The 468,158-nt window shown below is 47.0% G+C and overlaps 1 protein-coding gene across 1 annotated transcript; it reads left to right on the top strand.

Annotated features, from left to right (window-relative positions):
* The first annotated feature begins 8,148 nt into the window (after window positions 1-8,148).
* On the top strand, window positions 8,149-456,699 carry PIWIL2 (piwi like RNA-mediated gene silencing 2). The gene is given in 24 exon segments (XM_029603804.1): window positions 8,149-8,428; window positions 98,555-98,717; window positions 98,815-98,896; window positions 99,201-99,345; window positions 109,660-109,815; window positions 111,074-111,144; window positions 111,147-111,183; window positions 126,868-126,985; window positions 127,238-127,362; window positions 163,392-163,472; window positions 207,893-208,006; window positions 275,401-275,589; window positions 310,833-310,917; window positions 311,022-311,111; window positions 312,449-312,589; window positions 314,980-315,093; window positions 315,185-315,373; window positions 332,945-333,046; window positions 426,138-426,254; window positions 426,392-426,480; window positions 426,744-426,849; window positions 427,403-427,656; window positions 428,310-428,417; window positions 455,841-456,699. Coding segments are annotated over 24 exon segments (2,976 nt in total). The 5' UTR covers window positions 8,149-8,285; the 3' UTR covers window positions 455,998-456,699.
* The last annotated feature ends 11,459 nt before the right edge of the window (window positions 456,700-468,158 follow it).

The following is a 468,158-nucleotide window of genomic DNA, read 5'->3' as shown; positions in this document are numbered from 1 at the left end:
ACCTGTTGTATATGCTCCTGGGCCCACTTAAAGGATTCATCCTCCCTCTGAGCCTGCCTAAAGTTTCTTGGATCACCCCATGGTTCCCACTCCAAGACGCCAGGTAGGACATTCTGGGTGGGTGGTTGTTCTCCTTCTGACTCCAAACCCTCCTCCCTCGTTGCCTCTAGATTAGCAGCACTGGATTTCCTGAGGGCCTCCTAGGGTGTGCACACACACGCCACCCACATCTTTATCCATGTCATGGCGGGAATTTGTCCTGTCAGTGTTGCCTCGGGGACTTAGGAATCAGAGTCTATATGGAAAGGATCAGGGTCATCCAATGGAAAGGGTTCTGGAAACTCTAATTCTTCCTGATTTTAGCTGGATGGACCATTTGTAAGCTGGTTCCAGGGACCCTTGAACTTTGGATAGTCCTGTCCAATGCTCATGGGGTAGGGTAGCCAAAGGAGTATTCCCACTTCAACTGTATCTTGGCTAGCGGGGGTCTTCAGTCGTACCCAGCTTGTGGGATATTGTTGATGGTCCCCATGAATGCATGCCAGAGTCACTACTTGTTGCGTCCGTCCGTCTCAGACGGCTTCGACCTCTGTGCCTCACCTTTCTTCCTTCTCTCTCCTCAAGCCTTGGGAAGATGGCTGCGGCCGTGTCTTCATGCCGCTCTCTCCGGCGTCCCCGGATCGGCAACAGCGACTGTGTTCGCCATGGATTTCCTGAGGGCCTCCTAGGGTGCGCACGCACACGCCACCCACGTCTTTATCCACTTCATGGTGGAAACCTCAGGGGCGTCCCCTCTGAGTGACGTCACAACATCTGGGTATTTAGCCTGCCCTTCGTTTGCTAACAAACTGAGTTAGCAAGGATTGGACTGCCTCCAGTCTAAGCTGCTCTAGGAAGCCTTCTCTCTGCCCTTTGGGGCCATTCACCTCTAACCTGGGTACCCACTCCTCGGGGGCCCTTATGCTCTCTTACAGGTACCAATCTGGGATATCGGGTACTGGCTCCTTGAGGGCCTGCTCTGGTGCCTTACTGATCTACTTCTGCCTGCCAGGATCTTCATCAATACAGCTATCTACTTCTGTGATTAACTAATCTTATCAGTCTGTCTCACCTCCAGCTTCAGCGCTCAGATTCTGCATCCAGGACTTTCCTCTACTACCCTGCGCTGCCTACCATCTACTCGAGTGTGGGACTGGTCTCCTCTGCTGAGTACCCCTGAACTGCTTCTACTAAGTTACCTCACTGCTGCCCCTCCTGGGCAATACCACCGAGCTGTATAATAAATACAAATTCTCTGTGTTTGCTTATATAAGAGTCTAGCCTAGTACTTGCGGCTCCTTACGGGGCTCCTCCCCATGGGCGTGTCCATCACCGCAGTACCCAAGAATCCACTCCAACACCTCAAAACCATAACACTACTTTGTTGTAATCAATTTGAACACGCTTCAGCAAGTCTCTCCGAACGAGCGTTTTACATTTCGAGTCCACTAATGCTTGTATTGGAACATCATCTAGCTTGACTGAGGTCACAAATGTAGAAACTCCCTGGCTGGAGACATCCACAAAGTTACAAAAATGTGGGGTCACAGCATAAATGTCCATCACCTCATCTTCCCTGCGGGGACAGTCCCTGGCGCAATGGCCCCTTTCTTCACAACTGAAGCTTGGCGGGTCGACTGAGGATTGCAGTTGAGGTAAAAAGTTTGTCCAGACCTGCGCTGCTGACAGTTGAGACCTTTGAGTCTTAGGACTCCACTGTCCTCTGTCTGAGTTGAGGTTTTTCTCAGAAATGTGATTCAGACATGGTCTGGGTGTGATGTTAGGCCTCTCCTATTTATAGGTTTACCATCACCCAAGCCATAAGGCTTGGGTGATGGTAAACCCACTGCCACATGGGTGGGTCAAGGCTGTACTAGAACTGTTCCAGCAGAACCACTTTGGCTACCTATACTCCAGTTTTTCCTTCCAGGTGTAGCCATTTCCAGGTAGCATCTTTAAGCCTATGGAATAGGTTCCTAGGGTTTTCTCCAGCCTATAGAATTCCCTGCCAAAATCACTGGCAGTAGGCTTTTAGGGTGAGCCCTGCTCTCCCTAGAATGGCTACCTATAAACATCTGGGTAGGTGGCCCTTTGATAGTATCTTGACTAGCCCCAGTGAGTAAATTCCTCAAATAGTTAGCCCACCTGTCCTCTTGCCACCCTGCCAGTTGTGCTGTGCGCTCAAAGTTTTTCAAAAGCCATCTATTTTTTCTCCCGGGTTCATCGTAAGGAGTGTTGGTGACAGTGAAGGTGGACTGGTTACGGCTATTTGCACAACTTGGACTATTTGCATTAGAATTGTATGCTGCTGCATCACTTGCTCTTGCAATGCCTGTTGGTTAATTGGCGTTGGCAGGGCATCTTGTAATTTGCTTCTGGCTGGTAGCAAGGACCTGGATCATCTGCTTACTGAGCTACCTCCAAGTACCTTCCAGGGATAGGAGAGCAGGGAAAAATAAATCTTGCTGGCTTATCCAACCCTTCCTACTTGACCCCTGACCATACAGGTGGGAATAGCCCCCTTGTCCTGTGTGCAAAGGTGGGGAAATGGAAGTGGAATGCCCCAGGAAAAGAAAAAAAGGCAGTAGAGGGTCCCCCCCCCCTTCTCTAACTGCTGCGGTGGGCTCTTGTTTATGTTTCATGCTTTAGGCAAGAAATCCCACTGCTGCTACCATATGTGGTAACTCGAGCATAGCAGCTTGGAAACGGCCAGAGGATAAAGGAGGCAGACTGGCTGTTCCTTCAGTGCACTTATTTATAATGGAAAATAAAGACAGAAACAAAAACAGCAGCACAACTTAACCTCAAGTCTCAAAACATTTAGTAGAGTTCACCTTAACTTCAGCTCGCTAGTGCAGCTCCCCTTTAGACATAACAGGTGCTGGTGTATAGTATGTCTCTCGCTGCTTCCCAAGGCCTGTCTAAGCCTTCCAAGCCCTTAGTTCTTAACCTCTGGTGTGGGACTCCTCCTTTCACCCAGGATTCTACATGTGTCTCTATCTTAAGAAGGACTGGGTGAGACTGGTGTGCCCAGTCTCTTAAGGTGGTCTGAGGGAGTTTTTTTTATAAACTCCCTTCCAGTTTGTCTGTTCTGCATGAGTGACTGGGGTGAGGTATTCTGCTATGCTAGTGTAGTTTCTGTATAGGGATCTAGAGCAGATTGACTTCTATTTTCCTAATAGGAGGTGGTGCTTAGGGCCTGGTATAATATTTGCTGCATTGCTTTTCATAGTTAGGTTTTGTACTGTTTGATTGCTTGCACTTTGTGCTTTTAGTATGGGGGGTTTACTATATTGAAATTGTAATTCAGTTTACTCTGGGCTCTCTGGGGGCAAAGCCCACATCCAACATTCATTCCAATAGGCCTAATACCATAAACATTCAAGTTAAGATTTTTGTAGGGTTGTGATATTTTTACCACAGAAGACTATACATTCAATGTCCTTTTTCGTGTTAAAATGGTTATTGTAAATACAGAAATTTTAATTGTGTGTGGTGAGGGCAGGGTGGCAAGGGTACAATATTGCATCATCCCAGAGTGAACATGCCACATAAAGATCCCTATGTATTTTATTATTTATAATTATCAAGATGGTATTTTAAAGTTATAATTAACTGTTTTAATTTGTTTTGATATTATGTTTGAGTTCTTGTCAACAATTATGAATGCTTTAGATGTAAAATGCTGTGAGTGGTGGAACAGTGCTAGATACAAACATTAACTAAATAACATCCTTACCATTCACCTATAACATAATGCCATACTGGGCCAGAGCAAGGGCCCATCAAACCCAATATCCTGTTTCCAACAGTGGCCAATCCAAGTCACCTGGCAAGTACCCAACAGTAAGATAGATTACAATCTACTATTGCTTACTAATTACCATAATAGCAGCTTATGGATTTAACCTCTAGGAACTTATCCAAACCTTTTTTAAACCCAGTAACACTAACTGCTGAAACCACATCCCCTGGCAATGAATGCCAGAGTTTAAATGTACCCTAAATGAAAAATAATTTTCTTCAATTTGTTTTAAATGAGCTACTTACTAACTTCATGGAATGCTCCCTGTACTTCTATTATCTGAGAGAGTAAATAACCAAATTTACAATAACTTGTTCAAGTCCTTTCATGATGTTGAGACTTCTATGATATCCCCTCTTAGTCATCTTTTCTCCAAACTTTTTTAGCTTTTCCTCATAGGGCAGCTATTCCATGTCCATTATCATATCTTCTACTTCTCCAAGGAAAATGCTAAGTAAAAGGGAGGCAGGTCTTAAATGTTCCTGGGAGTGTGGCAGGGTTGTCAGCTCCCTTGAATCATTACAATTGACACTCTGCCGCTTTGCGCACGCTTTCTCCCTTCCACAGGATTTAAAACCAAAAGGGTCAGGCTACAGCCTCACTCTCTTGATAATTTGACCTGGGTCATGCCGCGGGGGGGGGGGGGAGTGCCATCTCATTCCTGGCGTCAGGCACCAGATGATCTTAAACTGCCCCTGGTCCCCGTTCTCCCTCTTCCTAGGAAGTTGGGATACGGTACGGGGCAGCAGCCAGTCCTTATATCGCAGTCTCGGCTGCTCCGTGGAAGCTATAGTATAGATGTGTTGGGCAGGCAAGCTGATACCACGAATTTATGTAAATGGATGAGAAACTGTATCGTGTAAGTGGGCAAACAACTGCTACTTATTTCTACAGAGCTACTAAGAGGGAGTGATGTAGTCCAGCTGCACTTTGCGACCGTTGCAACTTTACAGGCCTAGGAACCATCAGTATGAGCAGGGTAACGTAAACTGCAGCTACCCGGAAACGTACACATACAACACTAGGCAAAAAGTGGTCAGTACCTTCAGAAACGGATTGAACTAGGAGACAATGCTGCAGCCAGGCACCTGAGAGAACATCAATTCAAAACATCCCTCCCGCTCCAACCCAAGTCTCCGCGCGAGCTTTATTGCAAGCATAAGGCTCGACCACGCAGGGCCGGTGCAAGGGGATTTGGCGCCCTAGGCGAGCCTTCTCCCTTGCGCCCCCCCCGTTGCGCCGCCACCCCCCGGTCTCGGCCCCGATTCCTACCTCATTCTCGATCACGCCCGTTGACTGTGTGGTTTTCCGGTCACAAGCAGATTGGGCACTGCTTGAGGCCCGCCAAATCTCCACTCCTCTTTGCCGCCGCTTGCGGCCCCATATGACTCGCACCCAGTGGCGCACCAAGGGTCTCCGGCACCCAGGGGCCAATGCATTTGTGTGCATCCCCCCCGTAATCCTTCTTATACTAATGCTTAAGGTCACAGAAAATCAGTGGTGGCGCTAGACAGAAGAATTTTGGGGGGGAGCCAAAATGACATTTCTTCATCACATCCACCTCTATAGCATGGATCGTGCTTTCAAATTGGTTATTAAAAAAAAGTGTTAATAAAAAAGTCCAAAGGTTCTTCTGGGTAATTTAAAAAAGCTGGCCAGTTTCACACTATAAAATTATTTGATAGCCTCATTCAACTAATTCTGTATGGCTTTGAGAGTGAAGTCTGGAATATATAGGAAGGGACAGAATGTCAATATAAATCCTGCACCTCCAGTTCTCTAACTCTGTGCATCCACTGAAATTCCCCCCAAACAATGGAGCTTGGATGTTTCCCTTACAGCTCATCATACTAAAAGATATTTTCAAATTCTGGTGTCACCTCACAGTAACAGCAGCACAAACACTTTCCACTACCAGGCACATTGTGAACTAACACAAAACCCCGCAAAAAAGACACTCAAAATCTATACTGCCAATCCCATTGTAACATAACAGTAATAACACCAAGGACTCAAACAACAATTACCCTACCTTTGAAAAAGCAAGGGTAAATATTACACTGGGTCCTAGAATACCAATACACCACCTACTGAGGAAACAAAACAAACCCGATTGCTAATGATCCCTATACAAACACTATATGCAAGCAGAATCTCTCATCATGGTCACACATACAGAGCAGAGACAGACCTGTCATCAAATACAGAATAAAGCCACATAAAGTATAAACAGAAATGTGCAGACAAAAACTGAACTGTAAAACGCATCACGCCAGACTCTATACAGTGTAACAATGGAAAAACAAAAATTTCACCATTCCTTGTGAAACAAATCAATAATATAAAGATATATAAATCATTAATCATAATTATAAAACCATACAAATAAGATAATTTCAAAACAGCTGATGAATAGACTATCCAATAATTAAAGATTAATGCAAATTTTGAAAGCTTTACCAAACACCAATAAAATATTTCAAACAGCAGACACATCACATACTACCCAATAATTAAAATGGTAGTCAATCAAGAAAAATGAACTTAAAAAGCCATCTTTACTTACCCTCTCCAGCAGTTCTCCTACTCCTTTCCCTTGCAGGCATACCAGAAGGAGCAGTAGCTGCTGAAGCTGTCCTCACAGTCCTCTTCCTTAGGGACCACAACCAGTCTATTCTCTCTCTCTCTCACACACACACACAAGTCACACCCTCAGGACCAGTTTCTGTCTCTCTCACATCACTCATCTCCCCAACCAGTCTCTCTCTCTCTCACACACACATACCAGTCACCTCTCTGGCCAGTCTCTCTCAATCACACAATGCTCTCGCTCTCTCTTACTAACACATAGCCTTTCAATCACACACATGCTCTCTCTATTTCACTTACACACAAGCTCTCAATCACACACGTTCTATCTCACTTACAAACAGGCTCAATCACACACATGTCCTCTCTCACAGCCACAAGCCAGCCAAAAACATGCTCCATCTCTCTCGCACACACACACTGACACACACAAGCACCCTCCCTGACTCACATATACACCACACACATACAGAAGCATCCTCCCTGTCTCACATACACATTACACTCACAGAAGCACCTTGCTTTCAGACTTACAGCATTTTTCACTTTTACTAAAAGTGAAAGTGATGCTCCCAACCATTAAATAAGAAAACCACATTCCTATCAGAAGGCGAAATGACACCCTTCCTTCAGGTTCTGTCCTCCCAAGGGACAGCCACCTACACCTTCTCTTGTTTTATGCTTTCAGGCAATAAAGCAAGTGTGTTTCTTCAAACTATCAGTCCTATTATTATTCATGTGGGAGATATAGAACAGAAAGACAACCTTAGTCAGCTTCCCTTTTAAATGGGAAGACTCCAGTCTTAGTCATTTAAAAATATACATTTTCTAAAGGCTTAAAAAAAAAAAAAAAAAAAGCAAAACTGTTTCAGATTGGAACTATTCTAGTCTTCATGCTTAAATTATGCTTAAAAAAAACCAAAACAAACCCACCTGGCATCAGTATCTTAAATTTGTGATTTTGCTGAGATGAACATTTTAAATACTTTAGTTTTTTTTTTTTTTACTTTAGTATTTGTCTCTACCCACTTTGTTAAATTTTATTTTCCAGCAGAGGGATTCTTAAAATTCAGTAATTTCATCTTTCATCCAACTTTTCAACAGTCAGCACGAAAGTTGAGGTATATGTATTATCACACTTCATTTTTTTAAACTGGCAGATTCCTTTCTCACATACACATCACATACACACACACACACACAAAGAAGATCGGCGCAGCAGGTTTAGCTGATCAGGTGGCCGAAGAAAGGAAGATCGGTGCAGCCGGAGACCAGCAGCAGAGACTTAAGGGGCGCCGCGGCAGGCAGCCAGCCCCCGATTCTCCCTGCCCCCCCCCCCCCCCCCGGTGGTCCAGCGGAGGGCCCGGGAGAGATCTGCCGCTCCTGGGGCCTCGGCTGCCACTAAGCAAAATGGCGCCGGTGGCCTTCAGCCCCTGTCACATGGTAGGGGCTAAAGGTCACCGGCGCCATTTTGCTTAGTGGCAGCGGAGGCCCCGGGAACTGCAGATCGCTCCCGGGACCTCCGCTGGACCACTAGGGGGGTGTCGGGAGGTTGACACTGGCGGGGCGGCAGGGTGAGTCGGGAGCTGGCTGCCTGCCGTGGCGCCCCCTAAATCTCAACGCTTGGTCTCTAATCTAGGCGAGTCGAAGGCTGGCAGAATTTTGAAAGGGCACTTTTTGCCCTTTCAAAATTCTGCTGCCTGCCGCGGCGCCCCCTAAGTCTCGGCGCCCTAGGCATAGGCCTAGCTCGCCTAGTGGTTCCGCCTGCCCTGCGACCACGTGCACCCAGGCCACTGACCTCCCCCCCCCACCGCAGTTCGCTTCATGGCGGGGTCTTTCCTTCTTACAGCCAATGGTAAAGGGTTTTCCTGAGAGTGGCGGGCGGCTTCACCAATGGGTTCTCAGGCAGGTGGGGCAGGGCAGTGTACGCAGGGTGTGGTTTGTTGGTTGGGGCCTGCGGAGCGGAAGAGAACGGAGTGAGGTGCGTGCTGACGGGTGAGTTCCGCGCGTGGAAGGGATGGGAGGATGAAGATTAAAGGAAGAGTGAAATAAATGGAATGGAGGGGAGTGATAAAATGGTACTGGGGTGGGCAAGGGAAGGGGATAAATTAGTATTAATGGGGGGAAGGAAACAGAGGGGTGAGGAGGTGCTAATGGAAGGGTAACATGGTAACTTCTTTTGTTAATGCTTCCTTTGAATTCGTGGACAAATGGTCTGGCCATGACATTTTTTTTATTATTATTTAATCTCATGGAAGTGAGAAGATATGGAGAAAGGGGGAATGGGTGCAGTGGTGCTGATGAAGGGGGAGTGTGACTGAGAGAGTGGAGAGATATAGAAGGGAGAAGAGGAATGTTGAAGGAAAGTTGACCCAAGAGAAATAGACATGAGATAAAAATGGAAGAGAAAAATCGTTGAATAACAAAGATAGAATATTTTTAATTTTTACTTCAGATATTGAATGTGTGATTTTTATAAGGTGTGTTATATATTGGATGTGCTGTGTATTTCAACATATTAATGTGTAGGTCCAGATAGGTGGTCTAGAGGGGACACTGTGGGGATGAAAGGTGGGGGATTTTTGCTGTACTGGTGTTGCCTGTTTGGTCTACAGAGAGGGGTATGATGTATGAGAATATCATGAGAGGGGGTGGGAGTTGTGCATGGAGATGGTGCAAGATAGATTGTATATGGGCATTGGAGGGTGAGTTCAGATAATGGGTGGGGAGATGACAGGCAAAGGGGGATTGTATGTCAGAGCATGATGGCAGGATTTCAAGATCAATGCTGTTTATCATTCAGATAAATGGTTACTTTAGAGATGAATTATGAGCACTTGGGTTGTGTTGCTGAGCTATTAGATTAAAAAGTGGATTTATTTACTTTACGATAAGTAATTTTTACTAATATTGGAATAAAGTGAGGTTTTGAAGGTGATTAGTTTTGTGGAATTTAAAATTTAGTGAAAATATGGCTAAAGAGTAAATGATGTGAAACAAGTGCTCAGCCATATGATACTGCTTGAAGCCCACTGCAGGCAAGAGCCTGTGAATTATATTTTAGAGCACACTTTAATTTGATACTAATTCCCTTAGAATTAGTTTGTTTTCCTCAATTATTATTTTTGTATACTTTAGAGATGATAACATTGGAGGAGTATTGTGTAATAAATCCCTGGTATTGGGGGAGCCTTTTGGTATATCACATATCTGTGGAATTCCTGGTTTGTGTTATCTCTAGGGTGAAGGAGGGGACTTAGTATGTTATTTTTTTGAGGGAGGAGGGGGTCCCGGGTTAGTATATCCTATGTACATCTTGAAGGCTTATGACCAACCAGCTGCAGAAAATAGAATTAAGAGCCTTAAGATTTTAATTGCCTTTCCAAGTTACTGAGGGTGGGCATACACCAATACAAAAGATCATAGTAATAAATGGGCAAAAGAATTTCTGCTATACCTGGGTATCCAAAAAGCAGTGAACTGCACTAAACTACATTCCCTGTACGTAACTGGATCAGTCCAGACTCCTGGGTTTTGCCTCCCCTCCAGCAGATGGAGACAGAGAAGTTTTAACGGACTCCGTCCTATACCCCTGAGGTGCCACCTAGAGTCTGTCAGTATTTCTCTGTCTCCAGCAGATGATGGAGATGCAAAATCTTTAGTTTGTGTTTGGTGTTAAGTTTTTAGTTTTTTGGTATTCGTTCCTTCGGGAATCTTAAGACAAGGATTTAGTAAAAAAACCCCAAAAAACAGAGAGAAGATCTTTAAGCGTCCCAGGGGGTTGCTAGGTCCTGGTGGGTCCATCCCCCCTGGTAGCAGAGGCTCTGGAGCAGAGGGTAACTGCCCGCGGCTGAGGGTGATATTGGGTAGCCCGGTTCACTCACCCTCTGAAGATCTGCACACAGGAAAAAAAAACAAAAAACAACGCTGAGGTGATTTATTTAATCTCTGAGCTGGCCTAGCGGTCTCTTTCGGCCCTCCTTCCTTCCGACGCTGTTTTCGCCGTCCTTTTCAGTTCCTACGAGCTCATGGGGGTTTGTCTTGGTCGCGCTGGTTCTTTTTTCGGGCCCCAATCTTAATTTAACTCGGGGATCATGCCACATGGTGCGGCATGCGGGCTGGAGTTAATACTGGTTGCTTGTCGGGAGGGGAAGGCTCTTCAGGGAAGCCGATTCCGGCGAAATCACATCGCAGCAGCTCTAGAGCATGCAGGGACCCTGGGAGGGCAGAATTGCTGTGGTAGCCTCAGGACCCTTTTCCCTCAGCGCAGGTACTGAAGCCTTACTGCGAACGTTCAGGGAACAGGAGAAGGCTTCCCTGGGGGAGGGGAGCTTCCCGCCACCTCTTTCGCCATGTCCTGCTGCCCCTGGTGGGGGCGACTTGCAGGCAGCTCAGATCTCTTCCTCAGAGGAGGAACAGGGGAAAGACTCGAATGAGTCTTCTTCCTCCTTCTCCTCCAATTTTGTTTTGTTGCTGCATAAAGCTTTCAAAGCACTGAAAGCAGCAAAGAGCCAGGATACTAAGGTACCCTGTGAGGTCCCAGTGTCACTGGGGGCTGGGACAGGAGCCTCACTCCACAAGCGTACCAAGTCACACAGTGGCATAGAAGCCCCCAAGGCCAAACGCCCTTTCCGGTCCAGTGGATAGTTTAGATACGGACGGTGCGGATGAAGGGGGAGTCTCCTCCGCAAGCCCTTGGTGAGGGACCGGATGCGGATCAAGATTACCAGCTGTAGCCAGCCAAGCCAGTGGGCACGCCTGTAGTGGAGGGTGATGATCCCAAAGTGGTCCGCCTGTTCAGAAGGGATGAACTAGGTCCACTTATCCCGGCCATTCTGGAGGAGCTGGGCATTGAGGTTCCTCCAGAGGACTCATGGTTTGGGGCTATGGATCCGGTGATGGTGGGGCTCAGGGGTCCAGCTCGATCCTTTCCGTTTCATATGTCAGTTATGGATCTTTTGTTTAAGGAGTGGGACACTCCGGACTTTGGTTTAAAGGTAAGTCAGGTTATGGACAAGTTATACCCGCTTCAGGAGGAAGCGCTAGACCTCCTTAAGGTCCCTAAGGTGGATGCTGCGGTCTTGGCAGTGACCAAGAAAACCACCATCCCGGTAACAGGAGCCACTGCCCTGAAGGATTTGCAGGATCGCAAATTGGAGTTGTAACTTAAAAAATTTTTGAAGTTTCTGCCCTAGGGGTCCGGGCCGCTGTGTACAGCAGTTTCGCGCTATGAGCCAGTCTCTGCTGGGTGCAGGATTTGCAAGCAGCAGCATCCCTTTCTGCGAATGAGGCGGTGCAAGCGGGGCGCCTGGAAGCGGCAGTAGCTTACAGTGCTGACGCGCTTTATGATCTGTAACGGACTTCTGGCAGGACTATGGTCTCGGCTGTGTCCGCCCGCAGGCTCCTCTGGCTTAAACACTGGGCTGTGGATGTTTCGTCTAAGGCTCAACTGGGTTCCTTACTCTTCAAGGGAAAGCTGCTTTTCGGGCAACAATTGGAGGACATGATAACATCTCTGGGGGAGAATAAAGTCCATAGGTTGCTGGAGGATAGACCCAGGGTGAGAGGATCCTTTCCTCAATGGGCGAGATTTCGGGGAAATCGCCGGTTCGTCCTTTCAACAGGGTCCCGGCCGCTAATCTTCTTGGAATCAGTTCTTTCGAGGGTGCCGGCCTGCCAGAGATGGAGCCCCACAATCTCATGGGGGTCCCAAGTCAGTGCAATGAAGCGAGGCTGGTCCACTCTTCTGTCCCAAGAATAGGGGGGAGGTTATCCCTTTTTCTAGAAGAGTGGACCAACTTAACATCATCAGTAGGTCCTCAGTATAGTAGAACATGGTTACTCGTTAGATTTGGCTCGGCAGATCCACAAGCGGTACATGGTTTCCCCATGCGGGTACCACCAAAAACGCCGGGCGGTACAAGACACTCTGCGGCGGTTATAGGACTTAGGTGCAATAGTTCTGGTACCCGCAGGAGAGCTCAGGCGAGAGCGCTACTCCATCTATTTTTTGGTGCCGAAGAAGGAGGGCACCTTCCGTCCCATCCTAGACTTAGAGTCAATCGTACTCAAAAGGTGCCTCGTTTTCGGATGGAAACTCTTCGCTCGGTGATAGCGTCTGTACACAAAGGGGAATTTCTAGCATCTCTGGATCTGACAGAAGCTTACTTGCACATTCCTATACACCCGAATCATCAGAAATATTTGCGGTTTGTGATCCTGGGGCATCATTTTCAATTTTGCGCTCTACCATTCGGTCTGGTGATGACGTCCAGAGTCTTCACCAAGGTGATGGTGGTTGTGGCTGCGGCCCTGCGAAAGGAGGGGATTCTGGTACACCCCTACCTGTACGATTAGCTGATTCGAGCGAAGTCAGAACACCTTTGCAGAACAGCGGTGCAGAGGATGCTACAGATGTTGTGCTGTTGGGTTGGGTGGTCAACTCCGAGTCACCTGGCTTCCTCCCAGTCCTTGGAGTTTTTGGGTGCTTGGTTCGACACGATCTTGGGAAAGGTTTTTCTTACAGAGGAAAAATTGTCCAAGCTTCTCACTCAGGTGGAGTCCTTGCGATCCATGCCTCGTCCCAGAATCTGTGATTATTTGCAGGTCCTTGGTTTGATTGCTTCCATTTTCGAATTGGTGCCTTAGGCCTTTACGCATATGCATCCTCTTCAGTCAGCCTTGTTCTCCCGGTGGAATCCACTCTCCAGTTTCATATTCTCCTTCCACTGATGGATTCGGCATGTTCCAGTCTTCTTTGGTGGCTGTGTCCAGACAATTTACGGCGGGGGTGGATTTGGAAATTCCCTCCTGGATAGTGGTAACCATTGATGCCAGCCTCTCTGGGTGGGGAGCGGTTTGTCAGGGAACGGCAGTGTAAGGCCAGTGGACAAGAACGGAATCTTCCTGGTCGATCAATCATTTGGAAACCAAAGAGGTTCGGTTGGTGCTGCAGGCCCTCCTTCCTTTAGTAGAGGGGCGATCAGTGAGGGTACTCTCCGCCAAGGCGACGACGGTGGCTCACATCGATCGGGGGCAACCAGGAGTCGAAGGGTGGTGGCAGAAGCTCAGCTTTTAATCAACTGGGTGGAGCAACACCTCTACAAGATTGCGGCTTCTCACATTGCCGGTGTGGACAATGTGCAGGCTGATTTTCTCAGCCGCTACCAGTTGGATCCGGGGGAGTGGAAACTCTCTGAAGAGGCCTTTCATCTTCTGTGCACACGCTGGACCATGCCCTCCATGGATCTCATGGCAAAGTGCTGCAGTGCCAAGGCTCCTCGATTTTTCAGTTGGCGACAGGAACCAGGAGCAGAGGGGGTAGATGATCTAGTCCTTCCCTGGCCAAAGGACGTTCTGTTGTACGTCTTTCCGCTGTGGCCGTTGGTCGGAAACGTTCTGCGTGGCATCGAAGCTCATCCGGGCAAGTTGATACTCGTGGCTTCGGAGTGACCGAGGCTTCTGTGGTTTGCCGACCTTCTGAGTCTAGCAGTGGACGGTCCGCTGAGATTTTGGCCGTCTCCGAATGTCCTGCAACAAGGCCTCGTTTGTTTCGGAGAGGTAGATCGCTTTTGTCTAGTGGCATGGCTTTTGAAAGGCAGCGATTTAAGGAGTAAGGGTTACTCGAATGCAGTTATTGCCATGTTCTTACATTCTCGTACAACTTCTACCTCCATGGCGTACGTTAGAGTTTGGGGAGAGTTTGAATTCTGGTGTCTAGATCACGAAGTGCAACCGTCTAGGGCTTCAGTTCCGGATGTTCTGGATTTTTTACAGGCTGGATTAGCCAAGGGGGTGTTTAATTCCCTACGAGTTCAGGTGGCAGTCCTTGGTTATTTTCGTGGAAAGGTGCAGGGGATTGCGCTAGCATCTCATCCAGATGTGGCTAAGCATTTGTGTTGTCCTATCTGGAACCCCTGTCCTTCGTGGAAGCTCAGTCTGGTTCTCCGCACCCTTTGTAATGCTCCTTTTGAACCATTGAAATGAGCGACCCTGAAGAATCTGACATTGAAGGTCGTTTTTCTTGTGGCTATCATAAGACTAGGTATATGATAAATAACAAGGCTTTATTCAAGAGAAATATACTGTCTGTCTTGCCTGTTGCCTTGTGTTAAACTTTTTTATCGCACTGTCTCCTCAGCAAGGCGTGTTTCCGAGCTTCAGGCCTTATCTTGCAGGGAGCCCTTCTTACGGATTTCTGAAGCAGGAGTCTCCTTAAGAACAGTTTCCTCCTTTCTCCCGAAAGTGGTGTCCTTCTTTCATTTGAATCAATCAGTGGAGCTCCGTTCTTTCACAGGTCTGGATTCTTCTACCCCAGAGTCTAGGGATTTAAGGACGTTGGACATTACTTGGAGGTCACGAACAGTTTCCGTCTTTCGGACCATCTGTTCGTTCTGTGGAGTGGACCCAGGAGGGGTCATAAAGCTTCAAGGGCCACTATCGCATGCTGGCTAAAGGAAGCTATTTTGGCTTACCTTGTTCAGGGCCATCCGATTCCGGTTGGTCTTAAAGCTCATTCTACTCGATCGCAAGCGGCCTCGTGGGCGGAATGTCAACAGGTGTCGCCGCAGGAAATTTGTGGGGTGGCTACCTGGAAATCTACACGCACTTTTGCCAGGCATTATCGTCTAGATGTCTGGGCCCCTGAGCCCGGTTCCTTCAGGGCCAGTGTACTGCGAGCGGGACTCTTTCAGTCCCACCCTGGTTAAGGAAGCTTTGGTACATCCCAGGAGTCTGGACTGATCCGGGTATGTACAGGGAAAGGAAAATTGGTTCTTACCTGCTAATTTTCGTTCCTGTAGTACCACGGATCAGTCCAGAATCCTGCCCATGGGAAAGGCAAAACCCAGGAGTCTGGACTGATCCATGGTACTACAGGAACGAAAATTAGCAGGTAAGAACCAATTTTCCTTTCTTAATTACTCTCCCCAATATGTCCTCTGTCTTAGGAACTACAACATTGTTTGGTTATATAAATATTTTGTATGCTGCCTATAATGGAAAACCACTTCTAGGAGATTTACAAAATTGGTCAAGATTTAATTTCTTCTGGTTGAGGTGTATTACTAGCACCAAAATAAGTTTTTTGTTATTTGTTTCAAACTCTTTATCTGTTAACATTCCAGATTTTCAGTTTTATTTGGACATGAAGATTGCATTGGATAACAGGTGTTTTATATCAGGAAATACCTGATTTAAATTTTGTTTTCTGGTATCACAACTTCAGTTATTGTTTACTTGGCAGGCAAAAACTAAAGATGTGGATTTAAACTGAGCAGCAATTTTGGGTGAAGATGCCTATTAGTTAGGTATATGTGGCTCCCAAGAAAGATTTGAGTTCCTAAGGATCCCATTCATGTGCTTACTAACTACATCACAAGGCTTTTGGATTTGTTGCTATCTTAAGTCTCCTTAGTGGAAATTATTTTATGTTCTTTATAAGTTACAATAGATGGCCAATTCTAGCCCTCCAGAGCCAGGCAAGGCCTGGTTTTCAGGATTTCCACAATAAATATGCATGAGATAGGGAATAGCCACTGCTTTTAATCGCACCAGTAGCATGGGATCTTCTTGGTGTTTGGGTGCTTGCCAGGTTCTTGTGGCCTGGTTTGGTCTCTGTTGGGGAAACAGGATGCTGGGCTTGATGGACACTTGGTCTGACCCAGCATGGCAATTTCTTATGTTCTTATGTTTACATGCACTGCTTCTATTGTATGCAGATCTATCTCATGCATTTTCATTGTGGATAAGCTCGCTGGGCAGACTGGATGGGCCGTTTGGTCTTCTTCTGCCGTCATTTCTATGTTTCTATGATATCCTGAAAACCAGACCAGTTGCTAACATATACCCTACCTAAGTAAATTGCTTGAAAGAACTTTGTTTGTCATCGTAGAGTTACCTGGATGAGGGCGACTCTTTGACAGGTATCAGTCTTGCTTTAGTGCCGATCATGGGATACAGAAATTGTGCTTGTGCATTAGCTGATTAGATTTAGTTGCAGGTAAATGAGAGAAATAACATCTTTTTAGTTTTTCTGGATCTTAGTTTGACATTTGACACACTGGCTTACACTGTGTTTATTAACCCATTTAGAGGATGTGGGCATTTCAGGAGTGGTGCTTATTTGCCTCCTTTCTCAGTGATAGACGATGATGTTCCAGGGTGATTTTCAATCGGACCTCTGACCGATAGAGAGGGGAGTTCACTGGGGTTCAGTTATTTCCCTTTGTTGTTTGTCTGTGTCTATTGAAAAGTTTTAAGCAGATTATATCCGGTTGTGGGTTCCTAGAGAATTTATCAGCATGACTGCAGTGGATGATTGATTAGGGTAGAGGTAGTTATAATTGAATTCAGCTAAAACTGAATTGCTTTGTGTGAATTCCTAAGTACCTTTAGTTTGGGTACATTGATATTAAATGATGTTTCTCAAATTAAAAATCAAGTCAGAAATTTGAGATTTCTGATAGATGAGAGCTAGACAACATGGACGCAAATTAAACCACCATATGTGTCTGCTTCTTGCACTTGTGGTAAATTCAATGGCTGCATCATCTTATGGAAATGTTTGATAAAATTAATGTTGGCCTTTGCATCAAGAAGACTCAATTATTTATTTCACTCTTTCAACAAGTAATTTGCACTTAGTCGAGAACCATATAAAGACATGTTCAGGATGTTGCAATTTATGTGACTGTCTCTCGGCATGGTACCACAGACATTTAGTAGACTTAACGTCAGGAGAGAACCAAGGTGTTGTATGCACGCAAGCTCTTGAGCCAGGTTTTTTAACAGGAGCAGTAGCATCCAAGGCATTGGTCAAAACAGTCTGCAACAAATCTGGTAGAATGGGTAAGCTTCCTACTCTACAATCCGCACTGAACCATTTACAGACACAGAATATATTTCTTAAGGAGACTGATCAACAGCATATTACATTCTACTTTTCTTGTATTCAGTCTTCCATTAACTGTCCTAATGAACTGTTTAGAATGGTTAAATGTTTAACTGGAGAGAGTTCCACAGGTTGTTGATGTCCTCCAATCAGTTGTGATGTTTTTGTTTTTTTTTTTTCAAAAAACGATAGATATTAGTGATAGGTTTACATCAAATGTTGTTTTGGATACATATTTATTTTTTTATCGAGTTTTATATACCGTCCGGTTTCACCATCACAACGGTTTACAAAGTTTCGATGTTTAACAGAGTTTCCAAAGATTCATGTGATTGTCGACATAAATATTGTAGGCTTTATACACGTAGATCGTATTTCAAACTATGTGGTTTGTTATTTTTTGTATTACGTGCTTGCACTGGTACCACATGTTTATATAGGGCTAGTAGGAGTGAAGTAATATCTGAAAATCATTGGGTGTTTGGGTAGGCTTTGGTAAACAAAGTTTTTAGTTCTTTTTTGAAGGTTTTTAAATTTTGCTCTGTTCTAAATTCGGTTGGGAGGGTGTTCCAGAGTTTGGGACTTCCTAGGGATATGGCTCTCTTCCGAGTTGAGTTAAGTTGTTTGGAACGAGTAGGTGGAATCTGTAGTAGACCTTTGTTAGCTGAGTGGAGGTTTCTGTTTGGGGAGTGTAGTTTTATAGATGTACTTAGCCAGTTTGTTTGTTTTTCGTATATTATTTTGTGAAACATGGATAGTATTTTGTATTCTATCCTGAATTTTATTGGGGGCCAGTGTAGTGAAATAAGAGTAGGAGTAACGTGATCGTGTTTTTTTAGTTCCAGTGAGTATTCTGGCGGCTGTATTTGGAGTATTTGGAATGTTCGGATGGTGGTGAGAGGAAAGTTGAATAGCAGGGAGTTGCAGTAGTCTAGGTTGGAGAAGATGAATAGTTGAAGGACTGTTCTGAAGTCGGGGGATAGGAAAGGTTTTAGACGCGTAGGGTTAGGAGTTTGTGATATCCGTCTTTGATTTTATGTGTTTAAGTATTTTATTGTCTCAAACAGTAAAATGAGTACAGCAAATGAAAATGAATAATAAAGAAAATGTGTACATAAACCATCTGAGCATGTGTTTTCAACAAATAATGCATATAACTAGGTGCATAATGCAGGATACAAGATACAAAACATATTCCCCATCACCCCCCTCCCCCCTTGCAATGTAAATACAAAAAGTATGTGTGTTACCATGAGTCATCACAGCTGGCGTCAGGCACCCAAAAAGGTGACACCTGCGCCAAAAGGTGAGATTAGTCGAGGGTAGATGCACTTAAGGAAAGATAGTGAAGTACAAAGGTATAGGTCAAACGGTCATCACGTAAACAAGCTGCAGCATGATGTAAATCCCCTAACAAGGGCTAGTAGAGTCTAGGGTTCCCAACCACTGAATATAGGGGGCCCAAACTTCATGAAAGGCTCCCAAGCGGTCATGATGCACCGCTGTGAGGCGCCCCATCTGGAAATAAGTGTGTAGTCGTGCTTGCACTTGGGCAATACTAGGTGGTCTCTGCTGCTTCCAAAGCCTGGCAAGCTCTGAGCGCGCAGCTATACAGACCTGCTGGACTAATCGACTCTTGCCCTTATCCAAATCAGCAATTGGTAATGTTAATAGTGCATGCCAAGGTTCCAAATGAACGTCAATCTGGAAGGCATCTTTCATCCACGCTCTCAGTGATAACCAAAATCGAGTAACCTGAGGGCACTGCCACCAAATATGAAAGTAGGTACCCCGCATCCCACAGCCTCTCCAGCAAAGATCGGAGATAGAAGGGGCAAATCGATGTAACCGAACAGGGGGGTAATGCCATCTATAGATCATTTTGTGACAATTTTCCTGCAACCCTGTAGAGATAGAGCATTTGTAAGTATGCAAAAAGATGGAGTCCCAGTCCTCAGCCGACAATTCGCGGCCAAAATCAGCCGACCAGGCTTCCTGCTGTTTAAAGGGCCCTTCCCTGTATGTACCTGGATCAGTCCAGACAGTGGGTTATATCCCCCGACCTGCAGATGGAGTCAGAACAGAGTTTGAGAGCGTCAGCATATAGAGTAGTGCACCCTCTGCTGGAGCTCAGTATTCTTCTGACTCCAGCAGATGTGAGTGGGGGGATCCACTAGCTCCCCCAGATTGACAGGGTTTCTTCATTTTTGGTTATTTCTTTCTTTTTCTCCACGGTATTTCCCTGTCTTATGTTTCTCTTCATTTTGGATCCTTAAAATAAAAAAAAAAAAAAAGACTTTTCAATTTTTGAGGAGGCGTGTGTCTGTGGCTCTGCCTTCTCTGTTCTGTACTCCTTTCCTCTTCCGTTGGGATAAGTGGAAGTTTTTTGAGTTTCTTTCTCCACAGGTTTGCTTCTTTTTGGTGGTGCCCCATGGATGCCGGTGGTTCCGGCCGCTCCACGCGTCGTTTGTGGGTCCCACGGTTCGCAAGCTCCGCCCGCGGGTGTGTGCTCAACTGAAACGGGGGTTTCCCCCCGCAGTTCCTGGACCCCTTCGGCGGGTTGTTAGGGCCATTCCAGGCCCCCCCGCGGCACTAGCTCGTTTTTGGCCCCTTTCCCCCCGAGGCTTTTTTCCCGGTGCTGACATGCTGCGGTCCTCGAGGTGTGAGGCCTGCGGCGAACCGGGGAATCAATTTCTGAGGGAGGGGCTTTGTGAGCGGTGCTTCCCCGACGGGGAAGGCACCCTGCAGTCCTCCGGTGCGATTTCGGACCTGCCTCCTCAGCCCGGGCGGCGCGGGCCGGCCACGACGCCGCCTTTGGCGGGAACGGCGGCCATTTTAGGGGGACAGCGTGAGACGGACTCGCTCCCAGATGCAGACAGGATTGGTTGCACTGGCTCTCAACAGGCTTTGCCCCCGGCGGGGGTTTTGCCCGACCGGGGCTCCCAGGACGGTCCCCCCCCCAGGGATTCCAATCAGCGCCCCGTTTTTCTCACCTGATTTTATTCTGGCAATGCACATGGCTTATTTGCAGGGTATGGGAGCGCAGGCGCCGAATCCCCTGGGGGCCCCTCCCCCCAAGGTTCCTAAACTTGCTGTTGGTCTCACCGCCTCGCCCGTTACGCCTGGATCCCTGCCGGGTCCCTCTCCCGTGCCACCCCGGCGTACCACGGGGGCGGCTTCGCCGGTGAGAGACGACTCCCCGGAACCCCCGGAGGCGCATCCGGATGGACATACGGAGGGGGACGACCCTCGAGCCCTACGGATTTTTCAAAAAGAAGAGCTGGATGAACTCATCCACCATATTATTCAGGAGCTGGACCTCGACCCACCTCCAGATCCGCCGATCCCTGTGGCTCCTGCCGTCGCCACCTCTTCTCGCAAAGGGGATCCAGTACTTTCCGCCCTCCGTCCTAGGGCAAGGGCTTTCCCTATCCATGAGTCCTTCCTACAGCTTCTCACCAGGGAGTGGGACACTCCCGAGGCGTCCTTGAAAGTCACACGCGCCATGGAAAAGCTATACCCGCTCCCTGAGGATTTTTTGGATCTTATCAAGGTGCCCAAGGTGGATTCAGCGGTGTTGGCAGTGACCAAAAGGACAACCATCCCGGTCACGGGTGGAACAGCCCTGCGGGATACCCAGGACCGTAAACTAGAAACCTTCCTCAAGAGGGTCTTCGAAGTCTCCGCCCTAGGTATGCGGGCCGTAATGTGCAGTTCGCTCGCGCAAAGGGCCAGCTTACTCTGGGTACAGCAGCTTTTCACCTCTCAGGAGTTGCCCCCTGAAGAGGCCGCCCAGGCGAACCGTCTGGAATCTGCCATAGCATACGGGGCGGACGCCTTGTATGATCTCTTTCGCGTAATGGCGCGGTCCATGGTTTCGGTTGTAGCAGCCCGACGGCTCTTGTGGCTTCGCAACTGGGCGGCGGATGCTTCCTCCAAGTCGAGCCTTGGCTCCCTCCCCTTTTGGGGGAAGTTTTTATTTGGAGAGGACCTGGATCAGATCATCAAGTCACTGGGGGAAAATTCGGTGCATCGGTTGCCGGAGGATAGACAGCGTTCCTTCAGGTCATTTTCTTCCGGTAGAACCAGGGCCAGGGCACAGCAACGTTATAGGTCTTACCGGCAGTCCGGTTCCCGGATACAGCCGACAAGATCCCAGCCTTGGTCTCGTTCCTTTCGTGGGCGGAGGCCCGCGAGAGAGGGTCCAGGGCAGGGAAATCCGCCTACAAAGTCATCCCAATGATGCCAAAGGAGCCCACTTCTCACCTCCCCGGATCGGAGGCCGCCTCATGGACTTCTACGAGGAGTGGGCAGTTATCTCCACGGACCAGTGGGTGCTGGACACCATAAGAGATGGTTACGCCTTGGAGTTTGTCCGCCCCCCGAGGGACCGGTTCATCTTCTCCCCCTGCGGTTCGGATCTCAAGAGGATAGCGGTTCAACAAATACTAGACCGACTGCAGGAAATAGGGGCCATCGTTCCCGTCCCCTTCGAGGTGGGCTTGGGCCACTATTCCATTTACTTCATCGTTCCCAAAAAGGACGGTTCCTTTCGGCCCATCCTGGACTTGGAGGTAAACAAGGCCCTCAGGGTCAGCCGGTTCCGCATGGAGACTCTTCGATCAGTGATTGCCGCAGTGCGCAAGGGAGAATTCCTCGCTTCACTGGATCTCTCGGAAGCATACTTGCACATTCCCATCCTGCCGGCTCACCGGCGGTATCTTCGCTTCAAGATTCTCGGTCAACACTTTCAGTTCAAGGCGCTTCCCTTCGGTTTGGCGACTGCACCTCGGACCTTCACAAAGATCATGGTAGTGGTGGCGGCGGCCCTCCACAAGGAGGGTATCCTAGTACATCCGTACCTAGACGACTGGCTGATTCGAGCGAAGTCCTTCTCACATGGTCAGACCTCAGTGGCCAGAGTAGTACAATTCCTACGCTCTCTGGGCTGGGTGGTGAACCTTCCAAAGAGTTCCCTTGTGCCCTCGCAACACCTGGATTTCTTAGGAGCGAGCTTCGATACCCGGCGGGGTATGGTGTTCCTGCGCCAGGACAAGGCGCAAGCCCTGAGGGAGCATGTGTCTCGGTTTTCGGCTTTGGAAGAACCAACCGCCTGGAATTATCTGCAGCTCCTGGGAGTAATGGCCTCCACCATCGACATGGTACCCTGGGCGTTTGCACACCTGTGTCCACTGCAAGTGTCCCTGCTATCCCGTTGGAAACCAGTCTCCCAGGAGTATCAGGTGATCCTGCCGCTTCCACCATTAGCCAGGAAAAGCCTGGATTGGTGGCTTGTCCCCTCGCATCTGGCTCGGGGAGTCTCGCTCGAGGTTCCCAATTGGGTGGTGGTGACCACCGATGCCAGCCTTGCGGGATGGGGCACCGTCTGTGAAAGAAGCGCCATGCAGGGGACTTGGATGCCAGAGGAGGCAAAGTGGCCGATCAACCTCCTGGAAACGAGAGCCGTGCGTTTCGCTCTTCAGCGTTTTCTTCCCCTGGTGCGACACAGAGAGGTGAGGATCCTCTCGGACAACGCCACCACCGTGGCCTACATCAATCGTCAAGGGGGGACAAGAAGCAAGCATGTCTCCCTCGAGTCAACTCCCCTGATGGAGTGGGCGGAGAGCAATCTCGTCCGGATAGCGGCCTCTCACATCGCCGGGGTGGACAACGTTCAGGCGGACTTCCTGAGTCGTCAACAGCTAGACCCCGGCGAGTGGGCTCTCTCCGAGGCAATGCATCTCATCGTCCGTCGTTGGGGGACTCCACGCCTCGATCTCATGGCGACCTTTCTCAACACCAAGGCTCCACGCTTCTTCAGCCGCAGAAGAGAGCGCGGCGCGGAGGGGGTGGATGCCCTCGCCATTCCGTGGCCGTCGGATCAACTGCTCTATGTGTTTCCTCCTTGGCCTCTGGTCGGCAAGGTTCTCCGCAGGTTGGAACATCATCGAGGGACTGTAATTCTCGTAGCCCCGGAATGGCCCCGTCGGCCATGGTTCGCAGATCTACTTCAGATGACGGTGGACGGCCCACTTCGCCTGTCCCATCTTCCTCATCTTCTGCGTCAGGGGCCGGTATTTTTCGAGCAGGCAGAACTCTTCTGTCTTGCGGCCTGGCTTTTGAACGGCGCCGTCTCCGCCACAGAGGCTACCCGGAGACAGTGATCTCAACGATGCTTCATTCCCGCAAGCCTTCAACCTCCGTTGCTTACGTTCGAGTTTGGAAGGTCTTCGAAGCCTGGTGCTCCGACCGCGGGGTCCAAACCATGGAGGCGACTGTCCCGCTGATCCTTCATTTCCTACAGGATGGTCTGGATAAGGGTCTCGCCTATAATTCGCTCCGGGTTCAGGTGGCGGCCTTGAATGTCTTGGTACAGAAGGACTGCTCTCTACCCCTTCAGCCGGATATTGCACGTTTTCTGAAGGGTGCCAAACACCTACGGCCACCGGTCAGGGATCCTTTCCCTTCTTGGAGCCTCAACTTGGTGCTGCGAACGCTATCGGGCCCTCCTTTTGAACCCCTGAGGGGGTCCTCCCTCAAGGACATGACCCTCAAGACAGTTTTCCTGGTAGCCATCTTTTCTGCTCGCCGGATCTCAGAGCTCCAAGCCTTGTCCTGCCGGGACCCTTATCTGCGTTTCTCCGACTCCGGGGTTTCCCTTCGGAAGGTGCCATCCTTCCTACCAAAGGTGGTCTCGGCCTTCCACGTCAATCAAACGGTGGAGCTTCCAGCGTTCGCTCCAGAGGAACCCCGGTCTCTCCGGCTCCTGGACGTCAAGCGTGTGCTGCTCCGTTACCTGGAGGTTACCAATGACTTCCGGGTATCCGATCATTTGTTTGTCCTCTGGTCAGGACCGAGGAGAGGTTCTCAGGCATCCAAGACGACTATTGCGCGCTGGATAAAGGATGCCATCTCATCGGCTTACATTGCGGCGGGGCGGGTGCCGCCTCGCAGCGTGTCTGCTCATTCCACATGATCCCAAGCGGCGTCCTGGGCGGAATCTCGCTCCGTTTCCTCCCAGGAAATCTGCTGTGCGGCGACGTGGAAGTCGTTGCACACTTTTTCCAGACATTACAGACTACACCTGGCGCCTCAGTACACGGGTTCTTTTGGCGATCAAGTTCTCTGAGCAGGTCTCTCAGGACCCCACCCGGTTTAGGGAAGCTTGGGTACATCCCACTGTCTGGACTGATCCAGGTACGTACAGGGAAAAGAAAATTATTCCTTACCTGCTAATTTTTGTTCCTGTAGTACCATGGATCAGTCCAGACGCCTGCCACTAGGGGTTTCATTAGGTCCTGCTCGGATTCTTCCAGGTAACTTTCATTCTGTTTGTTTCTGATTATTGTTACTGTTCACAGCTCCTCACAAGTTGACTGTTGGTGGTCCCGTTGACCGTTTGTTTACTTATATCTTTCTCTGTTCCTTTTTGGGGACGGATCTGGATCCAAAATGTTGTTGTGTTTTGCTTTTGGGCTTTGCTATGCGTAATACTGAGCTCCAGCAGAGGGTGCACTACTCTATATGCTGACGCTCTCAAACTCTGTTCTGACTCCATCTGCAGGTCGGGGGATATAACCCACTGTCTGGACTGATCCATGGTACTACAGGAACGAAAATTAGCAGGTAAGGAATAATTTTCTTTTTTTGCCTGCTGTTTAATAGTGTATAAATTTTTGAAATAACCCCTTTCACAGAGGAAGGATTAAGGCAATAGGTCTCAAATAATGAACTAGTGAGTCGAGCTGTACCAGCCCTAAGCGCTCGCTGCACTAAATAAGAAAGCTTGGCCTACAGTAGAAAATCAACAACAGGTAATTGATATCGATTGCCCAGTTCCTCCGTCGTCAACAATTTGCCCTGGGATGTCACATGGTCTAATCTGATTATACCAGCCAAAAACCACCCCTGTGAAGCGGGAGACAAAGATGCAGCAGGGAACACGAAATCCGTGAACAGATGAGTAAGTAATGTGATATTACCCTTACCAACTAAGCAAGTTTTCCACTGGGACCACACTTTCATAGTGGTATGCAAGGCCATAGGGAAATAGTCAAGCAGTCCCCACGTGGAGCGAGGCTGCCAAGGCAGCGCTGAGATCGATAGCGATCCAATCAAGGCCTGCTCCAACAGGACCCACTGGGGTGGGGTTTGAGCCTTATGTAGTACTACTAGGGCCAGGAGTTGAGCCGCACAGAAATACCACAGCAGGTTAGGAACACTAAGACCTCCCCTATTCTTAGGGAGATAGAGAGTGGTGCTAGCCACACGTGGCGGCCTTTTTCTCCATATGAATCCAAAAATTAGTTGTTGCCAAGACGTAAGAATGGCATTTGAAATATATATGGGGATAGTAGTAAAGAAATATAGCAAACGAGGCAATACGTTCATTTTGATTATAGCTATACGCCCCAACCATGAGTGAGCGTCCCGTGACCAAGTATTTAAGTTATTTTTGATGGTCTGTAGGAGTGGCACTTAATTTAAATGAAATAACTGCTTAGAATGTGTCCCAATACATACTCCCAAATATTTAACAGCACTATCCGACCACCGAAAAGGATATTGAGACTGCAGCAACTGTACAGTAGGAGGTGCAAGATTTAGGTTAAGGATTTTGGATTTCTCATAATTAACCTTAAGCCCCGAAACACCTGTAAAAGCCTGTAATTCTCGCATAATCTCCGCTAGAGAGGAAAGAGGGATCAGTAAGGGTAAGCATGACATCATCCGCAAAGAGGGAAATTTTGAAATGATGCTCACCCCTCCTGATGCCAGTAATCTCCCGTGCCCCCCTGACACGCGTAGCAAATGGTTCTAAAAACAAAGCGAAGAGCAAAGGGGACAGCGGGCACCCCTGCCGTGTACCTCTACCGATTGCAAAGGGCTCCCCATATCCGCCATTGGCCTTTACTCGCGCTCGCGGGTGATGGTACAGTTTTGTAAGCCAATTAATAAAATGAGGACCGAAAGACATATGCACTAATGTCTTAAATAGGAAGGGCCAATGGACAAGATCGAACGCTTTTTCAGCGTCAAGCGACAAAAGAACTGCTGGCGTGCGGGTATGCTGGGCCAGGTCGACTATGTCCACAATGCGATGGACATTATCAGCCGCCAATCTCCCCGGCACGAATCCCACCTGGTCAGGGTGAACTAAAGAGGTCAGGACCCCATTAAGGCGTGCAGCAAGTACACGGGCAAAAATCTTTAAATCAATATTAATAAGTGATATAGGCCTATAAGACCCACATCTGGAGGGGTCCCTACTAGGCTTGGCAATAACCAATATCCCCGCTATATTGGCGTGGACATCAATCTGGTCAGCTTCTCGTAGTGAATTGAAAAAATCGGTAAGGGGGCCCACCAAATGAGTGGCAAAGCTACGATAGTATACACCCGTAAGGCCATCTAAGCCCGGAGCCTTACCCGGCTTATGCTGCCATAACCTCTACAGAGGAGATGGGCCGATCCAAAAATGTCTGTTGGTCCTTAGTCAAAGTGGGCGTGGGGGACGAAGCTAAATATGCCTGTATGTCCTCATCCTGTATTGCAGTAGCGCCAGTGTACAGGTGTGCATAGAACTCCGTGAAGGCTTGGCGAATTTCCTCAGAGGCCGTCACCAAAGAACCACTGCATGTGTGGACCTTGGCAATAAGCGTCCGGGAACGTGCCGCCTTAAGTTTATGTGCCAGATATTTCCCGGCTTTATTGCCGCCCTCAAAAAATTGTTGCTTTTAGTGCGCTATGTTGTGACTAATAGCCGCATCATCTAGGGAACGGAGGCGGTCCTTAGCTATTAACAATTTCTGATAAACAGCATCAGAGCCGTTGTGCATATGCTGTTTAGAGAGAAGGGCTATGGTAGACATCAGGGACACTCGCCCCTTATTACAATGGGCTGATCTTGCTATAAACAGACCTCGAATGAACGCTTTAGAGCATTCCCACACCGTAGAGGATGGGATACCCGCACCCTGATTATTTAAAAAATATTCCTGGAGTTGGTGGGAGATGTGGCTTTTAAACTCAGTATCTTTCAAAAGAGTGTCATTGAGTCGCCAGGGCCGGAACCCCTTATCCAGGTCGTCAAAGCGGGCTTCTAGCCATATGGGAGCATGATCAGACCAAGTCATGGGTTCGATATCTGTCCGTACGACTGCATTTTGAAAATGGGAGGTTACAAACAGATAATCTATGCGGGTATAGGAACTGTGCGGAGCTGAATAAAAAGTATAAGAGCGGGAGTGCGGGAATCTTTGCCTCCAAACATGCACCAAACACCACTTATCCAAAAACTGTTGCCAAGCATGGCGCATCCCTTGAGCTGTTACAATTTGTGATGAGCTGTCCAGCTTGGGGTCCCTGGTTGCATTAAAGTCCCCGCCCACAATAAGATCTCCCTCCCCATGAGAGGATAACAACCCATCAATTTCCGCCAAAAATTGAGTTTGGTTGGTATTAGGGAAATAGACATTCAGAAGGGTATAGACACTATTGCCCACCCTTAATTTGAGAAGTACATATCTACCAAAGGGGTCACATTTGCTATAGAGAAGGTCAAAAATAAAGGTATTAGAGATGAGGATACCCACCCCAGTGTAACGGGAGGACTTAGTACTCGCCGCCCAGTAAGCACGATCATATGAAGAATTCACTAAAAGGCGCGTATGGGGTCTACGAACGTGTGTCTCCTGTATAAAGGCAATGGCCACGTGTTGCGCATTCAACTCCCTTTTAAGGAGCTGCCTTTTACGGGGTGTGTTGAGACCTTTTACATTTAGGGATAAAATACGTGAAGTCATTGCTCAGGTCATATCAAAATAATAACAGCAAATAGACCATGACCCCATCTGCCCCCAGTACACATCCCCGACCAAAGAAATCAGGGAAGACCCAATGCTCATACAGAAGGAAACGTTGCATACCCCAAATTTCCATACATTTTCCGCCAAAAACCTGCGGAAGGCCCCTGCCTCAGGGGGCTCGCACATCCGAACCAAGGCAACTAGCATAGACGCATTATCTGCCGTCCCCTCCAAAAACACAGAAGGCATACAAAAAATGAGTAAACCACTTAAGAGTATTAGAATCATGGGTAGAGCGTGCAACAGCCTGCAGACAAACATAATGCACAGCAGAAGCATTCGTGTCCCAAGGTGTACAATCTTGTCTCAAAATGAATATGAAAAGCAAGCAAACTGCTAAACCAGACTGTCAATGGTTCCAAGCCCAGCCAAGGCTACTAAGTGTCTTTCAGCCCCTATCGAGGACTGTTTGCAGTGAGGTGGTCATCTGACGACGGAGTCTACGGCCCCCTTGAGCAGCACGTTGCCATCTCGGAGCTGTATCCATCTTCGCGGGAGCTGCTGCCATTTTAGGGGCTTGAAAGTGAGTGAGGAGTTGCGCTTGTTTGAAGGCCTCAGCAGCTTCCTCCAACGTCTTCACCCGGTGGGTCACCCCCTGATGCTGGAATTGTAGTCCAAAAGGGTATGTCCAGTGATAGCGTACAGAACAATCTCGGAGGTTGGATGTTACCTCACGAAACTCATAACGCTTCTTCAGCGTGAGAGGGGCTAAATCCTGAAAAATGGCAAGAGCATGATTTTCCCAGCTCACCTCCTTCGCTTGTCTCGCCGCTTCAAATACGCGTGTTTTCTGTTGGTAGCTGTGAAAACAGATAACTAGGTCTCTGGCCCGCTGTTCCTTACGGGGGCCCAATGCACGGTGTGCCCGTTCCAATTTTATCCCCTCCGGTAGGATAGTAGTATCACTGGAGCTGCCAGGTATATGATTAATAATGTGAGCACATATGCGCTGTGCTACCACAGTTGCATCCGAATACTCCTGCGTATCAGGGACTCCTCTAATGCGGAGATTGCAGCGGCGACTCAGATTTTCCAAGTCCTCCAATTTCTCAGATAGAGAGGCCAACTCTGTCGTGACATGTACATGCTGGGAGGATAGGTGGTTAAGAGTCTCACCATGCCCTTCGACTCTCACATCAATGTCATCTACTCGATTACCTAAAGAAGCAACCTCCTCTTTTAGTTCAGCAACCGCCGCCATCATTTCATTACGAAATTGCTTCATATCTGATCTTGAAGCTATAAACCAGGTACGAGCATCAGTTTTAGTGAGCAGCTCAGAAGCTGATTGCGATGTAAACGAGGTTTCGCCGCTATCTGCGTCATCCGGAGGCTCCGCAGGAGCTAAATCGATCTCGGTTTCCTCGCGGCCCTCTAGGCCCTGTGTTGACACCGTTTTGTCATAAGAAAATTGTTTTAGGTCTAATGTCTTTCGTTTCGCAGCCATTGCGAGGTATAGCGATCGTTGTAGATAATCTTCGCTAACAGTGAGTATAGTTTTGAGAGAAAAACGCTCAATTTAAAGTGGTTTACTTGCTATAGAGGACAGAGCTCTGCATTCACGCGTCTGCCTTCATTCGCTGCGCAACCCCGTCTTTGATTTTAGAAGAGATGTGGTTCTTGAAGGATAGATCATTGTCAATTATGACTCCTAGGTTGCGGGCATGAGTGACCTGTGAGATTGCATCTTTTTGGTTCATTAAGTTGAAGGGGTGGTAGTTGAGCGTTGTTCTTTCTGTCTAGTATGATTATTTCTGTCTTATCGAAGTTTAGGATGAGTTTCATGTTGGTTAATAGTAGTTTTATTTTGGTGAGGTAAGTGGCTGTTTTTTTATAGGTGTCTTCCAGACTGTTGTGTATTGGGATTAATATTTGGATGTCATCCGCATATATGAAGTGGGTCAGTTTAAGGTTTGAGAGGAAGTGGCATATCGGGAGCAGATAAATGTTGAAGAGTGTCACAGATAGGGCGGAGCCTTGGGGAACTCCGGTGTCAAGGTTTATTTTCTTTGAGAGGGTGCCGTTGATCGACACTTGGTAGGTTCTTTGTGATAGGATGAGAACCATTGTAGGGTTTTCTCTTTTGCACCAATTTCGGAGAGAGGGTCAATCATGATTGAGTGGTTTACCGTGCCGAAGGCTGCTGATAGGTCAGGTAGCTGTGACCTTTTTCAAAGCCTTTGAGCACGGTATCGTTTAAAGATAGGAGTAGTGACTCAGTGTTCAGGTGTTTCCTGAAGCCAAAATCAGGTAGCTGATAGGTCAGGTAGCTGTGACCTTTTTCAAAGCCTTTGAGCACGGTATCGTTTAAAGATAGGAGTAGTGACTCAGTTTTCAGGTGTTTCCTGAAGCCAAATTGTGTGGGGAGTAGGATATTGTTTTCTTCCAGGTGGTCGCTGAATTGGGAGTGGACGATTTTTTCGATAATTTTGGCAATGAATGGTAGGTTTGATATGGGTCGGTAGTTTAGTGGATTTTCTGGATCAAGGTTGTTCTTTTTCAGGATGGGTTTGATAATTGTTGATTTTAGGCAGTTGGGGTAGTTTCCTTCTGTGAGGCATAGGTTTACAATGTCGGTTAACGTTTTGGTTATTGATGGTTTGATGGCTTTGATCGTCGGTATGGGTATGCAATCGATGGGGTGTTTAGCTGGGTTCATTTTTTTTATGATCGTTTGGATTTTCAATGAAGATGCTGTATCAAAGTTGGGCCAGCTTGCTGTTTGATTTGTAATTTTGGGTCTTGCGTGTTGTTGAGGTTGTTATTTATGATGTTTTTGATTTTTTCATTGAAGAAATCTGCAAAATCGTTGCTTGTGATCTTGGAGGTTGATGATTTCTGCTCATTGGAGGATTTGGTTAGGCTTTGTACGATATTGAAGAGCATTCTTGGGTTATGTTGGTATTTGTTTATTTTGTTTGAGTAGAAGACTTTTTATTTTGTGGATAAGTTTTTTTGTAGTCAGCTAAGTGTGATCGGTAGGCGTTAAGTAGTGTTGATGTTTTGTTGTTCCTCCATGTTTTTTCTTTTTTCTGAGTTCGCGTTTGGCTGATCTGATGTTGTCGTTGTACCATTAGTTCTGGTGCTTTGGGTTTTTTATTGTTTTCTTTATCATGGGTTTTATCTTGTCTGCTATTGTTTTAGTGATGGTGAGCCAAGAGGAAGTGGCAGTTTCTGCGTTAAATAGATCTAAGTTTGATAGTTCTGATTGTAGATTATCTTAAAGTATCTCGATGTTAAAGGGTAGCCTGTGGATACTGATGTACAGGTGTGGAATCATTTTTCAACTGTATCCATTGAAGTGTCTCGCCTCATTTCTTTTCTAAACAGTTCAGTATGATGATCTGATGTATGTCCTGCAGCGGTAATGAAAGCTGTAAGATCTGATATTGTCCTTTTCTTTGTAATCTGATTAATACTGGTCTTTCTGAGGCATTCTACCTGATATTTTGAAACATATTTCAGTGGGACCGCAATTAATCACTGGATCCCTCTGATCCAGCTCATTATCGCCCAATCTCTTCATGACTTTTTTTTTTTTTAATAAAACGGTTTGAGAAATCCATCTTGAGGCAGCTCCAAGCTTTCCTTGATGATGATCACATACTGAATTGCTTTCAGTTCGGATTTCATAGTTCCAGAATCTTATTTCCACGCTGGATGTTTTCTGGTGCGCATATGACACAGGCGCTGCATATGTGCTGGTTTTTCTGGACATTCCATCTGCTTTTGACAACCATAGATTATAACCAGCTGTTTGTACCTTTGCCGAAACCTTTAAAACTGTTTCCATCTGTTTGTCTACCATTAGGCGCTGGTTTCATGATAATAATCTTGCTCTGAACATTGGTAAAACAGAGATGATGATTCTAGGCTGTGTTGACTCTGGTGAGGTGCCTAACGTTTTCTGCTTTGAAGGTCACCAGGTTAACATTTCTAAGCAGCTTCGTAACCTGAGGATTATTTTTGATTCATTTTTGTCACTACATCCTCAGGTTAAAAATGTATAAAACAGTCATTTTTTAAATTACGCCTCCTTAAGTGACTTAGGACTTTTTTTTTTTAAACAATTGAATACTTTCATGCTGTTTTACAAGCATTGATTTTACATCACTAGACTATTCTGATTCTGTCTAGGCTTGCCAAACACCACCATTCACATATTGCAAATTGTTCAAAATGCTGCTGCCAGAGTGTTAACTGGAGCCAAGTTGTATGATTATATTACACTGATCTTGGCCTCTCTCCAGTCCATATGCATGCACTATCTTAAAAATCTACAGACCTTCTGGCCCCTTGCATTCTGTAGGGAGGAACATATTAGATGTCTTCTCAGTAAAAGCAGTCCATTATGCTGAGACCTGTGATAGAGCTATTTCTGTTGCCGGTCCATGCCTGTGGCATTCTCTTCTGGAATCTGTGTTTAATGGGAAGCCAAAAGCAAGGGTAATCCCTTTTTGGATTCCTCATGCATTCATTTATTTTTTTAAAACATTTATAGTCTGCAATTTTGACAAATCTACATGGATAACAATGAGAACATTCATTAACAAACAATTAGATAGCAATTAAAACAAAAAAAGCACTACAAAGGTCTTAAAATCAATGCACTAAAGTTGAAATAGGCTGTTGCAATAATCTGTGTGTTAAAATTGTGCTGAAATCCAGGTGTTTTTAACGCCCGGTGCAGTAAGCTAGTGACATGCTGATGCATTGGGAGTTAAAATGTGTTTGAGTTAAATTGTGCATTTAGCACATTTTAACTCTGGAAGGGAGGGGGGAGTAAGGGAGCCACTACCAGAACAGTCAGGCCGATGACAGCCTCCACCACTTAGCTGGATAAGTATTGATTTTCCCATTGATAGCAGGGCTGAATTAGCCATGCTGTCAAGGGAACTGTCACTCAGGGCCTGGGAGGCAGAGCTTCCTAAGCAGAGGTTAGAGCTTTGCTCTCTGCGGCTGCGCGTGTGTTCCTGCGCAGGAAAACAGAATCTCCTCAGTCTGTTTTTTCCGTGTGCGGGAACGTACGTGGAGCTTCGTTCTCATCAGCGACTTTTGTTTTTGAAGAGAAAATATCCATAAAACAGATCAGACCATTGGGGTTTAAACTCTGCCGTTGCGGGAAAATCATGTCCATCACTGATGGACATGATAGGTGTTACCGCTGCCTGGGACCCGACCATAATCAAGGCGCATGTGAACATTGTGGCCACATGTCGCCAAGGGCCCAGAGACAGCGCACCCAAAAAATCGAGGGACTTGAGCGGCATTGGAGGGTCGCTTGCCCCTCCATCTGAAGTGCACTCTTCACCGGGGCCCTCCAAATAGCAGGCTCCAACAGTTAAGAGAGCCTCCTCGCTGGATCCCAAAATCTTCAGGCCTGGAGACGACGTGGGATCCACAGGTAAAAGAAAGAGCCGAGACCCTCACAGGTCTAAGCAGGCCCAGAGAGAAGCTTCGGTAACGGGGCAGGAATCGCACCCAAAACATGCACGCATAGCAGAGACCATACAACTGGTTCGCGGATGCTGACGCATTCAACAGAAAAGACGACGTGCCAAAGTCAAAGCACTCAACACCAAAACTGGTGCACCCGGTGCTGAAGCTGGTGCATTCGGCGCACAGCGCACTTGATGCATTCGACCTCAGAGGGGTCAACGCCAGCACATTCTCGACAGCCACCATCACCAGTGTCGCAGGGCACTGATAAGACACAAAAACATTGACAACTGTCACCGGAGGCTGGGACCAGCCGTCCGATGAATCACAGTGTAATGCCCCTGGGGAACGCCGACATGCCGGCCACAAAAGGCATAGGGATGAGGCTGGGGACAGAGACAGAAAGCTAGCTAGCCCACATCTCTCGCATCTCTCCAGTTCCTCACACGGTAAACGAACCCTGAGGGCCACTTCTTGTTCCGAGGAAGAGTGGGTGCACGTAACCTCTTCCTCCTCATCTTCACAGGGATTCTCTGAGAGATCATCGGCATCAAGACTGCGTCCCTTGGACTATGATCTATCAGAACACTTACCAAACAAGAGAGAGGTAATGGGGGATATCCTGCCAATGGGGAAGGGATCTGGGAACCCAGACTCTGACATATTAGGCTCAGCAGTGCCACCGCCGAGACAAAGTTGCCTGCAAATGCCTCCGCAAACACAACAGGCATTTTCTCAGTTGTCTGAAGCACTCTCCGGTTTCTTCGAAACTCTTCAAACGACATTCACTTTACCTCATGTGTCTTCCTCAAGTTCTTCAGGAGTACCACAGGCCACGAGAGAACCATCACCAGAACCCACGAGGTCACCTCATATGCTCCTGCCTGCATCACCGACTCCCAGGCCTCTTTCACCCCGGGACTCTGATTCCCCTCAATCCTCGCCAAGTTCCTCCACCGGGTATCCGTCAGACCTGCCAGAAGAGCCGCAGGAGCCATACTTGCCACCTGAGAATTTGTCCTAACCAAGGTTCTTGGACAAAATGGGAGCTATACTGCACTTGGATATCCAGAAACTCCCTGATCTAAGAGCTGAGACATTAGGTTTATTAAAGTTTTTCGATGTCCCCGGTGAGCCAACCTCCCTACCTCCTCATGAAGTACTGGACAAGGTACTTGAGAAATCCTGGGAAACTCCTTTCTCACTTCTGTCAGTCTACAGGAAAACTGATTTGAAGTTCAGAATGCGTAAATCGCCTTATTACTCTTTGCCACAGTTGCTGCACGCGTCCATAGTGGTAGAGTCTGCCATGCAGCGTGCTAAAAAATCTAAACTGCATGCCTCTAACCCACCTGGTCGTGATAATCGTTATTTGGACGAATTTGCAAAAAGAACATACCAGAACGCCATGCTAGCCGCTCCCATACAGCATTATCAATTCTACATGGTGCAATACCTGTATGAATGTATTCAGGCAACTAAGGGAATGCTCACCTCCACTGCAGACCCGATTCCACAACCACTCCAAGACAATGGAAGAGGGTACCAGACATCTGCTTTGCGCTATTTATGAGGGCTTTGAAATCTCTTCCAGGGCTTCAGCTGCGGCCATTGCAGCTCGAAGAATGGCGTGGCTCCAAGCAAGCGCAATAAGGGAAGACTTACATGATAAGCTGGCCAATCTGCCATGCACTGGCGATAATTTATTTGGAGACCGCTTTCAGGAGACTGTTACAAAATTAAAAGATCAAGCGGTGGCTGTACAATCCCTAACTACTCCGTCCAATTATTCGTCCTCTCAACGCTACTTCAGGTCCTCTCATCGTCAACAGTTTTCCCGCTGACCCTATAGGTCTTATCAACCTTGTAGACCTTCATCATACTAACCGTATCAACGACCACAACAACAGCACCAACCACAGAACAGGAGAGGCAAACCAAGAACCCAACGACAGCAAGGTTCAACAACCAGCAGCCTCAACAAAACCAACCCATTCATTTTAGAGAGAAGGCCACCACTACATCAAGCGCCCCCGGGAAGGATCACATCTCACTTTCCGGCATGGGAAGCAATAACATCCGTTCGCTGGATTCTAGACATTGTACAGAAGAGTTATTAGCTCCAGTTTATAACCAAACCCTCCCTTCCTCACCTCACTGTTCAGACAGCAAGGATGTCACATCCTCAACTCGGAGAAAAGGTATCATCACTCCAACATCAACGGGCAATCCGAACTATCCCATTGAATGCCCGGGACACAGGCTTCTATTCACCATATTTCCTCATTCCCAAGAAATCCGGTGGCCTTCGTCCAATTCTGGATCTCTGCGACTTGACCAAATGTCTCATCAAAGAGAAATTCAAAATGATGTCCCTCAAATCCATTCTACCACTCCTTCAACCCAATGACTGGATGTGCTTAATAGATCTGAAGGATGCCTATACCCACATTCCTATCCATCCATCCTCGTGGCGCTACCTGTGCTTCCGATACAAGGATCAACACTAATAATACAAAGTTTTTCCGTTTGGTCTATCGGCAGCTCCCAGAGTTTTCACCAAATGTATGGTGGTGATGGTGGCATATCTCCGGCAACGGGGCATGAGAATCTTTCCATTCCTGGATGATTGGCTTCTAGTAGCCTCGACTCCCACAACACTGATCAAGCATCTTCAACAGGTGATCGAATGCTTGGACAAGTTGGGACTCGTGATCAACTACCAGAAATCGACCTTGTACCCAACTCAAGTTCTACAGTTCATAGAAGCTCGATTAGATACCACACGGAGCAGAGCATTTCTGCCGGAGGACAGGAAATGGGAGATGCGGCTCCTATGCTCCCTCAAAATTACGCACAAGCCTTCAGCACGTCAAATCCTGACAGTCTTAGGTCACATGGCAGCAGCCATATTTACGGTGCCCAACACCAGATTGCATATGCGTCTATAGTGGGGATGGAAACGACAATGGAAACAACACTCACAACCGTTAACGACACGTCTAGTACTCCCGAAATGATGAAGGATATAGACTGGTTGCTCAGCAAGTCGACACTATCCAAAGCGGCATTGTTCAGTCTCCCCCAACACAATGCAGTGCTTACCACCGATGCCTCTCGCAAGGGATGGGGAGCATATTTGAATCTCTTAGAAACACAAGGACTATGGTCTTGAAAAGAACAAAACTTACAAATAAATTTGCTAGAACTCAGAGCAATTCGAAACGCCTTGCAAGTATTCCTACTTCATCTGCAGGGCCGCAGGGTCATGGTCTACACGGATAACCAAGTAGCAATGTTCTACATAAACAAACAAGGAGGGTCCGGTTCATGGTCCCTATGCAAGGAAGCGCTTCTAATCTTCGATCACGCACATCGGCATTCGATCCAACTACAAGCAACATACCTTCTGGGAGTTGTCAATGCCAGAGCGGACAGGTTAAGCCGAATATTCCATCCTCACAAATGGTCACTCAAACAACAAGTGGCTCAAGAAATATTCGTCCAATGGGGAGTTCCAATGATGGACCTCTTCGCTACAGAGACAAACGCACAAGTTGCTCGTTTCTGCTCAGTATGGCCCAGTCAGAAAAGGAACAGGGCAGGACGCCTTTCAAATTCCTTGGACGGAGGACCTAATGTACACCTTTCCACCCATACCTCTCATTACAAGGACAATACAGCAATGCATAGTGGATGCAGCTCAACTAATACTAATAGCTCCGGCTTGGTCCAGACAGCCTTGGTACAGCTACCTCTTACAACTCTCCACCTAGGAACCAATTCGATTGCCAAATCGACCGGATCTTCTAGTACAAGAAGGGGGAACCCTTCTCCACCCTCTCCACGCGTCCCTTCATTTAGCAGCGTGGAGATTGAGCGGTTCCTCCTGATGAAACAGGGCATCTCCATTGCAGCCCAAGATGTCATATTGGAACCTAGAAAGCCATCAACTAGATGGAATTACAGTTTAAAATGGAAGCGTTGCTCCACCTGGTGCACATCCAAAGGGATTCAACCAGTAGTCTGTTCACCGGAATCGCTTCTGGACTACCTCCATACGTTATATATGTCTGGCTTAGCAATGTCCTCAATCAGGGTTCACCTTAGCGCCATAGCAGCCTATCATAGACCGCATAGCGGTCAACTGATTTCCACTTACCCTTTGCTGTCTCGATTTCTCAGAGGTCTATCACACCTTCGACCACCAACCTCTAAGCTACCGGTTCCATGGAACCTGAACACCGTCTTGGAACAACTCATGCTCTTTCCATTCAAACCAATGGACTCAGCCCACATAAAATACCTCACGTGGAAAGTAGTCTTCCTCGTGGCAGTAACATCTGCTCGGAGAGTTAGCGAACTACAGGCCTTGGTTCATTATGCTCCATATTTGCAGTTTTACCATCACAAGGCAGTTCTCAGGACTCATCCTGCCTTTCTCCCAAAAGTAGTGTCGCAGTTCCACTTGAACCAATCAATAGAACTACCAACATTCTTCCCTAAACCACATCACAATGATAGGAAACGCTTGTTGCACACACTGGACTGCAAACGAGCATTGGCCTACTATAAGGAAAGGACACAATCTGACTCCCGTGCCTCTCAATTATTTATCTCGTTCAACCCAAAACCACCAGGACTACCGGTGACCAAGCGAACGATCTCAAGCTGGATTGCATAATGTATTCAATTCTGCTATGAAAAACAAAAGTTGCCTCTAACTTCCCATCCAAATGCTTATCAAGTCAGGGCAGTAGCTGCATCGATAGCGTATCTGAGACAGGTACAACCCGTGGACATTTGCAAAGCGGCTATATGGTCCTCTCTACACACATTCACCTCCCACTACTGCCTAGATCAGCAGACAGCTGACGATGCCAAACTCTGGCCAGCAGTTCTGCAGTCTCTTATCAACATAACTATGTCAACTACCACCATGACTAGATCACGCGGGGACAATAAACACTTATAACAATGCATGATCGGGAGCTTGGGACTCCCATGACAGCATGGCTAATTCAGCCCTGCTATCAACGGGGAAAAGCAAGTTTGTGTTGCGTCCGTCGGTCGCAGATGGCTGCGACTGCTCTGCCTCACCTTTTACCCTTTTCCTCCTCCATTGGAAAGATGGCTGCCTCCGCTGCTGTTTGCCGAAACCCTGGGCATCCCCGTCCGCCATGCTTCTTCCTGAGGCCTCCTAGGGCATGCACGTGTACGCTGCCTATGTTTTTGAATACATCATGGTGGGAACCTCAGGGGCGGTCCCACTGCATGACGTCAGTACCTCCGGGTATTTAAACCTCCGCTCTGCTCCAGTTCAACGAGTTAGCAAGGACTTCGGTTTTGCTACTCTGACCGCTTCTAAGCTGCTCGCTTGGATTCCTCACTACCGTCCGGGGTATCTCGCTCCTACGGAAGCTCTGGGTACCCGCTCCTCGGGGCCCTCTCGCTTCTACTCGCCCTCCGGGGTTAAACTGCCTAACCTTAAGGACACCTGCCCCTTGGGGGTCCTGTCTGCTTTCTTTCAGGAACCCTCGGCACTCCCAGGTACGCGCTCCTCAAGGGCCTATCCTGCACCTCGGACCTCGGGTCCCTCTCTTCATTCAACTACCGAAGGAAGTTATCAGCACTGCTACTCTGTGAGTATCACTACGCTCCAGCTCTCCTCATTCCACCCTTCAGGTTCACGGCCTATCCCGCGCTGCGGAACACTTCCGGACCTTTGCTACATCTGGGTGAGATCATCATCTACAGAGACTGTCTGAGCTTACTGTGATATCGTTGGACTACAGCACTGTCCGTTCCTTGGGCAAGATTCAAACTCATCAACTGTAGCATAATAAAGCTTTCTTTCCTCAGTGTCTGCTTACTAAGAGTCTAGCCAATCGTGGTTCCCCACGGGGCCCCTCCCCATGGGAGGAGTCATCGCCACGTCGACCAAGAGTCCACAATATGCCACAAACCCAACAGTTTGCTTACCGTAAATGGTGTTTCCGTAGCTAGCAGGATGAATTAGCCATGCTGACCCTCCCTCCTCCCTGGTTAATCGACCTTCTATTCTGGTTCACGTAAGCCTAATTACTGACTGAGGAGATTCAGTTTACCTGCGCGGGAACACACGGGCAGCCGCAGAGAGCAAAGCTCTAATCTCTGCTTAGGAAGCTCCACCTCCCAGGCCCTGAATGACAGTTCCCGTGACAACATGGCTAATTCATCCTGATATCTACGGAAACCGTAGTTTGCTTACCGTTTACGGTAAGCAAACTTGCTTTTCTCCGAGGACAAGAAGGATGTTAATCCTCACACATGAGTGACATCATTAGATGGAGCCCCGATGCGGAAAACTTATGCTAAAGCTTCTAAAACTTTGACTAGGCACACTGAGCATTCCCAGCATGCCCTTTACCATGCGTCCATGCAGGTCCCTCTTCAGTCTTTTTTTTCCACGGAGCTATGAGCCTCGTGGGTGTGATTGAGCTCAAAACTTTGGTTTTTTTTAACTCATGGAAAGCTTTTTTATTCACATTTTTTTGCACAGTTTTTTCACTTTGGTCCATTGCCAGGTCCCTCTTGGTGCCTTCCCATAGTGTCTGCAATCTGGGGTTTTGGCATTTCGGGTAAGTTTCCTTTCGCAGTCTATTCCCCTGTGGTGGTGGTGCCTCGGTGCCTGCTGCCATAATTTTTGACCAGCCCTTTTGCTTCGCCTGTCATGGCCAGGTCCGGTTTTCACTGATGCCCCCAGTGCCCAAGGACCATGTCTATCATTGATCATGAGATGTGCATCCTCTGCCTGGGTCATCGCATGATGTTCGGGGTTGCCGCTTGTGTGCCCAGAAGACCCCGAAGCGACGTCTGCTTCGACTGGACAAGATGGATCAGCTGTTCGGGTCGAGGAAGTCCAAGCCATCAGCATTGGCATTGAAGGACCTTGGAGCCGCACCAGTGAGCACCATACCATTGACATCGGTGGGACCAGCAATTCAGTTGAGGTCGCTGGTGGATAGGGGTGTCGGAGACAGACTGTTATCGATCTACTCCGGGCTGAGGATACCGGGTTCGTTGTCTTCAACCTCTGCACTGGGGAAAGACTGGACTGAGCATCAAGGGAAGCCTTAAGAAGCATCGGCACTGGTCCCCATTGATGCATGGTGCCGGGCACGGGGATGCACCAGCTTTTGCCATGATGCTGGCTTTTGCCGTGATGCCCATGGTGCGTGGTGCCCATCCTCTATCGATGCCTGGGTTCCGTGGCAATGTACACTGGTCCTGGTGTCGAGCACCAATACTCCTTGTGGATCCGAAGAATATCTGGCCACCCCTCCTTTCTCCCAGTCGGTGTGGGCATTGGCAATGTTCGAGGAGGAGCTAAAGCATCGAATCCAGCTGGCGGTGGAGCATCGAATCCAGCTGGCGGTGGAGCAGGCGCTGCAGGGTTTCGGTCCTGTGGCATTGATGGCACTGGAGCCAATGTCGCCCATTCTCGTACTGCTTCTGGAGAAGCTCAGTGCTCATCGGTACATTACTGACCCAGGTGGCATCTGTTTCCAGGGCAGCATAGGTACTCGGTGGGGCACCGAGGCCTCCCCCTACTGAAACGGTGGTTGTTGCCAGTTTCTCTGAGGCTGGCAGAGATGCTGAGGCCTGCAGCCCCCATCCAGTTTTACCGTTGCCTGCACCTCTGGATGTAGGCCAAGCACCTAGTGCCCCATCGCTTGTACCATACAAGGATGATGAGGGTCCCTGTGACCCCTGGGGGGAGGATCCAGTGGAGTCCTCTTCTGATGGTCTCCTGTCAGACCCATCTCCTCCAGATGAGCGAAGGAAGTCTCCACCTGAAGACTTAACCTTCTCAGGGTGAGGGTGATGGCGGAGGCCATCCCTTTTCAGCTTTTGACTGAGGAGGATCCCAGGCACAAAATACTTGATATCCTCCATTTCGTGGAGCCTCCTAAGGAAATCGTGGTGGTCCCAGTCCATGAGATCCTTAAGGAGTTCCTGCTGAGGATATGGGAACACCCCCTCACAGTGGCTCTCGTTAACAATTAGGTGGACGGGGTCTGCCTTATCCAAAAGGCTGCCGGATTTGATAAGCATCAGCTGCCTCCCCAAGAAGGCCAAGTGCTCTTGGGGAAGAACCACAAAGCAATGGATGCTCTTGGGAGGAAGGTGTTTCAAGGCACCATGCTTATTGCCTGTATCATGAGCCAGTACTTGTGGGACACCTGGAAGCAGGTGCAGGAGGTGACTGAGCAGCTGGCTCAATAGCAGCTCTTGTTGCTGGTGCACAAGGGTCTGTAGTGCAGAAAACACGAGTTTCGTGTGACCTACGATGTTTTTGAGATGGCATTGAAGTCTCTGCAGTGGGAATCGTGCCTGTAGAATGGCTTGGCTGCAGGCTTCAGATCTCCAACCAAAGGTGTTTCAAGGCACCATGCTTATTGCCTGTATCATGTTTCAAGGCACCATGCTTATTGCCTGTATCATGAGCCAGTACTTGCGGGACACCTGGAAGCAGGTGCAGGAGGTGACTGAGCAGCTGGCTCAATAGCAGCTCTTGTTGCTGGTGCACAAGGGTCTGTAGTGCAGAAAACACGAGTTTCGTGTGACCTACGATGTTTTTGAGATGGCATTGAAGTCTCTGCAGTGGGAATCGTGCCTGTAGAATGGCTTGGCTGCAGGCTTCAGATCTCCAACCAAAGGTACAGGAAAGACTCGCTGACCTGCCGTGTACTGAAGAGAATCTCTTCGGGGATAGGGTGAGGGATGCTGTGGCCCAGCTTCGGGACCATCATGAAGCCCTCCAACGACTCTCTGCTGGTACTCCGGACCTGTCCTCCTCATCCAGAAGGCCGTTGAGGCCGGGGCCCAGGAAGTCTTTCTTTTGCCAAAGAAAGTACTATCCTCCACCGCCTCAATCCTGTTAGCATCATCAGAGCTCCCGTGGCCGTTCCAGGCAGCAGAAAGCTCCCAAGCCCCAGCTGCCTTCTTAATCAAATCTGAGGATGGGGTTTTGATTGGGCCGCAGGGAGCATAATCCAGTTGCCTGTACCTGGGATGATGGACCTTCCGGATGGGGGCAGGCTGTAGTTCTTCGTCAGGGCTACCAATTTAATTTATTTGGTGTCCCGCCAAATTTCCCTTTGTACCCACATTGGGTACCGGTAACTTATCAGGTGGTACTACAAGCGGAGCTGTCCTCCCTCTTAACGACCAGAGCGGTTGAGCCCGTACCACCAGGGCAAAAAGGGTGGGGATTGTACTCCAGGTACTTCCTTATTCCAAAGAGAGCAGGAGGACTCCGTCCCATCCTAGACCTAAGGGCCATGAACAAGTTTCTAAAAAGAGAAAAGTTCAAGGTGGTTTCCCTGTGCACGTTGATTCCCCCCCCCCCCCCCCCTTTTTGCAAAAAAAGGGTTGGCTAAGATCCTTCGACCTGAAGAATGTATACACTCATATTTAGATCTTCCTAATCAAAGGAAGTAATTTGATTTGTAGTGGGAACACGGCACTTCCAGTACAGAGTGTTGCTGTTCAGGATGGAATCCGCCCCATGGCTGCGGCCCACCTCTGCAAACTGGGATTGCATATATCTTCCTGTGTCTGGATGATTGGCTGGTCAAAAACATGTCTCAGGCGAGGGCCAGCAGGTCCATGCGCTTGACCATTCGGGTGTTGGCGTTACTAGAGTTCGTTCTCAACTACCTAAAGTCCCATCTCAGCCCATCACCTCAATTGAACTTTATAGGGGCCCTGCTGGACACGGCTGAGGCCAAGACATTTCTGCCCTGACAGAGGGCCGTTGCTGTGGCGACCATAGCGGCAGACATTCAGCAGAACCAGCAGGTATCAGCCTGGCGTAAGTTGAGGCAACCAGCCATGTTACTTCCCTGGCAGGTTTACACATGTGAGGAGCCCAATGGACCCTGAGATCACAGTGGTGCCAGGCCATTCAGAACCTCCAGGATTGTATCCGAGTCAGCCCATCTTTCAGGGACTCTTTGTTCTGTTAGTGGGTACTTTCCAATCTAGAACAAGGGATCTCGTTTCAGAGTCCCCCACCTCCCCCCCCCCCCAAATTGTTCTAACCATGAATGCATCTACCTTGGGTTGGGGAACTCATATATATGTGTTTGGCACCAGGGTCTTTGGTCTGCTCAGGAACATACCTGTCAAATCAACTTCTTGGAGTTTCAGGCAATCAGGTACGCAACATGGGCTTTTAGAGGTCAGCTGTCCAACAAAGTTGTCCTGATCCAGACCGACAGCCAGGTAGTCATGTGGTATGTTAAGAAGCAGGGAGGCACGGGGTCATACCTCCATGTCAGGAAGTCGTCCAGATCTGTTTGTGGGCCTGTCCTATGGGGTGGTGCTCAGGGCCATGTACCTGGCCGGGATGGAGAACGTGGAAGCGGACAGGCTGAGTCAAGCCTTCAGACCCCACGAGTAGTCCCTTGACCAGGAGGTAGCGAATCGGATATTCTGCCTCTGGGGAAGCTCAGACGTAGATCTGTTTGCGTCCCCTTGCAAGAGGAAGGTGCCTCGGTTCTGCTCCCTGTACAGGTCAGACAGCAAACCAACCTCGGACACCCTTCCCTGTCATTGGGGCAAGGATCTTCAGAATGCATATCCTCCGATTCCCTTGGTGGCGAACACTCTCTTGAAGCTTTGCGAGGACAGGGGGACTCTCATTCTCATAGCCCCTCATTGGCTAAGACAGGTCTAGTTTCCATTCCTGCGGGAGTTGTCCATCCGGAAACCGATCAGTCTGGGGACTTCCCCAGATCTCATTACGCAAGATCAGGGCCGGCTGCAGCATCCCAACTTCCAGGCACTGTCGCTCACAGCCTGGATGTTGAGAGGATAATTCTGTAGCCGCTTAATCTTTCAGAGGATGTGTCTCTGGTCCTAGTGGCTTCTAGAAAGCCTTCCACTAGAAAGTCCTGTGGACTGAAGTGGAGGCGGTTTTTCGTATGGTGTGAGCAGAAGGCCCTAGATCCTTTTTCCTGCCCCATGCAAAAACTGCTTGATTACCTTCTACACTTATCGGAGGCTGGCTTGAACACAGACTCCATTAAAGTTCATCTGAGTGCAATTGGCACATACCACCAAGGTGTAGATGGTACATCCATCTCTGTACAGTCTATAGTTGTATGTTTCATGTGGGGCCTGATTCAGTTGACGCCTCCCCTAAGGCCTCCTACTGTGTCTTGGGACCTCAGCGTGATGTTAGCTCAGCTGAGGAAAGCTCCTTTTGAGCTGCTGCGCTGCTTTGACCTGAAGTACCTGACCTGGAAGGTCATTTTTAGTAGCGGTCACTTCAGCATGCAGGGTCAGTGAGCTCTAGGCCTTAGTGACTTATCCACCCTATACTAAGTTTTATCATGACAGGGTGGTCTGCCTAAGGTGGTGATGGATTTCCTTCTTAACCAGTTATTCGTCTTGCCAAAATTCTTTTCCAGGCCCTATTCGCACCAAGGTGAACAAGCATTGCACAATATGAACTGCAAGCGAGTCTTAGCCTTCTATCTGGAGTGGACAGAAGCCCATAGACTGTCTACTAAGCTTTTTATTTCTTTTGATAGAATAGGTTGGGCATTGTCGTTGCCAAACAGACAATATCCAGTTGGCTAGGGGATTGCATCTCCTCAGATTTATGCCCAGGTGGGACTTCATCTTGGGGATCATGTCAGGGCTCATTCTGTCAGAGCCATGGCAGCATCTGTGGCCCACTTGCAAGCAATTCCCGTGGAGAAGATCTGCAAGGTTGCGACGTGGAGTTCTCCCTACACATTCATAACCCATTACTGTCTGGATAGGGATGGCCAACGTGACAGTAGATTTAGCCAATCTGTCCTTCGGAACCTGTTTGAGGTATAGGATCTAACTCTCCCAACCTAGTGCCTGTTTTGGGTTTAGGCTGTCTCCCCCTGTGTTACCAACAGCACTGGTGGTGGTGTGCCTGTTGGCACCTGGTTAGGTGTCTGTTGGTCCCCTTTTGTGTTGGGGAGCAACATGTAGCTAGGAATTCACCCATGTGTGAGGACTACCATCCTGCTTGTCCTTGGAGAAAGCAAAGTTGCTTACCTGTAACTGGTATTCTACTAGGAGAGCAGGCTGTTAGTCCTCACAAAACCCGCCTGCCACCCCACAGAGTTGGGTTTCTCCTGTTTTATTTTATTTTAATCATAATTCTATGTTACGAGACTGAAGGGGGGACCCCGCGGGGACGTGTGGTATAGGGCATGCTGGGCACACTCATTGTGCCTAGTTAAAGTTGTAGAAACTGGTAACACAGGGGGAGACAGCCTGAACCCAAAACAGGGAGTAAGGATTGGCTTCATCATCCATGTCATTTCATTCATTTGTAACTAAGATTTAAGCTTGTTGGGGATCCTGAAAAATTTCATTTGAATTCTCCCATACCGGTGGTTACATGTAATTTAGATAGATTGATTTTCCAAAGTTTAGCGGCTGCCAGATGTGAGATTGTGGATGCCTGGAAGAAAACCTAATGCTCCTGATTTAGCAGATAGAAATAGACTGTTATGGAATGTGTGTCATAGAGGAAGCCATCTCTGCATAAAGATATATTTTTTTCAATTTTAATTTATGTGGAAACCTTTGATTCCTGAGATGGTGATAAGATCTACTACTGTGCAGAATATTAATGCAGGTTATGTGAGGGGCTGGGTTTTGGGACTGGGGTGAAAATATAGTGGGTTCACACTCAGCTGCTGTGCAGCTTGGCCTGCACTGCTGAATATACACATCTTGCCTAAAGTTAGCCACATAAGTATATCTGGACGACCAGACTCAGCTGAATAAGTTGTGCAGCTAACTCTGCTCCTCCCAGTTACTCCCCCAGAATGCCACTAACTTATCTCGCCAAATTTTAGCCGGTAAGTTATTCGGCTAGAATTTAGCTGGATAAGTGCCCAAATATTCATTTAGCTGGATAACTTCTGAGTTATCTGGCTAAGTGCTTCTGAATATGGACCTCATTAAATATAAGGACCTTTGTTTCTTATATTTTGTATTTATCTTTGTAATAGTTTTTATGTTCTGAGTTGATTTGATATGTACTGATTTGTATATAATGACAGTGATCAATACAAATGAATAAAAGCAGCAATATTAATACAATTCAAAAATAGCAAGAGCCATAAAACTAAAAATGAATAATAAAAGCTATCCAATTTAAAAGCAAAAATCTAAAAGCAAATAAATGCAAAAAGAGCAGTCTGACATGGCTGTAAAAATAACCACGTCTTCAATGATCTGATGAAAAACAACCTCTTGGAAGGGAGTTGCATAAACTGGGGACAATCCCAGAAAAGGCCCTGTTATGGATGCTCTTCATTCTCATAATTGACAGTGAAAAGAATCTTTTGTGAGTAGCTCTTAGTGGAAATATTGACCAGATAGGTGGTGTCTCTCTCTTTTGTTGGTTTTTTTTTTTTGTTTTGTTTTTTTTTTAATAAGTAGGGCCCAAGATTAAATGATTTCTTTGCTTTGGTGTTTACTGAAGAGGATGTTGGGGAGGTACCCATAATGGAGAAGATTTTCATGGGTAATGATTCAGATGGACTGAATCAAATCACGGTGAACCTAGAAGATGTGGTAGGCCTGATTGACAAACTGAAGAGTAGTAAATCACCTGGACCGGATGGTATACACCCCAGAGTTCTGAAGGAACTAAAAAATGAAATTTCAGACCTATTAGTAAAAATTTGTAACCTATCATTAAAATCATCCATTGTACCTGAAGAATGGAGGATAGCAAATGTAACCCCAATATTTAAAAAGGGCTCCAGGGGCGAGCCGGGAAACTACAGACCGGTTAGCCTGACTTCAGTGCCAGGAAAAATAGTGGAAAGTGTTCTAAATATCAAAATTACAGAACATATAGAAAGACATGGTTTAATGGAACAAAGTCAGCATGGCTTTACCCAGGGCAAGTCTTGCCTCACAAATCTGCTTCACTTTTTTGAAGGAGTTAATAAATATGTGGATAAAGGTGAACCAGTAGATGTAGTATACATGGATTTTCAGAAGGCGTTTGACAAAGTTCCTCATGAGAGGCTTCTAGGAAAAGTAAAAAGTCATGGGATAGGTGGCAGTGTCCTTTCGTGGATTGCAAACTGGCTAAAAGACAGGAAACAGAGAGTAGGACAATTTTCTCAGTGGAAGGGAGTGGACAGTGGAGTGCCTCGGGGATCTGTATTGGGACCCTTACTTTTCAATATATTTATAAATGATCTGGAAAGAAATACGACAAGTAAGGTAATCAAATTTGCAGATGACACAAAATTGTTCAGAGTAGTTAAATCACAAGCAGATTGTGATAAATTGCAGAAAGACCTTGTGAGACTGGAAAATTGGGCATCCAAATGGCAGATGAAATTTAATGTGGATAAGTGCAAGGTGATGCATATAGGGAAAAATCACCCATGCTATAATTACACAATGTTGGGTTCCATATTAGGTGCTACAACCCAAGAAAGATCTAGGCGTCATAGTGGATAACACATTGAAATCATCGGTTCAGTGTGCTGCGGCAGTCAAAAAAGCAAACAGAATGTTGGGAATTATTAGAAAGGGAATGGTGAATAAAATGGAAAATGTCATAATGCCTCTGTATCGCTTCATGGTGAGACCGCACCTTGAATACTGTGTACAATTCTGGTCACCGCATCTCAAAAAAGATACAATTGCGATGGAGAAGGTACAGAGAAGGGCTACCAAAATGATAAAGGGAATGGAACAGCTCCCCTATGAGGAAAGACTAAAGAGGTTAGGGCTGTTCAGCCTAGAGAAGAGACGGCTGAGGGGGGATATGATAGAGGTGTTTAAAATCATGAGAGGTCTAGAATGGGTAGATGTGAATCGGTTATTTACTCTTTCGGATAGTAGAAAGACTAGGGGGCACTCCATGAAGTTAGCATGGGGCACATTTAAAACTAATCGGAGAAAGTTTTTTTTTACTCAACACACAATTAACATCTGGAATTTGTTGCCAGAGGATGTGGTTAGTGCAGTTAGTATAGCTGTGTTTAAAAAAGGATTGGATAAGTTCTTGGAGGAGAAATCCATTACCTGCTATTAAGTTCACTTAGAGAATAGCCACTGCCATTAGCAATGGTAACATGGAATAGACTTAGTTTTTGGGTAATTGCCAGGTTCTTATGGCCTTGATTGGCCACTGTTGGAAACAGGATGCTGGGATGATGGACCCTTGGTCTGACCCAGTATGGCATTTTCTTATGTTCTTATGTAAGCCATTCATTGCCTTAAAAGCTGAAGATAATATTTTAAACTGAGCATGCTGTGGAATTGATGATCACTGTAGCTGTTTCAGTAACAGCTAAAACTCCTGTGGCAGAATTCTGAATCACCTGTAACTTCCTTAAATTCTTTCATGGAAATCTATTATATTCCATCGTCTGTTTGTTTTGTAATCAGCCTAGAATGGGCAGCATATAAATAATAAATTTAAATAGGTATAAGGAATTGCAATAATTGAGTCTCAAGGTTGTCAGAGCATGATTTAACTGCCCAAACTAGAACGATTCAAAAAAGGTTGACAACTTATGAGTTTGCCCTAGCTGCCACAAGTATTCTTTGAAACAGCAGCGATTTTTTTTTCCTTCCATATTTTGTGATGAATGCAAAATCACCCGTAAATTATTTACTTTAGATTGAAAGGGGGGTGAAAAACATCATCAAACTTCAGCTGCAGGTTAGTGTCCATTCAGAATTACTTGCATGCAGTTTCTCAGACTTTCATCAGTTTATTTAACCTAACGTCAGTCTCCAAACAATTTGATAGTTTCATCATTGCTTCGGGGGACCTTGAGGCTAGAGGAAGTACAGATGAGTATCATCAGTGTAAATAAAATATAACACCAAATGAGCAGATAATATCCCTATGGGTCTTAACATAAATGTTGCATAGGTGACAGGATTGTCCCTTGCATAAATCCATAGATGAGAGCCCATGTGGAGGATGAAGAGGCTTGAAAGGTCACAAACTGAGATTATCCTACCAGTAATAACCTTAGCCAGTCTAGTGCTGAACCATCTATACCCATCAGGGGGTGGTTCTAGAATGAGGCAGTGTGAGGCGGCCTCATGAGGCGGCAGGATTTTGAGGCTTCAAAGTATGCCCCTCCTACAGCATCCCATGGCATCTGTCTCACAAACTGGCTCACATAAAAAAAAAAACCAAGTGTGGCATCCCACATCACTGTGGTGCAGGCACTGCGGAAGCTGCTCTCTTCTGCTTCGGCGCCTGGCTAAGCAAGGTCCCTGCTAGTTGTAATCTTCGGCAGAGCTTGTGCAAAGCTGCCTTTTGTTTTGCAGTGTTTGCTTCCCATGCAGCCGCTTGCCTGCCTCTGCGGATCATCAGTCAAAAATAAAAGTATGTTAAAAAAAAAAAAAAAAAAAAAAGGCAGGGAAAGCTGAGCATGGACTCCCGTTCTGTGTCTCCTTTGCTACTTGGCCACTTGTCTTGGTGGCTTGTGGGATGGGAGGTGGCCAGGCAGGGGACTTGTAGAAAAAAAAAGCTGAGTCTGCCGAGAAAAGTCAGTGAGGGGACCACGGGATGGAACAGGACAGCTGTAGCCTGTAGCAGAACCGATTTCAAATCTGGGGCAAGGGAAGGCAAGATGGCTGGGAGCAGAGCACGGCAGGAGACCTGGAAGGCACTGAATAGGCAGGCTGCAGGCCTCATTCTTCAGTAGCAGCACTGCCTGCAGTGACACTCCTGCTGGAACCTACTGAATATGCAGTGGCTCCTTAACACTCCTGGAGAGAGATACTGGTTGTGGAGTAGGGAAAGACAGTTACTGAAAGAGACTGGTCTTGGAGGGAGTTCATAGTGACTGGTGAGAGAGAGGCTGCTTTGGGAGGGTGCAAGTGACTGGTAAGAGATGGAAGGCTGGTGGTGGGGGGGGAGTTGACAATGACTCATGTGAGAGAGAGAGACTGATCTTGGCTGGGAGGGGGTGACAGTGATGAGAAAGAGTGTGGTCTGGGGGGGTGACTGGTGAGACACTAGTCGGTGAGAAGGGTGACAGTGACTAGCGAGAGAGAGACTGGTCTGGGGGAGGGGGTGATAGCAACAACAAATTGACTGGTCTGAGGAGGGGTGACTGGTGAGACACTAGTCTGGGAGAAGGGTGACAGTGACTCGTGAGAGAGAGACTGGTCTCGGGGGAGGGGGTGACAGTGACTCATGAGAGAAACTGGTCAGGATGGAGTGAGAGGGTGCCTCTGTTTGTGTATAATAGGGTCAGTGTGTATGAGAGAGTGCCTGTGTGTGTGTGTATGAGAGAGTGAGTGCCTGTGTGTGACAATGACTGCGTGTATATGAGAAGGGTATCTGTGTGTGTGTGTGAGTTTATATGAAAGGGTGTCTGTGTGTGTAGGAGTGGGTGTCTGTGTGGGCCCCTGTATGTATAAACCAATATGTCTCCAAACCAATATGGTTTTCGAAAAGCTGCAAGCACAGAAACACTACTTCTTGCACTCTCAGACTTCCTCCTCGCTGGAATCGATAAAGGCAAAGCATTTTTACTAATCCTCCTCGACTTCTCGGCGGCCTTTGACACCGTCAACCATTACCTCCTTCTAAAACAACTGGCAAATATTGGAGTGACAGCTACTTCACTAACATGGTTCAAAACCTTCCTGGAAAACAGAGGATATAGGGTCAAAATTCACAATACAGAATCCCAATATCATCCCTCCACCAGAGGGGTGCCACAAGGTTCATCCCTTTCACCCACCCTATTTAATGTATACCTCCTACCACTTTGTCAACTACTCACAAAACTAAGCCTTAAACACTTCCTCTTCGCTGACGACGTACAGATTGTGATCCCTATAAAAGATTCAATCTCGTCAACAATGGAATATTGGGAGAGTTGCTTATTAGAAATCAAACACCTCCTCACCAGCCTAAACCTGATCCTTAATGCGTCGAAAACGGAATATCTCCTTATAGCACCTGAAAACATCACACTCTCAAAGCCACCGACCCTCCTACAAACCACCCATGTAAGAGATCTAGGAGCCATCTTAGATAACCGTCTTAACCTCAAACCATTCATTAACCGAACCACCAAAGACTGCTTCCATAAATTACATATTCTGAAAAGAATAAAGCCACTTTTCCACGCGCATGACTTTAGATCAATCCTGCAAGCAATAATCTTCTCCAAACTAGATTATTGCAATTCTCTACTACTAGGCCTCCCAGCCTCCTACACCAAGCCCTTACAAATGGTACAGAACACAGCAGCAAGAATACTTACAAATTCCAGGAAAATCGACCACATTTCCCCCATCCTCAAAGACCTTCATTGGTTACCGATCCACTTCAGAATCATGTACAAAACCATCATGATTATCTACAAGAACATCCATCAACACACTCAACTCGACCTACAAATCACTTTTAAAAAATACACATCCGCCAGACCCATCAGGGAACACTACAAAGAATCACTACAGGTTCCACATGCCAAAACCTACCAACATAAATCCTACAGTTCAAGAGCTCTTTCATCAGCAGGTCCAATCCTTTGGAACTCCATCCCACCAGACTTAAGACAAGAACCATGCTCCCCAACTTTTAGGAAAAAACTAAAAACTTGGCTTTTTAAAAAAGCTTTCCCAGAACTGGATTAAATTCCCCACCCATCAGCACAAACACAAAGTTAATGAACTATAATAAACCCACTAACTTCACACGCATTCACAGCAACATATTATTATACTTCACAACAGCATCATATTTGGTCATTTTTGCTACACATCTATATTTTTGTAACACTATACATATTTATTAATTGATACAGTTGGCTAAAATGTTAATATGCTTTCTTCAATTTCCTCCCCCTTTCAGATCCTAGTTATTTTTCCTTGTTTTTTGTAACTTTCTCACATCCTAAATATTGTTATTATATTTGTTAAGTTCATACTATATTTGATGTTAAATTGAGAAATGTTTTTACTCTGCCTTTACTCACATTGTTAATTGTAAACAGGGTTGATGTGATTCCTATCATGAAACTCGGTATAATAAAAATATTAATAAATAATAATAAATAAATAAAATGTATGTGTGTGTGTGCGTGTGTGTCTGTGAAGGGAGTACATGTGCCTGCCTGTGTGTGTGAGATTGTTTGTATATTTGTGTGTGAGAGGTTAATGTTTATGCACTTCCTCCAATCTACAGTAATCTCAGGAATGGTCCCAGGTATGGAGAGCGGGAGATCTTTTTAGCCTTGTTAGTTTTAATTATTGGATGTGATGTGTCTCCTGTTTTGAAATATTTTATTAGGTTTTGGTTTTTTAAAACATTTTATGTGCTTTTAATCATTGGATGTTGTTCTGTTCATCAGTTGATTTTGCGTTCTTTTGATTGTATGCCTATTGTTTTTATTTCTTGATTATATTTGCACTGCATACAAAGTTTGGCTTCTTGTGATTTCCAGTTCAGTTTTTGTCTGCACGTTTATTTGTACTTTATGGTATCTTCATTCTGTATTTGTCTGTGTTCTGCTTGTGTGATTGAGGCTTTAGGTATTCTGCTAGCGCGTAGTTCCTGTGTAGGGATTTACAATAACCTGGCTTTAATCTGTTTTCCTAATAGGAGGTGTATTGGTGTTTAGGGCTGGATGTAATATTTGCAGTATGGCTTTTTCATAGGTTGCGTGCTGGCAGTTATAATATGGAAGGCTTGCTATATTGGAATTGTAGTTCAGTTTATTCCTGGCTTTCTGTGGGCCAAGTCCACACCCAGTGCACTTTACCATAGGCCTAATACCATATGGGATCCGGCAAACCGCTTTGATTACTATGAGAAGTGTAGTTTATTAAGCCTGTTACACTATTATTATTGAAAGTGTCTTTTTTGCCATGCATATCAATATACAGTGGACCCTTGACTTACGAACTCAATTCGTTCGCAAGGGCTGGTTGTAACTCGTTAGTTGTAAGTCAAGACTATTTTTTCCATAAGAAATAATGAAAATACCCATAATGCGTTCCGAACCTCCCAAAGTACTCCTTACCTAACTTTTTCATAATAAAAAAAGTATTGTATAATGTGCGTAATTACCAGAAACATCTATAATTTTCCTAGTGTACTCACCTAAAAGTTATAAAATGTGCCTAGCCTACCAGAAACTATTCACCATTCAAGTTGACATCTTTGGCTTGCAGGAAGGGAGGATTCCCCCCTCCCCACCCCCTCAGAGCACATCTCTGGCCCCCGAACACTCATTTTCCCCTCCCAGCATACTCATTCCTCCCCTCCTGATACCTTGCTGTAGCCAGCTGAGTGCTATACTCCCTTTCTGCTGCTGCACAGAAGCTTCCTTGGTCACCAGTGATGCTGTTGCTTGCTGTAATGCCGTGCTGGGTCTGCCTATGTACTCTTGTGAACATTTGCAGCTCTGGGTGCGCCTGAGATGGACAGGCCTCATCGGCAGCAGCAGCCAATCAATGCAACAGCAGAGCAGAACTCCCAAACACCAAGCCCAAAAAAACGCAATTGACAGGAAAAAACGCCCAAATAGAAGCAACCGCATGCATGAGTGGATACACATGTCCTTGGCTGGCATTCAGGTTGTAACTCAGGTTTTTGGATTTTACGTTGCATCTCCCTTCTCCTATACAGTCTCCCTTTTTAGGTTGGGGAAGTGGTTAATACATTTTAAAATAGAAAAGAATACATAATTTTTAATTATGGGGAAGAGTGGGGAGAGAAGGGGGAATCAAAGGCTGTAAGGTTTGTCTAGGGCAGTGATGGCAAACGTCAGTTCTCAAGTGCCACAAACAGGCCTGGGTTTCAGGATATCCCCAATAAATATGCATGAGATAGATTTGCATGCACTATTGTATGCAAATCTTTCTCATGCATATTCATTGTGGATATCCTGTAGCACTCGAGAACTAACATGCACCATCACTGGTCTAGGGCATCTAATACCGTTGCCACACACAGAGACTTCCACCATTCATCGACCTCTCACATCTCCAGGGGGCAGATCCTGGGGAAGGGTGGGAGGCAGGCAGTAGGGAATAGAGGAGCAGCCTGGCAGCTAGAGCAGTGGGCTGTGAACCAGGGAACCCAGGGTTCAGATCCCACAGCTGCTCCTTGTGAACTTGGGCAAGTTGCTTCATCCTTCATTGTCTCAGGTACAAACTTAGATAGTGAGCCCTCTGAGGACAGGGAAACACCTGCGGGACCTGAATGGCTGAAAGATATTTTATATTATCACTGACCCTCTTTGCCAGCTTCCTAGAATGAGTGTCATGTTATCTGCCACTCTTTTGGCAACCCTGACTCCTACCCTCCTTTCCTAGCATTACAAATCGCCTGAGCGAGGGGGCGCCATGTTATCCCTCGCCTCAAGCAGCAGATTGCTTTGAGTCGCCCCTGATACCCATGTCCTATAGATGACTTAATTAAATGACACGATTGATCATGTCAAATGCAGCTGACATCTGATAAGATCAACAATGTTGCATATGTCATTGTTCTGGGCTAGGATATTCCAAGATTTCATATATCTCTGGAAGAGTGAGTCCATGTGCACTGTAGCTCATATATCTGGGGGTAATATTTTTGGGGTGTATTTTCAAAAGCATAGGCACCTTTTTTGCCATTAAAATTAGTTTTTCTTAATAATTTTCTTAGTCTGGTAGTTCTCTGTCTGTGACTGATCAGTGACCCACCAGGAGTGAGTCATTTGTATGTGTAATTTCTGTGAACTGTATGATACCTGGTTTTCCCTAGAAACTACGATGGCTTGTGGCACAGAGTACATGCCCAAAGGAAGCAGAGGCCTAGGTTGCAGGCAGGAAGTTGCCGGTGTAAGGACATATGTGCAGGTGTGCATGGCAGGACCCTTTAAGTGACTCATAATTAAGCGTAAGTGGGTGCTAGGGGTAGCGCTGAGGCCTTATGTGACGTCCAGTGAATATGTGCAAGATACATTTGGGAACCTGTATAGGCAGGTTTATCTTCTGCATATTCGTTGGAGACTGCTTGTAAAGATTACTGGCTGTAGGGGTCACCTGGATAAGTTTGGGAGCCCCTGCTGTTAATGGTAAAGGATTCTGTTACTGAACAGATCAGTCCTGTGAAACTGGGAACACTGGTACCAAACTCAGAATCAGAGTCTGGGGTGTGGAAACAGGACATTTAGCTTCTTGATTAGTCACTCCAGATGTGAGTTTTCAAGGTGAGGTTACTTATTAGTTCCACCTCAGTAAACATGAGCTTTGGAACCAGACGAGGTGAATGAAACTCAGAGATACAGCCCTCTTATTTCTTTCTTTCTCTGTGGAATAATTTTGCACGTCCTTTCTCCTGCCTCTCTCCTTTCCCTTTGGGGAAGAGGCTGTTTTGCATATGCCATTATTGGGGTAGTCGGGACAGAAATCACATAGTTCAGATAAATATCTACATAAAGCTCTCTGAATTTTTTTTTTTTAAATTTCTTCTGTTGTTCTATTTGGTGGGGGGAGGGGGTAAGGGGCGGTGAGCGTGCGATAATAACAGTGTGAGATCTTTTCAGACACATCAGCTCATTGTTTCTGTGCAAGTGTGCTTCAGGCTGTAATTACTTGCTGAAAGTGTGCTGCACGCAGGTGCTGGTGCCTCCTTTCTGTCTGGTTCCTGCTGCTCGGCTTAGAGACACTGGGTGGCAGTGAATCCATTCCTAGGCTTTCTGGTTGGGTCAGCTGCTGATCCTGGGAAATCACTTCTTTACCAGCCAGATTGTTTGGCATTTTTTTGTGTGTCTCTGCACTTTGCAATATTTTGGTGGGAAATTGTCTATTCTTTGACTCAGGATTTGGTTACATTCAGGCCGATGCAATACTGTGTGCTCAGGTTAGCGCACAGGTTAACCCGCAGTTGGATGTACGTTCATAACCGCTTATGTCCAAACCAGCACGTAGCTAATAGTGCTCGTCACATGTAAATGCCATGTTGATAAGACTATTAGCTAGTACCCCCTTATGTAAAAAATAAATGTGGGCCTGACGCGCACATTTTTACCCTCAAACATTAATGCCAGCCCCGGAGCTGGTGTTAATAAGTCTTGAGGAGCTCCAACAGTTTACAGAAAAGCAAAAAAATACTACTTTTCTGTGGTTCCTCGGACTTAATATGATGACGATATTATGTTGGAGGAGCCACACAAAGCAGCAACGTAAAAATAATTCTTTCCAGCAGTCAAGTTAGGAAAATGGGCGCTCAATGTATAAGTGCCCATTTTCCTAACCTGTGGCTGTGCACGGGTTGGGAAAACGGACACTCGTAAAATTGTCCCTTTCTCTACCCATCCCCTAGCATGTCCCTTAAATTCCCCCCCCCCCCCCCCCCATTGGAACAGTATTCCTCCTTACTACGGTAGTAGTGGCTCCAGGCTTCTCCTCTCTCCTTTGGCAGCACGCTTACTGAGGCTTCAGTGCTCTGCAGCCCTGCACTTCTGCTTTTGTGTGGGGCTAAAGGGCCTTCAGAAAGTGCTTCTGGTAGGCATGAATGCTGCATTGGTGGCACCAGGCAGTTTGGCTGCTCGGGGAGGGGGGAGGCAGGCGCTCGATCTTCATTGCCACTTTAGTGCCATCGGAGAGCAAACGCATTCACTGGTGCGGGGCGGGACTTGAAATACTGCAGGTGCTTTGGTCCACACTGGCTTCCAGCAGTTACTGGAGGCACTGCATCTGCCACACTAGAGCTGCTCTGTAATTAGCCTAAAATTAATTTGAAAATCAGTTCACTTTTGGAAAAATCCAGGAATTTATGGGTGACAATTGGTTAAAACTGAAAACAAAGGACCCTACCTAATAACATTCTGGAGCATTTGCTGTAAGGCTTTTAAGTTGTCTTTAAGAGTTTATAAAAAAAAAAAATGCAGTGAAAAGTGAAATACAAGACATAATCGGTGGCAGCAAATAATTTGGGTGTAATCAAATTTATCTGTCTGAGAACTTGGCAACTTATATTCATGCTACCAAAAAAAAAAGCCAGTTACATTACTGTTATACTCTATGCTGGGGTGACTAAAATGCAGCTGCATAGATTACACTTAATCTGAGATCACATCTCTTCCGTGTCAAAATCTTTACTCTGGTTGCCCGTGGCAAGCAGGATAGATTTTAAGATTCTTTTTAAATTTTTCATGAATTATCTTTTATGTTAAATCTTTTTTATTCAGTTTTGCAAAGAACAATATAACCGGTCAACATATGATATATAAGTTCTGTTACCATATAATTGTAAACTTTAATTTGCAGTTTTCCCCTAACAGTCAAACTACCCCCAACCTCTCCCCTCCTCATCCCTCCATCCCCCTCCCCATTACTAAGAAGGTTTACAGCCAGATATCTTCCTGGTTATCATTAACAATCAATAGACACTGATCAAGCACTCAGGCGATTGAGATTTTGACTCATGGGGCATGGGGCAGAGACATTATATAAGGCATCCAGACGGCGGTAAGCTTCTTCCGGGCTCCGGTTGACATATGTCTATTGGATAGAGTTTCCATTGTTAAGAGATGAAGAATAGAGGAATGCCATTGCTTGAGTAGCGGACCCCTCGGATTTCGACAGACCATTAAAATGGCCTTACAGGCTAGAAGAAATATTTTTGTAATGCACAAGATTTGTGTTTGTTTTCCACAAAATGATCGGGGAAATATTCCAAAAAGCGCAACAATAGGTGAGAACGGAATCGGAAGTGCTAATGTACCATTCACATATCTGTAAACTTTCTTACTGTACAACTCCAGAGGGAATGCCCCAAATGTGCTCCTTTAGATTTGCATTTGATACAGTCTTCTGAATCTGCGATCTTCGCCAGAAAGGCTTGTCGTTGTGAAATGTAATCCGGTAAATGATTTTATAACGTGTTTCTCTTAGGAGGACATTGCAGGTAATTTGCCGGGTACTCGTAAAAGAGGAGATAAATGCATCCGGATGGGGTTGAGAGTCCTTGTTGCCATTTGAGCCATACTTCATCCAAGGCCCATTTTTTAAGTGATGATTCTAGACTCCTGTAGTAGTATGAGAGAGAGTGTTTTTTTAGGTGCATCGGGGTTGTACCACTCCCGGAGAAATTGCCAGTTAGGGTTTGTAATATCCAGGTTGCCAAGTGAACCATTATAATGCCTAGCTTGATGGTAGTGAAGAAAGTCAGAAGGTGGTAAGTCGAAGTGGGTGCTCATCGCCCCAAAAGCGATAAGAGTTCCATCAGCTTGATAGAAATTTGATATGCAAGTTATGTGCTTCTGCTCCCATTCTCGGAATTTAGTAACTCCCATCCCAGGGGGGAATGCCTTGTTACCTCGGAGTGGGAGGTAAGGGGACACATCGGTAGGCAAGGCAGCCTTCTGTAATAGCCATTTCCACGTCTGTCGCAATGGTTTAAGTAGTAATCCCAAACAGATGGAACTGTTGATAGATGGACCCGGTACATGCAGGCTATAGCTGAGCGAGATGGGGGCCAGCAATTGAGCCTCCAGCGGGGTGTCAGAGAAAAAGGACGTGTTCAAGAGCCAGTCTCCAATGTGCCTCAGATTAATGGCTTAGTTGTATACTTTGAGATCAGGAAGACTGCGTCCACCCGCTGAAGCCGGCCACATTAAGAACTTCAGGGCCAGCCTAGGTCGTTTGCCTCGCCATAGAAATTGTGAAACCTTCCGTTGATATTTAAGAATGGTGGATGACTTCAAAAGAATAGGTAACACCCCTAGGACATATAACCACCTGGGCAACACTGTCATTTTTGGCAGATGAATACGGCCAATCAGTGAAAGAGGGAGGTGCATCAACGATGTTAATGATGATTCCATTTTCTCCTGTAGTTTGGGGATGTTTGCGTTGAAAGTTCTATGATAATGGCTGGTATCCAAATGCCGAGATATTTTATCTTATTTGCCCATTTTAGTGGGAACTCCCCTGGCCATCCTAGCTGGTGTCCGGATCCCGTCGTCATAGCCTCTGATTTATCGAGATTGAGTTTGAGTCCAGTGTGTATGCCTTACTCTTCAATTATCCTAATAGCTATAGGGAGAGAGCAGGTGGGATTTGTCAAGGGAAGCAGCAAATCATCTGCGAATGCCGCCGTCTTGAACGCTAGCTCCCCCATCTGGATCCCCTTGATCTGTGTCCTCTAAAATACATATTAAGGGGTCCAGGGATAGAACAAATAAGAGTGGGGACAGTGGGCAGCCCTGTCGCGTACCTCGAGAGAGTGTAAAATCTTGCGAAAGCTCCCCGTTGACCCAAATGTTGGCCTTTGGCCTCGTGTAGATGGTGGTTAAGAAGGAAATAAAGGGGCCATGAAAACCATAGCAACTAAGGGTTTCAAACAGAAACGTCCAGGTCATGCTATCAGATGCCTTTTCGGCGTCGAAGCTTACAAGAAGGGAGTTTAAACCTGCGTGTTTAGAAAAAGCTATTGAGGCCAGCACTCTACGGACATTGGTTACCGCTTAACGCCCTTTGACAAATCCCACCTGTGGAGCGTATATTAATTTATGTATAAAGGAGGACAGTTGGTCTGCCATAACCTTTGCCAGAAGCTTGAGGTTACAGTTAATGAGTGAAATGGGTCTGTATGAACCAGATAGCTCAAGGTTTCGTTCCAGTTTGGGGGCCTGCCATGTCTGAAAGGTTGGCGACGCCAATGTGTCATAAACTTTCTGTAATGGTGGGCAAATATGGTTCACGAGGATTTTAAATAGCTCATTAGTTATCCCATCAGGGCCAGGTGACTTTCCCAGAGTCATGGATTTGATTGCCATTTCAATCTCGATGTTGCCAATAGGGGCATTTAGGAAATTTAAGTCTCGTTCCTGCACTTTGGGGAGGTTTAGCTTAGCTAAGTATGCCTGTATGTCCGTACGATTGCAAGAGTCAGCTGTGTACAATTTTTGGTAATATTGCGCGAATAATTCCCCTATTTCCTTATTAGTTGTTCTTATCTGACCTGTGTCATCTTTAAGAAACTTATCTTAGGATTTCCCTTCCCAAGATTTCACCAAACTAGCCATAAGTTTTCCCGCTTTGTTTCCGAATTGGAAAAGGCGATGCTTATAATAGAGAAGACCTTTTTGTGTTTTTTGCTGTAGATGTTCATGCAGTATACTCTGAGTAGCATAAAACTGGGCTCTGGTGTCAGCATTGGGATTGGAACTATATTTTTGTTTGGCTTGTTGGAGCTGCTTTTCCAAGCATATTATGGTGGCTTCTTAGCAGTATAGGCGATTATTTCACCTCTTAGTACCACTTTAGTGGTGTCCTAGTAAAGTACAGGATCATCAACATGTTGGTTAAAGTAAGCAAATTCTTGCCATTTGTCTTGAATGAAGACTTTAAAGCCCTCATCATAGTAGAGATTTACAGGGAATCTCCAACGACTGTGACCCCCAGAAGAGGCGAGTCCGATAAGGTCTGCCCAGACAGGCGCATGGTCCGAAATGGCTAGGGAACCAATATCAGATCCCGTTACCTTAGAGAAATATCCCTGGCTAACCAAAATATAATCGAGACGGGATTGGGAACTATGTGCCCGGGATATATGCATGTAATTGTCTTCGTCAGGGTGGAGAATCCTCCAGACATCGATCAGGCCTAGTTGGTGACATATAAAAGGGAGGCCCCTGTTAGATTCAATGCAGGACGCTAGTTTGGCCGGCTTCCTATCCCTAGTCGGATCTAAGACTGTGTTAAAGTCTCCCTCAATTATAAGTGGCAGATGAGAGTGAGCATGCAGAATATGGACACCTTGTTATAAAAGTCTTGTGTGTACACATTAGGAGCATAGATATTCCCCAGGAGAATTTTCTTCCCAAAGAGAGAGATTTCCAAGAATAAATATCTCCCTTCAGGGTCGGCCTCCGAGCTATGTAACTAAAAAGGAATCATTTTATGTAGCAAAATGGCACTCCCGCTTTTCTCGTACTAGAGGAGGCATAGAAGACTTTACCCAGCCATTGCTTTTTTAATTTTTCGTGCTGTAAGTCAGTGAGTTTCGTCTCTTGTAGCATCCCAACCTGTACATTTTGTCTGCGCAGCGCCTGCAAGATCTTATATCTTTTAGTGACAGAGCCTATGCCGCATACATTCCACGTGCAGCAACGGACCTTCACCATAAGTAGAGGTTGTTAAATGAATCAAAATATCATGGTCGAGAGCACATTAAAAGAGAGGAGCGGGTCCCCCAGTCTAGACCCCCCCCCCCCCCCCCCCGAATATTACAATCTGACTCCTTGTCCGCCCTGCTGACTAAAGTTGCCTTGCCCTATGTCTCGATCTTTGATAGATTGCGCCCAGTGCAGTGTCCCTTAACATTCCCAGGAGCTGTGAAACAAGAAAAAACCCATACCCTTCTCAGTAATAATTCCCTTCTGTTACCCCGCTGTGGATGTATGGGGCCGCTAGGGAGAGCACGAAGCCGCCTCCCAGCTTCCTCCATAGCAGCCACTACTCGCAGTGGGATCCCTTGAGCTGTGAGGATCCCCCTCCATCAAACAAGTTTTAACAAGTAATACATCCCAACATTGATCTTCAGTGAAAGAAAACAACACCCTAATCTGCAATAGTGTAGTAGCCTCCTACCTAGGTTTAGATTTTGGCATACTTAACTATCTGGAATAGTTCATCCTGTTTTCAGTCCCTGTATGAAAGATGTCGCTGCCGCAGCTTCTGTGAAGACTCTGGTTTGGCCATTATAAACTATGCGGAGTTTCGCCGGGTAGAGCAGTGTGGATTGTATTTTTAAGTTGGCGAGCTGTGAGCACGCCAGAGCGAAGGCCTTCCGCTGTGCAGCGATCGAGGTGGAATAATCCTGAAATAAGAGAATTTTTGATCCCTCATAAGATAAAGTAGGTACTTTCCTGGAGGCTCTTAGAATTTGGATTTTGTGGGCGAAATTTAGGACCTACAAGATTACTCCACAAGGTCTCTGTGAGTTCAGAGGCCCCAAGGGCGGAGGGCCTAGCCTGTGGGCACATTCGATCAGTAGCATGCCATGTTGCTGGTCTATTTGGAGCGCCTGTGGTAGCCAGGTTTCTAAATGTGGTGGCCCAGATCAGATTCAGGAATGTTCTCCGGGAGACCGATTACCCACAAGTTGTTGCGGCGAGATCGGTTCTCCAAGTCTTCGATTTTTAATTGTATAGCTTTATAGGAGTCCTTTAGCGATTTCACCTCTTTTTCCTCCATCGCCATGTTGTCTTCCACGTTCAGCAGTCTGTGTTCTGCTACTTGCAGCTGTGTTTGTATGGCTGCGAGCTGTGTACTCACTCCGGTAATTTGCAAAGAAAGAAGAGTGAACCTGCCCTCTAAAGCAGCGGTAAAGGTGGTTGCTATATATGCGCCGGCAGGTTCAGCTGGTTCTGTTGTCGCGGAGGGGTCGGGAGCCTCGGCCATCTTGGGGTCTGGCCCCTTTATTTTCTCCTTATCCTTTTTCCCGGATTTCGTTGCCATTTTGAGTGCTTTAGTGCTGGGAGGCGAGCAAATCCCTGCTAGAACCATGGATATCCTTGCTTGTGTGCTTGAGAAGGGTGTTTTCAAAATATTGAGGCAGGTTTGTTGGAAGATGGTAGAAGGAGATCCTCAGAAAGACCAGGAACACGTCTGATTACTCGGACAGCATCACATGGTCCCCATGAATTATCTTTTAAATACTTAATGGATCGGTTGATGTGTGCTACTTTGATTAGGAACTTAAGGTCCTCCCAAAAGGTTAGACTACTGGTCCATTCAGGTGGAAACCTGAAAAAAATCTTTTTCATTTAGAGGGCCAGTTTTAGTGTATTTCATCGCAAATGAAATTTTAAATACTTCCGATTACTTAAGTTTTCAGAAAGAGTAAGGCTTGGCTTTTTAGATTAGCTTTTGAGTGATGGAGATAATGAGATTTATAGGAGTTTTATTAAGTTGCTGTAGATTTATTTTGGTATTGATTTTTTTATTTATAGTTTTGTTTATTGTGTATTATGTTGTATGTTTACTGTGTATTTTATTTATTGTTTTTGTAAACTAGCCTGGAGTCTTTATGAATGGGTAGTATATAAGTTGAAGATACAAATACATTTTTCAAAGGTAAATTTATTCAGGTAAAATGGCCTGACTGAAAACTGACGACCTCAAATGCAGCTAAAAGTACCTGCAGATTCCACGGCATGTGTGCTTTTAGTTGTGGTGGTGATGGTTCAGGGAGTTCTTGTGGATATGTTTGTTTGGGGGTGGAAAATGGCACACATAGTGGTTGATTTTAAAACCCGTGCGTGTGCGTCCATGTGTGCGCGATTCCTGGCTCGCGCACATGCATTAGTGCGCGCATGTTATAAAATACAATGCACACACATGCACGCTAGATTTTAATGTCTACAAGCACATGTGCGGGCGGGTGGCCTCTTCTGCGCACAATGGGGGGGGGTGTTTACAAAACGCGCAGCAACGGGAGTAGGATTTTCCCAGTTCCCTATCCACCTAACTACCCTTCCTACCTCTTCCCTTCTCCTCTTCTCCCCGACCCCTAACCCCTACCTTACTATTAGATTTTTTTTTGTTTGTTTTATAGCTTACCTGCTCCTTTGGAGCAGATGTAAGTTACGCATGCCGGCTGGCTGCTGGCGTGCGCTTCCCCGGGACAGGGCCTAATGGCTGCTGTTCCGACCAACCCCCACCCAGACCATGCCCCAGCCCGTCCTTTGAGACAGGCCGGCACTTCTGTGCATAGTAGGGGAATACATGCGTAGCCAGGCCATTTTTAAAATGCGCTTGGCCCGACCACACGCATATCCCCTGGTTTTAGTGTGCGCAGCTCTTTGAAAATTTGGGCGATGTCCATGGGCACCTCTAGTATCCATGCTTTACAGCCTCTAATTCTCAAAGAGAAAATACCGTGGGTAGTGCGCTTATTAAAACCATCTGTGCAGATTGCAACTAGGCAGGCTGTTTGAAAATTGCTTTCTCAAAGGAAAAACCTGACAAGTTCAAACATCCTCGGAGGTCTCTTTACATCCTGTTTTTGAAACTACAAGTCCCAAAAAAATAAAAACATTTTTTTTACTTTCAGGCTAGAAAGTTGGAATGTCAAACCACAGTCTGTACTGTGGGCACTGTGGATTTGGCAGTCTGCACTCAGCATCCAGGGCACTGCTGCTTTATAAAGAATGGGCAAAGTCCCAACGACCAAAAAACAAGAGGATGTTTGTTTGTAAAACATGGACAGCAGGACAAACAAACATACAACCGGGTGACATCATCCGACGCCACTGAGTCAGGTGCCGTTCTCTCCCAACTCAGGAAATTACTAGAACTTTTCCTGAGCATATACAGCGGTCCTCATGCCTTTGCTGCTGTGTGCTGTACCTCGGGCTTTTTCTTAGCTAACCTCAACTTATACGAGAGGTGGGTGGGTTTGTGTGGCTGTTTCTCCTGCTGTCCATGGAGAACAGCTGTTACAGATCAGCAATTTTGCATTCTCCATGGGCAAGCCGGATAATACAACCATACAAGTGGCTCCCTAGCTGAGGATTGTTAGGTGAATGTAGCAGCCTTATCGCTAAGAACATTTAAGAAAGTGCTAAAAACACATCTTTTTGATCAGGCCTTTCTAAACTGAGTGAGTCTTTTTGTTTGTTCTTATTTTGCTTTTCCGACTGTGCATTTTTGTATTAAATCTGTTTTTATGGTTATGAATGTGATATCATGTACACCCTGGAGGATATCATATCATGTACACCCTGGAGGAAAGGAGGAGCAGAGGTGATATGATACAGACTTTCAGATACTTGAAAGGTTTTAATGATCCAAAGGCAACAACAAACCTTTACCATAAGAAAAAAATCAGCAGAACCAGGGGTCACGATTTGAAGCTCCAGGGAGGAAGATTCAGAACCAATGTCAGGAAGTATTTCTTCACGGAGAGGGTGGTGGATGCCTGGAATGCCCTTCCGGAGGAAGTGGTGAAGACCAGAACTGTGAAGGACTTCAAAGGGGCGTGGGATAAACACTGTGGATCCATAAAGTCAAGAGGCCGCCAATGAAGAGTGGGTGACTCGCCAGAATGATGGCTACTGCCTGGAGACAATACCCTTATTCAATAAACATACACATGGTTACTGTGACTCCAACATCACTCTAAGCTTCAACAGCAAGAGGAAATGTGGAAAAAAGGATTTGCACTCACAAAGACGGGAGTAGCTGGCTTGTTACGGCGGTTACTACCCCAAACCAAATATCCAAATTACTACCTCCACCTCCTGATGCCTTTCAACTAGCTTGATCACTCCATTCTTATACTTCACTTTCAATGCATATCCAGCATAGTTCTCTGCTTCAACAGCAGGGGAAAAGAAAAACTGTTACTTCACACATCCAGCAGAGCTCTCTGCTTAAACGGCAGGGGAGAAGAAAAAAGGGTTCGCACTCACAAAGCGGGGAGTAGCTGGCTTGTTACGGCGGTTACTACCCCAAACCAAATGTACCTGATACTTCACTCTCGACGCATATCCAGCATGGCTCTCTGCTTCAACGGCATGGGAGAAAGACTGATACATCACGAATTTCCAGCATAGCTCTCTGCTTCAACGGCAGGGGAAAAGAAAACTGATACTTCACGCATATCCAGCATAACTTCAACGGCAGGGGAGAAGAAAAAAGGATTCACACTCACAAAGCGGGGAGTAGCTGGCTTGTTACGGCGGTTACTACCCCAAACCAAATGTGCCTGATACTTCACTTTCGATGCATATCCAGCATAGCTCTCTGCTTCAACGGCAGGGGAGAAGAAAAAAAACTGATACCTCACGCATATCCAGCATAGCTCCCTGCTTCAACGGCAGGGGAGAAGATAAACAACCAATAAGGGCTGTATAACATAATCTGGGTAAAAACAAATAAGCATGGGTGTAGCTTGCTTATTGCGGCGGTTACTACCCCTACTACCTCTAACTAATCAAGCTAGATATTTCACTTGGATGCAGCTCCATCACCGCTCTCTACATTAATGGTGGGGGTGGAAGGGAATTAGAACCAAGAGCTAAGAGAAACAGATAAGTATGGGAGAAGAAATGAGGGAAGCTTGCTGGGCAGACTGGATGGGCCATTTGGTCTTCTTCTGCCGTCATTTCTATGTTTCTATATGTTTCTATGTAAGCCGCTATGAATGTCTGTTTACAACTTGGGTTAAAAAAACTTTAAATAAATGTTATTGTTAATCTCCTACAACCCTTTTTCTTTTTTCTTTTTTTTTTAACACTGCTTGTCCAAAGCTGCTGTATGTGTTTTCTTCTCTATCTAAGCAGTAATACTTAAAAAATGTATGTAATATAATAATGGAAGGTTTTATTCACAGGCACAATATGTTAAAAAACAAAAAAACAAAATGTGCTTGAATAAATTACATGTCTAAATCATCTCAACACACAAAAACATAGAATACAAATACATAGTGTTAAAAATACTCCTACATTCCCAACTAAAGGCCTTAGTTTCGCCAGATTCTTCAGGGGACGACGCAACACTCATACTATAAAATCAAGGTCAATTGTATTTTCCTCGTGTGTAGACAGATGGACTCAGGACCAGTACCAGCAGATGGAGACGGAGCAAGCTGATGTCACAGTAAATATACTCCTGCAGTGGCCCCAGCCTGCCAGTATTCTCCTTCTCCAGCAGATGGTGGATGTGCATCTCCCTATGGGGATTGCTTTAGATTTTGGAAGGAGAATTTTAAATTGAATAAAGAAAGGCCCTGCTCTCCTGTGGTTTGTTTGTTTATTTTGTAAGGTTTATATACCGTCATTTGGATCAATTCCTTCACAACAGTTCACATGGCACAAAATATAAATTAATAAAATACAAACAAAATTAGTTCAAGTGCCAAACATCTAAACAAATACACTATTACACTGTGGTTGATAACAAGTGATTTTCGTGATCCCTCAGATGTGTGCCTTGGTCCTGTAGCTGGGTTTCCCGGCATGGACTTAGCTGATTGTACATCTTAAAGGCAGTGATGCAGGAGGTTGAGCTCAGCGGTGATGGCAGATGCCCTTCCCCCCCGCAGCTGGATACTGTCTCTGTACTCAGTCGGTAAGCGCTGAGCTCAGGTAAGTTTAAAAAAAAAAAAAGGAAGAAGTTGTTACCTTCTGAAATGGAGGCAGTTAGGTTTTAGGACTTCCTCTGGTTTCTGTGTTTGGTGCCCTGTTCCGACTTTCGTTCCTGCTCCTGTTGGAGTTAGGGGAACTGAGCAGCTGGTGGGTTGAGTGGCTCTTTGGGCTAAGCCCTGCACTTATGCTTTTTTGCCTGCGTGTTGCGTGGTAGGACGTGGCGGCGTTTTTCGCATGCTTCTGTGCTTGCTTTCCTGTCCTCTACAGGTCGTTAGTGTGCGCAGTGCGCTCAGTTTGGGTGCGCTTTTTGCATGCATAAGTTGTTTTTTTTAGCATGGTTATATGTTCAGCCTTGGTGCACAAGTTGTGTGTGTGTTTTGGTGGCGCCTGATTTTTTTGTGCACATAAATTATAATTTTCTAATTATTGTGCACGTAAATTTTTGAGCGCAAGCCGTTTGGACGCAAATTCCCCACTGCTGATTGGTGGCGGTGAGCAAGAAGCCTAAGCGTCTTTCTCTCTATGTTGCCTGTCATATTTGTCCTTCTCAGACTGACCTGTCCTTTAACATGTCAGCACTGTTTGGGCGCTCAGGGAGAATTATCTTCCTCTGGTTTCGCTAAGCCTGGATCCTCCCATCCTGATGATGTTTCTGTTACGGCTTTGTCCGGAGGGACGCCAGCATCCCCTTGACTCGTCTGCAGGAGATGGCAGTTTTGTGGGCCCCGGTCCAGTTCCTTCTGGGTTTGGACTGAATCTGGATGTCTTTTCTTGGGTGGAGTTTTTTCAAGGATTACAAGCCTTTCTTCAGGCGCTGCCCTCCACTTTGCCCAATCCTGTCAGGTCGGACCCTCAGCCGGTGGCTCCTCCCTCTTCCGGTCCTATGATTAAGCGCTGGGGCTCGCCTCAGTTTGCGGCCAGTATCCCTGACAGGAACCCTTATGGCACTGATGATGAGGCAAATCCTTATTCCCTGGAAGACGGGGAAATACCTTCAGGACTGGAACCATATTGGACCATATTACGGTTCTTTCATAGACATGAGTTGCCGGCCCTGATTTCCTAGACCTTGAAGAAGCTGGGTGTTCCTGGTATGGATGCTATGTAGGAGCCGACGAAAAATCCCATTTTGGTTTCCTTGCGTAAAGCCTCTTGTTTTTTTCCCTGTTATGGATACCATTCAGGAATTGATTGATCTTGAATGGGACGCTCTGGTGGAAAATTTCAAAGGGGGTTGGACGTTGGAAGGTCTGTACCCCCTAGATCCAGCTGTGAGAGAGCGTTTGCATTTTCCCAAAGTTGATGCACTGGTCTGTACCGTCTCTAAGGGAACAACTATCCCCCGTGGAGGGGAGAAGCGGTCTTGAAGGATGTGCATGATAGGAGGATTGAGGCTATCCTTAAGCAAGCCTTTGAGGCAGTGGCGATAATTTTGCTGATAGTTTCCTGTTGCGCCCTAGTGGCACAATCTGGTCTGCTGCTCTCTCAGGAGATTGATTCTGGAGTGAATTCCAGAGTGGATATGGAACTCGCTGCCTCCTTTTTAGCAGAGGCAGGCAGTGATTTGGTCCGTACCTTGGCCAGAAGAGTGGCTTCTGTGATAGCGGCCAGGAGTCAACTGTGGTTTCGAAATCGGTCAGTTGACGCAGCCTTCAAAGCTAATTTAACGAAAATGCCTTTTAAAGGCTCGCTGCTGTTTGGGAGCAAGTTGGAGAAACTGGCCAGTAAGTGGGGCAATCTCTGGTTCCTTGGTTGCCAGAGGATAAGAAGCAATTGCAGTGTCCCTTTGGTATGAGGGGTTCCAAGCAGTTTCGTCCCTACAGAGGGTCGACCTTTCAGAGGACTCAACCTTTTGGCAGGTCTCAGTCCTTTCGTCCCAGACAGCCCAAGAGAAGAGCGGGCTCGGGTGGCAGTTCTTCCTGAGCTTCCCAATGAAGGTTTGCCGACCCACCTTCAGGAACAAGAGATAAGGGGATGCCTCTTTCTCTTTTATCAGAGGTGGGTCGAGATCACATCGGATCAGTGGGTCCTGGAGATGATACGAGAAGGATATGCACTGGAATTTCGCAGTATTCCTCTGACATGTTCATGGTGTCTCCTTGCCACTCCCCGCAGAAGAAGTAGGCAGTGGAGTCTATGCTTCAAAGGCTCCTCAGGCTGAGGGCTGTGGTTCTGGTACCCACGTATCAAGAAAGTATGGGGTGATATTCCGTTTATTTTGTTGTGCCCAAAAGGAGGATTACTTTCATTCCATCCTGGATCTCAAAAGTGTCAACACTCATTTGAAGGTGATGCATTTTTGCATAGAAACCTTATGCTCTGTGATAATGGCTGTACACTCGGGGGAATTTTAGATCTCCCTGGATCTCTCTGAGGCCTATCTTAATATTCCCATCCATTTGGAACACCGTTTTCTATGATTTGCAGTGTTGGGGGCGCCATTATCAGTTTGAGATGTTGACCTTTTGATCTAGCCTCCAACCCAGAATGTTTTCCAAGGTTATGGTGGTGGTAGTGGCAGTGTTGAGTAGAGAAGGGATCCTGGTGCACCTGTACTAGGACGACTGGCTGATTCAAGCCAAGTGTCAGGAAGAGAGCCGCCTGGTGCCACACAAGGTGATTTCTTTGTTGCAGAAGCTCTGTTGAATGGTGAACCTGGCCAAGAGCAATCTTCAGCTATCTCAGTTGTTGTGGTATCTGGGGATTCGGTTCGACACTGGGGCAGGACAAAGTTTTCCTGCTGGAAGTGCGGATTCAGAAATTGATGTCTCAGGTGCATCAGTTGGTGACCACTATACTCCTGAGAGTGTTTTCCTGTCTACAGGTGCTCGGCTTGATGGCGGCAACCCTGGAAGTGATGCGTCCTCTTCAGTGCTCCCTACTATCTTGTTGGAATCCGTAGTCTCAGGACTATTTGGTTTGGCTCCACTTGCTGATGGAAATCTGCTCTCGCCTCCAGCAGTGGTTGCAGGAGGCTCATCTGACAGAGGGAGTTTCCTTGTCCTCCCTGGCCTGGTTTGTACTCAAGACAGATGTGAGTCTCCAGGGTTGGGAGGTTCAGTGTCAGGAACTGATGACCCAAGGATGTTGGAATGCCGAAGAGTCCCTCTGTTACATCAATAGCCTGGAAGCCCAGGCGGTCTCGTTGGCATGCTTGCAGTTCAGCCACAGGCTGCAGGGTCAAGCAGTCTTTGTGATGTTGGACAACGCGACAATGGTGGCCTACATCAGTCGCCAAGGAGGAAACAAGAGCCAGCAAGGGTCACAGGAAATAGACCAACTTATGGAATGGGCGGAAGACCATCTGCAGCTGATCTCGGCCTCTCACATTGCAGGAAAAGACAATGAAAGGGCGGACTTTCTCAGCAAGGAAAGTCTGAACCCAGGAGAATAGGGGGTGTTAGCCAAGGTGTTTCAGCTGATTGTGGATCACTTGGGCTTTTTGTTCCTAGACCTGATGGTGGCTTCTCGCAATGCAAAAGTTCCTCTATTCTTCAGTTGCAGGAGAGATCCTTGGTCCCTAGGCATACATGCTCTCGTACCTGTCTGGCTGGAAGACAGGTTACTTTATGCCTTTCCTCTGTGACGCTTGCTGGGCAGGATAATTTGTAAAATCAAAGGCCACAGGGGGCTAGTACTCCTGGTGGCGCTGGACTGGCCCAGACGTCCGTGGTATGCAGATCTGCAATGACTCCTGTTGGAGACCCCTCTTCATTTTCCGCCGCACATGGATCTGTTGCAGCAGGGAACCAGTTTTTCATGAGAATCCGACTGTTCTGTCTTACAGTTTGGCCCTTGAGAGGGCTTGCTTGTTGAAGCATGTATATTCTTCTGCAGTGATTGCCACCTTACTCTGTGCTCGAAAGTTCTCCACTTCCTTAGGCTATGTGTGGGTCTGGAGAGTCTTTGAGGCCTGGTGTGAGGAGTGTGGTGTTCTTCCTTGTTCAGTTAAGATCCCACTCATTCTGGACTTTTTGCAGGATGGGTTGAATAAAGGCTTGGCCCTTAATTCCTTGAAGGTGCAGGTTGCAGCTCTTGCCTGTTTCAGAGGCCTGGTCAATGGTGATTCCTCCTTGTCTCATCCTGATGTGGCCTATTTTTTTTGAAGGGAGTGAAGCATCTTAGGCCTCCCTTGAGTTACTGGTTCCATTGTGGAGTCTTAACTTGGTCCTGGATTTTTTGGTGGACCCTATGTTCCGACCATTGCGTAGCCTTTCCCTGCAGTTATTGACCTTGAAGACAGTGTTCCTGGTGGCTATATGCTCTGTGTGTCGAATTTCTGAACTGCAGGCCTTGTGCTGGGATCCGTTCCTTCAGGTGATTCTAGGGGTGTTGCAGCTGTGTACTGTTCCATCCTTCTTGCCTAAGGTGGTCTTGGAATTTCATTTAAATGTCCATTTCTTTGCCATTCTTGGATAAGGTCAGGGATGTGGAGGAGTTTCGCCTTTTGCGCTTCTTGGATGTTAAGTGTCTTGTCATATGGTATCTGGAGGTCTCTGAGTCTTTTGGAAAGATGGATTGCCTGTTTGTTCTCCATGCCGGAAGTAAGCAGGGCACTCCGGCTTCGTGGGCTACCATAGCTCATTGGATTAAGAAGGTGGTCATGGCTGCGTACATGGATGCTGGAGAGCTGTTGCCTGCTCAGGTTAGGGCTCATTCCACTAGGGCTAAGATAGTGTCCTGGGCGGAGGTTAGATTGTTGTCTTCCGTTGATATCTGCCGAGCTGCGACATGGTCCTCATTACATACTTTTTCCAGATTTTATCGTCTGGATGTGTAGGCCCGAGAGGATGCAGCCTTTGCATGTGCGGTTTTGACTGGACTGTGGGCAGCCTCCCACCCTGTTCGGTAGTAGCTTTGATACATCCCACTGGTTTTGAATTCATCTGTCAACATGCTAGAAAATGGAAAAATTACTTACCTGTTAATTTTGTTTTCCTAAGTGTAGACAGATGGACTCAGCTTCCCGCCCTCAGCTGCTGAAGTGTGTCAGTAGTCTTCCTGTGGAGCTCCAGGTGCAAAGGATTACTGGTAAGTGTTCATCTAGTTCCTAGCTTGGGGTACCTAGGTTCTTACATGAGTTCAGTGCTTCATGTTGGTTGAGTACAGTTTTGGTTACCTGTTTTTAATCAAGTATTTTACTAGTCTGTCCACAGTTGCTTTGGAAGAGAATACTGGTAGGCTGGAGTCACTGCAGGAGTATATATACTGTGATGTCAGCTTGCTCTGTCCCCATCTGCCTTCAGGGGAGCATAACCCACTGGTCCTTCAGGGGAGCATAACCCACTGTCTATATTAAGGAAAATGAAATTATCAGATAAATAATTTCTCCATTATACAATATGTTATGTAATAGCTGCAATGTATGACACTGTGTTAAAATGTAATGGGTTGCCAGAACAACAGATGAAAATTCTATATTATCACAAATGAGTTGTATATAAAGATATTATATTCCCCATACCGTCATACCAGTAAATCGCAAACCGTTGGTGCAAAACAAACTTCATACTGTCCAACTCTCAGCAATATGGTGGCAGCAGATGTTTGACTTTAACAGTAAGTTGCACACTGAGTGAACCATTTTGAAAGAGTTTACTTCTGTATTGTATTTCCCTTTTTATTGGTATTATATGATACAAATAAGTGCATTGCTTTCTGGTATGGTTTTGTTCTTTCTAAATAGAAGAAGAAGAGAGTTCTTCAGTCCAATGTGTGTAGAGCTTGCTTCTCTGGTTTTAAATGCAGTTTTGTCAGAATATTGGCAAAGTAATAGTCTGGTTAATATAAAATTGTGATTGTATCTTAAGTAGGAACTTTGGGTGCATTCTGAGTATTACTTTGTCATCAAATATTTGAGTAATTGACAAGTAGTTGACCAAGGCTAGTAGTTTACCCTCTCTCCTTGCTAAAGTTCTTGCCACTAGAAATAGTACCTTCCAAGTAACGTATTTCATGTCAACCATATTTAGTGGTTCAAATGGTGAATGCATTAATTGTGTTAAATTACATTTAAATCCTACTGTAGTATCTGCAGCTTTAATGGAGGCTTCAGGTTGTATAATGCCTTTCATGAATCTTTATGATAATGGATTCTGTGAGATTGTTTTTTTTTTTTTTCTTCATTTAGAAACATAGAAACATGACGGCAGAAAAAGACCATATGACCCATCCGTCCAATCAGTTTAGCATTATAGTTCTCATAACTTCCCTATTTATCCCACACGTTCTTGAATTCATATATTGTTTTTGTCTACACCACGAACACTGGGAGGCTGTACCACATATCCACCACCCTCTCTGTAAAGAAATATTTCCTTAGATTACTCCTTACTCTACCCCCTTTCAACCTTATCTCATGACCCCTCATTCTATAGAGCCTCCTTTCCATTAAAAAAGGCTCACCTCCTGTGCAGGGAAGTCTTTGAGATATTTGAATGTCTCTATTATATCCTCCCATCTTACTTTTCTCGAGGGTACACATGTTTAGATCTTTGTCTATCCCCATATCCTTTAGAACAAAGGCCATTGACCATTTTAGTATCCCCCCTCCAAACTAGTACCATCCTATTTGTCTTTTGAAGGTGTGGACTCCAGAATCATACGCAGTATTCCAAGTGAGGTCTCACCAGGGACCTATATGCAAGTAGTATCGCCTTCCTTTATCTGCTGACCATGCTCACAATGCAGCCAAGCATCTTTCAGGCTTTTATAGTCGCTTTGGTTCGGAGAAATGTATCCTTGAAGGATACTAATGAAACAGGGGAGTTAGGGCATCCCAACAGAGAAGTTCCAATAAAAGCAAATGTAGTCCATGTGCCTATATGTAAAAAATCACCTGAGCTAAAGATTTCCAAATTATCCCTAACAACTGAAAAGCAGGTTATTAATACAAATAAACAACCTTTTAAATGTATGTATGCCAATGCCATAAATCTAAGAAGTAAGATGGGAGAGTTAGAGTGTACAGCAGTAAATGATGAGATTGACATAATTGGCATCGCAGAGACCTGGTGGAAGGAGGATAACCAATGGGACAGTGCTATATCAGGGTACAAATTATATCGCAATGATAGGGAGGATCAACTTGGTGGGGGTGTGGCACTTTGTGTCCGGGAGGGAATAGAGTCCAACAGGATAAAGATCATACAAGAGACTAAATGCTCAGTAGAATCTATATGGGTAGAAATCCCATGTGTGTTGGGTAAGAGTACGGTGATAGGAGTATGCCACCGTCCACCTGGACAAAATGGTCAGACAGATGAAATGCTAAGAGAAATCAGGGAAGCTAACCAGTTTGGCACTGCAATAATAATGGGAGATTTCAATTACCCTAATATTGACTGGGTAAATGTAACATTTATTTATTTATTTATTTATAAACTTTTCTATACCGATATTCGTAGCGACATCATATCGGTTTACAGTAATACAGTAGGTGGAAATTACATTGAACAGGTAGGGGGGCTATATGGGATACATAGGAACAGTAAGCTTAACAAGGAAATGACACGATAAACCAGTCAAAGACATCAACTACTTAGTAATGATAAGGCATATAAATACTTATAGGAATAAGTATGGTTATAGTTCTAACAGAAAGTTGTAACAGAGATATGTACAGAGTTCATCAAAGAGCTGGCATGTTAAGTAGATAGGGAAGGTGGAGCTGGAATTATTGGGGGTATGCTTGTTTGAAGAGCCAGGTCTTCAGGACTTGCCAGAGACATAAAGTTCCTGGATGTAATAAATGACTGCTTCATGGAGCAATTGGTTCAGGAACCAACAAGAGAGGGAGCTATTTTAGATTTAATTTTTAGTGGAACGCAGGATTTGGTGAGAGAGGTAACGGTGGTGGGGCCACTTGGCAACAGTGATCATAACATGATCAAATTTAAACAAATAACTGGAAGGGGGACAATAAGTAAATCTACAGCTCTAACACTAAATTTTCAAAAGGAAAACTTTGATAAAATGAGGAAATTAGAAAAAATCTGAAAGGTGCAGCTGCAAAGGTTAAGTGTTCAACAGGCATGGACATTGTTTAAAAATACAATCCTAGACGCGCAGTCCAGATGTATTCCACGCATTAAGAAACGTGGAAGGAAGGCAAAATGATTACCGTCGTGGTTAAAAGGTGAGGTGAAAGAGGCTATTTTAGCCAAAAATACATCCTTCAAAAATTGGAAGAAGGATCCATCTGAAGAAAATAGGATAAGGCATAAGCATTGTCAGGTTAAGTGTAAAACATTGATAAGACAGGCGAAGAGAGAATTCGAAATGAAGTTGGCCGTTGTGGCAAAAACTCATAATAAAAACTTTTTAAAATATATCCGAAGTAAAAAACCTGTGAGGGAGTCGGTTGGGCCATTAGATGACCGAGGGGTTAAAGGGGCTCTTAGGGAAGATAAGGCCACTGCAGAAAGACTAAATTAATTCTTTGCTTCCTTGTTTACTAATGAGAATGTTGGGGAGATACCAGTTCCGGAGATGGTTTTCAAGGGTGATAAGTCAGACGAACTGAACCAAATCACTGTGAACCTGGAAGATGTGGTAGGCCAGATTGACAAACTAACTTATTTATTTATTTATTTAAAATCTTTTCTATACTGTCTTTTAGTCTTGCACCATCACAACGGTTTACAGAAAGGCACATATAGTAATGTTGAGATTGGGTAATACTTTCTAACAAAGTGCCAATAAAGTTTCGGTTACATATTTTAACATATATCAACTATATGATAACTGACATGGATCTTGTCCATTTTTATGATTAATAGCATAATCATACAAGTATATTACTTTCTACTATCTTTATCTAGTACTAGTAATTAATTATAAGTAAAATAATAAAAATACTCAAATACACTCATCAAATAGCATTTATTATGAATTCATGTAACCGAACCTTAATGGCACCTGTTTAGAATATACGATATATACATTTACCAGCATTAATATATGTGCCTGCATGTAAACCGTTGTGATGGTATATACTAAACGACGGCATAGAAAAATTTTAAATAAATAAATAAATACGCATCTAGGTGACTTTGTGCTGTTTGTTGATGTTCAGCTGCCTGTTAGTTCATTTTTCTTATTCTCCGTTCTCACTGAAAAATGCTTGTTTGAAAAGCCATGTTTTTAAACTTTTTTTGAAGAGTTTTAAATCTCTCTATAATCTGACTTCCAGGGGCATTGTGTTCCATAATATTGGTCCAGCTAAGGATAGTGCTCGCTCTCTAACTTGGGTCAGTCTAGCTGTCCTGACCGAAGGGATGGTTAGGAGGGCTTTATTGGCCGATCTAAGATTTCTCTGGGGGAAATGCAAACGTAGTGCTGTGTACAACTAGTTGGCTTTTTCTTCATTAATTAGTTTGTGAATTGTGCAAAATGTTTTGTATTGTACCCTTTGTTCTATTGGCAGACAGTGTAGTTCGGCAAGTGTATGGGTGATGTGATCTCTTTTACGTTTACCAGTAAGTATTCTGGTGGCAGAGTTTTGTAAAATTTGGAGTGGTCTTCTAGTTGAATAAGGTAATCCCAGAAATAGTGTGTTGCAGTAGTCTGTGCTAGCAAATATTAGTGCCTGTATAAATGTTCAAAAGTGTGTTTGGGTTAATAAGGGTTTTAGCCTCCTGAGGACCATAAGTTTGGCAAAGCCTTCTTTTACTTTTAGTGATATGTGTTACTTAAGGCTGAGTTCCGTGTCAATTATTACACTGAGGTTTCAAGCTTTCTCGGCTAGTTCCACTTTCTGATTATTTTAAATTATGATTGGGGTTTGAATCAACTCAATGTTTTTTCGCTCTAGGTGTATAAATTCTGGTTTTTCGATGTTAATCACTAGTAGCAAAGAGTAGCAGATCACTTGGACCAGATGGTATGCATCCTAGGATACTGAAGGAACCAAAAATTAAATTTCTGATCTATTAGTTAAAATTTGTAACCAATCATCCATTGTATCTGAAGACTGGAGGGTGGCCAATGTAACCCCAATATTTAAAAAGGGCTCCAGGGGCGATCCGGGAAACTATAGACCAGTGAGCCTGACTTCAGTGCCAGGAAAAATAGTGGAAACTATTCTAAAGATCAAAATCGTAGAGCACATAGAAAGATATGGTTTAATGGATCACAGTCAACATGGATTTACCCAAGGGAAGTCTTGCCTAACAAATCTTCATTTTTTTGAAGGGACAAAGGTGAACCGGTAGATGTAGTATATTTGGATTTTCAGAAGACGTTTGACAAAGTCCCTCATGAGTGGCTTCTACGAAAACTACAAAGTCATGGGATAGGAGGCGATGTCCTTTCATGGAATACAATCTGGTTAAAAGCCAGGAAACAGAGAGTAGGATTAAATGGTCAATTTTCTCAGTGGAAAAGGGTATACAGTGGAGTGCCTCAGGGATCTGTACTTGGACCGGTGCTTTTCAATATATATATAAATGATCTGGAAAGGAATACAACAAGTGAGGTTATCAAATTTGTGGATGATACAAAATTATTCAGAGTAGTTAAATCGCAAGCGGATTGTGATATATTACAGGAGGACGTTGTGAGACTGGAAGATTGGGCATCCAAATGGCAGATGAAATTTAATGTGGACAAGTGCAAGGTGTTGCATATAGGGAAAAATAACCCTTGCTGTAGTTACACGATGTTAGGTTCCATATTAGGAGCTACCACCCAGGAAAAAGATCTAGGCATCATAGTGGATAATACTTTAAAATCGTCGGCTCAGTGTGCTGCAGCAGTCAAAAAAGCAAATAGAATGTTAGGAATTATTAGGAAGGGAATGATTAATAGAACGGAAAATGTCATAATGCCTCTATGTCGCTCCATGGTGAGACCACACCTTGAATACTGCATCTCAAAAAAAGATATAGTTGCTGCATCTCAAAAAGATATAGTTGCGATGGAGAAGGTACAGGGAAGGGCAGCCCAAATAATAAAGGGAATGGCACAGCTCCCCTATGAGGAAAGGCTGAAGAGGTTAGGGCTGTTCAGCTTGGAGAAGAGACAGCTGAGGGGGGATATGATAGAGGTCTTTAAGATCATGAGAGGTCTTGAATGAGTAGATGTTACTCTGTTATTTACACTTTCGAATAATAGAAGGACTAGGGGGCATTCCATGAAGTTAGCAAGTAGCACATTTAAGACTTATCGGAGGAAATCTTTTTTCACTCAGCACACAATAAAGCTCTGGAATTTGTTGCCAGAAGATGTGGTTAGTGCAGTTAGTGTAGCTGGGTTCAAAAAAGGTTTGAATAAGTTCTTGGAGGAGAAGTCCATTAATGGCTAATAATCAAGTTTACTTAGGGAATAGCCATTGCTATTAATTGCATCAGTAGCATCGGATCTTCTTAGTGTTTGGGTAATTGCCAGGTTCTTGTGGCCTGGTTTGGCCTCTGTTGGAAACAGGATGCTGGGCTTGATGGACCCTTGGTCTGACCCAACATGGCAATTTCTTATGTTCTTACCTGTTTGGCCACCTTAAAGTCACTGGATACAATTACCCCCAGATCCTGCTATTCCTTTGTGCTTAGAATAATTTAATCTCCAAAACTGTACCTTTTCCTTGGATGTTTGTATCCTAAATGCAATTCTATGCATTTTTTCACATTAAATTTTAGCTGCCAGACCTTAGACTGTTCCTTGAGTTTTGCTAGCTCCCTCTTCATGTTTTTCACGCCTTCCTGGCTGTCCATCATGTTACAGATTTTGGTATCATTGGCAAAAGACAAATCTTTCCCAACAACCCTTCTGTTATGTCCCTCATAAAAACGTTGAAAAGAACCAGTCCAAGGACTGATCCCTGAGGCACACTGCTAGTGGCAATCCCTTCCTGAGAGAAAACTCAATTTCCCACTACACTTTGTTGCTGTCCACTCAGCCGATTTCTAACCTAGTAGGTCACTCTAGGATCCATACCAATGGCTCAAAATGTATGTAAAAACTGATGGTATGCGCATGTAGCACACAGATGTAGTCATAGGGAATTTATTTTTAAACTGGATTCTAATAAGTGTAGTAGGTAACGTAGAATACTTTCAGTGAAGCAGTTGAAAGGATTTACTTTGTGCACCAACTCAAAAATCTCTTCCATTTACAATTATATAATTTGCTGGGTGCCTTGATGCCAATAGAACCAGATTATTCATTATCTGTCTTTCACTCCCATGCTAATAAAGGATATCTAGTGCTTCTCTACAGTCCTCCACTCTACCAACTGAGCTATCGAAGGAGCTTAGCTGGTAGAGTGAATGGCAGATTGGTATGTGTTAGGGATCCTTGTTCTTGAGTTAGAACATTTGGAAACATTGGTAGATAAACTGGTGATGCTATTTCTAATCTGTTTAGCCATGGAGATGGCTAATGCAGCCAATGGGAGGCTATTAGAATCCTAGCTCCTTTCTCCAAGGACAAGCAGGATGGTAGTTCTCCCACATGGATGACATCATCAGATGGAGCCTGATGAAAAAACGTATGTCAAAGTTTCTAGAAACTTTGACTAGGCACACTGAGCATGCCCTATACCTCATGTCCACATGGAGCTGTGAGCCTTGTGGTTGGTTGAGCTCTTAAAAATGTTGGCTTTTTGTACTAGTGGAAAACTTCTTTTTCATGTTTTCGCAACTTTTTTCTTTCTGTTCCATTGCTGGGTCCCTCTGGGTGCCTTCCTGTAGTGTCCCCAGTCAGAGTTTTTGACATCTTTGGGCAAGTTTACTTTCGTGGTCAATTCCCTTGTGGTGGCGGTGCCTCTGTGCCCGCTGGTCATCAACGCCCACTGCCACCATTCCGTCCTTTAGCCCCTTTGTTTCGCTCCATCATAGCTACATCCGATTTTTGCCGATGCCCCCAATGCTCGTGGACCATGCTGATCACCGATCTGCATGAAGTCTCTGCATCCTCTGCCTGGGGGCTTTGCATGACATCTGAGGTTGCAGCTTGTGCAACCAGATGACCCTGAAGAGATGTCTGTTTCGACTTGACAAGATGGAGCACCTCTTTAGGGTGAATAAGTCCGATGCATTTACTGCGGCTTCTGCATCTAAGGACTTCGGAGCCATACTGATGGACACCTTGCCATCGACATCGGCGGAGCCATCAGTTCCGTCGAGGTTGCTGATGGATAGGGGCGCTGGAGACCAACCACTGTCTATCTCTGCTGAATCAAGGATGCCAGGTTCATCATCTTCAACCTTGGCACTGGGAAAGACCAGGACGAGTATCGTGGGAAAACCAAGAAGCACCTGTCCCCATCGATGCATGGTGCTGGGCTCGGGGATGCACTGGCTTTTGCCATGATGCCCCCAAAGTGACTCCGTGGCAAGGAGCATCAGTCCTCCATCGATGTCCAGGGTCTGTGACGGTCTCCACTAGTCCTGGTGCCAGTTGCCAATCCAAGGAAGATCTGAACACTCCTCCTTCCTCTGTCGGAATTGGCATCGGCAACATTCGAGGAGGAACTGGAGCGTCGAGTCCAGCTGGCGGTGGAGTGGGCACTGCAGGGCCATGGTCCTGTGGTACTGACGGAGCTGATACTGGTTCTGGAGAAGCTCAATGTGTGCATCGGTGGCTTAACGACCCAGCTGGCGTCTGTTCTTGGGCCGGCACTGTTGCCGCCTCCTATTGATACGGTGGTTGTCGCCGGTTCCTCTGAGGATTTGCTCCATCAAGGCCAGCAGAATTGCCAAGGCCTATAACCCCCCCTCTCCATTGGTGCCTGGACGTTTGCCAAGCACCTAGGGCCCCATCCCCTGAGACATAGTGAGAATGAGGGTCACTATGATCCCTGAGGGGATGATCAGACAGAGTCTTTCTCCGAGGACTCAGATGGTCTCCCATCAGACCCTTCTCCTCCAGATGAGCAAAGGAAGTCTCCATCTGAGCAAACTACAGACCGGTATCCAATCTACCTCTAATGGCTAAATTAATTGAAAAAACAGTACAAAAACAATTATCTGAGCACTTAGACACTAACAATATCCTTTACCCATCTCAACACGGGTTCCGTAAGCACTACAGCACCGAAACACTTTTACTTGCACTAACAGACAACATACTAAGAGGATTCGACAGCGGAAAACATTACATTCTGATATTACTGGATTTATCAGCAGCATTTGACACAGTGAATCACAAAATACTAATAAAAAGGCTTGAAGAAATTGGATTACATGGTAAAACAATCACATGGTTCAGGTCATACCTAAATAACAGAACATTTCAAGTTCAAATTAAAACACTATCTGAAAAAATTACCCTAAAAACAGGCGTTCCACAAGGGTCGGCACTCTCAGCTACTCTTTTTAACGTATATCTACTTCCACTATGCCATCTCCTTGCAGGACTAGGAATCTTACACTATGTTTACGCCGATGACTTTCAATTAATCCTACCGATAGAGGACACTATCGAAAAAACATTACGTTTAGCCATTATGTATCTAGACATTATAAAACTACTCAACCAAATGGAACTGATAATTAACATCGATAAAACTGAATTCATACACTTAGAAAGAAAGAGCATGAATATCACACAAACTTCAGTAATTCTTAACAGTAACCAAAAAATTGAATTAACCGACAAGGTACACAACCTAGGAGTAATAATAGACACAGAGCTAAAACACAAACACCACCTAACACTAAAGGTTAAAGGAGGGTATGCTAAACTCATGATACTCAGAAAACTTAAGCCATTACTCTCGCTACCAAACTTTCGCACAGTGCTCCAATCACTGATATTTGCAAGCACCGATTACTGTAATGCTTTACTACTTGGTTTACCCTACACTACGATAAGACCACTGCAAATAATTCAAAACTCCGCAGCTAGAATTCTCACTGGAAAAAGTAGAAAAGATCACATCACAGATACACTGGCTGACCTACATTGGCTACCCATAGAACAAAGAGTGAAGTTCAAAGCTCTCTGCACAATATATAAGCTAATCCATGATGAAAAAGCAGAATGGCTAAACACAGCACTTCGAGTACATGTCCACATAGAAATTTAAGATCGGCAAACAAAGCCCTATTAACCATTCCCTCTGTGAAAACAGCAAGACTAACCCAGGTTAGGGAACGCGCACTGTCACTGGCAGATCCCATATTATGGAACACAATGCCCCTTGATCTAAGACTTCAGAGAAATCATAAACTTTTCAAAATACACCTCAAAACCTGGCTTTTCACACAAGCCTTCAAGAAAGAGAACGACGCAAGCAAATAAATATGGATAGCGGACTTAGAGCACCCAGCTTATAACTTCCAGAGTCTGCCTGGAAATTTTCATCCCTCGTATAATTGTAGTTAAACCGATAGATTGAATAACAATAAAACTTACAATCACCCATGGGAATTTCATCAATGAATATTCCACATCATAAACCATAATTTACTTAATGTTGTATTGTTACCGAATAATAATGGCACCTTATATTTAAAGTATGATCTATATTTTCCGTGATCTATGTGCCCTATTGTAAACCGTTATGATGGTAAATAACTTAATGACTGTATATAAAAGCTTTTAAATAAATAAAATAAATCTGAGGACTTAACCTTCACAGGTTTTGTGAGGTTCATGGCGGAGGCCATCCTGTTCCATCCATTGATGGAGGAGGATGCTAGGCACAAGATGCTTGAGATCCTTCACTTTGTGGAGGCTCCTAAGGAGATTGTGGTGGTCCCGGTGCTCAAGATTCTTTTGGAGTTGTTGCTGAGGATTTGGGAACACCCCTAAAAGTGTCTCCTGTCAATAAGAAGGCAAACAGGGTTTACCTCATCCAAAACGCTGTCGGATTTGATAAGCATCAGCTGCCCCAACAGTCTGTGGTGGTTGAATCTGCCCTCAAAAGAGCCAAGTGCTCTCAGACCCACTCCTCGCCGCCCCTGGGGAAGGACCACAGAGCGATGGATGCTCTTAGGAAAAAGATGTTCCAAGGCGTCATGCTTATTGCCCATATCGCTACCTACCAGATCTTCATGAGCCAATATTTGCAGGACATGTGGAAGCAGGTGCAGGAGGTAGCTGAGCAGCTGCCTCAACAGCAGCAAGACACCCTCATGTCACTAGTGCGCAAGGGTTTGGAGTGTGGAAAACATAAGGCCCGTGCGGTCTCCGATGTTTTTCAGACAGCACCAAGAGACTCTGCAGTGGGAATTGGCACCCGCAGAATGTCATGGCTGTGGTCCTCAGATCTCTGAGTGGAGGCATGGGAATGACTCACTGACATGCCATGTACAGGAGAAAATTTATTTGGAGATATGGTGAGGGACACTGTAGCCCAACTTCAAAACCATCATGAGACCCTCCAACAACTCCTCCCCCCCCTCCCCGTGCTCCAGACCTGTCTGTTCACCAAAGAAAGTACTGTCCTCCGCCTCTTCGATCCTGTCCTCTTGCGGCCGACTTAGGCAGCAGAGAACTCTCAGGTCCCAGCCAGCTCCTCAGTCAAACCCAGGGATGGGGTTTTGACTGGGCTGCAGGGAGTATTAGCCAGTCACACATACCCAGGGCAATGGACCTTCCAGATAGGGGCAGGCTGCGATTCTTTGCGAACCAGTGACCCAGTGTAACCTCGGACAGTGGGTTCTGTCCATCGTCCATCAGGGGTACTGATTAAATATATTGAGTTTCCCACCAAATTGCCCTCCCTGCCCTTACTGGGGGCTGGTAGTGCATCAGGAAGTACTGCTAGCAGAGCTCCCTCTTCATGGCCAGAGCTTCGAGCCCGTTCCACCATGGCAAAGAGGGCGGGGATTTTACTCCAGGTACTTCCTGATTTCAAAGAGAACAGGAGGACTTTGTCCCATCCTAGAGCTGAAGGCCTTGAACAAATTTCTAAAAAAAGAAAAGTTCAAGATGGTTACTTTTTAAATGTTTTTATATGCAATTAAAAAATATATATATATAAATAATCTTGACATATCAAGGGTATACAGGAGCCAAATAAAAATGCAGCAAAAGGGAAACAAATATGTTCTTGGGTAATTTATCTCCATCTACTCCTAATCCTCAATACCAGATCCTATTACACAATCCCAAATAAACCATGGCATTAAACCACCTAAGAAATTAACAGCACATAATACATGCAAATCTATACATAAAGATCTAACATAGATCTTTGTGGGATCAGGCAGTTGGGAGACACTTTGGACCACCTTGTCACTCAAAAACGTAGATAATTGAGAAGACATAAAATATAGGAAAGACCCTTATACTTAATATAACCCTTGCAGGGACATTTTAAAGAAAAAAAGCCCCAATCTGGAGAACGCTAGGTTTAAGAAGCGAAAATTGTTTTCTCTTCTTTTGAGTCTGTCTTGATACATTTGGAAAGACCCTAACATTCAGATTTAAAAAAGTGTCAGAGCAATGCCTGAAAAACAATCTGAGAATTAAATCATGGTCTGGTTCCAAAGCAAGAGTCACAATCATTGTTGCAAGTTCGACCAAATCAGTCTCTGAGGTCTCCAACACTTTAGAAATATCCAGCCTAGTTGGTTCCAACAATTCCATGCCTTGATTTTCAGTTGGGACCTCCATGCCCTTCTTAAATGGGGGTAGATTAAATGACTTAGACAGTGGCGGGACCGCTTGTTCGGAAACTTTAAGAACCTCAACTAGATACCTTTTAAACATATCTTTAGCAGATATGTTTAAAAGGTATCTTACATATCTTTAGCAGATATGTAAGGCTCTTTAGGGAAATTTATAAAGTGTAGATTTTTACCCCGCACAAAATTTTCAAGGTTCTCTAATTTATTATTTATAACCTGATTTTCTTTAATAGAAAGTTCTTGTAAGTTTTTAATATGTCCAATTTCTTTTTTTTAACCCTAACCATCTGTTGTAAAATAGAAGCATTGGAGTATTCTAGCTCTTGTATCCTATTTTGATTATTATTATTTTTTTTGGATAGAATAGAGTTTACCTGCAAAGAAATCGAATCAATGAGACCTTCTGTTGCCTCCCCGATTGAGTTTAGGGTTATCCGAGGGGGGCCTTGCTGGCATAAACTGTCTTGCAGTAGTCAAGGCATCCACAGCCGGTGTCAAAATAGATGAAGATCTTCCTAGCTTAAAAGCTTGAGATCCCAAGAACGATGAATCAGCCAACATCCCAGGGGAAACAGTTCCCCTTCTACCTCTCTTCTCTGACTGATGCTCCCTGCAAAGGACTCACCGGCGATGGCATCATCAGCCTATGCCCAGTCCAGCTAAATTTCAGAGACCCGAATGGCTGCGGGGTTGACTGGAGCAGACCTCTCAATTGGGGAAAGTGAGATGGATGAGCCTCGGAGAGAGAGATGTACGACTTCCCCAGTCTCGAGCCCCAGCAGCTCTATTCCCAATCACTGTCCTATGCACACAACATTGGCATCCATTGGACAGATAGATGAGAGCTCTGAAGTAACTGCAGGGCCAGTCCTTTCTTTCACCCTTCGTTTATGACCAGTGTAAGGCATATCAGTAAGGAAAGTAAGCATGAAAAAGGATGCTCACGCTGCAAGTGTTGTTGTGGCCATCTTGGGCACTTTGATTCCCCATTTTGCAAAAAGGGGACTTGCTGTTCTCCCTCAACCTGTAGGATGCATACACCCACATCGAGATCTTCCATAGTCATAGGAAGTATCTCCGGTTTGTAGTGGGTGAACAGCACTTCTAGTACCGGGTGCTGCCTTTAGGGCTCACGTCCGCCCCACGGGTATTCACAAAATGTCTGGCTGTGGTAGCGTCGTACCTCCACAGAGTGGGAATGCATGTTTTTCCCTATCTGGACGATTGACTGGTCAAGAGCATAGGTCCATGTGCTTGACCATTTGGGTGTTGAAGTCAAATCCCCAAATTCCCATCTCAGTCCGTCACCTTAGTTGAACTTCATTGAAGCCCTGCTAGACACAGCTCAGGTCAAGGGCTTTCTGCCGCGCGCCCGAAGGCTGTCACAGTAGCGGCCATTGCGGCAGAAGTTCAACAGAGTCAGCAGGTATCAGCTTGGCACATGTTGAAGTTTTTGGGCCATATGGCCACGACTGTCCATGTTACTCTCTTGGCACGATTACACATGCGCAAAGCCCAATGGACCCTGAGGTCTCAGTGGTGGTAAGCCACATGGAGCCTCCAAGATCTCATCCAAGTCACCCCATCCCTCCGGGAATCCTTGTCCTGGTAGTAGGTACTTTCCAATCTGGAACAGGGAATCTCCTGTCAGTCTTTCACTCAATATGTGTTAACCACGGACGCATCTACCCTGGGGTTGGGAGCTCATGTGGATGGGCTCGGCACCCAGGGCTTATGGTCTACTCAGGAACGTTCATGTCAAATCAACTTCCTGGAGCTCTGGGCGATCAGGTATGTGCTGTGGGCTTTCAGAGATCGGCTGTCCAACAAAGTTGTCCTGATCCAGTCCAACAACCAAGTAGTAATGTGTATGTCAACAAGTAGGGAGGTATGGGATCATAACGCCTGTGTCAGGAAGTGGTCCAGATTTGGTTGTGGCCCTGTCCTACGGGATGGTACTCAGGGCCATGTACCTGGGCAGGACAGAGATCGTGGTAGTGGACAGGCTGAGTCGAGCCTTCAAACCCCACAAGTGATCCCTGGACCAGGAAATAGCGTATCACATATTCTGCCTCTGAGGGAGCCCAGACATAGATCTGTTCACGTTCCCCTGCAACAGGAAGGCACCTCAGTTCTGCTCCTTGCAGAGGACAGACGGCAAACCAGTCTCAGTTGCCCTTGCCTGCCATTGGGGTGTAGGTCTTCTTTATGCATATCCTTTGATTCCCTTAGTGGCGAAGACTCTCTTGAAGCTTCAAGAGGACAGAGAAACTATGATCCTCATAGTCCCTCATTGGCTGAGAGTGGCCTGGTTTCCATTCCTTTGGGAGTTGTCCATCCGGAGACTGGTCAGTCTGGAGATGTCTCCAGACCTCATTTTCTCAGGATCAGGGCAGGCTAGTTCAGCCCAACCTCCAGGCCCTGTCGATCACAGCTTGGATGTTGAGAGGTTAATTCTGCAGCCACTTGATCTTTTGGAAGATGTGTCTCGGGTCCTGGTAGGTTCTAGAAAGCCTTCCACTAGAAAGTCCTATGGACTGAAGTGAAGGAGGTTTTCCATGTGGTGTGAGCAGAAGGCCCTAGATCCGTTGTCTTGCCCCACATAAAAACTGCTTGATTGCCTTCTACGCCATCAGAGGCTGGCTTAAAGACCGCCTCCATTAGGGTCCATCTTAGTGCGATTGGCGCTTACTACCATGGTGTAGATGGTACACCCATCTTTAAACAGCTCATAGTTGTATATTTTATGTGGCTTCTCTTCAGTTGAAGCCTCCTATGAGACCTCCCGCTGTGTCTTGGGACCTCAATGTGGTTTTGCTTGGCTGATGAAAGCTCCTTTTAAGCCACTGTGCACCTGTGACCTGAATTACCTGACCTGGAAGGTCATATTTTTGGTGGTGGTCACTTCAGCGTGCAGGGTCAGTGAGCTCCAGGCATTAGTGACTTATCCACCTTATACTAAATTCTATCATCACAGGGTGGTCTTGAGTATGCACCCTAAGTTCCTGCCTAAGGTGGTGACGATTTCTATCTTAACCAGTCAATCATCCTGCCAATATTCTTTCCCAGGCCCCATTTACACCAAGGTGAACGAGCCTTGCACAGTTTGAACTGCAAGTGAACCTTAGCCTTGTATCTGGAGCAGGCAGAAGCCTATAGACAGTCCACCCAACTTTTTGTTTGTTTTGATAAGAATAGGTTGGGTGTTGCTGTTGCTAAACATACACTATCCAGTTGGCTAGCAGATTGCATCTCCTTTTATTCTGCCCAGGTAGTACTGCATCTTGACGGTCATGTCAAGGTTCATTCTATCAGAGCCATGGCAGTGTCGGTGGCCCACTTGCAAGCAGTTTCCTTGGAGAAGATCAGCAAGGCTGCAACGTGGAGTTCTCTCCTCACATTTACATCCCATTACTGTCTGGATAGGGATGGCCTGCTGCGACGGTATGTTCGGCCAGTATGTCCTCAGGAACTTGTTCATGGTGTAGAATCCAACTTTCCCAACTTAGAGCCCGTTGTTTGGGTTAATTCTGTCTCCCACTCTGTTACCAACAGTTCCGGTGGTATTGTGTCTGTTGGCACCTGGTTAGGTGTCTCTTGGTCGACTTTTGTGTGTGTTCATTTGTTTATTTAGGCATTTTATGTACTTTCACCCCAAATCAAGATCGCAGTGGTTTACAGAAGTAATATTTATAATTTTAAAACAAAAATTAACACATCGAATGAAATGCTCCAATATGTATTAAAACCGCTTACTAAAAACATAAAACAATTAGTACAAGAAAATAATATAACAACTAGCAGCCTGTAGCTAGGGATTCACCCATGTGTGAGGACAACCATCCTGCTTGTTCTTGAGGAAAGCAGAGTTGCTTACCTGTAACAGGTGTTCTCCAAGGACAGCAGGATGTTAGTCCTCATGAAACCTGCCTCCACCCCTCGGAGTTGGATTTCTCCTGTTTTTGTTTTGTCGTAATTCTATATTACGACACTGAAGAGGGACCCCACGTGGATGAGTGGTATAGGGTATGCTGGGCATGCTCAGTGTGCCTAGTCAAAGTTTCTAGAAACTTTGATATAAATTTTCCGCATCAGGCTCCATCTGATGATATCACCCATGTGTGAGGATTATCCTGTTGTCCTTGGAGAAGACCTGTTATATGTAAGCAATTCTGCTTTCTCTCTTCTCAGTTTGAGGATTGTTTTCAGGATTAATGGAACTGGGAGAAACATATACAGAGGTGAAAGGAAGGTTAATCAACTACCGGTATGGTTAAAAAGTAAGGTAAGAGAGGTTATAATATCTAAATGACATTTTTCAAGAAATGAAAAAGGGATCCATATTAAGAAAACAAGAAGCAGCAAAAGCACTGGAAAGTTAGATGCAAAGAGAGAATTTGAAAAGCTTGCCATAGAAGCAAAAACTCATAATAAAAACTTTTTCAGATATTTGAAGTAGAAAGCCTGCGAGGGAGTCACTTGGACCAATAGATGATCAAGGGGTAAAAGGGTCACAAGGATGACAAAGCCATAGCATAGAAACTAAACAAATTCTTTGGTTTACCAGAAATGATATTCAAAGGTGATGATTCAGCAGAATTGAAACAAATTTCATTGTACCTGGAAGATGTAATAGGGCAAATAGATGAACTAAAGAGTAGCAAATCACCTGGACCAGATGGTATACATCCCAGAGTGCTGAGCACTGAAAGGAGAGGATCATCTTCTGGTGACTGAAAAGAATCAGTAAGTACTGCTTGGGGAAATTTTTAAAACTTAAAAGAATTGGGGAGAAGTAAGCTATTGGGGTATATTATTTAGTGTGTTCATGTATGTTGTTTTAAATAGGTAGTCAGAAAGGCAGGCAACAAACAGAAATTTGTGTGTTTGTATTTCCCAACTCTCTCAACCACTCCTAGCTAATTCTAAAAAAATAAATAAATAAAAATCTGCCTTTTAACTTAACTTCAGAAATTCCCCACACCTTATCAAGAGTTTGATCATTCCCTTGTAGGTCACTACCAGATATATAGTAAATATACTAATACATTTAAAGGACCCTAATTGTACACATTCCTACTCCCATAGCAACCTAAAACTTAACTAAGATCTGAAAAAAATTAAGATGAAGGCAGCAGTCAAGCAGCAAGAGAGGGGCCTTCCAGTTTTTTGCTTCGTGTCGCATGTATGATTTTTTTACCTGCTGGTGAGAAATTGTACGAGTGCATCCAATGGAAAGAGTTCCTGTCTCTCAGAGAACGAGTTTGTTCTCTGGAGGCTTGAGTGGCAGACCTGGAGGAGCTGAGGCAGACACAGAGGTATATAGATAGACCTTCTGGGACTTAGTAACCAAGTCCCAACTCCAGTCTGCAGCCCTGGTGCTGCCTTGGATGAGGAAGGTCTCATGTTCGGAGAGCATCAACCTGATGCAACAGGAAATGATCCTGTAGTGAGGGCTTGCTCTCCAGGTGGTGCTTCGTCCTTTCGCACTGAGGATGTCTTTCCTAGGGCTTCTGACAAGGAGAGAAGGGTTAGGTTGGCCATCAAAGTTGGTGATTCGATTATTAGGAATGTAGATAGCTGGGAGGCTGGTGGACGTGAGGATTGCCTGTAACATGCCTACCTGGTGCGAAGGTGGCAGACCTCACGGGTCACTTAGATAGGATTTTAGACAGTGCTGGGAAGGAGCCGGCTCTTGTGGTACATGTGGGCATCAACGACATAGGAAAATGTGGGAGGTTCTGGAAGCCAAATTTAGGCTCTTAGGTAGAAAGCTGAAATCGAGAACCTCCAGGGTAGCATTCTCTGAAATGCTCCCTGTTCCACACGCAGGTCCCCAGAGGCAGGCAGAACTCTAGAGTCTCAATGCATGGTTGAGACGATGGTGCAAGGAAGAGGGATTCAGTTTTGTTAGGAACTGGGGAACCTTTTGGGGAACCTTTTGGGGAAGGGGGAGTCTCTTCTGAAGGGATGGGCTCCACCTTAACCAGGGTGGAACCAGACTGCTGGCGCTAACCTTTAAAAAGGAGATAGAGCAGCTTTTAAACTAGAACAAAGGGGAAAGCCAACAGTCGCTCAGCAGCGCATGATTCGGAGAGAGGTATCTTCAAATGATACTAATGAAGCATTAGAGTTAAGGCATCCCAACAGAGAGGTTCCAATATTAAGAAAAGTAGTCCAAGTGCCTATAATTAAAAACTCACCTGAGCTAAAAGATTCCAATTTATCCCTGTCAACTAAAAAGCAGAATGTAAATATAAACAAAAAACACACTTTGAAATGTTTGTTTGTTTGCTAATGCCAGAAGTCTAAGTAGTAAGATGGGAGAATTAGAGTGTATAGCAGTGAATGATGACATAGACTTAATTTGCATCTCAGAAAGGATAACCAATGGGATAGTGCTATACTGGGGTACAAATTATATCGCAGTGACAGAGGAGCATCTTGGTGGCGGGTGGCCTTTATGTCCTGCATGAGATTAAATGCACAATCAAATGTTTATGGGTAGAAATCCTTTGTGTGTTGTGGAAGAGTATAGTCATAGGAGTATACTACCATCCACCTGGCCAAGATGGTGAGATGTACAGTGAAATGCTAAGAGAAATTAGGGAAACTAACCAAATTGGTAGTGCAGTAATAATAGGAGATTTCAGTTACCCCAGTATTGACTGGGTAAGTGAAACATCAGAGCATGCTAGAGAGAGAAAGTTCCTGGATGGAATAAATGACAGTTTTATGGAGCAATCGGTTCAGGAACAGACAAGAGAGGGAGCAATTTTAGAACTAATTTTCAGTGGAACACAGGATTTATTTATTTTATTATGCTTTTTATATACATAAGAACATAAGAAATTGCCATGTTGGGTCAGACCAAGGGTCCATCAAGCCCAACATCCTGTTTCCAACAGAGGCCAAACCAGGCCACAAGAACCTGGCAATTACCCAAACACTAAAAAGATCCCATGCCACTGATGCAATTAATAGCAATGGCTATTCCCTAAGAGGTAGATTTTAAAAGGGTGCGCGTAACCCTTTCAAAACCCCCCTGTGCGCGCCGAGCCACGGGACGCGCGTAAGTCCTGGGGCTTTGCTAGGGGGCATGTCGGGGGCGTGTCGGGGGGGGGCAGCGCGATGTTCGGGGCGTTCCTGGGGGGGGGGGGGTGCTGGCCCGGGGGCGTGGCCGAGGCCTCTGAAATTGCTCCCGGGCCGGGGAATCGCGCGGTGGCAGCCGATCGGCGCGCGCGAGTTATGCCTGCCTGGAGCAGGCGTAACTTTCGTGATAAAGGTAGGGGGGTGTAGATAGGGCTGGGGGGGGTGGGTTAGGTAGGGGAAGGTGGGGGGAGGCCAAACGAAAGTTCCCTCGGAGGCTGCTCCGATTTCGGAGCGGCCTCGGAGGGAACGGGCAGCGCGCGCTGAGCTCGGCGCGCGCAAGGTGCACAAATGTGCACCCCCTTGCGTGCGCCGACCCCGGATTTTATAAGATATGCTCGGCTACGCGCGTAACTTATAAAATCCGGCGTATTTTTGTTTGCACCTGGTGCGCGAACAAAAGTACGTGTGGGCAAACATTTATAAAATCTACCCTTAAGTAAATTTGATTAATAGCCATTAATGGACTTCTCCTCCAAGAACTTATCCAAACCTTTTTTGAACCCAGCTACACTAACTGCAGTAACCACATCCTCTGGCAACAAATTCCAGAGCTTTATTGTGCGTTGAGTGAAAAATAATTTTCTCCGATTTAGTCTTAAATGTGCTACTTGCTAACTTCATGGAATGCCCCCTAGTCCTTCTATTATTCGAAAGTGTAAATAACCGATTCACATCTATCCGTTCAAGACCTCTCATGATCTTAAAGACCTCTATCACATCCACCCCCTCAGCCATCTCTTCTCCAAGCTGAACAGCCTTTCCTCATAGGGGAGCTGTTCCATCCCCTTTATCATTTTGGTTGCCCTCCTCTGTACCTTCTCCATCGCAACTATATCTTTTTTGAGATGCGGCGACCAGAATTGTAGACAGTATTCCAGGTGCGGTCTCACCATGGAACGATATAGAGGCATTATGACATTTTCCGTTTTATTAACCATTCCCTTCCTAATAATTCCTGATATTCTGTTTGCTTTTTTTGACTGCTGCAGCACACTGAGCCGACTATTTTAAAGTATTATCCACTATGAAGCCTAGATCTTTTTCCTGGGTGGTAGCTCCTAATATGGAACCTAACATCGTGTAACTACAGCAAGGGTTATTTTTCCCTATATGCAACACCTTACACTTGTCCACATTAAATTTCATCTGCCATTTGGATGCCCAATCTTCCAGTCTTGCAAGGTCTTCCTGTAATGTATCACAATCCACTTGGATTTAACTACTCTGAATAATTTTGTATTATCCGCAAATTTGATTACCTCACTCATCGTATTCCTTTCCAGATCATTTATATATATATTGAAAAGCACCAGACCAAGTACAGATCCCTGAGGCACTCCACTGTTTACCCTTTTCCACTGAGAAAATTGACCATTTAATCCTACTCTCTGTTTCCTGTCTTTTAACCAGTTTGTAATCCACAAAAGGACATCGCCTCCTATCCCATGACTTTTTATTTTTCTTCGAAGCCTCTCATGAGGGACTTTGTCAAACGCCTTCTGAAAATCCAAATACAGTACATCTACCGGTTCACCTTTATCTACAAGTTTATTAACCCCTTCAAAAAAATGAAGCAGATTTGTTAGGCAAGACTTCCCTTGGGTAAATCCATGTTGATTGTGTTCCATTAAACCATGTCTTTCTATATGCGCTACGATTTTGATCTTGAGAATAGTTTTCACTATTTTTCCCGGCACTGAAGTCATGCTCACTGGTCTATAGTTACCCGGATTGCCCCTGGAGCCTTTTTTAAATATTGGGGTTACATTGGCCACCTTCCAGTCTTCAGGTACAATGGATGATTTTAATGATAGGTTACAAATTTTAACTAATAGATCAGAAATTTCATGTTTGAGTTCCTTTAGTACCCTAGGATGCATACCATCCTGTCCAAGTGATTTGCTACTCTTTAGTTTGTCAATCTGGCTGACGACTACTTCCAGGTTCTCAGTGATTTCGTTCAGTTCATCTGACTCATCACCCATGAAAACCATCTCTGGAACTGGTATCTCCCCAACATCCTCATTAGTAAACACCGAAGCAAAGAATTCATTTAGTCTTTCTGCAATGGCCTTATCTTCCCTAAGAGCCCCTTTAATCCCTCTGTCATCTAATGGTCCAACCGACTCCCTCGCAGGTTTCTTGCTTCAGATATATTTTAAAAAGTTTTTATTATGAGTTTTTGCCTCTATGGCCAACTTCAATTCAAATTCTCTCTTCGCCTGTCTTATCAATGTTTTACACTTAACCTGACAATGCTTATGTTTTATCCTATTTTCTTCAAATGGATCCTTCTTCCAATTTTTGAAGGAAGTTTTTTTGGCTAAAATAGCCTCTTTCACCTCACCTTTTAACCATGACGGTAATCGTTTTGCCTTCCTTCCACCTTTCTTAATGTGTGGAATACATATGGACTACGCCTCTAGAATTGTATTTTTAAACAATGTCCATGCCTGTTGAACACTTTTAACCTTTGCAGCTGCACCTTTCAGGTTTTTTTTCTAATTATTTTCCTCATTTTATCAAAGTTTCCCTTTTGAAAGTTTAGTGTTTGAGCTGCAGATTTACTTATTGTCCCCCTTCCAGTTATAACATGATCAAATTTAAACTAATGATCACTGTTGCCAAGTGGCCCCACCACCATTATCTCTCTCATCAAATCCTGCGTTCCACTAAGAATTAAATCTAAAATAGCTCCCTCTCTTGTTGGTTCCTGAACCAATTGCTCCATGAAGCAGTCATTTATTACATCCAGGAACTTTGTCTCTAGCAAGTCCTGATGTTACATTTACCCAGTCAATATTGGGGTAATTGAAATCTCCCATTATTATTGCACTGCCAAATTGGTTAGCTTCCCTGATTTCTCTAAGCATTTCATCATCTGTCTGACCATTTTGTCCAGGTGGATGGTAGTATACTCCTATCATTATACTCTTACCTAACACACATGGGATTTCTACCTATATAGATTCTACTGAGCATTTACTCTTGTATGATCTTTATCCTGTTGGACTCTATACCCTCCCGGACATAAAGTTGGACTGTATACCCTATACCCTCCCGGACATAAAGTTGAACTCTATACCCTCCCGGACATAAAGTGCCACACCCCCACCAAGTTGATCCTCCCTATCATTGCATATATAGCATTGAAATACATTGTGAAAAGATGATAATTTCAAAATGCATTAATATAAAATGTGAATGAAAGGTATAAAGGATAAAATAGTTAGAAAATGTTTCAACAATGGAAGGTAATTCTAAGGAAATTATTAAATAGAGGATTAAAGAAAATTACAGTAATAGGAAATTAAAATTAAGAACAGTCTTTAGACTAGATTTGCATAGATTTGTTTTTATGGTTGCAATGTAAACCGGAGTGATAATTAACTCTATTTGAACTTCGGTATAGAAAAGTTATAAATAAATAAATAAATAGATTTGAATAATTTCAGGAGAGTTCATAGGCTTTTTTAAAGAGCCATGTTTTGATATCTTGTTTGAATTTCTTTGTTTCAGTTGATAGTCTTAGTGAACTAGGTAAGGAGTTGCAAAGTTTGGGACCAGCAATAGAGAACATACTTCTCTGATTTATGTTAGATGAGTAGTATTGTTGGATGGGATTGAAAGAATGCCTTAGATCTTAGACATCTTGTTGGATTATAGAGTTGTATTGAAATTCCAGGAGGAGATGAGTCAAAGTTATTGATGATCTTGAAAATAATAGCTAAGACTTTGAATTGGATCCTGAAGAATCCTGGAAGCCAATGAAGATCTATCAGAGTGGGAGTGATATGATCACATTTTCTAGTTCCGATGAGAAGTCCGACAGAGGCATTTTGGAGTAGTTGAAGAGGTTTAATTAAGTTAGCACTGAGGCCTAGGAATAAGGAGTTGCAGTATTCTTGATTAGAGAAAATTAGAGTTTGTAGCACTGTGCGAAAATCCTGGAAGGTTAGCAAAGGTTTCCAGATGGTGAAGCATTCTGAGTTTGGCGTAAACAGATTTGATTATCTTCGAAATGTGTTTTTTCATGTTGAGGCTTTCATCAATTTGGATTCCTAGATCACGAACTTCATCAGCAGTTGATATTTTGGCTATTTCTATATTTAGGATGGGTGGGTTTGGAGAAGTATTTTCTTTTCTTAGCTTCCTGTTCGATTATAATCAAGTGGGTTTGTCTACAAGGAGATAATAAAGGGGCCATGCATTATCTAAATTAGGGGTCGTGTTGTCAAGGAGGCACTGGGGTCGCGTTGTCAAGGAGGCACTAGGGTCGCTTGCGCGTCCCTACTGCTTCCTTGACAACAGGAGCCCGCAAGTGGACAGCCGTCCGCTGGTTAGGAAACAGATGCCAAATTTATCGGCGTCTGCTTTCCTAATCAGCGCACAGCCAGGGGTTCAGGAAATGGATGCTTGTTAACTGAGCGTCCATTTCCTGAATCTGACCGCTGGCACTTTTTTTTTCAACTTTTTTTTTCTTAAGTTTTTTAAAGATTTGTTCCTTCTACTTAATATCGCAACGAAATTAAGTAGGAGGATGTACAGAAAAGCATTTTTTTCAGCTTTTCTGTACATCTGTTGAGCGCACTGTTTTGCATCGACCCCCAAAATGCTGTAATCACAATCCCTTACCGACAGCTGGGGTTGGGGGAACGGTGGAAGAGAGACAAGAAGTTACAGCAGCAGCCAATCAGAGGTTACAGGAACAGCAGGGCACAGGTCCTACCTATCAAGCCCCAAAAAAAGTGAATTAAAAAAAAAAAAGCCCAACCTCCATTTTAAAACAACAAAAAAAAAAGCAAATCACTAAAAAAAAAAAAAAAAAAGCCCAAATTCATGGTAAATAAACAAGGTTGGCAACAATGGTTACTGAGCTCTTCCTATGCAATATATCTTGTGCTTCTAAGTCAAATTAGTACAAAACAGACCTTTTGGTGATGTGCACTTCAGTTAGCTTGAGTAACTCACTACTAATCTGATAAACAAATATTGGCATCTTCTCCAATCACACTACTCTAACACCTTTTCAAGGTGAGTAACTGACCTTTTTCAATGTTTTTACTTAGGTATGCACAACTATTTCCTACCTTTTGGCTATCTTTTTATAACAAACACACACCTCTAAGAATATTTAGGAAATTTAAAAGTCATAGGATGGGGCAGTGTCATGTTGTGGATTGGGAACTAGTTAAAGGATAGAAAAAAGAGTAGGGCTAAATGGTAAGTTTTCTCAGTGAAGAAAGGTGAATAGTGAGTGCCCCAAGGATCTGTTCTGGGACCACTGCTTTTTAATATATTTATAAACAACCTGGTAATGGGGACAGGTGAGGTGATAAAATTTGCCTGTGACACAAAATTATTCAAAGTTGTTAAATCACACGAGAATTGTGAGAAATTGCAAGAGGACCTTGCAAAACTGGGAGATTCATTTGCTATTTGCATGCCCAAATTTAATGTGGACAAGTGCAAAGTGATGCACTTAGGGAAGAGTAGCCCAAATTATAGCTACTTATTGCAATTTTCACATTAGGAGTCACCACTCAGGAAAAGGATCTAGGCATCATCATTGATAATACATTGAAATCTTCTGCTCAGTGTGCAGCAGCAGCAGCCATGAAAGCAAATAGAATGCTAGGGATTATTAGGAAAGGGATGGAGAATAAAACAGAGATTATCATAATGCTTCTGTATCGCTCCATGGTGTGACCTCAACTTGGGTACTGTGTGCAGATCTGGTCACCACAACTCAAAAAAGATAAAGCAGAATTAGAAAAGTACAGAGAAGGGTGACTAGAATGATAATAGGGGATGGAACGATTCCCCTATGAGGAAAGACTAAAGAAATTAAGTCTCTTCAGCTTGGAGAAGAGACAGTTGATATATGATATGATAGAGGTCTATAAAATGAGTGGAATGGATTGTTAATCACTTGTTTACTTAGATATCAGATGACGTCACCCAGCTGTGTGGCTATATTGTCCGGCTTGTCCATGGAGAATGTACACATTGTAACTTGTTTTATTTCCTAGACGAATTGCAATGGATCCTTCAAGACCCCCCAGGAGGGGTTCATCCTTCCATATGCCTTTTGGGGTCCGCATGCCAGGATCTGTGCATAGCGCTGGAGAGATGCTGCGTGGCAGGACAGCTGTGCTAGATGAAACAACTCGACAAGAAAAGCTTGGGCAGCAGGTAAACACCAGGTGGAGGCTGGAGTGTAGTGTTTCCTTTTGCAGAAGGGCTTGCATGATGTTGATAAGATTCATGTTAATTCTGTATTTTTCTGCAGGAATCCCTGCCAGCCATGTTCCGAGGCCTGGGCTTTGAACCACTACCCACCCGCTCCCTGGGACGAGGGATTCAGCCATTGGGTAAGATAGAGCTATATAATATTGCTCGTAGTCCTGGAAACTGCTAGGATGCTCCCCTTGTTCTTTGCGGTCTCTGCTTGTCCTCTGAGGAGGTGCCAACTTTAGGCAGGAATCTTTTGAAAGTGGATACCATTTATCATATTTCCTAAAGTTACTGACCAAAGGATTTTCACATCAGGAATGGGCAGACTAGATGGAATTTGTGGTCTTTATTTTCTGTCACTTTCTGTGTTTCCATATTAAATACAAAGCACTCTATGTCAGCCTGACTTCTCGAGTACTTGTTGAATTCTTTTCTGCTCAGGTAGAGGTGCTATAGGCAGGGGTATGTATTGGGATACGGAAGCCAAACCCACACAACCAGCCCCCAGTCAGCCATTGTTTCCTGCACCTGAAGCACTGCCAAGTGGGGACGCAAGCTTTACTGGGACTCAAAAGATGTATGGCAGGTGAGTAAGAACCTTTTTTGAAAAGAGAACTGGTATGTTAGAGAGCATTATACCAGAAATAGTCTTTGTATAGCAGAGGGAACTTACTGAGGACACTTATAGTTCACTTACCTTTATAACAGAAAACATTTGGGAGAGGGCAGCTTCATTGCCCTATTCCTTAGCTTCTTGCTAGACAAGTCAATATGTATGGAATTTCCCCTCTGCAGTTGGAGACAGAGGGCACATCTCTTCTATGATCCTCACTCGGGTACCTCCCAGAAATGAGAGAGCTTGGATTGGTGGACCCAGCCATCCAACCTATTGAAAGCAGTAGTGCTCGGTCCCCTACACTCTCCATCTGGATTTTGGTCACTATGAATGTGAGCCTGGAAGGCTGGGGTACCTAGTGCCAAGGGCAGGTAGTACAAGGGTGATGGAGAAAAGAAGAGTGTCTGTGGTTGATAAACAGGCTAAAGAACAAGAGCCATCAGGCTAGTGCTTCAGCACTTTCTCCCATTACTCAAAGGGAGAGCAATCAGAGTAATGTCAGACAATACCACAGCAGTGGCATATAAGAACTGTTATGGTTATTGATAGGGATGTGAATCGTTTTTTGACGATTTAAAACAATCGTCAGATATATTTTAAATTGTCAAATCGTTAGAGCCGTGATACAATAACAATTCCCCCGATTAATCGTCAAAAAATCGTAAATCGGGGGGGGGGAGGGCGGGAAAACCCCTTTAAAACAAATCCCCCACCCTCCCGAACCCCCCCAAAATGTTTTAAATTACCTGGGGTCCAGTGGGGGGGTCCCAGCGCGATCTCCCGCTCTCGGGCCACGGCTGCGTTAATAGAAATGGCGCCGGTGGCCCTTTGCCCTTACCATATGACAGGGCAAAGGTAGCGCCGGCGCCATTTTGGTTCCTGTTACCCGACGTCACGAGTGCAGGAGATCGCTCCTGGACCCCTGCTGGACCCCCAGGGACTTTTGGCCAGCTACTACTACAGCTTTTGCCCATGTTGAGACATTCCCTCATCCTATGGTGTCTCTGGAGGGGGAGTGGCATGGTTGGTTCTCCTCCTTCCTTGTTCCCGAGGGCAGAAGCTTCTCCATTAGAGAAGTTGGAGAGAGCAAGGTTGGGCCTGTAGACTCCGGTATAGATTCATTCTCCTTCTCCTGGGTGGAATGTTTCTAGGGCCTGCAGACCTTTCTGTATGGGCGCCCAGCAAAAGCGAAGCAACTAGTATGTCGGGATCAAGTGCTCAGGCCTCCCATTTGTCAATCACGGCAGGTAAATGCTGCAGGGAGGCTGTCCCTGGTAATGTTTAAGGGGAGGTGGATTATGAGACATCGGAGGATTCCGATGGGGAATTGGCTTTCTTACCTCTAGAAGAGGGAGAAATTGCATATGACTGAGAGTCGCTTCGGACTCTGCTCATGTTTTTTTCTTTTTTCAAGAGAGGTCTTGCTGAGTTTGTTGACTTAGACCCTGAACACGCTTAGTGTGACCAGAGGTCAATTTTAAGTTAAGCATCCTGTTTCTTCCCCCCCTGTATCCAATTCAAGAGATATTGGATTTAAAGAAGGTAAATGTGGCTCTCAAGGTTCCCAGTTTTCTCATGGAAACTCTGAGGTCCAACTTTGAGATCATCTAGCGGCGGTACACAAGGTAGAGGTCTTGGCATCGCTTGCCTTGACAGAGGCGTATTTGCACATAGCCATCAGGCTGGAGCACCAGAGATTCCTAAGGTTCATAGTCCTAAGGGAACATTTTTGGTTTCAAGCCCTTCCCTTCGGCTAGCGACTTCTCCATGTGTCTTCACCAAGGTGATGGTGGTGGGGGTGGCTGCATTGCAAAAGGAGGGTGTGTTGGTGCATCCACGTCTGGACAACTGGCTCATTCGTGCGAAATCAGAGGAACTCTTTTGACAATCAGTATAAAAGATACCGATGCGCTTGAATTCTCTAGGATAGGTTGCAAACATAGCAACAAAGCATTCAGACCTCTTTCAAGCTGGAGTATCTGGGAGATCAGTTCAACATTCTGGCGGAGAGTGTGTTTCCCACAGAGAAAGATATTGCGGAAATTGTAGAGTCAGATTAGGCTTCTGCTGGAGCTTTCGGTTCCCAGGGTCTGGGAATATTTACAGGTCCTGGGCTCTATGGCATCGACATTGAAATTAATGCATTGGTCGTTCGCACCTATGTGGCCTCTGCAGGGTGCTCTTCTCTCCTGCTGGAATCTGTATTGGAAGAGTTTCATCTTCTCTTCCATTAGAGGAGGAAGTCAGAGACAGTCTTTCTTAGTGGCTTACTCGCACCAATCTCGAGCATTGGTGCAGAATTGGAGGTTCCGAATTGAGTAATAGCTACCACAGATGCATGCTTCTCTGGATGGAGGGCGGTGTGGCAAGATCAGTCTGTGCAGGGCCAGTGGTCTAAACAGGAGGCTTCGTGGTCTGTCAGTCTGTTAGAGATGAGAGTGGTGCATTTCGCATTGCTTGTCTTTCTGCTAAGGTTATGAGGCCATCCAGAACAGATCCTATCAGAAAGTGTGACAGTGGCGGCCTACATGAACCATCTAGGCGGAACTAAGATTCTCTGGGCAGAGCAGCATTTGGAGCAGTTGGCAGTGTTCACTGGAGTGAACAACGTTCAGGCAGGTTTTCTCAGATGGAGAAAGTTAGACCCTGGGGAATGGGAGCTGTCGGAGGCAGTGACGTGTCTCATTCATGGAAGATGGGGGTGTCCCAACCAAAGAGAACACCAAGGCATTGTGGTTTTACAGCCGCTGAACAGAACACAGTACGTTAGGAATCAGAGCTCTGGTGCTGCCATGGACTCAAGGGATTCTTCTTTGTCTTCCCTCCATGGCCTCTGGTTGACAAGGAATTACAGCATATAGAGAAACATCCAGGCAACATGATCCTGGAAGCTCTAGAGTGGCCACATCGACCATGCTTCCCAGATCTGATCAAAATGGCCATAGCTGGTCCCCTGAGGTTCGGACATCAGCCAACTATTTTCTACCAGGGCGCAATATTTTCGAGTCAGGCGGCTCACTTCTGTCTCATGGCTTCACTTCTGAGCAGAGACGACTGAGATGGAGGGGATATTCCGAAGTGGATATTTCCACTTTATTTCAGGCTAAGTGACCTTCTACATCCTTGACTTATGTGCGAATGGAGGATCTTTGTCCTGATCTGCTGTTGATGGCATTCAGGCTATGGTGTGACATATTTTGGCTTTTCCTCAGAAAGGTTCTGGTCAAGGGATTGGCCTTTAACACTGAGAGTCCAGGTAGCGACATTTGATTCGCTCTGGGATAAGGTGCCAAGGGTATTCTCTGTCCACCCATCCGGATGAAATATGGTTCCTTCGGGGAGCTAAGAACTTGGGTCCTCAGGTGTGGAACATTTGTTCGTCTTGGAATCTGAATCTAGTCCTTAGCGGATTGTGTGAGATTCGGTTTGAACCACTAAAGAGAGCTACAGTTAAGGACTTGAATCTTAAAGTGGTTTTCTTGGTGTTTATTTGTTCAGCCAGGAGAATTTCGCAGCTCTGGGCATTGTTGTGTTCAGATCCCTTCCTACAGGTGTCTGATTTGGGGGTATCTTTATGCATGGTGCCTTCTTTTCTGCCTGAGGTAGTATCGGCATTCCATCTTAGACAGTGGAGCTTCTGACTTTTCTGGATTTGAATTCCTCTACACCTCACGAGGGGGAGCTTAGGCTCTTAGGAGGTGTTCATTATTGAGGTATCTAATGGTCACTTATGATTTCTGTAGATCGGATTACCTCTTTGTACTATGGACTGTTCCAAAGAAGGGAAATAAGGCATCTAAGGCTATAATTGTGTGGTAGCTGAAGGAAGCGATTGAGTCGACATACATTTCTAAGGGGCACCTGCTACCAGGGGGTTTAGGGGCTCACTCAATGTGTTCTCGGATGACCTTTTGGGCTGAGTCACAACAAGTTGTCTCCACATGAAATTTTCAGGGTGGCTACTGGGCAGTTGTTGTACACTTTTGCTAGACATTATCACTTGGATGACTGTGCTCCGGCTTCCATGTGCTTTGGTGAGAGTGTTCTACGAGCGGAACTCTCCAGGTCCCACCCAAGTTATGGGGAGCTTAGGTACATAACTTAATAATAGAGAGTCAGTACTAGTTACCCAGAAAATGTCAACTATGGTAATAAAGGGCACCAAATAATAATTTTAATTTAAACCCACCTGCATGAAGGTGTCAGCAAGCATGACACTGTGTACCCCAACAGACACCAATCGGTCTTTTAATCATTCACCTTCATATATTAATTTTATTCAAAAAAACTTTTTTCTTTTTGAATTTTTATAAAATGCCAATGTCCCCGATCCTCAGAGCAATTGGAAAATAGACTTAGATATTTTTTGTAAAAAAAAAAAAGCCCATGTTTCGCAAAATGCTTCATCAGGGGCATGCGAACAACAGTATCAAGAGAGTCTTAACCATTTCAAACATGGATGCTGCAAAGAGATTGCTGAGACGCCGTGTCCATGTTTGAAATGGTTAAGACTCCCTTGATACTGTTGTTCGCATGCCCCTGATGAAGCGCTTTGCGAAACACAGGCTTTTGTTTTTACAAAAAATATCTAAGAGTCTATTTTCCAATTATTCTGAGGATCGGGGACATTGACATTTTATAAATATACAAAAAGAAAAAAGTTTTTTTGAATAAAATTAATGTATGAAGGTGAATGATTAAAAGACCGATTGGTGTCTGTTGAGATACACAATGTCAGGCTTGCTGACACCTTCATGCAGGTGGGTTTAAATTAAAAATATTATTTGGTGCCCTTTATTACCATAGAGAGCTTAGGTACATCCCAGGAATTTGGACTAATCTGCATACGAACAGAGAAAGGAAAATTTGGTTCTTACCTGCTAATTTTCGTTCCTGTAGTAGCACAGATGAGTCCAGAGACTCACCCATTTACTGGGGGGGGGGAGGAAGAGTCTGCCACTCATACTGTTGCTTTGTATTTAGTGCGGAGTTGTTGGAAGTTTTCATTACTGATCCCTTATGTTAAATTTGGGAAATTAGTTTTCCATTGTCTGGGCAACTTTTCTTTCTTCCAGCTCATTGGAGGGGAAGGGAGTTTTGCTTAGAAATTTATGAACATAAGAAATTGCTATGCTGTGTCAGACCAAGGGTCCATCAAGCCCAGTATCCTGTTTCCAACAGAGGCCAAACCAGGCCACAAGAACCTGGCAATTACCCAAACACTAAGAAGATCCCATGCTACTGATGCAATTAATAGCAGTGGCTATTCCCAAAGTAAACTTGACTGTCTATGGGGGGAGAAAATGGCACCACTCCAAACTGTGTGCAAGTTGGTGCTGCCATGGCCTGCCACATGGAGTGCCCATCGAGCTTGAAGCGGGGCCTAGCCCATCAGGGGCCACTCAACCCACTCAGAAACCCCTTTCCCTTGCCCTAATGGGATCAGGAATGTCATCGGTACAGTGCGCCAATCAAGGAAACCAGAGGAAAGACTTACCGAATCTGTGAGTCCTTTTACTTACCTGGGCTTAGCGCTTACTGTCCGAGTACAGAGACTGTCTCCGGCTGCAGGGGGAGAGGGTTTTGGCAGTTCTCCACCACACTATGCTTCCTGCACCTGCTGCCTTTCAGCTGCTTCAACAGCTGAGTCCACGCTGGGAACCGGATACTAGACCAAGCCTCTGAGGGATCTCGGAAATCGCCTCAGGAATTCTCAACTGGGGGAGGGACCTTTTAGGTATCACCCCAGGAGAGCGGGGCTCAATCATTTTCCAAATTAAAGGTAAATTTTTACTTCTGGGTGCTGTAATCTCACAAAGGCAATGCTGGTGTAAGGATAGCACATCCACATCTGCTAGGAGATGGAGAGATACTGAAGGGCTGTTGCTGTCACCTTGACTTGGCTACAAGGCAATACTGAGGGACTACAGGTGGCACACTGGATTACTTACAGTGTCAGTAAAACTTTCTCAGTCTCCATCTGCTGGTAGTTAGGCAAAACCCAGGAGTCTGGACTGATTTATGGTATTACAGGAACAAAAATTAGCAGTAAGAACCAGTTTTCCTATGAAATCTGCAGGGCTGACTCTGGTCTTCTCTGCACACACATTAATGAAGCACTACAGGTTGGATGTGCAGGCCAGGGCTGATGTGCCCTTTGGAGAGTGAATATTGAGGACAGCCTTATCTCCCTGCTGCCCCGGCGAGGGGAAGTATTTTTGTAATTCCCATATGTATTGACTGGTCTAGTAGGAAAATAAGGAAAGTTAAATTGTTCTTACCTGGTAATTTTCTTTCCTTGTGTCCTGCTAGACCAGTCCAGATCCCACTAGGGAATGGCTAGGATCACGAAGCTGGGGTACGTCACATGAAGTAGGCCTGATAACACCTTTCTCATTCTGTCTATCCACTCCTCTTGTTTGACTAACCTCTGATCTCAGAGCAGTCTCCAGTTCCACATAATAGTGGATTTTAAAATTGGGATTGGAGGGATTCTTGTTAGTCATAGTGCTTTGGAAGAAGGCTTCTTGGATTGATCCAGGGCTACCAAACCAGTAGTAGACAATTTGGCACCTATGGCCAAGTGAAAAACTCTGCCCTCACCCATTACCCATCACACAACACATGACACCACGAGTTGGGAGACTCTGTTCAATGTTTGTACAGCAATGCCCATGGCCAGTGCAAGGGTATTAGGTGCCCTAAGAAATCTTTACAGCCTTGCACCCCCCACCCTATCACACCCTCCTCACACACAATTAAAAATTATTCATTTATAATAACAGATTTCACATGACAAAGAGCATTCAAAGTACTGTCTTCTGATGTAAAAATGTCGCTTACAATATGTATATTATATTTACATGCACTCCTGAGGTGCCAACCAGAAACCCCTGCAAAAAAAGCATGAGATACTTGTGACCTATATGGTATTAGGCCTACTCTATTGCATCTTGGGCATGGGCATGATCCTCAGAGAGCCACTCAAACAGCAACAACCCTACCTATGAAAATTAATACTATAAATATTATACCAGGCCTAAAATAGTAATAAACCCCCTATTAGGAAAACAGAACAATCCAAGCTGCTATAGATCCCTACATAGAAACTACACACTAACAGAATAACTGACTTCAATTACACATGCAAAACACAGATAGACCCTCAAATACAGAATAAAGAGACCCTACAGACCAGTGGCATAGCCAGAATTGATTTTTTGGGTGGGCACAAGGTTAACATGGGTGGGCTCTAGGCATGCAGGTCTGAAACTTACTAGTTTTTTTTCTTATTGATAAATAATGCCATATACTGCACTCTAGAATGGCTTTCTAACAGGCCGATACAGTACAGTGTGCTCCGATGGAGCGCACTGTTAAGCCCGCATTTGGACGTGCATTTTCGAAGCGCTAGCTTTACCCCTTATTCAGTAAGGGGTAATAGCGCATCCAAAACGCGCGTCCAACCCCCCCCCCCGAACCTAATAGCGCTTGCAACATGCAAATGCATGTTGATGACCATATTAGGTATTCCCGCACAATTCAGTAAGTAAAATGTGCAGCCAAGCCGCACATTTTACTTTCAGAAATTAGCGCCTACCCAAAGGTAGGTGCTAATTTCTCCGGGCACCGGGAAAGTGCACAGAAAAGCAGTAAAAACTGCTTTTCTGTGCACCCTCCGACTTAATATCATGGCGATATTAAGTCGGAGGTCCCGAAAGTTTAAAGTAAAAAAAAAAAAATTTGAAATAAGCTCGCGGCTTGAAAACCGGACACTCAATTTTGCTGGCATCCGGTTTCCGAACCCGTGGCTGTCAGCGGGCTTGAAAACCGATGCCGGCAAAATTGAGCGTCGGCTGTCAAGCCCGCTGACAGCCGCCGCTCCTGTCCAAAAAGAGGCGCTAGGGACGCGCTAGTGTCCCTAGTGCCTCTTTTTACTGCCGGGCCTAATTTAAATACATTTATTTACTGTATTGGCCTGTAAGTAATTTGCAACAGCTATTATGCATCATGCGTGAAACTTTAAAACATTTTACCTCAATTATTTCAAGCACTTACCAGCATTAAACATTCCTTATTAATCAGAATTTATTTTATATTTATTGCAGTTTATAAATGCACAAGTATAGAAAGCAATCAGATCAAATCATGTAATAAAACAAAAATTAATGTATTCTTTCATGAACCATCTTTTCAGAAAACCAGAAATCTTCATAAATACAATAACAAATCATCAGAACAGGTGTAGCGCAGAGCTAGGGCAATTCACATTACAACTAACATGAAAAAAAAATTTCAAATTCTGGTGTCACCTCAGCAAAAAATAACGCTCCACTGCTATTTTGTGAAGTAACACAAACTCTTGCAAAGAAAGAGGCATCTAGAACCTTGCCATACAGCCACAGCACTGACTCTCAGGATTCAAATAACAGCAACCTTATGAAAAAGCAGCAATGCAAATACTACACCAGGCCCTAGAACATTAATACATCACCTACTGGAATAACAGAGCAAGTTGGACTACTACAGAGAAACTACATGCGAGCAGAATTCAGTCACACACACACACACACACACACACACACAGGCAAAACAGAGACTGACCTTTATCTAATATAGAAATAAGAGTCTACAAATTAGAAACAGAAACATGCAAACAAAACCAAAATAGAAAGCCTGAGAAACTAGACTCTGAACAGTGGAATACTGAAGAGCAAGCAAAATACAAACATTTAAGAAATGCACATTCCCAAAGATGGCATATCTAACATCCTAAAATAAATTATTTTTTTTTTACCTTTGTCTGATCTTTGTATTTTTCTAATCAGTTGGTCCTGTCTCTTTTTTCCTATTTTTTTCCCTTGTCGCTCATTTCCTAATTCCTTTTCAGTGTCTTTCTTCTATTACTGTCTTCTTTCCCTCCACACACACGCTTTCTCTCACAGTCTCCCTCACACACTCAAGCTCTCACTCTCATATCCTCCCCCCCACTCACACAAACTCACATTCTTTGCAGACACATACAAGCTCTCACTTTCTCACCCCTCCCCAGGCTTACATTCTTATGCACACACAGACGCACATCCAGACTCCCATTCTCACCCACAAACCGATGCTCCTATTCTCACCCACACATACACACATTCAAGCACCCATTCTTACCCACATATTCAAGCTTCCATTCTCACCCATAAACAAACCCAGGCTCCCATTCTCACCCCCACACAAACCCAGACTCTCATTCTCACCCATATATACACACATCCAAGCTCCCATTCTTACACAGACACAAACCCAGGCTCCCATTCTCACCTACATATTCAAGCTTCCATTCTCACACACACACACACCCAGGCTCCCATTCTCACACACACATACACATTCAAGCCCACGCACAGCTTACGCTTCCTCCCAAGCAGGAAGATCAGTTGGCCTCTCCTGCTGCCATCGACCTCCTGCTATCTTTGGGCCGTACAGCCCACCGATCTTCCTGCTTGGGGGGGGGAGGGGGAGGAAGCGGAAGCTGTGTGTGGCACTTCTACAGCCCCCCTCTCCAAAATAGGAAGATCGGTGGGCCATACGGCCGCAGGATTGCTTCCCCTTGTGAGCTGTGCAAATGCACGGAATGGCACGCCGGCCCTGGGTCGTCCTCTTTGCTGTGTGGAGATGGGATCCTGCGACAGCCTTGCAGGTCCGGTGTTCCATTTCCGGTTCCAGTTGGGTGGGCAGCTGCCCACCCAGGCCCACCCGTGGCTACGCCACGGGTACAGGCAAAAACTGGACTGGAAACCGCAACAAGCTGCTTTTTCTTTTGGTGAGGACCCACTGGCCGCACTGCTCTCTTTGGTGCCTTTTGGTAGCAGCACCTATGGCCATGGCCATGTTGGCCATAGGCACGCTTCGGCTCTGAGGGTCACACCTCCCTTATAAGCCTGGAGTGAGGTCATAAGAGATGTGCCCTCTATTTCTGTCAGCTGTGGAGGAGGGGAAATCCCTTACGTATTAACTAGTCTAGCATAACTCAAGAAAAGAAAATTATCAGGTAAGAATAATTTAACCTTTAATTTCATGACATGATAGGAGAGCCTAGATAGTAAAGAATTCACCCTATATTTGGGATAGTACTGAAATGTAGCTGGTACTGAGAGGTGTGGTAACAGCAGCTGGGGGAGATCAAGGGTCTTGGCTTACCTAGTTGTAGAATGCAGTAATAGCAGTGTTTTTCATTCAGAGAACTCATGTCTATTCTTTACATTTTTTTTCTAAATCCATCTCTGCATTCAGATCTCTTGGTCGTGGTGTCGAGGACTTCCCATCTATCTCCCCTGGAAAAGCGTTGGTAGGACTGGGTAGGGCTTCAGCATTTCTTAAACCATCTGCAGGGCCCCCACCCAAGCCAGAGACACCCCCAGTAATCCTCATGGAGCAGCCTGAGAAAACGTAAGTGGGTATACTTAAATGTTAAAGTCTGGGAGCCAGAAGACAAGCGTTCAAATCCTGCTTCTGCCATTGATGCATGACCTTGAGAAAATCACTTTATCTTCTGTTGTGGCAGTTATCTTTTTAGATTGTAAACTCTCTGGGGAAGGGACTTACCGTACCTATATGTAATTTTGTTGAATGTTACCCTGGTTTGGTGTACTATATAAGTGCTAGAGTAGTAGTAATAACGCCACGTGAAGAAAGATTGTTAAACTAGAAGACTCTATTCAGCGGTCTCTTCTATTTGAAAATCTGTTGCTTTTCAGCTTCTGTGTGATCTTGTTTAAGCTCTCCACCTGCAAGAAATGCTTGTAGGTATAGAAAGGAGACTCTGTTTACCTATCAACTGGGCAGTGCCTTAGAAGCATATTTAATACTGAGCTGTTGATTCCTCATTTACAGTTTAGGGTGACTTGTTTAATGTTATTTAAAAATTATTTATATACTCCTAAATAAAGAACTAGGCAGTTTACAAATTAAAACATACATAAAAATACATCAAATAGCATAAATTAAAACCATTAAAAAAACAACATAATACTAAAATAGATATAAATGTACGTTAATTTAACTTTCTGACCAGTCAAAATATATAAAATCTGTTAGCGTAGACATCATGGTTCAACATCTCATTGAGGCTGTGGGAAATTTGCCCCAGGATCATAAGGGTTTGTCTGCAAGCAGTCTGACCGGCAGCTTGAAGCCACTTATGCCACAATCTGAGCACGGGCTACAACTGTAGGGATGGGATAAGAACCAGCAATTGCTGGATTGGAAGAATATGAACAGTAAACTAGCCACAGTATATAGCTCTTGCACAGTACGCCCTGCTAGTGCTAGTTTAGCATGTGTTTATCATATAGAACAAAATCCCCTGACTGTCTCCTAGTGGAAGAGCCTCTGCTCTGTCATGGTTGCAATGTGCGGCAGTGACTGGCAGCTTCTCTCTGCATCCAGGGCCTGATTCTTCTGGCATCTGGGAAAAAGCCTTATTTGGTTCCAGTATCTTTTGTTGTAAAACTTTGAGATGAGAGCCGGCCAGCCACAGGTCAGGTCTGATGGACATGTAAAGAGACACCTTTGCATGGTATCAGGTAGTCCCAAGTTTCCTGCTGGGAATGTGTAATAATCTACGCTTTTTACTGGGCAAACTTAGGAATGCATGAGAGAAAAATTAAAGACTTCTTTATCTCTGCTTCCTAATTTTTTCTTCTAGAGAGCCGTTGTTGAAGCAGGGATCTAAAGGCAAACCTGTTGCATTAGGGCTGAACATCATCAAGATACACTGTCAAATGATGCTGTCTACCAGTACCATGTGACCTTCAGGTAACACGTCACGCTACTACCATCCTCCTCATCAGTCCTGGTAACCCTCACAATCAGCTGGGTTTTCAGGTTATTTTTAATAAACATGCATGATGTAAATTTACATACATTCGTAACCCAGCATATGCACATTTATCTTGTGCATATTCAGTGTGGATACCCTGAAAACCCAACTGGGTGTAGGGTTAAAAGGACAGCTTTTGGAAGCCCCAGTCTATAAAAGTCAGCATTGTGCCCAATTGCCATAACTAGACTATTGGAGCAGATCCTGACTGTAGCCCTTGGATAGTCAGGGCATCAGTTTACACTCGGAACTTTTGGAACAACCACTGGATGATGTAATCAAGTTGTAAATTGGGGTTCCCTGTATGTACCCGGATCAGTCCAGACTCCTGGGCTTTGCCTTCCCTCCAGCAGATGGAGACAGAGAAAGCTTTGACTGACTCTGCCCTATATCCTGAGGTGCCACCTGCAGTCCGTCAGTATTTCTCTGTCTCCAACAGATGGTAGAGGTGCAAAATCCTGCAGTCTGTGGTAGTTTGCCTTGGAAAAAAAAAGTAGGCTGTTAGTGTTAGTCTAGGGCTGATAGGTCAGGACTGGCTCTTTAAAAAAAAAAAAAAAAAGGTAAAAGCGAGGCTAAAAGCTTCAGCCGCTATTTCACTGCCTCCCAGGGGGTTGTTAGGTTCTGAGGGGACCATCCCCCCTGGTTCTCGAGGCCGCTGGAGTTGGAGACGTTGAGGACCCTGCATCCACTCCTGGCTGGGGTGATACCGGGGAGCCCGGCTCACTCACCTTATTCGGCAAAGGACCCGCGGAGCAGCTAAGTATAAGAAAAAAAAAAAAGTTAAGTTTCACATGGCACTTTGCCGCAAAGGCAGTGTTCAACTGGAGCTGGCATTACCTCTGTGGGGGGGGGAGGGACTGGGAGATTTTCAGCCAGTGAGGCAGACATTTCTTTCTTTCCCTTGCCGCGCCATTTTGCTGATGCCGCGTGGTGCGGCCTGCTGCACGTGTGGGGACGCGCACGCGCGGGTGTCCCAAGATGGTCTTTGCTCTGCGTGCCTCCCTAGAGAAGAGGGCACTTCAAACGGTGCCGTGAAGGTGGTGATTCGGCCGGCCCGCGCCTCAGGAAGGAATCTGCACCTCAGCTCTTCTCCTCTGGACCCGTTCCTGCTAAGCGCAGGAACGGAAGCCATCTTAGGTACTTTTCACGCCGTGACGCAGCTGGCGATGCAGGGAGGGTCAGATCCCCCTCCCTTGTCTCCGCAGCAGGCAGCCCCTGGGGGGGGGGGGGGGGGGCGGGCAGCGTGCCGTGGGTAGAAATGGCTGACATCGGGGAGGACAGCCTCGAGGAGGCCTCAGACTCCTCCTCCTCCTCCTCCTCCTCATCATCCTTTTCAGCGGATTTTATTAGATTCCTACATAAGGCCTATAAATCGCAGAAGGTGCATAAGAGACGCCCGTGGGGAATTTCCGCCCTGGGGCCCATGTATCCAAGCGTTTGAGGCAAGACTCCGGCCCGCGAGTAAAGCGTCCCCTGCGGTCTGGGGCGGTCCACTCTCAGGAGGATACTACCTTGGAGGACTCCGATCAGAACGAGCGTGGTCCCCGGGACAAGCCCTCTCCAGGGGCAGATCTCGGGGGTGATCCCGGTCAGGAAGGCTGTCCTACTCTTCACGTGGCGGACGGGGATGATCCCAAGGTGGTTCGTCTTTTTCGGAGGGATGAGCTTAGTCCTCTTATTCCAGCGATTTTGGTGGAATTGGGCATTAAAGCCCCACAGAAGGACTCCTGGATGGGAGATATAGATCCCGTGATGGTGGGTCTCAGGGGTCCGAATACGTCTTTTCCCTTCTATCTTTCTGTCACCGACCTCCTGTTCCATGAATGGGACACCCCGGATTTGGGCCTGAAGGTCAGTAAAGCGATGGACAAGCTGTACCGTTGCCAGAAGAAGCTTTGGAGGTCTTGAAGCTCCCAAAGGTAGATGCCACTGTGTCTGCGGTAACAAAGATGACTACTATTCTAGTGACAGGAGCCACGGCCCTTAAGGATCTTCAGGACCGCAATTTGGAAGTGCAGCTTAAACTGATCTTTGAGGTGTCCGCCCTGGGAGCGCAGGCTGCCATGTGCAGCAGCTTTGCCCTGTGAGCAGGTCTTCGTTGGGTACAGTCCTTACAAAGCAATCTGGCACTCTCGGAGGAAGAGGTGGTGTAGGCAGAACACTTAGAGGCTGCAGTGACCTACAGCACAGATGCTTTGCATGACCTCCTGTGGACTTCGGCTCGATCCATGGTGTCGGCGGTTTCGGCCCGTAGACTCCTTTGGTTGAGAAACTGGTCGGCTGATGTATCCTCTAAGGCAGTGGTTCTCAACCTTTTTTCTGTCGGGACACACCTGACAGATGGTTCTCACATGCGTGACACACTGACCCATGATCGTCACAGGGCTAGATGTAAAAGTACAGTTTGCATCCACGGGAAACCCCCATGACCCACAATAATGGATGTAAAGCAAAATTATGACATTCCCCATACAACTCACACTACAAAAAAGATATTCTGGTTCTGGTGTCATCTCAGTAACAGCAACTCAAACTCCTTCTACTTCCAGGCTCAATAGCCCTACTTATGAAAAGACAGCAGTTTACCACCAATGCATGTCCTCTTGAGAAAACACAACAAATAAGACTGATAAAACGCTTACATGCTAGTAAAATATCTCGGTAACAGACACAGAACCGACCTAACATACTCCCAGGATCTGTAGTAATGCACATAAACTAATCCACACACAGTTACACCTGTATTATGGAATACACTCAAAACAGGAGCAACCCTATCTATGAAAAGGCAACACTACAAATATTAAATCAGGCCCTAAAAACCAATACACCTCTTATTAGGAAAACAGAACTAGCAAGCAGCTATAGATCCCCACACAGAAATAATTGTAAAATTATACTAATAAGCAGAATAAATGTTTCACAACAACTATGAACAGAATAACATCCAACAATTAAAAACTCATAAAAACTATTAAAAATTCTCCAAACACCAATAAAATATTTAAAAAAAAGCAGACACATCACATAATATTAAATAATTAAAATGGCAGTCAATCAAGAAAAATAAACTTAAAAAGCCACCTTTACTTACCCCCTCCAGCAGCTCTCCTACTCCTCTTCCATGCAGGCTGTAGCTCACACCAGAAGCAGCAGTAGTGGCTAAGCTCTATACTCATGGTCCTCTTCCTTAGGGCCCATGTCTCTCACACACACACACCATACCAGTCATGCCCCCATGACCAGTTTCTGTATCTCACATACCAATCATCTCCCAAACAGTCTTTGACAAACACACCAGTCACCTTCCTGAACAGTTTCTCTCATGCCATACACACACACAGGCTTCCCACTCTCGTGTTCCACTTACATATATGGGCTTCTCACTCTCATAATCACTTTCTCTTTCTCACACACACTCACCAGTCTCTCACTCCCATGCTTGTTCTCTCCATGTGCACGGGCTTCTCATTCCCTGAATCACATTCTCTCTCTCTCACATTCACATACACACCAGTCACACCGTCACCTTACCAAATAGTCTCTCTCTCATACATGCACACACACACACAGGCTTCCCACTCCCATGCTCTCTCTCATATAATCAGGCTTCTCACTCCCATGCTTTCTTTCACATATACCCCTACAACACCAGGTTTCTTACTCCCATGCTTTCTCACATACCCAGATTTCTCACTTCCATGCTTTTCTCTCTTTCTCTCACACACACACACACACACACACACACACACACACACATCAGTCACATCCCTGACTGTCTCACACTCTCACATACACATCAGTCATCTCCTTGAGCAGTCACTTTCATTGTCTCTCACATATACACATACATCAGCTCTCTGACCAGTTTCTCTCAATCACACACATGCTCTCGATCAATACATTCTCTCACTTACACACTGGCTGGCTCGCTGGCTGCTTCTCTCTCTCTCACTCTCTTCCTCTCCCCCCCTCCAGCACATATGGTAGCTGCAGCAGCCTCCTGCTCCCGCCCCCGCAGGCCAAGAAAGAAGAATCCTATCGGCCGCGGGAGGCTCAAGCTGCTGTCTCCTTTCCCGATTACCGGCTGCTTCGATTGCTCGGAGGCTGATGCTGCTGCCGCTGCTGCTACTTTATCACGCGGCACGGCTCTTTCTCCTTCCCGCGCACCGCACTGTGTATCACTTCCTGTTCCGGGTCACGGGGCGGGGGGCAGGCGCGGGAAGAAGAAAAGGCCAGCCACAGGTGCCACAGCTTCTTTTAGCACTGCTGCCATTCCCACTGGGCTTGAACGTGCTGATAGCCCGGCGGCAACGGCAGCAGGGAAGAAAGAGCAGTGGGAGAGACCGGGAGCACGCGACACATGAGCTGGTGCTTGGCGACACACTGGTGTGTCGCGACACACCGGTTGAGAACCGCTGCTCTAAGGCACAGCTTGGGTCTCTGCCCTTTAAAGGGTAAGCTACTATTTGGAAAGGACTTGGAAGATATGAAACAGTCCTTAAGAGAGAACAAAGTACATAAGCTACCGGAGGATTGACCCAGAGCTCGTAGCTCATTTTCCTCACGTGCCCGCTTTCAATCAAATCGAAGAATGCGCTCTTCTCGGCCCTCTGGCCCTCCTGCAAGGCAATCTTCGGGCTGGCAGCAGTCTTGGTCTCAGTCCTTTCGTGGACGTCGTTTTGGAAGACTGGGGAGCCCCCAAGCAGCAGGGGGAGTTAAATCTGCCCAATGAAACGAGACCGGTCCATTTCCCGATTCTGGTGGTAGGAGACAGGCTGTCTCTGTTCTACGGGGAATGGACCAAGTGGACGTCAGACCAGTGGGTCCTTCAGGTGATAAGTCAAGGTTACGCATTAGATTTTGTTCATCGATTATGAGATCAGTTTTTCTTCTCTCCGTGTTCCTTCTAAGAAAAGCGTCACGCAGTACGGGACATGCTGCAGTGTCTGAGCGATCTCGGGGCCATCATACCAGTTCCTCGACCAGAACAGCAAAGGGGTCGTTACTCAATTTACTTCGTTGTGCCAAAAAAGGAGGGGACGTTGCGGCCCATTCTAGACCTCAAAAGTCAACCGCTGTCTCCGAATCCCCAAGTTTCGCATGGAGACCCTCAGGTCTGTCATTGCCTCGGTGCACAAGGGGGAGTTTCTTACATCCCTGGACTTGACCAAGGCATACTTTCACATTGGCATCCACCCCGATCACCAGATGTTCCTGAGATTCTGCATCCTGGGATGCCAATTTCAGTTTCGAGCTCTCCCAGTCGTGGTAGCAGAGCAACTCAGGAAGGAAGGTCTTTTAGTCCATCCGTATCTGGTCGACTGGCTGATTCGGGCGAAGACTGAGTCTCTTTACCGCTCAATGGATCACAGAGTCCTCTCTCTCTCTTGCAGTCCCTAGGTTAGGTGATCAACTTCAACAAGAGCCACCTGGCTCCCACCCAGTCGTTGGAGTTCCTAGGAGCCCTGTTTGACACCCGTCAGGGGAGGGTATTTCTTCCCGAACACCTCCTTCTCAAGCTTCAAGGACAAGTTCAAGATTTGTTGTCCAATCATACTCCGAGTATGGGATTATTTGCAGGTCCTCTGCTCGATGACATCCACTCTGGAGTTGGTTCCATGGGCCTTTGTTCATATGAGACCACTACAGTCCGCATTGCTTTCCCGCTGGAACCCGGTTTCCAAACAGTTTCATCTTCCCCTTCCCCTTACGGATGCGGCTCGGTCCAGTCTGGATTGGTGGTTACTGGTGGACAATTTGCGACGTGGAGTACCTCTGGAAGTCCCCAATTGTACGGTGGTCACCACGGATGCCAGTCTTTCAGGCTGGGGAGCAGTTTGTCAGAAGACATCGGTCCAAGGGCAATGGTCCAGGCAAGAGGCCCAGTGGTCGATCAATCGACTGGAGACCAGGGCTATACAATTGGCGTTGCTGGCTCTTCAGCCCCTCCTACAGGGAAAGTCGGTACAAGTTCTCTCTGACAATGCGACCATGGTGGCTTATATCAAAAACCAGGGAGGAACCAAGAGTCAGCCAGTGGCCCAGGAGGCACAGCAGCTGATAATCTGGGCAGAGCAACATCTAGTCAACATAGCAGCCTCTCACATCGCCGGGGTCGACAATGTTCAAGCCGACTTTCTCAGTTGTCATTGCCTTGACCCCGGAGAGTGGGAGTTTTGCGAAGAGGCCTTTCAGCAGATATGCAACAGGTGGTCCAGCCCGGCGGTGGACCTTATTGCAACCTGTCAAAATTCCAAGGCCCCCTCGGTTTTTCAGTCGAAGGCAAGAAGGGGAGCGGAAGGAGTGGATGCCCTAGCGGTTCTCTGGCCGAAGGACGTTCTTCGCTACGTGTTTCCGCCCTAGCATCTCATTTATTTATTTATTTATTTGATGAGTTTTATATACCATCATTCGGTAAAGCCATCATAACTGTTTACAAAAGCTCAGAATGCAGGATTTTTAACAATTGAGCAAAAAGGGGTAATAGGAAGTATATTAAACAAAGGAGAGATATTCAATTGCAAAGAAATTAACTGGCATTTGCACTACAGGTTGCACTAAGGGGTGCACAAAGGTGGTGGGTGGGCTGCCAGTTCGAGGCAAAGTACTGAGGTGGATAGAGGCTCACCAGGTGGAAGCTGTTCTAGTGCTGCAGGAGTGGCCACGACGTCCGTGGTTTGCGGATTTGGTCAGTCTGGTGGTGGACGGCCCCTTACGGTTTCGGGATCTGCCATACCTTCTCTGTCAGGGTCCTGTTTGTTTAGAAGAGGTGGAGCGATTTTATCTAGTGGCATGGCTTTTGAGAGGCTCTGGCTAAAGAACAAGAGTTTTTCAAATGCGGTAGTGGCTATTCTTCTGCGTTCGCATAAGCCCTCCACGTCCCTGGCGTATGTCAGGGTGTGGAGTGTTTTTGGGTCTTGGTGTGTTAACCACCAGTTAGATCCTATGCGGGCTTCGGTGTCCAATATTTTGTCTTTTTTTGCAAGCCAGCTTGGCTAAAGGATTGTCCTGCAGTTCCTTAGGGGTGCAGGTAGCAGCTCTTGGTTGTTTTTGGGGTAAGTTGCATGGCGTGTCATTAGCGGCACATCTGGATGTAGCGTGATTTCTCCGGGGAGCAAAGGATTTGCTTCCTCCATTCAGGAACCCTTGTCCTTCTTGAAGTTTGAACTTGGTGCTCAAGGCCCTGTGCGTCGCGCCCTTTGAACCTCTCAAGAGGGTGACTTTGAAGGATCTTACGTTGAAAGCGATCTTTCTCATAGCTATTTTTTCTGCATGCAGAATAGCAGAGCTTCAGGCCTTATCCTGCAGGGAACCCTTTCTAAGGATTACTGATGCAGGAGTTACCTTGAGAACTGTGCCTTCCTTTCTACCAAAGGTGGTTTCCTCTCCATTTGAATCAGTCAGTGAAGCTTCCGGCTTTTTCTGGTTTGGACCGTTCAGAGCTCTCTTCTAGGGACCTCAGAAAGTTAGATGTGTGTCGCGTTATGTTGCGTTATCTGTAGGTCACCAACAGTTTCCATATGTCAGATCATTTGTTTGTACTATGGAGTGGTCCCAGAAGATGGCATAAGGCGTCCCGAGCCACGATTGCTCGGTGGTTGAAAGAGGCCACTGGGTCAGCCTATCTTCTCGCTGGTCGGGCGCTCCCGGTCGGCTTGAGGGCTCATTCTACTTGTTCGCAAGCGACGACGTGGGCTGAGTGTCAACATATTTCTCCACAGGAGATTTGTAGTGCTGCGACTTGGAAGACGTTACATACTTTTGCTCGTCATTACCGATTGGATGTCCATGCTCGGCTGCCTTTGGAGAAGGTGTTCTCCGAGCGGGAATCTCAGGGTCCCACCCTGAGTAAAACAGCTCTGTTACATCCCAGGAGTCTGGACTGATCTGGGTACATACAGGGAAAGGAAAATAGGTTCTTACCTGCTAATTTTCGTTCCTGTAGTACCACGGATCAGTCCAGAGTCCTGCCCATTTCTGCTTAGAGGTTACAGAGACTCCGCTCATTTACTGTGTTTGGTGTGCAATCTGCAGATAAGTGCTTACTGTTTCCAATGTTTTTCTTACGTTTTCAGATGTACTCATGGGTTCTGCTTCCACTTGGGGTTCGTGAGTTGGAAGGATTCATTCCTAACACAGGTGGACTGTGGTCCCAATGAAGTTTGGTTAGCTAGTTCAGTTTGTTTCTGGCGTTCTGCTTTGATATTGATTAATACTGACAGACTGCAGGTGGCACTTCAGGATATAGAGCAGAGTCAGTCAAAGCTTTCTCTGTCTCCATCTGCTGGAGGGGAGGCAAAACCCCAGAGTCTGGACTGATCCGTGGTACTACAGGAACAAAAATTAGCAGGTAAGAACCAATTTTCATTTTGGCACAGTGATTGAGAGAGCCTCACTGGGTTTTACCTCCCTGCCAGCAGATGGAGACAGAGAAAGTTTCACTGATACTGTACATAACCCAGTGTGCCATCTGCAGTCCCCCAGTATTTCTCTGATTCCAGCAGATGGTAGATGGTGTAAAACCTGCAATCTGAAAAGAGAGAGAGAAAAAAAGATTAAAAGTCAAGAAAATTTCTGGATCCTTCCAGGTGGTTGTGAAGGTGGTTCTGAGAGCTTGGTCCGGAGGTCCGTGGGATGGACATCTGGTGGTCCAGATCCCTCATTCCCCACAAGACAGTGGTGGAGCTTTCTGGCAGTTCTGCACTGCAAGCCCAGTGGAACAGGGTCGTATCCCTTTTATATGGTTTATCCTGGGCTTGGTTGCTAAAGTTTGGCGAAAGGAGACTGATATAACCAGTGGTCTGGCTCTTTTTTGATCTGCTATGCAACCTGTGCTCCTGGAATAGCAACCTCTGCACTGAAGGAAAGTATTGGTTTCAATGTATCTTTATTTGTTCTCAGAGAGTTTAAAAAAATAAGGAACTTGTTAGAGGAATCTGTGCAGCATTGGGCTTCCAGGAGAGGGGGATCTACTTTAGTAGCTTGGGGAGCTCAGTGATGGGGTTTTTCAGCAGCTTCTCTGCCTGTGGGAGGAGACTGGGTGTTGACTCCGTGGCACTGAGGCACTGTTCCCCTGCTTCCCATTGAAGTGCTGGTGGTGCCATGGGTGCGGGGAAGAACAGCGTCCGTGTGCGGCATGGCATTCAGGGGTCTGCATTGAACATGACTGCACTGGGTAGAACAAGCCTCACGGGTGACGCGGTCTAGTATTGAGGCTTTCCCCATCTGCGTGGAAATGGTGGCCATTTTCGATTCCCTAGCAGCATCGGTGGGAGAGACAGGGGAATTCTCTCCTCAGCTATCGCCAGCGGTTCCCTGTCCTGCAAAGGTGCAGAGAGGCACTTGCACTGAGGAGTCGTCTCTGGTTCTGATAGAGGTCTTCTGCCAGTTTTAATTTGCTTATGCATAAAGCTTGTTTAGCAGAACAAGCAACGGGGGATGCTGGCTGTGTGCCTCCATCTCCATGGATTCTTGGCCAGTCTCAGGAGGCCTGAACTGGTGAGAAGCTCTTCAGGCATTTGATGATTTTCGGTGCCAGATTTTGAATGGATCCGGGCCTAACACACTGAATGTGCAGGCAGGCTTTACTTAGCTGCGGGTTAGGCCGTGGCAGCGATTCTTTTCCCATGTGCTTAGGCATGTGCATGCACTCACAGTATGGCTGTTGCATGCGTGACCACCTGTGCGCATAAGGCTGCGGCCTAGATTTGAGCATGTATGTCTGCGACCTGGAGCACGTATTTGTGCAAGTACTTGAGCACATATTTGCGTAGGTAATTGCGTGTGTAAGGCCATGACCTAAATTGGAGCGTGTATTTGCACAGGTGCTTGGGCACATACGACCATGACCTATATGAGTGCGTATTTGCACATGTACTTGTGCATGTATGATCACGACCTAGTCTTGCACTCATCCTAGAAGGGTGTACAAGTACGCCTGAGTGGCATTGTTGTGCGTGCAGGAGGCCGCCTACAGCCGAAGTTCAGGAGAGCTAGGCACTGGGGACAAACAGGTCCATGTACCTTGCTATCGGAGAGACTTGCTATCTGATAGCAATTCAATCCTCACTCTCTCTCTGTTTGTGTCAGTGCTATTTAGATACTCAAAACAATTTTTATTTTTTTATAATTTAATGTTTATTGGATGAAGTCCACAGCATACAACAATAACATGTCATCAATTCTATAACAACCAATGTATTGAAAACGTTATTGCATAAACATGTAATCTAACAATAAACTGTCTACATATGACAACTATATGGTATGTTGAATTATTTTCTCCCCTCCCATGATCCCTAGTCCCACTCCCTGCCCACTACTACAGCTCAGCTCATTGAATGCCAAGTAGAATTATACAATTCAAAGAAAAACTGTGGTTGCAAATATATCCACAATCATACAGCTAGGGCTGGTTGGGTAAGTGAAGAATGAAGGGATATGAAATTAGAATATCAGAACTTAAGCAGAACTAACATGTAGCCATGCAGCCTCTTGGCAAGACCGAAAGAAGAAACAAATAATAAGAGACAAATATAAATTCAAATTCAGATCACAATTAGATTTGCTCCCTCTAGATCCCCTCAACCTAGATTGAGTAAAGCAAAGTGAGAGAAGTATAACGTAGACCCTTTAGACTTGCACTGTAAGTATCAAAGCAATTTGACCACTACATCTTTTTCTCATGTTGGGAAATCCCCTCGGCCTATGGTGTGTCTGGAAGGGAGTGGAGTGGGAGGAGAGGCAACGGTCAGTTCTCCTACTTCCTTGTTCCTAAGGGCAGAAGCTTCCCTGAGAGAGAGAGAGGTCGGAGAGAGCAAGGTTGAGACTCTGGGCTCTGATATTGATCCATCTTTCTTCTCCTGGATGGAATGTTTCCAGGGCCTGCAGACCTTTTTGCAGCAGCACCCAGTGGAGGCGAATGACCCTACTATGTAGGGATTGTGTGCTCAGCCTCCCATTTGTCAGTCACGCCAGGCAAATGCCGAAGGGAGGCTGTTCCTGGTAATGTTCAAGGGGATGTGGATTATGAGACATCAGAGGATTCCGATGGGGGATTGGCTTTCTCATCTCTAGAAGAAGGAGAAATTGCATATAATTGAGTGCCGCTTCGGACTTTGCTCAGATTTTTTCTTTTTTTCAGAGAGATGTCTGTTGGCTCAGACCTTGAACACGGTTAGTGTGGCCAGGGGTCAATTTTAAGTTAATTTTCCCCCTATATCCAATTCAAGAGATATTGGATTTAAAGAAGGTAAATGCGGCTCTCAAGGTTCCCCATTTCCGCACGGAAACTCTGATGTCCAACTCGGAAGTCTGTCATAAGGCGGAACGTAAGAACATATGAAATTGCCATGCGGGGTCAGACCAAGGGTCCATCAAGCCCAGCATCCTGTTTCCAACAGAGGCCAAACCAGGTCACAAGAACCTGGCAAGTACCCAAGTACAGGTGTATCAGGATCCCATCCTCTCAACTCTGCTGCCACCACCACCATAACCTTGGAAAAGGTTCTGGGCATGATGGCCAAACCAAAAGATAGTGCTTGAAACTTGACGCCCCAAAACTGCAAAATGCAGAAACCATTGATACTCTATCTGGATGGGAATATGCAAGTATGTCTCGGATAAAATCAGAGACACATCAAACTCCCGACTGTACTGCCATTATCACTGAGCACAAGGTTTCCATGCGAAAATGAGTCACATGCACATGACAGTTGAACCCTTTGAGATCCAGGATGGGGCGAAAAAAGCCCTCCTTCTTGGACTCAATGAAATAAATGGAATCTGTATTTTCTTGAGACGTGGGCACTGGAACCACAGCCCACAGACTAAGGAGTCTCGAGTATCTTCTGCGGAGAGTTGCAGGGACACACCATGAGCACTGCAAAACTCCAGCGCATAGCCATCTCAAATCACCTCCAGAACCCACTGGATAAAAGAAACAACCCCCATCTCCTGTTCTCAGGGGTGGGCAGCTCCACTGCCTGAACCTGTGCCTCATCTGGGCTGCCTGGGACAAAAGGATAGAGACCTAATCAAAGGTTCGAGCCCTCTGAAAGACCGCTCCTCTGTAGGGTTGAAACTATTTGGATCCCCTAGTACAACCTCTAATGCTGAAAGACGAGGGTTTGTTTTTTTTTTAATCCTCTGGCAACTGAGGAACCTGGGACTCACCTCACTTTGGCTCTCTCACTTTCACAGAGGCGTATCTGCACATAGCCATCAGATTGGAGTACCAGAGATTCTTGAGATTCATGGTCCTTAGGGAACATTTTCAGTTTTCAGCCTTTCCCTTCAGCTGGCAACAACTTCACGTTCCTTCACCAAGGTGATGGTGGGGACGGCCGCATAGCAAAAGGTGAGGGTGTGTTGGTGCATCCATGTTTGGATGACTGGCTCATTCATGCAAAATCAGAGGACCTCTGTCGACAATCAGTACAAAAAGTACTGATGCACTTGAAGTCTCTAGGATGGGTGGTGAACCTAGCAATCAGCCATTTAGTCCTCTTTCAAACTCTGGAGTATCTGGGATCTGAGTTCGACACAATGGTGAGAGAGTGTTTCTCATGGAGGAAGATTGCTGAAATTGCAGAGTCAGATTAAGCTTCTGCTAGAGCTTTTGATGCCTAGGCTCTGAGGCTATTTGCAGGTCTGGGTTCTGTAGTATCAACATTGGAATAAATTGGGCATTCAGACATATATGGCCTCTGCAGGGTGCTCTTCTCTCCCGATGGAATCCAATATTGGAAGAATTTCATCTTCTCTTCCGTTAGAGGAGGAAGTCACGGTCAGTCTTTCTTGGTGGCTTACTCGCACCATTCTGGAGTGTGGTGCAGAATTTGATGTTCCAAATTGGGTAATAGTCACCACCAAGGCAAAGTGGATGGAGGGCGGTTTGGCAAGATTAGTTGGTGCAGGGCTAGTGGTCAAAACAGGAGGCCTTATGCCAGTCTCTGTCAGTCGGTTAGAGACAAGAACTGTTCATTTCTCATTCTTGCCTATCTGACAAGGTTACATGGCCATCCAGTATGGATCCTATAAGACAATGCAATGACTGCGGCCTACATCAATTGTCAAGGCAGAACCAAAAATCAGGCAGTGGCTTGAGAGGCCTGGGAATTGATTCTGTGGGCAGAGCAGAACTTGGAGCGGCTGGCAGCATCTCACATTGCCGGAGTGAACAACATTCAGGCAGATTTTCTCAGCTGGAGAAAGTTAGACCCCAGGGAATGGGAGCTGTCAGAGGCAGCGATGTGTCTCACTCATAGAAGATGGGGGTGTCCCGACTAAAGGAACACCAAGGCATTGCGGTTTTACAGCCGCTGAACAGAGCATGGTACAGAAGGAACCTGAGCTCTGGTGCTGCCATAAACTTGAAGGATTCTTCTTTGTCTTCCTTCGTTGGCCTCTGGTGGACAAGGGATTACGGTGAATAGAGAAATATCCGGGTAATGTGATCCTGGTAGATCGAGTGGCCACATTGACAATGCTTCCCAGATCTGATCAACATGACCATAGATGGCTCCCTGAGGTTTGGACAACAGTTGACTCTTTTTTTTTTTTCCCACCAGGGCCCAATATTTTTAGGTCAGTGGCTCACTTCTGTCTCACAGCTTCGCTTCTGAGAGGAAACGACTGAAATGGAGGAGAGATATTCCGAATCGGTTATTTTCACCTTATTGCAGGCTAGGTGACCTTTTACATCCTTAATGTATGTGCAATTTTGGAGGATCTTCGAGTCCTGATCTGCTGTTGACGGAGTGCAGCCTCAGCCTGTTCAGGCTAAGGTGTCTTGTATTTTGGCTTTTCCTCAGTAATATTCTGGTGAAGGGACTGGCCTTTAACTCTCTGAGAGTCCAGGTAGCGACATTGGGTTGTCTTTGGGGTAAGTTGCAAGGGTATCCTCTGTCTACACATCCGGATGTCATACGGTTCCTTTGGGGAACTAAGAATTTGCATCCTCAGATGCAGAACATTTGTCTGTTTTGGAATCTGAATCTAGTCCTTAAGAGGATTGTGTGAGGCTCTGTTTGAACCACTAAAAAGAGCTACAGTTAAGTGGGTTTTTTTTATGGCTATTTGATCAGCCAGAAGAATTTTGGAGCTTCAGGTGCTGTCAAGTCGAGATCCCTTCCTACACATATTTTATGTATGGTACCTTCTTTTCTGCCTGAGGAAGTCTCTGCATTCCATCTTACAGTGGATTTTCCAGCTTTTGTAGATTTGGATTCCTCTATGCCTCATGCGGGGGAGCCTAGGCTCTTAGATGGGAGGCGTGCATTATTGAGGTATCTAAAGGTCACTTTTGATTTCTGTAGATCGGATCACCTCTTTGTAGATCAGATCACCTCTTTGTACTGTGGAGTTGTTCAAAGAAGAGGCAAGCAAGGCACCTAAGTCTACAATTGTGTGGTGGCTGAAGAAAAATCGAGTCTGCTTTTGTTTCTAAAGGGTGCCTGCTGCCGGGGAGTGTAGGGGTGCACTCAACACATTCTCAGGTGACTTCTTGGGCTATGTCACAACAGGTGTCTCCACATGAAGTTTGCTGGGTGGCTACTCGGAAGTCATTGTACACATTTTCTAGTCATTGCTTGGATGTCAGGGCTCCGGCTTCCATGTGCTTTGGAGAGATTGTGCTATGAGCAGAACTCTCCAGGTCCCACCTGAGTTATGGGGAGCTTAGGTACATCTCAGGAGCCTGGACTGATCTGGGTACATACAGGGAAAGGAATATTGGTTCTTACCTGCTAATTTTTGTTCCTATAGTACCACAGATCAGTCCTGAGACCCACCCATTTACTTGTTTGGGGGGGGGGGCCGGAGGAGAGTCCGCCGCTCATAGTGTTGCTTTGTATATAGTGCGGAGTTGTTTGAGGTTTTCAATGCTGATCGCTTATGTTAAATTTGGGAAATGAGTTTTCCATTCTCTTTTTGGGCAACTTCGCTTTCTTCCGGCTCGTTGGGAAGAAGGGAGTTTGCTTAGAAGTTTGCTTAGAAATTTATGGTTGTTGCTGTCATCTTGGCTTTATTTATTTATTTGTTTAAAATTTCTATACCGCATATCGAAAATTTCTATATGGCTTGGGTACAGTTCCGTACTGAGGAACTGCAGGTGGCACACTGGGTTATGTACAGTGTGAGTGAAACTTTCTCTGTCTCCATCTGCTGATAGGGAGGCAAAACCCAGGTGTCCAGACTGATCTGTGATATTTCAGCAACAAAAATTAGGTAAGAACTAATTTTCCTTTCCCAGCTTCCTCCTTGAATGAGAAGCAGATGAGCACAGATAAAAACTAGATGGTTCAAAATAGCTTGAATTCAGTAACTACAGTAAAATTCTGGCCCCTATAGGTTTTGCTTCTTAAAAGACCTTAACCTGCCTGAAGAATTACTCTTCTCTCAGGATATACAGTACTGCATCCTAAGATGGAGAACTGTGTTGTCTTCTCAACACCAGATAGCAGCATGTACTTAAAATAATGGAGGTTAGACTTGTTTTCCCTAAGTGCCCATGCTGAGTTTTGTTTTGTGATGGATTCACAGCTCATAGTGTAACAGTGCAGTGTTGGAGGGGAAATTGACAATTCTGATTCTCATTGCACTTTTTTGTCCTGCAGCCCTAATGTGGAATGCAAGAGCATGAGGTTTGGAATGGTGAAAGAACACAGGTCTGTGACTGGTGATGTCACTGCCTTTGATGGATCGATCCTCTACCTCCCAATCAAGCTAGAGCAGGTAAATCCCTCCATCTCCCCTCTCCAGTCTTCTTCCACAAAATAGCATTAGTATAATGCAGTGCCTGCAGTCTTTCCTGTCCTTATAGCAGGCAAGAGTGCCTCCCTTCCCTAAGTAGAAGGGTAATATAGTTGGGGGTCTTTCCTTGTCAGTACTGCCGATAAGTGTACTCCAGGATGAAGCAGGAGAATGTAGTGCCAGGGATATCTCCTGTGAGACTGTCTAGCTGATCTTCTTTTCCTTATCTTCCAGGTTGTTAATTTGAAGAGTCAACGAAGGACTGATGGGGCTGACATCAGTATTAAGATTCAGATGACCAAGGTCCTAGAGCCCAGCTCTGACCTGTGCATTCCCTTCTATAATGTTGTGTTAAGGAGGTAATGAGACACAAGGCTTTGCTGTCCTCTGATCTGTGTATTTCCCCCTTTGTCTTAGTGTGATAAGGTAACATTGATGCTCTTTTATAACATGTAGTAAGGTAATATTAGATTCCAGTGCTAATCTCTGCATCTCATTCAGTGTTATATCAAGGAATAACTTAATCCAGTTTTAATCTAGGGTGTGCATATCAATTATTTTATACTTTTTGGGGTTGCATTTTAGTTGATAATGATGTTGAGTGTTTTCCGCCTCATCCTGTTACACCAGTCTAGATGCGTAGGTTTATGCCACTCTGTCAGCAGATGGAAAGAACAACTTTTCCAGTGATGAAATAATCAGTATTAGTGCTGGTACAGCACAGTGAGTTGCCAGTATTCTTTGTTTCCAGCAGATGATGCAGAATGGTTGGTGCAGCAGGATATCAGGCTCCCAAGGTTAGCTCAGCCCTTCTTAGGTTGAGACAGGTCTAATGACGCTCCCAGGGCTTGTCAGATTTCAGACCAATACATCCAAAAATCCTCCTCCCACACTCCCTCAGTGCCAAAGGTACCAACCAGAATTCACCTCCCCCCGTCCCACAGACTCAAAAGCTATCCCTCTCATCAGCCCACTGAACACCAGCAGCCGTTGAGAGATCTCAGTCCCCAGAACCTGCCGAAACACCACTGCAATAAGCCAAAAACAAAGAAGCTGCCTGTTTCCTGTATGTACCGGATCAGTCCAGACTCCTGGGTTTTGCCTCTGCACCAGCAGATGGAGACAGAGCCAAACTTTTCAGACTCCGCATATATACCAGGGTGCCACCCACAGCCTGCCAGTATAACTCTGTCTCCAGCAGACGGCGGGGTTCTTAACCCACAGTCTATACTTATCCAAATTGGGTGTTAGTGTATGGGGAGTAAGGGCTAGGGGGAGTAAGGGCTATGGGGAGTAAGCTAGGCTTTGTCTCTTACCTTTTCTCTTTATAGTAAAGTTATATTAAAAAAAAAAAAAAAAAGGTCAATTTATTCTTTTAGCAGGTTGTCAGTGGATCGGGCCTGAGCCTCCCGGGGGGGGGGGTTGCTAGGTCCCGAGGGGGCCATTCCCCCCTGGTTGTTAGGCTGCTGTGGCCTAGGGTCGAGGACTCTGCAGGTGAGAACCGGCCCAGCCAGGGTGATACCGGGGAGCCCGGTTCACTCACCCCAACCAGGCCGCTTCAGCACTCGCCGGGGGACAGCGTCGTTTGTAAGTCTTGCTCTGTGTCTCACGGCGGCGCTCTGGCGGCTTTGTTTTTCTTTCCCTCCGGTCCTGTTTCTTCACCCTCCAAGGACTGCTTTTTTCTTTTTGTAGGCAACAGCCGGCAGCGCGGTCTGACCCGCGATGCCACGTGGCGCGGCCTGCGGGTCGGCACGCACACGGCTGTCTAAGGATGGGCTGTGCTCATCCTGCATCCCTGGTGACGAAGGGACATTGGGAGTCGCGCGCGCGGGGGGGGGGTGGTGGTCGTCAGGCGGAGCGCTATGATGGTCGCGGTCGGAGCCCTCCCAGCGCATCTGCCCAAACGGCTTCAGTCAGGTGCGGCAAAAGCTGCCATTTTGGCGCCGGCTTCTCCGGCAGCCCTGATCACTTCGCTGCCGTCGAGGGGGAGCAGGAACGCGCTGCCCTCCCTCTCTCCACAACGGCCGGTCCCAGGGCCGGCTTCCCCCGCAGGCCCCTCGGGGGATGGAGCAGGGGACGTCACGGGAACAGAGTCGGATGTCTCCTGCTCCTCCTTCTCATCAGAATTTATATCGGCCATGCATAGGGCTTTTAAGGCCCGCAAGCGCCCCTCAGCGTCGCAAGGGAAACAGAGGGGTCACACCCTGCGGATGCGGGACACTCTCGACGGGGGCCATGGCAGGACCTCCACGAGCGAAGAGGTCTCTGAGGGCCCTTCCCCCACAGGAGGATTTGGATTCATCGGAGAACACGTCGGACCATGAGGATTTGGAGGGCCCGTCCCCACCCCCGAAGGGGGTAGAGGGAGACTGGACCACGTCACCAGGGATGAAGAGGCAGAGTCTGACTTCGGAGGGCGATGATCCCAGGGTAATCCGTCTCTTCCGTAGAGACGAACTGGGACCCTCTCATTCCCGCAATCCTGGAGGAGTTAGGGATCACCACTCCTCCAGAAGAGTCTAGACTCGGTTCCATGGATCCGGTGTTGTTGGGCCTGAGTGGTCCCCCTACCACTTTTCCCTTCCATTTCTCAGCTATGAATTTGCTGTTTCGGGAATGAGACACCCCGGACTTGGGGTTGAAAGTCACGAAGGCTATGGATAAGCTTTACCGATTGCCGGAGGACGCCTTGGAAGTTCTGCGGGTCCCTAAGGTGGACGCAACAGTTTCCGCGGTCACGAAGCGAACTACCACTCCGGTCACAGGCACCATGGCTTTGAAGGATCTCCAGGATCGGAAGTTAGAGATTCAGTTGAAGAAGATCTTCGAGGTCTCAGCCCTAGGGGCCTGGGCGGCAATTTGTAGTAATTTCGCGCTCAGAGCCGGTCTACGCTGGGTTCAACTGCTCCTGGCCAATGAGGGCCTTTCGGAAGAGGAAGCTCGACAGGCCGGACGCCTGGAGGCAGTAGTGGCCTATAGTGAGGATGCCTTGTATGACCTTCTTCGAACTTCTGCGCGCTCCATGATTTCGGCCGTCTCGGCGAGGCGGCTTCTGTGGTTGCGGAACTGGTCTGCGGACGGAGCATCCAAGTCCCGGCTGGGCTCCTTACCCTTTTAAGGGTAAACTGTTATTTGGGAAGTAGTTGAACGATATGATTCAGCTACTGGGGGAGAATAAGGGGTATCGACTTCCAGAGAGGACAGAGCACGCCCTAGGTGCTCCTCTAGGTCTCATTTCCGAGGAAATCGGAGGGCCCGTACCTCGCGCCCGAGTACTCCTTCCTCCTCCTCCTCTTCCTTTTGTTCGGGGGGGACGGGACGTCAGCAGACTCAGTCCTTTCGGGGCAGGCGTTTTGGCAGGCCTGGTTCCTCCCAGTCCTCTGCCGGTATTAAGTCCACACAATGATGTCCGGCCGGACCATTCCTCGGTACCCAGGGTAGGGGGCAGATTGTCTCTCTTCTACGAGGAATGGACCAGGATCACGTCGGATCAATGGGTACTCTCGGTAATAAAACACGGCTACGCCTTAGATTTTGCACCCCAGCCCCCTCCACGATTTTTCCCGTCGCCTTGCGGAAACGCAGACATGCGCCGAGCGGTCCAACAGACCTTGGAACGGTTGCTCGACCTGGGAGCAATTGTGCCGGTCCCACATCAGGAACAACGAGGAGGACATTACTCCATTTATTTTGTCGTTCCAAAGAAGGAAGGGGCCTTCCGGCCCATTCTAGATCTCCAGTGCGTCAACAGATGTCTGTGGATTCCTCGCTTTCGCATGGAGGCGTTGCGGTCCGTCATAGCGTCAGTGCGTCCGGGGGAATTCCTGGCGTCTCTCGATCTCACGGAAGCATATCTTCACATTGGGATCAGGGAGAATCTCCAGAGGCATCTCTGGTTCTACATCTTGGGGAAGCACGATCAGTTCCAAGCCCTGCCCTTCGGTCTGGCTACAGCTCCCAGAACCTTCACCAAAATCATGGTGGTCGTGGCGGCGCAGCTTCGGCAGGAAGGATTGCTGGTACACCCGTACTTGGACAACTGGTTGAGTCGGTCAGCGATCACTCAGGTACTTCAGCTGTTGCGTTCCCTAGGCTGGGTGGTGAACATCATGAAGAGTCATCTCATTCCCTCTCAGTCACTAGTGTTTTTGGGAGCGTTGTTAGACACTCGCCGAGGGGCAGTCTTCCTCTCGTTGGAGCGTTGCCGCAAATTGAAGGGACAGGTTCGGTCCTTACTCCTGAAACAACCGCCGACTGTTTGGGATTATCTACAGATGATAGGTTCCATAGCGTCAACGCTGGACCTGGTGCCCTGGTCTTTCACGCACATGCGACCCTTGCAGTCCGCATTTCCTGGCGTGTAGCCAGATGGACTCAGAACGAATGGGTATAGTATCCGCGTGCTAGCAGTTGGAGACGGATCTGACGTCAGCACGGGTGTATATATACCCCCACAGGAAGCGTAGCAACTTAGTAATTTCCGTCTCCAAAGCAGTTTGGAGAGCCTGCACGCTCGCTGAGCGTGTTTTCCAAATCTACTTTCTATTTTCTACTTTCTACTTCTTTCAACTTCTACAACATCGAGCCCCGCACTCCTGCGGTGATACCTTAAGGTCCCTCCCCCAGTAGAGTTTCCCGGGGTGATTTCTGTGATCCCCGGAGGTTTAAGTCCTCGGTCCGGTGGCCGAATCGCGGCAGGGACATAGCCCCCGGGCGAGGTTCAGGTGAGGCATACGAGGCGCCTCGGTCCCGGCGTGGACGAGGCAGCGGGTGCATATCCTCAAACGCGGCGGTGAAGGTACTTGTCCTCTCCCCCCGCAGCCGGAGACCGCCCGGGTTCCAACCGGGAAGCGCCGACGATCAGGTAAGGCGTACATCTCTTATTTCTGGTCTCCGAGGAACAGAGGATCGGCGGCGTGGTACGCCGTGGAGGGCGCCATTTTGTGGGCCTGGTTCAGGTATTGAGCGCCCGTAATAGGCGCAGGTCTATGACTAAGCACATATTATATTCCATTGGCCTTATTGCTGAGAGCATATTGAATACCATTAAGCGTGTATTGCTAACCGCATATTGCTGAGAGCCTGTTGAATGCCACTGAGCGTGTATTGCTAACCGCTTATTGCTGAGAGCCTGTGGAATGCCACTGAGCGTGTATTGCTAACCGCTTATTGCTGAGAGCCTGTGGAATGCCACTGAGCGTGTATTGCTAACCGCTTATTGCTGAGAGCCTATTGAATGCCATTGAGCGTGTATTGCTAACCGCATATTGCTGAGAGCCTATTGCATACCATTGAGCGTGTTTTGCTAACCGCATATTGCTGAGCGCATATGGCATACCATTGAGCGGGTATTGCTAACCGCATATTGCTGAGAACATATTGCATACAATTGAGCTGTATTCAGGGCCGCCTATTGCTGAGAATATATTGCATATTATTGTTAAGCGCCTGTTCTATTAAGCGTATATAACTGCCGCATATTCTTATTATTGTGCGCCTGTTGTATTAAGCGTATCTTGCTGCCGCATATTATTATGCGCCTGTTATATTAAGCGTATATTGCTGCCGCATATTATTGTGCGCCTGTTCTACTAAGCGTATATTGCTGCCGCATATTATTGTGCGCCTGTTCTATTAAGCGTATATTGCTGCCGCAGATTATTGTGCGCCTGTTGTATTAAGCTCATATTGCTGCCGCATAGCATTAAGCGCATACTTTTCAATGGAACAGAACGCCTCAGCGGGGGCGCCTCCTGCCTCCAGCATTAAAGCCCTCGGCCTCTGCTCTGCATGCCAGCTTCGAGCCACGCACAGTGATGAGCCAGACTCCCTATATGCCCAATGTGAGGAGGCCGTGGGACCCTCGGGCCAGGACCAGTCTCAGCCACGATTTACTGACAGTTCCCCAGGGGCTACCCCGGATTTAGTGGGCAGTCTCGACCAATCGGGAATCCCGGGGGATCTTGTACCCCGGCGATTAGAGGCTGCTTCAATCTCCTGGGTGGATCTCTTTAAGGGGATTCATGCCTTTGTACAGATGCAAACGGCTTCCCGTCCAGGCCCTGCGGTTCCGGCTGTTCCTGTTGTTCCTGCGGTTTCTGCGGTTCCTGCGGTGGCGGCGGCTGCTGCGGTGGCGGCTCCTGCGGAACCTGTTCCTGGACCCTCACGCCCTTATCGTGAGCGGGACCTCCCGCCGCTGGACAGCCCAGATCAGTCAGACCAGGAGTTTTCACCGGATGAGTCCGAACTCCCAGACGAGGGGGAACTTCCCCCAGGGATTGAGCCATACAGAACCATGAGGCGGTTCTTCCCTAAGGAGGATCTCTCCAACCTGGTGTCTCAGTGTCTGGCGGAGTTGGATATTACGGGTCCTAGCGCTACGGTACCCTCTGCGCAGAACCCCCTGCTGGAAGGCCTTCGTCCTACAGCCCGCCATTTTCCATTCTTGCAAGCAGCACAACAACTGATAGATTTAGAATGGGCGGCACCAGCGGCTGCCTTCAAAGGGGGCCGGGCCCTGATGGGCATGTACCCATTGGCTATCCAGGACCTGCTGGCGTGCCCTCAGGTGGACGCCTTGATTAGCGCTGTGGTCAAGCGCACTACCATTCCAGTTGAAGGGGGGACGGCCCTCAAGGAGCCTCATGACCGGCGACTGGACGCCATTCTGAAACAGACCTTTGAGGTGGCAGCTCTCTCTTTGCGGATTGCAACCTGCTGCACAGTGGTGACGCGTGCCTGTTTGTCACAGGTCAGGAACATGGAGTCCGCTCTCTCGTTCCTCATGGATGCTGCATCGGATCTAGTCTGGACAACAGCCAAGGGGATCTCATCCTCCGTAGCCGCCAGGAGGCAGCTCTGGATCCGGAAATGGTCAGCTGATGCGCCTTCAAAGACACGCCTCACCAGATTGCCCTTTAAGGGCTCTTTCCTATTTGGCAGCGACCTGGATAAACTGGCCAGTACATGGGGCGCCTCTCCAGTGCCTAGACTGCCGGAAGATCGGTTCCGGAGGAGCCAGCGCGCCTTTCCAAGGCCTCCAGGGGCAGGAGTTCACAACGCTTCATTCCTTACAGGAGTCGCTATCAGGCACCGTGTCCTCAGGCCAGGAATCAGTCCTTTCGGACCAAGCAGCGCAAGAGGGGAGCAGGCCCGGGCTCAGGGTCCCGGTCGCGCCTCACAATGAGAATCCGCCGATTCATTTGGGGGAGGGAGCCATAGGGGGCAGGTTAACCCTCTTCTACCCCAGATGGGTCGAGATTACGTCGGACCAGTGGGTCCTCGCCATCATCCGAGAGGGGTATTATCTGGACTTTCATCATCTCCCTCCGGACAAGTTTGTGGAATCTTCATGTCCCATACACAAGAAAGCAGCATTGGAAGCTACCTTGGCGAGGCTCCTGTCCTTGAAAGCCATCATCCCAGTACCTGCCTGGGAAGTGAATTCTGGATACTATTCCATTTATTTCATGGTACCCAAGAAAGGGGGCACCTTTCGGCCTGTGCTGGACCTCAGGTCAGTCAATCAATACTTACGGGTCCCGAGGTTTCGCATGGAAACGCTGCGCTCCATCAAGACCGCAGTACAGCCAGGAGAATTCCTCACGGCATTAGACTTGTCTGAAGCCTACCTGCATATCCCGATCCATCCGGATCATCAGCGCTACCTACGCTTCAAGGTTCTGGGGCACCACTTCCAATTCCGGGCTCTGCCCTTTGGATTGGCCACGTCACCGCGGACCTTCACCAAGGTGGTTGTCGTGGTAGCAGCGGCTCTCAGAAGGGAAGGAATTCTGGTCCATCCCTACCTAGACGATTGGCTGATCAGGGCGAAATCACGAGAGGAGAGCCATCGGACAACCGACAGAGTGATCACCCTTCTGGAAAGCTTGGGCTGGGTGATCAACCTCAGCAAGAGTTGCCTTCAGCTTTCCCAGTCACTGGAATACCTGGGAGTACAGTTCGACACCCAGGCAGACACAGTCAGTCTCACTACCAAGAGAAGGTTAAAACTTCAGACGCGTATCCAGTACTTGATGGGCACCAGTCGGCCCATAGCTTGGGATTATCTGCAGGTTCTCGGTCTCATGGCATCCACCCTGGAAGTGGTACCTTGGGCAAGGGCCCATATGAGGCCTCTACAACACTCCCTGCTCTCTCGCTGGAGCCCTCGTCTACGGAACTATTCCACGCACCTACCGCTGCCTGCCAGAGTCCGGACGCAGTTACAGTGATGGCTGCAGTCAGACCACATGAGCATGGGGTCGAGGATGTCCTCCCCCACGTGGACTCTGCTCACCACAGATGCCAGCCTGAGCGGCTGGGGAGCACACTGCGAGGGACTCACCGCACAAGGGCGGTGGCACGGAGAAGAGTCAGTGTGGAACATCAACAGTCTGGAGGCTCGGGCAGTCCGATTGGCATGCCTTCGATTTGCTCACAAACTGAAGAACAGAGCAGTCAGAGTGATGTCCGACCACGCCACCACGGTGGCATACATCAACCGTCAGGGCGGAACTAGAAGCCGACAAGTATCTCTGGAGATTGCCCCACTAATGGTTTGGGCAGAGGCGAATCTTCAGGAAATCTCCGCCGTCCACATTGCCGGGAAGGACAACACCACGGCAGACTTCCTCAGCAGAGAACGTCTAAATCCGGGAGAGTGGCAGCTGTCACCCACAGCCTTCCAGATGATTGTAGATCACTGGGGGATTCCGGACATGGATTTACTGGCGGACAAGTCCAATGCTCAAGTACCCAGATACTTCAGCCGCAAGCGTGATCCGTTCTCCCACGGAATCGATGCCCTGGTGCAGCCATGGCCTCCAGGGACTCTGCTATACGCCTTTCCTCCGTCGCCTCTGCTGGGCGCCATCATCCACAAGATTCAGAAACACCAGGGCCTAGTTCTTCTAGTGGCACCGGACTGGCCAAGAAGACCCTGGTACGCGGACATGAGAAGACTACTGGCAGGGGAGCCCCTTCCCCTGCCTCCTCTCCGGGACCTTCTACGTCAAGGTCCCATCCTCCACAAGGATCCAGCTCAATTCTCTCTTACGGTCTGGCCATTGAGAGGGCTAGACTGAAGAAAAGAGGTTACTCTGAGCCCGTGATAGATACACTCCTCCGAACTCGCAAGTTTTCCACATCCCTCACCTATGTAAGGATCTGGAGAGTATTTGAAGCATGGTGCGATACTCATGGCACCAATCCACATGCGACCACAATTCCTGTTGTTCTGGATTTCCTGCAGGATGGGCTTCAGAAGGGTCTCTCCCTCAGCTCCATCAAAGTGCAGGTGGCTGCACTGTCTTGCTATGGTCCCAGGAGGGATGGCAAGACCATGGCCAAACATCCAGATGTTTCTCGCTTCCTGAAAGGAGTCAAGCACATTCGTCCGCCACTGAAGTGGCCAGTGCCTTTGTGGAACCTCAACTTTGTTTTGGATTTCCTCGCGGGATCCACCTTCAGACCCCTTCAGGGTCTGTCTCTTCGTTCTCTAACCTTGAAGATGGTGTTCCTATTGGCGGTGTGTTCAGCACGCCGCTTCTCAGAGCTACAAGCACTGTCCTGCCGGGATCCCCTTTTGAGAATCACTCCAGAGGCTATCCATCTTCGCACGGTTCCCTCCTTTTTACCTAAAGTGGTCTCACAATTTCACCTTAACCAAACTATATCCTTGCCTACCACGGCGGGTTTGATGAAATCTGAAGAAGGGCGTTTGCTACGCCATCTCGACATAGGCAGACTGCTGCCCAGATATCTGGAAATGACACAAGAAGTACGAAAGACAGACCATCTGTTCGTCCTATACAGCGGGAAACGACAAGGGGAAGCGGCCTCTCGGCCCACCATCGCCCGCTGGATTAAAGAAGTTATCAGAGCAGCTTACGTGGAGGCCGGGAAGTCTCCGCCTCTACAAGTCAAGGCTCATTCTACCAGAGCACAAGCGGCATCCTGGGCGGAATCCAGGATGCTGTCACCTGCAGAAATCTGTAAAGCGGCGACGTGGTCCTCCTTCCATACCTTCTCCAGGTTCTACCGTCTGGATGTCCAGGCCAGGGAGGACTCCGCATTTGCGAGGGCGGTACTACATGGTCCTCAGGCAGCCTCCCGCCCAGGCTGGGAGTAAAGCTTTTGTACATCCCATTCGTTCTGAGTCCATCTGGCTACACGCCAGGAAATGTTGAGATTACTACCTGATAATCTCCTTTTCCTTAGTGTAGACAGATGGACTCAGCATCCCGCCCAGCTGCCTGTGTACATGGGTTTCACCGATTCAAGGTAAGCCATGTCATCTGTTTCCATAAGAGCGTACACTCTACCAGGTGTCAACGCCTTCCGGTTGGGAATGCTGGCGGTCTCCAGCTACTATCAGTCGGTCAGGGAAATCCTGTTTCACTTTTCACTGAGCGTCAGTACACACATTCATAACAGCTTTTGCAAGGAAGATTACTAAGTTGCTACGCTTCCTGTGGGGGTATATATACACCCGTGCTGACGTCAGATCCGTCTCCAACTGCTAGCACGCGGATACTATACCCATTCGTTCTGAGTCCATCTGTCTACACTAAGGAAAAGGAGATTATCAGGTAAGTAATCTCAACATTGCTTTCCTGATGGAGTCCAGTGTCCGAACAATTTTATCTTCCGTTACCATTGACGAAGCAGGCTCGTCACAGCCTCGGATGGTGGCTGTGCTCGACCAACCTTCTCCGGGGAGTGCCCTTCATGACACCGGAATGGACGTTGGTCACCATGGATGTGAGTCTCCTCGGCTAGGGAGCGGTGTGTCTACGAAAGTCGGTTCAGGGGTGCTGGTCTTTGACAGAGTCGCGTTGGTCTATCAATCGGCTGGAGACCAAGGCGGTACGATTGGCGTTGCAGGCGTTTCTTCCCCTGATTCAGGGAAAGTCGGTGAGGGTTCTCTCCGACAATGCGACAACAGTGGCCTACATCAATCGCCAAGGGGGGAACCAGAAGTCAGCCAGTGGCCTTCAAGGCTCGCCTTCTGATTCAGTGGGCAGAGCGTCACCTGACCAGCATAGCGGCGTCCCATATAGCAGGGGTCGACAATGTGCTTGCGGACTTCTTGAGCCAGCATCAACTCGTCCCAGGAGAGTGGGAACTGGTGGACAGGGCCTTTCAACTCATCTGCGACAGATGGGGCACGCCGGCCATGGATCTGATGGCGACTTTCTAGAATGCCAAGGCCCCATGGTTCTTTGCCCGCCAAAGAGACACGGGGGCAGAAGGAGTGGACGCCTTGGCGTTGCCTTGGCCCACAACGGTTCTTCTGTATGTCTTCCCTCCTTGGCCTCTGATCGGCAGAATCCTTCGGTGCATAGAGGCCCATCCATTTGAGGTCATTCTGGTGGCTTTCGAATGGCCACGGCGGCCCTGGTTTGCAGATCTCGTCAATCTAGCAGTGGAGGGGCCGCTGACGTTTCCGTACCTTCCGGATCTCCTCCATCAGGGACCCGTTTTTTTCGATCAGGTAGATCGCTTTTGTCTGGTGGCGTTGCTTTTGAAAGGCGTTGGCTAAAGAACAAAGGATATTCGGACGAGGTGGTTTTGACTTTGTTGAGATTGCATAAGAAATCGACTTCCTTTGGCATACGTGCGAGTGTGGAAGGTCTTCGAATCTTGGTGAGCGTTCAATCCCCGTTACCCGGACATCCGTTTCAGCCATCTTGTCTTTTCTACAGGACGTTTTAGCTAAGGCCCTATCCTGTGGTTCTCTGAGAGTGCAGGTAGCGGCTCTTGGTTGTTTCCGGGGGTTTCTCAGAGGGAGACCCCTGGCGGTGCATCCTGATGTGACCCGGTTTTTGAAGCGGGCGAATCAGTTGCGTCCGCTTTTGAAAGTTCCGTGACCATCCTGAAACTTGAACGTGGTCCTCAAGGCTCTGGGTGCCCCTCCTTTCGAACCTCTGAAACGGGCAACCCTTAAGGACCTTACCTTGAAGACAGTATTTCTGGTGGCGATCGCGTCTGCTGGATGAGTGTCAGAGCTTCAGGCCTTGTCTTGTAGGGAGCCTTTCTTACGGATCTCGGAAGCGGGAGTTACGCTGCGCACGGTTCCCTCGTTCATCCCGAAAGTGGTTTCTTCATTTCATTTGAATCAGTCAGTGGATCTTCCTTCTTTTGCAGATATCCCTGGGGGGAAACCAGGTTCGAGGGATCTGAAGAAGTTGGATGTGCATAGAACTCTGCTACAATACTTGGAGGTGACTAATGACTTTTGGGTATCAGATCACCTCTTTGTGCTTTGTCAGGGTCCAAGAAGGGGCAATATGACCTCCAAGGCCACCATTTCTTGCTGGTTGAAGGAGGCCATAGGATCCTCATATCTCCTCAGTGGTAGACCGGTCCCGCAGGCTCTCAAGGCTCATTCGACGCGTTCTCAGGCGGCCTCCTGGGCGGAGTGTATGCAGATTTCTCCGCAGGAGATCTGCAGGGCCGCAACTTGGAAATCTTTGCATACTGTTGCACATCATTATCGTCTGGATGTCCAGGGCTCAAGGGAAGGCAACTTCGGAGCAGGCGTTTTAAGAGCGGGCCTCTCCGGATCCCATCCCAAGTAGTAATCAGCTCTGGTACATCCCAGGAGTCTGGACTGATCCGGTACGTACAGGGAAAAGAAAATTAGGTCTTACCTTCGATAATTTTCGTTCCTGTAGTACCAAGGATCAGTCCAGAGTCCCACCCTCAATATTTTTCTCAGTATCGGAGAGGCCGCTGTGTTTCCTTTTTCGCGAGGATTTGGGGGACTTTTCTTGCAGTTCAGTTACTATATGTTTGGTTCTATTTCTGGGGCAGGTCTCTTGTTGGGGACAGTGAGCCCAGGGTTCTCCGGTTAATCTTCCGGCATTTAGTTAATTTTCAGTTTCAGGGCTTTCTGCTTTGTCATTACGTTATACTGGCAGGCTGTGGGTGGCACCTTGGTGTATATGCGGAGCCTGACAAGTTTGGCTCTGTCTCCATCTGCTGGTGCGGAGGCAAAACCCAGGAGTCTGGACTGATCCTTGGTACTATAGGAACAAAAATTATCGAAGGTAAGACCTAATTTTCTTTTTGTATTGTTTAAGCAAAGACTCTGGTTGCTTCATACTTACCTCCAGAGAATACGGCCCAGGTTTACATGGGTGGGGGCAAAATGTAGAGGTCTTAAGAGTAACATCTGGTAGACCAAGATCTAAGAAATTACAATAGTCAAGACCTGAAATGACTAAAGTCTGAAAAACTGACCAGTGATTAGCAGATGGAAACAGAGAACTACTTTGATGTCATCCTATGTAGACCATGTACTGACATCAGCCTGCCAGTATTCTTTCTCCAGCAGATGGTAGGCAAGCATACCCAGTCAGCTACTTGATACCCCACGGTTAGGATCCACCTTACAAGTTTTCACTCCTCAGCGAACTTTACGATTGGCTAATAAAGGACTACTAGAGGTCCCCACAATCCAGCAGGCACATTTGGATGAAGTAAGAGAACATGGCTTTTTTCATTGCTGGACCCATAATGGAAAATGTGATACCAGAGTATCTGAGAACCACTGTAGATGGAAATTTTTAAAAACACCCTTAAAACCTGGGAATTTGAAGACGTTCTGCCAAGGCAACTGTTAAAAATCTTTCTTCTTGATTAACCAAGTCATATTTCTTCCATCATTTCAGCAATACTTTAAGAAAGCCTAATGAAGGGCAAGGTTATGGTAGTGCTTTTCTTTTATATTTGTATTTTCTGTTTTTATATTTCAAAATATTATTTTTTTATCTTTGTAAACCGCTGTGACACTTATGAAGAAAGCAGGAAGATTCTAGCTGGCTGCTGGAGAGATGGGCCTGTGGGTAATTCCTCCCCAGTAGAACATAGATTGGATGGCAATTCAATGAGGCTTTCACAGTCTAGGGGCTGCTGGTCCAGGGTCCAATTGTGCTCGAAGATCCATCTCCATTTTGTCTTGCGGCTTGACTCTTGAAAGGGCGTGCTTAATCAGCAAAGGTTCCCTGTACGTACCTGAATCAGTCCAGACTGCGGGTTTTTACTCCTTTCCAGCAGACGGAGACAGAGAAAGTTTCTCAGGCACTGCCTCTTAACTTGGTGTGCCACCTGCTGCTCCTCAGTATTTATCTGTCTCCAGCAGATGGAGGTGGTGCAAAACCTGTGGTTCCTGAACATACCCAGATCAGTCCAGACAAGCGGGTTTTATTCATTCCTAACAGCAGATGGAGGCAGAGAACAAAACTTTGGGCACTGCTACTTAACCGAGAGTGCCACCTGCAGTCCCTCATTATTTCTCTGCCTCCAGCAGATGGTGGGCGTGTTACCTGCAGTCTTGACAGATCTTCGGTTTGGAGATTTTCCCTTTTTTCTGCTCCCCGAGGTGTCAGGTTCCTGTCGAGGGCAATCCCTCGGGTTTAGCCAGGCAAACGGGGGGTTGGATACCCCTGACTGGTTTTAGCCTGCAACCCCGGGACCACTGAAAACCAGGGGACTGGTTCCCTCAGTGGGGGCCTGAAGCCTCCCCTCCAATCCTTGGGACTCAGGAAAGTATCCCCTTTTGGGTGCTATTTTATTTACTCCCTGGGTGATTTAGGCTGCTTGGAGCTTCCCCTTTAAAAAAAAATAAAGAAAATAAAGAAAGAGGAGAAGCAGGAGCGGCGGTGGCTCAGACAGTGGGTCAGCCCGGGATCATCGGGGGTCAGCCCGGTAGGAGTCAGACTTGGTAAGGGAGGAAAAGCGGCTCGGCAACGGAGGGGAGAGTGCCTCTGGGTGGGGGAAATCGGCCTCCCCGTCGCCCTTTTCAGCGCAAGCGTTTCCTGCAGTGTCAGCACTTTTTCTTTTGCTCCGGTGGGAACTTCTGTGACGCTGTGCCCTTCTTTCCTGCTTCATTGGCCACAAGGTGAGCCCCTCCCCCTGCGATTTCGGCGTGCAGAGTTCTGTTTGCAGGCCCGATGACTGACAAGGCCGCTGATAGAGGCCTGTCGGGCCTGTGGAGCATGGTCTACTTGTCTCAATCCACTCTCCCTTTGCACAGGCTGTGCAGGAGGGTGAGGGGGGCTTCTGACAGGCCTTCAAGATCACGGAGGTCCCCTCAGTCGGCGGTGAAAGGGGGGGCCTCGTCCTGGTCCTCCCTCGGGGGAGGGGAACCAAGGGAGGGGAGGTTTCAGCCTCGGGGCTCCAGGGATTCCCCTCCTCCTCTGTCCTCTGTGGTTCAGCAGAGTGTGGAGGAGCAGTCTGGGTCAGGGCCATACAGCCCAGAGGGGCCCTTGGGGGACCCGAGGGGGGTTCTCTCCTGAATTTGTCCTCCTGTTGCATGAAGCTTTCCTGGCTAGGGAACCTGGGAAGAGGCGCTCAAGAGACTGTCCGACTGACTCAGCCAAGAGGCCGAGGGGGTTCTCGGCGAGGTCCACAGCTGCACGGGCGTAGCCTCTGGGGACTCACCCTATGCTCCTGGCTACAGACGCCAGAGACTCGGAGGATTCGGATGACCCTCAGGCTGAGGGTGGCTTGTCTGATCTGGAAGCGAACCTGGATGGGAGGGCACCCTCCAGATCCGAAGGACCTGAAGGATGATGTTGGGCCTTTGAAGGGCGCAAAGTAGATGGCGACAGCCCTTGGGTGGTTCACCTCTTCAAGAGGAAGGATTTGTACCCTCTTATTTCCCAGGTGCTGGAGGAATTGGGGGTTAAGCTATCCCTGGAGGAGTCTGATAATGAGGGGGTTAATCCGTTTTTAGATGACCTGCGGAGACTTTCTAGTGCCTTCCCCATTCCGAAGAAGATCCAGAAGCTGATCAACTGGGAATAGGTGGGGAGAGCGATGGCGAAGCTGTATCCGTTCCTATAGGATCATTTGGATTCCCTTAAGATTCCAAAAGTGGATGCTGCTGTGTCCGCAGTCACCATGAAAACTACCATCCCAGTGGCCGGAGTGGCGGCTCTGAGGGACCTTCAGGATTGTAAGTTGGAAGTACAGCTTAAGCAGGCTGTCCGCCTTGGGACTACAAGCTGCGGTCTGTGCCAGTTTGAAGCAACGCGCCTGTTTGTGTTGGATCCAGAAGCCCCAGGAACAGGACTCCTCTGGGACGTTGTCTCCGCTCCAGGCAGCCCGTCTGGAGGCGGGAGTTGCTTATGTGGCAGATGCCTTCTATGATCTCGTGTGCACCACAGCTCGCAGTATCGTTTTGGTGGTGGCAGCCAGATGGCTATTGTGGCTACGTGATTGGTTGGCAGACCCTTCATCCAAGTCGCAGCTGTGTAATCTCCCCTTTAAAGGCACGCTTCAGTTCTGGGAGGACCTCGACCGCTTTATGAAGGCTTTGGGGGAGACCAAAGGTAACAGGCTGTTAGAGGATCAGAAGATGGTGCGAAAGCCTTTCTCCTCTCGTCCCCGGTTCCAGGAGGCACAGCGTTTTCGTCCTCGACGACGCGCCAGTCCTCTGGTAGGCAGTAGTCCTTTCGGGGTTCCAACAAGTCTTCTAGAGCCGAGTTTGCCTCAGAGCAGGGGGCGTTAAATCTTCCGAATGAAGTCAGTCTGGTTCTCTCCTCGCCAGTGGCGATAGGGGGCAGGTTGTCCCTGTTTTATGAGGAGTGGACCAAGCTCACCTCCAACCAGTAGGTTCTGCAGGTCGTCAGGGAAGGTTGCACCTTAGAGTTTTCTCAGCCTCTCAGATCCGTCTTTCTGGAGTCGCGCTGTCTTTCCCGAAGCAAGCGGAGGGCCATCGAGGAGACGCTCCAAAGGTTATTAAGTCTGGATGCCATGATCCCGGTCCCGGTTTTGGAGTAGGGACAAGGGAGATATTCAATCTATTTCGTGGTCCCAAAGAAAAAAGGAACTTTTCGACCAATCCTATGCCTCCAAAAGGTCAACAGGAGTTTAAAGGTGCCACGATTCCGGATGGAGACAGTGCGGACTGTGATAACGGCGGTCTGGAAAGGGGAGTTCTTGGCGTCCCTGGATCTCACTGAGGCAGCACCATCAGAAGTTTCTTCACTTCAAGGTGCTGGGCCAGTATTTCCAGTTTTGGGCCCTTCCCTTTGGACTTGCCATGGCTCCTCGTACCTTCACAAAGGTGATGGTTGTCATCCTGGTACACCCATATCTGGATGACTGGCTCATCAGGGCGAAGTCACTGGAGGAATGCTCGCGGTCTGTGCTCTGTGTCCGGACTCTTTTGGGTCACTGGGTTGGATCATAAACTTGCCAAAGAGTCACTTGATACCTTCTCAGGTCCTGGAATACTTGGGAGCCCGTTTCGACATTCAGCAAGGAAGGGTGTTTATCACTGCCGACAGGGTGGCCAAGCTCCAAGCTCAGGTGGGTCAGTTACTTTGCCTTCTTGTTCCCAAAGTCTGGGACTATTTGCAGGTCCTGGGGTCGATGGTCTCGATGTTGGAACTGATTCCTTGGGTGTTTGCACATATGTGTCCCCTGCAAAAGGCTTTGTTATCCCGATGGAGTCTGCTTTCGGTGCAGTATTTTCTTCCTCTGCCCCTTCCAATGGAAGCCAGGTCCAGTCTGATGTGGTGGATGACACGGAACAATCTGGAGAAGGGAGTGCCCCTCGAAGGTCCCGGATTGGGTGGTGGTGACCACGGATGCCAGTCTCCGGGGCTGGGGGGTGGTATGCCTGGGCAGATCAGCGCAAGGCCTCTGGTCGGTCTTGGAGCAGTCGTGTGCATCAACCGGTTGGAGACGCGAGCAGTGCACAGAGCCCTTCAGGAGTTTCTTCTGTTGGTCCACGGTCGAATGGTGAGAGTGTTTTCGGACAATGTGATGGCTGTGGCCTATATCAACTGTCAGGGGGGAACCAGGAGCCCCGCCGTGGCTCGGGAGGCTCAGCTATTGTTCAAGTGGGCAGAACTCCATCTCGAGGGTATTGCTGCATCTCACGTTGTAGGCGTGGACAATATCCAAGCAGACTATCTCAGCGACAGCAGTTGGCCCCGGGGGAGTGGGAACTGTCCTTGGAAGCCTGGGATCTCATCTGTGCTCACTGGAGGACTCCTCAGCTGGACCTTATGGCAACAAGAGCCAACGCCAAGATGGAAAGGTTCTTCAGTCGACGGAAGGAGACCAGGACAGTGGGCCTTGATGCTCTGGTGTGCCCATGGCCATCCGGAATCTTTCTTTGTTTTTCCTCCATGGCCTCTCATAGCGAGGGTCCTCAGGTGGATAGAGGCTCATTCAGGTGCGGTGGTGCTGGTGGCGCCAGAGTGGCCGCAGCGCCTGTGGTTCGCAGATCTGGTTAGTCTAGCGGTGGACAGGCCACTACATCTAGTCCAATTGCAGGGGTTTCTTTGTCAGGGCCCCATATTTTCGGATCTGGCGGATCGCTTCTGTCTCATGGCCTGGCTTTTGAGAGGTGGCGATTGTGTCTGAAGGGGTATTCGGACCCGGTTATTGCTACACTGCTTCAAGCTCTGCGACCGGCTACCTCCCTTGCTTATTCCAGAGTATGGAAGGTTTTTGAGTCTTGGTGCGGGCAACAGGGTCTGGATCCACTTAAAGTTTCTGTTCCGCACGTTTTGTCCTTCTTGCAGTAGGGCTTGGCCAAAGGATTGGCTCATAGCTCGCTTAGAGTCCAGGTAATGGCCTTGGGTTGTCTCAGGGGGAAAGTACAGGGCAAGCTCTTGGCTTCCCATCCTGACGTGGTGCATTTCCTGAGGGGTGTTAATCATTTCCGTCCCCCTCTTTGGAACATGTGTCCAGAATGGAATATCAATTTGGTGTTGAGGGTTCTCTGCGAGGATCCTTTTGAACCATTAAGTCGAGCGTCATTGAAGGTCCTTACCTTGAAGATGGTCTTCTTGGTGGCTATTTGCTCAGCTAGATGGATCTCAGATTTGCAAGCTCTTTCTTGCCGTGATCCCTTTCTGCGAATTGCGCCCAACAAGGTTACTTTGCAGACAGTGCCTTCGTTTCTGCCTTTCATGTAAATCAGATGGTGGAGTTACCAGGATTTCCAGATGGGTCTCGTGAACACTCTATGGGCAGGAATCTCCATCTTTTGGATGTGCAGTGGGTCCTGTTGCGTTATCTGAAGGTTACTAACTCTTTCTGGTGCTCTGATCATTTATTTGTGCTGTTCGGGAGGTCCTAAAGAGGGGGAGAAAGCTTCTAAGGCTTCTTTAGCTCGCTGGTTGAACGAGATTACTTTCTCCTCCTATGTGTCCACAGGCCGTTTGGTGCCAGTGGGACTTAAGGCTCACTCTACTCGCGCTCAGGCGGCATCTTGGGCCGAGTGTCAGCTGGTGTCCCCCCAGGAGATATGTCAGGCAGCGGTCTGGTCTTCGCTTCATACTTTCACCAGGCGTTACCATTTGGACATGGGCGCTTCAGAGGTGACTCCTTTTGGTGAGAGTGTTCTGAGAGCGGGCCTTTCCGGTACCCGCCCGGTATAGGGGGGGTTTGGTACTTCCCGCTTGTCTGGACTGATCTGGGTATATTCAGGAAAGGAAAATTGGTTTTTACCTGCTAATTTTCGTTCCTGTAATACCACAGATCAGTCCAGAGGCCCACCCTTGGGGATCTTTGCTAAAAGACTGCTTGTTCTGCTGCTAAGCCTTTTTGGGGTTCATATGAAGATGATTTTCAACGATATGTTGCGATTGTTAACATGTTCTAGAATTTCAGTGTTTTCTTTGCTTGGTGGCTATCCAGTTCAGGGGTATCCATCCCAGGGGGCTTGTTCGCCCGGTTGCTAAATTATCTTGGTTTGGGTACAGGTCAATACTGAGGGACTGCAGGTGGCACTCTCAGTTAAGTAGCAGTGCTCAGAGTTTTGTTCTCTGCCTCCATCTTCTGGTAAAAATGAATAAAACCCGCTTGTCTGGACTGATCTGTCTTATTACAGGAACAAAAATTAGCAGGTAAGAACCAAATTTCCTTTCTGATCCAAGCTATACAAAAAGAAAGAAAGAAGGTTCCCTGTACGTACCCAGATCAATCCAGAAAGCTGGGTTTTGCCTTCCTTCCAGCAGATGGAGACAGAGAACGTTTTGAAGGGCACCCCCTCTTAACCTGTTGTGCCACCTGCTGCTCCTCAGTATTTCTCTGTCTCCATCAGATGGTGGTGCAAAACTTGCGGTTCTGATCCCAAGCAAGGCATTGTTAAAAAAAAAAAAAAATTCAGATTTGGCCTCCCAGGGAATTGTTAGGTCCTGGTGGGTCCGTCCTCCCTGGTTGTAGGCATTGGACAAGCAGGGGTTAGGAACCCTAAATTTGCTCTTTGCCGGTGGGGTGACAGCTGGTGGTCCAGCTCCCTCCTCCCTCAGCTCCAGCCTCCTTCACCCTCTGCCAGCTCTTCAAGGAAGTATCCCTTCCTTTTTTCTTCTGCTGTTAAAGTTTTTTGAGTCTTTAAAAAAAAAAAAAAAAAAAGTTAGCTGCAGCTTCCTGGGAATCGGGTGGCAGTGTTAGTAGGCTGTGCAGCGGGGCTGGTTGCTGAACTTGAGCCTGGGAGACTTTGAGAGCGAGGTGGGTTATTTCTTCTTCCCTCCCGGTTATTCTTCCTCCCCCCCCCCCCCCCCCTCGCAGCTGCTGGCATCTACCCCGCAATTTCAGGTGCACCAGCATGCCGCGCACAAGCCAATGCTCACACTGTGGGGAGCGGCTGTTGAGCCTCATTTCTTCCAGCTGCTGTGATCGATGCTTCCCTGGTGGGGAGGGCCTTTAGGGCGCTTTTATGGGGGTGATTGTGCAGCAGTCGAGCACCGGGAGGCTGCTCGCTGCTCAAGAGCTGCTGGCTGATCCGTTCCCCCTGAGCGCAGGAATGGCGGCCATTTTGAGCACTTTTCGTGCCACGGAGGAGAGAGCTGTGGGGGGGGATCTTCCCCCATGGCTTTCTCCAGCCAGTGCCAGCCATATGGCAGCCCGAGGGGCAGTACAAGGTGAGGACCCCATGTCCCCGGATGGGAATTTCGGGGGGGCCCATGGTTTTTTCTCCTGAGTATTTTGTTAATGCACCAGGCATTTTTCACCAGCGGTGCTTGCAAGTGGGGTCTCCCCAACCCCCAGGTGCCTGTGGGTCCACCGGCTAAGAGCTCCAGGAAGGAGGATATGCTGTCGACGACCAGGATCCAAAGAGTTCAGACCCCCAGACCCTGGGGGGCCACTCGGGAGGTCGTTTCTGAAGATTCAAACCCGGGGGAGGAGCCGGCGGACCCCAGGCTGCCCCCTGATGCCCCGGACCTTGATACCGGGCCTGATTGCCTACCATCTGTGGAGGGGGATGACCCTAAGGTTGTGCGCCTATTTCAGCGAGATGACTTGGCACACCTAATTCCTCATATCCTGGCGGATCTAGGAATTGCGGCATCTCCCTTGGACCCAAGCCCAGACAGGGTGGACTCTGATCTCGTGGGCTTGCATGGGCCTGCTACAACCTTCCCTTTGCATGACATGCTCAGACAGATGATGCTTCGGGAGTGGGATATCCCTGAGACGGGCCTCAAAGTCAGCAGGGCAATGAACAAGCTTTACCCCTTGCCTAAGGAGGTCTTGGAGCTTCTCCGGCTTCCGAAAGTGGATGCCTCTGTTACGGCAGTTACCAAGCGCAACACCATCCCTGTGGCAGGTTCGGCGGCTCTGAAGGATCTCCAGGATAGCAAATTGGAGGGTTATCTCAAGAAGATATTTGAAGTTTTCTGCCCTGGGCATTTGTGCTGCGGTGTGTAGCCGTTATATGCTCCAGGCAGGCCTCTGCTGGGTACAGCAGTTGCAAAGCGCCAAGGACCTTGATCCCCCAGAGGCAAAACAGGCCGAATGCTTGGAGGCAGTGGTAGCTTATGGTGCGGATGTCCTCTGTGATTTGCTTCGCACTTCCTCATTTACCATGATCTCAGTGGTTTCTGCTTGTAGCCTGCTGTGGCTCCACAATTGGTCAGCAGATGTTTCCTCGAAAGCGCAGCTGGGAGCGCTCCCATTCAAGGGCAAGCTCCTGTCTGGGGAAGACCTGGAGCAGCTCATCAAGCACCTAGGCGAGAACAAAGTCCATAAGCTCCTGCAGGATAAGCCAAAAGGATAGTGACCCTTCTCCTCCTCCCGTTTTCGCGGCCAAAGGCGGTTTCGTCAGAGCAAGGCCCAGAACTCGGGCCAGAGACAAGCCTCGGGGAGATTCCAGGCTTGGACGCAGTCCTATCGCGGACGTCAAACAGCCCGGGGCAGTGCAGGACAAAGGTCCAGCGGGGCCAAGTCGGCACAATGAGTTGTGGCCAACTCACTCCGAGAGTCCCATCATAGAAGGTCGGCTGACCCTCTTTTTCAAGGAGTGGGTCAAGATTATGTCGTATCAGTGGGTCCTCACTGTGATAAAACACAGCTACACATTAGTTTGCTCGTCCACTGCGAGACCTGTTTCTGGTGTCCCCAAGCTGTCAAGGCCAATGCCTGGAGATTGGGATGGCACAGCATGCCCTGGTCCTGAGTTATCAGATTGGGTGCAGTCCCCAGGCTGATGGGAGTCCTTATCAACAGATCTTGGAGGAGAGGGAACCAGACTTGCCTTGGCCTGTATGGCGCCAGTAGAATCATGGTCCCCTGGTTCCATTGAAGCTTCAGGAGAGACCTCATTAAAAGCGGAATAGGAGGATACGCATAGAGGAGGCCTGCACCCCAAAGGAGGGCAAAGGCGTCAGAGGCTGGGCACTCATCTGTTCTGAAGAGGAAGCAGACGTTGCTCACCTTGCAATTGTAGGGAGAGGCGAAGAGATTTACATCTGGAGTTCCCCCCACAAGCGGAAAATCCGGGCTGCTACTGCCAGATTTAAGGACGACTCGTGCGGCTGGAAAGAATGGCTGAGATGGTCCGCCAGAATGCCCCAGCCAGGTAAATCGCTCGATGGGATACACCCTGCAATAGAGCCCAAGCCCAGATCTGTACTGCCTCCTGACAGAGGAGGTACGATCCTGTGCCTCCCTGCTTGTTGATATACCACATTGCTACCTGATTGTCTGTCCAAATCAGGAATCCTTTGTGGGACAGCCGATCTTGAAACGCCCAAAGAGCGTAGCGGATCACCCGAAGCTCCAGGAAGTTTATCTCGTACTGAGCTTCTTGAGCTGTCCAGTGCCCTTGTGTGTGGAGACCGCCCACATGTGCCCCCCTGCCGTGGGGGGAGGCATCGGTGGTAAGGACTACTTAAGGTAATGCAGGTTTTGGAAAGGAACCCCCTGTTCCAAATTGGAGAAATTCTCCCACCAGGGCAGGGAAATCTTCAGGGGCTGCCTGATGGAGACTCGAGCCCCGAGGTTCTGGGATGCCTGCCACCACAGCGACCGTAGAGTTGATTGCGCCCTGCGCATGCAGAGATGAGCCAAAGGAGTGACATGGAAAGAAGCTGCCATGTGGCCCAGCAATCGAAGCAGAAGACAAGCAGTTACCTGCTGACTGTTGCCCACCAAGGCCGCCAGCAAGGACAGGGTGAGAGCCCAATCATGGGCAAAAATGCCCTTGCCTGGGTCATGTCCAGCCTGGCTCCTATGAAGTTCAGCTGGGCGGACGGGCAGAGGTTGGACTTAGGGTAGTTGATGACATACCCCAGAAAGTGCAGCACCTAATTGGTAAGGGTCAAAGCGCTTAACTCTCCTTCTCGGGAGTTGCTTTTGACCAACCAGTCATCTAGGTAGGGGAACACATGCACCCCACGATGTCTGAGGTGCGCTGCAACCACTGCCAGGCACTTGGTGAAGACTCGAGTAGCTGACGCCAAGCCAAGCAGCAGTACTCTGTACTGATAGTGAGCAAGCTCCACCAAGAAGCAGAGGTACTTCTTGTGCCTCGGGAGGATGGCAATGTGAGCACAGGTGTCTTTGAGACTGAGGGAACAGAGCCAGTCTTCTCTCCTGAGGAGTGGTATCAGAGTGCCCAGAGAGACCATCTTGGACTTTTCCTTGTGGAGGAATTTGTTCAAGGCCCTGAGATCGAGAATGGGGCATAAGCCCCCAGTTCTCTTTGGTATCAGGAAATACATCAAGTAAAACCCCTGCCCTTGCTGATGATGGGGTTCTACCACTCCCACCTCTAGAAGTGTGGAGAGTTCCATTAGAAGTATATCCTGCGGGATGGACAAACCCCACAATGGACATGGGGGAAAGTCTTTCGGGACTTCTCTGAAGTTCAGACGTTACCCCTGGTGAATGATGGCGAGAACCCACCGATCTGACATGATGAGCAACCAGTGGTGAGCGAAGCCAAGAAGCCTTCTCTGCACCAGGAGTACGATGCACTGACTCATGCTCCCTTGACTCCAGTCAAAACCCTGTAGCTGGGGCCGGCTGAGTCCTGGGAGTTTGCTGTTGATGGAAGCGACCTCTAGAGCCAGCCCAGGATGTGAGAGCCCAGGTGGCTGGAGGATAATTCTTCTGCTGCCGATTAAAAGGATTTCCTAGAACTTGGTTGGGAAGATCTCCTGGCAGAGGAGTGTGGGTCAGAAGCACTAGTGGATAGCTATTGAAGGGTTTCATGGTGAACCTACAGCTGGGCTACCGCGTCCCTGACCTTATCGCCAAAAGATTTTCCCCTGACAAGAGAGGTCAGCCAACTTCTCTTAGACACCTGGACGAAGGTTGGAAGCATGGAGCCAGGCCATCCTACAAGCGCCGATACCCACGGTGGCCACCCGTGCTGCTGTTTCAAAAACATTGTAGGTGAATCTCACCTCGTGTTTTCCGGCTTCCAGGCCTTGTTGTACAGTGGCAGCGAATGACTCCTGTTGCTGCTGCAGCAGATGTTCTGCAAGCTCTTGGACCTGTTTTCACAGGTTCCGGTTGTACTGGGTCATGTATAACTGATAGGAGGCAATACTGGTGATAAGCATAGCGCCCTGAAAGACCCAACCCAGGGACTGCAGGCGACGTAAGATCACATCCACTGCTTGCGAGCATAGGTTCGCCGACTTCGCCTGAATGAGCCAATCGTCCAGATGGAAATGTACCAACACTCCCTCCATCCTCGGGGACGCTGCCACCACCACCATCACCTTGGTGAAGGTTTGCGGAGCTGTGGCAAGGCCGAATAGTAGAGCACAAAACTGGAAATGTTGCCAGAAGATCATAAATCTGACGAACACCTGGTGGTCCTGATGAATCCCAATGTGAAGATAGGCTTCCTTCAGGTCTAGGAACGTCAGGTATTCGCCCTTCCACACAGCTGCAATGACCGACTGGAGCGTCTCCATGTGGAAACGAGGCATCTTGAAGGCCACAATGACCTTCTTTAAATCCAGGATGGGTCGAAAAGTTCCTTCTTTCTTAAGAATGAAAAAGTAAATGGAATAACATCCCTTTTCCCGCTCTGCTTGAAGAACTGGTATGATGGCCCCCAGACTTTGGAGGCGACCCAGGGTCTGGTGAACGACCAGCTCCTTTGTTGGAGATCCGCAGGGGGACACAAGAAAAGGCTTTGGAGTGGGCAAGAAAATTCTAAATCGTAGCAGTGTTCTATCACACTGAGAACCCACCGGTCTGTGATTTTGACCCACTCCTGGAGAAAGAGAGACAGCTGTCCCCCTATAACAGGATCCATGGAGTGGGTTGGCCTCAATTCATTGGGCGGACTTGACCCTGGTGGTGCCATGTCCGGCCCAGTCATGGGTTGTTCGATGCCCACGATAGGCTGGAGAACAAGACCGGAACTTCGAAGCTTGTCTTTGTCCCGCATTCTGAGCCCTGCTCTGACGAAAACTCTGCTGACCCCGAAATCAAGAACGGGTGGAAAAGAAGGCTTTCTGCCATTTTGGCTTATCCTCCGGTAGCTTGTGGATTTTATCATCACCCAGATTCTTGATCAGCTGCTCCAGGTCTTCCCCAAACAGAAGCATGCCCTTAAAAGGGAGAGCTCCCAACTGAGCTTTAGAAGAAACATTTCTTTAGAATAAACAAGCTGACCAGTTCCGTAGCCACAGAAGCCTTCAGGTGGACATCGCCGACACCATAGTGCGCGATGAAGTGCGAAGTAGATCATAAAGCACATCTGTGCCATATGCCACTGCGGCCTCCAACCGCTTGGCTTGCTTTGCTTCCAAAGGATCTAGGTCTTTGGCAACTGTTGTACCCAGCGCAGGCTCGCCCTGAGCATATAACTGCTACAAACCGCAGCACAAATGCCCAGGGCAGATACTTCAAAAATCCTTTTAAGATAACCTTCCAATTTGCGATCTTGAAGATCCTTCAAAGCTGCTGCTCCTGGCACAGGGATGGTCGTCCGCTTGGTAACCGCGGAGATGGACGCGTCCATCTTAAGAAGCCTCAGCAGCTCCAACACATCCTCAGGCAACGGATACAACTTGTCCATTGCCTTGATGACCTTGAGGCCCATCTCCAGGGAATCCCACTCCCGGAGCATCATCTGCTTCAGCATAGCATGCAGGGGAAAAGTTCTAGCAGGTCCTCATAAGCCTGCAAGGACTGGATCCATCGTGTCTGGGCTTGGTTCCGAGGGGGAGTCCGCAAAGCCCAGCTCCGCGAGGACATGGGGAATCAAAGGCGCCAGTTCGTCCCTCTGGAATAAGCAGGTCATCTTAGGGTCATCTCCCTCCACTGGGGGAATCTGATCAGGCGTAGCGCCAATGCCCATGATGTCTAGGGGTGAAGTGGGGTCCACCAACCCCTCTCCCTGGTCCAAATCATCGGAAGAGGTCTCTCGGGCGGTCCCCCATAGCACAGGGGCTTGTGCCCGGTGAATCCAAGTAGCTGCCGGTGTCTCTTCCCTTCTGGGTACCTTACCTGGCGGACCTGAAGACCCCTGAAGATTAGGAGCCCCCCCCCTTTGCCAGAACTGCTGGCCAGGAAAGCCTGGTGCATCAGCAGTACAAACTGTGGGGAAAATAGTGCAGACCCCACAGATGTCCCCTCTAAAGGATCAGGGTCCGCATCAAGACACTCCCCAATGGCCTCTCGAGCCGCTACGGGGCTGGAATTGGCCGGGGAGAGAGCTGGAGGAAGATCTCCTCCCCCCAATGCTCTCCTCCGTGGCGCGAAAAGCACCCAAAATGGTCGCCGTTCTTGTGCTAAGTGGGAACGGGTCAGCCAAGGTCTGCGGAGCAGCCTCCCGGCGCTGCGCTGATGCAAATCTGCCGCTGCGGACTTGCCAGGAAAGCCCCCCCCCCCCCCAGGGAGGCACTGGCTGCAACACTCCGATGAGGTCTGGCTGGAGAGCTGATCGTCGCAGCGAGAGCACAGACTTGTGCGCAGCAAGGAAGACGCACGGGGCAGGTTCCGGCAGCCACGGGAGATGGGGGGAAGCCAAGAAATGAAAATAGAAATGTCCCTCGCGAGACTTCCCATGCTCAAGTCTCCTGCTTACCTCTCTGCCGTGCAGCCCTGTAGAAAAAAACAAAAAAATCCTCCACACGGTTCTTTTTTTTTTTTTTGTTAAACTTTACCAAGAGCCCCAGAGAAGGGAAAGGAAGAGAAGAGGATACTTCCCTGAAGACACTGGCCGAGGCTATAGGAGAGTTGTGCAGACGGGGGGAGGGAGCTGGACCACCAGCAGACTCAGGAGCAAAGATCAGGGTTCCCAACCCCTGTTCGTCCAAATGCCTATGAACAGGGAGGATGGTCCCACCAGGACCTCACTACCCCCTGGGAGACTCCAAAAAACTTGAAATAGGAAAATTGGTTCTTACCTGATAATTTTCGTTCCTGTAGTACCATGGATCAGTCACGACAGCTGGGTTTTGCCTCCCTTCCAGCAGATGGAGACAGAGAAAGTTTGAAGGGCACTGCCTCTTAACCTGGTGTGCCATTTGCTGCTCCTCATTATGTACTCTTACCCAAGCAGAACAATGGTAATAAATAACTGTGTAACTCAATTAACTTCTCTCCCGCCCCCCCCCCCCTTCAAACGAGCAGAGAATGAAGAACAGAACTTTGAAATATGAACAAGAAGCCTCCTTGAAACAATATAGTAGCCTATGCCATTCTTCAGAAAAGGCTAGAGATAATAGAACAGTTCGAGCGGGCTCTCCCCATGCAACCCAGGGTGGGTGTCTGGACTGATACATGGTATTACAGGAACAAAACTTAGCAGGTAAGAACCAATTTTCCTTTCCCTGTACGTACCCGGATCAGTCCAGACAGCTGGGATGTACTCAAGCTTTCCTAAGTAGGGCGGGATGGCGAGAGCCCCGCTCGAATGACACTGGCACCGAAATTGTCAGCATTTGAATCTTGGATGTCCAAACGGTAGTGTCTGGAAAAGGTGTGTAGAGACTTCCAGGTAGCCGCCCTGCAGATCTGCGGGGAAACAGCTGACATTCTGCCCATGAAGCCGCCTGCGCCCTGGTGGAGTGAGCTTTCAGCCCATCCGGGACTGGTCGACCATGGCATATATATATGCAGATGCAATAGCCTCCTTCAGCCAATGAGCGATAGCAGGTTTGGATGCCTTCTGGCCTCTCTTCGGACTGTTCCACAGCATAAACAGGTGATATGATAATCGGAAACCATTGGTAGCCTCCAGATAGAGCAACAAGGCCTGGCGAACATCCAGCTGCCTCAGCTCCTTCGAATGAGGATCCTTCAGTAGTGCGTCCGAAAAGGCTGGGAGCTCCACGGACTGGTTCAGATGAAAAGCTGTGACCACCTTACGTAAAAATGATGGAACTGTGCGTAGCGAAACTCTGGAATCAGAGATGCGGAGAAAAGGATCCCTGCAGGATAAGGCCTGAAACTCAGATACCCTCCTGGCGGAGCAAATAGCCACAAAAAAAAAAACAAACCACCTTCCGCGTGAGATCCTTCAAAGTAGCTTTCCTCAGTGGCTCAAAGGGGGCTTCGCGCAATGCCTGGAGCACCAAGTTTAGATTGCATGAGGGGGCAGAGACTGCGAGTTGGTGGGTGCACGTGTTTCACTCCCCTGGGAAAACACACCACATCAGGATGAGTCGCCAGAAGAACCCTGAATAGGGCTCCTCAAACATCCCAGAGCCGAAACCTGAGCCTTCAGGGCATTGTAAGACAGCTTTTGTTGAGTCCGTTCTGTAGAAAGGAAAGGATCAGAGTCACTGAAGCTAGTCGAGGATGTACCCCATGAGGTTGGCATCATGACTCGAAGACCCTCCAGACATGAACATATGCCAGAGATGTAGAGGTTTTTCTTGCTCGTAGCAGAGTAGATATAACTGCCTCTGGATAACCTTTCTTCCTCAACTGTTTCTTCTCAAAAGCCATGCCACAAGATAAAAGCAATCTGCCTGATCGAAAAATATAGGACCCTGGCACAGAAGATTTGGCAGATGACCCAGACGCAGAGGCCCATCCAAGGCCAGGATTCACCACGGCCTTCGCGGCCACTCAGGAGCCACGAGAATCACTCATCCCGGGTGAAGTTCTGTCTTCCTGCTTATCTTGCCCACCAGCAGCCAGGGAGGAAACACTTAGAGGAGAACGCCGACCGGCCAAGGGACCACCAGAGCATCAACTCCCTCTGCGCTATGATCCCTTCCGTGACTGAAGAAGCACAGAGCCTTGGCATTTGTACAAGTCGCCATCAGGTCCACATGAGTTTCCCCCCCCCCCTGTGACAGATCATGCACAGGGCAGTTTCAGACAGCTCCCATTCTCCTGGGTCCAGCTGCTGATGGCTGAGGAAGTCCGCTTGTACTTTGGTCGATCCCATTATGTGAGACGCAGCCAACGTCTCTAAATGTTGCTCCGCCCACGACAACAGCATTTCTGCTTCGAGAGCTACCAGACGACTCTTGGCTCCTCCTTGCCTTTTAATATAGGCTATGGTCGGCGCATTGTCCAAGACTCTGACTGCCTGATTGAGCAGCAGAGGAAGGAAGCTCTCCAGAGCCAGCCGAACAGCCCTTTTCTTTTTTTTTTTTTTTAATTTATACTTTATTAAATTTTTAATTACGATACAAGTAAATATTTCAATACACTCTCCATATTCCAGGAAAAATAACATTGATAATACAAAAGAAAATACCTCGCTTTGCAGCTATAGAAAATACATTATCCTGGTTAGGGGCACATTGCAAAATTTTTTAGGAAATAGAGAAGACCAAGATTATATTAAGCAGATCAAAGGCAATCAAGATATATTTGAAATTCAAAATACTGATGCTTGGGGTTAACCAATATCCTTATTATTCTTTCCAACCCCCCTGAATACATTTAGGTACAAGATGACCCATCTAAATAGCTACGTAATTGTGTTGGCTCAGTAAAAATATATTTAGCATTCCCATAATAAATGAAACAACGACACGGGAACCGTAACACAAATCGTGCCCCCCTTCCCACCACCTTGCCCCTCATTTCCAGAAATTTTTTACGTTTTAACTGAGACAATCTAGCAATGTCTGGAAAAATCTGAATGCACTGTCCAAAAAATTTTAATTTTTGAAACCTGAAATAGTGTTTTAATACACCATCTCTGTCCATTTTTGAGGAAAATTGAACCAATAACGTTGCTCTCAAATTTATCTCCATTTCGAAGGATTTTTCCAAAAAATCCGTTAGATCTAACGATTCTTCTTCTGCTTTTTCTTGAGTGATGTTATTATTCCCAATAGGATTTCGCTGAGTTAGATAGTAAGTAGATATAACTGGAATCTTTTCTGTCGAGTACTTCAAAATATTTATAAAGTAACTTTTCAATAAATCTACAGGAGATTGCAGTTTAATTTTGGGAAAGTTAAGAAATCTTAAGTTCGCTCTTTTAACCTGATTTTCAAAGAATTCTATTTTATTTTCCACCATTTTTTCAGATTTTATAAGATTTAATTGCACCTCTTCAATTTTCTTAACTTTCCCTTCCAAAGTTACCATTTTTTCTTCCACCGAAGTCAGCGTTTCCTCTACTTTCTGTGTCTTTAACATTGCCTCTTGCACAGTTAAGGTTAACGAAGTTATAGATTTCTGCATGGTAATTAAAATATTTTTAATCTCCTCCAACGAGGGAGCCAAAACTGAGGTGGTTAGTGGGGTTAGATTTCCCAGCTTGTTTCCTACCTCCAGGGGTCCTTCGCCATTTTTTTGATGTTCCGGGCGATGTTGTGCCGACTCCAAGTGGTTCCTGGAACCCGTCAATTGCAGGTTCTCCGAGGGTATTCCTCCTACCCCTCTCTGGATACCGCTCGGCATTGAGGAAAACTGCCCAGATGCCTCTGCACTCACTGAGCGTTTCCTCGGTGGCTCCGGTGGCGTTGGATATCCCGGGCTCAACGAGATCTCCGAGGTCAGGGGGCTCGGCAGCTGCTCTCTGTCTGCCCCAGCAACCATCACTTCCGGGTTTGATATCGGGGTCCTCGTGAAAGCTGCATCGATCCTCGGTTGAAGTAAATGCTCAGGAGTTGAAGTAATATCACGAACGCGAGCTTTCCTCTTTGAATGCGGCATTGTATTTCCGAAAAGGTAATTAATTATAGAGTCGCTCGTTTTAGAAATCTCCTTCTCCCGGGAGCGCAGTCCTCACGACCTCAAAGCTCAGCGGCCATCTTGGTCTCCCTTCTGCCGAACAGCCCTTTTCTGAGGTGATTGATCGACCAGGCCGCCGCCTCCAGCGACCACCAGCCCTGAACAGTTCGTGACTGACACACTGCCCCCCAGCTGGACAGGCTGGCATCCTTCGTCACCACCATCGACCGGGGTATCTCCAGATTAACCCTGTGCTCTAAGTGGCCGTGGACAACTCACCATGTAAGACTGGACCTGGACCTGGAGGTGTCTGTAAGTGGTAGTGGAAGGTGGAATTGTTCTGACAGTTCGGTTCCAACGGACCAGCAATGCCGCCTGCAGAGGTCTCATATGTGCAAAGGCCCACGGGACCAGATCTAAAGTAGATGCCATGGAACCAAGAACCTGCAAGTAATCCCAGACACTGGGCACTGAGGCTTGAAGCAAACGCCGGACTTGGCCTCGCAACTTGCGAAGCCCGTCCTTGGAGAGAAAGACCTTTCCCACACGGGTATTGAAGCGTGCTCCCAGAAATTCCACAACCTGGGATGGGACTAAACTTTGGATGTTGAGTACCTAGATCTTCAGCCCGTGAACCTGTCAGATGTGTCGCAGGTGCTGGTGGCCTCCAGAAAACCTTCCATCAGGAAGTCCTTACCAGTTGAAGTGGAAGAGGTTTTCAACCTGGTGTGGGGAACAGGACTTAGATCTGTTCACTTGCCCAGTGCCGAGATTTCTGGATTAACTGTGGCTCCTTTCCAAGGCTGGACTCAAAACCATCTCGGTCAGGATCCATTTGAGTGTGGTTAGTGCTTACCATAGTGGGGTAGCTGGCGCACTCATCTCTGTTCAGCCCATAGTAGGTCGCTTTATGTGGGGCCTGATTCAGCTAAAGCCCCCTCTGTGGCCCCCTGTTGTCTCTTGGGATCTCAACATTGTCTTGGCGCGGCTCATGTGTCCACCTTTTGAGCCTTTGCACGCCTGTTAGCTGAAATTCCTCACCTGGAAAGTCTTTTACCCTGGTGGTGGTTACTTCAGCTCTTAGGGTAAGCGAGCTTCAGGTCTTGGTTACGTACCCACCCTACACAAAACTCTTTCATGATCGTGTGGTCCTGCGTATGCATCCTAAGTTCCTGCTGAAGGTTATGACTGATTTTCACATCAATCAGTCCATTGTGTTGCCCACTTTTTTCCCGAGGCCTCATTCACACATAGGAGAACAGGCTCTGGCCTTCTGTTTAAAACGCTCATCAGGCCATGGACAGTCCACCCAACTGTTCATATCTTTTGACAAGACAGAATGGGGGTTGCAGTGGGCAAACAGACCTTATCCAAATGGCTAGCAGAATGCATGTCATTTTGCTATACACAATCAGGTCTGCATCTAGATGACAAAATTAAAGCTTACTCTGTGAGGGCTATGGCATTGTTTGTGGCCCACTTAGGGGTGGTTCCCATCGTCAAAATCTGCAGGGCTTCGACATGGAGCTTCCTACACACGTTCGCTGCCCGTTACCTCCTGGACAAGGATGGTCGACAAGACGGTAGAGTCTGCCAATCTGTCCTACGTAATCTCTTCGAGACTTAAACCCAGAGTCCTACCAGAGTCCCCTAGAAGATGAAACTAAGCTGTTTCCCCACTATCCAACTGTACCTCAGTTGTGTTTGTGCCTGTTGGTACCTTGTTCGGTACATGTTGGCCTGGGCTGTTGCTGGGAACATCCTGGAGCTTGGTATTCACCCATCTGTGAGGACTACCATCCTGCTGTCCTAGGAGAACACTTTTTACAGGTAAGCAACTGCACTTTCTCCTAGGACAAGCAGGATGGTAGTCCTCAGGAAACCCACCTGCCAACCCACGGAGTTGTTTTTCTCCTTCGTTTTTGTTATTTTATTTTTTTGTCCAGATTTTTTCTGTTACGAGACTGAAGGGGGGCCGCGCATGGACGCACAGATAGTGGCATGCTCAGTGTGCCAGTCAAAGCTTCTAGAAACTTTGACAAAAGTTTTCCATGCCGGGTTCCATCTGATGATGTCACCCATCTGTGAGGACTACCATCCTGCTTGTCCTGGGAGAAAATGTAATTGTATCCTCAAGTACTCCACCAATTCTTATAAGGTCCATGTATCACAGGACCTGGGCCAATCAGGCACCATAAATATCACCATCTGTGAGGACTAGTATCCTGCTGTCCTAGGAGAACAGCTGTTACAGGTAAGCAACTGCGCTTGTTTTTAATGAACACACAAACTATAGTCTCACTCTCCCACAAACTTTAAGTTCCAAAATTACGCAATAAAGTGATATTCACCAATCCTCTTCAGCCTCCAGTAATATGTTGTTCTCCTCTCAATGCTCCCTCAGGATTGAGGGTTAGCAAGCTCTTCCCCTGCTATGTATCTTTATCTTCAAAGGCAAATTACTGTTAACAAGCACTTCATTTGGTTTGCCAGAGTGTCACTGATGTGGTTCCTGTTTAATACCTAATTAACCCAAACACACTTCACTGACACCTTTTCAAACCAAGTTTACCTACCTTTTTTTTCTTTTTATCAGGCATACACAATTAAAATTACCTAACTTTACTTTTTAATGAAGCACACAAAGTAAAGATTAGTTTACTCCACAATCTCACTCTCCCCCAAATTTTAAAGTCCAAAAATTACCCAGTAAAGCGAAACTCTTCAGCCACCAGCAAAATCTTCTTCTCCTCTCAATGCTCCCTCAGGGGCATTAGTAGGTGCCCAGAGAAGTGAACCTGGTCATAACGTAGGCAGAAAAGCACTTATAAGTGCTCTCAGCAGCTCTCATAGGTGTTGTGGAGAATGTTCAAGCGGATTTCTTGTGCTGGCACACCTTGATCCCTATTTATAGAAAAATGGGAAGAACCAGTCATGGATCTCATGGCTCCCATTAGGAATATCAAATCAAAACATTTTCAGGTGCAGGAAAGAAATGGGCTTAGTCATTATGTTAATGAGTCCAGATCAGTGACCTTGTTGTGGTCTTATATGTCTTCTCTCCGTGGCCTCTCGTGGGTTGGGGCCTTCAGAAAATAAACATCGAAAACCGATGATATTGATGGTGCCTGATTGGCTCAGGTCCTATGATACATGAACCTTATAAGAATTGATAGGGTACTTGAGGATCCAATGACTTTTTCTCCCAGGACAAGCAGGATGGTAGTCCTCACAGATGGACAACATTATCAGATGGAGCCCTGTCACAGAACACTTTCTAGAACTTTGGCTTGCACACTGAGCATGCCTAGCATGCCACCAACCCCATGGCCACATGGGGTCCCCCTTCAGTCTTATTTCATAGCAGAAAAATACAAGCGAAAAATAAAACAACAAAACATAGGCAAACCCAGCTCTGCGGGGTGGCGGGCGGGTTTCGGGAGGACTAACATCCTGCTGTCCTGGGAGAACACCTGTTATAGGTAAGCAACTCTTCTTTCTCCCAGGATAAGCAGGATGGTAGTCCTCACAGATGGATGAATAGCAAGCTGCAGGCTGCTCCCAGAATACCCTGGACCAACAGTCACCCAATATGTGCAACAAGCACAACAAAAGGAGTGCTGTTGGCAACAACGGGGCAGCCTGAATATCACACTGAGCCCTAACATGTAGCACATTTAAACCTAATCAGAGAAAGTTCTTTTTCACTCAACACACAATTAAATTCTGGAATTTGTTGCCAGGGGATGTGGTTAGTGCAGTTAGTATAGCTGGGTTTAATAGAAGTCCATTACCTGCTATTAATCAAGTTGACTTAGAAAATAGCCACTGCTATTACTAGCATCAGTAGCTTGGGATATACTTAGTTTTGGGGTATTTGCCAGGTACTTGTAGCCTGGATTGGCTACTGTTGGAAACAGGATGCTGGGCTTGATGGACCCTTGGTCTGACCTGTTATGGCAATTTATGTTCTTAACATTCAAAATTAAAAAGGTCAACAATTAAGTTTTCTCAGTGCAGGTGTAATGTGGTCATATCTTGAATAACCAGTCAAAATTCTTGCTGTGGAGTTTTGCAATAGTTGAAATGGTCCTCTGTTCCTGTAGAGCCTTTCAAAGGGAGCATCAGTAAAAGATAACTTTTTGAAAACAGTTCTTTTAGTAACGATCTGCTTGACCAGGTGTATTTCTGAATTTTATTTATTTCCAAGCTTTTTTTGTACCTTTCTGGTCGTCTTCTGTAGGAAACCATTCTGAGGTTACAGAGGAGGCTGGGTTGGTCCCCACAGTTCCATCTTTTCTGCCCAGGGTAGTATTGTAATTCCATCTTGATCAGACTGTTTTTCTCCCATCCTTCAAGAAGGAATCCTTCTAAGAGGGCTCTAAGGAGCTATCCTGGTTGGCTGTTCACAAGATCTTCTTTTGAAGGTGACTAATCCCTTTAGAAGACAAAGCCATATTTTTCCTTTTCAGGGGTCAATGGGAAGGGTGAGGTGATCTCTAAAGCTTCAATAGCCCAGTGAATTAAGAAAGTGATTGGCTCAGCATATATTGCTATGGGTTTGCCACTTCCCAGAGGTCTGCTGTCACATTAATCTAGGGCATAGGTTTCATCATAGGCTCAACTTTGTTTGGTACCCCCAATGAAAATCTGCAAAGCAGCTATTAGGGTATCCGTATGTAGGGTGATGTCAGTAACCTAGTTGTTCTGTCTCCATCTGCTGGTGGGGTAGTATAGACTTAGATGTCTGAAATGGTCTGGCAAGACTCAAGGAAAAAATATTAGCAGTGGATTAGTCCATATACATGTTTTAAATAAAAAAGAAAATACATATCAGATTAGTGAGTAAAGCTAAAACTGATCTGGATCATTAGTTTCTGTCCATGAATTGTTGCAGCATATTGAGACTGTACAGCACATTTAATTGGTCTGTGTTTTGTCAGATATTCTTGCATAAATACTGATCCTTCCTCTCTCATTTTTTCTTCATTGCTCATCTGGGTCTTTATTTTAGGGTAATGAGAATTTTAGACCTGAAACTAGTGGGGAGAAATTTCTATGACCCCACAAGTGCCATAGTGCTACAACAACACAGGTAGATCTACTGCTTGACTTTGTACCCTTGATTCCTTGTCTTCCTTATTTATCAGTTGTTTATTTTGTCTATTATGTTCTTTAGATTTAAACCCTCAGAAAAATAGTGGGGTGTAATCAGCATGAGAAGATTCTGAACCTTCTGTGATCTCTCCATGTCTATACCTAGAATGCATGCCTCCAGCTTTAGGCTCGTGCCCAATGGGACTTCAGCAGCATTGTCTTATGGACTTATGGTTTGCCCTTGTTATTTCCTGAAACACCTGGAGCAAGTTGGAGGAGGTGTCAGGGTTGTTGTCTACCAGATCCCACTCTCCCATGGCCCTAATTTTATTTTGAGGAAAAAAATCTCCATATAGTGAAAACACTATAACTTATTTATTTATTTAACTGCTTTTATATACCGGCATTCGTCAGAAACATCATGCCGGTTCACATTTTAACAAAAGGTGTGGAAAATACAGTATAACAAGGGATAGGGGAACAGGATAACAATAACCAAAGACAGGCTATGAAGATACAGATCTAAAAACTGAGTTAAAGTAGCAAAATTCAACCATAGATTAAATGAAACGATTACATTAATCAACAAAGCTTACGACAGCTGTACATATAATCAAATTTGCAAGAAGCAACAGTATATAAAGCAACATTACATGGAGCGGGATAAACAGGAAGCAACATTATGTGAGGCAACATTACATAAAATAACAAAAGATGACAGGTAGCGTTAAATGACGAAGTTACATAGCTCAAATATTGGAAGTTCCAATTGACTTGAAGGATTAAGCTGAAAGGATTCAGGATGGATACAACGAGGGACCTTCCTCAAAGAGGTGTGTGGAAACAGAGAAAATCAAAGGGGGGGAAGGGGCTGGGAGAACAGGACCAAGAGGGTAGGGAAGAGGATGAAGAATAAGCTAATCTGGGTAGGCCTGGTGAAACAGCCAGGTTTTTAATTGCTTTCTAAATTTGTTTGGGCAAGATTCAATGCGGAGCTTCATGGGCATGGAATTCCAGCAAGTAGGGCCAGCAATGGACAGTGCTCGTTCCCTGGTAGCAGAAAGATGAGCAATTTTTAAGGAAGGAACGTGCAAAGTACCTTTGTGAATTGATCTAATAGGACGGTTCTGTTGGACAGCACTGAAGGGTATGTCCAACCAGAGGGAGTTGTTGGAGTAAATGGATTTGTGTATGGTAGTGAGAGTTTTATAAGTTATTCTTGATGGTATGAGTAGCCAGTGTAGGTCCTTCAGTATAGGGGTGATGTGGTCTGTTTTACGGGTGTTAGTAATGACTCTGGCAGTTGCATTTTGCAACATTTGGAGAGGTTTTATTGTAGCATATGGGAGTCCTAGTAAGAGAGAATTACAATAGTCAAGTTTGGATAAAAGGGAGGATTTAATCACTGTACGAAGGTCCTGAGTGTGAAGTAAGGGCTTAAGTTTTTTTTAGAACATTAAGTTTATAGAAACCATCTTTGAGAATGGAGCTCACATATTTTTTCATATTTAGTTGATTATCTAAGAGGACTCCGAGATCTCTTACATAGGATTGGTTAGTGGTTGAAAAGCAAGGTGAGACGGAAGATGCGGGGGGTTTAGACGTGTCAGAAGAAGGGGAGGGTTTGGGATGGGGATGAGGGGAAATGAGAAGGAGTTCAGTTTTGTTAGTGTTCAGGGCAAGATGGAGGTTTGTGAGGAGAGAGTTTATGGGAACAAGGCAGGATTCCCAGTACTGCAGCGCATTGGAAACATAATTTTGGATAGGGATTATGATTTGGATGTCGTCTGCGTAGAGATAGAACTTGAGTTTAAGCTCAGTTAAGAGGTGGCATAGGGGGGTAAGGTAAATATTAAAGAGTGTAGAGGAGAGGGAAGAGCCTTGAGGGACACCTTGTTGTAGGGGGTAGGGAGAGGAGATAGCATTACCGATTTTGACTGAGAAATTTCTATTGGATAAGTAAGACTTGAGCCATGTTATCGCCAGGCCTGAGTTCCCTGTACGTACCAGGATCATTCCAGACAGTGGGTTATGTCCCCCGTCCAGCAGATGGAGTCAGAACAAAAACTTCCAGGGGAGGACCTATATAACCACACCTCCCCTGCCTCAATTCTCAGTATCGTTCTGACTCCAGCAGATGTGAGCAGGGGACACTGGGGTCCCCAGCATTTTAGCTTAGGATTCTAGGCTCCTTTGTAGAGGGATCAAGTACTTTTCAATATATCTCTGAGTAATAGCTTTAGAGGCAGGGAGGTGCCTCTGCACTCCCTGGTAGGTCCGTGGCTTGCTGACAGGCTGTCTTCTTTTTTGCTGTCATTTCTTGCCTCCTTCTTCTTCCCTTCACAGGGCTGGGGGTAAGTTCTTGTTTTTTATTTGCTTGTAGCTCGCCGGTGAAAGACCTGTGTGACTGGCTGCGTTTCAGGACCGGGGGTGCACGTCGGTGGTGTCTATCTCTCCCCCCCTGCCGATTCTTTCTATCCCCACCCCTCCCTCGTGGAGTGAGAGGCCTCCCGACCCGCGGCCCTGCGAAGTGACATTCCCCGGGGCCGCCTGCCGTCGGGAAGTCACATTCCCCGACGGTCTCTTCGGGTCGGTGGGTGGGGAGTCGGGCCAGGCCCTAGTTTCTCCATTCCTGCATCGCTGCAGGTGTTTGCCGCGTGCGCGAGTCTGCCCCTCCCTTCGCCGATGCAGCGACCGACAAATTTTGGGGCCAACGGCAGACAGGGGGAATGCCTGTCCCGGGAAGGGCATCGCGTGAGTGTTTCATCTGAAGGGGAGGATAGCCCCCCTCCGGGGAGGAGCCGCACGACTTCAGGACCGTGTGGGGAGAAAGCGGCAGGCCCCGTTCCCGCTGAGCGCAGGAACGGCGGCCATTTTGTTTACTGACTCCAATGCCAGTCTGTCAGACGAAGAAGCAGAGGCCCCGATTTCGGCAACATTGCCGTTCCTAGGCTCCGGGGTGGCTTCGCAGCCTGACATTCAGATCGGGGAGCCCCCGAGGGCCCTTGTGTTTTCCCCGGAGTTCATAGTCCTGATGCATAGGGCTTTTTTGCACAGCAAAGACATGCTTCTGGGGCTAGGCTCGCCCGGCCCCCTCTCTGGGGGGTCTTTTTCTCCAGGGTAGCGCTCCACGTTCAGGGGGAGGACCGGGACCCTCTCGGGACACCTCTGTTACTCTGGCGGCGCCGCAGCCATCGGGGGGGGGGGGACACCCTCTCCTGGATCTGGTCGGCGAGGACCCCACCCTGGCGGCCCAGGTTGAGGGCGACGATCCCAGAGTGCTCCGAATTTTCCAAGCGGGGGAGTTAGATGAGCTCATTCCACACATTCTACAGGAGATGTATATCGACCCTCCTCCAGATCCGGTGGACCCAGATCCGAAGGTCAAGAAGGGGGATCCTCTCTTGGGCCTTCGACCACTGGCGAAGGCTTTTCCCACTCATCACACTATCCTGCAGCTGATTTCCAGGGAGTGGGATACGCCGGAGGCCAATCTTAGAGTTGGCAGAGCCATGGAAAAATTGTACCCTCTCCCGTCGGATTTCTTGGAGTTGCTCCGGGTACCCGCAGTGTATTCTGCGGTTACAGCGGTTACAAAACATACTACCATTCCCGTCACGGGTGGTACGGCGTTGAAGGATATGCAGGATAGGAAGCTGGAAGTGTACCTGAAACGGATCTTCGAGGTTTCAGCTCTGGGAATGCGGGCGGCTATTTGCAGTTCGCTAGCGCAGCGAGCGGGGCTCCGGTGGGTCCAACAGCTTCTCCCGTCGCAGACTACCAGAGGCAGAGGCCCAACAGGCGGACAGGTTGGAAGCCTAGTCCCCTACGGAGCGGATGCCTTGTACGATCTTCTAAGAGTACTAGCCCGTTCGATGGTAGCGGCGGTGTCCGCTCGTCGACTTCTCTGGTTGCGGAACTGGTCGGCTGATGCCTCCTCCAAGATCCGACTGGGGTCTCTTCCCTTTAAGGGCAAGTACCTTTTTGGGGAAAATCTGGACCAAATCATCAAGTCTCTTAACGAAAATGCGGTGCATAAGTTGCCGGAGGATCGACCGCGTTCTTCTAGATCTTTCAATGCTTCCAGAAGTCGGTACCGAAATCAGCGCCGGATGCGCTCTACGAGACAACAGCCACCCCGGGCGCCATCCTCTCGCTCGCACACCTGGAACCGGTCCTTTAGTGGACGCCGTCCCAGTAAGGACAGGCACGGCGTGGGCACCTCCCCGAAGTCTGCCCAATGATGCCAGGAGGACCCACGGGTCGATTCCCCGGCTGGGGGGTCGAATTGTGCTCTTCTACGAAGCATGGGTCCAAATCACTTCAGTTCAATGGGTTCTAGATATTCGAAGACACAGCTACGTGTTGGATTTTGTGCACGCGCCTCGAAACAGGTTCCTGTTCTCCCCTTGCGGGTCTCTTCTCAAGCGGAGGGCTGTTCGGCAGACCCTAGATCGCCTATCTTTGGGCGCGATAGTGCTGGTTGCGGCCTCCGAATTGGGTCGAGACCATTATTCCGTCTATTTTGTGGTTCCCAAAAAGGAAGGTACTTTCCAACCTATTCTGAATCTCAAGCCCGTCAACAAGTCCCTCAGGGTACCCCGTTTCCGCATGGAGATGCTCCGCTCGGTACTGACTGCGGTGCACCCGGGGGAATTTTTGGCCTCACTGGACCTTACGGAGGCGTATCTTCACATTCCGATCCATCAGGCCCATCAGTGTTACCTTCGGTTCAAGATCTTGGGACAACATTTTCAGTTCCGGGCCCTACTGTTTGGTCTGGCCACGGCTCCACGTGTATTTACAAAGGTCATGGTGGTAGTGGCAGCGGCTCTACGAAGGGAAGGAATCCTGGTGCATCCTTACCTGGACGACTGGCTCATCCGGGCAAAGTCGCGAACTCAGGGCGTTCAGGCAGTCGACAGGGTGGTTCAGCACCTCCATTCACTGGGGTGGATCGTCAATTTCCTGAAGAGCAGGCTGACGCCGTCCCAGTCGCTGGACTTCCTAGGAGCTCATTTCGACATGAGAGCAGCCATGGTGTTCCTACGTCCGGAGAGAGCGCAGGCTCTACGCGAGCAGGTTCACAGGTTCATAGTGCTCGAATCCCCAACGGCGTGGGATTACCTACAGGTGTTAGGAACCATGGCCTCCACCATCGATCTGGTTCCGTGGGCCTTCGCCCACCTGCGACCCCTTCAGAGGGCCTTGCTTTCCCGGTGGAAGCCAGTGTCGCGGGATTTCCAGGCGGTCCTGCCGATTCCAAGTTCAACGATGCGCAGCCTCCGCTGGTGGCTAGACCCTCATCGCTTGGCTCAGGGGGGTGTCCCTGGAGGCCCCGGACTGGGTGATATTCACCACGGATGCCAGTCTGACGGGCTGGGGAGCGGTTTGTCAAGACAGCTCGATCCAGGGCCGATGGTCGGCGGAGCAGTCGAGTTGGCCCATCAGCCGGCTGGAAGCCAGAGCGGTTCGTCTAGCCCTGCAGGGATTCTTGCCGTTGGTGCACCATCGGGCGGTCAGAGTGCTGTCGGACAACGCGACCACGGTGGCGTACATCAATCGGCAGGGGGGCACGAAGAGTCTTGTCTCGTTGGAGATCAACAAGCTGATGGAGTGGGCGGAGCTCCATCTACAGCGCCTGGTGGCTTCCCACATTGCGGGCGTCGACAACATACAGGCGGACTTCCTCAGCTGACAGCACTTGGACCCCGGGGAGTGGGAACTCTCGGGGGAGGCGATGGATCTGATAATCAAGCGCTGGGGGATTCCACGCATGGATCTCATGGCAACCGCCAGAAATGCAAAGGCCACGCGCTTCTTCAGTCGCAGAAGGGAACACGGCGCAGAAGGGGTCGATGCGCTGGTTCTTCCGTGGCCGTGTCAGTGTCTCCTGTACGTCTTTCCACCGTGGCCACTGGTGGGAAAGGTTATCAGAAGAATAGAGGCTCACCAGGGGCTGGTAATTCTCGTGGCGCCAGAGTGGCCCAGACGGCCGTGGTTCACGGATCTTCTTCACCTAGCAGTGGAGGACCCGCTTCGTCTCAGTCATCTGCCACGGCTCCTCCGTCAAGGCCCAATATTTTTCGAAGCGGCAGATCGCTTCTGTCTTGCGGCTTGGCTTTTGAGAGGCGCAAGTTGAGACATTGTGGTTACCCTGAGTCAGTCATATCGACTTTATTGCGGGTACATAAGACGTCCACCTCGGTCACTTATGTTCGGGTGTGGAAGGTCTTCGAGGAGTGGTGCGACTCGCACGCAATCCAGGCAACCCAGGCTTCGGTGGTGCAGATTCTCTCTTTTCTGCAGGCGGGACTGGATTTGGGTCTGGCCTATAACTCTCTCCGGGTTCAGGTGGCGGCCTTGGGGGCCTTCCTTCAGGGGGGAGATGGGATTCTTCTGGCCTCCCATCCGGATATCTTGCGTTTCCTTAAAGGGGTGAGACATTTGAAGCCTCCGATTCGGCCGCCATGTCCGTCGTGGAACTTGAACCTGGTGCTCCGGGCTCACTACAGTCCACCTTTTGAGCCCTTGGGTTCAGCTTCCATCAAGGACGTCACTCTCAAGACCATTTTCCTGGTGGCGATCAGCTCGGCGCGTCGGATCTCCGAGCTGCAGGCTCTATCCTGCCGTGAGCCATACCTTCGGTTTACGCCGGGCGGAGTTTCCCTGCATAAGAACATAAGAACATAAGAAAATGCCATACTGGGTCAGACCAAGGGTCCATCAAGCCCAGCATCCTGTTTCCAACAGTGGCCAATCCAGGCCATAAGAACCTGGCAAGTACCCAAAAACTAAGTCTATTCCATGTAACCATTGCTAATGGCAGTGGCTATTCTCTAAGTGAACCTAATAGCAGGTAATGGACTTCTCCTCCAAGAACTTATCCAATCCTTTTTTAAACACAGCTATACTACCTGCACGAACCACATTCTCTGGCAACAAATTCCAGAGTTTAATTGTGCGTTGAGTAAAAAAGAACTTTCTCCGATTAGTTTTAAATGTGCCCCATGCTAACTTCATGGAGTGTCCCCTAGTCCTTCTACTATCTGAAAGAGTAAATAACCGATTCACATCTACCCGTTCTAGACCTCTCATGATTTTAAACACCTCTATCATATCCCCCCTCAGTCGTCTCTTCTCCAAGCTGAAAAGTCCTAATCTCTTTAGTCTTTCCTCATAGGGGAGTTGTTCCATTCCCCTTATCATTTTGGTAGCCCTTCTCTGTACCTTCTCCATCGCAATTATATCTTTTTTGAGATGCGGCGACCAGAATTGTACACAGTATTCAAGGTGCGGTCTCACCATGGAGCGATACAGAGGCATTATGACATTTTCCGTTTTATTCATCATTCCTTTTCTAATAATTCCCAACATTCTGTTTGCTTTTTTGACTGCCGCAGCACACTGAACCGACGATTTCAATGTGTTATCCACTATGACACCTAGATCTCTTTCTTGGGTTGTAGCACCTAATATGGAACCCAACATCGTGTAATTATAGCATGGGTTATTTTTCCCTATATGCATCACCTTGCACTTTTCCACATTAAATTTCATCTGCCATTTGGATGCCCAATTTTCCAGTCTCACAAGGTCTTCCTGCAATTTATCACAATCTGCTTGTGATTTAACTACTCTGCACAATTTTGTGTCATCTGCAAATTTGATTATCTCACTCGTCGTATTTCTTTCCAGATCATTTATAAATATATTGAACAGTAAGGGTCCCAATACAGATCCCTGAGGCACTCCACTGTCCACTCCCTTCCACTGAGAAAATTGCCCATTTAATCCTACTCTCTGTTTCCTGTCTTTTAGCCAGTTTGCAATCCACGAAAGGACATCGCCACCTATCCCATGACTTTTTACTTTTCCTAGAAGCCTCTCATGAGGAACTTTGTCAAACGCCTTCTGAAAATCCAAGTATACTATATCTACCGGTTCACCTTTATCCACATGTTTATTAACTCCTTCAAAAAAGTGAAGCAGATTTGTGAGGCAAGACTTGCCCTGGGTAAAGCCATGCTGACTTTGTTCCATTAAACCATGCATACGGTTCCATCATTCCTGCCTAAGGTGATCTCGGCTTTCCATCTCAACCAATCGGTGGAGCGCCCATCCTTTTCCTCTTCTGAGTCGGGTGGCCTGCGCAGACTAGATGTACGGCGTTCTTTGATGCACTATCTGGAGGTCACGAATGATTTTCGGCTTTCTGATCATTTGTTTGTACTTTGGTCGGGGCCCAGGAAGGGTTGCATGGCCTCAAAGCAATCCATTGCTCGCTTGCTGAAGGGAGCGATCATAGCGGCGTACCTGGGAGCAGGTAAGTCTCCGCCGTTAGTGGTTAAGGTTCATTCCCTCCGCGCCCAGGCAACATCTTGGGCAGAGAGCACTTCAGTCTCCACTCAGGAAATCTGTAGGGCGGCCACCTGGAAGTCGCTACACACCTTTGCGAGACATTATCGCCTGGACGTCCGTGCGCCGTCGGGCGGTCAGCTGGGAGACAGGGTCATACGGGCAGGGCTGTCCGCGGCCCACCCATGATGGGGAAGCTTTGGTACATCCCACCGTCTGGAATGATCCTGGTACGTATAGGGAAATGAAAATTATTCCTTACCTGCTAATTTTCGTTCCTGTAGTACCATGGATCATTCCAGACACCCTCCCTCAGTTTGGGGGTCTTTTTGTGGGACATCCCTGCTTACCTGTCTTTATCCATCCTTCTCTCTGGTGCTGCGGGTCTGTTCTTTCGTGCAGTGCTGTTCGCAAGTTCACCGTTAAGGATTTGGTTCCAAGTCTAGTTGCTGTATGTTTGACAGCGGTTGTTCTGAATTTTGGTTACTTGATCCCTCTGGTTCTGTCTCTTCTTGGCTTTGATAGTCTAGTTACTGAGAATTGAGGCAGGAGAGGTGTGGTTATATAGGTCCTCCCCTGGAAGTTTTTGTTCTGACTCCATCTGCTGGTCGGGGGACATAACCCACCGTCTGGAATGATGCAGGAACGAAAATTAGCAGGTAAGGAATAATTTTCATATACCAATGCCTTCTAATCGGGCAAGTAGATGGTTGTGGCATATGGTATCAAAAGCTGCAGAAATATCCAGGAGGGCAAGGAGGTAGCTGCAACCCTTGTCCATGCATATGAGAAGGTGGTCATTGAGTGTGAGCAGGAGGGATTCTGTGTTAAGATGTTTTCGGAAACCGAATTGTGAAGCATGTAGGATATTGTGGTTCTCTAAGTAGTCCACGAGCTGTGAGTTAACTACTCTTTCCATTATCTTGGCGATGAAAGGAAGGTTTGATATCGGACGAAAGTTTGAAGGGTCTTTTGGGTCTAGAGTGGGCTTCTTGAGGGAGGGGTTTGACCACTGCTTGTTTAAGTGAATCAGGGACGGAGCCAGTGGATAACGAGCAATTGATGATATCAGCAATCGCGAGAAGCGCTTTGGTGGGAATAGTGTCGCTTGGGTGTGATGCCGGTTTAAGTTTTCTGAGTATAGTTTCTATTTCCTTAGAGGAGGTGAGGTCAAACTCAGGGAGGGTGGAGGCGGGAGGGACAGGACTTAGGAGAGAAGAGGGGGAGGCATCGGGGAATCTAGAGAGGAGATTCGTTATTTTGTTGTGAAAGAAGTTTTCTTCTTTGAGGGGACATTAGTGCTTTCACTGTGGGGCTTATTTGCATTTGTTTGCCTAGCATATCAGGACTCATGATGAAATGAGGCTTGTCTGCCTGCCCCCCGACCCCCTTTTCTTTTATGACTGAGGTGGAAGGGTCTAACCTAGTCTTAGACTATGGCCATCTACCAGAAAGTTTTATGGTTTCAATATTCCAAACAGCTGTTAACTGTTTAAGCAAACAATTTGTTTCTGATCCATACTATCTGATGTAAAAACAAGTTTGGATCTTCATGTCCAAGAATAAGAATGAGACCACTCTCCTTCACAGTTGCCAGTGTTCCTCAGACATTTAATGTTATGCCTCCCCTTCTTTTTTTCTATAATCTTATTAGATTCACCCTCTCCCACTGAACATATCCAGATCAGTCCAGACAAGTGGGTTTTGCATCCCTACCAGCAGTGGAGGCAAAGAACAAAAGTTTGAGGCACTGCTACATAACTGAGAGTGCTACCTGCAGTCCCTCAGTATTTTTCTGTCTCCAGTAGATGGTAGAGGTGCAAACCTGCAGTTCTGATTGAAAGTTGGTGTTTGGAGACAAGACGTTGGATAAGCTCCCCAAGGTGTTAGGTTCCTTTGTGGGCTATCCCTCGGGTTGAGCCAGGCGAACAGGAGGTTGGATACCCCTGACTGTAGTAGCCCGTGGTGCTGGCGACCTGGCTAGCCAGGGGACTAGGCTCCTCCTGTCAGCCTTCTGGATAGCCTTCTGGATAGCCAGGGGACTAGGCTCCTTCTGTCAGCCACTGCCTCAGTAAAGGGAAGTACCCTTTTGTTTCTGTTTTAAGTTTCTTGGAAAAAAAAAAAGGAAAAAGGGAGCAGACAGAGCAGGCGGTAGAAGTGAGCCAGGAGATTTGGTTGGCGGCTCAGTCACCAAGGTGGTGGGACATCAGGAGCTGTCTGGGTTGGCAGGTGAGAGTGCCGTATGTTTTTTCCTGGTGGGGAAACTTGTGCTGTGCGGCCAGACTTTTTTTCTTCTGCGCGCATTGCTCGGCTTGCAGCAACTTCCCGTGCGCCGCTTGCGGGTGATCCGGCTGTTTGAGAAAGAGGAGCTGCACCCTTTCATTCCTCAGTTGTTGGAGGAATTGGAGGTTAAACGGACTCAGGAGGAGTCAGTGAAGGGGTGAATTCAGTCCTGGATGGACTGCGGGGTCCTCCTATTGCCTTTCCATTGCCCAAGAAGATACAGAAGCTGATCAGCTGGAAGTCTGATTTCCCTGAAGTAGTCTTGAAGGTCGGTAGGGCTATGGCAAAGCTTTATCCTTGGATGAAGGAGCATTTGGATCGCCTAAAGATGCTTAAGGTGGAAGCGGCAGTCTCGGCAGTGACTAAGAAGACCATGATCCCGGTTGCAGGTTTGGCTGCGCTGAAGGATGTGCAGGACCAAAAGCTGGAGATTCAGCTGAAGCACATGTTTGAGGTGTTGGACTTAAGTCTTCGAGCTGCAGTGTGTGCAAGCATGATGTGGGATTCAAAAGGCTCAAGAGTAGGCATCTATCAGGACGATTAGTCCCATTCAGTTGTTCCAGATGGAGGCTAGAGTGACCTATGTGGCTGATGCATTGTATGATTTGGTGCATACATCCGCCAAGAGAATGGTCTTGGCGGTGACTGCACTTAGGCTTCTGTGGTTATGCAATTGGTCGGCGGACATGTGGTCCAAGGCCCAGCTGTGTAATCTTCCTTTTAAAGGGAAACAGTTATTTGGGGAGGAGCTGGATTAGCTGATGAAATCCCTAGGGAAATCCAAAGGGAACAAACTGCCAGAGGATAAGAAGAGCATTAAGAAGGTCTTTTTACTCCGGTCTCATTTTTGGGATTTGAGGAGATTTTGTCTTGGAAGAGGGGTCACAGCCTCGGGGTTGAAGCATTCAACAAGACATCAGCAGCCTTTCCGGAGTACCGGCAGATTATCCAGAGGCGGTTCCAGTCGGGATCAGAGGGGGTAAGGCCTCACAATGAAGCCAAGCTCGTCCATTCCTCGCTGAAAGCAGTAGGGGGCAAGTTGTCCTGTTTTTACGAGATGTGGACAAAGATCACCTCAGACTGGTGGGTTCTGGAGGTCGAAGGGACGATTACACCTTAGAATGTTTGCGCCTGGTCGGAGAAGCCTTTCTGGAGTCCCACTGCTCGTCTCGAAGCAAAAGGGATGCAGTAGAGGGGATTCTGCAAAGGTGGCTAAGTTTGGAAGCTATCATTCCAGTGCTGCTGAGCAAGCAGGGACGGGGCAGATACTCCATTTATTTTGTGGTGCCCAGAAAGGAGAGCACCTTCCATCCCATTTTGGATTTGCAAAAGGTAAACGTAGCCTTGCAGGTACTGTATTTCCAGATGGAGATGCTGCGTACAGTGATAGTGGCTATCCGCAAGGGAGAATTCTTAGCGTCCTTGGATCAGACCAGTCTACCTCCATATTTCCATTTGAAAGGACCATCAGAAGTTTCTCCAGTTCATAGTGCTGGGGCGGGACTTCCAGTTTCAGGCTCTTCCCTTTAGGTTGGCTACGGCTTCCTGAACCTTCACAAAGGAGATGGTAGTGGCGGCAGCCTTGAGATGGGAAGGGATCCTAGTACATCCATATCTGGATGATTGGCTTATTCGGGCAAAAACGGAAGAGGAGTGCAGTCGGTCAGTACAATGAGTGATGAACACCCTCTGTTCTCTGGGTTGGGTGATCAATGTGGCAAAAAGTCATCTGGCTCCGTCTTAGTCATTGGAGTATCTAGGTGCCCAATTCAATACCCAGAAGGGCAGGATGCTTCTGACTGTGGACAGGTTGACGAAGTTGTAAGCGCAGGTGACACGTTTCCTGTGTCTGTTAGTGCTAAAGTTCTAGGACTACTTACAGCTACTGGGCTTTATGGCCTCGGCATTGGATTTGGTTCCATGGGCCTTTGCTCACATGCGTCCATTGCAAAGGGTGCTATTGGCCAGGTGGAATCCATTGTCAGAGGAGTATTATCTGCCGTTGCCTCTTCTAGGATAATCCAGGTCCAATCTTTCATGGTGGCTATCAAGGAGCAGCCTGGAGAAGGGAGTGGACATGGAGGCCCTGGTCTGGGTGGTGCTGACCTCAGATGTCAGCCTCAAGGGCTGGGAGGGGGGGGGGGGGGTCCCTGGTTGTTATGCCCAGGATCTTTGGTCAACAGCATAGGCGTCTGGGTTGATCAATCGCTTGGAGATGAAGGTGGTACGCAGAGCCCTGGAGGTGTTCTTGCCTTTGGTCCAAAGACAGATGGTTCAAGTGTTTTCAGACAATGCAACAACTGTGGTGTACATTAACCGTCAAGGAGGGACGAAGAGTCGTACTGAGGCTTGGGAGACTCAGCTATAGTTTGTGTGGGTGGAGCATCATCGCTAAGGATTTGCGGCCTCACATGTCACTGGATTGGACAACGTGCAGGCGGATTTCCTCAGTAGGCAACAGCTAGATCCCATGGAGTGGGAGCTGTCTCCAGAAGCCTGGAATCATATTTGTGCCAGATGGGGGTGTTCCTCAGTTGGACCTCATGGCAACACGAGCCAGTGCAAAGATGGCAAGATTCTTCAGTCGCGGAAGGGAGTCCGGTTCGGTGGTGCTAGATGCTCTGGTGTGCCCGTGACCAACCGGTATTCTTCTATATGTGTTTCCTCTGTGGCCACTCATTGGTCGATTTGTTGTGGCACATAGTCGCACCCAAGGACGGTGGTGCTGGTGGCGCTGGAGTGGCCACAATATCCATGGTTCATGGATCTGGTGTATTTAGAGATAGACAGGCCTCTTCGCTTGGCTCATCTGCCAGGATTACTGTGGCAAGGACCCACATTTTCATATTGGAAGGATCACTTTTGCCTCATGGCTTCGCTTTTGAAAGGTGGCATTTGCACCTGAAGGGATATTCTAAACCAGTAATCTCCACTATGCTCCAGGCTAGGAGGCATTCTGCGTCTCTGGCCTATGGTAGGGTTTGAAAGGCGTTTGAAGCCTGGTGTCTGCAACAGAGGCTGGATCTGCTGTCGGTGGGAGTTCCTCACATTTTGTCCTTGCAGCAGGGCTTGTCCAAGGACCTATCTTATGGTTCGCTTCACTTTCAGGTTTCAGCCTTGGGTTGGTCTTAGGGACAAAATCCGTGGAAAGTCTTTGGCCTTCCATCCTGATGTAGTGCGTTTTCTGAAGGGGGTCAAGCATTTGCAGCCTCTGGTTCAGAAGGTGTGTCCGAATTGGAACTTCAACTTAGTTTTGCGGGTTCTGTGTGGTGAGCCCTTTGAGCCTTTAAACGCGAGGTGTTAAAGGACTTGACACAGAAAATAATTTTCTTGGTAGCTATCTGTTCTGCCAGGTGGATTTCCGAGCTTCAGGCTCTTTCTTGTTGGGATCCTTTTTTGAGGATTGCAGATGACGGGGTAACATTGTATACGGTTCCCTCATTTTTGCCAAAAATGGTGTCTTCATTTCATGAGAATCAGACAGTTGAGCTTCCGGCTTTTCCAGAATGGTCTTGCGAGTTTCCACAGGATAGAGAGCTGCATCTCTGGATGTGTGTCACACACTGTTGTGTTACACTCTGTTGCGTTATTTGAAGATTACTAATAGCTTTCGGTGGTTGGATCATCTTTGTGTTGTTCTGTGGAGCGAAGAAAGAGGAGAAAGCCTCTAAGGCTACAATTTCTAGATGGCTGAAGGAGATCATTTATTTGGCTTATATTTGGAAAGATCACAAAATCCCGACAGGTCTCAAGGCGCATTTGACTAGAGCACAAGCAACCTCTTGGGTGGAGAGTCAGTGCCTGCCCCCCCCCCCCCCCCCAGGAGATATGTAGGGCCATACTTTCACCAAACATTATTGTTTGGATGTTCGAGTGCAGGAGATTGCAAACTTTGGTGAGTGTGTGTCAAGAGCGGTTCTTTTCGGGTGCCCGCCCAGTCTAGGGTTCTTGGATACATCCCACTTGTCTGGACTGATCTGGGAATGTTCAGGAAAGGAAAATTAGTTCTTACTTGCTAATTTTCTTTCCTGTAATACCACAGATCAGTCCAGAGATCTGCCTCGTTGCCCCCGAAAGACTGAATTTCCTGGTGCATGTTTTAGACACTGTGGATCAGATAATTGTTTCACACTGTTCAAGTGTTGTATTTCTTTTTCTGAGTTAAGCGGTTATCAGGCTTTTTGCCTGGAGGTATTTTATCCCCCCCGTTTGAAAACCACTGTCATGGGAAGAGGGAGATCTGGCTGGGGCTGCTTATTTGTTTTTTTCCTAGGGCTGAGGATTCGGGATTCATTATTTGTGATGACCATTGTGTTAAGGATGGATTATGCCTTGTTAATAAAGCAGATACTGGAGGTTGTTTACCAAGCACATTACATTTGACGTGTTCAAAGACGGTAAAAAGGAAGATCCTATCTACCGTCTTTTGGGGGTAAGAGTGTAGTTATTCATGCCCATGTCAGGGTTAAGGATTTGGTATCCAAGGAATAGAAGCAATTTGATAAGAGCATCAGATTTCCTAGAGTGATTTAAAGAGTGATGGGATGACCTGAAGAAGCATAAGAATTTTGTAGTGTTGTAACTAACTGGAGTCCATGGAGACTGTTCTGCAGGAGTTCAGATCAGGAGCCTTCTTTGATCTCTGGGCTTACAGGATGTCAATCTGCATATTCCTGTAGTAGAAGCACATAGAGTTCAGGTTATTCCCAGCAGTCATGGTTGATGAAAACATGGCCCGTTGTCCTGGTTTCAACCAATCTGATATTTACTAAAGTCCCAATATATATCTCATTGCACTGTTTGTTTTCTTGTATCTTGATGTGTTCTAGTCATCTAGTTTCCAGGAACTGTTGGGGATAGATGCAGGGTGATGAATATGATGTGGTGATGTATTGTAGAACAGAATCTGAAAGTTGACTGATAGGATTCAGGTTCTGAGGGACAAAACTTTGGTGTTAGAATCACCAGACTTTTTGGGCTTTATGACCTGCATTGTAATGATAGGGCCTTGGGCCAAATTACATATGAGACCTCTGCATAGTGTTTGGCTTCAGAATTGTCATTCCCAAAATAGATCTCTCTTCATAAAAACAAAGCATGGCTGCAGGTAGACCATACATCAGTCTGCCCATCCACATCTCCTGCTCAGCTTTATCGTTCCTTCCTCTCCCTCAAATATCCTTCGTGCCAGTTCCATAGTATCTTTAACTCCAGTACTCTTCTCCCAAGTGAGAGTGAGAGGGGGGTGGTCTTGGAGGGAGAATTGGTTCAAGGGGAAACCTTTTGGAGGGATTCAGTATATTTTCATTATGACTGTCATTTTGGCTGAGGTGGCCACTCTGAACGAATATTGCATTCAGGGACCCTTGGAGAAGAAACGCATGTTTTGTTTCGCTGGCTGCTATTTGGCACTTTTCTGTTGCTAGCATTAATAAAGTTTGAAAAAAGAATGTTGCCAGATTCAAGCCTTGGTGGAAGGCCTACACAGAGCTTCTCTGGGTAAGTTGTTTGCTTTTATTTCTTCCCTGCTTCTTCTCTGGTTATGGAGGTAAATTTTTTTTTTCTGAATGGGAGGCTTGTGAGAAGTGATGACATCTTCCAAGCACAGGAAAAAGGCTCTGTGGGGTGTGCTGGCAACAGCACGTTTGTGCCTCCCGTGTTTGGGAGAGGAATTCAGCAGCTTGCTGAATGCGCTTCTCCAGGGGAGACCGCAACAGCGGAGCCAGCCATGTTACCTGCTCCTATCAGTGGGCTACCTGCTGCGGTGAAAGTACCTGAATGTAATCTGTTTTGAAATTCCTGAAAAAAGCGGAATATAAATAAATATGTCTGCAGCAAGACAAGGAGCTGGGGGCCACCTTTTCTTGGTCCCATAATCCTGGATTTAACTGCAGGTGCTGAAGAGCACACATTTAGTGAGGCTCTTTTCTGACTCAGTCCCATTCTACTTCTGCCTAGTTTTCTCTATCTGCGGATGTCTCTATCAAGCCTTTTGCATGGGACAGAGTTAAGTCCCAGGATCCACTGTGGTGGTTTGTGCTTCTCAAGTGAGGAAGAGGAGCTGATTGGAGGCACAGGAGGAGTTAGATGAGGGTTCCTCTAGGTCAGAAGATTCCCTATAGGGGTTTTAATTCCTGGGTTCAAGGATACTGGGGATGATTTGGAAGAGGGAAAATACCCTCCCGAGAGAGAGGATGAATCTTCTATGATGCATCTGTTTCATAGGGAAGAGCTGTCATTGCTGATTTCTCAGACCTTTTGTGTTTTAAACATTGCAGAGGACAAAGGATAGGATATGTCTGGTTCTAGTGAGGACCCTATTATGATTCATATTAGCAAGCCTTCAAAATTCCTCCCTCTACATAAGGCAGTGCAGGATTTCATTGTGCTGAAATGGGTCTCCCCAGAAGCTAGCTTTAAAGGTGGACATTCCTTGGGTAAGTGATAGCCATTGGAGGTTAAGGAAGATGAGAAGTTTTGTTTTCCCAGAGTGGATATTCTGGTATGTGCACTTACTAAGCGTAGTACCATTTCTGCAGAAGAGATCACAGCACTGAAAGATGTGCAGAATAGAAAATTGAGTCTGACAAAACCAATCTTTGAAGTTTCCAGTATGTCCCCCCAGGTGGCAACTTGCAATTGAATAGTGGCTAGAACAAGTCTTTGCCTGTCGCAGTGCATCCAGGAGGCTGTTGGGCATAATGCTGTCTCAGTCTTGGAGGAAATGTCTCAGATGGAGCCGGGAGCACCTTATTTAGCAAACTCTTTGGCATAGTTTGTACAGCTGCTAGGACTATGGCATCCATTGTACTAGATAGGTGAGTGTTGTGGTTGCATAAATGTTCTGCAGATGCTATTCGCAAGACAAATTTGACACAGCTTTCTGTCAAGGGAAAACATTTTTGTTTGGGGATGACTTGGAGAAGATGGCCAAAGTATGAGGGGACTCTAAGGTCCCTAGGCTTCCTGAGGACAAGCCTATGAGGACATCCTGGTTCACAATAGGTTCGAGATTCTAGGAGGTATAGATAATCAGAAGGTTATACCCTTCAGTAGGTTCCAGTCCTTTCTAGCTTCAAAAAGGTACAGCAAGGTGCATCTAGTTTTCCTGGGTCCTCTTGTAATTTCCACTAAAGGTTTGAGGGCCCAGTCTCTGACTCAAGATAGGCTGTCTGTCAGAATTCTCTCGGAGTTGGGTCCAGATTTATTTCAGATCAGTGGGTCCTGGATGTAGTTTAGGATGGTTATGCACTGGAATTGTCCTGCCTTATTTTAGACACATTTATGGTTTCCTCTTGTCATTCTATCCAAAAGAGAAGAAGCTGTGAGGAAAAAGTTTGTCTGCTTTTGGGTGTGGTGGTGCCAGTTCTCTGAGAGTAATCAGGGCAAGGATGGTATTCAGTCTGTTTTGTTGTCCCCCAAGACCGAAGGTAGATTTCATCCAATTCTGGATCGGAAATATGTCAACAAATCCTTTTCATTATGTCATTTCTGGATGGAAACCTTGAGGTTGGTCACAGTGGCAGTGAGACAAGGGGAATTTGACTTCTCTGGATCTTATGGAGGCATATCTTCCCATTCACATAAGAGAGAATCATCAGAAATTTCTGTGTTTCACAGTGCTAGGTGGTCATTCTCTGTTACAGGTGCTTTAGCTTGGTCTAGCCATGGCTGCAAGGACCTTCTTAGAGGTGCTGGTTGTAGTGGTGACAGTTCTGCGCTGAGAATTAATTCTGGTTCATTCATATCTGGATGATTGGTTGATTCTAGCAAAGTCAGCTCCTGAGAATGTGATGGCTGCAAGTAGAATGATCTATTTGTTGCAGGAGCTGGGTTGGGGGCTAACTTCTCAAAGAGCAGTCATTCTGCCCTCTCAATCTCTAGAATATCTGGGTGTCCTTTTCAACACAAAATCAGGTCATGTTGCTTAATGGAGCAAAGAATTCAAACGCTGCAAAATCAGGTCTGCTCTTTGCTGGCTTCTTGCTGCCCGATAGTGTACTGTTAACTTCAGCTATTGGGCTCGATGGAGGTGGCCTTGCTTTCAGAAATACATAATCAGACTTCCTGTTTCAGAACAAGCAAGGGTGAATTTACAGAGGTGGTTGTGCGTGGTAAACTTGGATCAGGGAGTTGACCTTGAGCATCAGTCCTGGATGATGGTGACAGCAGATTCCAGCTAGATGGGCTGGGGAGCTCAATGCCTTGGTTGGATGGCTCAAGGAACATGGTCTGTGGAAGAGGCCGGCTGGTTCATCAGTATTTTGGTGACCAGATCAACACGCTTGCCTCTTCTTCAGTTTATGTCCCCTCTTTAGGGATAGGCAGTTAGGATTATGTTGAACAATGCAATGGTGGTAGCATTAATGTGAATCATCAAGGAAGAACCAAGAGTCCTCAGATCTTGGAAGAAGTATAGCTTTTGTTGCGCTGGGCAGAAAAGAATGTAGAAATCATTTTGTTATCACACATAGCCAGGGTAGAAAATGTTCAGGCAGATTTTACTGTTCTCACAAATCATATACCTTTGCTTGAATTGCTGAACAGTCGGTTAAACTTTTTTCCTTTTCCAGCTTCAAATACCAGAGGACTCAATTCTTGATACCAAATAACATTTATTAGAAAGTTCAACAGTTCAAACTCACTGTGTATGTCAGGGTATCAAGAATAGCTGCACAGACAGCAGTGCCTGGTTCAGCTGCAACTGTAATAGAAGCTGTATCTACTAGTGAATAGTAGTGGGATAGGAATAAATAGATGAAAAAACAATGCTCTAAGGAGCCTATAAGAAAGGATACAGGAAGAGTCTTTTCCCAGCTGAACCCCACAGGAAGTGAGGCAGTTCTAGGCTGCTTTTGGTCAAAAGACCAATAGGAAGTTGCAAGAGAACACAGAGAGAGAGCAAAACAGGATAAATCCAGTTAGGAGCTCAGAAACATTCAAACAATAACCAGTCAGAAAAGAGAGCTCTACAACATGCAGAGAATCTAAGCTAAGCAATACTATAAGATGACATGATTAAAAAAAAAACACATAAATACACTGCAGAGGCAGAGCACGGATTTTCTCAGTCAAAATGCAATAGATGCTGGAGAATGGACTCTTTCTCAGACTGCATTCAATTTCATTGTGTGCGGGAGGCGGATGAATCTCATGTCAAGCAGGGAAAATGCAAAGGTAGATCTATTTTTTAGTCTGCATAAGGGTCAAAATTCATCTGTCCATGTTGGCTTGATTCATAAATGGCTGGCAGCAGCAGTCCTTTACATATTTTCTTCTTGGCCTCTAATAGGCAGGATTTTGCAGTGGATTGAAGTCATCGACATTTTCCATTCTAGTAGCACCAGATTGGCCGAGATGCCTTTGGTAAGCAGATCTGGCAGGTTATTGGACGGAAACCCATTGTTGCTTCCTCAGCAGAGGAGTCTCCTGCCTCAGGGGCCCCTCTTGCACGAGCATCTAGGTAGATTCTGTCTTATGGCCTGGCACTTGAGAAGTCTCACTTGACTTGGAGAGGGTTTTCTAGGGAGATGGTGAATATGCTGCTGCGATCTAGAAAGAGTTCTACTTTCTTGGCTTATGTGAGAGACCGGTGAATTTTCAAAGATTTGTGTTCTAGCAAGCAAATTGTGCTTGGAAGTGCCTCAATTCCTCATGTTTTAGATTTCCTGCAGGAAGGTTTGACGAAGAGGGTTAACTTGGATTCCCTCAAGGTTCAGGTAGCACCTGTTGTATGTGTTAGAGGCCTTGTATTTGGGGGTTTAGTTTCCTCTCATCCAGACATTTCTCATTTCCTTAGGAGAGTGAAATGTATTAAACCTCCAATCAGAGATCCAGTTCCTTCATGGCATCTAAATTTGGTCTTAGCCTTTCTGGCAGGATCTCTCTTTGAACCAATTAGAAATCCTTTGCTAAAGCTATTAACTCTAAAGCAGTATTTTTGGTGGCGGTATGTTCCACTAGAAGGATTTCTGAATTGCAAGCGCTTTCATGAAGGGAACCATTTTTGGTCTTTACAAATGGTATGAACAATGGCAGGCTCCCCCATTCGGGGGGTGGTTATTCACCGAGAAAGATTAACAACATGTGATTCTATGGGAGTCATTTATGTGCTACAATGCCCTTGCAAACTGGTTTACGTGGGTCGCACGAAGAGAAAAATTCGCACGAGACTCATAGAACACAGAAGTTGTATCAAGACACTGAAGTTGACGGCTCCGCTTGTACAACACTGTATTAATGAGCACCATCAATTTACAGATTTGCGTTGGTCTATTCTTGAGCTGGTTTATCAGAATCCTAGAGGAGGGGACATACAGTTGCTATTGAATCGTCGCGAACATTTTTGGATCTTTTCTCTTAACACTGTGGATCCCCACGGACTAAATGAGAGGATCAATTGGTATTCCCTCATTTGATTGGGTCTATTGGTATTTCCTCATTTGATTGGGTCTAATTGTTCTTTTCAATAATGCTTTCAAACTATTGAGGACTAGATGTAAATCTTGATGAAGGGTCCGTACCGCTAGTGTTATAATATGTAAAAGATGGTATGGGAACTTAATCTGGTATAATAGGATGAAGATATTTGTTACCCTTTAGTTAATTACATTTTTTGAGGTTTGGTCCGCATGTTTGCAAATATGTGCATGGTTTTGGATCTGCGTACAACGATTATTTTCTGTGGTATATATGTGTCTTTTTCTGTCTCTGTATATCCACCTTTCAAGCCCTGCAATAGTGCTTTAAGTCAGATGACGACCTGATGGAGAACTTCAGTTTTTGGTCCGCCGGTGTTGCATCACCAGGAGGACGTAATGGAGGACTTTCTACTTCTCAGCCAATCCAATTGATGTTTCGCTCTAAATTTGAAGAAGATTTGGATCGTTTGGATCTGTGTTTGGATATATGTTGTCACCCTAGTTTTTGAATATTCGACATATTATAAGCTTCTGGCTATTTTGAACGGTATATACCATTAGCTTTTGGCTATTTTGAAACTTAGACTTTCCTGGCGTGTAGCCAGATGGACTCAGAACGAATGGGTATAGTATGCTCGTGCTAGCAGTTGGAGACGGATCTGACATCAGCACGGGTATATATACCCCCACAGGAAGCGTAGCAACTTAGTAATTTCCGTCTCCAAAGCAGTTTGGAGAGCCTGCACGCTCGCTGAGCGTGTTTTCCAAATCTACTTTCTATTTTCTACTTTCTACTTTCTTTTCACTAAAACTTCTACAGCATCTAGCCCCGCACTCCTGCGGTGATACTCTAAGGTCCCTCCCCCAGTAGAGATTCCCGGGATGATTTCCGTGATCCCCCGGAGGTTTAAGTCCTCGGTCCGGTGGCCGAATCGCGGCAGGGACGTAGCCCTCGGGTGAGGCATACGAGGCGCCTCGGTCCCAGCGTGGACGAGGCAGCGGGTGCATATCCTCAAACGCGGCGGTGAAGGTACTTGCCCTCTCCCCCTGCAGCCGGAGTCCGCCCGGGTTCCAGCCGGGAAGCGCCAAGGATCAGGTAAGGCGTACATCTCTTACTTCTGGTCTCCGAGGAACAGAGGATCGGCGCCGTGGAGGGCGCCATTTTGTGGGCCTTGTTCAGGTATTGAGCGCCCATAATAGGCGCAGCTCTATGACTAAGCGCATATTATATTCCTCGTTGTGCGTATATTGCCTTTTACTGAGAGAATATTGCATACTATTGAGCGTGTATTGCTAACCGCTTATTGCTGAGAGCATATTGAATACATCAAGCGTGTGTTGTTAACCGCTTATTGCTGTGAGCCTATTGAATGCCATTGAGCGTGTATTGCTAACCGCATATTGCTAAGAGCATATTGCATACAATTGAGCGTGTATTCATGACCGCCGATGGCTGAGAGCATATTGCATATCATTGAGCGTATATTGTTCGCCGCATATGGCTGAGCGCCTGTTGTATTAAGCATATATTGCTGCCGCATATTATTATTGAGCGCCTGTTGTACTAAGCGCATATAGCCGCCGCTTATTATTATTATTGAGCGCCTGTTGTATTAAGCGCATATTGCTGCCGCATATTATTATTAAGTGCCTGTTGTATTAAGCGCATATTGCTGCCACATATTATTATTAAGCGCCTGTTGTACTAAGCGCATATTGCTGCCGCATATTATTATTAAGCACCTGTTGTACTAAGCGTATATTGCTGCCGCTTATCATTCAGCGCATACTTTTCAATGGAACAGAACGCCTCAGCGTCTTCAGCAGGGGCGCCGCCTGCCTCCGGCATTAAAGCCCTCGGCCTCTGCTCCGCATGCCAGCTTAGAGCCACGCACAGTGAAGAGCCAGACTCCCTATGTGCCCAATGTGAGGAGGCCGTGGGACCCTCGGGCCAGGACCAGTCTCAACCACAATTTGCTGACAGTTCCCCAGGGGCTACCCCGGATTTAGCGGTCAGTCTCGACCAATCGGGAATCCCGGGGGATCTTGTACCCCGGCGATTAGAGGCTGCTTCAATTTCCTGGGTGGATCTCTTTAAGGGGATTCATGCCTTTGTACAGATGCAAACGACTTCCCGTCCAGGCCCTGCGGTTCCGGTTGTTCCTGCGGTGGCTGCGGCGGCTCCTGTGGATCCTGTTCCTGGACCTTCACGCCCTTATCGTGAGCGGGACCTCCCGCCACTGGACAGTCCAGATCAGTCAGACCAGGAGGTTTCACCGGACGAGTCCGAACTCCCGGACGAGGGGGAACTTCCCCCAGGGATTGAGCCATATAGAACCATGAGGCGGTTCTTCCCTAAGGAGGATCTCTCTGACCTGGTGTCTCAGTGTCTGGCGGAGTTGGATATTACAGGTCCCAGCGCTACGGTACCCTCTGCGCAGAACCCCCTGCTGGAAGGTCTTTGTCCTACAGCCCGCCATTTTCCATTCTTGCAAGCAGCACAACAACTGATAGATTTAGAATGGGCTGCACCAGCGGCTCCATTCAAAGGGGGCCGGGCCCTGACGGGCATGTACCCACTGGCACCGGCTATCCAGGACCTGCTAGCGTGCCCTCAGGTGGACGCCTTGATTAGCGCTGTGGTCAAGCGCACTACCATTCCAGTTGAAGGGGGGACGGCCCTCAAGGAGCCTCATGACCGGCAACTGGACGCCATTCTGAAACAGACTTTTGAGGTGGCAGCTTTATCTTTGCGGATCGCAACCTGCTGCACAGTGGTGACGCGTGCCTGTTTATCACAGCTCAGGAACAACGCTCCCGCAGCAGACATGGAGTCCACTCTCTCGTTCCTCACGGATGCTGCATCAGACCTAGTCCGAACAACAGCCAAGGGGATCTCCTCCTCCGTAGCTGCCAGGAGGCAGCTCTGGATCCGGAAATGGTCAGCCGATGCGCCTTCAAAGACACGCCTCACCAGATTGCCCTTTAAGGGCTGTTTCCTGTTTGGCAGCAACCTTGATAAACTGGCCAGCACATGGGGCGCCTCTCCAGTACCTCGACTGCCGGAAGATCGGTTCAGAAGGAACCAGCGCGCCTTTCCAAGGCCCTCCAGGGGTAGAAGCTCCCAGCGCTTCATTCCCTACAGGAGTCGCTACCAGGCACCACGTCCTCAGGCCCGGAATCAGTCCTTTTGGACCAAGCAGCGCAAGAGGGGAGCAGGCCCGGGCTCAGGTCCCGGCCGCGCCTCACAATGAGAATCCGCCGATTCATCTGGGGGACGGAGCCATAGGGGGCAGGTTAACCCTCTTCTACCCCAGATGGGTCAAGATTACCTCGGACCAGTGGGTCCTCGCCATTATCCGAGAGGGCTATTATCTGGACTTTCATCACCTCCCTCCGGACAAGTTTGTGGAATCTTCCTGTCCCACACACAAGACGACAGCATTGGAAGCTACCCTGGCGAGGCTCCTGTCCTTGAAAGCCATCATCCCAGTACCTGCCTGGGAAGTGAATTCTGGACACTATTCCATTTATTTCATGGTACCCAAGAAAGGGGTCACCTTTCGGCCCGTACTGGACCTCAAGTCAGTCAATCGATACTTAAGGGTCCCGAGGTTTCGCATGGAAACTCTGCGCTCTGTCAAGACCGCAGTTCAGCCAGGAGAATTCCTCACGGCCTTAGACTTGTCGGAAGCCTACCTGCATATCCCAATCCATCCGGATCATCAGTGCTACCTACGCTTCAAGGTTCTAGGACGCCACTTCCAATTCCGGGCTCTGCCCTTCGGGTTGGCCACGTCACCGCGGACCTTCACCAAGGTGGTCGTAGTGGTAGCAGCGGCACTCAGACGGAAAGGAATTCTGGTCCATCCCTACCTAGACGACTGGCTGATCAGGGCGAAATCACGGGAGGAGAGCCATCGGACAACCGACAGAGTGATCGCCCTTCTGGAAAGCTTGGGCTGGTTAATCAACGTCAGCAAGAGTTGCCTACAGCCTTCCCAGTCACTGGAATACCTGGGAGTACAGTTCGACACCCAGGCAGACACAGTCAGTCTCACTACCAAGAGAAGGTTGAAACTTCAGACGCGTATCCAGTACTTGATGGGAGCCAGTCGGCCCATAGCTTGGGATTATCTGCAGGTTCTCGGTCTCATGGCATCCACCCTGGAAGTGGTACCTTGGGCAAGGGCCCATATGAGACCTCTACAACACTCCCTGCTCTCTCGTTGGAGCCCCCGTCTTCGGAACTATTCCACGCACCTACCTCTGCCGGCCAGAGTACAGACCCAGTTACGGTGGTGGTTGCAGTCCAACCACATGAGCAAGGGGTCGAAGATGTCCTCCCCCACGTGGACTCTGTTCACCACAGATGCCACCCTGAGCAGCTGGGGAGCACACTGCGAGGCACTCGCCGCACAAGGGCGGTGGCACGGAGAAGAGTCAGTGTGGAACATCAACCGTCTAGAGGCTCGGGCAGTCCGATTGGCATGCCTTCGATTTGCTCACAGACTGAAGAACAGAGCTGTCAGAGTGATGTCCGACAACGCCACCACGGTGGCATACATCAACCGTCAGGGCGGAACCAGAAGCCGACAAGTATCTCTGGAGATCGCCCCACTGATGGCTTGGGCAGAGGTAAATCTTCAGGACATCTCCGCCGTCCACATTGCCGGGAAGGACAACACCACGGCAGACTTCCTCAGCAGAGAAAGCCTAAATCCGGGAGAGTGGCAGCTGTCACCCACAGCCTTCCAGATGATTGTGGATCACTGGGGGATTCCGGACATGGATTTACTGGCGGACAAGTCCAATGCTCAAGTACCCAGATACTTCAGCCGCAAGCGCAACCCGTTCTCACACGGAATCGATGCCCTGGTTCAGCCATGGCCTCCAGGGACTCTGCTATACGCCTTTCCTCCGTGGCCTCTGCTGGGTGCCATCATCCACAAGATTCAGAAACACTGGAGCCTAGTTCTTCTAGTGGCACCAGACTGGCCAAGAAGACCCTGGTACGCGGACATGAGAAGACTACTGGCAGGGGAGCCTTTCCCCCTGCCTCCTCTCCGGGACCTTCTACGTCAAGGTCCCATCCTTCATGAGGATCCGGCTCAATTCTCTCTTACAGTCTGGCCATTGAGAGGGCTAGACTGAAGAAAAGAGGTTACTCGGAGCCCGTGATAGATACACTCCTCAGAGCTCGCAAGTTTTCCACATCCCTCACCTACGTAAGGATCTGGAGAGTATTCGAAGCATGGTGCGACACTCATGGCACCAATCCACATGCGACCACAATCCCTATTGTGTTGGATTTCCTGCAAGATGGACTTCAGAAGGGTCTCTCCCTCAGTTCCATCAAGGTTCAGGTGGCTGCACTGTCTTGCTACGGCCCCAGGAGGGATGGCAAGACCATGGCCAAACATCCAGATGTTTCTCGCTTCCTGAAAGGAGTCAAGCATATCCGTCCGCCACTGCAGTGGCCTGTGCCCTTATGGAACCTCAACCTTGTTTTGGATTTCCTCGTGGGATCCATCTTCAGACCCCTTCGGGGCCTGTCTCTCCGTTCTCTAACCTTGAAGATGGTGTTCTTGCTGGCTGTATGTTCAGCACGCCGCATCTCAGAGCTACAAGCACTGTCCTGCCGGGATCCATTTCTCAGAATCACTCCTGAGGCTATCCATCTTCGCACGGTTCCCTCCTTTCTACCGAAAGTGGTTTCACAGTTTCATCTTAACCAAACCATATCCTTGCCAACCACGGCGGGTTTGATGAAATCTGAAGAAGGGCGTTTATTACGCCATCTCGACATTGGCAGATTGCTGCCCAGATATCTGGAAGTAACACAAGAACTGCGAAAGACGGACCATCTGTTCGTCCTGCACAGCGGGAAGATGCAAGGTGAAGCGGCCTCGCGGCCCACCATCGCCCGCTGGATTAAAGAAGTTATCAGAGCAGCTTACGTGGAGGCTGGGAAGTCTCCGCCTCTACGAGTTAAGGCTCATTCTACCAGAGCACAAGTGGCATCCTGGGCGGAATCCAGGATGCTGTCGCCTGCGGAAATATGTAAAGCGACGACATGGTCCTCCCTCCATACCTTCTCCAGATTCTACCGTCTGGATGTCCAGGCCAGGGAGGACTCCGCATTTGCGAGGGCGGTACTACATGGTCCTCAGGCAGCCTCCCGCCCAGGCTGGGAGTAAAGCTTTTGTACATCCCATTCGTTCTGAGTCCATCTGGCTACACGCCAGGAAATGTTGAGATTACTTACCTGATAATCTCCTTTTCCTTAGTGTAGACAGATGGACTCAGCATCCCGCCCAGCTGCCTGTGTACATGGGTTTCACCGATTCAAGGTAAGCCATGTCATTTGTTTACATAAGAGCGTACACTCTACCAGGTGTCAATGCCTTCCGGTTGTGAATGCTGGCGGTCTCCAGCTACTATCGATCGGTCAGGGGAATCCTATTTCCACTATTTCACTGAGCGTCAGTACACACATCCATAACAGCTTTTGCAAGGAAGATTACTAAGTTGCTACGCTTCCTGTGGGGGTATATATACCCGTGCTGACGTCAGATCCATCTCCAACTGCTAGCACGAGCATACTATACCCATTCGTTCTGAGTCCATCTGTCTACACTAAGGAAAAGGAGATTATCAGGTAAGTAATCTCAACAATATAGCAGCGTGAGCCGCGGGAGGACGTGATGGAGAACTTCCTGTCAGCCTCGCAGAGGAGGAGAGTTCCCCCGGAAGAGGAGGCAACAAGTTTGTGTTTCCGGAAGAGCTGTATAAAAGATTTCCGGGTGGTCGCCATTGTTAAATTGAGGCAGGTTGAAATTCAGCCCGCATTTGAAAAAAGGATCTACATGGATAAAATCGCTGCGTTTGATGGAATTGAGTTGAGCCTAAGATGGACTGTTGAATTGGTTTCCGCTATTCCCCTGAAGCAGGACTCTGGTCTGAAACATGGCCATGTCGGGATATTTGGGACCTTTTCATCGTGGATAAGTATCCGTTTTAATATTACCCATGTGACTGGTTTAGTTGGAATTTTCCCTATAATTTTCGTGGAAACTTTAAAAATTTTTTTTAAGAAAACCGTAAAAAAATCAAGAAAACAAAATATATGGAGGATTTACAATTAAAGTAATACAGACCCCTATGACAAACGAGTTGATAATACATATGCCAGCTCATGAATATAGGGTCTTACATAAATATATCGGTGACAGTGTGCTGCATCAAAAGGAGACCAGTACATTGGATATTTGGATGGTTAAGATTTGTACAGTACCCTCTTTTCTTCCTAAAGAGTTTCATTTGAATCAGGTGGTTTGTCTGCTTTCTTTCAATAAAGATTCCTGTCAAGAGAATTTTGAGCTACTTCAGCGTTTGGATGCGAGAAGGATTCTCTTGCAATATTTGAAAATCATTAATAATTTTTGGAAATCAGACCATCTTTTTGTCTTTAGTGGTCCAAGAAGAGGGAAAGCAGCTTCGAAAGCATCCTTAATGTTGGATTGAAGAAGTCATTTCTGCAGCCTAGATGGATAGATTTCCAACATAGAGCGCATTCTACAAGAGCACAAACAGCATCCTGGGTTGAACTTTGATGATATTGCCAGTGGAAATTTATAAGGAGGCAACTTGGTGGTCTTTACACTCTTTTTTGCACAGCATTGTTTGGATGTTAGTGTGAGGGAGGAGGTGTTGGAAGTATTGAGAGTAGGTTTAGCAGTTTCCTGCCCACTTCAGGAGTAGCTTGGGTACATCCCATACATATGGACTGGTCTGGCTGTAGGAAGAGGAAGGTGAAATTTGTTCCTAATTGATAATTTCCTTTCCTTGAGTCCAGCCAGACCAGTCCAGGGCCCTCCCTGTTCTGCCAAATCTATTCTTTCAGTCCTTTATGAAGTTGCAAGGCATAGTCTTGCATTGCAGATAAGATGAGAGATAAGAATTTTATACCATTTGTTCTTTGTGAATAGTTTTGCTTGTTTCCATTCTCTTATCTCTTAGATGTCACCTGGTGGCGGGAGATTAAACAAAATGTGTTTGCTTGCAGTATGTTTTCAGATTGTTATAGATAATACTGACAGACTGCGGTCAGGACGGAAGCATATATGAGGTGTCATCATCGAGCCTGTCTCTCTCCATCTGCTGCTTGGTGGGCATAACTTATACAACTGTACTGGTCTGGCTGGACTCCAGGACAGGAAATTATCAGGTAAGGAGACATTTTTACCTTCTCACAAGCATGCTAGAGGTGAGAGTGGTGTTCGCTGCCTGTGGCTATTTTTCAAGGACAAACTAGAAGCAAGAATCTGACAATCAAGTCAGATAGCTAAGTGACTAGGGAAAGTAAGGAATCAATCTATGCTGGTACAATTGTACAGGTTGCTTATGCAGGTGGAAATGGTTCTTGCACATTCTGGAGAAAAAGGTTTAAGTGAACTGGTTAACAGAGACTGTAGAGAATGGGAGGTAAATCATTAAGTCTTTTAGTAGGTATGTGCTCATTGCAGGACTTCCACCAAGGATCTCTTGATAACAGGCAACATTGTAGATCCTGACAGAGTTTTCAGCAGACGTCTGAGTCCTGTTGTAGTGGGAATAGATATATTAGGTGAACCTTGGGATAAGATCCTGCTGTATGTATTTCTTCCTTGGATTCTGATTTCCATATTCTTAGTCCAAATTTAATTTTGCAACTCGGTAGTGATAATGGTTGCTCCATATTGATCCAGAAGGCTGTGGTTTTGAGGTTGGCAGAATTACTCATCTACCAGTATCAGAAGACATTCTGGTAAGTCCAGATCCAGTTCTGCATCTGCACCAAAGTTCTCCCAAACCGATAGCCTAGAAGTTGAAAGACCATTGCTAAAGAACAAAGGTTAACCTAATTGAGGGTATTTCTGTTTTGTCTTATTCTTCACTTATGTTCTTTTATACTGGCTGCTTATGCATAGGATCTGGGTCCAATTGTAACAATGGGCCAATTGCGGGATGGCCTCACGTCTTGCAGACTTACCCCAGGACACCTGCATGGTGCTTGAACGCCGCCATGTTCCTGCTCTGTGGGCTCCTTGTAGGCATGTGGCTGTACTTAAAGGGCCTGAAAGAGGAATTCCTCACAGGACAAGCAGGATGGTAGTCCTCACATATGGGTGACATCAGGATGGAGCCCAATCACGGAAAACTTCTGTCAAAGTTTCCAGAACTTTGACTGGCCCCTACTGGGCATGCCCAGCATGGCACTAACCCTGCAGCCAGCAGGGGTCCCCCTTGGTCTTTTTTTTTCCGCGCAGCAGTAGCCTCGCGGTTTAGGAGCTCTGAAGAGATTCCTGACAGGAATTTTCCTCACGGAGTTAATTAAACTTAAATTGCCCCACAGGGGTCCCTCCTCTAACTTTTCTTAGACCGCGGTACTCCGGTAAGTTTTTCACCGTTTTTCGTCGATTACCGTTGAGTTTGGCCCTCGCGGCCTACTGGCCATCGACCGTACCGCGGCTCGATTTTTCTATGGCCATGGCGTCGGGGTTTCGTCGGTGCCCAGACTGTACTCGCACCACGTCTATCACAGACCCTCATGGAGTCTGTGTAATGTGTTTAGGCCGTGAGCATGATGTCCTGACTTGCACCAAATGTGTCCTCATGACACCGAAAGGGTGCAAAGCCAGAATGGAGAAGATGGGACTCCTTTTCCGTGCTCACACCCCGACGCCGTCCATCGCATCGACGTCATCGGAACTGGCACCGTTGAAGTCGCACCAGCATCGACAACCGTCCGGTGACCGCCCGCCATCGACGTCGTCACGGCCATCGACTCTTGTTTCTCCCCCTCAAGATCGAGGGGATTGTAGGGAGAAACATCGCCACCGGCATCGTAAGTCTCGGACCGTCGAGGGAGTGAAATCATCGACCTCGCCACCATCGAAGAAGCCCCGTCCAGGAACGGCACCGACCACTCCTGCGACCGGGACATCGAGGCAACCCTCACCCGATCGGGGTTTGGGAGTCGCGATTCCACCTGTAAAGGTGGTCCCTCAGACTGTGCCTCAGCCTCCCTCTTCCGTCACGGAGCCGGGGCTGATTGCCCCAGGTCTCCGGGAAGAACTGGACCGGCTGGTCCAGGAGACCATCGACAAGGCGATGCAACAATTCCAGGTTCCTCTGGCACCGAGAGTGGAACCGGTCATCGATCCGATTCCAGCAGCACTGGCACCGCTGCTATCCCGGATGGGAAGCGCTCATGACTGCCCTTCCATCGATGATTCCTGAGTCTCCGATGGCTCCGGTGCGCTCCCCGATGACAGCTTCATCGAGAGGAGAAACACCGTTCCGCATTCCTCCTTCGGGTGTATTGCCTCAGCCATCGATGCCATGTTGTCCCTCACCACTGATTCATTCATCGGGGGCGATACGCACATCGGCGCCATCGATGCCAGCACCGATACCCCCCAGGGTGTCCTCTGTGCCCCCTGGTGATTCCTTCGATTTTCTCGGAGCCTCAGCCGGGCCCTTTGGGTATCAAACCCCCCTTCTCATCCTACAGGTCAGCCTGCTGATCCCCCCAGCCGGGGCCTGCTTCAGGTTTTTGACTTTCCCTTGGAGAGCAGCAGCCTGATTCCTCTGCCAGGCATACCAGTGGGAGGTCGATTGTGCACTTTCATGGCATGTGGCAATCAATCACAACCGACCAATGGGTGCTAGCAATCATTGCTCAAGGTTACCACCAGAACTTTCTTGCTCTTCCACCGGAATCACCACCTCTACAAGTGTGGAGAGTAACCGACCACTCTGTCCTTCTGGAGCAGGAGGTTTCCCTTCTTCTCCAGTTAAGGGCGATAGAATCCGTTCCTCTTTCGCAAAAAGGCCTAGGGTTCTATTCCTGGTACTTTTTGATCCCCAAAAAATCCGGGGAACTTCGTCCAATTCTGGACCTATGTGCCCTCAACAAGTACCTCCAGCGGGAAAAGTTCAAGATGGTAACCTTGGGCTCGCTTTTACCCCTTCTACAAAGAGGAGACTGGCTCTGCTCTCTGGACCTCCAGGACGCATACACCCACATTGCGATAGCTCCAGCTCATCGCAAGTACCTCAGGTTTTTAGTAGGCCCAAGGCACTATTAATACCGGGTGCTTCCATTCGGCCTAGCATCGGCACCACAAGTCTTTATCAAATGTCTCGTAGTTGTCGCAGCCTTTCTCAGGAAAGAAGGTGTTCACGTTTACCCCTATCTAGATGACTGGTTAATCAGGGCCCCAACCCAGCAAGCCGCTCGATTGTCCCTGGATTTGACCCTACACACTCTAATTTCTCTAGGATTTCTCGTCAATTACGAGAAATCCTATTTAGTCCCATTTCAAACCTTGTCATTCATTTGGGCAGACTTGGACACCTTACAGGCAAAAGCCTTTCTACCTCAACAACGAGGGCAAACCCTCGTGTCCCTCGCTCACCAGTTGCAGTCTCAGTATACAGCAACAGCTCGGCAATTTCTAGTCATTCTCGGACACATGGCGTCCTCAGTCCATCTCACACCAATGGCCCGCCTGGCCTTGAGAGTTATGCATTGGACTCTGAGGTCACAATGGATTCAAGCGAGTCAGCCTCTGTCAACCATTTTCCACATCACCGACGCACTCCGTCTGTCTCTTGCCTGGTGGAAAGATCAGAACAATCTCCTCCAGGGACTGCCTTTTCACCTACCAGATCCTCAACTCATTCTCACCACCGACACTTCCAACCTTGGGTGGGGAGCTCATGTGAACGATCTACAGTCACAAGGATTTTGGTCTCCAGAGGAAGCCAAACTCCAGATAAATTTCCTGGAGCTTCGAGCAATGTGATATGCTCTGAGCTTTTCAGGATTGCCTATCAAATCACGTCATCCTGATTCAGACGGACAACCAGGTGGCCATGTGGTACATCAACAAGCAGGGAGGCACAGGCTCCTTCCTTCTGTGTCAGGAAGCTGCGCAGATTTGGGCGGAAGCCCTCTCCCACTCGATGTACCTCAGGGCCACCTATTTGCCGGGAGTGCACAATGTCTTGGCAGACAAACTGAGTCGTGTCTTCCAGCCGCACAAGTGGTCTCTCGATCCCTTGGTAGCGACCTCTCTTCCAGCAATGGGGACATCCCCAAATAGACCTCTTTGCGTCCCCTCAGAACCACAAAGTGGACAATTACTGCTCCCTCATTTGGACCGAGCGCTCTCAGCCCAGAGATGCATTCTCCCTCTCGTGGGCAGCTGGTCTGCTTTATGCATTCCCTCCACTTCCTCTTCTCTCGAAGACTCTCGTGAAGCTCCGTCAGGACAAGGGAAGCATGATCCTGATAGCACCTCACTGGCCACGCCAAGTGTGGTTTCCCATACTCCAGGATCTCTCCATCCGCAGGCACATTCCCTTGGAAACGCACCCGCTTCTAATCACTTAGAACGACGGACGTCTACGCCATCCCAATCTTCAGGCCTTGTCCCTGACTGCATGGATGTTGAAAGGTTAATCCTTCAACCACTTAACCTTTCAGATTCGGTTTCTCGTGTCCTGATTGCTTCACGGAAGCCTTCCACAAGAAAGTCTTATTCCTATAAATGGAAAAGATGTACATCATGGTGATCTTCGCAATCCCTTGATCCCTTTCCTGTCCAATCCCAAGGTTTTTGGACTATCTCTGGCATCTATCAGAGTCAGGTCTAAAGACCTCTTCCATCAGAATGCATGTCAATGCGGTAGCCGCCTTCCATAAAGGTGTCGGGGATGTCCCTATATCGGTACAACCCCTAGTAACACGTTTTCTTAAAGGCTTGCTCCATATCAAGCCACCTTTACATCCTCCGGCCCCTTCTTGGGACCTTAATCTGATTCTCGGGCGGCTCATGAAACCACCATTTGAACCTTTTCACTCCTGTGACCTAAAATATCTCACATGGAAAGTGATTTTCCTTTTGGCTATCACTTCAGCTCGCAGGGTTAGTGAGTTACAAGCCCTAGTTACCTATCCGCCTTACGCTAAACTCCTGCAGGACCGGGCGGTACTCCGCACGCACCCTAAGTTTTTGCCTAAGGTAGTTTCGGAGTTTCACATTAATCAATCCATCATACTACCTATCTTCTTTCCCAGGCCCCACTCCAACGCAGGGGAACAGGCGCTGCATACCCTTGACTGTAAACGGGCTCTAGCGTTCTACCTAGACCGTACAGTTGCCCACAGGAAGAGCACTCAGTTATTCATCTCTTTCCATCCTAACAAATTAGGGCAACCTGTGGGTAAGCAGACTCTCTCCTCCTGGTTGGCGGATTGCATATCTTTTTGCTATCAACAAGCAGGCATTCCTTTCCAAGACCGTGTTAAAGCACACTCTGTAAGGGCCATGGCGACTTCAGTAGCACACCTACGATCGGTGCCGCTTCCTGACATTTGCAGGGCTGCCACCTGGAGTTCTCTCCACACTTTCGCAGCCCACTATTGCTTGGACAAAGCCGGAAGACAGGATTCCGTCTTCGGCCAATCTGTCCTACGTGACGTATCAACACCCTTCCGCCTGCCCGGTGGGGTTCAGGATGCCCTCTACCAAATTCCACCCCAGTTGTTGTGCCTGTTGCACACCGTTGGGTACATTTGGTGCATGTTTGGACATCCTCAGCTCGGTATTCACCCATATGTGAGGACTACCATCCTGCTTGTCCTGTGAGAAAGCAAGTGTTGCTTACCTGTAACAGAGGTGTTCTCACAGGACAGCAGGATGTTAGTCCTCACGAAACCCGCCCGCCGCCCGGCGGTGTTGGGTTCGTAACGTTTTGTTGTTTTACTGTTTCGGCACTGCCTGTAGCTATCAAATAAGACTGAAGGGGAATCCCTGCTGGCTGCAGGGTTAGTGCCATGCTGGGCATGCCCAGTAGGGGCCAGTCAAAGTTCTGGAAACTTTGACAGAAGTTTTCCGTGATTGGGCTCCATCCTGATGATATCACCCATATGTGAGGACTAACATCCTGCTGTCCTGTGAGAACACCTGTTACGGGTAAGCAACACTTGCTATCCCTGCAGTACCTTCTGATGACATCACGAGCCTGGGCCTAGATAAGCTCTCCTGGCACAACAGTTCCTTGCCTCTGCAACGGTTCTCCTACCTTGACTTGCAGTACATGTTCCTCTTCTCGATTCTGCCCTGCCTTGCCTCATCTTGTCCATCCTGCCCTGATTTACCCCACCTTGGCCAATCCACCCTTCCTTGTCCTGTCCTGACCATCCTGCCTGCTCCAGTTCACCCTGTCTAGCTTCAACTTGACTACCTAGTTTGACCATTGCTTCAGACTTGGACCATTCTCTTGCCTGTCGCCTGCCACTGACCATCACTTCGGACCTGGACTACTGTCTTGCCTGCTGCCTGCCACTGACCACTGCTTCAGACCCAGATTACGCTTTGCTTGCTGCCTGTCCCGACCCTCGGCCTGTCCTTGGTGATTCTCTTGACTGCTTCCTTGCCCTGATCTCAGTTTGGCCCCGGATGCTTTCTTTGTTTTCGCCCTGTGGGATCATTGCTGAAGTCCTGGTAGCCTCTAGAACTCAAGGGCTCAATCTTCAGGGAATGGGGTTAGTACAGGTGAAGCTTCAGCTCTGTCCCAACCCAGGGCACATCTGCCAGCTATTGGTGTGGACCTAGTGGGTTTGCCTATTAGGCTATACCAAACACACCACAGGACAAGAGTCCATGTTCATTACAAGATTGCTGAGGCCATGGACTCTGTCTACTCGGCCACTCTTCAGGCTGTTCCAGCAGTAGCAAGAGATCCTGAACCAATTGACCGGGCTGCTTGAGGGATTGGTAGTAAGAATGGATGCCATGCAGGCTCCAGTTCCATCCAAGCCGGCCCGCCTTCTGGGACCCATTCTGCATCTGCAACTGCCTACCAGGTACCTCAAGGATCCTAAACAATGCAAGGGCTTTATAAACCAGTGCCAGATGCACTTTGAGCTCCAGTCAGCCCTATTTCCTTCTGTCCAGGCTAAAGTGATGAATATGCTCTCCTTGATGGATGACACTGCTCTTGTCTGGGCTTCCCCATTATGGGAATATGATGACCCGAAACTACAGAATCTGCTAGAATTTCTCCCAACAGTTTTGCTTGGTCTTTGATGAGCTGAGCCTGGCCCTACCTTCTCCACAACTGCAGAACTTCTATGGATCTGCCAGGGGGCATGCATGGTTGGGGTGAAGGTAGCCAGCAGGGGCTTTGTGGTTGAATTAAGACAAGCTTGGCCGGCTGTGATATTTCTCCCACTTTAGATGGACTCATCACCCTGGCCATTTGGGTGGATCTACAATTTCAAAAGTGGCCCATGATTGCAAGACATCCTGGCAGCCCATCCACCTGGCCCTCCTGAGCAGACACCCGCTGCGGAGAAACCTATGCAATTGGGTTGCTCCAGGCTTTCCAAGAAGGAAAAACAGAGATGGAAACAACTTGCTTTGGTTAAGTCTTCCCTAAAACCTAATAAAAAAACTTTCACTGGTTCTCCCGTATGAACTACTCCTCATAACTGCAGACATTGCAAATTTTGTAATTTTCTACTGTCCTCCGGGCCTGATACATCACGACTCAGCACTTTTACTTGATACTATTGCATCCCTCCCAATTGACCTTACTAAAACTATAATTACTGGTGATTTTAACATTCATCTAGATTCTCTCTCTATGTATCCTTCCACTTCCTCCTTCCTAGTCACCATGGAAGGTATGGGCTGGACACAAATCATTGAAACCGCCACCCACAAATTAGGACGTACCCTTGACCTGCTGTTTTGCAATGAAGATTTCATCTCTCTCCCTCTGAATACTCTGTTACCAGTGTACCCTGGTCTGATCATTTGCTTATTTATTTATTTGCTAACATCAATAATTAGTTCTCATTCTCCAAAAATAACAACATAATGACATACTCTAGGTCTAGAAGAAAAAAAGTTTACCACAGAATATTTTATTGAGGCTTTTCTCATAAATGTGACCTTAACAGTCAGTGCCGACGTAAATAGTATGGTATCTGCTTGGAACTCAGCAATCAGTAACACTTTAAACACCATAGGTCCACTTGTTTCCATATCTGTCAAACAAGATATGTGCTCCCTGGTACACCAATTTGCTACAATTGCTAAAATCTTCCCTCAGACGCCACAAAAGATCTTGGCGTAAATATAACACTGCTTCTGCTAAAAACTCTTATTTTACATGCTTAAGAAAATATAAAAAAGAAACAAACATTGCTAAGAAAACTTTCTACTCCAGTAGAATAAATGCCGCTAATGGAAACATCAGTTTTGTTCAATATTGTTAAATCTCTAACATCTGCCTCTCATCCTGATAACTCAGAATTAACAGTTCCCTCTGTAATCGCATTGCCACTCACTTCCAAGATAAAATCGCTACAATTACTAATCACGTACCCATCAACTTGCAGTCATCCCTCCTTACCCCAGTATGCAGCTGTTCTGTTTTCCCTCAAACAAGCCACTCAACGATTTCTCATATATTACAAAAGGACAAGATATCAACATCTCCCTTCAATCCTTGCCCTGGTTACCTTTTAAAAGAGCTAAATGAATTAGTCACCCCCTTCTTATGCCATATTGTTAATCAATCTTTGGATTCTGGCATCTTTCAGATACAGTAAAATAAACCTCCATTCGCCCAATACCAAAGAAAAGAAATGAAGACATTTCCTAGCGTGTAGCAGATGGACTCAGAACAAGTGGGTATAGTGTGCTCGTGCTAGCAGTTGGAGACGGATCTGACGTCAGCACGGGTACATATACCCCCACAGGAAGTGAAGCAATTTAGTAATTTCCGTCTCCAAAGCAGTTTGGAGCGCAGTTTGGAGCGCCTGCATGCTCGCTGAGCGTGTTTTCCAATTCTACTTTCTACTTTCTAAATTTCTAAGAAGATACCAGAAGACGAGCCCCGCACTCCTGCGGTGATACCCTCAGGTCCCTCCCCCAGTTGAATTTCCCGAGGTGATTTCCGTGATCCCTCAGAGGTCTACGCCTCGGTCCGGTGGCCGAACCGCGGCAGGAATCTAGCCCCCGAGCGAAAAGGGCTCGGGCGTGGCTGAGAGGCGCCTCGGTCCCGGCGAGGACTTAGCCCCGAGCGAGTCGAGTTCGGCGGCTTAGAGGCAGCGGGTGCACTTCCTCGAGCGCGGCGGTGAAGGTATTTCCCCTCTCCCACCGCAGCCGGAGACCGCCCGGGTTACAGCCGGGAAGCGCCGAAGATCAGGTAAGGCGTACATCTCTTACTTTTGGTCTCCGAGGTACGAGGATCGGCGGCGTTGCCTGCATGCGGCACGCCGTGGAGGTCGCCATTTGTCTGCCTTGTTCAGGTATTGAGCGCACACGGATAGGCGCCTGTTGATAGGCGCACAACGCAGCTTTGCTAAGCGTACGCTATTGAGCTATTGTTAAGCGCATAGTCTTCAGCGTATATTATTGAGCGCCTCTTATTGGGCGCATATTATTGAGCGCATATTGCATATTAAATATTATTGAGTGCATATTATTGAGCGCATATTGCATACTACATATTATTGAGCGCATGTTATTGAGCGCATATTGCTGAGCGCATATTATTGAGCGCATACTGCATATTATTGAGCGCATATTGCATATTATTGAGCGCATATTGCTGACCACATATTAGAGCGCATATTATTGAGCGCATATTGCATATTATTGAGCGCATATTATTGAGCGCATATTGCTGAGCGCATATTATTGGCAGCGTATTGCATAAGTGCCGCCGCCCTGCATTCGCAAGACGCGATGGAACACTTAAACGCCCCGGCGTCTCCAGAGGCGGCACCTCCTGATTCCGGCGAAAAAGCTCTTGGCCTGTGCTCAGCATGCCATCTTAGAGCCACACAGAGCGAGGAGGCAGACTCCCTTTGTGCCCAATATGAGGAGGCCGTGGGAGCCTCGGGCCAGGACCAGTCTCAACCGAGGTTTACCGACAGTACCCCAGGGGCCACCCCGGATCTAGCGGGCCGTCTCAAACAGCCAGGAATCCCGGGGGACCTGGTACCCCGACGGCTAGAGACCGCTTCCATTTCCTGGATGGACTTATTTAAGGGGATTCACGCCTTAGTACAGATGCAGTCGGCTTCCCGTCCAGGCCCTGCTGCCCCGGCTGACCCTGCCCCCGGACCCTCTCGCCCTTACCGCGGGCACCCGCCTCCGGGCATTCCGGCTCATGCGGATCCTGATGTCTCGGAGGACGAGTCCGGACTCCCCGAGGAGGGGGAACTTCCCTCGGGGATAGAGCCATATCGAACTATGAGGCGGTTCTTCCCCAAGGAAGATCTCTCTGACCTGGTTTCTCAGTGCCTGATGGAGTTGGCTATTTCAGGCCCCAGTACCATGGAGGCATCCAATCAGAACCCCCTGCTAGAGGGTCTTCGTCCAACGGCCCGCCATTTCCCCTTCCTGCAAGCGGCACAACAGCTGGTCGATTTGGAGTGGAATGCGCCGGAAGCCTCATTCAAAGGGGGTCGGGCCCTGTCTGGCATGTACCCCCTGGACCCGGCAATCAAGGATATGCTGGCGTGCCCCAAGGTGGACGCCATAGTTGGCACTGTGGTCAAGCGCACTACCATTCCAGTGGAGGGGGGGGCGGCCCTCAAGGAGGCTCATGACAGACGCCTGAACGCCATCCTGAAACAAACCTTTGAGGTGGCAGCTCTGTCTCTGCGGATCGCAACCTGCTGCACAGTGGTGACGCGTTCCTGTTTGTCACAGGTCAGGAACAATGCCCCGGCAGCAGACATGGAGTCAGCTCTCTCGTTCCTCACGGATGCCGCCTCCGACCTAGTCCGTACAACAGCCAAGGGGTATCATCCTCAGTAGCAGCCAGGAGGCAGCTCTGGATACGGAACTGGTCAGCGGATGCTCCTTCTAAGACACGTCTCACTAGAATGCCGTTCAAGGGTTCTCTTCTGTTCGGCAGCGACCTAGATAAACTGGCCTTCCTCTTCAGGGACAAGTGAAGGCGCACTCAGTAAGAGCAATGGCAACATCAGTAGCACAATATCGTTCAGTACCGATTGCTGACATCTGTAAAGCTGCAACATGAAGCTCTCTCCACACATTTGCAGCTCATTACTGCCTGGACAAAGAAGGACGTCAAGACTCTGCCTTTGGCCAATCCGTCTTAAAGAACTTATTTCCAGTATGATCCCAACTCCTTCCACATCCATCTGCTGTGATTTCAGGCTGCCTCATTTTTCCCAACAGTACACCAGTTGTTGTGCCTGTTGCACAAGTTGTATGCTGTTGGTACATATAAATATGAGTCAGCCTGTAGCTTGCTAATCACCTACATGTGAGGACTACCATCCTGCTTGTCCCGGTAGCAAGCAGAGTTGCTTACCTGTAACAGGTATTCTCCCAGGACAGCAGAATGTAGTCCTCATGAAACCCACCCGCCACCCTGCGGAGTTGGATCCGAGAACGTTTTATTTTATTTTTTCGCTCACACCTTTTGCTACAAACGAGACTGAAGGGAGACCCCTGTGGCTACAGGGATTATGGCATGCTGGGCATGCTCAGTGTGCCAGTCAAAAGTTCTAGAAACTTTGACAGAAAAGTTTTCCGTGATAGGGCTCCGTCCAGTGATGTCACCCATATGTGAGGACTACATCCTGCTGTCCTGGGAGAAAACCTGTTACAGGTAAGCAACTCTGCTTTCCTGGGTTACATCATCTCCCGGTACAGGTTTTGAATGGATTCCATTAAGGTAAAGGTCATCAGAACTGGCCTCAACCTGTGGGACTCAAGGCATTGCAAGGCTTCCTGAGCTTTGCAGACTATTACAGGCAGTTCATACCCAGGTATTCCAGACTAGCAGTGCCCTTACCACCCTTACCAAGAAGGGCACAGATACTAAGCACTGGCCAGAAGAGGCCATTCAGGCCTTCCAACATCTCAAACAGGAATTCTTGCACAAACCTTGCCTACGACATCCACTCCTGTTGAAGCCCTTTGTCGTGAAGTTAGATGCCTCTGCCCTGTCCTCGTTCAGCATAATGACCAAGGGACTCTCTTGCTGCACTCATACTTTTCCAGGAAATTCACATCTGCAGAGAGAAACTATACTATATACTATCTGGGATCAGAAACTCCTGGTGATGAAACTTGTGTTGGAAGAATGGTGCCACCTCCTCAAAAGAACAAGACCCTTGATCACCATATATACTGACTACAAGAACCTGGACTATTTGTCACAGACACAACTGCTCAACCCTCGTCAGGCCTAGGTGGTTGCTGTACTTCAAACATTTTGACTTCGAGCTACACTATCAACCCACAGAGAAGAACCAATGGGCCGTCACCCTTTCACATTCCTTTGAAACTGAAGATGTTCAGGAGCCTCCTCGTCACATTATAGACCCAGCAAGAATAATGGCTGTGACAGCAGTCATCATACGACAAGGGAAAACCTTAGTTCCCAAATGATTCCAGGACAAGGTACTCAAATGGATGCACGATTCCCATCTGGCAAGGCATCCCAGGGTCGCTAGAACCTTGGAATTATTCTTGGGTGGCCTCAGCTGAAGCAAGTCGTGAAACACTATGTGGAATCCTGCCTCACTTGTGCCAAGTATAAGAGTTCTCATGTAACAGTTGTTGCCAGCCCCTAAGGAACTCTGGACCCTACTTGTCTACTGACTTCATCACAGAATATGCCCCCTCTATTGGCCATACCACAATATGGATCATGGTAGATCGCTTCTTAGTTGGCTTACTTCATGCTACTCCCCGGGTTGCCATCCGCACTGGAGCTGGCCCATTTCTTTGTGCAACATATTTCATTTCCCTTATATCCTTTCCGACTGTGGAGTCCAGTTCACAGCTGTGCAAAAAGTTTGGTATCTCACTGGATTTCACATCAGCATATAATGGGCAGATAGAGAGGATCAGCCGGATCCTCGAGCCTCCTGAAATCATATGTCAAGAAATGCCAAGACTGGGCTACTTTCCTCCGTTGGGCAGAATTTTATCATGACAATCATATGGGAAGCTCCACTGGATCATCCCTATTTCAAATAATCTACAGCAGACATCCCAAGGTACCCCTCCCAACCCCTCTCTCCATATTCTTTCCGCCGGCCAATGGCATGAGCTGCGATCTAAGGGAACATTGGTAAAGGACCCATCAGTCTCTCATCAATATGGCTAGTTGCTTTAAGAAGCAGGCCAACAAGAAGAGATGTCCAGTGCCGCAATTCAGGCCGGGAGAACTCGTATGGTTGAGTACCCAAAACCTGAGCCTACAGATACTCTCTACCAAATGCGTACTCAGGCTTATCAGACCATTCCCCATTCTGCAAATTGGAGCTGTGACGTATCAGTTGAAACTTCCACTCTTTGAAAATCCATACTACTTTTCATGTCTCTCTTGAGCCTCTCATACTCTCCTGGCCTTCATGATGACCTCCCAGTCCTATGGAAGTTTTATCTGAGACGCACACTGAATTTAAGATAACAGAAGATTTTGGAGTCCAGGAAACGCTGAAATAAAATAGAATATCCCATCTCCTGGAAAAATGAACCTAAACAACTCATGGGAACCCGCATCTAATCTCCAAGCCCTCCAGCTGGTGAGGGACTTCCATCATCACTTCCCCCGGAAGCCAAAGTCAAGGGGGCTGGGCAGGGGGCTTACAAGTTGGCGTACAGCAATGATGAGCCAATCATAGACTGCCCCAAGACCAACCGACTTACCCCGGAATGCCTGAATGCCACCATGTTCCTGCTCCTCTGAGAGTTCCCTCTAGGTGTGTGTATGCATCTGCACTTATAGGGCCTGTGGTGGAGTTAGTCCCACAGCACTCTCTGACATCACATGCCTGGGCCTAGATAAAGCTCTCCTTGCGCAGCGGTTCCTTGCCTCAGCATGGGTCTCCCCTGCCTTGTCTTATGGTGAACCTGCTTTGCCTTGTCCTCGTTTCGCCCTGTCCAGCCTGCTCCAGTGTAGTCTTAGCTTGACTACCCAGATTGACCATTGCTTTGGACTTGGACCATTCACTTGCCTGCCATTGACCACTGCTTCGGACCCGGATTATGCTTTGCTCGCTGCCTGCCATGACCCTCATCCTGTCCATGGTGATTCTCTGACTGCTACCTGCTCCGACCTCAACTTTGCTGCAGGTACTCTTTGTCTCTGCCCCAGACACTCTCTCTGTTTTGCCCTGTGGGACCATCATCTAAAGCCTCCCGGCCTATGGAACCCAAGGGTTCAACCTGCGGGGAATGGGACTGGTACATTTCAAGCCCTTGCTCTTTCCCAGCCCAGGGCATGTCTGCCAGTTCTCAGCGTGGGCCTAGTGGGTTCACCCACTGGGCTGTGCCAACCGTATCATGGCACAAGAGTCCACATTCATTACACCAATGAAGAGGACTCTCTTTTGTCTATATTGCTTTACTTTTCAGAGTCCATTTGTGGCTCTCTTGGCTATTAGAGGTAACGCTGCAGGATGAGAGATTGTGACTTAATCTGACTCTCTTTTTTTTTTTTTTTTTTTTTTAAATCTTTAAATCTTAGAGCACTAATATTTAAAAATTGTGTTTGTTTGGGCCTAGAAGCATGTAGGGCTAAACACAAGGAGGGTTCCGTTTTCATTAGAGCCCGTTCTCCTTGGGCAGTGTCATGAAGCTTCCTGCACACCATCTCAAAGCGCATCAGGACTGGCAAGTGGGTGTTGGCTAATGTATGGTAGATGGGTGATGACAGCTGTGTAGTCCCTGTCGTCCCCCCACCCCCCCACCCCCCGCCGCCTCAGGTAACACATAGTGTCAGTTCATCCCTTGAGGTAGAAATAGAAAGGGAATTTTTTTTTTTGTTTCTTTGTCAGTTCCTGTTCTGTTAGTTCTCCTATCAGTCTGGACAAAGTTCCATTCTGTTTCTGGTAAAATTGTATTAGTCTATAACAAGTTTTCCATAGGCTTGTTAATAATTTTCTGCTAGTGTTTTTTTCAGTGTATTCTGTTATGCCATAGAAATATCTCATTCATGGAGAAAGGGAGAGGACGCCAAGGCCATAAGGTGGTGCTGCTATCATCCTGGGAAGGGCCTGCATGTCATATATGTATAGCATTGGTCTCAGGAAGGGCACGGATATTGCATGCATATCACACTGGTCTCAGGAAGGATGAGAATTGTATGTGTGTTGCATTGGTCTTGAGGCAGGGCCTGCACATTGCATGGGTGTTGCATTGTATACTAGGAAATCACTCGTTTAAGCAAGCATTATATAGTGAACTTGCTATACACAAGATGTTTCTTGACACTTGTTTGTTTTCAGGTTGCAGGTGTGGCCAGGCTATGCTGCCAGTATCCGAAGGACAGATGGAGGACTCTTTCTTCTGACAGATGTCTCCCACAAGATTATCCGGAATGATTCCATATTGGATATAATGTGATTATTTGGAAATAGATCTGTGGGTGGGAGGAATCAAGCAGGGGTTGAAATGATCAGTTTGGAAGATAGGTTGTGATATGGGGAGTAGATTAGTAGAAGACGATGACAGGGGCAAGCCTGGTTTTGGGGTTTGGAATTAAGGATAAGACGAGGATGGGAACAGGGCTATTTTGGGGTGGGGTAAGGAAGGAGTATGAGGCAGGTTTGGATGGATTTTAGATTTAATTACTTGACTATCCAAATCTGAGTTTAAGGCAAGTTAGTCAGCTACGGGTAAGTAGTTCCCTCCTCTCAAGAAGAGCTTACAATCTAGGTTTCTGCTTGAAGCAGTGGAGGATGAAGTGACTTGCCCAAGGTTGTAAGGAGCATCATTGAGAGAAACTGGATTTGAACCCTGGCTTCCCTGGTTCATAGCTTGCATCTCTAGCTACTATTCTTTTCCTCCACTCCATTGGGAGACGATCAACTACAGTTCTCATTTCCATGCCAGTTTTGGAAGACCTTATGGAGTGGAGGAGCAGCCTAGTGAGTAGAGCAGTGGGACTTGAACCAGGAGACCAGGGTTCAAGTCCCACTGTCACTGCTTGTGACCTTGGGCAAGTCACTTTACCCTCCATTGCCTCAGGTTCCGTTGCCTCAGGTACAAACTTAGATTGTAAGCCCTCTGGGGCTGAAAAAAGTGCAAAAAGTGGAATATAAATCTAAATAAATTAAAAATTAAATTGTTGAATAACACAGTAACAGCAAAATACTGTGATGCAGAACTAATTCTCCTAGGACAAGCAGGATGGTAGTGCTCTCACACATGGGTGACATTATCAGATGGAGCCTGGCACAGAACTTTGATTTCAAAGATTCTAGAGCTTTCAGCATGCCCTACTGAGCATGTGCAGCTGTAGTCATCAACCTGCCCCCTAGGCAGAGTCCCTCAGATGCTTCTTTTCCCCGTTGCTGTCATTTTGTGGTTGTGGAGCTCGTGCTCTTTTCTTTTCTTTTTTAATTAGAAAATGTTTTCCATGGTGCCTTTGATGCACTCGATGGCACGGTGCCTTTGATGCACTCGATGGCACGGTGCCTTTGATGCACTCGATGGCACGGTGCCTTTGATGCACTCATTGACTCAGTGTCCTTGATGCCTCGGTGCCCTCGCACTCGGTGCTGTGGTGACCGTGGTACCATCGATGCTGCTGTGCTCTCGATGCCTGTGATGCTCTTAATGCCTGCGGGGCCCTCAATGCCATTGACTCCCTTGATCCATCAAGGTGTGTGCATGACCACCCTAGGGACTGGTGAGGTCAAAGCGGTGGCAAGCCCTCGATTCTGTCGATCTCACTAGGTCATCAAGGTGCTTGACCTCGGTGCCAGCATGACCTCAATGCCATCGCGAAGCAGTGTTACCCAATACATTGACGCCCTCGAAGCCTTCAAGGTGTGGGGCCACCAATGCCTCTCATTACCGCCTCGACTATGTCGAACCCCACTGACCAGGCACTGGATTCTCCATTGAGCGCCCTTATCGCCACTGTGGCCGTTGACCACCGGGACTCTCTGAAGCCCCCGTAGCCCTTGGGGGACAGGGGTTCTTGGTCTCTTACAGATTGAGTGCAGGGGTCACCATCTACTCCAGGCAGCCTGGTGCATCTGTACACAGTGGCCCAGTGCCCTCAGGGCTCCTGGGTGGTGTCCAATACAGAGCACTGGGAAGCACAGAACTGCCCCTTCAGCCAACGATCCCAGCATTGTGGGCCCCGCCAAGATGCGCACACCATCAATATTAAAGGGCACTAGCGAGGCTCTCGTCAGCTGTAATGCTTGCATGGCCATCGAACTTGCAGCATCGATGCTACCGGACAAATCGGTGAGCCGAGAGAAATTGCTGTCGGCATGAGCAATTTTCGGTTCCTTTTGATATTGATGACCTGTCAGGGTGTCTTCTGGGCCTCTCCCTGCAGACACCCATGGCTTCTTTGGTCCATACCTTCAGGCAATCAAAGTCTGTGGGCACCTGTGGCACTGTTTACCAGCAAACTGCTTATAGATCACAGGACTTGTCTGCAGTCCTCCTTAAGCACCTGCCCTCGCCAGGAACTTTACTGCATTCGTTCCCTGTGGGTCTCGCAGGAGAGACAGTTCTGCCGTAGTTTCGATGGTCCATCTCCTGGAGTGTTCTCCGGTACTGAAGGAGGCAACGCCAGAGGCTGCCACCCTCCACCATGTGGTACCCAGAGCACCAGTGGTGCTGGGACGCCATCTTCACACTGTCCTCTTTACTCCACTGGAATTATTGTGGTGTTGATGCGCAGCCTGCGCCGTTGGAACAGATTAAGCATCTGTTCTTGAACATATCCAGACCACTCCAGAGAAGTGGGTTGTGTATCCCTACCAGCAGGTGGAGTCAGAGAGCAAAACTTTGGGCACTGCTATATATACGAGAGTGCCACCTGCAGTCCCTCAGTATTTCTCTGACTCCAGCAGGTGGTAGAGGTGCTCTCCTGCAGTCGGTTATTTTTTCAGTGTGGTTAGAAATTTTGTTTTTTTTCTTTTTCCTTCTCGTTTGCTTCCTGATGTGTTAGGCACCTGTGTGGGCCATCCCTCAGTGGAAGCCGGGCGTCCAGGGGATTGGACACCCCTGACTGCGCTTCGCCCACTCCGACTCGGGGAGTACAGACCAGGGGCTCCTGGTCTACCTACCCCCGAAGCTGCTCCCTTGACCCCCTGTTTGGGCTGACTCCATCGGTTAGTTAAGTAAAGATAGTTAGTTTAAAAAAAACAACAAAAAAACACAGATTTCCTTCAGTGCTATTGGCGTCTTTCAACTGAAGTAAGGAGTCGGCACCAGGGGGGACTGCTGTCCAGAGGCTGTTTCGGGGAGCGTGTGAGCGTCGGAGCTTCTCTTTCCTTCCGCTCCCGGGGTCCCGGGTTGCTTTGGAAGAGAGTGAGTAAGTGCGCAGGATTTGGGCCGCGTTTTCAGCACCCGTTGGGCTGAACAGCGTGGTTACTGCGTCGCAGGCCTTGTTTTTATTTTTTTCCCGCTCCGCCTGGCAGCGAGCGTGGCTGACTGCCTGAGGTCTCACTTCTCCTCACACTTTTTCTCACCGCGTGGCTGCGCGGCTCGGCATGGCGCCGCGCTCCAAATCGGCGGCCTGCCATGCGTATGGTGTGTGCGGGCAGGCATTAGACTCAGATTCTTTTTGCCCTGACCATGCCTCAGGATTAGAAGGCTCGTCGGGGTCAGCCCCTCCCCAGCGAGGGGGGGGGGGGTGACTCACATCTCGGATCGTGGGAGGAGGATTCCCCTCCCGTTTTGGCCCTCATGGGAGAGGCTCCAGTTTTGGGGGCTGGGGAACCAGCACCTCAGGACCCCCCGGATTGGGGGGCGGACCCAGAGAGTTTTCCCCGGAGTTTATCTTATTGATGCATCAGGCCTTTTTAGCACGGAGGCAAGCCTCACTTAAAGACTCGGGCAGGTGGGGGACCCCGCCGAACCTCTCCTGAAGCAGGGTCGGTCCGTAGCTGCTCAGCACTGGCTGGTTGACCGTCCTCGGCCGAGGGATGATGGTCTCCTGGGCCCTCAAGATCCAGGTCTGGGGTCAGGACCAGCGCCGGCTCCGGGTGCGGATCCAGACTAGAATCCTGATTTGGTGGACACGGACATGGGCGATCCTGATGGGGACGACCCCCCTCCGGCAGAGGGAGATGATCACAGTGTTGTCTGCCTGTTTAAGCGAGATGAGCTACGTCTGCTTATTCCCCAGATCTGGGCCTTAAGATTTCTCAGGAGGAATCCAAAAGTGAAGGGGTTAATCCGGTCCTCGATGGGATATGGGGACCAACAACTTCTTTCCCTCTGCCTAAGAAGGTCCGCAAGCTAGTGACCCGCGAGTGGGATGCTCCGGATGCGGGTTTAAAGGTGGGTAGGGCTATGGGAAAGCTCTATCCGCTGTCGTCGGATGTTCTGGATCTGCTGAAGATTCCGAAGGTGGACGCAGCCGTCTCTGCGGTCACGAAGAAGACCACAATACCTGTAGCTGGATCTGCCGCTTTAAAAGACATGCAAGACTGCAAGCTGGAGATCCAGTTGAAGCAAGTCTTTGAGGGTGGCCACTTTGAGCCTCCGAGTGGCAGTCTGCTCTAGTCTTACGCAGAGGGCGTGTCTGTGCTGGGTCCAGGAGGTTGGTGGCAATGTTGGGGACACCGGCGGTGGTGCGCTGCAGGTCACCCGTTTGAAAGCGGGCATTGCGTATGGAGCAGATGCGCTCTACGATCTCGTTCGGACCTCGGCTCTGTCCATGGTGTCTGTGGTGGCAGCTCGTCGTCTTCTCTGGTTGTGGAATTGGGCAGCGGACTTGTCCTCAAAATCCCAACTTTGTAACCTTCCCTTCAAGAGCAAGCTTCTCTTAGGGGAGAAGTTGGATCAGCTAGTCAAGCTGCTCGGGGAATCCAAGGGCAACAGGTTGCCAGAGGATAAGAGAAGTTCTAAGAAAGTTTTTCCCCCTCGAGCTCGTTGGCAGCTATTCCGCTTCATCTGGTACTAAGCAAGCGCCGGGACGCCAGCAGTCCTTTTGCGGCGGTCGCCGCTCCGGTAGGGACTCTGGTCACCTCGGGGCGGGAAGCAGTAAACCCGCCCAATGAAGCCATGAGCACCTATTCCATCGTCGAAGCTGTCTGAGGCAGATTATCCAGCTTTTACACGGAATGGGCAAGAATTACCTCGGACCGCTTGGTCTTGGAGGTGATCAGAGACTGTTACGCGCTGGAGTTCTCGCGTCCGGTTTGAGAGGTGTTCGTGGAGTCCCGCGTGGTCTCTCACAGCAAATGCGTGGCGGTACAGGAGACTCTGCAATGGCTGCTTGAGCTCAGAGCCTTTGTCCCGGTTCCGGAAGCACAGCAGAGACGGGAACAGTACTCTATTTACTTCGTGGTTCTCAAAAAGGAGGGCACCTTTCGTCCCATCCTCGATCTGCAGAAGGTCAACCGTTGCCTGCATATCCCTCATTTTCATATGGAAACCCTGTGGACGGTGATGGCGGCTGTACGAAAAGGGGAGTTTCTAGCGTCTCTGGACCTCACGGAGGCGTACCTTCATATTCCAATCCGGCTGGATCACCAGAGGTTCCTGCGCTTCAAGGTCTTGGGTCAGCACTTCCAATTTCTTTCACCAAGGTGATGGTGGTGGTAGCAGCCTTCCTTTGCAAGGATGGGATTTTAGTCCATCCTTACCTGGACGACTGGTTGATTCACACCAAGTCTCGGGAGAATTGCGAGAGGTCAATACACACGGTGATGGTCACCTTGCAGTCGCTCGGGTGGGTCATCAAACTGCAGAAAAGTCACCTGGTACCCACCCAGGAGCTGGTTTACTTGGGAGCACAATTTGATACCTTGCGAGGCAAAGTGTTTCTTGCGGAGGACCATCTGATAAAGTTACAAGACCAGATCCACGCTCTGCTGCGGAGGAAGAATCCCACAGTATGGCATCATCTGCAGGTCCTGGGCTCCATGGCTTCCACCTTGGAGTTGGTTCCCTGGGCGTTCGCTCACTTATGACCGTTACAATGTGCGCTTTTGTCACTCTGGAGTCCAGTGTCTGAACAGTTCCACTTTCCAATGCCACTGCTTCCCGAGTGCCTTTGGCTCTCAGAGCTCATTCCACCAGGGCCCAGGCTACTTCCTGGGTCGAGTGTCAACTCCTGTCTCCTCAGGAGATCTGTAGGGCGGCAGTGTGGTCTTCCTTACACAATTTTCACTAAACATTATCGATTGGACGTTCAGGCTTCTGATGAATCGTCCTTTGGTGAGAGTGTACTACGTCTTTTGGGTTCCCGCCCAGTGTAGGATGGCTTGGGTACATCCCACGTCTCTGGACTGATCTGGGTATGTTCAGGAAATAAAAATTGGTTCTTACCTGCTAATTTTCATTCCTGAAATACCACAGATCAGTCCAGAGGCCCACCCCTTTCTTCAGATATCGAAAGACTGCCTTTGCTTGAGATTTGCTGTAATTTGTTATGGAGCTCCGTGTTGGCAGAATTTATCGATGGAGCAGTTTCTTCATGTTCGTTATGATTATTTTTGGTTTATGACGGCGAAGAGGTTGTCAATTAGTTTGGGTTTCAACCTCTTTCCGCTAGTTAGTTCTGTTAGCGTGGGCTTGGGTACAGGCCAATACTGAGGAACTGCAGGTGGCACTCTCATATATATAGCAGTGCCCAAAGTTTTGCTCTCTGACTCCACCTGCTGGTAGGGTTACACAACCCACTTCTCTGGACTGATCTGTGGTATTACAGGAACGAAAGTTAGCAGGTAAGAACCAATTTTCATTTCCAAGGGCCTCAGTCACTGCCAGGTGGCACAATCTCCCTGGCTGTGCAGTCCTCAATCTTTCACAAATATAGGAAACATCACATAACTGTATATTGAGTTTTACAACAGACTCTAATATAATACTTCACCAACAAATCTCATATGATTATTTGTCATACAATCCAAACACCACAAACTACCTCTCAACAAAACCACCATAGACTCGCCACAAACAAACACACCTGATCTAAATGCCAGTTATACCATAGATCGGGTGTGTTTGTTTGTAGCGAGTGTATGGTGGTTTTGTTGAGAGGTAGTTTAGATTGCGTGGGACATAAATTGCTCCAGATAGACCAGTATTTTGACAACGTTTTCCAGGTACGTTGCGAGGTTGGAGTTACATCTGCTGTGTGGAGAGATGGGTTGTGTGATTGTCGTGACAGGTTTACGTTGGTCACGTGAATAGGTGGGTTGGTAGGTTATCTGCGTAGGACGCTGATTTAAGGGTTAGGGAAGAGGCCTCGGGTATTGCCGAAACTAACTGTGTAATATGCTCCGTGGTGAGCTGGAATGAAGAACTTGGTGAGTGGTGATTTACTATTGAAGGTAAGAGATATGATCGATTGGTTATGGAGGCTATAGAGATCTGTAAATTCAGTTAAGTTTGTAGTGGTGTACATGTGTGCCTTTGTTTTTTGAATAGGCACACGAGAAGCTGGCAGTAAACGGCCGTGTGAAACTTGCTAATTGAGAGTCGTGGAGATTATGTGGAAGAGACTGTGAGATGTTTCAATTGAGGATAAGATTTATAAGTAAGATGGGTAATATGATTAGGATGATGGAAATGGTGTTACAAACAATATAAAGTGATTATTATATGTCATTGTAGGGTTCCCGTAATGTAGTGGTGGTGGACATGAACAGGTATTAACAACGTTGGAATAAGTAAGTCCAATAGTAGTGGGGTTGAGGGAGAAATACTAAAACACTGTTGGTTTTTGTGTTTTTTAATGGTGTCTTTTTTTGTTTATTGAGGTATTGTTGGGATGTTGGAGAAGTCAGTTCAGAGATGAATTCAGAGATTAAATTATCCCCCGAGGAAGCATATGTGAAACAAGGAACCTTGTAGGGAGTGATGTTAAAGGGTTCTAGCAAGTCTGAAGGAGTGATAAAATATCTAGTGAGAAGATAATTTTGGTATTAACTCATCTGAATTATGAAGACTTGAATGAAATCTGGGCAAGTCAAAAGATATAGGAATAGATAATAGAACTGATTCTCCTGTAATAAACAATGTGGGTTATGGGATTTTTAATTGGGGGAGTGAGTGAATGTGATGGATGAGTGGGGTACGTTTTATTAAAATGTATTTGGGTAACACTGGCATGTCCATGTTGTGAAAAATTGTGATAAAATTCTTGTGAAAATATGATGTGATGTAAATGATATATGTGAAAACATTTTCTATTTTTGATAATGTTGGAATCTAATTAATAAAGTATGACAAATAATCATATGAGATTTGTTGGTGAAGTATTATAATAGTCTGTTGTAAAACTCAATATACAGTTATGTGATGTTCCCTCTATTTGTGAAAGATTATTGATACTGGGGAACTGAATACCTCTCTGTGCAGTTCTGCCATCTTTCGGCTTGGTCTCAGCCTCTACGTCAGTCCATACCACATAGTGCTGAGGAACACTGGTGGGGAAAGTGTCATTACACATTCTGTGTTTGGTTATGGGGCGGTGTGTAGCCACCTACTCAGGCACATGGTTCTCGGTCCTTACTGGGTGTGGGATTTCTCCCACAAACTCAGCGCTCAGGATCATGGTTGTGCCACCATCCGTGGATGGGTTTTCGCAGCAGAGGGCTTCCAATTGCACTCTATCAACTGGGCGTTAGTGTGTGTGTGTGTGTGTGAGAATTGTTCCCTCCAGGCGGTCACAACAGGTTGTATTCTGCAGCCACAAGGCTGGCCTAGGACTGCACTACTGGTCGGATTCTCAGATGATTGGACGTTGCGAGAGTGACTCCAGCATCCTCTCCTTTTTCAGCAGAGGCATAGGTCTTTGCCTTCTACCATTTCTTGTGGAACAGTCTCTGGGGCTCTGTCCCTGATAAATGTTTTTTCTCTGATCCAGAGCCCCAAGCCTCTGAATCGGTGCATCTTCTTGGAGGACAGGGCGGGGAGTGGCATCGGCGGATGTTGGACCGTCTTCAGCTGGGGCCCCTCTGCGGATTGCAATGGTGACTGCCCATATCTGAGGCTGGCTGCCTATGATGGTTGGTTGCATCTGTGCCTCAGCGATCAGTCATTGTGCCTCAACTCTCCTTTGGGGGTTTGCTAGGCCCTGATCCCGCTGCTTCCCTCTCCCATATGGAAGGGGACACTCGACTAGGTTCCAGGGTAACCCTTTCGGGTTCCCCTCTCGATGCCTGCCTATGCACCCCTTCGAGGGGTGTTCTTTTTCCGTTCCTGGACAAGGATGGCACTGCTCTGACTGGCACCAGCCCCAAGAATAGTCAAGAATACCACACTCTCTTGGGCACTGTAAGACGCAGGAGGTCTATCCATGAAGGAGGCGTCCAGTGTTGCTCCCTGATGACCCTCCAGGTTTTCCCCTGTTCTGGAGTCACTTTGAAATCTGCTGGACTCTGTGAGTATCCTCCTTAAGGATCGTTATAGTCAGTCATTCTTCCATGTCTAACTCTCCTGTGTGAGGAGAGTTTCAGTCCATCAGCTGGGCAATTTTGCCTTTCACCCTATTGCCATGGGCATGGCTGAGGGAGTTGGAGGACAAGTACCCTGCAACAGAGGCACTGCCCTTAGCTCACAGTAGTGTGCAAAATTTTTTTCCCTTTTTCGGGATCACCCCGTCTGAGGATTCCTGGGTCATGCAATGTGGTCCATTGCTGGGCCACATGCTCCCTCAAGAGGGGAAGTTTCTGGGAGGAAGTGACATCACTTCCCATGCCGGCTGCTTTCTAGTGGTGCTCTCTGCCCCCGGAGCGCTTTTGGATAAAAAAAAAAACAGCTCTTACCCACGTGAATCGCAGCGTTTTTTCGCAATTCCGACAGCAGACAGCAGCGGGAACATGGCGAGCAAATAAAAGTCGGTGGACTTTAAAAAGTTTTCGTATACCAAAGGAGGGGATGCTCCGGACCCTCCGGACTCCAAAATGGCGGCCACTGCCGAGTCGGAGGACTCGGGGAGTGAAGGGGTTGATCCGGGATTGCTGGATGCTGAGCTGCCACTTTGTGCAGAGATGCGCTCCTGGTTTATGGAACTCCAGCGAGATATTAAATCTTTTAAAACTGAAATAGCAGAGACTTTGCAAGAAATGAGGGAGGACCATGTAGTGTTGGGCCGCAGGCTTGATGAGGCGGACATCAGGATCGATGAGCACGAGGAGTGTTGGAACCAGCAACAAACGGAGGTCACGGCTGTACAAACAGCCCAGTCAGAAATGGCAGACAAACTTGAAGACCTAGAGAATAGGTCTAGACGGTGCAATATGCGCTTTAAGGGCATCCCTGAAAAAGAGGAATATGTGGACTGTTCACTGATCATTCAGAAGATTTGCCATCTGATTCTTGGGAATACGGAGACTGATACAGGGGGCACCCCTCCCGAGCTGCGGATAGAACGGGCGCCCAGGACACTGGGGCCTAGGATTGGTAATCGGCCACGAGATATTGTGGTATGCTTCCATTCCTTCGCATACAAAGAAAAAATTGCCACTGCAGCAAGGCAACGTCGAGTCTGGATATGGCAAGGGAATGAGATTGCCATCTATGCAGACTTAGCCTCCAGCACCTTACCCAAAAGAATAACTTTTCGACCAATTACTTCTGCACTCTCTACAGCATCCATACATTATAGATGGCTCTTCCCCTTCAGCTTATGGTTCCAGGTGGAAGGGAAATCCTACAAGCTTCACTGCCTGGACGCAGCAGTACAAGCCCTGAAAGAGGTGGGAATAGCGGTGGAATTGCCAGTTCGGAAGGATGCAGCTCCCGCCAGTTTCAAGATGGACGCACCGCGATGGCAACGTGTTAACAAAGGGGGCTGCAGACTTCGCAGGAATGCTAGTGACACTTTGGAGGCTGATACCCTCACCTGAACTGTTCAGCCACCTTGGCTTGACTGTTTCTCATTGCCTGGCCTATGGGCGGCCATTACTTACGTTCTCATCCAAATTGGTTATGCAGATGCGTGGTTAATCATAGTTTCTGTTGAGCTGAAAAATGTTAAACGGGTTCTATTACTTGCTCCTGGGCTGGAGGGATTCGCCTCCCGGCATGGGTTCTTCCTCCCGATATTTCCAGGAAAGAGGGAATCCTTTCTGGGTACAGTTGGGGAGGGGGGGGGGGGTTGGGTGCTTTGCTTCACATTTGGCTGTCTATTACGTTTTAGGGTGCTGCTTTGGAGGTTGTTCTTGTATCGGGTTCACACAATCCTGTGGGGTTACAGGGCCTGTTCTTTTCAGTTACTGGGTGTGAGTCATCTACCTTGGTGCTTACCTTTCGGGATCCTTAGCCCAGGTGTGGCTAGAGTTGGGACTGAGCAGGGAGGAGTGGCTGGCCAGAAATGGTATGTCCACCATTAAATTTATTTCCCTTAATGTTAAGGGTTTAAACTCAGGTTGGAAAAGGTGGCTTTTATATCAGGAGATGGAGCGTTTATCCGCTGATGTGATTTAATTACAAGAAACTCACCTCCGCAAGTGATATGAAGGCCTCCTGCGCTCCACCAAATACCCTAACCAGTTTTGGGCGGCGGCGACTAAAGACTCCAAGTACTCAGGAGTGGGAATTTTAATACATAAAGATGTCCATTTTGAATTGCGGGGCTCATTCCCTGATCCGCAGGGTAGATATCTTCTTCTTAATGTGATTTTGGGTGGGGAATCCTTTGCGCTTTGTACGGTTTATGGTCCTACCTCTCAGAAAGAAGCTTTCTTTACCAGGCTCCATACAGTTTTAGCAGATAATGCGGAGGGAAGTGTCATCCTAGGAGGGGACTTTAACCTGACGCTTAATCCTAGACAAGATAATTCCTCGAGGACTAGCTCTGATTCTACCCTCTCCCGGAAGGCTCTTAAACATATCCTCATACTCACAGCGGGGGTGAATATTTGGCGCTCTTGCTTTCCCTCTTCCCGCAGTTATACTTATTACTCACCCCCTCACAACAGTTACTCTCATTTAGATATGTTTCTGATTGATAAGACTAGACTTAATGCAGTGCGAGCAGTAGATAGTGAATCCATAGTCTGGTCTGATCATGCTCCCATCTGATTTCAATTATGCATAGGCCAGTATGATTCCGGTCAGAGCTTTTGCCGTCTAAATGACTCCCTGTTGGAAGATAGTACCTTCCAGAAGCTGCTGGTTACGGAAATTCAGGACTACATTCGCAATAATGACACAGGAGATGTTAGTGCAGGGACACTATGGGAGTGTCTGAAAAGTGTGTTACGGGGTTCCTTTATTGCCCGGGCGACTTATGTCAAACGGCTTCGGGAGAAGGAGCGCCAGACTTTGATTGCCTTACATAAGTTAGAACAGGCCCATATGCGGGATACAGCGCTCTCTGTTGCGGGGTTCTATTCAGGTGATTAGAGATAAGATCATGGCATTGGACTCCGCACGGATAGCGCATCACCTGGAACTGGCCCAGCAGAGGTTTTTTGAGGGCGGAAATAAAGCTGGGCACCATTTAGCCCACGCTCTCAAACGGAGACAGGCCCAGGCTAACATTTCCAAAATTAAAGATAATACTGGGAGGATCCTTACTGATAATACCTCAATTAGGCAACGATTTCACCAGTTTTATACTTCACTTTATAGCGGTGATCGGGATATACAGGCAGACTCTATCAGGGCTTATCTGTCTCAGATTCCTCTCCCTACTTTGACTGCTGCTCAGAGGCAATTTTTAGTTAAGGACATAACAGCCATAGAACTCCAGGAAGCTATTAAATTTCTCAAACCAGGAAAATCCCCGGGCCTCGATGGGTATACTCCAAGGTTTTATAAACAATTTTCCACGGCTTTAAAGCCCCTTCTTTTGAAATTTTTTAATTCCCTAAGGGCAGGGACTACTTTATCTGCGCAGGCCAATACGGCCGGGATTACGCTACTGGTAAAACCTGGTCGGGACCCCACAGTATGTGGTTTGTACAGACCCATTTCTCTGTTGAATATTGATGTTAAATTATTGGCAAAAATTCTGGCGAACCGTTTGAATTGTTTTATAGCTCAACTGGTGCAGGCCGACCAAGCAGGTTTTATCCCTGCAAGAACTACTGCTGACAATGTCCACAAGATCCTGGACAACATTTGGTTTGCACAAAAACACAAAATCCCGGCTTTGGCTTTGTCAATTGATGCTGAAAAGGCATTTGACATGGTGCACTGGCCTTATCTCTTTCAGACGTTGGAATGTATGGGTTTTGGCACCCCTTATCTTCAATGGTTACGTCAGCTCTATAGTTCTCCCAGGGCCTGCTTGAAGATTAACAGTGGTTATTCTTCCCCATTTGAGGTGGGCAGGGGGACTAGACAGGGTTGCCCGCTATCCCCACTGCTCTTTGCACTATTCCTTGAACCCTTTGCCATTAACATCCGCCGAAACGCTGATATTTCCGGAGTGACAGTTGACAACATTTCCACTAAAATCTCCCTGTATGCCGATGATATTTTATTCACTCTCACCGACCCAGTGAATTCCCTTGATAGTGTGACTGATGAAATGGAGGCCTTTGGCAGGGTGTCTGGCTTCTCGGTAAATTAGGACAAGTCAGAGATTCTTAACATAAATATCCATCCCAGGGCGATCTGTCGACTACAGGAGTTTCCATTCAGATGAGCTAAAAAACAGATTAAATACCTAGGGATTCAGCTCAGTGCCACTTAGGATTTACTTACCATCAATTATATACCTTTATGGAATAAAATACCTAAGGACATGGAAGAATGGAGCCGCTACCATATTTCCTGGCTGGGTAGAATGGCCACATTCAAAATGAATATCTTACCAAAACGTTTATATCTATTTCAGACGCTCCCCATTCTGGTTCCTGCATCGCTACTAAAACAATGGCAAAAGCAGTGTATGACCTTTATCTGGGCGGGAAGGCGGCCCCGGGTAGCTCAAAGGGTACTCACACAACCTAAACTCAGAGGTGGACTCGGTGTGCCGGATCTTACCCGTTATTTCCGAGCCGCCCAGTTTAAAAAATTGGTGGATTTACACTTATCCAGACGACCGAAGCAGTGGGTGCTTATTACTCAGGAACTTATGGGCTCTGTGCCACTTAGTAGTCTTATCTGGCAACCTAGACACACTTGGATAGTAGACCCAGGTTTGGTGCTCCCTCCCTCCACACTTATGCTGCTCCAATTATGGCAGCAACACGGAACTTCTTTAGTGGGCATTAGGGCATATCATACTAGCACCAATATATATACTAATAAAGCATTCTGCCCTGGTTTTGAGAGCTCTGCTTTCTCAGTGTGGAGGAGGAGGGGAATCCAGCATTGAGGGCATGTTTGGGGGTCAAACAGCAATGCGCCCTTTTGCTGATCTTCAGCGAGCTTATGCTTTGCCTGATTCGGTTTTGTACCCATATTTACATTTAACTCATTTTGCCCGGGCCAATATGCTTGCTTTGCATCTTTCCCTGGGAAAATCCAACTTTGAGAAGTTGTGTGAGAAAGCTCATGGTTGTACTAAAGTATTATCGATGCTATACCAATTCCTATTGCCACATGATGTGCCTAACTATACTTTTCAGCAGACTTGGGAAAAAGATCTCCAGGTAATTTGGACTCCTCGAGTCTGGAAGTCCATCTTTCAAAATTTAGGTAGAGGGTATATAGCGGCCTCTCTTATTGAGAATTCTTATAAGGTGCTATACCGCTGGTATCTGTGCCCCTCTCAGTTGCATAAATACACACCTCTTTACCCGGATACCTGTTGGCGGTCCTGTCTGGAGAAGGGTACTTTTTACCATATGTGGTGGGCATGTCCCCGACTACAGGTGGTCTGGGAAGAGATATTTCAGTGGCTGAGTACTTTTTCCTGGGCTGACCTCCCTTACACCTGTGCAAGCGTTATTAGGCATGAAACTACCTGGGCTATCGGAGGATTCTAATTGGTTAGCCCAGTATATATTCACTGCTAGTCAATGCGAGAGAGCGCGATTGTGGAAATCCCCCAGTGTTCCCACAAAAGCAGCCATACAACAAAAAATGCAGAAGATTTTTTTATTATCCAAAATTACAGCTTATAAGCATAAGAGAGTTTCTCGCTTTGAGTTGATTTGGAAACCCTACCAAATGTGGCTATCTTCTATGTCCCTGGGTAATTCGGCTTAGCCGCTACCTTATGTTTCACGTGTGACCAGATTCCTTGGGCAGCCTGGCTCCTCACTTACACCTTTTGTGTATTTTCTATGCCTTACCCATTTCCTTTTGTGTGGCACCCAATAATTCTTTCTGTTACAGCGTTAATGTGAGGTTTGGAGGGGGGTTTACTACTTATGAAACTCGTGGTTCCTATTTTGGGATGTAAACTTTATCTGTGAAGTCTGTTATACTCTTGTTCACCTTGCTGTTTTATTTGCATAATAGCTATCCTTTATGATTGTATGGTTTACATGTTCCATTATTTGGTTTAATAAAAAAAAACAACTTTTAATTACAAAAAAAAAAAAAGAGGGGAAGTTTCTCCCTTGGGGTAATTACTCAGTTTCCACTGTTTCAAGAAGACTGAGTTCTCCATCTCAGTGGGTTAGTCCCTGCTGGTTACGGCAGTGAGTTGTTCGCTTGGGGTTGATAGACAAGTGGGTGACTTGTGCTTGCCCTGTCAGTCCTCCGATCTGCCTCCATGTGTTCGTCACTCCTTCTGACTTCTGATTAGATTGTCGAGGGGAGGGGAGGTAAAGCTAAGGCGCCCGTGGTATATCTCTGTATACCTGCAGGTAAGGATAAACCATGTTTTTCCACTTATTTTCACCATTCTCTGGCCGATACTGCCTTAGGTTTTTCTTATTCTATAGGTTGCCCAAAGGGCCTTCCTGCTCCCCTCGCGATCCTGTGACAGGATAGATGAACCTGTTCTGACAGGTGCCCTTGAGTGAGCTTCAGGCCTGTCTCATCTCCCTTCTCGGGAGTTTTTGGGCTACAGGTCAGTTTTGGTTATTGTCTCTCATCCTCTGAAACCCTTGACACTGTCCTGCGCATTCAGCTACATCTGATGCTTCGGCATGCAGTGTTTGTCCCAGGCCTTGCCGTGGTTTGCTGCTGCTTCTTTCAAGCATGGCTTGGGTTTCTTCTGCCCATTTGGCCCACCAGCCATACCTGGGTAGTCTTCTCCAGACCTTTGGCTGTCAGTGGTGAACAGTCTCTTCTGGAAGGCTCTCGGACTCCAGTTTCTTTTTTAGTTGTTATTTTCACACCAAAGGAAACTGGGCGGTTTTCATCCTAGAGTCTCTTGTTTACATCTCTGGGACCTTCCTGTATCCAGGAGGATCTAGATTCACTGTTTTTGTCAGAAATCCTGCTTGTACTGTCTTCCATGATGCGCAGTTGCTTCTGTTTGCGCTCGCATCACTCCTCTGCTTCAGGCATCCCTGCTGTGCATGGGGATTTGTGTCTGTCTTTTTCTTGGCTTTCTTTGTAGAACCCAACTCTTCTCCAGCCTGGTGGGTCGGCTGCCTCGAAGGCAAAGGACAGAGGTTAGTGCTTCTGCACTGTGCAGCTTACTGCTTTGTCCTGCTCGGACAGCCTGTAGCTTGTTATTCACCCATGTGTGAGGACTATCATCCTGCTTGTCCTAGGAGAAAGCAGAGTAGCTTACCTGTAACACATGTTCTCCTAGGACAGCAGGATGTTTGTCCTCACGAAACCCTCCCGCCTCCCCTGGGAATTAGTTTTGCCATGTATTAGCTATAACATGGACTGAGGGACTCTGCCTAGGGGGCAGGGTGATGCCGACAGCTGCACAAGCTCAATAGGGCATGCTGAAAGCTCTAGAATGTTTGAGATCAAAGTTCCGTGCTGGGTTCCATCCGATGTCACTCATGTGAAGGACTAACATCCTGCTGTCCTAGAAGAGCACCTGTTACAGGTAAGCAACTCTGCTTTCTGTAATGGTGGAGCCAGTACCACCTAAGCCTTGTGCTGTCCATAAAAAAAATAGCTTCATTGTTTGAAATATTGCAGTCATCAGCAGCTTCTGGCTGTTATCAGAAAATAAGGTCTAACTGCAAGGACTGATTTTGGGTAAGATGTGTGGGGTCTTGTGTGATATGTAGGTAATATTACAAAGCAACGAGGAGAGTCCAGGCAATCCAGCTGTGATTGAGGTGTTGATTCCCTCCACCTGCTAATTTCCATCTACCATCACTGCATGCAGTGGAATACCAGCTAGATAGTTCCACGTGGACTGTGGAGGAACTTTCTCAAAGGCAGACTTTGGATTAAGAAGGGACTTCGTAAAACATTTAGAAATGTAAAATTCCTAGGTGCTTTATAGTAAGATAAAACTTGTTAGCATGTTGGCTTTTATTCTGGAAGAGGGCCTCACTCACACTTTGTGGAATACATCTCCTCCTCATCTAGCAGTCTTCTGGGTAGATGTGTATGCAGTAACATTCACAGTAAAAAGACCAACAGAGCCTAATTTATAAATGTCTGCCCTCCTACAAGAACATCAAATCGTAAGAAGTAGGAGGCATAGAGTAACTGACATGCAAAATTTTTTTTTTTTTAAATAATTTGGAATCTTACTATTTTGACTTCTAAAGAATGAGAATGGTTTCATAATTTCCATGAGTCCTTTTTGTTCACCTGTTGACATCAGGATTTGTTCTGGTGAATTTTTTTTTAATAAACTTTTTTTATTTTTGAAACAATCCAGATATATACTTTGGGATCAAACCTATTCCAATCCACAAATTGACCAACTCTCTTATTTATTACTGTAAATAATAGGGATGTGCATTTGTTGGTCGATTTGTTTCGGCGGGACGCACATATCTAGTGAATGATGAGCAGGCACACAAAACTGATGGTATATACATATATGGGTGGCCGCCTACATATGTGCATACCATCAGTTTTGTGTGCCTACTCTCCATTCATGAGATCCACGCATGCCGCCGAAACATATCGACCAATGAATGCACATCCCTAATAGAGATCCCACAAACATGGCATTAACTTAGTTTATGATAAATCTAGAAATGCTTCCATTAGGGATGTGCATTCCTTTCTAACATATGCCAAAAATGCAACAAATGAGACCATTTTCAGTTCATTCTAAATGGAATGAAAATACCCAATATTTTTTGGGTATTTTCATATTTTCCATTGATAAATAGGCTGAATTAGCCATGAGATGTTAGTGATATGTTTCAGCAGCACAGAGTAGACTTGTCTCTTGTAACTAATAGAGCTTCTAGCTCTACTGAACATGTGTGAGAATTCCCATGCAGACGTTGCCTCGTGAGCCTCCTCAGGCATTTTTGTCCAAACATGACAGGGACTTGTACTCAGTCTCCCCCTATATTTTCTCAGAATTCAATTTTTCTGTATTTTCTGCACTTATTTTTCTTAGTTGTCTTGGTGTTTCTGCAGTACTATGACAGCGCTTTTCAGTTCCAAAAAAAAAAAAAGAAAGGAAACTTGCCTCTTCAAAATATCCAGCAAGAAGGCCACAGTTAGCAGGTTTAAAAACTGCATTTGCAGTAAGGTAATGTACCAAACAGACTGACATGAACTATGCTATCAATGCAGATCATGACCAAGGAAACTGTTATGCTTGTAGAAGAATGACCTCATGCATTCAGCGTTCCAGGGCCTATAAAATGGAGGAACTACACATTTATATGTGTTTAAATATGTTTGCAAGTATATAAATATATATACTTGCAAGTATATAAATATATAATTATTTCCACAATTTCTCTTACACTGAAACACCAATCTCAGCTGATTACAGTCAACATGCTTAAGGTTTTATGCTTTACTATGTAACACAAAATATAAACATGCCAAAACAATTAAAAGCAACATCACTTAGTAAAAGTTAAAAAAAAAAAACCCAAAACTTAACAAGATCAAGTAATACTCAGTCTGGGAAGGCTAGAGAAAAGCGATATGCCTTTAAGTTTTTACTAAACTGAGAAAGATCACTCTGCTTTAATCTCTCATGTGTCACAAGCTGTCCTCTCATAGTGCAGCATCATCTGCTTCCCTTGGACATGAGCTGAGCAGGAAATCCTCAAAAACACCCCACTTGGTCAAGCAGGCTGAAGACTTGGTACTGAGTAGTGTTTACTGCCCTGCTTGAGGAAAAAGTGACATTCTGCAGGGCTGCTGGAGCAGCTTGCACCAATGAAGTACAAGTTTTCCAAACACGGTATATCAGTGTTGTTGATGCTCGGCGTTTTGGTGCCGTTGGTCCATGGCACCATTGCCTTTCTACACATTATCCCATGGTACATTGGCGCCAACAATGCAGAAGGGTCATCTCAGAACCAATGTCAGGAAATAATTCTTCTCAGAGAGGGTGGTGGATGCCTAGATGCCCTTCCGGAAGAAGTGGTAAGGGCAAAAAAAGTAAGCAAATTAAAAAGGGCATGGGATAAACATTGAGTATCGCTAATGGTTAGAAATGAAGAAACTGATGCATGGGGGTTACCTGCACATAACAGCAATTACTACCCTTAACAGAAACATGGAGGTAATCTGCATGGAGTGGCATTTCCTTCCATAAGCTTGCTGGGCAGACTGGATGGACCATTTGATCTTTCTGCCATCATTACTATGTTAATATGGCTCATCGATGCATGGCACACAAGCCTACAGCACCACTGTGCCTTTGTTGCAAGCAATTTCAATGTCAATATATGCAGCATTGACACACTCCTGTGCAACACCAACTCCATGGATGCATTTGAAGCAAGATTGCTTGATGCAACAGAAGCACGCTTTTTCAAAGACTTCTAAACACTCTGTACCATCAAAGCTCAGGTCTCTTGCACTGCTGAAAGTGATGGCATTGACTCCACTGTATCATTCGTCATATCAAACCCTGGATCATGGGCATCATACAGAATTGCCAATAGAACACTATGCTGGCAGGCCAAGATCAGGTGCAAAGGGCAATATACTACCCCTGCCACCTCCTATTAACCAGAGTCCTCGCCCATTCACGGTAGAGAGTATACAGTTGGAAATGCCAGACCCAATATGTTCCTTTAAACCACTTACCTCCAAAGGGCCTCCTATTCAGGAACAAGAACCTATCCTTGTCTCTGAGGAAGATGTTCTACCACCTATACTGTATCAGAGGACACGTCAGTCACTCAACATTTTACCTATTTGGCTAAGGAGACAGACTGTATCTACCATCCTCTCCTCTCTAGTATTGCTACAGTAATCTCATGAGAGTCCCAGTTTCCCCAATTAGGTGAACATATCATCAAAACCTCAACTGAGAGGGTCTTCATCATCTCATTCAGTTGCAGTGGAATTAAGTCATTCAGAGATTTCAGACCAGGGACATTCTCCTCGGACAACAGGCGTAACCCCCGATTCATCTTTTTCATCACTGGGGGTCCTAGATTAGTGTTCCCATGCCCTTAGACTCTAAAGAAGGTTCAATAGGAATATTTTCTGAACGCTTCTGGACCCTCCAGAACATTCTTCTCCCCCAAAAGCACTTACTCAAAATTTATAGAAAAATTGGGGAAAAAAGCTCTGAGTTGACACAGGTAAGTACAAAGACCCTAGAAAAGAAGTCTTTGGTCTCCTTCAGATATTGGATACTCTATCAGAAACAGACTTTTCCAGGTCACAATATTCTGCATCAACTACAGATGAGAATGTGGGAAAACCCTATCTCTTGTGTTCTTTCGGTAAAAAAATTGGATATCTATATTTGAGATCTCTCCAAATAGGTGCCCCTCTAGATAAGGCACATCTGCCAACATTTCATGTATGTTGTAACAGATGATACTGGCTCTTAACCAGGCTATACATCATGCTCCTATGGAGGCAGTCAAGGTATGTGAAATGGCATAAAAAATTCATAGACTGAGTAAAGGAGATGTCATATTCATTCTTCCGCATTAAGAAACAGCCAAGGATAATAGTTTCTGCCCTCAGTTGAAGGAAAGGTTTCAGTTTTTGTATGCAGTTGTGTAGATATTGTAACGTGTAAAATTGGTGAACAAAGATACAAGCAGTTAGCATTGAGCTCTGAAATACTTTCCAAAGTTGTCAGGTAGCCTGGGATCTTTCCCTGGAGGCGAATAAATCCTTGTGTTCTTTATCTACTTTAGGGCAGATTCAGCAAAAACAGAATTATGAAGTAAATGGACTAATCAAAATCTAGGTTATTTGGAATTTAACATTGTATAGCTACAGGATGGGTTATTTTTCCATATATGCATCACCTTGCACTTGTCCACATTATATTTCATCTGCCATATGGACGCCCAATCTTTCAGTCTCACAAGATCCTCCTGCAATTTATCACAATCTGTTTGTGATTTAACTACTCTGAATAAATTTGTGTCATCTGCAAACTTGATCACCTCACTCATCGTACCTCTTTCCAGATCATTTATAAATATATTAAAAAGCACCAGTCCAAGTACATATCCCTGAGGTACTCCACTATTTACCTTTTTCCACTTTGAAAATAGACCACTTAATCATACTCTGTTTCCCGTCTTTTAACCAGTTTGTAATCCACGAAAGGACATCGCCTCCTATCCCATGACTTTTTAGTTTTCTTAGAAGCCTCTCATGAGGGACTTTGTCAAATGCCTTCTGAAAATCCAAATACACCACATCTACCAGATCACCTTTATATACCTTTATTCAACCCTCGACAATCTTTTGAGAACTGACTAAATTTGTAAAAGAAGTTTGGTGTAACCTGTTCTCACAGTAGTCTATTCCATGGTGGAGTCTGGGTTCTTAGTAAGGGGTAGATTTTTTAAAAATACGCACATGCGTCCATGTGCGCGTGATTTTGTAACATGCTCACGCCAGTTAAAGAGCGGACTGGGAAGGAACTTCCCTACCCTCCCTTTCCCTCCCTTTCCCTCTCTTCCCCAACCCTTAAATTAAAAATTTTTACCTTTGTGGCCCAACTTACTTCAGCTCCTGAGCTGAAGTAAGTTGCGTGCGCCGGCAGCCGGGACAGCGAACTATGGCGCTGTCCCATCCCGGCCCATCGCTTCCAAGAGGCCCAGCACTTGAGCATGTACCAGTCTTTATGCGCGTGACTGGGCCTCTTGTACATAAGGGCCAGGTTTTACGCACACCGAGTATTTAAAATCTGCCCTTAAATGCTCCGTTGCATCCCTCAGCTTGGGACTCCCCACATATCATGGCTAATTCAGCCTGCTATTCAATGGGAAAAACAAGTTTTCTTACCGTAAATGTTATTTGCCATAGATAGCAGGATGAATTAGCCCTGCTAAATGCTTGCCTGCCTCACTGGAAAGGCAACTACTGTACCTATCTAGGAGTAGCTATGATATCAACCTGAAAAGGCTTACAAGGCAACACTGTGAGGGAATTCCCACACATGCTCAGTAGAGCTCAAAGTTCTACTAGCTAGGAGAGATGAGTCCATTTGTTGCCAATGGATGGGGTTTTTTTTGTGATTTGTATGTTCTAGTAAAATCTGCTCTGAATAATGAGGTATATGCGGAATAGAAAAACTTTTAAATAAGTAAATGGCAAGACTAATTCATCCTGCTGTCTATGAAAAATACAGTTTATTGTAAGAAAACTTGCTTTTGTGGCATTTTGGGGGGATTGGGGGGGGGGGGAAGGAATGGTCCTCCAGCTCCTCTGACTGGGTCTCCCCAGGCCAAAATACTAATCAAGACTGCCCTAGAAACTGGCCCAGCCATACATTAAAATGGTGCAGCTGCACATGAGTAACATCACTTTGGCACCATCATTCAAGCAGACAGTGCCATTTTTAAAGTGCTGGGACCCTGCTTGAGAGTGAGTGGTCATCTTTCCTGCCCTTTTACATCCAGGAAAGAGGGTAAGTGGGAGCTGGGTTGGGAGCTTTCAGAGCCTGGCAATTTAAAATGGGGAATTGACCCAACTCTGGGCAGGTCCTGGCAGTTTGGTGGGTTTTTCATGTTTTAATGTGTGTTTGTTTGTCAAACAAACCAAACCGGAAAAAAAACATTAAATGAAAAATTGGGGGCTGCACATCCTAAGCTTCCATACTTTCTCATAATTATCAGTCTTGTCGCAGTGAGTAAGTTTCTCCAATATTGAGCCTCTGTTCTCCATATAGCAACTCTGGACCTGTGCTTGCACTGCAGGGCTATTTTATTTATTTGAAAATTTGTGGGCTGCATTATCTAATATTCTAAGCAGCTCACAATATTGCAAATTTGGTAGCATTTTCCAGTGCACATAACTGGTATGTATGGATAAGTTGGATGTGGAAGATAGTTTATCAGAAGGTAATAGTGTACCATTCTTCCAGAGTTGACCCAGGTACATTAATTCTTGCTTTCTCCATATCCCCATGTCAGTGGTATAAGTATACAAGCCAATTTGGGGATTAAGGCTCAAAACAAATAGGTGACACATACATCCACAGTATTTTAAGAGATTTATTTATCACCCTCCAGTGGTGGTTAAAGTAATAAAGATACACAATCAAAGGGCAGTTTCTGCAAATCTTTCTGCTCTGATGCTCATTTCTGCTCAAGTGTTAATAAAACCTCCAGGCTTATCCCCTCTGCGAAACATGCCTTCAGTTGCATCCAAGTTTCTTGCTCTCCTGTTGTCAGCCAGTCTTATACACAGAATTCAAGCCACTCAGTAGTACCTCAGCAGATTATGTAGTGCCATATCTCCTAAGCTCTTGGATTTGTATAAAGTCTGTAATCTTATTCGTGGCCCTTTTATGTACCATATATTAAACTAAAAATACTCACATTTATGAAACTATGTATCTGCTTCCTTTCTTCTTTTGGAAATGCAAATATTTTTAAATGAATATTTGCTAACTACTGTAAACTGTTTTGATATGCCCGCATGAAATGTCTGTATATAAAAATTATTAAATAAATACAAATTTACAAATGTTCTCCCTGGAATGTGGCAAGAAGTGTTGGAATAGGTACAGCAATTTTGGGAGGACCAACATTTTAAAAAAATTGACTCTTTCAATCCATGATACATACATCTGCCCATGCCTCCAGCTCTCCTGGTTTTCTGAATATTTAAGTGAGCGTTCATCTCGTCTCTCCTAGCTAGTAGTTCTAGGGAATTTAGATTATTGTGGTAGTTTATTGGTTGGATTTTCGGCTAAGCTTTTTCGAGCACGTCAATTGGTTCAAAATGCTACGGCTAGGATGGTGAGTGGAGTTGCTTATTTTGAACATATTTCACAGTCTCTTTGTTACATTGGCTCCCGAGTTTGGAGATATCGATTTAGAGTTGTGGTCATTTTACATAAATTGTTATATGAGGAAGTAAGATGTGTGCTAAGACAGCAGTTAAAGTGTATGTACCAATTCGAGATTTGAGATCTGCCAAATGCATTTGCTTGTGTTAATAACAGTTGAGATGTATAGGCTTCAGACTTCACGGAAATGTGTTGCTTTTTATGTTGGGTCTCAAATTTGAAATGAACTTCCTGGAGAAATACGTTCATTGACTGATATAAAAATATTTAGGCACACTATTTTAAGATGGCTTTTATAAATATTGTTTGATTGTTGATTTGTATTGTTTTTTGTCTAAATGATTTTATGAATGTTTTACTGTAATCCACACAACTTCCCAAAGGAAGCTGCGGAATATAAAAAGTATAAAAATAAAATAATTAAATCTGTCATTTTATACTAGTAATGCCAAGATATTTAAAATGTTTTGTAGTAATTTTTAATTTTGGACCCACTGGAAAAATTTCTGACTTGTCTAAATTGAGCATATATCCTGAGATTGGTCCATGTCAGTTATGGATAATAACATAAAGAACATGCCATACTGGGTCAGACCAAGGGTCCATCAAGCCCAGCATCCTGTCTCCGACAGTGGCCAATCCAGGCCACAGGAACCTGGCAAGTTCCCAAAAACTAAGTCTATCCCATATTACTGTTGCTAGTAATAGCAGTGGCTATTTTCTAAGTCAACTTAATTAATAGCAGGTAATGGACTTCTCCTCCAAGAATTTATCCAATCCTTTTTTAAACCCAGCTACGCTAATTGCATTAGCCACATCCCCTGCCAACAAATTCCAGAGTTTAATTGTGCGTTGAGTGAAAAAGAACTTTCTCCAATTAGTTTTAAATGTGCCATATGCTAACTTCTTGGAGTGCCCCCTAGTCCTTCTATTATCCGAAAGAATAAATAACCGATTCACATCTACCCTATTCCAGACCTCTCATGATTTTAAACACTCTATCATATCCCCCGCTCAGCCGTCTCTTCTCCAAGCTGAAAAGTCCTAACCTCTTTAGTCTTTCCTCATAGGGGAGCTGTTCCATTCCCCTTATCATTTTGGTAGCCCTTCTCTGTACCTTCTCCATCGCAATTATATCTTTTTTGAGATGCGGCGACCAGAATTGTACACAGTATTCAAGGTGCAGTCTCCTCATGGAGTGATACAGAGGCATCATGACATTTTCCGTTTTATTCACCATTCCCTTTCTAATAATTCCAAACATTCTGTTTGCTTTTTTGACTGCCGCAGCGCACTGAATCGATGATTTCAATGTGTTATCCACTATGACGCCTAGATCTTTCTTGGGTGGTAGCTCCTAATATGGACGCTACATTGTGTACTATATCATGGGTTATTTTCCCTATATGCATCACCTTGCACTTATCCACATTAAATTTCATCTGCCATTTCGATGCCCAATTTTCCAGTCTCACAAGATCTTCCTACAATTTATCTCAATCTGCTTGTGATTTAACTAGTCTGAATAATTTTATATCATCTGCAAATTTGATTACCTCACTCGTCATATTTCTTTCCAGATCATTTATAAATATATTGAAAAGTACGGGTCTCAATACAGATCCCTGAGGCACTCCACTGCCCACTCCCTTCCACTGAGAAAATTGTCCATTTAATCCTATCCTACTCTCTGTTTCCTGTCTTTAAGCCAGTTTGTAATCCACGAAAGGACATCGCCTCCTATCCCATGACTTTTTAGTTTTCTTTGAAGCCTTTCATGAGAAACTTTGTCAAATGCCTACTGAAAATCCAAATGCACCTCATCTACCAGTTCACCTTTATCTACATGTTTATTAACTCCTTCAAAAAGTGAAGCAGATTTGTGAGGCAAGACTTGCCTTGGGTAAAGCCAAGCTGACTTTGTTCCATTAAACCTTTCCTTTCTATATGTTCTGTGATTTTGATATTTAGAACACTTTCCACTATTTTATTTATTTAGTTATTTATCGAGTTTTATTTACCGTCATTCGGTTTTGCCATTATAACGGTTTACAATTTTCAGTGGAGTAGGAGAATGTTAGTGGGTTAGCAAATACAATATGTTCTGACTAAAGTTACAGGAAACGGTTACAGAAGTAAGTTAGTAAATACAATATGATCAGAAAAAAGGTTACAGAAATGGTATGGTTAGATATACCTATTTGATTAGTTATATTGTTTCTTATAGTTGCTCCCTTGGATATGGTAAGGCAGTCCTGTTTCTTTTGGTTGAGATAGGTAAGTGACTAGATGAATGGTTGTCGTATATTTAAGTAGGCTTTGGTGAATAGCCAGGTTTTTAGTTACTTCTTGAAGGTTTTTAGGTTGGGCTGTGTTTTTATTTCGATTGGAAGGGAGTTCCTTAGCTTGGGGCTTCCGATGGATATAGCTGTTTCACGAGTTGTGGTGAGTTGTGTGGTTCGGGCAGGAGGAATTTTCAGGAGACCTTTGTTTGTTGAGCGGAGGTCTCGTTTTGGGGCGTGGAGTTCAATAGTTTGAGTTAACCAGTTCATTTGATTTCCTAGGATTAGTTTATGTAGTATTAGCATTTTGTAGTCTATTCGATGTTTTATTGGGAGCCAATGCAGCGAAATGAGAGTTGGAGTAATATGTTTGTGTTTTTTGGTTCCTGTTAGGATTTTGGCGGCTGTGTTCTGTAGGATTTGGAGTGGACGGATAGTGGCGAGTGGTAAGGCGAATAGTAAGGAGTTGCAGTAGTCAAGGTTGGAGAAAATGAGTAGTTGTAAAACTGTTCTGAAGTCATCCTGTGAAAGGAAATGTTTAAGTCGTCTGAGTGTTAGTAATTTGTGGTATCCTTCCTTGATTTTGTTAGTGATGTGGATCCTGAAGGATGGTTCGCTGTCGCTGCAGGTTCCTAGGTTTCGAGCATGTGTGACTAGAGAGAGTGATGTTTTTTGGTTCTCCATTTTGAGTGGTGATTTGGGTGAGTTGCTGTTTTTTCTGTCTGGGATAATTATTTCTGTTTTGTCTGTTCTGTTATTTTTCCTGCACTGAAATCAGGCTAACCGGTCTGTAGTTTCCTGGATCATCCCTGGAACCCTTTTTAAATATTGGGGTTATATTATCCACTCTCCAGTCCTCAGGTACAATGGATGATTTTAATGATAGGTTACAATTTTTTACTAATAGGTCTGAAATTTCATTTTTCAGTTCCTTCAGAACCCTGGGGTGTATACCATCTGGTCCAGGTGATTTACTTCTCTTCAGTTTGTCAATCAGGCCTACCACATCTTCTAGGTTCACCGTGATTTGGTTCATTCCATCTGAATCATTACCCATGAAAACCTCCGGTACAGGTATTTCCCCAACATCCTCTTCAGTAAATATAGAAGCAAAGAAATCATTTAATCTTTCTGCGATGGCCTTCTCTAAGTGCCCCACTAATCCCTCGATCATCTAAAGGTCCAACTGACTCCTTCACAGGCTTTCTGCTTCGGATATATTTTAAAAGGTTTTTACTGTGAGTTTTTGCCTCTACGGCCAACTTCTTTTCAAATTCTTTCTTAGCCTGTCTTATCAATGTCTTACATTTAACTTGCAAACGCTTATGCATTATCCTATTTTTTTCTGTTGGATCCTTCTTCCAGTTTTTGAATGAAGATATTTTGGATAAATAGCTTCTTTCACCTCACCTTTTAACCATGCCGGTAATTGTTTTGCCTTCCTACCACCTTTCTTAATGTGTGGAATACATCTGGACTGTGCTTCTAGGATGGTATTTTTTAACAATGACCACGCCTCTTACACACTTTTTACCTTTGTAGCTGCTCCTTTGTTTTTTTCTAACAATTTTTCTCATTTTATCAAAGTTTCCCTTTTGAAAGTTTAGCACGAGAGTCCATGTTGGCTGTGTCCCATTAAACCCTGTTTGTCTATATGTTCTGCAATTTTGTTCTTTTGAATAGTTTGTCTTGCCAGTCTTTAGTTTCCCAGATTGTACCCGGATCCCTTTTTAAAGATTGGCGTTATATTGGCCACCCTCCAATCTTCAGGTACAATAGACAGTTTTAATGGTAGATAACAAATTACTAGTAATAAGTCTATAATTTTATTTCTGAGTTATTTGAGAGCTCTGAGATATTTGCCATCTGGTCCATGTGATTTGCTACTCTTTAGTTTCTCAGTTTGCTCTATTATGTCTTCCGAGTTCACCGTTATTAGTTTCAGATCCTCTGAATTATCACGATTAAATACTGGCACAGGTATCTCCCAAACATCCTAATCTGTACACTGAAGCAAAGAATTATTTTAGTTTTTCCACTATGGCCTTGTCTTCCCTAAATGCACCTTATACCCCTCAATCATCTAACAGTCCAACCAGCTCACATACAGGCTTTGTGCTTAGGCTGTATTTGAAAAACCTTTTGCTTCTACTGCAAGTTTCTTTTCAAATTCTCTTTTTGTCTGCCTTATCAACGTTTTGCATCTAACTTGTCAGTGCTTATGCTTTTTCCTGTTTTCTTCATTTGGATCCTTTTTCCATGTTTTGAAAGAGATTTCTTTTTTTGACTGTAATAGCCTCTCTTATCTCAACTTTTATCTATGCCGACATTTGTTTGCCCCTTCACCTTTTTTAATGTGTGGAATATATCTGTTCTGGGCTTTCAAGATGGTATTTTTAAACAGCGGTCATACCTCTTGTAAATTCTTAACCTTTGAGGCTGTACCTTTTTTATTTTTTTTTCTATTTTCCTTATTTTATCAAGTTTCCCTTTTGAAAATGAAATGCTAGAGCAGTAGTTTTCCTTAATGTCCTCCTTCCAGTTATGATCACTGTTGCCGAGTGGCCCCACTACCATTACCACTTGCACCAAATCCTGTATTCCAGTAAGAATTAAGTCTAAAATGGCCCCACTCTCGTCGGTTCCCACAATAGCTGTTCAGTGAAAGCAGTCATTTATTTCACCTAGAAACTTTCCCTGTCTAGCATGTCTTTATGTGACATATACCTAGTCATTATTGGGGTAATTGAAATCATCCATTATTACTGTGCTGCCAAATTTGTTAGCTTCCCTAATTTCTGTTAACATATTATCATCCATCTATTCATTATGGCCAGGCAGATGGTAGTATATCCCCATTGCTAGACGCTTCCCCATCACACATGGAAAATCTATCCATACAAATTACACAGTGCATTTAGTCTCCTGCAGGATCTTTATCCTGTTTGATTCTGTGCCATCACTAACATACAGTGCTCCATCGCCTATCCCACTGCTCCCGGTATTACTCTGTCTCATTGATTATCCTCCTTCCACAAGGTCTCTGAGATGCCAGTTATTTCTACCTTTTTATTCAGTGCTATTCATTTAGATTCTTCTATTTTATTTTTTTAGACTTCTGATATTTGCATATGGACATTTCAAGGTTTGTTTTTTGTTTGTAAATACAACTGTATTTGCAGTTGACAGAGATAATTTGGAATCTTTTAAACAATCTGCTCTTTACTTATGGACACCTGGGTTACTCTTGCCTTTATTGGAACCTCTGTTGGGATGCTCTAACTTTTGTAACTTTAACATTGCACCAAGTTAGACAAATAAAGTTATCTATACTGCTGTAAAATTGGTGAATGGTAGAGTAGCAAATATAGTTCCTTGCTGAGGGATACATGCTGTGTCACACATCCTGAAAGTTAGATTTTTTTTTATTAAGCCCTTTAGCTCAACTGATTCTAAGTTTGCAGTGACTTGTTTGGAAGAGCTATCCAAGACGGGAGGAAACTGGAATGTGTGTTTTAATCCAGTCAGTAATAATTGGTTTGCAAGTACAACAATCCTGCCCCTGATTTGTATTTGGAGCAGGCCCACATTTAGAGATAGGCAACATAAGCAACTGCAAATATCTAGGCCAAAGAGGAGCCTGCTTCTGCTTGGCACAGCTTCAAAGGGGCCCCACAGTGGCACTCTGCTTATGGGTACCAAAATCTTTAATCTAGCTTTGATTTGGAGCAAGTCGTTAACCAGTTGAAGCTTTTTAGATGCTGTTGCACTTTGTAGAATTACATAGTTGCTCTCAGGGTCTGCCTTAGCTGCCTCAACATTAAGAGGGTAGTAACCTATAGATCAATATAACAATTTCTGGTCCTGGAATTATAGAATGCAAAATACATTTCTCTCATCCAGGCTCTTCACAATTTCTGCTGATCAGTTTTGGGCAAGTGGATTTCTTGTAACATTGCAATATTTTTTACTTTTTTCATGCAAGAATTTTGTTATCTTGCTTTTCTTCACCAGTGAGGATATCCCCTAAGGATTTACATTTGTTAAAAAATGAATGCAAAAAATAAAGTGAATGAGGCCATTTTCAGTTCATTCCAAATGGAACGAACCAAAAATTGCTTCTCAAACATTTTTAGATATTTCATGTTTTTGGAAATATTAAAAAAAAAAAAAAAAAAATACAAATCGGGCTTCCTCAGTAAAATTCTACCAGGGGCACGGGCCTGCCCATCTAGGATGTGCTAAGCCCAGCAGGGGACTCTCAACTGACCCCTAAAATCAAATGGAACCTGACTCTGCCTAGGTTGGGCACCTCACTCCCTCACTTGCCTCCACTTATCCCTTTCCATGGATCCAAACAATGTACTATGGCACACTGGTATGCCTTCACACTTGATCAGGTAGGTGTACTATGCAAAAATCACTACTGCTCAATGCTTAGTTCCAGACCAACATCATCTGGGTGCTATTCGCAGCAACATGAGACACTGAAAATGGCTGTTAATGTGCAGGAGCTCTTTTCTGAGCAAACATGCCTCTTTCCTAGCTCCAATATAACAAACCCCCTCCCTCCTCCCCGGAATGTGGGAAATAATGATCAGCATGCAGGGCTTGGATATCCCACTGCCTTCACCACTAAGCCACATCTCCATATCAGTTAATTTCAAAGTAACTTGTCGGCTGCTCTATTGTGATAGGTCCATATGCAGGTCTGTCCCCTCTCTCTTTTTGTTTTAAAATTTAGAAGCAAGGCTAGGGCTTTCAGTGCTTCCCTAGCTCTTCTTTCATCCCTGAATCTCATTCAGGTCCATACTTCCTGCCCCATGGAGACTGGTGTGCCACACGATTTTATTAATGCAGGTGTAACTTGGACTTGAAAAGGTTGGGAAACACTGAGCTAAAAGAATGTTAAGGGCATGAGTGAAGTCTGCCTGTTCCTGCCCTGGTGCCTGGATCTTTAAAAATGGCACTGGTCATCTGGAAGATGACGCCAAAGTGACTTTACTTCAGTGCTTGTCTGGTGTGGCCAGAATCATTTTAAAAGATCCAGATACTAGTACAGGAGCAAATGGACTTTGCTCCTGCCCTTAGCATTTTTTTTTAGCTGTGCCCACAGGAAGGGGGTAAGGGGGGGGGGGTTCCAGAGAGGGAGATCCCAGCCCTGGCACATTTTTGTACAGGAAAAGGGGTCGGGAGGGACTTGGGGAGGCCCAGCCAGGTAGGCCTGAGCTTCAATTTGAGTTTGAGTAGAGGTTGGGGAGGCCCTGGCTGGACCCCAAGATGAATTTTACAGGGTGGGAGGGTGATTGGAAGGCTGCTGGAGGCCCATTTTGTTGTGGGGGATGGGTTTAAAAGATTTTTTCTTATTTTTTTAGTTTGGGAAACAACCAAAAAAATTTAAACCAAAAAATGAAAACATAAAAAACCAAAAACGATTAAAAATAAAGAATCGAAAATATTTGGGCGCCATGTCCTTAATATCCCCCAGACATTCATTGAGAATATATTAAGCCCTGGGATTGTAAATTGCTCCAAACTGTGTAGTACACAGTTTGTAAAGAAACAATCTATCTGAATCTAGATTAGGATAAGTGATACACTCCTGAGGACAAAAGCTCCCCAGTAACAAAGTTAGTAATGTTTGTGGTGTATTGTATATTCTGTTTTGTTGCCGAGTTCCAGTGTTGTGTATCCAGACTGATGATTTGTGTATCCAGAATGATGATTTTTTTTTTATTTTTATTTTTTTAGCATTAACCTTCCAAAATCCTTTTCAAAACTTCCAAACTGGGAGGTAACTTACTATCTCATCCCTCCCACTCCTCCTTTCCTTTCTGCTCCACTAGGAGAGATCTCATCTGTTCTTCCTTTGGCAACCAGGAATAGATATTATCCTCACCTTCTAAATATCCGCACCCCCCCCCCCAAACCAATCTGAATCCTGTGGAGTATACATCTAAATGAGGAGTTCAGTGATGTCCAATAAACCTTTTCCTGCAGAATAGCCCTCCAAAACCACCACCTCCTCCCAAGTACCCTTCCCCAGTCTCATGGCCTGTGATTTTAAACTTATCACTAGCAGCAAACACTCAGACTTATAGCTCCCAATGTAATTGTCCATTCAGATGCACCATAATGGTTTCTTATATAGTAACTAGCAGGCCGATACAGTACAGTGTGCTCCGGCGGAGCGCACTGTTAACCCGCATTTGGGCGCGCTTTTTCGACGCGCTAGTTTTACCCCTTATTCAGTAAGGGGTAATAGCGCGTCCAACCCTATTGATGTTGATGGCCCTATTAGTCATTCCCGCGCGATACAGTAAGTAAAATGTGCAGCCAAGCCGCACATTTAACTTTAAGAAATTAGCGCCTACCCAAAGGCAGGCGTTAATTTCTGCCGGCACCGGGGAAGTGCACAGAAAAGCAGTAAAAACTGCTTTTCTGTGCATCCTCCGATTTAATATCATGGCGATATTAAGTCGGAGGTCCAAAAAGTTTAAAAAAAAAATTTAAAAATTTAAAATCAGCCCGCGGCTCGTGGGTTGAAAACTGAACGCTCAATTTTGCCGATGTCCGGTTTCCGAACCCGTGGCTGTCAGCGGGCTCAAGAACCGACGCCGACAATATTGAGCATCAGCTGTCAAACCTGCTGACAGCCGCCGCTCCTGTCCAAAAACAGGCACTAGGGACGTGCTAATGTCCCTAGCGCCTCTTTTTACCGCGGGCCCTAATTTAAATAAATTAATTTACTGAATCGCGCGCACAGGACAGCGGGCGCTTGCACGTTCTCCCGCGATTTTTACTGTATCGGCCTGATAGTAATGACAGCAGAATAAGACCAAAAAGTCCATCCAGTCTGCCCAGCAAGCTTCTTATGGTAGATCTTGGTACAGATGTTAGGCATGAGTCTTTTCACCATTCATTTGGCACATTATACATCCATTCACCAAGCTTCCAGGATTATCTGTGTCTGCGTTGACTCTTTGTGTTGTCATCTTTACTACATGTATCTCCAGCTGCTGCAGCTGTCTTCCTCAAGATGTTCTTACTGCCTTGGCAATGGGACAAATATAGACACATGTAAAGAAATACCTTTTTCCTAGGACAAGCAGGAAGATAGTCTTCACATGTGGGTGATATCGTCAGATGGAGCCCGGCATGGAAAACTTTTGTCAATGTTTCTATCTGCGCCTCCATGTGAGGTCCCCCTTCAGTCTCTTCTTTTCCGTGGTGCAGTAGCCTCGCGGTTGTGGAGCTCCAAACCCTAGAAACGTTTTTTGTTGTATTTTCAGGGTTTTTCTGCTTCGGGTCCCCCTTCGCGTTCAGTTCCTCCAGTAGGTACCCTTGGCTTTTGCCTTCGCTATTCGCGGTCGATTGCCAACTCCCACTTCTGGGTCTCCCGTCTGTCATTGACCGCGCACCAGCCTCTTTTTCAATGGCAGCGTCGGGTTTTCGACAGTGCTCTCAGTGCCCGCAGACCATGTCCATCATGGATCCGCATGAGTTATGTATCCTCTGCCTGGGGCCCTCGCACGTCGTCCGAGGGTGGTGTTTGTGCAATCAAATGACCACAAAGGGCGTCGTGCTCGCCTGGACAAAATGGAAAGGTTTTGGCTCTCCAAAACCCTCCACTTCGGCGTCGGTATCCTCCACGGCTAAGCACCGTGGGGAACCGTCCCTGGCCCTTCCCCTGGCGGTCCTGCTCTCCAGTACCCCTAAGGATCGCGAACAGGGAGATCGATTTTCGCTAGTCCTCTCCCCTCCCTCTAACCTTGGGGTTGTCATTGTCCTCTGTGCCGGGGAAAGACCAGGCCGAGTACCGGAAACCCAGGAAGCACAGACATTGGTCACCGTCTTGTCATGGTTCCAGTTCCAGAGCGGCATTGTTCGCCGAAGAGTCACCATTGAAGGGGCACCCATTCTCCGGTGCTCCGGGTAGCCCAAGGCATTCCCCACCAGCAGCAGTGCTTGGCGCCATGCTCCCTCATGATTCCTCCAAGGGTTACCGGCGACGCCTTGTCCCCTTCCATCAGTCCTTACCACACAGGACTTCCAGGAGGAGTTGGACCACAGGGTGCAATCGGCGAGCCTCCGCCTTCCATGTTCACTCCCCTGCAGGAGCGTCTGGACGTCCTTCTCAGCACCCTACCGACACAACCGGTGCCCGAGAGGCCACTGATGCCCTCTACCAGAGCGATCCCGATTCCCAGGTCCTCCGAGGAGGATGAAGCCGCTGGGACTGGGCGCCCATGCACATCGGCTTACCACAGCCGATGCTCCCCTTGATGCCCGAGAGCACATCGGTGCCCCCACGGCCCTCCGTGCCTTTGGGACCCAGACCTGGCGCCCCTCCCGGTCCTCACCCTCTGCGTCCAGATCCTAGTGAGGAGGAGGGCCCCTATGACCCATGGGGCAATGACTCATAGAACATATATAGAAATGGAATGACAGCAGAAGAAGACCAAACGGCCCATCCAGTCTGCCCAGCAAGCCTTCGCACTTGGTTTTTTGTTTTTTTTCTCATACTTATCTGTTACTCTTGGCCCTTAGTAACCTTTTGGTTCTATTTCCCTTCCACCCCTGCCTTAATGTACAGAGCAGTGCTGCATCTAAATGAAGTATCTACCGATGACCCCCTCCCTGAGCCTTCCCCTCCGGAGAAACGACTTCACCAGCTTTGTAAGAGCCATGGCTGAAGCCATCCCCTTCCAGCTCCTGTCAGAGGAGGATACTCATCATAAGATGCTTGAGGTCTTCCAGTTCATCAACGCCCCAAAAGAGATCGTGGCGGTGCCAGTGCATGACATCTTTAAGGAGCTCCTCCTCCGCACGTGGGAGAACCCGGTGTCTGTTGCCCTAGTGAATCGGAAGGCTGATGCAATTTATCTGGTTCCACAGGCCGTGGGTTTGAACGGCGGCACTTACTCCACCACTCTGTGGTGGTAGAGTTTGCACTCAAAAAGGCCAGATGCTCCTGGACACATGCTTCTGCCCCCTCCAGGACTCAAACACAGGGAGCTCAATGGCATTGGGAGAAAGATGTTCCAGGGGGCTATGCTGGTGGCCCATATTGCGGCCTACGATCTGTACATGACACAATATGATCGCAATTTGTGGAAACAGGTCCAAGAGTTTACGGAGGACCTCCCCCAACAACAGCAGGAGTCCCTTATGGCCATTGCCACGCTGGGCCTTGAGGCAGGTAGGCACAAGGTCAGGTATACCTATAATGTCTTTGAAACCGCAGCCCACCTAGCCGCCAGGAGCATCGGCGCCAGATGGCTGGTTTGGCTCAGAGCCCCCAAGCTCTGCCTGGAAGTTTAGGACAGGCTGAAGACTTCCCCTGCACAGAAGAGAACCTATTTGGGGACAAGGTGAAAGAGGTCATGGCGCAACTGAAGGGATCAGCATGATACTCTTCAGCAACTCTCTGCCAGCCCCTCTAAAGGCTCTTCCGCCGCCAGGAAGTCTTCCAGGCTGGGCTCTTGCAAGCCCTTCCCTCGGCCAAGGAAATACTTCCCTCCAGGTGTCCGTACTTGGCCATGTCAGCCCAGTCCCAGAGGCTGCAGCTGGCAGCAGCAGGTACCGAGGGCCCAACCAGCCCCCCAGCAGGACCCATCCGCCAGCTTTTGACTTGCAGCGAGGGGGCACAAGCAAAACGCCAGTTCCAATGGCGGCCAATCCCCCAGTCGGTGGCAGGCTCCTTTGCTTCGCCCGCTGTTGGGAAGCGATCACTTTGGATCATTGGGTCCTCCCCATTGTCCACCAGGGCTACCGCCTGAACTTCAGCAGGCTCCCAGAGACCGCTCCCCCCATTCTCTTCCTCAGGGAGTTAAACCATTTTCTTGTAAGAGGAAAAATTCAAGATGCTCTCTCTGGGCACGTTAATTGTGCTCCTCCAAAGAGGAGACTGGCTCTGCTCCCTCGACTTGAAGGAGGCTTACGCCCATATTGCAATTGTCCCCAGCCACAGGAAGTACCTTCGCTTTTTGCTGGGGTCGGCACATTTTCAATACAAAGTGCTGCCCTTTGGGCTGGCATCAGCCCGGCATCAGCCCCACATGTCTTCACGAAATGCTTGGCGGTGGTGGCTGCCTACCTCAGGCATTGCTCAATCCATGTCTTTCCATACCTGGAAGACTGGCGATTCATATTCCGGAGCCATGAATGTTCTAGCCTTGACGGTCAACGCCTTACAGACTCTGGGTTTTGTTATCAACTTCCCTAAGTCACATCTCAATCCATCTCCACAGCTGGATTTTATTGGTGCCAGATTGGATACAGCACAAGCGAAAGCTTTTCTGCTCAGGGATCGAGCGGTTGCCCTCTCCACGCTGGCTACCCTCGTTTGCAACAAAATGTAGGGATGTGAATCGGATCCGATATTGGATCCGATTCACATCCGATATCGGATCCGATTCACATCTATAGAGATGTGAATCGGAACCAGAATCGGATCCGATATCGGATCCGATTCACATCCCTAACAAAATGGTACCAGCCTGCCTGCTGGGCCATATGACGGCCTCGGTCCACGTGACCCCTTTGGCCCGCCTTCGAATGAGGGACCCACAATGGGCCTTGTGGAGTCAATGGCAACAGGCATTCCAGGATCTGGAAGCACTAGTGACGGTAACAGACCCTCTGTCTCTCCCTAGCCTCGTGGGAAGCCCTATCCAACCTGGAAATAAGACTCCCATTCCAGCCTGCTCTGCTCCAGGTGACCCTCACCACCAATGCCTCACCTCAGGGGTGGGGGACCCACATGGACGGCCTGCATACTTAGGGCCTTTGAACTGTGGCCGAATCCTTCTGCCAGATAAACTTTCTGGCATTGCGGGCAATCCGGTACGTCCTGTGGGCCTTCCAGGACAGGTTGTTCTCCAAAGTTGTCCTCATCAGAACGGACAACCAGATGGCAATGTGGTACATCAACAAGCAGGGAGGCACAGGCTCCTTTCCTCCTCTGCTAGGAGGTGATGCAGGTCTGGGATTGGGCCCTCTCCAAGGGGATGTATCTGCGGGCCACATATCTACCGGGCCACCTAAGCATGTTGGCAGACCACCTCAGCTGGTCCTGCCAGCCACATGAGTGGTCCCTGAACCCGGCGGTAGCATCCAGCCTATTCCATTGCCGGGCATGCCGGACATGGACCTGTTCGCCTCTCCCCACAATCACAAGGTGAGCATGTTCTGCTCCCTGATTCCGAGGAAGGACCATCCGGCCTGCGACGTGTTCTCCCTTCACTGGGGACAAGGTCTCATGTACACGTACCCCTCTATTACGCTTCTCTCGAGGACTCTGACGAAGCTGTGAGAAGATGGGGGACCATGATCCTAGTGACAGCCTCCTGGCCAAGGCAATTGTGGTTTCTGCTCCAGGACCTGTCCATGAGCACACCAGTTCCGCTGGGGATGGCTCCCAACCTCCTATCGCAGAATCAGAGCACCTTGCGCCACCCGAACCTCCTGGCCCTGGCCCTCACGGCGTGGAGGTTGAACGCATGATCCTCCAGGCCCTGCTCCTCTCGGGTAGTGTCTCCAGGGTCTTGATTAAATCCTGGAAACCTTCCACTCGAAAATCTTACAGCTTAAAGTGGAAGTGTTTCTCCAACTGGTGTGGGGGCCACGGACTGGACCCCTTCTCCTGTCTGCTCCCCCGCCTGCTGGATTATCTGTGGCACCTGTCCGAGTCTGGCCTCCAAACCAGCTCGGTCCACCTCAGCACCTCCCACCAGGGGGTCGCTGGGGCGCCCATTTCAGTCCAATCACTGGTCGGGCGTTTCATGTGAGGCCTAGTCCAACTGAAGCCCCCGCTTCTCCCGCCGGCAACCCCGTGTCTTGGTGAGGCTCATGCGGCATCCATTTGAGCCTCTCATATCCTGTGACCTGAAGTTAATCACCTGGATAGTTATGTTCCTGGTGGTTATCACTTCCGCTCGCAGGGTCAGTGAGATCCAGGCCCTGGTTATGATCTTCCAAGATCGTGTGGTGCTGCGCACGCATCCAAAATGTCTGCCAAAGGTGGTGACTGCTTTCCACATCAACCAGTCGATCATCCTTCCCACAGCCTCATTCTCACCTGGGGGAACGTGTTCTTCACACCCTGGACTGAAAGCAGGCGCTCGCTTTCTACTTGGACCGTACAGCGAGTCATAGACAGTGTACGCACCTCTTTGTGTCTTTTGACACAAATAGGCTGGGAGCAGCAGTGGGGAAGCAAACCTTGTCCAACTGGCTAGCGGATTGCATTGCCTTCTGCTAGAGCAGGCAGGCCTCTAGCTGATGAAGGCTCACTCTGTGCGGGCTATGGCGGCGTCAGTGGCCCATCTGCGTGTGGTCCCTTTCGCCGAAATCTGCAGGGCCATGACCTGGAGTTCTCTCCACACATTTGCGGATCACTACTGCCTTGACAGGAATAGTTGCCAGGACAGTGCTTTTGGCCAGTCTGTCCTCCGCAATCTATTCTAGTCCTGAACGCAACTGTTCTCATCGTGCTGTCAGTGGGGCCAGTCTGTCCCAGTTTCCCACAGCGCCGCAAATGTGTTGTGCACGTTGGCATCTTGTTCGGCTACTGTGGGTTCCTCTGATCACAGGGATCAGCCTGGAGCTCTGTAATCACCCACATGTGAGTTCTACCATCCTGCTTGTCCTAGGAGAAAGCACAGTTGCTTACCTGTAACAGGTGTTCTTCTAGGACAGCAGGATGTTAGTCCTCAGGAATCCTGCCCACCTTCCCATGATGTTGGGTTCACCATTGGTTTATTGTGTTATTTTTCTCGCTCGTATTTTTTGCTATGTTACGAGACTGAAGGGGGACCTCGCGTAGACACGCAGATAGTAGCAGGCTGGGCATGCTCAGTCTGCAAGTCAAAGTTTCTAGAAACTTTGACAAAAGTTTTCTGTGCCGGGCTCCATCTGATGATGTCGCCCACATGTGAGGACTAACATCCTGCTCCTAGGAGAACACCTGTTTCAGGTAAGCAACTGTGCTTTATCCTGATCCACTTTTGCAAACTTTCCTCATTGTCGTTCTCACCCTTGCTGTACCAATCCCAAAACTAACCAGGATAACCTCTTTCTCATATTATCACTGCCCTCTTAATCCATCGTACCTCGTTCCCTCTTTCCATACCCCCCAACATCTCTCTATGGCCGCCACCCTTCTATCATGCATGGGAGATGGGAGAATTAGAATGTATAGCAGTGAATGATGACATAGACTTAATTGGCATCTCAGAGACATGGTGGCATCTCAGAGACATGGTGGAAAGAGGATAACCAATGGGACAGTGCTGTACCGGGGTACAAATTATATCGCAATGACAGAGAGGAGCACCCGGGAGGAGGTGTGGCACTTTATGTCCAGGATGGCATAGAGTCCAACAGGATAAACATCCTGCATGAGACTAAATACAAAATTGAATCTTTATGGGTAGAAATCCCTTGTGTGTCAGGGAAGACTATAGTGATAGGGGTATACTACCGTCCACCTGGTCAAGATGGTGAGATGGACAGTGAAATGCTAAGAGAAATTAGGGAAGCTAACCAAATTGGTAGTGCGGTAATAATGGGAGACTTCAATTACCCCAATATTGACTGGGTAAATGTATCATCGGGACACACTAGAGAGATAACGTTCCTGGATGGAATAAATGATGGCTTTATGGAGCAATTGGTTCAGGAACCAACGAGAGAGGGAGCAATATTAGATCTAATTCTCAGTGGAGCACAGAACTTGGTGAGAGAGGTAACAGTGGTGGGGCCGCTTGGCAATAGTGATCATAACATGATCAAATTTGATTTAATGACTGGAAGAGGAACAGTATGCAAATCCAAGGTTCTCGTGCTAAACTTTCAAAAGGGAAACTTTGATAAAATGAGAAAAATTGTTAGAAAAAAACTGAAAGGAGCAGCTACAAAAGTAAAAAAATGTCCAAGAGGCATGGTCATTGTTAAAAAAAATACCATTCTAGAAGCACAGTCCAGATGTATTCCACACATTAAGAAAGGTGGAAAAGAAGGCAAAACGATTACCGGCATGGTTAAAAGGGGAGGTGAAAGAAGCTATTTTAGCCAAAAGATCTTCATTCAAAAACTGGAAGAAGGATCCAACAGAAGAAAATAGGATAAAGCATAAACGTTGGCAAGTTAAATGTAAGACATTGATAAGACAGGCTAAGAGAGAATTTGAAAAGAAGTTGGCTGTAGAGGCAAAAACTCACAGTAAAAACCTTTTAATATATATCCAAAGCAGAAAGCCTGTGAAGGGAGTCAGTTGGACCATTAGATGATCGAGGGGTTAAAGGGGCACTTAGAGAAGATAAGGCCATCGCAGAAAGATTAAATGATTTCTTTGCTTTTACTGAAGAGGATGTTGGGGAGGTGCCCGTAATGGAGAAGGTTTTCATGGGTAATGATTCAGATGGACTGAATCAAATCACGGTGAACCTAGAAGATGTGGTAGGCCTGGTTGACAAACTGAAGAGTAGTAAATCACTTGGACCGGATGGAATACACCCCAGAGTTCTGAAGGAACTAAAAATTGAAATTTCAGACCTATTAGTAAACATTTGTAACCTATCATTAAAATCATCCATTGTACCTGAAGACTGGAGGATAGCAAATGTAACCCCAATATTTAAAAAGGGCTCCAGGGGCGATCCGGGAAACTACAGACCGGGTAGCCTGACTTCAGTGCCAGGAAAAATAGTGGAAAGTGTTCTAAACATCAAAATCACACAACATATAGAAAGACATGGTTTAATGAAACAAAGTCAGCATGGCTTTACCCAGGGCAAGTCTTGCCTCACAAATCTGCTTCACTTTTTTGAAGGAGTTAATAAACGTGTGGATAAAGGTGAACCGGTAGATGTAGTATACTTGGATTTTCAGAAGGCGTTTGACAAAGTTCCTCATGAGAGGCTTCTAGAAAAAGTAAAAAGTCATGGGATAGGTGGTGATGTCCTTTCATGGATTGCAAACTGGCTAAAAGACAGGAAACAGAGTAGGATTAAATGGACAATTTTCTCAATGGAAGGGAGTGGACTGTGGAGTGCCTCAGGGATCTGTATTGGGACCCTTACTTTTCAATATATTTATAAATGATCTGGAAAGAAATACGACGAGTGAGATAATCAAATTTGCAGATGACACAAAATTTTTCAGAGTAGTTAAATCACAAGCAGATTGTGATAAATTGCAGGAAGACCTTGTGAGACTGGAAAATTGGGCATCCAAATGGCAGATGAAATTTAATGTGGATAAGTGCAAGGTGATGCATATAGGGAAAAATAACCCGTGCTATAATTACACAATGTTGGGTTCCATATTAGGTGCTACAACCCAAGAAAGAGATCTAGGCGTCATAGTGGATAACACATTGAAATCGTCAGTACAGTGTGCTGCGGCAGTCAAAAAAGCAAACAGAATGTTGGGAATTATTAGAAAGGGAATGGTGAATAAAACGGAAAATGTCATAATGCCGATGTTATCGCTCCATGGTGAGACCGCACCTTGAATACTGTGTACAATTCTGGTCGCCGCATCTCAAAAAAGATATAATTGCGATGGAGAAGGTACAGAGAAGGGCTACCAAAATAAGGGGAATGGAACAGCTCCCCTATGAGGAAAGACGAAAGAGGTTAGGACTTTTCAGCTTGGAGAAGAGACGGCTGAGGGGGGGATATGATAGAGGTGTTTTAAATCATGAGAGGTCTAGAACGGATAGATGTGAATTGGTTATTTACTCTTTCGGATAGTAGAAAGACTAGGGGGCACTCCATGAAGTTAGCATGGGGCACATTTAAAACTAATCGGAGAAAGTTCTTTTTTACTCAACGCACAATTAAACTCTGGAATTTGTTGCCAGAGGATGTGGTTAGTGCAGTTAGTATAGCTGTGTTTAAAAAAGGATTGGCTAAGTTCTTGGAGGAGAAGTCCATTACCTGCTATTAAGTTCACTTAGAGAATAGCCACTGCCATTAGCAATGGTAACATGTAATAGACTTAGTTTTGGGGTACTTGCCAGGTTCTTATAGCCTGGATTGGCCACTGTTGGAAACAGGATGCTGGGCTTGATGGACCCTTGGTCTGACCCAGTATGGCATTTTCTTATGTTCTTACCTTCATCACCATTTGCTCCTATCTTCTTGTTGCATCAGCCATATGCCTGCCCCAAACTATCCACCGAGCTCCCTCTGCCTAGACTGATGCTTCCCTCATTCTCCACCCCAATCATTTTATTCACCTACTCTCCGGGTACAAAATATTGATACCCATCTGTCTTATCGCTCAATACTTCCAGTCCTATTCATCTCCTCACCCCACACTTTGTTTCAACACCCTTAAATCTGGTTCAGCTGCACTCCACATACACACAGGAATAAAGAGCGTTAAGTCATGTGATAGGCTAGGAAGAAGACACAAGAAGAAAAAATGACTACGGTCTTTTGTGTTTTTTCAAATCTCTCTGCTTTCTCTGCTGCTGCCCTTCTCCTACAGTGTTTGGTATGGTTCCATTAGCTATTGTTATGTACCTGGCTCCACCACTTCTTTCTGTGTCCCAAATAACTGAGATTGGACATTGTGATATACTTATTGCTTCCTCTGATGCTGAAGGGCATATTGAATTCCCTGCTTCTTCGGCTCCTGCTTAACTTCTACAAAGCTCTATACCGCTTCTATTACTCTACAGAGAAATCATGAAAAAAGTGTATAGTCTGACCCTGGAATATGATATCCTCTTCAGCATGTGCTGCCTCTTGTGTCTTGATGTCATCTACTTGGATTTTAGCAAAGCTTTTGATACGGTCCCGCACAGGAGGCTGGTGAATAAAATGAGAAGCCAAGGTGGTGGCCTGGATTGCAAACTGGTTGACGGACAGAAGACAATGTGTGATGGTAAATGGAACTTACTCTGAAGAGAGAGCGGTGTTAAGCGGAGTGCCGCAAGGATCAGTGTTGGGACCGGTCCTGTTCAATATCTTTGTGAGCGACATTGCGGACGGGATAGAAGGTAAGGTTTGTCTTTTTGCGGATGACACTAAGATCTACAACAGAGTGGACACGCCGGAAGGAGTGGAGAGAATGAGACTAGATTTAAGGAAGCTGGAAGAGTGGTTGAAGAAATGGCAGCTGAGATTCAATGCCAAGAAGTGTAGAGTCATGCATAGGGGGTGTGGAAATCCAAAAGAACTGTATTCGATGGGGGAAGGGCTGGTGTGCATGGAGCAGGAGAGAGACCTTGGGCTGATAGTGTCTAACGATCTGAAGTCGGCGAAACAATGTGACAAGGCGATAACTAAAGCCAGAAGAATGCTGGGCTGCATAGAGAGAGGAATATCGAGTAAGAAAAGGGAAGTGATTATCCCCTTGTACAGGTCCTTGGTGAGGCCTCACCTGGAGTACTGTGCTCAGTTCTTTAGACCGTATCTCCGAAGGGACAGAGACAGGATGGAGGCGGTCCAGATAAGGGCAACCAAAAAGGTCTTCATCGAATGACTTGAGGAGAGATTGAAGAATCTAAATATATACACCCTGGAGGAAAAGAGGAGCAGAGGTGATATGATACAGACTTATACTTGAAAGGTTTTAATGATCTAAAGACAATGACAAACCTTTTCCATTGGAAACAAATCAGCAGAACCAGGGGTCACGATTTGAAACTCCAGGGAGGAAGACTCAGAACCAATGTCAGGAAGTATTTCTTCACGGAGAAGGTGGTGGATGCCTGGAACGCCCTTCCGGAGGAAGTGGTGAAGACCATAACTGTGAAGGGCTTCAAAGGGGCGTGGGATAAATAGTGTGGATCCATAAAGTCTAGAGGATGTGAATGAAGAGAAGAGGCATGGGGGTAGCTTGCGGGAATGACAGCTACTACCTGGAGATTAATACCCTTATTCAATAAACATTCTCACTGTCAATGCGACTCCAGCTTTGCTCTATGCTTCAACAGCAAGAGGAAAAGGATTTCCATTCACAAAAAACCGGGGAGTAGCTTGCTTGTTGCGGTGGTTACTACCCCAAACCAAATAAGTCTGATACTTCACTTTCAAATCATATCCAGCATAGCTCTCTGCTTTAACGGCAGGGGGTAAAGAAGAAAAGAAGGATTTATATTCAGGCAACAACCAACAAGGACTGAATTACATAGTCTGTGTAAACAAATAATTATGGGTGTAGCTTGCTTGTTACGGTGGTTACTACCCTGAATCAATTAAGCCTGATACTTCACTTGGAATACATATCCAGCGCAACTACTGCTTCAACGGCAGGGGGGGGGGGGGGGGGGATAAAGAAAAGAGGAATTATATTCAGACAACAACCAACAAGGACTGAATGGCACAGGCTGGGTAAACAAATAAATGTGGGAGTAGCTTGCTTATTGCAGCAGTTACAACCCCTAACCAATTAAGCTAGATACTTCACTTACATGCAGCTCCAGCACTGCTCTCTACATCAGTGGCAGGGGTGGAAGGTAGCTAGAACCAAAAAGTTACTAATAAGGGCCAAGAGTAACAGATAAGTATGAGGAAAAAAAAAAGTGTGAAAGCTTGCTGGGCAGACTGGGTGGGCCATTTGGTCTTCTTCCTCCGTCATTTCTATGTTTCTATATATTGAATTTGTCCTGAAAATTATGGATCCTAGTGATGACTGCCTTTGTCCTAGCGTTCTCAGCTGTGTGTGGACTAAGCGTCTGGTGTGTCCTATTCTTTACTTCCAGCCTCAGAATGGAGAAAAGTTGGATAATCTATCCCTTTCACCGATTCAGTCATCCCTATGATTCAAATATTTGTTTCTACTATTCCTGTTCTCGCCATCCTCTTCGTGTTCCAATTATCCCTTGCACCACTCTTTCCAGAGTTTCTATCCATCAGGCCTGCATTTTGATCTCCACCATCCTGAGCTCGAAGAGATCCATGCATTCGACCTGCTGTCTCACAGGCATCACCAGCTGCGCATTGTTTGTTGAGATTTCTTGAAACATCCAGATTGGTTGTGATCTTTTGTGGAAGCTTTTCCATTACATTTCCTATAATTTCACGTCTGCCGCAATAGAGATCTTGGATGTCAGCTGGAAGCGTGTTCCTCTGTTGGCTCCACCTTCTCCTGGGTAGCTTTTTTTTCTCTCTGTTCTCATCTTGGCAAGGATTTACGCAGAAAAGGCAAGAGTGCTGAAATTAAGCTGTCCTGGTGGACCCTTCAGCCTCTTCTTAAATCTGCTCTCTCTCCACTGGATTTTATCTGATTTAAGCTGCTTCGTTTTTCTTGCATTTCACTGCTGGCCACCTCTAAACCTGGAAGGCTTTCAGAGATTGCAGGTCATGTCTACAAAACACTTTTCCATTCAAGCGCTGGGTTAAATTTAGGAGCAAAGGCCTGAGTTTTCTTCGCGTCCAGGGCTGCCTGACTACCCTTGTCTGTTTTTTCGAACTTGGGAGGCCTCTAAATTCCACAGTGCATTAGCAGGCCTCCACTCTGGCCTGACTTCAGCTGTTTACTTCAGAAACTCCCTGCATCCCCCATGGAGTCTGGACATTCATCCAGAATCACAGCTAGCAGAGCCTTCTCCAATTGCTTGGCAACCACTGTGCTTGTCCATCATTTTGATATTTTCCCTAGGAGGGTGAGAAGCAAATGGAATGAGCTACCACGTTGCACGGCAGCTCTCTAGTGCCCCTGTGGTGACTGTTTTTATAGGGAGAGGTTCTGTAATGTGGTTGAATGAAGTCTGTATGTGTGTTAATGGTTGTGTTACTTGCATAGTTGTAGAATGATTATGTTGGAAATAGACACTGGTGCTTTGGTTTCATCTTCCTCCCTGCATTCTCACATCTCACGTCTTTGTATCGTTTACTAGTTTTCACAAAGCTTGCACAGATGTAGGGTATGAGCCTTGGTTGTACTTTTTATTTACCATACAATTTGTATAACTTAAAATTGAGCTCTTTTGAGGAGCCTGGCTCAGCAGCCATATCATGGAGCAGTGGTTCAGCATTAGTGATTTGGACCCTCTCCTGAAGGTAGAGGTGCATTTTGAAAGCTAGTAGAGCTGGCTGTAGCAGAGCATAGCCTTGCCTCTCTCTCGCTCTCTCTGCTTCCTCCTGCTCTCCTGTGAAGACTCCTAAAAGGGAAGTACTGCATTCTTTTGGTTGTTTTTGTTAATTATCTCCTGGGCTGTGTTATAGAACTAACGGCCAACCAACACATTGAACTCGCCTAATACATTTGTAATAAGCTTTCTCAAGGGCTGTGCTCCCTCCCTTCCTCAAATCTGTACAGAAAGAGCTAAGGATGATGTAGCATTATAATGTCAGTGTTTGTTTTCAAAGCTGTAAAGTTATAAAGGAAAAGGTGGGGGAGGAGAGGGGTGATGTGTTTGTAAATAGGCAAGAAAAGTGAGAAAGTCAAACAGAATTTACAGCCACAACCAGTATTATACTTGTTTATTCAGGCAATATCACCTTTAGATTAGTCTTCATGGAACTGATAAAGAGAGAAGAGCTCCTGAAAGTTAGTCACAAGTGTTTTTAGCTAATTCTTTGAGCAAGTTTCGCCAGCAACTTGTTTGACCTGTTTTGTCCCTTTTATCCAAGTGGACTAACACAGCAACAGAATTTTATTCTCCTAGGCTGAGAAATGTTAAAGATGCTATTGCAACTTCTAGCATGATGTAATGTGTTTTCTGTGCAAACATAAGCCCATATGTGGCATGTAATCCTAATGTCCTTATCGTCCCCAGACCAGTCCAGACAAATGGGGTTTTCTTCCCTACCCGCAGATGGAAACGGAGAAAAAAACTTTACTGTACTGTTGGTAATTGTTACTGTGCCACCAGCAGTCACTCGGTATTCTGTATCTCCAGCAGATGGTAGGTGTGGCTAACCTGCAATCGGACTTGTCGACAATTTGTTGCTCTCAGAGATGCTAGGTTCTGTTTTATGCTCATTCCCATGGTAGAGTAGGGTCAAGCAAGGGGTCAGTACACCTTTAGTGACTTGGACCCTCTCCTGGAGGTAGAGAAGCATTTTGAAAGCTAGTAGTGCTGGCTCTAGGAGAGCTTAGCCTTGCCTCTCTCTCGCTCTCTCTGCTTCCTCTTGCTCTCCTGTGAAGACTCCTAAAAGGGAAGTACTGCATTCTTATGGGATTTTTGGTTAATTTTTGGGGTTTGGTCCATTTTAAATAACAAAACATGGACTTGGGTAGTGGCTGAAGATGGCTAGGTGTCTTTCTTTGAGCCTTAGCATTTCGAAGGGCAGGAGGGCTTTGGTGCTTTTGCCCCTGGAGCAGGACATGGTCGGGGAGCAGTGTGGGAACCACAAAAGGAGAAAGGCAGCCCATGGAGGTTTTCGGAGTGGCAGCATGCCATAAAAATGTCTGTCCCTGCTGAGCACAGGAAGCAATGTGCCTGCAGGGATCACAGAGCCAAAATATATGCCTTAGTTTTGTGTGTGGGCTGTATAGGTGGCAGGGAGGGTTCATCAGGAGCCTTCCCAACGACTGTGGAAGGGAGGAAGTTGACGGTAAAGAAGCAGCCATGGTCCTAATTCCTTTAATGGCTGGGAAGGTAGCAGCATGTGAAAAGCAGCCATATTTCCCTTTTCCCTTGTGAGGCAGGCTGCAGTGGAGGAAGGGACTTCCAATCCCCCGCGGTTGTCACCCATGGCTGGGGGTTCCATAGGATGACAGTACAGGAGGTCTTGGTTTATGTGCTGAAGGTCTGGATTCAGAGGAACCTTTTTTAGCAGATTTTGTGCTTTTGATGCACAAAATATTTGTAAAGGGCTAAGGGGGGGGGGGGGAGGGGCAGTGATTCTGTCATGCCCCAAAAGAAGGAGAATTGAACCTGATCCACGTCTGGACTTTGGGTCAGATGAGTTGGGAGATGATAGTGGAGTGGATCTCTCAGAAGGCCCTCTGTCGGATCCCCTTGGGGACAAAAACATTGATCAGGAGCCCTTGGAAGAGGGAGAACTTCTGGTAACTGAGGGAGGTGACCTAAGAGTGGTTCATCTCTTCAAGAGAGAAGAATTGCCCATAATGATTACTCAGGTTCTGGAGGAGTATGGGATAAAAGGCAAGCAGGTGGAGTCAGAGCATGAAGGAGAGGATCCAGTGTGAGGGTCTCAGCAGTCCTCCTAGAGCCTTTCCTTTTCTTAGAATCTTTATCTTTATTAAAAATGTATTAATCACTTATACCAAATGGTTCTAAGTGATTTACAGCATAGAATATACATAACCAGTAAAAATAAAATGTACTGTTAACATTATGACATAGCTAATATAAAAAAAACTCAGTAAATCAGTAAATAAAATAGAATTATATAAAAATTATACAGATAAATTACAGAACATCAAGTCAACAGAATTGAAAACAATGACTTGCCCAGGTTTAAAGTAAGCTACTACTACTTAACATTTTTATAGTGTTACACGACATACACAGCGCTGCACAAACACCTGCTTAAAAAGATGTCTTTAAAGCTGCTTTAAAAGTTTGGAAAATATCTTCTAAATGCAAAACCAGAGGCAAAGTATTCCAAAACACTGGTGCTACTACAGAAAAAGGACGCCCTCCATGTGGATGCTAGATGTGCATATTTCAGGGAGGGAACATCTAATAAACTTCTAGTTGCAGATCTCAAATTGCACATGGGTTGATTATACCCATGTATGCACCCGATGTGCTGATAATTATATTTAAAGTTTTTGATAAGACCGCATCAGCAAGCCAGACAACGGCAGTAGGGTAACTTGCCGTCCGGACTACTCGTCATTTGCGGCATTGTCAATTAAATGAAAGTCTATATTCATGCATATGTGACATCTGTTCCTTAAAATGTGATTGAAGAATAAAGCCCGACATCGGCCGGTGTTTCACAATAAAAATCGCTTCTTCAGGAGTCAATTGCAATGATTTCAATAAATATAGAACAGATGCTATTTGAAAACAAAGAAACATATATCAAATATGTAATCTGCACAGAATTATATCAAGTACTTAGCTTGGGGTGTTACAGCGGCGCCAACCTTCATCCCGGACAATGCTATCTCCATAAGTCAATCTTCAGAACGGGACAGAACAAACCCTGAATCACTGACCCTTTAAAAAGCCCGCGTTTTTGTGTGCGTAGTGACGTGTGACGTCCCGTCTCACTGACGAAACGTTGCTATCGTAACGTGTCAACAGTGAGCAGCGCTGTCAAAATAATAGCGTGATCCTGACGGAGAATAAGGAATTCAAAAAATGAAAAAATTCTTTCACAAAAATAATTCTTTCACAAAAATACTTGAAGTTCCATTGCTGAATTCAGCCCTTTAGGCTCGACTGTATCAAGACGATGTATCCAACATTGCTCCGCACGTAATAAACGGTTGTTAAAATCTCCACCACACCAGCTGGGGGATAATTGTTCAAGTGCGCAAACTTTCAAATTATCAAAAGTGTGTTGATGTTGAAGACAGTGAGCTGTCAATGGGGCTGTCAACCTCCCCGTGGAAATACAGGACCGATGTTCAATTAGTCGAGTCTTCAGTGCTCGCTGAGTCTTACCTACGTACCACAAATTACATGGGCACTGTATTAAGTAAATCAATCCAGTGGAACGACAATCCGTAAATTGTCTCAAAATGTAAGTAAAATTTATTCTTGTGAAATGTAGAGAAGATGTGTCAATCATTACGTGACATACTGTACACGTTCCACAGGACGTGTGTGCTCCTATTTTTTTTTGTATGTAATCTGTTTTTATTGTCTCAACTGGCAAGCATAATACAAAACAAATCAAATCGGAACACATCAAACATAGACAACTGACATCCCGAAACATCTTATACATGTGTCACGGAGACAATTTACCATAGAAAAGTGAAAACACCCCCCCCCCCCCCCACCTTTCCCTGCCCCCTGCTGGAGAACAATGCAAAACAGAGCAAAGCATAGTATAAATTGGGTACAGCATGTAAAACCAAAATGAGAGAAAAAGCTAGGATCACTAGCAACATGGAATAAAAAATCCACTATACAACAAGGTGAGAAGAAATCTGCCACTTAGATTGGTCAGGGAAAATGCTCCTTGCTATAGCCCCAAGGAAAATCTGTACATGGCACTATTTCGTCTTCATAACCTATAGCAGCTTCTCGGGTAACTATGGTATGGTTAGGAGCTTTGATTGTCTAACCATGTCTTATATGGTGCCCAAGTAGTCTGAAAAGTTGACAATTTATTTTGGTGTGTTGCCGTCAGCCTGCCTAGCTAGTAATACGATAGCACCCTATGTTGAACCCCAGCTAATGTAGGTGCTGCCTGTTGTTTCCAGTGTAATGCGATCTCTGCTCGAGCTGCAATAAAAATTTGCAAAAACAATTTTTGTGTCTGAGTGGTATGTTCTGGCAGTGGGAGCCCCAATAGAGCATGCCAAGGCTGTACTGTATGTGTAACTTGCGACATCTGGGCTAACCACTGAAACACTGCATTCCAAAAGGTACAGATCTGCGGACACAGCCACCAAACATGGTAGTACGTACCCCTATTTCCGCATCCCCGCCAACATTGATCAGGGATAGAAGAATAAAACCTGTGAAGTGTAGCGGGCGTGTAATGCCAACGATAGATCATTTTATAACAATTTTCTTGAAGCCCTGTTGATATGGAGCATTTGCGAGCCATGGTATAGATAATGTCCCAATCTCTATCGTCCAGCTGAGTCCCAAAATCAGTTTCCCACAACCCTCGGTATTTAGACTCATTGTTCCGGGCATTGTTAAACATTGTGTAAATTTTAGAAATAATACCTTTAATAGCCGATGCATGCTGATACAGCGTTTCAAATAAGGTATTAGTTGTACGCACTGGGGTAGATTTTCAAAAACGGCGCGTTGGCGTACTTTTGTTGGCGCTCCAGGCGCAAACAAAAGTACGTGGGATTTTAGTAGATACGCGCATAGCCGCTAAAATCCTGGATCGGCGCGCGCAAGGCTACCGATTCCGTGTAGCCGGCGCGCGCCGAGCCGCACAGCCTACCTCCGTTCCCTCCGAGGCCGCTCCGAAATCGGAGCAGCCTCGGAGGGAATTCGCTAATGCCCTCCCCTCATCTTCCCCTCCCTTCCTCTACCTAACCCACCCCCCCGGCCCTGTCTAAAAACCCCCCCTACCTTTGTTGGGGGATTTACGCCTCCCAGAGGGAGAAGTAAATCCCGGCGCGCCAGCAGGCCGCTGGCGTGCCTAGACGCAACCCGGGGGCGGTTCCGGAGGGCGCGGTCACGCCCCCGGACCGCCCCAGGCCGAAACCACGCCCCCGGGCCCGCCCCCGAAACGCTGCGCCCCGCCCCGAAAACGGCGCGCCGCTCGGCCCCACCCCCGACACGCCCCCCTCGGAAAACCCCGGGACTTACGCGAGTCCCGGGGCTCTGCGCGCGCCGGTAGGCCTATTGAACATAGGCGCACCGGCGAGCAGGGCTCTTAAAATCCGCCCCACTATGTGCAACTGGATTCCTTTGCTAATAAAGGAACAAATCCTAGCATAAAGGAAAAAATCAATACTCCCTTCCGAGTAGAGAGTGCATAATTTGTCCCTGGGTGTCATCTCTCCCTGTTGGATGACCTGACTTAAACATGTGGGACCTGCTCTCAGCCAGCGCCGAATAGCTAATGAGTGCTCCTGAAAAGGGATGGCTGTGTTAGTAAATAGGTGTGTCATTAGGGAATATCTCTCCCCCCCCATCAACAAGGGCTTCCATCTGTCCCATATGCGCAGAGTTGTGCTAAGAGCGTACGGGAGGTATGTAATAGTTCCCCACGTAGTACGTGGCTGCCATGGCAGCGCGGTTATGGGGAAATGACCCAATAGTCCTTGCTCAATATGTACCCATTGTGGAATCTCACGTTTGTCATGCAGGGCCACAAGTGCTCGCAACTGCGCTGCGTAGTAATACCATGCTATGTTAGGCAGCTGAAGGCCTCCCCTATTAGATCTAAATAGAATATGTCTAGCCACCCTCGGTGGCCTTTTCCTCCAAATAAAGCTACAAATTATTTGTTGCCACTGCTTAAGGTACTTGGTAGGAAGATGGATAGGGATAGTAGTAAAAAAGTACAGAAAGCGAGGTAGTACTGTCATCTTTACTATAGCTAGTCTCCCCAACCATGAATGAGCAAGGTCGCCCCATCTTCTAAGCTTCTCTTGTATATTGGTGACTAGTGGTTTGTAATTTAAGTCAAATAATTGACGATTATGGGGTCCAATCTTGACTCCCAGATATTTAAGGGAAGAGGTAGCCCACAGAAACGGGAAGTTGCAACTGAGTTCCTGTACTTCTTCAGGCGGCAGAGTCAAGTTGAGCAACTCCGACTTTTCATAGTTGACCCGCATGCCTGACACCGCTGAGAAACTATGAAGCTCTTCCATTACCCCTTTCAAGGATGTCCTAGGATCAGTCAGGGTTAGCATGATGTCATCTGCAAAGAGGGAAATTTTTGAGTGTACCGAACCCCCTATGATACCCTGTATGTGCCCAGCCCGTCGAATCCTTGTGGCAAAGGGCTCAAGAAACAGAGCGAACAGCAGGGGCGATAGCGGGCAGCCCTGTCTGGTGCCTCTCTGTATGGGAAAACGGGTGTCCATACCCCCCGGTCGCCTTCACCCGTGCCTGTGGTTGGTCATACAGTTTACGGATCCAAAGCAAAAAGGAATTCCCAAAACCCATGGTCTCCAGAGTTTTAAATAGGTACTTCCAATGGACAAGATCAAAGGCTTTCTCCGCATCCAGAGCTAGCAGTACTGCAGGAATGCCTCGCTGTTGAACCACATCCACTATATCCACTATCCTGCGAACATTGTCCGCCGCTAATCTGCCTGGGACAAATCCCACTTGGTCATTATGGATCAACCCAGGAAGTATCCGATTGAGTCTAGCCGCCAGGACCCGGGCCAGAATTTTTAAATCGATGTTTATCAAAGAAATGGGCCTATATGAACTGCACTTGGTAGGATCCCTGCCCGGCTTTGCTAATACAGTGATGCCTGCAGTGTTGCAATCTTTAGTAATAGAAATGTTGTCTAATAGGGAATTAAAGGCATCTGTTAGAGGCTCCAGCAACAAGGACACAAATTTCCTATAATACAGACCAGTGAAGCCATCCATCCCTGGTGCTTTCCCCGGTTTTAGCTTCTTTATAGCGGCCTCCACTTCCCCCACCTCAATAGGCTTGTCCAACCCATTTTTCTGTTGCTCAGTGAGCATGGGAAGCTGTACCCCGTCCAGATAGCGAGTTATGCCCTCCCCAGTGATAGCAGAATCCCTAGCATAAAGGTTCGAATAGAAGTCCGTGAAGGTACGGCGGATATCCTCTGATGAAGTAGACATGGACCCCTGCACTGTCTGAAGTTTAGCTATCACCGTGCGAGCCTGTGCCGACTTAAGTTGGCGAGCAAGAAATTTTCCCGCCTTATTCCCCCCTTCAAAATACTGCTGTTTCAATAACATGAGTTGATGGCTAATTGCAGCGTCCTCCATTGCCCTCAGTTGATCCCTTACCCGTACTATCTGGATTTAGGTCTTATCGGATTGAGTTCGGCTATGAACTTGCGTCAATGTATTTAGTTCTTGTGTCCATTGACTACGTTGGCTGTCTCTCAGTTTATTGCAATGGGCCGCCCTAGCTATGCATGCCCCTCTGACCACTGCCTTGGAGCACTCCCATACGGTTACCGGTGACATGCCTTCGGTTTGGTTGATTGCAAAATAATCCTGCAATAATTGCTCAACTTGACCGCAAAAGGCTGCATCTGTGAGCAGAGAGTCATTAAGACGCCAGGTTCGAAACCCTTTGTCCGTACCGGTAAAGTTGCACTTTAGCCATATGGGAGCATGGTCGGGACCATGTAATAACATCTATATCAGTTTTATCAACTAGAGTTTGTAGTGTCTTAGACAGAAAGAAGTGATCTATTCTAGTATAGGTGTTATGCGCACTGGAATAGAAGGTGTAAGACCGGGAGGTGGGAAACCTCTCCCTCCATATATCCACCAACCCCCATTCGTCTAAGAATCGGAGCCATCTCGTACGTATCGTCTGATCATGCATTTTCCCCGAACTGGAGTCCCTAGATGGGTTTTGAACAAAGTTAAAGTCCCCACCCAGGTTTAAATCCCCCTCCAAATGCTGTAGTAATAAAGAATGGAGCACTTCTATAAAGGGAGCTTTTTGCGCATTGGGGAAATATACATTGAGTAACGTGTACACCTGTTTTCCCACCTGCAATTTAATCAAAATATATCGACCCTGAGCATCATATATGTGGGAAATTTCCCCATGAACGAATGTGGGTGCTATCAACACCCCCACCCCTGTGTATTTGGAGGCGTTAGTGCTAGCCGCCTAGTGGGTCGCAGTGTAGTTAGGGAAGCAAAGAAGGCGCTGATGGTGCCTCCGTACATGTGTTTCTTGAACAAACACAATATCCGCCTGGCATCTCTGCAGCTCCCATCTCAGGAGGGACTGCTTCCTTGGAGTATTGAGCCCTTTAACATTTAAAGACACAATTGTAGTCGCCATCGATACTGTCAGTGAACAACCAGATCCTGTCGCAAGGTGCTCCGTTCCCTCCATCCTTGTTGGCCAACGTACCTAGGCCTGAATAACATACATTGGTGTGGATGACTAAAGTGTGTGGATCCATTTGGACATACCCATACCCAAACATATAAACAAAAACTCCAGCTTTCCCCCCCAAAAATCCTACTGCATCCCTGCTATCCTCCGTGGGATGCTCCTCCTCTGGAGGTCGGTATTTTCGCACGGTGCACACTAATCCCAGCACCACTCCGCTCCACCCTAATAGCATGTACAATGCATGAATATATAATAACCCCTTCAAATTCCCATTAACTAGAGCACCTTCTACACATATGTGCTCCCTCCTGAACAGCAATAAAAGTAAGAAACATGAACACTAACGCCTATGTAGCGAGAACCATTAGTGGCATCGAACGGCCCAGCCACTGCATCAAACCTTAGTCCCAATAGGACCACAATAGTCCCGTGGACCTGGCTTCCTCAGCCGTGCTCATGCTCTGCCAGTCCCTTCTGGTCTGGTTGTCTCCGAAGCCTTCTGCCTCCTTTATTTGCCCTCTGCCAGCGCGGTGCATTGTCCATCTTCTGCTGTTGATTCTGTCCATCCGTATGTTGAAAGGTGACAGGAAGGTGAGCTCTCGTGAACGCCGCCGCCGCTTCCGCCACCGTGGCAACCTTATAGCTAGTTCCCTGGATCTGAAAGTATAGTCCAAAGGGAAATGTCCATCGATATCTGATGTTCCGCTCTCTCAGTTGAGCTGTGACCTCACGCAACTCGAATCTTTTCCTCAGCGTGACTGGTGCTAGATCCTGAAATATAGATATGGCGTGATTTTTCCATCGGATGTCTTTCATCTTTCTAGCCAAGAGATAGATCATCTCCTTGATAGGAAAACTGGAAAAGCATATCACAATGTCTCTGGGCTGCTTATCCGTTCTAGGGCCTAGGGCCCTATGCGCCCTTTCAAACTGTATATCCTCCGACCCCAATGTGCTTGCCTGGTCACCCTCAGGTCCTTGAAGTAAGATATGTTGACAGATCTGGCGAGCTATCGCAGCCACCTCTTCAAACTCTGGTGTCTCCGGCACTCCCCATATGCGTAGGTTGCTGCGCCTGTTTCTGTTCTCTAGGTCTTCAACCTTGTTCTGAAGCTCCAAAATGGCAGAGGAAGCAGAAGCCTGCTGAGTAGCCAACGTGTTTATGGAATCACCATGGGCATCGATCCTCGTTTCGTTTTCATCCACTCGTTGCTCTAATGCAGCAAGATCCTCCTTCAGATCCGCCCCGGACGCCATGATGTCCGCACGATGTTGTTTTAAATCTGCTCTAATTTCCATGAACCATGTTCTGGCTTCTGCTCTAGTTAGCAGTGCTGCGTCGAGGGTTTCTTCGCTGCAGCTCTGGACCACGGCTTGCTCCGATTCGAGGAGAGATGTTGTCCTCGCCGCGTCTGGCCCAGCGCCGCCATCTTGGCCCGACAGTGCCGCCGCTTTTTCGAACGAAAATTGCCGCAGGTCGGTGGTCTTTCTTTTCGCAGCCATACCCACAGGCAGGAGAGGGATTCCGCGTAACGAGGGTAGAAAAAAACCGGCGAATTCGCGCAGTTTTGCCGCTGCCAGCGGGGTTTATAGCGAGCGGGTGAGCGGAGTGAAGTTTTTATGCGACTGCGCGCATCCGCCGGAAACAGCACCCCCTGTGTGCTCCTATTTTAACCACTGGCTGCGGAACCAAAGAATCAGAATGAACTAATAAATCTTTGAAAGTAGAACTTCTGGTAAATGCGAAACGGGGGGTGTCCTGAAATTCATCATGGATCTGCAGTAAGTGCCAATTGTGATGGATGATCCTTTTCATGACCGAAGTCATTGATGAGAACGGCAAGACACAAGTCAAAGTGTCTGTTGATGCTGTCGTCTGTGGTATAAATAACCAATCCCTATTAGAAAATTTGGCACACGTGTAAGCGCGCTTGACACATCGTGCAGGATAACCTCTCTTAATGAACCGATCTGTCAAAGCAGCAGCTTGATGGTGGAACTCTTCTGGGGTTGTGCAAAGTCTCCTTAGCCGAAAAAATTGGCTTACTGGTAGATTTTCTTTTAAGAACTGCGGATGTGCACTGGTAAAATGTAAAAATGTATTAGATGCAATATCTTTCCTGTATATGGTGGTCTCAAACCAATTAGGTTTCTTGAAAATTTTGATATCCAAAAAATTAATGACCATAGTATTAATCTCTGATGTGAAGTGGAGATGAGAATTGCACGTGTTTAACCAATTTAGAAAATCTTGAAAGCAAGAGGTCGTGCCTGTCCAAAATAACAGTATATAATCTATATATCTTTTCCATGTTTTTACATATTGGATAAAGGGATTGTTGTTATATATCCAATTGTCTTCAAAAATAGCCATGTAAAGATTCACTAGGTCTGGAGCCATGGTTGCTCCCATGGCGGTGCCGCAAATCTGCTGATAGAAAACACCTTCAAATGCAAAAAAATTCTTTGTTAAAGCGATATCTAATAAGGCTGACAGAAAACTTGATGGAATTCTGTGTGGACGTGGTCGCTCCTCAAAAGATCTCTCCGCAATAAGTAACTTCTCATCCTGCGGAATGGAAGTGTATAAAGCTTCCACATCGAGGGTAACTAATAAGAGTTGAGTAGTGTCTTCATGAAAGGATTCCAAAAATTGAATGATCTGTTGTGAATCTCTAATGTATGATTGCTGGGTCCCAACAAAAGGCGCTAGGAAAAAATCAATAAACCTTGACAGAGGCTCTAAAAGTGATCCTTTGCTGGAGACTATTGGTCTTCCTGGTGGATTTGTGATACTTTTATGAATTTTGGGTAAATGATAAAATACTGGAACCACTGGATGTTTGTTGAGTAGAAAAGTAACCTCATGCGATGTTAAAAAAAACCTTGGTCTATCCCTTGTTGGACGATGTGTTTAATCGAATCCGAAATTATAGTTGTGTGGTCGGATGCCAAAACTGCATAGAACTGATTATTCTGAAGTTGCCGTTGTGCTTCCGCGATGTATTGACTACGATCCATAATGACTGTTTTCCCTCCTTTATCAGCAGGTTTAATGATGAGATTGTAATTAGATTGTAGCTCCCTTAAGGCTGATGTCTCTGATTTTGTCAAATTTGTAAAAGACCGATCGGTGGTAAAAGCGGTTCTTAAATCCCGTAACGTTGTTTGATAGAAGGTGAAAATAATAGGGTCCACTGGACCTGGAGGAGTCCACTTGGACTTGTTTCTAAGAATGAAAATGTCATATCCCGATGGTGAATCGACAAAAAATGTTTTATATATAACTTACGAACAAATTTAAATAAAGCTACTTCCAATTGGAACAAATCTGCTTTGGGTGTGGGTAAGAACGTAAGACCTTTTTCAAGTAACCTCAACTGTAAGGATGTTAACTGCAAGGAAGACAGATTCAATATCCACGATTCTGTTGTGTCTGAGATCGGGTTTGCCTGGTGTAATTGGGTCCTTCTGTCCAACGTCCACCGCGAGTCCGTGGGGGGCATCGAAAGCCCCGGCCTCGCCCTAAAAAACGATTATCCCCCGAAGAATCTCTTTTCGGTGCAGAATTGATATTTGACAGCAATTCATCGCCTGATGAACTATCACTATGTGAGTCAAAAGTGACCTTGTTAGGCTTCTTTTTTGTTTTCTCGTCCATCCAAGGATAGACGTAACCTTGAGTGTAATCCCTTTCATTCATTTATTTATTTATTTAGGTTTTTTTTATATACCGGCATTCATGAACAAGTCACATCATGCTGGTTTACATACAAACATGGGGTGCAAAGAACAGTAGAACTAAACTGGTGCAAAGGGGAAGCAGTTACAAAAAACCAGGGGTGGAATAACTGGGATAGAGAAAGAAGAGGAACAGTGAGGAGTAAAAGAATTGTATGGGGATAAAATAAATAAATAACTTAATGAATATTTACAGTCACATTCTAACAGGAGTTGGAGGTTATTATGAGTTGTCCGGGAAGGCTTTGCAGTTTTTCTAGCATACGTTTCGTCAGTGAGACAGGACGTCACACGTCACCACGCACACACAAACGCGGGCTTTTTAAAGGGTCAGTGATTCAGGGTTTGTTCTGTCCCGTTCTGAAGATTGACTTATGGAGACAGCATCGTCCGGGATGAAGGTTGGCGCCGCTGTAACACCCCAAGCTAAGTACTTGATATAATTCTGTGCAGATTACATATTTGATATATGTTTCTTTGTATTCAAATAGCATCTGTTCTATATTTATTGAAATCATTGCAATTGACTCCTGAAGAAGCGATTTTTATAGCGAAACACCGGCCGATTTCGGGCTTTATTCTTCAATCACATTTTAAGGAACAGATGTCACATATGCATGAATATAGACTTTCATTTAATTGACAACAACGCCGCAAATGACGAGTAGTCCGGACGGCAAGTTACCCTACTGCTGTTGTCTGGCTTGCTGATGCGGTCTTATCAAAAACTTTAAATATAATTATCAGCACATCGGGTGCATACAGTTTTGAAGATTTGGATCCTGAGTCTTTTTGGCTTTTTGTGTTTACGGTAACAAGACAGGTTGTGGTTCTTTCTATTTTTGATTATACCCGTAACATTGCATTTGCCCAAAGTGTCATTTCAAAATGCAGCAATGGTTAAGGCCTTGTCTTTAAGAAGTGAGATGCTTCTGAATCTGGTCTGAAGGTTGGTAGGGCCATGGCTAAGCTATATTCCCTGCCAGAGGATGCTTTGGATCTTCTTAGTTCACCTAGAGTGTGGATGCATTGGTATCTGCAGTTACTAAAAAGACCACTATCCTGCTTGAGGGCTGTGCAGTGCTTAAGGATTCTCAGTATCAGAAGATGGAACTTCAACTCAAAAAGATCTTTGAGATTTCTGACCAGTCTGCGGTGTGCAATATTGCTTGAACCTGTTTGTGCTAGGTGCAGCAAATTCCAGTAGATAGAGTCTGAGGAGACGCTATCTGAAAAGGAGGCGGAGTGGCTTGAATCTGGCCTAGCCTGTATAGCTGATGCCTTGTATGATTTACTTTGGATATTGGCCAGGAATCTGGTATCTGCAGTTTTGGCTAGAAAACTGCTCTGACTGCACAACTGGGCTGTGGATGTATTGTCCAAGTCTTAGCTTGATAATCTCTTTTGAGGCAAGCTGCTTTTTGGAGAAGATTTGGACAAGTTGATTAAACACCTTGGGGCATCAAAATCCCATAAAATGCCAGAAGATAAGCCCAAGCGGATCCGAAAAAACTTTCCCCAGTAGGCAGGAGTTTAGGGAAGCCAGGCAATATCGGCCTGGAAAAGGGTGTTCTTTGCAGCGCCAATTTATGTCCAAGTTGCAGTCCTTTTAAAGGAACTGCGGGGGGGTTCTCTGTAGGCTTCAGGCCCCACTTCCGGGGCACTTAAAGAGTTCCAAGTGAAGATCCTTTGGTCCACTCGTTTGCCCATGGGGGAGGGGTGGTTGGAACATTTCTATGAAGAGTGGATCAAGGTAACAGATCAATGGGCTCTGTCCATGGTAAGAGACTTCTGCACTTTAGAATTTGCTCACCCCACTGAGCAGGGTCTTTATGGTGTTCCTGTGTGCTTCAAGGATAAAGAAGCTGGTGAAGACGTTCTTGCTGGAGCATCTGCTTCTGAATGTAGTGGTTCTGGTGCCAGAGGAGGAAAGAGGTCTGGAAAGGTACTCCATTTATTTCATGATTCCCAAAATAGAGGACATGTTTTGGTCCATCCTAGATCTCAAGATGGTAAATGTGTCTTTGCAGGTGCCTCGCTTTTGCATGGAAACTCTTCACTCTGTGATTGAATCAGTCAGGAAAGGGAAGTTCTTGGCGTCCTTTGACCTCTCGGAAATCTGTCTTCACATTCCTATTTGGCAGGAACATCAAACTTTTTCAGATTTGCAGTGCTAGGTGAATACTTCCAGTTTCGAGCACTCCCTTTTGGGCTGGCGACAGCTCCTCGCACGTTTTCCAAGAATGATGGTGGTAGAAGCAGCTGCTCTACACAGGGAAGGTATCCTGGTGCATCTGTGTTTGGACAACTGGTTAATTTGTGTAAAATCAGCTCAAACTGCCAGCAGCCATGCACAGAGTAGTTCTGCTGTTGCAGTCCTTAGGCTGGATAGTAAATTTTGTCAAGAGCAAGCTATTTCCAGCACAGATCTTCGAATATATGGGGGCTCAGTTTGAGACTGATATAGGCAAGGTGTTTCTTACAATGGACAGGAAATCGAAATTGTAAGGCCAGGTTAGTCAGTTGTTGGAAGTCCCCAGAGTCTTCAGGTTCTAGGCTTCATGGCGTCTATGCTGGATCTAGTCCCATGGGTGGCTGCTCTTATGAGACCATTACAGACAGCCCTTCTTTCACACTGGAGCCCGCAGATGGAGGATTTCGAAATCCAGTTGCCTCTATTTGGAGAAGCCAGATCAAGCCTTTCCTGGGGGTTCTCGCAGGGCAATTTATTGAAAGGGATGGAGTTGGAAATTCCAGGTTTGGTAATGATGGCTACAGATGCCAGTCTGAGCAGTTTGGGGAGGGCCATTTGTTGGATGGCACAGGGCCTGGGTTCAAGGGCAGAGGTGTCTTGGATAGAGATGATGACAGTCAAGAAAGCCTTAATCTTTTAGCCAAGGACAAGGCAGTGAGAGTATTATCGAACTATATGATGGCAGTAGCATGCACAGACAGGGAGGAACAAAGAACCCAGGTCCCCATAGAAGTATTTGTTTAATTCTTGATGGATTGCCTCTTATTACATTTGTAAAACAGAGCAATGTGCAATAGTCAAAATATAATAGCTAATAGAGAAAAACTAGTAAATCAAGTTAATATCAATATATAATACACACAATTAGCCTCATAAAATATAATAAATTACTAACCAAATAAAACTAGCAGAACAAGCTAATAACAATAACACAGTAAAATATATTAGAAAAAAATATATTAATAAAATAAAATGCAGAGGTAAGAAAAAAAATGCAAGAATAGGTAGCAGTATAAAATAAAAATAAGGTTAATTGGAATTAATGTGGGGATAGGCTTATTGAAAAAGATAAGCCTTCAGTGCTTTCCTGAATTTTAGATAATCCCTTTCAAATCAGATACTAAGTGACAGTGAATTCCAAAAGCAGGGGATAAGAAAGAAAAGCATATATCTCTGCATTTCTCAAACCATATATCTCTTAATTGAGAGCAGTACCAAGAGCTCCTGCTGGGAAGCCTGTAATGTGAGAGTAGACAGATAAGGAATGATAGCAGATGCCTTAAGTTAGGCATCCAATCTTAAACTGGATGCATAGTGAAATTGGGAGCCAATGTAGTTCAGTAAGAAGGGGTCATGTGATCAAATTTAGATTGGAGATTTTGTTCTGTTGGACAGAGCGACATCTGAAGGCGTCTGCAACTCACATGGTAGGGATGAAGAATGTACAGGTGGATTTTCTGAGCAGGCATCTTCTGGACCCTGGAGAGTGAGAGTTGGCAGAGGAAGCATTTGCTCTCATCAGGGACACATGGGGTCATTCCTCATATGAATTTGATATCAACAAAGCAGAATGCCAAGGCCTGAAGATTCTTCAGTTGATAGAAGGTGCCAGTATAGGAAGGTCTGCAAGCCCTATCCCACTCATGGCCTCAAGGGCTTTTACTTTACATCTTCCCTCCTTGGTTTCTGATGGGAAGGGTAATTAGGCATGTAGGCTTAGGGGGGGAAAGTGATTCTGAAGTGGCTCTGATGTCTATAGTTTGTGGATTTGGTGAATCTGACAATAGAACTCTGTTGTTCCCAGTCAGTTTCGACAGGGATTACTTTTGTCTCCTAGCCTAGCTCTTGAAAGGAAAAGATTGAGAGGGAAGGAATATTTGGAACAGTTTATTACAACTTTGCTACAGGCCAGAAAGACTGACTTCTCTGGCATATGTACGTGTCTGGAAAGTGTTCGAGTCCTGGTGCCAGGAGTCTGAGATCTTCCCACTTCAGACCTCAATTCTGGTGATTTTGGCTTTCTTGCAAAAAGGTTTGCAAAAGGGGTTAGCTTTGAAGTCAAAGTGTAAGTGGCAGCATTGTCCTCTTACAGAGGAAAGGTACATAATGCTTCTTTAACATTGAATCTGGTTGTAGTGAGATTCTTACAGAGAGTTCAACATCTGCATCCTCCAGTTCAGCGGGTAGTTCTTCCATGGGATCTTAGTGTCGACAGCCTTGTGTAAGACCCCTTTTGAGACAATCAGGAGGACATTTTTGAAGGATTTTAGGCAGAAAATCATGTTTTTGGTGGCTGTTCAGCAAAATGTATTTCGGAATTGCATCCTTTTCTCCAGTTTTCAGAGGAGGGGGGTTTCTGTTTGTATGGTACCATCTTTTTTGCTGAAGGTGGTTTCTTCTTTTCACTTGAGTCAATTGATTGAATTGTCTGAATTTTGAAAGGCAAATTCTTCAACGGAGCACACTAAGGAACTTTGTGTGTAGGACCCTTCTAAGATATTTATTTATTTATTTATTTATTTATTTATTTTTAATTTTTATATACCGATGTTCCTGTAAGGTTACCAATGGATTTTATAAGTTGTATCATCTTTTTGTGTTTAGTGGCCAAAATAAAGGCGATAACATGTCAAAGGCATCTATTGCAAGATGAATTAAGGAGACCATAGCTTTGGTGTATATTTACAAGGGTCTACAGGCTTCTAAAGGTCTTAGGGTTCATTCCACTCAAGTACAGGCAGTGTCTGGGCAGAGCATCAGTTAGCATCACCATAGGAGATTTGCAGGTCGACAACTTGGTGTTCTTTACACACTTTTTCCATGCATTATAGATTGGATGTGTGAGGCCTGGATATCGCTGAGTTTGAAGAGAAAATATGAGTGGTCTTTCTGGTTCCCTGCGCAGTTTAGGGAAGCTTGGGTACATCTCTATCGTCTGGACTAGTCTGGGGGATAAGGAAGGGAAAATTTGTTCTTACCTGCTAATTTTTTTCCTTGAATCCCACAGACCAGTCAAGAATCCTGCCCTTTGTTTTTCTGAAGACCACTTTTCTGTATGTGTAAATATACTCAGAATGTTAATGGCATTCAAATCCTCTTGGTGGCGTTTTGAAGTTTATCTTTGATGTTGAGTATTATCTTTATCCTTTCCCTACTCAGAAGTAAGGGGTTTTTAGCTTTATTGCAGAGTATACTGAGTGACTGCAGGTAGCACAGTAACTTAAGAACCAAAAGTATAGTAATACATTTCGTCTGTCTCCATCTTCTAGTAGGGGAGAAAAACAGAATTGTCTAGACTGGGCTGTAGGACTCAAGGAAAGAAAATTAGCAAGTAAGAACCAAAGCATTTTTGACAGCGAATGATTTTCATATCATTATACAATCATTGGTACCCTCAAAAATAGATTATTATAATGCGTTATATATCGGTGCACCGATTTACATGCTGAAGTGTCTACAAGCTATACAAGATGCAGCTACTAGACTATTGACTGGCACTAGATGACCATATTATGCTGGTTCTACGCAATTTACACTGGCTTCCCATACAGTGGAGAATTAATTTTAAAATTGTTACCTTGATTCATCATGCCTTAAGTGAAGATACTCCTATATGTGTCAGCTCATTATTAAAAAAATGTATTAAGTCACAACATAGTTTGAGATCCACTGGCCACAATTTATTAATGCTCCTACTGTTCGCCAGGCACACTTAGCAGAAACTAGAGAGAGAACTTTTTATGTTACTAGTCCAATATTATGGAATACTTTGCTAGATGATATTCGGAAAATCCAGTGTTATGTTGCTTTTAGGAAATAGGTAAAAGCACTTATTTTAAACAAGCATTTGACATGGAGAATTGAAGCTTTGAGAATATTCATACTTGAACTTTTGGCTGTTCATGTAAGTTATTTTATTTTATTTTTAGGAAGTTTCTGTTTTATTGATGTCTTAGTTCTGTTTGTTCATGTTGTTTTTAAATTACTTTTAATTCTGTTTGGTTTTATGTTTGTATTATTGTTGTGATTTCTTAAGTTATGCACGTAACTGTTACCCACCAAAAACTTGGGATTGTGCTGGTTATAAATCAAGAACTAAAAAAATAAATCTTCCAATTGTAATCACCAAAAATAGGCACTTGGCTCCCAGCACACAACCTGAGCACTCTTTCTGAGTCCAGTTCATCCTGTTTCTTGGGTTTACTTCTTAGTTTGGGTCACACACACAACACACAATCTCTACTCTTTACTGAACTTGCAGAACACAGTTGACAGCCTTTTGTTTTCCATGAGCATTTTTTATGTTTTCCTCTTAATGTTGTTTACTTTTCCCTGTTCCTGTTGAGGAGTGGAGCCATGCAAGAAGGCCTCCTTGGATTCACCTGAGTTGTAAATTGATCTGTCAGAAAATTACCCTCCTCAGAGAGGCTAAAAATGTGTGCAGGCTTCCAGAGCGCTCATCTACATTTAACTGGGTTAAAAGGAGACATTCTGGAAAGGGGGGGGTTAAGGGGAATAAAATCGAGTACATAGGATTTCCATCCCCCTCCCCATATAAACACACACACACATACACTGTTTGGTCCACCACACAGATAGCAGAAGCAAACTACATTGGGGCTTGTGGCATGCATGCATTTCATGATAGCTTATCTTCAAAGAGAAATCACGCAGGTAGTTTAACAGTTTAACTTTGAAAATTAGCTACAAAAGTAAGTAAGCAACTATGTGGGCTAGTAGTAACTGCCCCCTTTATCCCATCCTTGCTTTCCCAAAGAAGAATGTGATCCTAACTATGCCAAGCCAGGAGGCCCTTTTGGGTAGTGCACAGTAATTGAATTCACCCGGCGGTAATCTATCTGCTATACATGCCTAGCTTAAAGAGCTCTCATAGGTCAACTCTTTCCTGATGTTGGATCTTCCTCATGTTTTAAGAGTTTCCTAAATGGTCTCCTTACCTTAAACTGTAAAATGAAGTTGGCCCCTTGCCCCATCTGATAGGGGGCAAGCACAAGAGGAAACAGAGAGAAAATGCAGCTGCTGAATAGCCGCAGCCTGAGTCCAGCAGGAACTTTTACCTGTTTTAAATGTTTTGCAAACTTTTTTTTAATGTTTGTAACAGCAGGTGGAAAGTATTTAAACAGGAGGATTCCAGAGGCACCTTTAATTTGCAAATCAGTCCTGGGATGGGGAGGAAGTTATGTCTAACTACTCCAATTCTGTAGTGTACATTGCGGACTCGAATCATGGTTAGTGCTCTGTCCAGTCAGGTTAGAGAGCTAGGTACCATTCCCAACTTGGGCCTCTTCACTTCCTTCTGGCTAAGGTTGTAAGTGCTTCCATGGTTGCACTTGCAGTCTGCTAAGGAAGGGTGTATAGAGAGAGTGCCCAGCATTAGCTAGCCAGCCAGAAAGCACATTAGAAGAAACTTGAGTCCTCATGAATTCACAGTAATATACTGCTGTCTGGACTGGCGATGTGCATGACAATGGCCAATGGACTGGAGACTATGCTTGATCTTTTCTTTGTGAGAGATGGGTGATAAGGAGTAAAGAGTGGAGTAAACAGTGGAATATCTTAGGATCTGTACTTGGACCAGTGCTTTTCAGTATATTTATAAATGATCTGGAAAGGGGAACAACTAGTGAGGCAATCAGATTTGCAGATAATATAAAATTATTCAGAGTAGTTAAATCACAAGTGGATTGAGATAAATTGTAGGAGGACCTTTGTGATACTGGAAGATTGGGCATCCAAATGGCAGATGAAATTTAATGTGGACCAGTGCGAGGTGATGCATATAAGGAAAAATAGCCCATGCTTTAGTTAAATGATAGGTTCCATATTAGGCGGTACAACCCAGGGTAATAGATTGAAATCGTCAGCTGAGTGTGCTATGACAGTCAAAAAAGGAAACAATGTTAGAAATTATTAGGAAGGGAATGATGAATAAAATGGAAAATGTCTTAATTCCTCTATTAGTTCATGGTGAGACCGTGCCTTGAGTACTGTGTACAGTTCTGGTCGCCACATCAAAAAAGGTATAGTTACACTGGAGAAGGTACAGAGAAAGGCAACCAAAATGATAAAGGGGGATGGAATGGCTCCCCTATAAGGAATGGCTAAAGAGGTTAGGGCTGTTCAGCATGGAGAAGAGACAGCTGAGGGGGGATATGATAGAGGTCTAGAATGGGTAAATGTGAATCAGTTATTTACTCTTTCGGATAATAGAAGGACTAAGGAGCACTCCATGAAGTTAGCAAGTAGCACATTTAAAACAAATTGGAGAACATTTTTTTTCACTCAATGCACAATTAAGCTCTAGAATTTATTGCCAGAGGATGTGGTTAGGGCAGTTAATGTAGCTGTATTTAAAAAAGGTTTGGATAAGTTCTTGGAGGAGAAGTCCCTAAACTGCTATTCATCAAGTTAATTTAGGGAATAGCCTCTGCTATTATCGGCATTAGTAGCAAGGGAACTGCTTAATATTTGGGTACCTACCCCAGGTACTTGTAGCCTGGATTGGCCACTGTTGGAAACAGGATGCTGGGCTTGAGGGACCCTTGGTCTGACCCAGTCTGGCAACTTCTTATGTTCTTAGTAAGAAGAACAGCTGTGCAGGATGAGTCCTTGATGAGAGTTGAATGGAGATATCTCTTGGTTTCTCATTTCTGTCAGTGACATTGACTTGTTCTCGGTTTCTTTACTCCAGGCATGTGCTGTACCAGCACTGCAAAGAAGATTTTCAGGATGAGTGCACAAAGCAGCTAATCGGTAACATTGTTATAACTCGCTACAATAATCGCACGTACCGTATCGACGACATTGACTGGAACAAGACCCCTAAGGACACCTTCACGTTGGCCGATGGGAAGGAGATCAGCTTTACTGAATACTACAGGTACCGACAAGGAAGCAGGAGCCTTAGCCACTGCCTTCTGTGACCGTGAGCAATCACTTAATCTCTCTCTACTTAAATTTGGGGACAGGGCATTGTAATCCTGTAATCTGGAGCTCCATAGGGAGCCTTCAGGGACACAGCTCCTCCTTTTTATTTAGAGTGTAATTTTGTAACAGCCTGCATAAGAGATCCAGCAAATAAACGCATAAATTACACCGGTTTTTCAAAGTAAATTTATACACGCATGTTCACTTTGAAAACTATCCCACCAAAACTTCCTGCACACAATTACTTACACCTGCTAGTTTGTGGGCAGAAAGGTTTTGAGGAATTTACGTGCACTCTTTGGAAAATCCAACAGTATTGCATATAAATCCAAACCCTCCCCAGGAATGCCTCTGCTCAGTTTGAATAAACTTGCATGTATACAGGCATTACATGCATAAGTTTATATTGGATTGCTAATTTTATAAACAGCCATTTTTGCAAGTAAAGCACTGTTCTCTGAACAAGCAGAACATGAATTGGCCACACAAGAGGAATGATGTCATCTGATGGTGCTGAGACAAAAAAGCTCTCTCAGCACTGAAAAACTGAGAAGATATTGCAGAGCATGTGTGGAGCTCTCCATGCAGAGTCTCCTCCGCCCCTTTTTTTTTTTTTCTTCTAGTCGTGTGAAAGGACGTGCTTTTGCTCATCGATTGTCGAATATTTTGTCTACAGGTAGACAGAAGGCAGTGGCTAAGACTCCTGCTTCCTTGTATTTTGGATTTAAGTGTTTTTTTTTGTTCAAACGTTTTCTGATGCTCCCAAAAAATAAATTTTAATTATTTTCTTTCAGAATTCAGTTTGATCTAGCTTTAGCTGTATTCACAATGGCAGATAGCAAGCCAGGTTTCAAAATATGCCTCCTGTTGCTCCTGTAAGATGACTTTGTCTGACCAGCATAACCACTCCGTTTGATGCCTCAGACTGTCCCATAACTTACCTAACTATGCTCATATGTCCCCCATGGTCAGGAGATCCAGAAGCTACATGCTTAGACAATTTTTAATTATCAGGCTTCCTCCATGGCAGTAAAGAGGAAACCATTTATAGATGATGAACCAATGCCTAAATCAAAATAGGCAGAGTGCTTTCATTCCAGGAACCATGACTCTGAACAGTCTAGCACAAGTGCCATTCCCCTTTCAGCAAAGAGAGGCCCTATTGGTGCAGACGACATGTTGCCACATATAGGTCTAACACGCCATTCATCGCCCCTTTCCCCCCTCTATAACGATTGCACTTTTTACCCCCGCAGAGGCAATCCTATCCTTTCCTTATATTAAGGACCCCATTTGTTCCTTGCTGTTAAGGACTCCTTTGTTTACTTGTTGTTAAGTTACTTTCCACTCTGCACTTATGTTACTCCCCTTCCCGGTTGTAATTTCCTCTTAACATGTAATTTCTATCTGCTGTTCAAATGTAAACTGGTATATAAAAGTCTTTAAATAAATAAATAAATTAATTAAATTAAATAAATATACATACATACTTTTGGCGCCATCATTCAGTGCAAAATATTTACCGCTGCTGTCAGCAAGTTAGAGGCATTGCATACTTGTTGGCACCATTAGCTTCTTTGCACCAAGAAACAGTTGTTACTGCTACAGAGACAAAAAAGACAGTTCAGTGTGAATTGATTCCTGCAAAACAGGCTGTGCCAGTTGTAGTTCCAGAATTGGATAGTTCTTCCACTTCTATTCCTCCTCCTATAAATTGTATTTACTTATAATTAACTCACACCATTTCACTGGTAGCTGATGACGAGTTACATTCTGATACTGTAAGTATTTCCATTTCCCAGAGAGTTTGTATCTGAGGCAATGGAAGTTCCCTTATGTACCGGATCAGTCCAGACAGTGGGTTATGTTCCCCTTCCAGCAGATGGAGTCAGAGAAAACTTCGAAGGGTGCTCCCATATAAGCAGTATTCTTCTGACTCCAGCAGATGAGAGTGGCTGAACTCTGGTTCCCCACTAACACTTCTGAAAAGCTAAATTTTAGTGCTCTTTTCTCTATTTCCTATCTTTTCATGGATCAAGGTTATTAGAGGATAGAAAATAAATAAACACAGGGAAAGTTCAGACCCTTCTCTAGGGCCCAGCAATCTAACTTGCAGGAAGAGCTGTTCTTCAGTCTCCATTGCTGTATTTGCTTTGTGGGGGTACATTTTTGTACTTTTCTTAATTTTCAGGTTAGATTTGTTAGTTCTGGGGTGCAAGTTGGTGGTCCAACCTCTCCCCCTTTTCCTCCTAGCCAACCCGCTGCTCTGAGAAAGTCGCTTTGCCTCGGGGCAGCCTCCACAGAGACACGACATTCCTCTGTGGTGTTAATAGCAATTCAGGCAAGTCGGGGAGAAGGAGTAGTGCGGTAGAGGGGTTTTTCCCTGCTCCTGGCAGCCACTCATCTGCGATTCGTCGGCAGCTCAGTTCATAGTTCCATGCCGCAGTCCTCGAGGTGCTGTGCATGTGGAGAGCCTGGTTCCCGGCTCTCCCGTGAGGGGATCTGCATGCGATGCCTTCCTGGTGGGGAGGGTTCCTCGCGGCTGGCAAGATAAGCAGGTTCGCGCGTGCACGATGCACGGAGGCCGGCCCCAATCCCGCCCAGCGCGGGAATGGTGGCCATCTTGGATTCGGAGCCAACTGCTCCAGAGCAGCCAGGGGACAATTTAGATGCCGGTTCTTCAATACTGCCGCTGATCCTGACCCCTGTCAACCCCCTGGACCCTTCTACACCCGCAGGAGACCGCGCCCCCCCCCCCCCCCCCCCCCCCCCGGTGTCTCCTTCCGGTCCACCTCCATTTTCGGCTGATTTTGTGCTTTTAATGCACAATGCCTTCCTGGCCAGAATGGGACAGCAGCAAGATCTAACAGGGCCGCCTCCTCCTAAGGTGAGCAGGATGGCTGATCCTCCGGGGCCTCCAGGATGCCTGCAGAGAGTGGGGTCCTCTGGCCCTGGGATCCACCAAGGCGCCTCCAGGGTCCGCGTGGTCCATCATCCTCCGGGGGGCTTGGTTCCTCAAGGGCCTCCCCTGGACCCAAACCTGGATGAACCCTCTTTGATGGCTCAGATGGAAGGGGATGATCCCCGGGTACTACGTCTCTTCCAGAGGGATGAGTTGGACCCTCTCATTCCATTTGTAGTGCAGGAATTGGATATTGAGGATCCACAAGATGCTCCACGGCCTTCTCCACCAGCTAAGAAGGGGGACCCGTGCTCTCAGGTCTGCGTCCTCCGAGGTTGTTTCCTTCCCATCCTACGCTACTGCAATTGCTGTCCCGATAATGGGATTCCCCTGAAGCCTCCCTTAAGGTGGGTAGAGCTATGAATAAGGTATACCGCCTCCCAGACGACTTTCTGGAGCTCCTCAAGGTTCCCAAAGTGGACGCGGTGGTATCTGCAGTAAAGAAATGCACTACCATTCCAGTGACGGAAGGTGCTGCCCTACGGGATATGCAGGATAGAAAGCTCGAGGTGTATCTCAAGAGAATATTCAAGGTGTCTGCTCTGGGCGTCAGAGCCGCGATCTGTAGTTCCCTCACACAACAGGCAGGACTCTGATGGGTCCAACAGCTCCTCAGTACCCAAGAGCTGTCTTCTGCCGAAGCGCAGCAGGTTGACCACCTGGAGGCCATAATAGCGTATGGAGCAGATGCGCTATATGACCTGCTCCGAGTTCTGGCCAGGTCTATGGTTTCAGCAGTCTCGGCCAGACGCCTCCTGTGGCTCCGCAACTGGTCGGCGGATTCTTCCTCCAAAACTCAGTTGGGTTCCCTACCCTTCAAAGGGAAATTGCTCTTTGGAGATGATCTGGACCAGATTATCAAGTCACTCAGCGAGAATAAGGTCCACAAGCTGCTGGAGGATCGGCCGCGGGCTGCTAGGACCTTCGGTTCTACTAGAAGCTGTTTCCGGAGCCAAAGACGATTACATCAACCAAGAATAGCTGCCTCTCGTCCGCACTCTTCGCGTTCCCAGTCGTGGTCTCATTCCTTTTGTGGCCGAAGACCGTCCCGGGATAATCTTCCCCAAGGGGCAGCTCCCAAATCTTCACAATGAGGCCATGCCGGCCCACTCCTCGGTCCCCAGGATAGGGGGACATCTCTCCCTCTTCCACGAGGAGTGGGTCAAGATTACCTCGGAACAGTGGGTACTGGATATTCTAAAGCACGGTTACGCTTTAGATTTTGCTCGACCTCTAAGAGACAGGTTCCTCTTCTCTCCTTGCGGACCACCACAGAAACAACTCATGGTATGCCAGACACTCGACAGGCTCCTGGCCCTTGGAGCAATTCTCCCGGTTCCTCTAACGGAAGTGGGAGCCGGCCATTATTCCATCTACTTTGTAGTCCCCAAGAAGGAGGGCGCCTTCCGTCCGATCCTGGATCTCAAGATGGTCAACAAAGCCCTCGGGGTCCCACACCTTCAGGATGGAGACCTTACGCTCAGTGATAGCGTCGGCACACAGCGGAGAATTCCTGGCCTCCTTGGATCTGACGGAGGCTTATCTCCCATTCCCATTCTCAAGGTGCATCAGCGCTTCCTTCGCTTCAAGATTCTGGGACAGCATTTTCAATTCCAAGCCCTGCCCTTTGGACTGGCGACAGCTCCCCGTACCTTCACCAAAGTAATGGTAGTAGTGCTGGTAACCCTCAGAAGGGCGGGAATCCTGGTCCACCCCTATTTGGACTGGCTCATCCGGGCAAAGTCCCTGGTCCAGTGTCAGCCAGCGTTAGACAGAGTTTTGCATCTCCTTCAGTCCCTTGGATGGGTGGTCAATTTCTCCAAGAACAGCCTTACTCCATCTCAGTCCCTGGACTTCCTAGAGCACACTTTGATACAGCTGTGGGCAAGGTACTACTGCATCCAGATCGGGCCCAGGCTCTCATCTCCTAGGTACAGCGATTCATTTCGCTCTCTTTTCCCACAGCCTGGGATTATCTTCTGGTTCTGGGCACTAAGGCTTCCACTATCGATCTGGTACCTTGGGCTTTCACGCATATGCATCCTCTGCAGAGAGCCTTGCTCTCCCACTGGAAACTGGTTTCTCGGGAGTTTCAGGCCATCCTCCCGCTGCCAGAGAGGACCAAGGACAGTCTGGCCTGGTGGCTCAACCTGGATCATTTGTTAAAGGGAGTAACCTTGGAAGTCCCTTAGTGGGTGATTGTCACCACAGTCGCCAGTCTCTCCGGTTGGGGAGCGGTCTGTCAGACGAAATCGGCACAGGGGACGTGGACAGAGTTGCAAGCATCCTGGCCGATCAATCGCTTGGAGCCCAAAGCAGTACGCCTGGCGTTGAAGTGTTTCTCCCCCTAGTCCAGCGTCAGGCGGTTCGGATTCTGTCAGACAATGCAACAACAGTAGCGTACATCAGTCGTCAAGGGGGAACAAAGAGTCGTCACGTTTCTCAGGAGACGGACAAGTTGCTGGCCTGGGCGGAGGTCCACCTTTCCCGCCTAACGGCCTCTCCGAGGAAGCAGTGGCACTTCTATTCAATCAGTGGGGGTCTCCCTACCTGGACCTGATGGCTACTCTACGGAATGTGAAAGCTTCGCGATTCTTCAGCCGCAGAAGAGAGCATGGCGCGGAGGGAGCGGATGCCTTAGTCCTTCCCTGGCCGCAGTATATTCTCCTCTAAGTGTTTCCGCCATGTCCCCTGGTTGGAAAGGTAATCCGAAGAGTAGAGAGTCACCACGGTCCAGTAATTCTGGTGGTGGCAAAATGGCCACGTCGGACGTGGTTTGCAGACTTGGTTAACCTCGCAGTAGATGGCCCTCTTCGCCTGGGACATCTACCATGCTTACTGCACCAGGGTCCGTTATTTTTCGACCAAGCAGATCGCTTCTGTCTTGCGGCCTGGCTTTTGAGAGGCGCTGGATGAGAAGACAAGGATACCCGGAGGCCGTGACCTTGACCCTCCTCAAGGCTAGGAAGACCTCTACGTCCATTGCCTATGTCCAAGTTTGGAAGGTCTTCGAGACCTGGTGTGGCTCCGTACCTGTCTCGCCACGGAGCGCCTCAGTGGTTCAGATACTGTTGTTCCTGCAACAGGGCCTGGAGAAGGGATTGGCCTACGATTCCCTGAGGGTGCAGGTGGCTGCCCTCGGTTCCTTGATCCATCACCGGGAGGGAACCCCCCTTTCCTCTCACCCGGACATCATCCAATTTCTCAAGGGGTGAAACTCGTTAAGCCTCCGGTACATGCTCTGTGTCCCTCATGGAGCCTCAACTTAGTTTTTCGAATTCTAGGCGGCCCACCTTTCGAACTGCTATGAGCCGCTACCCTCAAGGATCTTACGCTCAAGACAGTCTTCCTGGGGGCTATTTGCTCTGCCCGCAGGATTTCAGAGCTTCAGGCACTATCATGCAGGGAGCCCTATCTCCGTTTCATGGATTCAGGAGTTTCCTTGCCCACGGTTCCCTCTTTCTGCCCAAGATTGTTTCTGCGTTCCATATGATATTCATATGATATATGAAATTAAACATCTCCTGTCTAACCTAAACCTAGTTTTAAACTCCTCTAAAACAGAACTGCTACTCATCTCCCCAGATAACTTTTCCATCTCTAATCCTCCAACTATCCCAACTACTACACAGGTGAGAGATCTAGGAGTATTAATTGATAACCGGATGAACCTCAAAGCTTCCATCAACAGAACCACCAAGGACTGTTTCCACAAACTCCAAGTTCTAAAAAGAATTAGACCACTCTTCCACACTCAGGATTTCAGAACCATTCTACAAGCTATCATTTTTTCTAAGATCGATTACTGTAACTCTATCCTTCTGGGCCTTCCTTCCTCCTACACTAAACCCCTTCAGATGTTACAAAACGCTGCGGCAAGATTACTGACAAATTCCAGAAGGAGGGACCATATATCTCCAATCCTAAAAGATCTCCACTGGTTGCCTGTTCACTTTAGAATCCTCTACAAATCTCTTTCCATAATATACAAAACCATCCATCAACACACCCCACTCGACTTACAAGTCCCATTCCAAATTTATAACTCCTCCAGACCAACAAGAGACGCACTCAGAGGATCTCTTCAAGTGCCCCCAGCCAAAACTACCAGACACATTACCTTGAGAGATCGGGCCTTTTCAACAGCCGGCCCCCTTCTGTGGAACTCCATCCCACCGGACCTAAGACAGGAGCCCAGCCTCCCAACCTTCAGGAAGAGACTTAAGACCTGGCTATTTAAAAAAGCGTTTCCGGACACCGATTAATTCTATTCAGCCAGATCTACCACTTCCACATGTAAAAATGTTATTACTAATGTAAATACCTATACCTAATTCTCTCCCTTTTCTTCTCTTCTCCCAGTTCTATTACCTTGTTATTTGTAACTGCTTCCTTCTACACTAATAGGTTATTCAACTGTTCATTGTACACCCCTGTTATATGTAAACCGGCATGATGTGTTTGCAACATGAATGCCGGTATGTAAAAATTTTAAATAAATAAATAAATAAATAAATATGAATCAGACGGTGGAACTCCCATCTTTCTCAACTGAAGATTCCCGTGAGCTACGCAAGCTTGATGTTAAGTGTATCCTCATTCGCTATCTGGAGGCCACGAATGACTTTCGCTTGTCGGATCATTTTTTTGTACTTTGAAGTGGCCCAAAGAAGGGGGCCAAGGCTTCGAAACTCACCATTGCTCGCTGGCTGAAAGAAGCTATCACCTCAGCATATAATGGTGCCAGTCGACAGTCTCCGGTGGGCATCAAGGTCCATTCCCTCCAAGCTCACGCAGCTTCTGGAGCAGAGAGTCAATCCGTTTCACCTCAGGAGATATGCCAAGCAGCCACCTGGAAGTCTTTACATGCCTTTTCTTGGCACTATTGTTTGAATCTACAGCCACCGGTCTTCGGCTCATTTGAAAATCGTGTCATTCGAGCAGGGCTATCCGGGGCCCACCCTACGTAGGGAAGCTTTGGTACATCCCACTGTCTGGACTGATCCGGGTATTACAGGGAATAGAAAATTATTCCTTACCTTCTAATTTTCGTTCCTGTAGTATCACGGATCACCCTAAAGATTTATGGGATTGGGATTGTCTCTCTGCTCAAATTGTTTTCCGAATACCACGTGTTTAGTGGCTGTTTTCATGGTTCATTTTGCAAGTTTAGTTGCCTCTTAAAGTTTAGTACACACTGTACAGTTGTTCAAGTTGAAAGGGTTTTATACCTTGATCCATGCATCTTGTCTCTTCAGGCTTTGATATTCTTAATACTGAAGGATTACAGAGGGTGCACTAGCTTATATGGGAGCACCCTTCGAAGTTTTCTCTGACTCCATCCGCTGGAAGGGGGACATAACTCACTGTCTGGACCAGGGGTCGGGAACCCATGGCTCGCGAGCCAGATATGGCTCTTTTGAGGGCTGCATCTGGCTCGCAGACAAGTGTCGCCACACTTTCCCGCTGACCCAGCTGCTCCCCGGTCCCCTCCTCCGCACGGGCTTAAAATGCTGTCAGCCCGGGCGGAACGCGGCAGGACAGCTGGAGTCAGCGGCAACCGGCGTGCTTTCTTCTTCCCGCCCCCCCCCCCATCCGCGGCCCAGAAGAGGAAGTGGAGAGTATCGGGTGCGTGCGCGGCAGGAAGAGGCCACGCTAGTGCGCTCGGCATCGGCCCGAAGAAAAGACTGCAGCGCGGCTCGGAGGAAAATGAAGAGGTTCAACCGCGGCCGATGGGACTCCGCCTCCGCGAGGGCTGAAAATGAAGAGGTTAGCGTTGGTAGGAGGCTGCTGCTGCCGCCGCGAGTTCCCGGGGTGGGGGAGAGAGAGAGTGAATGAGCGAGCACCCCGGGAACTCGCGGCGGCAGCAGCAGCCTCCTCCCAACGCTAACCTCTTCATTTTCAGCCCTCGTGGAGGCGGAGTCCCATCGGCCGCGGTTGAAGCTCTTCATTTTCCTCCGAGCCGCGCTGCAGTCTTCTTTTCTTCGGGCCGATGCCGAGCGCACTAGCGTGGCCTCTTCTTGCCGCGCAGGCACCCGATACTCTCCACTTCCTCTTCCGGGCCGCGGGGGCGGGCGCCTGTGTGTGTATGAGAGATTGCATGTATGTGAATGATTGAGAGCCTGTACATGTGAAAGAGAGTATGTGTATGATTGAGAGCCTGCCTGTGAGAGAGAGAGAGAGCATGAATGTAAGTTTACCATTGGGAACCTGTATGTGTAAGTTTGTGATTGAAAACCTGTTTGTGTGAAAGAGTATGTGTGTATGATTGAGATCCTTTGTGTGTGAGAGAAATCATGTGTATGTATGATTAAGAGCCTGTGTGTAAAAGTAAGAGAGAGATCATGTGTGTCTGTGTGTGATTGAGAGCTGGTTTAGGTGATGGAGCATGTGAGTATGTGATTGAGAGCCTGTGTGTAAATGAGAGAAAGAGAGGACATGTTTGTAAGCATGTGAATGAGAGTCTGTGTGTGAGAGAAAAAGACAGCATGTATTTATGTGATTGAAAGCCTGTGTGTGTGTGTAAGCGTGAAAAGATAGACAGCATGTGTGTAAATGTGTAATTAAGAGCCTATATAAGTGAGAGAGAAAAAACATGTGTATATGTGAGTACTGAGAGCATGTGTGTATAGGTGTGTCATTGAGAGCCAGTGTGAGTGAGAGTGCTGGTATGTGACTGAGAGAGGAGAAAGTTCCAAGCAAACCACCCCACCTCCTGCTAATTCAGAACAATCTCAGGACACCTGGATATCAAACGTTCCTAGGTATGCAGAGCAAAAAAAATTTTGTATCCTTATTATTTTTCATTACTGGGTCTTTGTGTCTGCTATTTTGAAATATTTGTTGGTATCTGGAAATGTTTTATATGAGTGTTTAATTATTGGATATTCCACTCATCAGCTGTTTCGGAATATGTTCTTTTTGTTAGTACAGTTTACTGCTGATGATTTTATATTTCTTGATTTGTTTTATAAGGATGGGTGATGTTTCTTTTTTTCCTTTGTTACACTGCATACAGAGACTCTGGCTTGTTGCAGTTTCCAATTCAGTTTTTTCTGCATGCTTCTTGTTATGCGTTTTGGTCTCTTTATTCTATGTTAGTGAGGGACAGCACGTGATTCAGGTGAGGTTTTCTGCTGGCGTGTAGTTTCTGTGTAGGACTCTATAGCAGCCTGACTTGGTCCGTTTTCCTAATAGGAGATGTATTGGTGTCTTAAGGCCTGGTGTAATATTTTCAGAGACTTATTGTACTTTAAAAGTGTGATCTTACATAAAATGCACACATTTACTTGTATTTAGTTTTAAACATATTGTATGGCTCTCATGGAATTACATTTTAAAATATGTGGCGTTTATGGCTCTCTCAGCCAAAAAGGTTCCTGACCCCTGGTCTGGACTGATCTGAGGTACTACAGGAACGAAAATTAGCAGGTAAGGAATAATTTTCTTATGAAGTGACTTGCCTAAGACCACAAGGAACATCAATGGGATATAAACCCTGGCTTCCCTGGCTCTCTGCCTACTGCTCTAACCGCTAGGCTACTCTTCCACACCAAACAAAACAAAGAAAGGAACATTAGGAGCTCAAAATAATTATCAAAAAATGTGCAAGCGCAACCAAATCCAAAAAACCTTAGCTCAGGGCGGTGTTTAATATGAACAAATGTTACCTTGCTGAGCTAAGTATTTCACATTGTTAACCCCTGAAGCAATAATTGCCTACGAAACATCAGCTGATGTTAGGGTATTGGCTTGTGGTTATTTAAGTGACAGTACTACTTGGTAAATTGACATAAGATGCTTATTTCTTTTGAATTTTTAATTGCAAAAAAAGTTTATATAAAAAAATAATTCTTGAATGAATGATTAAGACCAGCAGGAGCACTAAGGAGGTCTCAAATGTTTGGCTTGCTGACACCTGGTTCATAGATACATTGTGAATTGGTGGCGTGATTAGGTGTTTAGGATTTGGTTACTCTTCCACACAAATATGATGTAGAGAGGCATATTTAGGGAAGATAAGGCCATTAGTGGAGAGACTACATTAATTCTTTACTTTGGTGTTTATTGGGGAGGTACCCATTCCAGAGATGGTTTTCAAGGGTGCCGATTCAGATGAACTGACCCAAATCATGGTGAACCTGGAAGATGTAGTAGGCCAGATTGACAAACTGAAGATTAGAAAATCTCCTCGACTGGATAGTATATATCCCAGGGTTCTAAAAAAAAAAAACTCAAAAATGAAATTTCAGATGTATTACAAGTAATATGTAACCTATCATTAAAATCATCCACTGTACCTGAAGACTGGAAGGTGGCCAATGTAACCCCGATATATAAAAAGGGCCACAGAAGTGATCTGGGAAAGTATAGACCGGTGATCCTGACTTCAGTGCCGTGAAAAATTGTGGAAACTATTATAAAGAATAAAGTCACAGAACATATAGATAGACATGATTTAATGGGATACGGCCAGCATGGATTTACCCAAAGGAAATCTTGCCTCACAAATCTGCTACATTGTTTTGAAGGGGTTAGCATATGGATAAAGGTGAACTGGTAGATGTGGTGTATTTAGATTTTTAGTAGGTGTTTGACAAAGTCCCTAATGAGAAGCTTCTAAGAAAACTAAAAAATCATGGGATAGGAGGCGATGTCCTTTTGTGGATTGCAAACTGGTTAAAAGACAGGAAACAGTAGGATTAAATGATCTGTTTTCACAGTGTAAAAAGGTAAACAGTGCCTCAGGGATCTGTACCTGGACTGGTGCATTTTAATATATTTATAAATGATCTGGAACGGAAAACGACAAGTGAGGTGATCAAATTTGCAGATGACATAAAATTATTCAGAGTAGTTAAATCACAAGCAGATTGTGATATATTGCAGGAGGACCTTACATGGCTGGAAGTTTGGGCATCCTTATGGCAGATAAAATTTAATGTGGAGAAGTTCAAGGAGATGCATAGCAGAAAAAATAACCCATGCTGTAGCTAAATGATGTTAGGTTCCATTTTAGGGCATCATAGTTGATATTACATTGAAATTGTCGGCTCACTGTGCTGCAACGGAATTATTAGGAAGGGAATAGCAAATAAAACAGAGGATGTCATAATGCCTCTGTATAGCTCCATGGAACTTTGGTCACTGCATCTCAAAAAAGATATTCTCCTAGGACAAGCAGGATGGTAGTCCTCACACATGGGTGACATCATCAGATGGAGCTTGGCACAGAACTTTGATCTCAAAGATTCTAGAGCTTTTAGCATGCCCTATTGAGCATGTGCAGCTGTAGTCGTCATCCTGCCCCCTAGGCAGGATGACGACTACAGTCTCTTATTTTCCGCGGAGCTGTCATCTCACACTTGTGGAGCTCGTGATCTTTTGGGTTTTTTTGTTAGAAAATGTTGTTTTTCACAGTATTCAGCTTCGTTCTCTTGTTTAAGTTTGTAAGTGATTTTTTTCTAGAGCTGCAGCTTTTCTTTCTTGTAGTTTATTATTTTTCCAACTGTCTGCCAGCTGCATGGTGGGTTCTACCCTGTGCAGCTTTACAATCTGTTATTAAAAAAAACAAACAAAAAACTGCTCCTGCAGGTTTTTGTATTTGTGTCCTCTCTTTGCTCTGTTTTCTTTTTTCCACAGTGCTGATAGGACTGGACTATGCAATCTGTCTGTGATCCATGTAGGCAGCTGAGCCTGGGGACTCACCTGAGTTCTACCCAGGCTGGAGTTCCATGGCAGTTCACCGATCGCTCGGCATCTGTGGATTCAGATTGTGGAAGGATCGAGGACCATGCCGTTCCTGTGGGGAGGAGAGCTCATCCTTCCCACTTCTCGAGGAACTAGTCTCCATGGGCAGGCTGGATGATGTTGCCTCCCCTCCTGCTCGCCAGCCTTGACAATGCAATCTCCCTGGGAGAGAGGGTGAGCGGAGTCTGGGCTAGCAGCTTGCTGCCGCACTTCAGTGACACACCCATGAATGGTTGCCTATGCACAGTTGTGACCAGTGCACTGTTCGTCCGAATCATCAATGTTGGGACTGCGTCTGGGACAGGGCCCATCTTCGGGTACCATGGTACCCTTGATGCAGTTGAGGTCCACGGTCACCCTCATTGCGCCGATGTGCGTGACCGTCCACAATGCCACAGTGGCCTTTGTTGCTGTCGGCATCAGTGGAACTGGAGTCTTGCTGCACTGGTTTGGGCTTCGAGGCCTCTGTGCTATGATGTCATAGTGCCATGAGGTGGGGCACTTGATGACACAATGCACTCGATGACATGGTGCCTTCGGTGTACTTGATCCTTCGGTTTGGTGCACTTGCCACAGTGCACTTGGTGCCCTTTGATGTTCTTGATGGCACGGTGCCTTCGGTGCACTCTATCCCTCGGCACAGTGCCCTTGGTGCACTTGCCACAGTGCACTTGGTGCCCTTTGCTCTCTGGCACGGTGCCTTCGGTGCACTCGATCCCTTGGCACGGTGCTCTTGGTGCATTTGCCTCTGTGCCCTTGGGACGCTCGGTGTATTCGATTCCTTAGTGCTGTCGATGCACTCGATGCCATGGTGCACTTGAGGACATGGTGCCTTTGGGGCACTCGACCCCACTGCGGCACGGTGCTCTCTGTGCACTTGCCACAGTCGGTGCCCTTGTGGTTCTCGTTGCCTCGGTACCCTCACACTCAATGCTGTGGTGACATTGATGCTGCTATGCTCTTGATGCCCATGGTGCTCTCGATAGCATTGATGCCCTTGATCCATCAAGCTGTGCGCATGACCACCCTAGGGACTGGCGAGGTCAAAGCGGTGGCAAATCCTCGATGCTGTTGACCCCACTAGGTCGTCGAGGTGTGTGACCTCTGTGCCAGCATGACCTCAATACCATCGCAATTCAGTGCTACCTCTATACCATTGACTCCCTCGAAGCCATCAAGGTGTGGGGCCACCGGAGAGGCCTTCAGATCACTGATGCCTCTCATTACCACCTCGACTACATCGAGCACCACTGAACAGGCACTGGATTCGCCATTGAGTGCCCTTATCGCCACTGTGGCTGTTGACCACCAGGACTTTCTGAAGCCCCCGCATGGCCCTGCAGCCCTCGGGGGGGCAGGGGTTCTTGAACTCTTACGGATTGAGTGCATGGGTCATCATTTACTCGAGGCAGCCTGGTGCGCTGGTGCATCTGTATGCAGTGGCTCAGTGTCCTCCTGGCTCCTGAGTGGTGTCCACTACAGAGCCCGGGGAAGCTCAAAACTGCCCCTTCAGCCATCGATCCCAGTATTTTGGACCCCTCCAACATGCATACACTATCAGTATTAATGGGCACTAGCGAGGCTCTTGTCAGCTGTAATGCTTGCAGGGCCATTGAGCTCACAACTTCGACATCACCGGACAAATTGGTGAACCAAGGGGGAAATTGCTTTTGGCACTAGTGGTCATTGGTTCCTTTTGATATCAATGACCTGTCTCAGAGGGTTGTAGGCCCTCTCCTTGCAGATGCCCATAGCTTCTTTGGTCCATACCTTCAGGCATCGGGGCCCCTGGGCGATCAAACTCTGTGGGCAGAATGGTGCTGTTTACAAGCAAACTGCTTGTAGATCGCAGGACGTATTCGCAGTCCTCTATAAGCACCTGTGCTCGCCAGGGACTTCGCTACAATCGTTCCCTGTGGGTCTCGCAGATAAACCAGTTCCGCTGCAGTTTCGATGGCCCACCTCCCGGAGTGTTCTCCGGTGCTGAAGGGGGTGATACCATAGACACCAACCATGCTTTACCCAGAGCACCAGTGGTGCTGGGATCACTGCCATCACACTGTCTTCTCCATTGCGCTGGAGTTATTGTGGCTTTGATGTGCAGCTTGCGTGGTTGGGCAGATTAGGCATCTATTCCAAGGTACTCAGTTGCTGCAAGGTGGCATTCTCCCTGGCTGTGCAGTCCTCTTCCACACTAGAGTTGTGCCATCTTTCTGCATGGTCGCAGTCTATGCATCAGTCCATACTGCATAGGGTTGAGGAGCATTGGCGAGGGAGATGACATTACACACCCTGTGCTTGGTCGTGGGCCGGCGTGTAGCCACCGACTCAGACACGTGGTTCTCTATCCTTCCTGGGGCGTGGGATTTCTCCCACAAGCTCGGTGCTCAGGATCATGAGTGTGCCATCATCCGTGAATGGGTTTCCATGGCTTGAGTCCACCTAGCGCGCTTTCGCAGCGGAGGGCTTCTAATTGCCATCTGTCTCCTGGGCTTTGGGGTGGGTGTGTGTATGTGAATTGTTCCCTCCGGGCAGTCACAACAGATTGTGTTCTGCAGCCACAGGGTTGGCCTAGGACTGCACTCCTAGTCAGATTCTCAGATAATTGGATATTGTGAGAGTGGCTCCAGCATCCTTTTTCAGCAGAGGCATTGGTCTTCGCCTTCTACCATGGTCTGGGGGCTCTGTCCCTGATAAAATTTTTTTCTCTGATCCAGGGCCCCAAGCCTCTGAATCGATGCTTCTCTTTGGAGTACAGGACTGGGGAGTGGCATCGGCAGTCGTTGAACCATCTTCAGCTGGGGCCCCTCTGTGGATTGCAGTGGTGACTTCCCCTCTCCGAGGCTGGCTGCTTGTGATGGGTTGGTCGCGTCTGTGCCTCAGCAATCCTTCATTGTGCCTCAACTCTCCTTTGGGGGGTTGCTAGGCCCTGTTCCCGCTGCTTTCCTCTCCCCTCTGGAAGGGAAGACTCGACTGGGTTTCCCTCTTGGTGCTCTAAGATGCAGCAGATCTATCCATGAAGGAGCCTGTCCAGTGTTGCTCCCCAGTGACCTTCCAGATTTCCCCCTGTTCGGGAGTCACTTTGGATTTTGCTGGATTCAGTAAGCATCCTGCTTAAGGATTGCTATCGTCAGTCATTCTTGCCTGTGGAACGCTCTTATGTGAGGAGAGTTTCAGTCCATTGGCTGGGTGATTGTGCCATTCACCCTATTGCCATGTGAAAGACTGAGGGAGTTGGGGATTGAGTACTCCGCAAGAGAGGCACTGCCCTTAGCTCACAGTAATGTGCAAGCTGTTTTTTCCCTTTTTCAGGATCACCCCGTCTGAGGATTCCTGGGTCATGCAGTGTAGTCCATTGGTGGCCACATGCTCCCTTAGGAGGGGAAGTTTCTCCCGTGGGGTAATTGCTCTCGGTTTCCGCTGTTTCAAGAAGACTTATTGCTCCATCTCAGTGGGGTACTCTCTGCTGGATTCGGCAGTAAGTTGTTTGCTTGGGGTTGATAGACAAAAGGGTGACTTGTGTTTGCCCCTGCAGTCCCCTCCGGTCTGCCTCCTTGTGTTTGTCATTCCTTCCAACTTCCGATTGGATTGTTGAGGGAAGGTGAGAATAAAGCTAAGGCACCCGTGGTATATCGCTGTATACCTGCAGGTAAGGATACATCACATTTTTCCACTTATTTTCGCCATTCTCTGGCCAATACAGCCTTAGTTTTTTTCATTCTCTAGGTAGACCAAAGGGCCTTCCTGCTCCCCTCGCAATCCTGTGACAGAATAGATGAACCTGTTTTGACAGGTGCTCTTGAGTGAGCTTCAAGCATATCTCATATCTCTGCTTGAGAGTTTTTGGGCTACAGGTCGATTTTGGGGATTGTTTCTCATCCCCTGATACCTTTGACACTGACCTGCATTTTCAGTTACATCTGATGCTTCGGCATGCAGTGTCTGTCCCAGACCGTGCCGTGGTTTGCTGCTTGTTCTTTCATGGAATGGGTTTCTTCTGCCCATTTGGCCTACCAGCCATACTTGGGCACTCTTCTCCAGACCTTTGGCTGTCGGTGGTAGACAGTCTCTTCTGGAAGGCTCTCGGACCCCAGTTTGTTTTTTGGTTGGTTTTTTTTTCACACCAAAGGAAACTGGGCGGTTTTCATCCTAGAGTCTCTCTTGTTTACATCTCTGGGTCCTTCCTGTATCTAGGAGGATCTAAATCCACTGTTTTTGTCAGACACCCTGCTTGTACTCACTCATGTGATGCGCAGTTGCTTCTGTTTGCCCTTCTTCAGGCATCCCTGCTATGCATGGTGATTTGTGTCTCAACCTTTTTCTTGGCTTTCATTGTAGAACCCAAGTCTTCTCCAGCCTGGTGGATCTGCTGCCTCACAGGCAAAGGATGGAGGTAGTGCTCCAGCACTGCAGTTTCCCACTTTGTCCTGCTCGGACATCCTACAGCTTGGTACTCACCCATGTGTGAGGACTTCCATCCTGCTTGTCCTAAGAGAAAGCAGAGTTGCTTACCTGTAACAGGTGTTCACCTAGCACAGCAGGATGTAAGTTCTTACGAAATCCTCCCGCCATTGGTTTCTCCATGTATTAGCTATATCATGGACTGAGAGACTCTACCTAGAGGCTAGCGTGATGGCTACAGCTGTACATGCTCAGTAGGGCATGTTGAAAGCTGTAGAATCTTTAAGATCAAAATTCTGTGTTGGGCTCCATCTAATGATGTCACCCATGTGTGAGGACTAACATCCTGCTGTCCTAGGACAACACCTGTTTCAGGTAAGCAACTCTTCTTGTTGCACTGGAGAAAGTATAGAGAAGGGCGATCAAACTGATATAGGGCATAGAATGGCTCCCCTATGATGAAAGGCTAAAGAGATTATGGCTGTTCTGCTGGGAGAAGAGACAGCTAAGGGAGGATATGATAGAAGTATGCAAAATCATGGCTTCAACAGGTTATTGTGAAATGGTTATTTATCCTTTCGGTTGATACAAGGATTAAGGAGCACTCCATGAAGTTAGGAAGTAGCACAGTTAAGACAAATTAGAGAAAATTCTTTTTCACTCAACGCACAATTAAGCTCTGGAATTCTTTACCAGAGGATGTTGTTAAGGCATCTAGTATAGCTGGGTTTAAAAAAAAGGGTTGTATAAGTTTCTGGAGGAGAAGTCCATAAACTGCTATTGATCAATAGGAAATAGCCACTGATTGTTGCCGGCATTAGTAGCATGGGATTTATTTAATGTTTAGGTACTTGTCAAGTACTTGTGACATGGATTGGCCACTGTTGGAAACAAGATACTGGGCTTGATGGACCCTTGGTCTGACTCAGTATGACATTTCTTATGTTCTTATCTCTATGTGAGGAAATGTGGCTTAAAATTCATTTTACTTGTGTACCAGATTCTTTGCCGCCTCCTTCATAATTGGAAAGTGTCTTCCATTTTGGAGTCTGTGGCCCCTAATGTAGAAACACAAATCAGCTATTCCCCTATATCAATGCAGGTGGGAAATATGGGGTTTCTTACCAGGCCACAGAAATTTCCGCCAGAGAATAAACACCATTTCTTAATTTTATGGTCAAAATAAACCAGAACATAGAAAAGCAAGAGATTCACTGAGGAAGCAGAATCACTTTAAACAACTACTTTTACCTGCAAGAGACAAATTAGAAAGAAGTCCAGAACCGTATTGTGTTTTGTTTTTTTTTGTGGCATTTAAAAGAGAGGAAACATTTTTTTCTAACTGTTAAGGCAGGGTCTCAAAAAGTCTTAAATATTTAAAGGAGTTAATGGCCCATTGGTCTAGTGTAAAAGTCCCAAAGGGCATTGCTTCAGACTTGTCTAGATTGAGACTTAAACCTGACAAGTCCCATAATCTTTAATCGCATGTAAAACCCTTGGCAAATAATCTTTTGGATTGAGCACATGCAGTAGCATATCAGCAGCAAAAACAGCTATTTTAAATGAAAACCGACTAGTAGGAATATCAGGAATGTCCAGATTATTATGTAAAGTTCTCAGTAGATGGTATGTGGGAAACATCTAATTCGATCAGCTTGTGATGCATATGATACTTCTTTTAGGTCGTCTTAGTAGTTAATGGGGCCAGAATGCTAGCATGGCTCTGAGCTTCAGGTCTTTATACAGATGTTCACAAAAACTTGCTGATGCTCCATGCTCGGGGATCATCTCTTTAGAGAGAAAGTAAAAGAAACCGTGGATCTAGCTGTTAAGGAACACTGTTCCATTCTTCTTACCTTATCAGTTGCTACAACTGAGCAGCCATTTACAAGTAGGAAAAGTCAACCTCATCACTACACTATTGTTCAAGGAGAAGGTACCAAGCCTATTCTTTTCAGCAGTGTCACCCATAACAGTAGCAACAACAGCAGAGCAGACTGCATGGTGGGGATAGATCCACTCCATAGTACAGAATAGCTCCAACTCCTTCAACAAGCATTGTCATCCCTCTTTACTGCAGATGCAGTAGAGCTGATCCCAATATAAGAAAATGCTGCAAATACTTCCTCATGCCAAAAGAAAAATCAGATGATCTCTATCCCATTTTGGATCCCAGAGATCTCAACAGATGCCTTAAGAAGGAAAAATTAATGATGAAGTTGTTAGGCACTAACCTCCCTCGAATGGAGATCAATAGTTGACCAACCATTCTAGACCTCAAATATGCCTACACACACATTCTAATTCATAAAGCTCATAGGAAATTTCTATGGTTCACCATAGCCAATGATCGTTACCAGTATTATGGTTTCCCTTTCAACCTTTCCTCAGCATCCAGGGTGTTCACTAAATGTTTAACATGTTGTTCCTCATCTAAGAAGAAATTGTCTTTTAGTTTTCCATATTTAAACTGGCTGATATTGAGCCAGTCTCTTCAAGAAGCTTGTTCTTTCATGCTCTGTAAAATAACCATTCTTCAATCCTTAGGATTAATCATCAATTTCCAAAAATTGAATAAGGAGCTGACTTGCATAATAGACTTCATAGATAGACCGCATGCATATAATGCAAGGAAAAGTGTTCCTCCTTCAGTATAAGGTACATGAACTAACCAAAACAATACTAACATTTTCAGATCAGAAACAGGTTTTTGCCTGTTTTTTATGAAAATGGGCTACATGGTGGCAGTGGTCCATGTTATCCCTTTTGTATGTCTCAATGGCACTTGAAGCTTCATTCTGTGCTCTTTCATTCATTCTGTGGCATAGTGACTGGATTCTTCAGATCTTTTGAGGTCAGTTTTTTCACTAATCTCAGTTTCAAACTGCCTCCAGTCAAGAACGAGGACCTTATCATAACAATCTTTAACCTTTAGGAACATGGTCTCTGTAAGAAAAGTTACTTCACATATGTTAGGATTCGTGGGTTTTGTGGACCCTTGGCCCGAGGTAGAGGTTGATGCTATCTGAGGGGTAGGGCCCCACAGGTCCTCGCCGTCGGGAGGCGAGGTCAGCTGCAGCAGGGACACGATTATAGTTCAGTTGAGAGAGAACGACCTGCTTCACTGCTACGTGATCGCAGGTACCTGCACTGAGATATACTGTGAGGCGCTCTGAGGAGCGGGACGGAAAGGCACAGTTCGGAGGAGTCACAGTACTTAGGCAGAGCTGAAGGTACGATGTACCAGAAAGGAAAGCTCCTGGGCAGAGGTGCGCTTGGCAGGCCCGGGGAGCGCGGAGACAGGATCTCTGAAGGAGTAATGCAGAGACTGTCCCGAGGGGCGGGACTGCGTAGCAACAGAGTATCTGGTGTGATGACATAGGGGCTGCCCTGAGGAGCGGGGAAGCGCAGAGTCAAGTCTCTGGTGTAGTGACATAGACTGCCCCGAGGAGCGGGGAAGCATAGGGTAAAGCCACTGGTATAGTGACATAGAGACTGCCCCGAGGAGCAGGGAAGTGTAGAGTCAAATTCTCTGATGGAGTGATGTAGAGGCTGCCCCGAGGAGCAGGGAAGCGTAGAGATGGGATCTCTGATAGGCAGTGCTGAGGCTACCCTGAAGAGCGGAGAAGCCTGGAGACCAGGTCTCCCGAAAGGAAGCGCAAGTAGGCCCCTGAGGAGCGAGTACCCAAGGCAGAGTCCAGATCAGCAGGGAGAGATCCAAGGCAGGAACCATGGGTCCAGAGAGACAGGAACAAGCACCAGTGAGGTGAAGGAACTCGTTGCCAAGTCAATTTGCATAGGCCAAAGGAGGTGCTTAAGTATCCCAAATAATGATGTCATCATTCGGTGACGGCCCAGGGGTTCTCGCCATTGGCCCTTTAAATAGAGAACAGATAGCGTGCACGCACCTAGGAAGGCCCGGAGTTGGAGCGTGGGCCGGTGGCATCCTAGCCGCCATGTGGAGCAAGGAGGACCAGGAACAGTGCGGCAACAATGGCTAGCCAGAGCCACAAGTTCACCTGGAGTGGAGGACCAGGCATGGCAGGATGTGAGTTGGGTTGGCCTCGGGTGTCCATGGCCAACGGTCATAACAACATAAATCATGTAGAGCTGAGAGCAATCTTCAGTGCTCTAAAGGTATTCAGTCCCTGGTTAAAGAGGAAAGTGGTGTTGATTGAAACAGACAACCAAGTAGCTATATTCTATATCAACGAACAAGTTATTTCCATCTTTATCAGAAGACCTACTAGATTTGGAAAGGGACAGTTTTCCAAAAGATGTATATTAAAGTTATCTATCTCCTGGGAAATCAAAATCAGACAGCGGACACACTAAGTTGTCAACTACAACCGTACAAATAGTCATTGAATGATCACATAGCAAAGGAACTCTTTCAACTTTGGGGCACTCTGCAGATAGATTTATTTATGTATTTATTTATTAGTTTTATATACCGTCATTCGGTAAAGTATATATATATATATATATATATATACTGTACTATTGTATATAATTAACCTCCTCTTTCTCTCTCTATTTTTCCTCCTCCCAGTTTACAGCCCCTGTTAATTGTAACTGCATCTCTTCATCACGTTTAGTTATGTTCTTGGTTTGTTCTTCACACCCCTGTTTCATGTAAACTGGCATGATGTGAACGCTTTCATGAATGCCGGTATAGAAAAACCTTAAATAAAAATAAATAAATAAATAAAGCCATCATAAAGGTTTACAAAAGTTCAAAATGCAAGAATTTTAACAATTGAACAAAAGCTATAACAGGAAGCATACTAAATAAGAAGAGAGACAATCAATTGCAAAAATATTAATTGGAACTTGCACTACTGATTGCTCTTTGAAATACCATTTAACAACTACTGTTCCAGGAGACCAACAAGAGATGGTCTAGTGATGGATGTTTTTTCATTCCCATTCAATCGAGGGCTTTTATAATCATTCCCAATTTCACATAGCCAAAATAATTCAGAAATTAAGAGAAAAGGGTCTAATGATTTTGATGGCCCCTTTTTGGCCATATCAAATTTTGGTTTCTGTGGCTTCAGTGCCTAGCTGGCTCTGACTGCATGGATTATGATCATCATGGTTTTACAGCCAGGGAATTTATACTGTATTACTGGTAGAAACCAGTCTGTATAGTGCAATGAAATAGTTCATACTGCTGGCACAATAGGAGTAGTGCAGTGCAGTTGAGTACTATATACATTAGTTCAGCAAGATAGGATAGAGGGGGTAGTACATCACTGGTACGATACAGATACTGGTTTTAAATCAATATATCATAGTGTAAGGTTAAATTGGTTCAATTAGGCTGAGAAGGTAGTTTGTTTTTTATGGGTTAATATTGTGCAATGAGCTATAGAATATTTTTTGTGAAGTTTGTTTTCCTGGTTGGCACCAAAGGTTGCCTCAAACAGCCAGGTTTTCGGTAGCTTTCTGAAGGAGAATAGGTCTGGAATAAGCCTGATGTGGGATGGTAGAGAATTCCACAGAGTTGGGATAATCCTGCAAAGTTATTTTCCTTGTGTTGAGATCATTCTTCTGGGGGAGTATATATGGGGTTAGGGATCCATTTAGGTAGGTAGGCACTAGGCCTTTGAGAGTTCTGTAGGCTAGAGTTAGTAGTTTGAATGTGGTGTAGTAGAGAGCTGGGAGTCAGTGTAGGGTTTTTAGAGGAGGTGTTGTTCAAACTTATTTACATTAATTATCAAGTGGGCTGCAGTATTTTGTATGAGCTCTTGGTGTTGATTTAGAATGTGAGAAGTTCTAGGATAGAGTGAGATGCAGTAGCCTGTGGAAGATTACAGGGCTTGAACAGCAGTTATGAAGGCAGCGTCATTCAAGAGGGAGTGGTGATAGAAGAAGGTCGTTCTGGTCACTGCTTGGACCTTTTTTGGGTTTAGGCTTTATTTGTTTTGATGTAGCAAGTTTGCATTTTTTTCCAGGCAGTTGTTGGTAATGACAGGCTATTGGTTTGTGAAGGGCAGGATCAATAGCTGGACGTTATCAGCCTTGGAGGAGTATGGAATTTGGCATTCTCTGCTAAGCTTGCCATATCGATGTTGAATAGGGTGGGTGATAGGATGGAATCTTGTGGAGAACCACAGGGCAGCAAATGAAGCTCTAAGAGAACTGTTTCCAGTACTGCAGTTGGAGTGACCATGGAGGAAGGAGATGAACCAGACAAGTGTAGGGCCAACTAGTCCTCGGTCACTTAGGTGATGAGGAGATTGTTCAGTATGGCTCACAACATAAATAACAATGTCCTTATTGTGTTTGTAGAATATAAATGTTTTTAAAGAAATAAATAAATTATGGTCTTCTGTGTCAAAGGCTAACAAAATATCTAGGAGTGTTATTAAGGCCGACTGTCCATGGTCTAAACAGAGTCAAAGTTCATCCACTAGGCTTATTCAGTGTGCTTTCTATGCTGTGGTGTGCTTGGAAGCCAGATTGATAGCGGTTTTAGGTGTTGGTGGTAATCAGACGATCAGAGAGTTATGGTAGCACTGCCTTTTCAGTGATCTTACTTAAGAACTGGAGGCTTGACATCTGATGGTAGTTTGTTGTTTGGGTCAAGGTTAGGTTTTTTTTTTCATTGTAGGGTGTATTCCTCTTTTTAGGCAGTTTGGGAAGTGGACTTTTGCGATTGATACATTGATGATGATATGGATGCACTGTAGTGGTCTGGATTTGGCTTGTTTGGCAAGCCAGCAAGGTCGTGGTTCTGAGAGTGGCGAGCAAGAAGTCTGTTTTTCAAGCAGAGGGCTGCAGTTGTGTCGGGGAGTGAGTGAGACAGTGTGGTTTACTGTGCTTGTAGTAGGCTTTCTGTCTGTGTCTTGCTTAATTTGGATCGATGCATGAGATCTTTTTTGTGAAGAATACAGATGGGAGATAATTTATGGTTTCGAATAGTTCTCTGGGTGAGTTTTCCACCTTCATTAGGGCACAACGTTATTTCAAAAATTTCAGTTGTCTCAGTTCTATGGTCTGACCACCATTTAATTTCATTTACATTCCTATCTAATGATGGAGGTTTTAATAATGCCCCTACCCCAGCTATTAGGAAATCTCATACCCCTGGATCCCATGGGTTTGTTTGGGGTTGTTTTTTTTTTAGCAGAATGGCAGTCTTCTAAGCATCTTTTAAAACAATGGTTCTCAACTAGTGTGTCATGAAGTCCCAGGAAGTGTGTCGCAGAGCCAGCAGAAGGCTGCCCTTTCCTCATCAGTCTGGGCAGGAGTTGGCAGACTTCTCTTTTATTGGGTATGACAGGAAGCTGCCCTTGCTTCCTTCTCCTTTTCAAGGCCAGTAGGAGGTTGTTCCTTCCTCTTTCATCCAGATCAGAGTGCGATATCACCAACTTCTGTTCATATGGGCCTAACAGGACACCAACTTTATCTTCCTCTGCCTGGCAGTGGGGCTACTGATGCTCTCTTCATTCCATGGGGCCTGGATGTGAAAGAAAGAGCATAAGGGAGAAAGGTGCATGGTCTGCAGATCCACTGCTGCTGCCTCATCTTCCTGTCATTGCTTCTTGCTCTCATCTGCTGCTGATAAAGAGGGTGGGAGACTCTGGATTGGACAAGTCTTTTCTGCTGGCTGGGAGCCAGGAGGGAGGGTGAAGGCGTGGGAAGATAGGGAGTCAGAGGTGGAGGGAAAGGAGGTCAGGGTTGCTGGGTAGGGGAGACGGAGGAAGGAGGAGTTGGGGGCTGCTGGGCAGGGAAGAGAGATGGAAGTGGAGAGATGGGGGTGTGGAGCAGCTGGGTTGGGGGAGAGTGGAACGGGGAGTGGGGGATGCTGAGCAGGAAGGGATAGGAAAGAGGTGATCAGAGGTATTCTGGGTAAGGAAGGGGAGAGTGAAGGGCAGAAAGTTGAAAAGGGAAGAGAGGGAGCACGGGAAAGAAGATGTGGGGTGGGGGATGTCGGGAATGTTGGACAGGGATATGAGGATGTGAAGGGATGATTGAGTAGTTGGGAGAAGTAAGGGATGATGGGCACACGGAGGAGAGTGACTGGGTACAAGGGCTATACTATGTCAGTTTTGAGAATTGCATTTCTTCTCTTTGAACTTTGCTTACTGTAGGAGGAAATATATTTTTCTTTCTTGTCTCTAGTTTTGCACTGCATGCAGAATGTGATCTTGGGGTTTCCATTTCAGATTTTGTTTCCACATTTATAATTTGTGGTCTTTTATTCTATATTTGGTGAAGGCAGATCTGTCTGTGTTCTGTGTGTATGTGACTGAGATTAGGTACTTTACTAGAAGTTTGTATCAGCCTTATTTGTTGTATTTTCTCAATATGATATTTTACTGGTGGTGAACTGCTGCCTTTTCATGGATAGGGCTATTGCTGTTTCATTTTTTGAAGTTAGTGCTGCTGAGGTATAGCAGGTTTGATAGACATGTACAGAGTAGGGTTTGTTTGTATTATTTTACATTGCACTTAGTAGTAAAGGGAGTTTGTGGTGCTGTTATTAAGATGAGACCAGAATCAGAATATCTTTTTTTGTATAGTGAGATGTACAGGGAATGTCTTAGTTCTGCTCTTCACACATTCAGGCCAATTCAGTAAAGTCCGCCACTCTATTGTGCACGCGATTCAGTATGCTAATTAGGCCCGGTGTTAAAACCAGGTAAAAGGAGGCGCTAGGGACACTAGCGCGTCCCTAGCGCCTCCTTTTGGACCGGAGCTGTGGCTTTCAGCGGGTTTGACAGCTGATGCTCAATTTTGCCAGCGTCTGTTCTCGAGCCCACTGACAGCCACAGGCTCGGAAACCGGACACTGGCAAAATTGAGCGTCCGGTTTTCGACCTGACAGCCGCGAGCCGACTTCAATTTTTTTTTTTTTTTTAAACTTTTGGAAAGTTTCGGGACCTCCGATCTTCTTTTTCCTTCTTAATCCAAGTTATTGTTTCCCTGTTATATGTAACTGCTTCTCTACACTACAGTTCAAATTGTAATGTTTATTATATTTACACCCCTGTTCTTTGTGAACCAGCATGATGGGACTTCTGTCTTGAATGTTGGTATATAAAAAACCTTAAATAAATAAATAAATAAATGTCGGAGGGTGCACAGAAAAGCAGTTTTTACTGTTTTTCTGTGCACTTTCCCGGTGCCCGAAGAAATTAGTGCCTACCTTTGGGTGGGTGCTAATTTCTGAAAGCAAAATGTGCGGCTTGGCTGCACATTTTGTGTTCTGAATCGCGCAGGAATACCTAATAGGGTCATCAACATGCATTTGCATGTTGCAGGCGCTATTAGGTTCAGGGGATTGGACGTGCGTTTTTGGCCCCTTACTGAATAAAGGGTAAGGGAAAACGCGCGTCCAATGGCGGGTTAACAGTGCACTCCGTCAGAGCGAACTGTATCGGCCCGATTGTTAGGAAGTGGAGGGACTCCTGTGGATGCAGAGCATATGCTTTTATTAAGTCCCATGACAATCATGTATTCAGTGCGTCACGCATGTGAGCATCATCTCTCAGGTGTGTCCTGACAGAAAAAAGGTTGAGAACCACTGCTCTAGAGCCATCTGTGAGTAGATTGTGTGATAGGTTGATTTTGTTGCGGGTAGATCATGTGTTTAGAACTAAGTAAGCAAGGTTGTGCTAGCATCAAGAAAATCATCTACCAGAAGATCTTATAACTTAAAATGGAAAAGATTTTCGATTTGGTGATCAGGCTTCAGTCAGAACCTATTTACTTCAATACCTCTTAAACTTTGTCATTCAGAATTGAAAACTAGCTCACTCAGAGTTCATCTCAGTGTTATATCAGCATACCACAAACATTTGGAAGGAGTTCCTATCTCCATTCAACATACAGTTGTCAGATTGATTAAAGTCCTAATCCATCTTAAACCTCCAATTAAAGTTCCTTCTGCTTGGGATCTCAGTGTGATCCTAGCTCAGTTCATGAAAGCACCAGTTGAAGCTTTAGCAAGAACAGAACTAAAATTTCTTACTTGGGAAGTTTATTTTTGAGCAATTATTTCTGCCTGAAGAGTAAGCAAGCCCTGGTCTCATACTCTCCTTATACCTAAAATTTCCATTTTAGAGTAATTTTGAATACCCATCCACCAAAAGTGGTCTCTCAATTCCATTTTAATCAATCCATTGTGTTGCCAATATTTTTTTACGAAACTACACACCCATAAGGATGATCAGGCTCTTTTGTTCTTTGGGATTAGAGAAGAACTTTATTCTATTTGGAGAGAGCAAAGTCGTACAGAAAGTCTTCACAACTATTCGTCTCCTTCAACTCAGTCAAACAAGGCTATTCCTTTACAAAAGGTCTCTTTCCACTTGGATTTCTGATGGCATCGGTTATAATCGTTCAGGACGACAATTTCAAAGTGTCGTGAAAGCCCATCAAGTCGGGACTCCTGAAGCTTCCTTAGCTCTGCTTCCATCGAAGATATCTGTAAGGCTGCCGTCTGGATTTCTATGCATACCATCTCTGCTCGTTTCTGCCTAGAGAATGCTTAACATCAAGACAGTAGTTTCGGCCAATAGTTCTTAAGAGTTTTTATTTAGAGGCTGATGTAATAAGGTGTGCACGGTTTAACCTGCAGATGTGTACAAACCTTACTGCTGATGCAGCAAGGAGTTTTGAGCACAATAATATGTGTTCAGGTTAGTAACCTCCAGGGTAAAGTGAATGGTAAAGAAGGCATTAACTATTACCTCTCCCAATGCAGAGAGGTGCGCTGGCTTAACTTGTGTTTTCTTAGCAATGGAAACTTAACTCCTAGACTGAGGTGGCATAAAGTTTCCCAGGCTAATTCTATGGGCAGAAGCTGGAGTTCTGGTGCTGGAACCTATAGTTGGGATTTTATGTACAGAAAACATGATTTGCGCACTAAGCATTTTTAACACATTTTTTGGATTAGTGTGCTTCTGGGGTTTTTTTTGGGTTTTGGTTTTTTTATATAACTTGATGCATTAGATACTATTAACTTACTGCATCAGGAGGTAAACATTTTTTTTTAGCATGTGCATTAAACTGTGCACTGAATTTCAGTGCACTGTTTTAATGCTCAGCTTATTACATCAGTCCATAAATTAATTAAGTTAATTCCTTCAATTTTGCCACCCTCCTGTATTGTAGTACAGATTGCATACTGCACTATTAATGTAGAAACATGAAAAATACTCTCGCTTGTCAGGCTGATTCATGTCCTGTTTGTCTATGGCGAAAGCAAAGTCGCTTCCCTGCAACAGTTGCTGTCCGTTGACTGCAGGACAAATCTGCCACCCAATCCCACCTTCCTCCCCTTACAATTGAAGATTAAGTTGCTGTAAAGACGAAAAGAGGACGTCAGTCATGCTCTGAGAGAGAGTTTCCATCTTCGTGCCGTAGGATGATATAACCCATTTCCCTGTACGTACCAGATCAGTCCAGACTCCTGGGTTTTGCCTCCGCACCAGCAGATGGAGACAGAGCCAAACTTGTCAGGCTCCACATATATACCAGGGTGCCACCCACAGCCTGTCTGTATATTTCTGTCTCCAGCAGATGCAGGGTGCTTAACCCACAGTCTCTACTGAACTAGATTGGTTGTTAGTATTAGGAGAGGAAGGGATTTGGTTAGCTAGATTTGTTCATTCCTTCTATCCTGTTGGTAAAGTTTAAAAAAAAAAAAAAAGGTTGAAGATATTTTTTCTTAGAACAGGTTTCACTTGGACGGGTCTGAGCCTCCCAGGGGGTTGCCAGGTCCCGAGGGCACCATCCCCCCTGGTTGTTAGGCGGCTGTGGCTTAGGGTCGAGGACCCTGCAGGTGAGAACCGGCCCAGCAGGGATGATACCGAGGAGCCCGGCTCACTCACCCCAACCAAGGCTGCTTCAGCACTCGCCGGGGTACAGCGTCGCTTCAAAAAAAAAACAAAACAGGTTAGTGTTTTGTTTGGTTCTTGTGGCGGTGGTCCAACGGCGTTTTCCTTCTCCTCGGGGCCGGTCTTTGTTTTCCGAGGGACACTTTTTTCTTTTTTCAAGGTTTTTAGCGCGACAGCGAGGTCCGACCTGTGCGGCCTGCGGGTCGGCGTGCCCGCGGCTGTCCAGGGATGGGCTTTGTTCAGCTGCATCCCTGGTGACGAGGGACCCTCGGGAGCCACGCGGGGAGTGGTAGTTAAGCAGGGTGCCATGGCCATCACATTTGGGACTCCCTCCACGCCTCTCCCTAGGTCACTGCAGGCAAGCCCGACAAAAGCCATCATTTTGGTGCCGGTCCCGCCGGCAGTCCCGATCGCGGCGGCGCTGTCAAGGGGGACAGAAATTCGCCGTCCTCCCTGTACCCTCAACGGCCCCTCCCGTAGCCAGCCTCACCCACGGGACCCTCGGGGAACGGAGCAGGCGACGTCACAGGGTCCGATTCAGACGTCTCCTGCTCCTCTTTTTCTTCAGAATGTATTCTGGCCATGCACAGGCCTTTAAGGCCCATAAGACCCACAAACGATCCTCGGCGTCGGCAGACCGAGGGGCAACACCCAGCGAATAAGGTACGCCCACAGCGGGGGTCCCCGACCGAATCACCGCGGGCGAAGAGGTCCCTGAGGGCCCTTCCCCCACAGGAGGATCCGGATACCTCGGAGGATACATCGGACCAGGAGGACTTGGAGGGTCCGTCCCCCCCCCCAAGAGGGACAGAGGGAGACGGGAACCCGTCGCCAGGATCAAAACGGCAGAGTCAGGCTTCCGAGGGCAATGATCCTAGGGTTATCCGACTATTCCGTAGGGACGAACTGGGACCCCTCATTCCCGCCATCCTGGAGGAGTTAGGGATCGCCACTCCTCTAGAAGAGTCTCGACTCAGCTTCATGGATCCGGTGGTGTTGGGTCTGAGTGGGCCCCCCTACGACCTTCCCCTTCCATATTTCAGCTACGGATTTGCTGTTTCGGGAATGGGACACCCCGGACTTGGAGTTAAAAGCCTCGAAGGCAATAAACAAGCTTTACCCATTACCAGAGGATGCCCTGGAAGTCCTGCAGGTTCGTAAGGTGCACACAGCTGTGTCAGCAGTCACGAAGTGCACTACCATCCCAGTCACGGGCACCACAGCTCTGAAGGATCTCCAGGATCGGATGTTGGAGATCCAATTGAAGAAGATCTTTGAGGTCTCGGCCTTAGGGGCCCGGGCAGCAATTTGTAGTAATTTCGCGCTCAGAGCCAGACTACACTGGGTCCAACAACTCCTGGCCAATGAGGGCCTGTCGGAAGAGGAAGCTCGGCAGGCCGGACGCCTGGAGGTGGTACTGACCTACAGTGCGAACGCCATGTATGATCTTTTGCGAACTTCTGCGCGCTCCATGGTCTCGGCCGTCTCCGCGAGGCGGCTTCTGTGGTTGCAGAACTGGTCTGCAGACGGTGCCTCCAAGTACAAGCTGGGCTCCTTACCGTTTAAGGGTAAGCTGTTGTTTGGGAAGGAGTTGGATGATATGACTCAGCTGCTGGGGGAGAATAAAGTATCGTCTTCCAGAGGACAGAACACATCCCAGGTCATCCTTCTTCTCTAGGTCTCGTTCAGGGGAAATCGGAGGGCTCATCCCTCGCGCCCAGGTACTCCTTCCTCTTCCTCCTCCTTTCGCTCGGGGGGGGGGGGGCGGATGTCAGCAGACTCAGTCCTTTCTGGGCAGGCGTTTTGGCAGGCCTGGTTCCTCCCAGTCCCCTGCCGGTGTTAAGTCCGCACAATGATGTCTGGCCGGACCATTCCTCAGTACCCAGGGTAGGGGGTAGATTGTCTCGCCTTTACGAGGAATGGACCAGGATCTCGTCGGATCAATGGGTACTTTCGGTGATAAAATATGGCTACGCCTTAGATTTTGCACGCCAGTCCCATCCACGATTCTTCCCTTCACCTTGTGGAACCGCAGACAAGCGCCGAGTGGTCCAGCAGACCTTGGAAAGGTTGCTCAACCTGGAAGCAATTGTGCTGGACCCGCATCAGGAACAACGAAGAGGACATTACTCCATTTATTTCGTCGTTCCAAAGAAGGAAAGAACCTTCCGACCCATCCTAGATCTCAAGTGCCTCAACAGATGTCTGTGGATCCCGCGCTTTCGCATGGAGACGTTAAGGTCCGTCATAGCGTCAATGCGGCCAGGGGAATTCCTGGCATCCCTGGATCTCAAGGAAGCTTATCTTCACATCGGGATCAGGGAGGATCACCAGAGGCATCTCCGGTTCTACGTCTTTGGGAAGCACTATCAGTTCCAGGCCTTGCCCTTTGGTCTGGCCACCGCTCCCAGAACCTTCACCAAGATCATGGTGGTCGTAGCGGCGTAGCTTCGGAGGGAAGGATTGCTGGTACACCCATACTTGTACAATTGGTTGATTCGGGCGAAGTCAGAGTCCCTCTGTCGGTCGGCGATCACTCAAGTAACGCAGTTGTTGCGTTCCCTAGGCTGGGTGGTGAACGTCTCGAAGAGTCATCTCATTCCCTCTCAGTCTCTGGAGTTTTTGGGAGTGTTGTTCGATACTCGACAAGGGGCGGTCTTCCTTTCGTCGGAGCATTGCTGCAAATTGCAGGGACAGGTTCGGTCCTTACTCCTGAAACATCCACCGACAGTTTGGGATTATCTACAGATGATAGGATCCATGGCGTCAACGCTGGACCTGGTGCCCTGGTCGTTCACACACATGCGACCCTTACAGTCCGCATTGCTCTCCCGTTGGAGCCCGGTGTCCGAACAATTTTATCTTCTGTTACCATTGACGACGACGGCTCGTCTCAGCCTCGGGTGGTGGCTCTCCTCGACCAACCTTCTCAGGGGAGTACCCCTTGTGATACCAGAATGGTCGGTGGTCATCACGGATGCGAGCCTCCGTGGTTGGGGAGTGGTGTGTCTACGGAAGTTGGTTCAAGGCAGCTGGTCTGCGACCGAGGCGCACTGGTCGATCAATCGGCTGGAGACCAGGGCGGTGCATTTGGCGTTGCAGGAGTTTCATTCCCTGATCCGGGGAAAGTCGGTCTGGGTGCTCTCTGACAACACGACAATGGTGGCCTATATCAATTGGCAAGGGGGAACCAGAAGCCAACCGGTGGCCCTCGAGGCTCGCCTTCTGATCCAGTGGGCGGAGCGTCACCTGTCCAGCATAGCGGCGTCCCATATAGCAGGAGTCGACAATGTTCATACGGACTTCTTGAGCTGCCATCATCTCGACTCAGGAGAATGGGAACTGTCAGACAGGGCCTTCCAATTCATCTGCGACAGATGGGGCACGCCGGCCATGGATCTGATGGCGACGTTCCAGAATGCCAAGGCACCAAGGTTCTTTGCCCGCCGAAGAGAAACGGGGGCAGAAGGTGTGGACGCCCTGGCGTTATTGTGGCCTGCCTCGATTCTTCTGTATGTATTTCCTCCTTGGCCTCTGATCGGCAGAATCCTTCGGCGCATAGGGGCCCATCCATCCGAGGTCATTCTGGTGGCTCCCGAATGGCCAAGACGGGCCCTGGTTTGTTTGTTTGTTTATTTATTTATTTATTTAGAGTTTTTATATACCGACATTCTCGATATACATATCAAATCAAGTCGGTTTCCATAGAACAAAACTGTCGCCGGTAAAGCGTTACATTAAACAATAGACAGAGTATTAAACAGATAACGTGCGGTGTTACATTAAACAATGGTTTGCGGATCTCCTCAACCTAGCTGTGGAGGGGCTGCTCAGGCTTCCGAATCTACCAGATCTCCTCCATCAGGGACCCGTGTGTTTTCGATCAGGTAGATCGCTTTTGTCTAGCGGCATGGCTTTTGAAAGGCGTCTTTTGTCTAGCGGCATGGCTTTTGAAAGGCTTTTGAAAGGCGTCGTCTAAAGAGCAAAGGCTATTCTGACGCGGTGGTTTCTACTTTGTTGAGATCGCGAAAGAAGTCGACTTCATTGGCATACGTACGAGTGTGGAATATCTTCGAATCGTGGTGCGTTGAGCAATTCCTGCTACCCGGGCATCTGTTTCAGCTATTTTGGCTTTTCTACAGGATGGTTTAGCTAAAGGTCTATCCTGAGGTTCTCTGAGGGTACAGATAGTGGCTCTTGGTTGTTTTCGGGGGTTTCTCGAAGGGAGACCCCTGGCGGCCCATCCTGATGTGAACAGGTTTCTGAAGGGGGTGAATCAGTTGCGTCTGCCCTTGAAGGTTCCGTGCACTTCCTGGAATTTGAACGTGGTTCTCAAGGCCATGTGTGCTCCTCCTTTCGAGCCTCTAAAACGGGCAACCCTTAAGGACCTTAATTTGAAGACAGGGTTCTTGGTGGCAATCACGTCTTCCAGAAGAGTGTCAGAGCTTCAGACTTTGTCCTGTAGGGAGCCTTTCTTGTGGATCTCGGAAGCAGGGGTTACGCTGCGCACGGTTCCCTCATTTCTCCCGAAAGTGGTTTCTTCGTTTCGCTTGAATCAGTCAGTGGAGCTTCCTTCCTTTGGGGATCTCCCGGGGGCAGATCCAGTTTCAAGGGATTTGAAGAAGTTGGATGTCCGTAGATCTCTACTACGATACTTGGAGGTGAATAATGACTTTCGATTATCGGATCACCTGTTTGTGCTTTGTCAGGGTCCAAAAAGGGGTAATATGGCCTCCAAGACCACCATTTCTCGCTGGTTGAAGGAGACCATAGGTTCTTCATATTCACTCTGTGGTAAACCTGTACCGCAGAGTCTCAAGGCCCATTCGACGCGTTCCCAGGCGGCTTCCTGGGCGGAGTGTATGCAGATTTCTTCGCAGGAGATATGCAGGGCTGCAACTTGGAAATCTTTGCATACTTTTGCACGTCATTATCGTCTGGATGTTCAGGGCTCATGGGAAGGCAATTTCGGAGCAGGCGTTTTAAGAGTGGGCCTCTCCGAATCCCATCCCAAGTAATCTCAGCTCTGGTACATCCCAGGAGTCTGGACTGATCCGGTACGTACAGGGAAAAGAAAATTTTCGTTCCTGTAGTACCAAGGATCAGTCCAGAGTCCCGCCCTCAATACTTTCTCAGTTTCGGAGAGTCCGCTGTGTTTTTATTTGCGAGGATATTGGGGGGATTTCTTTACACAGATCAGTTGCTATATGTTTGGTTTTCTTTTTGGGGCAGGTCTCTCGGGTACAGTGAGCCCATGGTTCTCCGGTTAACCTTCCGGGGTTTAGTTAGTGTTCAGTTTCAGGGGTTTTCTGCTTTGACATTACGTTATACTGACAGGCTGTGGGTGGCACCCTGGTATATATGCGGAGCCTGACAAGTTTGGCTCTGTCTCCATCTGCTGGTGCGGAGGCAAAACCCAGGAGTCTGGACTGATCCTTGGTACTACAGGAACGAAAATTATCGGAGGTAAGACCTAATTTTCTTTTGTATGGCTAGTTCATCTTTGCTTTTTTGCCTGCAGAAATGCCTTTGAAAATTACCCTCCCTATTCCTTGGAACTATCTTCACTAAGAAGGACATTGTCAAAAGCCATTTACCTGGATAAAAGAGTTTTTTGAACATTCTCTCCATTCCCCCCCCCCCCCCCTTTCCCCATAGGTAAAAGTACACATATTGCTCAACATGCTTGTACTTTTACCCACATGGGGGGGGAGATAAGGTTAGGGCAGGGAATACAACAACAATTTGCAGTTTCAGAACTGTGTAGCATTTTGAAGGGAAACCGTACCTGCAGAAAAGCAGGTGCAAGTTTCTACAGGTCCTTCTACCCTAAGCAGTTTTCAAAGGGAACATGCGCATGTATTTTTCCCTTTGAGAGCTGGTGCAAAGAGTACAGGAAACTGTCCCGGCCGATCAAAAGATCCTGCCGCTCTGTACTTAGAGGGCAAACACTTCTGTGAGCTGCGGTGCCAGTGGCGGATTGGCCTGTCGGGGGATCGGGCATGCCCCGGTGGGCCGATCGCTCCAGTCACGTGGTCTGCCATGCGCGGCCGTGACAGAGCCGCACTTGGTAGACCACGTGATGTGTCCTGGGCCGGCCTGGGCGGCGAATACCCGGGCCAGTCCGACATCGTGAATCCGCCGTTGTGCGGTGCTGCATAATTTGGTTAGTGTGTGTCAGTCCATATTGGGCTCATAGGCATAGTCTTGTACCCACTTTTCTCTCCAGCCAGAACTATGGGATAACTGTGAAGGAGGTGGACCAGCCGTTGCTGATTCACAGACCTAAGGAGAAGCAGCTCCCGCAAGGGAAGGTGAGAGATGTTGGAAGACTGTTAGAAATATATTTCTGAGAGGGAGCAGGAAGGGGGTAGGTAGGCTTTGTTAATGAATAGAGGTGACATCTTTATTCTTTCAGGTTCTTAAGGGGGAAATACTTCTGCTACCAGAGCTCTCTTTCATGACTGGGATTCCTGAAAAGATGAGGAAAGACTTCAAAGCTATGAAGGTGAGAGCAGAGGGTGCACGGAATGAAGGTGCATAGGAAGGTGGAGGAGCAGTAGTGGGGCTGGGCTGAGGTTTGCAGAATGGGAGCGCAGACATTGAAAGGTGGTTTGAATACATTCAGGGGAATTGCATAGGATTGGGTACTTGGTTTATTTTGGTTCTTTTAACTGAAGGCTTTGCTCTGTGTCTCATGTGCTTCAAGAATATAAGGACTGCAGTGAAACTAGAAAAGGCTCAGGGAATTGCAATAAAATTGATCAAAGGATATGGAATGACTCCTTTATGAAGAACTTTATAATTTAGAGTTTTCCACTTGGAGAAGAGACATCTGTAAGAGGTTTTGATAGAAGTTTATAAAGTCACGAATAGTGTGGAACAAGTTAATAGGTTACCCTTTCAGGTAATACTAGGACTAGGGGACATTCCATGAAACTAACTGGTAGTGGGATACTTCAGCACCCATGGACTTCATAGGTGCAAAATCTGCACCATAAACCACACGAAGAGACTTCTAAATGAAATCCCAGCCCTCCCCATGCATTGTCTGCTGTCTTAGTCACCCACCCCCCCCCCCCCCACACACACACACACACACTTTTTGCTTTGCAGGTAAAAGTATTCCTGCTTTTTACTCACAGAGGGAGGAGAGCATTTTTTTCAATTAATTATTTTTATCTAGGTGTAAAAATCATTTGGAAATTGCTCTCCCTGTCCAAAGTCTTGCGTTGAGCATGCGAGGCTCTGCCAGCAAAGCCAGCTGCCTGAGAATGACCCCATGTGACGGAGGAGGTGTAACTGGCCCTGGCATTTTATACGCAGCACACATAGCACTTGGATGTCAACTCTGTTAATCTATGGTGCTACACGTAGTGAAAGTTTTATTTGTGTGTTTTGCAGTGCTGCAGTGATAAGTTTCTTTCACAGGCTCCTTATCGCTGTGTGTGTGTATCAGGAAAAGTGCATGTCAGGGAAAGCAATTGGTTTCTGAGGCTACAAAAGCAATTTGTGTCCCAGTGTGATAACCCGTAAGGGGCAGGGTGTGTGGAAGGTGCACTGTGTACCTACTGATCCTATTCCCCCAAACGCAAACAGAACATAGCATGAAACTGCAGCCTTCACGGATCACTGTTCAGGGTGGCAGAAATCTTGATCAATGGCAGTCATAAAAATCTGGCTGCTAGCTTTCATTTGTTGTTGTGCAGTAAAGCAGGAGGGGGATTGCCAGTCTGCTGGCCTCCAGCGCAGAGGTGGAGAGATGTCTGGCTGGCTGGATCGTTTGTAAACTTGTTCCCTGGGTGCCACCTGCTCAGCACCTTTCCTTCCTTCCTTCCTTTTTAGGATCTGACACAGCAGATTAATCTGAGTCCGAAACAGCATCATGTATCCCTCGGACAGCTTTTGAAGAACATTGAGAGTAATGAGGCAGCAAAGAATGAAATGTTACGCTGGGGGCTGCGCCTGGACCAGGACATTTACAGGGTGAGGGATAGGTGGAGAGAGGTTCTGAGAGGGAGGGGTCAGGTGCAGTGAGGTCTTGGGGAGATGGGAGGAAATATTAAGAGGAGTGTGATGATGATTTTTTTTTTTTAACCCAACTGATTAAATCCCCCTTTGAGCCTCTGGTATCCTGTGGGCTGAAGTACCTGACCTGGAAGGTCCTATTTTTGCTGGCAGACCCTTCAACACCCAGAGTCGGGGCACTTGAGGGCTTAGTGATTTATCTGCTCTATACCGAATTTTTAAATAAAAGTTGGTACTTCATATGCATCTGAGGTTTATGCCCAAGGTAGTGTTGGACTTCCACTGACTTGATCAGTCATTTGTTCTGCCATCATTTTCCCCAAGGACCCACACCAACAAAGTCTAACATGACCTTCACACTTTTGATTGCAAGAAGGATGTCTTCTCCTACCTGGAGTGAACTAAAGACCTTATAATGTCCACCCATTTTTTTTGTTTCTTTTTATTCAAGACTAGGCTAGCCATATTAAAAAAGACCAACCATATATACTCTTGTATATGTCACTCATGTATAAGTCGATGGGCAATTTTGAGACCAAAATCCATTGGCCCACATATAAGTCAAGGTTTAAAATGAGCGATCTATCGGGAAGATAATTCAAGAAAAGCCATGCCCGTATTTTAAAAAAAAAAGTCACGTGGTGTGCAAACTTTAGGACAGGTCAGCGGCACAACCAGAGTTGACAACATAAGTTAAGCGGATAATTGCTAATATTGGAGTTAGCTGCTTAACTTATGCGGCTAACTCCACTCCATTTTGGCGGTTGGTGCATATCTACACACATACCTCGCGAACGTTATAGTATCTGCGGTAAAACTAGTATGCGTGTATAAGTTGACCCAGCTTTTTTGGGGCTTATTTTCTGGCATAAATTTCTCAATTTATACACGAGTATATATGGTATATCTGACTGAATAGTAGACTGCATATCCTTCGTTTATTCTCAGACTGGTTTTTTAGCCTTAGAGGTGCATATTGAAGCTCATAGTGTCTGAGCCATGGCTGCGTGATCAGGCTTTCTAAGATCAACCTCTGATGAAGAGATGTAAGGCAGCGGCATAGCATTCAGTTCACATATTTGCCGTGACAGCAGATTTAGGCAATCTGTTCTTCAGAGTCTTTTGGAGGGTTAAAGCCCAACGCCAATCCCTCTAGGGTCCATTTTATTATTTTGAGTTGTTCTTTAAAAAAAAAAAAAAAAATGGAAGACTTCTGACACAACCAAAAATAGAACAACCTGCCAATAAGGCAGGTCAACTTGTTTTTTTTTGTTTTTTTTTTATCTTCTTAGCAAGGGAGTTTCAACTGTGTGATAGGTGAACTGCTTGTCTTTGGAGAAAACCAAGCTACTTACTGCACTGTGAGGACCAGCAGTTCATTAGCATAAGGGCAGAATTGAGTCATATCTTTTGGAGCTCAAGAATCTGTTAGGAAGCTCTGGAAGTGAAGGTCCGGATTGGTGACATCAGGTCCCCCAATTATTTGACTGAACTCCCATCCTTGGAGAACACCTATTACAGGAAAGTAGCTAGTTTTATGGAGAAGAGGTGGTCCCAAAACATGCTCTATCAGTTTTTACCATAATATTTGCACGAAGATGGAATTGTTACCAAAGGAAATATGATTTGGCTTGTGATTGACTTTAGCTTTTTAATTGTTTCAATGACTACATTTTTTTTTTACAGTGAGTATTAGGTCTTCATTTATAACTTGTAATAATACATTGCAATACAGAAAAGATGGCATGTCAGGGGGAAAGGGTTGTGTTTTCTATGATATATTGAACTGCCAACATACAGTAAGCATCTGATACGCAGCTATTTTTGAACCATTGTAATTTTCCTTAATAAATGGAGGAGCCCCATATTCAAAAGTTTTGTCCAGCTGAACCTGGGACTTAGAAAAAGGGCAGGATTTGAATTTCCCACCTTGTCATCTATTGCTGATTTTCCAGTAAGTTATTTTTTTTTTATATGGATAAAACTTACCCAGATAAATCAGAAACATTCTGGAGTGGGACTGACTTTACGGGATAACACCAATATTCAGCGCTATCCAGATAAGTCTGGTCATACTGGAGAGCAGTCCTAAAATTACTCAGATAACTTGGGTTTTATCCAGGTATATTCAGCAGAATGCATAACCCTCTGCGATCCACTGAATAACCCAGTAACTTTATGTAGGTAACTTACCTGCATGCCAGCTGGCTGAATATCAACCTCAAAATGTTTAAAAATAAAATGATTGGTTACTAGATTTTTTTTCCTTTGCATTAAGTGGCCATCAAGAGGTATTGGTTTGTGCTGCTCTAAACGTCTGCCTTTTTCAACCTGTATTTTGTCATCAGACCAATGGACGAGTTCTTCCCTCGGAAAAAATCAACCTGCGGAACAATTCTTACCCTACTTCAGAAGATCTGAACTGGACAAGGGAGGTGACGCGGGAGGCAGCCCTCTGCTCTGTAAGTTACAGCTAGGGACTGCAGAAGGCCCTGGAGTGTGTAATGTGAGATAGAAGGATCATTCTTCCTCCTTTCCACTTTATATTCCCAGATCCCCTTGAAGTTTTGGGCTTTGTTTTATCCAAAGCGCTGTGTAAACCAGGCCCGAGAGCTGATAAGCATGTTGGAGAAAATTTCAGGCCCAATTGGGATGAAGGTGGACCAGCCGGTCATGGTGGAACTGAAGGATGATCGTACAGAAACATATGCCAAAAGCATCAAGTTGACCCTGGGTTCAGAGGTATGTATTTTATTTTATGTATTTATTTGATTTATATTTCACTTTTGAAACTTCAAAGTGGATTACATGCAGCATAGAATTATGCATTGGCAGGCTTTTTACCATAGATGTGCTGCTTAGCTGACTTGTTTCTTTTAGCTTTTAATTTGGTGACCTAGACTAGGGAACTATACAGCAGAACAACATACAAGTCTAATGATCCACTGACTGAGGTGCGGAGGGTATAAGAGAGACAGAGTGAGAAAGGGGCCTGAGCATCTGTAATGATAGCGGGGCTTGAAAGTAGGTCTCCATTACGCTAACTGGGTCACTTGCTCTGCTGGGTGTGTCATGCCGTATCAGATAGAGAATTGATTTTTGTTTGTTTGTTTTTTTGTTGTGGGCTGGAGTGTGGCACTGCCTGTCAGCTGTCCTAGTGCAGACTTGGCAGAAGGCTTTGGGTACTCGGAGCGTCTTTCCGGGTTGACTGGGATGCAGTACATGTATTCAGAGCAGCAGAATGTGTACATGTGAGTGATGATAGGGAAAACTGTGTTCCTCAACAGAGGTTGGTTGTTAGCGGCAGTGCTGGGGATCAGAGTCTGTTTGACATTCACAGCTGTACTGATCAGGCTTTGTGTTTTCCTTTTGGCCCTGGCAGTTTCCCCCTGCCCTTTTGGGGTTCCAGCTGAATTGGAACCAGGGCTGGGATCTGGCACCATCAGCTGTCATTTTATTTTTTTTTAGAGAGGCTTTTATGCAATAGTTGTTTTATGCGTATAATTACTTTTATGCTTGTTTGATAACTTATGTTGTATGAATACTCTGGTATTGTCTCTTTTTATGGATATAATCTGCTGTAATCTGCTTTGGACAACATTGTTGAATATATGCAGAATATAAATTTGTTTTAAATAAATTACTCTGGGATACTTCCCCTTTTCAACTTACTTCAGTCATTGCAGTGACAGTCTTCTGTGTAGGGCCATGCACCAGGGCTGCACCTGAGAACCTAGCAATCCAGCTATCTGGTGTCACCACTGCACCATGACAGACTCCCCAACCGACTGGGAACCAAATACACCGGTTGCCCCCCCCTGTACTGATTATCTATTAGACTTTGATGACAACAATACCAACAGGAAATACCTCTTGCCCATGTCTGACCTCATGGAAGCCATATGTGAGCGACAGTCAGGTTTATCCAGGGGCCTTCAGAAATGCATCTGATGCTGCTTGTGAAGCCAGGGTAAGGGGAGCAAGTAGAGGTTAAAACCTGGTGAGCATGTAAAACAAGACTTGAAGTTTAACTTAGCACCTCCCCCCTGTTTTCTCTCCCTCCTACCCCTGCCACAATAGGTGACACAGTCTCTAGTTCACCCTGTGTTTGTACTGTGTTAGATTGGGGCCACCAGGTGTGCATCAGCTCTGCAGTATATACTGCTCCTTCACCCCATCCCACAGTTGACCTGAGTTTTAAGCACATCGGGTGAGTCGCGCTCAGAACAGGCAGGACAAGATTGTCAGGAAACCTGATATCTCCTTCAAGAGGATCAGCAGATGACTGGCTTCCCTACACCTCTGCAGGTTCTTCCTGGGGGCTGTGATCACTGTAAACCCCCACCGAAGGCACGGTTTACTGCAAAATCCTGCACACGGGGTATGCGAGAGGACTGCTGAGAAAATCCAGTGTATCACAGGCTACTAAAGCTTTCACTAAAGGGAGGGGTAGTAGTCAAAGTACTTTGGGGGGGCCTGCAACCCTAATTTCCAAAGGAAATCTCCCCCCTCCCTACATGGGGCATTTACTAGGAAAGCACATGCAAAAATAACCATGGGAGATTGTGCGTGTGGCTTTCCGAGTGAAATCCCTATCCGTACTTGCCCTCCTCAACCTATCCCTGCCCCTTTTATTGCCATGGGTAAAAGTACCCACGCTGTGACCACTGCGACTACTTGTACCCATAACAAGGTGGGGCAGTTTTCAGACACTCCCATTTCTGTGGGTAGCACTGTTTTTACCCATGGGAAATGTTTTGAAAGTTGTTCTCCCCAGTGCTTAACCTTTTGAATTTTTTTTGGGTCCAGGACACACAAGATCCATACATTTTACTGGGGAAGAGGGGAATAGGTGCCAGTAATGTATTCAGAGTGCTCAGCTCTAGGCATTCATGGCTGGTGTCTTCCCTTGTCCTAGCAGTTGCACTCTCGCTTTGGGCAGTCGCAAGATGAGATTAGATGCAAGTGGGCAAGAGCTTGGTCCATAGGTAGGAGAGGGACTGGCAGGGAGAGCACAGCGACCCTAGAGAGATGAGAAGCAGAGTGCCTGTAGGGGATGATGAAAGGTGGTTACCCAGACAGGCTGGAAAGAATTAGTAACCTGGACTCACTCCATCCTTGCACGCTGGCTGGGTGTGAGAGCTGAGGGGTGAGTCTAAGCAGATTAGGCTGTAGTGTAAGTAAACTGTGAAAAGAAAGAAACAGAGCAATTAATTTGGGAAATGAAGTCATAGCCACTATTTCCTGCTGTTTTTCCCTTCTGCAGACAAAAACGTTTCTGAATGAAATCTATATAGAAGAGCTGCAGGTGGTTCTGCACCAAAAGCCACATGAATTGAGACTCAAGGACCTAAATATGTTTGTCTTAGAGGAGAGTGAGAGATGATAGAGGCATTCAGATACCTCAGAAGGGTATAGGTGAAGCACAGGTAGCAAACCTTTCCCATAGGAAAGCATGCTAAAGAATACAAGATCACAGTATGAGAGTCTAAGGAGACAGATTGAGGACCAGGTGGTGGAGATATGGAATGGCTTCCCAGGGGAAGGTGATGGAGGCAAAAACAGTTAAGGGAATTTTTAAAACAGCCTGGGATAAGTACAGAAAATCCTTAGCTGTGAAGAAGTGAGACTGTGGTATTGCAAAAGTAAACAAATTAGACAAACACTAGATGGGCCTTACTGTCCTTTGGTTTCCGTGTCGTTGGTTAGCATCCTGCTGGACATTGATACTTCTGAAGAATATCTTAACCCAGTAGCTTGCTGCAGTCTCTGCCTTCACAGTCCTCGTTCAGCCAGTCGGATGGCTGCATTCCTCAACTTTCCTTCCTTCAGGGTCTTGCGGGTGTGAGTTTTGGGTAAGAACAGTTAGTGCGCTGAATCACAGGTGAGTGACTGGTTTGCACACCTTGGTGAACGTGAATGCATTGGGTCTCATGCATACCCAGGGCAATCCTGAGATATATTGCTTCTGTTTTAATCCTCAGTCCTGTTCCCTCCTTGGTGCTGCAGCTGCTATCAGAACAGGTTTGAGGTCAATATTCAAAGACTTTTTTTGTATGTGTGTAATTTTTTTTTATTGGGAATTATCATACAAAGAAACATCACAGTGCTAGCACATACACGCTTACTCATTGTACAAGATGAGCCTATATCACTGAATTCCAATAACAAACTATTTTCAGTCAGTTACTATCCAAACTGGGTAATGTGAACCCAATAACACCATTCTGTCCATCCAGTTATCACCCCCCAAAACTCATACAATAAGTCAAGGGTCTTACTCATGAGAAAATAACTAACCCTCCCTCATAGACCCCCCTCCACCCCTTGCATCTCAAAACACCCCCAAGGAGCTAATCCCATCCCAGAACACATCAGTATAATTATAGCTTAGCTTGCCATTGAAGATAACCCTGCCACCTTTTTCAAATGTATCCACTTGTTTTGCTGAACAGCAGTCATCTTATTAAAATAATACACCTTTGCCAATTTCTGAATAACTCTTTGTATGGAGGCATGTCATTCTGTTTCCAGCAATATGCAGTCTCCCCTCTTGCAGCTAGTATTATTGGTGGGACAGAAACCTTAGAAGGTACTTTTAACAGAATAAACAAAGGATCCTTAGAGATTTGTTCACCCACAGTTTCAAACATCAAATGCACTACTGAATCCCAAAAGGTAGTGATCTTAGGGCATTCCCACCACATATGGAAAAAGGTTCCAGATAAACCCGCACCCCCTCCAACATTAATCTCCCATAGTAGGATAAAACCTGTGCAACTTAGCTGGGGTAATATACCAACGATAAAGCATCTTATAGCTTTATTCCACAATCAAAGCACCCAGTTCCAAATTGGCCTGAGAAATTCCCCAGAAGAGACTGGACCTAACTTCCTCTCGCAGTGGTAGCCACAGTTGGAACTCTTCCAAATGAGGGTTCCATCAGGATAGACAAGGCCTCCTATGCGCAAATGCCCAGATAATTAGATTGAATGTAGTCACCATAGAACCCAGGACCTGCCAATAACCCCAGACTTTGGGTACCAAAACCCACAACAACTGGAGGACTTGTGACTGCAACCTTCAGCACTCTGCCTTCCAAACCTGACTAGGCATTCCTTGCCTAGTCAGGTATCGAAGTACACTTCTAGATATACCAATGACTGTGTCTGAACAGAGATGCTCCTTTGCCACGTCCGCTACCCCAACCCCTGGTGAGTAGTATCTGCATGAGTTGTGGGACCGATTACTAGCACAGGTCCTCTAACTTTGCCCATATGAACCAGCTGGCCAGGTAAGGATGCACTGAAAAGCCTAACTACCACAGCACTGCGGTCACTAAAGCCATCTCCTTAGTGAACGGCTGAGGTGCGGTTGCTAGCCCAAAACAGGGCACTCAAAACTGAAAATGCTCTCCCAGCACCCTGATGTGACAGAATGCCTGATGCTCCTCCTTCATGGGAATATGTATATACGTTTCTGAGAGATCCAAAAAAGCCAGAAACTCCCCTTTGTGGAAGACCGCAATCACAAAGTGTAGGGTTTCCATTCAGAAATTTGGTATCCTGAGAGCCATATTCACTTTCTTCAGATCTAGAATGGGCTAACAGGTAAATTCTTTCCTTCACAGATGACCTAGCATGGAGCGAACCACCTCTTGCTTGGAAAGTGCATGGGGAGTTCATTAAGGCCTTGCAGACAGGACAAGCCATTCTAATTCATAACCATTCCTTCCTCCAATGACCTCTGGGGAAGAGTGGACCAGCTGCCTCTCACTGTGCGTTTTCACTTCCTCTGGCCCCCTGACAGTTCTACGTGAACCATGAAAGGACTGCATTCTGCCTGACCCCTGTCACTGGGAGGGAAAAGAGCCCCTATCTGGGCATTACCTCCTCACCCACTTTGCGATAGGGATATGTTGAAGATACCTTAAGGGGTCTCCAGCAGAGACTCTATGCCTGAATCTCTCTAAAGTGGCCGGTTTGGATTCAGCTAGGACCTAAGGCTGATTAGTTACCTGACCCACAGGTAGGGGAACTTCTACTGGCTCAATTTGCCCACACTAGTCCCCCTACAGAGCTATCCAGAACCCAAAGCTGGCGCTAAACAAAACTGTGGAACAGGACTTAATGGTTTTGAATCAGAACACCAAAGTGTTCCATGTTTTCAGTTGCAGGAGAGATGTCTGAGCAGCGGGACCCAATGCTCTTGTTCTCCTAGGACAAGCAGGATGGTAGTCCTCATAAGTGGATGACATCATCCGATGGAGCCCGGCATGGAAAACTTTTGTCAGAGTTTCTAGCAGCTTTGACCAGCACACTGAGCATGCCCAGCATGCCACTATCTGTGCATCCACGTGAGGTCCCCTTTCAGTCTCTTCTTTTCCGCTGTGCAGTTGCCTTGCGGTTTGTGGAGTTCTGCTTGTTTCTTTCTTTTTTCAAAAACGTTCGGGTTTTTCTTGTCTTCCTCGTTGGGTCCCCCTTCGCACTCAGTGCCTCCTGGGTCGGTAGGTTTTTCTTACTGGTTTTTTCCTCTAGCTTGCGGTTGATCCCCAACACTTTGCCACACAGTGATCGCCAGTTATCGACCGCCCACCAGGTGTTTTTTTTCTCATGGCGTTGACCAGTTCTCGTCGGTGTCCCCATGCCCGCAGACCATGTCCATCAAGGATCCGCATGAAGTCTGTATTCTTTTTTTTTTTTTTTTTTTTGAAACTATCTTTATTCAGATTTTCATTATTGTACAAACAAGTACAAACAACATCTGTAAACAACAAAGTAAGGCCCCTTAGGAACCAGTAATGAATGAATGACATTCTTTCGCTCGTTCGTTCCCCCCTCCCCTAAGTCGAGTGGTGGTGGATAGTATAGTTGTGAAAAAGTCCAAGATGAAGAGGCTAGGTGGGCGCTCATGTCCATATGAGGGTAGCCTTAGTTCGTCTTCTGTTTTTTCCCATTTGTGTCCCCCCGACCTGGTATCACCTTTGATTTAAGTCGTCGGGTCATCAGCCCATGGATCCCAGGGCTGTCCAGGTCGTGGCGTCAAAAATCCTGTAAAGCCAGTCCAAATTTGTTTAATATGTACAGACCTCTTTGGCATTGCCTCTGTAAGTAGGGCATGCTCCATAGAGCATAGGCGAACCATTTTGTGAAACCAGCTGTCATAACTTGGGGCAAAAGCCTCTAGCCAAGTAGTTAATATTATTTGTTTCCCCAAGAGGCCTGCTCTACATATCAAAAGTCGCTCAGGGTCAGATATGGTTTCTGATAAACATGATCCCAAACCAAATAACCATAAATTGGGATCCGGTGGGAGTTTCCGTCTCATAAAAAAAGAACACGCTTTACCCACCTGTTTCCAAAAAAAGGAGATTTTCGGGCAGTCCCAAAAGCAGTGAAAAAAAAGTACTGTCGGGAGCTCCACATCTACCACATTGGGCAGAGGTTGCTATTCTCATTTGATAGGCCCTATTAGGGGTGATGTAACTAAGCCAGAGAAATCTGTACTGCAATTCTTGTAAATATACATTTTCAGACAGCAGAGGTATATCTTGAAAACAATTTTCAAACTCAGCATATGTCAACGAGAACAAGGCCCACTCTTTCCATTTTTCGTAGGGTAGAGTAAGTATATCAGTACTGAATATGCCAGCAATTCTTTGTAAAGCAGGGAGACTTTATTTTTGTTGTTTCTTCCTATCCGCACTAACTCCCCCAATTTTTGTACCGCTGCCGTGTCTACCAACCCGTGCTCTGCTGTATGGAGAAAGTGAGTGATTTGAAGATAAGCAAAGTGATCCCTACTGGGCACCAAAAACGCCTCTGGAGCTCTACAAAGGAAAGAAGAGTGCCCGACCTGTCATCATACAGATCAGATATATAATTAAGTCCCAATGTTTCCAACGTTGGAAGACACCCCCCCCCCGGTGGAAAAGCTCATGCCCCGCTATGGTTAAAAACTTAAGTTGTAAGCTTGCTAATCCCCCCAATTTTACATAAAAGGTGCCATGCCCTCCTACAGAGTCGAATTAGGATTGTGATTTCAAATAGTGAGGAACCATCTGAATGGGAAGTTGTATTAAAGGATTTAAGGTCCGGACTCCGTACCATTCTAACAGATGGGCATGGGGGGTCAAAGTAGATAATCCCGACATCCAATCCCGGACATGGCGCACCCCACAGGCCAAATTATAGAGTTCCAAGTTAGGGCATCCCAGACCACCTTGTTCTCTCGGTCTCATGAGCACTCTCAATGATATTCTGGCTTTCTTTTCCCTCCAGAGAAACAAACGTAGGCCTTGATGTAATCGAAACAGGTCTGCCTTCAGTATCCAAATAGGGGCTACTTGAATAAGATATAACCATTTAGGGACAAGTATCATTTTAAATAAATGAATACGCCCCATAAGAGTCAGTGGGAGCGATGTCCACCTTTTAAGCGTGTCTAGAGATTTTGCGAGTAGGGGCCGAATGTTCGCGGTATAGAAATTGCTCAAGTTACAGGGAATATGGATACCCAAGAATTTTAATGTGTCCGCCGTCCACCGAAAAGGGAAGCCTCCCCGCCAAGCGTCTTTTAGTGTACCCGTAACATCAAGGGCCTCTGACTTTTCATAATTTATCTTTAATCCGGAAAACAAACTGTAGTGATCTAATATATCCAGGACGTATGGAAGAGAGTACTGTGGTTGGGTCATGTAAACTAACATATCATCAGCAAAAGCAGCTATTTAAAAATATGGGTTGGCCCTCCAAATCCCCTCACCTCGCCACTCTCCGCAATCTTTCGCAACAAAGGGTCTAAAGCTATAATGTATAGTAGTGGGGATAAGGGGCACCCCTGTCGTACTCCCTCTGTATAGAGATGTCCCCTGATTTACAGTGGTTGGCTAAAACCTTGAGGAGGGAGCATCGTAAAGTAGTTTCACATAAGATAGGAAATCTCCCCCAACCCCAAACTTCTGTAAAACCATGAAAAGGTACGTCCAAGAAACGCGGTCAAAGGCTTTCTCAGAGTCTAGCCCGACCACCAGTGCCGGAATAGTCTGCATTCGGCAGATGGTCATCGCTGTGAGCAGTTTGGTGATAGTCGCATTCGGTTTCCGTCCTCTCACAAACCCCGTTTGGTGTGGGGAGATTAAAAAAGGGAGAAAATCTTCAATCGCTCCGCTAAGGTTTCGCTAGGATTTTGAAATCACAATTTAACAAGGTAATTGGCCGATATGAGGATGGAAAAGTTTGGTCTTTACCCGGTTTTGGTATAAGTGTTATGTGGGCATCATTAAAGGAGGCGGGAAATCCCTCCTGTGTAAGCCCCATTTTAAAGTAATTGGTTAAGGGCTCACTAAGATAAGGTAACAAGATTTTATAAAACTCGTAGGAGAACCCATCAGGCCCTGGAGATTTTCCTGTTTGGGCCGCTGAGATTACTTGTGAAACTTCATAGTCAGGAGCGGCCTATTAAAAATTCCCGCTGGGCCGCTGATAAGGTGGGTAGGCGGCAGGTTCTGGAAAAAATCCTCCGCCTGTTCACTCCTTCCCCCGGCCTCCCGGCTATACAAATTTTGATAATATTTCTGGAAGGAAGCACATATTTCCTTTTCCTCTACCGTCTCCTGTCCTGACTGCGTCTTCAAGCGCGTTATAAACGAGCGGGGCTTTTGGTTTCTCACTAGTCTGGCTAGCAGGCGGCCTGGCTTATTTCCAAATTTAAAAAGCGATTTTTGTCCCCCCCAGAAATAAAGTCGAGCCCTGGTGTCCAGGAGTGTATTCAGGCGGCCCATAATACCATAAAACTCCACTCGGGCCTTACTGGTGTTGCATGCCGCGAAAACTCGTTTCGCTCGCTTCAATTTTGTCTCTAGATCTAAGATGGACCGATTCATTCGTTTACTTCTAGCATGAACGTAGGAGATGATTTCCCCTCTTAGGACAACTTTAGCCGTTTCCCAAAAAAGAAGGGGAGTATCGGCGTGCTGGTGATTATCTTGTGCAAAGAGTTTCCACTTTTCCTTTAGAAAAGTCTGAAAATGGGCCTCATCTTTTAAGAATGTTGGGAATCTCCATATTCGCCCTTGAAGGTCTGGACCCGGGGTGCTGATATCAATCGAGATTGGAGCATGGTCAGAAATGACAAGGCTTTCTATGTGTGCCTGGGAGATAGAGAAAAAATCCTGTTGGGAGGACTAGAATATAATCAATACGGGACATCGTCTGATGGGATCTCGAGATATGCGTATAGTCCCTTTCACTGGGATGCAGTGTCCGCCATACATCGGTTAAAAACAATTGCCGACACAAATATGCCACACCTTGTTTTTGCTCTCCTTGCGACCTAGATGGTGGAGTGTTTCTATCCAAAGTAGCCTCATGTACACAGTTAAAATCCCCGGCCACATACGATGTACCTTGTCCATGGGTCTGCAGTAGATTACAAAGTTCTACAAAGAATGCATGTCGGTATACATTCGGGGCATAGATATTACAGATGGTAACAGGCTTATTATTCCAAACCCCTATTACAATAACATAACGGCCTTCTGCATCACTGAGGGTTTTAGTGACTTGAAATTTGGCATTTTATGTAGTAAAATAGCAACCCCCCCTTTTCTATGCAACGCTTTCTGCAAAAAAACACTGCCCTACCCAATCTCTCTGCAGCTTTTGGCTTTCTAGCCCTGTAAGGTGCGTCTCTTGAATACATGCTATGTCTGAGTGTAACCGCTTCAGGTGAGCTAGCACCTTGTTCCGTTTAACTGGGGTACCAAGCCCATTTATATTCCATGATATTAGCTTAAGCATTATAGTGCCCAAAACAGAATGCTCCCTGTAGTCGCTCCTTAAAAACACGTTTAGGAGGGGGCACCCAGCCTTGCCTCCCCCCAGCGAACCTCACTCCCAGAATGTAATCCCTCATCGAAAAAACAGATGGTATGGTCCCGTGTGCGCCCCCCATTCCCTCTCCATTCCAAAAGCTGTAATCCACCATATGGACATCCAGAGTGGTAGGACTGCCCCCTTCCCTTGCTTCCTTTTCCCACTCTCTAATCTCCCCCCTTCCACCCCCCACCCCCTCCCCATCCTCTCCCCATCCCTTTAACCCCCAATAGAGAAACAAAACCTCCCATACCCTCGGTGGAGGTCTAGAGATCTTTGGATGTGTCCGGGTACATCCACTCCACAAGTGTAAATCAAGAATTATCCCTACAATGATGAACTATATACATGGCAACTCGGGAAAAATTGCCCAACATTCACCCTCTCCAAAGGACAGTGTCTCGTATGCACTCCTAGTCTTCCACAAGGGTAGAGTGGGGTAGACTGGTTGCCTGGTCCTTCCACTTTTTTTTTTTTTTTAATGCAAGAAAGTCCGGACGAGGTGCCATGTATTTCCCTTTCGCCGTTTTCGCAGTCTCTCTTTTCCATTTGTGGTATGTTTTCCCATGGGTTTTTTTTTTTTTATGGTCCCCCTTCCCAAGCATCTCACCAACACCTTAATGTAGACTGTAAGCCAAAATGAGGGGCTGAAATGATTAAACTTGTAGCGGTCCGTAGTGTCCAGTATTCAAACAGAGAAGCGATATCTTAACCGCAGGCATCAGAGTTTATCCAAAATGGCGTCGCACCTCGTGCGCTCCCCAGCGAACCATGCACTTGGGCCTTCTGGAGGAGAGACCATGGTTGTTCGTCGGCCCAAGTCCCAGGAATTAGTCCATATCCTGCACGCCTGGAAGGTAACTATTAGCGGCTGTAAGAAAAGCGTACCCCGTCCAATGTCCCCACCGCTCCGGCAATGAAAGATGTGATCAACAGTATAAAATCACCGGTATCACCCACCCATCCCAGTGTGCTCCATAAGCTGAAACGCCAAAACCGCCCTGAACTGGTTTATAACAAAACGAAGTGCGGCAGGGTTTTCATAGGTCGCCAAAGTCCCCGCTAACCGTATAGCCTGTAGACACGCTGGTCACACTTACTACTCGGCAACCGGGCTTTATCCAGGCCACGCGCCCTCCACTATGGAAAGTAAACATTCAAAGTCCCATCAGATCATCCATTACCTTGTAGGTTCCTTGCTTGTAATTTTGACTCTTCAAGTTCTGGAAGGGCCCAGTGCCGTCCCATTGTTAAAGGTGTGTGGGTCTGATCAGTTCCTCCTTTGGCCAGCACACGGCAACCGTGTTTGTTCAATCAGTGGTTTTGTAGGTAATTTCGTCTATTTTTTTTTATTATTTTCCCTTTCTCGTCTCTTTTTTCAGTTGTTTTTTTTTTTTTTTTATGCGGAGCTTCTTCAGCTTGGTAAGAAAATGTTGCGCTGCCGCTGAGGTCTCAAACATGTGAACCCGATCCCCGTGCCACACTTTCAGCCGGGCGGGAAAGAGAAGGGAAACTTCATCCCCTGGTTATGCAAGGACGTACAGATAGGAGAAAATCCTCTGCGGGCCTCCGAAACTGTAGCAGAAAAGTCCTGAAATAGGCGAATTGGTTAATTTTGGTATGTAAGATCCCGCTTTGTGCGGGAGGCACGCCAGATCTCAGATTTATGCGCCGAATTAAGGATCTTCGCTATGACAAGTCTCGGGCGGGGTATTTGTCTCCTTTCGGGTCCCCAAACGGTGGGCGCACTCCACCACTGACTTGTCTTGTAATATGCGGCAATCCCAGGGCCTCCGGGATCCAACTCTCCAAAAGGCCACAGAGCGATCTCTCCTCTATGTTCTCGGGAAAACACCAAGAATCGCAAGTTGTCTCTCCTCGCTCTATTTTCCAACTCGTCAATTTTGTCTTGGAGGAGTTTCAGCTGTTTTTCTGCACTCACCAGCTTTCCTTCTGTTTGTATCGCTCCGTCCTCCACGGTAGAAATCCGGGTTTCTACTTGATCAATTCGGGGAAGCAATTCGTGCAGCATTTCCTTCACTTCCCCTAATTGCTGGGTGATATGGTCCAGTTTGTCATCAAGGGCTTCTCGGACGGCTTCTTTAATATCCAGTATAGTAAGCCCTGGCGAACAGAGTCGGGCCCTCCGTCTCCCGCAACCGCCATTTTGGTTGCAGTCCTCGGCTTTTTCCTTTTCTCTCCGTCCCGCTTTAGTCGCCATCGGTGGTGTCAATTTATTCATATAAGTGATGATTGACATAAGCCCTTAAGCTAGATTAATCTTTGGATGCGTATAGATTTAAGGATTCGTGAGTATTTTGCGCGGTATGTGGAGTAGGTCCCGGAGCTGGTGAGGAACACGACCTCCCAGCTCACCACATCACGTGATCTCCTGAAGTCTGTATTCTCTGCCTGTGGGGCCTCACATGATGTCCGTGGGTGTCATCTATGTGACCAGATGACCCCCCAAAGGCCATCGGGCTCGTCTTGATAAGATGGAAAACTTGTTCAGGGCACCCGTCTGCTCCATCTACACCTGCTTTGGATCCCTCGATTCCGAGAGGTCACGGGGAGCCTCTTGACACTCTTCCCCTCGCTATTCTTGCTGGTCCCTCTGATCGCGGGGATGGTGAGAGAGCCTTGATCCCCCCCACTCTCCCGGACATTGAGATCCCCTGCTTTCTCGGCACAGGGGAAAGACCGGTCTGAGCACCGAGGAAAGATTAGTAAGCATCAGCACTGGTCACTGTCGACACATGGCTCCAGTTCTGGTGCAGCACCGGCAGCTGCTGGGCCGCCACCGAAGCGACACGGTCAACGGAAGGCCCCATCCACTGATGCCCCTGTAGTCCTAGGCATTCCCCATCGATATTGGTGCGGGCACCCTGCCTCCTCGGTGCTCTGAGGAAGAGTTGGTGATACCTCGTCCCCCCCTCCTTCAGTTCTTGCTACCCCAGACTTTCAGGAGGAGCTGGACCGCAGGGTGCAGTCCGCTATACTCAAGGTACTTTCAGAGCATTGAGCTGCCCGTGCCACCGGCCCCCATACTGGTGCCTGAGCCCCCTCCATCGGTTTTAGCATCCTTGCTGGAGCATCTGGACATCCTTTTAGGCACCCCTACCGATGCAGCCGGTGCCCGAGGGACCTTGATTCCTCAACAGCCATGATTGCCCTCCACCGAGCAGGAAGAGACAGGCGATGTCATGGTTCAGAGACCACGATTCCCTGAGTCCCTGCTGGGCCCCCGTCCGGTCCCCTTGATGCCAGGGGACCATCGATTCCGGCGGTACCCTTGAGGCCTCCGAGGACCTCTGAGCCCAGAACTGATACCCCGCACAGGTCCTCGTCCACGCCATGTTGGTCTTGGGGAGATAATTCTACAGAATCATCCTCTGAATATTCAGATGACCCCCTCTCGGAGCCCTCCCCACCGAAAGAACGGCATCAATCGCCCCCCAAGGATCTGTCCTTTGCAGGGTTTGTAAAGGCCATGGCTGAAGCCATCCCCTTTCAGCTGCTCATGGAGGAGGATGCGCATTACAAAATGCTGAAAGTATTCCAGTTTGTCAACACTTCTAAGGTGATCATGGTGGTTCCCATCCATGACATCTTCAAGGACCTCCTCCAGAGGATGTGGAAGAACCCCATTTCTATCTCCCCCATCAACAGAAAGGCTGATGCTACCTCTTTGGTGCAGCAGGTCATGGGGTTTGAGAAGCGGCACCTCCGTGGGGGAGGTGCCGCTTCTCAGTCTGCCCTGATAAGGCTCGGCACTCCTGCACCCATGCCTTCAAACCCCCCCCCCCCCCCCCCCAGGGTGAGAGCACTGGGAGCTTGATGCCTTGGCAGGAAGGTCTTCCAGGCGCTATTGCTGGTGGCCTGCATCGACACCTATCAGCTGTACATGACCCAGTATAAGTGCAACCTCTGGAAACTAAGACTTTGCAGAGGGCAAGCAGGAGGCACTTTTGGCCTGTGTTCACTGGGCCTAGATGCTAGCAAGCACTGAGGTGCGGTCCACCTATGATGTCTTTTGAGACAGTGGCTTACTTGGTCATGGTGGGCATCTGCGCCTGGAGGATGGCATGGCTCCGAGCCTCTGACCACCATCCAGAGGTCCAGGAAAGGCTAGCCGACCTCCTCTGCACAGGTGAATACCTCTTCGGGTATAAGATCCGGAATGCGATGGCGCAACTGAAGGATCATCATGACACCCTTCAGTAGCTGTCCGCCAGCACCTTCGAAGGCCCATCCTCGGCCAGGAAATCCTCCAGGGCAGGATCCCAGAAACCCTTTTACAAACGAGGAAATATTATCCTCTGGCCTTCCGAGCTCGTACGCCACGCACTGGCTGTAGGGGCCGTCCTCGCCAGCAATGAGCATCTAGACCCCAGCCAGCTCCTCGCAAGCCCCAGCAGTGGCTATTGACTGGCGGCAAGGGATCGGAAGTCAGTTGGACCGTACCCCCTGACGCTGGATCCCCCAGTAGGAGGCAGGCTTCTCGGCTTCGCCCCATTGCTGGGAAGAGATTACTTCGGACCGATGAGTCCTCTCCGTCATCCATCAGGAGTACTGTTTCAACTTCAGCTAACTCCCAGAGACCTCTCCCTCGTGTTCCATCGTAGGGTTCATTCACCTAGTAGGTCATACTTCAAACAGAGCTCTCCACCCTCTAACAGCAGGTTGCGGTAGAACCAGTACCCTCACTCCCAGTAGGTCGAGGGTTCTATTCGAGGTATTCCCTCATTCCGAAAGGACTGGCAGCTTGCACCCCATCCTGGAATTTAGGGCACTGAACAAGTTTCTCGCAAGAGAAATGTTCAAGATGGTCTCTTTGGGCACACTGATTCTCCTCCTCAGAGGAGGAGACTGGATTTGCTCCCTTGGTCAAAAGGAGGCATACACTCACATAGCCATTTTCCCCGGCCACAGGAAGTACCTCCACTTTGTGGTGGGGATGGCTCATTACTATACAGAGTGCTGCCTTTCGGGTTGGCTTCCGTCCCCCGCGTTTTCACCAAATGCCTGGCGGTGGTGGCATCCTAACTCAGATGTCAAACGGTACATGTCTTCCCGAACCTTGGCAACTTGTCTTTGGTAGAAATCATTTGCGATTGAGAGACTGTTCAGAGGACATTATTACCACCTTGTTTAGCTAGGATACCACCAGCTTCATTGACTTATGTCAGGGTGTGGAGAATGTTTGAGACAGGGTGCCTCAGAAGGGATTTTTGCGCTCCTTCAAGTATTGGTTTTCATGTTCTACTACCTTTTTTTGCAGTATGATCAGGAAAAAGAGCTAGCATTCATTCCCTCAAAGTCTAGGTGACTGCTTTGGACTGTTTCAGAAGTAAGGTGCATGGTGTATCCTGACTTCGCATCCAGACATGATCTGTTTTCTTTGAGGACTGAAGCATTTTTTGGTTTCTGGTGAGGCAAATGTTCCCATGTGGAACCTTATTCTGGTGTGACAGTTTCTCTGTGGTCCTCCGTCAAGCCGTTGAGAACGGTGTCGCTGAAGGAATTTCCCTCGTTTCAGAATCTGGTCTCTTCTGTTTCACGTGGCATGGGCATTTCACTTGTTCGATGTCTGTCTGATGATGATGTGCTACTTGAAGGTCATCAACCATTTTCAAAGATCCAAGCCCTCTTTTTGTTCTGTTTGGGGGAAGAAATAAAGGGAGCAAAACTTCTAAAGCCACCATTGTACGATGGCTAAAGGAGGCCATTGTTGTCAGCTTAGTTACAAAGAGCTTCTGATATGTGAGAGGTTTCAGAGCCAATCTACTAGGATGTAGGTGGTGTGCTAGGCTGAGTGGCATAAGATGACCCCACAGGAGTTCTGTTGGGCACCAATCTGGTCTTCTCTACACACTTATACAAGGCTTTAGCAACTGTATGTTTGAGCGCCAGAAGTAGCTGGTTTTGGAGAGAGTGCTACAAATGGGTCTTTCAGATTCCTGCCCAGCTTAGGGGAGTTTGGATACATATATCTGGGCTGATCTTTGAACAGGAAAGGACAATTGGTTCTTATCTGATAATTTTCATTTCTGGAATATCACAGATAAGTTCAGAGTCCCACCCTCTCTGGAAAGACTGCTCTGTTTGCTGCATGTAGATAGTAAAGATTTTTAGGTTTAGAAGTTTTCAGTCGTCTTTATGGCTGAATGGACTTTGGTTTGGTGGGGAGCTGTACCTTCTCCTGCTTGCTTTGGAGTGCAAAGCTATCTATGGTTTAACCTCATCTTGGCTTGGGTACAGGTCATACTGAGGGATTGCAGGTGCACACTAGGTTAAGTAGCACAGTGTCAGTAAAACTTTTCTTCTCTGTCTCCATCTGCTGGTAGGGATGAAAAACCCATTTGTCTAGACTAATCTGTGGTATTCCAGGATCGAAAATTAACAGAGAAGAATTTATTTTCCTTCAGTGAGTGCACTTATTGAGCACTCTTCAGCTAAACATATGTGCACAAGTCTGGGCGAAGAATAATATGTACTCACTATACCTGGATAAAGCTACATGCTTAACTTTTTGAGTATATACAGCTGCAGACCTATGTGTGTAAGTCCCGCTGAATATCCGGGAGAAGTTGTGTGAAACTGCCCCTAGATATTTTTGCCATTCGTCGGCTTTCTCAATATTGACCTCTTTTTTTTTTTTGTGTGTGGTGTGTGGGTTACGTTTTGAGAAGTACACAAAAACTGATCTTTGAATATCTTCCCCTCACCAAATGCATACATTTTGTGCATATAACATTTTGTGCTTTCAAAATTTATCTGTATTAAAAAAAAAAAAAAGAGGCATCAATGAAGGCATTCTGGAGATGGGCTTAACTTTCCCTGGTGCATGCATATATTCAGTGTGCACCAGGTAAAATTACTTGCATAAGTCTGGTTGGAAAAATCACAGTCCTTGTAATTTTATCAGAGTAAATTTAGCTGGAGACTTGTGCACGCAGGTCATGCTAAGTAACCAGGAGAAGTTATGAGTGTAATGTTTTCTGGATAAATTTAATGCTCACCCATATCGATGAATATTGACCTCTTTGTGTTTAAATGAGAGCAGGCCATTACCACCTACTCGGTCCTGCAGGGACGTGGGATTGTTAAAATGATGAAATTGCGACTGTTTCCATGGCAGTGGAGACATATACTTTGAGGATGGTAGGACAGGTAACGGAGGCACAGGCTGTTACATTCTCATTCTGGCTTCCCATTGTGAGAAAAGCTTTTTTAATTCAACTGTACAAGGCAGCAAATAGCTAGTGGCATATGGGACCAGTGGTTGGTGCAGGACATGTTACAGCTGTTTTTTATTTTTTGTATGGTAGAGTATAGATACTTCATGCAAAGTGAGTACAAATGTTTGCAAATATTTTCTGTCATTTGTACACCAGAGTACGGATGGTTTGATGCAGATGTTTCATGTTCTCTGCAGGGCAGGATACAGATGATGGTATGCATTATCACAGGCACACGGGATGACCTCTACGGGGCCATTAAGAAGCTGTGCTGTGTACAATCTCCTGTCCCTTCCCAGGTGAGTCCAGCCCTCCTGCATCTTACGGCTTTGGGAATGATGAGTGGGAGCCCACTATGATGGATCTGGAGGATCCTTTAGTTGGGGGAGTAGAGGAAAGGGAATGTGGCACTGCTGGAATGGTTGGTAGCACTGCGAAGGTGACCTGCAGAGGAATGCAGCGCATTCCCTGTTGTGTAGTGGGAAGGAAGCCCAAGCAGATTGAAGCTGGATTCTTTGCATTAAATTTAATGAAATGTGTCTCATATTGTACTCAGGGAAATTTGATTAGAACTTGCTGTGAGCTCTAGGTGCTACTAGGTAATAGGAAGAGATCCCTGAAAATGAGTCTTCCCTGTCGCAGTAACATCTGTGTGTTAGATTTTTTGTTTAGCAACATATAAGCATCCTTCTGTATGGATATTAGCGTATTCTTTATTTTTTCTTTTTAAACAGTCTTCATGTTGGAACGTAAATGATATATGGCCTATTGATGTACACAGTACTGACTTGCTCATGATGTATTGCAATATGCTATCAAGGTTATGATATTTATTTATTTATTTATTTTTATATACCGACATTCGATCTCAATCTGATATATCTAATAAGGTTGAAAAAAATGACCTGTCTTCTGCTCAGTTATATTTCGTTCTCCCCAACAGTACAGACTCAAAAGTTACTGTCCTATTTCTGAAGGTAAGACCAATGCTGGAAAAGGAATATACCAGGAAATGATGATATCCAGCACCCTGACCAGCCTCTAGTTCTTGCACTGGTCTTTGCAGGACCGTGCAACTGATTAGAGTCAAATTGAGTCTCAGAAGCCAGGAGTGTGCTTCCATCTCAGTTGGAACCAGTTACTGTTGAGCTTTGACATCATGATCCTTCCTTCACATGTATGCAGTGGTTTTTTTCCTCTATTCTATATCCTTTAAAGACTCGCTCTTGTTTTGGGAGTGAGTTGGAGAAACCTGGCAAATAAGTGAGGCGAATCTCTGTGTACCCTCGGTTGCTGGAGGATATGAAACAGTTGCAGCACACCTTTGGTGTGAGGGGTCATTTCCAGGGTTCCAGGTATTTTCTTCCCTACAGAGGGACGGCCTTTTAGTGGGACTCAGCCTTTTGGTAGGTTTCAGTCCTTTCATCCCCAGCAGCCAAGAGAGGAGTGGGCTCGGGTGGTGGACCTTCTCGAGCTTCTCAATGAAGGTTTGCCAACCCACCTTCCAGAACAGGAAATGAGGGGTCTCTCTCTCTTTTTATCGAAGGTGGGTCAAGATCACATTGGACCAGTGGGTCTGGAGGTGATACACAAAGGATATGCACTGGAATTTCGCAGTATTCCTCGGGACATGTTCATGGTGTCCCCTTGCTACTCCCCGCAGAAGAAGCAGGCAGTGGAATTCACATTTCAAAGGTTCCTCAGACTGAGGGCTGTGGTTCTGGTCCCACGTCTTATGTATGGGGCAATATTCCATTTATTTTGTTGTACCCCAGAAGGAGGGCTCCCTTTGTCCCAACTTGGATCTGAAGAGGGTCAACTATCACTTGAAGGTGGCTCATTTTCAAATGGAAACCTTACGCTCTGTAATAATGGCGGTGTAGTCAGGGGAATTTCTGACCTCCTTGGCTCTGTCAGAGGCTTACATTCATTTTCCCATCCTGGTGGAACACCAACACTTTCTACGCTTTGTGGTGTTGGGGCGCCATTATCAGTTTTGGGTGCTGCCTTTTGGTCTAGCCACCGCTTCCAGAACATTTTCCAAGATTATGGTGGTAGTAGAGGCGGCCTTGCGAAAAGAAGGAACCCTGTGCCCCCCGTATTTGGACAAGTGGCTGATTTGAACCATATCTCAGGAAGAGAGCTGCCTGGTAACACACAAGGTGATCTTCTTATTGCAGGAGCTCAGTTGGGTGGTGAACCTGACCAAAAGCAATCTTAAACCATCCCAGTCATTGGAGTATCTGGGATTCTGGTTCGACACGGGACAGGCAGAGTTTTCCTACCGGAAGTTCAAATACAGAGATTGATGTCTCAAGTGCATTAATTGATGAACACCATTCGCCCGACGGTCTGGTCCTCCCTACAAGTACCTGGCTTGATGGCAGCTACCCTGGAAGTGGTGCCATGAGCAAGGGCGTATATGCGTCGTCTTCAGCTCTCTCTGCTATCTCGTTGGAACTTGCAGTCTCAGGATTATGCAGTTTGGCTCCACTTGCCCATGGAAATGTGCTCCCGCCTCCAGTGGTGGTTGTAGGTGGATCATCTAAGAAAGTGAGTTCCCTTATCCTCTCTGGCCTAGTTGTGGTGCTCATGACAGATGCGCATCTCCCTGGCATCAACATCACCTTCTCTCCCTCCCCCCATCCCTTCGCACCATCATAATCACCCCCTCTCCCCGGCATCATCATCATCATCACTTTCTCTAGCCCTCATTCTCTCCGCCACCTCACCCCCCTGGCATCATCACCTTCCCTCTTCCACCATCTCTTCTCCTTCGCCTCGCATCATCATCACCTTCCCTCTCCCTCCAATCCTCCACCCCCTGGAATTATCATCCCATTCTCTCTCCACCTTCTCACCTTGGCATCATCATCATCACATTCCTTCTCTCCTCCATCTATCTCTTCTCAATCACCCCTGGCAGTCATCATCAATTACCACCTTCCTTTTCCCTCAACCCCGCTTTCTATTCTCTGGAATCATCACCTTCTCTCTCCCTCCCTATTTTTCTGCACCTCCCTCACCATCATCAACATGCTTGTCCCCTCTCCCCACTTCCTCCATCACCTTCCCTCGTCCTACCACCTCTGTCCTCCCTCACCTTGTATCACCATCACCTTCCCCCTTTATCTCTCTCCCGCACCTCTCTTCCTCGCCTCCGTGTATCATCACCTTCTCTCTTCACCTCCTCACCCCTGGAATCAACACCTTCCTTTCCTTCTAACCCCCTCTCCCACCCCCTGGCATTATCACTTTCTTCCTCCATCCCTCTACCCCCCCCCCCCCCCAGGCAGCAAGCATCATCATCACCTTCCACCACTCTTCCCCTTACCCACACAACATCACCCTCTTTGGAAACATCATCTTCTTCCCTCCTCCCCCCATCTCTTGCCATTGTTGACTTACCTTCTCTCTCCCCCACAACCTGGTGGCACATTTAAATGTCGTTTTCCCCCACCCCACTGCCAATCCTTGAACAGCAAAAGTCTGGAAGCAGGCTTACCCAATGCTGCTCTTCCATCTTTGCCAGCCCGTGCGCTTTCTATTGCAGAGGGGAAGCAGGAACAGCTGCAACAAGTGCTACTCTCTGACGCACCCTGCTGGTGGGAGAAAAAGCCTGCAGGCCCAGAGAGAAAAGCAAAATAAACACTGCAGCCATGGCACACTTGCACTTCAAACACAAGCATAGTAGTGTGCCGTAGCACACCATTTGGGAAACAGTGTCCTTGAGGGCAGTGGGAAGAGGAGAGAGGGCATGAGTGTTTTCTCAGTCAATGGAACTTTTGAAGGCCAAATAGGGGAAGAATACAAGTCAGTGGAGTCTGTGTGATGTTGTGGCTGCAACAAGCTTCCAAGAAGGCTGGAAAAACATACACATTGTACCCACAATTTCATCTCTAATCTCAATGAGCACAGAATGGCCAGATCTTTTGGACAGCAGCTTCACTAGTTTTGGTGATCATGTGGTATATTAGAAAACTTGTTGGTAAAACATAAGGAGGAGGATTGGATATTGGATTAAATATGAGAAGAAAATAGCAAGGCTTGATATAGCCTGTCAGAGGAGATGGTGGAAGCCAGCACCATAATAGAATTTAAACATGTATGTGACAGATATAGAGGGCAGAAGTAGGAACAGAGTTGAGAGGTTGTATAAATGATTGATGGGGAGAGGAGGGGTGAAATAGAGAACTGGTGTTGTTTAAGTATGGAAATTTTATTGCTCATGTACCCAAAGTGGTAGTGAACCAGAGGAAGGCAACTGAGCAGAGGTAGTTTTCAAACAGCCTGTGTACTTGCAAACTGCAAAGTTGATTTTTCCTGCATACTTTTCCTGAATTTTCAAAGGGAAAGCATGCATTACTTTTCCTTTGAAAATGTGTGTAAAGTGTGCATGTTAAAAACTGCTCACCTACTTTGCAACTGGTTTTTGTGCTGCACACAAGAGGAGAGTAAATAACACACTTCATTTTGAAAATGTTATATACAAGCACCATGTTCCTTCCCATCCTTACTCTAAACACACCCAAAGGAAGTCCCCATTTTAGTGTGGGTAAAGGTACACGTGTTAACTTTGCGCATACTTTAAGCTGCATTGAGGGAGGTAATTTTTAGTAAGGCCAGTTTCTCCATGTAAATGGCTTTGAAATTTGTCTGCATGGTCTTTATCTGCCATTATCTCTTATGATTGTACGTTTGAGAGCAGCAGGCTCTGGCAGGATGTGGTCATTTTATGCCTTATGACAATTTTAGTTCTCACAGGACAAGCAGGATGTTAGTCCTCACATATGGGTGACATCACAGGATGGAGCCCAATCACGGAACATTTTTGTCAAAGTTTCTAGAACTTTGACTGGCCCCTACTGGGCATGCCCAGCATGGCACTAACTCTGCAGCCAGCAGGGGTCCCCCTTCAGTCTTCTTTTTTCCGTGCAGCAGTAGCCTCGCGGTTAAAGAGCTCCACAGAGATTCCTAACAGTAATTTTCCTCACAGAATTATTAAAAGTTTCATACCCCACAGGGGTCCCTCCTTCAAATTTTTCACTCCGTGGTACTCCGGTAAGTTTTTACCCGTTCTCGGTCGATTCCCATCGAGTTTTGCCCTCGCGGCTCAAGTAGTTCATGGCCACGGCGTCGGGGTTCCATCTGTGCCTGGACTGCAATCGCACCATGTCCATAACAGACCCTCATAAGGTCTGTGTAATGTGTCTTGGATGTGAGCACGATGTCCTGACCTACACCAAATGTGCCCTAATGACACCAAAAGGTCGCAAGGCCAGAATGGAGAAGATAGAACTTCTCTTCCATGCTCAAACCCCGACACTGTCTATTGCATCGACATCGTCAGAACTGGCACTGTCAACTTCGCGCCAGTATCAACCACCGGCCAGTGACCGTCGGCATCGACAACTTCTCGGCCTTCAACAACCTCTACTCCCCCTCAGGACCGAGGGGATCGTAGAGAAAAACATCGCCACCGACATCGGAAGTCTCGGACCATCGAGGGAGCGAAATCATCGACCTCACCATCGTCCGAGCTGCCGTCAAACAATCCCCGTCCCGAAAAGGCACCCTTTTCAGCGACCGGGTCACCGAGGCAACCCTCACCCGAAAGGGGATTGGGAGCCATGACTCCGCCTTTAACAGTGGTCCCTCCGGCTATGCCTCTGCCTCCTTCTGTTCCGGAGCCGGGGCTGCTTGCTCTAGGTCTCCGAGAAGAACTGGACCGGCTGGTTCAGGAGACCATCGACAAGGCGATGCATCGACTCCAAGTTCCTCAGACACCGGTACCGATCATGGAACCGACCGATGACCCGATTCCGGCAGCGTTGGCACCGCTGCTCTCGAGAATGGAAGCGCTCATTGCCGCTTTTCCACCGATGGATCCCGGGTCACCGATAGCTCCGGTGCCCCCTCCGCTTGCCTTGTCATCGGGAGGGGAAACACCGTTCCGCATCCCTCCATCGGGAGTCCTACCGATGCCTCAGCTATCGATGCCGATACGTCCGGCGCCACCAATCCATTCGTCGATGCCTGCACCAGTGCCTTCGATGCCTTCATCGGTGCCTCCAATTATTCCTTCGATTCCTTCGGAGCCTAGACCAGGACCTTCAGGGATTCCACCATCCCGTCCCCCTAGGACTCCTAGAGGGGCAGATGCTGATCCCTATGATACCTGGACAGATGATTCTTCACCAGACACCAATAACCTGCCTTCACCACCTTCTCCTCCTGAAAGCAGAAAGCATTCTCCTCCAGAGGACCTTTCCTTCATAAACTTTGTGAAGGAGATGTCTGAATTGGTTCCCTTCCAATTACAGACCAAACAAGATGACAGGCACCAAATGATGGAGCTGTTGCAATTCCTGGTTGCTCCCAAGGAAATAACCTCCATCCCTATTCACCAAGTTCTTCTGGATCTCCTCAAAAAGAACTGGGAACACCCTGGCTCTGTTGCTCCAGTCAACAGGAAGGCTGACACCACTTATTTGATACAGTCAGCCACAGCTTTTCAAAATCTCAATTGGATCACCACTCTGTCGTCGTGGAATCTACCCAAAAGAGGGCAAAGAGATCAGAACCTCACACTTCCTTTCTCCCAGGCAAGGAGCAAAAATTTCTAGATGCCATTGGTCGCCGGGTCTTCCAGGGCTCACTGCTCATCTCTCGAATCGCCTCTTATCAGCTCTATATGACCCAATACAACAGGGTCTTATTTAAGCAGATACAAGACTTGACAGACTACCCTCCTCAGCAATTTCAAGATCAGCTCCAAACCCTAGTAAACAAGGGTTTTGAGGCGGGCAAGCATGAGATAAGATCATCTTACGATATCTTTGACACTGCTACCAGGATATCTGCAGCTGCTATCTCAGCGAGAAGATGGGCCTGACTCAAGTCTTCGGACCTTCACCCTGAAGTGCAGGACAGATTGTCCTACCTGCCCTGTGTAGGAGACAATCTGTTCGGCGAACAGATTCAACGAACAGTGGCGGAACTCAAGGACCATCATGAGACCCTGAGACAGCTCTCTCTGATGCCTTCTGAGTATGCCTCCAAGCAGCCATTCAGGAAGGATACTAAAAAGTCATTCTTCCGTCCAAAGAACTCCTATCCACCACTGTCTAGGACTCGTTCCACGAGACCTTTCCAAAAGGCCCAGTCTCGTCAGATACGAAAACAAAAGCCGCAAGCAGCTCCTCAGCCGGACCCTGCTTCCGGTTTTTGACTCCTGCATAGAAAGCAGCAGCCAGCTTCCACTGCCTCAGATACCAGTGGGAGGTCGATTGTGCCATTTCCACAACTAGTGGCACACAATCACCTCAGACCAGTGGGTCCTCACCATAATCTCTCAGGGTTATCACCTGAGCTTTCTCTCCACCCCACCGGACTCCCCACCTTGGCTGACGTGGGGAACATCCGACCACTCACCACTTCTGGAACAGGAGGTCTCCCTCCTTCTTCAGACCAGAGCAATAGAACCAGTGCCCTATTCCCAACAAGGCCTAGGAGTCTATTCCTGGTACTTTCTAATCCCCAAAAAATCAGACGGCGTTCGTCCAATTCTGGACCTACGTGCCCTCAACAAGTACCTCCAACGAGAAAAGTTCAAGATGGTAACCTTGGGTTCCCTCCTTCCTCTTCTGCAAAAAGGAGACTCGCTTTGCTCTCTAGACCTCCAGGACACATACACTCATATTGCGATAACTCCATCTCATTGCAAATACCTGAGATTTCTGGTAGGCCCCAAGCACTATCAGTACCGAGTGCTTCCATTCGGCCTCGCATCTGCACCACGAGTCTTCACAAAACGTCTCGTAGTAGTTGCAGCCTTCCTCAGGACTCAAGGTGTTCACGTCTATCCCTATCTAGACGATTGGTTGATCAGGGCTCCTACTCAGCAAACTGCTCTGTCGTCCCTACATCTTACCTTATACACCCTGATTTCGCTAGGATTTCTCGTCAACTACGACAAATGCTACTTAGTCCCATCTCAAACCTTATCATTCATAGGGGCAGACTTGGACACCTTGCAGGCAAAAGCTTTTCTACCTTGACAACGAGCTCTCACTCTCGTCTCTCTCACACACCAGCTGCAGTCTCAGCACTACACGACTGCACGCCGCTTTCTCATCCTACTGGGACACATGGCGTCCTCAGTTCAGGTCACCCCAATGGCCCGCCTAGCCATATGAGAGTCATGCAGTGGATTCTAAGGTCACAATGGACTCAATGCATTCAGCCCATGTCGACCATTGTCCACGTCACCGACTCACTCCGTCAGTCTCTCGCCTGGTGGAAAAATCAGATCAATCTCCTCCAAGGCCTGCCCTTCCAGGCTCCAGACCCTCAAATAATTCTCACCACTGATGCTTCCAATCTCGGCTGGGGAGCCCATGTGGCCAATCTGCAGACACAAGGAAATTGGTCTCCAGAGGAAGCTAAACACCAAATCAATTTCCTGGAGCTTCGAGCAATCAGATATGCCCTCAGGGTATTTCAGGATCGCCTCTCCAACCAAGTCATCCTGATTCAGACGGACAACCAGGTGGCCATATGGTACATCAACAAACAGGGAGGGACGGGCTCCTACCTACTATGCCAGGAAGCTGCTCAAATATGGGCGGAGGCCCTCTCCCATTCGATGTACCTCAGGGCCACCTACTTGCTGGGAGTGGACAATGTGTTGGCAGACAAGCTAAGTCGCGCCTTTCAACCACACGAGTGGTCTCTCAACCCCTTAGTGGCGGACTCGATCTCCCAACAATGGGGTTACCCTCATCTAGACCTCTTTGCGACATGTCAAAACTGCAAAGTAGAGAACTTTTGCTCTCTCACTTGCAGCCAACACTCACAAGCAAGAGATGCGTTCTCCCTCTCGTGGGCGACAGGTCTCCTATATGCATTCCCTCCACTTCCATGATCCTGATAGCACCTCACTGGCCTCGCCAAGCGCGGTTTCCAATACTTCAGGATCTCTCCATTCGCAGGCACATTCCCTTGGGAAAGGACCCGCTTCTGATTACGCAAAATGATGGGTGCCTGCGCCACCCCAATCTTCAAGCCTTGTCCCTGACGGCATGGATGTTAAAAGGTTAATCCTTCAGCCACTTAACCTTTCTGAATCAGTTTCCCGTGTCCTGATTGCTTCACGGAAGCCTTCCACAAGAAAGGAACAGGTTTCAGTCATGGTGCTACTCTCAATCCCTTGACCCCTTTACCTGTCCAATCACGAAGTTTCTAGACTATCTCTGGCACTTGTCAGAGTCAGGTCTAAAAACTTCCTCCATCAGAATGCATGTTAGTGCAGTGGCCGCCTTCCATAAAGGTGTCGGGGATGTTCCTATATCAGTACAACCCCTTGTAACACGTTTTCTAAAAGGCTTGCTTCACCTCAAGCCTCCACTCTGTCCTCCGGCCCCTTCTTGGGACTTTAACCTGGTTTTGGGTCGGCTCATGAAACCACCATTCGAGCCTCTTCACTCCTGTGACCTTCGCTATCTCACATGGAAAGTGATTTTCCTTTTAGCTATCAATTCAACTCGCAGGGTTAGTGAGTTACAGGCCATAGTTACCTATCCGCCTTACACTAAACTTCTGCAGGACCGGGCAGTACTCCGCACTCACCCTAAGTTATTGCCTAAGGTAGTATCCGAGTTTCAATCTCAATCAATCCATTATACTACCTACCTTTTTTCCCAGGCCCCATTCCAATCCAGGAGAACAGGCTCTGCACACCCTTGACTGTAAACGGGCCCTAGCGTTCTACCTAGACTGTACAGCTGCCCACAGGAAAGCACTCAATTGTTTGTCTCTCTTCCATTCCATCAAATTGGGGCAGCCTGTGGGTAAGCAGACTCTCTCCTCCTGGTTAGCGATCTGCATATCCTTTTGCTATCAGCAAGCAGGGCATTCCACTTCAAGACCATGTTAAAGCACACTCTGAGGGCCACGGCAACTTCAGTAGCACACCTACGATCGGTGCCGCTTCCTGACATCTGCAGGGCTGCCACCTGGAGTTCTCTCCATACCTTTACAGCCCACTATTTCTTGGACAAAGCCGGAAGACAAGATTCCATCTTCGGCCAATCTGTCCTACGTAACCTATTCACAACTTGACGTACCAATACCCTTCCGCCTGCCTGTTAGGGTTCAGGATGCTCTCTACCAAATTCCACCCCAGTTGTTGTGCCTGTTGCACGTTTTTGGGTACATTTGGTGCATACTCGGACATTCTCAGCTTGGTACTCACGCATATGTGAGGACTACCATCCTGCTTGTCCTGTGAGAAGCAAATGTTGCTTACCTGTAACAGGTGTTCTCACAGGACAGCAGGATGTTAGTCCTCACGAAACCTGCCCGCCACCCCCCGCAGTGTTGGGTTCAATTCGTTTCTTATTTTATTTTTCGGCACTTCCTGTAGCTTTATAAACAAGACTGAAGGGGGACCCCTGCTGGCTGCAGGGTTAGTGCCATGCTGGGCATGCCCAGTAGGGGCAGTCAAAGTTCTAGAAACTTTGACAAAAGTGTTCCATGATTGGCTCCATCCTGTGATGTCACCCATATGTGAGGGCTAACATCCTGCTGTCCTGTGAGAACACCTGTTACAGGGTAAGCAACATTTGCTTTTCCTTTAGTGGAAGGATTTTTTATTTTTATTATACACAAGGAATGTGAACAAGGAAAAATTTGTTTTGTTAATTCTTTTTTTTGTGTAATTTGTTTTCAGCAAATGGTGTACTTTATTTGCTGAAAACAAATTACATGAACATTTTTTCTTGGAATTTTTTGTGTAAAATGAAACAAAACAAAAATAGCCTCATTCATCCCAGTGTACATATATTCATGTCAAACAAATGCGCATCCCTGTTACATAGATAACTTTGTGAATTGTGGCAGACAGCCTAAGACAATGGACTGTTAGTAAGACCTTTAAAAGAGAAGTAAAGACATGGCTTTTTAAAAGAGCTTATGATAGCAACATTGCTTATTATAGCTGATAACATATATTTATAGTAACCTGAGGCTTAAATCTTTTATTGGAATTTTAAGTTACAGCCAATTTTAATATCTAATTTTATCTTATTCAGAGCTACTTAGATTTGTTTATTTTGCACTTATTTTATTTATTTTCTTATGTTTTAGGTTTAATTTTTTATCTATATTGTATTTTATGATTTGTTTATATGATTTATCCTTTTAACTGATTGTAACCGCTCATGATATACTAATTGAATGACAGTATATAAAAATGTATAAATAAATAAGTGACTGAAGTTATGTATACTCACGTATATATAAATATCTTAAAGGGGGAATTTCATAACAGCCTGCCTAAATTGGGTAGCCCCAATGTGTTTAAATTGTGGCCATTTTTAAAATCCACTTTGAAAATTATCTTCCAAAATCTATCTGCACATAATTACACCTGCTATTGTTTGTGGTAAAATTGTTTTAAAAATGTATGCACATACTTTTTAAATGCAAAAGTGTGCGCACAACTCTGCGCCCCTCAGTTGGGGTAAATTTAATATTTGGACAGGCAGTATGTGCATAAGTTTATCCACATACCAGGCAAGCAATTTTATAAAAGGCCAGTGTTTTAGTTGTGGAAATGCCTTTGAAAATTGCCCTCAGAAAGGACAGAATTCCTTATACAGAGATTGTTTTCTTTTGAAAAGATAGCCTTAGCATTGGCCTGATCTCTGAGGGAGTTCCCTGGGTTGTTCCCTACTGCAGGGAGGGTTCCCTGGGTCATCCTTTAACTCTGAGGCAGACCTGGTGCATCCAAGCATGCATCCCATGCATTTGCACGAGGCAATACACCCTGAGGGAGGGAGGGGGAGCGGCGGCAGCAGGCAGAATTATGGCATCCTCCTCGTCCTGTGTCCCGGTCAGCCGGTACTGCCAAGCAGAACTTGCAACAGTGGGAAGAAAGCCACAGGCTTGCAGTGGAAAAATGACTGGGGGAATTGCACATGTGCTGCTTCTTTCTTCCCCCACCCCCAACCCAACTTGGCTGCTGAAGCCACTACCTTTTCTTTTCTTTTTTTTTAATGTTAGATTTCTCAGAGTGCCCCAAAAATCCATGGACGTTGCAACTAGCTAAGGCACACAGTGGTGGCATGGGACATTCCAAACAGCTGCTTTTTTTTTTTTTTTTTTTTTAATCTTCAGTCCATTCCTATTCTGTACTACCAGTGCTGGCCCACCCTACAGCCAGTGGCTGAGAGCATCAGTGCCTGCATCAGCGGGGGAGGCAGAATTGCCTTCAGGCCAGGGACCCATTGGAAGCGCTTGACCTGTGTGAGGTTGGCCAGAAGGGAAAGTCGGCAGATCTATTTCATGCATTCTCATTAGGGATATACTGGAAACCCAACCAGTTTGCAGCCCTTGAGAACTAGAATTGCCTACCTTTGATCTAGAAGATTTATTGACCTAGCTGTGCCCTAAATAAACTTAGACTAAACCCACAGAAGACAAAGGTGTATGGGTCTGGAAAAGGGACACACCCCAGTTACTTACCACACAAATGTGATCCTTGAAGTAGCAGAATTATACAGCCCAAGCCTAGAGTTTGGCTTCCTGCTAGATTGTAGCTTATATTTGAAGCTCAAGTTCAAGCAGACAAGGTTTGCTTTCTTCTACCCTCTCCCATCTCATTGGTAGTCACACCTTTGTCTCTGCTATCCAAGCCTTTGTTATCTATCGTCTGACTGTTGCAGCTCAGTTTACATTGGAATCCCAAACAAACCAAACTGATCCCTACAGCTCATCCTACAGCTCATCCGAACTCTTCAACATGAATGTGCAAAATGTTAGTAAATCCATTAAAATCAGCCCATCCTAAAAACAATACACTAGCCCTCAGTTTCTTTACCACACAAAGTTCAAAATTCTAACTTTCAAGACTCTCAAAGTCTTTGCCAGCTCCCAAGGAAATGTACTGCACTGATATTAAGAACAAACCTTCTCAGGGGCAGCACCAACCCTTTGCAACTCACTACCTTCCCCCCTTAGGCTAGCACATGAGCTCCAAACCTTCAGGACACCATTAAAACCTAGGCTTTTTGAATGTGCCTATGGACCAAATATGTAACCGAAGCCCTGGATGAAATTACACCAAAAACGAATATTCCAAGCACACAGACAATGACCTAACTCTCTGGGAGCTACACTTTTCCCTTTTTTGAGGATGACCTTGCTCTATCTGTAAATAATCTGTGCTGGCAAAAGACATGCTGTTCCAGCATATCCATGGCTTATATTTTACTTATCTATCTATCCAAGACCCATACTCTATTTATATAACTTCCCTATTCTCATTCATCATTGAGACCCTAAAGACTTTTACTGCACCTCCAAGATGATTCAAAAACTCTACTGGGCTACTCCCAGTGATTAGTATCTGTCTGTACGGGCACCCCTGCTATAGCTGTATTGCACCTAGTGTATTTTATTGTATCTATTTTATTATTTTCATTTGTATTGTACTTCAAAGTAGATTATATTCAGGTACTTTGAATATTGCCCTGTCCCCATATCTACTTCAAGCTCACAGTAATTTGAAACCTTGTGTACCCATGGTAACTCTAACCTGTTATAACATGCTTTGAGCTCTCTGGTGGAAAAATGTGATTATAAATGAACGATACGATTAAGAAGAAAAGCGTTGTTAACCATCCCTTCTCCTATTTTGAACCCTCTGGGATACCCTCAATATTCAGAGGTGATGGACCCCACCCTCAGCCCTCTTTGGGAAGCAGTTCTGAATCACCTGATTAAACCATGCCTGCCATCTTCATCAGGCTACTTCATAGATTAACTCATTCTGAGCTCACATTCGGGCCGATGCAGTAAAGTGCGCGGGAGAGCTGGCGCTGCGAGCCGAGCGCCCGCATCCCGACGCGGCGCCCAGGCCACTCTCCTGGGCGCGCAATTCCACTAGGCAAACGAGGGCCTGCGCTAATAAAAGAGGCGCTAGGGGACACCAGCGCGTTCCTAGCACCTCCTTATTGGCAGAAACGGCAGCTTGTCCAGCGGGTTTGACAGCCGACGCTTAATTTTACCGGCATCGGTTGTCAAACCCGCTGCAGCCACGGATTCGGAAACGGACGCCGGCAAAATTGAGCGTCCGTCTTCCAACCTGTGGACAGTTTTTTTTTTTTTTTTTTTTTTATTTGTTTTTTTAAGATTTTTTTTATTTTGGGGGCCTCTGACTTAATATCACTATGATATTAAGTTGGAGGGTGTACAGCAAAGCAGGTTTTTTCTGCTTTTCTGTACACTTTCCCGGTGCCAGCCGAAATTAACTCCTGCCTTTGGGTAGGCGTTAATTTCTGTGAGTAAAATATGCGGCTTGGCTGCACATTTTACGTTCTGTACGCACGGGACTAATAGGCTTTCCACACGCTATTACCCCTTATTTTATAAGGAGTAAAAATAGCGCGTCGAAAACGCACAGCCAAACAGGGGGCTAACTGTGTGCTCGGGCCGAGCGCACCATATTGCATGGGCCTGGATTATCTTAATCAACAGGTAGTTCCTCTGGTCTTGCCTTCCTGGCAGCTGCACTGGCTCCCAATATATGCCCAGGCCAAATTTATTTTAACTTTAGTGGTTTTAGAGCACTGAATGGGACAGATGCAACCTATCTGAAAAATCGATTGAGCAGGTAAAGTCCAGTCAGAACATTATGCTCTGCCTATGGGGACTCTTAAGAGTCCTATAACATTAGAGAAAGTATTTGGAAGAGGTTTTTTTCTTGTTTGGTCCCACATTTATGAAATACTAGGGAGGCAAGAATTGATTGGAATGACATAAGTTTCAGGCAGCACATAAAAACTAGGGTTTTGGCGGGCAATAATTAAAACTACCTGCCTTGGTACAACCACGATGGATAATTTTTAGGCACAAGGTTTGCCCCAATATTGAAAGCAAAACTATGCACCTACTTTTACGTTGATTTATTGCCAGGAAAAAGTACCTGCAGAGATTTGTGCCTGCTTTTTAGAGAGTATTTTTGGGGGGTAAAACAATGTGCACAATTTTGAAAATCTTATACTGTGTGTGGTGTTGCCTCTCCTTACTGAGCCCTCCCCTGGGAAACAGGATCGAATTTAAGATTTTGGTGCCTACAGGCAGGATTGAAAAGCAGAGGGAAGGAAACTCCCAAGGGTGAGGCAGAGTGCCATAGTATCGCCCCTTTCAAGAGTTGCTGGCACAGAGTCATAAGTAAATGGGAGCATGCTGCTTAGCAGAGGCAACTTGCCTAGGATGCCTTCAAAATCTGGTGCTCTAGGCAGTTGCCTATGCCTCAGTGTAGCCTGCGGGACATTATCTACAGACAAGATGCAGTTTCCTAAAGTTCATTCTATGGGTAAAACTATAACAATGTTTTATTAAAAGAAACTGCTTTGGTTATTGCCTATGCTAACGTGATAACCCTAAAGGCCTTCCAGATTATTTAATTAATTGGTGGTGTTTGTTCTGGTAGATTTTATGAGAGGATAAAATACCTTTTATTAATTTTCATTTTGACCAAGTTGGGTCAAAACCGGTGGTCCATCTAGCCCAGCAACCTGTCGCGTGACAGAGTTCAGTGCTCCCCCTTCCGTTTTGGTTGAGAGTTTACGGCAAGCATGGCGATGGTGGCATCAGTCGATTGGGCGTAGTTGTCATGTCTCTCCCTTCATATCCCTCGTGGGGTAACACGACTTCATACCAGGTCGGGGGGAATGGGGTTTTTAAGATATGGGCCAATAAAGGCTTCCGCATTCTCTCCCAGTGGGTGGATGAGGAGGAGAACTAAATGCTTTGCATTCTTTTTCAGCAACTACAACCCGTGGGAGATCCCCCAAATGTGGTTCTTTGCGTATCTGCAAGGGGTGTCACTATAGTTTATCAAAAGACTTGTAATGGGAGATCTTAGTCAATTAGTCATGAATGAGGCGGAAGACTCTTTTGACACGCCCCCTAAGTTTAATAAAATTGTAGTTTGGATCCTGCAATTCAAGCCCACTCTACCCGACCCGCATCTAACCTGTTTGGCCGAGGGGTGGAGGATTGACTTGGGGGGAACCTGTCTCAGTTGAAATCACGAAGAAGGCTTTTTTGGGACTTTTGGCAACAATTACATCTGCAGCCCTGCGAGAGATCCAATTTAAACTGCTGCATAGGGCTTATTTGTCTCACAACGCAGGGGGTTAAAATGCAACTTTGGATTTCTGACCCACTGCCTTAATGCAATGTCCAAGCAGGGAACTCTTTGTCATATGTTCACTGGCTGTCCTAAATTAAATGGTTACTGGACACAAATTCGAGAACTTGTGGAACAAGTACTTGGCAGATGGGTTCCCTGGTCGGGAGCTCTATTTTCTCCTAGGGACAAGCAGAATGGTAGTCCTCATATGTGGGGTGACATTATCAAAAACTTTGACTGGCAGACTGAGCATGCCTAGCCTGCCGCTAGCCGCGCAAGGTCCCCCTTCAGTCTCTTCTTTTCCACGGCTTGCAGTAGCCTCGTGGTTGTGGAGCTCCAAGCCCTTGAAAGAGTATTTGCTGGATTTTATTTTCGGGTTTTTTCTGCGTTGGGTCCCCCTTCGCATTCGCTTCCTCTAGTAGGTACCTGTGGCTTTTTGCCGTCAGTTTTTCACGGTCTATTCCCGACTCCCGCCTTGGGTTTCCCATCAGTCATCGACCACGCGCCAGCCTCTTTTATTCGATGGTGTCGTCAGGTTTTTCAACGGTGCCCCCAGGCCATCACGGATCCGAATGAAATGTGTATCCTCTGCCTGGGTGCGTCGCACGACGTTCGCGGGTGTCGTTTGTGATCAAATGACCCCTAAAGGGCGTCGTGTGCGCCTAGATAAATGAAGAAGCTTTTTTGTGACTCTCCAAAATCTTCCACTTCGGCGTTGGTGTCTCAATGCCCTAAGGACCGTGGGGAACTGTCTCCATCGCTTCCCTAGTGGTCCCTCTCTCCAGTAGACCCATAAGGATCGAGGAGAGGGAGATTGAGCCTCGGTGGTCCTCCTCCTCTCCCCCTAATCTCAGGGTTGTCTTGTCCCTCTGCACCGGGGAGGGGAAAGTCCAGGCCACGTGAACAGTGCTTTTAGCCAGTCTTGTCCTTCTGCAATCTATTCCAGTCCTGAACCCAACTGTTCTCAATCGTGCTGTCTGTGGGGCCAGACTGCCCCTGTTTCCCCACCACCGCCGCAGTTTGTGTTGTGCCCGCTTGGCATCTTGTTTGGCTTCTGTGGGTCCCTCTGATCACAGGGGGCAGTCTGGAGCTCTGTAATCACCCACATGTGAGAGACTACCATCCTGCTTGTCCCTAGGAGAAAGCACAGTTGCTACCTGTAATAGGTGTTCTCCCAGGACAGCAGGATGTTAGTCCTCAGGAATCCCGCCTGCCTCCCCACGATGTTGGGTTCACCTTCGGTTTATTGTGTTATTTTTCTTGCTCGCATTTTTGCTATGTTATGAGAATGAAGGGGGACCTTGCGTGGATGCGCAGATAGCAGCAGGCTGGGCATGCTCAGTCTGCCAGTCAAAGTTTCCCATGCCGGGCTGCATCTGATGATGTCACCCCCATGTGTGAGGACTAATATCCTGCTGTCCTAGGAGAATACTTGATACAGATAAGCAACTGCGCTTTACCTGCATTTGCCCAGCTACGGCACTTCCATCCCTAGAGGGGGCAGCCCGTTTCTTTCTATTGCACTGGTCCTGACCTAAAAGCACATTCTGCTCCAATGGAACTCAGACTCTTTGCCTTTGGTCTATGATTGGCGAATTTCAATGCAACAAGAGGCTCAGCTGGAATTGCTCCAAAAAAAGTCCATCCATCATCCCAAGTGCCTGCTCCTGTTGAAGGACTATTTTCTCTTGTGGAAAAGAACTGCCACCCTACTTTAAAAGGTGCTACCATCTCAGCCCAATGTGTGTGAGTGTGTATGTATGGTGGGGGGGGAGGGGTAAAAACTGTTTATTGGAAAATGAAACACACGAGATGACTGCTTTCTATGATATTGGTTGTGTCTGTAAAAAGTATTACCCGTACTTATCATGACTACTCTTCACTATTGTTTACTGTCCAGGATTCTCTTTGGTTTCAATAAAAGATATATTAAAAAAAAACCTGTCTCTGACAGAGGCCTCAGAATTACCAGATGAAAATCGGAGTTCATCCAAGTTTCTAGATCATAAAAGTGTGAAGCCACTTGACCTCCACCCAATCCATAATATATCGGGCTTGGTAGTGTGTCCGTCAGTGCTTGCGGATTTTCCACAACCCACCAATAAATGGCGCTATAATGGCTACAGCGGCCATGTGACAACACCAGCTACAACAGGTACGAAGGACAGCGGCCATCACGGGACAGGCAATAGCAGAGGAGACCCTGGCATGCCGCGAACGGATCGTGTCCCGCGGCACACGCTTCGTTCGCGGTGAGGATGAAGGCCCGGCGCGCCATTCACGGCGAAAAGGGAAGGCCCTCGTGTGCTGCGATCAGCGCATCCGGGCTTTCATCTTCACCACGAACGGAGCGTGTGCTGCGGGATGCGCTCGGTTCGCAGCATTCCGGGGTCTCCGCTGCTATTTTCTGCTCAAGGAGAAAATGGAAGGCCCCCGTGTGACGCGAACGGCGTGCCGGGCTTTCATCTTCGCCGTGAATGGTGCGCCAGGCCTTCATCTTCGCCGTGAACGGCGTGGGTCCCGTGGCATGCCGGTGAGAGAGAATGTGTGTGTGAGAGAGGGGGGTGACAGAGAGCATGGTGGGTGGGGAGGGTGTGAGAGAGAGCGTGGGAGGATGCTTGAGTGTGGGTTTCAGAGAGAAGGAGCCTATATGAAGGGAGGGGGATGCCGGTGAGAGAGAATGTGTGTGTGAGAGAGGGGGGGTGACAGAGAGCATGGTTGGTGAGAAGGGGGTGGGGAGGGTGTGAGAGAGAGCGGAACTAAAAATATGTAAAGGAGGGCAATAAAAATGATAAAGGAAATAGAATGGCTCCTCTATGATGAGAGGCTTACATGGGTTAGGACTCAGCTTGGAAAAGAGACAACTGAGATGGGACATGATGGAAGGTTATAAAATCATGAGTATTGTAGAATGGGTAAATAAAGAGTATTAGTTTACCCTTTCAAATAATACTAAAACAAGAATTCCATTAAATTAACAACCAGCAGATTTAAAACAAATCATAGAAAGTACTTTTTTACTCGGCACGCAATCAGACTAGAATCTGTTGCCAAGATATGGTCAAGTCAACCAGCATAGCAGGGATTAAAAGAGGTTTCGACAAGTTTCCTGGAGGAAAAGTCCATAAAACATTATTAAAAGGCAGACTCTAAAAAGCTACTTTTTGGGATGATCTAGGTACTTGTGACTTGGTCTAGCCACTATCTGAGACAGAATGGTGGGCTGGATGGACCTTGGCTGATTCTTATGAAACAAAGGACACAGGGAAAATGAGAAATCTCAACAAGCACAAAGATCCCCATTTCACCACATCCACCTTGAGCCTTTAGGAAAGGTGGATTAAAAATCAAATAAATTGAACTGAATGACCCAAGGAGCTCCAAGCTGCTTGCAGGGAAAGGACAAGTGGTTGAATGACTCCCTCCTTCTACTTCAGGGTTCCAAGATGGTCCTTTGGATCCTGAAACCCATCCTGTTGGGCTTAGATGTTGAATCTGTCTTGTTTTTTTAATCTGAGAATAAGATACAAATAATGCGTGTGGCACTGAATAATTTTGAGAACGAACACAAAGAAGCCAGTGTGCTTCCCTCTTGGAGGCAGTTAGAAAGAAGATTAGAATTCTGCCTATCCATGACACAGTTCAGGACTTGGTGTCCAGGAATTGAATCATCCAGGTAAGAAAATACTCCATGGACAAGTAGGAATGTCCGTCACAGATGTGTGGGTGATGTCATTCCATATCGAGGACAGAGGTGCCCTAGCTCTAGAGTGAAAGCTTTGCTTCATTGAGCAAGTATGGTGTGCTGTACATGCCCAGTTAGCTACATGAGGTGTTTCAGTACTTTTTCTTCCATGGAGCTAACAGGAAGTATCTACAGTGGGCTCTAAATCACTTGTGACGTCCCTTTAGGATACGCAGGATTTTCTTTCTCTAAAATTTCTGTTTGTCTTAAGTAGCGTTTCTGCTTCTCTGCCTGTGCTGCCTTTCTGTCTGCTACTGAAAATTGCTCAGTTTTTCATTTGACATAATTTTGTTTTCCTCAGCAGACTAGGAAATCAAATCATCCAGATAAGATTCCTGTTCCAAAGGTGATTCATTGTGTGACAATGCTACCAAAAAGGACCAAGGAGCTATTGCTTTCAGCCCAAAAATAGACAATAATCCCATGCCTATTCAGACAGACAGCATCCTGTTGGAGGTTAAAAAGTCTCTGTCTAGTTAGCTCTGTTTCCTGGATCCCAGTTGATCTCAAGCTTTCTCTTCACTTTCTTGAAAATATGGATCATCTGGACTTTTCCCAGACTTCCTTGAATTCTATTTTAGAAACATTTAAAGATGGAATAGTTACTGAAAGCTGATTTCACAGGGATGGGAGGAAGAGTCAAGATGGCGGCATGAGTGACTGTAATGCTGAAACCCCACTGACTTTTTCTTTAGTGGTTCTTTTTCTCCTTTCAGGATGTCACTGAAAAGAGGGGAAGGTCAGTCTGTCCCACTGAGGAACTGACTCACCCCCCACCGCAAGTCAGCAGAGGATATATCATTTTCTTAGCGTTTAGACAGGTGGATCCAGAACAAGTGGGTTATGCACCTTACCAGCAGATGGAGACGGAGCAAAGCTGACGTCACAGTATATATACTCCTGCAGTGACATCAGCCTGCCAGTATTCTCCATCTCCAGCAGATGGACATGCATCTCCCTACTGGGATTGCTTCAAGTTTTAGAAGGAAAAATAAAAGGAAAATTTAATTTGCCACGCTCTCCTGCGGTATACCAAATAGTCCCTCCCTCAGTTGAGAATTCCTGAAGTGATTTCAGTGGTCCTTCAGATGAGTGCCTTGTCCAGTAGCTGGTTTTCTCTGCCAGTGTGAACTTAGCTGTTAAAATAGCTGAAAGGCAGCGAGTTCAGGAAGCCAAGCGTGGCAATGACTGTGTATGCCCTCTCCCGCCACAGCTGGAGACTGTCTCTGTACTCAGCCGGGAAAGGCTGACTCAGGTAAGGTTTAAAAAAAAGAAAGACAGAGACAAAGTAGAAGGTTTGTTTGTAAGGCTTCCCCCCTTCCTCCGGTTTCCCGTGCTCAGTGTACTATTCCGACATTTGTTCCTGCTCCCGAGGGAAGTTAAGGACTTGGGCAGCATGGTGGGATGAGCAGCCTGGGTGGGCTAGGCCCCCCTGTTAGGCTTTTCTCTGTGCGCCGCATGGTAGGCCGCAGCGGCATTTTCGTTGTGCTTTTTCCTGCACATCCAACTGCCCTCTTCAGGGACCGTTGATGCATGTAAGTGCGTCTGGCTGTGTGTCCAAGTTGTGCACCCAGTTTTTGGATGCTTAGTCGGACACCTGCTTGGGCATTCAGGTGATAGCAGCTTCTGTATTAGGCAGATGTTTGCCTGTGCACACAATTTGGGCTGTATTGGTTGTTCGCTTAAGTTTGGAAGGGTGCAGTGTGCCTAGTTTTGCGACACTTAGCCTTGGGATGCCTAACTTTTGTGCTCCTAAATTTTGAATACATATAGTTTGCAGCATGAATTTAGCTGGACACACCTTCAGTCGCCTGTAAAGCCTACTGGCAGACTGATGGCACCTATGGTTAAGAAACCTAAGCGCCTTTCCCTCTGTGCTACCTGTCATATTCGGGCATCTCAGCCTGGCATGCCCTCTAACTTGTGCCAGTGCTGCTTAGAGGCTCAGGGAGAACTATCTTCCTCTGATTTTACTAAGCCTGGTTCTTCCCAGCCTGATGACGGCCTGGGTAAAGTCCTGTCAGGAGGGGCGTCTGACCTTGGAACTCCCTTAACTGGTTCGTCAGCAGAGGAAAAGTAGCTCGGTAGGCACAGCACAAATGCCTTCAGGTTTTGGCATGGATCCTTCTACCTTTTCTTGGGTAGAATTTCTTTAAGGATTGCAATCCTTTCTTCAGGCGCAGTCTTCAGCTCCATCCAATCCTGTCAGGTCAGAGTCGCAGGCGATGACCTCTCACTTGCCTGGTTACTACCGTTAAACACCGAAGTACACCTAGATCGGCAGCAGCTCCTCCCGATAGGAATCCGGAAGACACGGATGATGAGGCTGATCTTGACTCTGGAGGATGGGGAAATTCCTCCAGGACTGGAACCGTATAGGACTATGTTGTGGTTCTTTCATAGAGATGAGCTGCCGGCTCTGATTTCCTAGACATTAAAGATGCTGGGAATACCAGAGGCAGATTCTATGTCTGAGCCAAAGAAAAAATCCCATTTTGGTTTCTTTGCGTAAAGCTTCTTGTTTTTTTTCCCTGTTATGGAGGCCACTCAAGAATTGATTGATCTTGAGTGGGAAGCCCCGGAGGCTAATTTCAGAGGGGGTCAGGTTTTGGAAGGTCTGTACTCTCTGAATCCAGTGGTGAGAGCATTTGCATTTTCCAAAAGTGGATGTGCTTGTCTGTGCTGTCTCCAAGCGAACCACTATTCCCCTGGAGGAAGAGCGGCCTTGAAGGATGTGCATGATTGAAGGATTGAGGCCATCCTTAAGCAAACAGGTGGCAATGACCTTGCAGATAGCTTCTTGTTATTCCCTGTTGGCTCGCTCTAGTTTACTTCTCTTGCAGAAAGTCGATGAATCTGGAGTGAATTCCATGGTCAGTTATGGAGCCACAGCCGCCTTTTTGGGAGATGCGGGCTGTGATTTGGTCTGCACTTCAGCCAGAAAGGTGGCTTCGGTAATAGCGGCCAGACGTCAGTTATGGATGAGAAATTGGTCGGCCGATGTGACTCTAAGACTAACCTACAAAATTGTCCTTTAAAGATTTGTTCTTGTTTGGGAGCAAGTTGGAGAAACTGGCCAGTAATTGGGACGAATCCGCAGGTCCTAGGTTGCTGAAGGATAAGAAACAGATGCCGCATTCCTTTGGCATGAGAGGTCATGCCAGGGGACCCAAGCGATTACAGAGGAGCAACCTTTCAGAGGACTCGACCTTTCGATAGGTCTCAGTCCTTTCGTCCCAGACAGCCCAGGCAGGGCATGGGCTCGGGTAGTGGAACCTCCTGAGCCTCCCAATGAGGTTTGACAACCCACCTCTGGGAACAGGAGATAGGGGGCACCTGTCCCTTTTATCAGAGGTGGGTCAAAATCACATTGGATCAGTGTGTCCTGGAGGTGATATGAGAAGGACATGCACTGGAGTTTCGCAGTGTTCCTCGGGATGTGATTATGGTGTCTCCCTGCCACTCCCCGCAGAAGAAGTGGAGTGTACATTGTCAAGGCTCTCAGTCTGAGGGCCATGGTCCCAGTGCCCACATCTCAAAAAAATATGGGATGATATTCCATTTATTTTGTTGTGCCCAAGAAAGAGGACTCTTTTTGTCCATCCTGGATCTCAAAGGGGGGGTCACAGTCTTTTGTGGGTGACTCATTTTTGCATGGAAACATTGCACTCAGTGATAACGGCCATGCAGTCGGAGGAATTTCTGACCTCCTTGGATCTGTCTGAGACATACCGCCATATTCCCATCCGACTAGAACCCCAGCCTTTTCTGCAATTCGCGGTGTTGGGATGCCATGATCAGTTTTGGGCACTGCCTTTTGGTTTGGCCACTGCATGTTATCAATTTATCAATCATGTGGCAACAAACTAATTATGTGGTTTCTCCCACAACTGCACGATTACAGGAGCCTAGGGGCAGTGTTTATTATTTGCCTATCTTCTTGGAAAGTTGACTACCTTGCTAAAGCTTAAGCTCTGCAAAAGACTGAGGTGCTCACAAGGCAGCGCATGCATGCAAGAACTCCAGTGCATGCTCAGTAAAGCTGTACTGAGCTATGAGAGATGAGTTTGTCCAGCATTGTCTGATGCCAACACCCACATGTTATGGCTATAATTCATCCTGTTGTCTAAGATATGCAAGCTCACATTTTGTGTTTTCATCTTAAGTTATATATTTTATACTGTTTTTTTATGCTGTGACTTTATTTTATGGGCTTTTTACATTTAGTGCCACTTATTGTGCTTTGTTTTATATTGCTGTTTCCTGTTGTTTTCTGTGATTGCGTATTTTATTGGTTGTACTCTGCTGTGAGCTAACTTTAGCAAGGTGGGCTATAAATTGGATAAATAAAATTTTCCTCATTCCAGTCATAGAATCATATAAGAAGTTTCTGTTCTTTGTACTTTGAGTCTCATTGCCGGTACAGGGCACACCTGTTTGGCTTGGTGTCTGTGTGGAGAGAGTCTTTCTGAAGGTGCTAACCCCACTCACTGCAAATCTGAGTTTCAGTTGTTTTTTGTACTTGGATCATTATGTCAGTAATTGCAATTTTGTTGGAGGAAGCTCTCAGGGCTAGAAACAGCATAATAACCATGTTGCAAGCATACAGCTGGATATATTAACTGGGAAAAAAACTGTGTTTTATTTCATCTCAAGACTCATCTCATTTTTCAGATCTGTTCATTATCGCACAGGTCAAGTTATTTTCTGTCATGAAGGACACTTTGCACATGAGAGAATCTCTAGTAAGACAGACCTTATGGTGGCAGCAGTAGAGAAATGGTCTTTTAGTTCAGACTACACATGATACTTCAAGTATTTGATGAGTATCTGGCCAGTCCCATGTCAAGACCTCAGTCTTATCAGCAGAAGTAGTCTTTTGAATTATCTTCAAAAGGGAAATCTCTGCACAGGCCTCTGATGTAGGTAAAAACAGAATTCAAGAAAGCCTGTGAAACACACAGGAATCCTCAGTAGATAAGTGAAAGAGCAAAACCTAGAATAAACAAAGACTATCCCTAGTTGTGAAGATGGTGAAAGGAAAGGTCAGGATCAACAGTGATCATCTGAGATCCTAAGGCATTATACCAGAAAAAAAAGTGGGCAAACTTGATGGCTTGTTCTTATCTGCCGTTGGATTTTATTTCTGTTTCTTTAGGGATCATTCAATGTGTTTTTCTGACTACAGATTCAAGTTGAACAGGATGGTGAGTAGCCCTAAATGAGAGTTATAAATCAAGGTTGATGGTTGGTTGAAAGAGGAATTCTTTCTTAAAATAAACATTTTGGAGACGTGGGTGACCTTAACCCTTTTTATATTTTGAGTTTTACAAAACATATTAAGCAATGTCACTATACAAAATATTATGAATGCTTTGCATAATAAGTAGTGTGTGTGTGTGCGTATGTATATGTGTGTTTCTATATTCATCTAAATATAGATATATACTGCGGAGATAGACACACACAGACACTGAACTAATGATTGAGACTTGGTTTCTCACTGTTTGAGACATCTTTTCTGCGAGTGGTGACCACTCTGACTTCAGTGCTGCATGGTGGTAAAGCAAATTTTTGACAATATATGGAAGACTATAGGCCAGAGGTGGCCAACTCTGGTCCTCGAAAGCCACAAACAGGCCAGGTTTTCACAAGGAATATGCATGATATAGATTTGCATACAATGGAGGCAGTGCATGCAAATCTATCTCATGCATATTTATTGTGGATATCTTGAAAACCTGACCTGTTTATGGCTCTTGAGAACCGGAATTAGCCCTGCCAGAGGTACGTAATTCAGTCCTGGGTAGAGCTGGGGGTTATTGGGATTCTTTTGGCTGGGAATTTGAGACTTTTGTAGTGGGCAAGTGGAAGGATTAGGTGAAAGATATCTTTATACTATAGAAAATTGTGTATTACTTTTAACCATTCTGGCCATTAGCTCACTATGATGAACTGAGACAGTGGTAGTTAAAGACAAACACTTGGATTCTTTCCCTCTTGTCTTTGTTTATACATAAACACAACTAAAATTGTACTTTCAGATTCTAAATATATCTATTTATTTATTTATTTTTCGATACCGATATTCTGAAACAGTCATACCGGTTCACAAAAATGTTTTATAAAATACATAAATAATAATCAAAGCTAAAAACCCATACCATAATAAAATAATTCAGTGCCTTAAGAATAATATAAATATCAGTAAAAAGATAAAAGAAGATAAAACAGAAAAAGGGGAAAAGAAAAACCTCTTGTTAACCTTAGGGTCATCAATACTCCTGATAAAATTTCAGTGATTTCACATTGGCAGTCCAAAGGCCTACTTGAATAACAAAAAGGTCGATCCAGTAAAGTGTGCTCCGTCGGAGCGCACTGTCACCCTGCTCTGGACGCGTGTTTTCCCTTACCCCTTATTCAGTAAGGGGAGGAAAACACGCGGCCCACCCGCGGCACCTAATAGCGCCCTCAACATGCAAATGCATGTTGATGGCCCTATTAGGTATGCCCGAGCGATCCAGTAAGTAAAATGTGCAGCCAAGCCGCACATTTTACTCTAAGAAATTAGCGCCGCCCAAAGGTCGGCGCTAATTTCTTCCGGCGCCAGGGAAGTGCACAGAAAAGCAGTAAAAACTGCTTTTCTGTGCACCCTCCGACTTAATATCATAGCGATATTAAGTCGGAGGTCCCCAAAAGTAAAAAAAGTAAAAAAAAAAAAAAAATTTTGAATTCGGCCCGCGGCTGTCGGGCCGAAAACCGGACGCTCAATTTTGCCGGCGTCCGGTTTCCGAGCCCGTGGCTGTCAGCGGGCTCGAGAACCGACGCCGGCAAAATTGAGCATCGGCTGTCAACCCGCTGACAGCCGCCGCTCCTGACAAAAAGGAGGCGCTAGGGACGCGCTAGTGTCCCTAGCGCTTCCTTTTCCTCGTTTGCACCGCGTCACCTCATTTAAATACTGGATCGCTCGCACCGGCGAAGGGCCGGTGCATGCGCTGGGAGAGCGGGCGTTCGTCCGCTCTCCCACGGACTTTACTGGATCGACCTGAAAGTTTTTAAGCTCTCCTTAAAAGTCTGAAAATTAGCCTCAAGCCCTAGCTCAGTCGGAAGTGCATTCCACAATTTGGGTCCAGCAAGTGACAGCGCTCTCTAACTGTATTTAAATGGGCTAACCTGGGAATAGTCAGCAGTCCTTTATTCCCTGTACGTACCTGGATCAGTCCAGACCGTGGGTTATGTCCCCAATCCAGCAGATGGAGTCAGCCCAAAACTTCGAGGGGGCGTCACCATAAGTACTACTACCCCCTCTGCAGGAGTTCAGTATCTTCTGACTCCAGCAGATGCGAGTAGGAGAATCTGGGCTTGCTCCCGATTTCCTGTAACCTATTCTGTTTTTTCCCTTAGTTGGAATTTTTCTTCTCTGTCTCTGTCTTGTCTTGGATCAAGTTGTGCTTTATTTAAAAAAAAAAAAAAAAAAAAACTAACTAATTGATTAATTGGGGAGGCGGGGCTCCTTCCTTGTGCTGGCTCTCTGTCTCCTTTTGTTTCCTCAGCACGGCCTGTGTTCTTGCCGGGGTAAGTTGTTTTTCTTGCTTTGCTGGGCTGTAGTTTTTATTTTCAGCTAGCTGAATTACGACTGCCGGTGTGACCGGCCTACCAGCAATTTTCCTCGCTCACCGCGGCCATCTTGTGCGCTCCTCGTGGGCTGCAGGGAGCAGGGTGCTTGTCTTCAGCGGGTTTGCGAGGCCAGGACAGGCCCCCCCGCGGCGCCGCTTGTTTTCTCCGCGGGTTGTGCAGGGCCGTCCGGGCCCCCCCCGCAGCGGCGCACCGTCTCGTGGCCCCCCCCCCCCCCCTCCCGCCCGGAGACTCACCGAGGGACTTTAGTAGCCGGGGGTGGTTCCTCTGAACGCCGGATATGCCGCGGCCGTCGCGTTGCTCGGCCTGCGGCGAGCCCGGCTCGCGCATCTCCAGGGAGGGCATCTGTGCCAGGTGCCTCCCAGGGGGGGAAGGCACGTCCGGGCCCCCGCACTCGGTTTCCATTGTCAGCTTTGCCCGGGCGCCGTGGGCCGGCCCCTCCCCCATTCTTGGCGGGGAACGGCGGCCATTTTGCACGCGCTGCGACGCGAGGAAGATCGGACAGCGCTGGGGGATGGGGAGGCTTCAGGGGATTCTCCCCCGAACCTGCTTCCGGAGGAAGATCCGGAGCTGGACTCACAGGAGCAGGGCCCCCCGGGTTTTTCCCCCACGGAGATTCCCCCGAGTAGGCCGGGGTTCTCCCCAGAGTTTATTCGTCTGATGCACACAGCGTACCTGCAGGAGCTGGCAGCTCCCACGGGGCCTCCGCCCCCCAAACTACCGCGCCCTTCGTCCCTCTCCTCGGCCCCCCCCCCTCCGGGGGGCGTGGGGGCCCCACAGCTCCCCCGCAAACGCCCGGCTTCCTGTGGGCTCGGGGGGGCTGGCTCGGACCCAGTCTCCCCAGGATCGGACCCCCGCCGGTTCGGGGACAAGGGGAGTCGACCTCGGAGGGAGAGGATCCACGCACGCTGCGACTATTCCAGCGGGAAGAGCTGGATGACCTAATCCCACAAATCATTCAGGGGTTGGATCTCGATCCCCCGCCGGACCCGCCAGCTCCAGTCGCGCCCTCGGGTCGTCACTTCTTCGAAGAAGGGGGACCCGGTCCTCTGGCGGCTCTTCGTCCGCGGGCGCGGGCTTTTCCCATCCACGAGTCGTTCCTGCAACTTCTCACTCGGGAATGGGATTCCCCGGAAGCTGAGCTAAAGGGCAGCAGAGCCATGGAGAGGCTGTACCCCGCTGCCGGAAGATTTTCTGGATCTCATCAGGTACCCAGGGTGGGACTCCGCGGTGACGGCGTGTCACGAAAAGGACGACCCATTCCTGTGACGGTTGGTGGAGCGGCGCGCGGGATACGCAGATCGCAAGTTGGAAGTATTTCCTCAAGCGGGGTCTTTCGAGGTCTCCGCAGTGGGACTGCGGGCAGCGATGTGTAGCTCTCTTGCCCAGCGAGCCAGCCTTCTCTGGGTACAGCTACTGCTCACTTCCCAGTTGCTGCCTCCCGGGGAGGCCGCCCAGGCGGATCGGCTCGAAGCCGCAGTGGCATACGGGGGCCGACTGCCTCCTACGATCTATTCAGAATCTTGCGCTCCATGGCCTCGGTAAGTGGCGGCGCGCCGACTCCTCTGGCTCCGCAACTGGGAAGCGGACACGTCTCCAAGTCGAGCCTGGGTTCCCTGCCCTTCAGGGGTAAGTTCCTGTTCGGAGAGGAGCTGGACCAGATCATCAAGTCGCTGGGGGAAAACGCGGTCCATTCGCCTGCCGGAAAGACTAGAATCGCTCTACCAGGTCGTTCCCGTCCTCTCCGGACCAGAGCTGAGGGCGCAAAGACGCTACAGGAGTTACAGGCCGGCGGTTTCTCCCGGCCCCCTCCCTCCAGGGCTCAGCCATGGTCCCGTTCCTTTCGCGGGCGCACGCCCAGAGCAGGCCCGCCCACGGCGGGACAAGCCCTTGCCCAAATCCTCTCAATGATGTTCAGCTCGCCACTCCGCCGTTCCCAAGATCGGGGGACGGCTGGCATTCTTTTACGGAGGAGGTGGGCACGGATTCACCTCGGATCAGTGGGTTCTGGACACCATAGGACACGGCTACGCGTTGGAATTTGGCCCGCCCTCCGAAGGGACGGGTTCATCTTTTTCTCCCTGCGGGTCGGCCATCAAGCGACGGGCGGTGCAGCTGACCCTGGACAGATTGTGGGAGGATAGGTGCCATTACGCCCGTACCCTCCGGAGAGGTGGGCTCGGGCCATTATTCCATCTACTTCGTCGTACCGAAGAAAGACGGTTCCTTCCGCCCCATCCTGGACCTGAAGGAAGTCAACAGATCCCTTCGGGTGGCCCGGGGTTCCGCATGGAAACGCTACGTTCGGTGATCGTGGCGGTTCATCGAGGGGAGTTTCTGGCCTCCTTGGACCTGACGGAGGCCTACCTTCACATTCCCATTCGCCAGGAGCAATCATTGCCTACTACGGTTCAAGATCCTGGATCAGCATTTCCAGTTTGGTGGCTCTTTCCGTTCGGATGGGCAACGGCCCCGCGCACCTTTACCAAGATCATGATAGTGGTGGCGGCTGCCCTCCGGAAGGAGGGGATTCTAGTTCAATCCTTATCTGGATGATTGGCTCATCCGAGCGAAGTCCTTTCGACATGGCAGGCGGCGGTGGCCAGGGTGATAGAGTTTCTGCAGTCCCTAGGATGGGTGGTGAACTTCTCCAAGAGTTCCCTCGTGCCCTCGCAGCGCTTGGATTTCTTGGGGGCGGACCTTCGACACCCCGACTGGGAGCGGTTTTCCTACGGCAGGACAAGCGCACGCCCTACGGGAACATATACAGTGATTCTCTGCATTACCAGCTCCCACCTCCTGGGACTATCTTCAGCTCCTGGGGGTGATGGGCTCCACCATCGACATGGTTCCTTGGGCTTTGCGCACCTCCGTCCTCTACAGAGAGCTCTCCTGTCCCGTTGGAAACCGCTCTCGCAGGACTACCAGGTGATTCTTCCGCTGCCCCAGTTCGCCAGGAGGAACAGCCTGAACTGGTGGATGGTACCGGGGAATCTGGCTCGCGGCGTGTCCCTCGACCTACCAAATTGGGTGGTGGTGACCACCGACGCCAGCCTCGTCGGCTGGGGAGCCGTCCTGCCGACCCGAAGCGCCACGCAGGGGACGTGGTCCGCGGAGGAATCGAAGTGGTCCATCAATCGCCTGGAGACCAGAGCGGTCAGATTGGCGCTCCTCCATTTCCTGCCACTCCTTCGGAATCAGGAAGTCAGCATATTATCGGACAACGCGACCACGGTGGCTTACATCAACCGTCAGGGCGGCACTCGCAGTCCGCAGGTCGCGCTAGAGGCAGCGATGCTGATGCAGTGGGCGGAACGGAATCTGCGCCGCCTCGCGGCCTCACACATCGCGGGCATGGACAACGTCCAGGCCGACTTCCTCAGTCGCCAGCTCCTGGACCCCGGAGAGTGGTCGCTCTCCGACACGGCCATGGCACCTACTCGTCCGGCGGTGGGGCTCCCCCCACCTGGATCTCATGGCGTCCCGCACAGAACACCAAGGCGCCCTCGCTTCCTTCAGTCGCCGGAGAGAAAGGGGAGCGGAGGGCGTAGATGCTCTCGCGCTCCCGTGGCCGGCCAATCTGCTCCTATATGCGTTCCCACCGTGGCCGCTGGTGGGAAGAGTACTCCGACGAATAGAAGTTCATCAGGGGACGGTGATCTTCGTCGCACCAGAGTGGCCAAGACGACCTTGGTTGCGGATCTCCTCCACCTGGTAATCGATGGACCCATCCGCTGGGACATCTTCCCCGCCTCCTACACCAGGGACCGGTATTTTTCGACCAGGCAGAAACTCTTCTGTCTTGCGGGCCTGGCTTTTGAGAGGCGGCCGCCTCCGCCGACGAGGGTACCCAGAGGCGGGTAGTGTCAACTCTGCTGCGGTCTCGGAAGACTTCGACGTCGTGTGGCCTACGTGCGGGTCTGGAAGGTGTTTCGAACTGTGGTGTACCGACCGGAACACAAGACCCCACGGAGGCGTCTGTCCGCAGATCCTCCAGTTCCTACAGGCGGGAGTGGAAAAGGGGCTCGCTTACAACTCCCTTAGGTTCAAAGTGGCCCGCCCTTGGCTCCCCTCCTGCGGGGAGGGGGATCTTTGTTACACCATCCGGACATCCTCCGTTTTCTCAAGGGCATCAAGCACTTGCGGCCTCCATTGCGGGATCCTTGTCCCTCTTGGAGCCTCAATTTGGTCCTACGTTCCATGTCCGGACCTCCGTTCGAACCACTGAGGAGTGCGACGATCAAGGACCTCACTCTCAAGACGGTGTTTCCTGGTGGCCATATGTTCCGCTCGGCGTATTTCGGAACTGCAGGCTCTGTCCTGTCGAGAGCCTTATCTACGGTTCACCGATTCGGGCGTTTCACTTCGGACTGTGCCCTCCTTCCTCCCGAAGGTGGTGTCCGCCTTCCATGTGAATCAGACGGTGGAATTGCCCTCCTTCTCCTCGTCTGAGCCACGGACTCTTCGTCTCCTCGACGTCAAGCGCACTCTGCGGATCTACCTGGAGGCCATGAATGACTTTCGGACTTCTGACCATCTCTTCGTCCTTTGGTCTGGTCCCCGGAAGGGATCCCAGGCCTCGAAGACTATGATTGCCCGATGGCTGAAGGCCGGCATTGCCGCCTCCTACATCGGGACGGGGCGGACTCCTCCACCCGGTATTGTGGCGCATTCTACACGCTCTCAGGCGGCCTCCTGGGCGGAGAGCCGATCGGTGTCTTCGCAGGAAATCTGTAGAGCGGCCACCTGGAAATCGTTACACACGTTCTCGAGACACTACAGACTACACCTCGCCTCGTCTGTCCATGGACACTTTGGGCGAAACAGGTTCTACGAGCAGGCCTCGCAGAATCCCACCCGGGTTAGGGAAGCTTGGGTACATCCCACGGTCTGGACTGATCCAGGTACGTACAGGGAAAAGAAAATTATTACTTACCTGCTAATTTTCGTTCCTGTAGTACCATGGATCAGTCCAGACGCCCACCGCTTTTGGGGTTCTACTCCTGCTCGGCTGTCTTGGGGTCTGACTTGACTCAGCTGTTATACAGTAGTGTCTTCTTGTCTTATCTTACTATCTTCTCTCACGTGTTCCCCGTTTCACTATTTGTGATTGTTCTTTCCTTGGGGATCGACACGAGTTGTGACCTCCCATCCGTTGGTGGGATGGTACAGTTTCTCTGTTTTAAATTCAGCGGCTCATTATTGCCGTCTTGTTTTAACTTGATCCCAATTTCAGGGGGTTTCTGATTACTCGGGCTTTGATATTCTCGATACTGAACTCCTGCAGAGGGGGTAGTAGTACTTATGGTGACGCCCCCCTCGAAGTTTTGGGCTGACTCCATCTGCTGGATTGGGGACATAACCCACGGTCTGGACTGATCCATGGTACTACAGGAACGAAAATTAGCAGGTAAGTAATAATTTTCTTTTAGTTGTGTGTATACAGTATATATATATATAGAGAGAGAGATACACACACACATACCAAGGACTGAATTATGCACAGAGGAAAATCATGCAGAGTTTGGGAGGAGAAGGGGAGAGACGAGCATTGAGAGAGGACTCAGGAAAGGGGAGCGACAGGGAAGAAGGAGAAAGAAGAAACCAGGGGCACACAGGGATTGCAGAAGGTCTAAAAAAGTAAAATAAAAATGCCTGTTTTCTTTTGACAAAATTGCTAGAAAAGAAATGGAATAAAATTGAGTCCCTGGTGTTTATCCGATGCAGGGAGGAGACAGGCATCATGGAACGTGATGGGGACAGCAAGAGAGCACCCTGAACAGATATCATCTGAAAGGGGAGCTTCTTTATGCTGCTAGACTAGTATAAACTTGTGGGTTTATGCTACCCTGACAGCAGATAGAGACAGGGGAACGCAACCTTTTAGTGACATCCTGTATAGGGAGTGGTGCATACTGAGCATTTGCTATCTTTCTATGTCTCCGGCAGATGGTGGCATTTGCTGATCTGGGTGCAGCAGAATTTCTGGGCTCCTATTTCTCCAATCTCTGGGCCTTTGCCCTGGTAGAGCAGGATCCCTGTACACTTCAAACTGTCTTCCCTGGTAGAGCAGATCCTTCAGCTCCTAGGGCAATGATGGCTAACCTATGACACGCGTGTCAGAGGTGACACGCCGAGACGTTTTTGCTGACACGCGCAGTGTTTCAAGGACTATCGGGAATTTTTTTTTTTTTTTATCGGCTGCGCCGAGCCTTTTCTTTTTCAGCTGCGCCGACCCTTTAAAATTTGTTTTTTAGTATCCCCCTACCCTCCGGACCCCTCCACCAATGCCCCCGGACGCAGGGAGGCTCATGCGGCGCAGCGATGAGGCTCAAGACAAAGATCGCATTTAAACAAGCTGATGCTCTCCTCCTTCCTGTGTGGCCCCAGAAGTAAGCATTGCCGGAGCCACGTGGGCAGGAAGGAGCAGAAGCATCAGCGCGTGCAGAAGAGGAGCAGCATTTGCGTTTACGGGCCACTGCGAATTCCAAGTCGCAGCGGCCCGAGAAGAGGAAGAGGCCCAGTAGCAGGGCCGCCGCGGCCCGAGAAGATCAGGGCCGCAGCAGAGCCCATCCTGCGGCGACCCGCGAAGAGGAGGCCCAGAGGTAAGAGAGAGGCTGAGGGTCTGTAGGGTGTGCATGTGTGCGTGTATGAGATGAGTTGAGAGATTGTGTGTGAGAGTGAGGACCTGAATGTTTGCAGAGACAGCATGTGAGAGCCTCTGTGTGTTTGTGAGAGAGAGAGAGAGCATGTGCCAGTGAGAGTCTGTGTGTATGAATGATTGTATGAGAGAGAGCATGTGCCAGTGAGAGCCTGTGTGTGTGTGAGAAAGAGAAATGCTTGTGAGAATGAGAACCTGACTGTGTGTTTGAGGGAAGAAGATGGAGAGAAAAGAAACAGAAAAAAGACAATATAAAAGGAATTGGCAAAAAAATAAGAAAGGGAAGATGGAAAAAAAAAAAGCCTGTGACCAACAAATTAGAAAACTAAGATCAGACAGCAAAGGCAAAAAAAAAATTACTTTTTAGTGATTGGCACATGTAATCTTTGGGAATGTGCAAGAATAGCACTTTCTCTACGGATCTCACAATGTACGAGATCAGCATGGAAAAAGTGGAAGCCCACGGGGCCTGCACAGAGGAGGCAGCAGAATGGGCTTCAGTGTCAGTAGCAGCAATCGGTGCCTCCCCAATAGCCACGCGGCAGCAGTGACAGTGGCAGCAGAGGAATGAGAGAGGTTCCGAGATTGCTGGCAAAAGAAAGAGAGGGGGTCTGCCTTTAGTGTGTGCATGTGTATGAATGGAGTCTGCCTGGGGGTGTATGTGTGTGAATGCATGGGTGCCTGCCTGAGGGTCTCTGTGTGTGTGAGAATGAATGGGCGTCTTCCTGGGGTTTGTATGTGTGAGAATAGGTGCCTGCCTGTGTGTGGTGTATGTGTGTGTGTGAATGAATTGGTGCCTGCCTGGGGGTCTGTGTGGTGAGAATGAATGTGTGCATGCCTGGGGGATGGGGGAGGGAGTGGTTGTGAAAATGAATGGGAGCCAATAAAAGAAACCGACTGACAGATGAAGTTTTGTAACGCTTGCTTGGACTTGAAGTGTACGAAATACCAACCTTCAATTGAAGATTTAGCCAATGAAACTCAGCAACAAAAAAGTCACTAAGCAGGTAAGGTAAAGAATTATTTGTTTTTGCTTATTAATAAATACAGAACATATATTAAAATTATAACTTTTTGTTATTGATTAGAGCTACAAATATCACAAAATTATGGATTTTTCTAGAAGTGACACACCACCCGAGTTATGCTCGTTTTTTTTATGAATTTTGACACACTGAGCTCAAAAGGTTGGCCATCACTGTCCTAGGGCAACAATTTTATTGAGATTGTTTCCCTAGTAGTGCGGCCCCTGGATCTGGCTCCCAGAGTTCCATTGTGGCCCCTGTTAGAGCCAGGACCAAGTAGGTGGCTCCCAGGGTTTCTCTCAGGCTCTGGTCAAACTAAGATTTCATAGGGATTCAGGAAAGGACCCTTCCTACAGGTTGCTTCTCTCTGGACTTTGTCTGTTCCTCCTCCTTTTCCAAATGTCACCTGGAGGCAAGATCAGAGGGCTGCATATCCTCAGTTCAACCAGCAGCTCTGAGCTGCCTTGGCCTTTGCAGCTGCGGGGAAGCACTGCAACTGCTTTTTTTTCTCTTTTAATCAGCTTTATTAAAGCTGTCAACTGGAGTTCAAGTGAAGACCAGATGTGGGGAGATCCGTAATCACATCAAACCAATGGATCCTGGACATTAAATGGTCAGGCCCAATGCTAGCTTTTTTTTGCTGCCCTGTGCAAACATTTACTCTGATGCCTCCCCCCCCCCCCCCCCCCACCACCCAATTCAGTCTCTTCCCAGGCCCATCACAAAAAGCACAGCTTCCTCCAGCAATGTATATTTTTAAAAACTGACACCCTCAATAGAACCTATGATCAAGGGAAGAGTATTAGATACTCTAGGCAAACCTTACAGTCTTAGACACACACACACACCCCCTCTACAGACACACACACACCCACACCCTCTACAGACACACAAATTATGCATTTATAATAGATTTTACATAAAAAAGAATATTCAAAAGTACAGTCTTCTGAGGCAAAAATATCCTTACAGCATGCATATTATATTTACATGCACTGCTGTAGTGCCACTCAGAAAATCCTGCAAAAAAGGTGCTTGGAACACTATGGAATTAGACTTTTTTTAATGCGTGTTGGATGTGGACTTGGCCCTCAGAAAGCCATGAATAAACGGAATTACCATTACAATATAATAAATTTCCCATACCAAAACAGCCCTTACTGCCAGCACTCAAACTGCAACAAACTTATTTATAAAATGGCAAGACTGCATATATTACACCAGGCCCTAGTACACCAATAAACCCTCCCATTAGGAAAACAGAACAAAGTGGACTGCTATAGATCCCTACAGATGAATTACACAAGTGGTCCCTAAACCTGTCCTGGAGGGCCACCAGCCAGTCGGGTTTTTGGGATATCCTCAATGAATATGCATGAGAGAAAATTTGCATGCACTGCCTCCATAACATGCAAATTTTCTCTCATGCATATTCATTGTGGATATCCCAAAAACCCGACTGGCTGGTGGCCCTCCAGGACAGGTTTGGGGACCACTGAATTACACAGTAGCAGAATACCTCACCTCAGTGTCACATGCAGAACACAGACCAAAAACAGAATAAAGAGACCAGAAAGTATAAATAGAAACATGCTGAGAAGAACTGAACTCGAACCCCATAACAAGCCAGCCTCTATAAGCAAAGCAACAATGAAAAACATTCTTCATAAAACATTAAATAATAAAATAAAGAAATATAAAATATCAATCATAATAGTAAAATCATGTTCATAAAAAGAATAAATATTTCAAACCAGTTAATAGAACATCCAAAATTTCCCAACCACCAACAAAATATTTCAAAACATCCAGTAAATAAAAAAAAAATCCAATAATTAAAAAATGTTTTAATATTTCCCAAAACACCAAAATATTTCAAAACAGTAGAAACATCAAATTACACCCAATAATTCAAACTAATAAGGATTAAAGAACTTCCTGCTCTCCATACCTGGGATCTTTTGATTTCCAGTCACCCTGAGAAGGTCATGGCTTGGGGGGGTAGGACCGCACAAACTTTTATCTTCTCTCTCTCACACACACACAAACAATAACACATTCATTCTCTCGCACACTCCTTCTTTCATATGCTCTCACACATACTCCCTCTCTCTCACATAAACAGGCTTTCTGTCCCTTTCAGATACATTGGGGCGGATTTTCAAAGGGTTACGCACGTATATTATGCGCGTAACCCCGAAAACCTGCTCCTGTGCTCGCTGAGCCTATTTTGCATAGGCCCAGCGACACGCGCAAGCCCGGGATGCGCGAATGTCCAGGGGGTTGAAAAAATGGGCGGGGCGGGGGTGGGGCTGAGGCCCTCCGGCACAGAGGTCGTGCCGACGGCTCGTGCGCTGGCACTCGGCCAGCAGGCACAATGTCGCCAACAAAGGTCAGGGAGGGTTTTAGATAGGGCTGGGGGGGCGGGTTAGGTAAGGGAAGGTGGGGGGGGCGAAAGGAAAGTTCTCACAGGACAAGCAGGATGGTAGTCCTCACATGTGGGTGACATCACAGGATGGCGCCCTGTACGGGAAAACGTTTGTCAAAGTTTCCACAAAGCTTTGACTGACACTGGCACACTGAGTGCACTGAGCATACTCAGTCTGCAATTATCCCTGTGAACCATAGGTGTCTCCCTCAGTTTTCTGTTTTCCGCTCTGCAGTAAGCATAGCGGTTAGGAGCTCTGTGAGAAATTCTAATACTTTTTCCTCATGGAAACAGTTAATCTTTTACTTCACAAACACTTTTCCCTGCACGGGTCTCCCTTCGCGTACGTTTATTCGAAGCTCGGTGAGTACTATGCCCTGTTTTTTTGGTCTGTTCCTGTCACCTCCCTGGCCTGCCAACCGACTGCGGCCTTCCCTCTCCCTATGTTTTCAGTTAGCCACACATAGCCTGCGAGTGTCCCTCTGTGATACTCTGCCTGGTTATTAGCGCTAGTGGGACAGGGACTTCCACGGTTTCTGTTGCCACCAGGGCCCCTGTCAATTTCAGGTCCTTAGATTTCCTCGGTACCCTCATGCAGTCGATGTCCCCATCACTACCGTCGGTACCCCCTTTAGACCGTCCTGTATTCTTCGATGCCATCGATACCCCTCCCCCCGCGGTACACTGATGCCATTGATCCTTGCATAGTTTCTATCAGTTCCTGAACCCCATAGGGAGTGGGTAAGCTCAGAGAGACCTCATAATCGGGTGCCCAGAAGCTAAGCTGATATAAGCTTTTAATGGCTCAAGCTTTTCTTTAGTGGCTTTTAATCATTGGTCTCAATGGGCTGTTTGTGGAAGGCGCTTATCAATATACAGCTGCCCCAATGTACTTAAAGTCTCTATGTGTACTTTCAAAATCGGGTAATGCCACCATTAAGAGCTATGCCCGAAAATATAACTTAACTTGCAACTTTATGTCCGTCGACAAGCCTTGAAGTAATGATGGTGAAATGGTGTAATCAGATGTTATTCCGACACGGCGTGTTTCGGAGGAAACCTCCTTCTTCAGGGGGTCGGGTACCACTATTGCCGGCTTTTATCGCTGTCCAAAAGTACTTCACATCGCTACGGATAAAATGAGTACAAGAGAATAAGTGCATAAATGATCCCACTGAAATTAAGATGATGGCATGGAGATATGAAGGAACACTTACTAGTACAAGAGTGGTTATTTGTATAGCTGCGCCGAAGGCGTCTCCATATGGTTCTGTAAATGAAGCAGTATACAGTATGTAATGAAAGACCAACATAAATTTTATGCTGAGAATAAATACCTGGTCCCCACGAGTTACTAACTTTCAACGATGCTGGAAGAGTCAATTGCTTCGCCGTGAGACATCTATCGGCAGCGAAGGAAACAAAAACGCTGACCTTTAAGGATGAAAAAAGAGCGCCAAACTAGTGAATGTGTCCAAATATGGGCACTTACGTCACTGTCGGCGCCATTTTGGATTGTAAACTATCCATAAAAGGAAAACGACGTCATCGGACGCCATTTACAGAACCATATGGAGACGCCTTTGGCGCAGCTATACAAATAACCACTCTCGTACTAGTAAGTGTTCCTTCATATCTCCATGCCATCATCTTAATTTCAGTGGGATCATTTATGCACTTATTCTCTTGTACTCATTTTATCCGTAGCGATATGAAGTACTTTTGGACAGCGATAAAAGCCGGCAATAGTGGTACCTGACCCCCTGAAGAAGGAGGTTTCCTCCGAAACACGCCGTGTCGGAATAACGTCGGATTACACCATTTCACCATCGTTACGTCAAGGCTTGTCGACGGACATAAAGTTGCAAGTTAAGTTATATTTTCGGGCATAGCTCTTAATGGTGGCATTACCCGATTTTGAAAGTACACATAGAGACTTTAAGTACATTGGGGCAGCTGTATATTGATAAGCGCCTTCCACAAACAGCCCATTGAGACCAATGATTAAAAGCCACTAAAGAAAAGCTTGAGCCATTAAAAGCTTATATCAGCTTAGCCTCTGGGCACACGATTATGAGGTCTCTCTGAGCTTACCCACTCCCTATGGGGTTCAGGATCTGTATTATAAGTTGATATCATTAACTTCCTGTTCTTTGTGGATTCCTCTTGTTTTGTATAGTTTCTATCAGTGCCATCCATGTTTTTCATCCATGGCACTGATTTTTCCTTCGGTTTCATCGGTGCCATCATTGCCCGGATGGATGCCATCGATGCATACCTTTGTCTCGTTGGTGCCATCCATGCCCGGATCGATGCCACCATTGCCCAGGGCACTTCCATCGATGGCAGGATCACTTCCATCGATGCCATCCTTTATTTTATCGATGTCATTGATGCCCAGGACATTTCCATCGATGCCATTGTCCATGGCATCAATGCCCAGGTCAATTCCATCGATGGCATCCATGCCAGGGTCGATTCCACCAGTGGCATCCATGCCAGGGTTGATGGCATCGATGTCTGGTTCGATTCCACCGGTGGCATCGATGCTCAAATCGGTGGCATCGATGCCAGGATCGATGCCATCAATGCCAATGTTGATTCCACCGATGCCAAAATCGATTCCACCGGTGGCATCAATGCCAAAGATTCCATCGATGCCAGTGTCAATTCCATTGATGGCATCCATGCCAACATAGATTCCATCGGTGCCCATGTCGGTAGCATCGATACCATCAACGCCATTGGTGCCCGAGTTGATCCAATCGATACAGTCGATGCCCGTGGCCATGCCACCGATGCGTCGGTGCCCATCCCCATACATCAATGCCCACGTCGTTTCCATCGGTGTCTTCGACGTTCCTATCGATGCGGTCATCGATTCCGTCGATGCCGGTATCATTTTTCCGATGCCAATGATGTTTTTTCGATTATTCGATGCCACATCATTTCCATAGATACCTACGCCGATGCTGTCAGTGCTTCCGTCACTGTCATCATTGCTCTGCCCGGGTCATCGACGTTTTTTCATATATATTTTGACGATACCCTCGAGGCCGCTTCGGCCGCCATCAACACCATCAATACTGACATAGCACCTCCACGTAATGCCCTCGCATAAACACAGTGCTTCATGCTTTGGGTTCTTATTAAAGCCCCATATTAGCATATGACACTACATAGTGCCAGGAGCAGTGCAGGCATACTGACAATCCATCATCAGTCGCCATCGAAGACAGCGAGGGCATCCATCTCGGCACTGGGGAAAGACCAGGCCGAGCACCGTGGCATGCATCGTCACCGACACGGTGACCATCCGCCACCGACGCCATCCAGCACATCGGTGCTATCCTTCTCGGTGCTGGAGAATGCCCGGGCTGAGCAACATCACCACTGCCATCGTCACTGTTCCGCAAGGTGCTGGCAGTCCTTGGTGCTCCAGAAACATTGGAACGAGTTCCGAAGAATTCTGCACTGGCGTCACGAGATATCGAGCCGCTGTGACGAGGGCCGGATTCACGAGCTATTAATTGGCTTCCCTGTTCCCGAGGCGTGCCCCACCGACATCGGTGCGGGATTGTGGCCCTCCACAAAATTACTGTGGTAGCGCCAGCCATGCTCAGCCTGTCTCCTCTATACCTGCGCCACCATACCAGGCATCAGAGTTGAGACGAGTGACTACGGCCGACAGGCTACCCCTCGATGACTCCTGAACTTCACGGAGCCAGCAATCTTCACCAGCTCGTCCTTTGGCGATCCACATCGGATGGTAAGTACTCGCTTCTGCGGCATTCCCATTGAGATGTGTTCTTTATTCGGGCCACATGGTTCAAAAAGTTCTAGGTCATGTACCTTTCAAGAACCCTATTAGTGTCACATATCGCTATGCCAGCTATGTCAGCCACGATACCAAGAGAACCTCTCTATCATTTCTTTGGGATTGCATCAGGACATCCTCCCATTTTCAGCAACGGGGCTCTGTACTGATTAATACTCTGGCTTCTGGTTCCTAATTCAGAACCAAAGTGCCAGATGCATTCGCTGATCTGCTAAACACGAGATCCAGCAAATACTACCTCATGTGCAAGTCTACCTCGAAGCCTGATGACAGGTCTCGATGTCTCCTTGTACAGCACACAGAAATGCGGGTAAGACTTTACCGCTCACACTCCCGTGGGAGGTTACATGATATCCAGATTACATCAGCCCCTCCAGTTGGACACCTCCTGGTCTCCCAACTGGCCAGATATCAGAGCGGCCACCCACTTTGTACCAAGGTTCCCGGTACACTCCCCCAGACGCTACAAAGCGCAGAAGGGGGGGAGTTGGGGAGTTTTAATTACACTATTCTTTCTTTCAACAGAAAGTAGTTACTCTCCGCCCATCCTGGACCTCTGAAATACTAACTTTCTTCAGAAGGCACAGGGAAAATGGTATCTCTCGTCACTATGTTTCCATATCACAGTAAGTACATTACCTCTAATCTTTCTATGTGCTTCATGGTGAGTCAACAATATTACAATCCCAAGCTCTGCCGGTTGCACCAGCTTCGGCAACTGGGGTATTTCATTGAATCACTATCAGTGACTGCTGTTTCTCTACAGAGTGCAACATCATTCACGCTTTCCTTGCATGGACAGCTGCATAACCTCAGTCAGTCCACGTAAGGAGTTCTAACTTCTTCATGACTCACTATAAATTTACTATAAATTTACTATCTGGGATTACTGTCACTGCCATAAATCCCTTATACAACACTTCTGGACACCACGCAGACATTCTAATAAATTCCTACATGTCCCTGCGCGCATATTCCATAATCTCAGCCCCTCAATTCTTCATTGTCGAGCTATGGGTTTTTTTCACTATGCACTTTCCTCATAGATCCAAAACTGCTATGGGTTAGATTCAGAGAAATTCCATTATCAGTGGGTCTAAGCTGTTCAACCGCTTTTGTCCCTCATCTGTATTGCAGATCTAGAACCAAAACCTAGTCTGATCCTGCTCATGCTCGCATTAACTCAGGGTTTTAAGTTTGACCTAAAATCTTCTCAACCCAATATGCATCTATTCTGCTCCAGGCACAGTTTTACATAAACTTCCTGGAGATTGTAGCCATGAGTTATACCCTTATGCCTTCCAATACTGCTTCTGCAACAAATCTTTGTGCATACAGACAGACAGAATAGGGACAATGTGCTTTCCAACACACAAGCACTCACAACCTCTTAGCTGCTCTGCAAGGAAGCTGCGCAGCTCTACCCTTGGCCCTTGCTTACTCTATGCATCCTCGGGCCACTTATCTAAGAGACTTACTGAACGCACTAACAGACCTTCTCCATATAGGTTCCATCCTCTCGAATGGTCTCGGACTACATGTGTGGCGAGAAAAATCTTCTAGCGCTGAGGTCAACCGAACTTGCCCTCTGCATCCGAATTGAACCATACTGTGCACAGATTCTACTCCCTACACATGTTTCCAATGCGTTCCCATAGACGCCTTTCTTCCATCAAGGGCCTCTTAAATGTGTCTCTTCCGCTGCCTCTCATAGCCAGCATTCTTCTAATGCTGAACCGGGACGGGGTTCACTGTTCCTCAGACCCATGTCCTGGCCGAGACCAGTATGCTTCCCATACTTCTCAATCTATCTTACCAGTAACCAATTCGCCTTCTCACCAGTCAGTCACAAATCATAGACTCACTGATGTTCTCAGGTACTGGTAGCGTCACAAAACCTTCCACACATAAATCCTACATTTCAAAATGGCATGATTTACCACATGACGCATACAAAAGGGTATTACCCTTTTTCTTTTTTCTACACCATTCTCTTCTCTTGCTCCCTTGGATTCTGCTCCCCAGACATCCTCCACATGGGTACACCTCTGTTCCAATTGGTGTATCGTTTGGGAATGGGGATACCCGATTAACGGTAAAACCCTTCTGAGTCAGCTTACCATGGATTATCCACTGATCAAGCCGCCTCTATTTTCACTAGTCATGGAATTGGAACCTATATTTCGTGCTTATAAGTCTCATCCATTCTCTGTTCGAGCCTTTCCATTCCTCTCATTTCACAGTTTGGCATGGGAAATTCTTTCCCTCATAAATGTCATTTCTGCCAACAGGGTCAGTGAGTTACACACCTCATTACATACTCATCCGACCCTGCGTTCCTCTGTGACCGAGTGGTTTTACATATTCAACTTCATATCCTTCTTAAGGAAGACGTTGCATCTCACCTTACTCAGAATATACTCTGCCCATTTTTCCCAACACCTCTCTCTCACCAAAGCGAGAGGGTTTTTCCACTCCTTGGACTGTAATAGTGCACTTGCATTCTATCTAGATCGCACTACACTCCATAGGAATTCCACCTAACTCTTTCCTTCTGTTGCAAGAGTCAAGCTGCGAGTTCCAGTGGGCAAACAGACCTATTCCTCCTAATTGACGGTCTGTATCTCTTTTCCTACCAACAAGCATACATTTCACTACAACACTGTGTGTAACCACACTCTGGTGTCCGTCCCAGCCTCAATAGCTTCGGCCGGTGCTGCTTGTACATATTTATCAGGCTGCAACCTGGTGCTCTCTTCATACGTTCGCAGCCCATTATTGCTTAGATACGACTAGCCGGCATGCTCCATGTTTGGCCATTCCGTCTACTCTTATTCTTTTCAGTTTAACTACCCAACATCCACCAACCCGTTACGGGTTTCAGGATGCCCTCGGTTCCAAATTCCACCCCCGTCATTGCGCCTTTTGCGCGTCTTGGGTGCATTTGGTGCACACTCAGGCATCCTCACCTTGGTACTCACTCATATGTGAGGACTACCATCCTGCTTGTCCTGTGAGAAAGCAAGTGTTGCTTATCTGTAACAGGTGTTCTCACAGGATCGCAGGATGTTAGTCCTCACGAAACCCACCCACCACCCCGCGGAGTTAGGTCTGTATACGTTTTTACTTTTATTTTAGGTTTGCTTGCGCTTTTAGCTATAAGACGAGACTGAGGGAGACACCTGTGGTTCACAGGGATAATTGCAGGCTGAGTATGCTCAGTGTGCCAGTGTCAGTCAAAGCTTTGTAGAAATTTTGACAGAAAAGTTTTCCATACAGGGCTCCATCCTGTGATGTCACCCATATGTGAGGACTAACATCCTGCTGTCTTGTGAGAACACCTGTTACAGGTAAGCAACACTTGCTTTCCCTCCGAAAGCCATCTGGACTCCCCTAGGGCTCTGTGCATGCAAGGTGCACAAGTGTGCATCCCCTTGCGTGCGCTGACCCCGGAGTTTATAACATGCGAGCGGCTACGCACGCGTGGTATAAAATTGGGCGTAGATTTGTGCGCACAAATCTACACCTGCACTTAGGTTTAAAAATCTGGCCCTGTGTGTGTGCATGCCTGTGAGAGCCTTTGTGACACATAGGGGTAGATTTTCAAAAGTACGCTGGATTTTAGTAGATACGCGCGGAGCCACGCATATCCACTAAAATCCTGGATCGGCGCGCGCAAGGCTATGAATTCTGTATAGCCGGCGGGCGCCGAGCCGCGCTGCCCACCCCCGTTCCCTCCAAGGCCGCTCCGAAATCGGAGCGGCCTTGGAGGGAATCCTCTATCGCCCTCCCCTCATCTTCCCCTCCCTTCCTCTATCTAACCCACCCGCCCGGCCCTGTCTACACCCCCCCTTACCTTTCTCCGGGGATTTACGCCTCCCGGAGGGAGAAGTAAATCCCCACGCGCCAGCGGGCCTCTTGCGCGCCGGGCCGCGACCTGGGGGCGGGTACGGAGGGCGCGGCCACGCCCCCGGACCGCCCCGGGCCGTAGCCATGCCCCTGTACCCGCCCCCAAAACGCTGCCGACACGCCCCCGCAACGCCGTGACGACCGGGCCCGCCCCCGACACGCCCCCTTGGAGAACCCCGGGACTTACTCGAGTCCTGGGGCTCTGCGCGCGCCGGTAGGCCTATGTAAAATAGGCTCACCGGCGAGCAGGGCTCTGAAAATCCGCCCCATAGGCTCTCACAGGCACACACACTCATACAGGCTTTGACACAGACACACTTACATACACATGTACACAGATACACAAACAAGGCCTCCTTTTTTCTTCAGGCCATGGTGGGATGTGCTCCACTGCAGCCCCATCCAGCCTCCTCTTCGCTTTGGGCCATGGTGGGATGAGCTCCACCATAGCCCCACAGACTTGTCTTTGTTCGGCCCTGCCAGCCTTCCTGCCTCTCTTAGCGACCTTTCCTCATTTTTGCTCGCTGGTGGGATCAGCTCCGCCAGCGACCCACTTCTCTTCTTTGCGGCCTTTCCTCATTTTTGCTGCCAGTGGGTTGAGCTCCACTGGTGGCCCCACGGCCTCTCCTGTTGTTGCTGCTCCATCAGGTGTGCAGCCCCATGCAAATGCATGGTGTGTATACCCAGTCACACCGACCTGTATGCAGAACTAGAAGGAAGGCCAAATACCTGCTGGCTTGGTTAAAAGGTGAAGTGAAAGAGGCTATTTTAGCCAAAGAAAATCTCCTTCAAAAATGGGAGGAAGGATACATCTGAAGAAAATAGGAAAAAGCATAAATATTAGCAAGATAATGTAAAACACTGATAAGACAGGCTAAGAGAATTTGAAAAAAGTTGGCTGTAGAGGCAAGGAGTCATAATAAAAACTTTTAAAAATATATCCGAAGCAGGAAGCACGCGAGAGAGCCAGTTGAACTGTTAGATGATAACAGGGTTAAAGGAGCACTTAGAGAAGATAACGTCATTGTGGAAAAACTAAATTAATTCTTTGCTTCGATGTTTACTAAGGAAGATATTGGGGAGATACCCATTCCAGAGATAGGTTTCAAGGGTGATCATTCAGATGAATTGAACCAAATCACAGTGAACCTGGAAGATGTCTTTATTTGTTTAGTTTATTTAAATTCTTTTAATATACCGATGCTCAAGACAATGTCTTATCGTACCGGTCTACAGTACAACTAGGGGAAAACCAGTTAACATGGAATGAAGAAAACAAAGTTACAAAAAACAGGGGTGTAAAAACATGGACGTTCGAAAAGAAAGAAAAAGTTAGACAAATTCAACTAGAGGGATAGCAGTTTGATTTGATAGCATACAAAATTCAACTAGAGGGAGAGCAATTTGGTTCCATAGTAAAACACCTTTGGTTAACATATAGGTGCAGTTTTAGCAGGTTGTTTAAAAGAAGATTTTTTTGCATAGCAGTTCCTATGTGGAAGGGGCAGGGAGGGCAGAGATCGGAGGGGCGAACAGGGTAGAGAAAAGGCTCCTTCAGCGGTATACTTGGGCGAACAGCCAGGTTTTCAGTTTCTTCCTGAAGGTAAGATGGCATTGTTCCTGGCGTAGGTCTGGTGGAAGTGAATTCCAGTGATGCGGGCCAGCGGTGGATAGTGCTCGTTTCTGAATGGGGTTGTGAATAGAGGATTTATTCCGGGGGGGGGGCCTGGAGAGAGCTTTTGTATGCAGCTTTGATTGGTCTTGAGGAAGAGTGGAGTTCGAGAGGGATGGTAAGTTGGAGTGAGGATTGCTGATATATGGTTTTATGAATGATGGTCAGAGTCTTGAAGAGTATTCTAAAATGGATGGGTAGCCAGTGTAGGATTTTTAGAATTGGAGTGATGTGGTCCATACGACACGCATTAGTAAGGATCCTGGCTGCAGTGGTTTAATAGAGGAGGCAGGAAGACCGAGCAGTAGTGCGTTGCAGTAATCAATCTTTGAAAACAGTATGTCTTGAAGGACTGAGCGATAGTCATGGAAGTGTAGGAGAGGTCTTAGCTGCTTAAGGACCTGTAGCTTATAGAAGCCTTCCTTAGTGGTAGTATTGATGAACTTTTTGAAGTTCATTCTAGCGTCAAGAGTGGCCCCAAGGTCTCTCACCTGGCTTGTTAGTGGTAAAGTTGTGATGCAGGAAAGGGGGTTATTATCGCTGGGAGAGATGACAAGGAGTTCTGTTTTGGACGTATTAAGAACCAGGTTTAGACTAGAGAGAAGTTGATTGATGGCATGAAGGCAGCTATTCCAAAAGTTTAGTGTGTTGGAGATGGCATCCGTGATGGGGGATTAGGATCTGCAAGTCGTCAGCGTATATAAAGTGGGTAAAGTTGATGCTATTGAGTAATTGGCATAAGGGGAGTAGATAGATGTTAAACAGGGTAGGGGAAAGCGATGAACCCTGGGGTACTCCTTGATTGGAAGGAACGGGGTGGGATTCTTTATCGCTGATTTTTACTTTGTAGTGCCTATTGTTGAGAGAGGATTTGAACCAGAGGAGTGCTGAGCCTGAGATTCCTATTTCCATCAGGCGGTTGATGAGGATTGTGTGGTTTACCGTGTCAAACGCCGATGAAATGTCGAGAAGAGCTAGCAGGTAGGAATGGCCCTTGTCAAGGCCCATCGAGATGTTGTCCGTTAGTGAGAGTAGGAGAGATTCTGTGTTTCGGCGTTTCCTGAATCCAAATTGAGAAGGATAGAGAATGTTATGGGAGTCGAGGTAATCTATAAGTCGGATGTTGACCAATTTTTCCATTAACTTGGCTATAAAAGGTAAATTGGCAATGGGACGGAAATTTGCAAGGTTAGCTGGGTCCAAGTTGGGTTTTTTTAGTAAGGGTTTCAGAGAAGCAGTTTTTAATGAGTCCGGGACTGATCCTTGAGTGAGGGAGCAATTCATGATATCGGCCAGTGGTTTGGCAATGGTGTCGGGAATGGTGAGAAGGAGTTTGGTTGGTATTTGGGTGAGATGTTGGCTTCATTTTCTTGATTATAGATTCAATTTCCAGGGATGATGTGGGATCAAAAGATTCTAGTGACCATTTGTGAATCGTAGGGGAGAAGTTTTGGCTAGAAGGAGGCTGGGTGTTTAATGTTGTGTTAGAAGTTATCAAAGCCGTGAGTAAATTTTTAATTTTGTTGTCAAAGAAGACTGCGAGCTCAGAAGATTTGTTTTGGGCTTCTTCCTCTGGGATGATTGGAGGAGCAGGGGTGGTAAGGGCTGCAACATATGAGAAAAGTGTTTTCGGGTCGTATAGGAAGGCGCGTATTTCTTTGGCGTAGAAATCCCGCTTGGTGCGAAGAATGGAGGTTCTGTAATAGTTCATAGCGGTTTTGTAAGAGGCCTGTGTGGTAGGGGAAGGATCCTTCCGCCAGCGTTGTTCTTTATGTTGCAGGTCTTGTTTGAGTTTTCTTAATTCTGTTGAGAACCAGGGTTTTTTGTTAGTGCGGGCAGGATTGATAACTTTGGAGGTCATGAGGCAAATTTTGTTTGCTACTGAGCGCGTGATAGTTAGCCAAGAGTTTATGGCGGAGTCGGCATTGGTGAGGTCCAAGTTAGATAGGTCCTTGGTAAGGCTGTTGCTGAGGGCGTCCATGGAACAAGGTTTTCTGGTTTGAATTGAGGATTTAGGGATGATGGGAGTCTTATTTTTTTCCTTTATAGCTAGTTCTGTAGCTATCAGCGAGTGATCTGACCATGGGATGGGGGTACAAGTGGGCGGGGAAGTGGGCAAGATGGATTCATTTATGAATATGAGATCTAACGTGTGGCCTGCTTTGTGTGTAGGCTTGTTTATGATCTGTGTGAAGCCCATGGCCTGGAAGGAGGAAAGGAGGGCTTCACAACTGGAGGTGGGAGAGGGGGCGTCAACATGGATGTTGAAATCTCCTAAAATGATAGCTGGGGAGTTTGTATTGATGTGTTTAGCTACAATTTTGATGAGAGGTGAAGGGTCGGATTCCAGAAACCCAGGGGGGGGCGTAGATAAGACAGATTTGAAGCTGGGTGGATTTGAATAATCCGATTTCCAGTTTGCTTGTTGATGTAAAGGTTCGCTGGGATAGTCTCAGTTCTTTTTTTGGCGGCAAGTAGTAATCCTCCCCCTCTTTTTTTAGGTCTGGGGATAGAGAATAAGTCGTATGTTTGAGTTGGTAGTTGGTTGATTAGGGCTGTATCTGTGTTTTTCAGCCAAGTTTCGGTAATAGCGAAGAGGTCCGGTTGGGAGTCCATGAGGAGGTAGTTGAGCAAGTGTGATTTTTTTTGCGAGGGATTGGGAGTTGAGGAGAGTTAAGGTGATTAATGACAGACCTAGGAATTGGGTTAGAGGGGAGATCATGATGGGAATCAGAGATCTCTTTGAGCGTTGAGGATTGAGTACAGGTGGATTATTTCTGTTGAGGAGTGAGTGTGGGATAATAGGAATAGGGTAGGTTTGTAGCATGTTGTCCTTTTGGGAGGGTTTGGATGATGATTTGAGCCGAGGAGTGAATTGAGGTTGTTAGAAGTGAGGAGACCTGAGTGGTTGCTGGGGGTGATGAGTGCAGGGTGGTTTGTAGGTGGTAGGTTGTGGAATGGGGTAGGACTGAGGACGATCTGGCTAGGGGGGGTTCTTGGCTTAATCTTGTTAGCTTTTGTGACGATGTCTCCAGTCCGAGAGGAGCTCGGGGTTCTTGAGTGATCAGCTCCAGCTATAATGTACCTTGGATGAGGTCTTAATCTCCGTCTGTTGTTGGAGGTGGTGGTCGCTGAGATTGTAGAGATATAGGACCTGGATGAGGCAAATGTCTAAATATTAAATGTGGGGAATTGAGTTTGCGGAGCAGGGAAGGGTTTAACGCGGCTTCTCTCAGGGGCTACACGAAGGGGCACATAAAGGGGTCTGCTCCTTTGACGCGCTCCTGCAGCGCAAGGCGCCTGTGGAGCCCTTTAAATTTAAAGCCCCTTTCTGGTAGGTGATTGGCTCGCTGTAGGGTTCGGTGATTGGCTGGTTTCTGGCGGCGGGTCGGAACGAAGGGCCGTATGGGGGACAGTGCAGGCACAGTCGCCATGTGGTCGGCGTCGGATTCGCCGCGGGTAGGGGAAAATTTAAAGGGCCTTACCCCGGCGGGTCAGGGCGCCGACCGCGCAGGCCTCCCCTTCCTCCGAGCGGCTGAAGAAGCACGGATCGGCGCCTGTGGAGCCCTTTAAATTTAAAGCCCCTTTCTGGTAGGTGATTGGCTCGCTGTAGGGCTCGGTGATTGGCCGGTCTCTGGCGGCGGGTCGGAACGAAGGGCCGTATGGGGGACGGTGCAGGCACCGTCGCCATGTGGTCGGCGTCTGATTCGCTGCGGGTAGGGGAAAATTTAAAGGGCCTTACCCCGGCGGGTCAGGGCGCCGACCGCGCAGGCCTCCCCTTCCTCCGAGTGGCTGAAGAAGATGTAGTAGGCCAGATTAACAAACTGAAGAGTAGCAAATCGCCTGGACCAGATGGCATACACCCCAGGGTTCTGAAAGAACTCAAAAATGAAATTTTAGATCTAATACTAGTAATTTGTAACCTATCATTAAAATCATCCATTGTACCTGGAGACTGTAACCCCATGTGACTGAGTGTACCAACAACTCCTTCATTCAATCTTTAGAAACCCGGCTCATGGTTTTAACCCAGTCATCCTTAAGGCAGAATGCTGCAAGGGATTCTGGGTGAAGGGAGGTTCCCTTTGCCCTACCACAAGAACCCAGGCCTAGAAAGCTTTGGGAGGCCACAGGGAGTTGGTAGGATTTCACGATACACCCGGAAGGAGTAGGTTTACCCGATAGTTGTGCCTGACAAAGGTGAGCTACTATTTTGGTTTCTGTATCCTTGAAGCACTGTAAATAAATACTTGGACCAGAATTAAGTTGGTCCAGCCTTTTATTGTGTTCTTGAGCTATTTTTGAGGCCATAGCAGACCCGAATATGCTACACTCCAATATTTAAAAAAATGCTCCAGAGATGATCCAGGAAACTGTAGACCAGTGAGCCTGACTTCAGTGCTGGGGAAAATTGTGGAAACTACTCTATTCTACTTCTTTATTTATTTTAGTTAGTTATTCTAAAAAAAAAAAAAACCCCAAATCATAGAATATATAGAAAGACAACACAGCCAGCATGGCAAGGGAAGTCTTGCCTCACAAATCTCCTACATTTCTTTGAAGGCATTAATTAAACATGTGGATAAAGGTCAGCCAATAGATGTGGTGAATTTGGCTTTTCATAAGGCATTTGCCAAAGTCCCTCATGAGAAACTTCTAAGAAAATTAAAAAGTCAGGAGGCAATGAACATTTGTGGATTGCAAACTGGTTAAAAGACAGGAAACAGTAGGATTAAATGGTCAATTTTCTCAGTGAAGAAAGGTAAACAGTGGAGTACCTCAGGGATCTGTATTTCGACTGATGCTTTTTAATATATTTATAAATGACCTGGAAAGGGGAACAAATAGTGAGATGATCAGATTTACAGATGACAGAAAATTATTCAGAGTAATTAAATCACAAGCAGATTGTGATAAACTGCAGGAGGACCTGGTGAGACTGGAAGATTGGGCTTCCAAATTGCAGATGAAATTTAATGTGGACAAGTGCAAGGTGTTGTATATAGAGAAAAATAACCCATGTTGTAGTTACACAATGTTAGGTTCGATATTAGGAGTTACTACTCAGGAAAAAGATCTAGGCATCATAGTGGATAATACATTGAAATTGTCGGCTCAGTGTGCTGCAGCTGTTAAAAAAAAAAAAAAAAAGCAAATAGTGTTAAGAACTATTAGGAAGGGAATGGAGAATAAAGCAGAGAATGTCATAATGCCTCTTTGTCGTTCTGTGGTGAAACAGCACCTTGAGTACTGAATTCAGGGGCGGATTTCAAAACCAGCCCATGGGGTATCTGACGCCCTCATGTACTTTCCCTACAGCACATGTGTCTACAGCTCCCAAAAGCACACCAAGTCAACCCTGGAATCCAGCAGAATTGAGTCAGAATACCTCCAAAATAAACTTTATATTTCCTAAATAATAAGATGTTGAGCACTTTCTAGGCCAGAGGTGAGCAGAGCTGTAGTCCTGTTCCATCCATGCGAAATGGTTATGCCCCCTACACATCTGCTTATATCTCTTATATAGATATATCCTGGATTCCCAGTCTGACTCTTGAACCAGATGCAAGTAATGACACTGCCAGCAGGTGTCAAACACACACAGTCTTAGCCACAAACAGATTTTTATATTGCAGAATCTTTATTGGCACATACACACTGACACACAGGCACATACTCTTTCTCAGACCCAAAGACACCCCCACACACACTCTCACATACAAAAGTGAGTATAGGTGCCTGTCTCTCTTTCACACTTTGACAAAGACACACACACACACAGTTTGACATGCTAGTGTTGTGCTGCTGCTTATGTGCGCACTCACAGGCCGATACAGTAAAAATCGCGGGAGAACAGGCCACTCTCCTGTGCGCACAATTCAGTAAATTAATTTATTTAGATTAGGGCTCGCAGTAGAAAGAGGCGCTAGGGACACTAGCGCGTCCCTAGCGCCTCTTTTTTGACAGGAGCGGCGGCTGTCAGCGGGTTTGACAGCCGATGCTCAATTTTGCCGGCGTCGGTTCTCAAACCCACTGACAGCCACGGGTTCGGAAACCAGACGCTGGCAAAATTGAGCGTCCGGTTTTCAACCCGCAGGCCGATTTCAAATTTATTTATTTTTTTATTTTTTTAACTTTCGGGACCTCCGACTTAATATCGCCATGATATTAAGTTGGAGGGTGCACAGAGAAGCAGTTTTTACTGCTTTTCTGTGCACTTTCCTGGAGCCGAAAGAAATTAACGCCTACCTTTGGGTAGGCGCTAATTTCTGAAAGTAAAATGTGCGGCTTGGCTGCACATTTTACTTACTGAATCGCGCGGGGAATAACTAATAGGGCCATCAACATGCATTTGCATGTTGCGGGCGCTATTAGTTTCAGGGGGGTTGGACACGCGTTTTCGGCGCACTATTACCCCTTACTGAATAAGGGGTAAAGCTAGTGCGTCAAAAACGCGCATCCAAATGCCGGCTAACATTGTGCTCCGCACTGTACTGTATCGGCCCGACAGTGAGTGCTCCCAGTCACAGCATAAAGTTCTTACTTGCTGCCAGGCCCTTCCCCATTCTGCAGCAGCCCCCTCCCTTTCCCAATCCCATTTTCTAGAAGACTTGCTAGTTCCACAGCCAGTTGCTTCTCTCAGAGCTCAGTACAGTCACCTCAAACAGAAGCCTCCCCAACACTGCATAGACACTTTCTTCTGGCTTATTCCCTTCCTTCCTGTGCCTGTAGCTTGCCTCCACTTCTCCGCAACCCTCCCACCACTCTAGTGCATACCCATTTACTACAGGCTATACAGTCTGCTGCTTTTATGGGTCCTCAGGCTCTGCTCTACCTACCAACTCCAGGGAAGGGAAGAACAGAAGTGACCCATACTGTTCCGTAGGCTTATAAAAAGAGAAAATTAAGCCCTTGCCAAGACTGGGGAGCGCCATTAACCCAAAGTAATGCAGCTCCAGTTGGAATCCTGCTTTCTCTTGTAGAGCCAATGCAGCCAGGGCTGGTGCAAGGGAATTAGGTGTCATATGTAACCTTACAGCCTTGCATATACTCCTTGCCCCATATTCCCCCAAACAAAAAGTATGCATTAATAGTAACAAATTTTACATAAAAAAAAGTACATTCAGTGTTCTAAGGTAAAACAATATCACTTACAACATGTATATTATTTACATGCCCTGCTATGGTATCAACCAGAAAACTTAATAAAAAAATAAAAAAAGACACCTGCAGCCATATGGTATTAGGACTAATGTAAAGCATGTTGGCCTTCAGAAAGCTTTGAGTAAACTGAATTACGATATAGTAAACCTCCCATACTAAAACAGCACTAACTGCCAGCACTCAAAACTGTAACAACCCTACCTATGAAAAGACAACATTGCACATGTTACAGCAGGCCCTAAAACACCAACACACCTGATATTAGGAAAGCAGAACAAGCCAAACTATTATAGATCTCTACACTGAAACTACACACTAGCAGCATACCTAACCTCAGTTACAAAAGCATAAATCACAGACCCTCATCAAATACAGAATAAAGAAAGAATGTTTAACTAGAAAATTTCAAACTGAATTGAAAGCTATAACAAGATAGACTCCGTATGCAATGCAGCAATGAAAAAACAGAAACATCACCATTCCTCATTAAACATCAAATAATAAAATCGGCTGTGGTACGCCAGAGGGAACCGGTGGGGCCTGGGGAAACGCGGGAATGTGCGCCCAGTCCCCACGGCCTCATCCTCCTCGGAGGATCCGGGATCACATTCCCGCATTTCCCCAGGCCACAACCGGTTCCCTCTGGCGTACCACAGCCGAAGCCCCCTTGATGCACGAGGGCCCATCGATGCCGTTGGTGCCCCCTCGGGGCCTTTGGGACCCAGGCCTAGTGCCCCTCCCAGTCCAGACCCTAGTGAGGAAGAGGACCCCTATGACCCGTTCTCCAACCTCCTCTCCCTGCCTTCCCCTCCGGAGAAGTGGGGCCTCTCCCCACCCGAGGACCTGTCGTTTGTCAGCTTTGTAAGGGCCATGGCTAAAGCCATCCCCTTCCAGCTCCTGTCGGAGGAGGACTCCCATCATAATATGCTGGAGTTCCTCCAGTTCATCGATGCTCCAAAAGAGATCGTGGCGGTGCCGGTCCACGACATCTTTAAGGAGATCCTTCTCCATATGTGAGAACACCCAGTATCTGTGGCCCCAGTGAACAGGCAAGCTGATGTGACTTACCTGGTTCAACAGGCAGTGGGTTTTGAATGGCGGCACTTACCCCATCAGGTGGCCGTGGTGGCGTCCGCTCTCAAAACGTCCAGACGCTCCCGGACACATGCTTCTGCCCCCCCCCCCCCCCCCCAGGGCACGAACATAGAGAGCTCGATGGCTTTGAAAGAAAAATGTTCCAAGAGGCTATGCTGGTGGCCCGATTTTGCAGCCTATCAGCTGTACATGACCCAATATGACCGCAACCTGTGGAAGCAGGTCCAAGAGTTTGCGGAGAGCGTCCCCCAGCAACAGCAGGAGTCCCTCGTGGCCATTGCCACACTGGGCCTTGAGGCTGATAGACAGGAGGTCAGGTCGACCTACAGCGTCTTTGAAATCACAGCCCGCCTAGCTGCTGGGGGTGTCGGCGCCAGATGGCTGGCTTGGCTTAGAGCCTTCAACCAGAAGTGCAGGATGGACTTGCGGACCTCCCCTGTACAGGAGAGAACCTATTTGGGGACAAGATGAAGGAGGTCATGGCACAACTGAAGGATCAGCATGGTACTCTTCTGCAACTCTCCGCCAGCCCCTTTGAGGCCCCTTCTAACAGGAAGTCTTTCAAGCCGGGCTCTCGGAAGCCCTTCTACCAGCCAAAGAAGTACTTACCTCCAGCTGCCTGTACCCGGCCATCCCAGGCCAGTTAGGGTTGGCCGGGGATACCGAGGGCCCAACCAGCCCCACAACAGGCCCTGTCCAACGGCTTTTGACTGGCGGCGAGGGGGCACAAGCCAAACGCCGGTTCCCATGACGGCCAATCCCCCAGTCGGTGGCAGGCTCCTTCACTTCGCCAGCCGTGGGAAGTGAACACTTCGGACCAGTGGGTCCTCTCCATTGCCCACCAGGGCTACCACTTGAACTTCAGGCTCCCAGAGACCACTCCCCCATGTCCATTGTGGGATTCGTCCAACCATCAGGCCATCCTCCAATCGGAACTTTCCGCCCTTCTAGTGGCAGGTGCAGTAGAGCCAGTTCCCCATGAGCAGTGAGGGCATGGCTTCTACTCGAGGTACTTCCTCATTCTGAAAAAGAATGGCGGCTTGTGCCCCATTCTCAAACTCAAGTCGTTGAATCGCTTTCTCATAAGAGAAAAATTCAAGATGATCTCTCTGGGCACACTGATTCCATTCTCCGAGGAGACTGGCTCTGCACCCTCGACTTGAAGGAGGCTTAAGCCCACATTGCAATTGTCTCCAGCCACAGGAAGTAAATCCGCTTCCAGGTGGGGACGGCACATTTTCAGTACAAAGTGCTGCCCTTTGGGCTGGCATCAGCCCCACGTGTCTTCACAAAATGCTTGGCTGTGGTGACTGCTTACCTCGGGCGTTTCTCGGTCCACGTCTTTCCATACCTGGATGACTGACTGATCCGGAGCGATTCACACTCCGGGACCATGAATGCTCTAGCCTTGATGGTCAACACATACAGACCCTGGTATTCGTTATCAACTTTCCCAAATCACATCTCAATCCATCTCCACGGCCGGACTATATTGGTGGCAGGTTGGATACGGTGCAGGCGAAAGCCTTTCTGCCCAGGGATTGACGGCCACCCTCATTCACAGCAGGGTGACGGTACCAGCCTGTCTGCTGCTCTGCCTGCTGGGCCATATGGCGGCCTCAGTCCATGTGACCTCCTTGGCCCGCCTCTGCATGAGGGATCCGCAATGGGCCTTGCGGTGTCAATGGCGACAGGCATCCCAGGATCTGGAAGCACCGGTCACAGACCCTCTCCGTCTCTCCCTAGCTTGGTGGGAAGCCCTATCCAATCTGGAAATAGGACTCCCATTCCAGCCTGCTCTGCCCTAGGTTACCCTCACCACCAACACCTCACCTCAGGGGTGGAGGACCCATACGGACGACATGTATCCTCTGGGCCTTTCGACTGCAGCCAAATTCCACTGCAGGCAATCCGGTTCGCCTTGTGGGTCTTCCAGGACAAGTTGTCCTCCAAAGTTGTCCTATCAGAACAGACAACCAGGTGGTGATGTGGGACATCAACAAGCAGGGAGGCCTGGGCTCCTTCCCCCTCTGCCAGGAGGTGCTACAGGTCTGGTATTGGGCCCTCTCCAAAGGGATGTATCTGCTGGGCCACGAAAACACGTTTCTCCACCTGGTGCAGGGGACACAGACTGGACCCTTTCTCCTGTCCGTTTCCCCGCCTGCTGGATTATCTATGGAACCTGTCTGAGTCCAGCCTCCAGACCAGCTCGATCCGAGTACACCTCAGTGCCTACCACCAGGGTGTCGCTGGGGTGCCCGTCTCAGTTCAGCCACTGGTCCGGGCGTTTTATGTGGGGCCTAGTCCAATTAAAGCCCCCCTTCGCCCGCTGGCGACCCCATGGGATCTCAACATCATCTTAGCAAGGCTCATTCGACATCCATTCGAACCTCTCAAATCCTGTAACCAGAATGTCCTCACCTGGAAGGTTATGTTCCTGGTGGCGATCACTTCCGCTTGCAGGGTCAGTGAGGTCCAAGCCCTGGTTACGTACGCTCCCTACACAAAATTCTTCCATGATCGTGTAGTGCTGCGCACGCATCCAAAGTTCCTGCTGAAGGTGGTGACCGCTTTCCACATCAACCAGTCAATTATCATTCCCATGTTCTTCCCATGGCCTCATTCCCACCCAGGGGCACATGCTCTTCACACCCTGGACTGCAAAAGGGCGCTCGCTTTTTACTTGGATCATACTGCGAGGCACACACAGTCCACCCAGCTCTTTGTGTCCTTTGACACCAACAGGCTGGGAGCAGAAATGGGAAAGCAGACCCTTTCCAACTGGCTAGCAGATTGCATTGCCTTCTACTACGAGCAGGCATGCCTCCAACTGGCCAGCAGGGTGAAGGCTCACTCTGTACGGGATATGGCGGCATCAGTGGCCCACCTGCGGGAGGTCCCTGTTGCCGAAAGCTTCAGAGCCACAACCTGGAGTTCACTCCACACCTTTGCGGCTCACTGCTGTCTCGACAGGTAGAGTCGCCAGGACAGAGTTTTTAGCCAGTCTGTCCTCCGCTCCCTATTCCAGTCCTGAACCCAACTATTCTTATCGTGCTCTCTGTGGGGCCAGACTGCCCCTGCTTCCCATAATTTGTGTTGTGCCCGTTGGCACCTTGTTCAGCTACTGTGGGTCCCTCTGTTCCCAGGAGGCAGTCTGGCACTTTGTAATCACCCACATGTGAGGACTACTATCCTGCTTGTCCTAGGAGAAAGCAGAGTTGCTTACCTGTAACAGGTGTTCTCCTAGGACAGCAGGATGTTAGTTCTCAGGTATCCCGCCTTCCTCCCCACGATGTTGGGTTCACCTTCGTTTTGTTGCTTTATTTTTTCCCTCGTAGTTTGCTATCTTATGAGACTGAAGGGGGACATCGCGTGGTCATCTGATGATGTCACCCACATGTGAGGACTGATATCCTGCTGTCCTAGGAGAACACCTGTTACAGGTAAGCAACTCTGCTGTTTATAAGACCCACATAATGTTGCATCTCTTCCAGGATTCACAAGCACATTAATGCCTGCTGTGTTCGAATCCTCTGCTATACAATTATCTACCAATAATGAGTTAAACACATCTACCATCAATTTAATAATAGGTCCCGTGACTTTACAGAATTTGGAGGAGAAACTATCTAACCCAGTGGCTTACCCTGTATAACATCTTTGATCACCTGTTCGACTTCAAACACTATTTCATTATTCGATCCTTCCCTTCCTTTTTAATCTAGTTTTGGCAAATTAATTCCTCCCAAGAATCAAATTTATATCTTCCTCCATGATATTTTGATCTGCTGAGTATAAGTCACTATAAAATTGGGCAAAATATAGTAACATAGTATTGACAACAGAAAAAGACCAAAATGGTCTATCTAGTCTGCTCAGCAAGTTTCCTTTGGTAGCAACTGCCGTACCGTGCATGTCACCCCCATGTTTCTGTTAAGGATAGTAACTGCTGCACCGTGCAGGTCACCCCCCATGTTTCTGTTAAGGATAGTAACTGCCGCACCGTGCAGGTCACCCCCATGTTTCTGTTAAGGATAGTAACTGCTGCACCGTGCAGGTCACCCCCCCATGTTTCTGTTAAGGATAGTAACTGCTGCACCGTGCAGGTCACCCCCATGTTTCTGTTAAGGATAGTAACTGCCACACCGTGTAGATCACCCTCCATGTTTCTGTTAAGGATAGCAACTGCCGTACCGTGCATGTCACCCCCCATGTTTCTGTTAAGGATAGTAACTGCCGCACCGTGTAGATCACCCTCCATGTTTCTGTTAAGGATAGCAACTGCCGTACCGTGCATGTCACCCCCATGTTTCTGTTAAGGATAGTAACTGCTGCACCGTGCAGGTCACCCCCCATGTTTCTGTTAAGGATAGTAACTGCCGCACCGTGCAGGTCACCCCCATGTTTCTGTTAAGGATAGTAACTGCTGCACCGTGCAGGTCACCCCCCATGTTTCTGTTAAGGATAGTAACTGCTGCACCGTGCAGGTCACCCCCATGTTTCTGTTAAGGATAGTAACTGCCACACCGTGTAGATCACCCTCCATGTTTCTGTTAAGGATAGCAACTGCCGTACCGTGCATGTCACCCCCCATGTTTCTGTTAAGGATAGTAACTGCCGCACCGTGTAGATCACCCTCCATGTTTCTGTTAAGGATAGCAACTGCCGTACCGTGCATGTCACCCCCATGTTTCTGTTAAGGATAGTAACTGCTGCACCGTGCAGGTCACCCCCCATGTTTCTGTTAAGGATAGCAACTGCCGTACCGTGCATGTCACCCCCATGTTTCTGTTAAGGATAGTAACTGCTGCACCGTGCAGGTCACCCCCCATGTTTCTGTTAAGGATAGTAACTGCCGCACCGTGCAGGTCACCCCCATGTTTCTGTTAAGGATAGTAACTGCTGCACCGTGCAGGTCACCCCCCATGTTTCTGTTAAGGATAGTAACTGCCGCACCGTGCAGGTCACCCCCATGTTTCTGTTAAGGATAGTAACTGCCGCACCGTGTAGATCACCCTCCATGTTTCTGTTAAGGATAGCAACTGCCGTACCGTGCATGTCACCCCCATGTTTCTGTTAAGGATAGTAACTGCTGCACCGTGCAGGTCACCCCCCATGTTTCTGTTAAGGATAGTAACTGCCGCACCGTGCAGGTCACCCCCATGTTTCTGTTAAGGATAGTAACTGCCGCACCGTGCAGGTCACCCCCCATGTTTCTGTTAAGGATAGTAACTGCCGCACCGTGCAGGTAGCCCCCATGTTTCTGTTAAGGATAGTAACAGCCGCATTGCAGGTTAAGAACGTAAGAACATGCCATACTGGGTCAGACCAAGGGTCCATCAAGCCCAGCATCCTGTTTCCAACAGTGGCCAATCCAGGCCATAAGAACCTGGCAAGTACCCAAAAACTAAATCTATTCCATGTTACCGTTGCTAGTAATAGCAGTGGCTATTTTCTAAGTCAACTTAATTAATAGCAGGTAATGGACTTCTCCTCCAAAAACTTATCCAATTCTTTTTTAAACACAGCTATACTAACTGCACTAACCACATCCTCTGGCAACAAATTCCAGAGTTTAATTGTGCGTTGAGTGAAAAAGAACTTTCTCCAATTAGTTTTAAATGTGCCCTGTGCTAACTTCATGGAGTGCTCCCTAGTCTTTCTATTATCTGAAAGAGTAAATAATCGATTCCCATCTACCCGTTCTAGACCTCTCATGATTTTAAACACCTCTATCATATCCCCCCTCAGCAGTCTCTTTTCCAAGCTGAAGTCCTAACCTCTTTAGTCTTTCCCCATAGGGGAGCTGTTCCATTCCCCTTACCATATTGGTCGCCCTTCTCTATACCTTCTCCATTGCAATTATATCTTTTTTGAGATGCGGCAACCAGAATTGTACACAGTATTCAAGGTGCGGTCTCACCATGGAGCGATACAGAGGCATGACATTTTCCTTTTTATTCACCATTCCCTTTCTAATAATTCCCAACATTCTGTTTGCTTTTTTGACTGCCGCAGCACACTGAACAGACTGTTTCAATGTGTTATCCACTATGACGTCTAGATCTCTTTCTTGGGTGGTAGCACCTAATATGGAACTTAACATTGTGTAATTATAGCATGGGTTATTTTTCCCTATATGCATCACCTTGCACTTATCCACATTAAATTTCATCTGCCATTTCGATGCCCAATTTTCCAGTCTCACAAGGTCTTTCTGCAATTTATCACAATCTGCTTGTGATTTAACTACTCTGAACAATTTTGTATCATCTGCAAATTTGATTACCTCACTCTTATTTCTTTCCAGATCATTTATAAATATATTGAAAAGTAAGGGTCCCAATACAGATCTCTGAGGCACTCTACTGCCCACTCCCTTCCACTGAGAAAATTATCCATTTAATCCTACTCTCTGTTTTCTGTCTTTTAGCCAGTTTGTAATCCACAAAAGGACATCGCCACCTATCCCATGACTTTTTACTTTTCCTAGAAGCCTCTCATGAGGAACTTTGTCAAACGCCTTCTGAAAATCCAAGTACACTACATGGGTTACCCCCATGTTTCTGTTAAGGATAGTAACTGCCACACCGTGCAGGTTACCCGCATGTATCTGTTAAGGATAGGAACTGCCGCACCTTGCAGGTTACCCCCATGTTTCTGTTAAGGATAGGAACTGCTGCTCCATACGGATTACCCCCAAACCTTACGTATTAACAAAGCAACATTTTTACTGGATGAGGAGCCTTCTTGAAAATTCATGCAATGCTGCTTGATGTGCTTTGCTTTTGAACTTGGCCATAGAAGCAGGCCTGTGCCTTTTCCCGTATGTATGTATGTGTATCGGTACCCAGAACATAAAAGTCAGGGCCTGTGTTGGTTGTTCTCTGAATCCAATTCCCCTTTCCCCCCATACTGTCAAAAGTGGAGAGTAGTTGCGTCAAAAGCTTCAAGGTTTATTGGTTAAGGGTAGTAATCCCCATGCATATTGTTAAGGGTAGTAACCACCACCGAGCAGGTTACCCCCATGCTCCCGTTTCTTCATTTCCATCCTTCAGCCTTTAGGGATCCACGGTGTTTATCTCATGCCCCTTTGAATTCTTTGACTGTTTTTGCGTTCATCACCATCTCCAGAAGGGCATTCCATATATCCACCTTTCCATGAACCAAAACCCTTACTAATTCCCTCAAATTCATGGATTATCTTTCCCGATCTGTCTTTAATTTTTAGAATCTGATTGTGTCCTCCTGTCCTTTAATTTCCTAGCTAGCAGTCTGCTTGCTTTATTACCACCTTCACAGTATTCTTGTTTAACCTTGTCCAATTGAAATACAATCTCCCCGATTTCTAGGGGTTTTTTTTAGCTCTTTCCTAAGAGAAACCAGCTAAATCCCCAAATGTTGAGAAGGATATATCTTATACTTAACTTCTAACTTTTCTCTTTTCTGCAATAGAGTCTGTTCTGTCCCTCTGCTTTTTAACATGATCTATGCAACGTTTTTAAAATGTTCTCCTGTTTTGAGCACAAATGTGCTCTTTTCAAATATGCTATACCAGATTTGAAGCCATTGCAAATGGATGACTGTCTTTTTCCAAGTCCTCCACAAATTCAAGCACAGAGTTGATGGAATTTTGCATTAGAATAGCATACAGTCTGAATATTAAGGCGGAATATTAAATGCTTATAAAAATATCAGATCCTTGGATTTAGTAGGTTCCTTTGGAGATAATTAGTGATTGCAGCATATGATAAAGTATCATATGCAAAAAGTATAATTTTGGAGGCAATTTTCAAACCCCAGCTTGCAGGTCTCAGATACTTTGAAACCACAGACCTGCAAGCTAATTTTCAGAGGTGTTTCATTTTGAAAATTCAGTGCTGGTGGGGTCCGAGAGTAGATTTGTACAGCAGGTTCCAGTGCAAAATATGCATGGAGATTTCAGAATGAAATCCCTGCATGCACTTTTCTGTTCCAGCCTAACACCACCCCTTCCCAGCACAGGCAAAAAGAGTTCATGTACTTTTACCCATTTTAAGAAACAGTTTTCCAGTGACCCTCAATTGGTAATTTAATCCATTTGAAAATTGTCCTCCCTCCACCCCTCTATATCCCTAATCAAAGGGTGATTCCTAATGCTAATTGGCAAAGGATCCATTATCAGCACAAAAAAAAGTGAAAAAGCGCATCCCTACTGAATTTCATGGCCTGGCCAAAAAAAAATCAAAACATCTGCCAATATCCCCAGTTTGGGCCATAAGTTTAAAATATAATTATGCACCAATAAACCCTATAATTAGGGGAATAACACCACTATTGTGTTGATCTATATTAAAAAATTTTACTACAAACTTTATTATACAAAATCAAAGAAGTAGCAAAAAAGTCATTCATGCTGAAAAGATTGTCCAAGAACAAAATCCACACAAATATCAGTCATTACCCATTCACTCTCAAATGTAAAAACAATCATGAAATATTATGTATGCAGTACAGGATACATATAATATCATTAGTCTACTACATTTATTATGAAGCATATATAAAAAGCACTTTCAATACAACTAGTACAATGAGACTGAAATGCAAGTTAAAGATACTTTATGACAAATGAAGCATAATATATGAAGCACCTTCATTGAAAAAAGATAAATTTAAAGCACAGTTGGAAAAAAGTATACTTTGTAAATGTTCAACGGATGTAATATGTAAAATCCAGTGGCTTTTTTATCCCTTTATACAGAATCCAACGCTTTTTTTCTATCCCTACAAAGGCCTCTGTTTCGCCGTGGAAGGCTTCATCAGGGGAAGAAATTCAGCATAACCCTTCCTGCGGTAGCAGCACAATCTGTTTGCAGCAATTTTAGCTCATGAAAAAAACTGGCTTTCATGCCTTCCTTGTTGACTGAATAAAGTTATTTTTCAGTTTTTAGGACAAGCAGGATGGTAGTCCTCACAAATGGGTGACATCAGATGGAACCCAGCTTGGAAAACTTATGTCAAAGTTTCTAAAAGTTTGACTAGGCATACTGAGCATACCCTAATATGCGTGTCCACGTGGGGTCCCTTTTCAGTCTTTTTTTTTTTTCCCCCAGGGAGCTGCTGCCTCACGGTGAAGTGAGCTCATGGCTTTTCTTAAGGAAATTGCCTGGGAAAACTTTTCCACTGATTAATTTTCATTTTTTTCACGGTTTTCTTTAAAGCGAGTTACTTTTCAGTTCCCTTTAGCCTCTGTCAGGTTTCTCAGCTGTTCGGTAAGTATTTTTTCACTTATGTCCTCCCCCCTTGGCAGCATTGCCTCTGTGCCCGCTAGTGTCAGTCACCTGCCTTCATCTCATGTCGTTTTTCCCTCTGTGTTCGTATAGGCATGGCCTCTTCTGGTTTCCATTGATGCTCCCAGTGCCCGAGGACTATGTCCATCATGGACCCGCATGAGGTGTGTTTCCTCTGCTTTGGGGACATTATATGACGTTCAGGGTTGTCGCTTGTGTGACCAGATGACCCCGAAGGGGCATTGCACCTGGCTCGTCTAGATGGAGAAGCTCTTCGGGTCGAGAAAGTCCGAGACATCAGTATTGGCGGCATAAGCACCAATGGACACTGAGCCATCAACATCGGCAGGGCTGTTGGTGGATAGGAGTGCCGGGGACTGGTCCATGTCAGTCTCTTCCAGGTCAAGGATGCCTCTAAAGCGGCCCTGCGATGAGTGCCCATCCTCCATCGATGCCGGGGGTTCACAGTGGTCTCCACCAGTCCTGGTGTCAGTTGCCAATCCACCTCGGGGCTCCAAGGAAGATCTGGCCACCCCTCCTACCTCCCAATCGGTTTTGGCATTGGCAACATTCGAGGAGGAGTTAAGAGCACAGAGTCCAGCTGACGGTCAAGTGGGCCCTACTGGGCATTGAGCCAGTAACACCGGTGCTGATACCCGTGCTCTTCCTGCTGGAACCACTGCTAGAATGGCTTATTGGCGTGTCACCGACCCAGTTGGCACCAGTTTTCGGGAGGCCATCTATGCCTGGCGGGACACCGATCTTTCCCCAAACCAATCAGTTACTTGTTGCCGGTTGCTCTGAGGAGGAAGCTCCATTGCAGCCAGCAAGAGCAATGAGGCCTGCAGCCCTCCCGTCCAGCTTTGCCATGGACGGCGCAGGTGCCACTGGTGCTGATGCCTCTGGACAAAGGCCGAGCTCCTAGGGCCCCATCCCCTGTGGATTACATTATGGATGAGGCCCCATAGGACCCCTGGGAGGATGACTCTGCGGAATCCTCCTCCAAGGACTGGGAGAGTTTCTTCTCAACAGTCTACTCCAGAGGAACAAAGGAGTTCTTCACCGGAGAGCCTGACCTTCACAGGTTTTGTGAGGGTGATAGTTGAGGCCATCCCTTTTCAGTTGATGATGGAGGAGGATGCCAGGCACAAGATGCTGGAAATCCTCCAGTTCGTGGAGGCTCCTAAAGGCTTCGTGGCGGTCCCCGGTGCTTAAGATCTTTCAGGAGTTGCTGTTGAGGATCTGGGAGCAGCCCCTCACAGTACCTCCCATAAACAGAAAGGCGGACGGGGTTTACCTCATCCAACAGGCTACCAGATTCAAAAAGTGACAGCTGTCACACCAGTCGGTAATGGTCAAATCTGCTCTAAAGAGGTCCAAGCGCTCTCGGACCTATGCCTCGGCGTCCCCGGGGAAGGATCACAGAGTGATAGACGTTCTTGAGAGGAAGGTGTTCCAGGGGGGCCATGCTCATTGCCTGAATCGCCTCCTACCAGCAATACATGAACCAATACTTGTGCAACTTCTGGAAGCAGGTGCAGGAGGCGGCTGCCTGAACAGCAACAAGATATCTTCTAATCACTGATGCGTCAGGGCCTGGAGTGTGGAAAACATGAGGTTCGGTCAACCTATGATGTTTTCGAGTTGACAGCGAGAATCTCTGCAGCAGGAATCGACGCCCTCAGAATGGCATGGTTGTGAGCCTCTGATCTCCAACCAGAGGTACAGGAAAGACTCACTGACTTGCCATGTACAGCAGAGAATCTCTTCAGAGATAAGGTGAGGGATGCGGTGGCCCAATTGAGGGATCTCCATGAGACCCTCCTGCATCTCTCCACCAGCACTTCAGACCTGCCCTTCTCAGCCAAGAGATCTGCAAGGCAGGGTCATAGTAGGTTTTTCTATCGCCAGAGAAAGTGTACTATCCCTCCGGCCCCTCGCTCCCGTTCACAGAGGGTGAGCTCTCGCGGCCATCCCAGGCAGCAGTGAACTCCCAAGCCCCAGCCAGCACTCCAGCCAAATCCTGGGACGGGGTTTTGACTGGGATCATAGGGAGCATATGCCAGCCCGCCTATACCTGAGACACTGAGGCAGTTCTTGCGAATCGGTGGCCCAGTATAACCTCGGACCAGTGGGTTCTGTCCATCAAGGGTACCAATTGAACCTATTGGGTGTACTGCCAAATTGTCTTCCGTGCCCATTTTGGGGACCAATAGTGCATCATGAGGTACTGTTAAGGGAGCTCTCTGCCCTCTTTAATGGCCAGAGTGGAAGAACCTGTCCCACCATGGCAAAAAGGGCAGAGATTCTACTCCTGGTACTTCGTGATTCCAAAGAGAACAAGGGGACTCCATCCTATCCTAGACCTGAGGGCCTTGAACAAGTTTCTCAAAAAAGAAAAGTTTAAGATGATTTCCCTGGGCGCCCTGATTCCTCTCCTGCAAAAAAGGAACTGACTATGCTCCCTTGATTTAAAGGATGCATACGCTCACATCGAGATCTTTCCAAGTAACAGGAAGTATCTCAGATTTGTAGTGGGAAAACAGCACTTCCAGTACAGAGTGTTGCCTTTCGGGCTAGCATCAGCTCCACATGTCTTTACAAAATGCCTGGCCGAGTAGTCACTGGACCCCAGGGGGTGGCAAATTGAATCTTCTGCTTTTGGGGAAATCCAGATGTGGACTTGTTCACATCCCTCTGCAACAGAAAGGTGACTCAGTTCTGCTCCCTCTACAGGTCAAACAGTGAACAAGCCTCTGACGCCTTTGCTCGCCATTGGGACAAGGGTTTTCTGTACGCGGTTCCTCCAATTCCTCTGGTGACGAAGACTCTTCTGAAGGTTCAGGAGGACTGAGAGACTATGATCCTCATAACCCCCCATTGACCGAGGCAGATCTGGTTTCCACTCCTTCGGGAGTTGTCCATCCGGAGGCCAATCAGTCTGGAAACTTCCCCAGATCACATCACCCAAGATCAGGGCAGGCTGCAGCATCCCATCCTCCAGGCCCTGTCACTCACAGCCTGGATGTTGAGAAGCTGATTCTACAGCCTCTTGATCTTTCAGAATGTGTGTTTCGGGTCCTAGTGGCTTCTAGAAAGCCTTCCATTAGAAAGTCCTACGTGATAAAGTGGAGGAGATTTTCCATGTGGTGCAAGCAGAAGACCCTAAATCCATTCTCCTGCCCCACACAAAAAGTGCTTGATTTCCTTCTACACCTTTTGAGGCTGGCTTGAAAAACAACTCCATTACGGTTCATCTAAATGCAGTTAGTGCATACCATCAAGGTGTAGATGGTATGCCCATCTCTGTACAGCCCATAGTTACATGCTTTATGTGGGGCCTGCTTCAGTTAAAGCCTCCCCTAACGCTTCCCGCTGTGTCTTAGGATCTCAACATGGTGCTAGCTCAGCTGGTGAAAGCTCCCCTTGAGCCACTGAAGTACCTGACCTGGAAGGTCATATTTTTGGTGGCAGTTATTTCAGTGTGCAGGGTCAGCAAGCTTCCTAAGGTGGTGATGGTTTTCCATCTAAACCAGTCAGTCATCATGCCATCATTCTTTCCCAGGTCCCATTCGCACAAATGCAAACTAGCACTGGATTGCAAGAGAGCCTTAGCCTTCTATCTGGAGCGGACGGAAGTCCATAGATAGTCCACCCAACTCTTCATTTCTTTTTACAGGAATAGTTTGGGAGTTGCCGTTACCAAGCAGACACTATCCATCTCCTTCTGTTATGCCCAGGTGGGACTGCATCTTGGGGGTTATGTCAAGGCTCATTCTGTCAGAGGCATGGCAATGTCGGTGGCCCACTTGCGAGCAGTTCCTGTGGAGGAGATCTGCAGGGCTGCAACATGGAGTTCTCTCCACACATTCACATCTCACTACTGTCTGGATAGGGATGGCCAACATAATAGTAGGTTTGGCCAATCTGTCCTTCGGAATCTCTTTGATGTGTACTATCCAACTGTCCCTGCCTAGGGCCCTTTGTTTGGGTTCAGGCTGTGGCCCCCTCTGTTACCAACAGTACTGTGGTGATTGTGCAATTGGTACCCTTTTGTGTTGGGGAGCAGCCTGAAGCTAGGGATTCACCCATGTGTGAGGACTACCATCCTGCTTGTCCTAGGAGAAAGCAGAGTTGCTTTCCTGTAACAGGTGTTCTTCTAGGATAGCAGGATGTTAGTTCTCATGAAACCCACCCACCACCCTGAGGAGTTGGATTTCTCCTATTTTTTTTTGTTTTGAATTTTTCATAATTCTATGTTACGAGACTGAAAAGGGACCCCGTGTGGATGTGTGGTATAGGGCATGCTGGGAATGCTCACTGTGCCTAGACAAAGTTCTAGAAACTTTGACATAGGTTTTCTGTGCCAGGCTCCATCTGATGATGTCACCCATGTATGAGGATTAATATCCTGCTGTCCTAGGAGAACACCTAATACAGGTAAGCAACTCTACTTTCAATGGCTCAGCTCCACCTGTTATTTAGTACCGTGCTTGGTTAAACTCAGTATGACTGTTTGTAATCTCTTATTTCCTTCACTCTGCAGTAGCAAACTTGTGCCTTCTGATGAGCAAAGCTTTACCCAGGGTGATCTTTAACACACCGTTCCAATTCCTTCTCTGTATCTAGAGAATAATATTGATTCTTGGGTTTTTATCATTAGCTATGTGAATAAGGTCCAGATTTTATCTCATGTTATCCATCCCTTTCTCTAATAAAACTATTTGGATTCTGTCTTCATGCAAATGTGATTTCACTTGCCTGGCCAACACCTTGGCAAATACCTATGTATCATTATTTACCAAAGAGATTGGCTGATAGGAACCATACTTATGTGAGCTTGCCTGGCTTATGACTGTTGTTTCTGCGTTTAATAATATTCTAGGCCGGTGGTTCTCAATCCAGGTGTATGTGTACCCCAGAGGGAGGGAGGGAGGAGCAAGAAGGCTACACAATCAGACCACCACCACAAAGGAGAGAGAAGCCCAAAGTGAAAGCAATCTATAGCCCCTGTTCCACAAAGCAGTAACCTTAAGCGGGAGAAGCCATGTTCTGACCTAGAGAAGTAAAATGGAAATGTATGGCATCACTGCTGCTGCTTCACAGAAGGAGGAGATCCAGAGGCTGCCATGCCAAACACCAGAGAATTAGGAAAGGTTGCTTGCTAAAGACCTAAAGTAAAGAAATGTTCTCCCACTACAGGGAACAATGAGCACATTACACTTCTGTTCCTGCAGCTGTCTCTTCTTCTTTGTCGCCCTATCACACGGTCTTCCTGATTGTAAATGTAGCTTACACAGGGATAGAAGGGAAGTAGCAGCAGCCATGGAGTCAGGAAGTGAAGTTCTTTCATTGTGCCCACAGTGCCTGATCTCTCTGTTTTAGTTCCACGACTGGCTGCTTCTCCTGAGTCCCACTACTCCCATGCTTGTGGGTGCTTGGTTGCTGCTCTCCACTTGCCACAGGAAAGAAACCAAGATTAGGGAGACACAGAACAAAGCATGGAGAAAGTAAATGGAGAGGTAGGAGATCAAGAGAAGAGACGTGGATGGCTGATTTGTGGGAGAGGATTAATTGAGAAAAGTGAAAGACTAAAAGATAAGGAAAAAAGGAGATTAAATATTGGGAGGTGTAGATGAAAAAATCAAAGAAAGGAAGATTGAGGAGAAAAAGCTAGAGATGGAGGGCTGGGAAGTATAGGGAAAGGGAAAGCCAGCAAAGAAGAGATGGCGAGGTAAGTAGGGGAAGATAGGAGGAAGTGGAAGGTGGGAAATGAGATGAGGGTGAAAAGTTTGAGGAGGAGAGGAATGGAGAAGAGAGAAATGAGATTAAAGAAGGATCAGAGAGAGAGGGATGAAAAAAGGAGAAAAGCATAGAAGGAAAGAGAAAATGGAAAGGAGAACTAGGAAACAGAAAATAAACAAGATGAAAGTAGAGAAGAGGCCAAATAGTAATGGAGGGGGAACTCTTATAATAATGGAGAAAACATAAAAATAAGTAATATTTGCTGTAAACTTAGATTTTTGTGAACTGAGGGTACATAAGTAGTCATGAAAGGTTGAGAACCACTGATCTAGGCAATGGAACTGCCCTCTTCTGCAACATTGAAGACTTTCATTGGAAAGAATGTCTGGAAAAGGTCTGATAATCTTGGCTCAGACATGTTTGTCAACAAACAGGGAAGTACAAGGAGTTGGAACATATTAAGAGACTTTTTATTGGGCAGAACTATTTCTTTTTCCGAATTGTAATTTTTATTGATATGCAATATTAAACACCAAAAACTTTACAAGCATTCAGATTTCAAAGTAAAGCAAGCACTGTACAAAGTTTTCCAATAAACATGATTATAACTTTCCCAGATATTCTCGAGTTGTGCCTCGTTATCAATTCTTCCCTTTTCTTCCTCCCTGCACTTAACCCACCCCCTTCCGTCCCCTCGTACCATCTCATTCCAGATCGATACTCATAATAAATCATGCACTTTTCCTGGCGTGTAGCCAGATGGACTCAGAACGAATGGGATAGTATCCACGTGCTAGCAGTTGGAGACGGATCTGACGTCAGCACGGGTGTATATATACCCCACAGGAAGCGTAGCAACTCAGTAATTTCCGTCTCCAAAGCAGTTTGGAGAGCCTGCACGCTTGCTGAGCGTGTTTTCCAAATCTACTTTTCCTTTTTCTACTTACTGAAACTTCTACAGCACGAGCCCCGCGCTCCTGCGGTGATACCACTGGTCCCTCCCCCAGTTGAACTTCCCGGGGTGAGTTCCGTGCTCCCTCGGAGGTTTAAGTCCTCGGTCCGGTGGCCGAATCGCGGCAGGGACATAGCCCCAGGGCGAGGTTCGGGTGAGGCTTGCGAGGCGACTCGGTCCCGGCGTGGACGAGGCAGCGGGTGCATATCCTCAACTGCAGCGGTGAAGGTACTTGCCCTCTCCCCCCGCAGCCGGAGACCGCCTGGGTTCCAGCCGGGAAGCGCCGAGGATCAGGTAAGGTGTACGGCTTTTACTTCAGGTCTCCGAGGATTCGAGGATCGGCGGCGTGGCACGCCGTGGAGGGCGCCATTTTCTGGCCTTGTTCAGGTATTGAGCGCCCGAGATAGGCGCAGATACTAGGCGCATATTCTATTATTAAGCGCATGTTGAATACTATTGAGCGTGTATTGCTAACCGCTTATTGCTGAGCGCATACTGTAAAATATTGAGCGTGTATTGCTAACCGCTTATTGCTGAGCGCATACGGACTACTATTGAGAGTGTATTGCTAACCGCTTATTGCTGAGAGCATTTGAATGCCATTGAGCGTATATTGTTAGCCGCTTCTTACTGAGTGCATACTGTAAAATATTGAGCGTGTATTGCTAACCGCTTATTGCTGAGAGCATACTGACTACTATTGAGCATGTATTGCTAACCGCTTATGGCTGAGAGCATACTGACTACTATTGAGCGTGTATTGCTAACTGCTTATTGCTGAGAGCATTTGAATGACATTGCGCGTATATTGCTAAATGCTTATTGCTGAGAGCATTTGAATAACATTGAGCGTATATTGATAGCCGCTTATTGCTGAGAGCATACTGACTACTATTGAGTGTGTATTGCTAACTGCTTATTGCTGAGAGCATTTGAATGACATTGCGCGTATATTGCTAAATGCTTATTACTGAGAGCATTTGAATGACATTGAGCGTGTATTCTTGACCGCATACCGCTAAGCGCATATGGCGTATCATTGAGCGCATATTGCTGCCGCATATTATTACTATTGGGCGCCTGTTGTATTAAGCGCATATTGCTGCCGCATATTATTATTCTTGTGTGCCTGTTGTATTATTTTTTTTATTATTTAACATTTCTTATATACCGATATCCGTTCGCACATCGTATCGGTTCACAATGAACATAAAACTTTGGGCATTGCCCTTACATATAACACATAAAGATGGTGAACTCAGTAACATATAGATAATCTTCGGGAGGAGCCCTTAGATATAACAAGCATCAATGGGGAGATGCTGATTATAATAATTATAACTAGAACTATATACATGAAAGTGCACAGTACAGAATCACAGTACAGAATCAGCACAGTACAGTATTAAGCGCATATTGCTGCCGCATATTATTATTCTTGTGCGCCTGTTCAATTAAGCATATATTATTGCCGCTTCTCATTCAGCTCATACTTTTCCATGGAACACAACGCCTCAGCGTCTTCAGCGGCGGCGCTGCCTGCCTCAGGCATTAAAGCCCTGGGCCTCTGCTCTGCACGCCAGCTTAGAGCCACGCACAGTGAAGAACCAGACTCCCTATGTGCCCAATGTGAAGAGGCCGAGGGACCCTCGGGCCAGGATCAGTCTCAGCCAAGATTTGCTGACAGTTCCCCAGGGGCTACCCCGGATTTAGCGGGCAGTCTCGACCAATCGGGAATCCCGGGGGATCTTGTACCCCGGCGATTAGAGGCTGCTTCCATTTCCTGGGTGGATCTCTTTAAGGGAATTCATGCCTTTGTACAGATGCAGACGGCTTCCCGTCCAGGCCCTGCAATTCCTGCGGTTCCTGTGGTTGCTGCGGTGGCTGCGACTGCTGCGGCTGCCGCTGCGGTGGCGGCTCCTGCGGATCCTGTTCCGGGACCCTCACGCCCTTATCGTGAGCGGGTCCTTCCGCCGCTGGACAGTCCAGATCAGTCAGACGAGGAGGTTTCACCGGATGAGTCCGAACTCCCGGACGAGGGGGACCTTCCCCCAGGGATTGAGCCATATAGAACCATGAGGCGGTTCTTCCCTAAGGAGGAACTCTCCGACCTGGTGTCTCAGTGTCTGGCGGAGTTGGATATTACAGGTCCCAGCGCTACGGTACCCTCTGCGAAGAACCCCCTGCTGGAAGGTCTTCGTCCTACAGCCCGCCATTTTCCATTCTTGCAAGCAGCACAGCAATTGATAGATTTAGAATGGGCAGCACCAGCGGCTTCCTTCAAAGGGGGCCGGGCCCTGACGGGCATGTACCCATTGGCACCGGCTATCCAGGACCTGCTGGCGTGCCCTCAGGTGGACGCCTTGATTAGCGCTGTGGTCAAGCGCACTACCATTCCAGTTGAAGGGGGCTCGGCCCTCAAGGAGCCTCATGAACGGAGACTGGACGCCATTCTAAAACAGACCTTTGAGGTGGCAGCTCTCTCTTTGCGGATTGCAACCTGCTGCACAGTGGTGACGTGTGCCTGTTTCACAGGTCAGGAGCAACGCTCCTGCAGCTGACATGGAATCAGCTCTTTCGTTCCTCACGGATGCTGCATCAGACCTAGTATGGACAACAGCTAAGGGGATCTCATCCTCCGTAGCCGCCAGGAGGCAGCTCTGGATCCGGAGATGGTCGGCTGATGCGCCTTCAAAGACACGCCTCACCAGATTACCGTTTAAGGGCTCGTTCCTATTTGGCAGCGACCTTGATAAACTGGCCAGTACATGGGGTGCCTCTCCAGTGCCTAGACTGCCGGAAGATCGGTTCAGAAGGGGCCAGCGCGCCTTTCCAAGGCCCTCCAGGGGCAGGAGTTCACAGCGCTTTGTTCCTTACAGGAGTCGCTACCAGGCACCACATCCTCAGGCCAGGAATCAGTCCTTTCGGACCAAGCAGCGCAAGAGGGGTGCAGGTCCGGGCTCAGGTCCCGGCCGCGCCTCCCAATGAGAATCCGCCGATTCATCTGGGGGACGGAGCCATAGGGGGCAGGTTAACCCTCTTCTACCCCAGATGGGTCGAGATCACGTCGGACCAGTGGGTCCTCGCCATTATCCGGGAGGGATATTTTCTGGACTTTCATCGTCTCCCTCCGGACAAGTTTGTGGAATCGTCGTGTCCCATACACAAGAAGGCAGCATTGGAAGCTACCCTGGCGAGACTCCTGTCCTTGAAAGCCATCATCCCAGTACCTGCCTGGGAAGTGAATTCTGGACACTATTCCATTTATTTCATGGTACCCAAGAAAGGGGGCACCTTCCGGCCTGTACTGGACCTCAAGTCAGTCAACCGATACTTAAGGGTCCCGAGGTTTCGCCACGTCACCGCGGACCTTCACCAAGGTGGTTGTCGTGGTAGCAGCGGCCCTCAGGCGGGAAGGAATTCAGGTCCATCCCTACCTAGACGATTGGCTGATCAGGGCGAAATCACGAGAGGATCGCCCTTCTGGAAAGCTTGGGCTGGGTAATCACCCTCAGCAAGAGTTGCCTACAGCCTTCCCAGTCACTGGAATACCTGGGAGTACAGTTCGACACGCAGGCAGACACAGTCAGTCTCACTGCCAAGAGAAGGTTGAAACTTCAGACGCGTAACCAGTACTTGATGGGAGCCAGTCGGCCCATAGCTTGGGATTATCTGCAGGTTCTTGGTCTCATGGCATCCACCCTGGAAGTGGTACCTTGGGCAAGGGCCCATATGAGATCTCTACAACACTCCCTACTCTCTCGCTGGAGCCCTCGTCTACGGAACTATTCCACGCACCTACCTCTGCCTGCCAGAGTGCGGACCCACTTACAGTGGTGGCTGCAGCCCTGCAACATGAGCAGGGGGTTGAGGATGTCCTCTCCCACGTGGACTCTGCTCACCACAGATGCCAGCCTGAGCGGCTGGGGAGCACACTGCGAAGGACTCACCGCACAAGGGCGGTTGCGCGGAGAAGAGTCAGCGTGGAACATCAACCGTCTAGAGGCTCGGGCAGTCCGATTGGCATGCCTTCGATTTGCTCACAAACTGAAGAACAGAGCAGTCAGAGTGATGTCAGACAACGCCACCACGGTGGCATACATCAACCGTCAGGGCGGAACCAGAAGCAGGCAAGTTTCTCTGGAGATCGCCCCACTGATGGTTTGGGCAGAGGCGAATCTTCAGGACATCTCCGCCATCCACATTGCCAGGAAGGACAACACCACGGCAGACTTCCTCAGCAGAGAAAGCCTAAATCCGGGAGAGTGGCAGCTGTCACCCACAGCCTTCCAGATGATTGTGGATCACTGGGGGATTCCGGACATGGATTTACTGGCGGACAAGTCCAATGCTCAAGTACCCAGATACTTCAGCCGCAAGCGCGATCCGTTCTCCCACGGAATCGATACCCTGGTTCAGCCGTGGCCTTCGGTGACTCTGCTATACGCTTTTCCGCCGTGGCCTCTGCTGGGCGCCATCATCCACAAGATTCAGAAACACCGGGGCCTAGTTCTTCTAGTGGCACCAGACTGGCCAAGAAGACCCTGGTACGCGGACATGAGAAGACTACTGGCAGGGGAACCCCTTCCCCTGCCTCCTCTTCGGGACCTTCTACGTCAAGGTCCCATCCTCCACGAGGATCCAGCTCGATTCTCTCTTACGGTCTGGCCATTGAGAGGGCTAGACTGAAGAAAAGAGGTTACTCGGAGCCCGTGATAGATACACTCCTCCGAGCTCGCAAGTTTTCCACATCCCTCACATATGTAAGGATCTGGAGAATATTCGAAGCATGGTGCAACACTCATGGCACCAATCCACATTCGACCACAATCCCTGTTGTGTTGGATTTCCTGCAAGATGGACTTCAGAAGGGTCTCTCCCTCAGCTCCATCAAGGTTCAGGACACTGCGCTGTCCTGCTATGGCCCTAGGAGGGATGGCAAGCCTATCGCCAAGCACCCAGATGTTTCTTGCTTCCTGCAGGGAGTCAAGCATATTCGTCCGCCACTGAAGTGGCCTGTGCCCTTATGGAACCTCAACCGTGTTTTGGATTTCCTCGCGGGATCCACCTTCAGACCCCTTCGGGGACTGTCTCTCCATTCTTTAACCTTGAAGATGGTGTTCTTGCTGGCTGTATGTTTGGCATGCCGCATCTCAGAGCTACAAGCACTGTCCTGCCGGGATCCATTTCTCAGAATCACTCCGGAGGCTATCCATCTTCGCACTGTTCCCTCCTTCCTACCGAAAGTGGTTTCACAGTTTCATCTTAACCAAACCATATCCTTGCCTACCACGGCAGGTTTGAAGAAATCTGAAGAAGGGCGTTTATTACGCCATCTCGACATTGGCAGATTACTGCCCAGATATCTGGAAGTGACACAAGAACTACGAAAGACGGACCATCTGTTCGTCCTGCACAGCGGGAAGAAACAAGGTGAAGCGGCCTCGCGCCCCACCATCGCCCGCTGGATTAAAGAAGTTATCAGAGTAGCTTATGTGGAGGCTGGGAAGTCTCCGCCTCTACAAGTCAAGGCTCATTCTACCAGAGCGTAAGCGGCATCCTGGGCGGAATCCAGGATGCTGTCGCCTGCAGAAATATGTAAAGCAGCGACATGGTCCTCCCTCCATACCTTCTCCAGATTCTACCGTCTGGATGTCCAGGCCAGGGAGGACTCAGCATTTGCGAGGGCGGTCCTACATGGTCCTCAGGCAGCCTTCCGCCCAGGCTGGGAGTAAAGCTTTTGTACATCCCATTTGTTCTGAGTCCATCTGGCTACACGCCAGGAAATGTTGAGATTACTACCTGATAATCTCCTTTTCCTTAGTGTAGACAGATGGACTCAGCATCCCGCCCAGCTGCCTGTGTACATGGGTTTCACCGATTCAAGGTAAGCCATGTTATCTATTTCCATAAGAGCGTACACTCTACCAGGTGTCAACGCCTTCCGGTTGGGAATGCTGGCGGTCTCCAGCTACTGTCAATCGGTCAGGGGAATCCTGTTTTCACTTTTCACTGAGCGTCAGTACACATATCCATAACAGCTTTTGCAAGGAAAATTACTGAGTTGCTACGCTTCCTGTGGGGGTATATATACACCCGTGCTGACGTCAGATCCGTCTCCAACTGCTAGCACGCGGATACTATCCCATTCGTTCTGAGTCCATCTGTCTACACTAAGGAAAAGGAGATTATCAGGTAGTAATCTCAACATTGGTGACTGCATTGGTCATTCAATCTGACAAGATACATAAAGTATAACACAAGATTTAGACTTAACATGTTATGTTTCTAAACAACTGTTATATTATAATGGGCCTAAAGCTAATTTTTGATCCTTAATCCAGGGCGTCCAAATATTATAATACTTTAAGGTTTTATTTTTTATGGCAGTCAATTTGGCTAATAGGCAAATCTTATTTAGCCTCTGTTTCACCTCATCAATCGTAGAAGCTCTCTCAGACTTCCAACTGTATGCAAGGGCACAACGCATTGCTAGCATCAATTGTTGGAACAGAAAATTCTCTGAATCAGGCCTATCAAGTGGGGCACTTAATGCTTGTTTCAGATTGGGATCTACCGCCTGCCCAATTAAGTTGGAAGCCAGTTTAAATATATTTTTCCACAGGTCACCAACCCTTGGCCATTGCCACCACATATGTATATGTTCTAATACTCCCACAACCTTTCCAACATCTGTTTGAATACGATGGTACAAACCTAGCAATCCTTTCTGTGGTTACATACCATCTCATCATGTCTTGTAATGATTTTCCTGTACAAGAGCTGAAATAGAGCATTTTTTGACATTTAAATAGATTAAATCCCAAGTCTCCCCTGTGAGTTCTTTTCCCAAATCTTGTTCCCATGCCTTTACATAGGAGGTTTTCTCCAACAGATCCCAGTTTAGGAACCTGTATATCAGGGAGAGGATCTTTTTCAGTGTGTCAGCCTGGTCACACCAATGTTCAAATTGAGTTTTCCATAATAGCAGGTCATTTTCCACTTTCTCAGTCAACAGAAAGTGTCAGATCTGTAAGTAGTGGAAGATCTTCCTGGGGTCCAAATGAAATATGTCTTGTAATTCGTAAAAGGAAGCCATCTTTTGGTCTCCCCATAGCTTTTAAAATGTCACCACTCCCTTATCCAACCATTGTTTATAAGAAAGTAAGGATTGTCCCACAGCGAATCGAGTAATGTGATTAATACCGGACTTGTAAAAAAATACCTGCAGGGACCAACCAATTTTGCTTTCCATCGAAGCCATGATTTTATTGTGGTGTTTCCCAAGGGAGGCCAATTTTTTATCAGTGGCCAGGTTGACCGTGGTTGCCACACTAGAAAACGAAGGGGAATCCCTCCCACCATCTCAGATTCCAACCACGCCCATTGCTTCTCAGTCTTTTTGTGCCATTCTACAATGGCTCTAATCTGCACTACAGCATAGTACCATGAGATATTTGGCACACAGTCTCCCCTGTAATTTGTTTATAAAGGATAGATCTGTTGACCCGTGGTGGTTTGCGCTTCCAAATAAAAGCAAAGATTCTCCTCTGAAGGCTTTTCAAAATCTCTGTGGATAAGTATATTGGAAGAGATTGGAAGAGGTAGTTGAGCCCTGGGATTATGTTCATTTTAACTGAAGCTATTCTGCCAAACCAACAGGCCAATTCAGTAAAGTCCGCGGGAGAGCGGACGAATGCCTGCTCTCCCGGCGCGCACACAGGCGAGTGGCCTGTGCGCGCGATTCTGTATTTAAATTAGGTGGTGAGAAAGAAACGGGCAAAAGGAGGCGCTATGGACACTAGCGCGTCCCTAGCGCCTCCTTTTGACCCGGAGCGGCGGCTGTCAGCGGGTTTGACAGCCGACGCTCAATTTTGCTGGCGTCTGTTCTCGAGCCCGCTGACAGCCACGGGTTCAGAAACTGGACGCTGGCAAAATTGAGCTTCCGGTTTTCGGCCCATTTTAAAAAAAAAATTTCTTTTTTTTTTTTACTTTTTTTTTTTTACTCTTCGGGACCTCCGACTTAATATTGCCATGATATTAAGTCAGAGGGTGCACAGAAAAGCAGTTTTTACTGCTTTTCTGTGCTAATTTCTTAAAGTAAAATGTGCGGCTTAAAGTAAAACTGTATTGGCCTGCAAGAAAGGGTATAACCTGACCATATGTCTATGTCTTGGGAAATAGATTTAAGGGGAATTAAATATGTCAAACAGCTCATCTAACAAATTGCTTATTCGAATACCTAGGTGTTTAATAGATTTAGATGCCCATTTAAAGGAGAACCTTTGCTTCATGAAAGAAGGAGTTTTTTGGGGACAGAGATATTGAGGGTTTCTGACTTTTCTAGATTTAACCTAAATCCAGAGACCGCACTGAAGTCACATAACTCTGTAATTACTTTCTCTAACGATCTTTTGGGGTTTGTGAGGGTAAATATTAAGTTGTCAGTGAACAATGAGAGCTTAAACTCACGCTCGCCCACTCGTACTCCTGAAATTTGCTCTGCTTGCCTGATGCGAATCGCATGGGGTTCTAAGAACAGCTTGAACAACAAGGGCGACATAGGACAGCCCTGTCTTGTTCCCCATTGTATCGGGAAGGTAGGTGAATAGGACCCAATAACTTTTACCCATGCCTCTGGATTCAAATATAATTGGCTCAACCAATTTAAAAAATATAACCCAAATTTAATTTTTTCCAGCACTTTAAATAGAAATGGCCAATAGACCAAATCGAATGCCTTCTCAGCATCTATCATGAGCAGAACAGTTGGAAGTTTTTGTTCACGCACCCACTAGTTTAGGTCTAAAATTTTCCTCACATTGTCCGATGTCATTCGCCCTGGGATAAACCCAGATTGGTCCAGATGTATCACCCTCGCAATGAATCAAGACTTGCGATTGGCCAGAATCTTTCCAAAATTTTAAGATCAATATTTATTAGAGATATGGGGTGGTACAATTCGCACAAAGTTGGATCTCTCCCAGGTTTTGCAATTACTCTAATACCAGATGTATTCGTTCCTGGGAATAAACAGTGGCCCAATCGCAAGTAGTTAAACCATTTCAGGAGTAAGGGCATTAAATCTGAAGAAAACCTTTTGTAAAAGACCACTGTATACCCATCTAAGGCTGGCAATTTGTTTACCTTAAGGCCCTTAATTGCCATTTCAATCTCTAGCCCCGTGATTTCGCCATCAATAAATTGCTGCTCGTCATCTGTTAAGGTTGACAGCTCCATATCCTGTAGAAATTTAGTGATACTTTCTTCTATGATTGTCTTATTTGCCTTATACAGTGTACCATAAAACTCCATAAATTGTTGATGGATTTCGCGAGGTAGGGATAAAATATCACCCGTGTCCAATTTAAGCTTTAGTACAGCTTGCTGGGCTATGCTTTTCTTTAGTTGCCTTGCAAGCAGGCGACCTGCCTTAATACCATTTGAAAACTTTCTGCTGAGTCTTCTGTAACTGAAATGCTATTAGGTCTAGGTCTGTTACCTGAATTCGGTCCCGAATTTGTAATATCTGTCTATATACCGCCTCTGACATGGTAATTTTATGCTGTTTCCAATCTCAATAGCTCGGCCAATAAGCTCTGCTTTTGTTCTGACTTCTGCTTCTTAATAAAAGAGGCTCTGGAGATGAATTTACCACGTAATACTGCTTTCAAGCTATCCCATGATGAGGAATTGTTATCGTCCTGAACATTGAATTTTAGAAATTCTCGTATGTCACGCTGTATCTGGCAACAAAAATGGTCATCAGATAGCAAGGTATCATTCAATTTCCAGAATCTTCTACCTTCTTCTGAACTTGGGTAATTTAATGAGATCCATATAGGAGCGTGGTTGGACTATGAAATAGTGTCCATTCCTGCAGAGGAAAGCTGCCCCACCAATAGTTTATCTATAAGGAAAATTCTTGAATAGGTTTTTTTATGTGGCGATGAAAAGAAAGTATAATTCCTAGTAGATGGGTATAGATGTCTCCAGGCATCTATCGGTCACCTCTTTTTATTAGCTTTTTTAACTCCGCCCTGGGTACTTTGGAACCTGAGCTCCCACTACCCCCGAATTACCAAGATGCGGAGCTATGGTAGTATTGAAATCTCCCACTACAATTAGCAGTCCCTCCCCTACGGTTGCAATGAAATCCTTAAGAGTTTTAAAGAAAGTTCCACAACCTTCAGGTGGTGCATATACATTGATCAGAGAATACAAAATCCCTTCCAGGCTAACGTACCATAAGTATCCTGCCCGAGCCATTCTCCCTAGTTTTAATTATCGTACCCTTAAAATCCTTATGAAAAAGGATTCCCGTCCCTGCATATTTTGCAGTAACAGGCGCAGCAGCAAAGAATTGGATGGGATAAAGTGGACATGGCAGCAGGTAGTCAAAGCAATTTTCAGGTGGGTCTTCTGGAGAAAAATTATAGGAGCCTCCCACATCTGAAGTTCTGCCCCGAGAAGCTGACACTTTCGGGGAGCATTTAAGCCCGTTACGTTTAAGGATACAATTTTCATAGACACCATCATTTGTTCTTCCAGATGCTCCTAAGCATCTGGAAGAACAAATGATGCTCCCCCTCTAATCAGTTGTTGGAAAATGTGAAATCTGACTGTGCAAACAGTATATAGCCAAATTGATCGATAACTTCCAGGTCTGTTATTAACATGATACTGTTAACTGAACAACTTGTGTTCAGAATCCCAAGACCCCCTCCCTTCCCCTCCCCTAACCCTTGTTCAATGTTGGTGAGACTGAGAGTCACACACCAACCAGTGGAGGAGGATCACGTGTCTTCTCCTCTAAAAAAGAAAAAATTTAACAGACCACTCTCAATAGCCTCCCAGATCCCTCTGTATTATCACATAATGTACAAGAATTTTCCGGACCAGATATCTCTTCTGGCCCATAATGAAAACCACTTCTAGATGACCAAACGTAGCAAACATTAAAGTGGGTAACCTGTTTCATAGTAGTATTTTTGATCATTCAGACACAATTGTCCAAGCTTCATCCTCTTCCGCTGTCTTTAGAAGACATTAAATCTCCTGAATTCCTCTGTAGTCGCCACCTTCTCTTCTCCACCCATTGCCATTTTGGTAGGTCTTCTTTGCTGGAGTCGGAGGTGGTTTCTGACTATGAGGCATTTTAACTATCATTCTGGCAGCTGCCAAGATGGCCTCCGCCTCATGTGCAACTTTAACTTTTGAGGTGACGCCATGAATCATGAAGGCCAGGCCCAAAGGGATCAGCCACGTGTACCTATGTCCCTCTTTGCATAGCGCTGCTGTTACTTAACAAAAATCCAATCTTTTCTTCAAGGTAATTGGGGCAAGATCTGAAAATACCGCAATCAAGTGAAATTCCCACTGCCATATTTGTTGCTTTCTGGCTATCACTAAAATTTGCTCCTTAATGGGGAAGTGTAAGAAACATGCCACAATGTCTCTCGGTTTATTGTTCACCCTTGGGCCTAATGTTCAGTGGGCTCTCTCTATCTCAACTGTCTGTTTTGGAGAGGAAGGGTCCCGGCTGGTTCTTTGTGATAGAAAAAAGTCACTGATTCTCTTTTTTTACCTGTACGTAGTCTTTATATTCGTCCGTTTATGGGATACACGAAATCTTACGTTACAGCACAGATTCCTATTTTCAAGATCTTCGAGTTTTGATTGCACAAAAGCGGACTCATCCACCACAAGTTGAAGATTATTTTGAAGATTTTTTATTTTGTCGATTTGGGCTTCCAATCGCACACCGCATTCATCCACGCCTATGTCCGCTATTTCCTTCTTCAGGTCAACCATCATTGCAAGAAGTTCTTTCTTTGAATCTCTCATATCCTTTCTAATATCACGAAACCACTGGTGAAACTCATCACAGGTAGGTATATTAGTTCGGAGCGTTTCCGGAGTCGCCATTGTGGGATGGTCATCAGATTGTATGCTCGCATCGCCCTCGTTAACTAGACCTGTCTTGTCATGCTGCTCCGAAGTCATTTTCACATAAGAAAACTGCTGCAAATCCAGGTCATCTTTCTTAACGACCATCGATCTTGTGTTGCGATCGAAACGTACTCTCTTTGGTCACCTTTTAAGCTTTGATGGTTTTAGATTTGCTTTTGATGGGATCTGGGTAGCCAGAGCTCCGGATCATGCGACCATCTTGCTCAGAGGCCACGCCTCCCCCCAGCAGAACTAGTTTTAAAGAGTATGTAAGCTATTCATTTTCCTAGGAAGAGCAATATTCAGGTGAGAGCAGCCTAGTAGAAAGAGTCGGGATCCAGGAGAATGGTAGCCGGATTTTCCATTGGATTTTGACCAATGGTGAGTTCCCAGCATGGACTTAAAGGCAGGGTCATGCATTTAGCGTTCAGAAATCCAAAGGAGCTCTGTGTGAATGGGGCAAAAGACTAATGTGCAGGGACCAGGAGAGAGACCTTGGGGTGATAGTGTCTGATGATCTGAAGACAGCGAAGCAATGTGACAAGGTGGTGGCTAAGGCCAGAAGGATGCTGGGCTGCATAGAGTGAGCTATAACCAGCAGGAGGAGATGATGATGCCACTGTACAGGTCATTGGTGAGGCCTCACCTACCATATTGTGTTCAGTTTTGGAGACTGTATCTCCAAAGAGATAGAGACGGGATGGAAGTGATCCAAAGAGAGGCAACCAAAATGGTGTGGGGTCTGCAGTGAACAAGTTATGAGATGAGACTGAAGGACCTAAATCTGTATACCTTAGAGCAGCGGTTCTTATCCGCTGTGTCGCGACATACAGTATGTCGGCTAGCACCGACAGGTGTCGTGGCTCCCGGTGTTCCACTACCCCGCTTGTGCTTCCCTTCTCCTTAGGGGCGGGGCTGAAGAATGGAGAGACGCTGCGCGCCATCGCCGGCGGGGCCGAAGAATGGTGAGATGCTGCTCACTGCCGTCGGCGGCTGAAGAGTGGAGAGATCTGTGCCCCACCGCCGGCGGGGCCAAAGAATGGAGAGACACTGTGCACCACCACTGGAGGCCAGGCCGGCAGGGCAAAAGAGTAGAGAGACCTGTGTGCTGCCGCCGGCAGGGCCAAAGAATGGAGAGATGCGTGCCACCGCCAGCGGCTGAAGAGTGGAGAGACCTGTGCATCACTGCCGGAGGCCAGGTCGGTGGGGCCAAAAAGCAGAGAGATCCTGCGCACCACCGGAGGCGGCTGGGGAGACATTGCACACTGCCGGAGGTCAGGCCAGTGGTGGCTGATAAGCGGAGGCCTGGCTTATTGGGCCAAACAATGAGAAGAGGCTCCATGTGAGCGAATGTGTGTGTGTGCGTGTTAGAATGGGTGCATGAGTGAGAGCTTGTGTGTGTGTGTGTGGGAGAATGGGTGCATGAGTGAGAGCTTGTGTGTGTGTGGGAGAATGGGTGTATGAGTGAGAGCTTGTGTGTGTGTAGTAGAATGGGTGCCTGGGTGCGTGAGTGGCAGCTTTGTGTGTGTGTGTGTGTGTGTGTGTGTGGTAGAATGGGTGCCTGGGTGCGTGAGTGGCAGCTTTGTGTGTGTGTGTGTGTGTGTGGTAGAATGGGTGCCTGGGTGCGTGAGTGGCAGCTTTGTGTGTGTGTGTGTGGTAGAATGGGTGCCTGGGTGCGTGAGTGGCAGATTTTTGTGTGTGTGGTAGAATGGGTGCCTGGGTGCGTGAGTGGCAGCTTTGTGTGTGTGTTGTAGAATGGGTGCCTGTGTGCGTAAGTGAGAGCTTGTGTGTGGTACAATTGGTACATGAGTGGCAGTGTGTGTGCGTGGTTGTAAGTGACAGAGTACGTGTGAGCTTGTATGTAAGTGACAGAGCATGTGTGTGATTGAGAGACTGGTCAGAGGTGATGTGTTTCTGTGAGAGAGACAGACTGGTCAGGAAATTGACTGGTGTGTGGATTTGTGTGTATGAGACAGAGATTGGTCAGGGAGGTAACCATGTGTGAGAGAGAAACAGACTGGTCAGGGAGGTGACTGGTGTGTGTATGAGAGACAGACTGGTCAGGGAGGTGACTGATGTGTGTATGAGAGACAGAGACTGGTCAGGGAGGTGACTTGTGTGTGTGTGTGTGTGTGAGGAAGAGATACTAGTTAGGGAGGTTACTGGTCTGTGTGAGACAGAAACTGGTTGGGACTGATTGTGGGCCCTAAGGAAGAGGATTGTGAGGACAGAGCTTCAGCAGCCACTGCTGCTTCTGATGAGTGCTATTGGCCTGCAAGGGAAAGGAGTAGGAGAGTTGCTGGAGAGGGTAAGTAAAGGTGGCTTTTTAAGTTTATTTTTCTTGACTGCCATTTTAATTATTGGGTATTATGTGATGTCTGCTGTTTTGAAATATTTTATTGATATTTGGATAATTTTTAATAATTTTTATGAGTTTTTAATTGTTGGATGTTATTCTGTTCATCAGCTGTTTTGTAACATTTATTAGTAGTTTTACAATTATTTCTAAGTGGGTATATATAGCAGCTTGGCTTGCTCTGTTTTCCTAATAGGAGGTGTATTAGTGTTTAGGGCCTGGTTAAATATTTGTAGTGGTAAATTACTGTCTTTTCATAAGGAGGAGTATTGTGCCTGCCAGTAAAGAGTTTGTTTTGCTTTTACTGAGATGTCATCAGATCCAGAATATCTTTTTTTGTATGGTGAGTTGTACGGGTAATGCCCTATTTCTGCTCTGCACCCATTTTTGGGGGTCGAGGGGGTTCCTGAGGATGCAGAATGTATATTTATATTTTGCCCCGTGACTGTCACATGTTCAGTGTGTCACACATGTGAGAACCATCTGTCAGGTGTGTCCCGGCCGAAAAAAGGTTGAGAACCACTGCCTTAGAGGATAGGAGCAACAGGGAAGATGTGATGCAGACTTTTAAATATCTTAAGGGTATTAATGATGCACAAGAATCAAACCTTTTCCAATTGAAAGAAAACTTATGAAACTATAAGGGGGTAGACTCAAGAACAACTGAGGTAAATATTTCTTCATGAAAAGGGTGGTGGATGCACGGAAGAGGTGGTGAAGACAAGATTGATAATGGAATTCAAAAGGGTATAGGATAAAAACATAGGATCCCTAGTGGGTAAAAGATGGAAATGAAGATAAGAGGTAACCTGCATTGGGGTAACCCCATATATACATAGAAACATAGAAATGATGGCAGAAGAAGAACAAGCGGCCCATCAAGTCTGCCCAGCAAGCTTTGCACTTTTTTTTTCTCAAACTTATCTGTTACTCTTGGCTCTTAGTAACCTTTTGGTTCTATTTCCCTTCCACCCCCACCAAAAATGTAGAGAGCAGTGTTGGAACTGCATCTAAGTGAAATATCTAGCTTGCTTAGTTAGGGGTAGTAACCGCTGCAATAAGCAAGCTACACCTATGCTTATTTGTTTACTCAGACTATGTAGTTCGGTCCTTGTTGGTTGTTGTCTGTATATAGATTAATTAATGTTATTTTTTTTTAATTAATGTTATTTTTATTTACTGACATTTGATCTCATTCAAGATATCACACCGGTTTACATTCAGGTACTGTAGATATTTTTCTATCCCCAGAGGGCGTACCTGAGGCAATGGAGGGTAAAGTGACTTGCCCAAGGTCACAAGGAGCGACAGCAGGACTTGAACCCTAGTCTAACCACTAGACTATTACTCCTCCCCCACTTTTCTTCATTCCCCCTGCCGTTGAAGCAGAGAATTATGCTGGATATACATTGAAAGAGAAGTATCAGACTTTATTTCCCCTTTACAGAAGGCATGGGATAACTTGCAGAGTGGCAGTTACTATCCATAAAAAAAAAAATCTTTCTGGGCAAGATGGACCACTTAGTCTTTTTCTGCCATCATTTACTATGTTACTATTTCTTGCCACAGCTCCAAACTCAAGTATTTTTACAGGAATGGGGTCAGGCTCTACAAGTGGTAGCAGTGAAAGCCCTGGCACAGACTTGCAAGTCAGCTTGTCTGTGCATTCACTGTGGAGCTTAGTACTGAGTGCACTTGACAAAATGCTGAATCACAGGTCTGAGACAATGATCCCACTACTTGAGCAATGCAAACTTTGGTTTCCAGTGCTTGTAGCAAACCACCATGTCTGCTGCTGTATGAAAGGCTTCTCATCTGAATTCAGATGAATTGAAGCTGATCAGAGGTTAAAAGTCTCGTTGGGGAATTCTCTTCTCAGTTAGTGGAATGATTATTGAAGTTCAAAAGAAGCTCCTTGATCAAAATATATTTGGTTTGGCAAGATGCGCCTCCTGCTGCAGAAATTGTTTTCTGTCAACCCAGTGAAAGTTTCTGTGCATTTCATTTTTTATAATTTTTGTTAAACAGTCTTCAGAAGCTCCTGAAAATTTCTGCCCTTGGCAGCAATAAAATAGACAGTAGCAGGGGAAGAATTATTTTTGTTCAGATGTTTGCTTTTTAAAGGCAGTCAAATTGTCTTCAAGATTTCTGTTGAGCCTAGTCCGGGTTGAGGTTGGAATTTGGTTCTTAATGCACTTTTCAAGCTGAACACATTTTATGCAAGCCAAAAGCATTGAGAACTTTGCCACCTTTGCTTCAGTTTTTTCATGACAAGGTGGCATTGAGAACTGATCCTAGTTTTATTACAAAGATAAATTTCGAGGTAGAACATGAATCAAGATATTCTGCCTACTTTGTGTTTTCATCCAAATAATTTAAGTAGGAGAGTTGCATTCTTAGGGTGTGATGAGAGCATAGATCAACTAAATAAAAAGTGCCACTAAAGGTACGGTGCTCACACACAATATAAAATCATAGAAAAAATAGTGAGGGCCATATAAATGCAAAAGCATTATGTAACTTCCAATATAAAGTGCACTACTCTGAGGTCATTAATTGAGATAAATGAGATAATTGTGACATAAAAATCTGCAAGTATCGGCGAACTGAACCTTAGTCATATGGACAAGCAGAGGGACAGTAAAGACTGTGTGTGCTCCATTTTGAATGGGAGCTAGATTTTCCATTGGATTTTAGCAGATTTTTCACTTTTGCAAATAAAAACTTTGATCAACATTAAGGATACTCCAGAATAGCAAATTGCAGATGTCAACTGGTATTACTGGAGCACTGAGGTCACTTAGCTTTTGTAGTTGTAACACAAATAAAGAAATGGCCCTGTCATCGCCTGTTCAATGTACCTCTCCTGTGTTTGATGTAAACCGATATGATATGACGGGTCATGAATGTCGTAAATAGAAAAAGAATAAATAAATAAATATTACCCTGCAAGCCTGATATTGGCAGTGTTTCGGCACTCTACATGCTGTTTCAGGGGTGTCCCTTGTAATATAATTGTAATAAAATAAAAACTGCTAGACTTTTTTTTTTTAATTATCTGTTGAACAAAACGTTTGTTGCACAAGTCATCAGATAGTCATACATGATTAAAATGGACCACAGGCTCAATCTTGATTAAAAGCAAACAGCAGGGACCTGCCATCTTGTAGAACTGTAAAGGAGACACATAATCATAGGGACCCAGCAATTCAGTCAGTGCCATAATTAGAAGCTAAAAACTCCTCTGCACCTATAAATACCTAATGGACACTCAATAGACAATCATTTCCAACTCGCTGAACAATGCCCAATAATCCCGTTTAATATTTTTTTTTAAGAATTTTTTTTGATAACATTATGAACTCTAGTTTAAATGTATCTTAAAATTAGGTGAATCATGAAATAATTTTTTTAAGAAGGTGGAACGTTTCATAAACTTTCAACACATTACAACCTTGTAATGTTTTAAATGATTTTTAATCATGAACTGTCCACCTCCGTCCTTGAATGTCTTTTTTTTATGAATGAAATGTGCGCTGTGAATATTAAAATCTTATATGGGTTTTTACAAGAGTGTTAGACAAATTTGTTTCTATCTAAAGGTCTTTTGCTGTTTACCGTCCATATGCTAACATAATACCGACTTATAAACCATCTATTTATTATCCACCCGACTAGGCCTTGTTTCCTCAGGGGATGTACACTCCTTTAATATATTGTCGGAATTACTTATCTTAAAAAGCTGTTTTTCGGATGGTTATATCTCTCCACTCCACCATATGAACTGTGTTAAAAACAGACCATCTAACAGGTTCTTCCTTTCATTCTCCCGCAGTTGGATTCCAGCGTTGTGTGAACCTGCTATTAGCGTCTTTTTAAACAAATGTTGTGCTTCAACACATTACAACCTTGTAATGTTTTAAATGATTTTTAATCATGAACTATCCACCTCTGTCCTTGAATGTCTTTTTTTATGAAATATAATGTGCTTCATCCTGGATGAAGCACAACATTTGTTTAAAAAGACGCTAATAGCAGGTTCACACAACGCTGGAATCCAACTGCAGGAGAAAAAATAGATGGTTTGTAAGTCGGTATTGTTAGCATATGGACGGTAAACAGCAAAAGACCTTTAGATAGAAACAAATTTGTCTAACACTCTTGTAAAAACCCATATAAGATTTTAATATTCACAGCGCACATTTCATTCATAAAAAAAGACATTCAAAGATGGAGGTGGATAGTTCATGATTAAAAATCATTTAAAACATTACAAGGTTGTAATGTGTTGAAAGTTTATGAAACGTTCCACCTTCTCCTTTAAAAATTTATTTCATGATTAACCTAATTTTAAGATAAATTTAAACTAGAGTTCATAACGTTATCAAAAAAAATTCTTTAAAAAAAAAAAATATTAACGGGATTATTGGGCATTGTTCAGCGAGTTGGAAATAATTAGAAGCTAGTCATCCAATCAGTTATGTAGAAGATTCATTGACAAAATTCATTGAAAAAAATAAAATAACTATATGCATTGAAAAAAAAAAAAATCCATAAAAAAACAAGTCATATTTTAGTGTATCACGATTCCGCCTGCTACACAGCCTCACTGCCAGCAGAGGGCATCAGTGAGCCTCACGCAAACCATGCTAGCCACCCTCTCGCTGATCACATGATGCAACAGTTCTATCCCTACTTAACCCAGCCTGTCCAGTCCCTTCTTGCCCCTTCGAATCACCTCTGTTCCTTGACCTGGCCACCTGTACTTTCTTTCCTTGTTTTCCTGCCTTGTGGCCTGCTTAGGCCTCCCTGGCTTGCCTTGCAGCCTTCGGGCCTTTTAGGTTTGCCTAGTCAGCCTTGTGCCCTATATAGGAGTTTTTGTATACTGTTGCTTATCGTCTCCTGTCCTGTCCTTGTTTAGTTCAGTGCTTGTTTGTCCTGTCTGGTCCAGTCTTTGCCCCGTCAAGTCCTTGTCTTTGTCCTGTCTAGTTCAAGCCAGTCTGCCTTGCCTCCACTTCCAAACTGGTGTTCTATCCTTACTTGTATCTAGCTCCCAGTCCATGCCTGTATCCAGTTCCTAACCTGTGCCTGTATCACCATGATGTTCTCCAGAAGGAAAGTCCTACTGGCCTCCAGATCCCAAGGGCTCAACCTGCAGGGGAAGGAGATGGTTAGGCAGAAGACCATATCTAGTGCTGCCTTGCAGTCCTATGTCACTTCTGCTGGGATGATTCCAGCCTTCCTGACCATGACATAATGGTAGACACAAATGCCATTAATAAAACAAGAGGCCAGTCTTTATCTTTGGAGGTTGATACAGTATTAAGCCTAAAATTCCACTGTTCATGCTGAAGAAGTCTTAAGTTGTAGTAATCTCCCAAGAGGTTTATAGACAGTTTATCAAGAACAGCAAACATCAGAATTGTCCACTGTATATTGAATGAGTAATTCACTGTTCAGCCAGTGGTGCTTCAAGGTGTTCCTAGTGAGAGTGAACACAGCTCATATAGTCTTGCCCATATACACTAGCATGCAGAAACATCAAACCACATACACAACTCCAACCATAGTATAAGAAGTTGACAATGATAATTTGATCAGATGATGTGCAAGGAATGGAAACATATTCCTATTTTCATTTATTTTTCCATTTATTAAAATGTATTTATCGCTTAACATTAGCGGCCTAAGTGATGTGCAAATAAAACTCATATGATTTCAAAACAAAAATATCCAGTAAAAATATAAACATATAAACAAGAGTGGTACACAAAAATCAAATAGACAAAATATTTTAAAATGTGTGATAAAATATTACTTATTTGCTAACAAAAATCACAGCTCACAATGGACAGTCTGCAGCACTGTTTGCAAATAAGTAAGAGAGATTATTTAATTTACCGTTTCTTGTGCCTCTTAGGGTACCTTGAAATTCTTACGGCTGGTTTATGAAGTTTAAGCATTTATGGTCCGGTGGTCAGCCTCTTCTCTTAGCTAGGAGGGAATAAGGAAAAACAAATATATAATCACCTCTGAAGCAGACATCTTGTAGAAACATGGCCATGTTGGGTGTATTTGATCCATCATTGTGCTAATTTTGTTTGATTTTATTGTAAATATGCTTTTATTGATAATACATTTATTTTATCACACATTTTAAAATATTTATTATTTTATATTTTTGTCTATTTGTTTTTATATTTATTGGTGTGGTTCACCTACCTCTATTTGTTTTTCTTAATAATATCAACTTCTGCAGTCATTCCAGACTTCTATAAATGTTCCAAGCTTTTTGATCTCCGAAGCTAGAGGATTCATTTAATAAAAAAAAACAAAAAAGATTTTGGCCAGATGTATACTATACAATGACCACAAGGAGAGTAGCCAAAAAGTGAATGTAAATGATTCTCCTCACTCAGTAAGGGAACAAAAGCTGTTCGCACCAAGTAATCTCAAATTGCCATGAATAAGGTTGAACAGAGGGGGATAAGTGATTAGAACTGGTGCACAGCAAGACATCATTTCCTCTCTACAAGTCCATTTGGCTAAGAGTTCATTCAATTATTGAGTTTTGCAGGTTTCATTTAAATGACCCTTGCTATTTTTTCTGTGCTGAGAACATTACACTTTTATTTAAATTGACAGTTGGCACTATTGTTCATATGTTTCATATTTGTGCTGATTCAACCCCTTTCTTGTATCTGTTTCTTCAAAAGCCAGATCAGTTGATTGCTTTGTAGATCACTGGTAAGGAGGGATTGCCAGCACGTCAAGATGGCTGAGAAGTTCTTTTACAAAAAACTTGTAGCTTATGTCATAAAGAACCTCCTGAGTTTGTCTGAGCACTCTCTGCCAGGTGATTTCAAAGTCAGTTTCAGAAAAAGACATCAGTAGAACAAGTATGGAAGGAATTCCCTTTGCACATTTACTAAGCATGATGGGATTGAATGCATACTGGGCGATGCATCATTTAAAGAAAGGCCATCCAAGGGTATACATTTGGTATGTACATTGTATAAAGGCTAGTGGGGAGAACATTTTGGAATTTTAGCTTACCTCAAGTCAATTCCTGGGTTATTTCTTCCCTCCAGTCTGGAAGATCCCACTCAAGGACACTTTATTAACCTAAAGTTTTAAGTGAAGTTTAGCTGACAGTATTTTGATACTTGTATTTTTTTGGACTCATTTCAGTTATTAAATCTGTGAAAGTTCACAGCTTGGTGAGTCTTGAAGCTGGAGGCAGGTCAGGAGATGCTGGGTGAATTCACTTCTTGGTATCTTCACTTTCCAGCATTGGTCTCTCCTTGCAGAAATAGGACAGTACCCATGAGTCCAGATGGTTGTGGAAAACTAACATAAGATAAGCCAAAATCCCATTCATAGAACTTGACCTGTATGGGAATTATCTTGGGATATAGAAGCACTTATAATTGTGTTTTACTGTTTGTCGGTATGGCTTTACCTTCATTGGACATGCATACCAAAGTCAGTCTCTGGCTCTCTTATTTTTCTTGGTAGCAAAATATGTCTCAAATGTTTATAGTGGCAGCCTCTATTCTCAGAAAATTAGACCAGAAATGCACTTGAATGAGAACAGTGGTACAAACAGCCAACTCCTAAGTAAACCCCAGTAAATGGTTTAAAATTCAGTTATTGCCTAGATTCTGGTGAGCTATTTCTCTGAACTCCTGAGGATTATCACTTCTGGTTTCCTGACCTGAATTAAATCCTTTGCAGGTCATTAATGCAAGAACAATCTCTCACCCCAACAAACTGAGGGCCATAGCACAGAAAATCCTGCTACAGATCAACTGCAAACTGGGTGGAGAGCTGTGGGGGATTGACATCCCATTGGTGAGCAATTTCTTCACAGATAGGGTGGTGGATGTATGGTCCATCCTCCCGGTGGAGATTCCAGAAATTATATTCTGGAAGAAGCTTCAGCCCCAGCATTAGGTGGGCCTGGTCATATTCTCCTTTCTTCTTAACAGAAACAGTTAATGGTGATTGGGATGGATGTGTACCATGACCCCAGCAGAGGCATGCAGTCCGTGGTTGGGTTTGTTGCCAGCACTAATCAGTAAGTTATTGCACATTTTCTTTGGAATGCTTTATTTTTGACTCACACATGTGAGAAACCTGGAAATGATGACATTTATGAACTGGCAAAAATTCATGTCTGCATTGTAAAGAAAGGAATGAAGTGACTCTGAATGATGACATGCTCAGAGAAGGGCTGAGTGAGGGTAAGGAGCCTAGGGATGTGCGGTTAGGGTTAATATGCGACCCTTGATTTTTGTGTTTAATTTTTTTCTCCCCTTCCACGGGTATATCATCTGCTAGGTCTCTCACCAGATGGTATTCACGAGTTGTCTTTCAAATGCCACATCAGGAGATTGCGGATAGCTTGAAGCTCTGCCTGGTGGGTGCCTTGAAAAAATTCTATGAGGTGAGGAGAATTCGCGTGTTCGCTCTCAAAAGAAAACAGAAGGGTGTCCCTGTCATCCTGCCGCTCCCATGGGGAAAGCCTGTATACACCCTGCTGGGTATGGCCAGAGACTTGCCCATGTCTTCTGTAGAGGGCTCAGACTTACACTCAATGATAATTCTTGCAGAACTAGAAATAAAGGTAAAAAAATAAGTTGAGGGTGATAACTTTTTTATTGAACTAACTTAGTGTATTTATAATTAACTTTTCAGGGCTATCCAGGTAGACTGACATGGCAACCACACTACTTTTATTCTTGCAAACGTATAATGAACTATTGTTTGGTTTTTTTTTTTTAACAAGATGGTCTTGTTCAGAATATTTGTTCACAGTTTGCTTTTTCAATAATGTTAGTGATTATCATACAGAGCAGAATGGAATATTCCCAGTGTCAGGCTGTGGATTGTTTTACATCTGGGGTGTGATGTCATCTTAAAACAACTGTTGGCAGAGTCTATACTGCCTACTCATTGGCTTTTACTGGGGATCTGGCTGACTGCTGCTTTTCTTCTAGGTGAATCATTGTCTGCCAGAAAAGATTGTGCTGTACCGGGATGGTGTGTCGGATGGGCAGTTGAATACAGTGGCTAAGTATGAGATCCCACAGCTACAGAAATGCTTTGAAACCTTTGCAAATTATTACCCCAAGATGGTGGTGTTTGTCGTGCAGAAAAAGATCAGCACCAACCTGTACTCTGTTGCCTCTGGACAGCTTGAGACACCTGTTCCAGGAACGGTGATTGATCACACAGTCACCAGCAAGGACTGGTAAGTTTTCAGAACAGTGTATCTGTGAGCTTCACTGGAACAGGAGCAAGTGCAGCAGGATTGGGCAATGATTCCATGGCGGTCTAATCAAGGCAAAGGATGCAAAGCAGCACCCAGGGTGCACAGGCATGTGGGGAGGCATACAACTGCACAAGGGGTGCACAGGCATGTGGGGAGGCATACAGCTGCACAAGGGTGCACAGGCATGTGGGGAGGCATACAACTGCACAAGGGGTGCACAGGCATGTGGGGAGGCATACAGCTGCACAAGGGTGCACAGGCATGTGGGGAGGCATACAGCTGCACAAGGGTGCATGGGCTTGTGGAGACTTAGCTGCACTAGGGCACACGGGCTTGGGGCTGGGGAGAGGAGCATAGCTACACCTGAGAACACAGTTTGTGTAGGAGGTGTACAGCTGCACCTGGGGTACACAAGCTTAGTGGAGAGGAGCACAGCTGTGTTGGAGAATGGAAGCTGAAAGGGGAGATATAAAGCTGCACCCATGATACACAAGCTTGTGGAAAGGTGTACAGCTGCACTAGGGCGTTCAGACATTGTTGGATGGTGTAAAGTTGCACCTGAGGTACACAGGTTTTGAATTGCACAAGTACATGGAATATACATGTTGAATGCCCTCTCTTCTTATTTTTAGGGTGGATTTTTTCCTAATGGCTCATCATGTTAGACAAGGCTGTGGCGTCCCTACCCATTACATCTGTGTACTTAACACAGCCAATCTGAGTCCAGACCACATGCAGAGGTAAGCATCAATCAGCAAAGCTAAGGCAGGAAAGAAGAGGCTGACCATTTCTCCTTTCAGAGCAGGGAAGGAGGAGGAAAGCACTTCTCCATTCAGGAGGACTTAGGGCTGAAGTTTCAGTAAGCTGCTTAACGGCCAGCTAGGTTGCAGGTGAACATTTTCCTAAAATTAGTCAGTACTAGTATAAGTGAGTAGATGAACAGTAAGCCAATTAATGCTGAAAATTCACATTAGCTGGGTAAGTTTCTTCCTTGGAATGCCTGTTTTTAAAGTGGTTAAATCTGGCTAGGGCCCCCGGTTGCCTGTGATGCCACGGCTCCAAAATATGAGCTTTTTCTACAGATTTCCTTAGTCGCCATGGAGGGCTGGAGCAGCGAAAGCATCTGAGGTGGTAGCTATTCCCCTGTCTAGCCCTCTCCATCCCACCCCAATCCCACCTTCTTAACAGCCAGACAGGAGCAATGTGTCATTCTTCTCTGCCTCTGGGCCCAGAGTGTCACACTTTGAATCCTGCAGCACAAAGCATGACCCCGGGCGCAGGCAGAAGAGGGTAAGGATGTGGTCCAAGGCACTGTGCACCGTCATTGTACTCTTACAGCCAAGCCAGAATGGGAGGAAGAGAAGCGGACGGGAGGGAAGGGGGAGAGGGTTTGGGGGTAGGGGAAAGGTGAGTGAGGCTCTGCAACGTACCATCAAGAGGATGACGAGTCAGAGGGTGTGAAGGGGGAGAAAGTGAGTGAGGGGATTGGAGGGCGTGGGGAAACAGTGAGGGGATCCCAAGGGATTTGGGTTGTGTGGGAATTGGTGGAGGTATGGGAAAGAGTGATTGAGAGAATGAGAAGAGGAGGGGGAGGTGGACCCAGGGACAAACCTCCCGCGAGGCCCCCGAGGCGGTTCCTCCAAAAAATCAAGCGCCATAGAAAAAAAGGCAGACGGAAACAACTTTTAAAACAAGATAGGAAGAGAGCCGCAAAGCCCCGCCCCCGGAAACCCCAACGTCACTCTTGGCTCCCCAGAGCCCTTTAAAGGGCTGAGACGGCTCCAGGCATACTCCCTTTTCTCACAGGACAAGCAGGATGGTACTTCTCATGGGTGACATCATCAGGATGGAGCCCAATCACGGAAAACTTCTGTCAAAGTTTCCACAACTTTGACTTGCCCCTACTGGGCATGCCCAGCATGGTACTAACCCTGCAGCCAGCAGGGGTCCCCCTTCAGTCTTCTTTTTTCCACGCAGCAGTAGCCTCGCGGTTTAGGAGCTCTGAAGAAATTCCTGACAGGAATTTTCTTCACGGACTTAATTAAAATTACTTCACCCCACAGGGGTCCCTCCTCTAACTTTTCTCAAGCTGCGGTACTCCGGTAAGTGTTTTCACCGTTTTTTTCGTCGATTACCGTCGAGTTTGGCCCTCGGCGGCCTACTGGCCATCGACCGTACCGGTGCTCGATTTTTCTATGGCCAAGGCGACGGGTTTTCGTCGGTGCCCAGACTGTACTCGTAACCATGTCTATCACAGACCCTCATGGAGTCTGTGTAATGTGTTTAGGTCATGAGCATGATGTCCTGACTTGCACCAAATGTGCCCTTATGACACCGAAAGGTCGCAAGGCCAGAATGGAGAAGATGGGACTCCTTTTTCTGTGCTCACACCCCGACGCCGTCCATCGCATCGACGTCATCAGAACCAGCACCGTCGAAGTCGCACCATCGACAACCGTCCGGTGACTGCCCGCCATCGACGTCTTCACGGCCATTGACTCCCGTTTCTCCCCCTCAGGACCAAGGGTATCGTAGGGAGAAGCATTGCCATCGGCATCGTAAGTCTCGGACCATCGAGGGAGCGAAATCATCAACCTCGCCACCGTCTGAGCCACCGTCGAAGAAGCACTGACCACTCCTGCGACCGGGACATCGAGGCCACCCTCACCCGATCGGGGTTTGGGAGTCGTGATTCCGCCTGTAAAGGTGGTCCCTCCGACTGCTGCCTCAGCTTCCCTCTTCCGTTACGGAGCCGGAGCTGATTGCCCCAGGTCTCCAGGAAGAACTGGACCGGCTGGTCCAGGAGGCCATCAACAAGGCGATGCAACGACTCCAGGTCCCTCCGACACTGGCACCGAGAGTGGAACCGGTCATCGACCCGATTCCAGCAGCGCTGGCACCGCTGCTATCCCGGATGGAGACACTCATGACAGCCCTTCCACCGGTGATTCCCGGGTCCCCGATGGCTCCGGTGCGCTCCCCGATGACTGCTTCATCGGGAGGAGAAACACCGTTCCGCATTCCTCCTTCGGGGGAATTGCCTCAGCCATCGATGCCATGTCGTCCCTCGCCACCGATTCATTCATCGGGGGCGATACACACATTGGCGCCATCGATGCCGGCTCCGATGCCCCCAGTGATTCCTTTGATTTTCTCGGAGCCTCAGCCGGGCCCTTCGGGTATCCAACCCCCTTCTCGTCCTACAGGTCAGCCTGCTGGTCCTTATGACACCTGGGGTGATGATACTTCCACAGACACCGATGATTTACCTTCACCTCCTTCTCCTACTGAAAGTAGAAAACGTTCTCCTCCAGAGGACCTCTCTTTCATTAACTTTGTGAAGGAAATGTCGGAATTGGTCCCTTTTCAGCTTCAGACAGAGCAAGATGATAGGCACCAGATGATGGAGCTTCTCCAATTCCTGGATGCCCCTAAAGTGATCACTTCTATTCCCATTCATCAAGTTCTTCTTGACCTCCTCAAAAAGAACTGGGAAAATCCTGGATCCGTTGCCCCAGTACACAGAAAAGCTGACACTACTTATCTAGTACAGTCAGCCCCGGGCTTTCAAAAATCTCAGCTTGAGCACCACTCAGTTGTGGTAGAATCGGCTCAAAAGAAAGCGAAAAGGAGGAAGCCACACTCCTCTACCCCTCCTGTCAAGGAACAAAAGTTCCTAGACAATATTGGTCAACGAGTGTTCCGAGGGGCCATGCTCATCTCCAGAATTGCTTCTTACTAGCTGTACATGACCCAATTCAATAGGGTCATTTTCAAGCAAATACAGGACTTCTCTGAAACCCTGCCTGACCAATTCCAAGAACATCTTCAAACCCTTGTCAACAAGGGCTTTGAGGCAGGGAAGCATGAGATACGAACAGCTTATGATATCTTCAACACCTCCACTAGAGTGTCTGCAACTGCCATTTTGGCAAGACGCTGGGCTTGGCTCAAGTCTTCTGACCTTCACCCGGAAGTACAAGACAGGCTCTCTGACCTGCCCTGTATAGGAGATAATCTATTCGGTGAACAGATTCAGCAAATTGTGGCTGAGTTAAAGGACCATCATGAGACCCTCAAACAGCTCTCATCGATGCCTTCTGACTTCCCTTCTAGACAGCCCTTCAAGAAGGACTCCAAGAAGTCATTCTTCCGTCCAAGGAAGTACTATCCCCCCACCAACAAGGTCCCGAGTTACGAGGCCTTATCAGAAATTTCAGCCTCGCCAGCCCCGGAAGCAAAAGCCACAAACAGCTCCCCAGCCGGGGCCTGCTTCAGGTTTTTGACTTTCACTTGGAGAGCAGCAGCCTGATCCCTCTGCCAAGCATACCAGTGGGAGGCCGATTATGCCACTTTCATGGAATATGGCAATCAATCACAACCGACCAATGGGTGCTGGCAATCATTGCTCAGGGTTACCATCTGAATTTTCTTGCTGTTCCACCAGACTCCCCACCTCTACAAGCGTGGAGAGTAACCGACCACTCTGTCCTTCTGGAGGTTTCCCTTCTTCTCCAGTTAAGAGCAATAGAACCCATTCCTCTTTCACAACAAGGCCTAGGGTTCTATTCCCAATACTTTTTGATCCCCAGAAAATCCGGGGGCTTCGTCCAATTCTGGACCTACATGCCCTCAACAATTACCTCCAGCGGGAAAAGTTCAAAATGGTAACCTTGGGCTCGTTTCTACCTCTTCTACAAGAGGAGACTGGCTCTGCTCTCTGGACCTCCAGGACGCATACACCCATATCTCGATAGCTCCAGCTTATTGCAAGTACCTCCGGTTTTCAGTAGGCCCAAGGCACTATCAATACCGGGTGCTTCCATTCAGCCTAGCATCGGCGCCACGAGTCTTTACCAAATGTCTCGTAGTTGTCGCAGCTTTTCTCAGGAAAGAAGGTGTTCACGTCTACCCCTATTTAGACGACTGGTTAATCAGGGCCCCATCCCAGCAAGCCGCTCGGTCGTCCCTGGATTTGACCCTACACACTTTAATCTCTCTAGGATTTCTCGTCAATTACGAGAAATCCTATTTAGCCCCATCTCAAACCTTGTCTTTCATTGGGGCAGACTTGGACACCTTACAGGCAAAAGCCTTTCTACTTCAACAACGAGTGCAAACCCTCGTGTCTCTCGCTCACCAGTTGCAGTCTCAGTATACAGCAACGGCTCGGCTTTGTCCTTCTCGGACACATGGCGTCCTCAGTCCATCTCACTCCAATGGCCCGCCTGGCCATGAGAGTCATGCATTGGACTCTGAGGTCACAATGGATTCAAGTGACTCAGCCTCTGTCAACCATTGTCCACATCACCGACGCACTCCGTCTGTCTCTCGCCTGGTGAAAAGATCAGAAAAATCTCCTCCAGGGACTGCCCTTTCATCTACCAGATCCTCAACTCATTCTCACCACCAATGCTTCCAACCTCGGCTGGGGAGCTCATATGAACGATCTACAGACACAAGGATCTTGGTCTCCAGAGGAAGCCAAATGCCAGATAAATTTCCTGGAGCTTCGAGCAATGCGATATGCTCTCAGAGCCTTTCAGGATTACCTATCAAATCACGTCATCTTAATTCAGACGGACAATCAGGTGGCCATGTGGTACATCAACAAACAGGGGGGCATAGGTTCCTTCCTTCTGTGTCAGGAAGCTGCGCAGATTTGGGCGAAAGCACTCTCCCACTCGATGTACCTCAGGGCCACCTACTTGCTGGGAGTGCACAATGTCTTGGCAGACAAACTGAGTTGTGTCTTCCAACCGCACGAGTGGTCGCTCAATCCCTCGGTAGCGACCTCTCTCTTCCAGCAATGGGGTTATCCCCAAATAGACCTCTTTACGTCCCCTCAGAACCACAAAGTAGACAATTACTGCTCCCTCATTCGGAGCGAGGGCTCTCAGCCCAGAGATGCATTCTCCCTCTCGTGGACAACCGGTCTGCTTTATGCATTCCCTCCACTTCCTCTTCTCTCGAAGACTCTCGTGAAGCTCCGTCAGGACAAGGGAACCATGATCCTGATAGCACCTCACTGGCCACGCCAAGTGTGGTTTCCAATACTCCAGGATTTCTCCATCCACAGGCACATTCCCATGGTAAAGGACCCGCTTCTGATCACTCAGAACGACGGATGTCTACGCCATCCCAATCTTCAGGCCTTGTCCCTGATGGCATGGATGTTGAAAGGCTAATCCTTCAGCCACTTAACCTTTCAGATTCGGTTTCTCATGTCCTGATTGCTTCGCGAAAGCCTTCCACAAGGAAATCTTACTCCTATATATTGAAAAGGTACACATCATGGTGCACTTTGCAGTCCCTTGATCCCCTTTCCTGTCCAATCCCAAGGTTTTTGGACTATCTCTGGCATTTGTCTGAGTCGGGTTTAAAAACCTCTTCAATCAGAATGCATGTCAGTGCGGTAGCCGCCTTCCATAAAGGTGTCGGGAATGTCCCTATATCGGTCCAACCCCTCGTAACACGTTTTCTTCATATCAAGCCACCTTTACGTCCTCCGGCCCCTTCTTGGGACCTTAATCTGGTTCTCGGTCGGCTCATGAAACCTCCGTTCGAGCCTCTTCATTCCTGTGACCTAAAATATCTCACATGGAAAGTGATTTTCCTTTTAGCTATCACTTCAGCTTGCAGGGTTAGTGAGTTACAGGCCCTAGTTACCTATCCGCCTTACACTAAACTCCTGCAGGACCGGGCGGTACTCCGCACTCACCCTAAGTTTTTGCCTAAGGTAGTTTCGGAGTTTCACATTAATCAATCCATCATACAACCCACCTTCTTTCCCAGGCCCCACTCCAACCTAGGGGAACAGGCTCTGCATACCCTTGACTGTAAACGGGCTCTAGCGTTCTACCTAGACCGTACAGTTGCCCACAGGAAGAGCACTCAGTTATTCGTATCTTTCCATCCCAACAAATTAGGGCAACCTGTGGGTAAGCAGACTCTCTCCTCCTGGTTGGCGGACTGCATATCTTTTTGCTCTCAGCAAGCAGGCATTCCTTTCCAAGACCGTGTTAAAGCACACTCTGTGAGGGCCATGGCAACTTCAGTAGCACACCTACGATTGGTGCCGCTTCCTGACATTTGCAGGGCTGCCACCTGGAGCTCATTCCACACTTTCGCAGCCCACTATTGCTTGGACAAAACCGGAAGACAGGATTCCATCTTCTGCCAATCTGTCCTGTGTAACCTATTTCCAATGTGATGTACCAACACCCTTCCGCCTGCCCGGTGGGATTCAGGATGCCCTCTACCAAATTCAACCCCAGTTGTTGTGCTTGTTGCACGCCGTTGGGTACATTTGGTGCATGTTCGGACATCCTCAGCTCGGTACTCACCCATATGTGAGGACTACCATCCTGCTTGCCCTGTGAGAAAGCAAATGTTGCTTACCTGTAACAGGTGCTCTCACAGGACAGCAGGATGTTAGTCCTCACGAAACCGGCCCGCCGCCCCGCAGTGTTGGGTTCGTAACGTTTTGTTGTTTTATTTTTTTGGCACTGCCTGTAGCTATCAAATAAGACTGAAGGGGGACCCCTGCTGGCTGCGGGTTAGTGCCATGCTGGGCATGCCCAGTAGGGGCCAGTCAAAGTTCTGGAAACTTTGACAGAAGTTTTCCGTGATTGGGCTCCATCCTGATGATGTCACCCGTATTGAGGACTAACATCCTGCTGTCCTGTGAGAACACCTGTTACAGGTAAGCAACATTTGCTTTCTCTTCGCCTCCTTCCTGCACTCCTCCCTCGGCTCGGGTCGGCCCTCCCCGCGTGGTCGGCGTCGGCCCATTGGGGCCAGGGGAGGTGGACACCGGGACAAGCCTCCCGCGCGGCCCCCGAGGCGGCTCCTCCAAAAAATCAAGCACCATAGAAAAAAAAGGCAGACGGAAACAACTTTTAAAACAAGATAGGAAGAGAGCCGCAAAGCCCGGTAAGCCCGCCCCGGAAACCCCGCCGTCACTCTTGGCTCCCCAGAGCCCTTTAAAGGGCCGAGACGGCTCCAGGCGTCACGCGCCTAAGGTGCGCAACAAAGGGGCCTTCCCCTTTGTGCGCCCCTTCGTGCACACCAGAACAGAGAAGTAGAAGCTACCCACTCTGACACCTTCTGGAATTCCACCCACACCCAACCCAAGCTCTCCTATAACAGCTCTCCTCAAGCATTCATCCAGCCACTCCAGCGTCCATCCAGCCACTCCAGCGTCCATCCAGCCACTCCACCATTCACCTAATACAACCACACCGCAGATTCCTCCTGACTCCACCTAGCAATCTCCTTGTCTCACCCAGCAGCTTCCAGCACTCATCCAGACCTCATCAAGCATCCTCCAGCACTCATCAATCATCCTCCAGCATTCACCTTAACCTCGTTAGTCATCCTCCAGCCCTAATCCAGACTTCAGGAAGCATCCTCCAGCACTCATCAGCATTGTCCACACCCTTACTGGGATCACTCCTTCATCCAAAGTCACTATGATACAAGCGTTCCCCATCCCTATTATCTCTCACCCATTCCTCAACAGAAGTAAACCACCCACTCTCTATCATCAACGCTCAAAGAGATCTTTGATTCCCATCATGACTTCGCCTCTAACTCAATTCCTGGGCCTCTCCCTTCTCAACGCGCAGTCCCTTACAAAAAAAATCACACATCCTCAGTGACTACCTCTTGGACTCCCAACCTGATATTTGCGCAATCACTGAAACCTGATTACAAAACACAGACCCTGCCTTAATTAACCAACTTCCACTACAATTATATGACATCTTCTCCTTACCCAGACTTAAAATAAGAGGGGGAGGACTTCTGTTAGCTGCAAAAAAAGAACTGAGAATATCACATCAAACCTTGAAATCAACGACTAAACTAGAAATTGGTTTATTCAAATCCAATCAGCTACAAATTGTCTAATATACGCCCCCCCGGGCTTCTAGAGTCTGACCCTTCTCCGCTCATTGAAATCATTGCCAAACACATCAACACGGACTCCCCAGCCATCATCTTAGGAGACTTCAACATCCACGTTGACTCCCCATCACCTACTCCCAACTGTGAAGCCCTCCTATCCTCTCTCCAGGCCATGGGCTTCAAGCAAATTATAAATAAACCCACCCATAAAGCAGGCCACACCTTGGACCTCATTTTCATAAATGATCCCATCTCGCCCTATGCCCCACCCACCTGTACCCCCATCCCCTGGTCAGATCACTCGTTGATATCCACCAAACTATCAGTAAGGAAAAAACTGACTCCCATCATTCCCAAATCAACAATACAGTTCAAAAAACCATGCTCTATGGATGACCTCAGCACCAACCTGGCTAAGGACCTACCCAATTTAGACCTCTCCAACGCCGACACTGCTATGATGTCATGGCTTAACATCACGCTCTCAGTAGCAAATAAAATTTGCCCTCTGACATCCAAAGAAATCAATCCAGCACATTCAAATAAAAAACCTTGGTTCTCAACTACACTGAAACAGCTCAAACAAGACCTACGACATAAAGAGCAACACTGGCGTAAAGATCCATCCCCGGCCCTTCAAGCCAACTATAAAACCGCTATGAACATCTACAGGACCACCATATTACGCACAAAGATTTCTATGCCAAAAAAATACATAGTTTCCTGTATGACACACAAACACAATTTTCTTATGTATCAGCCCTCACCACACCGGATACACCAGCCATCCCAGAAAAAGAAACCCAAAACAAATCCACAGAACTGGCATTATTCTTCGAGAGGAAAATCAACAACTTACTTGCACCGCTAACCACTTCAAACACCCAGCCACCTCCCATCTACAAGCCTTCCCCATCCACACACAAACCGCTACTAGAATCATTTGAACTCACATCTTCCCTGGAAATTGAATCCTTAATTAAGAAAATGAAGCCATCATCACATCCTATTGACCAAATACCCACGAAACTCTTACTTACCATCCCAAACACCATAGCCAAACCTCTAGCAGACATCATAAATTGTTCTCTCGCACAAGGATCTGTTCCGGACTCCCTGAAAACCGCCTCGCTAAAACCACTACTAAAGAAACCCAACCTTGATCCAGCCAACCCCACAAACTTTCGCCCCATCGCAAATCTACCATTTATCGCCAAACTAATGGAAAAATTAGTCAACAACCAACTTACAGACTACTTAGATTCTCACAACATTCTCTTTCCTTCCCAATACGGTTTCCGAAAACACTTAAACACGGAAACACTCTTACTCTCATTAACAGACAACATCCTAATGGGCCTAGACAAAGGCCAATCCTACCTTCTGGCCCTTCTTGACATCTCCGCAGCGTTTGACATGGTAAACCATGCAATCCTCATCAACCGTCTGACGGAAATTGGCATCACAGGTTCTGCACTCAAATGGTTCAAATCTTTCCTCATTAATAGGAAATACAAAGTGAGAATAAACGATAAAGAATCCCAGTCCATCCCCTCCAACCATGGCATTCCCCAGGGATCATCGCTATCCCCCACACTGTTTAATATCTATCTGTTACCCTTATGCCAGCTCCTAGATAGCCTCAGCCTAATTCACTTCGTATACGCGGACGATGTACAGATCTTAATCCCTATCACAGATCCCACTTCCAGCACCCTGCACTTCTGGAACAACTGCCTCCGCTCCATCAATAGTCTACTCTCTAGTCTCAGTCTAGTTCTTAACACTTCCAAAACAGAACTGCTAGTCATCTCTCCTAATGACAACAATCCTCTTATCAGCAACCCTCTCTCTCCATTAGTAAACCAAGTGAGAGATCTAGGAGCTACTCTGGACACCAGAACGAACTTCAAAAAGTTCATTAACAGCACCACCAAGGAATGCTTCCATAAGCTTCATGTCCTGAAACAACTAAGACCTCTCCTACACTTTCAGGATTACCATTCAGTATTACAAGCCATATTGTTTTCAAAAATCGACTATTGCAACACGCTTCTCCTAGGCCTTCCATCCTCCTCAACGAAACCTCTACAGATGCTTTAAAATGCCGCAGCCAGGATCCTTACAAATTCTCGTCGCAAGGACCACATCACACCAATCCTAAAAAACTTACACTGGCTACCCATCAACTATAGAATACTATTCAAGAACCCTGTCCACCATCCACAAAAACATCTATCATCGATCTACTCCAACTCCAAATACCACTCCAACTCCACGCTTCCACAAGACCAATCAGATCGGCATACAAAGTATCTCTCCAGGCTCCCCCTAATAAATCCACTAGTCACACCTTCATTCAGAAACGAGCCCTGTCTACTGCTGGACCTTATCATTGGAATCTTCTTCCCCCAGAACTTCGGCAGGAACAATGCCCTTTTTCCTTTAGAAAGAAACTAAAAACTTGGCTGTTCACTCAAGCCTTCCCTTGATGGGTCACTCCACTATCAGCATAGTCCCTAACCTCACTTCCACAGTCCCCCCTTCCCCTCCTCCTGGATCAATCCTATCACAGTTGATTTACAGAGCAGACCAATGTCTAAGCATGGATCTTACCTCATTTGTTTACGTTAGTTTCTCTTGTTAGGATCTTGTTATGTTAAACTGATTTCTTTCGCTTAACTCTCCCGAACTGTAAATCCCTTGTTCATTGTAACTTTATCTTCTGTTTAATTGGTTACGCCTGGTTACACTGTAAACCAGTATGATAAGACATAGTCTTGAGCATCGGTATATAAAAAATATTTAAATAAATAAATAAGAGGTGAGGGGGACTGAAGAGACTGGAGGAACATAAAAACATGCCATACTGGGTCAGACCAAGGTGTCCATCAAGCCCAGCATCCTGTTTCCAACAGTGGCCAATCCAGGCCATAAGAACCTGGCAATTACCCAAAAACTAAGTCTATTCCATGTTACCATTGCTAGTAATAGCAGTGGCTATTTTCTAAGTCAACTTAATTAATAGCAGGTAATGGACTTCTCATCCAAGAACTTATCCAATCCTTTTTAAACCCAGCTACACTAACTGCACTAACCACATCCTCTGGCAACAAATTCCAGAGTTTAATTGTGCGCTGAGTAAAAAAGAACTTTCTCTGATTACTTTTAAATATGCCACATGCTAACTTCATGGAGTGCTCCCTAGTCTTTCTATTATCCGAAAGAGTAAATAACCGATTCACATCTACTTGTTCTAGACCTCTCATGATTTTAAACACCTCTATCATATCCCCCCTCAGCCGTCTCTTCTCCAAGCTGAAAAGTCCTAACCTCTTTAGTCTTTCCTCATAGGGGAGCTGTTCCATTCCCCTTATCATTTTGGTCACCCTTACCTGTACCTTCTCCATCACAGTTATATCTTTCTTGAGATGCAGCGACCAGAATTGTACACAGTTTTCAACGTACAGTCTCACCATGGAGCGATACAGAGGCATTATGACATTTTCCGTTTTATTCACAGTTCCCTTTCTAATAATTCCCAACATTCTGTTTGCTTTTTTGACTGCCGCAGCACACTGAACTGACGATTTCAATGTGTTATCCACTATGACGCCTAGATCTCCTTCTTGGGTTGTAGCACCTAATATGGAACCTAGCATTGTGTAACTATAGCATGGGTTATTTTTCCCTATATGCATCACCTTGCACTTATCCACATTAAATTTCATCTGCCATTTGGTTGCCCAATTTTCCAGTCTCACAAGGTCTTCCTGCAATTTATCACAATCTGCTTGTGATTTAACTACACTGAAAAATCTTGTATCATCTGCAAATTTGATTACCTCACTTGTCATATTTTTTTCCAGATCATTTATAAATATATTGAAAAGTAAGGATCTCAATACAGATCCCTGAGGCACTCCGCTGCCCTCTCCCTTCCACTGAGAAAATTGTCCAATTAATCCTACTCTCTGTTTCCTGTCTTTTAGCCAGTTTGCAATCCACGAAAGGACATCGCCACCTATCCCATGACTTTTTACTTTTCCTAGAAGCCTCTCATGAGGAACTTTCTCAAACGCCTTCTGAAAATCCAAGTATACTACATCTACCGGTTCACCTTTATCCACATGTTTATTAGGGATGTGAATCGTTTTTTGACGATTTAAAAAATCGTCGATATTTTTTAAATTGTCAAAAATCGTTAGAGTGCGTGATACAATAGAAATTCCCCTGATTTATCGTGAAAAAAATCGTAAATCAGGGATTTGGGGGAGGGCGGAAAAACCGGCACACCAAAACAACCCCTAAACCCACCCCGACCCTTTTAAACTAAACCCTTACCTTCCCCCACCCTCCCGAACCCCCCCAAAACTTTTTACGAGTACCTGGTGGTCCAGTGGAAGCACCGGGACCGATCTCCCGCTCTCGGGCCATCGGCGCCATTTTGATGCCTCTAATAAAAATGGCGCCGATGGCCCGATTTAAAAAAAAAAAAAAAAAACACCGACCATTTAAAAATCAACCCCTTAGCTTCCCCCACCCTCCCGACCCCCCCCCCCCCAAAAAAAAAACATTTTAAAATTACCTGGTGGTCAAGTGGGGGCGCGGGGAGCAATCTCCCGCTCTCAGGCCATCGACTGCCACTAATAAAAATGGCGCCAATGGCCCTTTGCCCTTACCATGTGACAGTGTATCCGTGCCATTGGCCGGCCCCTTTCACATGGTAGGAGCACTGGATGGCCGTCGCCATTTGTGAAGACTGAAGGGGGACCCCTGCTGGCTGCAGGGTTAGTGCCTTGCTGAGCATGCCCAGTAGGGGACAGTCAAAGTTCTGGAAACTTTGACAGAAGTTTTCCGTAATTGGGCTCCATCCTGATGATGTCACCCATATGTGAGGACTACCATCCTGCTTGTCCTGTGAGAATACAAGATATCATTAGATACCCCTGCATATTATTTGTAACTTAGAGAGTTTTTAACTAATATTAAGCAGAAGGCATGGGTCTTTAGAAATGAAAATTAGGTCTTACATTCGATAATTTTCGTTCCTGTAGTACCAAGGATCAGTCCAGACTCCTGGGTTATGCCTCCGCACCAGCAGGTGGAAACAGAGCAAAACTTGACAGGCTCTGCCATATATACCAGGGTGCCACCCACAGCCTGTCAGTATTATGCCATGTCAAAGCAGTGTGATTCCCCAATGTAAACTAAACTAACTATATACATGAAGATCAACCGGGAAACCCTCGGGTCACTTCCCCCAACAAGAACCTGACCCAGACAAACGAATTACAACAGATTGAAAAATGTTGCCAAGAGCAAAACATTTTTTATCCAGAACAGCGGACTCTCCGAATGTACTGCAGCATAGGGCGGGACTCTGGACTGATCCTTGGTACTACAGGAACGAAAATTATCGAAAGTAAGACCTAATTTTCATTTCCCTGTACATACCGGATCAGTCCAGACTCCTGGGATGTACCAGAGCTAACTACTTAGGGTGGGGAATGGAGAGGCCCGCTCTCAACACGCCTGCTCCAAAATTTCCCTCTCTGGAACCCTGTACATCCAGACGATAATGCCGCGCAAAGGTGTGCAACGATATCCAAGTTGCTGCCCTGCAGATCTCTAGAGGAGAGATCTGTTGGCACTCCGCCCAGGACACCGCCTGGGCACACGTGGAATGTGCTTTCAGCCCCAAAGGCAGTGGTCGACCCCTCAGGAGATAGGCAGAATTTATAGCTTCCTTCAACCAGCGTGATATGGTTGTCTTGGACGCCATATTACCCTTCCTGGGGCCCTTCCAGAGAACAAAAAGATGGTCCGACACACGGAAACCATTGGTAACTTCAAGATAGCGTAAGAGGACCCTACGCACATCCAACTTCTTCAAGTCCTTGGAGAACAGATCTGACCAATCGAGCTGTGAAAACGCCGGAAGCTCCACTGACTGATTCAGATGAAAGGCCGACACTACCTTGGGGAGGAAGGAAGGAACAGACCGGAGACTAACTCCAGACTCAGAAATCCGCAAGAAGGGTTCCCGTCAGGATAGGGCCTGAAGCTCAGAAACTCTTCTGGCGGAAGTGATTGCCACCAAAAATACTACCTTCAACATGAGATCCTTCAAAGTAGTTCCCTTCAATGGCTCGAACGGGGACTCACACAGAGCCTTGAGTACCAAATTTAAATTCCAGGAAGGACAAGGGGACACAAGTGGTGGACGTAAATGTGTCGCCCCCTTCAGGAATCGAATCAAATCAGGATGGGATGCCAACGACCCACCGTCCACTGCGCCGCGCAAACAACCAAGGGCAGCTACATGTACCCACAAGGAACTACAGGACAGCCCCTTAACCAAGCCCTCCTGGAGGAAGGCCAATATATCGGGAATGGTAGCCTGGGTAGGCCGAATCACTCGAGAAACACACCAGTACTCAAAAACCTTCCAAATGCGCATATAGGACAGGGAAGCCGACACCTTGCGAGACCGCAAGAGGGTGGCCACCACTGCATCCGAATAACCTCTGCCTTTCAAACGGCGCCTTTCAAAAGCCATGCCGTTAGACAAAAGCGATCTACCTGATCGAAACAGACGGGACCCTAATGAAGAAGATCTGGTACTGCCGGGAGACGGAGCGATGCTTCCAAGGTCAGATTGATGAGATCCGCAAACCAAGGCCTTCGGGGCCACTCTGGGGGCACCAGGGTGACCTCCGCGGGATGGCTCTCTATGCGACGCAGGACCTTGCCTATGAGAGGCCACGGGGGGGGGGAAGACATACAGGAGGACTGACGTCGGCCAGGGGAGCGCCAGGGCATCCACGCCCTCCGCCCCTGGCTTCCTGCGGCGGGCGAAGAAGTGTGGCGCCTTGGCGTTCTGAAAGGTCGCCATCAGATCCATGGCCGGCTGTCCCCATCTGTTGCAGATGAGCTGGAAGACATCGTCCGCTAGTTCCCACTCTCCTGGATCTGGTTGGTGACGACTCAGTAAGTCCGCATGGATGTTGTCTACCCCCGCGATGTGAGTCGCGGCGATGCTGAGAAGGTGTCTTTCCGCCCACTGGATGAGCAACCAGGCTTCTAAGGCCACTGGGCGACTCAGAGTCCCCCCCAGTCGATTGATATAGGCCACTGTGGTCACATTGTTGGACAGGACCCTGACCGATTTCCCCTGAACTAGTGGTAGGAACACCTGCAACACCAGGTGAACCGCCCTGGTCTCCAAATGATTGATCGACCAGCGCGACTCGGTCGCGGACCAGCACCCTTGCACAGACTGTCGCAAGCAATACCGCCCCCCAGCCGGAGAGGCTCGCATACATGGTGACCACCGTCCAGTCTGGGGCCACAATCGAGACTCCCTGTAGTAGATTGTCCGGATACAACCACCAACCCAGACTGGAACGGGCCGCAACCGTCAGAGGTAACGGGAGCTGGAACTGCTTGGATACCGGACTCCAGCAGGAGAGTAACGCCGACTGCAAGGGACGCATGTGCGCAAAAGCCCACAGGACCAATTCCAGCATAGAGGCCATGGAGCAAATCAACTGTAGGTAGTACCAGACTGTCGGTGGCTGCATCTGCAGGATAGCCTTAACCTGTTCTTGTAACTTGCGGCAGCGGTCTACCGAGAGGAAAACCTTGCCATGCCGTGTGTCGAAGAACGCGCCCAAAAATTCCAGAGACTGTGAGGGTTGGAGATGACTTCTGGCTGTATTGACCACCCAGCCGAGCGACTGTAACAGCTGTAAAACCCGCTGAATCGTGGTCCTGCACAACTCCTCTGACTTTGCGTGGATCAGCCAATCGTTCAGGTATGGATGGACTAGCAGTACCTCTCAGCGCAATTGGGCCGCCACTACCACCATTATCTTGGTGAAAGTTCTGGAGGCCGTCGCTAGCCCGAACGGTAACGCCTGGAACTGATAAGTGTTTCCCCAACACAAAGAAGCGAAGGTATTTCTGATGCTCCTTCCGGATCCCGATGAGCAGATATGCCTCCGTGAGATCCAGCGACGCCAGGAATTCTCCCGGTCGTACGGACGCAATCACTGACCTCAGGGGCTCCATGCGGAATCGCAGGATCCAGAGACACTGATTGACCTCCTTCAGGTCCAGAATGGGATGGAAAGAGCCTTCTTTCTTTGGAACGACGAAGTATATGGAGTAATGTCCTCTTCGTTGTTCCAAGGCGGGAATTGGGGCAATGGCTCCCAGCTCTGCCAACCGGACCAACGTCTGGCGCACCGCTTCCCGCTTGATTGTGCATCCGCACAGGGAGGGAAAAAATCTGGGATGGGGAAGGCGAGCAAAATCTAAAGCGTAGCCATGTCTTATCACCGAGAGGACCCATTGGTCTGTTGTGATTGTGGTCCAAGCCTCATAGTAGAGGGACAGCCTGCCCCCTACCTTCGGGACTGAGGGATGGACCGGCAGGCCATCATTGCGTTGACTTACCACTCGTTGCTGAAGGGGTGGAGGCAGGTCTACTGAAGCGTCTTCCTCGAAAGGACTGAGACTGCTGCCTACCGCTTCCCGAAAGAAAGGATGAAGATGAGGTACTAGGACGGGAGGTCCAAGACTTACGACTACTCCGAAAGCGGGATCGGGATGAAAAGGACCCCTTAGACCTAGATCTGTCCTCCGGCAGACGGTATCCTTTATTCTCGCCCAGTAGCTGGATCATGTCATCCAATTCCTTACCAAAGAGCAGTTTTCCCTTGAAGGGGAGGGACCCCAGACGATACTTAGAAGCCCTGTCCGCCGACCAGGTCCTCAACCACAAGAGACGTCTGGCCGAAACAGCGGACACCATGGATCGAGCCGACGTTCGGAGAAGGTCATGCAGGGCGTCCGCACTGTAGGCGACCACTGCCTCAAGCCGCCCGGCCTGTCTGGCTTCATCCTCTGAGAGGCCCTCGTTGGCTAGAAGCTGTTGTACCCAACGCAGGCCGGCCCGCAAGGTGAAGTTGCTGCAGATCGCAGCTCGGGCACCCAGGGCAGAGACTTCGAAAATCTTCTTCAACTGGATTTCTAACTTCTGATCCTGAAGATCCTTCAGCGCTGTGGTACCCGTGACTGGAATGGTTGTCTGCTTTGTCACCGCCGAAACCGAGGCGTCCACCTTCGGGACCCTCAGGACCTCCAACACCTCCTCTGGCAAGGGATAAAGCTTATCCATGGCCTTTGAAACCTTCAGACCCAGATCTGGAGTATCCCATTCTCGAAAGAGCAGGTCAGTCGAGGAAAAATGAAAAGGAAAAGTGGTAGGAGGTTCACTCAGACCCAATAGTACTGGATCCATGGAACCGATCCGGGACTCCTCCGGAGGTGTCGCAATCCCCAATTCCCCCAAAATTTATTTATTTATTTATTTATTTATTTAATTTTATATACCGGCAACCGTTTGCACATCGTGCCGGTTTACAAGTAACTTACAACAAAAGATATATAGGCGTAGCCTTTACAGAGAACGGTGTATAACATAAACGCAGTAACAGAATAAATAACTAAATAACTAAGGGAGGGATGGAGGGGGCCCCCTTATTCCCGCCAAAATGGCGGGAATAAGGGGGCCCAACTCATCGCGACAGAAGAGACGCATCACCCTCGGGTCATCTCTCTCCGAGTTCTGGCCTTGTCGCGCCGGTCCTTGCGCAGGAGTGCCATCCCCCTCTGCCCCCCTCGGGGGCGGGGAGGACTCCTCTTGATCCTCAAAGTCCTCCGAGACATCCGAGATATCCATATCCTTTCTGGGTGGAAAGGCCCACAGTGGCTGTTTAGCTTTGGAGGGTCCCCGCTATTTCATCCGGCCGTGGACGAGCCTTGGGCGCCTCGGGTAGTGCTCCCTGGGGCTCCGGCTGAAATGGGAGCTTCTTAAGAGCCTTGCGGGCTTTAAAAGCCCTATGCATGGCAAGAATAAAACCCGATGAAAAAGAGGCGCAGGAGCCATCCGAATCTGTGTCTGTCTCCTGCGCCACCCCCCTCCCAGCAGCCGCTGTAGGGGAAGTCGGCCGAGAAGCTGGGTGCTGCGGGGAGACGGAGGGGGGAGAATCCCTGGGCCCCTCCACGGTCAACCCCGCAATAACAGATTCAGGCGGCAAAATAGCGGGAGTTCCCCCGCTCCTTCTAGGCGGCTTAGAGACCTGCGCGGATCGCGTTCCCACCGCGATCGCCACGGACGTCCGCCGTACCAACACCCCCTGAATCGCCCCCAAAGGCCCCTCGCCTCCCGGGATGCAGGCTGAGCACAGCCCATCCGGGAAAGGCGCGCGCTCCCGCAGGCTGTGCTATGTGGCATGTCTGCCCAACTCTGAAAAGAAAAACCGCGAAATTCCCCAGAATTATCGCCGCGAGGGAGGAGGTAAAGAAAGAGTAAATCGCTGCCGCACAGCTCAGAGAGTCGTCGGAAGAAAAAAACAGTACCGCAGTAGCCTCGCGGTAAAGGAGCTCTGAAGAGATTCCTGACAGGAATTTTCCTCACGGAATTACTAAAACTTAAATTGCCTCACAGGGGTCCCCCCTCTAACGTTTGTCAGTCCGCGGTACTCCGGTAAGTTTTTACCCGTTTCCCGTCGATTACCATCAAGTTTGGCCCTCGCGGCCTACTGGCTGTCGACCGTACCGTGGCTTGATTTTTTTTCCATGGCGTCAGGGTTTCGTCGGTGCCCGGACTGTACCCGCACCATGTCTATCACAGACCCCCATGAAGTCTGTGTAATGTGTCTAGGACGCGAGCACGATGTCTTGACCTACACCAAATGACACCGAAGGGTCGCAAGGCCAGAATGGAAAAGATTGAATTTCTCTTCTGTGCTCAAACCCTGACTCCGTCCATTGCATCGATGTCAACGGAACCGGCACCGTCAACTTCGCGTCAGCATCGATCACCGACCGGTGACCGGCCGGCATCGCAACTTCTCGGCCATCAACACCCTCTACTCCCCCTCAGGATCGAGGGGATCATAGGGAGAAACATTGCCATCGACACCATAAGACTCGGACCATCGAGGGAACGAAATCATTGGCCTTGCCATCGTCCGAGCCGCTATCGAAGAAACCCCGTCCAGGAAAGGCACCGACCATTCCTGTGACTGGGTCACCGAGGCATCCCTCACCCGATTGGGGATCGGGAGCCGCAACTCCGCATTTAACGGTGGTCCCTCCGGTTATGCCTCTACCTTCTTCTTCTGTTCCGGAGCCGGAGCTGCTTGCTCCAGGTCTCCGAGAAGAATTGGACCGGATGGTTCAGGAGGCCATCGACAAGGCGATGCAACGTCTTCAGGTTCCTCCGGCACAGACACTGGCACTACCTGTGGAACCAATCGTCGACCCGATTCCGGCAACATTGGCACCGCTGCTATCCAGGATGGAAGCGCTTATGGCCACTTTTCCACCGATGGATCCCGGGTCTCCGATGGCTCCGATGCCCTCCCCTCTGACAGCATTATCGGAGGAGAAACACCGTTCCGCATCCCTCCATCGGGAGTCCTGCCTCAGCCATCGATGCCAATACGTCCCTCGCCACCGACCCATCCGTCAGCGCCACCGAATCATCCATCGATGCCTTCAATGCCTGCACCGGTGCCTTCGATGCCATCATCGGTGCCTCCGATAATTCCTCTGATTCCTTCGGAACCTAAACCGGGACCTTCAGGTATCCAACCACCCTGTCCCCCTCTAGTTCATAGACGCATGGCTGACAATCCTTATGATACCTGGAATGATGTTACCTCAACAGACACCGAAGATTTACCTTCACCACTGAGAGTAGGAAGCCTTCTCCTCCAGAGGACCTCTCCTTTATAAACTTTGTGAAGGAAATGTCTGAATTGGTTCCTTTTCATTTACAGACGGAACAGGATGACAGGCATCAGATGATGGAGTTGCTCCAATTCCTGGATGCCTCCAAGGTAATTACCTCTATTCCCATCCATCATGTCTTTCTCGATCTCCTCAAGAAGAACTGGGAACATCCTGGATCAATGGCTCCAGTGCACAGGAAAGCTGACCCTACCTATTTGGTGCAGCCCCAGGTTTTCAAAAATCACAGCTTGATCACCACTCGGTCGGGGTAGAGTCTGCACAAAAGAAGGCAAAGAGGTCAAAGCCTCACTCGTCTGTTCCTCCTGGAAAGGAACAGAAGTTCCTAGACAACATTGGTCACCAAGTATTCCAAGGGGCCATGCTCATCTCCCGAATTGCCGCCTATCAGCTTTATATGACCCAATATAACAGGGTCATTTTTAAGCAGATACAGGACTTCTCAGACTCCCTGCATCAGCAATTTCAAGAACAATTACAAACCCTAGTCAACAAGGGTTTTGAGGCAGGCAAACATGAGATTAGAACATCTTATGACATTTTTGACACTTCTACCAGAGTGTCTGCAGCTGCTATTTCGGCGAGACGGTGGGCATGGCTCAAGTCTTCTGACCTTCGCCCAGAAGTGCAAGACCGGCTATCCAACCTGCCTTGTGTCGGAGATAATCTGTTTGGCGAACAGATTCAACGGACGGTGGCAGAATTAAAGGACCATCATGAGACCCTAAGACAACTCTCTTCGATGCCTTCCGATTTCTCCTCCAAACAGCCCTTCAGAAAGGACTCTAAGAAGTCATTCTTCTGCCCGAAGAAGTCTTACCCGCCACCAACCAGATCCCGTGCCACGAGACCTTATAAAAAACCGCAGTCTCGTCAAGCCCGTAAACAAAAACCACAAACAGCTCCTCAACTAGGACCTGCTTCAGGTTCACGTCATGGTGCTCTTCTCAGTCCCTTGACCCCTTTTCCTGTCCAATCCAGAAGTTTCTGGACTATCTCTGGCATCTATCAGTCAGGCCTTAAGACTTCTTCCATCAGAATGCATGTCAGTGCGGTAGCCGCCTTCCATAAAGTTGTTGGGGGTGTCCCTATATCAGTACAACCCCTTGTAACACGATTTTTGAAGGGCTTGCTCAATATCAAGCCTCTACTACGTCCTCCAGCCCCTTCTTGGGACCTTAATCTGTTTTTGGGTCGGCTTATGAAACCACCGTTCGAGCCTCTTCACTCCTGTGACCTTCGATATCTCACGTGGAAAGTGATTTTCCTTCGGGCTATCACTTCAGCTCACAGAGTTAATGAATTGCAGGCTCTAGTTACCTATCCGCCTTACACTAAACTTCTGCAGGACCGGACGGTACTCCACACTCACCCTAAATTTTTGCCTAAGGTGGTTTCGGAGTTTCATCTTAATCAATCCATCATACTACCTACTTTTTTTCCCAGGCCCCATGCCAACCCAGGGGAACAGGCTCTGCATACCCTTGACTGCAAACAGGCTCTAGTGTTTTACCTAGACCGTACAGCTGCCCACAGGGAAAGAATTATTCGTCTCTTTCTACCCTAACAAGTTAGGGAAGCCTGTAGGTAAGCAGACTCTCTCCTCCTGGTTGGCGGACTGCATATTCTTTTGCTATCAGCAAGCGGGCATTCCATTTCAAGACCATGTTAAAGCACACTCTGTGAGGGCCATGGCGACTTCAGTAGCACACCTACGAGCGGTGCCGCTTCCTGACATTTGCAGGGCTGCCACCTGGAGTTCTCTCCACACCTTTGCAGCTCACTATTGCTTGGACAAAGCCGGAAGACAAGATTCCATCTTCGGCCAGTCTGTCCTTCGTAACCTATTTACAACATGACGTACCTACACCCTTCCGCCTGCCCGGTGGGGTTCAGGATGCCCTCTCCCAAATTCCACCCCAGTTGTTGTGCCTGTTGCACTCCTTAGGGTTCATTTGGTGCATGTTCGGACATCCTCAGCTCGGTACTCACCCATATGTGAGGACTACCATCCTGCTTGCCTGTGAGAAAGCAAATGTCGCTTACCTGTAACAGGTGTTCTCACAGGACAGCAGGATGTTAGTCCTCATGAAACCTGCCCGCCGCCCCGCTGTGTTGGGTTCGTAACGTTTTATTATTTTATTTTTCGACACTGCCTGTAGCTTTCAAATAAGACTGAAGGGGGACCCCTGCTGGCTGCAGGGTTAGTGCCATGCTGGGCATGCCCAGTAGGGGCCAGTCAAAGTTCTGGAAACTTTGACAGAAGTTTTCCATGATTGGGCTCCATCCTGATGATGTCACCCATATGTGAGGACTAACATCCTGCTGTCCTGTGAGAACACCTGTTACAGGTAAGCAACATTTGCTTTCCCTGACTAATTGCTCAAACATATTAATCTTGTCATTTCATCAAACTTGCCAGATAAATTGTATCTCCTCCTCCTCCCATCTTGGCATATGGTTGGGAGGGGGGAAGGAACCTGCAACTATAGGCGTTTATCGTAGCACAGTTTACACTGAGCTTTTTACATACTGTCTGCCAAAATAACATGGCTAACTCTACCCACCTGCCACACTAGGGCAAAGCCAAGTCACTAATGACAGCATTCGCTAAGTCCAGGCTTCCCATAAAACCCACTTCCACACCATCCTTAGCCAAAGAGTGGACAAATTAATTTGTGGGTGTTTATTATTCCAAATAACACTTCGATACAGTAAAGTGTGCTCCGTCGGAGCGCACTGTCAGCCTGCTCTGGACGCGTGTTTTCCCTTACCCCTTATTCAGTAAGGGGAGGAAAACATGCGGCCCACCCGCGGCACCTAATAGCGCCCTCAACATGCAAATGCATGTTGATGGCCCTATTAGGTATGCGCGCGCGATTCAGTAAGTAAAATGTGCAGCCAAGCCGCACATTTTACTCTAAGAAATTAGCGCCGACCCAAAGGTCGGCGCTAATTTCTTCCGGCGCCAGGAAAGTGCACAGAAAAGCAGTAAAAACTGCTTTTCTGTGCACCCTCCGACTTAATATCATGGCGATATTAAGTCGGAGGTCCCCAAAAGTAAAAAAAAGTAAAAAAAAAAAAAAAATTTGAATTCGGCCCGCGGCTGTCGGGCCGAAAACCGGACGCTCAATTTTGCCGGCGTCCGGTTTCCGAGCCCGTGGCTGTCAGCGGGCTCGAGAACCGACGCCAGCAAAATTGAGCGTCGGCTGTCAAACCCGCTGACAGCCGCCGCTCCTGACAAAAAGGAGGCGCTAGGGACGCGCTAGTGTCCCTAGCGCCTCCTTTTCCCCGTTTTTCCCGCGTCACCTCATTTAAATACTGAATCGCCCGCACCGGCGAAGGGCTGGTGCGTGCGCCGGGAGAGCGGGCGTTCGTCCGCTCTCCCGCGGTCTTACAGTATCGACCTGACAAATAAGTTTGAGAATAAATTATTCAATTCCCTTAGGATGTACCCCTGAGTGAGAAGTTCCATTGCTTGGAAGCAATGTTTCCATCTATTTTATGATTTCAAAGCGAGATGGTTATTTGATCCCTTGAAAAGGTGGTCATCAGATACCTTTTGGATTGTTTACTTCCTTATGGAGACTCTTGTTTTTTGTCATCGTAGTGGTGAGGCATGGGGACTTCCTGTCATCACTGGCTATCTGATTTTTAGTTTCACATCCCCCTCAGAATACAAGTTTTTGTTGGTTAGCACTCTGGGGAGGAGTTTCCAGTTTGAAGCCCTTCCCTTTGGGCTTAGTGCAGTGTTATGATCCTTCATCAAGATGGAAGGTAGTTGTTGCAGCTTTCTTGTAGAGAGAAAGTATCATGGTTCTTCCATTTCTGAATGGGTGGCTGTTAAGGATCAAGTTGTTTTAGGACTGCCAGATGGCCTCAGCCAAGAGAGTTTCAGGTGCAGAGTGACTTGTGCTAGATACTGATCTTTGCAAAGAGCAATCTGGTTTATTCCAGTCTCTGGAGAAGTTAAGAGCTCGCCTCAGTTCCAGAGTCGACCAAGTCTTCTTGACTCAGGAAGGTAGTTCAAGTGCAGTTTTCCCGTTCAGAAAGCCCCAAGCCTTGGGTGATTTCCAAGAGGGAAAACTCCACTTGAGTTATCTCCAACTCTTGCAGTTCATGGCATCCACCCCGGATTTAGATCCATAAGCCAAAGGTCACAGGCAGTTTCTGAGATCTCACTTTTACATCAGGGTCTTCTGAAATTGCAGGACTATGCGGTTATTGTTTCCTTTCACTGTCTGTAAGGGACAGCCTCTCTTGGGGTGGACTGCTCCCATGGATCTTCTGATGGGATAAGTTTAGATCCGTCCTTATGAATTGTGATCTCATTGAATGTGAGGCTAGTGGGCTAGGGAATTCGTTGTAGTGGTCAAGTAGCCCAAGGGCTTTAATCCAAATAGACTTTGTTGTCCATCTGCAAGCTGGAACCAGGTCTAGCTGGATGGTCCAGTTACTCTTTCTGTCCCTAGTGACAAAGGGGCTCACACAGCCTACTGGTGGCCCAGAGAAAAGCCTCTGTGTTCAGCGTTCAGAGCAGAATCTCCTGCAATTGTTGACAGCTCATTTTGTGGGAAGACGGACGTACAGGCTGATGTCCTCAGCAGACATATTGATCATCTGGGAAAAGGATTTGAACAGAGATTTAGCCTTTACTCCTTGTAAGTCCAAGTTGCAATTTTTTTTTTTTGTTTCAAAGGTCAGATTAAAGGGGTTTCTATGGCTCTAACCCAGATGTGTTTCGCTTTCTTGGTGGCTTCGTGTTTGTTCTCCCTTTAGGAAACTAGTTTCCCACTGGGACCTAAGAGTTAATTTTTGGTGCTCTTGTGGTTTTTTTTGTGATTTGAGCCTCATACATTCATCTCTGAAGAATCTCTTAATGGCTGTATATCTGGGGGCCTTTTTGTTCAGCCAGACATATTTTGGCATTTCAGGCCTTACTTTGCAGACATGTCTACCTAGGTTCCTTCAGCATTGACATCATGTCCTTTTTCTTTTCATCTATGCAGTCTTTCTTTCAGCATTGTGCAAGAGGATTGTCATAGTAAAAATTATTTTTCTTATCCATTTCTTGGATGGTTGTTGATTCCTCCTCAGAGATAAGGTTGGTGTTGCACCCTGTTGGTGCTATAAGATCTTTTCTCAGGATGAAGCCTGACTCCCACCTTCCTGCAGCCTTTTTCTTCTTTTAGTTGCAGGATTGTCTTTGTCTTCCGTTTCATATTTAGAGTTTTTTTTCCTTGAAAACTAAAATGTAAACAATCAGTTCTACCCGGAACTGAAGGAGCATACTTTCTGGGATGTATGCGCACACCTGCTTTCTGTGGATATATGTTGTTCTGTCAAAAAACCATTCCTATCAGAGTCCTCTTGTTCTCCCTGACATGTCCTAAAAATATGCTGTGTATGGTACACCAAAAGAAAAAAGTTAAGTAGACGCACATTTCATAAGCTAAACAGAGGTTTAGCTGACAAAATTGTCGCTCACTGGTGGTAGTGTCCTCTCCATACTGGCCTTATCTACCTAAACAGCCCCACACGTGAATCCATTTATACTGCTTGTTTGTCAGTTACATTACTGTCCTGTAATTTTCTTTTTCTGGTGACAGCAGTTCAGCAGAATCACACTCCCTTTTTGGGGAGCTACTCTGTATCACTTTCTGTCTTCAGTGATCATTAAACGTGAGTGCTAGTTGGTCTGGCATTGCACAATCCAGTTCCCAACCGTGGTCAGGTTTTCTGGAAACCGCTCCAGGCATTCCTTCTCTGAGGCACGCGACGCAGGTCATGTGATCTATATGTGCAACTCTGTTGAGCTGCTACCATCTGAGAACAAACAATACTGGTAAGTAATTGCAGTGTACTAGTGACAGTCATCCAAAAACAAATACTGTCATGGCTGAACGAACACACTCAGGCCGACGCAATATCGGCACGCGAAAAATGGGCGCTAATGATTGAGCGCCCGCTTCCCTAACGCCTGCCCATCCACCTCCCTCGGGCGCGCGATGCAGTAGGCAAATGAGCTGCTGTGTTAAAAAAAAAAAAAGAGGCGCAAGAGGAAATTGTGCATCCCTAGCGCCTCCTCAGCATCGAGCGCCCGGAGAAGTGGCTGGGCATGCATCCATTTTCCTAACCTGACCCACCAGCAAGACATTTTTTTTTTTTCCTTACTCCTTTTTTCAGTTCTTCCGACTTAATATTACCGCGATATTAAGTCGGAGAGACTACAAAAAGCAGTATTTTCTGCTTTTCTGTTAACTTTAGGGGCTCCTCAAAACTTAACACCTGCTCCTGGGAAGGCCTTATTTTTTGAGAGTGAAAATGTGCATGTTCGCACATTTATTTTTTACATAAGTGGGTAATAGCTCATAGCCTCATCAACATGAATTTACATGTGATGAGCGCTATTAGCTACGCGCTGGTTTGGACGCACATTTTGGTCACGCTAATCCCTTATATCATGAGTTTTGTCCAAAACGTGCATCCAACCTCAGGCTAACCGGTGCGCTAGCCTGAGTGCATGGTGTTGCGTCAGCCCTACCGGTGTTTTTAGACACCTTTATGGAGCAGTGGTAGTGCAGTAGAGATGTTGCAGAGCAGGACAAGGCGCATGAGCACCATCTTCCTCTGGGAAGCAGACACAACTTCACACAGTGTATTTCTCTGCTTCTGGGGACATTTCTTAGCAAAACAGCTTCCAGGGGCTTACTTATTGGACATCCTAAACTCTCTCCCCCCCCCCCCCCCTCACTTCCTGTTACTGTACGCAAGCTAACATTTTCCCTCTCTTCTCACTTCCTTCCTCCCGACACATACTAAAAGCACAATGATCACCTGCATCCCTCCCACTCCTCTTCCCCATGGACCTTTTCTTGTTGAAGCAGGAAGCCGGTCCCAAGGCCAGTTGCGGCTGCAGTAATGCATTGTAAATGCACATAGGCTGGGAAGTAAGTCGGCATGTACTCGGCTCGCAGGCGCCGCCTAATGGATCTCTCTAAGCGAGGAGGGGGGCGGAGCCACCACAAGATCTTGGAGTGAAGTATATGCTAACTCCCCAGATCGTGTGCGTTTACAATGTGCTGCTGCATTTAGGCCTCTGACCAGCTACTACTTCAATGGAAAGGCCCACAAGGGAGAGGAGAGGCTCTGGAGATTAGTGGTCGGCAGAAAACTGGCATTTACATTGGCTGGTTTAAAGTTCCTGCTGGCCACCAGTCTACCTTTGAAAACCAGCTAGGCCTGCCAAATACAGGCCCATTGGCAACTCTGCATGCTAATTTTCCCAGCTTTTCTTGCTTTGTCACTTCCCCACTCTTCTCACTTCCTTCCTCCGCATACATGCTAGTGTTTCCTGATTCTTTTTGCTTCCTGTCAGCAATTGCTAATGTTTTCTTATGCTTCTTTTTTCCTCTTATTTCTAGGCTGACATTCAAGCTTTGCCACATGTACTGGAATTGGCCTGGTACTATACGTGTGCCAGCCCCATGCAAGTATGCCCACAAACTGGCTTTCCTCTCAGGGCAGGTTCTGCATCACGAACCCGCCATCCAGCTGTGTGAGAAGCTCTTCTTCCTTTGAGCCTGCCATCCAGCTGTGCAAGAAGCTGCTCTTCCTGTGAGCCTGCCTCTCAGCTGTGCCGGAACTAGTTCTTCCTGTACACCTGCCTTTCTGCTGCGTGAGAAGCTCTTCATGTGAGGGCCTTGGACAGAATAAGGCCTCCCTTCACTGCACCCAGCGCTTTTACATTCCTTTGCTGTGTGTTTGGATTCCCTGTTTCCTTTGCTTTGTGCTTCTTATCAGAATACCATGTGGCATTTAGCAGAACAAAGGAATTATGTAGGCTTGCCTATGCTTTTGCCTTTTTGGGTTTTTTGTTGTTTTTTTTTTGTTTTTTTTTTTAAGTATTTTAACTCATTCTTTCTGCTGCAGAATCCCATCTAGAATTTTTATTTAGCTTTTATTCATTGCAGCATTTGAGCAGAGTTTAAGTTTGAGAGCTCTTGGCTCATTTTAGTTTGTCCTTCCAGAAAAACAGAGATGTTTCTTGGTATTTTCTCTTACTGAGATTTGTACCCATCGTAATGGGGTAACTGCCGTACGCTTCCTTCCAGCCGTCCTCTGTTGGAAGCTGTTAGCCTGACTTTCCACCCGAGAGGTGGCTGCGTGTTCTGAAGTGCACTTTGCTGTGCTGTTGGGACGAACGATGCTGTACAAAGTAAAAATTACTGTATTCTGTGGTATTTTTAAGCAGAGAAGAGAGCCTGTTAATAAAGATTATTATAAAACAGACTATATACTCACTTTATTTGTCCTGAAAGAGATTTACAAAGGAAAAGGATGCTCCCTCCTTGAATGCAGTGGAACTGGCTTGTTTATTTGTTAGAAGTAACAGCAGCGTTGAGTCTCTGTAATACAGATATTCCCCGGCCGACAAGCCCATCTGTGGGGGAAACTGTGTAGAAAAATGATTGTTAAATTCTACCAGTTAAGAAAGTTCCTTACTTTTTTCCTTGACCAGCCAAAGCCTGTGTGTGTAGGCCCCAAATACTTTTATGAGCAGGAGAGGGTTCATATCCTGCCTTCCCTGGGTGTGGATGGCAGACTTAAGAGGTCTTTCTGCTCTCATATTAGGAAACTTGTTACCAGGTCTGAGGAGACTGCAGCATTAATTAAGGAAGCCTCTAAAGGCTATTTAATGAGCAAGTTTCTTCCTCTCATGGTCATTCCAGGGGATTGGAAGAGGTCCAGAATGAGCTTCCAGGAAGGTTGTGAAAGGGCACATTCTGTTTATGCAGAAAATGACAATATAAATGGAATTGGCAAAAAAATAAGAAATGGGAGGTGGAACAAAAAAGTCTGTGACCAACCGATTAGAAAATAAATAAATAAATTACTTTTTACTGATTGGCACATGTAATCTTTGGTAATGTGCAAGAGTAGCACTTTCTCTATGTGGATCTCACAATGTACGAGGAGCTTGGATGTTTCCCTTACAGCTCATCATAGTAAAAGATATTTTCAAATTCTGGTGTCACCTCACAGTAACAGCAGCACAAACATCTTCCACTGCCAGGCACATTGTGAACTACCACAAAACCTCGCAAAAAAGACACTCAAAATCTATACTGCAATCCCATTGTAACATAACAGTAATAACACAAAGGTTTCAAACAACAATAACCCTACCTGTGAAAAAGCAAGGGTAAATATTACACTGGGTCCTGCTTTCTCACTCTCACACACACACAGAGGCTCTCTCTCACTCCCACATGCTGTCTTGCTCAAGCACAGGCTCTCACCGTCACACGCTGTCTCTCTCACACACACAGAGGCTCTCACCTGCTGTCTCTGCAAACATTCAGCTCCTCCCTTCCACACACAGTCTCTCAACTCATCTCATACACACACACACCCTACAGGCCCTCAGCCTCTCTCTTGCCTCTGGGCCTCCTCTTCATGAGTCGCCACAGGATGGGCTCTGCAGCGGCCCTGATCTTCTCGGGCCGCCCACAATGTGGGATCCACGGCAGCGGCCCTGCTACCAGGCCTCCTCCTCTTCTCAGCCCGCTGCGACTTGAGATTCATGAATGACTATAAACGTTGCTCCTCTTCTGCATGTGGCTGATGCTCCTCCTCCTCCTTCCTGCCCGCGCGGCTCCGGTAACATTTTCTTCCAGGGCCGCACGGGCAGGAAGGAGGAGGAGCACCTGCAGGTTTGGATGTGACCTTTTTCTTCTGACCGTGGTGACATGAGCTCCACCATGGCCCTGCCGAACTTCCTGCTGTGTGTGTCCGGCACACAGCACAACACAGCGGTAGTTCACTGCTTAGCCGCCAGTGGGTTGAGGTCCACCGGGGACCACATTGCCTCCCCCTAACATCCCCTCTGTATACCACTGCTCGGCGCCCCCTGATGCTCGGCGCCCTAGGCCCAGGCCTAGTTCGCCTAGTGCTTCCACCAGCCCTAGCTGGCAGAGCTCAACCTGCCGGTGGCCAAGAATGAGGAAAGGCTGTGGCAGTTTCCAGCTCCCACCCCCCACTTCGTAGAAAGGCCGGTGGGGCCGAAGGAAAGAGTAGCCTGCGGGGCAGTGGTGGAGCTCATCCCACCATGGCCTGGAGAAAGGAAGCCGTAGGTGAGTGTGAGAACCTGTGTGCATGTGTCTCTGTGAGAGCTTAAATATGTGTCTATATTAGAGCTTGTGTTCATGTGTGTGTGTGTGTGTGTGTTTTTGTCTGAAAGCTTGTATGCTTGTCTGTGAGAGCTTGTGTGCATGCGTCTGTGTCAGAGCTTGAGTGTGTATCTGAGTCAGAGCTTGTGTTTATGTGTATGTTTGTGTGTCTATGTGAGAACTTGAGTTCATGTGTATGTATTGTGTCTATATGAGTGCTTCAGTGTATGTCTATGTGAGAGCCTGTGTACAAGTGCCTGTGTGAGCTTATAAGTCACATATAGGTTCTCACAGGCATGCTCACCACCCACAATGTGTCTGAGATGGAGAGAGAGCAATTGTATGTGAAAGCATAGGCCTATATATAATAATAGATGGAGAGTGTGTGTGAGTATGAGAAATAAAGTTGTACAGCCCTACCTCCCCAATCCATGACAATCTCAAGGTGCTTGGAAATCAAAAGGTCCCAAGTATGGAAAAACAAAGAGATTTGTAAATCCTTATTAGTTTTAATTATTGGGTGTAATTTGATGTTTCTACTGTTTTGAAATAATGTATTGTTTTTTTGGAAATATTAGAACATATTTTAAATGATTGGATTTTTTTATTCACCAGATGTTTTGAAATATTTTATTGGTGTTTGGGAAATTTTGGATATTCTATTTGTTAACTGGTTTGAAATATTTATTCTTTTTATGACTGATTTTACTATTATGATTGATGTTTTATATTTCTTGATTTTATTTTTTAATGTTTTATGAAGAATGGTAAGGTTTCTGTTTTTCCATTGTTGCTCTGCATATAGAGGCTGGCTTGTTGTGGGTTCCACTTCAGTTCTTCTTAGGATGTTTCTAGTTATACTTCCTGGTGTCTTTATTCTGTATTTGGTCAGGGTCTGTCTATTCTCCATGTAAGACTGAGATGAGGTATTCTGCTACCATATAATTTATCTGTAGTGATCTATAGCAGTCTGATTTGTTCTGTTTTCCTAATGGGAAGTGAATTGGTATTCTAGGGTCTGGGGTAATAAGTGCAGTGTTATCTTTTCATAGATAAGGTTGTTCCTGTTTGAGTGCTGGCAGTTAGGATTGTTTTGGTATGGGAGGTTTACTACATTGCAATGGTAATTCTGTTTATTCATGGCTTTCTGAGGCCAAGCCCACACCCAGTACTCATTATAAAAAATATAATTCGATAGGATTTCCAAGTAACTTTTTTGTAGGGTTTTCTGGTTGGCACCACAGCAGTGCATGTAAATATAATATGCATGCTGTAAGTGCTATTTTGCCTCAGAAGACTGTACTTTTGAATGTTCTTTTTTCATGTAAAATCTGTTGTAAATGCATAACTGAATTGTGTGTGCGCATCTGTAGAGGGTGTGTGTGAGTGTGTGTGCAAGGCTGTAAGGTTTGCTTAGGGTACTTAATTCCCTTCCATTGTTCCGTTTGGGGGGGGTGTCAGTTTTTAAAAATATAGATTACTGGAGGGAGCTGGGCTTTTTTTGATGGGCGCGGGACAGAGACTGAATGATCCTGGGGGGGGAGGGGGGGCAGCACAGTCATTGTTCACACAGGGCAGCAAAAAAGCTAGCACCGGCCCCGTGTGTTACAGCAGACACTGGTCAAAGAATGGCGGCGGGGAGGGGGGTGGGGGGACAATTAATTCTATATATCTGCCCTGGGTGTAGAAAAAACTGGTCCTGACTCTGTTGCCACCTGGGGAGGGGGAAGCAGCGGAGACTAATGAGTGAGAAAAAGAGAAAAAAATCCCCTATGGGCTGCTGACTAGTTTAACAACCCTGAATACTGATAGCCTCTGAGCCACCTCTCTGAAGCTAGCAGGCGAAACTCTGTAGCAGACCCTGTTCCTGATTCAGAACTGCTGCCAGTAGTGATGTTAAGGGGGCTAATCAACCCTAGGCACACGTACTCAGCTCTGGCTTCAAGGAGCACAGGACCCAAAGTTTGCATGCAGGTCTGAGAATTGGATGGAAAGAGCCTTGGCACTGGCCTATGCAGGGCTCTTCACACGGATGTCCCGGCTTTTTGCCCGAGCATCTAATGGACATTCTGCTTTGTCACCGGAAACTTTCTACCAGTCAACAGGGCCGGTGCTTCTATTAGGCAAACTAGGCAGTCCCCTAGAGTGCCAGAATTTCGGAGGCAGCAAAATCTCACGCCCTGTGATAGAGCCACTTCCACACGTAGGAGGTCGTGTGGACTGGAGCTGTTGCCAATAAGTAAATTGGAAAGGGGGGGGTGCATGACCGAAGGTTCACTTAGAATGCCAAGTACTCAAGCACCAGCCCTACCAGTCAATAATGGTTTAGTACAAAGGACCAATTATTTCACAGAGGCCAAGCCTGGCACACTTTTCCACCTTCTGCCACTGATACCAGTGATGTGCTGGAAGGGTTAGAAAGCAAATAAAGCATTTCACTTTGTCTCCCTTTAAGAACATGCCATACTGGGTCAGACCAAGGGTCCATCAAGCCCAGCATCCTGTTTCCAACAGTGGCCAATCCATGCCATAAGAACCTGGCAAGTACCCAAAAACTAAGTCTATTCCATGTAACCATTGCTAATGGCAGTGGCTATTCTCTGAGTGAACTTAATAGCAGGTAATGGACTTCTCCTCCAAGAACATATCCAATCCTTTTTTAAACACCGCTATACTAACTGCACTAACCACATCCTCTGGCAACAAATTCCAGAGTTTAATTGCGCGTTGAGTAAAAAAGAACTTTCTCCGATTAGTTTTAAATGTGCCCCATGCTAACTTCATGGAGTGCCCCCTAGACTTTCTATTATCCGAAAGAGTAAATAACCGATTCACATCTACCCGTTCTAGACCTCTCATGATTTTAAACACCTCTATCATATCCCCCCTCAGCCGTCTCTTCTCCAAGCTGAAAAGTCCTAACCTCTTTAGTGTTTCCTCATAGGGGAGCTGTTCCATTCCCTTTATCATTTTGTTCGCCCTTCTCTGTACCTTCCCCAGTACAACTATTTCTTTTTTGAGATGCAGAGACCAGAATTGTACACCGTATTCAAGGTGCGGTCTCACCATGGAACGATACAGAGGCATTATGACATTTTCCGTTTTATTCACCATTCCCTTTCTAATAATTCCCAACATTCTGTTTGCTTTTTTGACTGCCACAGCACACTGAACTGACAATTTCAATGTGTTATCCACTATGACACCTAGATCTCTTTCTTGGGTTGTAGCACCTAATATGGAGCCTAACATTGTGTAACTATGGCATGGGTTATTTTTCCCTATATGCATCACCTTGCACTTGTCCACATTAAATTTCATCTGCCATTTAGATGCCCAATTTTCCAGCCTCACAAGGTCTTCCTGCAATTTATCACAATCTGCTTGTGATTTAACTACACTGAACAATTTTGTATCATCTGCAAATTTGATTACCTGACTAGTCGTATTTCTTTCCAGATCATTTATAAATATATTGAACAGTAAGGGTCCCAATACAGATCCCTGAGGCACTCCACTGCCCACTCCCTTCCACTGAAAAAATTGTCCATTTAATCCTACTCTCTGTTTCCTGTCATTTAGCCAGGTTGTAATTCACGAAAGAACATTGCCACCTATCCCATGACTTTTTACTTTTCCTAGAAGCCTCTCATGAGGAACTTTGTCAAATGCCTTCTGAAAATCCAAGTATACTACATCTACCGGTTCACCTTTATCCACATGTTTATTAACGCCTTCAAAAAAGTGAAGCAGATTTATGAGGCAAGACTTGCCTTGGGTAAAGCCATGCTGACTTTGTTCCATTAAACCATGTCTTTCTATATGTTCTGTGATTTTGATGTTTAGAACACTTTCCACTATTTTTCCTGGCACTGAAGTCAGGCTAACCGGTCAGATACCCAAATTAGATGGTAAGCTCTGTGGGAAAGGAACTTACTGAATCTGTTTGTAATTTGTAGTAAAGTGCTCTGCTTTAGGGAGCTAGCAAAAGGCTGAAATAAATAGGCCAGGGACACTCTGGGCGTGATACCACAGCAGCATCTGAAATCCTACTCCAAAGCAACCCACTTCAAGCTTTCTCTCTCCTGGGTCCTTCCTCTTCTGTGCTTTCTGCTCAGCTTCAGTTGTTAAGACAGTTTCTCTAGCCACAGCTAGCCTCTCTGCTCTGCACAAGTGTTTTCACTACAAGACAATCCATGGTCTGTAATTGTCAGCCTCGGAAGTGGCTCATCATAGAAGTATTTTCCACTGGCCTGCTGCTCCCTACCAAAACTAATCTCCCCCCCAGCTAGTTATTAGCTCGCATTACTCTTCCAAAAATGCCATAGTCCAAGCAGCTATATAAACCAAGGAGGAATGGAGAAGACCAATACTACATCCATGCAAGAGTGGAGCAGGGGAGGGGGGCCTGAATCAGCTCTGGGGCCTGGAGGCACTGGAAACTCTGCTAGTTCTTCATCCCCTGCGCCTTTAAGGAGGCTAACTTGAACAGGGAAACAACACTACCCTGAGGCTAGATCTGTAAAAGTCTGTTTACTTTTCGCAGGTCATTATCCCCCTTCCTCTCTGCACCTTAAAAGTTCAGGAAAGCATGGCCTGGATGTAATCCTATTTACATAATTGCACTTTGACAGCTTGTATAAAGTATCTGCTATGATCACAGAGGAATAGAAACAAGAGACAACCAGTGAAAAGACAGACCATACAGAGCACTGCCAGCAATTAAAGGCAACTGCCATGAAAACCTACATAGGATGGGGTAAAGGATGGGGGTAGGGTGGGGTGAGACAGAGGACTAGCATTTTGCCCACCCATGTTAATAGACCCCCCTCCCCCCCCCCAATCCTCCAGTTCTGGCTCTGCCCCTGCCCAGGGCCGGTGCAAGGCCATTAGGCACCCTAGGTGAACCTTCTGCCTTGCGCAGTCTCACAAAAATGTCTCTTCTGAACCTGAAAAAATAAATGAAAGACCCTAAGGGCAGATATATTCTGTTTTCAGGCACCCTTTCTAGGACAAAAGCTGTTCTTGTCAATATGTATGCATTGAATATTTACTCACACACAAATTTTTTTCCTCCTTGGTTGTAAGAGTGTTATGTTGGGAGGGTTACACCCCTATTTATTGGAGGGGATTTTAACCTAACTGATGATCCATTGCTAGACTGTCAACCAGCTAAAACACTTAAGAAGAAACAGGCTGATTTGGGAATCTGTTTCCTATGTTAATAATGGTGGTGGACAAGTGGCAGTTATTACATGCAAATGATAGAGAATATTCACCCTTTTCCTAGCGTGTAGCAGATGGACTCATTACAAATGGGTATAGTGTGCTCGTGCTAGCAGTTGGAGACGGATCTGACGTCAGCACGTAGTACATATACCCCTTCAGGAAGTGCAGGTGCTCAGTAATTTCCGTCTCCAAAGCAGTTTGGAGCTACCTTACGCTCGCTGAGCGTTTTTCCAAATTCTAACGACTAAATTCTTAGAAGAATCTTACCTGAAGACGAGCCCCGCACTCCGGTGATACCCTCGGGTCCCTCCCCCAGTTGAGTTTCCCGAGGTGATTTCCATGGTCCCTCGGAGGTAAGAGCCTCGGTCCGGTGGCCGGATCGTGGCAGGGACCTAGCCCCCGAGTGAGAAGGGCTCAGGCACGGCATAGAGGCAGCCTCGGTCCCGATCCGTTCACGGTGAGGACTTGGCCCCCGAGCGAGACAAGTTCGGGCGCGGCTTAGAGGCAGCGGGTGCATTTCCTCGAGTGCAGCGGTGACGGTACTCACCCTCTCCCCCCGCAGCCGGAGACCGCCCGGGTCGCAGCCGGAAAGCGCCAAAGGTCAGGTAAGGCGTACATCTTTACTTTACTGGTCTCCAAAGAGCAAGGATTAGCGGGGTCTGCCTAAGTGGCAGCCCGCCAAGGTCGCCATTTTGCCTGCCTGCTCGCTGTCGCCATCTGCCCTGGTTCGCCGCCTCTAGCGTACAGTTTAAGCGCACAGGCATTGGGCAAGTATGTTAGGCGCCCGAAAGTGATAGGCGCACATTGATAGGCGCTCATTGATAGGCGCACATTGAAGGCGCATACGTTCGGCTGAGAGCACTGGAGATAACAGACGCGATGGAGCATATGAGAGCCCATGCGTCCGCAGAGCCGGCACCTCCAGAATCAGGCATAAGAGCTCTAGGCCTCTGCTCAGCATACCACCTCAGAGCCACACAGAGCGAGGAAGCAGACTCCCTATGTGCCCAATGTGAGGCGGCCCTGGGAGTTCCAGGCCAGGGCCGGTCCCAGCCCAGATTGACTGCCAGTTCCTCAGGGAATACCCCGAACCTAGCAGGCCGAGGTGAGCTGCCAGGGAACCCTACAGACCTGGTGCCCCTACGGCTAGAACCTGCTTCGCTCTCCTGGGTGGAATTATTCAAGGGGATTCACGCCTTCGTCAAGATGCAGTCTGATCCCCGACCCGACCCATACGTACCAGATGACCCTGCCCCTGGACCCTCTAGACCTAGGCCCGGCCACCCGGAAGCCCCCACTTATGGGGACTCAGATTACTCTGAGGAAGAAGGCGAGCTCCCCGAGGAGGGAGAACTTCCCTCGGGGATAGAGCCGTATCGAACCATGAGACGCTTCTTTCTTAAGGAGGATCTTCCAGACCTGGTCTCTCAATGTCTGTCGGAGCTGGCTATCCCGGGCCCAGGCACCCCAGGGGAACCTAGAATGAACCCCCTGCTAGAGGGCCTACGTCAAACGGCTCACCATTTTCCCCTCCTACAAGCAGCACAGCAGCTAATCGATCTGGAGTGGAATGCGCCGGAGGCCTCATTCAAAGGGGGTTGGGCTTTGTCTAGCATGTACCCCCTGGACCCGGCAACCAAGGAGCTGCTGGCGTGCCCGAAGGTAGATGCCATAGTTAGCGCAATTGTGAAGCGCACCACCATTCCGGTGGAGGGAGGGGCGGCACTCAAGGATGCACATGACTGGCGCATGGACGCCATTCTGAAACAAGCCTTTGAGGTGGCAGCCATGTCCCTATGAATTGCGACCTGCTGCACCGTGGTGACGCGTTCCTGTTTATCACAAGCCAGGAACAACACCCCGGGAGAAGAAATGGAATCAGCCCTCTCGTTCCTCACTGACGCTGCCTCCGACTTAGTCCGTACAGCAGCCAAGGGAGTATCATCCTCAGTTGCAGCCAGGAGACAGCTCTGGCTACGAAATTGGTCGGCCGACTCCTCCTCCAAGACATGCCTTACAAGAATGCCCTTTAAGGGATCCCTCCTGTTCGGCAGCGACCTCGAGAACCTGGCTAACAAGTGGGGCGCATCCCCATTACCCCGTCTACCAGAAGACAAGTCAAGGAGGAACCAGCGCACTTTTCCTAGACCATCCAGAGGTAGAAGCTCTCAACGCTTCAACCCTTACAGGGCTCGCTACCAAGCACCTCGTTCTCAGACCAGGAACCAGTCCTTTCGGACCAGGCACAACAAGAGGGGAACCGGCTCGGGTCCCGGCCGCACCCCACAATGAGAATCAGCCGACCCATCTGGGGGAAGAAGCCATAGGGGGCAGGCTAACCCTATTCTACCACAGGTGGGTCTTGATTACTTCGGACCAGTGGGTCCTCGCCATTGTCCGGGAAGGGTATTACCTGGACTTCCTTCATCTCCCTCCGGACAAGTTTGTGGAATCTCCTTGTCCGCCCCTCAAAAGGGCGGCGCTGGAAGCTACCTTGGGGGGAGGCTCCTGTCCCTAAAAGCCATAATCCCAGTGCCTGCATGGGAGATAAATTCTGGGCATTACTCCATTTATTTCATCATACCCAAGAAGGGGGGCACCTTCAGACCTGTCCTGGACCTCAAGTCAGTCAACCGGCACTTAAGGGTCCCAGGATTTCGCATGGAAACTCTGCAGTCAGTCCGAAGTGCAATACAGCCAGGGGAGTATCTCACATCCCTGGATCTGTCGGAGGCTTATTTGCATATCCCAATCCATCGGGATCACCAGCGTTACTTACGCTTCAAAGTCCTGGATCAACACTTTCAATTCCGGGCTCTACCCTTCGGGTTAGCCACCGCGCCGCGGACCTTTACCAAGGTAATAGTAGTGGTGGCGGCGTCACTCAGGAAGGAAGGCATTCTCGTCCATCCCTACCTAGACGATTGGCTGATCAGGGCAAAGTCACCAGAGGAGAGCCACCGGGCAACCAATAGAGTTATATCTCTTCTGGAAAGCCTAGGATGGGTAGTCAACACAAGCAAGAGTTCCCTACAGCCTTCACAGTCGCTGGAATACCTAGGAGTCCGATTCGACACCCAGGAAGACAAGGTCAGCCTGACCTCCAAGAGGAAATCAAAACTCCGGAATCGTTTACAGACTTTGCTGAGCGCCACCCGGCCCACAGCTTGGGATTACCTACAGGTCCTCGGCCTAATGGCCTCCACTCTGGAAGTGGTACCATGGGCACGGACTCATATGCGACCGTTACAACGCGCCCTCTTATCTCGGTGGCGCCCGCGGTTACAGAGCTACACCGTGCATTACCTCTACCGGCCAGAGTACGGCATCAGTTACGGTGGTGGCTGCAGCCCAGCCACACGAGCCGGGGGTAAAAAATGTCCTCTCCAACCTGGACCCTGCTCACTACAGATGCCAGCCTGAGCGGCTGGGGAGCACACTGCGAAGAACTAACCGCCCAAGGGCAGTGGAACAGAGAAGAGTCGGGGTGGAACATCAACCGACTAGAGGCACGGGCAGTCAGGTTAGCATGCCTGCGATTTGCCCACAGACTTCGCAACAGAGCAGTCAGGATGATGTCAGACAACGCCACCACGGTGGCATACATCAACCGGCAGGGCGGAACCAGGAGCCGACAGGTATCCTTAGAAATAGCCCCCCTGATGGCTTGGGCGGAAGCAAATCTCCAGGACATCTCCGCCGTCCACATCGCCGGGAAGGACAACACCACAGCAGACTTCCTCAGCAGAGAAAGCCTAAACCAGGGGGAATGGCAACTGTCATCCACGGCCTTCCAGATGATTGTGGATCAGTGGGGGACTCCGGGCATGGACCTACTAGCGGACAGGTCCAACGCTCAAGTACCCAGATACTTCAGTCGCAGGCGAGATCCTCTATCCCACGGGATCGACGCCCTGGTGCAGCCATGGCCTCAGGGGATCCTGCTATATGCCTTTCCCCCATGGCCCCTGCTGGGCGCCATTATACACAAGATTCAGCAGCACAGAGGCCTAGTTCTTCTGGTGGTCCCGGACTGGCCAAGAAGACCCTGGTACGCAGACATGAGAAGACTACTGGCAGGGGATCCTCTACCCCTGCCCCCTCACAGGGACCTGCTGCGACAAGGTCCCATCCTCCACGAGAATCCAGCTCAATTCTCTCTTATGGTCTGGCCATTGAGAGGGCTCGACTGAGGAAAAGGGGATACTCGGGGGGCGGTAATAGATACACTCCTCCTAGCACGCAAGTTCTCCACATCACTAACTTACATACGGATCTGGAGAGTATTTGAAGCCTGATGCGAAACTCGCAGCACACATGCCGCTAAAATCCCCATCATTT

The sequence above is a fragment of the Rhinatrema bivittatum genome, chromosome 5 (assembly GCF_901001135.1).
Source record: "Rhinatrema bivittatum chromosome 5, aRhiBiv1.1, whole genome shotgun sequence".
In the NCBI taxonomy this organism is placed as follows: Eukaryota; Metazoa; Chordata; class Amphibia; order Gymnophiona; family Rhinatrematidae; genus Rhinatrema; species Rhinatrema bivittatum.
The sequence above is the reverse complement of the archived record's forward strand: the minus strand, read 5'-3'. Positions and strand labels throughout refer to the sequence as shown.